General features: G+C 44.9%; 3 protein-coding genes across 4 annotated transcripts; all 3 read right to left on the reverse strand.

Annotated features, from left to right (window-relative positions):
- Positions 1-8,714: 8,714 nt before the first annotated feature.
- srms (src-related kinase lacking C-terminal regulatory tyrosine and N-terminal myristylation sites) lies at positions 8,715-76,162 on the reverse strand. Its single transcript, XM_070894887.1, has 8 exons — positions 75,771-76,162; positions 44,166-44,287; positions 34,383-34,543; positions 32,062-32,206; positions 20,799-20,957; positions 16,064-16,245; positions 9,012-9,168; positions 8,715-8,929 (listed from the first exon to the last, which is right to left on the reverse strand). The coding sequence occupies exons 1-8, from the start codon at positions 76,160-76,162 to the stop codon at positions 8,715-8,717; spliced, it is 1,533 nt and encodes a 510-aa protein (XP_070750988.1).
- Positions 76,163-82,118: 5,956 nt separating this feature from the next.
- Positions 82,119-376,407, reverse strand: LOC139277055 (peroxidasin homolog). The gene is made up of 23 exons (XM_070895068.1): positions 376,208-376,407; positions 252,634-252,705; positions 179,340-179,411; positions 174,750-174,821; positions 172,214-172,285; positions 171,638-171,709; positions 157,018-157,187; positions 156,015-156,132; positions 151,355-151,524; positions 147,516-147,788; positions 139,907-140,023; positions 136,858-137,016; positions 136,357-136,469; positions 133,260-133,416; positions 130,765-130,873; positions 122,714-122,871; positions 118,268-119,771; positions 114,522-114,656; positions 109,722-109,930; positions 99,656-99,779; positions 95,066-95,150; positions 87,695-87,808; positions 82,119-83,439 (listed from the first exon to the last, which is right to left on the reverse strand). The coding sequence occupies exons 1-23, from the start codon at positions 376,366-376,368 to the stop codon at positions 83,344-83,346; spliced, it is 4,332 nt and encodes a 1,443-aa protein (XP_070751169.1). The 5' UTR covers positions 376,369-376,407; the 3' UTR covers positions 82,119-83,343.
- A 4,051-nt stretch (positions 376,408-380,458) lies between these two features.
- LOC139277056 (protein-L-isoaspartate O-methyltransferase domain-containing protein 2-like) lies at positions 380,459-399,417 on the reverse strand. 2 transcript variants are annotated; one of them, XM_070895069.1, is made up of 6 exons: positions 399,330-399,417; positions 394,863-395,187; positions 393,237-393,339; positions 387,560-387,731; positions 385,021-385,144; positions 380,460-381,419 (listed from the first exon to the last, which is right to left on the reverse strand). In XM_070895069.1, the coding sequence occupies exons 2-6, from the start codon at positions 395,167-395,169 to the stop codon at positions 381,037-381,039; spliced, it is 1,089 nt and encodes a 362-aa protein (XP_070751170.1). In that variant the 5' UTR covers positions 395,170-395,187; positions 399,330-399,417; the 3' UTR covers positions 380,460-381,036. The 2 variants fall into 2 exon arrangements, with proteins under 2 accessions (XP_070751171.1, XP_070751170.1); XM_070895070.1 differs by lacking the exon at positions 399,330-399,417 and having other exon boundaries at positions 380,459-381,419; positions 394,863-395,181.
- Between the last annotated feature and the right edge of the window lie 134,346 nt (positions 399,418-533,763).

The raw sequence follows: 533,763 nt of genomic DNA on the forward strand, positions 1-533,763 counted from the left end.
GGGGCGAGGCCATGGAGAGATTTGAAAACAAAGATGATAATTGGCGTGCTGGGAGCCAATAGTGTTCAAGTAGGAGTGGTCTGGGGATTTCAGTAGATTTATTAATGTAAAAAAGATGTTTTCAGGTTATTTTGTTTGGTGAACCGGGTGCCTGACACATACCAAAACCATCACAATGTTTAAGAGTCTGCAAACCAAGCTACTGAAAGACTAGTTCTGCTAGAGTTTCTGTTTGTCCAATATGGATCAATGCTTACTGGGACACATCCCTCTTTCCCAAGTCCAGAAACCTTAGACACAAGGTTAGCAGGAGCCACACTTTAGGGACCACCCACTGTGCACAGAAGTATTACTGCCTTTTAACCAACTAAAATTGTGCAGCGATGTTAAGCTTCCCACTATTTGTCCAGTCAGGAGCACCCTACATTCAGGCTTGCAATGAAAGGTGTAGCCTTCTGGGTCCCATTAAAAGCCAGACTGGCTGGTCAATCATTCTGAAATCACTGAATTTCAATCTGAAAATGTTGCATTCATCATGGGTTACAAGGAATGAATTTGTGCTGCTGGTATGTTACTTTTTGTGTTGTTCTGTTTACAATTTAGAAACAATTAATTCCCAAAAAAGTTTTGCACCACCTGCAGTTACACTGTTGCTGGTGCACAACAAACTGGAAGCAAGATTTGGAAGTGCTTTTACTGCCTGACAGTGGTAATGTTCACAGGCTACTTTTAGTTTCAGTACCCAAAAATCTTGGCACAGTACCAGCATCAAAGGTAACATTTGCCTATTAGTGAAGGAAATGGCAGAGTAGTAATTATTAGATGGCACTATTGGTTAAGAAAAATGTGATTTCCTCACAGTTTGTAAGGTCACTTTTAGCTTGTAACTTCTTCCCCATCATTATTGCCTATCATGACTCATCCTCAATTAGTAAATAACTAATGATTGATACAATTACAAGCTGTGGCAAAGTCTGAGGGCCCTCTGTTTTAAGTTTAGTACAGAACATAACAGCTTGCGACCCTGAAGTAAATGCAAGTGGTATTGACTGCAATTAAAAACAAATTATTAAGTGTCTAAGGCAGATGTCAGCTGATAAGGAGCTTTCACTTACATGCTTATTCTCAGATATATCAAAAGCAAAATTACAATTACAAAGTATTTACAGCACATAAATAGGCTATTTGGCACAATAGATTCATGCCGTTGTTTATGTTCCACATGAGCCTCCACCCACCCTTCTTCATATAACCCCATCAACATATCCTTTGATTTCTTTCGCCCTCATGTGCTCATCTAGTTTCCTCTTAAATGCATGTATGCTATTCACCTCAACTACTCCTTGTGGTAGCGAGTTCCACATTCTAACCACTCTCTGGGTAAAGAGGTTTCTCCTTAATTCACCATTGGATTTATTAGTGACTATCTTATATTTATGGCTCCTAGTTCTGGTCTCTCCTGCAAATGGTAACACCTTCTCTACTTCTACCTTATCAAACCCTTTAATAATCTTAAAGACCTCTATTAGGTCACCCCTCAGAGAAGAGACTGTTCAATCTTTCCTGATAGGATAACCTCAGTCTGGTATCACCCCAGTATTTTTTTTGCACCTTCTCCAATGAATCTATGTTCTTTTTATAATATGGAGACCAGAACTATTCACAGTACTCCAGGTGTGTCTAAACCAAGGTTCTATACAAGAAACTACTGGCAAATTAAACAAAAATATGAAAACTACAGGAAGAAACTGATTGCATGGGAACACTTGAGTGAATACATCAATTGGTGACTGCAATGGGCTTGTAATACAGAAGAACATAAGAAATAGGAGCAGGAGTAGGCTATCTGCTCCTCGAGCCTGCTCCGCCATTTAATAAGATCATGGCTGATCCGATCATGGACTCAGCTCCTCTTCCCTGCCCGTTCCCCATAACCCTTTATTCCCTTATTGCTCAAAAATTTGTCTATCTCTGCCTTAAATATATTCAATGACCCAGCCTCCATAGCTCTCTGGGGCAGATAATTCCATAGATTTACAACCTTCAGAGAAGAAATTCCTCCTCATCTCAATTTTAAATGGGCGGTCCCTTATTCTGAGACTATGTCCCCTAGTTTTACTTTCCCCTATGAGTGGAAATATCTTCGCTGCATCCACCTTGTCAAGCCTCCTCATTATCTTATATGTTTCGATAAGATCACCTCTCTTCTGAACTCCAATGTTTATAGGTCCAATTTACTCAACCTATCTTCATAAGTCAACCCCCTCATCAACCGAGTGTACCTTCTCTGAACAGCCTCCAATGCAAGTATATCCTTCCTTAAATATGGAGACCAAAACTGTACATAGTACTCTAGGTGTGGCCTCATCCTGTACAGTTGTAGCAGGACTTCTCTGCTTTCATACTCCACCCCCCTTGCAATAAAGGCCAAAATTCCATTTGCCTTCCTGATTACTTGCTGTACTTGAATACTAACATTTTCTGTTTCATGCACAATAATCCCCAGGTCCCTCTGTACTGCAGCACTTTGCAATTGTTCTCCATTTAAATTATAATTTTCTTTTCTATTTTTTCTGCCATAGTGGATAACCTCACATTTTCCCACATTATACTCCATCTGCCAAATTTTTGCCCACTCACATAGCCTGTCTATAACCCTTTGCAGATTTTTTGTGTCCTCCTCACAATTTGCTTTTCCACCCATCTTTGTATCATCAGCAAACTTGGCTACATTACACTCAGTCTCTTCATCTAAGTCATTAATATAGATTGTAAATAGTTGAGGCCCCAGTACTGATCCCTGTGGCACCCCACTAGCCACCACATGACCCATTTATCTCTACTCTCTGTATTCTGTTAGTTAGCCAATCCTCTATCCATGCTAATATATTACCCCCAACCTGTGAACTTTTAGCTTGTGCAGTAACCTTTTATGTGGCCTTATCAAATGCCTTCTGGAAATCCAAATACACCACATCCACTGGTTCCCCCTTATCCACCCTGCTCTGTACATCCTCAAAGAAGTCCAGCAAATTTGTCAAACATGATTTCCCTTTCATAAAACCATGCTGATTCTGCTTGATTCAATTATGCTTTTCCAAATGTTCCGCTACTGCTTCCTTAATAATGGACTCCAACATTTTCCCAACCACAGGTGTTAGGCTAACTGGTCTATAGTTTCCTGCTTTTTGCCTGCCTCCTTTTTTAAATAGGGGTGTTACATTTGCGGTTTTCCTATCCGCTGGGACCGCCACAGAATCCAGGGAATTTTGGTAGATTACAACCAATACTCCAAAGATATAATTATTTGTTCATAAATTTGCAGTTGAGCAGGCTGAGAAATTTTATACACCCTGCAATTTAAAATTATAAAAATATTTGAAGATAGAAATTGCAATTCGTGATATTAGGGGTAAAAGATTAACACATTTGTAAGATAATTCTCAATCTGCTATTTTAACATAAAAGACAGCCTGTTGACAGGGATGAGAGGGTGGTCAGGGAAGGGGGCGCGAGAGGGTGGTCGGGGGGCGCGAGAGGGTGGTCGGGGGGGCGAGAGGGTGTTCGGGGGGGCGAGAGGGTGGTCGGGGGGGCGAGAGGGTGGTCGGGGGGGGCGAGAGGGTGGCCGGGGGGGCGAGAGGGTGGTCGGGGGGGGGCGAGAGGGTGGCCGGGTGGGCGAGAGGGTGGTCGGGGGGGCGAGAGAGTGGTTGGGGTGGCGAGAGGGTGGCCGGGGGTGCGAGAGGGTGGTCGGGGGTGCGAGAGGGTGGTCGGGGGGAGCGAGAGGGTGGTCGGGGGGGCGAGAGGGTGGTCGGGGGGGCGAGAGAGTGGTCGGGGGGGGGGGCGAGAGGGTGGTCGGGGGGGCGAGAGTGTGGTTGGGGGGGCGAGAGGGTGGTCGGGGGGGCGAGAGGGTGGTCAGGGGGGCGAGAGGGTGGTCGGGGGGGCGAGAGAGTGGTCGGGGGGGCGAGAGGGTGGGCGGGGGGGCGAGAGGGTGGGCGGGGGGTCGAGAGGGTGGTCGGGGGGGCGAGAGGGTGGGCGGGGGGGCGAGAGGGTGGTCGGGGGGAGCGAGAGGGTGGTCGGGGGGGCGAGAGGGTGGTCGGGGGGGCGAGAGGGTGGTCGGGGGGGGCGAGAGGGTGTTCAGGGGGGCCGAGAGGGTGGTCGGGGGGCCGAGAGGGTGGTCGGGGGGAGTGAGAGAGTGGTCGGGGGGGGGCAAGAGGGTGGTCGGGGGGGGGGGTGCGAGAGGGTGGTCAGGGGTGAGAGAGGGTGGTCGGGGGGGGGCGGTGAAGGTGGTCGGGGGGGTTGTGAGAAGGTAGTCGGGGGATGCGAAAGGGTAGTCGAGTGGGGGCGAGAGGGTGGTCGGAGGGACGAGAGCGTATTTTGGCGGGGGGGTGAGGGTGGTCGGGGGGGAGGCGAGAGGGTGGTCTGGTGGGGGCGAGAGGGTGGTCTGGGGGGGGCGAGAGGGTGGTCTGGTGGGGGCGAGAGGGTGGTCTGGTGGGGGCGAGAGGGTGGTCTGGGGGGGGCGAGAGGGTGGTCTGGTGGGGGCGAGAGGGTGGTCGGGGGGGGCAAGAGCATATTTTGCAGGGGTGGGGTGAGGGTTGTCGGGGGTTGAGGGTGGTCGGGGGAGGAGGTGAGAGGGTGGTCGGGGGGGAGGTGAGGTTGGTTGGGTGGGGGCAAGAGGGTGGTCAGGGGGGGTGGTGGTCGGGTGGGGGGTGTGAAAGGGTGATCGGGGGGGGACAGGACGGGAGGGTGGTCGGGGGGGGGGGGCGATAGGGTGGCCGGGGGGTTGAGCGTGGTTGGGGGCGTCGAGAAGGTGGTCGGGGGGGGGTGGCGAGAGGATGGTTTGGAGGGTGAGAGAGGGTGTTGGGGGTGCGAGGGGGTGGTCGGGGGAGCGTGAGAGGGTGGTTGGGCAGGGGGGTGCGAGAGGGTGGTCGGGGGCGAGAGGGTGTTCGGGCGGGAGGGGGGAGGGGTGCGAGATGGTGATCGGAGGGAGCGAGAAGGTGTTTTTGTGGGGGCGGGGGGAATTGCCGATCATGAAGCTGGAAGCAGGCAAGCTTGTTGGACTTGGTGTGGCGGGGGGAGGGTGAGAGACACTCCTGCTCCTCCTGGCCCACAAGTAGTGCTGTAATCTTTTGGATCCAGTCCTTCTAGCCTCCTTTTACCTGCTGGGTTTTCTGAGACCCAAGTAATCTGGTCCACATTAATTAAAAATAAAAGCTTGTTAAAATGGAGGCATGCAGCGTGCTTAAAAGCTGTTACCGACAGACCCGTCTGCTGAAAACGGATTGGTCGCCCGCCTCCCCTCGTCCTGCCTCCGCTAAAACGGGAAATGGGCGGGTATGAAATTTGTAACATTTTAACTTCTCACCAGACCCAAACCCACCTGGGTTTATTTCCATTAAGCCATTTTAAAATAAATGGGCTAACATCGTTGTTAAAATAGCAAATTGAGGAATTTTATACGAACGTGTTAAGTGCCTTTCTGCTAATATAGCCAACAGTAATTTCTAACCATTTTTCCTTTAAACACGCAATTAATTGTTAAATTGCAGAAAGCAAAAAAAAAAATTTTTTTTTTGTAAGGTGGTAGTTTATTTATGAGTTAATTTTAAAGTGAGTAGGGTTTGCTGAGGCTCGGGAAAGAACAACATTTGTCATCGTTTCATGTTTGGAATGAAATGCGAGGGTGAATTTAGTGATCCTGCACTACCAGCAGGAGTGCGGGTCAGAGGCAAGGCTATAACACGGTGGCTCCAATTCTGCAACACACACTTATCTGAAGGGAGACTTCCTGTTGGGAATGCAGAAACAATGAACAAACCCTGGAAGGAAATAGTAAATGCAATTTCATTACTAACTTTCTATTTCTGATTAATTAAATAGCAAATTTAAAACAACATTTAAAATGTTTGAGTTTCTTTTACAAGGAAAAACGTTAGCATAATTGTCTAAATGGAAGTCTGCGATAAATAACTAAATAAAACATGCTGAAACACACGTTTTGTTCAGCAGAATGGCTGCTTTTCAGTGTGTTGTCTCCAACAACCATGATAAATACTGTGAAGTAACCTCCTTCTAGCATCTACATCGTGTGCTAACCCAGGTCAGGATTACTTCACTTACTAGCAAGCCCTGATGTTCTGCGATCAAGAAGACAGACAGCATAGATCACACTGAGTGAATGGCAAGCACAATACAGAATTTCCTAGTATAATCAGGAACATTTTTGGACAATATTGAATGCTCAGATGTTACCTTTAGTTACTGTGATCTATCACCTGCTTTTGTTGCATTTACTTCACACAAATTCACTTTGAAAGACTAAGTAGTGTTTAGCACAGTTCTGAATGAAATAGACCCACAGCCCTTTGGATGGTCAAGCCTCATCAGCGAGTACTGAACCAGTATTCACAGGTAACTCAACGATCAGGGGAGTGGGGGGGTGGGGGGGGGGGAGGTTGCATGGAAATCCAGTGGCTCCTCCTTGGAGTGGAGCCGGAAGTCAAAACTTAAACGGGGAGTGTGGCAATCGGTAGCTGGGGGTGAGTCATCAAAAGGACCAGTAGTGGGCTCCTCCTGGCTCTGCAAGAAATCATTCTGAAAACTTATCTGTACTGTTTCCAGAGTGGCCTGCAGAAATCCCTTCAGGAGCTGCTCATAGGCCAATGGGTGAAGAGAGTGTTTGGTGCGATGTCTGCTCAGCTCTACCTGAAAATTGCATTGAGGTCCTACGTATGTCATAGGAGCCGGACTTGCATGTCTTATTGAGGTGCCTGCCTAAAACCTTGAGGTAGAAGATCAACCATGATCTTATTGAATGGCGGAGCAGGCTCGAGATGCCATATGGCCTAATCCTGCTCCTAATTCTTATATTCTAACAGGTGAGCTGCCCATTTCCAGGACCAGTTAGAAATGGTGCCGAGTGGATTGGGAAGGATAGTAAATTTAGCACCATGATTTTTGGAGCACGACTGCCTTGTTCCCACCCAGTGGAGGCAGTGTGGCTGTGATAAAATTGTGCACATGTAGGATTGTACAATGAAAGAATTACTTTGTGAGGCCCCGCTCCTGGCATGGAGCCGTGTAAATGAAACAATTGCTGTACAGTGTTCTAGCTCTTTCTTGAACCCAGGCCCCTGTCTAATGAGGCTCCAAGCTGTGAGCAGAGTGCCACATTTACCGTCGAGTACCTACTTGTTTATGTTTAGTTTATACAAAAACCATGCAGAAGGAGCATTATCTCTGCCAATATCTCAACTATATCTCAGAAAATACTTTTTGTACTGCATTCTTTTTCTTTTGAATGTAAATGCTTTGTTGATGGATTCTCAATTTCCTTTTTTTCCCAAATTGTCTGCAAGTCTTAAGCTTTCTTTAGCAGGCCCCAAAAAGTTACATCTCCCTGGAATCTGCACATCCCCATTGTTGGTTGAATTGCTGTCACTCAAATGTTTTGAACAGTATTGCTACATTCAGTTTTAGAATTAAATATCTTCAGGTTGTCAAAACAGGCAATGGCCTAGAAGTTACTGTTTGTATGAGATTCTTCTGTCCACCCTTTTAGCAGAAGTGCTAATCCATTTAAAATAAACAGAGGACCACCTGTGCTAAAATAACAGACAAGGGAACATCATGCTTTGCTCACTAATATTGCCAACAGTAATTTCTAGCCTAATATAACTTTAAGGAACTAAATACAACTCATGAAAGCCACAAATGTTATGGTACCACCACAGAACAGCTGTGCTTTGAAACAGATTGTTAATAGGTTTTTAAAAATGCAGTTATTGCTGCTAGTTAAAATTGTATTCCCTCTCAAGAAATCTTAGATTGTAGCTATAAGATCTGCTATATTTTTATATCCTTTAGCTATGCAATTACTTTCCTTTCAGTGCTAAATAATATTTCCGAACCTGAAGCTAAAGTGAGTGCAGCGTAGTTTTACGAGAATGATAACCGGACTTCAAGGGTTAAGTTATGAGTAGAGATTACACAAATTAAGTTGTATTCCCCGGAATTTAGAAGGTTAAGTGGTGATCTGATCGAAATTTTCAAGATATTAAGGGGAACAGATAGGGTAGATAGAGAGAAACTGTTTCTGCTGGTTGGGGATTCTCAGACTAGGGGACATAGTCTAAACATTCAAGCCAGACATTTCAGGAGTGAAATTAGGAAACACTTCTACACACAAAGGGTGGAAGAAGTTTGGAATTCTCTTCCACAAACAGCAATTGATGCTTGATCAACTGTTTATCTTAAATCTGAGATTGATAGCTTTTTGTTAACCAAGGGTATTAAGGGATATGGGCCAAAGGCGGGTATATGGAGTTAGGTACAGATCAGCCACGATCTCATTGAATGGCAGAATCAGCTCGAGGGGCTGAATGGCCTACTCCTGTTCCTATGTTCCTAATTACTCTTGCTCATCTTAGTGGACGAGCACTTAAAGCATTCATGCAACATTCCTTTCTCTGCTATTTTAAAGCGAGTATCTTCCCATTTATTTTCTATAAGTTATTACCCCTAATGGAATACTGCACAGAAGAACATACCAAAGCTATAAGCCAACTGTAATTTCGAGGCAATTATTTCACTGTCAAGTTAAGTAGAAACAAATGTCTTTGCCAGGCAGTATTGTTTTAAGAATTGATACACATGTAGTTCCATCCAGCATTGCACCAACTGTAGCAGTATTTTCTGTGTCCTCACTGAGCTTGGTCTCAGTTTTGGTCTTGAACTTGGTCTTGGTTTTTGTAATAATATGTACTGTACAATGAATTAAGTTCATCCATCAGAGTGCTAAATGATGGTCGGCTTTCCTCAGACTCATTCCAGCACCTAAGCATTATTCCATACACGTCTTGGGTACAGGTTTTGGGACAAGGCATTCTGTAACCATTGGTTACTTGATTCATAACCTCCTTGTTTGTCATTCCTGCAAAAATCAAATTAAATTATAAAAACAATGCACAGTCCTGTGCGCTTTATATGCCTTAAAATGATTTTAATTTACTTACGCTCATAAGGATCTTTGCCATAAGTCACTATTTCATACAGAAGAACACCAAAAGACCAAACATCTGATTTGACTGAATATCTCTGGTAATTTGCAGCTTCTGGTGCTGTCCACTTTATAGGTATTTTGGTCCCAGCACGGATATTATACACATCATCCTGTTCAATGAAAACAAGTCATTTGTTATAATTACAAAAATGAAGAGTGATTTTTATTCATTTTTACCTTAGTTTTCATACAATGAGTATTTAGCAATGATTGGCATATTAGGATACGGCAAACCCGTCAAAAGGTTGGTAAAAGTTTAAGTGCCTGCTTTTAAGCCTCTTAACTAATATTTAAGTACCTTTTATGATGTTAATTACCTGTCTCGCCGCTTGCTGTCGGGTCTGCTATCCGAGCACAGATCTGACAGGTCAGAAAATCACACAGAGGCGGGTTCAGAGCGGGATCCCGACCTGCTGTCAATCACGGCCATTTTGGGCCTCCAAACCCACACTCTCAGGGCTGGGAAGATTCTGGCCATTGTGTGAGAAAAGTTTTTTTTTGCAGGCTTTTCAGTAGAATAGCCCTTTTAGATTCAAAATTGCTATTATCAGCAGTTTGTGTAACTGTCCTTGTACACCTCCATCGGAAGACATTTTATCTATTGTTCTTATCTTATGTTTATGGGATAGTGGCATGGGAAGTGTTATTATCTGTTTTTAACCTTGTTATGGAATGTGTAGGAGACATCAGATGGGTGCTGGGCTTGAGACAAGGAAACTGATTGACATACAGGCACAAAAGCAGGCTCAAGTTCCCATAATATAGTTGTTGACTCTTAACTGCCCTCTGAAATGGCCTAGCAAGCCACTCAAGAGCAATTAGGGATGGGCAATAAATGCTGGCATTGCCAGCGATGTCCACATCCCATGAACGAATAAAAAAATATAGTGATTTAATGTATGCAGGGCAGACGTAAAGCATAGAATATTGGAGTGTTGTCGAAGCGAAGCTGGACCGTTCACGTGTTACCACAAGATTGGTCACCTCAAAACCTGTAGCTGTTAACAGGTTGTATCTTTCTTATTGTACGATATTATAAGTGGGCCGCCCCGAATTGTGTGAGAACACCACTGCAGGTGAAGCGCCAGGCCCTGGAGCATCGTGGGTGAAAGTGCGGCGAATGAAGGTACAGGGCCCAGAAGAGCCAAGGGCTCAGAGGCAGCACGGGCCTGCCCACATTGCGATATGTGTGCGCACTAGGTTTGTGTAGCAGAGCAGGTCTCCAGTCGTCCTGGTTCAACCCTTGCCACTGGATAAAGGCCTAGCTCTGTCGAGCCCATGTGGTGGCTGATCACCGGTCACCACATGTTAAAAGAATCTATGCACAGATATCTTCCACCCCTTCAATTGGAGTTCAGGACTGGAACATCGGGTCCTTCAGTGAAACATCAGTGAATTCTTGTGGAAGCAAGTCAGTCATCCTCGTTCGAGGGACTGCCTATGATGATGATGATGATGATATAATTATAACCTTTGCATTTTCTGTGTAACAAAAATAGAATAGAAATATTAGGTGACTTTAATTACCCTAATATAGAGTGGGAAATATATAAAGTGCTAAGGGTAGGGACCAAGAGGAATTTCTGAGATGTGTACAGGAGAACTTTCTTGTTCAATATATCCCCAGTCCAACAAGGAAGGAAGCAATTTTGGGTCTGGTTCTGGGGAATGAAGTAGGGTAAGTGGAGTGTGTTACAGCAGGAGATCACCTAGCTAACAGTGACCACAACATAATTTGATTTCGCGTAATTATGGAAAGAGACCAGAAAATATCAAAGGTAAAAATGCTCGACTGGGGAAGAGCTAATTTTAGTGATTTAAGAAGGGACCTAGCAGAGATAGATTGGAAAAGGTGATTGTAGGGTAAAGCAGTAATGGAGCAATGGAAGGCATTCAGGGAAGAGATAGTTCAGGTACAAACTAGGCATATTGCTTTGAAAGGAAAAGATGGAGCATCCAAAGCTAATACACCCTGAATGACAAAGGAACAAAAGTTAAACAGAAAAAGGAGGCTGTGCCAAATGTCAGGAGTAAGATTCAGTTAAAAACTAGGAAGATTATGGAAAGTACAGGAGGGAATTGAAAAAGATAATACGGGAGGTAAAAAGAGGTTACGAGAAAATATTAGCAGGCAAAATTAAATTGAACCCTAAAACATTTTATAATCATAGAAAGTGTAAGAAGTTAGCTGGGGGAAAAGTTGGGCCTATTAAGGATGCAAAGGGAAACCTTCATGTAGAGGCAGAGGACATGGCTAAATGATTAAATCTGTCTTCGCAAAGGAAGCGAATGATGTGAAGGTTACACTAAAGGTGGAGAAGGAAGTTATAGACAGAGTAGTAATTGATAAGAGAAGATGTAGTAAAAGGATTAGTATTACTGAAAGTTGGTAAGTCACCTGGTCCGAATGTAATGCATCCTAGGTTGCTGAAAGAAGCAATGGTTGAAATAGCCAAGGCATTGGTCACAATCCTTCAAACCTCATTGGATACAGGAGTAGTGCTGGCAGACTGGAGGGTTGCTAATCTTATACCACTAATCAAGAAAGGGGAGAGAGATAAACCAGGAAACTACAGGCCAGTCAGCCTAACATCAGTGATGAGGAAGTTATTGGAAACCATTATCAGGGACAAAATAAACTTCCATTTGGAAAGGCAGTCGTTTATTAAGGAGAGCCAGCATGGATTTGTTAAAGGCAAATTGTGTCTGACAATCTTTACTGAATTCTTTGAGGTAAGTGATCAAGGTAGTGCAGGAGATATATATATATATATATATGGACCTTTGGAAGGCATTTGACAAAGTGCCACACAAGATGGAAACCCATGGCATTAAGAGGAAAGTGGCGATATGGATACGGAATTGGCTCAGTGACAGGAAGCAGAGGATGGTGGTGGATGGAAGTTTTTCAGACTGAAGGTAGTTGCAGTGGTTTTCCCCAAGGGTGAGGTATGGGTCCATTACGCTTCGATTTTTATAAATGATCGAGACTCAGGTCTAACGAGCAGCATTAATAAAGTTTGCAGATGTTATGAAATTTGGCAACGTAGTAGATAGTGATCAGGATAGTTGTAGACTTTAGGATGACATAGACAGGATGGTGAAATGGGCAGAAGCATGGCAGATGGAGTTCAATGCGGAGAAGTGTGAAATTATGTCTTTTGGGAAAACTAATATGGAAAGTCTGGAATGCTATACTTGAAAAGGTGGTGGAAACTGATTCCACAAATAATTTTAAAAGGGAGTTGGACAGGTACTTGAGGATAAGGAAATTACAGCGATATGGACAAAAAGTGGGGATGTGGGACAAAGCATGACTGCTGTTTCAAAGAGCTAGCAAGGGCACAACAGGCCGAATAGCCTCCTTCTGTGCTGTAAGTTTCTATGATTTTAACTTCTTTATTTCTTGAATTATCTTCTTTTTTAACTGTAATAAACATATATACTTTGGAACAAGGCTCCCTCTAGTTTCTGAGCATCACAGACCGAATCTAATGTAAATTACTCACACACTGAATTACTTTTGAAGTGCAGACACTGTTGTTATTTTGTACAAACTGCAATGAAATGAACGAGCAGTTCATCTATTTTGGTTGAGGGAAAGAAGACTGGCACTGATACAGGCTGATGAAACCTTAGTTCACAGGGTTGAGGGTGATATATTAGCATGGATAGAGGATTGGCTAACTAACAGAAAACAGAAAGTCGGGATAAGTGGATCAGTGAGGTGCCACAGGGATCGGTGCTGGGTCCTCAACAATTTACAATCTATATTAATGACGTGGATGAAGGGACCGAGTGTAATTTAGCCAAGTTTTCTGATGATGCAAAGATAGGTGAGAAAGCAAATTGTGAGGAGGACACAAAAAATTTGCAAAGGGACGTAGACAGGCTAAGTGAGTGGGCAAAAATTTGGCAGATGGAGTATAATGTGGGAAAATGTGAGGTTATCTACTTTAGCAGAAATAATAGAAAAGCAAATTATAATTTAAATGGATAAAAATTGCAAAGTGCTGCAGTACAGAGAGACCTGGGGGTCCTTGTGCATGAAACACAAAAAGTTATCATGCAGATACAACAAGTAATCAGGAAGGCAAATGGAATGTTGGCCTTTATTGCAAGGGGGATAGAGTATAAAAGCAGTGAAGTGCTGCTACAACTGTGCAGGGTATTAGTGAGGCCACACCTGGAGCACTGCATACAGTTTTAGTCTTTGTATTTAAGGAAGGATATACTTGCATTGGAGGCTGTTCAGAGAAGGTTCAGATTCCGAAGATGAGGGGGTTGACTTATGAGGATAGGTTGAATAGGTTGGCCCTATACACATTGGAGTTCAGAAGAATGAGAGGTGATCTTATTGAAACTTATAAGATAATGAGAAGGCTCGACAAGTTGGAGGCAGAGAGAATATTTCCACTCATAGGGGAAACTAAAACTAGTCGACATAGTCTCAGAATAAGGGGCCGCCCATTTAAAACTGAGATGAGGAGAAATTTCTTCTCTCAGAGGGTTTTAAATCTGTGGAATTCTCTGCCTCAGAGAGCTGTGGAGGCTGGGTCATTTAAGGCGGAGATAGACAGATTTTTGAGCGATAAGGGAGTAAAGGGTTATGGGGAGCAGGCAGGGAAGTGGAGCTGAGTCCATGATCAGATCAACCATCATCATCATCATAGACAGTCCCTCGGAATCGAGGAAGACTTGCTTCCACTCCTGAAGTGAGTTCTTTGGTGGCTGAACAGTGCAATACGAGAGCCACAGACTCTGTCACAGGTGGGATCGATAGTCATTGAGGGAAGGGCTGGGTGGGACTGGTTCGGCACTCGCTCTTTCCGCTGTCTACGCTTGATTTCTGCACACTCTCGGCGTTGAGATGCAAGGTGCTCAGCGCGCTCTTGGATGCACTTCCTCCACTTAGGGCGGTCTTGGGCCAGGGACTCCCAGGTGTCAGTGGGGATGTTGCACTTAATCAGGGAGGCTTTGAGGGTGTCCTTGTAGCGTTTCCGCTGCCCACCTTTGGCTCGTTTGCCATGAAGGAGCTCCGAGTAGAGCACTTGCTTTGGGAGTCTCATGTCTGGCATGCGGACTATATGGCCTGCCCAGCGAAGCTGATTGAGTGTGGTCAATGCTTCAATGCTGGGGATGTTAGCCCGAGTGAGGACGCTGATGTTGGTGTGCCTGTCCTCCCAGGCGATTTGTAGGATCTTGCGGAGACATCATTGGTGATATTTCTCCAGCAACTTGAGGTGTCTACTGTACATGGTCCATGTCTCTGAGCCATACAGGAGGGCAGGTATTACTACAGCCCTGTAGACCATGAGCTTGGTGGCAGTTTGGAGGGCCTGGTCTTCAAACACTCTTTTTCTCAGGTAACTGAAGGCTGCACTGGCGCACTGGAGGCGGTGTTGGAACTCGTCGTTGATGCCTGCTCTTGTTGATAGGAGGCTCCTGAGATATGGGAAGTGGTCCACGGTGTCCAGGGCTGCGCTGTGGATCTTGATGACTGGGGGGCAGTGCTGTGCGGTGAGGGCAGGCTCGTGGAGGACCTTTGTCTTACTGATGTTTAGCGTAAGGCCCATGCTTTCGTACGCTTCAGTAAATACGTTGACTATGTCCTGGAGTTCAGCCTCTGTATGTGCACAGACGCAGGCGTCATACGCGTACTGTAGCTCGATGACAGAGGTTGGGGTGGTCTTGGATCTGGCCTGGAGGCGGCACAGGTTGAACAGGTTCCCACTGCATCTGTAGTTTAGTTCCACTCCAGCGGGGAGCTTGTTGACTTTGAGGTGAAGCATGGCGGCAAGAAAGATTGAGAAGAGTGTTGGGGCGATGACGCAGCCCTGTTTGACCCCAGTCTGGACGTGAATTGGGTCTGTAATGAATCCGTCGGTAAGGATCACGGCATGCATGTTGTCGTGGAGCAGGCGGAGGACGGTGACGAACTTTTGGGGGCATCCGAAATGGGGGAGGACACTCCATAGACCCTCGCGGTTTATAGTGTCAAAGGCCTTTCCATGATCTTATTGAATGGCGGAGCAGGCTCGAGGGGCCAAAATGCCTATTCCTGGTCCTATTTCTTATGTTCTTATGTTTAACATCCTATCCAAATGATGGCACCTCTGAAAATGTAACACTCTCCCAGTACTACTATAGTGAAATGTTAGCCCAGATTATGTGCTCAAAATCTGAGGGTGGGGCTTGAATCATAGATTGGAACAGTACAGAAGGAGGCCATTCGGCCCATCAAGTCTGCGCTGGCACTTTCGAAAAGCAATCCAGTTAGTACCCTTCCCCGGCTCTTTCCCCATATCCCTGCAATTTTTTCTCCTTCGTATTTATCCAATTCCCTTTTGAATGCTACTATCAGACAGTGCATTCCAAATCCTAACCACTCATGAAAAAAAGCTTTTCCTCATGTTGCCTCTGGTTATTTTGCTAAGCACCTTAAATCTGTAACCTCTGGTTATCGACCCTTCAGCAATTGGAAACAGTTTCTCTTTATATGCTCTATCTAAACCATTCATGATTTTAAACACCTCTATCAAATTTCCTCTTGGTCTTTTCTGCTCTAAAGAGAACAACCCTAGTTTCCCCCAGTCTATCCATATAACTACCTGTATAAATCTCTTCTGTACCCTCTCCAAAGCCTTCACGTCCTTCCTAAAGTTTGGTGCCTAGAATTGGACGCAATACTCCAGCTGGGGCCGACCTAGTGTTTTATATAGGTTTAGCATAAAGTCCTAGCTTTTATATAAGCCTCTGTTTATAAAACCGTGGATTTATTAACCGCTTTGTTAACCTGTCCTGCCATCTTCAAAGATGTGTGCACAAACACCCCCAGAGTCTCTCTGGTCCTGTACCCCCTTTAAAATTGTACCATATGGCTTGTATTGTCTCTCCCCATTCTTCCTACCAAAATGTTTTGCCTCATTTTAGAAACAGGTGATGCAAAATATAATTCTCAAAAACTAGTTCCAGACTGGTCTGTAGAGATTGTGTGTCACTTACCCGGATTAATCTCGCTAATCCGAAGTCTGCAACTTTGCAGACAAGCTCTTCTCCAACAAGAACATTTCTTGCAGCTAAATCCCGGTGAACAAATTTACGATTTTCTAAATACGCCATTCCATCAGCCACTTGGCTGGCTATGTACACATGGTGAGTCATTGTTAATGTTTTGCCTTCATCACCTAGAAACAAAATACTCAAATATATACAGCCACAAAAGTAATTTCATTATAAAGTCAGCTGCTCTCAAAAGGTTAGGTAGCACAATGGGTTAGTAGAGAACACTTTCACTGCTGGAACTGGGCTGGACTCCAATCTAGACTGATGGCATACAAACCTCCTCTGTTTACTGGAATGGTCTTACCTTAAATGAGGTGTCAATCCAGTTTCCAGGTTAGGGTTAAGGCAGTTGGTCAACTATAATTTGCATCTAAACTATGCTACATCTGACCTCTGGCAGCACTCAAAGTTGCAACAGAAGAATTCTGAGTACATGCTGCTTCTGGGTGAGGCCCCCATCAGCAAGCAATCAAGCAGCTAACATCAGTAATTTTATGAGGGAGCTAGACATGAATTTGACAAGAAATTATATTGAAAGATATAGGTAGCATATAATGTGTTATGTTTTTGAACTCTAGAAGCGGCCAGAGGGGACCAAAATGGTCTTTAACAATTTTATATATTTCCGTGTTCCTATGCAAGTTCAAAATTCAGCCGGGCAGTCCTCACAATTTTCTGACCATTCATTTTACTGGTTGAAAAATCGTAAGCAGTATGTGGCTGAATTTCTGATATCTGTTGCCAGTGCGTGGGCTCCCTGCTGGCAGTGCGGAACACAGGAATACAGACTCGTAAATATAACCACCCCCCCCCCCCCAGGTGTCTGGAAATTTCTGGTAACCAGTACTAATATCCCTTGCCTTGATAAGTACAATTCATATAAAGTGGGCGGGGGGAAAGAAGTATTTCAAATTAAACACATTGGCTTGAAATTATCTTGTTATTGTCTTTTGGAATAGACAGAAGGTGATGGAAAGAAAGAAGAAAGACTTGTATTTATATAGTGCCTTTCACGACCACTGGACGTCTCAAAGCGCTTTACAGCCAATGAAGTACTTTTGGAGTGTAGTCACTGTTGTAATGTGGAAAACGCGGCAGCTAACTTGTGCACAGCAAGCTCCCCACAAACATCAGTGTGATAATGACCAGATAATCTGTTTTTTGTTATGTTGATTGAGGGATAAATATTGGCCAGGACACCGGGGATAACTCTCCTGCTCTTCTTCGAAAAAGTGCCATGGGATCTTTTACATCCACCTGAGAGAGCAGGCAGGGCCTCGGTTTAACATCTCATCTGAAAGCGGCACCTCCGACAGTGCAGCACTCCCTCAGCACTGCACTGGAGTGTCAGCCTAGATTTATGTGCCATACCCTGTGATTCTTGATGCGATAATTGTAGCTAGTCTCTTATTTCACCATATCCTCATGGCATATAGATTTCAGTTCATAGCAGGCTACCCAAGCACCTAAATGTCACCAGCACCAGGCACACCTAATCATAGCAGCTTATAGAGTCAAAATTGGAAGTAAACTTTGTGCAGGATGAGCTTGTTGAAAGTTTCTTGTTCTGAAATGTTACATAATACAAATATTTTAACGCTGCAAAACATATGGTCTTACCGGCAAGTCCTAGCGACAGGAGTTCCTTCCTCACCCTGTTAAATGGGGAACTAAAGACGGAAAGCTGTTTTTTTTAAAGCAGCTAGCTGCAAGGTTGTGGTTTAACAACATATTGCAGCATCCATAGCCACAGAGCTAGAAATTTAAACTAGTTCTGTGACAAACTTAATCTAAAGCTGAATCTTTTCCCACTAGTGTTTCAGCTCCCAGCCATATTAAAATTCACTATTCCCCATTCTCGTAATGAGCTTGATCCCACTGTTTCAGGCATTCTTTTCTCAATAATTAAGAGCTGGGATTCTGAAATTAGGAGATTTTCACTTTTATTGAATCCAAGAACTGAAAGTGGAAAAGTGATCAGCACCATGATAATTTACTATCCTTGATATGTTTAGCAAAGCTCATAAAACGTTGGTTCTGAAAACCCAAGGGGTGGAGCACGTTGGTGTAACTGATGAGATGTGCTTGCTCCTGATTTATACCACTGACCCCATCGCAGTTCACAGGCTCAGTCGAGATCAATCAATTTGCAAGGTTTTGACCGACTGGGGTGTGATTTGGGGTGCTGACCCCTGCTAAAAAGAGACTATAAAGTCTGGCAAAGAGCCCCAGGTTGGGGTTTTACGTGTTGGGTTTCCCCTGGAAGAAAACGTTTCGTGCATCTACACCCGTACAAAGGGAGCCGTCTTAAAACCCCACCAAAAAAAATGTTGGCTGTGTAATCTTCGGATGTCCAGGCCATAATCCTGCCCTAGACCCCCAGTTGGGCCCCAATTACATCAGTTGGTCAGCCAGTACTCCCGGAAACCAGTGGCAATCAAATGGTGGGAAAATAGAATCGGGCAGGCCTTGAAGACAAGTGGGCAGTAAATTTTTCAAAATGTTTCTGTCTGCCCACTGTTCAGTTTTTCAGTGTGAACTGGATGGTAGGCAGACAAAAGTCACCCCCTAAGTCTTTAGCTTCCTGGGACAAGCTGATAGAGTCTAAAGGAGCTTGTAGTGGAATTCAGACACAGGAAGGTGGATTTTCCCTGGAGTGGAAACCTGGCAGCTAGCTGACAGAAATGCATTGGCCGTTGTCTGGTAGTCCCGGCAAGGGGCCCGGTCCATTTTGAGTGCTGCGGGGCTTCCTGCTGGCTTCGGGTTGCTACAATATCAGGCAGCCCCAGCCTGGAGTAAGGTAGGTTCTATCGTGGCGGGAGGGGATGGTGGCAGGAGGGGGGCCTGATCAGCTGAGGGGAGTGAGCCTGAGTGTCAGCAGTCCAGGCTGGGTTTGTGGAGCCTCGAGGAGCACCCCATCTCTTTTCTGGTCCCTCAAAAATGAAGAGGAACTGATATTGTGGGTCCCCCCCTCTTCCCAGCCGCTCTGTCCAATTCAACCCAAAACTGGCATTTCAATCGGCCTCTTCACCAGAAGTGATATAGTGATCTTCAAAATCTTCCAATTCTTTAAAATCACTAATGCAAGGTCTGACATGAAGTTAAAAAAAACCTCAGTTGTTGATCTGATATTGTATTAATGACCCTTATCAAGCAGAAATCAATTTTCCTCTGAACCTTCACCAACATTTGTTAATCAATTTTTGGACGGAGAGGTATAGTCAGAACAGCACTAAATATGGGTGAATAGTCCATTTGCTCTTCCTATCAATTTTGCACCACTTTTACTCTATTGCTGTAATTTTTATGTTCAATATTTCAGTCCATCATGGTTTCTGTCTCTTTCACTTCAGTAAAAATAAAAGATCTTTGTCTGCCAGGGAGTGTCTCTATAGATGCAAAATCTGAATTCTTTCTCTCTGGTGTTAACCCTTAGCTGTGCAAGCCAGCTTATAGAGCCTCTTAATCCACCAGAGGGCTCTGAGGGCACTCATTCCACAGAATTAGTTGTCTCCTAAAAATATAGGGGCCAAAATTGCATACCGCCCCGTTTGGGGGCAGTAATAGCCATAACGGCCGGAGTTGCTACGCCAGGCACGGAAGTCCCACCTCGCGACCTGTATTTGGCTTACCGCCCCTGAGAGCAAGTGGAACGCAAAAAACGCAGAAAGACTCCGTGAAGGGCGCAGTGTTACACAGTGTGACGCATAGTGCTGCCGCGTTTCATTAAAGAAGAGGGCCAAGCTGCCGACTCTGCAGGCGGGAAATGGGGCCATCCCTGCACCACCAGGGAGCGGGGCGCCATGGCAGCAGCCCTGCACACAAGCGGAGTGCTGGGCTGCAGGATAGCGGCACGGACCCCGCAATCGACGAGGAAGAAGGCCGCGACTGGCAAGTCGACCATTTTTTTTAAACATTTCCCATCTCCCCTTTAATTATCGCCTGCAGCAGCTTCAGGGGTCGCTACTGAATTTTAACTCTGGGGTGCTAACGGGAAGTGCAAACACCCCACATTTCTCCCCCATAGATTTTATATAGAGGAACCATAAAATCAAGACTGATATAATTACAAATGTATACCTTTACTTTAAATTGTAATGATTCCATGTATTGTTATAAACTGGATGAAATTCAGAGACAGCCAATTGTAGCCAATTTGTGAGTCACATTCATGACTTACTCAGTCATAACTCACTCAATCAAGCCTAAGATCTCTCAGTAAATCTCCCTTCACTCCATTACCATTCAGCTTAGTTATATTTTTCAAGCAGTATATCACTAGCAAAAGCATTGTATAGATCAGATGATTAGGATTTTAAAATGAACTCTGTGTTGACTCAATATAATTAAAAATGGTCATTAATATTAGATTAATGCACAGATAGCCAGATGAGAGAATTACTGAAGTTTCTGAATATCTAGTACTGCTTCCAAATAAAATTATATTTAAATATATTTTCCAATTTAATAAATGACTTTTTGTTTCTTTGAAGGATAGAGAATTTCAATATCACGCAATGAAATCATTGGCTTAAAGTTTATTCATGTAGAATCATATATAGAATCTTACAGCACAAAGGAGACCATTTAGTCCATTGTGCTTGTGTCAGCTATCTGAAAGAGCTGGCCACTTAGTCCCATTCCCTTGCCTTTTCCCTATATTTCAGGTACTAACCACGTAAGTATTCCTGTAGGTTTCCTTTGGTCATGAGTTCTGTGACAATGTAAACAGGTTCCTCAATTGAACATATGGCATATAGCTGGATTAGCTTTGGATGGCTGATATTCTTCATAGTTGTAACTTCTTTAGCAAACACATCCTCATTCATAACATCTGTGGAAATAAAATGTATTTTTCAATATTTTAACTGACTTCCTTTGTCAAAATCGCAGCAACTCGCCAAGGCTTCTTCGGCAGCACCTCTCAAACCCGAGACCTCTACCACCTAGAAGGACAAGGGCAGCAGGCGCATGGGAACACCACCACCTCCACATTCCCCTCTAAGTCACACACCATCCTGACTTGGAAGTATATCGCCATTCCTTCATCGTCGCTGGGTCAGAATCCTGGAACTCCCTACCTAACAGCACTGTGGAAGTACCTTCATCACACGGACTGCAGCGGCCCAAGAAGGCGGCTCACCACCACCTTCTCAAGGGCAATTAGGGATGGGCAATATATACTGGTCTTGCCAGCGACGCCCACTTCCCATGAACGAATATTTATTTTTTTAATGCTCAGTGCTGTGAAGAAAAGTGATATATACAATATATGAACTGTATGCAACCATTTGCTAACCAAGGGTAGTGAGTTAGTATATGAATACTTCACTCACACCCACACAGCATTATACGGCAAATTCAGTAATCCTGCACTCCCACAGAATCTCACTAGACAGAAGCAGAGGTGGGAAAAAACGCTACGCACCGTGGGTCTGATTCTACGACCTGTGCTCCCTTCAAACAAATCCTTGGGCTGGAAGAAGGGAGTAATCTCTCATACCTCACAAACAGGTACAAATTTTATTTGAGTAGTGTTATAGAGCTCGCACTTTTGGAAAAAAAAGATCAATCGAAGATCACTGCAAGAACTACTGTTGGCTGAGAGTATGTTACAGGTTGTACCTCTCCAGTCCAGGACTCTTTAGTCCGGAAAAATCCCTGGTCCAGCATCATTCCCGGCGGGGATGGGGTTCTGCGCTATGTCCTGGGGCTGGCTGCTCCTCTTCCCCCTGCTCCTCCTCCGGTGTTTCTGCCTAGATCGGCGCCCTGTGTTTGGGGGCTGGCTATTCCTCTTCTCCCCGCTCCTCCTCTGGTGTTTCCTCCTAGGTCGGGTCGGCACGGAGTGGGAGCGAGGCCCGAGTTTTGCAGCTGGAGCGTGGTGGAGGCGTTCAGGAGCCTGAGCGCTGTCATCAGGACCCGGTAAGTCTAGAGTTGGTGTGACCTCCCGTGGTCCGGAAAATTCTCTGGTCTGGCACCGGTCAGGTCCCAAGGGTGCCAGACTGGAGAGGTACAATCTGTATAAGACTGTGAGAAAGTCAAGTGTTTTGGATAACATTGTAAAACTGTAAGAGAAAAGCGTGAGTGGTTTGTGAATTCTATCTGAATCCAAGAATGCATTCTGAAACTTTTTTACTCATTCTAATATAGAATTTTTCTCCCCCCCCCCCCTCCCCATTTTGACATGGTTTTCTGTTTCAGTTTTACCATTAGGAGCTTATGGCCCTGAAATCAACATGCATTCATTTGAGATTTCTTACCTTGGTATTTTATCTGAGGCATTAACCTGTTTAAAATTGCAGAGGGAAGAATTTCAAATGAACGAAGTGTTCCATAGTGTAATTTCAGGGACTACATCTTTCTATTTCCATTTGTGATTTATTTTCTCACCAGTATCATTATTGCTAAGATTGGCTCTACAGCTTTAGACCTTCGAAAATTATTTTTTTCCTTAATGAACATACTGTAGAACTTCCAATCAGCCAAGTTCACATTGGAACATTTAATACACTTCTACTACATTCCGTGCATGCTATTTTTGTGCCAGCATTAAACTATTTAAAATAAAATTAAACACGAACTCTGCCAATCAAAAGTACTACCATCATTTTTTCACCTTGCCTTCAGGCCCTCCTCGCCCAAGAGTGAGGGCAAGTGTTGACAGACTTTGCAAAATTGTCAGCAAAAAGAGAGCTGAAAATAACCAAAAAATTACTACCAAAGTCAGTGATGATTCCATGAGCATAGAATCATAGAAATCTGAGCACAGAAGGCCATTTCAGCCCATCACCACCTTCTTCGGGCAATTAAGGATAGGCAATAAATGTGGCATAGGCAGCACCATTCACACTCACATCGGAGCTATCCACCCTTGTCCCATTTTCCTGCTCTTTCATATTTTTGTTCAAATGTTTATCTAACTCCCTCTTAAACAGTTATTGAATCAGCATCAACGACTTGTGGTAATTAATAACCTTTACATAAAAGAAAATGCTTCTAACTTCCCTGGTATATTAGACTGGTGAGCACCATCAATTCCAAGTTCCCCTCCAGGTCACACACAATCCTGACTTGGATATTTAAAACATTATTTTCTTGGTATGTGGGTTGTGTTGCCAATGCTGCATTTATTGCCCATCCTTATTTTCCCTGAGAAGGCATTAATGGGCCTTCTCTTTGAATAATTTCATTCCTTGCAGTGATGGTTCTCCCACAATGGGGACTTCCAGGATATTGACACAGTGACAACGATATACATCCAAGTCAGGATAGTGTGTGATAACTTGAAGAACCAGTCAGGTGACTTGTTTCCTTTTTATTGTTGTAAACAGCACTGACAGCAATGCCACAGTAGTCCACTGGGTGGAGTTATATATATTACGCTTCTCCTTCCTTAATGAAGAAGTAATTATAATAAATAATCATCATACATAACTTGCATGTGTATACATAACAAAAGATATGGGGCTAGAACCTCCACTTTTGAGCTTATTGCCCAAAAATGGGTGTTATTTCCGGCGTGGACGTTAAAAAAGGGTTTTCAGATCGCTGGCTTTTTGCCCATTCTCAAAACACCTAGTTTACATTTTTGAAAATGGGTGTTACCGCGAACGATATCAAATGGGGGTAGTGTTAAATTTTTCTGACCTTCTGCCATAAAGTGTGGCCGTCCTTAGCAACAGCATGGCAACGCTTGATTCCCGCGATTCAGGAGGTCAAGGGTCATCATGACATGCGCAGAAGAGGAGACAGAGAGAGAGGGAGCTTAGAGGCACTGAAAGTGTGTGGCTGTGGTGTGTGCTTGTTTGACTGTTGTGGGAGGAATGACGGAGATTCACCAGCAGCAAAAAGCCCACTAAGCACCAAGAACATAGTTGGCATCGAGTTTTTGTCCATCAAATAACATATAAAGTGGAAGGGATGGAGGAGGCCCTGGAGCTGGTAGCCAGGAACACTGGTGGCAGAGGGCTCCAAGTGGTCCCGGAGCGCCACACTGCACCCCAAGGTGATGCACCCCCATTGCCAACGACACACGAGAGCCAGCAGCAACATTTTGCTTATGGCTCAGAGCACACTCCCACCTCGGGACCGTCCTCTCCCGTATCCGTCCAAGCAGTGCTTCGGCCATCACCACCCCCCAATGAAGCATCGCCTGAGGACCTCCTCGGCCAGGTGGCTTGGAGTCAGGAGGGGAAGGAGAAGGGGTAGAGGTGGGGAGGAGAAGCGGGGGTGGGGGGGGGGCGGAGGGGGTTTGTACAGAAACACATGATTTCAGACTAATGTTTGATTTAAATGCTTTTTATTTAACAAAACCTTGCAGCACATTGGCTCAGATAGCTGCACGTTGGTAATTCCTTAACATCAAAGGGTATAATCACACTTAACTTCAATCAACTTAAACTTTAAGTGTCACCAAGGTGATGCCCACCATTGATGTATGACCTGCACACCCAGCAGTGTGTCAGTTTTGTAAATAACACCAATGTTCTTTCAGGCAAAGCGATCATTGATGAGCTCCTGACGTAAGGCTCTTGCAGCTATCATGCCACCATGGGCCCTTTCATGCGGTCTACAGGGGGGGCGGGGGCATGGCTTCAGCGTCAGCCTGATTGTCTGACCCGATGTCAGCATCCGCCTCATCCTCCTCTTCCTCTCTCTGTTGAGGTGTACTGTCGGACTCATCAGGCAATTCTTGTCCCCTCCTGATAGCCAAATTGTGTAGCATGGAGCAGACCACCACGAATTGAGCTACCTACTCAGGGTGGTATTGGAGCTCGCTTCCTGAGTGGTCCAGGGATCTGAAACGCTGCTTCAGCACTCCAATGTTTTTCTCCATGATATTGCGAGTTGCTCTATGGCTCTTGTTGTATCGCCTCTCAGCCTCAATGTGGGTGTCACACGGAGGGGTCATCAGCCAGGTGGCAAGGCCATATCCTTTGTCCCTAAGCATCCAGCATTGACCTTGTGGCTCATTGTTAAACAAGTCAGATAGAGTGCTCTCACGCAGGATGTGCGCATCATGATGCTGCCCGGAAATTGAGCATTCACTGTCAGTATAATTTGCTGGTGGTTGACAACCAGCTGGACATTCAGGGAGTGGAATCCCTTGTGGTTCCTGAAAACCTCAGCATCCTGAAAAGGTGCCTGCTTCGCGATGTGCGTACAGTCTATTGCTCCCTGCACCTTGGGGAAATTTGCAATTCTGGAGAATCCTAGAGCCCTCTCACTCTATGCCTCCCTGGTCATAGGGAAGCTGATCAAGTCCCTCCTGCATGTGTACATAGCTTCAGTGACCTGTCTAATGCAGCATTGTGTGGCATGCTGAGAAAGTCCGCAAATTGACGATGGGCGATCTCCATGGCCACTAGTTTGGGTAAATATGCTCTTTACGACAAAAAACAGTTGCTGGCGTTAATATTGAATCTCGCCGTTAATTCAGTGCAGAAATTAACGCTGGCCGATATTATGGCCGTTGATTTCACCCATTCTGATGATTCCGCCCAAAAAAAGTGGACGGGTGGTATTATTTTTATCTGGCGTTAAGCACATGGGGAAAGTAATGCTCGCGGATAAATTCCCAAAAAAGGCCTGTCAGATTCCATTTTGTGCCAAAATGGGCGATATATGGGTATTATACGTCATTTCAGCGATAAAATGGGCGTTAAGTAGGCAAAAAAAGTGGAGGTTCTAGCCCATGGACTTATTTTGCCATATTTACAAATCAAGCTTAACCACTTGTTTTCTGTTTCGAAGAGAATACCTTTGCTCTTGAACAGAACCTTCCAAACATGGTGTCGAACTTAGACTCATTCTCAGCTGATCCTGAGGAAAGTTTTCCTCCAAGGGATGCCCTTGATTTACATTTGAACTCTCTGCAACTTCAGACTGTTTGTCTGTCTGGCTCAGACTCAGACTTAAATTCTGACTTTCTTTTGGACTTGTTTCCAATTTGATGTAGGATATGCTACTGGTACTTTACTTGTATCAAAACTATCTGATGAGTCAGAAATAATTGAATCATTCCAACCTTCAACTCCTTCCAATCTGTAGGTAAAATATGATCAATGTGAACAAACCTGTCCATGATCAAACATCTTGACCAAATATGTGCAAGGACCACATATCTTCACCACTCTTCCTGGTAACCACTTTCTGGTGATGGTTCTTCACTTTCACCTTCTGATTTAATTTCACACTTCTCTTTTACTCTACCTCTATCATGATTCTCTTTCTGTCTTAATTGTTTCTCTTCTACGGACTGTGCCAAGTTTGGTTTTAACAACGAGAATCTGGTTCATGGCTGTCGTTTGAGAAACAACTCTGCTGGTGTTCTACCAATAGTTGTGATTGATAGCCATTCGAAGTGCGTTGAGATGGTTAGATAATTAGAAAATTAGCCAATTTTGTGGTCCAATGACAACTGTCGTTTCTTTGGATTTGGATCCAACATCTGCATGATGAGGGTACGTTTTATAATTTGTACTCTGTGCGCTGCTGAACCATTTGAAGCAGAGTGGTATGGTGGAACCTTGGTATGTTTCACACCATTTTTGCTCGTGAACTGTGCAAATTCTTCTGAACAAAATTGTGGTCCATTATCAGAAACAATTTCTGCTGGGAGGCCAAATGAAGAAAATAATCTTCGCAAAATGTCTAATGTTATACTTGTTGTTAATTTCTGCATTGGAAACACCTCGACGCACTTCGAATGGCTATCAATCATAATGAACAATTGTTGTCCTTCTAGCTTAGCAAAATCGATATGTAACCTTTGCCACACCCTGGGAGGCCATTTCCATGACTGTAATGGAACTGATGGTGGTTTCTTGCTTACCGATTGACATGTTGTACACTGACTGACGATGTATTCTATATCTTTACCTAGACCTGGCCACCATATGTAACGGCGTGTAAAACTCTTGGTCAAGCACATTCCCAGGTGCTGGTCATGAAGATCTCCTAATAATTTGGACCTGAATTTATTTGGTATAATTTATTCCTACAAACGACTGATAATTTATTCCTACAAATGAAGAATGGATGAATATCTTTGTCTGTTACCTGGTTTAGCCAGCCATTTGCGATGTAATCGTACACCTTTGACATAACTGGGTCACATTTGGTTGCTCTACTAATCTCTTCAGCTGTGACTGGCAGTTCATCAGAAAAATAGAACACTTCTTCACTATTGGATGTAACTTGTGATGGGGAAGGCAATCTAGATGTAGCATCAGCATTACTTTGATCAACTGATTGTCTGTATTCAATATCATATGTATATGCTGACAAAATCAAAGCCCATCTCTGCATTCGGGCTGCAGCTAATGTTGGAACTGGGGACTTTGGATGGAGGATTGCTGTCAGGGGCTGATGTCAGGTCCGTAACGATGGTAAACTTACGACCATGCAAGTAGTTGTAGAATTTCTTGACCCCAAAAATTAATGCCAAAGCTTCCCTTTCGATTTGCACGTAATTACGCTCACGGCATTGAGAGTGCGTGAAGCAAAAGCAATTGGTCTCCTCCCCACTATGTAATACATGAGAGATCACTGCCCCAACTCCATACAGAGAGGCGTCACATGCTAGCTTGATCTCCTTAGATACGTCAGAGTGAGCTAACATGGTACTCTCTACCAATTGGCTTTGACACTCCTTGAATGCTGTGTCGCTTTCTTCTGACCACTTCCAATGGACCTGTTTTTTCAATAGTTCATTCAGAGGATGTAAAACTGTAACCAAATTTGATAGGAACTTCCCATAATAGTTCAAAAGACCCAAGAATGATTGAAGGTGCATTTCTGATTGCATCCAACTTTCCCTTGGTTGGATGTGAACCATCTTTGTCTACTCTGTGCCCTAAGTACTCCACTGAGTTTTAAAATAACTCACACTTATACTCTGTGCTTCTCTAACCATTTGAAGACTTCATTCAATATGTTATTATGAATTTGCCTGTTTGGTGCTGAAATTAGTATGTCATCTAAATAACATACTACCCCTTCAATACCTTGCAAAATCTGGTTTATCACCCCTTGGAATATGGCGGGGGCGGAAACACTCCAAATGGTAGCCTATTAAATTGATATAGGCCTAGATGAGTATTTATAATCAAGCATGACCAGGACTCCTCATCTAGCTCAAGTTGTAAATAGGCATTCATAAGATCTAACTTGAGATTTGGCAATGTATTAGGGAGATTACCCTCTAGAACTTGGCTTATAGTTACTTTATAATCATCACACCCCAACCTTATCTTCGGACTCAGGTACAGCAACAATGGGTGTAGCCCAATTACATAGATCTATCTGAAGAGATATGTTCTTGCTTAACTTTCTCCTTGAGTGCATATGGTATGGGACATGGCTGGAGTAAACTGGTCTAGCGTCCTTCTGTACCCTGACACACGCCTTGAAGCCTTGGATCGGATTGCCTGTTTTGCAGAGCACCTTCGGATACTTCTTGATGACATCATCCTTTGATGCAAATCCCATTTCAACACGAAAAATCTCAATCCAATCCAGCTTCAGTGATCCCAACCAATTTCTTTCTCGTAAGGCAGATTTGTCTCCTGCCACTACGAAGAGAGGCAAGCTCTGAAATTGATCCTTGTATTTCACTGATATGGTGATATGACCTGCCACATGAATGTTCTCTCCCGAGTAGCCTCGCAGTTCTATCTTGGATTTCTCCAATGGGAAATCACGCAATTTGTCGAGGTCTAGCGATTCCAGTACTACACTCACGGATGCACCAGTGTTGATTTCCATGGGTATCTTGGTTCCTGCAATATATATGTGGATGATGATACTTTTCGAATTGCTGTTAGTTACCCTTGTGCTCCTGATGATGTGTAGCTCTAAAACCTCCTTGTCCTGTTGTTTTTCTTCCATGCTATGTAGTATCTGAGGATTTCTACTTATAGTTTTGAAAGATGGTTTACTCTTCAGTCAACATGCCTTCGCAAGATGCCCAGTTTTCCTACAGAAGAAACACTCTGCCATCACACATGGATAACTTTGAGCAATGTGTTGTCCACACATGGACAGCTTTGAGCAAGTCAGGCACCAATAGCATGACTTCAATGCTCTGTTACCATGGCCAGTTGCTGAGACCTTGGGGCCGAATTGCCTTTTACTTTTAACCTGCAGGCGATTCACCTTGGTTGTCTGACGATTGGAAATGGTGTGAAATTCTCGGGAATATTGGTTGGCCATGTCCATTGACATAGCTGAATCAAAAGTCAAGTTAGGAGTTGTTAATAACTTTCTTCTGATCGAATCATTTTTTATCCCACAAACAAAGTGGTCATGCAATGCTCGGTCCTGAAAGTTTTCGAAATGACAGAGAATGGATCGCTTCTTTAATGCTACAATGTACTCACTGATACTTTCATCGGTTAACTGATCTCTTATCCCAAAATGATAACTTTCAGCAATTTCCAGGGGCTCAGGACTGTCTGCTTAAGTGATGTGTCTTTTGGCTTGACAGGCACAAGCACATTTGTCAGGGTTTCATACACCTCAGGCCGTGCTTCAGTTAAGAAAATAGCCCGTTTTCTTTCCAACACCACCCGGTTATGGTTTTCATCATCGGGTACTTCGATGATACTATATGCGGTGAAAAATATTTCTAGCCGCTCCACATACGCTCCAAAACTTTCACGGTCGCGTTGAAACTCCCCCAAGTGTCCTATTATTCCCATAGTTGCAGCCAGCTGGACTCTGGCAGTTCAGCCAAGTATGCTTGTAATTTACTTTGGATTTTTAGCTGTTAATCAAAACAGAGAAGCTCTCAAAGTCTCTCTGTCAGATGGCTGAATCATCCATCAACAAAAAATTCAGCCAGGCTATCCAATTATTCTATCCTTCGTCACCAATGTTATATTTTCGGTACGACCTCACAAACACATAGGCTTTAAGATGGCTAATAACTTTAGGAACCAGTCAGGTGACTTGTTTCCTTTGTATTGTTGTAAACAGCAATGGCTGCAATGCCACAGTAGTCTACTGGGTGGAGCTATATATATTACAGAGGGGAACTTGGAGGTGGTGTTGTTCGCATGACATTGCTGCTCATGTCCTTCACAGTGGTGGTGGTCTCGGGAAAGGCATTCTGTTGAAGGATTGTTGGAAGTTGCAGCAGTGCACCCTGTAGATTGTACACACTGTAATCACAGTGCACCAGTGATGAAGGGAGTGGATACTGAGTCCAATGGCTGGGCCCCGATCAAATAAACTGCTCTGTTATGAATGATATCAAGATATAAGTGTTGTTGCTGCTTTATCCATCCAGGTGAATGGTGATTATCCGATCAAAATCCTGTATTGAGCCTTGTAGATGATGGAGAGACTTTGACAGGGCAGGAGGTGAGCCACTTGTCGCAGGGCACCCAAGCCCTGCTTTGGTCTGTTAGTCATAGTGTTGATGTGACTGATCTAGTTATGCTTCTGGTCAATGACAACTCACCATTCCTTCATCATCATTAGATCAATATCCTGAAATTTCCTGCCTAATACCATCAGCACAAGGATTGTAGTAATTCAAGTAGAAGGCCCACCACCACAGGATAGCTAGGAATGGTCCTGGAAATGCGATTGGCAGTGTTACCAACATCCCAAGAACAAATATAAAAACACTAATTGATACTTTAGAACATTTTGGGCTAGACTTTCCATCAGGTTCGCCCAGTTACCGCCCGGTTACCACCCATTTAACCGCTGAGATTGAGTTGAACACCCATATTTGAATAAAAATGGAAACTATCGCCCAATTATTGCCCATTTATCGCTGGCGTAACTTTCGGCATACAATTAACGTTGAGAATTATCTGAACCGCAGTCCATATTTTTAAAAATTTTTTTGACATCATCACTCATGCACTGCCCTGTTTATAATGGAAGCTAACGGCCAAATACCGCCCAGAATATCGGCGAGCATTACTTTCGGCATCTCACCGATATACCGCCCAAATGATCACTCGCCCAAAAAGACGCTCAAGAAAAGCTGCACTCACCTGATCTCCCAAATCGTAGAAAATGTTAATCACAAACCCCCCCGCCGCATGCACAGAATGGCCGTTGCTATGGACGCCGGCCTTGCACGATGGAATAAATCGCTAACGCCCATTTCACATCGCTACAGCTAACGCCCAAATAAAAAAATGGAAACTAGCGGGTTTTAAAATGGCCGATATTCCGCCGATCCCGAAAAAAAAATGATCACTAACGCCGGAAATATTGCCCATTTTTAGGCGATCTGAACAAAGATGCTCTCGTATGTGGGTGATCTTAGCATGCTCAGCCATAACGAATAGATTCAGAGGAGAAATAGGTTTTACTTCATGGGCGTTTTTAATAGAAGCTTTTTTAGGAACAATGAGAAGTGAGAAATATATTTTCCTTTGACATTATTATTCCATTCTCCTTCTATTCCACATAGTTTTTGGTGATTTCTCTAAATTCTCTGTTGATCAACTGCAAGATCTATGTGTATAGCTTGAGTGAGCTCTACAAATGCAGTTTATATTGTATAATTTTATGAGGGGAGAGTCTTGGTCTGAAGCCTTTAGACAGGAGCAATGGTTGAAGACAGGGCTTTGGAACTATAGGGCTGATTCTGTGACCTACATTATGGCTAGCAAGGCTCGATACAGGCTCGACACTGGCAGTGGAGCCTCAGAAAATGATCCTGCCTTATTGGCACTTTTATCACATTAATTTAGGAAATTACATCTGATATCAGGCTATTCATTTCCTAGAGGGAAAGAAAGGATCTTCAGATTTTAGAAATCTATAGCTAACTTTTACTCTTCATCATTTATTGCAAAGTTTCATACTGTTGAGAATCTGTTCTTCCAACTGCATTTGTTCAATTTGCACTCAAGCCCATCTTTTGTACATCACACAACCTCATCTTATAAACACATCATGTCACAAACCTTTTTTAAGTATTTTGATCGCTACATGTTGATTTTCCTTCCAAACACCTTCCCAGACTTCTCCAAAGTGACCTTCTCCCAGTTTTTGTAGCAAAGTAAATTCTTCTCTGGGCATTTCCCATTCATCAGTTTTATAAACATCCTGCTGCAACCAAGCCAAAACATTAATACACTTTTAATATTTGCTTTTCAAAAACCCATTGACTTTTTAGTTATATATTTAATTTTTTAAAACGTAAGGCACTGTAAGATACTACAGTCAAACTATGGGACATGAATATTTACTCAACCAGAATCCAATTTAATAACATCTGTAAATTCCTGTATTTAGTAGCAAGGTAAGCCTGGCTGCATACTGGATAATAGAATATTTAGATTATCCAATAATTGACCAAAGAAAATAAATGTTACCTTGGCTCAGGAGATAGCAATCTCACATCCAAGTCAAAAGGCTGTGGGTTCAAGCATCACTACAGACATAATAATCTATGTGGCTATTTCAGTGCAGTACTGGGGGAGAGCTGTGTTGTTGGAGATGCCAGGAACAATTTTTTCTCGGTGCGCCTGGGGAATACTCCATGGCCAGCAGCTAGTTGCCAGGAGTATGGCTGCAGGCTTCCTAATCCTGCAGCTATGCCCCTGTTGCCACCTTTGGCTCTAAGTATAAGGCTCTGCCAGTGGGGTAGGCCTACACTAGGGATGCATACCGGGCAGGACATCTGGGTGATTTGTGACCTTCACAGGTGCAGTGCACTAGCATCTGGCATGCGGCCCAGGGGTGGCGTGGGGGGTAGGCGAGGGGACAGGAGGCTTAAAAATGGCCCTACCAACTGAGAAGTCCCCTATCTGCTCAGAGGGATGTAAACATTCCATGGTGTTCCCTGAAGAACAGGACATTCCTGTGGTGTTGTGGCCATCCTTGAACCAATACCATCAAAAAGCAGCCTACCCAGTAATTCATTCATTTGCTGTTTGTGAGACATTGCTGCATACAAATTGTCAGACACATCTGCCTACATAATAACAGTAACCACTTCAAAATGTATCCATTGGTTGTGAAGCACTTTGGGATATCCTGAGGACATGATAAGGCACTACCTAAATGCAAGTCCTTTTTTATTTCTAAACTACATCTTACACTTCTACATTTGGTTTCTTAAGTTCAGATAAAATATCTAATTTACAGCAAAATTGTAAATTATACAATTTGGCAGAATGGGGAAATATTGTTCCTGAAATATTACTCATGGAATGCTCAGGGCAATTGGACAAGTCTATTTGGGAATGCCCCTCTCTGCTAGGTCTGTACTGTAGCTGTCTGGTAATCACAGATATCTGGTTGCTTAAGTTGCAGCCTAAGAGACTGAAGTAAATTAGGCTACATATAGTGACTCTGTCTTCCTCTCCCATATTTTAGAATCTCTGAGATGGGGTCTTGATCCTGCCCAGGACACCCCTGAATAAAAGTAGACATCCAAACCGCAGTTATAATATTACTACAAAAACACAAAAGAGATTTTGTAAATATAGGAGGCTTAATGACTTCTTGTATCATTTATCTTTACAGCTAATGTTGTGTAATGTTCCGGAGGGACTGGCCTGTGGCTTCTCGGGAGTTGTGGCTCCTCCCATCCTGTGGAGGGAAGTTGGGTATGTAAAGCAAAACCCAGAAGATTATGTGGAGAGAGAGAATTTGTGCTGTTGAGTTCCTGATCTATACCACAGTTCCCATTTATTATTAAGCACACTCTGTTCTGTACATAACCACATCTGGAGTTTATTTAGATGTTGAAGATTCTGTTATTTGGTGATTTATGTGTCCACTTGCAGCCTGACTGCTCACAGATAATCTGCTGACTAGGTAATCTGTGAGTGAATGGCTTCAATAAAAATGTATTTCATAGTTGTTTAATCAAAACCCGTGTTTTTTATTAGAAAACTTCATTTTTTTTCTAAGCATCTTGAAATGTTTTACTACGTTAAAGGCACTATATAAATGCAAGTTGTTGTTGTTTTCTGAGCTTATGTTCATTTTTAAAGCCATGAAATTTGAGAAATTGTTGCAATCAGCCAGGCAACATCATTAGACCATAAACAGTGGAAGTACAAAAAAATCGTTCCATAGTTTCCAGATCACACAAGGGAATATACACACAGATCACATCAATATAATTTCAGATAATCAGTCCACAACACATTGTGTCATTTTAGTTGCCCAAACAAGCTTTTGGAAACGCCTCCCTGAATATAGTACAGACCTGGAAAAATGCACACCTTTCTGTACAGTTTTCTTTTACACAGCTTGAACTCCCAGTACATACCTTTGTGTACGGCTTTGTTAACGCAAACCCAAGGATCTTCCAATTTGTTTTGTAGCATTCCAACAGATCACTAACTGTCGAAAACTTTTGGTTCTCATGAAGAAAGAATATTCCCTCGGGTGAGGTAAATATCCGAAAGTGATGCACTTTATCATTTAGAGCTGCAGGTGAAAAAAAAAACTAGTTTAAACTTCAAATTTACAACACTTTATTCCTTGTCCCATCTTCCATCCTGGATAGCTGGACCAACACAACAATGAGTGGCAGGAGAGGGGACAGTCTAGACTGAAGATTACTCTGTAGCCATCAGCAATGGTGCTCTATGATGAGTGAGTAGATAGTGTGATTTGATATCAGTTCATCCCTCTTCTCTCTAAAGGGTGTAACATTTTCCTCCTATGGACTTATCAATCTGTGCAGCAATATCGTAAACATCCATGTGCAAAGTAACTTCACAGTGACCAGAGCAGTTCTTTGCCCCGCTTGTTGAGAATGGATGAAATTTACCGGGTTTCTGACGTTCATTATAAGTCCCCACCATTTGAGCTATGGGCGGACACAAAAGCATTACGTTCATTCCAGTGTCTGTGAATGGCCAGGGACCGTCAATATTTTCGTTATAATAACCAGATCTCAATAAGAAGGATCGTCCAGTATTCAATACATTAAAATATAAGCCCCGATTTTAACCCCCTGTGCCCAATGAGAGCAGAGCATGTGTGGGGTTAAAATATTGTAGAGTGGCACACATCAGATTCCCGCTGCACGCATGCCATTTTAACAGGTGCGTTTCGGGTGGCGTGTGAGGCCCCCGCATCAGACAGGTGCGGGTTTCATTGAGATTCGAAGATAGGGGTTTACCGACGTCAATCAGGCTCCGACGCTATTTTAACTTTGCACCATGAGGTTAGCGCCTGCTGCTGGCTTTGCCAAGGAAATCCAGTGCAATAGACAACAGGCCCAGAAAAGGGCCGCGTTGGTCAATTAATTTAAAAAGCTAGTGCACAAGTGCAAAAAGTAATCAAAAAGGCTAATGGAACGTAGGCCTTTATCTCAAGGGGGTGGAATTCAAAAGTAAGGAGGTGATGCTTCAGTTGTAACCATGGTTAGACCCTATCTGGTCTACTGTGTTCAGTTTTGCGCATTGAACCTCAGGAAAGATATATTGGCCTTGGTGAGGGTACAGTGTAAATTTGCCAGAATTACATCGAGCTTAAAGGTTTAAATTATAAGGACAGGTTGCAAGAACATGGCTTGTATTCCTTTGAGTTTAGAAGGTTGAGGGGGTGACCTAATTGGGATGATTAAAATAATAAAAGGATTCGATGAGGTAGATATACAGAAACTACCTCTGGTGGGAAATTCATAACAAGAGGACATAATCTTAAAATGAGAGCTAGACCATTTTGGAGTAAGTGGAAATGTGTAGGACTTGTATGTAGAGTGCAAAGGGAGAGGTGGAGAAGAAGGAAGATGGAATGATGATGGGGAGGGGATAAATATAAAGAGAAGTGCATGCAATGTGTTGAGGAAGGAGTGGTGGGAGGGGTTGGTGGTTGCGCAGGTGGTAGTATGTGAGAAGAGAATACTGTTAGTGTGTGGTGTGAAGAGAGCAAAGGAAGAGGTGAGTGTGCTGAGAATGAGAAAGAGGTGTTGCAGTGTGGCCTTGTGATTGTATGCTGAAGCATGTGATGGACGGGAGGGAACTGTTGACAGTGATGGAGGAGGGGGGTGACAAGATCGCTGTCGGGTACTGTTGAGAGAGGTAGAGATGTGAAGAGCCATATTCACTGCTCTTGTGAGGCCAATGTCCCTCTTTCTGCATTGAACTTAGATCCTGGGGGTGATGCTGCCAGCATTGACCCTTTCAGCCACCTCTGTCCAGGCCAGTTGCACTGTGGCCTTGTGAACACTCTTGCAGCTTCTGGGGAACAGTTTCTCCCTCTTTGCCTGCACTTCCTCCACTAGGATCTCGAGGGAGGTATTTGAAAAGTGGGGGGGGGGGGGTAGCCCTTTAACTCATATATTTTGTCAAAAAATACAATTAATTTGTTTTACAGAAGTACGAACATTTTTAGGAGGTGCATAAATATCTTTTTTCCATTTGGTTTTCAGATATGTTGTGTTGCCTGAATTCAAATTGAAAGCCAATGGTTTGATAGTAACTATTGGTGCCAACTTGCAGGCATGCTGCTCTATGAGATGACAACATGTAGGGCTAGGAGCTCCACTTTTTTTGCATGGTTAATGCCCGCTTAACGCCCATTTTACCGCTGAAATGACGTATAACGCCCAGATATCGCATATTTAGCCACAAAATGGAAATTGACGGGCATTTTTTTGAAACTTATCGGCGATTGTTACTTTCCCCATGTGCTTAACGGCGGGAAAAAAATACCACTCGCCCACTTTTTTTGGGCGGAATCATCAGAATGGGCGAAATCAGCGGCCATAATATCGCCCAGTGTTAATTTCCGCATTGATTTAACGCGGAGATTCAATAATACCGACCGCCCACCTTTTTTTGTCTTAAAGAGCATATTTACCGAAACTAGCGGACATGAGGTTGCCCAGTGTCACTTTCACCACCTCGCACACATATCGCCCACAATATCGCTCCAGAAAAAGTGGAACTAACCGGAACTAAGCACAGTGTTATGGACGCCATGTTCTACATCACATGTCGCATCCTTTAAAAGGCTGCTGTGCTTCAACCTCGGGGGAGTTCGGGTGTACTTTGGAGGTCGGTGGGGTTGATTTGAACATCTGTAAAAACATCTTGACCATACAGTGACCGATTGGAATTGACTAGGTGTCTTCATTGGGACATTCATTGTTTGTGACCAATCGGTGGAAAACAGAGAGCTACTGCAATGGGGCCTGTCCTTTCTCACCTTCTCTTGGTGACCAATTACATGCTGCAGACTCGAGATGACCGAAGGTACGCTCCATAGCATTATGTGCCCAATGTAAGACGTGCCAGACTGATGAGAAGGACCGGACGTTACACCCCCCACAAGTACAGGGAGAAGTAGTATTACCTCGACTTGCCAAATACCATCTGCTTTTGGACACTGCGCTTCCACAAAGAGGTTATCACTGAGGTATGCCAGCTGATAAGGGGAGATCAGCAGCCTGCCAGCGTCATCAGTACTGCACTGTCTATTGAGGTCAAAGTAACCACGGCACTGTCATTCGATGCTTTGGGTTCTTTTCAGGCCACAGCTGGTGACATTTGTGGACTTTCTCAGCATGCCACACAGTGCTGCATTAGACAGGTCACTGAAGCCCTACATGCATGCAGGAGGGACTTGATCAGCTTCCCTACGACCAGTGAGGCACAGAGTGAGAGGGCTCTAGGATTCTCCAGAATTGCAAATTTCCCAAGGTGCAGGGAGCAATACATTGCACACACATCGCGATGCGGGCACCTTTTCAGAATGCAGAGGTTTTCAGAAACAGCAAGGGATTCCACTCCCTGAAAGTGCAACTTGTTGTCGACCACCAGCAAATTATACTGGCAGTGAATGCTCAATTTCCGGGCAGCATCCATGATGCTCACATCCTGCGTGAGAGCACTGTATCTGACTTAGAAACATAGAAACATAGAAAATATGTGCCGGAGTAGGCCATTCGGCCCTTCGAGCCTGTACCACCATTCAATAAAATCATGGCTGATCGTTCCTTCAGTACCCCTTTCCTGCTTTCTCTCCATACCCCTTGATCCCTTTAGCCGTAAGGGCCATATCGAACTCCCTCTTGAATATATCCAATGAACTGGCATTAACAACTCTCTGCGGCAGGTAATTCCACAGGTTAACAACTCTCTGAGTGAAGAAGTTTCTCCTCATCTCAGTCCTAAATGGCCTGCCCCTTATCCTAAGACTGTCCCCTGGTTCTGGATTTCCCCAACATCGGGAACATTCTTCCCGCATCTAACCTGTCCAGTCCCGTCAGAATTTTAGATGTTTCTATGAGATCCCCTCTCACCCTTCTAAACTCCAGTGTATAAAGACCCAGTTGCTCCAGTCTCTCCTCATATGTCAGTCCTGGAATCAGTCTGGTGAACCTTCGCTGCACTCCCTCAATAGCAAGAACGTCCTTCCTCAGGTTAGGAGACCAAAACTGAACACAATATTTCAGGTGGGGCTTCACCAAGGCCCTGTACAACTGCAGTAAGACTTCCCTGCTCCTATACTCAAATCCCCTTGCTATGAGGGCCAACATACCATTTGCCTTCTTCACCGCCTGCTGTACCTGCATGCCAATTTTCAAGGACTGATGAACCATGACACCCAGGTCTCGCTGCACCTCTCCTTTTTCTAATCTGCCGCTATTCAGATAATATTCTGCCTTCGTGTTTTTGCCCCCAAAGTGGATAACCTCATATTTATCCACATTATACTGCATCTGCCATGTATTTGCCCATTCGCCTAACCTGTCTAAGTCACCCTGCAGCCTCTTAGCGTCCTCCTCACAGCTCACACCGCCACCCAGTTTAGTGTCATCTGCAAACTTGGAGATATTACACTCAATTCCATCATCTAAATCATTAATATATATTGTAAAGAGCTGGGGTCCCAGCACCGAGCCCTGCGACACTCCACTAGTTACTGCCTGCCATTCTGAAAAGGACCAGTTTATCCCGACTCTCTGCTTCCTGTCTGCCAGCCAGTTCTCTATCCACGTCAGTATATTACCCCCAATACCATGTGCTTTGATTTTGCACACCAATCTCTTGTGTGAGACCTTGTCAAAAGCCTTTTGAAAGTCCAAATACACCACATCCACTGGTTCTCCCTTGTCCACTCTATTAGTTACATCCTCAAAAAATTCCAGAAGATTTGTCACGCATGATTTCCCTTTCATAAATCCATGCTGACTTGGACCAATCCTATCACTGCTTTCCAAATGCGCTGCTATTTCATCCTTAATGATTGATTCCAACATTTTCCCCACTACTGATGTCAGGCTAACCAGTCTATAATTACCCGTTTTCTCTCACCCTCCTTTTTAAAAAAGTGGTGTTACATTAGCAACCCTCCAGTCCATGGGAACTGATCCAGAGTCGATAAACTGCTGGAAAATTATCACCAATGCATCCACTATTTCTAGGGCCACTTCCTTAAATACCATGGGATGTAGACTATCAGGCCCTGGGGATTTATCGGCCTTCAATCCCGTCAATTTCCCTAACACAATTTCCCGCCTAATAAGGATATCCTTCAGTTCCTCCTTCTCACTACACCCTCGGTCCCCTCGTACATCCGGAAGGTTATTTGTGTCTTCCTTTGTGAAGACAGAACCAAAATACTTGTTCAATTGGTCTGCCATTTCTTTGTTCCCCATTATAAATTCACCCGAATCCGACCGCAAGGGAACTACGTTTGTCTTCACTAATCTTTTTCTCTTCACATATCTATAAAAGCTTTTGCAGTCAGTTTTTATGTTTCCGGCAAGCTTCCTCTCGTACTCTATTTTCATCCTCTTAATTAAACTCTTTGTCCTCCTCTGCTGAATCCTAAATTTCTCCCAGTCCTCAGGCTTGCTAAATTTTCTGGCTAATTTATATGCCTCTTACTTGGATTTGACACTATCCTTAATTTCCTTTGTTGGCCACGTTGAGCCACCTTTCCCGTTTTATTTTTACTCCAGACAGGTATGTACAATTGTTGAAGTTCGTCCATATGATCTTTAAAGGTTTGCCATTGCCTATCCACCGTCAACCCTTTAAGTATTATTTGCCAGTCTAATTTAGCCAATTCGCACCTCATACCGTCAAAGTTACCTTTCCTTAAGTTCAGGACCTTAGTTTCTGAATTAACTTTGTCACTCTCCATCTTAATAAAGAATTCTACCATATTATGGTCAGTCTTCCCCAAGGGGCCTCTCACAACAAGATTGCTAATTAATCCTTTCTCATTACACATCACCCAGTCTAGGATGGCCAGCTCTCTGGTTGGTTCCTCAACATATTGGTCTCGGAAACCATCCCTAATACACTCCAGAAAATCCTCCTCCATCGTATTGCTACCAGTTAGGTTAGCCCAATCAATATGTAGATTAAAGTCGCCCATGATTACTGCTGTACATCTATTGCACACATCCCTTATTTCTTGTTTGATGCAGGCCCCAACCTCACTACTACTATTTGGTGGCCTGTACACAACTCCCACTAGCGTTTTCTGCCCTTTGGTACTCCGTAGCTCCACCCATACTGATTCCACATCATCCAAGCTAATGTCTTTCCTTACAATTGCATTAATTTCCTCTTTAACCAGCCTCCTTTTCCTTTCTGTCTATTGTTCCTAAATGTTGAATACCCTTGGATGTTGAGTTCCCAGCCTTGGTCACCCTGGAGCCATGTCTCCGTGATGCCAATCACATTGTATCCGTTAACTGCTATCTGCGCAGTTAATTCGTTATTCCGAATACTCCTCGCATTGAGGCACAGAGCCTTCAGGCTTGACTTTTTAACACACTTTGACCCTTTAGAATTTTGCTGTAAAGTGGCCCTTTTTGTTTTTTGCCTTGGGTTTCTCTGCCCTCCATTTTACTCTTCTCCTTTCTATCTTTTGCTTCTGTCTCCATTTTGTTTCCCTCTGTCTCCCTGCATTGGTTTCCATCCCCCTGCCATATTACTTTAACTCCTCCCAAACAGCACTAGCAAACACTCCCCCTCGGACATTGGTTCCGGTCCTGCCCAGATGCAGACCGTCCGGTTTGTACAGGTCCCACCTCCCCCAGAACCGGTTCCAATGCCCCAGGAATTTGAATCCCTCCCTGCTGCACCACTGCTTAAGCCACGTATTCATCTGAGCTATCCTGCGATTCCTACTCTGACTAGCACGTGGCAGTGGTAGCAATCCTGAGATTACTACTTTTGAGGTCCTACTTTTTAATGTAACTCCTCGCTCCCTAAATTCGTCTCGTAGGACCTCATCCCGTTTTTTATCTATATCGTTGGTACCTATGTGTACCACGACAAATGGCTGTTCACCCTCCCTTTTTAGAATGTCCTGCACCCGCTCCGAGACATCCTTTGACTTTTGCACCAGGGAGGCAACATACCATCCTGGAGTCTCGGTTGCGGCCACAGAAACATCTATCTATTCCCCTTACAATTGAATCCCCTATCGCTATTGCTCTCCCACTCTTTTTCCTGCCCTCCTGTGCAGCAGAGCCAGCCATGGTGCCATGGACTTGGCTGCTGCTGCTCTCTCTTGATGAGTCATCCCCCTCAACAGTACCCAAAGCGGTGTATCTGTTTTGCAGGGGGACGACTGCAGGGGACTCCTGCACTACCTTCCTTGCACTGCTCTTCCTGTTGGTCTTCCATTCCCTGTCTGGCTGTGTACCCTTTTCCTGCGGTAAGACCAACTCACTAAACGTGCTATTCACATCATTCTCAGCATCGTGCATGCTCCAGAGTGAATCCACCCGCAGCTCCAGTGCCGAAATACGGTCCGTCAGGAGCTGGAGGCGGGTATACTTCCCGCACACGTAGTCGTCAGGGACACCGGAGGCGTCCCAGATTTCCCACATAGTACAGGAGGAGCATAACACGTGTCCGAGCTGTCCTGAAATGACTTGTTTAACAATCAGCCACAAGGTCAATGCTGGATGCTTGGTGACAAAGGAAATGGCCTCGCCACCTGGCTGATGACCCCTCTGCGAGACACCCATACCAAAGCCATGAGGCGATACAATGAGAGCCACAGAGCCACTCGCAATATCGTGGAGAAAACCATTGGAATGCTTAAGCAGCGCTTTAGATGCCTGGACCACTCAAGAGGCAACCTCAAATACCACCCTGAGCAGGTAGCTCAATTCGTGGTGGTGTGCTCCATGCTGCACAACTTGGCTATCAGGAGGGGACAAGAATTGCCTGATGAGTCTGACAGTCCACCTCACCAGAGAGAGGAAGAGGAGGACGAGGAGGCAGACGCTGACATCAGCCCACATAATCAGGCTGATGCTGTAGCTATGCCCCCGCCCTGCTATAGATTGCATTAAAGGGCCCGTGGTGGCATGATAGCTGCAAGAGCCTTACATCAGGAGCTCATCAATGATCGCTTTGCCTGAAAGAACGTTGGTGTTATTTACAAGGCTGACACACTGCTAGTTGTGCAGGTGATACATCAATGGCGGGCATCACCTTGGTGACAGTTAAAGTTTAAGTTGATTGAAGTTAAATGTCATTATACCCTTTGATATTAAGGAATCACCAGCGTGTAACGGTGCAACTATCTGAGCCAATGCGCAACAAGGTTTTTTAAAAATAAAACACATTTAAACCAAACATTTGTCTGAAATCATGAGTATTTCTGTAAAAAACAACCTTTCCCCCTCCCCCCCGCACCTCTACCTCTTCCCCTTCCCCTCCTGACTCCAAGCCGCCTGGTCGAGGAGCTGCTCAGACGATGCTTCATTGGGGGGGGGGGAGGGTGGAGGGGAGGAATGACGACCAAAACGCTGCTTGGATAGATACGGGAGAGGATGGTCCCGAGGTGGGACCGTGCTCCGAGCCAGAAACAAGATGTTACTTCTGGTTCTCATGTGTAGTTGGCAATGTGGGTGCGGCACCTTGGGGTGCAGTGCTGCACTCCGGGACCACTGGGAGCCCTCTGCCACCAGTGTTCCTGGCTACCAGCTCCAGGGCCTCCACCATCCCTTCTGAGTTATATCTTATTTGTTGGACAAAAACTTGGTGCAAACTATGTTCTTGGTGCTTAGTAGGCTTCTTGCTGATGGTGAATCTCCCTCGTGCCTCCCACAACAGCCAAACAAGCACACACCACACCCGCACACACCTTCAGTCCCTCTCAGCTCCCTCTCTCTCTGTTTCCTCTTCTTCGCATATCATGATAGAAACAAAGAAACATAGAAAATAGGTGCAGGAGTAGGCCATTTGGCCCTTCGAGCCTGCACCGCCATTCAATAAGATCATGGCTGATCATTCCCTCAGTACCCCTTTCCTGCTTTCTCTCCATACCCCTTAATCTCTTTAGCCATAAGGGCCATATCTAACTCCCTCTTGAATATATCCAATGATGACCCTTGACCTCCTGAATCGCGGGAATCGAGCGTTGCCATGCCGTTGCTAAAGATGGTGACACTTTACGACCGAACGTCAGCGAGATTTAACGCTACCGCCCATTTCATATCGCTCGCGGTAACGCCCATTTTCCAAAATGGAGACTAGGTGCTTTGAGAATGGGCGAGAAGCCGGCGTTCTGAAAACCCTTTTTTACCGCCCACGCTGGAAATAGCGCCCATTTTTGGGCGATAAGCACAAAAGTGGAAAATCTAGCCCGTAATCTCTGATAACACAATCAAGGTCTCAGGTGTCAACCTTTCTCTTTCTGAGAGGGAAAGTAAAGAAAGAAGGCTGAGAGCTGTTATTTGATGCTGTGCACTTTGTTCGCGAAGATTCACTGGTGTCTCGGAGATGCATGCAGTCTTGGTCGTTCAGTGAAGCAACAGTATAACAGCAGGAGGTCTGCTTTGTTCTAATTTAAAACACACACACAGGGGTCAGCTAGCGGCAACCCCTGGCTGACTTTTCCTGTCTTTAGCCCAGAAACACTGGGGTGAACTGTAGCGCCCTCCCTGCTGCATTGATTGAGACCGACTAACGCATCACAGACCTGGGATCAAACCGGAGACGACCTGGTCTGCACAACTCAGTTCCACGTCATACCAGCATTTACCCATTAAACTACTTATTACAACTTAACTTTAATAGAACCTTTGCTTTACACGTAACCAACTTTTACATACCTGATATTGAATAGTTACTGTTACTCGTCTCACTTTTGCGGACTATGAAGGTTCCATTTTGATTTTCTGCAGACAGAAGCAATTTCTCTGCGTCGACTCTTGATATACTTCCAAAATACCACCTGATTAAAAAAAAGGCCGATTTTTACTATGTACTAGCAGATGCCCGGTGGCATTGCTCATGGTGAGTCAGAAAATATGCTCATTTACAACTATAAAGGGTCAATAAATCAACTCCTGTTCTGTGAAATCAACAGTGTGATGGGAAAAGTTTTATCATATTCATAGGGAGTGTGTGCTATATAATATATATAATACACACAATCATATATAAAGCAACAAAATGTTACTGAAATATTGGCAACTTGATGAACAGTGTGATATCTGGGTATACTAGGATCACTGAACACCAAGCATTATTATTCCCGATGACAATTGCCATTGAATAATAGAAAGTTACAGCACAGAAACAGGCCATTTGTCTCATCAAGTCTGTGCTGATGTTTTTTCTCCATGTAAACCATCTAATTTAATCCTATACTCCTGCTTGCTCCCTTTTCCTTTTAGATTCCTCTCTTACAAGCAACCCCACTGTAATTGTTCGCAACCCCACTAGCATTGTTTTTAAACTGCGTTGGTTAAACCAAATATGTCAGTTCTGAGAAACATTCCCATGTTTTGCACCAAAAGTATCAAATTGTGGGCTCTCACAAACCAGAGACAACAACAACAACAACTTGTATTTACATAAGCGCCTTTAATGTAGCTAAACAATCCCAAGGCACTTCACAGGAGAGTTATCAAAGTCCCGAATAACCTAGCAGATAACTTTATCACTAATGGTGGGACACTGGACCATACAGACAAGGAGATTACCAGGCTATTTCCCTGCGTTATCAGTTCACTGCTCTCAACCAGGGTAACAGTGACGGTGCCATAATCGGCTTGGTGAAAAAAATGGGCACTTGGCAAGTACCAAAGATTCATTGGTCCCCATGAAAACATATCACAGCATGAGTCAGAGTGAAGAGGGCTAAGGGACTAATTCAGGGACAAAAACTGAAAGGGAAAGAATGATGCTTGAACCGGCAAAAAAAAACAAGATTATAGTGAAGAGAAGGCAGGTTAAAAAATGATGACATCTTTCTTCATTGTATGAACTGAATTAAAAATTTATAAACCAAGCTTAACTTTTGTGATCTCTTACAGCTGGAAAAGTTACAGACTCTCAGGAAACCTGCAATCTGAACAGATCATACAGGATTGATTGGGCACTCAGAATCGAATAAATGACATTTGAACAATATAGGGCAGAAATTCCAGTCTTATCTATTTTTCGGCAAAATTGGACGAGGAAAAAGATGGTGAAATATGTCAACATTTTAAAATAAAATGTACAAAGAAAGTAATTTTGGGCCTGATTCTGTAATGAGGCTGACAATATAATGCTATTCTCCATAGGCCCTCTGCACATTGTGTACAAATAAGCTGACCTAGGGAATGTTATAGACTAGTCAGATAGAAAAAAAATACATATTTTCAACCAGGCCTCTTCTTCAGAGTCTGTTGGGAACAGGCACTCGGTAACTGGTGTGCTGCTTAGGTATTCAAATCCCATTATGGGAAGGCCCCATATATAATTTAAATATTTTTTGCAAGTCTAATGAGCTTTGCACACCGTTCGTGCACAGGCTCCCAGTGCTGTTGATGGTAGCTGGCCGCAGTGTCCTGTGCTGAGCTGATCAGGCACAGTGTGGGCCTCAGGCCTGAGTACATCACCATTATATTATCGATCCCAGTGTACACCGTTTCCTCTGTGTATGAATTCTTACATATAACACGCACCTGCCTTTCAGGCTCATTCTCCAATGCAAAGAGGTCGATATTACAGCAAAATTATGGTAATTACCTTCTTTTATTGGGTGGGGGGGGAGGGGGGTCAGGAAGGATACCACTGGATCTGTAAGCAAGATAAGCAGTGCAGCTTTCAAATGTCGCTTCATGTTCAGTTTGAAGCAATTCCATTACTTAGTTATTTTTCATTTTGTTAAATTCACTCAGAAGATGCTGCTGATCTTTGCGAGCACATTAGGGTTGGCAACTCTGGTCACATGTATAGATGGAGGTTTTGTCACAGGACCTCCCGTCTCCAACCACCCTGCCCAGTCAAAAAGCCTTTTTTTCCCTGTCATGTATGTATGCTTGGGGTTACTAGCCACCAGGTGACACGACTGTTGGAGGTCATTGGGCTGTATGCACGTGTGTGCAGCCCAGGTATAAAAGGCAAGCCATCTTGTAATGTAATCACTTTGGGCTCGAATAAAGCAGAGCCAGGTTTGTACCTGTGTTAGTTTACAGTATTCAGTCTATCGAGTTATTACATACATAACATTTGGCGACAAGGTAACTTAAGAACCTTCGCATGCAAAAATGAGCACATTTGGAATTCTGGAGAGATTCGTGGAGGGAGAGGACTGGGCAGATTTTGTAGCTCGCCTGGACCAGTGCTTTGTGGCAAACAAAATGGAGAAACCCGCTGATGCAGTTAGGCGCAGGACGGTCTTCCTTACGGTTTGCGGTCCGAAAATCTATGGACTCAAAGAATCTCTCTCGCCTGCAAGTCCAATGGACAAGGACTATGAGGAATTGTGTGCTCTGGTATGTGACCATCTCAAACCAGAAGAAGGCATCATCATCTCACGATATCGATTCTACAAGCACGTTCTTTCGGAGGGCCAGGATGTGTCGGAATTCGTTACCGACCTAAGACATCTAGCTGGACCGTGTAAGTTCGAAAATGGGAAAAGGGAGACATCCTGCGGGACACCTTTATAATCGGTATCAATCACAAGGTGATCCTGTGTAAGCTACTGGCGGCGGAAACGCTGGACTTGAGCAAGGCCATCACGATTGGCCAGGCCTGCATGATGACAGACAAACGCTTAAAGCAGATATTATCAGAAAATCGGAACTCGGCAAGTACTGTAAACGCGATTGTATCGTCGTTTGGCAGAGTTGCATATGGCAGGGACTACTCGACTGCGAATGTGAAACCCGTGGCTGCTCAAGTCCGCCAACGGGAATGAATCCGATTTCATCATGTTGGTGTTGTGGGGACAATCATCGGCCTCATCATTGTCGGTTTAAACAGTACATTTGTAAAGGCTGTTGAGACTGGGGCATCTCCAGCGCATGTGTCCACAACTAAGCAAGCATGCTGCGACACACCACATGGAGGATGATGACTAGTATAGCATGGATCCGGACATGCAATCCGAGATACCAGTAGTGTATGGACTGTATTAGTTCCAAACAAAGAGCCAACCGATAATGATTAATGTGAAACTTAACGGTGTGCCGGTACCGATGGAATTGGACACGGGTGCGAGTCAATCAATAATGAGCCAGAGAACATTCGACAAGCTGTGGCATTGAGTGGACAAGCCTAAGCTGAGTCCAGTCAATGCCAAGTCGCATACGTACACTAAAGAACTCATAACGGTGATTGGCAGTGCAGTAGTCAAGGTGTCGTATGATGGGGCGGTTCATGATTTACCGTTATGGATTGTTCCAGGCAATGGTCCAACACTGTTCGGCAGGAATTGGCTCGAAAAAAATCAAATGTAATTGGAATGATATTAAAGCGTTGTCGTCGGAAGATGATACTCCATGTGCTCACGTGCTGAGCAAGTTCCCCTTGCTGTTTGAACCAGGCATCGGCAAATTCACAGGAGCCAAGGTGCAGATCCATGTGGACTCGGATGCAAGACCCGTCCATCATAAAGCTCGGGCGGTTCCGTACATGATGAGGGAGTAGGTCGAAATCAAACTGGACAGACTCCAGCGTGAAGGGTCATATCACCGGTCGAATTTAACAAATGGGTCAGCCTCATTGTTCCTGTGTTGAAGAATGATGGCACTTTCAGGATTTGTGGAAACTACAAGGTTATGATCAACCGAGTTTTGAAACAGGATCAATACCAGTTACCGAAGGCTGATGACCTGTTTGCAACGCTAGCTGGGGGTAAGTCATTCACTAAACTGGATCTAACGTCGGCCTACATGACACAGGAGTTGGTCGAGACGTCGAAGAAACTTACGTGCATCAACACTCATAAAGGACTGTTTATCGACAACAGGTATCCTTATTTCAGAGGAACATGGATAGTCTACTGAAGTCCGTCCCTAGAACCGTCATGTTCCAAGATGACATCCTGGTGACAGGTCGTGACACCGCCAAACATCTGAATAACCTGGAAGAGGTTCTACATCGTCTGTACAAAGTGGGACTCAGACTGAAATGTTCGAAGTGCATCTTCATGGCACAGGAAGTCGAATTCCTGGGGAGGAAAATTGCTGCTGACGGCATCAGGCCTACGGACTCAAAAACCAAGGCCATCAAAAATGCACCCATGTCTCAGAATGTGACGGAGCTGCATTCGTTCCTTGGTCTACTCAACTACTTCGATAATTTCCTACCTATGAGAGCCACTGCACATACCGCTAAGAAAAGGCGACAACTAGGTTTGGGGTGCATCTCAAGACAGAGCTTTTAAGAAAACTACTAATCTGCTTTGCTCCAACAAGCTGCTGGTACATTATGATCCGTGTAAGCGTCTTGTATTAGCCTGTGATACTTCGTCATATGGAGTTGCTTGCGAGCTCCAACAAGCTAATGAGTCGGGTAAACTACAACCTGTTGCATATGCTTCTAAAAGTTTGTCAAAGGTCTACAGCATGATAGAAAAAGAATCATTAGCCTGTGTGTATCGACCAGGCTAACATCCCAGTATTGAAGCACTGACCACACTTGATCAGCTTCGCTGGCAGGCCACATAGTTCGCATGCCAGAGACGAGACTCCCTAAGCAAATGCTTTATGCGGAGTTCCTTCATGGTAAACGAGCCAAAGGAGGACAGCAGAACCGTTATAAGGACACCCTCAAAGCCTCCCTGGTAAAGTGCAATATCACTACTGACACGTGGGAGACCCTGGCCGAAGACCGCCCAAGGTGGAGAAAGTACATCCGGGAGGGCGTCAAGCTCTTCGAGTCCCAACGCAAAGAGCATGAAGAGGCCAAGCACAGGCAGTGGAAGGAGCACACAGCAAACAAGCGCCACCGACCCCTTCCCTCGACGAATGTCTGTCCCACCTGTAATAGGATCCGTGGCTCTCGTATCGGACTATTCAGTCATCAAAGAACTCACTTTGGGAGTGGAAGCAAGTCTTCCTCAATTCCGAGGGACTGCCTATGATGACGATGGATTAAAAAGATTCATCAGTACCTGTTTGGTCTTCGGTTTGAACTGGAAACAGATCACAAGCCACTCATTTCATTGTTTTCGGAAAACAAAGATATCAATACCAATGCATCGTCCCGCATCCAGAGGTGGGCGCTGACATTATCTGCCTATGAATATGTCATTCGCCATAGACCTGGCACCGAGAATTGTGCCGATGCACTGAGCCGTCTGCCGTTGCCCACACCGGAGGTGGAGACGCCACAACCTGCAGACCTCTTGTTAGTCATGGATGCTTTTAAAATGAATGAATCTATGTCACGGTTCAACAAGCTAAGACCTGGACCAGCCAGGACCCGATATTATCAGTTGTGAAATGTTGTGTCCTTAATGGGGATTGGTCTGCCATACCCAAGCAACTGGGTGATGAGACCAAACCTTACAACCATCGCAAAGACGAACTATCCAGTCAGATTGTTTACTGTGGGGTAATCATGTTGTTATGCCTAAGAAAAGCAGAGAGAAATTTGTACATGACCTATATAGCACTCATCCCGGTATTGTCATGATGAAAACCATTGCCAGGTCTCATACATGGTGGCCTGGAATTGACTCTGATCTGGAATCATGTGTGCATCAGTGCAACACTTGCATGCAGCTCAGTAAAGCACCAGCGGAATCGCCGCTGAGTCTGTGGTCGTGGTCATCTAAACCATGGTCTAGGATCCACATCGACTTTGCAGGTCCCTTCCTGGAAAATATGTTTTTAGTTGTGGTGGATGCATATTCCAAGTGGATAGAGTGTATAATCATGTCAAACAGTACATCCACAGCTACCACTGAGAGCCTTCGTGTCATGTTTGCCACTCATGGTCTGACCGACATCGTTGTAAGTGACAACGGACCTTGCTTCACTAGTCTGGAGTTTCAAGAGTTCATGAAACTCACTGGTATCAAACATGTGAGGTCAGCACCATTGAAACCTATATCTAATGGTCAAGCAGAGCGTGCTGTCCAAACCATTAAGCAGAGTATGAAACGTGTAACTCAAGGTTCACTGCAGACTCGCTTGTTACGCATATTGCTTAGTTACAGGACAAGATCCCACATGCTTACCAAGGTCCCCCCTGCTGAACTATTGATGAAGAGAGGTCTCAAGACCAGGCCCTCTCTTGTCCCCCCTGACTTGAACGATCATATTGAATACAGACGTCAAAATCAGCAGTGGTATCATGATCGCACTGCCATGTCACGAGACATTTCTGTTCACGATCCTGTGCATGTATTAAATTATGGTCAAGGTCCCAAGTGGATCGCCGGTATTGTTACAGCCAAGGAGGGTAACAGAGTGTTTATCATCAAGCTCAAGAATGGGCAAACATGCAGGAAACATGTTGATCAGATAAAGCTGCGGTACACGGATGAACCGGAACAGTCTGAGGAAGACACAATCAGTGACCAACCAACCTACCCTCAGTCAACAGAGGACTCCGATGTCATCAATGAATCTGGACTTTCAATACCTTACATGGTCATTGCCACTCCCATCAGATCGGCTACCCAGCCCCCAGTCATAACAGACTCAGAATGCTCGAGCAAGGTGGGAGTTGAACTGAGACGATCAACTCGGGAGAGGAAAGCCCCGGAACGTCTCAATTTGTAAAAAGACTGTTACCAATATCTTAAAGGGGGATGTTGTCATGTCTGTATGCTTAGGGTTACTAGCCACCAGGTGGCGCGACTGTCGGAGGTCATTGGGCTGTACGCATTTGTGTGCAGCCCAAGTATAAAAGGCAAGCCATCTTGTAATGTAATCACTTTGAGCCCTAATAAAGCAGAGCCAGGTTTGTATCTGTGTTAGCTTACAGTATCGAGTTATTACAAACATAACATCCTCCATCTCCAATACTTTTATAACTAATCAATGAAAGTGCCCCAAAATATATATTTTTTAAACCACACAGGTTTTTAATGCCCCTTTGATGTTTTTCCTGGATTGCTCGGAGCAGTGTCCAGGAGATTAACATTTAATTCCTGGAAAATCCTGGACAGTCCTGGAGGTTTGGCAACCCTGGAGCACAAAATACTTTCATTCTTTCTTTTCAAAACTTTTCTTGAGGAATATTATGCTAATCCATGCTGGTTTCCCAAACATTTCCGCTACTTTAATCAGCTTGGGTCATTTTGACTCAGCCAGAAAGTTGTGGGTTCAAATCCTACTCTAGGTATTGAGCACATAATCTAAGCTAAGCCTTCAGTACTGAGGGAGTGCTGCATTGTTGGGGATGCTGTCTTTTTGACGTAATGTAAAACTGAGGCCCTGTTTGCCACTTTTTGTGTACATTAACAAGGTTATAGCATTATTTAAAAAAAACACATCTCCTGATATCATAGTCAAAATTTTTCCCTCATCCATGCCTTTGTTACCTCTAGACTTGACTATTCCAACGCACTCCCGGCTGGCCTCCCACATTATACCCTACGTAAACTTGAGGTTATTCAAAACTCGGCTGCCCGTGTCCTAACTCACACCAAGTCCCACTCACCATCACCCCTGTGCTCGTTAACCTACATGGACTCACGGTTAAGCAACGCCCCGATTTCAAAATTCTCATCCTTGTTTTCAAATATCCCTGTAATCTCCTCCAACCCCACAACCCCCCGAGATGTATGCGAACCTCTAATTCTGCCCTCTTTAGCATCTCTGATTATAATCGCTCAACCATTGGTGGCCGTGCCTTCTGTTGTGCCTGGGCCCTAAGGTCTGCAAATCCCTGTCTAAACCTCGCCTTCTCTCTTTCCTCCTTTAAGATGCTCCTTGCCACCTATTTCTTTGTGCAAGCTATTGGTCATCTGCCCTAATTTCTCCTTGTGTGGCTCACTGTCAAATGTTTTGTCTTATAACACACCTATGAAGCGCTTTGGAATGTTTTACTATGTTAACGGTGCTATATAAATACATGTTGTTAATCTTCTCATAATCTCCCATGTGGTACCTTGTCAAAGACTTTCCTATGATCGATGTGCCCTACAGTTACGGCATTTCCTACCTCTTTGCACTCATTTCCCCTTATGTGGCTCAGTGTAATTTATTTTGTCTTATAACACTCCTGGGAAGCGCCTCGGGATGTTTTACTACGTTAAAGGTGCTATATAAATACAAGTTGTTGTTGTTGTCCAACAGTATCCAAACAAATTAAGTGGTCATTTATCTAATTTCCATTTGTGGATTTTGCTGTGCACAAATTGGCTGCTACGATTGCTTATATAACATTTGATTGCATTTGAAAAGTAATGTGTGTGAAATGCCTCAAGACGTTTCTTAGAGACATGATAAGGCACTATATGAATGTAACTCTTTCCTCGTCAGCCTCAAGTACTCTCATGTCACATATACAGTCATGTGCAGATTAAAGTTCCATTGGAGAGGGAGGGGGGGGCAGGCAGAATTCCTCTGGTCGCTGTACACCAATGTATATCTCTAACTGGGTTGCCCTGCTAAATTTCATTTCATATAGAAAAAGTCAACAGACAGGAGAGGAGACTTTCATTCTTTACCCTCCCAAATATTTTTCATATCTTTCTATTATGACTCATAAAAGCACCAGCCAGTGTTTCCACATTCTTTGAAGATTAAACATGACCTTTCACTGCATTTACAAAAAAAAATCATATCATAGCTAATCAGGTCATAAGTTTCAGCTTATCTTATTAAAAAATATTCATATTTTAAGCCCGTGATTCAATTATTTTAAACTTTAAAGCTAAACTATTTGTACAGTATATCAGTGATACTTGCACTCAGATTTTTCTGCGCGGGGAACTTCTTGCAAATATTGGCACAATCCTGAGGACCCCTCTAAATATTAGCACACAACTACTGATGCCCACAAATACTGAGCCAGTCTCACAAACCCTGGTAAATACTGACCCACTCCCACAAACCTTGGTAAATGCTGAGATACTGCCGGGGAGCCCGTATAAATATTCATAGAGTCACGAGCACCCCTGCAAATATGGACATGCTCCCATGGACTCACTTGTAAATGTTGAAACACTCCCAGGAACCCATGTAAATACTCACCCGCTCTTGGGAAGCTGCTGCAAATAACGGTATGCACTTAAGGAATCCCTAGTAAGTGATGACACACTTCCAGAGGATTTCCTGAAAATACTGGTTCATTATCTGGGAGCACTTGCAAAATAAATACGTTGCTGGGGACTCCCTATAAATATTGATAATCATAGAGACCCTTATTCCTAAATTCTAATAGGCTTGGAATTTCCTCAATCTCATTTATGCCCAAATTACCTGATTTTCTGTGCCGATCTTGCCAAATTTCCTGCACAGCTCATTTGCCCCCAAAAAACACCGAAATCTAGTGCCAAATGCAATGCCACCAATAGGTGTAAGAGTGGGATGCAGTCTTATGCCATGATGCCTCAGTCTCAGCCTCTTGTCACTGCTGCTCCTCTTCCTCTTCTATCATTATTTGGAACAGGGGTATGTAATTGGGAAAGCCTTTTCAGCTGCTTAGCGCTTTTGAACATGTGAAGGCGGGGGCGCGGGAATCCAAACTTTTTTGGGTGCACTGAAACCGACAGGATTTTGTTTTTGTATAGTGCAGATCTCGGTCAGAAAAATGTTTAAAAAATTGCAAAGAAATTCACTGTCCAACTCCCAAAATCATAGTTCGCCTACATTAGGTGACTTCAGGCTGTGCTGTGCCGAAATGGGTGTAAATCTATACCAGCACATTACTGCTGTAAATGCAGGAAACTCGCATGAGCTGGTCTTTTGCATGGGCTGGAGTTATGTAAATGAGTGGTAGACTTTTTCGGGGGATGTTTCAGCATAAAACCGGCGTAAATCAGTTACGCGTGAATTTCTTCATATTAAGCCGAACTTACACTGAAAAGTTCCTGCACATTCTGGGCCATAGTGTCAGCTACCTAAAGGAAAACAGTCCTTTTCACACAGAAAACGTGCTTTATTAGTAAATACTGTGTTAAGTGAACAAATACATAAAAATATTAATGAAAACAGAATTGGAGACACTGTGCTCTCAGTGTACAGTATATTTAGCTCCTCAGAAACCTGAAGACCCGAGAGTCTCGGAAACACAGTTTGAAAACCTATGCCATATATCATCTTAAATCCATTCTATAAATTTATTAGAATGGAAAAATGTGGACCATTTCAATAATCTTGAAAAATTTTCATTTTTTTTTAGGTGTTAAAATATTATTGTACTTAATAAAAAATAATTTAAAAAAGAAAATCAGTGCAGGTGTTGGTGGGTGAAGAGTATTTGAATATTTACTCCATTATTTCTGGTATATTAGAACATCTTAAAAGTTTCACTGAGGAGAATTTATCTAATGAATGGCATAGGTTGGACTATATATTTGTAATTTATATTCTCCTTTCGGCATTCCCCTGAACCATTTCTTCACTACTCAAACCCGTCACTGAAAGGTGTGCAAAAACACTATTTGGGTTCAAATATTTCCTTCATTATCCCTCTCACTGTGGTGGTGTGGTGTGAAGTGGTGTCCCCCTCCAGTAGAATTCTCCTGTTAATGACAAGTTCTATGCATGCAGGAATTACATTCATAAATTAGTTTATCTCCCCCAGCCATTTGCTCCCTGTTCAGGTGGTCCCAAGGCTAATTGTACTGACCCTAATGCTATCCTAAATCAGACAACTAACTCGGCAAGGACTGTGGATCAAGCCTGGTGCTTTCCTTGGTTCGTGCTACTCATTGCCTGAACCAGCTCCACCATCAGGACATCTCCTATTCCAAATTTTAAGCTGGAAGCTAATATTACAAGTGGCTCCATTTACCCAGTATAAATACGTTGCCATCTTCTAAGGACATTATTGTTCAGCACAAGATCCATACTAGCACCACTGGGTTCCCCAAATACAGGGACTGGGCAGTCTGCTGCAAGTCACATCTAAAACTGCCTGGATTCAATTCTATTCCCAAAAGAGCAGTGATCTTGGCTGGACAAGTCGATTTCTGGCTCACATCCCATTCAGAAAGTTTAAAGTCCATATTCATAATGAATGGCTCACATCCCATTCAGAAAGTTTAAAGTCCATATTCATAATTAATTGCACCAGCTGATTTGCCAAATCCAGTGACACACTTATCACTGACGACATGGGAGTTTCCCCACATGCCATGGAATCATTTAAGTATGTTGTTTAAATAAGTGATTAATATTGCTTCAAATTCTGCGCAGTAGAGCAATTCTGCAAAGGAGCTGTCTACTTCTGCAGAGTGCCCGGATCATCATCTCCTCCTGCTTTAAAGTGCTGTCTGATGGTCACTGAATTATCTGAGCCAGTTTATGGAGCAATAGATCAGGGATGGTTATTAGTCCAGGGTTCAGCTATCGGAGATGTTAATACGTTTAAATCAAATGTTGTGGCGTGTTGTGGTTTAGGATTTATTCAATTGTTTCACCTCCTGTGTCTCTCCAATCACATTTAATAGCCACTGTTATTTACTACAGATAGTAAGTAATAAGCTGTGCTATGCCCAATCTCTGTGCTGACATTTATAGGTTACCTGCCGTTTCCAATTTAAATAATGGAGACCATTCATATTTTGTCTATTTCTGCAGCAGGGAAATAAATAATATTTGCCATGGCATTTTTGTGTTATGCTGTTTTTATTGTGATATATACTCCCCAAGCATTTATTAAATGTTTGAAATAAAATACATGTTTCTTTACTGTTATAATATACTAGCAGATCCCCTGTAGCGTTGATTCATGTTAAGTTGAAAAATATACTGTTTTATTGTACCATGGTATGCACAATGTATTATTCAGCTGTGAAGGCAGGGCAGTCAATAACCCAGCTTGCAGTTTTGAAATCACATGATCTGCTGTAAATAAGCTCATACGATAATGGGATCTTATCACATCATTCCCAAACCATTTACGAACGCTGCCATTTTAACTGGCGATTTTGTTTGCTTCAGGACAGGCAAGTGGAGACGTAATTACAATATAAAAGTCGTGATTTGATGATGTCATCCGGAGTGGCACATCATTTTAACTAAAGATCGATGAAGCCCCAGCCAGTCCCGGACATGTCGGTAAAAGCTGACCTTAGGATCCCCCCTCAAATAACTAACCTGACTGCCCGGAGCTGTTCCCTTGGGTTCATGGCTGTGTCCTCCTACTGCATGCAATTCCACTCCTGTCCACCTGCCTCCAGGTCATTCCCACTGTCTTCAGTTGGGATTCCCATCTCCCAGGTTTCACACTGGGGGGGGGGGGGGGAAATTGCCACCTGCACCAGCCCCGCATGCCACACTCCCATCCCAAGTTAAAATCAGGTCTTTCAGTGCAGCATTGAGGGAGTGCTGTACTCTCGGAAGTCATCATCATCATAGGCAGTCTCTCGGAATCGAGGAAGACTTGCTTCCACTCTAAAAATGAGTCCTTAGGTAGCTGAACAATACGAGAACCACAGTCCGTGTCACAGGTGGGACAGATAGCCGTTGTGGGAAAGGGTGGGTGGGACTGGTTTGCCGCATGCTCTTTCCGCTGCCTGCGCTTGATTTCTGCATGCTCTCGGCGATGAGACTCGGAAGTGCTGACCTTTGAATGAGCTGTTATATGGACGCCCTGTTTGACCTTTTAATGGATGTAAAAGATCCCATGCATTATTTGAAGCACATTGGAGTTCCTCCAGTGTCTTGCCCAATATTTATTCCTCAATCATCATCACCAAAACAGCTCATCTGCTTATTTTGCTGTTTGTGGAACCTTGCTGTGTGTAAATTGGCTATAATTACAACAGTGAATTAAAAAGTACTTCATTAGCTGTACAATGCTTTGGAATGTCCCGAGGTCATGAAAGGCACTAAATAAATGCAAGTTCTTTCATTTTTAAATATTCAATAGTTTCCATTCACATATATCGTGGGCGAAGGTGCGGCGAATGAGGATACGGGGCCCAGAAGAGCCAAGAGCCCAGGGGCAGCACGGGCCAGCTCACACTGCGATATGTGTGCGCACTAGGTCCATGCAGCAAAGCAGGTCTCCATTCGTCCTGGTTCAACCATTGCCACTGGATAAAGGCCTAGCTCTGTCGAGCCCGTGTGGTGGCTGATGTGCAACGGTCACCACACGTTAAAAAAATCCACGCACAGGCATCTTCCACCCCCTCAATTGGCGTTCAGGATGGGAACATTAAAACATCTGTGAACTCATGTGAAAGCAAGTCATCCTCATTCGAGGGACCACCTATGATGATATGATATATTTTGAAGTCATTGCCCTTTTTGATTATACACGGGTCGATTTCGACTTGAGCCGGGTATTGTGCGTGTGGAGGTGAGATGCGTATTAAGCCTCCATGACTTTGTTGGAGTGTGGTCCAAGCTATTTTAACTCCCAGGCCTGATTAATATTTTGTAATATATTTATGCTTGGAGTCACCAGACACCAGAGGGCGCCACTGTCAGATGTCATGCAGGCAATACAGCAAGTGGGATCTTGTACTTATCCGAGACGGGAATAAAAGAGATCGGGTACACATCCTGGCAGTTGATAATAACAGGACTCTTGTGTTATTACATATTTGAAGGACAGACTGCCCTCTCAATCGCCTGAAGAATTGGGCATCCTGCCCACATGACCTGTGCAATTTCCGGTGCCTTCCTCGAATCTACTTAAAGCAGTGCTGCATCTCCTACTTGCATTTTTCAGTAAACATTCCTGGAGGAAGTGTGGACCAGAAGGGAAGTACCCAAAGGTGTATCCCCAAAGCTTCTGTCAAGTGTAGAAGTCACCATCTGGAAGCTGGAAAGACGTCTGGCAATCCAGGCAGCAAAAAGTCTTGTGATCAAAGGAGCTGCCGCTGTCAGCACCATTTAACACAGCTCTCTTCGACACCAGTCCTGCTCAATCATGTTAGAGTGGGCATATCATCTGCAAATTCGAGTTAAAATGCAATGGGGGCAGGTATGACATCATTGTGGCGTGGCTTTAGCCTTTTAATTAGCATTTCTCATGTGGGAGTTGGAAAAATGATACATGAGATAGTACGGAGCACTGTTCAGAGGTGCCATGGTCACGACCATGCTTAACAAACCTCATCAAATTCTTTAAGGAGGTAACATACATGGTAAATGGGGGAAATACCGTAAATATAGGGTACATTGACCATAGGAAAGTCTTTGACCAGGTACCACATGGGAGATTATGAGAAGATTAACAACTTGTATTATTATAGCGCTGTTAACATAGTAAAACATTCCAAAGCACTTCATAGGAGTGTTATAAGACAAAACATTTGACAGTGAGCCACACAAGGAGAAATTAGGGCAGATGACCAACAGCTTGGTCAAAGAAATAGGTGTCAAGGAGCATCTTAAAGGAGGAAAGAGAGATAGAGAGGTGGAGAGGTTTAGGCAGGAAATTCCAGAGCTTTGGGCTTAGGCAACAGAAGGTACGGCCACCAATGGTTGAGCAATTATAATCAGGGATACTCAAGTGCGCAGACATCTTGGGGGGGGGGGGGGTTTACAGAATCATAGAAAGTTATTGTCATGTATGCAGACTATAGAGATACTCTCTGTGTAGTCACTGTATAGTTGCATAAGATGGAGACTTGTTTACCTGATGTACTATCAATAAGGTTTACACTGTGTATATACTATGCTGGCACCACTAGAGGGTGCAACTGGTGGAGACCGGGGTTTCCTGTCCTGGTGGCAGGGGCTGTATAAAAGGGCAGCCACCATGCCACTGCCTCACTCTGGAGTTTGGAATAAAGGACTAAGGTCACTACAGTTTGAGTACAATACATTACCTCGTGGAGTCATTCATAAGTACATTACAGACATAACAACTGGCGACGAGAATACAGACTTTCACGCAACTATGGCTATCTTTGGCACACTAAAAGACTTCACAGAGGGTGATGATTGGGATGCCTTCATGGAAAGGCTTGAGCAATATTTCGTGGCAAACGACCTGGCAGGGGAGACGGACGCATCGGCAGAGAAGCGCAAGGCTATACTGCTGACCAGTTGTGGGCCCGAGGTCTACCACCTTGTCAGGGACTTGCTGGCACCCACGAAGGCCAAGGATAAAACATACGATGAGCTGACTGAACTAATTCGCGACCGACTAAAACCAAAAGAGAGCATCCTCACGGCCAGGCAGATTCCATACTCACCGCAGACCTGAGGGCCAGGAGATTGCAAAATATGCTGCCAACCTCAGGAGACTTGCGGCACCGTGTGATTTTGGCACGCACCTCAACGAAGCATTACAAGACATCTTCATTATAGGAATTGGCCACAAGGGCCTCCTTCACAAGCTATTATTTGCCGACACCACAGTCACCCTGCAGAAGGCCTTCAGCATCAGTCAGGCGTTCATGACCCCGACCTGCAGCACCAAGCAAATTATTCATCCTGTGGACTCAAACCCGGCAAGTACTGTACACAGAATGGTGCCTTTCACAGGCAAGACTGCAGAACGTGGCTCTGCCCCAGAGCAGAGAGCACAGACCTCAGGGTTCCAGAACTCAGAGTCCGCCGAGGGGTGCTAATCGAGTAGCACATGCTGGCATTGTGGAGGAAACCATAGGGCTCACCAGTGTCGATTTGCTGAGTACGTCTGCATAGCCTGTAACATGAAGGGCCACCTCCAGCATACATGTAAAAGAAATACCACTCACCGTCTAGCAGAGGAGTCAGTAGATGAACTTTGAATCCAATGGGGAGTATAATGATTTGGCCAGAGAGGCAAGGCAGCTCAGCCCCAAGAAAAAATGTATACCTGCACTACTGATTGTCCTCCAGTGAAGATGGAAGTCGAGATAAATGGCGTTCCAGTCTTCATAGAAGTGGACATGGGAGCGAGCCAGTCAGTGATGAGTCAGGATGCCTTCGAGAGGCTATGGAACGAAAAACGACCCGAGCTGGTTCCAGTACAGGAAAAGTTGCACACCTACACCAAGGAGCTAATCCCAGTCCTTGGTAGTGTGAATGTAAATGTAATCCATTATGGCGTGGTGCACAAGTTACTCTGTGGATTGTTGCAGGTGATGGTCCAACACTACTAGGAAGAAGGTGGATGGGGAAGATCCAGTGGAAATGGGAAGACCTCTTCACTTCAGCAATCGATGTCCCCCATGCTCAGAGGCAGAGAAAAACCTCACCTTCGCTTGGGCCAGGGACCAGAGAACAGACCAGTGCAGCACTGGAGGCACAGACCATTCATCATGACTGTGTGGCAATGATCCGACCGGAATGACCTAAAAGTACCTTCCCAGCTCCAGTGGCAGGACTCCTAGGGAGGAAGATCGAATTCACAGGCACTCTTCCAGCTTTGTGGCAGAATCGCGGGAGAGAAGGATCAAGGCAGTCGACCTCGAGGACAGAGGCAAGATGGTGTCCCTGCTGCAGTGAGGTGCAGCATGGCTAAACAAAAGATGGCCGCGGCAATACCACGAGGTACAACGCTGAGGGACCAACACGTGGCGTCTAACAAAGGATTTGACTGGGGTAAAGCCAACAGGGTTCTCTTAAAGGAGACCTGCAACCAACTGAACTTAAAGAGACATTGTATGCATGGCAATCAATGTAACGAACTGATTAAGATTGTGAACAAAATGTTGTTGTGAGATGTCGGTACTATTCTTAATGTAAAGAACAAAATGTTGTTGCAAGATGTCGGGAATAGAGTGTCCCCAAAAGTAGCAAGCGAGCAAATTCGGGAGGGTAAAGACACTGATCCTGATGCCCTGCTCCAGGTGTCCCCACAAGTTATAGGCCAGCGACCTCAGGAGGGTGAAGGCACTGATCCTGATACCCTGCCCCAGGTCTATCCCACGCTGCAGGCACCCAATGGCACTATTCGCCATGGACCTGGAAACTAAAACGGTGCCAATACGCGCAGTCGGCCGCCGTTACCCACCACCCGGGTGGAGACGGCGCAGCCCCCAGACCCAGTTGCTACCTCGGCCATGTCTGGGAGCGAAAGGTCAGAACTAACGAGTTCCCCAAACGGGACCTGGAACAGTCAGGTTTCCAACACAGTTAGAGAACAGGCAGAAGATTCTGCAGCCGTCAAAGGAGGTCAGGGAGGCCACACACATTTGTGGTTCTGCCCACCACTAGGCAACGGCAAAGGCTCTGAGTCCTGGCAAGGTGAGTGAACCAAGCCCACCCCGCTAGCAGGGGGCACAGCGCCACCATCAGACGACTAGAACCCCGTCCGGTTGCTCTGGAACTAGCATCCTCGCATACCTGTACTGCTACCTCAGTACTGACCATGACTGAATCATGACTGCAATCTACCCAATCCTGGCACACGACCATAAAACATAATGAATGTAAGTCACTGAACCAAGGTGTCGTGATACAAACTGTAAAAAAAAAATGTTTTCTTCCTTTCTTTGTACCTGCACTGTGTCTGATCCTGTATGTTAATGTAACGGGCCAGCTGCATGATCTCGCTGGGGGGAGGGGAATGGATGTATGGATGTATGTAGCATGGACACACACATGGATCACACCCAGAACACCCTCTGGAACCTCCACTGCATCATCGAACCATACAAACTGGTAACCACTACCTAACGTTGTGGCAAAAGGACTTGGGGGATAACAGGGAGAGAGCCAAACCAAAGCACAGCCAAGGTGCAAGGGCTATTGGCACTTAAGTCTGGGGAGAACTAAGCCAGAGCACACAGTGCAAAGGTAATTGGCACAAAGGACTTGGGGGAGAGTGATGTTATATATGCAGACTATAGAGATACTCTCTGGTAGTCACTATATAGTTGCATAAGATGGAGACTTGTTTACCTTATGTACTATCAATAAGGTTTACACTGTGTATATACTATGCTGGCACCACTAGAGGGTGCAACTGGTGAAGACCAGGGTTTCCTGCCCTGGTGACAGGGGCTGTAATAAAAGGGCAGCCACCATGCGACTGCCTCACTCTGGGGTTTGGAATAAAGGACCAAGGTCACTACAGTTTGAGTACAACACATTGCCTCGTGGAGACATTCATAAGTACATTACAGACATAACAGTTACAGCATGGAAGGAGGCCATTTCGGCCCATCGTGTCCATGCTATCCAGCCTAATCCCACTTCCAGCTCTTGGTCCATAGCCCTGTAGGTTACAGCACTTCAAGTGCACATCCAAGTACTTTTTAAATGTGGTGAGGATTTCTGCCTCTACCACCCTTTTAGGCAGTGAGTTCCAGACCCGCACAACCCTCTGGGTGAAGAAATTTCCCCTCCAATCCCCTCTAAACCTTCTACCAATTACTTTAAATCTATGCCCCCTGGTTTTTGTCTCCTATGCTAAGGGAAATAGGTCCTTTCTATCCACCTCATCTAGATCCCTCATAATTTTATACATCTCAATAAGGTCTCCCCACAGCCTCCTCTGTTCCAAGGAAAATTAACCCAGCCTATCCGATCTTTCCTCATAGCTAAGATTCTCTACTCCCGGCAACATCCTCGTAAATCTCCTCTGTGCCCTCTCCAGTGCAATCACGTCTTTCCTGTGATGTGATGACCAGAACTGCACGCAGTACACTAGCTGTGGCCTAGGTGAGGTTGTGGGGCTGGAGGAGATTACAGAGATAGGCAGGGGCGAGGCCGTGGAGGAAGTTGAAAACAAGAATGAGAATGTTGAAATCGAGGCATTGCTTAACCAGGCGCCAATGTAGGTCAGCGAGCACAGTGGTGATGGATGAATGGGTGAGTTAGGACATGGGCAGCCAAGTTTTGGATGACCTCAAGTTTATGTAGGGTAGAATGTGGGAGGCCAGCCAGTGATGCATTGGAATAGTCAAGTCCAGAGGTGACAAAGGAATGGATGAGGTTTTCAGCAGCAGATGAGCTGAGGCAGGGGCAGGGGCAGGGATTAAGGGGTATGGAATTAGGGGGAGGAGAGAAAATTAGACTAAAATTAGTTGGAAAGGAGAAAACAGAGCATAGGAATTAAGGGGCTGTTTTTCAGAGTGGAATGAAGCAAGATCGTCCCTTTTGACATCCATGCTGGCTATTTCGAACTATTTTCTCTTTAACTAGGCATTAGACTATTTACAATAAATGGGATAATGCCTCAGTTAAAATAATGGACAGAGAAATGCCACCCAAATGCATCTGTGCTAATATCATCGATGGTAATTTCTAGCTTCAAATCTCACTGAAACCAAAGAATAACAGTTGATTGTGGACCATTACAGATATACAAGCTACATATCTGCAATAGTCACAGAAAATTGGACAGATTTAGAGTAGAATTCCCCAGACCCTGCTGAAGATGGGCTGACTAAATTCCGATAGATCGGAGTGGAACCACGCGATGCCAGTCCCTCTGTTGGAGCTGGACAACAGAGGAGAGGTGATCGAGGAGGGTGTGGCCAACTATTTCAAAGGCTGCAGAGAGGTCGAGGAGGAAAGAAGAACCTCCGTCACAGTCACAGAAGATGCTGTTCGTGCCTTAGGTTAGGGCTATAAATAGAGCACTATAGCACAAAATGACCGACAATTTGGCAAATTCACTGCAAGGGCCATAAGATTAGCTAATGTAGGAAATACAAAATTCACTCGAATGAACTCTGAGGTAGGACTTAAGACAAATTGTTGGGGCGACTAGAAGAAACTTTACACCTGTCCTGACCTGCGAGTGCTCAGCTGTGACACTGTGCGCCCAAAATGGGAAGCTGTTCCAATCCTGAACATCAGATGCCCCTCAATTTAATAAGAACAAAAATTCAAACAAAGTGCAAGAAAAATGTGACAATTGATTACACAAACACTGACTTGTTGCTTGCTAATCTTTTATGATGTTGTATGACTAAGGCAAAGTTAAGAAAAGCTTAGTGGGAAAAATTCCATTTTCTAACAAACTAACGTACATATTTAATTAGCAACATTTAATTTTTATTCTAATTACCACCAGTCATGAGTAATTACTTATACTGAAGAGCCTTCCAAATTAGTTTCCTTGTTTGGTTTAATGCTCATTTCCTTTCATTATTGCTCCTCTCCTGAAAGCGGGCTGGGTTCCTTGGGTTTAAAATTCATTTTAAGGACATCGCAGGCAAGCTTTATTCTGTCCATCCACACAAATACACACACACACACACATCCACACACACACACTAAACAGACGCCCCTGCAGAGTGATCAGTATTGGGAAGCTTGACTAAATTTCCCTTCTTTCTTCTAGCCTGAGAACTCCGAAGCCATTTATACCACAAGTCCAGCTGAGATCTGCTAATTCAGTACAGTCCAGGGAGTGAATCCGAGATCTTTCTGATATGAATATCGCAGTTAATGAGTACATTTTAACAGAGAATTGCTGCTACTTTGGGGAGATTACTCAGTTTATCGAACAGGTTGCTGAAAAAGGAAAGTATATGCTACATCAGATGATACACCCGATGCTCTGTGGCTTGCACTGTGGAATTTTTCAATGAACGGAACTTTCAGTTTTGGCAGGTGTTAATAAGGAGGCATTGGAATGACATTACACACTCTGCTAGGTTTTCCTTTCCATTGACTTCAATGGGTGGGAGGTAAAATGGGCAGCTGATCCAATATTGACCATTTTATACCTGTAGTATATTTGCTTCATGGGTTCTTTGCTTAAGAATTCATAGCTACACATTTGCTGTAAAGAACTAGCTGGTTTATTAGCAAAGGTTTAACAATCAAACTGAACACTACCAGTTCATCCACCAGGCTCACAGCTGCACACCTCATCATGGAGAAGTTGGACTCAATTAACTGGGGTTTTATTTACTGTTGTGACCATCATGTGACTGGCTAAGCCATTCACAGTGCAACAGGTCCACAACTCTTTTGTTGCAAAACAAAAATAAACGTTAAATCAAGTGCCCCCTTATTAAAGGGGGGATACTACAAACAGTTTACAAGTGCCTTTTTTGTGTTTTTTTTGTGGTTTTTTTTTGTTTTTTCCTTTTTTTTTGGCACTAAAACCACAGATACAAGTGCCCCCTATAAAAGGGGAGGGGGACACTAAAACCTGGCAGTTAAAACAAATTAAATTTTAAAACATATAAAATCAAATTAAAATTTGGTTGCCGGGGGTAATAATGCACTCCAGTCCCTCCGGTGCCCACCTCTCACGGAAGGCCGCGAGCGTACCGGTGGACACCGCGTGCTCCATCTCTAAGGACACTCTGGCCCGGATGTACGCGCGGAGCAACAGGTCCACAAGCAAGTGAGCACGCTCACAGGTACATACATTACAACACCAACTCCAGAAGTGGAATGTTATGATGAATAGTTTGTCACTAAACAATTTTTGGGGGAACTGAGTGATAACGATTAGTTTCAACATCAACAAAAAAACAGATTACCTGATCATTATCACATTGCTGTTTGTGGGAGCTTGCTGTGCGCTCATTGGCTGCCACGTTCCCTACAATACAACACTTCAAAAGTACATTATTGGCTGTAAGGTGCTTTGGGATGTTCTGAGGTTGTAAAAGGCGCTACATAAATGCAAGTCTTTCTATTTTTCTTTTTCTTTCATCTTTGGTCCTGGCTTCAAATCTAGACCAGACTGATGGAATGAATGTCTCCTTTGCCATTTGGTTTCAAGAGTCCCAAGTCTTCAAATAGTGTCCTCCAACTGATAGGAACCAATCCTCCTATACAACAGCATACCCTTGTCCAATAATCCACGAGCGAGTGACATACCTCATGTTCAGGGAAATTGAAAATAGGTCAATATCGGAATTCAATGCCTCCTCCTTAGCTCTGCAAAAACTGATTGTATTAATATATAAAGGTACTTTATCTGAAATTATCATTGTAAATTTCTTGTACTTACATGAAGATTAGCCAATATTTCACCTCAGTGTTGACCACTGAACATTTTGATGTGTCTGTGACATCATGGACAGATCTGTTTTATCATTACTGTCACTGATACAGTGAAGTGCAACAACACAAACACGCCCAATGAATTTCTACACCTAATCTGTGTAAACAGTCCAAGAGCAATGAAAATGCCACTTTCTGAGTAGATCTGTGGGATAACAAAGCACTTGCTGCAACAAATTATTTGTTTTATTATTCACCTATAAGATTAGGGTATTCTCTCATAGGAAAGATGACATGCTGCCTTGTCATTGTTCATGGAGGGAAAACGGATTTTGTATCTTTTGTACAAAATAACAATTTTTTATTAGGTTTGTGTTGTGTGCGTACAATTCATCCTAGAATCCCATATTCTATAGATCTTCCTTAATTTTCATATGGTCTATCATTTAACCCAAAAGCCCACAAGGCATCCTCTTTCATATTGGAAAGGTTAACTTCACACCTGTATATAGTTTTCAATTTTATGCCTAGAAGCTAGGGCAACAGCATTTTTGAAATGAAACTGCGTGCCCCGGATTGGTTAATTTGGAGATTTTAAACAGGAATTGTTGTTTCGGGGAGATTTCAAGATTACTCAGTTCCTGGAGCAGGTTGCTTAAAAAAGAGATAAATTTCATGTCTGCCATGTTGGTCACTGGGGAAAGTTTGTGTTGCACTGGATGGCACACCTTCTTCATAGTTTGGCATTAAACTATTTTATTTAGGGTACTGGGTGGCAATGTGGGATAGTCCAAAGGTCTTTCAACCCTGGCATCTGAGTGGAAGTCAGCCCAGACTGAGGAGACAAAAGTCTCCTGCTGTTGGCTGGAAGAGTCCTATATGAAATAAGTTTGAGCAGATACTGTTGGGCATGCGTCTACAACTGAAAACTGGCACTTAACTGCCGATCTCACTCAGGATGGCTGATGTAGAAAATGGAAAACCCAGGATTAACCTCCCTTATTTCAATGAGCACAACATTTTGCTACAGAATTAGGTGCAGATATTAGTGTTGATGCAAATATGTTATTCCATTACTGGATCTATTACTTTCTTTACAATCTTGGTACAGTGGCTTGCTAAGACCCAATTCTGCAAATGTTCTATTCAACAATTTTCTCTCGAGCAACATCAGCAAAAGGCCGATTAACTGGTCGCACATCTCATTGCTGTTTGTGAGACCTTGCAGTGCACACATTGGCTACTGCATTTGCTTACATCATAGTTGTTACACTCATAATAAATGGTGAGACTGAGTACTGTGTGTAATGAGCAAGTGTGACTTTAGCTCCTTTAATAAGATTCCAGAATGCAGGTACCTCGTGGGTGACCTGCTTATATACTGTGCTCCCAAGGGATGTTGGGATCCCTTGGGACTCCAACAGATGGGCCCTCTGGTGGTCAAGTGTAATGCAGGTTACAAAGGGTTAAATACATAACATCACTCCCCTGTGAAGTCAACAATACACTTATTTACAAGGTGAGACGATCTGGGGCTTTGCGCTCCCTTGTCGATCGTCTCAGTACAAATGCTGGTGTGGGTGGGTTGGTCAGTTCTTTACTGGGCTGTTGGGCAACCGGCCTTGCTGGGCTACTGGGGATGATGAGTTCGGTTTCGTGGTCAACTGTGATGTCAGTTGCCACTTGTGTGTGTGTTGGAAGGTCAAAGTTGGTGGTGTCCTCTTCGGGTTGTTTGTAGCTGTTAGTGAACCGCGATTTGATTTGGTCCAAATGTTTTCTGTGTGTTTGTCCATTGGTCAGTTTGACCTGAAACATCCTACTCCCCTCTTTGGCTGTGACCTTGCCAGCGAGCCATTTGGGATCATGTCCATAACTGAGCACAAACACAGGATCATTGATCTCAATATCGCGTGACAAATTTGCACGATCATGGTACACACTTTGTTGATGCCGCTTGCCCTCCACGTGATCATGGAGATTAGGGTGGACAAGAGAGCCTTGTTTTAAGCGCCCTTTTCATGAGCAGCTCAGCTGAGGGAATCCTGGTGAGTGAGTGGAGTCTGGTGCGGTAGCTGAGCAGCACTCGGGACAACCGGGTCTTCAGGGAGCCTTCTGACACACGTTCCAAGCTTTGCTTGATGGTCTGAACTGCCCATTCTGCCTGGCCGTTGGATGCGGGCTTGAACGGGGCAGATGTGACAGGTTTGATCCCGTTGCGGATCATGAATTCCTTGAATTCAGTACTGGTGAAGCACGGTCCTTTGTCGCTGACTAGGACATCAGGCAAGCCGTGCGTGGCAAACATGGCTCGTAGGCTTTCAATGGTAGCCATGGATGTGCTTACAGACATGATTGCACATTCAATCCATTTTGAGTAAGCATCCATGACAACCAAAAACATTTTGCCTAGGAATGGGCCCGCATAGTCTGCATGGATCCTCGACCAGGGTTTTTATGGCCACGACCACAAACTTAGCGGTGCCTCTCTGGGCACATTGCTCAACTGAGAGCAAGTGTTGCACTGGTGCATGCATGAATCTAGATCTGAGTCAATGCCAGGTCACCACACGTGAGATCTGGCTATGGCTTTCATCATTATGATGCCTGGGTGGGTGTTGTGCAGTTCGCAAATAAATGTGTCTCTGCCTTTCTTGAGCAAGACCACACGATTGCCCCACAAAACAGTCCGCCTTCAGGGACAACTCATCTTTGCATCTGTGGAACGGCTTAATCACCTCCTGCTTCTCCACTGGGACACAGAACCAGCTCCCATGGAGGGTACAGTTTTTTTTTACCAAGGACAGTAAAGGATCCTGGCTGGTCCAGGTCCTGATCTGGCAGGCTGTAAAGGGGGACTTCTTGTTCTCAAATGCCTCCATGACCATGAGCAAGTTCGCTGGCTGTGCCATTTCCACCCACGGTGGTGGGCAATGGTAGCCGACTGAGAGCATCTGCGCAGTTCTCTGTACCCGGTCTATGGCGGATTACATAGTTGTATGCCGACAGCGTGAGCACCCATCTTTGGATGCGGGCAGAGGCATTGGTATTAATCCCTTTGCTCTCCGAGAATAGCGATATGAGCGGCTTATGGTCAGTTTCAAGCTTGAACTTGAGGCCAAATAAGTACTGGTGCATTTTTCTTACCTCGTAAACGCACGCCAGAGCCTCTTTTTCAATGATGCTGTAGGCCCTTTCGGCCTTGAACAAACTTCTGGATGCATACGCAACCGGTTGCAAAGTCCCCGAATCATTAGCATGTTGTAACACACACCCGGCCCCGTATGACAATGCATCGCAAGCTAACACTAATCATTTACATGGATTACACAGGACAAGCAGTTTGTTAGAACACAATAAATTTCTGGCTTTCTTAAAGGCAGCCTCTTGTGAATTCCCCCATACCCAGTCGTCTCCCTTGCACAGAAGCGCATGTAGGGGTTCTAGCAGGGTGCTTAACCCAGGTAGGAAATTACCAAAATAGTTAAGGAGTCCCAGGAACGACCACAGCTCTGTCATGTTTTGTTGTCGCGGCGCGTTCTTGATGGCCCCCGTCTTGGCGTCGGTGGGTCGGATGCCGTCTGCTGCGATTCTCCTTCCTAAGAATTCGACGTCCTATGCCAGGAAAACTCACTTCGAGCATTTCAACCTGAGCCCCATGCGATCCAACCGACTAAGAACCTCCTCCAGATTCTTCAAGTGCTCCATGGTGTCCTGACCTGTAACCAAAATGTTATCCTGGAAGACCACTGTTCAAGGAACCGACTTTACCAGGCTCTCCATGTTCCTGGAAGGTCGCCGCGGCTGACTGAATCCCGAACGGGCACCGGGTGTAGGTAAACAGACCTTTGTGAGTGTTGATGCAGGTGAAGCCTTTCGAAGACTCCTCCAGCTCCTGCATCATGTAGGCCGAGGTCAGGTCCACATTGGTGAATGTGTTCCCTCCAGCCAGGGTCTCAAATAGGTCGTCTGCCTTGGGTAGCACGTACTGGTCCTGCAGCGAAAAACGGTTAATCGTTATAGTCCCCGCAAATTCTAACCGTACCGTCCTCCTTGAGTACCGGAACAATCGGACTTGCCCAGTCATTGAATTCCACCGGCGGGATGATGCCGTCACGTTGCAGCCTGTCCAGCTCAATTTCGATTTTTTCAGCATTATGTACAGTACCGCCCGAGCCTTGTGGTGGATGGGTCGCGTACCGGGAACCAAATGGATCTGCACTTTCGCCCCCGAGAAGCTTCCAATGCCTGGCTCAAATAACGATGGGAACTTGCTTAGCACCTGGGTACATGGGGTGTCGTTGACGGATGAAAGTGCTTGAATGTCGTCCCAGTTCCAGCGGATTTTTCCCAGCCAGCTTCTGCCAAACAACGGGGGCCATCCCCTGGTACAATCTACAGCGGGAGTTCATGTACCGCTCTGTCGTAGGAGACTTTGACTTCTGCACTGCCAATTACAGGGATTAGTTCCTTGGTGTAAGTCCTTAGTTTGGTGTGAATGGGGCTGAGCTTGGGCCTGTGTGCCTTCTTTCCCACAGCCTGTCGAAGGCCTTTTCACTCATTATGGACTGACTTGCTCCTGAACAGCATCCAGCTTCATAGATACTGAACTGCCATTCAGTTCAACATTATTGGTGAGCATTTTATCGTGAACGTGTGTACCCCATACATCTCTGCCTCCTCCGTACGAGTTTCTAATTCAGTCTGATCCACTGTGGATCGATCTTCCTCTGCAACGTGGTGGTTTGCAGGTTTTGCAGTTCGCCTGCACATTCGTTGGAGGTGTCCCATTGCTCTGCAATCATTGCACGCATAGTGCTTAAAGCGGCATTGATGGGGCCGATGATCACCTCCACAGCGCCAACAGTGTGTTAACTGCCTCGCATTAACAGATGATGGCAGACTCTGGGTCAATTGAGGTCGGGCCACAGCAGCCGGCGTGTACATTCTGTCATGTACATTTCTGCTCAAAACCGATGTTACTTTATGCACAGTACTGGCCGAAACTTCTTTGTTTTGCGAAATCTGCTTGGTGTTGTCGCTGGTGGACATAAATGTCTGGGCTATCGTTATGGCTTTACTCAGATTCGGAGTTTCTACAGTCAACAGTTTGCGAAGGATTGTCTCATGTCCAATGCCCAGTACAAAAAAGTCTCTGAGCATTTGCTCTAGGAATCCCTCAAACTCACAACGTCCTGTGAGGCGCCTTAGTTCGGCAATGTAGCTCGCCACTTCCTGGCCCCCCTGATCGTTGACATGTGTAGAACCGATATCTCACCATTAAAACGCTTTCCTTACGATTTAGGTGCTCCCGGACCAGCGTGCACAATTCTTGGTAGGATTTCTCTGTTGGTTTTGCCGGGCCAGGAGATTCTTCATAAGGCCATAGGTTGTTGCTCCACAGACAGTTAGGAGGATCGCCCTCCATTTGGTAGCGTTCTCGTCCCCTTCTAGCTCGTTGGCCACAAAGTATTGGTCGAGTCTCCCCACGAAGGCCTCCCAATCGTCCCCTTCTGAGAACTTCTCCAGGATGCTGACTGTTCTTTGCATTTTCATGCGGTTGATCGTTACCTTGTCGCCAATTGTTACACTCATAATAAATGGTGAGACTGAGTACTGTGTGTAATGAGCAAGTGTGACCTTAGCTCCTTTAATAAGATTCCAGAGTGGGTGGCCTGCTTATATACTGTGCTCCCAAGGGATACTGGGATCCCTTGGGATTCCAACAGGTGGGCCCTCTGGTGGTCAGGTGTAATGCAGGTTACAAAGGGTTAAATACATAACAATAGTGACTTCACTTCAATAGTAATTTGCAGGCTATGCTTTGATATACTGGTCTGGAAATTCCCCCTGTTGGTACAACTCGGATGTTCGACCCGAAAATACGCCCATTCTGCCGATGTCAAGTTACGCTCAAATTTCCTGCAAATCTCATTAGAATATGCCTGAACATAAAATGAGCATAAATCAACATAAACAATCGGCGTCCAAGGAAAGCGTCAAACTCACACCATTTATTTCTTCTTTAAATATAAAAATTTATGTTTCAACTCATTTAACCACATGTACATGAGGCACACGATGTTTAAGAACCTGCAATCAGGGGCAGCTTTTCAATTTTTAATGTGACATACTTATTCCATAAAAAATGCATGTATAGAAACAGAAAGTAGAGTGCAGATCTCAGGGACATAGAAACATAGAAAATAGGTGCAGGAGTAGGCCATTTGGCCCTTCGAGCCTGCACCACCATTCAATATGATCATGGTTGATCATGCAACTTCAGTACCCCATTCCTGCTTTCTCATACCCATTGATCCCTTTAGCCGTAAGGGCCACATTTAACTCCCTTTTGAATATATCTAACGAACTGGCCTCAACAACTTTCTGTGGTAGAGAATTCCACAGATTCACAATCCTTTGAGTGAAGAAGTTTCTCCTCATCTCGGTCCTAAAATGCTTACCCCTTATCCTTAGACTGTGACCTCTGGTTCTGGACTTCCCCAACATCGGGAACATTCTTCCTGCATCTAACCTGTCCAGTCCTGTCATGATTCTCTATGTTTCTATGAGATCAACTCTCATTCTTCTAAATTCCAGTGAATATAAGCCGAGTTGATTCAGTCTTTCTTCATATGTCAGTCCTGCCATCCCGGGAACCAGTCTGGTGAACCTTCGCTGCACTCCCTCAATAGCAAGAATGTCCTTCCTCAGATTAGGAGACTAAAACTGTACACAATATTCAAGGTGTGACCTCACCATGGCCCTGTACAACTGTAGTAAGACCTCCCTGCTCCTATACTCAAATCCTCTCGCTATGAAGACCAACATGCCATTTGCCTTCTTCACCGCCTACTGTACCTGCATGCCAACTTTCAATCACTGATGTACCATGATGTACCCAGGTCTCGTTGCACCTCCCCTTTTCCTAATCTGTCACCATTCAGATAATATTCTGCCTTCCTGTTTTTGCCACCAAAGTGGATGACCTCACATTTATCTACATTATACTGCATCTGCCATGCATTTGCCCACTCACCTAACGTGTCCAAATCATCCTGGAGCCTCTTAGCATCCTCCTCACAGCTCACACTGCCACCCAGCTTAGTGTCATCTGCAAACTTTGAGATATTACATTCAATTCCTTTGTCTAAATCATTGATGTATATTGTAAATAGCTGGGGTCCCAGCACTGAACCTTGCACTAGTCACTGCCTGCCATTCTGAAAAGGACCCGTTTATTCCTATTCTTTGCTTCCTGTCTGCCAACTAGTTCTCTATCCACGTCAATACATTACCACCAATACCATGTGCTTTAATTTTGCACACTAATTTCTTGTGTGGGACCTTGTTAAAAGCCTTTTGAAAGTCCAAATACACCACATCCACTGGTTCTCCCTTGTCCACTCTACTAGTTACATCCTCAAAAAATTCTAGAAGATTTGTCAAGCATGATTTCCCTTACATAAATCCATGCTGACTTGGACTGATCCTGTCATTGCTTTCCAAATGCGCTGCTATTACATCTTTAATAATTGATTCCATCATTTTCCCACTACCAATGTCAAGCTAACCAGTCTATAATCCCTGTTTTCTCTCCCTCCTTTTTTTAAAAAGTGGGGTTACATTAGCTACCCTCCAATCTAAAGGAACTGATCCAGAGTCTATAGAATGTTGGAAAATGACCAGCAATGCATCTATTATTTCTAGGGCCACTTCCTTAAGTACTCAATGCAGACTATCAGGCCCTGGGGATTGATCGGCCTTCAATCCCATCAATTTCCCTAACACAATTTCCTGACTAATAATGATTTCCTTCAGTTCCTCCTTCTCGCTAGACCCTCGGTCCTCCAGTATTTCCGGAAGGTTATTTGTGTCTTCCTTAGTTTTTTAATTTTTTTAACACCGCTCAAAATGTTTCAATAAGACACCATAAAAATGACCTTGTTTCCCGCTGTGTCTAAAATCTGGTCGTAATTTGAAGGAGAGTCTCAGAGCAAGCTCAATTGCAGGAAACTTGTTAATAAAACTCTGTAAAAACAATAACTTATATTTATATAATGCCTTTAATGTAGTAAAATGTCCCAAGGTTCACAGGAGCAGTATCAAATTCGACACCAAGCCACATAAAGAGAAGATGGTCAAATAGATAGATTTTAAGGAGCGTCTCAAAGGAGGAAAGAGAGGCGGAGAGAATTCCAGAGCTTAGGGCCCTAAGCAGCTGAAGGCACGGCCGCCAATGGTGGAGCGATTAAAATCAGGGCTACTCAAGAGGGCAGAATCGGAGGAGAGCAGATATCTTGGAGGGTTGTAGGGCTAGAGGAGGTTACTGAGATAGGGAGGAGTGTAGAGATGGAGGGATTTAAACTTAGGGTGGGAAATTTATGGGCGGAGATGTATTCGGACGGAGGGATCGATAGACGTTCATAAAAGATCGCGGAGATTAAGATATGTTGTACTTACAACAACTTTCATTTATATAGCGTCTTTAATCATAGAAAAATTACGACACAGAAAGGGGTCATTTGGCCCATTGTGTCTGTGCCAGTCGAAAAAGAGTTACATAGCTTAATTCTACCTTCCAGCACGAGATGAGTAACACTGTAGGTTACGGCTCTTTAAGTGCACATCCAAGTACCTTTTAAATGTGACGAGGGTTTCTGCCTCTACTACCCTTTCAGGCAGTGAGTTCCAGACCCCCACCACCCTCTGGGTGAAGAAATGTTTCCTCATCTCCCCTCTAATCCTTCCACCAATTACTTTAAATCTTTTGACCCCTCTGTTAAGGGAAATAGGTCCTTCCTATCCACTCCAGCTAGGCCCCTCATAATTTTATACACCTCAATTAAATCTCCCCTCAGCCTTCTGTGTTCCAAGGAAAACAACCCAGCCTATCCAATCTTTCCTCATAGCTCAACTTTCCCAGTCCTGGTAACATCCTCGTAAATCTCCTCTGCACCCTTTCTCGTGCAAATCACATCCTTCCTGTAATGTAGTGACCAGAATTGCACGCAGTACTCTAGCTGTGGCCTAACTAGTGTTGTATACAGATCTAGCATAACGTCCCTGCTCTTGTATTCTATTCCTCGTGCTAATAAAGGAAAGCATTCCCTTTGCCTTTTTAACGACCTTATCGACCTGTCCTGCTACCTTTAAGGGTCTGTGTAGTAAGAATTTCCAAAGGCGCTTCACAAGAGCGTTATTAGACAAAATTTGACACCGAGCTACAAGGAGATATTAGGACAGGAAGTTTGGTCAAAGCGGTAGGTTACCCGCGTAACTTACGCCCTAAATTCCACAAAGTTTTAGGCCGCATATTTGATTTGCATCCAGATATCGCTGGAATACAAAGGAAATTTCAGGCCACTGTAGTTCACAAGGCACTATATGAATGCCAATCTTTCTGCCAAGGACTTATACTTACTGGTTTTATTTCTTTCGATAATTATATAATAGCAGGAAATAGTAGCACGTGGTGGATTTGACAATAAATGTACTCACGGTTCATTTGCAAAATTCTCCTCAATGACTTTCACATAATTGGAAGGAACCAAGCCCTCAGCCACAGCTACTTCGGAGCCGGTATTTTTCCGTGCAAATAAATAGTCTCCCTCATCTCGGAGCACTCTCAGTTGGTCCCCCTTTTTCAGGGACAACTCTTCTGACGACCTGGCCTCGAAATCGTACAAAGCAGCGTAGACGGGTCCGGGTTTGACAGGGAGCACGGGAGTTGGGCTGGGCTGGGGGAGTTTCGACTCCACGAAGGGACCCGAGATGACAGCGATCTCAGGCCGAGTTTGAACGGCGTTCGACTGAACAGGTTGGGGCTCGGGCCAGATGCGATCCCACAGCCCCCGCAGACAGGGCAGGCAAGTCCGCAAGGTCTGCTCCATCACACTCAGTCACCAGCCTCTTTGACGTGCCCGGCGAGTTCCATCAAACTGATCCAAAGTTAACTTGGGCGACAACAGGCTGCCAGAACCAGAATCCAGTAACCCAGACTCAGTTTTGCCTCTGAGCAGAACTCACTTCAAACTCTTGGCTCTATCTGCTGGATTTCTGGGGATGGTTTTTTAATACTTCCTGCAGCCAGACGCCAGGAACAATACAGGTGGAACCAGTTTTGAAATGTCAGCGGTTGGTATGCAGCAAACCACACAAATCACTGGAATCAGGTTAAACCCCAAACGGTGCTTCTTCGCACCAGGATATACATCAGTAAAAAAAGTTCTTGGGCAGTTTTAGGGTGAAGCTTAAAGTCCACACCAGCAGGGCAAAAGGTGTAGGATTCACTGCTGGTACTATTAGCAGACCAAAAATAAAACAAAATACTGTAGATGATGGAACATCTGTAACAAAATCCCTTCCAATCACCAAGCTGGTGAGGTGGCCTGCCCCCTTGGTGTCCACCTGTTTTTCCCCCTCTAACCCCTGCCCAGCCTGCAGCTCTTAGCCGTGGCTGAGGGGTAGCATTCACACCTCTGTGTCAGAAGGTCGTGGGTTCAAGTGCCAATCCAGACACTTGAGCACAAAAATCTTGGCTGGTACTCCAGTACTGAGTGAGTGCTGCACTGTTGGAAGTGCCACCTCTCGGATGAAATGTCTGCTCTCTTGGGTGAATGTAAATGATCCCATGGCATTATGTTGAAGAAGAGCAGGGGAGTTCTCCCCGGTGTCCTGGTCAATATTCATCCCTCAACATCACTAAAAACAGATTATTTGGTCATTATCACGTTGCTGTTTGTGGGAGCTTGCTGCCACGTTTTGTACATTACAAGTGACTATACATAAAAAAGTACTTAATTGGCTGTAAAGTGCTTTGGGACATCCACTGGTCATGAAAAACGCTATATAAATGCAAGTATTTCTTTTTTCTTAATCTATTCACACTGTGTCTCCTTGTATGTAATTTCATTCTTTGATTTCTCTCATTGTGTTTCCTGTTGTCTCGTGCTATATTACTTCTGCCATTTTACCATCCCTTTGATCTTCATTTAAGCATTTTATAGGTCATTTCTTTTCCAGTGTGTCTGTTCCCCCAGTTTAGAAAGGGTTAAACTTCTTGAGAAATAGCATACAAGTCCAACACTCGCTGTCTTAACTATTCATATGATTTGTTTCAATAATCTTAGTTGCTTCTCAATTTTACATTTATAACCTTCATTACAATTTAGTTCTATGCCCGACTATCCTTTTCATGTGTTTCGTCACTGACAAGGAACTCAGCCAGTATGGACATGCCTCTCCTGCAACAACAAAGGGATGATTAATTGTAGATAATATCACCTTAGAGATACTTAGCCTAAATGGATACATGCTTTCTCTCAGGATTGTTATTAAAGAGACACAGTCATTCTACAACATGTCCCAAAACATAGAAGATTATGGTATGACTGGATTGGTAATGAGATGATAATTGTGTCGTGGTTAAATCTGCCCGTGGAATATTAATTAAAAAAAAATATCAAATGAAACGCAAAAAACATTCTGAAAATTCTAACTGCAGCAGCAAGAGTGTGCAATGCACAATTATCCCTGCTGCCAGCACAGCTCCATTTGAGCTGTGTTCAGAGCATGCTTAAAATCTTTTAAAAAAATCAAGCTTTCCTCCCTGCGAGTTCTCCAAAAGGGTGATGATATCTCTTTAAGAATTAACATTATCGGTGGTGTTAGGCCTTTAATTTCTGGATTTTTAAGAAACATAGCTAAAATATCTAGAGAAGTGGTCGAGAGACAGTCAGTTTCCTTTATCTCACTGCTATTTTTTCCCATTTAAAAACGTGGTACCTGGAATACTTCTCATGGGATCCAGGAACATTATGAGGACTTCCTGAAATTGACATAAAATTGACAGCCAAATTCCAGTGTATGGTAGTTACAGATACAATTTGGTAACCCTATTTGGGGCGTGGTTGTCAGGAAGCGAGAGAGGCGAGATCAGTTGGGTTGCCAGAGTATTTCCTCAAACATTCACAAATTTAAAAAAAGCACAGGTTACCTATGTACCCTCAGGAGTGAAAACGGCAAATTCAAAGTAAAAGTAATATTGCTCTTGTGGTAAGGTTGGAATTATCTCTTAGAGCAAAAGGATGTGGTTTGAAATCTAAGTGAAATAGATTTACAAACCTCAAATTACAAAACAATTAAGGATGTTGATGTACAATGTATACTGGCCTCAGATTGATACCTGTTTAGAGTAAAGTGGTTCCTGCAGACCACAAATACACTGCCTGCACCACTTCATTTCTTAGTGGTGTGACTGTAATAAACCTCCGCAGTTGAATAGCCAACTTATACTGACTTTCCAAACTCTCATATGAAGATTTGTTCATTGGGCAAGCAACAAGAAGACCGTCACTGACTGTGAATTTGTACTTCAACATGATTCAGTGCCTTCAACTGAGGAGTAAGGAGAGGGAAAACTAGAAGATAGCAATCAAAGCAGAGAATGTTTTAACCTCACACACAGCTTGCTTCCAATCTTACCGAGACCACCAGCACACAGGCACTGCTTGCACATCCTACCATTGACTTACTGAGTAGGATCAACGCAGGTATTGACAGATCCATCAAGCGATCAAAACAACAGGTAAACTATAATATTCCAATGAAAACTTATCATTAGGATGGGTTATCTGATGTGGAGGCAGGGGTATTATTTGAAGATGGAAAATATAAATGTACAAGAAGCACGTTAGTTTTAGCTTTTAGGCATTAAAGTTGCTTGTGCAGTGTTGAAACTTTGGACTACAAGAAGGGAACATTAATTGAAAATCAGAAATATTGAATAATGCAACAAAAAAAAACAATAGTGTGTGCACTTGCTGCAGTTTATACCCAATATTAGTTGGTTCATACCAGAAAAGGTACATGTTGCAAACATCAGTTTTAAAGATAAAATATAGGAAGCGAACCTTTGATGACAAGGAAAAGAGACAGATAATATGTTGTCACATTGATAATTGTAGGATTAACCATTGATTTTAAAAGAGCTCATTATGGGCTTTTGACAAACTTTAAAAAATATGCAGTATAAACTGATGTTCATATTATTTTAAGTCTTTCCTGACTCTATCCTCGTTCATCTGTCATCCTGCCCTCGCCCTGCAATCACTTTTCTATTGAAAAAGGTGAATGGATTCTGTAATTGCAAGCTAATGATAACCTTATCTGAAAAATGGTTATATCCCTTTGCGCAGTCTTATCATCAGTGTCTGGAATAGGTGACCAGCCAAATTGTTCACAACAAATTTAAATGCCATTTAAAAAAAAATCCACATCTGAGTAAAATAAAACAGAAAAAAAGATGAATGTAACAAAGCAAAGTGTGAAATTTGTTCTCATCATCATGGCAGTCCCTCGGAATCGAGGAAGACTTGCTTCCACTCTTAAAATGAGTTCTTAGGTAGCTGAACAGTCCAATACGAGAACCACAGTCTGTCACAGGTGGGACAGATATTCGTTGAGGGAAGGGGTGGGTGGGACTGGTTTGCCGCATGCTCTTTCCGCTGCCTGCGCTTGATTTCTGTATGCTCTCGGCGATGAGATTCGAGGTGCTCAGCGCCCTCCCGGATGCACTTCCTCCACTTAGGGCGGTCTTTGGCCAGGAACTCCCAGGTGTCAGTGGGGATGTTGCACTTTATCAGGGAGGCTTTGAGGGAATCCTTGTAACGTTTCCTCTGCCCACCTTTGGCTGATTTGCAGTGAAGGAGTTCCGAGAAGAGCGCTTGCTTTTGGAGTCTCGTGTCTGGCATGCGAACAATGTGGCCTGCCCAGCGGAGCTGATCAAGTATGGTCAGGGTGCTTCAATGCTGGGGATGTTGGCCTGGTCGAGGACGCTAATGTTGCGTCTGTCCTTCCAGGGGATTTGTAGGATCTTGCAGAGACATCGTTGGTGGTATTTCTCCAGCGACTTCTGTTCTGCAGAACTGGCAAATGGATTAGACTTTCAGAAGATGCTTCAACAAAATCTGTGTACCTTTTGAGAGAGAGAGAGAAAGAATGCAGATTTGGGCTGCTAAATAGCAGTAAATGGAAGTGCAGTTCAGCTGCATTCTTTCAGTTTAATAGTGAAACCAACTGCTCCACATTTAAAAAAAACATTCTTTCAGAATGATAAGATCATGGCTCACCGGTACCCATTTCTGTGTGTGTGTTGGCTAATCAAAATGTGCAGGGATAGATAGAGGGGAGGAAAGAGAGTAAAGATGGTGGTGGGGGGAGAGAAAATAACTATCTCCCTTTTACCTGTGTTTTGTGAAGCAGTGTTACAATGTGACTTTGCGTAATGCACCTTTCATTTGTAAACATTCTTGAACATTGCAAATGTCTCCCCACCCATGCAGAGAAAGTTGAGGAAGTCAGGAACCAATACAGTGAACATGTGAGTAATATGGGGTAATGCTCATCCTGTACATTTGAGAGCGTTAGATATATATATATTTTAAAGTCTCTTACCCCTTCAACACTCATAGCATTCTGTATTCTCGATTTGTGAAAAGCTCATTTGTTCCTATTTTGTGTCCCTGCTTTATAATCATCCTAATTTCCATTTGGAGTGGTGGCCCTTTCAATGGGAAATATGTCACCGGAGTAGTAGTCCTTCTATCGATCTATGACATCAGATGCCTCTTCATATAAAAATGTATTTTTTACCATTGTTATAATATTAACTATTTACAAAAATCAAAATTTTAAACTGTACAATTAGAAATGATTAAAATTCTGCAGAGATATTAAATAGCCACACAAGTCTCTTCAAAAAAAACGTAGGCCCAAACAATGCATCATCACACAGCAGTGTACCATCGTAAATTCTTCTCTCTGTGTTAAAATTAAAATGGTCAACACTTGTGTTAAAGTGATAGTATTTCACAATGCACTTTCATGGTACCAGAGATTAGTAATTGTATACAGGCCATGCTTTAAAACAATTAAGTTATGTGACTGGCATACATCATTGCATACCTTGCAATTTGGATTAATTCTTATCACAAAATCTACAATGCGCCTCATGACAAACTATGCACTTATGATGGCAACAGAACAATCAGAAGCTGCAATCAATCAAGTCTAATAATACCATGGTTAAAGACAAGGATTTCACCAGAAGATTTGTAAAGTAAAAAGAACATTGTACTCAATAAGTAAATCAACATGGAAGATGTATTATTTTGTACACTATACTTTCATTATAGAGCTTTCTGCAGGAGCCATGCAGCAGCGTAAATGCATCATGAAAAAGTTGCCTTATAATGCACATAGCAGTAAAGAAGCTTCACTGTGAACATATATTGCGATAAAACTGTCGAGCCACATTTGGGTTTCACTGCCCAGCCACCAGGTGGGAATTTCTCAGAGAAACACAGTGGGGGTACATTTTTAATTTACCACCAGAACGTAAAAACAGTCTTGTGGGTCTGACGTCCTTTGTAGAAACTGTTTGAATTTCTGTCAGATCAATGGAAAGGAAAAATCATGCGGTTTCCATAATGGGTCCTCGACTCACAATGCCGGGTTTACTTTCTAGTGGCAAGTTGAAAATTACCACCAACATCTCCACTTGCTGAAGGAGAAAGTGACAACATAGTGTCCAACCACAAACGAGCCTTCCTACGACGTACCCAGTGAGTGGACAGTGGCTCGAGTCTGCCTCACTTTCCTCAGCTGAAGGTTTCCGAATGGGAGAAAAAACTTTAAAAATAAAAAGCACAACAATGTAATAAATGAATAAAACAATTATGTTTTTCTGTAAAAGTTCAAGTTCGCAATTCAAATATTTTCCTTCTGGGCAATACGACAGTGGGAGAATGAGATACTGGACAGGAAGAGCAAAAATACATGTGTTTTTAATTGAAGTTTTTTTCAGACTGGCTAAGTACATACAGTGTCATGTAGCGAGTTTCACTTCATACACAAGTGAAATTACAACTTGATGAGCAGTGAAAACAGATAAACGTCATAGGGGTAACTTTCCAAGTACTGGCTGGCATTGGGGAGGGAACCGGATGGACTGCTGTGATTTTACATACATTGAAATCAAACGCCTGCAATTTTCGAGTGTGTGCTGGTGACACGCATGGGTCCTGGCTAGCAGCACATAATTGGAAAATGACCCCTTAGACCTGGAATCAGGGCAAGTGATTCCCTTATTTATACATTATGTCATACAAGGATACATTTCTCCACATGGCTCTATGCCTTGCCCACTGGGAGCATAATTCAAAAAAATTAGCTAGCTCAGCCCATGATTGTCCCTACATCAATTGAGGGAAAATCATGGGCTGTACTCGCATGATTTTTCAAATATGTGTTGGGTGGTGAAGAGCCAACTGAAAATTCACCCTCTAATCATTAATACGTATCATTTAAAGCACCCGATCTAATCAATACGCATTACAATGCAGGTCAGTTCTTACAGCATATTTAGGGGATGAGCAAGTTGATGACACTTAGTTTACTCTAAGAAATGGGTCCACGTCCTCAGAAAATATTACTGGAAAAAGTTAGCAGTTTTCACCTTAACCCTGATGTAACAAGTTGCATCTTCCATGATATAATTCACTGAAGCTCCAACTGAGGGCTGAACAAAATATAACAGTGTATACAAACTGACAAATCCAACAAATTAAAAAAAATTGGTACAATGTATAAAATTCAAGATGTAATACCTTTTTCAAAAACTGATAAAAACTAAATATTTAGCACCACAGTGATGAGAAACCGTTTGTTTTGAGGTAACTATGAAGCACCTTGACGTTTTAACAACGTTTTCTGTTTATAGAAATCCCGATATGACACTCACTGTAAAAAGGACATGTTTCTTTAGAACAGTGCACATTGTAACTAACGGACATGAGAAACGTTTAAACACTTGGACCATTTCAGCTTAACAGTCAATATGTCCGTGCTGACTGTGTGGGTCAGTCTTCCGGTGATGAGGCGGGGGGAGGGGGGGATAGAATGGGAGCAAAAATGCAGAATGATTCAAACAATCACAGATGTATTCAGTGCCTGGATGATATAATCTGTTGATTTTACTTATTTGGATTTTTACTGGTCGTCTCTACCGGGTTCACTCCTCACAGACAGGACAACATTTGCCTTGCTTCTTCACTGGGTTTTTGCAGTTCTGAGGACAGGTTGTCACCACACATTTGGTCTCTGTATCCTGTAGGTATTAATTGATAAATACAAAGCTTATGTATCTCATAAAAGACCAAGTCTAATAGATTGATTTTTTTTTTACACACCAATCGGTATATACCCTCGTTTCTCTGTATGTATCTTATTAAATATCTTACCTCTGTACACACTTCCTGTTGCACAACTTGACTTCCATTTTTGTATCAACTTCTTCCCATTTTAAATTCCTATCCATATTCCGAATTTATAATGGTGCTCCCCCAACCCCTCAAACAAATCTTCTGCTGTGATCAGCCGCCCCGCCCCAAACCCGCGATCGGGAGCCTGTCTCGCCTCCCTCCTGAATTGCCGGCCCGACTCCGCCCCCTTATAATCTCCTGTTTTCCCATTGTCCTCTGCCGGCAACCTGTCTCGTAATTTCCCCATCTCCCATCTCTCCATTCTCTCCATCCAATCTTCCTATCTCTCCCCCTCCTCCTCTGTATACCCACCACCTCCTACCCCTTCCCCTCTGCACCCTCCCCCTCCATCCCACATCAGTTGTGTAGAATATATGAAGAAACCTATAATCAGTACTCCTTACATTAAGTGTCCTTTAATTAAATACATTACATGTTAAACAAATTCTGTTGTCCTTCTACATACTCGTCCATCTCTCCTCTCTTCCCTGCCTTCTCCCTCCTCTGAACCTCCCCCACCTCCTTATTCACCCTTCCTCGCCATGTAACACAAATGACATTTATCCTTGCCCCACCCAGCCTCTAATCCTCCTGCAGTTTTGTCCCTTTACTTTCATTCCCATCTGGCTTCTTCTGCATTCAGTAGTGCAATCCTCCCTCAACTTTGGTCCAACTATAACTCACCTTCTAAATATCCTTGACCTGAAATCCCAGCTTGGTCCTAACTTTCAATGTACAATACCATTGGAGGTAATATTAAAAATGTTGGGGTAGAGATTCTGCTTTGGGCGGAATTGGCAATCCGGGCGCAAATTGCGCTCGTTTGCTGAAGTGAAGTTATGTTTCAAGTTTCTGCACAGCTAATTTGCATAATCACAAATGTAAAATTTTCCATGGACCAGTGCATTCAGGCAGTGTTTTAGAACCTAATTGTCCATTCCCCCCCCCCGCCACCCCCACCCCTTGCATTAAAAATGTTCCTTGACATATTTAAGAGTGGTAACCAGGTGTTGTTTTATTAATACAGCTGAAAATGGGTTTATCACAAAAAAGCATTTTTAAACAGTTTATTACACCACCTGTGAGTAACTCCATTTTAAATAACTGAAAATGACTTAAAAAAAACTATACAGAACAATTTACTAGTTTCATTGCTCTACCCGAGTTATTTTCTTAGTAAATTAAGTATTTTTAAATATTTAAATCTTTTAAAACATGCCTATTAGTGTTCTTGCACCTTTTTAAAAAAAAGCCTAATTTTAAAAAGCCTCCTCGAAGGCCTGCAAACGGTTGCCATTAGCAGAAACTTGCCATGATGATTAATTCAATCTGGGGGTGTGGCCAGCTTTGTGGGCGGGGCATGCTGTCAGCACGATGTTTTTTAAACCAGCGCGGAAATTCGATTTGTGTTGGAAGTAACTTGCGCTTGAAATTCCTCGCTCTTTTGTGCTGGTTTGGTCAATTTCGGGCGAATTGCACTGGCCAGCACCACCTAGCGGAAACTCTACCCCAAAATATCTGTGCATATTTCTGTTAATGTTTCCATTGTAGATTCCTATGTGCACATTTATAATAGTAACTGTCTATGTACATTTTTCTACCAAAATCACAGTCTCCCATAAAAAAAGGGACAAGTATGAGAAATGTGCTAAATATTTAAAATTCTGCGCATACTTCCTGTCACCATTATTATAGCACAGGAATTGAGAGGAAGTGTGTGCAACTGCAAGATTTTTTAATATATTGTAACTAAAGGACAGATTAATTACTTTAAAGAGGGACTGAATTATGTCTGTGTGCCCTAACCCAATTATCTTACCCTCTAACCCTGCTTCAAGATCAGAGTGTAGCCTATGTGTAATGCCATAGAAAGCCGACTGGTAATATAGTAATATAGCATGTACTTTATATTCGTATATGTATCATACTTAAATCCTGTAACACTTTCCTTACATATTTTCCATCACACGGTGTTGATAACACCCTTACTGATACACAATAGCATATTGTCCGACTCACCATGAGCAATACCATAGACCATTTCTAAAATGAATAGTACAAGATCTAGAACAGTGCAAACACAGCGATAACAACATATAAACTTATACAGGGTACTCTTTTATTTTGGAGTAAAGTTGGAAGGCGGAGAGTTCTATTTTTCTGACTTGATTGATCCGTGCAATATTTTGGATCTCCCTCCACACATTTAACTAACTTTCTTTAAGACCTGGAAATAAACACACTGGCTCTAGGATTATATTGTAGATGATCATCTGTGGCATTACTCACAGCAGTTTGTAACACATTATGCATTACTCTGTTGCTATGGTAGAGCTGTGTGTAATTGGCTCGTCTAAGGCCACATGTCTAATAGTTGTAAGTACATACAACTCTTTTTAAATACCAGCGATTAAGTCAACAACCAATAAACCTGTAAATTAACAAAAAACATTTAAAGGAACCTTAATAAATCAATGTAAAATTGTGTTCCCGTTTGTGATGATGCACTTTAGTTCCTCCGGTTCCCACAGGTTGTGGAAGGTGTCGAGCATACTGGTGGACACCACATGCTCCATCTCCAGGGTTACCCGGGCATGAACGTAGCCGCAAAAGAGAGGCAGGCAGTTGGACTGAATGACCCCCTCGACCGTCCGCTGCATGGACCTGTTAATGGCCACCTTGGCCAGGCGCAGGAGCAGTCCCACAAGGAGACCCTCCGACCTGCCCACTCCACCCCCCGCACCGGTTGCCCAAAGATCAGGAGCGTGGGACTGAAGTGCAACCAGAAATCAAGGACCAGTCCTTTCAAATAATGAAAAAGGGGCTGCAACCTCTCACACTCTACATAAACATGGAACACGGACTCCTCCAGACTGCAGAAGATGCTGGTGGCCTGGGAGTCCAGGAAAACCAATTAAAAAACTTTTTGCACGGGACAGCCCCATGCAACACCCTCCAGGTCAAGTCCCTAATATATAAAGGGAGGACTCCCGCGTAGAGAGCCTGTAAGTACATACATCATGAAGCCAATTTGAGGTGGATTGCTTTTAAGGTCAATCAGAGTTTAATTAGAAGGTATTTTCTGTTGCTGGGAAAGTTTATCTGGAAATTGGTAATTGCTTGTAAATATTTGTCTCCTCTCCAAAGTCAGAAAAAAGGTGTCATACAGAAATTGCTATATATGATGAATGAAATGCGACAGACAAACACTTAAAACTTTTAAATAGCAGCGATGAATTAAATGGACTTCAAGGAAGATCCAGAATAGATTCACTCCAAAAGAGTTGTTAAAAATAATTCTCCAGATGTGGGCATCTCTGGTAAGGCCAGTATTTATTGCCCATCCCGCGATACAGCTGGACGGCTTCCTTAGCCACTTCAGAGTCACATTTAGTTAATTCCTTGGCCAGTTAATAAGTCACATTTCAATTCCAGATTTTTAAAACTGACATCAAACTGATTAGATTTGAATTTACATGCTCTGGATTATTAGTGCAGACCTCTGGATTACTTGTCCAGTAACATAACCATGACACTACCATATCTTTAATCAAAGTTAATTCACATAAATGTCTATCTGATAAAAAATAACACAGAATTTCAGGTGGCTCTATCCCTCAGCTATTACTAACAACACCAGCATCAGAAATACCTCCATGAAGTGGGCACTACTTTGTGTATACCTTTATCAGTGAATCTAGAGTTTGGATAATCCATTAATGTCAACTGAAACATTCTAAAACAATCACTAAACATAAGTTTTACATCTCCTGTTCTAATTGGTCCGTGAAGTTAGGATGTTCCCTTGTTCTACAGTACTGTGTGCACTCAAGTCTTGTACAATAAATTCTTGTCCCGCTGCTTTGCCATGTGGATGAAACTCAATTTTTGCAGGAACACAGAACGTGTTGCAGCGAATCGACTGCCCTTTATACACCCGCTCAATTCCCCCCCACTGAATTCAAGTTTGCATTCCCCATAGAACTGAGAACACAGACAGATGCATTTGGTTCAGCATCTGATGCTACCATTCTCGAGCTATGCTTAATGAAATACCTGGCAGTTTAATCACTTTATATCTGTCAGAGTTTCATTTCCTACCTTACAGTGACACAAAGTGCATGGATCTTTCCGCCAACGTTCATCTTCACGTCGTGTGTTCCCATCCTTATCAATGCAGCCTGTTAATTTCAAGTGAGCTTCAAGCTTCTCTATCTATATATTTTTTAAATAAAAGATCATGTTTAAGGTTGACAACATAATTGGCTTGATTTTTCTTATATTTTCAGGAACACTAATTTTCTTTGATGTATACCATCATTACCTAGAAATTAATTACATACTATAAAGCAGTAAATATCAAAGACAGTAAGATTCAAATCCCTAACTTTCAAGATCAATTTCCAGTATATTTGGTGTTAACAGCAAGTCATGTAGGTTAGTTGAAAACAAATTATGTACTCCTAAAAATCATGAAAACGCAACTGGAAAAGACTTGCAAAAACATACCCAATTCCTGAATCTGGACTGAATAATGGCAATGGTGAACTAACTCCCCCTCCCATTTTCTCAATTCACCCCTCCATTTCTGAAGGCAGGAATTCATTTTGTGATACTGTTCTACAAAGCAATGGCAGTAGCCCTTTAGTGATTCAGACAAGATGCTATTCTTCATATAAAGCTGGATAGTTAGCACTGGTAGAATATTCAACCATGGAACCCAGTGTACCAGAGTCAAACCTGCCTATACATGCACATTTCCACCAGTCACTGGACAGTTATCATTCCAAGAACCCTGGCTAATTTTCTCCCCTCCTCCCCATTGTCACCCCGAATTAGATTGGCTAATTCAGGCCAGACCCCAAGGACTGAAGATAGAAGCTTCCTGGATGGTATGGCCTCGGCTGTCAACTGGTTCAGTGCCCCATTACTGCTGCACCCACCCATTGAGTCATCAGGATGGAGTGAAACTCAACTTAAACTTAAGAGTGAAAACAAAAATACTTTTCAAAGCAAACATTGATATTAATGAATATGCAGAGAAAACTAAATGCACAAGTACTGTATCAGTACACCAAAACCCCACCCTATCCCAGAATGAACTATGATATGCAGAGGCCTTTAAGTGTCACATAATAATCATGAAGGGTAATTTGCAGCTATATATAGGGAAAGACCATTGTGATGGACCTGGCCGGTCTGTTAAACATTTGTAGTAATTGTGGGCTAAAAACCTTTCTGTACTGAAGGCACAATAATTAAATACTTGCGACTTCAGTTACGTACATTTGAAAAAGTTAAAAAAAAAGGTCAGAAAAAGGACTGCAGCTGCAGCACAGCAAGCTGTAGCTTGTTACTGTGGGTGAAGTTAGAACAACTTATAGAACAGGGCAATGGCAGTAGCCCTCCAGTGATTCAGACAAGATGCCATTCTTCATATGAAGCTGGATAGTTAGCAGTGGTAGAATATTCAACCATGGAACCCAGCGTACTAGCATTAAACCTGTTCACACATGCACATTTCCACCAGACAGTCACTACATAGTTATCATTAAAAGAACTCTGGCTAATTCTCTCCCCTCCTCTCCATTGTCACCCAGAAATAGATTTTGGTGTACAGACGCAGTATTGTGCATGTAGTTTTCCCTGCATATTCATTAATATCAACATTTGTTTTGAAAAGTATTTTTGTTTACACTAAGTTTAAGTTGAGTTTCACTACATCATGATGACTCAGTGGGTGGGCGCAGCAGTAATGGGGCACTGAACCTAGCTAGCACTGAGCTCTTAAAACATGCCTATTCGTGTCCTTGTGCCTAACAAAAACAGTTCAATTTTAAGAGACTTTTCAAAGGCCCGCAAGCGGGTGCAATTAACAGTATCTCACTATGATGAAAGTATTCTAGAAAGAAATGTGGTCCTAATGTCAAGATTCTGGGTAAAATTTAAAAAGACCGATACACACTATTCCAAAAGGTGGCCGAATGCCCAGGTGAAACAAGTTAAGTTGTGGAGAGCTAGTAGTTCGGTGAACATAATGGGCGGTAGTTTCTGCTTTGGGCGCAATCGGCGATTTGGGTGCAAATTGTGCTCGTATTGAGAAGTGTTTTTTCCCCCCAAGTTTCCACTCAAACTCATTTGCATATCGCTGAAGGTAAAATCTGCCACGAACCAGTGCAATAGAATGCAAGTTAAAACCTGTTTGCACTATAAAAATATTTCTTAATATAGTTAAGAGTGGTAACTAGGTGGAGATTTATTAATACAGATGGAAATGGGTTTATCAGAAAAAATATGCATTTTTAATGTGTCCAGTTCACTGCCAGTAAGTAACCCTATTTTAAGTACAGAACCATTTACATTGGTGTACAGTAGTTAGATTCTTAGTAAATTTAAAAAAAAATCTCTTAAAACATGTTTATTCGTGTGCTTGTGCCTAACAAAAACAGCTTAATTTTAAGAGCCTCTTCATAGGGTCGCAATCGGGTGCAATTAGTGCTAACTCACTACGGTGACTCATTCAATTTAGGGGCGTGGCCATTTTTGTGGTTAGGGTAGGTTTCTCGTGCGATGTTTTTTTAAACTAACGCAAAAGATTGCAGAATCTCGATTGGCGCTGGCCGTAATCTGCGCTTGAAATTTCTTGATCTTTTGCGCTGGTTTGGCCGATTTCGAGCGAATTGTGCTGAGAAAGAACAGTGGGACCGAGGACATAAGAACATAAGAAATAGGAACAGGAGTAGGCCATACAGCCCCTCGAGTCTGCTCCGCCATTCAATAAGATCATGGCTGATCTGATCAAGGACTCAGCTCTACTTCCCCGCCCGCTCCCCATAACCCCTTATCCCCTTATCGTTTCAGAAAATGTCTATTTCTGTCTTAAGTTTATTCAATGACCCAGCTTCCACAGCTCTCTGAGGCAGCGAATTCCACAGATTTACAACCCTCTGAGAAGAAATTTCTCCTCATCTCAGTTTTAAATGGGCGGCCACTTATTTTAAGATTATGCCCTCTGGTTCTAGTCTCCCCCACCAGTGGAAACATCCTCTCTGCATCCACCTTGTCAAGCCCCCTCATAATCTTATACGTTTTGATAAGATCACCTCTCATTCTTTTGAATTCCAGTAAGTAGAAGCCCAACCGACTCAACCTTTCCTCATAAGTCAACCCCCTCATCCCCGGAATCAACCTAGTGAACCTTCTCTGAACTGCAAGTATATCCTTTCATAAATTTGGTAACCAAAACTGCACGCAGTATTCCAGGTGTGGCCTCACCAATACCTTATACAGTTGTAGCAAGACTTCCCTGCTTTTATACACCACCCCTTTGCAATAAAGGCCAAGGTACTATTGGCCTTCTGAGCACTTGCTGTACCTGCATACTATCCTTTTGTGTTTCATGCAAAAGTACCTCCAGGTCCCATGGTACTGCAGCAGTTTGCAATCTTTCTCCATTTAAATAATAACTTGCTCTTTGATTTTTTTCTGCCAAAGTGCATGACTTCACACTTTCCGACATTATACTTCATCTGCCAAATTTTTGGCCACTCACATAGCCTGTCGATGTCCTTTTGCAGATCTTTTGTGTCCTCCTCACACGTTGCTTTTCCTCCCATCTTTGTATTGTCAGCAAACTTGGCTACGTTACAATTGGTCCCTTCTCCCAAGTCGTTAATATATATTATAAATAGTTAGGGTCCCATCACTGATCCCTGTGGCACCCCACTAGTTACTGGTTGCCAAACAGAGATTGAACCATTTATCCTGACTCTCTGTTCTCTGTTAGTTAGCCAATCCTCTATCCATGCATTACCAGTGTAAGCTCCAGGCCAATATCCTTTTGCCTCAGTTTCTTTCCGATGCAGACTGTAGGTAAGAAAGTCTGCCTCTCTCCCTACGGGTTGCATGTTCCCAAGCTAAGTGTGACAATTTAAACTCCTTTATGGCAGCTGCTAACACAAGACGAGCCACACCTTGGGTCAAATCACCAATTGGAACATAGAAACATAGAAAATGCCCTTCAAGACTGCACCACCATTCAATATGATCATGGCTGATCATGCAACTTCAGTACCCCATTCCTGCTTTCTCTGCCATAAGGGCCACATCTAACTCCCTTTTGAATATATCTAACGAACTGGTTTCAACAACTTTCTGTGGTAGAGAATTTCACAGGTTCACAATTCTCTGAGTGAAGAAGTTTCTTCTCATCTCAGTCCTAAATGGCTTACCCCTTATCCTTAGACTGTGTCCCCTGGTTCTGGACTGCCCCAACATCGGGAACATTCTTCCTGCATCTAACCTGTCAAAACCCATCAGAATTTTATACGTTTATATGAGATCCCCTCTCATTCTTCTAAATTCCAGTGAATATAAGCCTAGTCGATCCAGTCTTTCTTCATATGTCAGTCCTGCTGTCCCGGGAATCAGTCTGGTGACCCTTCGCTGCACTCCCTCAATAGCAAGAATGTCCTTCCTCAGCTTAGAAGACCAAAACTGTACACAATATTCAAGGTGTGGCCTCAGCAAGGCCCTGCACAACTGCAGTAAGACCTCCTTGCTCCTATACTCAAATCCTCTTACTATGAAGGCCAACATGCCATTTGCCTTCTTCACCACCTGCTGGACCTGCATGCCTACCTTCAATGACTGATGTACCAAGACACCCAGGTCTCGTTGCACCTCCCCTTTTCTTAATCTGTCACCATTCAGATAATATTCTGCCTTCATGTTTTTGCCACCAAAGTGGATAACCTCACATTTATTTACATTACACTGCATCTGCCATGCATTTGCCCACTCACCTAACCTGTCCAAGTCACCCAGCAGCCTCTTAGCATCCTCCTCACAGCTCACACTGCCACCCAGCATAGTGTCATCTGCAAACTTGGAGATATTACATTCAATTCCTTTGTCTAAATCATTAATGTATATTGTAAATAGCTGGGGTCCCAATTCTGAACCTTGCGGTACCCACTAGTCACTGCCTGCCATTCTGAAAAGGACTTGTTTATTCCTACTCTTTGCTTCCTGTCTGCCAACCAGTTCTTTATCCACATCAATACATTACCCCCAATACCATGTGCTTTAATTTTGCACACTATTCTCTTGTGTGGGACTTTGTCAAAAACCTTTTGAAAGTCCAAATTCAACACATCCACTAATTCTCCCTTGTCCACTCTACTAGTTACATCCTCAGAAAATTCTAGAAGATTTGTCAAGCATGATTTCCCTTTCATAAATCCATGCAGACTTGGACCAATCCTGTCACTGCTTTCCAAATGTGCTGCTATTACATCTTTAATAATTGATTCCAACATTTTCCCCATTACCGATGTCAGGCTAACCAATATATAATTCCCTGTTTTCTCTCTCCCTCCTTTTTAAAAAGTGGATTACATTAGCTACCCTCCAATCCATAGGAACTGATCCAGAGTCTATAGAATGTTGGAAAATGACCAGCAATGCATCCACTATTTCTAGGACCACTTCCTTAATACTCTGGGATACAGACCATCAGGCCCTGGGGATTTATCGGCCTTCAATCCCATCAATTTCCCTAACACAATTTCCTGACTAATAAGGATTTCCTTCAGTTCCTCCTTCTCACTAGACCCTCGGTCCCCTACTATTTCCGGAAGGTTATTTGTGTCTTCCTTAGTAAAGACAGAACCAAAGTATTTGTTCAATTGGTCTGCCATTTCTTTGTTCCCCATTATAAATTCACGTGATTCTGACCGCAAGGGACCTACATTTGTCTTCGCTAATCTTTTTCTCTTCACATATCTATAGAAGCTTTTGCAGTCAGTTTTTATATTCCCGGCAAGCTTACTCTCATACTCTATTTTCCCCCTCCTAATTAAACCGTTTGTCTTCCTCTGCTGAATTCTAAATTTCTCCCAGTCCTCAGGTTTGCTGCTTTTTCTGGCCAATTTATATGCCTCTTCCTTGGATTTAACACTGTATCCCTAATTTTCTTTGTTAGCCACAGTTGAGCCACCTTCCCCGTTTTATTTTTACACCAGACAGGGATGTACAATTGCTGAAGTTCATCCATATGATCTTTAAATGTCTGCCATTGCCTATCCATCGTCAATCCTTTAAGTATCATTCGCCAGTCTATCCTAGCCAATTCATGTCTCATACGAAGTTACCTTTCTTTAAGTTCAGGACCCTAGTCTCTGAATTAACTGTGTCACTCTCCATCTTAATGAAGAATTCTAACATATTATTGTCACTCTTCCCCAAGGGGCCTCGCACAACAAGATTGCTAATTAATCCTCTCTCAATTCAGAAAACCCAGTCTAGGATGACCAGCTCTCTAGTTGGTTCCTCGACATATTGGTCTAGAAAACCATCCTTTATACACTTCAGGAAATCCTCCTCCACCATATTGCTACCAGTTTGGTCAGCCCCATCTATATGTAGATTAAAGTCACCCATGATAACTGCTGTACCTTTATTGCACGCATCCCTAATTTCTTGTTTGATGCCATCCCCAACCTCACTACCACTGTTTGGTGGTCGGTACACAACTCCCACTAACGTTTTCTGCCTTTTGGTGTTCCACAGCTCTACCCATACAGATTCCACACCATCCAAGCTAATGTCCTTCCTTACTATTGCGTTAATCTTCTCTTTAACCAGCAACGCTATCCCACCTCCTTTTCCTTTCTGTCTATCCTTCCTGAATATTGAATATCCCTGGATGTTGAGTTCCCAGCCTTGGTCATCCTGGAGCCATGTCTCCGTAATCCCAATTACATCATATCCGTTAACAGCTAACTGCACAGTTAATTCATCCACCTAATTACGAATGCTCCTTGCATTGAGACACAGAGCCTTCAGGCTTGTTTTTTTAACACTCTTTGTCCTTTTAGAATTATGTTGTAACGTGGCCCTTTTTGATTTTTGCCTTTGATTTCTCTGCCCTGCACTTTTCCTTATCTCCTTTCTACCTTTTGCTTCTGCTCCCATTTTACTTCCCTCTGTTTCCCTGCATAGATTCCCATCCCCCTGCCATATTAGTTTAAACCCTCCCCAAAAGCACTAGCAAACACTTCCCCTAGGACATCGGTTCCCGTCCTGCCCAGGTGCAGACCGTCTGGTTTGTACTGGTCCCACCCTCCCCCAGAACTGGTTCCAATGTCCCATTCAAGAGTATCTACAAGAAAAGCTGACGAGGGAAATGGAGATAGAAACTGGTGAAGTAGAGTACATTCTGCCAGGGTTGCCATTAAGGCACATTGTTGAAGCAAAGCAGGGGAGCTTCACTGAGTATGTGAATATGCTCCTGCAGCTTGATGCTGTCTTGGGGTGTCAAAATATCCCTCACTTTGGTATGCACCAAAATTAATTTAAAAGAAAAATAGCTGGTATAATATAAACAAATAAGAATCTAAATTCAATGTGCAAACTTTTTTTAATATCTCACAAATGAAATCCAAACATTAATTAGAGTTATAACCCTACCTTTCTCCTTAGATTTTCCAGTTCAGTCCCACAGTTATCAAGCTTAGAGGAGGAGTTAGAAACCTTTTCCTGAACTTCCACATCTCTAAAGAAAATAACCATATAACAATATCTCAAAAACTGAACATATTAGAAACGTGAGACAAATGAGAAGGAATGGACCCAAAGCCAACTAAACATCAAGTAATATTGCATAATTTATATATTTCAGGTTTGTATTTTGTATGAAATAGGAAGAGAGGCACAGGGAAATTAGGCAACCTTCTTCCTAACTTATAAATTACACTCAATCCATTTATAGTTCCTTGACATTATAGCCTAGAAGTTACAGTTGATGATATTAACCAACAAATTTAACATGTTCATATGACATTTCTCCATTTACTATTTTAGTGGAGACAGTAACCCATTTAAAATAGGACCAGCGCTTACATTAAATAACACGTAGTAAGCATGCATCTGCTGCAAAACAACATAAGAAATAGGAGCAGGAATAGGCCATATAGCCCCTTGAGTCATTTAATAAGATCATGGCTGATCTGATCCTGGCCTGAACACTTTCCTGCCTGTTCCCCATAACCCTTGACTCCCCTATAGTTCAAGAATCTGTCTATCTCAGCCTTGAATATATTCAATGACTCAGCCTCCACAGCTCTCTGGGGTAGACAATTCTAAAGATTCACGACCCCCAGAGAAGAAATTCATCCTCATCTCCATCTTAAATGGGTGATCCCTTATTCTGAAAGTTGATTCCCCACGATGGGAAACATTCTCTCAGCATCTACCCTGTCACGCCCCCTCAGAATCTTATATGTTTCAATAAGATCACCTCTCATTCTTCTGAACAGGTCCAACCTGCTCAACCTTTCCTCATAAGACAACCCCTTCATCCCAGTAATCAACCCAGTGAACCTTCTCTGAGCTGCTTACAATGAAAGTATTAACCTCCTTAAATAAGTAGACCTAAACTGTTGCAGTACTCTAGCACCAACACCCTGTACAGTTGTAGCAGAACTTCCCTACTTTTATACTCTATCCCCCTTGCAATAAAAGCCAACATTCCATTTGCCTTCCTAATTACTTGCTGTACTTGAATGCTAACTTTTTGTGTTTGATGTACAAGGACACCCAGATCCCTCTGTACCGCAGCATTCTGTAGTCTCTCACCATTGAAATAATATTATGCTAATATCACCTAAAATAATTTCGGGCTTTACTTCTCCAATATTCTTTTAACAAAAAACCTTTGTGGTCTTTCGTCAAATAATCACTGTGTCTGTTTAGTCTTTTGCAGATTTGAACTGTGATTCCTTTAATTACTGCTGCTCTCAGATCAGTGTAACCTTTCAGGAACTTGATTAATTTGAAACAGTTATTGCAAGTTGATCCCAATGAAGTGGATTATCCTGCAGCTATATACATTTTAAATTTCATTTGTGCTGAAGTTAAATGGAGATAAATTGTATGATGGGGCAAGGTTTTATTTTATTATCGAGCAGCATTATGGAATAAATATTGCTGAAGTAATTTGAAATCCACTTCCACTGCACATAAGTACTAGCACATTAGATTTGCCCCTGGACACAATACTAACTATCATTAGTACCACCATTACAATATACACCAGAATTAGTGGCACCCTAAAATGCTACTAAATGTTAAGCTTTTTCTTGTCACCAGCAACATATGATTTCAATGCTATGCTGTAATAGAAGGGACAGGAATAAAGGAATTTCTGTTATAGGGAAATGAAAGTCTACCTTGTTCAAAGTTAAAAAAAAATCTATTTTAAAAATTCTGGAAAAAAAGATACAATTAGTCTGAAAAAAATGAAAACAATTTGAAGAAACAAGAGAGTGTACAAAATAAAGCATCAATATTAAGGTACAGCACTCATTAATCAAATTACATTTTCCTTTGAGAATATAGATGTCAATAAATTATTAGTTTAAATATGACGAAGCATGCACATGCTTGCAGAATGGGTGTGTAATTGGCAAATATATTTCAATATAGACAATTGTGAGGTGGTGCATTCTGGTAGAGAGAATAAGGAAGCCACATAATCCTTGAAAAATAACAGTCTAAAGGGGTAGAGGAGCAAAGGGATCTAGGGGTACAGATACACAAACCACTAAAAGTAGTGACAGGTTAATAAGGCATTAAAAAGCAAACAAAGCACTGAGGTTCATTTCTAGAGGGAATTGAAAAGCAGAGAAGTTATGTTCAAATTATATAGAACCTTGGTAACACCACATTTAAGAGGACTGTGCAGTTCTGGTCTCCATATTTTAAAAAGGATCTAAAAGCACTGGAGAAAGTGCTAAAAAGATTTACAAGGATGATATCTACAGGTTGCACCTCCCTTATCCAGAACTCCCTTATCCAGAACCACCCCTCGTCCAGATCCATTCCCAACTACCGGGTGGCGCATGCGCATAACTCCAACATAAACAAATTGAAGTCCTCCCTCGCTGCCGACTCCTGCAATCGCTGGCCTGACCCCGCGATCCACCGCCTCCCCATGATCTCTCTGCCGCGCTTCCAGCCCCAATCCAGCCAGCCCCGATATTCACTTGCTCAGTACCTGTGGCATCCAATTTCATGTGACCACCCCTCATCTGGAAAAATCCCTTATCCAGAACAGGCCAGGTCCAGAGGGTTCCGGATAAGGGAGGTTCAACCTGTATCAGGAACTCCAGAAAAGAGGGGTGACTTGATAGAGGTCTTTAAGATTATGAAAAGGTTTGATACGGTAGACGTAGAAAAGCTGTTTCCACTTGTGGGGGGAAACCAAAACTAGGGGCCATAAATATAAGATAGTCACTAATAAATAAAATAGGGAATTCAGGAGAACCTTCTTTACCTAGAGAGTGGTTAGAATGTGGATCTCGCGACTACAAGGAGTAGTTAAGGCAAATAGCATCGATGCATTTAAGAGAAAGCTAGATAAACAGAAATAGAAGGATATGCTGATGAGGTTAGATGAAGAGGGGTGGGAGGAGGCTTGTGTGGAGCATAAACACCAGCATAGACCAGTTGGGCCGAATGGCATGTTTCTGTGCTGTAAATTCTATTTAATCAATAGGAGAAAATAATTTTGCTAAATTCTGCCATGTTCTGGGGCCAGACACAGTGAAAGTCACAACTGTGAGCATATTCTATATGTCACTGTATAGATAGGTAAAAACATGCAGTTGTATTGTCCAAAGGTCACAAAAATTGTCAGAAGAACAAGATCGCTTCTCCTTTATTATTCTTTTACAAAAAAAAATAATTTTTAACAAAAAGCATTTTAACGTTTTTGGTAGAATCAGGCCACATTGAACGGTCGACTGCTGTCAGATCCTGTCGAAGACATACAATTCTCATATCTTAACTTTACATACAAATGTCAATGTTTGTTTAAATATGCCAGCCTCTTTCAAATAAACAGAATAGAATATCGAGGGTGCAGCGGATTTAGAAGACATTGCTCAGTCAGATTCTACCTGTTACAGGGTCAAGATTTAATATATAGAGTAAAAAATCTCCACAGGTAACACACGTCTAAAACAAATAGGGGTCAAAATGGCAAGAAGTTCTCAGTTTTCTTTGTGAAATTGGTTATTAATAAAACTGCAAATATAAAGAAAATGCTAATGCTGGAAATCTGAAATGACACAAAACAGGTCTATTATGATCTGAAAAGAGAAAGGACAATTTAATGTTTTGGGTGTATGTCTCTATCAGAACTAGAAACTGGGAGTTATCTAAAGCAAACGAGAGGGGGAAGGGAGGAACAGGAATCGGTCGAGTGCCTAAACAGGTTTTGATCTTAGTACATAAGAAATAGGAGCAGGAGTAGGCCATACGGCCCCTCGAGCCTGCTCCAATTGATTTCAGTGAGGCAAAAGAAAGAGGTAAACAAACTGCAGCTAGTTTGTTAGCGTCAATCTGTGAGATCAATACTCCAACAAACAAGGAATAATTATTCTCGACATTTTTATTAAGCAACAGACAAAAAAATGACTTCCACTAAGTTTTAAAATACACATGTAAAACCCACGCTTCCAATGGGGATCTTCACGCAGGAAACGTGAACTGGAGGTAGGGCTGAATTACTGTAGCGGCAATTTTCTACACCACACTCCTTTTGAGCATGGCTCCACACTAGAAGGGCAGGATTGGTGAAAGTGCCCAATAGTCGCAAGGGTATAAGTTCATCACCATTTTAAAGTGTCAGGATAAATTGAAGGAAAACTGAAAAGAACATGATAGATTGAGGACATCAAAAAAGTAGTAATGGGGGAAAAGAAGCAGAAATTAAACATAACTAAAATGTAAACAACACAACAAACAACAACTGTGCTACAATGAAAAGAGCAAGTAATAAAAATGAGCATAAATGGAATCATTTGTTGTGGCTGGCACAGAGTTAATTTGATTAATTACTCATTCACATTAGCATAGACAGCAAGGCACGTGCAGAACACTGGAGTTATTATTCCCGACCAGAAAGGTTTTGCACAGAAATTGTTTTAAAAGGGTTAATTTACATTTCCTACAGCACAATTGAGGAATGTTCCTTTAAACTGCCATTTCAATTACCTCTCACTTTGTTTTGTCACCCGTTTGTGGTTTGCAGATTTGGCTTCTGGGAAACTATAATCTTCTGAACGCTTGCTGCGGAATCTTTGTGACAGAGTACTGAATTGTCCCCGAGTTGCACAGTCTAGACAAATAAAAACATTTCACTGCATTACTATCAGCATCCAAAAGTTCCTCCATTGTAAAAGGCAATGCCCTTCACACTCTCCTCCAAGATTTGTATTCACAAACGTCAAAATCAAATCTTTTCAAGATAAGTATTAAAATGAGAAATTAATTGATCCTACCGACACCAGACTGCATTTCCCTTCTTATAGCTGAATGATGTGAAAGACTATTGGCAACTTTGTACATGTGGGTTTTCGCTCTGTTCCCACTAATTCACAAGGAAGAGATTCCATATTTTATGTATTTTTCCATACTACTCCTCATCTCCTTCCATCACCCAAGGCCAGGACTCAGAATCTGCCATTCTGGAAGAGGGTGCTCAGTGGTGCACGAAAGCAGTTCAAGGGCGACTTTTTTTTCCTACTTTCTACTTTTTGCTAGTGGGAAAAGATTTGGGCTTCCACCAGATGACCTCCAACTTAGCTCAGATTCATGACTTAGGATATGAAGGATCATGTAAACATATGTCCCATCACTTGGTGGCACAGTATGCTGGTGCTCAACACGTTACTGCTCAATTCATGCTGTTTATTTCTGTTCAATTTTTATTAAGTACGTGACTGATGTTTACTCGTTTTCTCTTCCAGTTCCAAGAACAACTTACATTTATATAGTGGCTTTTAACATGAAAAAATATCCCAAGGTGCTTCAGAGGAATATTCAAAAAATGAACACCAAGACAAAGAAAGAGATATTGGGACAGGTGACCAAAAACTTGATCAGAGGTGGATTTTAAGGTAGATCTTCAAGGAGGCGAGGAAGGTGGTGAAGTTTAGTGAGGGAATTCCAGCGTGTGGGGCCTAGGCAGCTGAAGATACAGTAGGAATGTGATGGGAGGAGGGGAGGCACAAGAACAGAGTCAGAGGTATGGACAGCTCGGGGTGGGAGGAGCTTACAGAGCGAAGGAGGGGTGAGGCCACGAGGATGAGAATTAAAAAGTTGAAGCATTGGGGGATTAGGAACCAACGTAGGTAAGGGAGGACAGAGTTGATGGGTCAGTGCGACTGGGTGCATGAGACTTGGTGCATGATAGGACATGGGCAGTAGAGTTTTGGATAAGCTGAGGTTTAGGAGGGTGGAGGATGGTAAATTGGCTAGGAGAGTACTGGAATACACAGGTCTGGAGGTGACAACGTCATGATTGAGGATTTCAGCAGCAGATGGGCTAATGTGGCAGATGATGGAAATGTTATGGAGGTGAAATAGGCAGTCTTTGTGATGGAGAGGATATGGAGTCAGGTGCTTAGCTGAGGGTTGAATAGGATGCAGAGGTTGCAAACAGTTTGTTTTAGTCCAAGATGGTGACCAGGGAGGAGGATGAATTCAGTGGCAAGGATAAGGATTTTGTGCCGGGGCTAAAGACGATGGATTAGGTCTTCCTAATGTTTAACTGAAGGAAATTGCAGCTCATTCAAGACTGGATATTGCACAAGCAATTTAACAACAGAGGCGGCAGAACAGTCGAGAGTGGTGATGGAGAGCTCAGCTGTGGCTCAGTGGGTAGCACACTCGCCTCTGATTCAGAAGGTTGTAGGTTCAAGTCCCACTCCAGGGACTTGAGCACATCAATCTAGGCTGACGCTCCAGTGCAGTGCTGAGGGAGTGCTGCTTTGTCAGAGGTGCCGTCTTTCGGATGAGACGTTAAACCGCAGTCCCATCTGCTCTCCCAGGTGGACATAAAAGATCCCACGGCACTATTTTGAAGAAGAGCAAGGGAGTTATCCTCGGTGTCCTGGCCAATATTTATCCCTCAATCAACGTAACGAAAACGGATTATCTGATCATTATCACATTGCTGTTTGTGGGAGCTTGCTGTGTGCAAATTTGCTGCCGCATTTCCCACATTACAACAGTGTCTACACTCCAAAAGTACTTCATTGGCTGTAAAGCGCTTTGAGACATCAGGTGGTCGTGAAAGGTGCTATATAAATGCAAGTCTTTCTTTCTTTCTGAGCATACAAGTAGAAACTGACACTATAATGCATGTCTGCAGATGATGTCACCAAGGATAAGCATGTAAATTAGGATAGATTCATGAGGAACTCCAGAGGCAAGGGTGTGGGAATGTGACGTGAAACCATCACTGCCGATGCTCTGGCTAAGATTGGAACGCAAAGAATGAAACCTAAAATACGTTGGCCCACGGTCCGGCAACCTTTCAATTAAAAAATTCGTATCCTTATTTTAATTTCCCTCCATGACCTTGAACATGTCGTCGCCTCCCAAATCTGTGTTCATTTTTCTCGCAACTCCATGTTTGAACCTCTCCAATCAGGAATGTACCTCTGCCACAGCACCTAATGACCCTTATCAAAGTCACAGCGATAACTAATGTGACATAGAAACATAGAAAATAGGTACAGGAGTAGGCCATTCGGCCCTTCTAGCCTGCACCGCCATTCAATGAGTTCATGGCTGAACATGCAATCTCAAAACCCCATTCCTGCTTTCTCGCCATACCCCTTGATTCCCCTAGTAGTAAGGACTTCATCTAACTCCTTTTTGAATATATTTAGTGAATTGGCCTCAACAACTTTCTGTGGTAGAGAATTCCACAGGTTCACCACTCTCTGGGTGAAGAAGTTTCTCCTCATCTCGGTCCTAAATGGCTTACCCCTTATCCTAGACTGTGACCCCTGGTTCTGGATTTCCCCAACATTGGGAACATTCTTCCTGCATCTAACCTGTCTAAACCCATCAGAATTTTAAACGTTTCTATGAGGTCCCCTCTCATTCTTCTGAACTCCAGTGAATACAAGCCCAGTTGATCCAGTCTTTCTTGATAGGTCAGTCCCGCCATCCCGGGAATCAGTTTGGTGAACCTTCGCTGCACTCCCTCAATAGCAAGAATGTCCTTCCTCAGGTTAGGAGACTAAAACTGTACACAATACTCCAGGTGTGGCCTCACCAAGGCCCTGTACAACTGTAGCAACACCTCCCTGCCCCTGTACTCAAATCCCCTCGCTATGAAGGCCAACATGCCATTTGCTTTCTTAACTGCCTGCTGTACCTGCATGCCAACCTTCAATGACTGATGTACCATGACACCCAGGTCTCGTTGCACCTCCCCTTTTCCTAATCTGTCACCATTCAGATAATAGTCTGTCTCTCTGTTTTTACCACCAAAGTGGATAACCTCACATTTATCCACATTATACTTCATCTGCCATGCATTTGCCCACTCACCTAACCTATCCAAGTCGCTCTGCAGCCTCATAGCATCCTCCTCGCAGCTCACACTGCCACCCAACTTAGTGTCATCCGCAAATTTGGAGATACTACATTTAATCCCCTCGTCTAAATCATTAATGTACAGTGTAAACAGCTGGGGCCCCAGCACAGAACCTTGCGGTACCCCACTAGTCACTGCCTGCCATTCTGAAAAGTCCCCATTTACTCCTACTCTTTGCTTCCTGTCTGACAACCAGTTCTCAATCCATGTCAGCACACTACCCCCAATCCCATGTGCTTTAACTTTGTACATTAATCTCTTGTGTGGGACCTTGTCGAAAGCCTTCTGAAAGTCCAAATATACCACATCAACTGGTTCTCCCTTGTCCACTCTACTGGAAACATCCTCAAAAAATTCCAGAAGATTTGTCAAGCATGATTTCCCTTTCACAAATCCATGCTGACTTGGACCTATCATGTCACCTCTTTCCAAATGTGCTGCTATGACATCCTTAATAATTGATTCCATCATTTTATCCACTACCGATGTCAGGCTGACCGGTCTATAATTCCTTGTTTTCTCTCGCCCTCCTTTTTTAAAAAGTGGGGTTACATTCGCTACCCTCCACTCGATAGGACTGTGACTGTTATAAACTATCCCTCCTCATACTTCTCAACCTGTTTGCAATCTTTGACATAGTTGATCACACCATCCTCCTCCAACCCCTCTCCCCATCTCTGTCCTATCTCTGAAACCTCCTCCATCCCTACAACCCTCCGAGATTTCTGAGCTCCTCCAATTCTGGCCTCTTGTGCATTCCCGATTTTAATCGTTCCACCATTGGCGGCCATGCCCTCAGCTGCCTCGGCCCAAAGCTCTGGAATTCCCTCCCTAAACCTCCTCGCCTTGCTACCTCACTTTTCTCTTTTAAGATGTTCCTTGAAACATGCATCTTTGACCAAGCTTTTGGTCGCCTGTCCTAATATCTCCTTATGTGGCCCGGTGTCAAATTTTGTTTGATAATGCCCCTGCGAAGTGCCTTGGGACATTTTATTATATTAAAGGCACCATATAAATGCAAGTTGTTGTTAACAAAATAATTATTGATCGTTTAAGAGACACACATTGTTTTTATTGGAAAGCGAGAAAGGTGGAACATGGTAACAAAACTCACATCATGTGCAAACACAATAATACTTTGCAGCTCAAGTTACACCAAAGGAGGGAATGTTAATATAGGTCAGCACATGGGAGTGGATGTGGATGGGGATTAAATAGGCAAAAATTCCAAGTGTGTTGGGAAGTCGGCTCCAACCCGCCGTCTTCCGAGATTTGCAGAGGTGGGACAAGGGGGGGGCAGCCAACTCACTCCTAGGAGGCGGCTTGGCATTTTAAATATGTTAATTAGGCTGGAAGCTTCAATTTAATTGGCTTTTCAGGTTTTACTGTGGCCAGTGGGGTGAGGACAGCCTCAGGGAGCATTCCTTGTGGGCCAGGAGTGCTTCCTTCCGCCACCCCCCCCCCCCCCAGCGCTCCACAATCAGAACCCCCCCCATGGTGTTGGGGATCGTCCCACACTGGGGTCAGAGATCGGACCTCCCCTTGGGATCGGACCCCTCTGTGCTGGGGATCAGACCTTCGGAATTGGAACCCTCTCAGGGTCGGAACACCTGGGATCAGGATTCGGACACTCTTGAGATTAGAATTCTGCCCCGGGTCAGGAATCAGACCTACCTTTTCCTGCAGTCTCCTCTGGCGTGCTCCCCGCCCGACTGGAAGCAAAGCCTGTCAAATCAGGCTAACCTCCGGGCAGGGAACCTGTCAGGGCCAAGAGTCGCATACTGTGGAGTTAAATCTCCACAACGTGAGGGGAACGCAGACTTCCGGGTTTCCTGCACGCTACGGAACCCCAACCCCCACCAACCCCCTCCCCCTCCCCTGGGCTCCAAGTGTGTTGGGAAGTAAAATTCCCCCCGATGTGTACGTTTGCCAAATGTTTTATTTTAAAGACAGCACTTCTTCAAATCGATCTATGCTCAAGTCTATTTTAGCTCTTGCCACTAGATGGAAGCAAAAATGTCACAGAGCTGCATCTGGTCCATGTTCCAATTGGCTTCCATCCATAAAGCCAGAAAACAGCTGACACTTTGTCCAAAATCACGTGTACGTTTGAAACTGGGAATTGTGGCTTGACACAATGTTTTAATTTAAAGCATGTCAAGCCAATATTTACTCTGCAGTATAATCGAGTATTACTCCAACATTCCTTCAAGTTATTCTATTAAGGTTATAAATGTTTTTCGGTGATGTAGCACTGTCAGCACTGGGGCTGTATATAAAGAAAAAGCTTATTCACAAAGAACACACGAGCTGCTGTATCATACAGCTTCACGGACAGGAAAAGTTCACCATTCAGTCGGGATGGATTGTGCTTCCCAATAGGTATTATAAATGATCATGATGTTTGAACTAATGAGAAGTATTATGTGTACTTAATCATTTACTGCAGTCAGAATCCTCAATGCGAGTGGGAGTTTTATACTTTGGGGATACAGCAACAACACTGGTTAATATTTTGCTTTTCTCAGATCCAGAATGCATTCTAAAAGCAAATTATTCTGCAAATATAAGTTCATAGATCCTTTATCATCACACTGAACACGGACTTAGATATATTTAGGCTGGTTAAATAAGCTGAACCGATTACATAAGCCCAATGATTATCATACAAGTATTCGTATTTCACTGTTAATGTAAATTCAGCATGAAATTTCTAGATTAAACCAACTGAATTGCACTCCCGTTCAGTTTGCTACACCTCCAGCAGGACCACGTTAGTAGGTAATCAGAGAGTAGGTAGAGAGATGCTGTGCAGTTTCTGTTTCCCAGGAATCAGTACATAAATTGCCAACACAGTGCCGTGATGTACACTGAAAACAAGTCTATGGGCTAGAACCTTCACTTTCTTTGCATGCTTAACGCCCACTTAACGCTCATTTTACCGCTGAAATGACGTATAACACCCATATATCGCCCATTTTGGCACAAAATGGAAACTAATGGGCTTTTTTAGGAGACTTATCGCCGAGCATTATTTTCCCAATGGGCTTAACACCGGGAAAAAATATTACCGCCCACCCAGTTTTTTTGGCCGGAATCAGCAGAACGGGCAAAATCAACACCCATAATATCGCCCAGCGTTACTTTCCGCATGGAATTAATGCCAAGATTCAATATGAACTCCCGGCCACTGTTTTTTGTCATAAAGAGCATATTTACCCAAACTAGCGGCCATGGAGATCGCCCATCGTCAATTTCACCATCTCGCACACATATCGCCCACAATATCGCTCGCTCAAAAAAACGGCCATAAAAAGTGGAACTAACCGGAACGAATGCCAGCAGTGTGGCTGGCATTTGTTAAATCTCACTCTTACATGAGGAGCTGATATCGGAAAGATTTGCCTGAAAGAGCGCTGATGTGAGTAACAATGCTGACACACTGTTGTGTGTGTACAGCTCAGACATCAATGATGCCCATCACCTTGGTGCCAGTTAAAGTTTACGTTGATTGATGGTAAGTTGTATTTAACCTTTTTATGGTAAGGAATCACTAGTGTGTAACGGTCCAGCTATCTGAGACAATGCGCAACAAGGTTATGTTCAATAAGAAAAGTCTGAAATCATAAATATCACAGCCAATAACACCCAACCCCCGACCACACCCCACTTTTTCCACCATTGACATAAATCACATGTTCAACATGTCCACCAACACAGAATACAAAGGCAAAGCAGGAGCGTGGTCCCCAGCCCCCATACATTGCAACAAATTGCATACAGCCAGATGGAGATAAAGCACAGCCGTCGCCTGAGCATATGCACCTCACTTTCCTTCCCCCCTTTCCTTCTTCTTCCCACCTCTACCCCTTCCCCTCCTCACTCCATGGTGCCTGGCCGAGGAGCTCCTCAAGTGGGGGAGATGAAGGCAGATGCGGTGGTTGCACGGGTACGCGAACGGGGGGTGCTGAGAGGGCAACATTCTCTGATGCAGAAGCAAGATCCTGGTCCTTGCTCTCATCTGTCAATCGCAGTGGTGGTGCGGAACCTAGGGATGGAATGCCGTGCTCGGGGACCACTGGGAGCCCTCTGCCACCAGTGTTCCTGGCTACCAGCTCCAGGGCCTCCTCCATCCCTTCCATGTTATATCTTATTTGTTGGACAAAAACTCGGTGCCAGTTATGTTCTTGGTGCTTAGTAGGCTTTTGCTGCTGGTGAATCTCCGTCGTGACTCCCACAACAGCCAGACAAGCACACACCACAGCCACACATGCTTTCAGTGCCTCTGAGCTCCCTCTCTCTTTGTCTCCTCTTCTGCGCATGTCATGATGACCCTTGACCTCCTGAATCGCGGGAATTGAGCGTTGCCATGCCGTTGCTAAGGACGGCCACACTTTACGGCAGAAGGTCAAAAAAATTTAACGCTACCGCCCATTTGATATCACTCGCGATAATGCCCATTTTCAAAAATGTATACTAGATGTTTTGAGAATGGGCGAGAAGCCGGCGATCTGAAAACCCTTTTTTACCACCCACGCCCGAAATAATGGCCATATTTGGATGATAAGCACAAAAGTGGAGGTTCTAGCCCTATATACTTACTGTCCCGAGACTCCTCTTCATTGCACTAGTACACTCATGCTGGTAAGGAGATTTACATGTGAGCAGATCCAAATGTTCAAGATTGAGACGGATAGCTTTTTGTCAGATAAAAGTATCAAAGAATATGGAGAAAATGCGCAAAAATGGAGTTGAGGTACAGATCAGCCATGGTCTATTTGAAAGGAGGAACAGACTCGAGTAGCTGAATGGCCTACTCTTGGTCATATGTTCCTATGTTAGGTCTGACCGATTATAATAGTATTGGTGAGCATGTTTATGTTGCATATGTACGTGTGTGTGCATGTATGGCGTGCATGTATGCAAGTGTGCTTGTAGTTACGTGTACCAAGATAGGCGGCGACGACCTGGGAGCAGCGTGGAGGCAGGCCACTTCAGGGAGCAGCGCGAGCTGGTGCAGGAGTGACGTCATCAAGGTCCAGGTCGGTGACTGGAGCGTGGGCAGATACAGCAGGAGCAGCGAGAGACTGTGGAGAGGCGTGATTTCGGGACCAGGGGCCTAGGGGCAGCATGGGCCAGCCCACACTACGATATGTGCGTGCACTAGGTCTCCAGTCGTCTTGGATAACCCTTGTTACTGGACCAAGACCTAGCTCTGTCAAGTCCATGTGGTGGCCACCACACGTTAAAAAAATCCACGCACAGGCACCTTCCACCCTTCAGGATGTAGTTCAGGATCCGGAATAGTAGGTCCTTCATTGAAACACCTGTGAACTCAGCCTTTTTTGGCATGGAAGCAAGTCATCCTCGTTTCGAGGGACAGCCTATGATGATGATGATGATGATGATGTTCCTATGACATGCCACTGACGACAGGCAGCATAATCCTGCACAAGTGAAGCAGTGCCAGTTAATGAGCCGCAATTACAGTAGAGCCCTAAAATGGTCAGAGAGCTTTCCAGCACTATAACATACAACAAAGGTCGCAGGAAGGAAGGCCTTTTCTCAAAATTAACTATCCACCATTAATCCAGTCATTACAATATGGCCTGCTCTTGCCTCTAAATTCAATTAATTAAAAAAATATTCCCCCTATTAATTTTTAAGTTTTGGCCCGGAATTTACGGGGCGTATGACAGCGTATGCAGTGTTGTGAATGGCCCCGCAAGTTCCGAGTTTCTGCATGTGTGAAAACCCGGATCTTGTGATCTATCAAGGTTCACTTGGACAGATCCACCGCATCCGCTGTAAATTCACTTTCGCTGGGGCAGAGTTGGGCTGTTTGTCCAACGAATACCCACAAAATCCTTATGAACAGGCGTAAAGCATTTTTTTTTACCAGCGCAAGGGTTAAAATAACTGTTAAAATAATTTTTTTTTAATGATTTAAACATTCACTTACATTTCAAATTAGTTTAGGTAAATTTTGTCCCCTTTAAAAATATTTACATTTATTTTTTTTTTAATTAAATTTTTATTTTAAATGTTTAATTAAAGGGGTATTTTAATTATTTTTGAACCTGTGATCATGTATTTTTATTTCAGTGTTGTGAAATTTTACTTATTAGGTGATTTCTATTCTGCTGATGAAGATTCTGTACATAAATGGAAACCCCAGCATAATGGGAATCTCCCTTTGTGATTGGTTAGCCTGGCCCATGTGATCCCAGGGACGATTGCGAACCGCATACACCCCCGGGATGCGTGGGCCTTTACGCAGGCCTACACCTGCAGGCCCAGGACCCGAATAGTCCGAAGCTCCGGAGACATAAGGTAAGTACGGAGTTTTCTTGCGGTTCGGAGGCGTACACGGGCGGCTAGCCTCCGACCGCAATTTCCAGGCCATTTTCTCCATTTCTTCAGCCAATGTACCCATGGTAAACGGAGAGGAACAACAGTCATCCTGATGCATTTTCTATTGTACACGAGAGCAGCCAGAATGGTTTAGCTTCCATTCAACCACCTTGGAACATGAAAACCTCCAACTTAGCTATTTACAACTCTGTTCTAAATGTACTTTTTTGTTGCAGAAACACACACACTAATTGCAGGTGAACATTAAAATGAGCCAGTAATGAAACAGGTTTCACTTTTACCGAGCCTTACCTTCACAGCAGTCCTGCCACATCCGCAGATCGATCCGTGGAATTTCCCTGCAGCTGACAAAGCCCTGAGGATAATTTGCAACCCTGAAGACATCTGGTTGAACCTGCTGGATGTTGTCTCCATTGTCACACATGACACGTGCGAGTGAGGCTTGCTTTATCTGAGTTACCTGGGCTGGGGTGAAGACTCCTGGATTTTCATACCAGAATCTGAGAAAATACAAATCATTTTCCAGTTGTCTCGACAGTTGTCCCAATACAAAAAGATTGCGGACGTTATTGGATTGACAAGCCTGTGGAAGATCCACAGCACTTAACCATTCACCAAGCTGACACCCTACTTCTGGTGTTATTGATATAATGGATAGTTTTTCCTGATAGATTTCAATCAATATATTAATACCATCGCTAAGTAGTTTTGCCTAAACTCACCTCGGTAAAAGACTATGACCTGTTTTACTGTAACACTAAACAAACACATGAGGGGATCAGTTTTTCAGCTGCCTCACTAATTCAGTGGCTAATGGCCCTAGTAAGGCCTATAATTTGCTGGTGCAAGGTCACATCCAGCCACTTCTTGACAAGGTATGTCAGCGCAAGCTTACCTTGGACTCTTTCTCAGAACATGAAAATTTCTAACTTCAACTATTTACAACAACACTATTCTAAGAGTACTTTCAATGATAATCCTACATTACAACAGTGACTACACTTAAAAAGGTAATTTATTGGCTGTAAAGCGCTTTCAGACGTCTTGAGGTGCTATTTAAATGCAAGTCTTTCTTTCTTTGAATGCACCAGGCAGTGCAACACTGGGTCAATCAGACCAGGAACATCTCCCTTTCCACCTATGGTTTTTGCTGAGCTAGTAATGGAGGCACTACAGTTTGCCTCAGCATTCCTAGGCCAGTGTGCCTGATCAGCATCTCAAGACGTCCCTGGAAGTATTTGTGCAAGGGTGTCCTCAATAAGCACAGTGTCAGGTTTGGACATGATTCCCATCTACTCCCTATAAACATAGAAACATAGAAAATAGGAGCAGTAGTAGGCCATTCGGCCCTTCGAGTCTGCACCGCCATTCAACATGATCATGGCTGATCCTCTATCTCAACGCCATATTCCCGCTTTTCCCCCATACCCCTTGATGCCTTTTGTTCTTAGAAATCGATCTATCGCCCTCTTAAATATATTCAGTGACTTGGCCTCCGCAGCCTTCTGTGGTAGAGAATTCCTGAGATTCACCACCCTCAGAGTGAAAAAATGTCTCCTCATCTCGGTCCTAAATTTCCTACCCCGTATCCTGAGATTGTGATCCCTTGTTCTAGACTTCCCAGCCAGGGGAAACATCCTCCCCGCATCCAGTCTGTCCAACCCAGTCAGAATTTTATACGTTTCAATGAGATCCCCTCTCATTCTTCTAAACTCTAGTTAATACAGGCCGAGTCAACCCAATCTCTCTTCATACGACAGTCCTGCCATCCCAGGAATCAATCTATAGTCAAAGGGCTAAAAATTCCCCGACCTTCCGTCCATTTGTTTGGCGATATTTCGTCATTTTTGACTAAAAAACAATCAGCGGGAAATTCAGACAGCTTGCAGCGGTGGTTTTCAAGTAGCGCCGGGGAGCGGACCGCCACCGTGCAAGTATCGAAATATCACTTCCGCCAAAAATTTGACTCAGCGCACACCCATATTTAGCGCAAAAAATACCGGCAGCGGTAGGTATGAAATCCTGCAAAAAAGGTGAGTTAAAATTTTTAATTTTTAATTATTTTTCAGCAATTCGATAGTTAAGTGACTTGTGATTGTTTAGTGATTTTTTATTTTTGGTTTTTTGCAATTTTTGGGGGTGTTTTCCCCCTCTCAAGGCCTCTCTCGCAGCGATATCGGCCTCGGAGTAAAGTTGCAGAAAATTCATGGTTTGCGCCACAAATCCTCGTGCAACGCCGATTTTTACCGCTGCGCAAATTGAAGCTTGAATTTTAGACCTTGTAGCGGTAGCGAAGCGATATTTTTGGCCAAAAAATACCGTTTTCGCCTAAAAATGGATTTGTAGCCCAAAGAGTGCAACACAAAGCATGAAATCATTAAAAAAAAAATTAGATACGACAACGGGGTGGGTGGGGGGGGGGGGTGTTTGGGGATGAGACAGAATACAAACTGGGAATAGAAATTGTAAATGTGGTGCTAAAAATTAAGTTTGTTTAAAACACTGATCTTACTCTCTGGGGGCAAGAGGTAACACTGTCAACGTAAATAGCAGAAAAACAAATGATCGATGGATGAGCTATTATGGGTTGAATGGTATTTGTTATCTATATTTATCTTGTAATTAACAATTGAAAGAATGGATACCTGGGTGAGTACTTGGGTGAGATATTGGAGGGCCAGCACCAGCTGTACAATCATACCCTACTATAAGTTTCCATGGCTCATTTAAAGTTTGTGAGGTCAAGTGAATTTATCAATTTTATAGTGCTTTACAATGACTTCGGGACCCATTGATACATTTCACAGGGTTTCCGACTTCTTGGAACTTCATGGACTTTGAGCAACTTCTTTAATCCATCCTGGCAAATGGGAAAGATGCAAAGAACATCAAAGTGTCACAAAACAGATAGTAAGAGCTACAAAAAGGGGAGTATGAAAAGAAACTTGCAAAGGATATCAAAATCAACACCATTTTTCTTACAATTATATTAGCAAAAAGAAAGTTGTCAGGAGCAATGTTGGCCCCTTAAAAACTGAAAGCGGTGATGTTATCAATGATAAGGAAATGGCGGACATATTGAATAATTACTTTGAGTCAGTATTTACAATAGAGGAAGTACAATACAGCAATGCAGAAATCCAAGGAAACTAAATCTCAATCAGGGATAGGGTCTCTAAATTAATGCAAGTAAAAAAACAGTAGTGAAGAAATTAATGGCAATAAAGAGTGACAAATCCTCAGACCCAGATGGTTTCCATCCCAGGGTTTTAAAGGAAGTAGGTGAGCAGATTGCAGATGCCCTAACTACAATCTTCCAAAGTTCTCTCAATTCAGGAACCGTTCCTTTAGATTGGAAAATTGCTCACGTCATTCCGCTATTTAAAAATGGTGAGAGGGGGAAACCAAGGAATTATAGACCAGTTAGCCTAACATCTGTTGTTGGGAAATTGCTAGAGTCTATAATTAAGAATAGGGTGACTGAACACCTCAAAAATCTTCAGTTGATCAGAGAGAGCTAGCATGGATTTGTGAAAGGTATGTCATGCCTGACAAACCTGATTGAATTTGTGGAGGAGGTGACTAAAGTAGTGAACAGTGAATTATCTATGGATCTTATTTATATGGACTTCCAGAAGGTATTTGATAAAGTCCCACATAAAAGACTGTTAACTAATGTAAAAGCTCACAAAATTGAAGGCAAATTATTGACCTGGTTCAGAAATTAGCTGAGTGGCAGGATGTGACTAGTAGTGTCCCCGCAGGGATCTGTGTTGGGGCCTCAACTATTCACAGTATTTATTAATGACTTCGATGATGGAATTAAAAAGTCATTCATCCAAATTTGCCGATGACACAAAGATAGGTGGCATTGTAGATGGAAGCATAAAATTACAAAGAGATATCGACAGATTAAGTGAATGGGCAAAACTGTGGCAAATGGATTTCAATGTAGGCAAATGTCTACTTTGGACCTAAAAAGGATAGAACAGGGTACTTTCCAAATGGTGAAAGGTTAAAAACAGTGGAGGTCCAAAGAGATTTGGTGGTACATAGATCATTAAAATGTCATGAACAGGTACAGAAAATAATCAAAAAGGCTAATGGGATGCTGGCTTTTATATCTAGAGGACTAGAATACAAGGGGTTAGAATTTATGCTTGAGCTATACAAAACCCTGGTTAGACTACACTTGGTGTACTGAGAGCAGTTCTGGGCACCACACCTTAAGAAGGATATATTGGCCTTGGAGGGAGTGCAGCGTATGTGTAATAGAATGATACCCGGACTTCAAGGGTTAAGTTACAAGGAAAGGTTACACAAATTAGGGTTGTATTCCCTAGAATTTAGAAGTTTAAGGGGTGATCTGATTGACGTTTTCAAGATATTAAGGGAAGCAGATAGGGTAAATCTAGAGGAACTATTTCCGCTGGTTGGGGATTCTAGGACGAGAGGCATAGTGTAAAAATTGGAGCCAAATCTTTCAGGAGTGAAATTAGGAAAAACCTCTACACACAAAGTGTGGTAGAAGTTTGGAACTCTCTTCCGCAAATGACAATTGATGCAAGATCAATTATTAATTTTAAATCGGAGATTGTTAGCTTTCTGTTAACCAAAAGTATTAAGGGATTATGGGCCCAAAGACGGGTTTATGGAGTTAAGTCGCAGATCAGCCATGATCTCATTGAATGGCGGAGCAGGCTCAAGGGGCTGAAAGGCCCACTTCTGTTCTTATGTTCCTAAAACCATGCACTCTATCAGTTCCTTCTAAGTATTTCTCTTTTATGCTTACAGTTTACATCAATGTTCCTTACATGTGTAAAAAATAACTTCATATTTTTGCATGTTTTTTTTATCCCTTCAATATCTTTATACAAACATAATAATGGATTCTACAAACACAATATGCAGCAGACAAAAGGAAGAGGCACAGCTTTAACTGGCATTGACACGCAAACATGCTAAATGGTGTTAAGGCTTCCCTGTGGTCCCACTATCCTCCAATTGATTCTTTCACAAAAACTAATCCAGTCATGAATTATGACTGGTATGAAAAATTCATAAGCACAACACAACATTCTGTATATTTACCTGTCTCCATCCCTTAGTCTACGGAATTGAGTACTGAGCAGGCATAGCAGCACAGGTCCCACTCTTGTACCAGGTATCAAATCTTCTACCATCAGTGCAGGCCAAAGGTCTATATTACGTGGAGTACCATATAACCTGTAACAGCAGTATGGTTAGCTATTGGTAAGATAAATAAAAACTTCTGTTATACAATCAGTACTAGTTACTCACAAACCAGTCTACCCTGACAAAAATTATCCATGAAAGATAGTGGCCGGAATTTTCTGAGGTAAGAACAGGTGCGTTGGAGGTGTGGGGGAATGAGGGATGGGGACAGAGGTGAAAGTTGAAAAAACATGAATCCTGACTCTAACCCACCTCCAACCTGCCCAATCAGGCTGACTTCCAGGTGGGGAAGCAGCCCCTGATGTCACACGCACACTGTGGAGTTAAAACTTCCGGGTTTCCTGTCGTCTCCCAGGTCCCCCCGCACCATACATGTGGAACCTGGGAAAATTCAGCCCAATATTTATCAAACAACAATGTCTTATTTTGTTATTACTGGAAGGAGGAATTCCATAGTCTATCTCACCCTTTTCCTGTCTTAACTAGAATTGGTTTCCAAGCCCTATGTTCTTTCGAGTTGTTTTCTATATTACAATAGTGACTACGCTGCAAAAGTACTTTATTGGCTGTAAAGCGTTTTGAGACGTCCGGTGTCGTGAAAGGCGTTATATAAATGTAAGTCTTTCTTCTAGCACCAAGACTGCCTTATTTCATGGTTATAAAATTACTCACGTCCGGCCTTTTCTCACGCCAAAACTCCTGAAACTGTCATCCACACATTTGTCACTTCCCAGATCAACTTCTCCAATGCTCTTTGTGCTAACCATCCCAATGTTCTACCCTACATAAACTCCAACTCATCCAAAATCCCCCAGTCTCACTCACCTCCAGTCTCACTTACCCTTCAGTCTCTCCCTCCCCGACTTTGTTTTTAAAGAGGCAGGGTGACCACACAGATACAAGTACTATTTTAGTTTATCAAAACAATCGCTCTAAACATCCCAAAAACCATTAAGTCTCTATCACCAGCGTCCAGCTTACTCTGGCCATAAATCTACCCTTAGTTACAATTTCAAAATGATTAAACCTTGGCTCGCAACTTTTGCCACTCGAAGGATATTACGAAGCTGGTGGATACGGGAGGGATGGCGGGATGGAGATCATGATGGCCATAAGTTACACTATGATGGTATAGGACAGGCTCAGTGGATCAGCTGGTCTTTTCCTATCCATAATTTTCAGATGTTTGCTACTTTTGAAATTGTAACTACCATGAATTTTGACTGAAAGGACCAGATGAACGCAACACTATTTGACAAATGCTCTTTCACTGCCAGATTTGGTTTGGAATCCACAGAGATGACAAACTCCTCTGTCCAAAGTGAAGAGAGTTTGGCCAATCAAGCTCCAATTCCTGGTGCAGCATGGAAAACAACTCAGTAGCAAAAAACTGCCAATAATTTTCACAGTTGAGTAATTTCACCCAGGGGTACAATACCAAGGTGGGAAATGGAAGGATACTCGGGTGAGGTAATTTGTTTGGGTAGTAATACAGAAATGGGGAACTCCAATTTATATCTGGCCCATATATAGTAATGCTATATCTAACCTTGGTGCTGGTGAAAGCACCCAATGGAAAAGCCAAAATTAACCATTTTTATTTTACATTCTTGTCCCACTTCCGAGGCGCTCCTTATCACCCTCGTCTTCTCCGACCTCAGTAATGAAATCCAACTCCTTGTCCTCACTTACAAATTCAACCATGGCTTCACCCGTCCTGACCTCTGCAACCTCCACTCTTCCATTCCCCAAATCTTCCATTCTTCCATCCCTGTCCACCTTCACATCTCCTCTTCTCTCCATTCCACCTATGGTGGCAGTTCAGCTATATTGGCCGCCACACGCTAGAAATCTCTCCATAACTCACATGATGTTCCCGCTCTCTCCACCTTCAAACTACTCCCCAAACCACCTGTTCAGTAATGCCTTCGGTCATATCACCTACATTTTCTGCTACTAGGTGGTGTCTGTACTCACTCTAAAGTGTCTTGAGATGTTTCATTACATTGTTATAGGCACTTTATAAATGCAAGCTGTGTGGCTGTTTATTGCACACACAAGAGTCACAGCACGGCAATGACCCAGATTGTTCCAAACTTGCCTTTTCTGGGCCTCTTCAGCTCCATCACCCATGGAACTGATTGGAGTCTGCATGGAAAGCGCTCCAACCATTTCCATTCTAAAATGGCATTCGGTCCTATTTACATCTTAGGTAGAGAACTCCAAAGATGTATAACCCTTTGAGTGAGGAACTTTCTCCTTGCCTCAGTCCTAAATGACTGACTCCTTATTCTAAGACCCCTAATTCTCGACTCCTCAGCCTGAGGAAACATCTTCCCTGCATCTATCCTGTCAAGCCCTGTAAGAATTTTATACATTTCAATGAGATCACCTCTCATTCTTCTAAATTCTAGGAAATATAGGCCTAATCTTCTCAATCTCTCCTCTTAGGCCATGCCCCCCATCCCAGGAGCCAGTCTGGTGAACCTTTGTTGCACTCCCTCTAAGGCAAGTCTATCCTTCCTTAAGTAAGGAGACCAAAATTGTACACAGTACTTCAGGTGTGGTCTTACCAAGACCCTATATAATTGCAGGAAGATTTCTTTACTCTTATCCCTTTGTAATAAACGCCATCATACCATTTGCTTTCCTTATTGCTTGCTGTATGTTAACTTTCTGTGGTTCATGTACAAGGGCACCCAGGTCCCTCTGAACAATATTTCCTAGTCTCCCACCATTTAAAAAATTATTCTGTTAACCTATCTTTTCCTATTATAGATACCGACAGACTTGCACAGATATCTAGTTAAGGAGAAAATAGGACTTTGTCTTTAAAGAGGCAGGGTGACCACACAGATACAAGTACTATTTTAGTTTGTCAACAATCGCTGTAAACATCCTAAAAACCATTAAGTCTCTATTAACAGTGTCCAGCTTACTCTGGCCATAAATCTACCCTTAGTTACAATTTCAACACAATTAAACCTTGGCTTGCAGCTTTTGCCACTCGAAGGATATTATGAGGCTGGTGGGTGTGGGAGGGATGGCAGGATGGAGATCATGAAGGCCATAAGTTACACTATGATGGTATAGGACAGGCTCAGTGGACCAGCTGGTCTTTTCCTATCCACAATTTTCATGTGTTTGCTACTTTTAAAATTGTAACTACCATGAATTTTGATTGAAAGGACTAGATGAACGCAGCACTATTTGACAAATGCTCTTTCACTGCCGGATTTGGTTTGGAATCCACAGAGATGGCAGACTCCTCTGTCCAAAGTGAAGAGAGTTTGGCCAATCAAGCCCCAATTCCTGGTGCAGCATGGAAAACAACTCAGTAGCAAAAACTACCAATAATTTTCAGTTGAGTAATTTCACCCAGAGGTACAATAAAGATAACCAGGGTGCGAAATGGAAGGATACTCGGGTGAGGTAATTTGTTTGGGTAGTAATATAGAAATGGGGAACTCCAATTTATATCTGGCCCACATACAGTAATGCTGTATCTAACCTTAGTGCTATTGAAAGCACCCAAAGGAAAATCCAAAATTAACCATTTTTTTTACAGTTTAGTAAAATTAGGGAAGCAGGACCACAAATTACAGTAGAAGAACTGTTCGTACATGTTCTTGCCTGCTTACCTTTCTAGCTTCTTTCGAATCTCTGGGTTCTTGATCTCATTTTTCAGATCTTCAAAGCCGTGAGCCGATGTGAGGTTACAGAAAACCCTGTAGTCATTGTATGGAGGTATTCCATGATCGCGTCCCCGCTGGATATTCATTGCTGCTAAATCCAGGGAAACGGCATGCACCATGGAAAACAACTTTTCTGTGAGCTCCAAGTTCAAAAGTTCAGTTGGAACCCGCATTTTTCCAGGGACAGCAAAAAGGCCACGAAGAAGTGGATCAATGCTGCCCTCCTGGATGAGTCTAAATGGTGAGAAGAATGCTTTATGCAGTGGTAGATGGCCTTCAGGGATTGGCTGGAAGGATTCATTCAGTCGATAGAGAATTGGATTGATGAGCGTGTGACCAAAGCGAAAAGCTGCTGTGGCAAAAGCATTAACAATCCCTGCATTGATATTTGGATTGTAGCCCTTGTAGTCACCTAGTATTTTCATACCAACGTCTCCTAGGATTTTGGATAACCAATGGGCATGTGTGATATGCTGCATTTGTGCACCGACTATTTTGCGCGCTTCGTGATAGATCGTATCACCATCCCAATGTGGATTGAGTTTCAGTAGCTCTGTTGCAACACGGTTGTGTTCGCGGAACCACAGTGTGTGTATCGCTGTCAATGCAATATGCTCATTGGATCGGTGATCGCCTGCAAGGAAGCATGGAATAGGGCTCTCATTTGTATCTCTCATACATTCTGTTGGTGGGCCTGTGGCAAAAGGCAACAAATGCTTGCCAGATTTAGGTACAACCTGACCTGCCTTTAATAGACCACGTTGATTTGTTAGATCCCTCAACTCCTGTGACTCGTGCTCTGTACTTCCATAAACATTAGAAGCATCGATATAGGATGTCAAGTGATTGATCTGTTCTCTTGGGTACACAGAATTCATCAACAGGGAAGTCATTCCACTGCCGCAGACGGGACTAGAGCGCACAAAAAACATACATCGGCCGTTCCTCACACGAGGATCGTCATCTGGGATCAAAATGGGAAAACATGGAGGATCGTTAGTGCAGAATTTGTTGCATGGCTCTCCATCAGAAAATCGAGACATACTCAGTGCAGCCACTGTTAAGTCCATGTCATGATCTAGAAATTGGCCCCACTGCATTACTAGGTGTGTATACTGGTCATCAGGAGTGATTGTCTCGGTACCAATCATTGCTGTGGAAACCCGACGAGGCAATGGAAGAGGGTGCCTGCTGTCCTCCGGGTTTAGATTGGAGCCCCTGGGAAGGTTAAATCCATTTTCATACACGGGTTTCAGAAGTCTTTCAAACGCAGTAAGCGATGCTCCCCACATCGGATGCTGCAGGTTATTGCAAGTGCCATCATGTGCTCTGTACTTTTGATGAAAACAAATGTCTATGCAGTCAGGGGAACGTCTGTGAGTAGTACAGCCCGAGATATTAGCAATCATGTTCAGGTATCGCGGAGAGACTAGATCATTATAGCGATAACCTAAAAATGAAGTGTCAAACAAAACAAAGTCAGTAACAAATGCAATAAATTAGCACAGGCAATGCTTTAAAATGAATTTGGGTACATGGAGTAGCAGTAAGTAATCTAATGCTTCCACGATTCTATAGCTTGAACTTCTACTGCTTCTTTATTTTTAATAGGAGTTAGATAGATTGTATTTTGTAAGTTGTTTTTTTCTTTTGTTAGTGAGTTCACTTAGTTTTGAGGTACATTTTCTGGAGCACAAACATGTACACAGGTGCTGAAGGATGTAGAGTCAGATTTAATGTGCTGGAGTGTTGGTGTCACCAGCATACCAAAGTCAGAAGAAAGGGTTTTCTTGGATCAGTCTTCGGCACCAATATATCAAATAGATAAAACATCGCAATTGTTGCTGTAGGCAACTGCACAAAATCGTAAGAGGATAGTCCATTTATGTATCTAATCAAGATTTGCCTTCACCATTAATGTTAAACTCAAGGACCAATATCTGATTTGAGGTTATCCTGTGCAAACACAATGATGGAAAGAATAAAAGGTAATTCAGCAAATAATGCATACACCAACTAACAGCCCCTCTCCAATGTGCACTGATTAATTATTCTGAACATATTTTAATCTCTAGGGGTAGATGGATAAGTACTAGTAAATTTCCAGATCCCAAGAGATAACGGAGTAAAACATGTTTATTCATCAGAGGATGTGCCGAAGGCAGTGGGGGTTGGGTTGAAAGAGGCACCCTAGGAATTGGTTTTGCCCTAGCATTCTTTCTAATTTACATAATGTGGGTCGACCCGTGCATCAGGGGATTGACAAAGGCAGAAAAAACTGCTTGAAAGGAGGTGACTGAAAGGGGACCTTATGGAGGTACACAAGACAATAACTGGTGTGGATGAGTTCACTAATTCAAGGTAAACTAAGACAGAACACAAAAGCATATGCTAAACATGTAAGAGATCAATTTAGGACAAAAGCCAGGAAGAGCTTAAGTTTTGAACAGGGAGTGGAGCTGAAACCCTTGGATCCATTCAAGATGCTCTGAACGGGATAAGTTTATTTTCTAGATGAATGAGTTAAGATGGATTAAATTGTCTTCCTTGTCTCCAGTTATCTTGTTAATATCACTTAACAAGGACCTGGGAGCCAACAGATGACAAATACAGTTCAATTTGTATAAATGTGAAATAGAAAGAAAGACTTGCATTTATATAGCACCTTTCATGACCACCGGACGTCTCAAAGCGCTTTACAGCCAATAAAGTACTTTTGGAGTGTAGTCACTGTTGTAATGTGGAAAACGCGGAAACCAATTTCTGCACAGCAAGCTCCCACAAACAGCAATGTGATCATCTGTTTTGTTATGTTTGTTGATTAAGGGATAAATATTGGCCAGGACACTGGGGATAACTCTCCTGCTCTTCTTCGAAATAGTGCCATGGGATCTTTTATGTCCACCTGAGAGGACAGATGGGGCCTTGGTCTAACAGTGCAGCACTCCCTCAGCACTGCACTAGAGTATCAGCCTAGATTTTTGTGGAACCCACAACTTTCTGACTTACAGGCGAGTGTGCTCCCAACTGAGCCACAGCTGACAAAATAATTAATGTGGAAGCAAGAAACCGAAGGAGGAGGTTGTGTGCTGAACAGAACAGTAGTAGAATGAACAGATCAGGAAAGAGATCCAGTGGCTAAATTTATGAACAGATCAACACAGAGCTTAGTTGTAGTCAAAATAAAACACAGGCAAGCAAGGTACTGGGTGCATAAACAGATGAGTTTGCATTGCTGTTATATAAGAGCATTGATTATATGGTCACCAAATCACAGAAAGGCTATTACTGTCTTTGGGAAGGTACAGAGGTGAGCAACAAAATGATTGCAACAGTTAACAATTTAAGTGAACAGCAAAAGTTAAGGAGGTTTGGCTAATTTTATTTGAGAAGAATCAAACACTAAAGTAACCTAGAGTTTTCATATTTATAAAAGGGATTGGGTAAAGCTGATCCAGACAACTGGCTCACTGTTGCAATAGGTACAAATAGCAAGGGACACAAATTTTAAAATGAAGAAGTTAAGAATAACGAGGCAGACTTTAATCGAAAGGGTAACACAGTTATAGAATAAATTGCTCGGGAAGGCTTTTGAAATGGGCAGTATAAATTAGCGTCAAAGATAATTAAATGGGATTACAGGAGAAGTGATCAAAGGATATGGTGAAAAGACGGGAAGTGAAATTATCTATCAAAGAGGAATGGGCTTGTTGGGCCTACTGACTTTTCCCTTTTCCTAAATTTTTTTTTGCTCGGTTGTGTTCACTATCAGACATTTTCAATATTAGATTTCTTCATCTACACCTTTTCTGTGCCATCTCACTGCCTTATTTAACTAACTTCATGACCTTTTGTTCTTTTGATGTCTTTTCATTGCCTTATTGAGTTGATCTTTGTAATATCAACTACCATTTAAAAAAAATCTCTTCCAGGCTTTCCAAAAACTTTTTTGCAGTCTTTCGACCCATTAACTCTGCTCTCTGACAATTTGCCAGCCTTTCTGGTTCTTGACTTTTACCTGCTCTCTTCCCCTCCCCTCTCCTCTTCATTTTGTTCAGTCCTATTAAGGACATCGCTTACAATTGAAGGTCTATACCTGAAACATTAACTTTTCTCTTTACAGATATCTGTACTGCCAAACCGTCTGTGTATTTCCAGCATTTTGTTTTATTTTACATTTTCCTTTCTATCATCTGCAGCAACAGTTCTAAGCTGCTTGGAAAACAAAAATGCAATAAAACAGTTTTCATACTGTTAATATTGTAACTCAGTTTTTGTAAAATTCCAAAAACATTGGTGCATCATGTAATTATATTCAAGTTATGGTACAGATAAAGAACTAAAACACAGACATCACACAATTTGTTTTATAAGAATGCTATTGCCACATACTTGCATTATTAAGGTTCACAGTTAGGCCTTGCTGAACGTGCTCCTGAATCAACTGTAGCGTTCTCTCAAAGATTTCACCCGCTCGAGCTGCTATCACAGTATTGGGATCACGTGGATAACGGAATAGGGCCAGTAGGTCATTTGGGGTACGTGGGCGCCTGTCAAATACAAGTGAGAACTAAAATTCTGAAAATGTTTGGCTGCTGGCAAGCTAGAAAGTTATTTGTAACGAAGCTAGAAAGCTTTTGATGCAGTTATTAAGTACCAATTCATGCAGAAAAATCTTCAGCACTACTACCTCCAGCAAATCGGCCAGCTCTAGGTCATATATAAACATACACCATACCTCACACAGGCTCCATCCCTCCATCCTCGATTGCTGGAGGAGCAGTGGCTGGGGCACCTTGCTACACACTCTGGGCATGGCCCTGAATCAGCTATGCTGGATAGCAGTGCAGAATACTGCTGGGACCATGGGGCCAAGTTTCTGCCTGAGTTGCTCCTGTTTTTTTGGAGCAACTGGTTTAGAATGGAGTATCTTAGAAATTGCAATTCTCGGCATTTAGTTTGCTCCCGTTCTAGTCAGTTAGAACAGTTTCAGTTTGGAACAGATTTTATTTTTCAAAAGGGGGCGTGTCCGGCCACGTACGCCCGTTTTGAAAGTTTAGGCAGTGAAAATTTGCTCCAAACTAACTTAGGATGGAGTAAGTGTAGATTTTTGTACGCTCAGAAAAACCTTGCCTACACTTAGAAAATCAGGCGTAGGTTACAAATCAGGCGTAGGGAACGGGGGGGGGGGGGGGGAAGGGAAGTTTACAAAGATTAAACACTTCAGTTTTACAAATAAAGAGCCATCATCAATAATAAATGATAAATACACCAATAAATCAACCAATAAATTAATCCAAAAAAATTAATAAAAAATGTAAAAAATTTAAAAATCAATAAATAAAAATTTTTCTACTCACCAACTGCAGCACCGGGGGCTCTCCAATAGCATGCTGGGACGGCGCCACCCCCCCACCCCCTGCCAGTGTGTCCCTCTCTCTCTGTCTGTCTGTGTGTCTCTCTCACTCTCTGTCTGTCAGTGTCAGTGTTTCTCTCTCTGTCTGTCAGTGTCTATGTGTTTCTGACAACGAGGGGAGGAGGAGAAGGGGGGGGGGGAGGGAGAGGGAGGGAGGAGGAGGGGAGGAGGGGGAGAAGGAGAAGGAGGGAGGGAGGGAGGGGTGGGGAGGAGGAGGGGGGAGGGAGAGATGGGGAGGAGGGGGGGAGGGGGAAGTGGAGGGGGGGAGGAGGAGGAGAGGAGGAGGAGGGGAGGAGGAGGGGAGGAGGAAGTGGGGCGAGGGAGGGTGAGGGAGGGGTGGGGAGAGGGAGGGTGAGGGAGGGGTGGGGAGAGGGAGGGGTGGGGAGAGGGAGGGAAGGGAGAGGGAGGGAGGGAGAGGAGAGGGAGGGAGGGAAGGGGGAGGGAGGGAGAGGAGAGGGAGGGAAGGGAGAGGGAGGGAGACGAGAGGGAGAGGAGAAGGAGAGGGGAGAGGGAGGGAGGGAGGGAGGGGAAGAGGGAGAGAGGGAGGGAGGGGGTTGGAGAGGGAGGGGGGAGGGGGGTGCGAGGAGAGGGAGGGAGGGAGCAGAGGGTGAGAGGAGAGGAAGGGAGGGAGGGGGAGAGGTGAGGGAGGAGGTTGAACGGGCCCGGCCGACGTGAAGAAGCCGGACCCAAGACTTCGGGCGGTGCCTGCCCCAAGCAAGATGCCGGGCGGGCGAGCCCCGCCGAAGGAAGAGGGAGCGGACCGTAGTCAAAGGTAGGTGGCCAGGGGAAGCCGGAGCTGGGGGGAGGGGGAGGCTCGTCGGAGCGGGAGCTTGGGGGGGAGGGGGGGGGGTTGGAGCGGGAGCTGGGGGGGGCGGGGGCGGAGCAGGAGCTGGGGGGGGGCGGAAGCGGGAGCTGGGGGGGCTGGTTCGGAGCGGGAGCTGGGGGGGGAGCCAAGTAGGAGCTGGGGGGGGGGGAGCCGAGCGGGAACTGGGGCGGGGGGGGTGGGTGGGATGTTGAGAGAGCCAACTGAACAGGGGAGGAAGCTGGAGCCAGAGCAGGAGCTGGACGAGAGAGGTGCAGCCTGATCTTCGCCGCCCCAATGAGCCCATTCGGCCAGGGCTAGGGGCGGCGTGCTTCAGGCCCCTCCCACACAGTTTCGGGCGCTTGGAGCTACTGCACATGCGCGCCCACTGTTGCGCGCCTATGCAGAGATCCCTGCACTGATTTCAGCGCAGGGACCTGACTCCGTGCCCCACAGCTCGTGCTGCGCCGCGCCAAGCTCCAAAGGACCTACAGGGAGCCGGAGAATCTGCAGGTATTTTTTAGGCGCACTTTCGGGCACGAAAAACGGGCATCCAGGTCGGGGCTGCGCCATTCTAGGCGTGGCCCGAAACTTGGGCTCTATGAGTGGTCTTGCAATCCCAGAGGATGACACCTCAGCACTTACACCGGAGAGTGAGTCCCACCCCCAATGAGGGTAACTCTTGATACTAGCTGAAAGATGATGCATTTCCCTTTCCTCCCACGTGGTGAAGGAGACCCTTCCCACAACAAACGTGACTGAACTACGTGTGGAGCAGAGCAAATCCCAATTTGCTCACTCAGCACAACCTCGCACAACAACCTACCTACTAACCCTGACGCATAACAACCCAAAACAAGGTGACCATTATAAGAACATAAGAACATAAGAATTAGGAACAGGAGTAGGCCATCTAGCCCCTCGAGCCTGCTCTGCCATTCAATAAGTTCATGGCTGATCTGGCCGTGGACTCAGCTCCACTTACCCGCTCGCACCTCATAACCCTTAATTCCCTGATTGGTTAAAATCATACATTCAATGAGCTAGCCTCAACTGCTTCCTTGGGCAGAGAATTCCACAGATTCACAACCCTCTGGGAGAAGAAATTCCTTCTCAACTCGGTTTTAAATTGGTTCCCCCGTATTTTGAGGCTGTGCCCCCTAGTTCTAGTCTCTCCGACCAGTGGAAACAACCTCTCCGCCTCTATCTTGTCTATCCCTTTCATTATTTTAAATGTTTCTCGAAGGTCACGCCTCATCTTCTGAACTCCAATGAATAAAGACCCAGTCTACTCAATCTATCGTCATAAGGTAACCCCCTCATCTCCGGAATCAGCCTAGTGAATCGTCTCTGTACCCGCTCCAAGGCTAGTATATCCTTCCTTAAGTAAGGTGACCAAAACTGCACGCAGTCCTCCAGGTGCGGCCTTACCAATACCCTATACAGTTGCAGCAGGATCTCCCTGCTTTTGTACTCCATCCCTCTCGCAATGAAGGCCAACATTCCATTCGCCTTCCTGATTACCTGCTGCACCTGCAAACTAACTTTTTGGGATTCATGCACAAGGACCCCCAGGTCCCTCTGCACCTCAGCATGTTGTAATTTTTCCCCATTCAAATAATATTCCCTTTTACTGTTTTTTTTCCCAAGGTGGATGACCTCACACTTTCCGACATTGTATTCCATCTGTCAAACCGTAGCCCATTCGCTGAACCTATCCAAATCTCTTTGCAGCCTCTCTGTGTCCTCTACACAACCCGCTTTCCCACTAATCTTTGTGCCATCTGCAAATTTTGTTACACTACACTCTGTCCCCTCTTCCAGGTCATCTATGTATATTGTAAACAGTTGTGGTCCCAGCACCGATCCCTGTGGCACACCACTAACCACCGATTTCCAACCCGAAAAGGACCCATTTATCCCGACTCTCTGCTTTCTGTTCGCCAGCCAATTCTCGATCCATGCTAATACATTTCCTCTGACTCCGCGTATCTCTATCTTCTGCAGTAACCTTTTGTGTGGCACCTTATCGAATGCCTTTTGGAAATCTAAATACATCACATCCATCGGTACACCTCTATCCACCATGCTCGTTATATCCTCAAAGAATTCCAGTAAATTAGTTAAACATGATTTCCCCTTCATGAATCCATGCTGCGTCTGCTTGATTGCACTATTCCTATCTAGATGTCCCGCTATTTCTTCCTTAATGATAGTTTCAAGCATTTTCCCCACTACAGATGTTAAACTAACCGGACTATAGTTACCTGCCTTTTGTCTGCCCCATTTTTTAAACAGAGGCGTTACATTAGCTGCTTTCCAATCCGCTGGTACCTCCCCAGAGTCTAGAGAATTTTGGTAGATTATAACGAATGCATCTGCTAGAACTTCCGCCATCTCTTTTAATACACTGGGATGCATTTCATCAGGACCAGGGGACTTGTCTACCTTGAGTCCCATTAGCCTGTCCAGCACTACCCCCCTAGTGAAAGTGATTGTCTCAAGGTCCTCCCTTCCCACATTCCTGTGACCATACAATTTTTGGCATGGTTTTTGTGTCTTCCACTGTGAAGACCGAAGCAAAATAATTGTTTAAAGTCTCAGCCATTTCCACATTTCCCATTATTAAATCCCCCTTCTCATCTTCTAAGGGACCAACATTTACTTTAGTCACTCTTTTCCATTTTATATATCTGTAAAAGCTTTTACTATCTGTTTTTATGTTTTGCGCAAGTTTACCTTCGTAATCTATCTTTCCTTTCTTTATTGCTTTTTTAGTCATTCTTTGCTGTTGTTTAAAATTTTCCCAATCTTCTAGTTTCCCACTAACCTTGGCCACCTTATACGCATTGGTCTTTGATTTGATACTCTCCTTTATTTCCTTGGTTATCCACGGCTGGTTATCCCTTCTCTTACCACCCTTTTTCACTGGAATATATTTTTGTTGAGCACTATGAAAGAGCTCCTTAAAAGTCCTCCACTGTTCCTCAATTGTGCCACCGTTTAGTCTGTGTTTCCAGTCTACTTTAGCCAACTCTGCCCTCATCCCACTGTAGTCCCCTTTGTTTAAGCATAGTACGCTCGTTTCTGACACAACTTCCTCACCCTCAATCTGTATTACAAATTCAACCATACTGTGATCACTCATTACAAGAGGATCTTTTACTAGGAGATCATTTATTTTTCCTGTCTCATTACACAGGACCAGATCTAAGATAGCTTGCTCCCTTGTGGGTTCTGTAACATACTGTTCTAAGAAACAATCCCGTATGCATTCTATGAATTCTTCCTCCAGGCTACCCCGTGCGATTTGAGTTGACCAATCGATATGTAGGTTAAAATCCCCCATGACTACTGCTGTTCCTTTTTCACATGGCTCCATTATTCCCTTGATTATTGCCCGCCCCACCGTGAAGTTATTATTTGGGGGCCTATAAACTAAGCCCACCAGTGACTTTTTCCCCTTACTATCTCTAATCTCCACCCACAAAGATTCAACATTTTGTTTATTAGAGCCAATATCGTCTCTCACAACTGCCCTGATATCATCCTTTATTAACAGAGCTACTCCACCTCCTTTCCCTTCTTGTCTATCTTTCCGAATTGTCAGATACTTCTGTATGTTTAATTCCCAGTCTTGGTCATCCTGCAACCATGTTTCTGTAATGGCCATCAAATCATACCCATTTGTAATGATTTGTGCCGTCAACTCATTTACTTTATTTCGAATGCTGCGTGCGTTTAGGTAGAGTGTTTTAATCCTAGTTTTTAAACCATGATTTCTAGTTTTGACCCCTCCTGCAGCCCCTTTATATTCAGTGGCCCTTTTTGTTTTTTGCCTTGGGTTTCTCTGCCCTCCACTTTTACTCATCTCCTTTCTGTCTTTTGCTTTTGTCTCCTTTTTGTTTTCCTCTGTCTCCCTGCATTGGTTCCCATTCCCCTGCCATATTACTTTAACTCCTCCCCAACAGCACTAGCAAACACTCCCCCTAGGACATTGGTTCCGGTCCTGCCCAGGTGCAGACCGTCCGGTTTGTACTGGTCCCACCTCTCCCAGAACCTGTTCCAATGCCCCAGGAATTTGAATCCCTCCCTGCTGCACCACTGCTCAAGCCATGTATTCATCTGCGCTATCCTGCGATTCCTACTCTGACTAGCACATGGCACTGGTAGCAATTCCGAGATTACTACTTTTGAGGTCCTACTTTTTAATTTAGCTCCTAGCTCCTTAAATTCGTCTCATAGGACCTCATCCCTTTTTTTTACCTATGTCGTTCGTACCAATGTGCACCACGACAACTGGCTGTTCTCCCTTTTTAGAATGTCATGCACCCGCTCCGAGACATCCTTGACCCTTGCACCAGGGAGGCAACATACCATCCTGGAGTCTCGGTTGCGGCCACAGAAACGCCTATCTATTCCCCTTACAATCGAATCCCCAATCACTATCGCTCTCCCACTCTTTTTCCTGCCCTCCTGTGCAGCAGAGCCAGCCATGGTGCCATGAACTTGGCTGCTGCTGCCCTCCCCTGATGAGTCATCCCCTTCAACAGTACTCAAAACGGTGTATCTGTTTTGCAGGGGGATGACCGCAGGGGACCCCTGCACTACCTTCCTTGCACTGCTCTTCCTGCAAGACCTTGTAGTGAAATTCATTATTGCCCCGTTTGGGGGCGGTAACATCCAGGAGGGGCCTGGACTAATGATGCGGAGATATGAGTTCAAATCACACCATGGCAGCTGGGGAATTTAAATTCAATTAACTAAATAAATAAATCTGGACTAAAAAGCTAGTATCAGCGATGGTGGTCATGAATCTACTGGATTGTCATAAAAACCCATCTGGTTCACTAATGTCCTTTCGGGAACGAAATCTGCCGCGTTACCCAGTCTGACCTATAATTGACTGCAGACCCACAGTAATGTGGTTGATTGTTAACCGTCCTCTGAAGTGGCCTAGCAAACCACTAAGCTCACCACCTCCTTCTCGAGGGCAATTAGGGATGGACAATAAATGCTGGCCTTGCCAGCGATGCCCACATCCTATGAATGAATTTTTAACAATTAGCAACCCAACAGTTTTGATTTATGCATTTGTTGAGTGAGTAGGTTCTGGTCAAGTAAGATTAGGGTTCGTTGCTAGGTAACAAATCCAGCACTAGTACTTTGGGTTCTCAATGTTTTGATTATTGTTTATTGGCCTTCCAGACCTGACTTTTGAACTCGTATTCAAGGACTGGCTAGAATTCAACATCTTTTTAATACATTAACTTCATAGGAAATGTAGGAACAGAAGTAGGCCATTCAGCCCCTCGAGTCTGTTCCATCATTCAGTTCAATCATGGTTGATCTGTATGTTAACTCCATCAACAGCCTTGGTTCCTTATTCCTTTATTCCCTTGTCTAACAAAAACCTATTCAGTTTTTATATTTTAAATTGACCTAGCCTCAACAGCTTTTTGGGGGAGACTTCCAGATTTCCAGTCCCCATTGCGTGATGACGGCCTCGCTCTACTTTTAAGGTTATGCCCCTATATTCCAGAGTCCCCACCAGAGGAAATGGTTTCTTCCTATCAACTCCTGTAATCATCTTAAACACCTCAATTAGATCACCCTTTAATCTTCTATACTCAAGGGAATACAAGCCTTGACTATGCAACCCATCCTCATAATTTAACCCTTTTAGCCCTGGTATCATTCTGGCAAAATGCACAAATTAATTAAGATCCACTTGTAAAACATTATTTCATTGCCACTGTTGCATTAAAGTGAAAACCCTGCTGAATACACACTTTCATTGCCTTCTCTAAATCTTCCATCTGTACTCTGTGTATGGCTTAAAGTGCCATGGATTCATCAAAGGACTTGGTCTCAGAGATAAAACTGGGAGGATCCCAGGGGTTTCCACTCAGACATCTAAATGGTAGAGTCACTTTTAAATGAAATTCATGTGAAAATGGCTCACAGCTGAATAAATAAAGGCAGTGCTCAGTCACTTTAATATGTTCACCACATGGCACAAACATTAAAGAAAAAATGCAATCAGTGCCTAAAATCATCACACATTTGGGAACATTTACACAGCTGTAGTATTAATGTTCATAACTATACATGAATCTACGGTATTTATAGTCATGAAGAACCTCCACATTTTTTGCACAAGAAATAATTTATGCACGTGTTTGACTAAGTTGGAAAAAGATTTAGAGATTACTGCATCCTTACTTGTCAAACAAATCCCTTCGCGTTGAATTAATTGCACTGTCAATGCTGTTAATAGCTTCCTGGAGAGACTCTTCAACAAAGGTATCGCCAGTTCGCCCACCTTCCAAGGCTGAAAAACGCAGCGTCAAAAGCATTCACAGAGACATTTTCATTTAGTTTCTTCCCTTACAAAAAAACCCTAAAATGGGCAAGATGGACATCAGCACCAACTGCAGTGCTACACAGCAGATGGTATATAGCTATACACACTACCCTTCTAACAGCTCGTACAAGATTTCAGTTCTGGGGCCCACATTCATAAAGATTCGTGGAGTAATTAGGAGTCTGACAGTTAACCGTATTCAAGGGAGCACTTGCAAATGAAAGGCAAAGCAGCCATGTTTCTGTAATTGCATCAGTGGGGTAAAATTCTGCTTCACATCAGTTAACATTCAAGATTTATAAAATACAATGAGTACAATGAATTAAAATGATCTCTGACGTGAATCATTTGCTTCTGCAGTGACCTTTTCAAATGGTCCTATTATTTTAAACTCATTTTGTTTATTTTTCCTCCTCTTGCCAGTTTTTCTCCCCAAAATGTGTGCTGGTTTTCAAGATTTTAAAAAGTGAATTTGCTGTTTCTTCCTCACATATCAGCTGCTAGTCAAAATCAGTTTCTCCCCCCAGTCTCCTGGATCTGAGCTCTACAGTCTGGATATTTGACTAGAATAGTATATCAAGTGGGAGTGTTTATAATAGGCTAGAAGCAATGTTCTCTTTAGCTTTTTGGGGGGATGCTCGGTCCCTTTAAGGGGCTGCGCATTTCCTTCAAAATACTGCGCATGCGTGGTTTTTCCTATTTAAAAGCCGGTTAGCTGGCTGCGCGGGAGCTGCAGAGTGCTGCACGCCTGCACAGCTTAAAGGGAACGGTGGGAGGCCATTCAGTGGCTAGAAGTTACTATTGTCAATGTTTCCAGATAAACACATAATGATTTTGTATAACATGCCTCTGTCCCTATTTTAACAAAGGCATTAACCCATTCATTTTAAAAGTTTAATGCCTTCTTTAAAATAACGGAAGGTCATGTGAATGCATTAGGATATCATTAACAGTGATTTCTAACCCAAGAAATTTCAGTAATATGCTAAGGGGGGAGTAGGGTAGGACTTTACCTGCTTGGGATTTATTATATCAGGCAGATGGATGTGTAAACATATACAATGAGGAGTTTCAGTTACTTGCTGTAAGGTGTGTTAAGGAAATAGTGAGATACTAAAAATCCTGGTTGTGATATCTTAGGCTTTGGATAAGGAGGTTATGGCTTGCACAGGCTCTCAGCCTGTCTCCCGTAGCCTTGAAAAAGGCTGAGAATTTGTACCATGAGAAGCTCTGACCCAGATGTGGCCATGTGTAACCTGAATAGGATGTTATTATAGGGGCTGCACAATGCACCAATGAACTTCTGACAGCAAGGGCAGGCTTGGTTTTGATATATTAAACCATGTGTCCCAAAGTGATGCCTGAGTATCATTAAGATTATGTTCAAAACTGCACTTGTGAACATTTGACAGTAGTGTACGGTCTGTTGCACAAATAGTATACAAGAAAAGACAAGGATGAGTAATGGCCATTTGGCCCACTGAATCTCATCCCTGCAGTTTTCTAACTCTCAGATTTGCATCAAACTGCATTTTGTATGCCCCTAAGGTCCGTGGAGGAGAAATTTGCATCATTTGCATCTCCCGTCAGCGTCCCCCGGCGTAAATGATTTCTTGCCCTGGGCGCAGGACCGCTACTGCCTCCCGCAAAATTCCGCGGGAGTTTGCGAGCGGAGACGCAAACCGGCAGCGCCCCAATCCTGCCCGCGCCCTGGGCCACTGCGCCGCTGACGTCACCCTGGAGCAAAACTTCGGTAGCGCCCCATGAGGCAGCCATGGGTGATGTCTGCACCATACTCACCGGTCACGAACCGGGCCGCACCCTGCTCGCGGGACGAAAATTAAAGGGGAGGTGTGTCACGCCATTTTTTTTCAATGGCCGACTTACCGGTTGCCTTGAAGAATTCGTGGGGTCCGGGCCATGACATTGCGCTCCACTTCCTCTCAGGGGCGGTAACCCCAATTTCGCTGCCTGGGTGGGACTTCCACGTCTGGCGCAGGATGTCCCGCCTCGCCTCGGTTACTGCCCCCAAACGGGACGCTACCGAATTCCGTCCCCTCTGTCTCGACCAAACTGCCTGGTAAATTCTTCCAGACATTTATCATCTTTTGCATGAAAACCTTCCCTTTGGAATTTGTTCTAAATCTGGTCAAAGTTACAAGTAACATCCCAGGTGGCTCATTATCGCCTCATCCTCCTCGACTTCTCCGCACCTAATTTTTAAACACTTTACATTCTTTCACACTAACAGAATACTAAGTCAATATGACCGTTACCAAATCTGTACCAGCAACACTGCTGAAAACAATACCTGTGTCCATAATATTAAAATATGTTAATTGCAGTAACATACCAGTGACAGTTAACAGCATATTACTGGAGATAAAACCAAATGCATTACGGGCAATGCATTCATATCGGCCCTGATCTGCTTCTCCAACATCCCGAATAATCAGAGCTCCCTCTGGAGTGACAAAGAACTTTCCACTGTCTGTGATCTGTACACCATCCTGTTTACAAAGAGCAAGTTGAAAGTAAACCAGCTTTATGAACATAAATATTTAACCTATTTCATCTTCTATGAACTTTTGCCCTTTCCTTTCTCTAGGAATAGGCACTGTGACCATGTCTTTCTGAATCACTTCTCATTTTAGTTACTAATGTTTGAACCATTGTTTATTGGTGCTGAACCACATTAATCCAACCCATGGCATGCTTCCATCATTATTTTATGCGCTTACGTTGTTACATTTTCCCATGGTTCAAGGTGAGAATTAGTGTTGTACCAGTCATCTCTGGCCTTCTGAATACCATAGTGTCCACTTTGCAACTCTTGGAAACACAATGAAATTCTTGGATGGGAGAGGGCACAACTTGAGATGGATCACTACAAGGAGATTATTGGGGAGGTGGAGCGGGGGTGGGGGGGGAGGGGGGGTTAAGTGGCAGGAATATAGGGTGGAACCCAGGTCTGCCAGGTTTCTGCCCCATTTGGTTTGTCGGAAATTCTGAAAGGGAGCAGGGCAAGTATTCTATCTGTTTCCTTCTCCATGGACCAGTTTGGGTGGGGAGGGTGTCTGACAGTATTCGCAAGCTATCCTAGGAATTCCGTTCAAAAGTACAGTTTTAGGCTCAACGGTCTGTGCACCTGCTGAGAACAGATGTGGGTTCTGTACGAGGTCTTCCGAAGGCCTGATAAAGTTGCAATGCTAAGGCAATTGTTCCCTTAGGGGATTGAACGGCCTCCATTTGCAGGCCCTCTTGGAGAAAAAAAAATGAAAATGTTGTATTCTTTGGAACAATAAGGGCCTTTGGATCTACTCCCATTAGAGCAGTAGGCTGCTGCTCCAATTTCTTACCAGGCACTTGCGGTGGGCCCCTTGATCATGCCTTTACAGTTATGGGCCACCTGTCCCAAATATTAAAATGGGTCATCCCTGTGATCTGGGACTGGGTCAATGTCCTCCAACGTCATTGGGCAGAAGTCCCGCCCTGTCACACTTCTAGCAGCGGAGGGTAGTTGTGGACTCTGTGCGACTGGATTCCGTACTTCTGTAAGCCCCAGTGAAGGTGCAGTGTTATGGCAATGCAATTTTGGCCCAGGCAATATTCACTTAGCATATTTGCCAAAATCTGACCTTTAATTGCCAGTGCGAGCAGAAGCTGTTGGAAATACAAGGCTGTGGAGGTAACCCATTGAACACCAGTAGTATACACAGGGCAACTCCAGTTGATTCTTCAATGGAGGTTCAACGACAAAGCATGGATTAAGGACTTGTTACAACCAATCTATCAGATCTTGCTCATCTTATTCACTCAAAATGAAAGAATATGTTAAGTATCAAACATTTCCCTGATAGGCAGTTTAACGGGCATTATTTAGTAAGATACTTTCTTGCCTTCTGTCATTTTCAAAATTGCAATGCCTATCTCCAAGTGAGAGGTTGGGCAATGACTTGTTCACAGGTCTTTGAAAGCACCTTTTCACAACAGGTTACTGGAAGGTACACAGCAACAGCCCTAAGCAACCTTTCCTCTCTGTGAGGGAGGCACCTGTCCTATATAATCTATGGGCTCAAGTTTCGGCCTGAGTTGCTCCTATTTTTTTGGAGCAACTAGTTTAGAATGGAGCATCTTAGAAATTGCAATTCTTGGCATTTAGTTTGCTCCAGTTCTAGTGAGTTAGAATTGTTTCATTTTAGAACAGATTTTTTTTTCAAAAGGGGGCGTGTCCAGCCACTTACACCTGTTTTGCAAGTTTAGGCAGCAAAAACTTACTCCAAACTAACTTAGAATGGAATAAGTGCAGATTTTTGTACGCTCAGAAAAACCTTGCCTACACTTATAAATCAGGCGTAGAGAACGAAAGATGGGGGGAGGGGGGAGGGAAGTTTACAAACATTAAACACTTTTAACTTTTACAAATAGCCATCATCAATAATAAATGATAAATAAATCAATAAATCAACCAATAAATCAATCCAAAAAAATTAAAAAATTAAATATAAAAAAAAAATAAAAAAATCAATCAATAAATAAATAAATATTTCTACTCACCTACTGCAGCACCAGGAGCCCTCCAACAGCGTGCTGGGATGCCCCCCCCCCCCCCCCCCCCGCCCCCTAGTGTCTCTCTCTCTGTCTCTGTCAGTGTCTCTCACTCTGTTTCTGTCAGTGTCTCTCTCTCTCTGTCTCTTGTCAGTGTCTCTGTGTTTCTGACAGCGAGAGATGGGGGGGAGGGAGAGGAGGGGGGAGGGGCTGAATGGGCCGGGTTGGGCTGCCGCCGCCGACACTTCGGGCGGGGCCCGCCCCCAGCGAGATGCCAGGCGGGCGGGCCCCACCAACGGTGGGGAGGGAGGGGAGGGGGGGGAAGAAGAGAGGGGGGGAGAAGAGGGGGGGAGAGAGAAGAGGGGGGAGGGAGGGAGGGTGCTGAACGGGAGGGAGGCCCGAGTCCAATCGGGGGCCTGGAGCTACTGCACATGCGCGCACTCTCTAGCGCCCATGTGCAGAGGTCCCGGCACTGTTTTCAGCGCCGCGACCTGGCTCTGCCCCCGACCTTGTGCTGCACCACGCCGAGCACGAAGACGTCCCGAGGAGACCGGAGAATCACAAGGTAAGTTTTCGGCACCCTTTTTCTTCTCGAAAGTCGGTGCACCTTATCGAGATGCGCCGTTTTTCCAGAGGGCGGAAACTTGGGCCCTATATTCCTACAGTGCCATGATTGTGATAAGAAAATCCCTATGGGGAACTGTGGAGGTTAATTTGCCCTCCATCAAGCTGAGCTTGTGGCAGAGGATTGTTAGGTACACAGAGATAACATTTCTATATTTTGTAAATTTCGGGAAAAAGTAAATCCAAGAATAAGGTGGTGGGGCATTACTTCTTTTTAGGAATTAAGGGAGACAGGAATTTCACTCCAATAATCTTTAGAAAAAAGGTGTAATCCATACCTTGGTCCATGTAATGATGGGGTGAGGTTCTCCCTGTGCAGAGCATCGGATTTCCACATCCTGACCGGTTTCTGCTGTGGTGTCGTATGGTGTGTGAATGAACACAGGTATCACTGCCCATGGAGGAAGCACAAGTCAGAACTAAATTTGCATCTTTCTCCTCTACATTGCTCCAAACAATTTGACACTTGGACTTCAAAAGTAATCAGACAATGGTTTATATACAACTTAATTTGTATTGAAATAGCACAAAATATTAAAATCCTTTTACATTTAAGAATGTAAAAAATTCTGATTTTTTTAATGGGGATTGTACAACTGTTTTAATCAAATATACACAAGGAGGATCCATGCATTTTATGGCATCTGTAATTACTAACACTTTCATATAGCAATTGAACTGGTTCTAGAGATCATAAAGATCATCTTTGGCTGTGTTAGTGGAGAATGATTCCTTACACTTTAGCACAAAAAACTCATGATAAAAATATCAGCTCTCACCTAGTGACTCAACAGTCAGTTGCACTGGTACATGTCTTGCCCCCACAACACTAATGGCATGGCACTCGTACTGGCCTTGATCATGGGCAGCCACTCTCACTATACGCAGTGTTCCAGTAGACAAAACAGTGTGTCTTCGGTCATTGGGCAACTGACCACCTGAATGAAATGGGTAACCGGAAGAGAGGAAAAAAAGAGGGATTATATTGCTTTCAGTTAAACTGTAGGTGACATTGCTTTTAGTTGAATAGATAGTGTACTGAAAGCCAAGAGTTATTAACCAGTTGGACTTTCTCAATGGCTGAACAGGTTAAGGTGATGAGAAGCTCAGCCATCAGACCAGGATGCTACCAGGTTTGATGTTTGGTCTATGCTAAGGAGCTGAGCTCAAGTTGGGTTGCATTACCAGCACTACAATTATTCCCATTGCACCTGGATTAAAGAGTTTCCATTCCTGAGCGCTGTCCAGCAACATCTGCCAGAAGTGCAGAAGCATCAAGTAGACGGGATTGAGCTTGGTTGTGATGTCCTCTATGGCCAAATATTCTGATAATCAGTTGTATAGATTCATGCCTGAAGAATGGTCATAAGAGGAGAGGACTGGAGGGTTACCAGTATTCATTAAACCAAACCCCAGCAAGGAACCAACAAAAGGTGGGAATGGAAACAAATTTGAGCTTTCTCGGGAGTACATGGAGGGCAGCATTTCACCCCAGAGGTAAAACGACAGTGTCAAATTCACCGTGCCACTCTGCTCCCTCTATTAGCAATTTTTTTTCTTTTTCTTAACTTCCTTCTTTCTTTCTTTTGCTTGCAGGGGAGTTCCCCATATAACAAAATATTGAGAACCACTTCTTTGAAATAAATAGGTTCCATTATGTAGGGGTACGGTAGCAAAGTAGTTATCTAAGTGGACTAATAAGAACATAAGAAATAGGAACAGGAGTAGGTCATACGGCCCCTCGAGCCTGCTCCACCATTCAATAAGATCATGGCTGATCTGATCATGGACTCAGCTCCACTTCCCCGCCCTCTCCCCATAACCTCTTATCCCCTTATCGTTTAAGAAACTGTCTATTTCTGTCTTAAATTAATTCAATGTCCCAGCTTCCACAGCTCTCTGAGGCAGCAAATTCCACAGAGTTACAACCCTCTGAGAGAAGAAATTTCTCATCTCTGTTTTAAATGGGAGGCCCCTTATCCTAAGATCATGCCCCCTAGTTCTAGTCTCTCCCACCAGTGGAAACATCCTCTCTGCATCCACCCTGTCAAGCCCCCTCATAATCTTATACGTTTCGATAAGATCACCTCTCATTCCTCTGAATTCCAATGAGTAGCGGCCCAACCTACTCAACCTTTCCTTGTAAGTCAACCCTCTCATCCCCGGAATCAACCTAGTGAACCTTTTCTGAACTGCCTCCAAACCAAGCATATCCTTTCGTAAATATGGAAACCAAAACTGCATGCAATGGATGCAGAGAGGATGTTTCCACTGATGGGAAGGTCAGGCAGCATCTGCGGAGCAAAACAACGTTTCAGGTCTGTTAACCTTCATCAGAACTGGAAAAGTTTGAGATGTAACAGATTCTTAAGGAAGTGCAGGGGCAGTGAAAAGGGGAGGGGAGGAAAGAACAAAAGGGAAGGTCTCTGATAGGGTGAAAGGCAGGAGAGATTTAAGTGACAAAAGGGATGATGGGCACAAATAAGATGGTAATGGCACAAGTTAGAAAACAAAAGGATTCTATATGGGGTGTGAATGTCGGAGTGATCACCAGATGCCATGGGAAAGAGAAAAAATGGGGGGGTTGTAAAAAAAAAAGAAGGGTAGGAAAGGGATAAAACATATGGTCTGAAATTGTTGAACTCGATGTTGAGTCCAGAAGGTGCTTAAATGAAAGATGAGGTGCTGTTCCTCGTGCTTGCGTTGGGCTTCATTGGAACAGTGTAGGAGGCCGAGGATGTAGAGGTCAGAGTGGGAATAGAGCGGGGAACTAAAGTGACAGGCGACCGGAGTCAACCACATTGCTTCGGATCTGTAGTACAGACCGGGTAAGGATGGCAGATTTCCTTCCCTAAAGGACATTAGTGAACCAGATGTTTTTTTTTGACAATCCTGCAGTTTCATGGTCACCGTTACTGATACTAGGTTTTTAATTCCAGATTTATTTAATTAATTGAATTTAAATCCCCCAGCTGCCATGGTGGGATTTGAACTCATGTCTCAGAGGGTACTTGTGCATGAAACATAAAAGGATAGTATGCAGGTACAGCAAGTGATCAGGAAGGCCAATGTTATCTTGACCTTTATTGCAAAGGGGATGGAGTATAAAAGCAGGGAAGTCTTACTGCAGCTATATAAGGTATTGGTGAGGCCACACCTGGAATAAGAACATAAGAACATAAGAAATAGGAACAGGATTAGGTCATACGGCCCCTCGAGCCTGCTCCGCCATTCAATAAGATCATGGCTGATCTGGTCATGGACTCAGCTCCACTTCCCTGCCCGCTCCCCATAAGCCCTTATCCTCTTATTGTTTAAGAAACTGTCTATTTCTGTCTTAAATTTATTCAATGTCCCGAGATTTCCAGCATTTTCTAATTAATTTCAGATTCCAGCATCCGCAGTATTTTGTTTTTGTATTTGTGGGTGACTCTTAACTGCCCTCTGAAATGGCCTTGCAAGCCACTCAGTTGTACCAAATCGGTACAAAGACGACAGACTGCAGCGGTTCAAGTCAGCAGCTCACCACCACCTTCGTGAGGGCAATTAGGGATGGACAATAAATAGTGGCCTTGCCGTGAATGAATAATTTAAAAAATGGTAATTCTGACGTTGTTTACTATCCAATCTATACGAGGCAGTCGGGTATCTCTATAGTATTATTTGATAGGACTAATAATTTGTAACAATATCTGCTTTTGTTATGTATTTCAATTCTCTATATCATTTCACCAGTCAATTCTGTTTTAAGAGTTTCTATGTGAAAGTAGAATAAGTTCAATTCTGGAGTCAATATCTGTTGTACTTAAAATAAAACATGGTGGAGACCTGCTTTGGTCCAGGCAATTACTGGAGCTGGGGTTCCCTCCACAAGGCAGTAAAATTCCACAGCATTTCCTTCCACCACAACCTGATTGCTGGGAATCAGAGAAAATTTAGGACCATCTGGAGAAATAAAAATTAAAACAAACACAGTTAAAGATTAAAGACAAGTCCACTGGGAGAACATTACATTCTTTTGATATTTTATTTTGCCAAATTAAATTGTCGCATCTAATCAAATTTAGAAAGTTACTAGTTAAATAAGAATCAAATACCTTTATATTATGCTGTGGTACTCTGGTGTACAAAGATTTCATGCATTCATCAGAAATAGTACCAGACAAAAGTTAAAAGAAGGCATAATATGGAATTTGGGGGCAAGTGCTGAAGCAGCCCAGCACCTAACTCGTATAATGTGGCTGGCAAAGTGCACTTTATGTTGTGTGAATGGGCAAAAGGTGGGTTGCCTTTTTGGTCACTCTAGGGTACTTAGTCCATAAACCAACAGTGCAGCATGTCTGCAATAAACCTCAGGCATAAAAAGTTAAAGGCTGAAGTACCAGGCCTATGGTAGAATTTGGTTGATGGTCAGATTGCAGCAAGAGGCACAACTCTGCCACTGCCTCCATGGTGAATCAAAGTATGTGTAGATAGAGTTAATTGGACAAATTGAGATCAATCTAACTCTGTTTGCATTGGTGGTGAAAGGACATTGGGTGGGCAGTCCTCCTATAGTTCAACCTCATCGGCCTGGCATCTATCCGTTGTTCCTCCTCCTCCTCTTCCCAAAAACGTAAAATTAGCATGACTCCAATAGAGAAACCCTCTGATCACATTTTTAGGGCTTATGGCACAAAACTGGATTAACTTAGTGGGCAAAGATAAGGGGGAAGGGGGAAGCACAAACTACTTGCAATTCTTTAAAAATCATTACTTTGACTTTCTCTGGCCTGTTAAAATTTCCCTTCTGCATTGAACAGCAGTCCCATTGTACAAGGGCATGCAAATGACCCAATCTAGAACAGCTGTAAATAGCATGAATATTAATTTTAATACTGTGATGAAGCTTCTACCTCTTCTGGCTTCCTTTCACCAACTGGAAATATGGTCAAATATAACTGATTTGTCCATTTTACATGCTACTGCACTCCAATTGTACCTGTTTATGGAGGGTAATATAACCAACAAATCGCAGTTGAGTCTCTTCCAGCCAGAATGTTTGTTCAGTATCCAGATACTCAATTTTGCGATGAGCAATATCAGAAGGATGTCCTCACTATGGAAACAGGCTGAACTATTCTACAGATCATCGAAACATCATAAATGAACATTAATACCATGCTGGGTCTTAAATGTTTCTTCCAAATCTAAAAGCAATAAACACTCCGGGGTCACATACTGTGTACAGTCAGTTAAAACGTGCCAGATGATTTTTCAGTAAAGGTGTCTTGCTACACCTGGAGAAATTTCTGTTCACTGCACATTTAACCTTAGCCAGAGGCATTACTGCATAATATGTCTCCTCTTGATATTCTAACATGAACACTATATTTATCCCCATACAATTTTCTTAAATACAAGATATTATATACACTCTATTTTTCTTCTCATTTCGTATCTGCTGAGTTCCAGATCATCTGACCGTCAACAGAAAGAGTAAATCCTTTGTGAACTTTCTATCTCCCCTTTCCCAATCTCCTGGTGCGATAATGTTGATATGGGTAGCACAGCAGAGCACCAGGCTTTCCATGATAATCATTCTCCTTTTGCCCCCTTCACTGGACTAAGCCCCACACTGCTGCAGGTTGCTTTGAGTGCTGCTCCCCAGCATGATGTGAACCAGGACGCCGAATCACAGCAAGGGATATAATATATAAATCCAGAGAGGTCAATTTAAAACAATTTGGCTCTGGTGAGGCCACATCTGGAGGACTGCGTGCAGTTTTATTCTGCCAATTTCAGAAAGGATATTTAGTTATTGGAAGGTGTACAGAGAAGGGCTCATCCCATAACTTAAGGGAATGACATGAGAAAAGACTGACTACCCTGGGCTGTTCTCTCTTGCAAAGAGAAGATGGAGAGGGGATATGATGTGTTTAAAATTATGAAATGTTTGGACAATTTAGATACAAGTAAGCTTTTCGGTTGTGAATTTAAGCACAAGGGGTGCAAATTAAGTACAAGAAACCTTAATGGGTCTCAAGGAGGAATTAGACCAGTTAACATAGAACAAAGAATAATCAATTCAATATTCTTGTCAATAAATGGGATTTAGGGTTATTAGAAATGCACCAAGGGAATACTGTGCATGGACAGGTGAGCAAGATGGACCAAAGATGTTACTATGTTACTATGACAACAATCACATGAAGTGAACAATATGGAGCTGGAATTTCCTGGATCACACTTATGGAGAAATTATGCCGAAAATTACATCGGCTTCTGCGCCGTTAAGAACTTATGTCCACATTTCCTGCAAAGCTCATTTGCCTATGCCGCCAAAAGAGGAAATATGTTGAGTTGCTGTGTTCTGCTCCTCACTCTTAGAGCCTCATACCTCTGCTGCTCCTCTTCTATTATTATGCTGAACAGACATATGACCATTAAGAAGGACATTCCAGTTGCTTAATGGTTCTGAATGTGTGGAGAGGGGCGGGGTCTGACATATTTCAGGTGCACTGAGACTGAAAGGATTTATTTTTAATAATGACGAAGAAAATCAGGTATCAAACTCCAGAAATCTGAGTTACACCAATATCAGTTGACTTTGGGTTGTACTGGCATAAAAGTTTACGGATAAACCTACGGCAGTACGATATTTGTGTAAATCCAGGAAACGCACACAAACTGATCTTATGCACGGAGGCAGAGCTATGTAAATGAGCAGCAGATGGTTTCGGCAGATATATCTCAGAAGTGGCGTAAGTAATCGGGGAAATTCATGCATAGCAAAGCTTTTATGTAAAACTGTTTTAAATCGGTTATGTACAAATTTCCTTGGAGTAAAAGGGTGAAACTCCTCTCTTACACCGTAGTTACCCGGAAACCTTCCCGGAAATTCCACTCCATGCTGTTTACACAAAGATGTTCCAAAGAGACTGAACTATGTCTAACAGTGGGAGAGAACAGGCCAGAGGTTCCGCACAAATGCAGTCAGCTCCAATGCTGCAAACAGTCAGATAATTCCACCATGACATGTTGCTCTTGAAAGCCACAAAAGTTTTAAAAACTTTGCTTGAAATGAGGAAATTTATTGAATGAAGCTGCATGCAATAATGAGATCACCCTTGTGTTATTGGTACTGATGCTCTGCCACGAGGCAGCATATTAACATGACACACACGTCGTTGCAAAACTTGGAAAAACAACTCTGATGTCACAATATGAACTTTCAGCTTAATGAAAAATAAACTTATAACTACATCATCAGAATTATTTGGCTCTGGAATTATTCTGTGTGATACTAGCATATTAACACGTTCTCCAGAAATTTTCAAAATAAACAGATTAGCAGAGAAAGGAATTTTGTTAAGCATTCATTCGTACACTAATATTTGAAGAGATAAGTTTCAAATCTTTGGAATGTAATCCTCATCTCAGCAGCATGCCCTTCTTATTACATCACAGTATGGTTAGTTGTACAAAGTGCTTATTATGTCAGTTGAAACTGGATTTAAACAGAAAACCACAAAAATTAAATATTACTATTGCTTTGCGCACTAGGGTATGAATCACAGAAACATCACATACACCATTACATTGTAATTAAGGTCTGATTTGCCAGGAATGGAACTAAGGCCCTTGATAATGTAAATCTCGCCCATCTACAGAATGTTCTGCTGCTTCATACATGAACTGCTCTTGTTGTCATAACGTTCTAAGAAAGCAAATGGGGAAAATTAAGAAGCCCTCAAATTAATAGCAATAAACACAGGTATATCTACGTGGCAGATTTAAATTCTCTGCGATACTTCATGTCACAAACAACAGATAGACTAGCCTGGTTTTTCTGGTGGATCGGGGTGCAGAGTGCTAGATCATTCGAAGGGGCCACTTGCTAAGCCTCAGCATCCAGCATTCCAAAGTCAGGGCCTTAGCAATTCAATGGAAGAGGGGCCTATACAAGCTCACTCAACCCATGGAATGCACAGGTTCCGGAAAAAGAAAACTTGGTCAGAAGTCATTTCTTTCTCTTGCTATGGTGAGACTCAGAGGTCTGCTGTAGCAAGTCTTCACCCTCTACAACTCCAGGATAGTGCATTTCCCTGGAAGTAGCTGGTGAGCCTGCCTTCCATACACAAGATATCTCAAGGTGGAAAACTACCCAGGTATGTCCTGGCCACAAAAAGCAGGACAAATCCAATATGGGCAATTATCGCCCCATCTCAATCATCAGCAAAGTGATCAAAGTTGTCGTCGACAGTGCTATCAAGCGACACTTACTCACCAATAACCTTCTCACCCATGCGCAGTTTCGATTTTGGACCACTTGGCTCAAGACCTCATTACAGCTTTGGTTCAAACATGGACAAAAGAGCTGAATTCCAGAGGTGAGGTGAGAGTTACTGTCATTGACATCAAGGCAGCATTTGACAGAATGTGGCATCAAGGAGCCCGAGTAAAATTGAAACAGGGGGAAAAACTCTCCACTGCCTGGAGTCATACTTAGCACAAAGGAAGATGGTTGTGGTTGTTGGAGGTCAATCATCTCAGCCCCAGGACATCGCTGCAGGAGTTCCTCAGGGCAGTGTCCTAGGCACAACAATCTTCAGCTGCTTCATCAATGACCTTCCCTCCATCATAAGGTCAGAAGTGGGGATGTTCACTGATTGTTGCACACTGTTCAGTTCCATTTGCAGCTTCTCAGATAATGAAACAGTTCATGCCCGCATGGAACCTGGTCTGGACGACATTCAGGTTTGGGCTGCTAACTGGCAAGTAACATTCGAGTCATACAAGTGCCAGGCAATGACTACCTCCAACAAGCAAGAGTCTAAACGCCGCCCATGACATTCAACGACATTAACATAGCCGAATCCCCCACTATCATCATCCTGGGGTAGCCATTATCGCAACTTAACTGGACCAGCCACATAAATTCTGTGGCAACAAGAGCAGGATAGGATGGCTGGGTATTCTGTGATGAGTGTTTTACTCCACAAAACCTCTCCACCATCTATAAGGCATAAATCAGGAGTATGATCGAATACTCTCTACTTGCCTGGATGAGTGCAGTTCCAACAGCACTCAAGAAGCTTGACGCCATCCAGGACAAAGCAGCCCGCTTGTTTGGAACCCCATCCACCACCTTCAACATTCACTTCCTCCAACATCGGCACACCGTGCTGCAGTGTGTACCATCTACAAAATGCACTGCAGCAACTCGCCAAGCTTCTTCGGCAACACAACCCAAACAAGCAACCTCTACCACCTAGAAGGACAAGGGCAGCAGGCTCATGGGAACTCCATCACCTGCAAGTTCCCCTCCAACTTACATACCATCCTGACTTGGAAATATATCGCCATTCCTTCATCGTTGCTGGGTCAAAATCCTGGAACTCCCTCCCTAATAGCACTGTGGGAGTACCTTCACCACACGGATTGCAGCGATTTAAGGTGGCGGCTCACCACCACCTTCTCAAGGGCAATTAGGGATGGGCAATAAATGCTGGCCTTGCCAGCGATGCCCATAATCCTATGAATGAATAAAAAAAAGGCCACAAAGGGAAGTCCCACCCAAGGAGAGATGCATCCCAATCAGAAAATTCAGACTGCTGAAACTACTTCCCAATGTAAGATGGATACTAGAGTGATTTAATTAACCAAACCTGCAGTGCATTAGTGTTTTGGACACACAACACATAAGAAGATATCCCTACTGAAGCTCAACCAAGAATTGCTACAAGAGTTTATAATTAATAGACTAATGAACAGTTGTATGAGCAATGGAGTATCACACATTAAGGAGAAACAAGCCAACGTGTACTGTGGTCCTTGGGATGGACTGTTTTACTATCCCAAATTCAGCAAAAATCCATTGGTCAAAAAGGATTTTGGCAGCTACCAGCAATAGAAAGAAAAAGGGCTTTGGGAGGTCAAAAATGAGTGAATGTGGTAGTGGCTTTTCATGGGGATTATTTGAAGGTGGATACTTCTGACATAACTTGCTAACAGCTTTGGACACGAGCTTGATCTGCCAGGAGGAAGAAAGCACCATCTATCTTGTACTCTTTCTTTCTCATCTCTCTCTCTTTCTGCAAGAGTCACTGATGCCAAATTGTGCATCCTCCTCCTCTCCTATGCTAACAAGTGGCATAGGTTTCCTGCAGTTCGACTTCACTCTAAATTCACCAATTTAGCCCTTACTGTTCATTGAAAGCCAACAATGAACTGTCACCAAAAGAACAAAAAGAGACAAAAATACAAAAGAAAGATTATAAAAGGAAAATACATGGTCAGTGGAGCCCCTTACTACCCACAGGCACCTTGGGAAGAGCAATGAGTCTGAGAAATCCAATCATCGGGTGTCAGATTGAGTTAACTCACTTTACAGGTGAAATTACTAATGGGGGAGCAAGTGCTCCTCAGCTTTTCCCAAGTCAATGCTCAGGTTAGAGATTAACGGGCTATGTGTTTGAATCCAATGATTCATTTGTATTGCAGCCCTGCCACCAGAATCAAAGCTATAATATAAAGCAGTAAGTTGTTCACATAGGCTCGAGCGACTGGAAACTGGCAAGACTAGTCTTATTGAAGCATATCTTCTGCACTGAACAGAAATCAAACAGCAATTCTGTGGCAACAAGAGCAGGATAGGATGGCTAGGTATTCTGTGATGAGTGTTTTACTCCACAAAACCTCTCCACCATCTATAAGGCATAAATCAGGAGTATGATCGAATAATGGCAGATTCAACTACAGTTTTAGAGAAAACGTTGACTTTTGTGAATCAATGGAAAACAAAATAAGTTCAAATTCAAATATATTCACAAGTTAAGTAATTGTTTTCACATGCTGTGCTAATGCTTTTTTCCAATCACTTCAGCTCAAATTTAAATTTGAACTGAAATCTATCACTGTTATATATAGCTAATGTAGCCTAGATTTTTCCCTAACTTATTTTTACGCTGATTGGAAAATTCAGGGTTATAAAAAATTACCATTAACAAGATTGGCAAATGAACTTAATGCATAAGACTTCTTATTGTTCACAATTTAATGGACTTGTTAATCCATTTAAATAAATGAATTAGTGTCCCTGTAGCGCACAAAAGAATGTCATATTATGTTTATTCACGAATATCGCACAGTAATTTCCAGCCTTTAGTGCTTTACATTATCCACTGTGTCATTTGTCAAGAGTTCGTTTTAATTAATACTTGACAACGCCAGAGTGTTTGTGCCAGATATGCCTTAAAAATGCACACATCTTCTAAAGTTTAACTAGGTAATAAATTAATACAGAAAAAGAGCTTTATTACAAGTTTCTGAAACAGCTCTTATAAAATGTATTCCTTCATTAATTACATTTGCAGTTATCCTTCATTAAAACTGCTGGGTAGTGCTTTTAATATTAATAACAATAACTGAAAACTAGTAACAACTCATTGAGTACCTTGCACAATGATGTGGGCCACAGCCTGAATGGACCCTTCAGTGTTGCTTGCATTACAGTTGTACTGCCCCTGATCCTCGAAGGTGACGTTCTGCATGAAAAGCCCACCAGAAGTAGTAATGGTGTACCTGAAGTCATCAGGAATTGGGTTGTTGTTACCCTTAGTCCAGATGATGCGAGGTTGAGGATGTCCCGAGACACCGCATTCAAGTGTGACGCTTTCCCCTACCAATACCTCCGTGTTTTGAGGCTGAATCACAAAAGTGGGTTTTGCTGGAAAAATACAAGTCAAGTAGATCATTTTAAATTAAAGTGTGGGTTAATGTTATATACCAACCATCCAGATAGCATCCATTGTATTGTGAAAAGTAACAGCTTCCTGCAGCAGACATTTCATTAAATTGATGGAACTGTGCCCAATCTCTACCACTATTTTGAAGTAAACTGTCGATCTATGTGACATTGCATATCGCACATTGGGTTATCAAGATCAAGTGCTGCCTTCAGGTAGAGCAGGGTTAGAGGATGGGAAATAATTGGATTAACGCAGAGGGAAGGAGGAGGTGGTAGGGGAAGAGAGGTAAGACCAGAGGCAGGAGGGAAAGAGAAAAGCAGAAATATACTTCAGAGGAGTGGTGGATGTTGGAAAAATTCCTCGGCGTGTGAGGGAGGTGCCTCGGTTTACTTAAAAAATGACTGAGGCCGCCTGGGTTTTTCTATTATTGAATAAATTCTGATACTTTAAAACTACACAGAATGTTATTACCTATAACAGGCCCTGATTTTTCAAGCAATGAAGAGGTTGCGATTTTTCAAGCTTGACGAGGTCCCGATTCTTTTTTAAAAAACAGATGTCTGTCTGTACCGTCAAGAGTTTTTCATTTTTGAACAAGCATTGATTTCTCCAGGATTGTTCAAGGTGTTATGAAAGTTAGCAAAGCTTAAAATTGAAAACCCTCATCATAACACCACAACAGTTATTACAGATGGATGTGCTCACTTTTATAATGGCACTTTCCAAAGGACCAGTTTGACATGAGAATTTTCAATGCATTTTGAAATGGAATGTTTTGACCACTTCCACTTTTAAGATATATGTTACTATGTATACATTCTATTGAAATTCTGCTACAATACAAATCTACTGCTCAGATTCATTGTGCTTTATGAAAATTTCACACGTGGTTCACTAACATTAGGCACACATTTAAAATTAGACATCAAAAAGGTTATTTAAGGGGGAATATGATGGTAGAATAGTAACTGTGATAATTTGGAGCACATAATCTGTGCTTTTAGGCACAAATATTGCCTTGTACAAAAATGCCCATAAAACAAATGGATACAGATCAATACATTAAAAAAATGTTTAGAATTGAATCCCACCATCTTCCTGTCAGGCAGGTCACTTTAGAATTTACCCCGTTAATCATTAAGAAACTAGAAGAGAGAAGACTTGTCTGGCTGGCTGAATGCAATTCAGAATGTGAGAGTGTGTTACTCAGTCTCCAACATATCCACTGTACATGTGCTTGTCTTAAGTCAGTGGCCTCATTTTAAAATAAAAAGCCATTTAACTATTTGATTTTATGATTATTTTATGAGCATCATCTTTCTCAATGTTACACTCTGTGATAAGATACCCCCTTATTAACCTCTGCCAAACAACAAAAAGTTATACTGCAAAATAACACCATGAATATTTAATACTAGTTTTGTTTAAAATACAATAAAAGCATAACTTTTAATTCATGTAAAGGAAGCATAGACTCAGAATTATCACTAGAATAATAAAGGGAGAAATTAAAAATAAAATCACACAAAGGGTTAGAGTACAGAATGTTATACACAAGTAGCTATTGAGGCAAAGATTATCGTTTAAAAGGGAATGTGTTGAATATTTAAACGGAAGTTTCATGTATTCAACTGTCATTGTAACCCATGTATAAGCTGATCTAAGTTGTACACCTTGAGAACACTGACCACAGGTGGTGAACTTGTGGGAGACACTCCTAACCTGGACTTTCAGGTATAAAAGGGGAAGCTCCACCCACCGTCTGCCTCTTGAGGTCTTGGTAATAAAGGTAACTGGTCACACAGTGATCTTCTCTCAAGTATGGGCCTCGTGTGCATTTATACTGAAGAGTAAGGACATATTATTGGCGACGAGAAACTGGGATTTAAACCACGCATGGCCACTAGCAGCACAGAAGAGAGGTACTGTGTTGGTGATGATTGGGATGACTTTATTGAGAGACTACAGCAAATTTTTTTCACTAAGGAATGGTTGGGACAGGATTCGGCCGACAAACGCAGGGCTCATCTCCTGACGGTTTGTGGATCCAGAACGTACTCTCTGATGAAGGACCTTCTAGTGCCAGAGAAGCCGGTGGACAAGACGTTCGAAGAGCTCAGTAAGTTGATCGGGGAACTCCTTAAACTGGCAAGCGGCATGCACATGGCGAGACATCAGTCTTACACGCACCGGTGGCAAGAAGGGCAAAGCGTTCCAGACTTCGTGGCAGATCTCCGGCAACTGGCGAGCCTATGTAAGTTCCCAGATGCATGCAGAGCGGAGATGCTGCGAGACTTTTTTATTGAGGGCATCGGGCACGCTGGGGTTTTCAGGAAACTGATTGAGACGAAAGACTTGACCTTGGAAGCGACGGCTATGATAACCCAGACAATTATCTCAGGGGAGGAAGAGACCAGAATGATTTATGGCAAAAATCTTGGCTCAAATGCAGCAAACGACCAGGGAGTCAACATTGTTAACGCGGCACACAGTTCCCTAGGCAGACAAGGGCAATCGGACATGCCCCAGCATGCAGTCGAACCCACAGGGGGACTTCAACAGAGACAATGGCTAGCTGAACGGCGATTCATGCCATCGCAATGGACAATGCAGCCAGCAATGGGGCCATCAACACCTGTTAATGTTGCGCTTAAGGACAGTTACAGAGACAGTCAGAGACAATCGACTGGTAATGGATCTTTGTTTCCAACAATGGGGCCTCCAGCTCATGCTGGAGGTGTGGAAGCAAACACCCAGCCAGAGCTTGCAGGTATTAGCAGCAATATACCTGCAGAAACTGCAACGTCCGCGGTCACTTGGCGCGTATGTGCAGGAAGCCTACAGCCAGGTTGATGTATGAGGAGGACGGACCGATGTAAGCCCTACGAGGCCAAATGAATACTGGGCGAAATCGCTGGAAGCTGAAGTTCAGCGAGTTCATGTGGAGCACATATACAGTTCATATACCAGGACGCCACCGATAATGATGAAAGTGCTCCTCAATGGCATCCCAGTATTAATGGAGCTGGACACGGGGGGCCAGCCAGTCCCTGATGCGTATCAAACAGTTTGAAAGGTTGTGAGTGTCCAAGGCCAGGAGGCCAAAATTATTGCCGATTGACGCACTGCTACGGACATATACAAAGGAGATCATTCCGGTGCTGGGCAGCGCCAGGGTAGTCGTGACCCACAAAGATTCAGAGAACAGGTTGCCTCTTTGGATTGTCCCGGGAGATGGTCCCGCACTACTGGGGAGGAATTGGCTTGCTGTCATGAATTGGAAATGGGGCGATGTCAACGTAATTTCTTCTGTGGAGCGAGTATCATACTGTATAGTAAGGACATATTAGGAAGAATATGAAAGGATACAGAGGAAGCAAAGAGAAATTGGTTTAGTCAAATTTAGTTGAAAAGCTGGCCTTGCCACAGGCAGATGTGCTGAATTACTTCATCTGTATCACAATTTTTGCAGTTCTATGATAAACGTTCTCACAGAGCAGGCAACAAAATGTATAAATGTTAGAATGGATTTCTGCTTCCTTACATGGTGTGCCAAAATACCGGAGGATCACTTCATTAGTCTTGACCTCTCCTGCAACGTTTTTGGCCATGCACTGGTAGGCACCCTGGTCTGACTCTTTAATGTCCTGAATCATCAACGTGCCATCTTCCAGTAGGTTCACACGATTGTCATCTTTCATATCTATCTCATTACTGAGGGGACACAAATGGGTAATGATGATGCAGCATGGGAATGTGGAAAAAAGGATACATTAAGCAAATCCAAAGTAATTCGTTCATGTAATAAAACAAATAAAGAATTAGGGATGAAATACTCAAAAACAAATAAACACACACCTCACGTTCTTGTTGTGGACATTTTGTGCTCTTTTAAAAGCGATTGTGGAGATGTCTCAGATTTTACATTCCTGCCGGATATTCAATATCAAATGATGGATAATGGCATTGCTGATACATGCATATTGCATTTACATAAGTCCTATCACTATCAAGGATTTAAATATGGTCCAGCTTTCGTACAAGCCACAACTTGCTAATTTGAAAAATAATAAATATTAGTCAAACTTTCATTGCATTTACAGGATATATAGCAGAGCTTTTAAACTGCTACTTAGCAGATGATGCTGGGTTCTCAATGCAAAATAGGAATGATGCTAGAATTGATCATAATAAAACAGGATATAGCCCTTGCTAGGATTAATTATGTTAAACTGGATCAGGCAGCTGGCCTGACAGTATTGCATCTCAGAGTCTTCAAAGAAATAGGGACTATGCTCTATTAACCACATTTTCATATATTTAATAGCTTGTTGGGTTTGAGATTGTTTCCATGGACCGAAGAGAAGCCCATGGTGTAATACTATTTAAAAAGGGCAATTTCCTAGAATTTTTCCGAAATTGGCCTCAGGGTTTTCCGTGTTTTTTTGCCCCTCCTAGGAGATTGTGGGATGGGGTGGGAGACAGGAGATGGGGAAAGGAGGAGGAATGGGCTGATGGTGTGTGAAAGTTACACCACTCTGGGATGGGACAAGCCTGCTGAATCAGTTGGTCTTTTCCTGTCCTTCCTTTTCATATGTTTGTATAAGATTTTTAACGTAGTACAGATGGAGAATATTAATAAAGTGACTGGAACATCAGTCCAGCAGAGATTATGACTTTAACCAAGGGATGTGAGAAGGAGGGAAATGAAATAGTTACTGCTACACATTTGTTTTGAAAGGAGGAAACATGTTTCAAAGTAGCCCACTTGCTTGTTCTGAGGTGTTTGCTTCTGCCTTGTTGCCCAACAGCCGAAGTGTATGAAGTGTTACACAACTGCATGAACCGTTCAATAGTTCCTTTTTGAAAACAAGTTCCATAAATATTCTTGCAGTGTAATAAATGATTTGAACATAGTTAGATATCTAGGCCCATAGTTCCCTCTATGAACCACCCTTAACTAGTATAAATATGAAAAATGCTCATTAATCAAGTTGTAATCTATGAAATATTGTGAAGAAATGCTCAACTTCAAGTTCAAATAGCCTTTTACATAGAAATATAGAACATAGAAAATAGGAGCAGTTACAGTAGCCCATTCAGCCCTTTGAGTCTGCACCGCCATTCAACATGATCATGGCTGATCCTCTATTTCAACAGCATATTCCCACTTTTTTCCTATACCCCATGATGCCCTTTGTGTCTAGAAATCTATCTATCTCCCTCTTAAATATATTCAGTGACTTGGCCTCCTCTTCTGTGGTAGAGAATTCCACAGGTTCACCACCCTCAGTGAGAAAATTTTGCTTCATCTCTAAATTTCCTCCCTTGTATTCTGTGACTGTGACCCTTTGTTCTAGTCTTCCCAGCCAGGGGAAACATCCTCCCCGCATCCAGTCTATCCAACCCAGTCAGAATTTTATACGTTTCAAAGAGATCCCCTCTCATTCTTCTAAACTTTATGTTCTGGAAAACTCGATTATGGAGAAATATTAGCTACTGTTGACAAGGGAAGACCACCCACAAATGCAAATAGGCAACAAGTGGGCTATTATGTAATTGAAAGAACCTATACAGTGTTAACACCTTGAGGACTTCGTGTAATCCCCAAAAGAAGCAAAAAGTAACAGATAAAGTAGCAACAGAGGGATTCTTTTACAAATGTGTGATAAGCCCTGTGTGCTCTCTCAGATGGGTTTAAAGATCTCATTGTACTTTTCAAAGATGAGCAGAATAGTTCTCCTGGTGTCCTGGCCAACATTTATTCCTCAAACAACACCACCAAAAAATATTTTTTTTGTCATTTATCTCACTGCTATTTGTGGGATCTTGCTGTGTATAAATTGGCTGCCACATTTCCCTACATTACAGCAGTGACTACACTTCAAAAGTACTTTATTAGCTGTAAAGTGCTTTGGGATGTTCTGGGGTTGTGAAAGGTGCTATAGAAATGCAAGTTCTTTCTTTGCATTGAAATAAATTCTCATGCTGGCTCATTAAAAATGATCAACAACTGATCTCTAGAATGCAGTTCTATGAAGGAACTATGTGGCTCAAAAAGACAAGGAGCTAAATAATCCCTTAGCAACCACTGCCTCTTTTCTTTTTGGAATTAATTTTTCTATAGTGCCTTATGTCTCTCAGGATGCCCCGAAAGCAATTCACATCCAATTAAAGTGTAGTCACGGTTGTGGCTTGGCAACCAAAGTGCTCACAGCAAGATCCAACAATTACAAATGAGATGATCAGTTGATCTGCCCTTCTAACTCTAAATAGTAACAGACATATTTTAAATGTTTTGTTACTTGTCTATTGCAGTTTGTGTCATTTGTATAATGGAATTGTCCAGCCAAAGACTACACAGAATATGTAACTTATTGGAGCATATCAACATGGTATCAATAGTTTGAAAAAACTTTTCAATAAAATGGAAATGTCCTGGGAATAGATAGCTCTATGTATTTGCTTTGTGGGTTCTTTGCTTAAGAATTCATAGCAACATATTGCTATTAAGAACTAGTTGGTTTATTAGCAAAGGTTTAACAATCAGATTACACATTACCAGTTCAGCCACCAGGCTCACAACCACCTGCCCCATCGTGGATCCCCTGAAACCAATTGGCTGGGGTTTTATTGAGTCTTGTGAACATTGCGTGACTGGCTAAGCCACTCAAAACTCAACAACTCTATAAACCTGTCAGCATACCTACAGGTGCATTCATTACAATAGCCATAAGAAATCCACCATTATACCAGTCCCTTTAGGAGGTTCTTTGCACGACAATAGCTACTTACTGCCAGAAATTATGAATAGCCAGAACATCCTCCAAGTTATCATCATAGGCAGTCCCTTGGAATCAAGGAAGACTTGCTTCCACTCTTAGAATGAGTCCTTAGGTGGCGGAACAGTCCAATACGAGAGCCACAGTCCCTGCCACAGATGGGACAGACAGTCATTGAAGGTAAGGGAGGGTGGGACAGGTTCGCCACACCTTCCTTCCGCTGCCCGCGCTTGTTTTCTGCATGCAGTCGGCGATGAGACTCGAGGCGCTCAGCGCCCTCCCGGATGCACTTTATTCACTCAGGGCGGTCTTTGGCCAGGGACTCCCAGGTGTCGGTGGGGATGCTGCACTTTATCAGGAAGGCTTTGAGGGTGTCCTTGTAACGTTTCCTCTGTCCACCCTTGGCTCATTTACCATGAAGGAGCTCCAAGTTAACTCTGCAAACAATTAGCTGATTCCAGCTGCCTTCCTGTCTGCTTGCTTAAGGTGGACCCTACATTGCATGACCACAGTGGCCTGTTTGACCATGAGCTGTGCTTCAAAGCTCATATCTTATCCATCGCCAAAACTAACTTTTTCCACTTCTGTAACATTGCCCACTTGCATGCCGAGGCCACACTCCTCATCCCTTCAACCTTCTCTAGCCTGATGTCTCAGTTTGCACTCTTTGATTTTCTGACTGCAGCTTGCTGTATGTTTCACTCCATCATCATTGGTACAGCCTTGCACTTTAGAACACTCTTGCAAATCCATTGCAGCTCGCCATATCTCTTCGCAGCACCAAAGACCTCATCAGCATCTACCATTTCCACAATGCCGTAGCCATCTGCACCAAGTCTAATTTCTGCTGGTGTCTGTATCCTCTCCTGTTCATGAAGCACCTTGGGCTGTTTTGTTACAAAGAGCAGATTGTTGCTTGCCCCCAATTATTGTGATTGATAGCTTGTTTCCTTACAGCCATTCTATTATTGTAACCTTCTCTGACCCACAAGTGACATTTTAATTATTGCCTACTGATATTGCCTACTCTCTCATGTCACAGATATTTGCCTCCGCTGATTTAGAGTGGCTTCCATGCCTCTAGCAATGATTAAACACTGTGACATATGCAAGAGTTACCCAAAGGGGACTTAGCCTTTGCGATTTTGGCAGGCTATATGTACTTGATGAATACTTTTAAACTACAAGTTAAAGGGCATGGTCACTGCAGTTCAAAAATAAATTACACAAATTGAAATAAATGTGAAAGATCCACAAGTGGACTGTATGATGATATCAAATAATTTCTCATGCAATACATGTGCTCACTTTGTAGTTACTTTAATTTTTTTCAGTCTTTACTGAAGCTGATTTATGATTTTCAATCACTATTTATGAACGGCTCCACTTTGGGTGTGACATTGCCTCTGCCCCAGTACTCACTTATTGTGCAACCAGATGATGTTGGGCTTAGGGTTACCCTCTGCCCGGCAAGTGAAGTAAACTGTGTTTCCCAGAGTAACATCCACATCCTGTGGCTCAGAAGTGATACGAGGCCTCTCTACAAGGAAACAAGATTTGTGATGAGTTCAAATTGCTTTCTCTGAATCAGGAAAAGCAATAAAAGTAATTGCAAAAATTGAGAATTGTTACCACTGTGCTAAGGATGAGTACTTGTGCTTAGACTGTGGCTGCAACCCAAGAACTCCTCCTGTCCAAATTAATTATTCTTACCCATGAATCTAAACCCACAGTCCTCTATTTCTTCTCCCCTCACTATCTGATTAAATCCCAGCAAGCTACTGCAGCACTAGTGATTTCCCTCTTAAGGTAAGCTACATGTTTTTCCCTATAAAAGCAACAGGTTAAAGCTTGAACTTTCAAAATCTGAGTTAAATTTGACAAGGAGATTAGAGCTAACTACATATGAGGGCTTGTGATATATAATAAACAATGATATGGTAATTCTACTATTTGTCATGCTGAACCAACCCTGCAACTCTCACTGGCCCGTCTCAGCCTCAATCTGAAAAATGACTCCACTCCCAGTCTTAGCACCAATCCTGGGCACTGATGTGGAAGCACTTGTGCCTTCACTATGGTCGCAGCCCTTGGAATGGTTACGCTCCTGGGTTAGGGGGATTTTTCTGCTCCAGGTTGCCAAATACAGGAAACCAACTCAGCTCCATCACTGCATGAATTTGGGCCTCACGCCCTGGTTCCATTCCCACTCTAGCGCTCACTTCGCCCAACGGATCCATTTCCCCCTAACCCAGTGTTGCATTAACTACCTGACTGCTTTGCTCCCCTTGCAGTGTTCTATCCCCAACCCAACCATTGCGCTCCCTCTCCATGCCCCCGATCATCCATGAACAAATCCATGGGGGGGGATCAACTAATTTACTTTACAAGAATAAAATAATTCAGACAATTTAATTTAATTTACCACAATTAAACTCCTGCGCTGTTACTGTTGTAACCGACCTCCCCTGAAGCCTTCTGGGATGCTCACATGTGGCTGCTGTCTGGGCGTTACCAAGCTTAGCATATTTTTTCAGCAGTTCCGCCAGCCACATTAATTCACAATCACAGATCAGTGAATTGGAGTCCAAGCGACTGCAAAATAAAAGAATTGAAATATAATGTCTGTACACTCAATGATGGAACAGTTCATGGACTACACAAGTAAATTGTTGAGCGAGTGTGTACAACTTAGATTATAATCCAATTTTTGTTAAACATCTTAGAAGATTCAATCCTCATCACCATAGGCAGTCCCTCGGAAATGAGTAGGACTTGCTTCCACTCTAACCTTAGGTTACTGAACAGTCCAATCCGAGAACCACGGTCCCTGTCACAGGTGGGACAGATAGTCGTTGAGAGAAAGGGGGGGTGGGTCTGGTTTGCCGCACAATCTTTCCACTGCCTATGCTTTGTTTCTGCACGCTCTCGATGATAAGACTCGAGGTGCTCAGCGCCCTCCTGGATGCACTTCCTCCACTTCGGGTTGTCTTGGGCCAGGGACTCTCAGGTGTCAGTGGAGATGTTGCATTTTATCGGGGAGGCTTTGAGGGTTTATTTGTAACGTTTCCTCTGCCCACCTTTGGCTCGTTTGCCGTGAAGGAGTTCCAAGTATCATCATAAAAGATGTCCAAACTACCTGTGTGCCACATGTAGCAATTGGGGCCTCAAAACTTGGTTATTTCACCAAGTATATTTCACATTTGCTTGTCTGTTTGAATTTTGTGGGCCTTGGGTTTGGAAAGTGCTCTTTGGTAGATTAATCCTGAATCAGAATACCAAAGTCTGTCAGTATCAATACCTCAGACTTGACTATTCCAAGCTCTTCTCGTTATCCTCCCATCATCCGCCCTCCAGAAACTTGAGCACATCCAAGCCTCTGCTGCCCATATCCGAACCCGCACGAAGTGCTGCTCACTTATCACTGGTGACCTACACTGGTGGCTGGTCCACCAATACCTCAATTTTAAAATTCTCATTGTGTTCCAATCCATTCATGGTCATCCCCCTCTCAAGCTTTGTAAACCACAGCCCCACAACCCTCCAAGAACTTTGCGTTCCTCCAACTCTGGCCAATTGTGCAACCCCACTCCCTTCACCCCAACATTGGTGGCCGTACCTTCAGCCGTCTTGGTCCTAAGCTTTGGAATTCTCTCCTAAAATCTATTTGCATCTCCATCTCTCTCTCCCTCTTTAAGACCCACCTTAAAACCTACTTTTTCAGTCAGAATGTGGCTCTGAACATTCAGTTTCTCCAACCTTCTGGTGATGCCCTATTTAAATTATTGGGAGAATTTGATGGCCATGATAACCTGTCAGCTGGCTTTTGTCAGGACCTATCTTGGATATGACCCCTCATGCTCGAAAAGTGGAAAAGCACTGAAACAAAATTTGCACATCCATCAACACATTGCAACATGCATTATTTTCTTTAGAAAATATTTTAGAACCATGTGAAGAGGAGCCACATTCAAGTTAGGTCTTATGAAAGCATTTGGAATGGCCTGGATAGAAACAGGATGGCTAGAAATGGCCACCGTAAATTCATCAACACAAATTTGCACATGAATTCCACCAGTGCCTATTCTGCGGGAGCTTCAAATAAAACCCGACAAAAAAATGATTCCACTTATTCAGAATGGTGTCAATTCCCAAAGTTTAAATGAGCAAACCAGAGATGTATCATCAGATCACCTCCCATCTCCTGTGGTTCTCACTCTTATTCGGTGTTAGATGTAGAAATAGATGTCATGAATTAAAGTTTACAGCCTTTTACAAATGTTCCTAATCAGTTTACCGACACACTTCTCACCCCACAAATTCCCAAAATATCACAATATTTAGCTAAATGTAGAGATAATGCCAGGTGTGAACAGTGCCTGGTGGTATGAGCTGTACCTAGTGTTTTCTCTCACCCCTTCTCCAGTATACCATTTTAAAACAAAATTGTAGCACCTCAATAATTTAGGAATAAAATAGAATAATAGTGGGTTTAAGTTTTTCTGTAAAGAAAAACTGTAAAACAACTATTCCAGACTAAATGAGTAGGCTAAAATTATTTTTCAACAAATGCGTTGTTCGGCTGGAAAATGTAATGTTCACAATCTTCTTTCTCATACAAATTAAATACCCATGTATTCGAACGGCTAGACTCCAATTCATAGCAACAGTTGAAGCACAGCCAACACGCTAATTGTTCCATTTACTACATCAATAAATGGCAGCACTTCATTAGAAAGAAAGTTGCAATTTTTAATTTACACATAGTTAACCAAGTTTTGTCATTCTCTATGATGGATGATGAACAATTAGTTTTTGCCGAACAGATGAGCTGTGATCATTAGCCAGCATGACTGTTGGAGTAGAATTTCCAAGCCCTACTGTCAGTGATAGATAATAATTTGAATCCCAAAGGAGCTCAGTAGGAAATATTTATTTGGTCTTTGTCATGTATGTAACCTCTATGTAACACCACTGCAATACTGTATATACTTAAGCAATGCACACCTTGACCACAGGGGGTGAACTTGTGGGAGACATTCCTTACCAGGTCATCCAGGAATATAAAGGGAGGTCCCACGCAGGGTCATCACTTCTTGGTCCTGTGAATAAAGGTTCAGGTCATAGAGTGACCTTGTCCATAGAATGTGCCTCGTGTGGGGTTTGTGCCATTGAGTAAGGACTTTACATTGGCGACGAGAAACGGGAATGAACGACCCACGAGAATGGCCACCGGTAGCACAGAGAAACGGTACTGTGTTGGTGAGGACTGGGACGATTTCATTGACAGGCTCCAGCAAAGTTTTGTCACGAAAGAATGGCTGGGAGATGCAGCGGCCGACAAGCGAAGGGCACGTCTGCTGACCAGCTGCGGACCTACGACTTACGCGCTCATGAAGGACCTACTAGTACCCGAAAAGCCGGCAGACAAAACCTTTGAAGAGCTCAGCAAACTAATCGGTGAGCACCTCAAACCGGCGAGCAGCATACACATCGCCCGACACAGATTCTATACCCACCGAAGTCGTGAAGGACAGGGCATACCGGACTTCGTTGCGGACCTCTGGCGTTTGGCCAGCCTCTGTAAGTTCACAGACGCCTGCGGGGGGGAGCTGTTAAGGGATTTCTTTATTGAGGGCGTCGGTCATGCGGGGACTTGCCGAAAGTTAATTGAGACCAAGTATTTGACCTTGGAAGCGGCGGCGTTGATGGCTCAGACTTTCATGGCGGGGGAGGAGGAAACCAAAATAATATACACGCGCAATTCTGCCTCCAACGCGGCGGGGGATCAGGGAGTCAATATCATAAACGCGACTCAGAGCCCCGCAGGCAGGCAAGGGCAGTTCGACACACCTCAGGCAGCAATAGACCCTAGAGCAGGTTTTCAACAGAGACAATGGCAGGCTGAACGGACATTTGCGCCATCACAGTGGACAATGCGGTCTGGGATGGGGCCACTGACACCCACTAACAGGGTACTCAAGGGCAGTCAAAGGGACAATCAGCGAGGAATGCCAGGTCATAGCTCCTTTGTTCACAACAACTGTAATCTCAGCTCATGCTGGAGGTGTCGGGGCAAAACACTCTGCCAGGACTTGCAGGTTTCGACAATTCGTCTGCAGAAATTGCAATCTCAGTGGCCATTTAGCTCGAATGTGCAGGAAGCCTGTAACCAGGCTAATTTATGAGGCGGATGGACCAGAAGAGGGGTCTGTAATGCAGGATGACTCTTGGGGCAAATCAATGGACGCTGAAGTTCAGCGGGTTCATGTGGCAAACATTCACAGCTCATATACCAAAATGCCACCAATGATGATGAAGGTTTTATTAAACGGCATCCCTGTACGCATGGAGCTGGACACGGGGGCTAGCCAGTCACTCATGAGCGTTCAACAATTCAAAAAGCTAAGGCCACAAAAGCCAGTAGACCCAAACTAGAATGCATTGAGACACAACTACGGACGTATACCAAAGAAATCATTCCAATACTAGGCAGTGCAATGTTGGTGGTCACACATAATGGATCAGTGAACCTGTTGCCGCTCTGGATTGTCCCGGGCAATGGTCCCACACTGTTGGGAAGGAGCTGGTTAGCTGAGATGAACTGGAAATGGGGGAATGTGCATGCAATGTTATCTGTGGAGCGAAGTTCGTGCTCACAAGTCCTACAACAATTTGAGTCACTATTCCAACCTGGCGTCGGGACATTCAAAGGTACCAAAGTAGTGATACGCATCACCCTGACGCCAGACCAGTCCACCACAAAGCCAGTGCGGTGCCGTATGTGATGCGAGAGGAAATTGAGAGCGAATTGGACCATTTGCTGAGAGAGGATATCATCTCGCCCGTTGAATTCAGCGACTGGGCGAGCCCATCGTTCCTGTCCTAAAAGCGAATGGTTCTGTCAGGATCTGTGGTGACTACAAGGCCACTATCAATCGGGTGTCCCTACAAGACCAATACCCGTTCCCGAGAGCGGAGGATCTTTTTGCCACGCTGGCAGGCGGCAAGCTGTTTACCAAGTTGGGATCTCACTTCAGCCTACATGACCCAAGAAGTGGCCGACGAATCTAAACTACTGACCACTATCATTATGCACAAGGGACTGTTCGTTTACAACAGGTGCCCGTTTGGCATTTGATCAGCGGCGCAATTTTTCAAAGAAACATGGAAAGCCTGCTTAAATCCATTCCTGGAACAATCGTATTTCAGGACGACATCCTCATCACGGGCCGTGACACCGAGGAACATCTCCACAACCTGGAGGAGGTGCTACCGACGAGTGCCCAGGCCTGGCAACACATCGGAGTTGCGTTCATTTCTGGGACTCTTGAACTATTTCGGGAACTTTCTGCCGAACTTAAGCACGTTGTTGGAGCTGCTTCACGTGCTCCTGTGTAAGGGTTGTGATTGGTTTTGGGGGACTGTCAGGAATGGGCTTTCAATCGGGCATGGAACCGACTTTGTTCAAATAAGTTATTGACCCTGTATGACTCCTGCAAGAAATTGTTTCTGATATGTGATGCATCGTCCTCTGGGGTCGGGTGCGTGTTGCAGCAGAGGAATGCTGAGGGCCAACTACAACATGTGGCTTATGCTTCCAGGTCGCGCTCTCAAGCAGAACGGGGATATGGGATGGTTGAGAAGGAGGCACTCGCGTGTGTCTATGGTGTAAAAAAAATGCATCGGTACTTTTTTGGCAGGAGGTTCGAATTAGAAACGGACCAAAAGCCATTAACATCCCTGTTGTCAGACAGCAAGGCTGTCAATGCCAACGCGTCAGCCCGCATACAGCGATGGGCTCTCATGCTGGCTGCTTATGACTACTCCATCCGGCAATGGCCTGGCACCGAAAATTGCGCTGACGTGCTCAGCAGGCTTCCACTGGCTACCACCGAGGGGGCAGTGGAACAAAGCGCTGAGATGGTCATGGCCGTTGATGCCTTTGACAGTGCAGGCTCCCCATCACATCCCGCCAGATCAAAATCTGGACAAACAGAGATCCCCTCCTATCTCTGATTAAGAAATTTGTCCTGACTGGGGATTGGGCGCCCGCACATGGAGCATGCCCTGAGAAGGTCAGACCGTTTCACAGGCGGATGGATGAGCTCTCCATCCAAGCTGACTGCCTACTATGGGGCAGCTGGGTAGTCATGCCCCAGAGGGGCAGGGAGGCATTCATCAGGGAACTCCACAGTGAGCATCCTAGCATCGTTCTGATGAAGGCCATTGCCCGGTCACATGTTTGGTGGCCAGGAACTGATTCAGACCTGGAACATTGTGTTCGTAGGTGCACGACATGTGCCCAGCTGGGTAATGCCCCCAGGGAGGCCCTGCTCAGCCCGTGGCTCTGGCCCACCAGGCCATGGTCACTTATTCATGTAGACTACGTGGGCCCATTCATGGGAAAAATGTTTCTCATTGTGGTAGATGCATACTCGAAATGGATCGAGTGCATCATTTTGAATTCGTGCACGACATCCACCACTGTGGAGAGTCTACGTGCGGTCTTTGCAACCCACGGCTTGCCGGACATCCTTGTTAGCGATAATGACCCATGTTTCACGAGCTACGAATTCTGGGAGTTCATGTCGGGCAATGGCATCAACCATGTCAGGGGAGCACCATTCAAGCCGGCCTCCAATGACCAGGCGGAACGTGCGGTCCAAATCATTAAACAAGGCCTGCTCAGGATTCAAGGACCCTCCCTTCAATACCGCCTATCGTGCCTCCTGCTGGCCTATAGGTCCCGACCGCACCCGCTCACGGGGGTCCCGCCCGCTGAGCTACTTATGAAACGAACACTCAAAACTTGGTTGTCCCTCATTCACCCAGCCCTGACCGACATAGTTGAGGGCAAGAGCCAGTCCCAATACGAGTACCATGACCGAAACTCAAGGGGGAGATGTATAGAAATAAATGACCCCGTATTTGTCCTCAATCACGCCGTGGGGCCCAAATGGCTTGAGGGTACTGTAACAGACAAAGAGGGGAACAGGGTCATCGTGGTTAAACTTAACAATGGGCAGATATGCCATAAGCATCTGGGCCAAGTCAAAAAAAGGTCCAGCATAGACACTGAGGAACCCGAGGAAGATCATGAGATGGTGCTCACATCACCGCCAGTGAACGAGCAACAAGAACATTCAGTCCCGGCGGTCAGCCCGGACAGGCCGGAATCACCACAGGTGACAGACACTCACGCCAAGGCTCAACAACCAGAGCCCCAACTGTGGCGCTTCACGAGGGAGCGTAGACCACCTGTAAGACTTAACCTATGATCCCAATAAGACTTTGGGGGGGAGGTGATGTCATGTATGTAACCTCTATGTAACATCACTGCAATACTGTAAATACTTAAGCAATGCACACCTTGACCACAGGGGGTGAACTTGTCGGAGACACTCCTTACCTGGTCAAGCAGGTATATAAAGGGAGGTCCCACGCAGGGTCATCACTTCTTGGTCCTGTGAATAAAGGTTCAGGTCATAGGGTGACCTTGTCCATAGAATGTGCCTCGTTTGTGCCATTGAGTAAGGACTTTATAGTCTCAACATCAAATCCAAATTTGCTTAAAAAGGCAGGATTAATTACTTCAATTTTGGGTCACTTAGTGAACATATTAGTGCCAATTGAGTTAACTGAGAATGGTGTGTTCTTGGTGGAAATGATTAATCAAAGGGAATGTCATCATAGGCAGTCCCTCGGAATCGAGGAAGACTTGCTTCCACTCCTGAAGTGAGTTCTTTGGTGGCTGAACAGTGCAATACGAGAGCCACAGACTCTGTCACAGATGGGACAGATAGTCGTTGAGGGAAGGGGTGGGTGGGACTTGTTAGCCGCACGCTCTTTCCGCTGCCTACGCTTCATTTCTGCATGCGCTCAGTGACGATACTCGAGGAGCTCAGCGCCCTCTCGGATGCACTTCCTCCACTTAGGGCGGTCTTGGGCCAGGGAATCCCAGGTGTCAGTGAGGATGTCCCACTTTATTAGGGAGGCTTTGAGGGTGTCCTTGTAACATTTCCGCTGCCCACCTTTGGCTCGTTTGCCATGAAGGAGTTCCGAGTAGAACACTTGCTTTGGGAGTAGAACACGTGTCTGGCATGAGAACTATGTGGCCTGCCCAGTGGAGCTGATCGAGTGTGGTCAGTGCTTCAATGCTGGGGATAATAGCCTGGATGAGGACGCTGATGTTGGTGCAACTGTCCTCCCAAGTGATTTGTGGGATCTTGAGGAGATATCGTTGGTAATATTTCTCCAGTGACTTGAGGTGTCTAATGTACATTGTCCATGTCTCTGAGCCATACAGGAGGGCGGGTATTACTACAGCCCTGTAGACCATGAGCTTGGTGGCAGTTTTGAGGACCTGGTCTTCAAACACTCTTTTCCTCAGGCGGCCGAGGCGGTGTTGGATCTCGTCGTCGATGCCTGCTCTTGTTGATAGGAGGCTCCCGAGATATGGGAAGTGGCCCACGGTGTTCAGGGCTGTGCCGTGGATCTTGATGACTGGGGAGGAGTGCTGTGCCGTGTGGACAGGCTGGTGGAGGACCTTTGTCTTACATAGAAACATAGAAAATAGGTGCAGGAGTAGGCCATTCGGCCCGTCGAGCTTGCACCACCATTCAATGTGAAAATGGCTGAACATTTACCTCAGTACCCCTTTCCTGCTTTCTCTCCATACCCCTTGATCCCTTTAGCCATAAGGGCCATATCTAACTCCCTGTTGAATATATCCAATGAACTGGCATCAACAACTCCCTGTGGTAAAGAATTCCACAGGTTAACAACTTTCTGAGTGAAGAAGTTTCTCCTCATCTCAGTCCTAAATGGCTTACCCCTTATCCTTAGACTGTATCCCCTGGTTCTGGACTTCCCCAACATCGGGAACATTTTTCCTGCATCTAACCTGTTCAGTCCCGTCAGAATTTTACATGTTTCAATGAGATCCCCTCTCATCTTTCTAAACTCCAGTGAATACAGGCCCAGTCGACCAGTCTCTCCTCATATGTCAGTCCCGCCATCCCGGGAATCAGTCTGGTGAACCTTCGCTGTACTCCCTCAATAGCAAGAACGTCCTTCCTCAGATTAGGAGACCAAAACTGAACACAATATTTCAGGTGAGGCCTTACCAAGGCCCTGTACAACTGCAGTAAGACCTCCCTGCTCCTATGCTCAAATTCCCCAACTATGAAGGCCAACATACTATTTGCCTTCTTCACCGCCTGCTGTACCTGCATGCCAACTTTCAATGACTGATGTATCATGACACCCAGGTCTCGTTGCACCTCCCCTTTTCCTAATCTGCCGCCATTCAGATAATATTCTCACATTTATCCACATTATACTGCATCTGCCATGCATTTGCCCACTCACCTAACCTATCTAATTCACCCTGCAGCCTCTTAGCGTCCTCCTCACAGCTCACACCGCCACCTAGCTTAGGGTCATCTGCAAACTTGGAGATATTACACTCAATTCCTTCATCTAAATCATTAATGTATATTGTAAATAGCTGGGGTCCCAGCACTGAGCCCTGCGGCACTCCACTAGTCACTGCCTGCCATTCCAAAAAGAACCCGTTAATCCCGGCTCTCTGCTTCCTATCTGCCAACCAGTTCTCTATCCATGTCAGTGCATTAACCCCAATACCATGTGCTTTAATTTTGCTCAACAATCTCTTGTGTGGGACCTTGTCAAAAGCCTTTTGAAAGTCCAAATACACCACATCCCTTGTTCTCCCTTGTCCACTCAACTAGTTACATCCTCAAAAAATTCTAGAAGATTTGTCAAGCATGATTTCCCTTTCACAAATCCATGCTGACTTGGACCGATCCTGTCACTGCTTTCCAAATGCGCTGCTATTTCATCTTTAATAATTAATTCCAACATTTTCCCCACTACTGATGTCAGGCTAACCGGTCTATAATTCCCCGTTTTCTCTCTCCATCCTTTTTTAAACAGTGCTCGGCTGCTTCAATATTGGTGTTGTTTAGCTTGGATTCCAGGAGACCATTTGCCTGTAAATCAGCCGTGGACATTCACACTGCTAAATTTGGATCCACTATCCCAAAGGCAGGATAGCAGACCCACCTACTTTCTCTCTCCCTCCTTTTTTAAAAAGTGGTGTTACATTAGCTACCCTCCAGTCCATAGGAACTGATCCAGAGTCGATAGACTGTTGGAAAATGATCACCAATGCATCCACTATTTCTAGGGCCTCTTCCTTAAATACTCTGGGATGCAGACTATCAGGCCCTGGGGATTTATCGGCCTTCAATCCCATCAATTTCCCTAACACAATTTCCCGTCTAATAAGGATTTCCTTCAGTTCCTCCTTCTCACTAGACCCTCAGTCCCCTAGTATTTCCGAAAAGTTATTTGTGTCTTCCTTCGTGAAGACAGAACCAAAGTATTTGTTCAACTGGTCTGCCATTTCTTTGTTCCCCATTATAAATTCACCTGAATCTGACTGCAAGGGACCTACGTTTGTCTTCACTAATCTTTTTCTCTTCACGTATCTATAGAAACTTTTGCAGTCAGTTTTTATGTTCCCAGCAAGCTTCATCTCATACTCCATTTTCCCCCTCCTAATTAAACCCCTTGTCCTCCTCTGCTGAATTCTAAATTTCTCCCAGTCCTCAGGTTTGTTGCTTTTTCTGGCCAATTTATATGTCTCTTCCTTGGATTTAACACTATCCTTAATTTCCCTTGTTAGCCACGGTTGAGCCACCTTCCCTGTTTTATTTTTACTCCAGACAGGGATGTACAATTGTTGAAGTTCAGCCATGTGATCTTTAAATGTTTGCCATTGCCTATCCACCGTCAACCCTTTAAGTATCATTTGCCAGTCTATTCTAGCCAATTCACATCTCATACCATCAAACTTACCTTTCCTTAAGTTCAGGACCCTAGTCTCTGAATTAACTGTGTCACTCTCCATCTTAATAAAGAATTCTACCATGTTATGGTCACTCTTCCCCAAGGGGCCTCGCACAACAAGATTGCGAATTCGTCCTTTCTTATTACACATCACCCAGTCTAGGATGGCCAGCCCTCTAGTTGGTTCCTTGACATATTGGTCTAGAAAACCATCCCTAATCAGAAAATCCTCCTCCACCATATTGCTACCAGTTTGGTTAGCCCTATATGTGGATTAAAGTCACCCATGATAACTGCTGTACCTTTATTGCACTCATCCCTAATTTCTTGTTTGATGCTGTCCCCAACCTCACTACTACTGTTTGGTGGTCTGTACACAACTCCCACTAACATTTTCTGGATGTTTAGCGTAAGGCCTATGCCTTCGTACGCCTCAGTAAATACGTCGACTATCTCCTGGAGTTCAGCCTCTGTATGTGCGCAGACTCAGGCATCGTCCGTGTACTGTAGTTCAATGACAGAGGTTGGGGTGGTCTTGGACCTGGCCTGGAGATGGCACAGATTGAACAGTTTCCCACTGGTTCCGTGGTTTAGTTCCACTCCATTGGGGAGCTTGTTGTCTGTGAGGTGGAGCATGACGGCGAGAAAGATTGAGAAGAGGGTAGGGCGATGACGCAGCTCTGTTTGACCCCGGTCCGGACGTGGATTGGGTCTGTGATGGATCCACTGGTAAGGATCATGGCCTGCATGTCATCGTGGAGTAGGCGGAGGATGGTGACGAATTTTTTGAGGCATCCGAAACGGAGGAGGACGCTCCATAGACCCTCGCGATTAACGGCGTCAAAGGCCTTTGTAAGGTCGAAGAAGGCCATAAGGGCTGGCGTTGTTCCCTGCATTTTTCCTGTAGCTGTCAGCTGCAAAAATCATGTCCGTTGTGACCCATAGGGAATGCAATCCGCATTGCGACTCCGGGAGGAGCTCCTTGGCCACGGGAAGAACACTGTTGAGGAGGACTCTAGGGACAACTTTCCCGTGTGGTAGCCAGTGCGCAACGACCACCCCACGTTAAAAGAACTCACACACAGGCATCTTCCACTCCGTTAACATGAAGTTTGGGACCTGGAATGTCAGGACCCTCATGGACAACCCCAACAGCGACAGGCCGGAACGTCGCACCGCCATAATTGCCTAGGAACTTAAGACGCTTTGATATCGACATCGCCGCCCTAAGCGAGAACCGGCAGGCAGGGGAAGGCCAGTTCAAGGAACAAGATGGAGATTGCACCTTCTTCTGGAAAGGGAAACCAGAGGCAGAACGCTGCCTCCACGGAGTCGGCTTCGCCATCAAAACGAGCTGGTTGATGCGGGGCTAACGAACGCCTCATGACTCTTCGACTCATCCTATCCCAGAACCAGTGCGCCACAGTCATCAGCGCGTACGCCCCAACACTCGATGCAACTGATGAGGCCAAAGAGGGTTTTTACTCCAACCTCGAAAAAGCTCTATCCTATGACCCCGCGGGCGACAAACTGATCCTGCTCGGTGGCTTCAACGCCAGGGTTGGCAAGGACATAGACCTCTGGGGGTGCGTGATTGGCAGAGAGGGGGTAGGGAAAGCCAACTCCAGCGGTACCCTATTCCTGACAAAATGTCTAGAGCATGAACTTGTCATAGAAACATAGAAAATAGGTGCAGGAGTAGGCCATTCGGCCCTTCGAGTCTGCACCACCATTCAATAAGATCATGGCATCACCAATACCTTGTTGCGCCAGAGGGACAAATATCGTGGCAACACCCTCGCTCCAAGCACTGGCACCTGTTCGACTATGTCATCGTCCTAGCCAGGGATTGCAAGGATGTGCGCATCACCCGTGCCATGACAGGAGCCGACGACTGCTGGATGGACCACCATCTAATCCGATCCATCATCGACATCAACATAGCCCCAATGCGGAGGGGGCAGCAGAAGCAGTGCCACAAAAAAGTCAATACTGGAGCACTTAAGGACCCAGCTAAGAGAGCCCTACACAGCCAGCGCCTCACTGCTAACCTGGCATGCCTTGACGACCCCGAGACGCAGAATGCCCACAGCGCTTGGTCTACCCTCCAGGCCTCCATAACCAGTGCCTACAAAGAGACGCTCGGTCACTCAACCAGGAAACACCAGGACTGGTTTGATCAGGAGATCCAAGAGCTAATAGATCGCAAGCGCAGGACATTTCTGAGCCATAAACAACAACCCAACGCGGGAGCAGCAAAGCAGCATTACAGACGGCTCAAGGCTGAGGTCAAACAAAAAACCCGGGACCTAAAGAACAGGTGATGGATGCAGGAAGCACAGGAGATACAGCAGATGGCCAACAACCATGATGTGCGAAGATTCTTCATCGCAGTCAAGGCAACCTATGGGCCAAGCACCCAAGACCCCACCCCACTGCTGGCCAAGAACGGGGAAACACTCATCAGGGACACCGAGGCAGTCAGGACCTGCTGAAAGGAGCACTTCGGAGATCTCTTCAATCGAGACTCTGCCTTTGACTCAAGTGTTCTCAACTCTTCCCGCAGCATGCTACCCGCCACCACCTCAGTGAGACCCCAACACTGCATGGGGTAGAAAAAGCCATAAGACAGCTTAAAAACAACAAGGCTATGGGTGCGGATGGAATCTCTGCTGAGGCTTTTAAGGTATGGCGGAGAGGCACTGCTGGCGCGAATACACAACCTCATCTCTCTCATCTGGAGGGAGGAGAGCATGCTGGGGGAATCTCAGAGACGCAGTAATCATGACCATCTTCAAAAGAGGGGACAAGTCCGATTGCAGCAACTGCAGAGGAATCTCCCCGCTATCAGCCCACTGGGAAAGTTGTCGCTAGAGTCCTCCTCAACAAAGGGATTGACAATGGTTGTGTTCCTATTAAGAGGCTACTACTCCACTGTGCTGTTTTTATATTACAGTACTGCAGTGTTAGTGCTGCTGGCTCCTGACAGATGGGTCTCATGGCAGTTTACCAAAGTAAGCTTATTGGTTTTGCTAAGGCTGGCCACAGGAAATAGCTGAAATGGTGGCAGACTTGTAAAGCTAGGTAAAACTGAGCCTACAAGTCTGTCCTGGTCCACAGAAGCTGGATTTAACAACATAAACACCAGGAAATGGTTCATGGACACCAGGCTCCTGGAATCAGACTTAAAAAGAGAAATATAAAAGCCCTTTAAGTGGCTGGCGTGTAGCCAACTGCTTTTCCAAGTTCCAGTGAAAATAAATGCTAATATTATGGCAGCAATCACCTGGAATTCCAATGGCTCCTGGACTACTGAGCTACACCACTTTAGATCACCACAGAGGGACAAGCCTAATCCTTAGTACCCACGTATAGTACAGAGCCACTTTCAAAAGCAGCTCCATACATTTAGGTTTCACCTTGCTGCAGATACTACCAATGGGGTAGAATTTCCGAAAGGGGTTTCCCGATCTTCCGTCATAACTTTGGCAGGAGATTCCTGGAGAAACTGTGTTTATGCCATTTCTCTGGGATTTACCTCCGATCATCTGCTGAAGTTACAGCGGGAGAACCCCTGCGGAAATCTTACCCCTCCCACTTATAATTACAAGCTGGTTTGACCAGCAGCAGTGCAAAACCAGCAGTCAAAAACATGGCAGGTAATCTACTCCTTATATCCATTAATACAGTGGGTGGGGAGGGGCGGGGGGGTAATAACAATCTTTTCCTCTGCAATAATGAAATTTCCCCCAAATTTCTCGCCCCATCCCCTTCAAATGTGAGTTAAGCCACCAACAGAAGGGAAATTTGCTCATCATGTCAGAAGTGACTCCGTTTATCGACTGCCAATGACTTCACTTTAGCATCACCCTGGTTACAATTGCTTTGGACTGAAGGTGGGCTGCTCTCTTACCCCACCCATACAGGTCAGTTGTGCTGATTTTGAATTGCTTGTTATAAGCCTTCAATCACAAGTTTCAAATAACTTGCATATGTTTCTGTTCCCACTGATATTCTGAAAGTTGGGCTGCAATGCAAGGATGGTAACTTCCAAAATACCTCAACCTGGCACATCGCAAAGCAATTCAAGTAGAAACTGTCTTGGAATACAAACATAAATTCGGAATACAAACATAAATTCAGGATAGCTCCATAAACAGACTTACAGTCTTTTCAATGATTGAAGCTGATAGAAAGTCCCTGGATGTATTCTTGATAGTCTATTGTTATGCAAGAATCTACAAAATTAAAAAGGATATTGAATTTAAAAAAAGAAGCACCAGTAAATTTGAGATACACTAAAAAGGGAATAACTGTACTGTATATGTGTTCAGCTCAGAAGAATTGAAAATCAGATCCTGTTCCATGCAGTTACAATGTTCTGTAGAAGATTCTCAATAACCCTCTTAAATAAAAATCAAACAATTACGTGTGGCATACCAGTGTACAAACATATTAGTCGGAAATTCCTCTGTCCACTATTTTACCAAAGACATAAAGACATTCATTTTAAACAGGTTTATGCCTCAAATAAAATAACAAAGAGGATTTTTAAAATAATGTGTTAAGTATTTGCACATCGGTATCCCACAGTATAATTTCAAGACCTAATGTGTTAGATCAAAGGCAGAGGGATATCAGAAATGTTAAATAAAGCTGTTTGCACTGTGCTGACTAAAAATGATCCATTTTGAAAAATAAATACTTGGTAAAAATTATTTGTACCAAAAAGTTGTACTTACAATCGTTCAAGTTTAGGAAGGTCACTAAAAGTTTCAGATTCTAGCACTTCTATATTATTGAAGTGAAGGTACCTGTTGGGTGAAAGAAAAGTAGATGATAGAAATCAGAGCACAGGAGGCGGCCATTCGGCTGATGGGCAAGCTCTTCAACGGGAGCTAACTAATCTAATCCTATTTCCCCGCCCTTTCCCCATATCCTTTCATAATCTTCCTTTTGATATATTTATCCAATTACCTTTCAAATGATGTTATCGTCTCTCTCACAAGAGCCACTTAGGGTAAATCTTCCACATTTTAATGACACCATGTGTAGAAAATCTCCCCTTTTATGCTTTTGGTGGTAAACCCATGTCTTCTCATTCGGATTGGTCAACCGGAAAACATAAACTCACTATTTAAGCTTCATAATCCTGAGCAGTTTGAAAGAAGAATGGCTGTGCCTCTCACATTCCAACGAGCTCTGAGCCAATAAAATATTTTTGCAGTGCAGTCACGTGGCAGCCAATTTGTGCACAGCAAGGTCCAATAAAGCAGTGAGAAAAATGATCAGTTAATCTATTTCTTGATGGTGTTGACTGAGGGATAAATGTTGGCCAGGTTCCCAGGAGAACTCCCCTGCTATTGTTACAACAGTGTCATGAGATCTTTTACATCCACCTGAACAGGCAGGCGGGGGCTTGATTTCACATCTCATTTGAAACACGGCACCTCCGACAAGGCAGCATTCTCTCAGCACTCCACTGATGATTTTGTGTTCAAGTACCTGGAGTGGATCTGATTCAGAGGAGAGAGTGCTATCATGGGCCAGGCCGACACTAGTTGGTGTTTTTTCCCCCAAAATACAATCACTTTAGAAAGTCAGCATAAAATATCTAATTGAAACTTCATGGCATGCTTCTTAATTCTTGGTTCTTCATTAAGTTTTTGACTCATCTGGGTTGCAATTGTCAAACTCCAGAAGTCACACTTCAAAGTGTCACATTTTATTATAGATACAAAATAATGTTTTGAAAAGAGAAAGCCGGTCATTGATCTGGAGCCTAAAATTTACAGTCTGCTAATTTAGCTCAGGAAATCAGAAAACAGCTGCAATTACCTGGCTAGCTCTACTCAGATACTTGCCCACAGGGCAAGGGTATTGAAAGGAATAGGGCCAGGTTAGCAGGTGAATATCACAACCATGCTCCAAGTCCCAGAGTACCGGCGAGTAATGCCATAGATCATCAGCTAATTTACTTACATATGAACACAAAGAATAGGAGCAGGAGTAGGTCATTAGGCCCCTCAAGCCTGCTCTGCCATTCAATGAGATCATGGTTGATCTACTTCAACTCTAGTTTCCTGCACTATTCCCATATCCCTTGATTCCCTTAATATCCAAAAATCTATCAATCTCTGTCTTAAATATACTCAACAACTAAGCCTCCACAGCCCTCCCTGGTAGATAATTCCAAAGATTCACCACCCTCTGAGTGAAGAAATTTCTCCTCATCTCAGTCCTAAATGCTGACCCCTTATTCTGAGACTGTGACCCCTGGTTCTAGACTCCCCAGATAGGGTAAACATCCTCTCTGCATCTACCCTGTCACGCCCTGTAAGAATTTTGTATGTTTCACCTCTCATTCTTTTAAACTCTAGAGAATATGGGCCTAGTCTAGAAACATAGAAAATAGGTGCAGGAGTGGGCCATTTGGACTCTCGAGCCTGCTCCGCCATTCAATATCATGGCTGATCTGATCTTGACTTCAACTCCACTTGCCTGCCCGCTCCTCATAATCCTTGACTCCCTTATCGTTCAAAAATCTGTTATTCTCCACCTTAAATATATTCAATGACCCAGCCTCCGCAGCTCTCTGGGGTAGAGAATTCCAAAAATTGATGACCCACTGAGAGAAGAAATTCCTCCTCATCTTTGCTTTAAGTGGGTGATACCTTATTCTGAAATTTTGGTCCCCTCATCCAAATCATTGATTATAGATTGTGAATAGCTGGGGCCCAAGCACCGATCTTTGCAGTATCCCAGTTACAGCCTCCCAAACCCATTCATTGATTATGATCCGTTTATTCCTACTCTCTGTTTTCTGTCCGTTAACCAATCTTCAATCCATGCTAGTATGTTACCCCCAATCCCATGAGCCCGAATTTTGTTTGAATAATGAATAAAGAACTTTTAACAACACCATACCTGGATAAACCATCTTGCTGCAGCAGTACAGAGTTTCTATACCAACAGTGAGCAGAGTCGCACAATTCAATTAAAATAGGCAGTTATTACGTTCATTTTAAATACATTATGAAATACAATGAAAACCGGACATTTCGGCGAGCGGCGAGGAGCGGAGGCGGTGAGGTCCGAAATCCATCAAAACCCGATAAGGATTCGGTCCTGAGGATTCCGGATTTCAGACTATTGATTTTCTTGTCTGAAATCCGGCAAAATCCAAAAACCGGCACGGACTCGGTCCTGAGAATTCCAGATTTCAAATGGTGCACCTGTCTAATTACTATTACAAAGAAAGATAATTTTTAAACTTACAGCTGTTCCAGGGAAACCAATCCTTTAAAAGCTTGTTTCTGAATTGTCTGGATTTCATTTTTGTAAAGGTAGCTTAAGAAAAATGGAAAAAAGCTTGTAAGACAATAATTTATTATAAATAGTGCATTATCAAGTCATTCATCATACTTATTGCAAGTCAGATGTGGAAACAAATATTTATAGGCTACGACAAAATTCAGAGAGGGTGAATTTCCACAGGAAATCTAGCACTCACTCTCTCTAACTTTGACATAAGAACCATGGAAACTCGAGAAAAAGTAGGAGAACCCCCATGGAAATTCACCCCCACAGCTTAACTAGATAGCCATAGATGTGACCACTATTACTGGGGAGAATTTCATCATCTCTCCACCTGATTTCAAATAGTGGTTTCAAACGTTTGTGTGGGGGAACTCCAACAAACACGGATACATTCTTTGGGGTCGCTTGATCGAGTCACTCCTCGAGATTCAGTGCGTTAAATTCTGAGTACATACAGGTCAACTTAGAAAATCACCAAAAGCTGATGGCCCCAAAAGATTTACAACTCAAAAACAGGCCGATGGCACGCAGCCACATTGAGAGCGGAGTGGGGCTTGACTCATTGGGCCCAAGTTTCCACACGCGCCTAGAACGGCGCAGTCCCGACCTGGACGCCCGTTTTTCGCGCCACAAAGTGCGCCTAAAAAAATCCTCCATATTCTCCACCTCCCTGCAGGTCCTCTGGCCCTCGGCGCAGCGCAGCACGAGTTGTTGGGGGGCAGAGCCACGTCCCTGCGCTGAAAACAGTGCCGGGACCTCTGCACATGCGCGCTACAGTGGGCGCGCAAGTGCAGTAGCTCCAGGCGCCGAACTGTGTGGGAGGGGCCTGAAGCACGCAGCTCCTAGCCCTGGCCGAATGGCCTCACTGGGGCTGCGTGAATAAGGCTCCTCCCACGGCCAGCTCCTGCTCCCCCCCCCCGACCAGACCCGACACCTGCTTCCCCCCGCCGACTGGACCCGACCCAACCCGACCCGCGCTGCTGTTCCCGCTCCCCGCCTCCCCGACTGGACCCGACCCGTGCTCCTGTTCCCGCTCCGTCCCCCCCCCCGACTGGACCCGACCCGACCCGAGCTCCTGTTGCCGCCCCCCCCCGACTGGACCCGACCCGACCCGCGCTCCTGTTCCCGCTCCCCGCCTCCCCGACTGGACTCGACCCGACCCGCGCTCCTGTTCCCGCTCCCCGCCCCCCCCCACCGACTGGACCCGACCCGACCCGAGCTCCTGTTACCGCCCCCCCCGACTGGGCCCGGCCCGACCCGCGCTCCTGTTTCCGCTCCCCGCCTCCCCGACTGGACCCGACCCGACCCGACCCGCGCTCCTGTTCCCGCTCCCCGCCCCCCTGACTGGACCCGACCCGACCCGACCCGCGCTCCTGTTCCCGCTCCCCGCCCCCCTGACTGGACCCGACCCGACCCGACCCGCGCTCCCGCTCCCCGACCCAACCTGACCCGACCCGACCCCCCCGCCACTGGACCCGACCCGACTCCCGCTCCCGGACTGGATCCGACCTGACCTCCCCCCCTCCCTCTCTCCCCTCCCTCCCTCTCTCCCCTCCGTCCCTCTCTCCCCCCTCTCTCTCTCTCTCTCTCTCTCTCTTCCTCCCTCTCTCTCCCCCCCTCCCTCTCTCCCCCCCTCTCTCTCCCCCTCTCTCTCCCTCCCTCCCTCTGATCCAACCCAACCCAACGCCACCTACCTGTAAATCTGGTGCTGGGGACGGGCCCTGCCCGAAGTCTCGGGCCGGCCCGTTCAGCCTTCGGTCCCGAAAGGCCTGCCTGAAGCACTTTCACACAGGTAGGAAGATGGTTTATTTAATCTTTTCTTTGCTTATAAATGTTTATTCAGGTTGGATTTATTTGTATAATATTTGTATAAGTATAAATAAGGATTTATTATAGAATTTAATGACTTCCCTCCCCCCCCCCCCCTCCTACCTCGTTCTGGACGCCTAATTTGTAACCTGCGCCTGATTTTTTAATGTGTAGAACAGGTTTTTTCAGTTCTACAAAAATCTTCACTTGCTCCATTCTACTTTAGTTTGGAGTACGTTTTCACTGTGGAAACTTTCAAATCAGGCGTCAATGGCCGGACACGCCCCCTTTTGAAGAAAAAATTCTGTTCCAAAGTAGAACTGTTCTACCTGACTAGAACTGCAGAAAAAAAAATGTGGAGAATTGCGATTTCTAAGATAGTCCGTTCTCCACCAGTTGCTCCTAAAAATCAGGCGCAAATCATGTGGAAACTTGGGCCCATTATAACAAGTTTCAGGTACACCTGACATTCCATCATTTGCATAGTGGAAGATTGTGGCAGAAACCTTAGTGATTGTCCCTCATTTCTTGGGGAGAAATTGTGAGCTATTGTAGATAGGTACTGGTAGTCTCTGCATGCTAAGCATGATAAGTTGTTTTAAACTCTGTCTATGGTTGTTAGAATGACAAAGAGGCACACCCTTCCCCCAATTCACACCAATACTTCCCACAGTTCGCACTGACAATTCGAATTCTGGCCCCCACATTCCACCCACTTCATGCTGGCATTGTTCTTTCCCAATTCTTCCTTCACCCAAACCTGATGGTTTCTGCAGGGATCAAAATTCTGACACAAGCCTTGGGCAGGAATTCTTGATCTTGCAAAACAAATCCCCAGCTCACACTGGCACTGTTTCCCCCTTACCCCCAATTCTCACTGGCGTACTACTTCTCTCCCATCTCCTCTGTCCATGCTGGCACTCTATTTCTTCTCCCTCCCACCCACTAATTCACATGGGTACACCCTTTTGTCTCCCCAGTTCACAATTGTATCCTTTTTGGAATCTCCCTCCTTCATCCCATCCAGTTCACACGACTATTACATTTCCCAATTTTCCCCTCACCCATACCTGATTCTGTTGCTCCAGTGGGTATATGCTCCATTATGACTGTGGTCATGAATTCCTGATCCCACAAAACTACTGCAAGATCAAAAGTTCCCAATCATAGCATACAACAGAATTTTGATCTCCCATAGCAGCTTTAGGGGAGGATGAGGGGACAGAGCAGCATATAGTGCTGATTTTCATGCACAAACATGGACAAGTCCCAATCTGATTATCCATCTAAAACCTGGACGGTTAACACATGTGTTAATAATCCAATGGAAAACTGTGCTATCATTGCAGAATATACTTTCCTTACTGTATAGCAACTAGTTGATTGCATGGATGCAAAATATTTACTCTACATATCTGATGCCCCTGTTGAGATGAAAATTGAATGTTGGTACATAAGAAGTACTGTCCTTTACCAAGATTTCAATCACAACATTGTTTCAGTCTCTTGGATTTATCCACTTAATAATTTCAGGCCTTCTCTTGAGTTTACACCAGCGGGGTAATTTGCCCACCGTCAGCACAAATTGGAAATTTGAGAGAGAGCTGCTCATGATTTCTCAACCGCTAATGGTTGGCAAATGATACGCATATATGTTTGAATTTATGATTTGTGCCACCGATGGGTGAGAATTCCTGCCAGCAGTGAGTCTCGTAAAATTACCAGCTCTCATTTGTAATTTGTACCATTTTTGGAATGGTGACGGAGAAGTCGCGTCTTGGCCGTCTATGGCATACATTTAATTCTTACGTGTTTTTAGAAAAAAAAGACATGAATGCAAGGCAGCAATCTCCATTTTATATTTATATCCACCGTATCACTATGAATTGCAAGGAGAGAAAATATTGCCCTGAAGGTTCAGTTCATCTCAATGCATGTCATCATCATCATAGGCAGTCCCTCAAAACGAGAATGACTTGCTTCCATGCCGAAAGTGGATGAGTTCACAGGTGTTTCAATGATATTCCGGATCCCGAACTACATCCTGAAGAGTGGAAGACGCCTGTGCGTGGATTTTTTTTAACGTGTGGTGGCCGTTGCACCCCAGCCACCACACGAGCTTGACAGAGCTAGGTCTTGGTCCAGTGGCAAGGATTAACCAATGCATGTGCACTTACACACACAGCACAGCTACTCGCTGCCTGTTCTTGCAGCATGTGTGTGAATATTGAAGAGGTTCGTTTAAGTGACAACCTGTAGAATAGATGTATTAACTAAAAAGGATCAGTTATGCTTCATGCTGAGTTGGCAACTCAGCCTAAAATTTGTATATGACCATTCCTTAAACACACAAAGACTTCAAGCTAATAGTGAAATAAATATACATTTGCAGCTTGAGATATGCCTGGTAATATTTATTAAAAAGATGCACTTCTGTGTCATGTTTAGAGATTTGGCCACCCAATAATGTAGTTGTTTTGTATAATCCACGTTTAATAAATGCATGGATACCATGTTTGTGAAGCAAATACATGAGGTATGAGTTACTTATTGGGATCGATATCTTACAGCAAATAGGTAAGTTTACCCCATGACACATGATTACTTCCTGCACATTCAAGTTATAAAGCAACATTACAAGAGAGAAACAAGATCAAGGAGAATTGAATCATGACTGCCTTCTAATACAAGATGCAACCCACAGCAAATGTTTCTAGGTGCTTATCAATGTAAACTCACAGATACTTCAGGTTTTCCAACTCCTCAAAGGCCCTCCGTGGAATCCCCTTGATCTGGTTATTGTTGAGCAGCCTGTAGAAACAAAAGCAATCAGTAATGATCAAAGGCATTCAAAAATGTTGCAATTTGGACATACTGTAAATATTCCATTTTCTTCTTGAAAGGTGCTTATAGACAAAATAAGTGGGAATCCCCTCTCCCACTCTCCTAAACCTTGAACTTCCAAGCTTTTTGCCACTATGGCCACCGCTGTATACATTGATTTGCATCTAGTTCAAGCTACAGATATTAACAGAGCTTTGTGTTCTGAGTCAAGATTTATCCATCCGTGAGGCAAGTGTTCAAAACAGATCTTTCCAAAATTCAAACAGGACAAACTAGTGAATAAAAAATATAACATGAATAGGACGGAGTTGCCTAGGTATTGTGAGGTGGATTACCAGATCTCGAAGGCCACATGGGGCCTATGGTTCATAGCTTGGGCAACCCTGATCCACACTAAATGTGCGTGCATAATCTGCTTTACGAAAGTAGCTAAATTTAAGTTGAGTAAGGCAAAAGGGAAGTATTTTGTTTTTGATGAGGAAATAGTAGCTTTAGCTTGAGCTACATAGTCTTGTCAGCATGCTGCTGTTCCACCTGATCAAGGAGGTAAAAACACTGGCTGATACAGCATTAAACCGTACTGACCAGAACATCGTGGGTTCGATTCCTGGTCTGTGCTCAGATGCCTGTGATGTATCTGTATCTAGCAAGTCACTGTCTTCAGGAAGGAAAAAAAATTGAAAAAAAGAGCCCTCTTGAGCGAGGCACTTAAAGCCCTGGGGCCTTTCCAGAAAGCAGCTGATACGTGTTTGAATTAAAGTCTGAACTGAACTGTGCATTTAAAATTTTTATGTTTTCTCAGATTGTTTTTGGACAGTTACAGGAATGAATATTGGTGAGTCTCGCCAAGATTTTGTGTTTTGAATTCTTTGCAGCTTGAAGACATTGGTCGGGAAATTGCGGTTGGAGGCTTCCCGTGTGTGGATGCCTCCGACCACAAAAGTATTTACGAAGATATTCATATCTGGGAAATTACCATTAAAATGAGTTTCCATGCAAAAGGTCAATCAAAAAAAAAAAGCTGTACATCTCATCTTCAATAAAATGTAAGATGTGAAGATCAGGTTAGTGATACCAACAATGGCAACTCGAGTAAGCAACTTATTCAATCTTCAAATATATTGTGACAGCTGACATTGTAAAATTGATGCTGATGTAGCAATTTTACAAATGTAAATGTGGACATAGAAATATGACCAAAATCATCACTAGTATTAGTAAGCTTGTGGACACAAAGTGTGCATGCTGTGCAAGATGATACTTAAGGATGAGGAATACCATTCAACCCACCCTAATGCATTCACAATGACCCTACAGTCCTTCTACTGATGCATCCACTGGTTTCTTAAATGATTACAGAGTTTTCACCTCCACCAGTTTATCTGCAAGTCCATTCCACATGTTGATCACTCTGCATGAAGAACAACTTCCTGCTGCCAGTTCCAAATTTACCTTTCACCGGTTTGAACCTGTGTCACCTTGTCCTCCTCTCAGTGTAATTTAAAGTAATATTCCAAATTTATCTTTTCCTTTAATATATCTATTACCCTTTCATAAGGTCAACTCTCAAGTGCCTCCATTCTAGACTGAAAAGCAAAAATAGCTCCAGTCCCATAACTCAAACCTTTAATACAAGAGATCAGCGCTGTGACTCTTCACTGCACAGCCTCCAGTGCTTGAATGTTTCCTTTGTTTCTCAATGGTCAGAACTGAGCACAATATTCAAGACGAAGACTGACCAGAGCAGTGTACAGTTTGATCTCAATTTCCTCTAACTTGCATTATACTGGGCCGAATATTGCGGCCTCTCCGGGCCCATATGATGTGAGCACACACCCGACGAGGCCTCGCAAATGCTGGTTCTCGGCAGCGTCCAAAGGAAGCCTCTGACTGCAATTTCCTCCCCACTGTTTTAGCTATCTAATTCAACATGCTATTGTCTTTGCTTATTGCTGCTGTGTACTGGTTAGACATGTTGAGTGGTTGGAGTCCACATCAACTTCACCCGTAGCTATTTCAACATCATTCACTGAGGATGTTGCACCCATATTCCTTTCTGTTAAATTTACATTTAAAATTTCATCGGTTATTGCTCTGCTCACTCACCTTTACCTTTAACTCAATCTGTAATTTCGTGGCTTCCTACTTCAATTGCACAATTCCTCCTAGTTTGGTATCATCAGCAAATTTGATCAATTTGCATGGAGTTTCTGAATCCAAGTCATTGATATAAATTAGCAACAAGAGTGGTCCCAACACCTAGTCCTGGGAATCATCATAGGCAGTCTCTCAGAATTAAGGAAGACTTGTTTCTACTCTTAACATAAGTCCTTAGGTGGCTGAACAGTCCAATACGAGAACCACAGTCCCTGTCACAGGTGAGATAGATAGTTGTTGAGGGAAAGGGAGGGTGGGACTGGTTTGCTGCACGCTCTTTCCGCTGCCTGCGCTTGATTTCTGCATGTTCTCAGCGACAAGACTCGAGGTGCTCAGCGCCCTCCTGGATGCACTTCCTCCACTTAGGGTGGTCTTTGGCCAGGGACTCCCACGTGTCGGTGGGGATGTTGCACTTTATCAGGGAGACTTTGAGGGTGTCCTTGTAACGATTCCTCTGCCCACCTTTGGCTCATTAGCCGTGAAGGAGTTCTGAGTAGAGTGCTTCCTTTGAGAGTCTCGTGTCTGGCATGTGAACAATGTGGCCTGCCCAGCGGAGCTGATCAAGTGTGGTCAGTGCTTCAATGCTGGGGATGTTGGCCTGGTCGAGGACACTAACGGTGGTGCGTCTGTCCTCCCAGGGGATTTGTAGAATCTTGCGGAGACATCGTTGGTGGTATTTCTCCAGCGACTTGAGGTGTCTACTGTACATGATCCTGGGGAACCCCCATGCCAACTTAACTAGTTGCCTTTTGTGTGGAACGTTATCAAATAACTTTTGGAAGGTTTGGTACAGTTCACATGGATTGCCATTTCCTCAAAGAAAGGACATTAGTTAGGCAGGATCTTCCCCATCTAAAGCTACATTGGCTCCGGTTTACTAGGTTGTTGTTGTACAGATTTACTTCTGGTAATCAGTTCCATTCATTTACATAGAATTGAAGTAAGACGAATGGGTCTGCAATTACCTGTGTCTGTTCTGTCACCCTTTTTGAATATGAGTGGCACACATTAGCCTGTTTGCAATCTACTGGTACCGCCCCCACCCCCCCGCCCCCCCCAGTGTCCAATGAACATAATGATTGCGACTGGTTTACAAATCTCCTCCTGAATTTGTCTTCAGCACTTCAGCATAAATATTATTTAAGCCTGGGGATTTATTTGGTTTAAGCCTTTTCAGCTTGTCTAGGACTTCCATTACATCTAAATTATGAATGTTGTTTTTGGTACTCTCTTTTTGGAAAGAGCATATTCTTCTGTCTTCCCTTGTGAATACTTTGAAGAATATATTGTGCTACTCACAATAGTCAGAGGATGTACTGCTTTATAAGGAAGGAACATCATGCTATATAAAGCACAATACATCATTCTGCTGCTACAGTGCAGGTGTACACCCCTTTAAGACTGCAAAGTCAAACTACTGTTAAGTAAACACATAAAACACTGCGAGTTCACACGCAAATCAATTGGGAGACTGCAGCCATTGTGGTTCTGGTATTTTCTGTTACTGGAGAGCTTTTTTGTGCATTCAAAACAATTGCCTGCATAATAATGCAGAAAATTGTATTAGACAGTGTGTGATGTCTGAAGTGTGATGGATTTTTAAAGGTTTTTTGCAATTAGACAGATAGGATGGGTGGATGTGCAGTTCCACAACTTGATTTTTGCTTTCAAAGAAAATGAATGATTAAACTTACATACCGTATGAAAACATTAACTTTCCAGTAACTTTATATAGTTTCTATGAAAGGATCCTATAGCCTGAAGCCCAGGGAGTTTGTATCATTAGTAAGTTCCGTAGTGTGAATGTTGACTTTATTAGCACATGAAGGCTTGAATCTGCAGCTGTTTCTGTGGTTTGTCTGTGTTTTTTGTGGTAACGTGTTTGGCTGTCATTCAGCCACAGCATAAAAAACAGCACACTTCGAATTTATTTCCAATGAAGTGTAGCCAATAGGATGGAACTTACTTCCATGACAATTCAAATGATATGCAGATAAGTAAAAAGCTCATCAAAGCAGCGAAACAACAGAACTGGTGGGAAAACAAGACAGTCTATGGAAAGTGAAATTCATTTTAAAGGACCCTGAACTCTTTTGATCACAGGACATTTATGGCTGAAGATATGGCTGCCAATGCTGGCGTGAAGGGAATACAGTTGACACCTCAAATCGCTGGAGAAATACCACCAACGATGTCTCCGCAAGATCCTGCAAATCCCCTGGGAGGACAGGTGCACCAAAGTTAGTGTCCTCGATCAGGCCAACATCCCCAGCATCAAAGCACTGACTACACTCGACCAGCTTCTTGGACGGGCCACATTGTTCGCATGCCTGACACAAGATGCCCAAAGCAAGCGCTCTACTCTGAACTCCTACACGGAAAGCGAGCCCCAGGTGGGCAGAGGAAACGTTTCAAGGTTACCCTCAAAGCCTCCTTGATAAAATGGAACATTCCCATGACACCTGGGAGTCCCTGGCGAAAGATTGCCCCAAGTGGAAGAAGTGCATTCGGGAGGACGGCAAGCACCTCGAGTCTCGTTGCTGAGAGCATGCAGAAACCAAGCGCAGGCAGCGGAAGAAGCGTGCGGCAAACTAGTCCCACCCACCCTTTCCTTCAACCACTGTCTGTCCCACCTGTGACAGAGTCTGTAATTCCTGTATTGGACTGTTCAGTCACCTGAGAACTCACTTTTAGAGTGGAAGCAAGTCTTCCTCGATTTCGAGGGACTGCCTATGATGATGAAGGGAATTTCTCCAAAGACAAGAAAAGCTATGGTGAGGTTCCAGAGCAGTACTCTGCATATCTGCCCCCTTAATTCGCCACAGTATTTCAAATCAGTGTTACATAGGAACAGGAGTAGGCCATTTAGCCCCTCCAGCCTGTTCTGCTATTCAATGAGATCATGGCTGATCTGTGATCTAATGCCATATACCCAATGTTGCCCCATATCCCTTGATACTCTTGGTTAACTAAAAGCTATCAATCTTAGATTTAAAATTAACAATGCATCTAGCATCAATTGCCAATTGTGGAAGAGAGTTACAAACTTCTAACACCCTTTGCATGTAGAAGTGTTTCCTAACTTCATTCCTGAAAGGCCTGGCTCTAATCTTAAAGACTGTGCCCCTAGTCCTAGACATCCAAACAAGCAGAAATAGTTTCTCTCTATCTACCCTATCAGTTCCCCTTAATAGCTTGAAGACATTGATCAAATCACCCCTTAACTTTCTAAATTCCAGGGAATACAACCCTAGTTTGTGTAATCTCTCCTCCTAATTTCCCCCTTGGAGTCCAGGTATCATACTGGTAAATCTACGCTGCACTCCCTCAAAGGCCAATATATCCTTCTTAAGATGTGGTGCTCAGAACTGCTCACAGAATTCCAGGTGTGGTCTAACCAGGGCTCTGTATAGCTGCAGCATAACTTCTTCCCCCTTGTATTCTAGTCCTCTAGATTATAAAGGCCGGCAAATGGTATGTTGGCCTTCATTGCAAGAGGATTTGAGTACAGGAGCAAGGATGTCTTACTACAGTTATACTGGGCCTTGGTGAGACCACACCTGGAGTATTGTGTACAGTTTTGGTCTCCTTACCTAAGAAAGGATATACTTGTCATAGAGGGAGTGCAGCGAAGGTTCACCAGACTGATTCCTGGGATGGCAGGACTGTCGTATGAGGAGAGATTGGGTCGACTAGGCCTGTATTCACTAGAGTTTAGAAGAATGAGAGGGGATCTCATTGAAACGTATAACATTCTGACTGGGTTGGATAGACTGGATGTGGGGAGGATGTTCCCACTGGCTGGGAAGTCTAGAACAAGGGGTCACAGTCCCAGGATACGGGGTAGGAAATTTAGGACAGAGATGAGGAGAAATTTTTTCACTCAGAGGGTGGTGAACCTGTGGAATTCTCTACAACAGAAGGCTGTGGAGGCCAAGTCACGGAATATATTTAAGAAGGAGATAGATAGATTTCTAGGCCTCAAGTTTCCACATGATTTGCTCCTGATTTTTAGGAGCAACTGGTGTAGAATGGAATATCTTAGAAATCGGAATTCTCGTCATTTAGTTTGCTCCAGTTCTAGTCAGTTGGAACAGTTTCACTTTGGAACAGAATTTTTTTTTCAAAAGGGGGCGTGTCCGGCCACTTACGCCTGTTTTCAAAGTTTCGTCAGTGAAAACTTACTCCAAACTAACTTAGAATGGAGTAAGTGAAGATTTTTGTACGCTCGAAAAAACCTTGTCTTACAAATCAGGCGTAGGGAATGGTGGGGGGGGGGGGTGCGGGGGGGGGTTAAAGGGAAGTTTGCAACATTAAACACTTCAGTTTTACAAATAAAGAGCCATCATCAAGAATAAATGATAAATACATCAATAAATTAACCCAATAAATCAATCAAAAAAAATTAATAAGAAATAATTTTTTTTTTTAAATCAATAAATAAAACATTTTCTACTTACCGACTGCAGCACCGGGAGCCCTCCAACAGCGTGCTGGGATGCCCCCCCCCCCCCCCAGTGTGTCTCTGTCAGTGTCTCTATCTCTCTGTCTGTCTGTGTGTGTCTCTCATTCTCTATCTGTCAGTGTCTGTGTTTCTGACAGCGAGGGGAGGGGGAGGAGGGGGGTAGAGAGAGAGAGGGGGGAGCAGAGAGAAGGAAGGGGGAGGGATGGGGGAGAAGGGGGAGGGATGGGGGAGAAGGGGGAGGGGGGACAAGGGGGGAGGGGGGAGAAGGGGATAAAGGGGAGAAGGGGGACAAAGGAGATGGGGGGAAAGAAGATGGGGGGAAGGAGATGGGGGGGGAGAAGGAGATGGGGGAAGGGGATGGGGGAAGGAAATGGGGGGAGGAGATGGGGGGAAAGGAGATGGGGGGAAAGGAGATGGGGAAAGAGATGGGGGGGAAGGAGACGGGGGGGAAGGAGATGGGGGGGCAGAAGGACATGGGGGGAAAGAGATGGGGGGGAAGGAGACGGGGGGGAAGGAGATGGGTGGGGGGGAAGGAGATGGGGGGGGAAGGAGATTGGGGGGGGGGAAAGGAGAAGGGGGAGGGAGGCTGAACGGGCCGGGCCTGAGGCTTCGGGCAGGGCCCGTCCCCAGCACCAGATTTACAGGTAGGTGGCATTGGGTCGGGTCGGGGGGGTGGTGGGAGGGAGGTCGCTTCGGTTCGGGTCGGGGGGAGGGAGGGAGAGGGAGGTCAGGTCGGATCCAGTCCGGGGGAGGGGGCGGGGTGGAGCGGGAGTCGGGTCGGGTCCAGTCTGGGGGGGGGGGGACCGGGAGTCGGGTCGGGTCAGGTCCGGGGGGTTTGGGAGCGGGAGTCGGTTTGGGTCCAGTCGGGGGGGGGGGGGGCAGGCGGGGAGCGGGAGTCGGGTCGGGTCCAGTCGGGGGGGGAGGGCAGGGTGGGGGGGGGGAAACCGGGAGTCGGGTCGGGTCCGGGGGTGGGGGGAGCGGGAGTCAGGTCGGGTACAGTCAGCGGGGGGCGGGGGAGCGGGAGTCAGGTTGGTGTCGGGTCCGGAGGCGGGAAGCGGGATTCGAGTTGGGTCGGGAGGAAGCAGGAGTTGTGTGGGAGGAGCCTTATTCACGCAGCCCCAGTGAGGCCATTCGGCCAGGGTTAGGGGCTGCGTGCTTCGGGCCCCTCCCACACAGTTTCGGGCGCCTGGAGCTACTGCACTTGCGTGCCCACTGTAGCGCGCATGTGCAGAGGTCCCGGCACTGTTTTCAGCGCAGGGACCTGGCTCTGCCCCCTACAGCTCCTGCTGCGCTGCGCCGAGGGCCAGAGGACCTGCAGGGAGGTGGAGAATACGGAGGGTTTTTTTAGGTGCATTTTGTGGCGCGAAAAACGGGCGTCCAGGTCGGGACTGCGCCGTTCTAGGTGCGGCTTGAAACTTGGGCCCCTAGAAACAAAAGGCATCAAGGGGTATGGGGAAAAAGCAGGAATATGGTGTTGAGATAGAGGATCAGCCATGATCATATTGAATGGTGGTGCAGGCTCGAAGGGCTAAATGACCTACTTTCTCCTATTTTCTATGTTTCTATTCCATTAGCCTTTTTATTATTTTCTTTACCTGTTCATGACATTTTAATGATCTATGTACCTGGACCCCAAGTTTTTTTGGACCTTCACTATTTCTAGCTTTTCACCATTTAGAAAGTACCCTATTCTATCCTTTTAAGGTCCAAAGTGGATGACATCGCATTTGATTACATTGAAATTCATTTGCCATATGAGTCACTTTAATCTATTAATATCTCTTTGTAATTTGATGCTTCCATCTACACTGCTTACAATGCTACCTATCTTTGTGTCATTGGCAAACTTGAATATGTGGCTTTCATTCCCATCATCTAAGCTGTTAATAAATATAGTGACTAGTTGAGCCCCTAACACATAACTTTGCGGGACACCACTAGTCACATCCTGCCAATTAGAGTACCGTCCCTTTACCTTCTGTTTCCTCAGCCGCTCAGCCAGTTTGCTAACCAAGTCAATAATTTGCTCTCAATTCCATCAGCTTCAACTTTAGCTAACAGTCTCTTAGGAGGGACTCTATCAAATGCATTCTGGAAGTCCATATAAATAACATCCATAGACATTTCCCTGGCCTCTACATTAGTCACCTCTTCAAAGTTTCAATCAGGTTTGTCGGGTATGACCTGCCCTTTACAAATCCATGCTGGCTCTCTCTGATCACGGTGTTCAGTCACTCTACCCTTAATTATAGGCTCTAGTGATTTCCTGACAACAGAAGTTGGGCTAACTGGTCTATAGTACCCTGGTTTCACACTCGCCTTCATCGTAAGTTATTGCCTGCGATCTGCGCAGATATATTTTCAACTTAGAGGTGGGTGCAACTTCGCCTGATTCATCAGAAGCTGCATATTTTGTAGCTTGTGCAGAAATCTCATCACCCTTCAAACTCCAAAGCTAATACCAATGTGAGTGAACACACATCGTACAGGCCTTTCTGCGGCTACATTGAGGAGAACCCTGTGCCAGGTCTGAAAATGCCAAAGCATGCACAATCGAAGCACAAGCCATACAATGCTTGAATTAGATCTCGTTATAATTATTTTAGGGGAAAAGGGGACTCACCGACTCGAGTCATTAGCCAAGTCTTTAAACTGCAGTCAGTATCTCTGGCAAAAGAAATCTACACATATCAATGACAATTCACAGTTTGCTTTATCAGAATACCATATTTACCAGTGAGTTTGCATTCACCCACCCCAAAATAAAGACATGTTGATCCAGCTTAAACTTGTCAATTCACTTACTAGAATCTAATGTGCTATTTAGAGCGGCTGCATACCTGAGCACTTCCTCTCCAGGAGACTGAATGAATAACAAAGACAGCTCACTGAATGGATTCTCCCAGATCCACAACAGTTGGTGCTCTGCAGCATCTGCTACTGTTGGATTTTAGGTTAAAACTAGAATAATCTTGGATCCACTGATACTAGGCACTGGCACCTGGGAGTCCCTGGCCCAAGACCGCCTTAAGTGCATCCGAGAGGGCGCTGAGCACCTTGAGTCTCAACGGCGAGAGCATGCAGAAATCAAGCGCAGGCAGCGGAAAGAGTGTGCGGCAAACCAGTCCCACTCACCCCTTCCCTCAACGACTATCTGTCCCACCTGTGACAGGGTCTGTGGCTCTCATATTGGACTGTTCAGCCACCAAAGAACTCATTTCAGGAACGGAAGCAAGTCTTCCTCGATTCCGAGGGACTGCCTATGATGACTAGGCAGCAGTATAGACAGGGCAGAAGATTCAACAGTGGACCCTGAATACTAATTATTCAAAGGGCCAAAAGTATTGTAGTGTAGACTGGTAATTGCCCAAAGGAGTAAGCTGCAGCATAAAACTTTAGATAGATCTTGGACTATCATATGATCCAATAATGCCAACCCAGCGAGGAAAATCCCATCAATATTTTTTTTAAAGTCAGCATCATCATAGGCAGTCCCTCAGAATTGAGGAAGACTTGCTTCCACTCTTAACATGAGTTCTTTGGTGGGTATACAGTCCAATACGAGAACTACCGTCCTTGTCACAGGTGGGACAGATAGTCGTTGAGGGAAGGGGTGGGTGAGACTGGTTTGCCGCACGTTCTTTCCGCTGCCTGCGCTTGATTTCTGCATGCTCTCGGCGACGAGACTTGAGGAGCTCAGCGCCCTCCTGGATGCACTTCCTCCACTGAGGGCGGTATTTGGCCAGGGATTCCCAGGTGTCGGTGGGGATGTTGCACTTTATCAGGGAGGCTTTGAAGGTGTCCTTGTAACGTTTCCTCTGCCCACTTTTGACTCATTTACCGTGAAGGAGTTCCGAGTAGAGTGCTTGCTTTGAGAGTCTCGGGACTGGCATGCGAACGATGTGGCCTGCCCAGCGGAGCTGATCGTGTGGTAAGTGCTTCAATGCTGGCGATGTTGGCCTGGTCGGGGACGCTAACTTTGGTGCGTCTCTCTTCCCAGGAGATTGGTAGGATCTTGCGGAGACATCGTTGGTGGTATTTCTCCAAAGACTTGAGGTGTCTATTGTACATGGTCCATGTTTCTGAGCCATACAGGGTCAGGTACAATTTTTTTTTAAGTGCACTTCTAATGTACACCATCCTTCTAAAACACTAGGCCCAGAATTCCACCCTGAGCCAAGAGCAGAGTTTGATAGTATTGTGTATGGAGAAAGAGTCAGACTGAACACTGTGAGCTCAAAGTAAAGTGTGACCTTATTCTTTTATTGCAGGTCTCCAGAGTGCCTCTTCAACCTGTGAAGCCACTTAAATATCTGTGCTCCCAAGGGATTGTGGGATTCCTTGGGATTCCAGGGGAAGAGCCCTCTGGTGGCTGTACAGAGTAAATACAAGTCCACAGATATAACAACACTCGCCGCCCAAAGTCAATAGTGTAACTATTTACAATGTGAGTCGATCTCAGGCCCTTCTTGCCCTGGTTAATCATCTCAGTGTGAAAGCTGATGTTGTTGAATCAATTGTTGGGCCCTCGCTGGGCTGCTGTGCAGCTGGCCTTGCTGGGCTGCCTGGTGTGTTAGCCCCTGCTGGGCTGCTGTGGATGATGGGTTCTGCTTCGTGGTCAACCGTGGTGCCGGTTGCCACTGGTGTGTATGTTGAGGGATCAAAAAAGGTAGGGTCCAAGGTGGGTTGCTCAGGATAGTCCGTGAATCTGAGTTTGATTTGGTCCAAGTATTTCCGGTGAATGAGTCTATTTGAAAGTTTGACCCGAAACACCCTGCTCCCCTCTTTGGCCACGACAGTGCCGGGAAGCCACTTGGGACCTTGTCCATAATTTAATACAAATACAGGATCATTGCTTTCAATCTTGCATTACACATTTGCAAAATCGTGGTATGCACTTTGTTGAAGCCGCCTGTTCTCTACCTGTTCATGTAGATCAGGGTGAACTAACGAGAGCCTTGTCTTAAGTGCTCTTTTCATGAGCAGTTCAGCAGGTGGGATCCTAGTGAGTGAGTGGGGTCTCGTGCGGTAGCTAAGCAGGACTCAGGATAGGCGAGTCTGCAGTGAGCCTTCAGTTACCCTCTTCAAGCCTTACTTGATGGTTTGCACTGCTCTCTCTGCCTGACTATTAGACGCTGGTTTAAACAGGGCATATGTGACATGTTTGATCTCGTTACGGGTCATGAATTCTTTGAACTCAGCACTGGTAAAACATGGCCCGTTGTCGCTCACCGGGACATCGGGTAAGCCGTGAGTGGCAAACATGGCCTGTAGGCTTTCAGTAATGGCAGCGGACATGCTAGCTGACATTATCTCACATTCAATCCACTTGGAGTACGCGTCTACAACTACAACGAACATTTTATCCAAGAACGGGTCTGCATAGTCAACGTGTACCCTAGACCATGGTTTGGAGGGCCAAGACCATAAACTTAGTGGCGCCTCCCTGGGTACATTGCTTAACTGCGTGCATGTATTACATCAGTGAACGCAGGACTCTAAGTCCGCATCGATACCGGGCCACCACACGTGGGATCTGGCTATCGCTTTCATCATTACGATGCCTGGGTGGGTACTGTGGAGGTCATTGATGAAGGTGTCTCTGCCCTTGTTGGGGACCACTACTCGATTGCCCCACAGAAGGAAGTCTGCCTGTATAGACATTTCATCTTTGCGCCGCTGGAACGGCTTTATCTCTTCCTGCATTTCCACTGGGACACTGGACCAGCTCCCGTGAAGCACACAGCTTTTGACTAGAGATAATAAGGGGTCCTGGCTTGTCCAGGTTTTGATCTGCCGGGCAGTGACTGGTGATTGCTCACTCTCAAATGTTTCCATAACCATGGCTAGATCTGCGGGCTGCGCCATTTCCACCCCTGTGGTGGGCAATGGCAGCCTACTGAGAGCATCGGTGCAGTTTTCTGTGCCTGGCCTGTGGCGAATAGCGTAGTTGTATACGGACGTGAACACCCATCTCTGGATGCAGGCCGATGCGTTGGTATTTATCCCTTTACTCTCGGAAAATAGGGATATAAGTGGCTTATGGTCAGTTTCCAATTCGAATTGTAGCCCAAACAGGTATTGATGCATTTTCTTTACCCCATAGACACACGCTAACGCTTCTCTTTCAATCATGCTGTAGGCTCTCTCAGCCTTAGACAGATTCCTGGATGCATAAGTAACCGGTTGCAGTTTCCCAAAATCATTAGCTTGTTGCAATGCACACCCGACGCCATATGACGACGCATCACATGCTCGTACCAAACGCTTACATGGATCATACAACACAAGTAATTTGTTTGAGCATAAAAATGTTTTCGCTTTTACAAAGGCATTTTCTTGGTTTTTGCCCCAAACCCATTCGCCCCCTTTTCGTAGTAAGACATGTAATGGTTCTAGCAGTGTGCTGAGACCCGGAAAAAAGTTACCAAAGTAGTTCAAGAGTCCCAGAAACGACCACAGCTCCGTCATGTTCTGTGGCCTCAGTGCGTTCTCGATTGCCTCCATCTTCGCGTTGGTGGGCCTGATGTCGTCCGCCGCAATCCTCCTTCCCAAGAATTCCACTTCAGGTGCCAGGAAAACACACTTCGAGCACTTTAACCTGAGCCCGACGCGGTTGAGTCAACTAAGAACCTCCTCCAGGTTCTGCAGATGCTCGACTGTGTTCCAACCTGTGACCAAGATGTCGTCCTGGAAGACCACGGTGTGCGGGACCGACATCAGTAAACTTTCCATGTTTCTCTGGAATATCGGCGCCACTGATCGGATTCCAAACGGGCATCTGTTATAAACAAAAAGACCTTTGTGCATGTTGATGCACGTGAGGGCCTTCGATGATTCCTCCAGTTCCTGCGTCATGTAGGCTGAAGTCAGACCCAGTTTGGTGAATGTCTTTCCTCCCGCCACCGTTGCAAAGAGGTCGTCGGCTTTTGGTAGTGGGTATTGGTCCTGCCGGGAGAAACGATTGATAGTTACTTTGTAATCGCCACAGATTCTGACGGTGCCATCTCCCTTGAGGACCGGGACAATAGGACTGGCCCACTTGCTGAACTCGATCGGTGAAATTCTCTCATCATGTACGGTACTGCTCTCACCTTGTGATGGATGGATCGCGCCCTCGGAATTAGGTGGATCTGCACTTTTGCTCCTTGGAATTTCCCAATGCCTGGTTCGAACAGCGAAGGAAATTTGTTTAAGACCTGGGCACACGAAGTGTCGTCAGCAGGCGATAGCGGTCGAACGTCGTCCCAGTTCCAGCGTATCTTTCCCTGCCAACTCCTGTCGAACAGAGTGGGACCATCGCCAGGTACAACCCAGAGTGGTAGCTTGTGCACCGCTCCATCGTAGGAGACCTTTACGGTAGCACTGCCGATTACAGGAATCAGTTCTTTTGTGTAAGTTCTAGTTTCGTGAGAATTGGAGTTAAGACTGGCCTTGAGGCCTTGTTGCACCACACTCTTTCGAAAGTCTTTTTGCCCATGATGGATTGGCTCGCGCCTGTGTCCAGCTCCATTGACACCAGGAATCCATTTAGTTCAACATTCAGCGTTATCGGGGGACAATTCGTGGTGAATGTGTGCACCCCATGTACCTCTGCCTCCTCGGTCTGAGGCTCTGGTTCGTCGTGATCCTCCATGGATCTGTCATCCTCTGCAACATGGTGGTTTGCAGCTTTAACAGAATTAGCAGCTTGCCTGCACACTCGTTGGAGGTGTCCCATTGTTCAACAGTCCTTGCAAATGTATCCTTTGAATCGGCATGAATGGAAACGATGATCACCCCTGCAGCACCAACATGGTGTTAATGGCCTTGCATTCATCACCCTTGATGGTGGATTCTGAAACATCTGCGGACGTGTAGCTGCAGGTATGTGTGACCTGCCCTGTACGTTCCGATTCGAAAACAACATCACTTTGTTCACAGTACTTGTAGCAGCACTTGTGTGCTGAGAGATTTGCTTCGTATTGTCACTGGTGGCAGTGAACGCCTGGGCTATCGCTATGGCCTTACTCAAGGTTGGGGTCTCTACAGTCAAAAGTTTGCGAAGTATGGTTTCGTGGCCAATGCCAAGTAGGAAAAAGTCTCTGAGCATGTGGTCCAAATGTCCTTCAAATTCGCAATGTCCTGCAAGGCGTCTTGTATCGTTGACATAACTCGCCACTTCCTGGCCTTCAGATCTGTTGTAGGTGTAGAACTGGTACCTCACCATCAGAATGCTTTCCTTCGGGTTCAAATGCTCTCGGACCAGTGTGCACAAATCATTGTATGATTTCTCTGTGGGTTTCACTGGAGTGGGCAGATTCTTCATGAGGCCATACGTTGGTGCCCCACGGACGGTAAGGAGGATTGCCCTTCGTTTGGCAGCACTCTCTTCCCCATCCAGATCATTGACCATGAGGTATTGGTCGAGTCGCTCCACAAATGTTTCCCAATCATCTCCCTCTGAAAATGTCTCCAGGATGCCCACTGTTCTCTGCATCTTTGCGTTCGCTATCTGTATCTCATCGCCAGTTATTGTGTATGGAGAAAGAGTCAGACTGAACACTGTGAGCTCAAAGTAAAGTGTGACGTTAGTCTTTTATTGTAGGTCTCCAGAGTGCCTCTCCAACCTGTGAAGCCTCCTTAAATACCTGTGCTCCCAAGGGATTGTGGCATTCCTTGGGATTCCAGGGGAAGAGCCCTCTGGTGGCTGTACAGAGTAAATACAAGTCCACATATATAACAGGAAGCTCACTTGAATCATCACTTGAATCAAGTCAACCATCACTTGAATTTGGGATAGAATCAGGTTCTGCCAGGTTTCGTACACCATTTTATGTTGCAGGGGGCAGGCGAGTAGGAGGTACAAAAGAACACCACAGCTCTTCCAGTTCAAGGAAGCATGTCTGGTGGGGAAGGAGGGGAGGTTTCCAGTCTACTCGGAGAATTCTGCTCCATTTGCCCTTATAAGGCCACAGCAAAACATTTGCGCGCTTAGAGGGAAGGTCCCATACCTTAAGCAGACAAAGGTAGTTAATCATAGAGGAGATTGATTTCCTTTGTTGTTCCTGGAAATGGCTCCCTTAGACCTGAAGGGGTAGGGGAGGAATCCTTAACAGGGTGCACGGAGGCAGGTGCCACTGAAGTACCATTACAGTGGCCCATCCCATCTATGGCAATGATCTCAGGGGGAATTTCAACTCCCAAAAGCAGGTGGATTTGGGTCGGGTGGAATGGTTATAACGGAGGCAGGCAATCAACCTGCTCCCAGGAGACAGTTTGGTCATTTAAACATTTTAATGAGCCTGTTGCCTCAGATTTTATCCCAGTTTTAAATTTAACCCGGCTGCTAAATGAAGGCGAGGACTGCTGTGTAAAAGATGCAAATCCCTTTCCAGCATTGCTTTATGGGCCAGGAGGTGCTTCCCTCTCTGCGATCAGACCACCCTACCATACCCGACCCTCTCCTCCACCCCCAGCGATTAACCCCCGACCCTACAAGACACTCTGTACCCTCGTCCTATCTCTCCACCTCCCTCGGGATCTTTATCCCTACAGCACAAACTTACCTGCTCCTGGGTAGTGCTTCGCACCCAGTAGGGAGCCAAGCTCCTCAATCAGCTTGGCTTCTGGGCGAGGATCCTATTTAAATAAAAGCATGCAGGCTGTGGAGCCAAAACTCCAAGGCGTTGGGCAAAACATGGACTTCCGGGATTCCCAACCAGAACTCCTGCCCCCTGCTTGGAAATTCCGCCCCAGTAAATTTCAGGGCCCCCGTCTCTGCAATTTGGAATGAGGTCTGTGGCCTTGTGCTTGGGTAGATAGGAGATCTGCTCCTTTGCACTTGCATCAATCGAGCAGGACCCCTGGATATTCAGGCCCAGTATTTTTATGCATCACCAAAGTGTTTTACAGACACAAGAACGGTATGTATTTTAACTCTGACGAAACTCAACCATAAGCTTTTAAAATATACACCACACATGTAGGATTGAAGAGTTTATTTTCAGAACTTATCAGAAACACTATAATCCTGTCAGAACATTTCTGTGCTGTAAAAACAAGCAATTCCTCAATGTTCTGCCCATTTAAGCACAAGATCAGCCAACTCGGTTTATTTGCTGTTGCCGATTAATCAAATAGAAGCAGATGTATTTGCTCGCTATCTTACGTCAGCTCTGCTTTGTGAGAAGCACTTATACGTGGAAGGCTGGTTGATGCAAGTAATTTCTCCAGTCAGTGCCAGCTGCAGATGCCTTTGGAGCCACTGGCACAGCATAGCGGTAAGCAGCGGGTACCTTCAGAATCACATTTTATTCCTCATAAAGATCGGAGATTGCTTGCTTGCTCAAAATGGGAACAGTACATCAGAAATACAACTGAAGAAAGAGGCAGTCATCCTGCTACATAGTCTCCCTGGGCTGGCAATAATTGTGCTAACTTCTCACACGGAAGTCATTTGTTTTTTTTATATAGGAGAAAATAGTTTCTTTCTGGCTTCTATTCCTATTTTCTTTTAAAAAGAGAACAATGCTTTTCTTGTTGCAACCCTCTTTATGGGATAGTTTGGTGGATTTGCACTAGTTCCATTATAAAAAAAGGTAGGTGATTTAACTGGTGATTGTATTGAAAGAAAAAAACAAACTTGCGTTTATAGCGCCTTTCAAGACTTCCCGAAGCACCCTGCAATCACTATTGAAGTGTAGTCACTGTTGTAATATAGGAAATGCAGCAGCCAATTTTCACGCAGCAAGGTCCCAGAAACATCAATGAAATAAATGACCAGATTATCTGTTTTAGATGTTTGTTGAGGGACAAATGTTGGCCATGACACCAGGAGATTTTACCCATTCTTCTTCGAATAGTGCTGTGGCATCTTTTACATCTGTAAATAAACTCTGTTTTTTTTATATATCCACTTGCGAGGGCGGATGAGGCCTCGGTTAACGTTTCATCGAAAGATGACACCCTGTCAACAAATCATATCCTTTTTTTATAACCTTCTTATCTCACAGTGTTTTCTCATATTTCTCTTGAACCAGCTCACATGCATCACATCCTGGGTATCTCCATGTCCTTGTCCATTAGTGGACAGTAAATCACTTCTCTTTCGTCCACAAGATAATCTTGGATTCCAATGTGTCTTGAGTGAACTCTGCACTTGATTTCTTCTCTCCTACAGTGGTATAATGATTCAATCTCCCTTGCATATCAGTCCATCCTGTATGCAATCTGGAGTGGCATGCTTTATCATCCTTGAAAATTTCACATCTTCATTTACCCGAGTAATTTGCTTACTCTTGGTTATTCATTCTCAGGTAAGAGTAGACCATTGCAATGTATTGACTATATTTCCTTGTCATTAATTTTTCTGGTCATTTGAGGTAGATACATTCTGCACAGCATGGCAGCAAGAAAGATCTCTTTGCCTTTCTTATAGACAACTTGAAATTTATGAGAGATTTAACGGCGGAACCTTCCTGGTCTGCATGGCTCACTACCACAACACATGTTGCATTTACCCACTGAGCCATAATGGAACACGAAGGACTCAATTTTCCTCAAGCCCGTTTTCTGGCCAGAGTTACACCAGTTTTTCTAGGCCAGAAATGCGGCAGAAATATTTTGCCAAAGTTTCCCCAAAGTATAATTCGAATTTGGCACCGTGCAGCGTGTCCAGCCGCCTCGGGGGATGGAGCCTGCTGTCTGCGCCAAAAAATGATGCCACACCTTCTGCGCATGTGCGGGGGGGGGAAAGTTACAATTTTGACGTCGTTCAGTACAGCTTGGATTTGGAAATGGGCCATTTTTAAAGAGCCAGCTGTGTGTGTTACAAGTGCTGTGTGAGAGCATTGGAAAAATCGCAGCTGAAGCAGTACAAAATGCAACGCAATGCAAGGACCAAGAATTTCTTACAGGAAGAAGTGGAGACACTAGTTACTGTGACTGAGAACAGATGGCAGGAGCTGGACACCAGCAGATGTCACATAAAAGTTCCACCAAAAGAAATGAAGAAACGCTGGAACCAAGTTGCAGAAGATTACTGTGCAATGGTGACCACCCCGAGATCTGGAGGCCAGTGCAAAAAGAAGTGGTAGGACCTTGGTCAAGTAGTTAGTGTAAGTAATATTTTCATTTATTCAATGCAGTTGTAAATGTGACCAGCTGTATATGTCCCAACTAGCAGAAAGACACCCTCTCTAAAAAGTTGCATTTTCATGTTTGCAAAGGAAGGTGGCACATAATAAAAGGGGAAAGAACTTAAACAGGAGGAGGCTCAGCAAATCTGCAGCCACTGACACCCTTGGAAGAGAGGGTCATTGCTTTGATGGGTCCTGCCTGGAAAAAAGCAATCAGTACTGCACAAGCTGGGCTCACACTCGAGAAAGAGGGTAAGTCCTGCAAATTCATCGTGGCCCTTCAAATTAACCTGCTGCCTGGCCTGTGATGTGTGAGCCTACTCATGCCGCCCATCCTGCCCCCTCCTCTGCTGCTAACCATTTGACTATTCTGTTATATTTTGCAGAACTTGAGGCCAAACCTGACGATGCAGAAGAAGATTCAGATGCGGACGAGCCTGAAGAAGAGAACATCTTCCAATCCATCCATGGTGGTGAAGGGGAGGGGATGGAGCTGGATGAAGCTCCCACTATTGTCCTGAATTTGGAGCATGTGCCACTCATGGAGGTGACAGCCCCTTCGTGACTAGTGGTTTGAGTGTTGGTGGGACATTCCATGGTTTCACACCTTCCGAGGCTGCTGGTTCCAGTGGTGTGGTGCAGCGAGGCATTCCCAAGGCCCCACTGTCCAGGCTGCTGGTCCCAGTTTTGGGGTGTGAGCCACACCCATGGGAAGGAGGGGAAGGAGAGCTCGACTGCACTCTCCTGAGGTGTAGGATCTAATATGTGGTTCAGATGATGGCATTGAGTGCGGAGAGCATTGACCTTACCCGATCACTCCTGGATGCCATGAATGGAGTGAGTGATGACGTAGCAGGACTGTCGGGAGAAGTAACAACACTCACGAGAAATGGGAACGATATCTGGGACCATAAGTGAGGGAATAGTGGCAATGAGGGAGGGAATGTCAGAGGTAGTGCAAACCACGTCACTGACCATGAGGGAGGGAATGTTGCAGGTCGTTGAGACACTGTCAGGGCACATGAGGGACGGCATGTTGGAGTTAGCTGCTGCAATAAGGGAACACGCCCAGACCCCGCACCCATTGACAGAATCAACTGTCACTCTCACTCCAATCCCCACACCAGTCTCTGAAGAGCCCAAAGCCGGGCCCTCCAACTTAACGCCTGGGCCCTCCAACTTGCCGCCTGACGCTGACGCCCTCCCCCACCCTTAAGAGATGCACAGTACCCGAGATGTTAGAAAGAATAAGCTTGGTATCAAGCCCAGAAATACTGCGCCACCGCCTGTGGGCAGGGGTAGTGGAGTAGCCAAGACCAAGAGCAGCGGGTGGTCTTAGAATAAGGAAGATGAGAGATGGGCCTTTCTTTGCTGCTGTTGTTGTTATTGTTGTTATGTTTATTGTTACTGTTGTAACTGTTCTCAAATTAAAAGTTTTTTTCAAGTTATGTAAATTTACAAGTTTATAAATGACCTTAAAGTTTTTAAGTGATCTTAAAGAGTGATCTTAAAGTAAAGTTTGATACAAGAATAATTTTATTAAAGTTAAGTTTGTAACTTTTGAATAAAATATATTTTACATTAAAACTGAATCATGTTCCATTAACACAACACAACATTACAGAACAGCTCCAAACAGTAAACATGTCCATGTGGAATAGTTATCGTTGCGCCCTCAGGCATCAGTAAAGCGTTCATGGATGAGCTGCTGGCGCAAGGCTCGAGCAATCGTTAAAGCAGCACGATAGCCCGTCCTCCTCCGTCGTCGTGCTCTGGCCTCAGGCACTTGGTTGACTTCCTCATCCTTGTCGTCCTCCTCCTCTTCCTCCTGCTCGTCATCTGCATCTTGCACATCATTATCATCAGCCACTCTCACCGCAGGTGGGTCTTCCATTACCAGGTGTTGCTGCCTCATGATGGCTAAGTTATGCAGCATGCAGCACACAACAGTGAACTGACCGACAATCTCAGGGGAGTACAGCAAGTAGCCTTCGGAATGGTACAAATGCCTGTCTCGATATACCCGAGGTGGGTAAGGCCTCCTGGCCAGCACCCTACGGGCTCTGATGTTGCTGATGCGATGAAGTTGAATCAATTGTCTCTTACGTAGCAACATGATGCAGATGGCTCGCACAAGGTATGGCATTGTCAGTATTGCCCCAATACTTAAATTTAACCTTTGAAAGAAGCTCAAAATGGCAGGAAAGCAGCCAGCACAGGTTCGCAGTTGTAGCTCTCCAGGTCTGTATGGATGGACCACATCCAGAGGTCTTGTGACTTCTCTCTCTCTCCCTCCCCCTCCCTGAGCTCCAAGCTTTCCGATCGGCCTCTCTCTCTCTCTCTCCTCTCCCCCAACATCGCTGCCTGCCTCGCCGCCCCCCCCCCCAGTCTTTACTAATTGTAGTCTTGTGACTTCTCTCTCTCCCTCCCCCTCCCCGGGCTCCAAGCCTTCCGATCGGCACCTTGCTCTCTCTCCTCACCCTTCCCCCCCTTGGCTTGTTTTGTAGCCAACCCCGAGCCGCTGTGTCCGGGCGCGAGGCCGATTCTGCCGGCCAAACCTACGACCCTCCAGCCTTGCTTTGAGATGTTCGCTGGTGGCGTGTGAGCGAGTAAAAAAGAGAAAACTTCTGAAATCCAACAAATTCTACGTTGGCAGGTAAAAAAAAGTTGAACTTTATTATTGATTTTGACAGTGTTCTCGACTCCCTCCAAAATCTTCGATTTAAAAACAATGGCGTCTTTCAGTGCAGATTTGTGAATGTGCATTGGTTTTCTTAACTCACTAGAAGGTTTTTCGGGAGTGGCCAGATACGCCGACCTAAGAGAAAAAAATGTTGGCCAAACTGAGAACGATTGAAAAAACCGGCAATGACGTCAAAATAAACTGGCCTAGAAAAATCGTATCTACGTCAGTTACGCCGGCGCAGATCACAGGGGGAAACTTTGAAAAAAATAAATATGCCAGAAAAAACGGCGCACGCCAAAAAAAAGGCGCAAATGACCAGGGAAAATGGAGCCCATTGTCTATATTTAAACCAGCTAGTTTACCACTAACTCTAGAAGTTTTCAAAGCTTCAGACATGAAACCTTATTTAATGCCTTGTAAAAATTCCAATAAAAAATGGGTACTACATAGCTATTATCCACTAATCGAATTATATCACAAAGAATTCCATTGGATTTGTGAGATATTACCTTTTGCTTCTCATCATCATAGGCAGTCCCTCGGAATCGAGGAAGACTTGCTTCTACTCTAAAAGTGAGTTCTCAGGTGGTTGTACAATCCAATGAGGGAATTACAGTCGCTAACAGGTGGGCCAGACAATGGTTGAAGGAAAGGGTGGGTGGGGAGCCTGGGTTGCTGCTCGCCTCTTCTGCTGTCTGCGCTTGATTTCTCCCTGCTCTCGGCGGCTAGACTCAAGGCACTTAGCGCCTCCCGGATGCTCTGCCTCAATTTTGGGCGGTCTTGGGCCAGGGATTCCCAGGTGCCGGTGGGGATGTTGCATTTGCTCAAGGAGGCTTTGAGGGCGTCCTTGAAATGTTTCCTCTGCCCACCCTTTCCGTGTAGGAGTTCCGAGTAGAGAGCTTACTTAGGGAGTCTCGTGTCGGGCATGCGGACGATGTGGCCCGCCCAACAGAGCTGGTCGAGTGTGGTCAGTGCTTCGATGCTAGAGATGTTGGCCTGAGCGAGAACACTGACATTGATGCATCTATCCTTCCAGTGAATTTGCAGGATCTTGCGGAGACATCGCTTTGAGATGTCTGCTGCATATAGTCCACGTCTCTGAACCAAATAGGAGGTCTGCCTTGTAGACCATAAGCTTGGTGTCAGATTTGAGGTCCTGGTCTTCAAACACTCTCTTCCTCAGGTGACCGAAGACTGCACTGGCACACTGGAGGCGGTGTTGGACCTCGTCATCGATGTCTGCCCTTGCTGATTGTAAGCTTCCGAGGTATGGAAAATGGTCCACATTGTCCAAGGCCGCACCGTGGATTTTGGTGACCGGGGTCAATGCTGTGTGGCGGGGTCAGGTTGGTGGAGGACCTTTGTCTTAAGGATTTTTAGTGTAAGGCCCATGCTTTCGTACGTCTTGGTGAAGGTGTTGACGATGGCTTGAAGTCGGCCTCTGAATGTGCACAGACGCAAACGTTGTCTGCGTACTGTAGTTTGATGACAGAGGATGGGACGACCTTGGATCTAGCCTGGAGGCGACGAAGGTTCTAAAACCATGCTAACCTCCTAATATGGCCTTTGCATTCATGACACAAAAATAAGGGGTTCAGCAGATGGCAAAGAGGACTGTAAAAGAATTCCGAGGACAGTCACAGTTGAGTGGCATGAACAGTCAGGTGGCAGATGCAATTTACTGTAGAGAAATGTATGGGAAGTAATTTTGGGAGGAAATGTGACTATACATTCAAAAGAAAGATGATGAAAGGTGTGGATTGACAGAAGGATCTAGGAGTTTAAATAATTCCTTCAATGTGCACGTGTAGATAGATAAAACCATTAATAGGACAACACATTTTTAGTTTTATAAATTGCGGCATAAAGCACAAGGGCAAAGAGATTATGAAAATCTATACACGGTAATGGCTAGGATTTGTGTACAGTTTTGGGTGCATTATAGAAAGATATTAAAGTTATAGGGGCCAAATTTAGCCACCGCCCATTTCTCGGCGGCCCCCAGGTGGCACCTACCTTCTTACCGCCCGCTGCCGCCGGGTCCCGTCGGGAGCCACTTTGGGCTCCATTGTGTAGGCGGCAATGGCAGCGGCAGTGAGCGGGAGTGAGTGTCCAGTGTCATCAGTGTGTGGCAGTTGGAGGCCTCGCCACTCGGGGATTTTTGGAGGGCCTCCAATGCGCGTGCGTGAGATTTTGCAAATTTTTTTTGTAGTTTTTGTCTTCCGACATGCGGTCATTTCAGAGCCATTTTAGGCAGATTGCTGTACTGCGCATGCGCATAAAGGCACACCACTTAATTCCATCTGTGAGTGTGAGAGAGAGGAGAGGAGAGAGTTGGAGGTTGGAGAGGAGAGAGTTGGAGGTTGGAGAGGACAGAGTTGGAGGTTGGAGAGGAGAGAGTTGGAGGTTGGGGAGGACAGAGTTGGAGGTTGAAGAGAAGAAGCACATGAGGAGAGACTGAATTGACTGGGCCTGTATTCACTGGAGTTTAGAAGAATGAGAAGGGATCTCATAGAAAAATATTAAATTCTGCCGGGATTGGACAGGTTAGAGGCAGGAAGAATGTTCCCGATACGGGGGGAAGTCCAGAACCAGGGGTTCACAGTCTAAGGATAAGGGGTAAGCCATTTAGGACCGAGATAAGGAGAAACTTTTTCACTCAGAGAGTTGTTAACCTGTGGAATTCTCTACCGCAGAAAGTTGTTGAGGCCAGTTCATTAGATATATTGAAAAGGGAATCAGATATAGCCCTTACGGCTAAAGGGATCAAGGGGTATTCAGAGAAAGCAGGAAAGGGGTACTGAGGTGAATGATCAGCCATGATCTTATTGAATGGTGGTGCAGGCTCAAAGAGCCGAATGGCCTACTCCTGCACATATTTTCTATGTTTCTATGAGAGGGTTGGAGGTTGGAGAGGAAAGAGTTGGAGGTTGGAGAGGGAGCAGTCGGAGAAATTGAGACACACAAACTGTTGAGCAGCCATTCGTTTCATCATTGACGATGAGTGGTGTAAGAATTCCACGAAAACATCGACAGCAAAAGTATAAACTTTTGGACTTAAAAGTTTTGAACAATGCTTGGACACATTTGCTGTTACTGCAGAGAAGCAGACAGCATGATGTGGGACAGGTCCAACCATGTCCCACAGGAATACACATCAGGTTGGCAGGAATCAATGGCTGAAATGGCAGGAAGATGGTTGATGAGGGGCCCTTTGTCATATAATTAGTGAGAGATCAAGAAGATTGGTCGGTGCTCAAGACCCAAAGGAAGCTTTTTGACCACCCAGACGTGTTGGAGCCTTGTCGAGGAAACAGCCCAGTAACAAAGGAACAGGCCGAAGACATGATTTTGCTCTTTCAGTTGTACTACCTCAGGCGAAGGATAATTGAACTTTTGCCATGAGAAGAAGCATTTTGCAGGTATAAGAGCGGCAGGTTTCAGCTGCCATCTCTCTCTCTTTCTCCTCTTCTATGCTTACTCACTTCATTCAAAGCACAAAGACTGAGCACTCCGTCCGGGATGGAGAGAAGAAACACCATCTACGAGCAAAGAGAGCCTCGCTATTTCGACTGGGAAATGATCTTGAGACTAGACTTGAATACCACAGATTGGTACAGAACTAGAAGATGCGCTTCATCGGGAGAAGCAATGAGTAAGCCAGAGGGGTAATTGGTGAGCATTTACCCTAGCCCAAGCATCTTTAAGACCACCGCATAGTGTGAAGGGGTGTTGTGTGTCCCAACCAAGCCTTAGGGGTTTACTGGGGAGGTTTTAGCACGGATCGTAAGCGTATGCACAATTCTGTTGGACAGATTTGGTGGTGCACTTTTGAATCCGAGCAGGGGTGTTTTAGTCGTGTGTACTTCGCATTAGAGGCCTGTTCAGACAGGCCAGGGTTGTGTGTTGTACTATGTTTTTTTGTTTTACATCACCAGAGTGTGTTTTACTGGGTGCAGGTGTATGCTTTAACGAATAAAAGCATTGTGACAGTTGAGACCGAAAGATCTGGCTATAACTGTGTATTTCTGTTCGCCACTATAATTGCGGTGTCTAGAACTGTTGTAAGGGGGATAATTCGAAACCACCAAGGCCAAAACCACTTACAGTGGCCATGAAACCAGCAATGAAGACTGGCAAAAACCAGGCCCAGAGCTCCCTGGTTTAATGAGGAGGAATTGGAGGAGCTCGTGACGGAGGTTGAGTGCAGATACAAAGACCTCACCTGGGATGTTCGTGGCAAGCCTCCACCACACCGACGCATTTGGAGAGAGATCGGTGAGATCATGAGCGCAATGGGCAACGTTGAGCGGGTTGGGGACCAATGCCGGAAACGTTGGAACGATTTGCCGGCGGCAGCAAGAGTGAGTACACATTTATTCGCCCCCCTCCTGTCCAACGCCAAACAGGATATGCACCAGATGTGTGTGTATTGTGGGAGTGTGTGCGGGGGGCATCAGCAAAGGGGCTAAAGGCTGCAATGTTTCTTTGTGCAGATGTAAACAGCATCCAAGGCAGCAAGCCCGAGAGCGACGGGAGGGGAGCAGCAGAGGTGGTCGAATTGAGCAGGCTGGAGGAGCGTGCGTTGGCATTGGTGGGTGCCCGCCACCGTGCAACCACAAATGCTGATGCAGATCTGAGGCCACAGCATGGTACGGTGACACTAATCTCTGGTGTGAGCAACACGCATGGCATGCAAGGACATGCAATGTTAATGCACTCACGGTTTACTGCACACTTTGTTGGCCATTATTGTTGTGCCCATGTAGAGATGGAACTCCTTAATGGCAGAATGTGAGATGGCACGGCTGACAGCTCAGCTTGACCAGCACCACCACACACCCGCCCCGCCACCACCCCCCCCACCCCACCCACCTGTCTACAGACTGAAATGTCATCCTCTACTTGCAGATATCGACTCAGACAGCACGGATCAAGGCATACCATCGACCTCTGGCCTTCAGAGAAGCCGTCAGACCCCAACGTTTCCCACACCGACTGTCTCGTCGTTGAAACCTCAACGGTGGGCCACTGAGTCACTGCGGCGCTTGTCTCTTGCTGTGTTCTAGTGACCGTAATCCTTCTTCAGTTTGATCTGTAATCACGCTGCCCCTAAAGTCGAATAGCTGTAACTTTATACACTTTTCCTCCCAGACAAATGTTGTCAGAGTCTGCAATCGATCATTCTAACCCTAACCCTCTCACCCTCTATGTGATATGTAGTGCTTCCCTGAGAACTTTTGAAGGACTGTGTCACAGAATTAATCAGCTTGGATGGACAAAATGTGACTTTTCACTTATTCATAATTATTTTGCCTTCGCCATTGGGCTTCTCAATGAAGGTCTTTCAGCAAGGTCAAAAAAACAAGTTTCCCTCAGCCCAGACACATTTCAGTCGCTTTTATCACGTCCAAATTAAACATGACCATCAGCAATAAAGTAAAGCAACATCCACCTAACACAGTTAATTCAGAGACTAGGGTCCGGAACTTAAGGAAAGGTAACTTCGATGGTATGAGACGTGAATTGGCTAGAATAGACTGGCAAATGATACTTAGAGGGTTGACGGTGGATAGGCAATGGCAAACATTTAAAGATCACATGAATGAACTTCAACAATTGTACATCCCTGTCTGGAGTAAAAATAAAACGGGGAAGGTGGCTCAACCGTGGCTAACAAGGGAAATTAAGGATAGTGTTAAATCCAAGGAAGAGGCATATAAATTGGCCAGAAATAGCAGCAAACCTGAGGACTGGGAGAAATTTAGAATCCAGCAGAGGAGGACAAAGGGTTTAGTTCGGAGGGGGGGAAATAGAGTATGAGAGGAAGCTTGCTGGGAACATAAAAACTGACTGCAAAAGCTTCGATAGATATGTGAAGAGAGAAAGATTGGTGAAGACAAACGTAGATCCCTTGCAGTCAGATTCAGGTGAATTCATAATGGGGAACAAAGAAATGGCAGACCAGTTGATCAAATACTTTGGTTCTGTCTTCAAGAAGGAAGACACAAATAACCTTCCAGAAATACTAGGGGACCGAGGGTCAAGTGCGAAGGAGGAACTGAAGGAAATCTTTATTAGGTGGGAAATTATGTTAGGGAAATTGACAGGATTGAAGACCGATAAATCCCTGGGGCCTGATAGTCTGCATCCCAGAGTATTTAAGGAAATGGCCCTAGAAATAGTGGATGCATTGGTGATCATTTTCCAACAGTCTATTGATTCTGGATCAGTTCCTACGGACTGGAGGGTTGCTAATGTAACACCACTTCTTAAAAAAGGAGGGAGAAAAAACGGGTAATTATAGACCAGTTAGCCTGACATCAGTCGTGGGGAAAATGTTGGAATCAATTATTAAAGATGAAATAGCAGCGCATTTGGAAAGCAGTGACGGGATCAGTCCAAGTCAGCATGGATTTATGAAAGGGAAATCATGCTTGTCAAATCTTCTGGAATTTTTTGAGGATGTAACTAGTAGAGTGGATAAGGGAGAACCAGTGGATGTGGTGTATTTGGACTTTCAAAAGGTTTTTGACAAGGTCCCACACAAGAGATTGATGTGCAAAATTAAAGCACATGGTATTGGGAGTAATGTACTAACGTGGATAGAGAACTGGTTGGCAGACAGGAAGCAGAGAGTCGGGATTAACGGGTACTTTTCAGAATGGCAGGCAGTGACTAGTGGGGTGCCGCAGGGCTCAGTGTTGGGACCCCAGCTATTTACAATATACATTCATGATTTTGATGAAGGAATTGAGTGTAATATCTCCAAGTTTGCCGATGAAACTAAGCTGGGTGGTGGTGTGAGCTGTGAGGAGGACGCTAAGAGGCTGCAGGGTGACTTCGACAGGTTAGGTGAGTGGGCAAACGCATGGCAGATGTAGTATAATGTGGATAAATGTGAGGTTATCCACTTTGGGGGCAAAAACACAAAGGCAGAATATTATCTGAATGGCGGCAGATTAGGAAAAGGGGAGGTGCAATGAGACCTGAGTGTCAGGGTACATTAGTCATTGAAAAGTGGCATGCAGGTACAGCAGGCGGTGAAGAAGGCAAATGGTATGTTGGCCTTCATAGCTCGGAGATTTGAGTATCGGAGCAGGGAGGTCTTACTGCAGTTGTACAGGGCCTTGGTGAGGCTCCGCTGGGCAGGCCACATAGTTCGCATGCCAGACACGAGACTCCCAAAGCAAACGCTCTACTCGGAACTCGTCCACGGCAAACGGGCCAAAGGTGGGCAGAGGAAACATTACAAGGACACCCTCAAAGCCTCCCTGATAAAGTGCGACATCCCCACTGACACCTGGGAGTCCTTGGCCACAGACCGCCCTAAGTGGAGGAAGTGCATTTAGGAGGGTGCTGAGCTCCTTGAGTATCGTCGCCTACAGCATGCAGAAATCAAGCGCAGGCAGCAGAAGGAGCGTGCGGCAAACCAGGCTCCCTGCCCAACCTTTCCCTCAACAACTATCTGTCCCACCTATGACAGAGACTGTGGTTCTCCTATTGGACTGTACAGCCACCTAAGAACTCATGCTAAGAGTGGAAACAAGTCTTCCTCGATTCTGAGGGACTGCCTATGATGATGATGATGGTGAGGCCTCACCAGGAATATTGTGTTCAGTTTTGGTCTCCGAATGTGAGGAAGGACATTCTTGCTATTGAGGGAGTGCAGCGAAGGTTCACCAGATTTATTCCCGGGATGGGAGGACTGACATATGAGGAGAGACTGGATCAACTGGGCCTGTATTCACTGGAGTTTAGAAGGATGGGAGGGGATCTCATAGAAACATATAAAATTCTGACGGGACTGAACAGATTAGATGCAGGAAGAATGTTCCCAATGTTGGGGAAGTCCAGAACCAGGGGACATAGTCTAAGGATAAGGGGTAAGTCATTTAGGACTGAGATGAGGAGAAATTTCTTCACTCAGAGAGTTGTTAACCTGTGGAATTCCCTACCGCAGAGAATTGTTGATGCCAGTTCATTGGATATATTCAAGAGGGAGTTAGATATGGCCCTTACGGCTAAAGAGATCGAGGGGTATGGAGAGAAAGCAGGAAAGGTGTACTGAGGTAAACGATCAGCCATGATCTTATTGAATGGTGGTGCAGGCTCGAAGGGCCGAATGGCCTACTCCTGCACCTATTTTCTATGTTTCTATGTTTCTAACTTTTTCCAGTAGTCCCAGTAATGATGGTCCAGCACCTGCACCATAGCCGCGATGTGCAGCACTGCAGCACTCGGAGCCCTTCTCCCTGCCGCTGACTCAGGCCAGCTCAGACCTGCTTTTGGCGAGTGGTCCTTCTGGTGGGCGGCAGGTCGATCTGAAGCCAGCACCCCTCACCAAAATGGCCGACTTGCGGCATCTGGCATGGGCGGGCGGCATGATGTCACGCCGGTGGATCCCTCTGCGACCAATCTCGCGTCGGGTGGAACCTGGACGGCAGATGGGCGGTTCTGGAGGAATCGCTCAGAAAAGATACATTCCCAGTGGATCCTCGGCAGCTGCGGGCACAACCTGCATCAAATTTGGCCCCATAGAGAAGGTACAATGTAGATTCACCAAGGTAATACCAAAGATAAGAAACTATAGAAGAATACATTTTTGGGAATCAAATATTGCGATTATTCCCACTGGAGCAGAGATTGCTAAGAGTAAATTTAATGGGCTCAATTTTGGCCAGGAGTTGCTCTGTTTTTTTTTGAGTAACGTGGTTTCTCTGGCGTAACTGAAAAATCCCCATTTTCCCCAATCAATTTGCACCAGCATAACTGAGTTAGTTACGATTTTTTTAGGTTAGTTTTTTTTCTCAAAAGAGGGCGTTACCAGCCACCGACACCTGTTCTGCCCATTTAGGCAACTTAAGTCAGCTATTAGTTACTCCATTTATACTTAGGCCAGCGTATGTGGCCACTTCAGAAAACCCTTGCGGAGAGTTAAAGAAATTAGAGCAGGTAGGTACATTGGAGGCCATTCGGCCTGGGATAGGGGCGGGAAGCACAGAGGACCTAAACCTAAACCACCAAGCCTTACAAACCACCAAACCTTACAAACCACCAAACCTTGCAAACAAAAAGTACTAAGAATTCATTAAGAAATAAAAAATTGAAGTAAGTCCTACCTTCAAACTCAGCCCGTGAAGACAGCGGGCTGGCCGATGCAGGAGGCCACTCGGCCTGGACTAGGGGCGGGCAGGAGAACTGTTAGTGCTCCTGCCTGTCGGTGATTTCTAACAGTTCCCCTGCCCGCCCCTAGCCCCTGTACTTTGCCTCTAATTAAAATAATTTCTGCAATCTCATTCAGCCAGCCTCGAATGATAGGCTACGTAAAAATAAAAACTGGTAGCAATATGGTGGAGGAGGATTTCCTGGAGTGTATAAGGGATGGTTCTCTAGACCAATATGTCAAGGAACCAACTAGAGAGCTGGCCATCCTAGACTGGGTGTTGTGTAATGAGAGAGGATTAATTAGCAATCTTGTTGTGCGAGGCCCCTTGGGGAAGAGTGACCATAATATGATAGAATTCTTCATTGAGATGGAGAGTGACACAGTTAATACAGACATTAGAGTCCTGAACTTAAAGAAAGGTAACTTCGATGGTATGAGACGTGAATTGGCTAGGATAGACTGGCGAATGATACTTAAAGGGTTGATGGTGGATAGGCAATGGCAGACATTTAAAGATCATATGGATGAACTTCAACAATTGTACATCCCTGTCTGGCGTAAAAATAAAACGGAGAAGGTGGCTCAACTGTGGCTTACAAGGGAAATTAGGGATAGTGTTAAATCCAAGGAAGAGGCATATAAATTGGTTAAAAAAAAGCAGCAAATCTAAGGACTGGGAGAAATTTAGAATTCAGCAGAGGAGGACAAAGGGTTTAATTAGGAGGTGGAAAATAGAATATGAAAGTAAGCTTGCAGGGAACATAAAAACTGACTGCAAAAGCTTCTACCGATACGTGAACAGAAAAGGGTTAGTGAAGACAAATGTAGGTCCCTTACAATCAGAATCAGGTGAAGTCATAATGGGGAACAAAGAAATGGCAGACCAATTGAACAAATACTTTAGTTTTGTCTTCCCTAAGGAAGACACAAATAACCTACCGGAAATACTATGGGAACGAGGGTCTAGCGAGGAGGAGGAACTAAAGGAAATCCTTATTAGTCAGCAACTGTGTTAAGGGAATTGATGGGATTGAAGGCTGATAAATCCCCAGGGCCTGATAGTCTGCATCCTAGAGTACTTAAGGAAGTGGCCCTAGAAATAGTGGATGCATTGGTGGTCATTTTCCAACATTCTATAGACTCTGGATCAGTTCCTATGGACTGGAGGGTAGCTAATGTAACCCACTTTTTTAAAAAGGAGGGAGAGAGAAAACAGGGAATTATAGACTGGTCAGCCTGACATCGTTGGTGGGGAAAATGTTGGGATCAATTATTAAAGATGAAATAGCAGCGCATTTGGAAAGCAGTGACAGGATCGGTCCAAGTCAGCATGGATTTATGAAAGGGAAATCATGCTTGACAAATCTTCTGGAATTTTTTGAGGATGTAACTAGTAGAGTGGACAAGGGGAAGCCAGTGGATGTGGTGTATTTAGATTTTCAAAAAGCTTTTGACAAGATCCAACATAAGAGATTAGTGTGCAAAATTAAAGCACATGGTATTGGGGGTAATGTACTGATGTGGATAGAGAACTGGTGGCAGACAGGAAGCAGAGAGTAGGAATAAACTGATCCTTTTCAGAATGGCAGGCAGTGACTAGTGGGATACCGCAAGGTTCAGTGCTGGGACCCCAGTTATTTACAATATACATTAATGATTTAGATGAAGGAATTTAATGTAATATCTCCAAGTTTGCAGATGACACTAAGCTGGGTGGCAGTGTGAGCTGTGAAGAGGATGCCAAGAGGCTGCAGGGTGACTTGACAGGTTAGTTGAGTGGGCAAATACATGGCAGATGCAGTATAATGTGGATAAATGTGAAGTTATCCACTTTAGTCATAAAAACAGGAGGGCTGATTATTATCTGAATGGTGACAGATTGGTAAAGGCGGAGGTGCAACGAGACATGGGTGTCATAGCACATTAGTCATTGAAGGTTGGCATAAAGGTGCAGCAAGCGGTGAAGAAAGCCAATGGCATGTTGACCTTCATAGTGAGAGGATTTGAGTATAGGAGCAGGGAGGTCTTACTACAGTTGTACAGGGTCTTGGTAAGGCCACACCATGAATATTGTGTACAGTTTTGGTCTCCTAATCTGAGGGAGGATATTCTTGCTATTGAGGGAGTGCAGCGAAGGTTTGCCAGACTGATTCCCGGGATGGCAGGACTGACATATGAGGAGAGACTGGATCAACTGGGCCTGTATTCACTGGAGTTTAGAAGGATGGGAGGGGATCTCATAGAAACATATAAAATTCTGACGGGACTGAACAGGTTAGATGCATGAAGAATGTTCCCAATGTTGGGGAAGTCCAGAACCAGGGGACATAGTCTAAGGATAAGGGGTAAGTCATTTAGGACCGAGATGAGGAGAAACTTCTTCACTCAAGAGTTTTGGACATGTGGAATCCTCTACCACAGAAAGTTGTTGGGGCCAGTTCGTTAGATATATTCAAAAGGGAGTCAGATGTGGCCCTCACAGTTAAAGGGATCAAGAGGTATGGAGAGAAAGCAGTAATGGGGTACTGAAATGCATGATGAGCCATGATCATACTGAATGGTGGTGCAGGCTCCTGCACCTATTTTCTATGTTTCTATGACACTGCAAAAAACATTTGCTCAACCTGACGGTAGTAAGTGTAACCAATTCCATAAAGGAAAAATATATTCCATTCCTCAGCCTTTATCTTATTGCACAAACAAATTCACCAAGATACCCTGTCATAAAACTATAGGGTAAACTCAGCAGTCCCACACTCAGTGAGGAGCCATGCTCAAAGCGTTTCCTTTGGGTTTCCTTTGAGTACGGCCTGGAGGCCACTCGGCCAGGGCTAGGGGTGGGCAGGAGAACTGATAGAAATCACCGGCAGGCAGGAGCACTATCAGTTCTCCTGCCCACCCCTAGCCCAACAAAGGAGGCAGAATAAATGCAGAGAACTTTACCTAAAGGAGCCCAGCAACACAGGGAGGAAGAACCTCGTCATGCTCTGAAACTGAGAGAGACCTACTGTTGTTGCAGACTAACAGCGCTATGACTCATGCGTGGACATCACCAGCGGACGCCACTGCGCATGTGCAGACGTCCCGGCACATATTCCAGCGCAGAATGCTGGCTCCACCCCTGACTCGACTAGCCATGCTGCGCGACTGCAGTGAAGAGGCCAGACAACAGCCAAAGTGGCAACAAAATTTTTCGGCGCACCTCGGAACATAGATAAGCGCCGCAACTCCGGTAAGTGTGCCGAAAAACGGGGTCAGCCAAAATTGAGGCCAATAAGAGGTTTTTACAATTATGAAAGGGTTCAATAGGACGAGTATGTAAAAAATTAATTTCTACTAGTTCAAGAGTCAATGTCGAGGGACCATCAATTTAAAACTGCCATTAAGAGAGTGAAGGGAGAGGTCAGGAGAAATTTATGTATGCAGAGAATTGACGGAGCATGGTATGTTTTGACACAGGGAGTAGTTGAGGCAGCAGCCCATAAAATTGTCTTGACTATTTCCTGATTTACCTAATTCATTTTTTGAAGGTTGAGATTATATCTGTCACTCTTTAGATACACACAATGTATTTATAGAGAAAGAAAGAATGAATTTATAAAGTGCCTTTCATAACCTCAGAACATCCCAAAGCACCTTATAGTCAATGAAGTACTTCTGAAGTGAAGCCACTGTTGTAATGCAGGAACTGAGGCAGCCAATTTGCACACAGCAAGCTCTGACAAACAGCAATGTGATAATGACCAGATAATCTGTTTTTGTAGTGATGTTGATTGAGGGATAAATATTGGCCAGGGCACCAGGGATAACTTCACTATTCCAGAGAATATTAAGCATAGACTTCCCTATAACCTCATGGCGTTCTTGGTTATTCTGGAATGGATCTGATTTAGCCAAGTGCTCTAGAAATAACAACTTTCATTTATACAGTGCCCCTCAAGGCAAGAAGTTGTTTCAGAAAGGAATATGGACAACAAGCGTGGGGAAAGGAGAGACTACAATGGTGAACAAAGGCACGATCAAATAGGAGGATTTAAAAGAGATTTTTGAAAGCAGGGAGGTGACAAGGCAGAAAGAACAAGAGTTTGGAGGCTGAGCAATAGTACAATAGTGAGAGTGGAAGAAAAACAATAGCTCAATGTTAAAGGATCAGAGGGATTTGCATGGGGATGGTGAAGAGGGGAGAAGCTGTGATAAGAGTTCAGTTTGCATACAGGGACATAAGGCAGGAGATGATCATTAACCACCCCATGGAGTGATTATGTACGAGTTTCTTCAGAACACAAGTACAACTAAATTCTGCATGGAGGAAAGATCTGAAATTTTGACACAAGCTTCACTGTGCAGATTAATGTTAGAGAAAAGACTTGCAGTTGTAAGAATTAAAATCTCTAATCTTCCATGATATTTCTACCCAGTTTATTCTTTAACAAGTTGAATCATCATACAGAGTATTATTTAGAGATTAAAAATAAAGTTGATCCTAATCTACCCATGAGCTAGTACTCAGCATTACGTTACTCAGGAATGCTGATCAATACTGACTGGGAGATGTTAAAGTGGTGATCCAGGTCTGACTGACAGCTTTATTGGAACACTGGCAGAACTTAAGGAAGACTATAGGTAGTAAGTCAAAAATGTTTTGGAAGAGTTTTCATATCAGTTAAGACAAGAATAAATCAGAAACCTAATCTATCTTGATCTCCTCCATTCCTTTAAATGTGACAATGAAAATATGTTTTGAATTCTTCAAAAATAGTTTCTTCACATTTCTCACAAATTTAGCAGCTGCCAACTCTTAACTTTGATAGTTCCATCCTTAGTGCTTCATCGTCTAGATATTTTTGGCCTCTTCTGACCTCAACTGGAACTCCCAAATCTCCTCCATGGCTAAACTGCCTCAAAAAAGCTTGGCTTTCCCTTATGTTCAAAGGCTTCTTTCCCTCAGTAACTCAGGGCCCAAGTTTCGGCCTCAGTTGCTCCTGATTTTTTGGAGCAATTGGTGTAGAACGGAGTATCTTAGAAATTCAAATTCTCGGCATTTAGTTTGCTCCAGTTCTAGTCAGTTAGAACAGTTTCACTTTGGAACAGAATTTTTTGTTCAAAAGGGGGCATGTCCGGCCAATTACGCCTGTTTTCAAAGTTTCGGCAGTGAAAACTTACTCCAAACTAACTTAGAATGGAGTAAGTGAAGATTTTTGTACGCTTGATAAAACCTTGTCTACACTTTAGAAAATCAGGCGTAGGTTACAAATCAGGCGTAGGGAATGGGGGGGGCGGGGGGGTTTAAAGGGAAGTTTACAAACATTAAACACTTCAGTTTTACAAATAAAGAGCCATCATCAATAATAAATGATAAAAACATCAATAAATCAACCAATAAATCAATCAAAAAAAATAATAAAAAAAAAAAATCAATAAATAAAACATTTTCTACTTACCGACTGCAGCACCGGGAGCCCTCCAACAGCGTGCTGGGATGCCCCCCCACCCCCCCACCAGTGTGTCTCTGTCAGTGTCTCTCACTCTCTGTCTGTCAGTGTCTGTGTTTCTGACAGTGAGGGGACGGGGAGGAGGGGGGACAGGGGGAGGGGAGGGAGGGGGGCAGGGGGAGGGGAGGGAGGGAGGCAGAGGGGAGGGAGGGAAGGGGGATGGGGAGAAGGGGGAGCAAAGGGGGGGAGAGGAGAAGGGGAAGAGGGGGGGAGGAGGAGAAGGGGAAGGGGTGGGGAGGAGGAGAAGGGGAAGGGGGGGAGGAGAAGAGGAAGGGGGAGAGGAGAAGGGGAAGGGGGAGAGGAGAAGGGGAAGGGGGGAGAGGAGAAGGGGAAGGGAGGAGAGGAGAAAGGAAAGGAGAAGGGGGGGAAAGGAGAAGGGGGGAAAGGAGAAGGAGGGGGGAGGGAAAGAAGGGGGGGAAGGAGAAGGGGGGGAAGGAGAACGGGGAGAAGGAGAACGGGGGGAAGGAGAAGGGGAGGGGGAAAAGGAGAAGGGGAGGGGGAAAAGGAGAAGGGGGGGAAAGGAGAAGGGGGGGGAAAGGAGAAGGGGGAGGGAGGCTGAATGGGCCGGGCCCGGCCGGGCCCAAGACTTCGGGCAGGGCCCGTCCCCAGCACCAGATTTACAGGTAGGTGGCATTGGGTCGGGTCGGGTCCAGGGTCCGGGGTCGGGAGCGCAGGTCGGGTCGGGGGGAGTGCAGGTCGGGTCCGGTCCGGGGGGGGGGGGGTCGCAGCCGGGAGCACGGGTCGGGTCGGGGGGGGGAGGAGGGAGGTCGGGTTGGTTCGGGTAGGGGGGGAGGGAGGGAGCGTGGGTCGGGTCGGTTCGGGTCGGGGGCGGGGGGAGGGAGGTCAGGTTGGGTCTGGTCCGGTCCGGGTGGGGGATGGTGGGAGGGAGGTCGGTTCGGGTCGGGGGGGGGGAGGTGAGGGAGGGAGGGAGAGGGAGGTCAGGTCGGGTGAGGAGGGGAGCGCGGGTCGGGTCCGGTCCGGGGGGGCGGGGGCGCGGCCGGGAGCACGGGTCGGGTCGGGGGGGGAGGAGGGAGGTCGGGTTGGTTCGGGTAGGGGGGGAGGGAGGGAGCGTGGGTCGGGTCGGGTCGGTTCGGGTCGGGGGCGGGGGGAGGGAGGTCAGGTTGGGTCCGGTCCGGTCCGGGTGGGGGATGGTGGGAGGGAGGTCGGTTCGGGTCGGGTGGGGGGGGTGAGGGAGGGAGGGAGAGGGAGGTCAGGTCGGGTGGGGAGGGGAGCACGGGTCGGGTCCGGTCCGGAGTCGGTTCGGTGTCGGGGTCGGGTCCGGTCCGGGGGCGGGGGGGGATTGGGAGTCGAGTCGGGTCTGGAGGAAGCAGGAGCTGGGCGTGGGAGGCAGCCTTATGCACGCAGCCCCAGCGAGGCCATTTGGCCAGGGCTAGGGGCTGCGTGCTTCGGGCCCCTCCCACACAGTTTTGGGCGCCTGGAGCTACTGCACATGCGCACATGTGCAGAGGTCCCGGCACTGTTTTCAGCGCAGGGACCTAGCTCCGCCCCCTACAGCTCGTGCTGCGCTGTGCCCGACTCCAGAGGACCTGCAGGGAGCCGGAGAATCTGAAAGTTTTTTTTAGGCGTACTTTGTGGCGCGAAAAACGGGCGTCCAGGCGCCGTTCTAGGCGCGGCCCGAAACTTGGGCCCACAGCAACTCTTAATGCCCCATCAATTACATTCTAGGTGGTATCTGGAGAGGTCCTTCTTGCTTTCCGTTCATACAAAATCAATTGTTATCTGATACATACATGCAGGGTTTCACATTGACAGTGTACTGGTGGCTTGGCCAGCACATCAGTGCTTACTTGTTTACAAATCCTTGTTTGCAAATCCTTCCATGGCCTTGCCCCTCCATATCTCTATAATCTTTTTCAGCCTCACAACCCCACAAGTCTGTGCTCCTCAAATTCTGGCCTCTTGAACATCCCTCATTATTACTGCTCAACCATTGGCAGCTGTGCCTTCAACTGCCTGGGCCCTAAGCTCTGGAACTGCCTCTCTAAACCTCTCCACCTCTCTTTCCTCCTTTAAGACCCTCCTTAAAACCTACCTCTTTAAACAAGCTTTTGATCATCTGCCTTAATTTCTTCTGTGCTCGGTGTCAAATGAATCTGTTTGTCTGTAACACTGTTGTGAAGCACCTTGGGATGTTTTACTATGTTAATGGTGCTATATAAATAAAAGTTGTTATTATTACTTACAAAAAACAGTGCAGCTTGGGTCCCTTTGCTCAGTGCCACTCCTCGGAGAATCCTACAACAATGGAAGAGATCCCGTCTACTGTATACTGTAGTCAGCAGGAGTTCCCAGCTACAGTGTGCAGTAGTTGCAATTGCTTCAATTAGCAATAAGGTACGAGCAGCGTGGATGGCAATGAAGGGCAGAGGAACAGGGGAATAGTTGAATCTAAGGAGTCAGTGATGCTTTTGGGGTGGGGGTTGGGGGAGGCGGGAAGAGGAGAAGCTTTAACTAAGGGGATGGATAAAGAGTGCCAGCATGAACTGAGATTGGAAGGGGAAAGAGGAGAGCCAGCTTGAATTGGAGGGGCGAATATTATTATAACAATCCAATATAAAACAAGAAGCATGATATTGTCCTTGTACTAGACCTTGGTTAGCCCTCTTCTAGAATGTCATATCTGGTTTTAGTCCCCTCTCATGGTGGGTGATAGAGAGACCCTGGTAAAGTTTGATTGATGCCTGGCTTAAAAGCCCTTAGTTACCACAATAGGCTTAGAGAAGTGAGATTTGATAAATGTCTTTAAAAATAATGAAAGAATTAGGTAAGTTAAGAAGAACCAGTATAAGTTATGTAAACATAGACCTAGGTTAGATGGCAGGAGGCTTTTCTAATGCAGAGGGTCACCGACCTTTGGAACAAGTTAACAGTTTATGCAGTGAATGTTTTTTTTAATTTCAAAATATACTTTATTCATATAAAAATTTGCACAATACATTGAAAGACAGTTCAGTACATTTGGATGTGGCCAGCAATTCCAGGCAATACATTTGGATGCTGATGGCAGTTCCGTTCAATTTATTTGCTTGCTTTACATTTCGAGGTACATTTCAGTACAATCCAGGATACATTGTAATGCAGTCATCAAATTAATTTACTAGTGGCACTATATGGTACACGGAATGGGTGAGGGTACAGGTACATTTCTTTGCAACATACATTACTAAACAGAACTTGCATTATACATGGCACTACATAGGTTTTTTCAGATCACGGTGCTCTATGTATACAAAATGTTTACAAGTACAGTCCGAGGGGAGTTTTATACTGATTCCAGCCCCTGGGTTTATCGTGGCGGAAGAGCTTTAAACTGTGGCCCTTCCCCACCGTGCCTTTGCAGCGACTGCACCAATTTTTAGTGCATCCCTCAGCACGTACTCCTGGATCTTGGATTGCGCCAGTCTGCAACACGCAGACGTGGACATCTCCTTGCTCTGGAAGACCAGCAAGTGTCGGCAAGACCAAAGTGCGTCTTTGACCGAGTTGATGGCCCTCCAGCAGCAGGTGATGTCTGTCTCGGTGTGTGTCCCTGGGAACAGCCCGTAGAGCACAGAGTCCTGTGTTACGGAGCTGCTTGGGATGAACCTCGACAGCAACCACTGCATCTCCATCCAGACCTGCCTTGCAAAGGGGCAATCCCAAAGGAGATGGATGACTGTCTCGTCCGCACCACAGCCAACTCGGGGGCAGAGTGCCGTGTCTCTAAAACCCCGGCTGTGCATGAAGGATCTGACAGGTAGGGCCCTCCTCACCGCCAACCAAGCTACGTCTTGGTGCTTGTGTGAAAGCTCTGGTGATGAGACGTTCTGCCAGACGAGTTTGACAGTCTGCTCGGGGAGCCACCCGACAGGGTCCACCCTCTCCTTCTTTCGTAGGAATGGGGTACTGAAGTTGCATGTTCAGCCATGAACTCATTGAATGGCGGTGCAGGCTAGAAGGGCCGAATGGCCTACTCCTACACCTATTTTCTATGTTTCTATGTTTCTATGTTAGGACATCCAGGACCTTACGTGGCTTGAGCAGTGGTGCAGCAGGGAGGGATTCAAATTCCTGGGGCATTGGGACCGGTTCTGGGGGAGGTGGGACCAGTACAAACCGGACGGTCTGCACCTGGGCAGGACCGGAACCAATGTCCTAGGGGGAGTGTTTGCTAGTGCTGTTGGGGAGGAGTTAAACTAATATGGCAGGGGGATGGGTACCAATGCAGGGAGACAGAGGGAAACAAAAAGGAGGCAAAAGCAAAAGACAGAAAGGAGATGAGGAAAAGTGGAGGGCAGAGAAACCCAAGGCAAAGAACAAAAAGGGCCACTGTACAGCAAAATTCTAAAAGGACAAAGGGTGTTAAAAAAACAAGCCTGAAGGCTTTGTGTCTTAATGCAAGGAGTATCCGCAATAAGGTGGATGAATTAACTGTGCAAATAGATGTTAACAAATATGATGTGATTGGGATTACGGAGGCGTGGCTCCAGGATGATCAGGGCTGGGAACTCAACATCCGGGGTATTCAACATTCAGGAAAGATATAAAAGGAAAAGGAGGTGGGGTAGCATTGCTGGTTAAGGAGGAAATTAAGGCAATAGTTCAGAAGGACATTAGCTTGGACGATGTGGAATCTATATGGGTAGAGCTGCAGAATACCAAAGGGCAAAAAACGTTAGTGGGAGTTGTGTACAGACCTCCAAACAGTAGTAGTGATGTTGGGGAGGGCATCAAACATGAAATTAGGGGTGCGTGCAATAAAGGTGCAGCAGTTATAATGGGTGACTTTAATATGCACATAGATTGGGTTAACCAAACTGGAAGCAATACGGTGGAGGAGGATTTCCTGGAGTGCATAAGGGATGGTTTTTTAGACCAATATGTCGAGGAACCAACTAGGGGGGAGGCCATCTTAGACTGGGTGTTGTGTAATGAGAGAGGATTAATTAGCAATCTCATTGTGCGAGGCCCCTTGGGGAAGAGTGACCATAATATGGTGGAATTCTGCATTAGGATGGAGAATGAAACAGTTAATTCAGAGACCATGGTCCAGAACTTAAAGAAGGGTAACTTTGAAGGTATGAGGCGTGAATTGGCTAGGATAGATTGGCGAATGCTACTGAAGGGGTTGACTGTGGATGGGCAATGGCAGACATTTAGAGACCGCATGGATGAACTACAACAATTGTACATTCCTGTCTGGCGTAAAAATAAAAAAGGGAAGGTGGCTCAACCATGGCTATCAAGGGAAATCAGGGATAGTATTAAAGCCAAGGAAGTGGCATACAAATTGGCCAGAAATAGCAGCGAATCCGGGGACTGGGAGAAATTTAGAACTCAGCAGAGGAGGACAAAGGGTTTGATTAGGTCAGGGAAAATGGAGTACGAGAAGAAGCTTGCAGGGAACATTAAGACGGATTGCAAAAGTTTCTATAGATATGTAAAGAGAAAAAGGTTAGTAAAGACAGACGTAGGTCCCCTGCAGTCAGAATCAGGGGAAGTCATAACGGGGAACAAAGAAATGGCGGACCAATTGAACAAGTACTTTGGTTCGGTATTCACTGAGGAGGACACAAACAACCTTCCGGATATAAAAGGGGTCGGAGGGTCTAGTAAGGAGGAGGAACTGAGGGAAATCCTTATTAGTCGGGAAATTGTGTTGGGGAAACTGATGGGATTGAAGGCCAATAAATCCCCAGGGCCTGATGGACTGCATCCCAGAGTACTTAAGGAAGTGGCCTTGGAAATAGTGGATGCATTGACAGTCATTTTCCAACATTCCATTGACTCTAGATCAGTTCATATGGAGTGGAGGGTAGCCAATGTAACCCCACTTTTTAAAAAAGGAGGGAGAGAGAAAACAGGGAATTATAGACCGGTCAGCCTGACATCGGTAGTGGGTAAAATGATGGAATCAATTATTAAGGATGTCATAGCAGTGCATTTGGAAAGAGGTGATATGATAGGTCCAAGTCAGCATGGATTTGTGAAAGGGAAATCATGCTTGACAAATCTTCTGGAATTTTTTGAGGATGTTTCCAGTAGAGTGGACAAGGGAGAACCAGTTGATGTGGTATATTTGGACTTTCAGAAGGCTTTTGACAAGGTCCCACACAAGAGATTAATGTGCAAAGTTAAAGCACATGGGATTGGGGGTAGTGTGCTGACATGGATTGAGAACTGGTTGTCAGACAGGAAGCAAAGAGTAGGAGTAAATGGGGACTTTTCAGAATGGCAGGCAGTGACTAGTGGGGTACCGCAAGGTTCTGTGCTGGGGCCCCAGCTGTTTACACTGTACATTAATGATTTAGACAAGGGGATTAAATGTAGTATCTCCAAATTTGCGGATGACACTAAGTTGGGTGGCAGTGTGAGCTGCAAGGAGGATGCTATGAGGCTGCAGAGTGACTTGGATAGGTTAGGTGAGTGGGCAAATGCATGGCAGATGAAGTATAATGTGGATAAATGTGACGTTATCCACTTTGGTGGTAAAAACAGAGAGACAGACTATTATCTGAATGGTGACAGATTAGGAAAAGGGGAGGTGCAAAGAGACCTGGGTGTCATGGTACATCAGTCATTGAAGGTTGGCATGCAGGTACAGCAGGCGGTTAAGAAAGCAAATGGCATGTTGGCCTTCATCGCGAGGGGATTTGAGTACAGGGGCAGGGAGGTGTTGCTACAGTTGTACAGGGCCTTGGTGAGGCCACATCTGGAATGTTGTGTACAGTTTTGGTCTCCTAACCTGAGGAAGGACATTCTTGCTATTGAGGGAGTGCAGCGAAGGTTCACCAGACTGATTCCCGGGATGGCGGGACTGACCTATCAAGAAAGACTGGATCAACTGGGCTTGTATTCACTGGAGTTCAGAAGAATGAGAGGGGACCTCATAGAAACGTTTACAATTCTGATGGGGTTAGACAGGTTAGATGCAGGATGAATGTTCCCAATGTTGGGGAAGTCCAGAACCAGGGGACACAGTCTAAGGATAAGGGGTAAGCCATTTAGGACCGAGATGAGGAGGAATTTCTTCACCCAGAGAGTGGTGAACCTGTGGAATTCTCTACCACAGAAAGTTGTTGAGGCCAGTTCACTGAATATATTCAAAAAGGAGTTAGATGAAGTCCTTACTACTAGGGGAATCAAGGGGTATGGTGAGAAAGCAGGAATGGGGTACTGAAATTGCATGTTCAGCCATGAACTCATTGAATGGCGGTGCAGGCTCAAAGGGCCGAATGGCCTACTCCTGCACCTATTTTCAATGTTTCTATGTTTCTATGACCACTGCTCTATGATCTTGTGGTCAAAGGGGTTTTTTCTGAAAAACTTTTCCACGAAGGACAGGTGGACAGGCATGGTGCAACTGGTGGGGGCGTTTCGCGGCAGCATGGCCAGACCCATCCTTCGCAACACCGGGGACAGGTAGAACCTCAGCACGTAGTGACACTTGGTGTTTGCGTACCGGTAGTTGGTGCTTGATGCAGCCGCACACAAAGGTGGCCATCAGGATGAGGGCCACGTTCGGAACATCCTTTCCTCCACTGTCCAGAGATTTGTACATCGTGTCTCTGCGGACACGGTCCATTTTGGACCTCCAGACAAAGTGGAAGACGGCCCGGGTGACTGCCGCAGCACAGGAGCGTGAGATGGGCCAGACCTGTGCCACGTACAAAAACACCGAGAGCACCTCACTCCTGATGACCAGGTTCTTTCCTGCGATGGAGAGGGAGCGCAGCTTCCACCATCCCAGTTTTTGCTTCACTTTGGCAGTACTCTCTTCCCAGTTTTTGGCGCATGCCCCATCCGCTCCGAACCATATTCCCAACACCTTCAGGTAATCTGGCTTAACGGTGAAGGGAATAAAGGATCGGTCGGCTCAGCTGCCAAAGAACATGGCGTCCCTTTTGCTGCGATTGACCTTCGCTCCTGAGACCAGTTCAAACTGGTCGCAGACTGCGGATCCGAGCAAAAGACGGTGACGTCGTCCATGCACAGGGAGGTCTTGACCTGAGCGCCTCCGCTGCCTGGGATCATCACCCCTCTAATGATCGCATCCTTCCTGATGGACTCGGCAAAGGTTTTGATACAGCACACAAACAAGACAGAGGAGAGGGGACAGCGTTGCCTGACTCCAGACCTGATCGGAAAGCTTTCAGTTTCCCACCCGTTGATTAGAACTGTGCTACTGATGTCTGTGTATACCCTCCTCAAACCCCATCTTGGAGAGCACGTCCATCAGGTACATGTGCGATATCCTGTCAAAGGCCTTCTCCTGGTCCAGACTGATTAAACAGGTGTCCACCCTCCTGTCCCGCACGTAGGCGATCGTATCCCTGAGTAGCGCGAGGCTATCAGAGATCTTCCTGCCGGGGACAGCGCAGGTCTGGTCCGGGTGGATCACCAGCTCCAGAGCAGACTTGACCCTGTTTGCAATGACCTTTGACAAGATCTTGTAGTCCACATTGAGCAGCGAGATGGGCCGCCAGTTTTTGATTTCCTCCCTATCCCCCTTCTGCTTGTAGATGAGGGTGATGATGCCTTTCCTCATTGATTCTGACATACTGCTGGCCAGAAGCATACCCCCGTACACTTCCAGCAGTTCTGGGCCCATCCTGTCCCACAGAGCCGAATACAGTGAATGTTGCAAGCATTGAAGAGAGTTGGACACGTTCCTGGCTGGCATCACAAACATACAGAAGGTCGGTGGGATATTGGACAATGTGTCCCACAGTCACTGTAGTCTCCTGAAACGTGGGGGTCGGAGTGGAAATCCCCAAAAACACCAAGAAAGAAATAAAAGTACAAATAGAAACTGAACTGCGTAGGCTTCATAGGCTGGATTGGCAGGGCTCAAGAGATGGAAAAGACCCATGCACTGTAATTTGGGTATCCCTGAGCTACACAATTCAGATCAGAATCAGAATAATGGGATTTGAACTCTCATTCTCTAGATTACTAGTCCAATAACATAACCACTACGCTACCGTACCCCAATGTCACCACAATCGTCATAAGGAACGTAGGAGCAGGAGTAAGCCTCATTGAGCCAGTTGCTTTATTTTGTTACCCATGGTAGTATCTTCAACTTTTTAATCCCAATTTCCCAGCCTTTCTCCAGCTCCTTTAATATAAGTTACTTCCTAAATTAGTATTTTTCTCTCATTTATTATTTTTAAAGTAACATATGTAGATCTGTACATTTGTTTAAATTTAATATACTGAAAACAATTTTAATAGGCTGCTGTTGGATGCTTTTAAGATCTGGTAAACTGACACGTGGAGGTCAAGATGTTCTCACCACAGCTGATCTCCTTCAGGTTTGAAAACTGTAGTACGTCAAAGTTGTGCTCTAGAAAGTTGTTTAAATCCGTGCAATATTAGACACTGCAAAAATAGTGTTGCTTTCAGATTTTCTCAGTACATTAAACATCTGAAAGCCATTATCAGGGGCAGTTTAGGGCATTCTTGGTGAACAGAGATATATTAGCATTGAAGACCAAGTGGTAGCAATCTCATCAGTCTCAGCCGCAAACAACATAACATAGTCCTAAAGACCGCGTGTACCTTTTAGCAAAAACAATTAATCCATCAACATTGACTGCACAGAGGAACAGCTGTAATAGATTAGTCACATCTGAGATTTTGTGAAATACTAGATCAACGCAAAAAAAATCCACTTTGAATTTCAGACAGATGAGTTGAGGAATGACGAAAATAAGTCTTTTGCTAAAGCATTAAATGGAAGGGAAAAGATGAATTTGGCCATTGCATCGCCCCTCTCCCTGCATCATAGCACAACAATGACAAGTCACACTATAGTTTGGCAAGGACCATGTAGAATTTGCTCTTGCATGATAGTTATTTCAGGGAAATCTATAATTGCCATTTTTTACATCAGAATACAAAGAATACTTTTTTCTAAATCCACTCCCCAAAGCATACTGCAAAATAAAATTATTTCTAATTTAAATTCTAAAGAATTAACCCTTCCTCACATAGTCTTGCACAATTATGGATAACCTTTAAAAGGTAGTTGAAGTGATTTTAAAGCATTAGAGTTCGAGTTTGCTTTCAATAATGTTGGTTACTAAAAGTATGAAATAAGTACCGAAAGATACATAATCTTCATAATCATATTCGACAATTTTAAGCCTTGCTGTAAAGAAATGACTTGACTTCTTCTTAGATTCAGGACTAGCTTTTAGGGCTATGAAAGACTTGTTTGACCATATCCTTCTCGAATATCACCATTCTGTCAAGGATCTCTGTTTAACATCTCACCCGACAGTTGCACCTCTAACATTGCAACACTTAATACTGCATTGTCTAGATTATATACTCGTCCTGGTGTGGTATCAACAACCTCTGAGGTAAGATTTCGACCATCTCAGCCAAGCTCTCAGTCATGGCCAATTCCTGATCCAATCATATCACCATTAGCTCAGGATTTGAAGCAACTGGTCCATCATCAGTGGGGTTGAGGTGACAGAGGATGAAGATCAACACCATTTCCCATTTGACTATCCAAAACTAACCCAAATTCCTGAGCCACAAATCAATACCCGTCCCATCCCAACAGACAGGTGGCTATTTTTATCACAATCTCTCCATCTTCTGGTTCAAACACTCCTTACATTCACCTAAATTTATTTGATCCATTATTTTGGTCAGTAAATTTTTCTCAACACGCAAGTCCAATCATTTCATTCTTCCTCTAAATATCACTACATCGTACTCAGAACAGTATCATTTCTTCCTCTATTCATTTGCAAAATATTCTGTCTTAATCACTATTTATAACAGCCTGTGGGGTAGAAATTGACCTACACCTGGAGCGGGCGGGTAACGTGGAGCTGAGTCCACGGCCAGGTCAGCCATGATCTTGTTGAGTGGCGGAGCAGGCTCGAGGGGCTAGATGGCCTACTCCTGTTCCTAATTCTTATGTTCTTATGTTCTTATGTTAAACGGGTGCACCCTCCGTTTTTTGAAGATTTTCTCCGCCGCAATCTATACAGCAGAAATGCCGTCGATATTCAGCACTTTGTCGTTTTTTTGGGCTTGGGGCGGAAGTCATGGCGGCTGAGGAGCGGCAGTGCCCTTGTAGCGGGTCCGCCACCCCGACCAGTCATCAGCGCGTTGCTGATGATGTCAGCGCGACGCGGACGTGCAGCATCGCGCTAATGCGTCACAACGTCTCTCCCCTTCAGTTAAAGGGGAGAGCCACTGCAAACTCTGCAGCCACTTCAGTGGCAAACACTAGGGAGGGTTTCGGCCTTGCACCCAAGAGGGGGTGCCAGGCTGCCTGTTGGCGGCCCGGCCGAACCTGGGGGGCGTAATTGTCAGGCTGACCTGGTAGGAGGCTGACAATAAAAAATAAAATGGCGTCACCGGCAACACCACCTCCCCTTTAAGATCGGCCATGCCGCCAACCAACAAGAAGTGCACCGACAAAAAAAAGCTGTCGAGGGCACCAACCAGTGGCAGCGCCGTTTCCACGGGGCAATTCCACAAAAGGGACATTTCACGCGGGGCAATTTCGAGAAGGGGTCGTCGCCGGTCAGTAAGGCACCGCCGCCGGTCGTACACACTGCGGCAGGAAAACGGACAGAGCTGTCCCCTACACCACTCCGACCCTGAGGAAGAGCATTTTACAAAATGGCGGCCCCTCCGCGGCGAGTTGGTGGCCATTCCACGCCGTCGCATGGCCGCCGCTTTCAGCTAGCCTTATCAGGAGGGGCAAGTTCAGCCCCAGTTACTTTTCCACCATCATCTGTGATAAAAAACCAATTGGGCAACATCTGTTCTCTTCTACAATAGTAATCTCTTTTGTTATATTTAGCCCAGCATAATGTCTATTTCTAAGTGAAATATTTTGCAGCAACAAGTGTAGGTACACCTCCCTAATACACAAATTATTAGAACCTAGAATGTTATAGCACAAGATTCCTTTGGCCCATTACCCTGTGCCTGCTCTCTGCAAGATTTAACAACTTGGTCTAATTCCCTTTCTTTTGGTGATGACCGTAAATTTATGCCCTCCAATTACTAATGCATTAATTAGTTGAAATAGTTTCTCCATATTTACCTTATCAAAACCTCTCAATTTTGAACAGCTCGAGAATATCTCCTTTTAACCTTCTATTCTCCTTAAAAAAAAGAGAGCCCCTGTTTTGCACTCCTGGTATCAGCCTAGTAACCCTCTTTTGCCTCGGATCGATTTCCATGATATCTTACTTATTATGTCTGCTTTATATTCTTTCATTTCTTTTAAAGGTTTAAAATGAAACATCTAAAATCTGCAGTCCTGGTTTTGTAACGTTGTCTATTCTGGGTCTGTGTGGATTAGAGTTGTACTGTGCATTATAACTTTTTCCTATTTTAATACATTCTAGCACTAAACCACTGTGTGATCAGTAATTCAATTACCGGTAGATTTATTCTTTTATATTAGTGGATTATTTTAACAGAAAAGTTTAATAGCCACTAATATAAAGTACACACTGTACTTCTATTATGGAAGATGCCTTTCACGCTTTTGCTTGTATTCAATGAAAATTGATGCTGTGTCTTTGAACCACCAACTGTCAGGCATTCTCAACCATTGAATACCTAGTTTGACAATATGTCAGCGTTATTCATTCAAAGTCTGCCTTTCTTTCTGGTCTGAGTTGGTGATTCTGTATTGAGCAGTTAATACTTCCTGAGGCATGGGGGCCGAAATTCACCGTCTCCGAAGGGATGGCTATCGCGGAGTTTGGGCGGGCGACTGAAAAAAATCGATCGGCCGCCGCCTTCGGGTACTTTTCCCTCCCCAAGCCATATTCAGCTCGGGGGGGATTTGAGCGGTGTGCATTTCCGTCGGAAACGGCGCGGTGAAGGAGACATTCCAGCGAAGAGCTCTGCAGCGCGCAGGCCACTGAAAAGCCACTAGGACCGGGATTTTCAACTGCAAAAAGGTAAGGCTTTCCCCAGCGGTGCCCCCGCGAGGTATTTGAGTCGGTGCTCGAACGGGACACCGCTGGAGTGTTGCTGCGATCAGGGCCCTTTGGTAGGGAAATCATTTTACTAATTTTAGTATTTTTATTTAAGATTACAGCATCCACTGTATTTATCTTTCAATACTTTTATTAATTAGTGATTTTATTTAAGATTACAGTATCCATTGTATTTATCTTTTAATAGTTTTATTAATTGTTTTGGCTCCATTCAACCTGCTGAGTGCTGCTCAGAGGTTTGCACATACTTTTGTGCAACTTTCAGGTCTGACTCGTTAGTGGAGGCCTATGGGCTGCAGAGACCTGCTTGGCAGGGTTCACCCTGAGGATGGGAGGAGTGTTGGGAGGGCGACACCTGGTACACCTGGTCAGAAGCAGGGTGGCACGCAGGAGAAGGCGTCGCCGTCAGCACCGTGCAGAGAGGCAGCGGGCAAGGGAGGCAGCAACCATGATTCGTTCATTCTGCGCCAGACCAGTGTGCCCGCCGTCTTCACTGGCCCGAATCAGGATTGTGGTTGGCTGATGGGCACATGGGATATCCCCTGTCCACTTGGCTGCTCACCCCTCTGCAGAACCTCAGGACAGCACCAGAGCATGCACACAATGATGCTCATTGTGCCACCAGGTGCATCATCAAGCAGTGCATAGGCATCCTTAAGCAGAGATTCCGGTGCTTGGCCCGTTCTGGTGGCACCTTGCAGTACTCTCCTTAATGGGTCTCCTTAATCATTGTTGTTAAGTCCTAACTCTAAGGTACTGACTTACACGAGACACATGCGGAAGTCAAGGTGACTTAGGACCTGCACCTTTAATTCACAGCTCTCCAGTGCTGCACTTGCCTGAGACCTCCCTTTATATACCTCAGTGGGACAGGTATGGAGTGTCACCTGCAAATGCACCTCTGGTGGTAAGGTATGCTAATTGTTACAGGTCATATCCAGTTACAGTCATGTATAGCATGGTAAGATACAGTTATATACAGTAATGTGAGATATATGACATCACCCTCCCCCAAGGTCTTATTGCTTTTATAGATTCAGTCTCTCAGGTGGTCTGCGCTCTCACGTGGAGCGTCTCAGTTGTGGTTCAGTTGTTTGCCTTGGTGCCTGTGTTTCGTTCGGTGTGATTGCTGGTATCTCGCCTGGGCTGTCTGTTGAGACTGCCCTTTCCTCAGGTTGTTCCACCTGTCTGTCCATCAGGTGTGGTGTGAGTTCCACATTGTCGTCTGCCTCTGGTTCTTCAGTGTTATCAGTGAATCTACTTTTTACTTGGTCTACATGCCTCCGGCAGGTTTGGCCATTGTCCATTTGTACAACCAGTAGCCTGTTTCCCTCTTTGTCTGTTACTGTCCCTGCAAGCCATTTGGGACCCCGGCCATAGTTTAGCACAAACACTTTGTCCCCTATCTCATTCCACCTCCCCCTCGAATTTCAGTCATGGTACTCAGTTAGCTTTTGAAGCTTAGCCTCAACAATTTCATGCATGTCTGGGAGGATTAACGAAAGCCTGGTCTTTATGGCTCGTTTTATCAATAGTTGCATGGGGGGATCCCCAGTCAATGAATGCGGACGAGATCTGTATGCCAGCAGCGAGGGACCTTGGATTCTGAGCATGCCTTGTTTAATGATCTGCACTGCTCGCTCTGCCTGGCCATTGGAGGCCGGCTTAAAAGGTACCGTCTTAACGTGATTTATACCGTGGTCAACTATAAAATCATGAAATTCTGCGCTGGTGAAGCACGGACCATTATCACAAACCAGTATGTCAGGAATGCCGTGCGTTGCAAACTTGGTTCTAAGGCTCTCCACAGTGGTGGAGGTGGTGCTCGAGTTTAAAATGGTGCACTCGATCCATTTTGAAAATGCATCAACGACTACGAAGAACATTTTGCCCATGAATGGGCCCGCATAGTCTACATGCACCCACGACCACGGTTTGGTGGGCCAGGGCGGGGCTTAGGGGGGTCTCCCTGGGGGCATTACTGAGTTGGGCACAAATGGTGCACCGACGGACACAGAGCTCCAAGTCCGCGTCAATGCCAGGCCACCAGACATGAGATCTGGCTCTGGCCTTCATAAGGACGATCCCCGGGTGCTCGCGATGGAGCTCCCGGACAAAGGCCTCCCTGCCTTGTAAGGGCATAACTACTTGGCTGCCCCACATCAGGCAGTCTGCCTGTGGTGAGAGTTCATGCATGCGCCTATGGAAGGGTTTGACCTCCTCGGGGCAGACATCACGAGCCTCTGCCCAGTCACCGGTTAAAATGCATCTTTTAACTAGAGATAACGTGGGGTCGCTGGTCGTCCAGGCTCTGATTTGGCAAGCCGTCATGGGCGAACCTGTGGATTCAAAGGCATTTATTGCCATGACCATCTCACAGTCCTGTTCGTCGGACCCTTCCATGATCGCCAGGGGTAGCCTGCTAAGCGCGTCGGCACAGTTGTCTGTGCCTGGTCTGTGCCTTATCGTGTAGTCGTAAGCCGCAAGCATGAGTGCCCACTGCTGAATGCTCGCCGAGGCGTTGGCGTTGATTGCCTTGCACTCGGATAGTAGGGACGTGAGGGGTTTGTGGTTGGTTTCTAACGCAAACTTGGCCCCGAAAAGGTATTGGTGCATCTTTTTGACACCGTACACGCACGCGAGCGCCTCCTTCTCAACCATACCGTACCCCGCGCTCCGCCCGCGAAAGTGACCTGGAGGCATAAGCAACGGGCTGCAATTTACCCGCATCATTGATGTGCTGTAAAATGCACCCGACCCCGTATGCTGACGCATCACACGAAAGGACTAACTTTTTACCTGGGTCAAAAAAGGCTAAAACACTCTTGGAACATAGAAGGTTGCGTGCCTTATTGAAGGCGTGTTCTTGGGCGTCCCCCCAAAACCAATCGCACCCGTTTCTGAGTAGCACGTGGAGAGGCTCCAGCAGCGTGCTCAAGTTCTGCATAAAGTTCCCAAAGTAATTGAGTAGCCCGAGAAAGGCGCGCAGTTCCGAGACATTTCAGGGCCTGGGTGCCAGGCGAATCGCTTCAGTTTTGGATTCGATTGGGCCGATTCCATCAGCGGCAATCCTTCTGCCCAAAAATTCAGCCTCAGGCGCGAGAAACAGACACTTGGATTTCTTAACTCTTAGGCCGACCCGATCCAATCGACTTAGTACTTCCTCAAGATTGCGGAGATGGGAGTCGGTGTCCCTGCCCGTGATGAGTATGTCATCTTGAAACACAACCGTCCCCGGGATGGACTTGAGCAGACTCTCCATGTTGCGCTGGAATATAGCAGCTGCCGACCTGATGCCGAATGGGCATCGATTGTACACAAAAAGGCCTCGATGTGTGTTGATGGTGGTGAGTAGCTTAGACTCTTCGGTCAGTTCTTGCGTCATATACGCAGATGTGAGGTCAAGTTTCGAGAAAAGATTTCCTCCAGCCAACGTGGCAAATAGGTCCTCCGCTCTGGGCAGCGGGTATTGATCCTGTAGGGAGACTCTGTTTATGGTAGACTTGTAATCCCCACAGATTCGCACGGATCCATCAAGCTTCACGACGGGGACAATGGGGCTTGCCCAGTCGCTGAATTCCATGGGAGAAATTATGCCTTCCCGCAGAAGCCGGTCCAGTTCATTTTCAATCTTTTCCCTCATCACATAAGGCACACCTCTAGCCTTGTGATGGACCGGTTTGGCATTCTGTGTGATGTAGATTCTAACTTTAGCCCCTTTGAAGGTGCCCACACCTGGCTGAAAGAGATGTTCAAAACGGCTGAGAACTGTTGAGCAGGTGGTCCGTTCCTCTGACGACATGGCGTGAACATCATCCCATTTCCAATTAAGTTCTGCTAGCCAGCTTCTTCCCAACAGGGCTGGGAGATCCCCGGGGACAATCCACAGGGAAAGTCGGTTCACCATCCCTTTGTGTGTGACTGAGAGCATGGCACTGCCAAGGACTGGGACGATTTCTTTAGTATAGGTCCTTAGTTTGGTGTTGATCTTTGTGAGTTTTGGTCTGTTGCTTTTGTGCGGCCACATCTGTTCAAATTGTTGAACGCTCATGAGGGATTGACTGGCACCCGTGTCCAGTTCCATGTTGACGGGTATCCCATTGAGTAGAACCCTCATCATAATTGGAGGCATCTTGGTGTAAGAACAGTGGACATTGATCGTGTTAACCCGCTGTACCTCGGTGTCCCGTGCACTGTTCCAACCGTCTTCTGGTCCGCTTTCCTGCACATGCGAGCCAGATGCCCTGTGTAGTTGCAGTTTCTGCAAATGGCATGCTGAAGTCGACACACCTTGGTTGAGTGTCTTCCCCCACATCTCCAACACAGACCGTTTCCATTGTTTCCGAAGGATGAGCTGCGTCTGGCTGATCTCCCTTGAGCTTCTCTCAATCTCTTGTTGATTGCTCGCATTGTGGGTTGATGAGGTATGATCGGCCATTCATGTGGCCCTTGATTTTGATGGCTTCTGGTGCCACTGTCTGCTGTTGAAGGCCTGCTCTCCTGCCTTTGTCTGTGTGTGGGGGTAGCGGTTTGTTTCACAATGTGAACCCCTTGTTCCGATGCATCGTTGGTTGTCGTACCCGAAGTATAGATCAGCCTCATTTCTTCTTCGCCTGCCAAGAATGTCTGTGCGACCAGTGCTGCTGCCTCTAGAGTCAAGTTCTTAGTCTCTATAAGCTTTCAGAATATGCCTGCATGGCCTATTCCTTCAATAAAAAAGTCTCTCAGTACTTCTCTCCTTAGTTCATTGGGGAACTCACTTGAACTAGCCAGCCTTCAAAGTTCCACCACGAAGTCAGGTATACTTTGACCCACACAGCGTCTGTAGTTGTAGAACCTGTGTCTGGCTATGTGTTGGCTGCTCGGTGGCTTCAAGTGGTCTTTCACCAGTGTGCTCAACTCCTCAAACGACTTGCTTGCTGGTTTCTCGGGTGCCAGCAGGTCTTTCATTAAAGCGTATGTTTTCGAGCCACAGCTGGTCAAGAGATGGGCTCTTCTCTTGTCTGCCTTATCATCGCCCAGCCAGTCTTTGGTCACAAAGCTTTGCTGGAACCTTTCTATAAAGTCATCCCAATTGTCTCCAACATTGTATTTCTCATCTGAGCTGCTGGTAGCCATTCTGTGGATTCTGTGATCCGTTACTCGTCGCCACTGTTAAGTCCTGACTCTAGTGTACTGACTTACACGAGACACATGCTGAAGTCAAGGTCACTCAGGACCTGCACCTTTAATTCACAGCTCTCCAGTGCTGCACTTGCCTGAGACTTCCCTTTATATACCTCAATGGGACAGGTATGGAGTGTCTCCTGCAAGTGCACCCCTGGTGGTAAGGTATGCTTATTGTTACAGGTCATATCCAGTTACAGTCATGTATAGCATGGTAAGATACAGTTATATACAGTAATGTGAGATACATGACAGTTGTGGTCTGCTGCATGCTGCACAACCTGGACATCATGAGGGGACAGCCGCTGGAGGTCAATCCAGCAGTACCACCTGAGGAGGAGGAGGAAGAGGAGGCGCAGGAGGAAGAGGAGGCACAGGAGGAGGATGATGAGGAGGAGGAGGAGGATCCCCGTTGCCCCAAAGCTAGGAGTCGTCGACCCATTGCCACCCTGGAAGGGCCAGTTGCAGACTGTCCAGCACCCTCCTGGGAGGGTGCGTCCTCACATATATGGAGGTGCCTGACACCTCCCCTGCAATCTCCCTCCATGCATTATGTACTGGTGGTCTGCCAGGTCTCCCCACGTCAGGAAACAATATTCTTCTGTCCTCCACATCGTCCATCAGTGTCTCCAGCTCCATATCAGTGAACCCTTTGACTCTCCTTGCACCTTTTATACCAGCCATCCTTCCAAAACTTCTTCCCCCCTCAGGGAAACTCTGGCCTTTTTAGCAGCAGGCTCATTAGAAACCCTTACCTGCATGCTGAATTTCTCAGTGGTGATAATGCTGAAATTAAGACAGCCACACCGCTGAAAAATCCACTTTGGTAGAGTTCATTAGCGCTGAAACCCATTTGTTCACTTTTGGAGCTGAATATGGGGTGGCCCAGCCACGAAAAAATGTCACCGTTAATGGCCACAAAAAGGTGAGGGGAGCACCAGCTTTCCAGCGGTACTGAATTTCAGGTCCACGGAGTGGCTTCTATTTCCACTGGGCAATGAAAAGCACAAAGATTTCTTATTTGGGTCTATAATAGTCAAACTATTAAGACACTCGCGGGGGGAAGGTGGTGAGGTACCATACTTCTTTACATATATACTCTTTGCACTTTCAGCTGGTGTCTAGTTAATACCCCCGACTTATTTATTCCATAAAGTTCGAAGCTCTGGCCAGAATTTATAGCTGGACGTGGGTCGGGAGCGGGTGGGTTCGAAAGAGGTCAGCAAACCCAGGCGAACGGGTTTCCCGCAGGCCTTGGTGAATTTAACGGCATTGCCTGATTAGCATTTCAAATCTCTGTTTCCCGCCTGCAGCCAGCCAGATAGAGAGGCTAGCTGGCTGTTGGGTGGGTTGGTCTGTGGCACTAGGCCATAGAGAGGAGGAGGAGGGATTGAAGGTGGGTGGCTGGGGACCGGAGATCAGGACAGGGGAGGCCGGGAAGGTGATCAGGGGCCAGAAGGTGGGGTGGGGGGGGGGGGGAATGGGGAGACCGGAGGGGAGAACATAGGCCATGTTGATGGCGATCAGAGGTCGCTGCGGGAGGCGGGGTGGGGGGGAGAGGCAGGGGGGTGAGGACATTGGAAAACTTGGGAGGGGGGAGGGTGTCCCACTGCGAGGGGTGGATGAGGCAGGGATGCTGGATCCAGCAATCCTCGTGTCCCCAAGGTCTAGGAAAACTGGCCAGCCAGAGTTAAATTTGAAATGGTGGATCACCATGAGGCATGCCAGTCTCATTATATTTAAATGGATGATGCACTTCCTGGGAGCGGGTTGGCTGCTCCCACCCCACCCCACCCCATCTTGCCACTTTAAAACTGGAAATGGCCAGGTTTGAGGTAGGTTTTGGTTAGGATTAATTTTTTTTTAACTCTTTAACCTTCCACCTGACCAGAAACCACCCGTTTATTGGAGTTAAATTCCCACCTCTCTCTGAAATGACTCTTGCTCTGCCTCTCTGCTTAAAATGGTAACAATGGAGACAATGAGCCCCATAAAAAGAAAGAATGGGTTGCATTTATATAGCGCTTTTCACAACCACCGGACATCTCAAAGCGCTTTACAGTCAATGGAGTGTAGTCACTGTTGTAATATGGGAAACATTTACTGAGCCTTAAAATCCAGTCACATTGTAGAACTTCTTGTATGCCTATTTCTTCCTAGCTAAAGGACATGTACTAGAACCAGCCAGAAATGTTTGACAGCCACTAATATAAGTTCATCGTTTAAATTTGCAAATCAATAAATAAACAAATTTGTGACAGAATACCCAAGCTTGGTCTGATACACGTTATAGTCCTCTGCAACTGTCAGCTTACGTATAATACACCTCATATCCCACCCATTTCCCCCTTCCTCTCCCCTTCTCCACCTTACCTCATTGTTACCCTTCACCTCACTCACCATTTCCCCGTTCCTCTCCCCTCCTCTCTTCATTGTTTCCATTTTCTCCAAACTTACTTTCCCCCTCTTCCACTTTGTTTCCCCTCCCCCAATGTTTCTTCTTCTTGACCTTTTCCACAGCCTCCCTTGGCTTGCTGGCTGCTCTTGGCCAGTGGGAAACTGGCTGTTGACTTTTTAAATTGTTCATGGCGCTTATAATATACCTTGAGTAATTTTTACTTCGCCGATATATTATCAATGCTGCAAGAACTTAAAAAAGTGAACAGCAAATTTCCCACCAGTAAAGAGCAGACAGCAAGCTCAGGAGTGGGGGAGATCAGAAGCAGACGGTGTTAGTACTATAGATGCTTTGGGATAAAAAGGCAGTAAACTGGACAACACCTGAGGGTGCTGCTGAAGTCGATCCGGTCGAAGAGGCAGAGGAGGGAGGAAAGGATGAAAGGCCACTGCTGCTCTCCGGATTTCCATTATAGATCTGCTCCTGCCCGATTGTGCCAGCGAATGATGCAACTGTCTTACTAAACTTGTTCTCCTTACTTGTATCCCCAGGGCTTCAGGTTGGGGGCAAGGTTGTGCTCCTATTGGTGGATTTAGCATAATAAACAATAGCAGCAGTCAGTAGGGACAAATTCACTTTTTATTCACAAATGTGCTCCTGGATGTCCACTCTGTTCAGCCATGAATGGCACATGCAGCAGCGTGCACGGCAACCTGAACAATTGACCAACAGCTTCAGTAAAGTGTGGCAACTCAAGAAGATCCACAAATAGAGGTCGCTGGCACATGGTTACACTGAAAGTGCAATGAGGCACGAACCCGTCATAGAAACATAGAAAATAGGTGCAGGAGCAGGCCATTCAGCCCTTCTAGCCTGCACCGCCATTCAATGAGTTCATGGCTGAACATGAAACTTCAGTACCCCCTTCCTGCTTTCTCGCCATACCCCTTGATCCCCCAAGTAGTAAGGACTTCATCTAACTCCTTTTTGAATATATTTAGTGAATTGGCCTCAACAACTTTCTGTGGTAGAGAATTCCACAGGTTCACCACTCTCTGGGTGAAGAAGTTTCTCCTCATCTCGGTCCTAAATGGCTTACCCCTTATCCTTAGACTGTGACCCCTGGTTTTGGACTTCCCCAACATTGGGAACATTCTTCCTGTATCTAACCTGTCTAAACCCGTCAGAATTTTAAACGTTTCTATGAACTCCAGTGAATACAAGCCCAGTTGATCCAGTCTTTCTTGATAGGTCAGTCCCACCATCCCGGGAATCAGTCTGGTGAATCTTCGCTGCACTCCCTCAATAGCAAGAATGTCCTTCCTCAAGTTAGGAGACCAAAACTGTACACAATACTCCAGGTGTGGCCTCACCAAGGCCCTGTACAACTGTAGCAACACCTCCCTGCCCCTGTACTCAAATCCCCTCGCTATGAAGGCCAACATGCCATTTGCTTTCTTAACCGCCTGCTGTACCTTCAATGACTGATGTACCATGACACCCAGGTCTCGTTGCACCTCCCCTTTTCCTAATCTGTCACCATTCAGATAATAGTCTGTCTCTCTGTTTTTACCACCAAAGTGGATAACCTCACATTTATCCACATTATACTTCATCTGCCATGCATTTGCCCACTCACCTAACCTATCCAAGTCACTCTGCAGCCTCATAGCATCCTCCTCGCAGCTCACACTGCCACCCAACTTAGTGTCATCCGCAAATTTAGTCATAATTTAGGCAGCAGTGTATCGAACATTCCATCACTTGTATAGTGGAAGATGACAGCAACAATTAGAAGTTTTCCCTCATTTCTTGCTGATATGTATTGGTACTTTCTGTTGGCACTGTGATGAGACACTCTTCTCCTCATCCCAGTTCATAGCAGCATTCTTCTTGTCCTCACAACCCATCCCACCATCTTCACACAGGTAGTATTCCTCCACTCGCCTATCCTTATTCTGGCACTCTGTTCCCCTCCCTTCAATTCACATTGGCACTCTTCTCTCCCCATTACCAGTTCACGCTGACACACTCAGCCCTCATTCCCCCAGCAGCATCACTCCCGGTTCTCCACCCCTAATGCTAACTAGTCTCCTGCTTTTTGATCCAGCAAATTGAATGCTGCTACATGGAATAGTGGCAAGTAGGATCCAAAAGTGGTGCTGAAGGGGTAACTGGAGCAGCGCTGAGAGTGGGCCTAAGAGTCCTACTGATTTTTGTCTGCAAATACAGACAGCTAGAAAAACCTGATTGTCTGCATGAAACTTGGACAATTGGCATTTATGTAGTTGTCCCGTATGTGAAGGCAAACTGCAGTATTAAGGATAGGTCCACATAAGAAATAGGAGCAGGAATAGGCCATTCGAGCCTGCTCCACCATTCAATAAGATCTTCCACCTCAACTCCACCTTTCCGCACTATCCCCATATTCTTTGATTCCCTTAGTATCCAAAAATCTATCGAGTTCTGTCTTGAATATACTCAATGACCATGCATTCAAAGCCCTCTGGGGTAGAGAATTCCAGAGGCTCACAACCCTTTGAATGAAGAAATGTATTTTCATCAGTCCTAATTTACCTAAATTCTAAGACTGAGACCCCTAGTTCTCGACTCCCCAGCCAGCGGTAACACCCTCCCAGCATCTACCCTGTCAAACCCCTTAAGAATTGTATACGTTTCAATAAAATCACATTTCATTCTTCTAAACTGCAGTATTATGGCTAGATACACATCAACAGGTCTCCAACCAATTCCAGAAAACTAGCCATCTATTTTAAAATGCTGGAGATTTTTTGAGAATATCTGGGTTGTACATGAACCATTATAGGATTGTCTATTAAGTCAGAGAATCTTTAGGTATTTTAAAAGACTGGGACACAAATGATATCCTTTGTGACTGTAACAAAGGTAAACTATCCCTCCTCATCCTTCTTGACTTGTCTGCAGCCTTAGACACAGTTGACCACTCCATCCTTCTCCAACGCCTCTCCACCATCATCCAGCTGGGTAGGACTGATTCCATTCATATCTATCTAATCGTAGCCAGAGAATCAACTGCAATGGCTTCTCTTCCCGCACCTACATAGTTATCTTTGGTGTCCCCCAAGGATCTATCCTTGGCCTATTTCTCATCTACATGCTGTCCCTTGGCAACATCATCCAAAAACACAGCATCAGTTTCCACATGTACACCGACAACACCCAGCTCACTACCACTTCTCTCAACCCCTCCACAGTCTCTAAATTGTCAGACTGCTGGTCCGATATCCAGTTCTGGATGCAGAAATTTTCTCCAATTGAATATTGGGAAGACCGAAGCCATTGTTTTTGGTCCCCACCACAAACTCTGTTCCCTAGCCACTGACTCCATCCCTCTCCCTAACATCGGTCTGAGGCTGAACCACACTGTTCGCAACCTTGGTGTCATATTTGATCCTGAAATGAGCTTCCGATCACATATCCGCAGCGTAACTAAGACCGCTTATTTCCACTTCTGTAAGATCGCCCATCTCTGCCCAGCATTTCATTTGCTGCTGAAACCCTCATCCATGCCTTTGTTACCTCTAGACATGACACTTCTAGCTGGTCTCCCACGTTCTACCCTATGTAAATTTGTGGTCATCCAAAACTCGGCTGGCAATGTCCTAACTTGCACCAAGTCCCATTCATCCATCGCCCCTGTGCTCACTGACCTACATTGGCTCCCGGTTAAGTAACACCTCGATTTCAAAATTCTCATCCTCGTTTTCAAATCCCTCCACGGCCTCACCCCTCCCTATCTCTGGAACCTCCTTCAGCCCCACAAACCCCCGAATTAACTGCGCTCCTCTAATTCTGCCCTCTTGAGAATCCCGGATTGTAATCGATCAACCATTGGTGGCCGTGCCTTCTGTTGCCTAGGCCCTAAGCTCTGGAATTCACTGTCTAAGCCTCTCTGCCTCTCTTTCCTTCTTTAAGATGCTCCTTAAAACATATCTCTTTGACCAAGCTTTTGGTCACCTGCCCTAATTTCTTCTTATGTGGCTTGGTGTCAAATTTTCTTGTCTTGATACTCCTGTGAAGTGCCTTGGGATGTTTACTACGTTAAAGGCGCTATATAAATACAAGTTGTTGTTGTTGGGACATTGATTAAATAGAGAGAGATGAGCACACAGCCACGTTGTAACAATGGTGATGTGGTAAGGATAAGGAATGAAGGGGCAACAATGGGAAAAAATTTTGATGGTTTGACATGCAAAAAATAAAAACCAAAGATCGAGAATCATTTTGAATGTTTTTGAGCCAGGTTTAATTTTATTCAGAAATCCTCATTGTATCAGAAGCCATTCTAATTTTAAAAAGATCTGTTCAGCTTTGTAAGAATAGAATCATAGAATGGTTACAGCACAGGAGGCCGCCATTCGGTCTGTCGAGCCCGTGCCGGCTCTCTGCACGAGCACCTCAGCAAGTCCCATTCCCCGCCCTTTCCCTGTAGCCCTGCAATTTTTTTCACTTCAGCTACTTATCCAATTCCCTTTTGAAAGCTATAATTGAATCTGCCTCCACCACCCTTTCAGGCAGTAAATTCCAGAAACTAACCACTCGCTGCGTAAAAAAGTTTTTCCTCATGTCGCTTTTTGTTCTTCTGCCAATCACCTTAAATCTGTGTCCTCTGGTTCTTGACCCTTCTGCCAATGGGAACAGTTTCTCTCTATCTACTCTGTCCAGACCCCTCATGATTTTGAACACCTCTATCAAATCTCCTCTCAATTTTCTCTGCTTCAAAGAGAACAACTCCTTCTTCTCCAGTCTATCCAGTTAACTGAAGTCCCTTATCCCTGAAACCATTCTTGTAAATCTTTTCTGCACCCTCTCTAAGGCTTCACATTCTTCCTAAAGTACGGTACCCAGAATTGGACACAATATTCCAGTTGAGGCCAAAGCAGTGTTTTAAAAGGTTCAATATAACTTCCTTGCTTTTGTACTCTATACCCCTATTTATGAAGCCCAGGATCCCATATGCCTTTTTAACTGCTTTCTCAACCTGCCTTGCCACCTTAAGTGATTTGTGCACATATACCCCCCCCGGTCTCCCTGTTCCTGCACTCCCTTTAGTTTATATTGCCTCCCCTCGATCGTCCAACCAAAATGCATCACTTTGCACTTTTCTGCATTAAATTTCATCTGCCACGTGTGTTATATATGGAGAAAGAGTCAGACTGAACACTGTGAGCTCAAAGTAAAGTGTGACTGTAGTCTTTTATTGCAGGTCTCCAGAGTGCCTCTCCAACCTGTGAGGCCTCCTTAAATACTTATGCTCTCAAGGGATTATGGGATCCCTTGGGACTCCAGGGGATGAGCCCTCTGGTGGCTGTACAGAGTAAATACAAGTTTACATATATAACGTGTCCGCCCATTCCACCAGCCTGTCTATGTCTTCTTGAAGTCTATCACTATCCTCCTCACTGTTCACCATACTTCCAAGTTTTATTGTTGCTAATAGTAGTGGACAAACATTCAACACATTTTAATGGAGGCATTATCTTATTTAAAATAAAAAGGGTTAACGACTTTATTAAAATAATGGACGCATTAAGAAGAAGTCCACCATAAACTACAGTAATTCCTAGCCAGATGTCTGTTAAAGATCAAATGGGAACATTTCTTGAGGGGGCAGTGAGTGCTTTTCTCCTACATAGTTTATTTTAAAAGTTCATCTATTCTGCTAGCCATTAACAGGAATCACAAATTGTATCCTTAGCTGGCAGCATGTTAGACCGCGTCATATCAGCTCTTACAGCCCTCTTGCTGATGGATGCTGGAATTTGGTCAGTGAACGACTCATTTAAGCACATAGATTGGCATCTTCCCACTCCCGGTTTCTGACTGTGAAGCTCCAAGGTTAGTCTGACATGCCAACTCCTATTAAAGTGAATGAAGTCGCTTCGGGATGTAGGTTGGCCATTCTCATTATACATCGGGGACTGGGTGATGAGGAAAAAGAAAGCCATTAGTCTCCATAGGAGGTAAAAATAAAGCTGTAAATATGTTCGCTATTGGCTAAAAAATGAAATAAGTACTTTTTGAAAAAGAGAAATAGGGAGTACTTGGCTTACCAGAAATCGCTGCAAAATATCCTTCTCTTTTTAGAGTCTCATTTGCCATGAGCAAAAATCCTACACTGGACCAACGTGAAGGTGCCAGAAAGGGAATAAATAATAGAATTGGATTGTTGAAGTGTATGAAAACAAAAACACAAAAACAAAATTCCTGGAGATGGCATATAACAGTCAAAATGCCACAACACATGAAGCAATTCTTCAAATGTATTGTGAAATAACATCCCAGTGAGAGGAAGTAATGTTAAAGCCATAATGTAACCTTTAAGAGGCCTCTGCATTAACATTTCATTACTTGGTAAGGAACAGCTGCATTACTGCAGATCCAACGCACAAAAATTGAAACCTTAACAACATACATTGTTGGCTGCAAGGGTCCTAATGTCTTGAAATCAGTTCAAGACGTCTCAATCTAGGTCAACGGTATTAAGCGGCCCTCATTTGGAATTCCTTGGCAATAACACTCAAAATAGGCCTAATGACCTGAGAAATGGGGGGACAAGACTGGTGCTGTATGGGATGCTCTGGAGATTGGGGCTGAGGCACAGTATTGCGGCAGATTAAAGGAGCTTCATCCTATATCTGGCTGTGTTATACCTAAACTGGGAGAGGTTAATTGCGACATCGAGTGCCTGAAATGGAAAGTGTTCCATTCCACAGCACTCGCATTCCTCATCTACACGAGCAGATGAATTTGAAAGAAAAAAATGCAGCAAAAGCTGGAAATACTCAGCTGGTCAGGCAGCACCTGTAGAAAATCAGAAGTTAATGTTTCAGGCCTTAGACCCATTCTCAGGACTGGAAGATATTACTAATGAACAGCATTCAAAAAGGAATAGAACAAGGGAATGGGGAACCCTTCCCCTCACAGGAAAAGATATAGAATGACCTATGATGTGCTTGGGTGGACAACAGTAGATGGTTAAATGGCAGAATTAGCAGGAGGCAAAAGGAAGCATAGTGAGAGAAATTTTAAAAAAACATTTAGAGGACATAGGTAATAACTCGGAGCTGGAAAAGGAACGGGGCGGAGGATAGTGTGGGGTGTTGGACATCGCGAGGAGGTAGTGTGGGGAGTTGGACATTGCGGTGGGGGCGTGGGCGGTAAATGGGACATTGAACATCATGGGAACATCGTCGGACGATGGTAGGGGTCCCATTACGGGATGTTTAAAAGGTAGGCTTGGTGGCTGTCTTTATTGCATTGCTGCTCCTCCTGGTCCCCAAGCAGTGCAATAAAGACACTTACCTCATGGATCAGGCCATTCTCCCCTCGCTCCATCTGCAGGGATTCCTGAGGCCTGGGAATCCCAGCCTGCAGGCGTTAAAAATAAAATGTGAGTTATAATGGAGGCACGCAGGCTCCTTAAAAGATTTCAGTGACCGACCTGTCTCGTGAGAGAGGGTTGGTCGCCCACCACCCAACACATATCCGGTCAAAGGCCATAAATCTTTTTTAAAACATGCCATCGGAACAGCTGACTGTTCAAGAAAATATTCGTCTTTCTTTTGTCCTCCTATTTATATCAGCTACAACGCATAATCCCAAAGCAAAATTAGTGTCTAGATTATATATTGCTCCATTTAATAGAAAATTGGATAACAGCACATTTTAATCACTGTAAAGAGAAGATCTATTCATCAAGTTTACACAAGGTACTATTGGGCCATTTCCTTTTTAAAAACAGGAATTCCCTTCTGTTTAGACCAACTGCCTGCCAAAACAAAGGACGTTGAGAGATTTCGGAGAGAATGAGCCAACTGATCCAGATGCCTTTGTCACACTGCTAAATTAACAAGCTTTTGATTTTTTTTCAGTAAAAAATAATTCTACTTAAGTAAATAAAAACACAGCAATCTGGAGGTATAGTGCCCAATCTACATCAATATCTTGGGAGGTCTTAATAACATTAACAGGGCCGAAGCCTACAGAAAATAGAAACGTGTAGAATCCTTTTGTCTGAATCAAAGTCACGACGGACATCCTCATGATGGTGCCTGTGGCGGACTTGCCCTCCTCATCGTTCTCAGCCTCTCTGCAGCCTTTGACACGGTCGTCCAGGCCACCCTCCTTCAACGCCTCTCCTCCCTTTTCCAGCTGAGTGGTCGCCTGGTTCCACTCTTACCTATTCAGTCATATCTAAACAATCTCCTGCCATGGCTTCTCTTTCAGCACCCGCACCATTGCCGCTGGAGCCCATGAAGGATCTATCAATGGCCCACTCTTATCTGCTCTCTACATGCTGCCCCTCAGCGACATCATCCAAAGTCATGACATCAGGTTCTATATGGATAGTGACGACACCCAGGTCGACCTCACCACCACCTTCCCAGCCTCTGCATTGTCACATTGTTTGTTTGACATCCAGTTCTGGATGTGCTGCAATTTCCTCCAATTAAATATTGGGTAGGCAGAAGCCTTTGTCTCCGGCCTCCACCACTAGCTCCATTCCCCCACCACTGATTCCGTCCCCCACCCTGGCCACTGTCTTAGGCTAAACCAGACTGTTCACAACCTCGGCATCCTATCTTTTCCTGCGCTGAGCTTCTGACCTCATCCATCACAAAGATCATCTACTTTCACTTATGTATGTAATAACTCGATAGACTGAATACTGTAAACTAACACAGGTATAAACCTGGCTCTGCTTTATTGGGGCCCAAAATGATTATATTACATGATGGCTTGCCTTTTATACCTGGGCCGTGCACACGTGCGTACAGCCCAATGATCTCCGACAGTGGCACCACCTGGTGGCTAGTAACCCCAAGCATACATACATGGCAATATACCCCTTTAAGATATTAGTAACAGTCTTTTTACAAATTGAGACGGTCCGGGGCTTTCCACTCCTGAGTTGATCGTTTCAGTTCAACTTCAGCCTTGGGCGAGCGTTCTGAGTCTATTATGATGGGGGGCTGGGTAGCCGATCTGATGGGAGTGGCAATGACCATGTCAGTGATTGAAAGTCCAGATTCATTGATGACAGCGGAGTCCTCTGATGACTGAGGGTAGGTTGGTTGGTCACTCAGACTGTTCCGGTTCAACCATGTGCCGCAGCTTTATCTGATCAACATGTTTCCAGTAGTTTGTCCATTCTTGAGCTTGACAATAAACACTCTGTTACCCTCCTTGGCCATAACCGTACCCTCGATTCACTTGGGACCTTGACCATAATTTAGTACAGACACAGGATCGTTAACAGAAATGTCGCGTGGCACAGCAGCGCGATCATGATACCACTGCTGACTTTGACGTCTGTATTCAACATGATCATTCAAGTCAGGGTGGACAAGAGAGAGCTTGGTCTTGAGACCTCTCATCATCAATAGTTCAGCGGGGATGACTCCGGTAAGCGTGTGGGGTCTTGTCCTGTAACTAAGCAATACGCATGACAAGCGAGTCTGCAGTGAACCTTGAGTTACACGTTTCATACTCAGCTTGATGGTTTGGACAGCACGCTCTGCTTGACCATTAGATGTGGGTTTGAATGGTGCTGACCTCACATGTTTGATACCAGTGAGTTTCATGAACTCTTGAAACTCCAGACTAGTGAAGCAAGGTCCGTTGTCGCTTACAACAATGTCGGGCAGACCATGAGTGGCAAACATGACACAAAGGCTTTCAATGGTAGCTGTGTGACATGATTATACACTCCATCCACTTGGAATATGCATCCACCACTACTAAAAACATCTTTCCCAGGAAGGGACCTGCAAAGTCGATGTGGATCCTGGACCATGGTTTAGATGGCCATGACCATAGACTCAGCGGCGATTCCGCTGGTGCTTTACTTAGCTGCATGCAAGTGTTGCACTGATGCACACATGATTCCAGATCAGAGTCAATTCCAGGCCACCATACATGAGACCTGGCAATGGCTTTCATCATGACAATACTGGGATGAGTGCTATATAGGTCATGCACAAATTTCTCTCTGCCTTTCTTAGGCATAACAACACGATTACCCCACAGTAAATAACCTGACTGAATGGATAGTTTGTCTTTGCGACGGTTGTAAGGTTTGGTCTCATTATCCATTTGCTTGGATATGGCAGACCAATCCCCACTAAGGACGCAACATTTCACAATATCGGGTCCTGCCTGGTCCAGGTCTTAACTTGTTGAGCCGTGACAGGGGTTCCTTCACTTTCAAAAGCATCCATGACTAACAATAGGTCTGCAGGTTGTGGCGTCTCCACCTCCGGTGTGGGCAACGGCAGACGGCTCAGTGCATCGGCACAATTCTCGGTGCCAGGTCTATGGCGAATGACATAATCATAGGCAGATAATGTCAGCTCCCACCTCTGGATGTGGGACGATGCATTGGTATTGATACCTTTGTTTTCCGAAAACAATGAAATGAGTGGCTTGTGATCTGTTTCCAGTTCAAACCGAAGACCATACACACAGGCTAATGCTTCTTTTTCTACCATGCTGTAGGCCTTTGACAAACTTTTAGAAGCATACACAACAGGTTGTAGTTTACCCAACTCATCAGCTTGTTGGAGCACGCAACCAACTCCATATGATGAAGCATCACAGGCCAATTCTAGACGCTTACATGGATCATAATGTACCAGAAGCTTGTTAGAGCAAGGCAGATTAGTAGCTTTCTCAAAAGCTCTAACTTGAGACGCACCCCAAACCCAGTTGTCGCCTTTTCTTAGCAGCATGTGCAGTGGCTCTAATGAAGTGCTCAATCTAGGTGGAAAATTACCGAAGTAGTTAAGTAGAACAAGGAACGAACGCAGCTCCCTCACAGTCTGAGGCTTGGGTGCATTTTTGATGGCCTTGGTTTTCGAGTCCATGGGCCTGATGCCGTCAGCAGCAATTTTCCTCCCCACGAATTCGACTTCCGGTGCCATGAAGACCCACTTCGAACGTTTCCGTCTGAGTCCCACTTTGTACAGACGATGTAGAACCTCTTCCAGGTTGTTCAGATGTTCGGCGGTGTCACGACCTGTGACCAGGATGTCATCTTGGAACACGACGGTTCTAGGGATGGACTTCAGTAAACTCTCCATGTTCCTCTGAAATATGGCTGCAGCCGAGCGAATTCCGAAAGGACACCTGTTGTAGATAAACAGTCCTTTATGAGTATTGATGCACGTAAGTTTCTTCAACATCTTGACCAGCTCCTGTGTCCTGTAGGCCGACGTCAGATCCAGTTTAGTGAACGACTTCCCCCCCCGCCACCGGCTAGCATTGCAAACAGGTCATCAGCCTTCGGTAATGGGTATTGATCTTGTTTTGAAATGCGGTTGATCGTAACCTTGTAGTCTCCACAAATCCTGACAGTGCCATCACTCTTCAACACTGGAAAAATGGGACTGGCCCATTCGTTAAATTCGACCGGTGATGTAACCCCTTCACGCTGTAGTCTGTCCAGTTCGAGTTCGACCTTCTCCCTCATCATGTACGGAACCGCCCGAGCTTTATGATGGACGGGTCTTGCATCCGAGTTCATGTGGATCTGCACCTTGGCTCCCGTGAAATTGCCGATGCCTGGTTCAAACAGCGAGGGGAACTTGCTCAGCACTTGAGCACATGGAATATCATCCTCCGACGACAAATTCTTTGATATCGTTCCAATTCCATTTGATTTTTTTCTAGCCAATTCCTGCCGAACAGCATTGGACCATTGCCTGAAACAGTCCATAACGGTAAATCATGAACCGCACCATCATACGAAATCTTGACTACTGCACTGCCAATCACCGTAATGAGTTCTTTAGTGTACATAAGCAACTTGGCATTGACTGGACTCAGCTTAGGACTCACAGCCTTAGTATCCCACAGCTTGTTGAATGAACTCTGGCTCATTATTGATTGACTCGCACCCGTGTCCAATTCCATCGGTACCGGCACACCGTTAAGTTTCACATTAATCATTATTGGTTGGCTCTTTATTAGCAACGAATACAGTCCATACGTTTCCTCCTCTGGTATCTCGGATTGCATATCCAGATCCACGCTATACTGGTCATCATCCTCCATGTGGTGTGTCGCAGGATGCTTGCTCAGTTGTGGACACATGCACTGGAGATGCCCCAGTCTCGAACAGCCTTTACAAATGTACTGTTTAAACCGACACTGATGAGACCGATGAATGTCCCCACAACGCCAACATGGTGAAATCGGATTCATTCCCTTTGGCGGACTTTGGGCATCCACAGGTTTCGCATACGCAGTCGAGTAGTCCCTGCCATATGCAGCTCTGCCAAACGACGATACAATCTTGTTTGCAATACTTGCCCAGTTCCGATTTTTCGATGATATCTGCTTTAAGTTTTTGTCCGTTGTCATGCATGCCTGGGGAATCGTGATGGTCTTGCTCAAATCCAGCGTCTCCACCGCCAGTAGCTTACGCAGGATCACCTCGTGGTTGATGCCTATTACAAAGAAGTCCCGCAGCATGTCTCCCAACTCGTTTTCGAACTTACACGGTCCAGCTAGACATCTTAGGTCGGCAACGAATTCCGACACATCCTGGCCCTCAGAAAGAACGTGCTTGCAGAATCGATATCATGAGATGATGATGCCTTCTTCTGGTTTGAGATGGTCATGTACCAGAGCACACAATTCCTCATAGTCCTTGTCCGTTGGACTTGCAGGCGAGAGAAGATTCCTTATGAGTCCATAGATTTTTGGATCGCAAACGGTGAGGAAGATCGCCATGTGCCTAACTTCCATTTTGTTGGCCACGAAGTACTGGTCCAGGCAAGCTACAAAATCTGCCCAGTCTTCTCCCTCCACGAATCTCTCCAGAATTCCAATTGTGCTCATTTTTGCATGCGAAGGTTCTTAAGTTACCTCGTCGCCAAATGTTAAGCATGCAATAACTCGATAGACTGAATACTGTAAACTAACACAGGTACAAACCTGGCTCTGCTTTATTAGGGCCCAAAGTGATTACATTACATGATGGCTTGCCTTTTATACCTGGGTCACACACACATGCATACAGGCCAGTGACCTCCAACAGTGGCGACACCTGGTGGCTAGTAATCCCAAGCACACATACATGACATTCACTGCCCTAACATCGCCCGTCTCTGCCCCTGCTTCAGCTCATCTGCTGCTGAAACCCTCATCCATACTTTTGTTACCTCCTGGCCGGCCTCCCATCTCCAACCCTTTATAAACTTGAGCTCATCGAAAACTTTGCTGCCCACATCCTAACCCGCACCAAGTCCTGTTCACCCATCACCTCTATGCTCGCTAACATATACCGGCTCCTGGTTCATTAATGCCTCCAATTTAAAATGCTCATCCTAGTGTTGAAATCCATCCATGGCCTCACCAGTTCCCATCTCTGTACCTCCTCCAGCCCTACAACTCTCTGAGAACTCTGTGTTCCTCCAACTCTAGCCACTTATGCACCTCCATTACTTTCGCCCCACCATTGGTGCATGGCTTTAGTTGTCTAGGCCCCAAGCTCTGGAATTCCCTCCCTAACCTTCTCTGCCTCTCCTCTCTCTATTCCGTTAAGACCCTCCTTAATATACCTCTTTGACCAAGCTATTAGCCACCCCTCCCAATATCAATTTCTTTGGCTTGGTGTCAACTTTTGTCTGATGATGTTCCTGTTATACACCTTAGAATGTTTTCCTACGTTAAAGATGCTATATAACTGCAAATTGTTGTTGAAGCCCTGCATGTGTGGATGTCACTCGTACAGTTTGATCTGCCTGAAGCCGGTCCTTCTCACAGCATTAAAACCACGTGGATGTAAAACCGGCAGAGGAATATCATTCCGCATTGGCCCCTAGTGGCTACTTAGCAGCTCAACAGCCAAGCTGAATGTTCCTGCCACATCCAGAACTTCACCCATTAAGGTATTAGCTACCCTTCTAATGCCTTTCCTTTATTAAATGCACTAGTGTTTTATAAGTTACTCTACTTAATAGCAGGCAGTTTAAGAGTAATTTTCCCTCTACGTTCTAAGCGCACAATTAGTAGTACTGAAAAACAGGAAACCAACCCCTGCACCATTTCAGTTAAGATCACATTCTGCACTGGAAAACTCTTAAGGCGGTGGACAAAACAGCAGAGAGAGAACCAATCCGTGACACACTCAAATACTTTGAAGCAACCAGCTAAAGAGCGGCATTGATCGTGATCAATGGAAAGATCACTTGTCCACCTACTCAGTTGGGAGGGGGAGAGAAAGGGGTGAAGTGTCATGTGAAGATCAAAGAGAAGTGAAAAAAATAAAAGAAACTAGTAAAAAAACCAAAATGTTTCTGGTCCAGTGGCTTTTGCCAAGGACTGGTTCTGTTGCCTTTACTTCAAGTATTTCATGCCTGAAATTCATTTCACAAAGACCTTCAACACCTGTGTTTTAAGCTAAGAATTACTCAATATTTATTTTTCATGGCACATTTTAAGAAATGCCCACTCCTGGCGTGAAACCTCAGGGCCAGGAATGCTGGTCAGGATATTACACGACCGTGTCCCTACCCATGATTTTACATTGATTTATTTTAATATAGACAGAAAAACATACGGGACACTCAAAGAAATAGCTGATATGTGCTTCTGGCGGGTGAGATTCTATATTGGGAGGGTGCATTCATAAATTTACCCTTTCATTTTAAATTTCAATAATGCTTTTAAAAAAGCTAGTTCACTGCGACTTTCTATTCACCCTCAATGGGCGTAATTTGCGGCCCCTACGGGCGAGTACGAGATGCCCATGTGCCCGTAAGCATGCACTAAAACCCAGAACTTGTGATCTCGAATCCCCGGGAAAAGGGCATCTGTAGGTAGAGAGTTTCTTATGTCAGGTAAAAGCAGGCATAAAATAAAGGCTGCTTTTACCCGCGTAAGAGTTTTAAAAAACAGTATAATATTTTATCAATAATTTATACATTTAAACACCTGTGAAATAAGGTAGGTTTATTTTTAGCCACTTTAAAACATGTAAATTCATTTTTCAAAAAATTAAATTTTTGTTTTAAATATTTAATTAAATGGCATTTTAAATATGTAATTTAATTTTTTTTTAAATTGTAGAGGTATTTTTGGTAGTATTCCCATTCATGCTTATGGGGTTTCTGTACATATAGAATCCCCATAAGCAAGAATGGGGGTTCCATTCTGTCATTCGTTGGGCCGACCCATGTGATCCCAGGGGTGCTTGTGAACCTCCTGCACCCCTGGGATACGTGGGCCTCTACCCGCGCGTACCCGGAGAGGCCCAGGACTGTGAGTCTCCGTACCTCCCAGAACACCAGGTGCGTGGGTATTTTATTTGCGGATCGGAGGCATTTCCCAGCGGGAAGCACCGACCACAAATTCAGGGCCAAGATTTTTAAATTTCAAAACAATAATATCAAAAATACTCAATGTGAATTTTTTTAAATGGGCTGTTTACACGACATCACGTGTAGGAGATGTATTGCCATGGAGTCTGGAATGTAGGTCAAGTTCCCTTACGCCATCTGGTTCCTGAATTTAGCTGTGGTGTGACAGGAAGGTTATGAAGATACTGTCACTGTGGAGCTGCTGTTGTACGCTTCCTAGCAACTAATTCAAGATGAAAAGCTTAAGGAGAAAACAAAATGTGGAAGAAGAGATAATTCATAACAAATAAACTGTGGACTTAAAATAAAGTGTAATCAATGACGTTGGTTAAAGATTCTGAGTGAAAGCACACACAGCTGTGAGGAAGAAAGGAGGGGGAATAACTGACTGGTTGTTTTCATTCCCAAGAAAACTTCATCAATCTCCTCCTAGTCAGTTCGGGATGCTTTAATTGTTACCCATTTCACTGAAAATACAAACATCAGACTTGACAAACAGCAGCAGCATTCTTCGGAGAAGGAAAAAGCTTTAAGCTGTTTAAAGGTTCCTTTCATTAAGGAATTGCCAATTAGAATGGTTTCTGAATGAAACACCAACAGAAGTAACTCAATACAGCAGAATGTCTAACCATCAATATATTCAGTCAAGCCTACAATTCAAAGCAGAGGATATGACAATTATAACTCAAGATTTCACATGATACAGTTTATAGCTGCCTTGAGCAATTGATATCTGCGGTAATATGGACTTCAAAAAAGCCAGAGAGATTGTAATAGCTACATCAATGGGAGCATCTAACTCAACCTAAATTCACTGGTACAAAACTTGTCGAAAGCAAACAGCATTTATAATCCAATTAACCTTTTCAAGCTGCCAGACTTTCTGCCATCTACACAACTGCTACTAATAAATGATCCCCCCTCCCCACTTAGGAGAGAGTCCAAACTCCACCAGAACATTAAATGTCACACAGTGATTTTGCATTGAGCGCATTTTGGAACCATCCCCAAGTACACAAAGCACTCAGGAAGGTTTAATTGCCAACTTAAGTTCCCATGTTTCAAACTCCTAATGTAAGCCTACACGGCGAGAATAAAACGGTCCTGGATAATGAGCCAATAGTGTACTCACAATGTGTTCAGATTCCTCAGTCTCTTAAAGGCTGCTGGACGGATTTCCTTAATACGATTGAATCGGAGATCCCTGCAACAATATATAAAACACACACACAATGTTTACACCACAAAAATGACAAACAAAAGCTTTTTTTTAATTCCATTAGGTAAAATCCCACCATCTTTTGGCAATTAATAGAGAATATTATCAAAAATTAAAGCACGCAGAATGGAGGTAATTGCAATGTAGGTTGGTAAATGGTTGGAAGGCAAGAGACAGAAAGTGCCAATACCAGCCTTGCCTTTTTCTCACGAACATCTCTGATTATAATCGCTCAACCATTGGCGGCTGTGCCTTCTGTTGCCGAGGTCCCAAAGCTCTGGAACTCCTTGGCTAAACCATTCCGCCTCTTACCTCGCTTTCCTCCTTCAAGACGCTCTTTAAAACATACTTCTTTGACCAAGCTTTTGGTCACCTGTGCTAATTTCTACTTATGCGGCTCGGTGTCAAACTTTTTATCTCATAATACTCCTGTGAAGCGCCTTGGGACTTTTCACTACATTAGAAACATAGAAATCTACAGTGCAGAAGGAGGCCATTTTGGCCCATCGTGACCGCAACGGTCGACAAAGAGCCACACGGCCCTCGGTCTGCAGCCCTGAAGGTTACATATAAACCTATGAATAATGGCGGAAAGGTAAAGAGCACCCAGCTCAACTAGTCCACCCCATACAACTGCGACACCCCTTACAATGAAATATTCTACACTACATCCCAACCAGAGCCATGTGATCTCCTGGGAGAGGCAAAAACCAGATAAAAACCCAGGCCAATTGGGTAAAAAAAAATCTGGGAAAATTCCTCTCTGATCCATCCAGGCGATCGAAACTAGTCCAGGAGATCACCCTGGCCGTATTCGATTCCCTGCGGTACTTACCATTATATCTGCGCCAGCCAACAAGAGGTTATCCAGTCTAATTGCACTTATCAGCTCTAGGTCCGTAACCCTGCAGGTTGCTGCACTTTAAGTGCCCATCCAAGCACCTTTTAAATGTGGTGAGGGTTTCTTCATCCACCACCCTTCCAGGCAGTGAGTTCCAGACCCCCACAACCCTCTGCATGAAGAAGCCTCCCCTCAATTCCCTTCTGAACCTTCCACCAACCACCTTTAAACTATGCCCCCTCGTAATTGATCCCTCCACCAAGGAAAATAGGCCCTTGCTATCCACTAGGCCCCTCAAAATTTTGTACATCTCAATGAGGTCTCCTCTCAGCCTCCTCTATTCCAATGAGAACAAACTCAGCCTATCCAATCTGTCCTCATAACTAAGATTCTCCATTCCAGGCAGCATCCTAGTAAATCTCCTCTGCACCCTCTCAAGTGCAATCACGTCCTTCCTATAATACGGTGACCAGAACTGCATGCAGTACTCCAGCTGTGGCCTAACTAGAGTATTATACAATTTAAGCATAACCTCCCTGCTCTTGTATTCTATGCCTCGGCCAATAAAGGCAAGCATTCTGTATGTCTTCTTAACCACCTTATCCACCTGGCCTGCTACTTTCAGGGATCTGTGGACAAGCACTCCAAGGTCCCTTTGTTCATCTACACTTTTAAGTGGCCTACCGCTTAATGTGTATACCCTTTCCTTATTAGCCCTCCCAAAATGCATTACCTCACACTTCCATTTGCCACTGTTCTGCCCACCTGACCAGTAGATTGATATCCTCCTACAGTCCATGACTTCCCTCTTCATTATCAACCACACAGCCAATTTCAGTGTCATCTGCAAACTTCGTAATCATACTCCCTTTTTTCAAATCTAGATCATTGATGTATACCACAAAAAGCAAGGGACCCAGTACTGAGCCTTGCGGAACCCCACCGGAAACATCGTTCCAGTCACACAAACATCCATCAACCATTACCTTTTGCTTCCTACCTCTAAGCCAATATTGGATCCAACGAACCACTTTGCCCTAGATCCCATGGGCTTTAACCTTCGTGACCAATCTACCATGTGGGACCTTATCAAAAGCTTTGCTAAAGTCCACATACACTACATCATACACACTATCCTCATCGACCTTCCTGGTTACCTTCTCAAAAAATTCAATCAGGTTAGTCAAACATGATCTTCCCTTAACAAATCCATGCTGACTGTGTTGTGTATGGAGAAGGAGTCAGACTGAACACTGTGAGCTCAAAGTAAAGTGTGACGTTAGTCTTTTATTGCAGGTCTCCAGAGTGCCTCTCCAACCTGTGAAGCCTTCTTAGATACCTGTGCTCCCAAGGGATTACGGGATCCTTTGGGACTCCGGGGAATGAGCCCTCTGGTGGCTGTACATACAAGTCCACACATATAACAACATTCCCCCCGCCCCAAAGTCAATAGTGTGACTATTTACAGTGTTAGTCGATCTGGGGCCCTTCTTGCCCTGGTTGATCGTCTCGGTGTGAAAGCTGATGTTGTTGAATCATTTGTTGGGCCCTCGCTGGGCTGCTGTGCAGCTGGCCTTGCTGGGCTGCCTGGTGTGTTAGGCCCTGCTGGGCTGCTGTGGATGATGGGTTCTGCTTCGTGGTCAACCTGCCTGGATAGACATTTCATCTTTGCGCCGCTGGAACGGCTTTATCTCTTCCTGCATTTCCACTGGGACACTGGACGAGCTCCCGTGAAGCACACAGCTTTTGACTAGAGATAATAAGGGGTCCTGATTTGTCCAGGTTTTGATCTGCCGGGCAGTGACGGGCGATTGCTCACTCTCAAATGCTTCCATAACCATGGCTAGATCTGCGGGCTGCGCCATTTCCACCCCCGTGATGGGCAATGGTAGCCTACTGAGAGCATTGGCGCAGTTTTCTTTGCCTGGCCTGTGGCGAATGGCATAGTTGTATGCGGACAATGTGAGCGCTCATCTCTGGATGCGGGCCGATGCGTTGGTATTTATCCCTTTACTCTCGGAAAACAGAGAAATAAGTGGCTTATGGTCAGTTTCCAATTCGAATTGTAGCCCAAACAGGTATTGATGCATTTTCTTTACCCCATAGACACATGCTAACGCTTCTTTTTCAATCATGCTGCAGGCTCTCTCAGCCTTAGACAGAATCCTGGATGCATAAGCAACCGGTTGCAGTTTCCCGAAATCATTGGCTTGTTGCAATACATACCCGACACCATATGACGACGCATCACATGCTAGTATGGATCATACAACACAAGCAATTTGTTTGAGCATAACAATTTTCTCGCTTTTACAAAGGCATTTTCTTGGCTTTTGCCCCAAACCCATTCACACCCTTTTTGTAGTAAGACATGTAGTGGTTCTAACAGTGTGCTGAGGCCCGGTAAGAAGTTACCAAAGTAATTCAAGAGTCCCAGAAACGACCGCAGCTCCGTCACGTTCTGTGGCCTCGGTGCGTTCTCGATTGCCTCTGTCTTTGCGTTGGTGGGCCTGATGCCATCCGCCGCATTCCTCCTTCCCAGGAACTCCACTTCAGGCGCCAGAAAAACGCACTTCGAGCGTTTTAACCTGAGCCCCATGCGGTTGAATCGACTAAGAACCTCCTCCAGGTTCTGCAGGTGCTCGACTGTGTTCCGACCTGTAACCAAGATGTCGTCCTGGAAGGCCATGGTGTGTGGGACCGACTTCAGTAAACTTTCCATGATTCTCTGGAATATCTCCGCCGCTGATCTGATTCCAAAAGGGCATCTGTTAAAGACCTTTGTGCGTGTTAATGCAGGTGAGGGCCTTCAATGATTCCTCCAGTTCCTGCGTCATGTAGGCTGAAGTCAGATCCAGCTTCGTGAACGTCTTTCCTCCTGCCAGCATTGCAAAGAGGTCATTGGCTTTTGGAAGTGGGTCTTGGTCCTGCCGGGAGAAATGATTGATAGTTACTTTGTAATCGCCACAGATTCTGACAGTGCCATCTCCCTTGAGGACTGGGACAATAGGACTGGCCCACTCGCTGAACTTGATCAGTGAAGTGATGTCCTCTCGTTGCAGCCGGTCTAGCTCGATCGCTACCCTTTCTCTCATCATGTATGGTACTGCTCTTGCCTTGATGGATGGGTCGCGCCCCCGGAATTAGGTGGATCTGCACTTTTGCTCCTTGGAATTTCCCGATGCCTGGTTCGAACAGCGAAGGAAATTTATTTAAGACCTGCGCACACGAAGTGTCGTCAGCGGGCGATAGCACTCGGACATCGTCCCAGTTCCAGCGAATCTTTCCCAGCCAGCTCCTGCCGAGCAGCGTGAGACCATCGCCCAGTACCACCCAGAGTGGTAGCTTGTGCACCGCTCCATCATAGGAGACCTTTACAGTAGCACTGCCGATTACAGGAATCAGTGCTTTAGTGTAAGTTCTTAGACTCATGCGAACTGGAGTTAAGACTGGCCTTGAGGCCTTGTTGCACCACAACCTTTCGAAAGTCTTTTGGCCCATGATGGACTGGCTCGTGCCCGTGTCCAGCTCCATTGACACCGGAAGTCCGTTTAGTTCAACATTTAGCATTATCGGGGGACAATTTGTGGTTAATCTGTGGACCCCATGTACCTTTGCCTCCTCGATCTGAGGCTCTGGTTCGTAGTGATCCTCCATGGATCTGTCCTGCTCTGCAATGTGGTGGTTTGCAGGTTTAACAGGCTTAGCAGTTCGCCTGCACACTTGTTGGAGGTGTCCCATTGTTCCACAGCCCTTGCAAACATATCCTTTGAATTGGCATGAGTGGAAACGATGATCACCCCCGCAGCGCCAACAAGGTGTTAATGGTCTTGCACTCATCACCCTTGATGGTGGACTCTGAGACATCTGCGGACGTGTAGCTGCAGGTATGTGTCACCTGCCCTGTACGTTACGATTCGAAAACAACATCACTTTGTTCACAGTACTTGTAGCAGCACTTGTGTGCTGAGAGATTTGCTTAGTTTTGTCACTGGTGGCAATGAACGGCTGGGCTATCGCTATGGCCTTACTCAAGGTTGGGGTCTCTACAGTCAAAAGCTTGCGAAGTATGGTTTTGTGGCCAATGCCAAGTAGGAAAAAGTCTTTGAGCATGTGCTCCAAATGTCCTTCAAATTCGCAATGTCCTACAAGGTATCTCAGCTCGGTGACATAACTCGCCACTTCCTGGTCTTCAGACCTTTTGTAGGTGTATAACCCGTACCTTGCCATCAGAACGCTTTCCTTCGGTTTCAAATGCTCTCAGACCAGTGTGCACAAATCATTGTATGATTTCTCCATGGGTTTCGCTGGAGTGAGCAGATTCTTCATGAAGTCAGCAGAGGAGGACAAAGGGTTTGATTAGGGCAGGGAAAATGGAGTACGAGAAGAAGCTTGCAGGGAACATTAAGAAGGATTGCAAAAGTTTCTATAGATATGTAAAGAGAAAAAGGTTAGTAAAGACAAACGTAGGTCCCCTGCAGTCAGAATCAGGGGAAGTCATAACGGGGAACAAAGAAATGGTGGACCAATTGAACAAGTACTTTGGTTCGGTATTCACTGAGGAGGACACAAACAACCTTCCGGATATAAAAGGGTTCGGAGGGTCTAGTAAGGAGGAGGAACTGAGGGGAAATCCTTATTAGTCGGGAAATTGTGTTGGGGAAATTGATGGGATTGAAGGCCGATAAATCCCCAGGGCCTGATGGACTGCATCCCAGAGTACTTAAGGAGGTGGCCTTGGAAATAGTGGATGCATTGACAGTCATTTTCCAACATTCCATTGACTCTGGATCAGTTCCTATGGGAGTGGAGGGTAGCCAATATAACCCCACTTTTTAAAAAAGGAGGGAGAGAGAAAACAGGGAATTATAGACCGGTCAGCCTGACATCGGTAGTGGGTAAAATGATGGAATCAATTATTAAGGATGTCATAGCAGTGCATTTGGAAAGAGGTAATATGATAGGTCCAAGTCAGCATGGATTTGTGAAAGGGAAATCATGCTTGACAAATCTTTTGGAATTTTTTGAGGATGGTTCCAGTAGAGTGGACAAGGGAGAACCAGTTGATGTGGTATATTTGGACTTTCAGAAGGCTTTCGACAAGGTCCCACACAAGAGATTAATGTGCAAAGTTAAAGCACATGGGATTGGGGGTAGTGTGCTGACATGGATTGAGAACTGGTTGTCAGACAGGAAGCAAAGAGTAGGAGTAAATGGGGACTTTTCAGAATGGCAGGCAGTGACTAGTGGGGTACCGCAAGGTTCTGTGCTGGGGCCCCAGCTGTTTACACTGTACATTAATGATTTAGACGAGGGGATTAAATGTAGTATCTCCAAATTTGCGGATGACACTAAGTTGGGTGGCAGTGTGAGCTGCGAGGAGGATGCTATGAGGCTGCAGAGCGACTTGGATAGGTTAGGTGAGTGGGCAAATGCATGGCAGATGAAGTATAATGTGGATAAATGTGAGGTTATCCACTTTGGTGGTAAAAACAGAGAGACAGACTATTATCTGAATGGTGACAGATTAGGAAAAGGGGAGGTACAGCGAGACCTGGGTGTCATGGTACATCAGTCATTGAAGGTTGGCATGCAGGTACAGCAGGCGGTTAAGAAAGCAAATGGCATGTTGGCCTTCATAGCGAGGGGATTTGAGTACAGGGGCAGGGAGGTGTTGCTACAATTGTACAGGGCCTTGGTGAGGCCACACCTGGAGTATTGTGTACAGTTTTGGTCTCCTAACCTGAGGAAGGACATTCTTGCTATTGAGGGAGTGCAGCGAAGGTTCACCAGACTGATTCCGGGATGGCGGGACTGACCTATCAAGAAAGACTGGATCAACTGGGCTTGTATTCACTGGAGTTCAGAAGAATGAGAGGGGACCTCATAGAAACGTTTAAAATTCTGACGGGGTTAGACAGGTTAGATGCAGGAAGAATGTTCCCAATGTTGGGGAAGTCCAGAACCAGGGGACACAGTCTAAGGATAAGGGGGAAGCCATTTAGGACCGAGATGAGGAGGTATTTCTTCACCCAGAGAGTGGTGAACCTGTGGAATTCTCTACCACAGAAAGTTGTTGAGGCCAATTCACTAAATATATTCAAAAAGGAGTTAGATGAAGTCCTTACTACAAGGGGAATCAAGGGGTATGGTGAGAAAGCAGGAATGGGGTACTAAAGTTGCATGTTCAGCCATGAACTCATTGAATGGCGGTGCAGGCTAGAAGGGCCGAATGGCCTACTCCTGCACCTATTTTCTATGTTTCTATGTTTCTAAGCCATACATTGGTGCCCCACAGACGGTGAGGAGGATCGCTCTACGTTTGGCAGCGCTCTCTTCTCCATCTAGGTCATTGGCCACGAAGTATTGGTCGAGTGGCTCCACAAAAGTTTCCCAATCATCTCCCTCCGAAAATTTCTCCAGCATGCCCACTGTTCTCTGCATCTTTGGGTTCGCTATCTGTATCTCATCGCCAGTTGTTGTGTATGGAGTAGGAGTCAGACTGAACACCGTGAGCTCAAAGTAAAGTGTGACCGTAGTCTTTTATTGCACGTCTCCAGAGTGCCTCTCCAACCTGTGAAGCCTTCTTAAATATCTGTGCTCCCAAGGGATTACGGAATCCCTTGGGAATCTGGGGAATGAGCCCTTTGGTGGTTGTACAGAGTAAATACAAGTCCACATACATAACAGACTGTCCCTAATTAATACTTACTTTTCCAAATATAGATTTATCCTGTCTTTCAGGATTTTTCCCAATAATTTTTCCACCACTGAAGGCACTCTATAAATGTAAGTTGTTGTTATTGTTGTTGAAAGTCATCGACTTGGCAACCTCCCCCCATTCGTCCCCCCACTTACCTTATGCCAGAAATCGGTCCCTTGGGTCCCTGCTGGCATCTAGTTCCCACCTCAATTCCTACCACCCCCCCCCTTCCATCATTCCTTTTGGCTTCAGGCAGACGATAGATTAAAAAAAATTAAATAAGGCCTGGCCGTTAAAATCTGCAAGACCTTACTTCCTTCATGGGTTCCCCTGCCATGCACCGATCCTGCTCTGATTTAAAACTGAGCCCAGAGAAGGCATTTCCTCTGGTGGAAGAATACAAAAAAAGGGGGCACAATCATAAAATTAGAGCTAGGCCATTCTGAAGTGAAATCAGGAAATATTTTATTCACACACAGGATAGTGGACATCTGGAGTTCAAAAGGCTACGAATACTAAAATTAAAATTTTCAAGACATAGAGCGACAGACTTTTATTAGCTAAGGACACCAAGGGATATGGATCAAAGGCGGGTAAATGGAGTTGAAATGCATATCAGCCATGATCTAACTGAATGGCGAAACAGGCTTGTGGGGTGAATGGCCTACTCATGTTCCTCTGTTATTACAATAAAGATTAAACAATAAAGATACAGTGAAGTATTTCCCTTCTCCAACCAGAGAAAGATTTAGCCTCACTCAAAAAAAACCCATTAATGTCACTACCACCAAATGCAAGGAGCTGTTCATAAATCAGTGAATCAACCTCACATTCCCAGAATTGAGGCCATTTATCATTCAGGTTGGCAGAATGAGTGACCAATATATTCTGGAGAAATCAAAGCATAAGATAAACCATGAGGTTTTTTTAATAAATAGCAAAGGATCACCCATGGCCTCGCTCACCATGGGCCGAAGTTTCGGGCCGCGCCTAGAACGGCACAGCCCCGAGCTGAACGCCCGTTTTTCGTGCTCAAAAGTGCGCAGGAAAAAAACTGCCAGATTCTTCGGCTCCTCGGAGCTCTTCACCAGCTTGGCGCAGCGCGCAGATCACAGCGGGGGGCGGAGCCAGACACTCGCGTCGATTCTGTAAGCAGTGGGGCGCGGGCCTAATTCAAATAAGGCAACGTTGTGCCGGCAACCCTGCGCGTGCGTGTTGGAGCGTGTGCGCACGCGCAGTGTGAAATAAACATTGGCACTCGGCCATTTTTAAAGTGACTGGAGGAAAAATGAAGATTTGTCTCTTGGACCCCTGGAAAGGCTTGTGATTTAATTTTAGTGATATTTTTGTGTGTGAAGGAGTGCTTTTAGCAGCACTGTTGAATCAATCACCTGCTGAAATCAGTGAGTGCAGCTTTTCGCAGCTAAACTTGCAGAACAGGTGCTGCATTGGTGCATGCAAATTAAGGACTATGTGTTTTGAGAAATAAGAGTGCCAATTCAACTTTGCAATGGATCAACATCCAGCAAGAACAAAGAATTTCTTGCATGAGGAAGTGGAGATATTAGTCAACGTCATTAAGCAGAGATGGCAGGAGCTAGATACCAGCAACAGAGGTCGCATAAAAGTGCCACCAAAAGAAATGAAGAAACGCTGGAACCAAATTGCAGAAGATTACTGCGCAGTGGTGCATACCATGAGATCTGGAAGTCAGTGTAAAAAGAAATGGCATGACCTTGGTCAAGTAGTTAGTGTAAGTAATATTTTCCATTTTTTTTAAATGTAATCGTAATTGTAACCTGGCTATCTGTATGTCCCACCTTGCAGACTGACACACTCTGTAAAAAGTTATATTTTACTCTTTGCAGAAGAAATTGGCCCACAACAAAAGGGAGGCAACTCGAACAGGAGGAGGCGTGCCCAATCTGCATCCACTGACACCCTTGGAACAAAGGGTAGCTGCTATGATGAGTCGTATATGGAGACAAGCAATCAGTACAGCACAAGCTGGACCCACACGCGAGGAAGAGGTTAAGTCCTGAAAAAGCATCGTGGCCCTTTAAATCAACCTGCTGCCTAACCTGCTATGTGTGAGAGTACTCATGTCACCCATCCTGCCCCCTCCCTTGCTGTTAAACATCTGACTATTCTGATGTATTTTGCAGAACATGATGATGATGATGTTGATGATGATGATGCTGCTGCTGCTGCCAACCCTGAGGATCCTGAGGGTACAGAACAAGAACCAGTACAACCAGATGCGGATGAACCAGACTGGATGATGGCAGCGATGCCTGAAATATCTGCAGGGGAGAGCTTCCAAATTAATGTTTATGAGCCCCCATCAAGGGGCATCAGAGTTTCAACCCCTAGCATAGGTCTTGGTTCCACCTACTATGGTTTTGATTCTGACGCTGCGGGTCCCAGTGCTGCTGCTGATATCATGGAGCAGTTTACACCCATTCACCCACCATCCCAGCCTATGGCTCGCACTCGAACGCTGTCGTCTGGAACACCGAGCATCCCACCATCCCAGCCCGAGCCTCTCCCTCTAGTTCTGCCGTCTGCAACACAGAGCATCCCACCGTTCCAGCCCGAGCCTCTCCCTCTAGTTCTGCCATCTGGAACACAGAGCGTCCCACAGTCCCAGCCCGCGCCTCCCTGTGTTGTGGTGCTGCTTGCAACACCGAGCGTCCCACCATCCGTGCCCGCACCTCCCACTGTAGTGGTGCCACAAGGCAGACCCAGGCAGAGGAGAAGGAGATTGGAGACACGCTCTCCTGAGATGCAGCGTGCAACAGATGCGGCTCAGGTTGTGGCATTGGATACGGGGATCAATGAGCTTACCCGATCACTCATCGGTGGCATCATTGCAGTGGGTGAAGAGGTGACGGCCCTGATGGGAGAAATAGCAGTAATGACACGGGAACTTAGGGAGGGAATGTCCGAGGGAGTGCAATCGACGGCACAGGCCGTCAGGGAGGGCATGCAAGTGTCGGCACAGGCCGTCAGGGAGGGCCTGGTTGAGGTAGCTGCTGCAATAAGGGCACACAGCCCAGCCAATCAAATGACATCCCCATGAAGAAGTGAACATTCACTGAGATATGGATGAGACATGGTTGCAGCCTTTCTTTGCTGCTTTTGTTCTTGTTCTTGATGTAGCTGTAGTAGCGTTTTTCAAATTGAAATTGTTTTGTAAGTTTTGTAACTTTACAACTTATAAGTGATCTCAGGGTTTTCAAGTAATCTTATAGTGTAAATGCTCTCACATTCTGTAACTTATTTAATTTTGCATCTAAAAAGTGATCTTGAAGTTTAAGTGATATTAAGAGTGTAAGATTTTTCACATTGAGATTGTTTTGTAACTTTTGTAACTTTACAAGTTTATAAGTGATCTTAAAGTTTTTAAGTGATCTTCAAGAGTCATATTAAAAAGTATAGTTTGATACAACAAATATTTTATTAGAGTGACGTTAACTTTTCAATAAAATATTTTTTCATTAAAACTGTTTCATCTTCCATTAACACAACACAACATGTCCATGCGCAACAGTGGTCGCAGACCCCTCAGGCATCATTAGTTGAAGCGTTCACGGATGAGCTGCTGGCGCAAGGCTCGAGCAATCGTTAAAGGGGCACGATGGACGGCCCTCCTCCGACCTCGTGCTCCGGCATCAGGCACTTGCATGCTTTCCTGATTGTCGTTATCATCCACATCCTGGTCTTCCGTAATACTATCATCATGCACTGGACCCTCACGTAGGTCTTCTGGTTCCACTACCAGCTCCTGCTGCCTCATGATGGCTAGGTTATGGAGCATGCAGCACACAACATTGAAGTGACTGACAATCTGAGGAGAGTATAGCAACTGTTCTCCGGAATGGTCCAGGCATCAGAATCGCTGTTTCAATATGCCAATGGTCCTCTCAATGATGCTGCGTGTCGCAATGTGCGCCATGTTGTATTGATGGTCAGCTTCTGTCCATGTCACGCGTAGGGGCGTCATGAGCCAGGTGGTCAGGTTGTACCCTTTGTCTCCCAGTAGCCAGCTCTGCCCTTCTGGCTGCTGCTCAAACATGTCAGATAGAACGCTGTCGCGTATGATGAACGCATCGTGGGTGCTGCCAGGATATCTCGCATCGACTGACATGATGCGCTGCTTGTCGTCACACACGAGCTGCACATTGATGGAGTGGAAACCTTTTCTATTCCTGTACTGCTCGGAATCCTCCACAGGTGCTCACAAGGCTATGTGGGTACAATCAATGCAGCCCTGTACCTTTGGGAAGCCGGCAATCCTGAAGAAGCCCACAGACCTCTCATGGATCGCTTGTGCGGTCATTGGGAAATTGATGAAGTCATTCCTTCGTGCATACAGTGCAGCCGTGACCTGGTAAATGCAGGCATTTATTGCACATTGAGAGATGGCACACACATCTCCAGTTGTAGCCTGAAACGATCCCGAGGCATAGAAAGAAAGTGCAGCTGTTACCTTCATTGCAACAGACAGGGCAGTTGGCGTTCTGCTTCTGGGCTGCAAATCTGCTCTCAGCATATCACTGATCTCAGCGACAACTTCCTGCGGAAACGCAGCCTTTTGACACAATCAGCCTTGCTCATGTACAGGTACGAGCGCCTGGCTCGATATTGTCGACGTGGGTAAGGTCTCCTGCCCATCAACCTGCGGGCTATGATGTTCCTGGTGCGGTGAGCTCTAATCAATTCTCTCTTATGCAGTGAAGTGATGGCGAACCATTGCACAATACGTGGTGTTGACAATGCAGCACCCATTCTGCAAATTTAAGTTTAAAACTGTATGTGGCTGCCTCTCCCTCTCCCTGGCCAAATGGCCTCAGTCCCCCTCACAGTTCAAAGGCTGCTTGATTGCTGTTTCTTTGCCTGCCGTCCAGTCACTGACGATGCCCCTATCGCGTGGCCGAATGGCCTCAACCCCCTTCGCAGCTCGAAGGCTGCGTGTTGTTTCTTCGGCTGCCGACCAGCCACTGATGGAAGGAAGGCCTGCCTGAAGCACCACAGCTCGAAGACTGCTTGCTGCCGCTGTTGGGCTGCCGTCGAAACACTGATGCCACCCCTGTCTCCAACATGGAAGGCCTGCCTGAAGCACAGCAGCTCGAAGGCTGCTGCTGTTTCACACAGGTAGGAACATGGATTATTTAATCTTTTCTTTGCTTATAAATTTTTATTCAGGTTGGATCTTTATTTGTATAAATATGACTGCTGAATGATTGTAGAATTTAATGATTCCTTCCCCCCGCTTTCTCCCCCCCCCTCCCCCCGTTCCCTACGCCTAATTTGTAACCTACGCCTGATTTTCTAAGTGTAGACAAGGTTTATTCGAGCGTACAAAAATCTTCACTTACCCCATTCTAAGTTAGTTTGGAGTAAGTTTTCACTGCCTAAACTTTGAAAACAGGCGTAAGTGGCCGGACACGCCTCCTTTTGAAAAAAAAATTCTGTTCCAAAGTGAAACTGTTCTAACTGACTAGAACTGGAGCAAACTAAATGCCGAGAATTGCAATTTCTAAGATACTCCATTCTAAACCAGTTGCTCCAAAACAAACAGGAGCAACTCAGGTCGAAACTTGGCCCCCATTTGTCAGAAGATAGTGTTGATAACACTGGGGTTGCTAGTGACATCGTAAATGTATTCAAAACTGATGTGCTAACAATTTAGCTATGCATAGCGAATAGAGAACTCACCTGTTGAAAGCTCATATCCCTTGACATTGCTCATCGACAAAAGATCAACTTCTGAAAACTTTTCTTCTCTTCTTTTCTACTTTAATTCTTTGTACTTTCTCTTTGTTCCACTTTAGTCCTGGGCAGAAACCTACATTCTCCTGGGCTAAATCCCCATTCTCCACTGGTTTCCAGGCATAACTGTGGTCCCTGGGTTTCAATCCTATAGCTCCATTCTCCTCTGCTAGTCCATCAGATCGCTGGTGAGTACTGCTAATGCCCAAGGCCACTATACATTACCACTGGATTTCTGGATCAACCTCGCAGGATCATGTTCAATTCTCTGCTTCCACAGCTCGGGTTCCGTTGGATAACTTTCACTACTGTTCCCAGTGATACTCTACCCCTTGATCCGCTCCTGGATCCACTCCTTTTTCATGGCTAACTCTGAAGCTGGACATGATGGTTCAGAGATGCTTCACGCTGATTACATGCTATTGATGAAGTAGCTTGATGCCACTACAGGGCCTAAGACTTTAACTTTAGACTCTTCCATGTTGTCTCCTCCCTCTCCTATTTTACAGTCATAACAAACAACAACCCCAATGGCCTGATCCTCCTCTCTGACTAACCTTCCTGCATGGAATGAAGTTTGGCCCAAGGGTGTTGGTACCTTGCCCCCTAGCGAAGCCCCCTCACCTGGCTATCCTTTTCACCAGCTGCCCAACCCAAACCGCCATGGAAGCAGTGTGACCCTCATCACCAAGTTGCACCTTGGTGTCTCCCCTTACTCCACTGGCACCTTCTTGCCCATTGAACACCTCATCTTGTTCCACCCCTCTTGCATCTCCTTTTAAGTTTTTGTCGTCTACCACCCATTCCCTCAAATCCCACCCAGAGTTTCTCCAATATATCCCCTCTCCTTTCCACCCTCTGCCTGTGACTGACTCGCCATTCCAAATCAGTTCCTTCTGTGTCTGTTCCTAGAAACAAAAATCTCTCCACCAAGTTGTTCACAACTAGACTTGCAAATTCACAACGAGACGAACTTTTGGCCTTCCATTCACCATATCTCTGCAGCCATCGTTTTGGTCAGTCACTCCCTCAATACCACCTTTGCTGCCATTGACCCCAGGCAAAATTTTCCCTGACTTCCATTCCGACCATTCCCCCAGTAATTCCCATCTTTAATTGTTCGTTAAAGGGGAGAAGACTTGAATGTGCCTGGCAGAGCCATCCATCATCAGATGCAGTTGGACCACATTAAGTTCTACCTGGCTTCACTCTCTGCTGCCAAAACTGTCTGCTACTCTCGGATAATTTTGGAGAGCAAATATAACCTTTAGCCTCTTTTCTCTACTACCAAATTATCTCCTTAAATCATTCTCCTTTGTCTCCTCTAACAAGGGAAAGTAGCATACAGATAGAGGACATCCATTCAACAGGCTCTGTTGTTTCTTTCCTCAGGCACCTTCTCCCTCCATTTCTAAACTGCCATCACCCCACTCCTCAGAAAAACCACCAACTTCCCTTTCCTTTTCAAAATCCTTGAAGATGCTGTCACCTCCCAAATCCGTGCTCACCTTGCCAGCAACTCCCTATTTGAATTTTTTCAATCAGATTTCTGCCCACCTGACAGATTGAAAGAGCCCTATGCAAAATCACATCAACAGTCTTTGTGACTGTAAACATGGTGCATTATTGTTCCTTGTCTTCTCTGCATTTTTGGACACAGTTAACCATATCATCCTCCTCCAATTCATCTCCAACGTTGTCCCACTCAGTGGGACTGTCCTTGATTACACGTAAAAATGGCGTTGGGATCCTGATTTACATGTAATCATAATGCCCCTGCCACCTCTGGCTGACTCAGAAAACTGCGCAGGTAAGACGATGGTGGGCAAAACAGCTTTTGGAAAACAATGGTGAGTACTCTACCACTAATTTAACTACCAGCCTGCCCCATTCGCATCGGACAGGCAGGTTAAAATCAACCTTGTAGAATTTGCAGCACAGAAGGAGGCCATTCAGCACATCATGTGCCAGATCGCTGAAAGAGCTCTGTTTGTCGCATTCCCTCGCCATTTCTCCATTCCCTTAAATGTAACCACTTCCCTTTCAAAAGCTATTATGGATTCTGCTTCCAGCAATGCTTCTGGTAGTGGTGAACGGTTGTTTTTCAGACAGGAGGGAAGCATACAGTGGTGTTCCCCGGTATTGGGACCACTGCTCTTTTTAATATATATTAATGAACTGAACTCGGGTATACAGGGCATAATTTCAAAGTTTGCTGGTGGCACAAAACTCGGAAATGAAGTAAACAATGAGGAGGATAGTAACAGATTTCAGGGGGACAGACTGGTGAAATGGGCAGACATACGGCAAATGAAATTTAATGCAGAGAAGTGTGAAGTGATACATTTGGTAGGAAGAATGAGGAGATGCAATATGAACTAAATTGTATAATCTTAAAAGGGGTGCAGGAACAGGGAGACCTGGGGGGTGTACGTACACACATCTTGGAAGGTAGCAGGACAAGTTGAGAAGGCTGCTAAAAAAACAATGTAGAATCTTTGGATTTATTAACGGAGGCATAGAGTACAAAAGCAAGGAAGTTATGCTAAATCTTTATAAATTGATTAGGGGTCAGTATTATGTTCAATTCTGGGTGCCATACTTTAGGAAGGATGTCAAGACCTTAGAGAGGATGCAGAAGAGATTTACTAGAACGGTATCAGGTCTCCCTGTTCCTGCAACCCTTTTAAGATTATACAATTTAGTTCATATTGCATCTCCTCATCCTTCCTACCAAATGTATCACTTCACACTTCTCTGCATTAAATTTCATTTGGCGTATGTCTGCCCATTTCACCAGTTTGTCCCCGTGAAATCTGTTACTATCCTCCTCATTGTTTACCTCATTTCCGAGTTTTGTGCCGCCAGCAAACTTTGAAAGTATGCCCTGTATACCCGAGTTCAGTTGTATGGAGAGACTGGAGAAGCTGGGGCTGTTCACCCTGGAGCAGAGAAGATTAAGAGAAGATTTGATAGAGGTGTTCAAAATCATGAACGATTTGATAAGAGTAAATAAGAAGAAACTGTTTCTAGTGGCAGCAGGGTCAGTAACCAGAGGACACAGATTTAAGGTGATTGGTAAAAGAACCAGAAGTAACACGAGGAATTTTTTATGCAGCAAGTGGTTGTGATCTGACATTCACTGTCTCAAAGATTCTGTTATATATATAAACCTGTAAATACCTTGTTTAACCACCAAAGGGCTCATCCCCTGGAGTCCCAAGGGATCCCACAATCCCTTGGGAGTGCCTGTATTTAAGGAAGCCTCACAGGCTGGAGAGGAACTCTGGAGACCTGTAATAAAAGACTAAGGTGACACTTTACTTTTGAGCTCATGGTATCTGGTCAGACTCTTTATTCATACACTACAACTGGCGACGGGATACAGATGACGAACCCCACCGCAACGATGCAGAGAACAGTGGGCATCCTGGAGAAATTTTCGGAGGGAGATGTTTGGTAAACCTTTGTGGAGCGACTCGACCAATGAGCTGGAAGGAGAAACGAACGCTGCCAAACGAAGGGCGATTCCCCTCGCTGTTTGCGGGGCACCAATATATGGCCTCATGACAAATCTACTTGCTCCAGCGAAACCCACAGAGAAATCATATGATGACTTGTGCACACTGGTCCGGGAGCATCTCAACTCGAAGGAAAGCGTACTGATGGCAAGGTACCGGTGCTACGCGTACAGAAGGTCTGAAGGCCAGGAAGTGGTGAGCTATGTCGCAGAGCTAACATAGAAACATAGAAACATAGAAAATAGGTGCAGGAGTAGGCCATTCGGCCCTTCGAGCCTGCACCGCCATTCAATGAGTTCATGGCTGAACATGCAACTTCAGTACCCCATTCCTGCTTACTCACCATACCCCTTGATCCCCCTAGTAGTAAGGACTACATCTAACTCCTTCTTGAATATATTTAGTGAATTGGCCTCAACAACTTTCTGTGGTAGAGAATTCCACAGGTTCACCACTCTCTGGGTGAAGAAGTTTCTCCTCATCTCGGTCCTAAATGGCTTACCCCTTATCCTTAGACTGTGACCCCTGGTTCTGGACTTCCCCAACATTGGGAACATTCTTCCTGCATCTAACCTGTCTAAACCCATCAGAATTTTAAACGTTTCTATGAGATCCCCTCTCATTCTTCTGAACTCCAGTGAATACAAGCCCAGTTGATCCAGTCTTTCTTGATAGGTCAGTCCTGCTATCCCGGGAATCAGTCTGGTGAACCTTCGCTGCACTCCCTCAATAGCAAGAATGTCCTTCCTCAAGTTAGGAGACCAAAACTGTACACAATATTCCAGGTATGACCTCACCAAGGCCCTGTACAACTGTAGTAACACCTCCCTGCCCCTGTACTCAAATCCCCTCGCTCTGAAGGCCAACATGCCATTTGCTTTCTAAACCGCCTGCTGTACCTGCATGCCAACCTTCAATGACTGATGTACCATGACACCCAGGTCTCGTTGCACCTCCACTTTTCCTAATCTGTCACCATTCAGATAATAGTCTGTCTCTCTGTTTTTACCACCAAAGTGGATAACCTCACATTTATCCACATTATACTTCATCTGCCATGCCCACTCACCTAACCTATCCAAGTCACTCTGCAGCCTCATAGCATCCTCCTTGCAGCTCACACTGCCACCCAACTTAGTGTCATCCGCAAATTTGGAGATACTACATTTAATCCCCTCATCTAAATCATTAATGTACAATGTAAACAGCTGGGGCCCCAGCACAGAACCTTGCGGTACCCCACTAGTCACTGCCTGCCATTCTGAAAAGTGGCCATTTACTCCTACTCTTTGCTTTCTGTCTACTAACCAGTTCTCAATCCACATCAGCACAATACCCCCAATTCCATGTGCTTTAACTTTGCAAATTAATCTCTTGTGTGGGACCTTGTCGAAAGCCTTCTGAAAGTCCAAATATATCACATCAACTGGTTCTCCCTTGTCCACTCTACTGGAAACATCCTCAAAAAATTCCAGAAGATTTGTCAAGCATAATTTCCCTTTCACATATCCATGCTGATTTGGACCTATCATGTCACCTCTTTCCAAATGCGCTGCTATGACATCCTTAATAATTGATTCCATCATTTTACCCACTACCGATGTCAGGCTGACCGGTCTATAATTCCCTGTTTTCTCTCTCCCTCCTTTTTTAAAAAGTGGGGTTACATTGGCTACCCTCCACTCCATAGGAATTGATCCAGAGTCTATGGAATGTTGGAAAATGACTGACAATGCATCCGCTATTTCCAAGGCCACCTCCTTAAGTACTCTGGGATGATGCAGACCATCTGGCCCTGGGGATTTATCTGCCTTCAATCCCATTAATTTCCCCAACATAATTTCCCTACGAATAAGGATTTCCCTCAGTTCCTCCTTCTTACTCGACCCTCTGACCCCTTTTATATCCGGAAGGTTGTTTGTGTTCTCCTCAGTGAATACCGAACCAAAGTACTTGTTCAATTGGTCTGCCATTTCTTTGTTCCCAGTTATGACTTCCCCTGATTCTGACTGCAGGGGACCTACGTTTGGCTTTACTAACCTTTTTCTCTTTACATATCTATCGAAGCTTTTGCAGTCCATTTTAATATTCCCTGCAAGCTTCCTCTTGTACTCTATTTTCCCTGTCCGAATCAAACCCTCTGTCCTCCTCTGCTGAGTTCTAAATTTCTCCCAGTCCCCGGGTTCGCTGCTATTTCTGGCCAATTTGTATGCCACTTCCTTGGCTTTAATACTATCCCTGATTTCCCTTGATAGCCACGGTTGAGCCACTTTCCCTTTTTTATTTTTACGCCAGACAGGGATGTACAATTGTTTTAGTTCATCCATGCGGTCTCTAAATGTCTGCCATTGCCCATCCACTGTCAATCCCTTAAGTATCATTCGCCAATCTATCCTAGCCAATTCATGCCTCATACCTTTAAAGTTACCCTTCTTTATGTTCTGGACCATGGTCTCTGAATGAACTGTTTCATTCTTCATCCTAATGTAGAATTCCACCATATTATGGTCACTCTTCCCCAAGGGGCCTCGCACAACGAGATTGCTAATTAATCCTCTCTCATTACACAACACCCAGTCTAAGATGGCCTCCCCCCTAGTTGGTTCCTCGACATATTGATCTGGAAAACCATCTCTTATGCACTCCAGGAAATCCTCCTCCACCGTATTGTTTCCAGTTTGGTTAGCCCAATCTATATGCATATTAAAGTCACCCATGATAACTGCTGCACCTTTATTGCATGCACCCCTAATTTCCTGTTTGATGCCCTCCCCAACATCACGACTACTGTTTGGAGGCCTGTACACAACTCCCACTAGCGTTTTCTGCCCTTTGGTATTCTGTAGCTCCACCCATGCCGATTCCACATCATCCAAGCTAATGTCTTTCCTTACAATTGCATTAATTTCCTCTTTAACCAGCAACGCGACCCTGCCTCCATTTCCTTTCTGTCTATCCTTCCTAAATGTTGAATACCCTTGGATGTTGATTTCCCAGCCTTGGTCACCCTGGAGCCATGTCTCCGTGATGCCAACCACATCATATCCGTTAACTGCTATCTGCGCAGTTAATTCGTCCACCTTATTCCAAATACTCCTCGCATTGAGACACAGAGCCTTCAGGCTTGCCTTTTTAACACACTTTGACCCTTTAGAATTTTGCTGCAAAGTGGCCCTTTTTGTTTTTTGCCTTGGGTTTCTCTGCCCTCCCCTTTTACTCATCTCCTTTCTGTCTTTTGCTTCTGCCTCCATTTTGTTTCCCTCTGTCTCCCTGCATTGGTTCCCATTCCCCTGCCATATTAGTTTAACTCCTCCCCAACAGCACTAGCAAACACTCCTCCGAGGACATTGGTTCCGTTCCTGCCTAGGTGCAGACCGTTCGGTTTGTACTGGTCCCACCTCCCCCAGAACCGGTTCCAATGCCCCAGGAATTTGAATCCCTCCCTGCTGCACCACTGCTCAAGCCACGTATTCATCTGAGCTATCCTGCGATTCCTACTCTGACTAACACGTGGCACAGGGAGCAATCCCGAGATTACTACTTTTGAGGTCCTACTTTTTAAGACGCCTTGCAGGACACTGCGAATTTGAAGGACATTTGGAGCACATGCTCAGGGACTTCTTTGTACTTGGCATTGGCCATGAAGTAATACTTCACAAACTTTTGACTGTAGAGACCCCAAGCTTGAGTAAAGCCATAGTGATAGCCCAGGTGTTCATCGCCACCAATGATAATACCAAGCAAATCTCTCAGCACACGAGTGCTGCTACAAGTACTGTGAACAAAGTAATGTTGTTTTCGAATCGGAACGTATAAGGCAGGCCTCATCTGCCTGCAGCTGCACATCTGCAGATGTCTCAGAGTCTATCATCAAGAGTGATGAATGCAAGGCCATTAAGTTTCCATTCATGCTGCTTCAGAGGATACGTTTGCAAGGGCTGTGGAACAATGGGACATCTCCAACGTATGTGCAGGTGAGCTGCAAACCCTGCTAATCCTGCAAACCACCATATTGCAGAGCAGGACAGATCTACGATGAATCACGATGAACCAGAGCCTCAGACCGAGGAGGCAGAGGTATATGGGGTGCACACATTTATCACAAGATGTGCCCCGATAATGCTGAAGGTTGAATTAAATGGACTCCCGGTGTCAATGGAGCTGAACACGGGCGCGAGCCAGTCCATTATGAGCAAAAAGACTTTCGATAAATTGTGATGTAGCAAGGCCTCAGGGCCAGTCCTGACTCCCATTCGCACTAAACTGAGAACTTACAGAAAGGAACTGATTCCCGTAATCGACAGTGCTACTGTAAAGGTCTCCTACGATGGAGCTGTGCACAAGTTACCACTCTGGGTGGTACTGTGTGATGGCCCCACGCTGCTCGGCAGGAGCTAGCTGGGGAAGATACGCTGGAACTGGGACGACGTCCGAGCGCTCTCGCCCGTCGATGACACTTCGTGTGTCCTGGTCCTAAACAAGGTCACCTCGCTGTTTGAACCAGGCATCGGGAAATTCCAAGGAGCAAAAGTGCAGATCCACCTAATTCCGGGGGCGTGACCCATCCATCACAAAGTGAGAGCAGTACCGTGCATGATGAGAGAGAGGGTGGAGAGCGAGCTAGACCGGCTGCAATGAGAGGGCATCATTTCGCCGATCAAATTCAATGAGTGGGCCAGTCCGATCGTTCCTGTCCTCAAGGGAGATGGCACCGTCAGAATCTGTGGTGATTACAAAGTAACTATCAATAGTTTCTCCCTGCAGGATCAATACCCACTACCAAAGGTAGATGACCTTTTTGCGACACTGGCGGGAGGAAAGACGTTCACGAAGCTGGACTTGACTTCAGCCTACATGACACAGGAGCTGGAGAAATCATCGAAGGGCCTCACCTGCATCAACACACACAATGGTCTCTTCATTTACAACTGATGCCCGTTTGGTATTCGATCAGCCGCAGCGATATTCCAGAGAAACATGGAAAGCTTACTGAAGTCAGTCCTGCACACCGTGGTCTTCCAGGACGACATCTTGGTTACAGGACGGGACACAGTCGAGCATCTGCAGAACCTGGAGTAGGTTCTTAGTCGGCTTAATCGCGTGGGGCTCAGGTTAAAACATTGGAAGTGCATTTTTCTGGCATTTGAAGTGGAGTTCCTGGGGAGAAGAATCGCAGCGGACGGCATCAGGCCGAATTGAAGACGGAGGCAATCGAGAACGCACCGAGGCCACAGAATGTGATGGAGCTGCGGTCGTTTCTAGGACACCTGAATTACTTTGGTAACTTCTTACCAGGTCTCAGCACACTGTTAGAATCACTGCATGCTTTACTGCGTAAAGGAGACGATAAAATGCCTTTGTAAAAGCTAGAAAACTGTTATGTTCAAACAAATTGCTTGTGTTGTATGATCCATGTAAGCGTTTGGTATTAGCATGTGATGCGTCATCATATGGTGTCATGTCTGTATTGCAACAAGCTAATGAATTTGGGAAATTGCAACTGGTTACTTATGCATCCAGAAGTCTGTCTAAGGCTGAGAGGGCCTACAGCATGATTGAAAAAGAAGCGTTAGCGTGAGTTTATGGGGTAAAGAAAATGCATCAATATCTGTTTGGGCTCAAATTTGAATTGGAAACTGACCATAAGCCACTAATATCCTTCTTTTCTGAAAGTAAGGGGATAAATACGAATGCATCAGCCCGCATCCAGAGATGGGCGCTCACGTTGTCCACATACAACTACGCCATCCGCCACAAGCCAGGCACAGAAAACTGTGCCGATGCTCTCAGTAGGCTGCCATTGCCCACCATGTGGGTGGAAATGGCACAGCCTGCAGATTTAGTTATGGTAATGGAAGCATTCAAGAGTGAGCAATCGCCTATTACCGCCCGACAGATTAGAACCTGGATGAGCCAGAACCCCTTACTGTCCTTAGTAAAAAAACTGTGTGCTTCACGGGAACTGGTCCAGTGTCCCATTAGAAATGCAGGAAGAAATAAAGCCGTACCAGCGGCGCAAAGATTAAATGTCTATACAGGCAGACTGCCTTCTGTGGGATAGTGGGTAGTGGTACCAAAAAAGGGCACGGACACTTTCATTAGTGATCTCCACAGTACCCACCCAGGCATTGTTATGATGAAAGCGATAGCCAGATCCCACGTGTGATGGCCGGGTATCGATGCGGACGTAGAGGCCTGCGTACACAAATGTAACACATGTTCACAGTTAAGCAATGCACCAGGGAGGCGCCACTAGGTTTATGGTCTTGGCCCTCCAAACCGTGGTCTAGGATCCATGTCGACTATGCAGGCCCATTCTTGGGAAAAATGTTCCTAGAGGTTGTAGATGCGTATTCTGTCATGTATCTTACATTATTATATATAACTGTATCCTAACATGTTATACATGACTGTAATAAGATATGACCTGTAACCACCAGCATACCTTACCACCAGGGGTGCACTTGCAAGAGACAGGTATATAAAGAGAGGTCTCAGGCAAGTGCAGCATTCCAGAGCTGTGAAATAAAAGGTGCAGGTCCAGAGTGACCTTGACTTCACTACATGCCTCGTGTGAATCTGTACTGAGGGGACAGGACTTTACAGTGGCGACGGGTTACGGGATTACAGAATCCACAGAATGGCGAACAACGGGTCAGATGAAAAGTACAATGCGGGAGACAATTGGGAGGACTTTATAGAAAGGCTCCAACAAAGCTTTGCAACCAAAGACTGGTTAGGTGACGATAAGGCAGACAAGAGAAGAGCCCATCTCTTGACCAGCTGTGGCTCGAAAACATACGCTTTAATGAAGGATCTGTTGGCACCCGAGAAACCAGCAAGCAAGTCGTTTGAAGAATTGAGCTCACTGGTAAAAGACAACCTGAAGCCAGCGAGCAGCCTACACATGGCCAGACACAGGTTCTACAACTACAGACGCTGCGTGGGCCAGAGCATACCCGACTTCGTGGCGGAACTTCGGAGGTTGGCTGGTTTATGTGAGTTTTCCGATGGACTGAGGAAAGAAATGCTAAGAGACTTTTTCATTGAAGGAATAGGCCATGCAGGCATATTCCAAAAGCTCATAGAGACCAAGAACCTGACCTTGGAGGCAGCAGCACTAGTTGCACAGACTTTCTTGGTAGGAGAAGAAGAAACGAGGTTGATTTACAATGCAGGTACGACAACTAACGAAATAATGGAACAAGGAGTTCACAGCATTAGAAAAGCTGCTACCCCCACACACAGACAAAACCGGGAGAACAGGCTTTCGACAGCAAGCAGTGGCAACGGAAGCCATCAAGGGCCACAGGAACGGCCGTTCACACCTCATCAACCCACAATGCGAGCAATCAACTACAAACTGAGAGAAGCTCAAGAGAGATCAGCCAGACGCAGCTCATTCTTTGCAAGCAGTCTGTGCTGGAGGTATGGGGGTGGGCTCTCGTCAAGGGGATGTCGATTTCAGCAGGCTGTTTGCAGGAACTGTGAATATACAGGGCATTTGGCCCGCATGTGCAAAAAAACGGCAGCTCGGCTGGTATACGAATCGGATGGGTCGGAAAGCGGACCAGAAGATGGTGGGGACAGTATCCGGGACACCGATGTACAGCGGGTCAACACGATCAATGGCTGCTGCTCCTACGACAGGACGCCTCCTATAATGATGAGGGTCCTACTAAACGGGATATCTGTCAACATGGAGCTGGATACGGGAGCGAATCAATCTCTCATGGGCGCTCAACAATTTGAACAACTGTGGCCGCATAAAAGAGACAGACCAAAACTCACAAGGGTCGACACCAAACTAAGGACCTATACCAAAGAAATAGTACCAGTCCTCGGCAGCGCCATGCTCTCTGTCACACACAAAGGAACAGTGAACCGACTTCCCCTGTGGATTGTCCCCGGAGACCCCCCAGCACTGCTGGGGAGAAGCTGGCTGGCAAAACTAAACTGGAAATGGGATGATGTCCATGTCATTAGAAGAACAGACTTCCTGCTCAACAGTTATAAAGCGATTTGAACATCTCTTTCAGCCAGGTGTGGGCACTTTCAAAGGGGCCAAAGTCAAAATCTACATCACACAGGATGCTAGACCGGTCCATCACAAGGCTATAGCTGTACCCTATGTGATGAGGGAAAAGATTTAACACGAACTAGACAGGCTTCTGCGGGAAGGCATTATATCACCTGTGGAATTTAGCGACTGGGCAAGTCCCATCGTCCCAGTCATGAAGCCTGATGGATCCGTACAAATCTGTGGGGACTACAAATCTACCATAAACAGAGTCTCCCTACAGGACCAGTACCCGCTGCCCAGAGCGGAGGACTTATTTGCCACATTGGCTGGAGGTAAACTTTTCTCAAAACTAGACCTCACATCTGCGTATATGACGCAAGAATTGACCGAGCAATCCAAGCTACTCACCACCATCAACAGACATCGAGGCCTTTTCATGTATAATTGATGCCCATTCGGCAGTTGCCATATTCCAGCGCAACATGGAGAGTCTGCTCAAGTCCATCCCGGGGACGGTTGTATTTCAAGACGACATACTTATCACGGGCAGGGACACCGACTCCCATCTCCGTAATTTGGAGGAAGTACTAAAGCGGTTGGATCGGGTAGGCCTACGAGTCAAGAAATCCAAGTGCCTGTTTCTCACACCCGAGGTTGAATTTTTGGGCAGAAGGATTGCAGCTGATGGAATCCGCCCAACAGAGTCCAAAACAGAAACAATTCGCCTGGCACCCAGGCCCCGGAATGTCTCAGAACTGCGCGTCTTTCTCAGGCTACTCAATTACTTTGGAAACATTATGCAGAACTTAAGCACGCTGCTGGAGCCTCTCCACGTGCTATTCACAGAAGGGGCACGTAACCTTCTGTGTTCCAACAGTGTTTTGACTTTCTTTGATCCAGGTAAAAAGCTAGTTCTCACATGCGATGCGTCAGCGTATGGGGTCGGGAGCGTTTTGCAACATGTCAATAGTGGGGGCAAATTACAATCCATAGCTTATGCCTCCAGGTCACTTTCGCGGGCGAGCGCAGGTACGGAATGGAAGAGAAGGAGGTGCTTGCGTGCGTGTACGGTGTCAAAAAGATGCACCAATACCTTTTCGGGCCAAGTTCGCGTTAGAAACCGACCACAAGCCCCTCATGTCCTTCCTTTCCGAGAGCAAGGCAATAAACGCCAACGCCTCGGCGCGAATTCAACGGTGGGCACTCATGCTGGCATCCTACGACTACACAATAAGGCACAGACCAGGCACAGACAACTGTGCCGACGTGCTCAGCAGGCTAACCCTGGCGACCACAGAAGGGTCTAATGAACAGGACTGTGAGATGGTCATGGCAATCAATGCCTTTGAGTCCACAGGTTCGCACATGACGGCTCGCCAAATCAGAGCCTGAACGGCCAGCGATCCCACGTTATCCTTAGTAAAAAGATGTGTCCTAACCGGTGACTGGGCAGAGGCTCACGATGCCTGCCCCGAGGAATTAAAACCCTATCACAGGCGCATGCATGAGCTATCATTACAAGCAGACAGCCTGATGGAAAGGGCAATCCCAACAGACAGCCCAGGCGAGTCAACAACAATCACACCAATCGAAACAGACAGCCCAGGCGAGATACCAGCAACCACACCCAAAGAAAAACAGACACCAAGGCAAACAACTGAACCACAACTCAGACATTCCACGCGAGAGCATAGACCACCTGAGAGACTGAACCTACAAAGACAATAAGACCTTGGGGGCTAGTGATGTCATGTATCTTACATTATTATATATAACTGTATCCTAACATGCTATACATGACTGTAATAAGATATGATCTGTAACCACCAGCATACCTTACCACCAGGGGTGCACTTGCAAGAGACAGGTATATAAAGAGAGGTTTCAGGCAAGTGCAGCATTCCAGAGCTGTGAAATAAAGGTGCAGGTCCAGAGTGACCTTGACTTCACTACATGCCTCGTGTGAATCTGTACTGAAGGGACAGGACTTTACATATTCCAAATGGATTGAATATGAGATTGTCGACAAGCACGTCTGCTGCCACCATTGAAAGCCTGCGGGCCATGTTTGCCACGCATGGCCTGCCTGATGTCCTTGTGAGTGACAACGGGCTGTCTTTCACCAGTGCCGAGTTCAAAGAGTTCATGTCCCACAATGGGATCAAACATGTCACATCTGCCCCATTCAAACCAGTGGTCAGGCAGAGAGAGCAGTGCAAATAATCAAGCAGAGCTTGAAGAGGGTAACTGAAGGCTCACTGCAGACTCGCCTGTCCTGAGTCCTGCTTAGTTACCGCACTTGCTCACTGGGATTCCATCCGCTGAACTGCTCATGAAAAGGGCACTTAAGACAAGGCTCTCGTTAGTCCACCCTGATCTACATGAACAAGTAGAAAGCAGGCGGCTTCAACAAAGTACATGTCATAATAGCGCAAATGTGTCACGCGAAATTGAGATTAATGATCCTGTATTTGTGTTGAACTATGGACAAGGTCCCAAGTGGCTTCCCGGCACTGTCGTGGCCAAAGAGGGGAGTAGGGTGTTTCGGGTCAAACTTTCAAATGGACTGATCTACAGGAAACACTTGGACCAAACCAAACTCAGATTCACGGACTATCCAGAGCAACCCACATTAGACCCTACCTTTTTTGACCCCCCAACACACACACCAGTGAGAACTGGCCCAGCGGTTGACCACGAAGCAGAACCCCTCACGACAGCAGCCCAGGAGGACTCACCACACCAGGCAGCCCAGCAAGGCCAGCTGCACAGCAGCCCAGCGAGGGCCCAACAAACAACTCACCAAAACCAGCATTTGCACTGAGACGATCAACCAGGGAAAGAAAGGCCCCAGATTGACTCACCTTGTAAATAGTTACACTATTGACTTTGGGGGGGCGGGGAGGCGGGGAGTGTTGTTATATATGTAAACCTGTAAATACCTTGTTCAACCACCAGAGGGTTCATCCCCTGGAGTCCCAAGAGATCCCACAATCCCTTGGGAGCACATGTACTTAAGGAGGCCTCACAGACTGAAGAGACACTCTGGAGACCTGCAATAAAAGACTACGGTCACACTTTACTTTGAGCTCACAGTATCTGGTCAGACTCTTTATTCATACACTACAGATTCAATAGTAACTTTCAAAAGAGAATTGGGTAAATACTTGAAATGAAAACAATTATAGGATATGGGGAAAGAGAAGGGGCTTCAGACTAATTAGATAGCTCTATCACAGGTACAATGGGGCAAATGGCTTCCTTTTGCACTATATCATTCTATGATTCTTTGACATTCTGTGTCCTAACAAACCTCTGCTTAAAAAAAACTCATAATCTTTCCCTTTGTTCTTTTGGTGATGATCTTCAAATTTATGCCCACTAGTTAACAAATCATCAACAAATGCAAACAGTTTTTTCCTTAATAGACCCTCTCAATATAGAGTACAGGTTGAACCTCTCTTATCCAGGACCCTCAGGACCTGGCCTGTTCTGGATAAGGGATTTTGCCGGACGAGGGGAAGTCATATTAAATTGGATGGTACAGGTATTGAGCAAGGGGATATCGGGGCTGGCTGGCTTGGGGCTGGGAGTGCGGCAGAAAGATCATGAGGGGGTGCGGTGGATTGTGGGGTCAGGCCAGCGATTGCGGGAGTCGGTAGCGAGGAAAGACTTCAATTTGTTCATGTCGGAGCGGCCGGGAATGGTGCCGGACAAGGGGTGGTGCCAGATAAGGGAGGTTGAACCTGTACCTTTCAATTTTGAGCACCCCTATCAAATTTCCTCTGCTCTAATGAAAAGACATCCAGTTTTTCTAATCTCTCCTGATCCCTTTGGTTCTCTTTGCAAATATGTTAAAATAATTCACTTAAGCTCCACCCCCAAACTCCATGCAATGAGGGAGTTAGTGAAGGCCTGATTTCAATTGCTGCCAAGTCCAAAGAAAACCCCCAGTAGTTTTTGCCAGTTGCTCCATTCATTTGCATCCTTTGTGCTGTGGCTAGTGTGTTATTCAATGAGACCTTCAATAACAGACTGCGTGGTGTAAAGGGAAAGCTGCTCTCTGATGTTCAGATGCGCTGGAGGAAATCAGCAAAGTACAAGAATGATGCCATACCAGTGGTACAATTAAACCAACAGCAGATGTAGGTGGTGTATAATATTAGAAAAATAAAAGTAGCAAAATGCATTAACAACGTACACTTATATAACGCCTTTAATGTAATAAAATGTCCCAAAGCACTTCATAGATGTGGAAAAACTAGAGATGAAAAGCAATGAAGAAAGAAGGATTGATGTTGTGACTGAAAGGAGAGGAAGTAAATTTTGAAGATGACAGAGAAGTTGCAAAGTAGAGCGGCTTCGGGGGAGTATTCGAGTGTGCCGGCCCAAACTGGCTGAAGGCTCGGCAGCCAAAAGCAGTGCCAAGAGAGGGGTAATGCAAAGGAGGCTCTAAATCGGAAGAGTGGAGAGTATATTCAGGAATGTGGGGCTGAATTAGGTTGCAGAGGTAGGTAGGGGCAAGACCATCGAGAACTTTGCAGATAAGGAAAAGGATTTAAGTTGATACGTAGGCAGATAGGAAGCCATTGAAGGAATTAGCTTGTTTATGTTGAACTCCCCAACACACAGTACAGGCATCTGGCTCATAGTACAGATTATGCATTTCAGCAGAGAAAGATTCAATTGTGCCGGTGTCAGAATTTTGATTTTAAAATGTTCTTTCACAAGTATCAAATTTCACCAGTACTTTCTGTGTTGCAATATTCTATTTATCCCATGAGAGTCACATAACTGGAAAAAAAATACAAGATGTTATTTTATTGATCCAGTTAGTAGGTTGCTTCAAAGATGAAATATAGTGAATTAAATGACAAAAAATAACATGATGGATCAAAGAGTTTAAGTTTATCCAATGAGTTACTGAGCTAGGAAGGCCCCATGTTGAAAACAAATGTATGTACTGAAGATAGCTGATATCAGGTTATAGGGTACCACAACAATTGGTTTGAGAGTGAGTGAGTGAATGAGTGAGTAAAAAGAGATAACGAAGGAAAAAATGGGGAGGGCTTCCTCTTGTAACCCAATTTACAGCAGAGGTCAGTGGATAGCAATCAGTCTTGGGGTCAGCTGTGATATAAAATGATCTATAATCACCATCAAACATTGTACAAGAATAACAAAAAAATGGATGAGGTTCAGAGGGCCATTGTTTTAACAAGTAGAATAATTCATAGTACAAGCTTAAACTAATCACTGATTCAGACATTAAATACAAAATATACATCAATTAGTCTGAATTAATTTCAATCAAGACATGCATCCAAGCATTATGTTTGTCAGAACCCAGCTAAACTTAAAGATTTTAAGATACATCAACATTGTGACCACAAGAGCAGAACAGAGGATGGTGTAGCTCAACTCCTGAAAGCACCATCACAATCCACAATGTCAAGTGAGGAGTGTGATAAAAACTCTCCATTCACATGGATGGGTGCAGCTCCAACACTGAAAACACTCAGCACCAATTCAAGACATAGCAGTTCACTTGATCAGCGCTCCTGCTACTGGATTCAATATCCATCCTGTCCACTACCAACACACTTGACAGCATTATCTACAGGATGTAGTGCAACAACTCACTAAGCCTAATTCTACACCGCCTCCCAGTCTTACTACCGAGAACGATAAGAGGAGCAGTATTGTGGGGCTGTCACCACCTACAAGTCAAAATTGATCCGTCCTTCATTGTTGACGGACCAATATGCTGGAATTTCCGACCCAGCACCATTGTGAGATCACCATCTCCACAAGGATTGCAATGGTTCAAGGTGACTCACCACCACTTTCTCAAGGCAACTAGGGATGGGCAATTAATTGTGCCAATGCCAGCATCACCCACATCCCATGAACAAATCATTAAAGAAAAACAGCTCTACTAGAGTTCCACTGTTCAAAAGATTGCCATTGATCCATGTTGTTACAAAATATGATATGATGAAGAAGCAATTCAGTCGATCTGGCCTCATTTTTACAGAATACCAACTATAACTTATTCCCAATACAATATCTAGTAATTGCCTAAGCGTGTCCAATGTCTGGGCCACAACCACTCTTATTGGTAACTAAGTCCAGCTTTCAATCACTCTCCATCTAATAAAATATTTCCTGATATCTATTCTATATATACCTTTCACAAACCTGAAGTTGTGCCCTCTAATCTTACTGCTCTACCAAATCTGAAAATATTACTTTGGGGTTACTTTCTCAATCCTGCTAAGTATCACATATCTCTATAAAGTCCATTCTGCGATGTCTCCGTTCGAGCCTGAAGAGCTCTAGTTTGGCAAATTATTCCTCATTACTGTTCCCTCTAACATAGAAACATAGAAAATAGGTGCAGGAGTAGGCCATTCGGCCCTTCGAGCCTGCACCGCCATTCAATGAGTTCATGGCTGAACATGCAACTTCAGTACCCCATTCCTGCTTTCTAGCCATACCCCTTGATCCCCCTAGTAGTAAGGACTACATCTAACTCATTTTTAAATATATTTAATGAATTGGCATCAACAAATTTCTGTGGTAGAGAATTACACAGGTTCACCACTCTCTGGGTGAAGAAGTTTCTACTCATATCGGTCATAAATGGCTTAAACACTTATCCTTAGACTGTGACCCCTGGTTCTGGACTTCACCAACATTAATAAGAACATAAACTCTAACACTTCTCTACACTGGTTCTGGGGGCTACATGGTTAATTTATGTTATGGCAATCAAAACTATACAAAGTACCCAAAATGTAGGCTGACCAAGGCACATTACAGCTGCAGCATAACCTCTAGGGATTTGGACTCAATCCATCTTTCCAATGTAACCCTGCCGCTGAATTGCTTAGTTTATTATTGCCTCGCACTGCTTTAGACATAATGATCAATGATTAATACAACAGTTAATACCCTTAGGTCTCTTTCAACTTCCCTCTTGGCAAATTCTATCCTACCCATTGAGTACACATGCCTCCCATTCAATATTGTTTTACATCTATAATAAAATATGACATCGGAGTGCAGTCGATGCATTACAACAGTGACTATACATCTAAAAGTAAAGCACTTTGGGACGTCCGGTGGTTGTAAAAGGCGCTATATAAATGCAAGTCTTTCTTTTTCTTTTCTTTATGTGTGAGAGATATATATCTATATTCTCTATGTTTTACGGATTTTCTGTAACATTACTCTTGCTAAGTCCGATGATCTATTGATGCATCAATAAAGGATAGGCAGCCTGAATAAAATTAATAAGCAGTTTATAAAAAGAAAATTTAAAAACACTGTTTTGGAAAAAAACAATATAATTTGTTATTTTGAAGAATTCTTTTGAACTTTCAAATCAATTAAAATAAAGCAAACTTTGGAGGTATACAGTTTTAAGCATGTACATTTTGCTTTAATTCTGGAGATAACCCCTCATCACAGGACAGATACGGATAAGGAAGGCCGTTTAGCTCACCATACATGATCCATCCAGAAAGACCTCACAGTTCCCCTGCAACATCCATCTAACTGTTTCTTATCATCACAAAACAATTGGCACACAAACATAAGACAACTGTATTGCAATGACATGGTCATACACACCTCCAGCTAATCATCAAAATCTTCTTAGGCAGTCCCTCGTGTCGAGGATGATCCACTTCCACACCAAAAAGGGATAAGTTCACAGGTGTTTTGATGAGGAGCAATATTCCAGATTCTGAACTGCATATTGAAGGGTGGAAGATGCCTGAGCATGGATTTATTTTAACGTGTGGTGGCCGTTGCACACTACCCACCACACGGGCTTAACAGAGCTAGGTCTTGGTCCAGTGGCAAGGATTAACCAAGACGACTGGTGACCAGTTCTGCTGCACGGAGCTAGTGCGCACACATATCGCAGTGTGGGCTGACTCGTGCTGCCCCTGGGCCCTCGCCTCTCCTGGGCCCCGATCACGGCGCTCGTGTGCTCCAATCTCTCTCCGTTCCTCTGCCGCGTTCATTCGCCGCACCTCCACCATGATCTCTCGTCGCACCTCCGCCCCAATCATTCACTCTGCTGTACCTAGGCCTCGCCAAAGTTCCTGCCCACGCTCCAATAGTTGACCTGGGTTTTGGTGACGTCACCCAGCCGTCTTCCTCGATATTTCATCAAAATAACAAAGCTTCCATTACATAGCATAACATGCTTCTCCTTATAAAATAGTATTTTATCCAATTTACTATAAGCAATGTTATAAAAAATGTATAATGTATACACATGCACCTAGCATGCTCATGTCACACTTTGTTACAGACGCTAAACAACCTTGAACTACTGGGCACTTAAGCTGCAACCTGAAACTAATAAACATATCTTACTCTTCAGACGTTGCTCACTAAACACAGCTGACCTCTATTTGACCTCAATGACCTAATTACAATTAGCCTTTGTAGCCTTAAAAGGTTCAAGCTAGATTATGTATATCTCTTAGCAGCAGAATAATACATTGGGCATGACAAGCCCTCCCATTGTAAAATGGCATATCTGATTTACTGTGGGAAATGCCATGGGAGATTTGCTTGGGCATAACATAAGTTCAGTACACAGCTGTAAACGAACCAACATATGTTACATGTAATTGGAGGCGATGCACATTGTATAAACACCTGTTGTGGAAACTAATACAGCGTAGTACTCTTAAAATGTATTTATTTTTGATGCCATACTGCTACAATCTACAACATTCCAAATCTACTAAAACATTAGGTTGGTCTTAGCATTAAAAAGGGCAAAGATGATGGGCCTGAGTTCACGCTTCCCACGGGCGTGTACGAGCTGCGCACGTGCAAGTGGGGTTCCCATGAAGCGTATGTGCCTAAACCTGGAACTTGCAGATCACACGCCTCCGAAACTAAAGGGACTCCGCGGGCGGAGAGTTGGGCAAATAGTTGGGTTTAGGCACATGCGCAGGCGTAAGGCCTGCTTTTATCAGCGTAAGACTTTTAAAGCATAAAATAACATGTTTTTTTCAATAATTTAAACATTTAAAATCCTACTAAATAAGGTGTTTATTTTTGGACCCTTTAAAATATGTAAATATATATTTTAAATAATTAATTAAATTCCATTTTGATTAATTTTAAATATGTGTTTTGGGGGGTATTCCCATTCATAAATGACCATAAGTATGAATGGGAATAGCCCATCTCTGATAGGTTGGGTCGGCCCACATGATCCCAGTGATGCGTACGAAGCGTATACGTTGCTGGAATACTTGGGCCTCTATGCAGGCCTTCGCATAGAGGCCCAGGACCAGGAGTTTCCGAAACTCCGGGAACAACAGGTACTTTCGTAGAAATGTTTGAGGTCGGAGGCAATTGTCAGCGGGAAGCCACCGACCACAAATTCTGGGCCAATGTAGATTGAGGAATTTTGGCCAGAGAGATCTTTACTGTGATTGGAAATATACATCCCACATTCAACACAAATATGACAACTGTAAGTTTGAATATGTTAATTTAGCCTAATGTGACCATAGATAGGGAACGCCAGCAAACAATGTTACAGCTGGTTCTGTCCTCAACACTGCTCACAGGCAGACACTTTTCAGAAGAAGTCACAGGATAGCAGTCAGGAGCTAGAATGCAGTGCAGTTCTTCCCCTGTTTAACACTGTAACAACTCTATTGCTTTTCTGGTTGTAGTTAGTTTATTCTGCATGGGTGAGGTATTGAATTGAAAACCATTCTAACCCGCACGGTTCAATAACACACCACCCAGTACATTCATCCAGTAAATCATTGGGAAAGCCCATGTCATTTCTTAAAAAGATTGGCTGCATTCCAGAAAGTTTTGAAATCTTCATCGTGTGGCTGGGAAGGCACTGAACTCAGGCCAGGAAGTTCCACACAGAGTGGAAAAGGCAAAATAAACTATAAAAGAGCCTTCAGCTATCTCCGTCCAGATACTCCAGAACTCTAATTTCCCTAAACTTCTTTGCCTTGCTACCTCTCTCTCTTCTTGTGATACCCTTCAGAAAACCTATCATTGGTAATGCTTCGATCATCTCTCCCATCTCTGTTAGATGTTTCTTCTCCATGTGAATCACCTTGAGAGGTTTACCACATTAAGGGCACTGTATCAACGCAAGTTGCTATTGTTATAATAATAAAAACTTGCCACCCAAGGCTGCATTTGTGCACATCTTCGATGGTGGATGAAGAGGCACATGGCAGCGATGTCACCTGTTTGCTCACCCAGGTACTCATACATGGCCCTGAGAGATGTAAAAACGGGGCCGGAAGAAGCAAAACCATATTTTAATGGAAAACATTTTTTTCATATAATGGGGGTGGCCTTTACCCCCCGGGCAGGACCATGGCCTAGTGAACACCCAGCCCACCTGAGAATGGCAGCAGGAAGACTCAACCAATTTGAATGGCTGGGCCTCATTAGCATGCTGCTTGCTAACTTCCTGACTAAAATGGACAAGAGGTCAACAAGAAGTAGTTGCCAGGCCATCAAAAGCAGACGACTCAAGAGGCCACTTGCCCAGGACCCACAGGAACGGTCCCCAGCACAAAGTAAGTGGATGGGAGGGACTTGGCAGGGGAATTGCGCTCGGGAAGGGAGGGAGTGGGGAAAGAAGCCCAGGGCAGGAGCCTGAAGGAACGCAACTGTCCTGGCAGCTTTGGTCTGGCGAGGAAACAACCATTGCTCCCCCACTCAGGCCTCAGGGAAAAATAGCAATTGGGCCCCAATGACATAATCGGAGCCTGATCTACATATTTCAAGAAGGAACCCTGGCCCGGAAATACACAGTTCTGGGATGCACTATTACTGCCTGTTTACGGCGGGCATTCAGCAAAATCAAATGGCTGCCGATTTGGGCTCAACTGGCCGCCCCGACGTAGATTCGGCCCAGGAGGTCTTGCAGCAGTGTGGGCCACCGCCGACTTTCATGGCGGTGTGGGGCTTGCGGCAGTAGTGACGCGGTAAAAGTGCGCACCGCTGCCGCTCCACCCATTTTCAGCGTAAAAAAAGCCGGCCCTTCAGCTGACGGTGACCCCGCCAGCTTTTAGGATCGGTGCAGAGTGGTAGAAATCTCAGAGCCGTGGGTAGGGAGAGAGACAAGAAGGTAAGATCCAAACCTGAGGATGTTCAGCACAGAATCCGCACGCAAGGGGAGAGGGAAAGAGTGAGGGTGAGAGAGAGAGGGAGCGGATGTGGGAAAGAGAAAGATTGAGAGAGAGGGAGAGAAAGAGCGGGGAGGGAGCAAAAGAGAAAGGAGAAAGAGATAGAAGTGAGGAAAGGGAATGAGAAACAGACTGAAAAAATTTGATTGGGAGAGAGAGAAATAGAGAAATAGGAATAGAGAAAGAGAAAATGGGAAAAAAACGAGAGAGAGGGAGAAATAAAGATCCCGAGGTTCATAGAGAGAAAACTGAAATCTCAATCCAGGAGCTCAGACTGGAAATGTTGCCCCAGCTCAGCATTCCGAGCGGTAACAGATGGGAATCTGTTTCGCCTCCACTGCCTCCAGGCTAGATCCAAGGTCGTCCCATCCTCTGTCAACACTCACTACAGTATGCAGAAGACGTTTGCGTCTGTGCACACTCGGAGGCCAAACTCCAAGCCATCATCAACACCTTCACCGAGGCGTACGAAAGCATGGGCCTTACGCTAAACATCCGTAAGACAAAGGTCCTCCACCAACCTGACCCCGCCACACAGCACTGCTCTCCGGTTATCAAAATCCACGGTGAGGCCTTGGACAACGTGGACCATTTTCCATACCTCGGGAGCCTACTGTCAGCAAGGGCAGACATCGATGACGACATCCAACACTGCCTTCAGTGTGCCAGCTCAGCCTTCGGTCGCCTGAGGAAGAGAGTTTTTGAAGACCAGGACTTCAAATCTGGCAACAAGCATATGGTCTACAGGGCAGCAGTGATACCAGCCCTTCTATATGGCTCAGAGACGTGGACTATTTCCAGCATACACCTCAAAGCACTTGTAAAGTACCAGCAACGCTGCCCTCGCAAGATCCTACAAATCCATTGGGAGGACAGATGCACTGACGTCAATGTTCTCGCTCAGGCCAACATCCCCAGCATCGAAGCACTGACCACACTCAATCAGCTCCGCTGGGCGGGCCACATCGTCCGCACGCCTGACATGAGATTCCCAAAGGAAGCGCTCTTCTCGGAGCCTTGACATGGCAAGCAAGCCCCAGGTGGGCAGAGGAAATGCTTCAAGGACAGCCTCAAAGCCTCCTTGATAAAGTGCAATATCCCCACTGGCAGCTGGGAATCCCTGGCCCAAGACCACCCAAAGTGGAGGAAGAGTATCCGGGAGGGCGCTGAGCACGAGTCCCGTCACCAAGAGAATGCAGAAAACAAGCACTGGCAGCAGAAGCAACATGCGGCAACCCAGGCTCCCCACCCACCCTTCCTTCAACCACTATCTGCCCCACCTGTGACGGACACTGTAATTCCCGCATTGGACTGTTCAGCCACCTGAGAACTCACTTTTAGAGTGGAAGCAAGTCATCCTCGACTTCGAGGGACTGTCGATGATGATCTTACGCATGCCTAACCTGCTACTTCGCCTCAGTGTCTCCCCTGTGGCTGCCTCATGGGTCTGGGAAGGCTGCTGTGTTCCGTGTGGAAGCTGCAGATGTCCTTCTAGGATGTCTTCGAGCAGCTTTGGGCCTGGAAGGACCGGCTGAAGACTCGTCAACACCCTCCTGGGAGAGTTCAGCCTGTCTTGGCTCGTGCGGAGTGACAGGTCTGGAGCCAGGAATGCTGTGATCTGGAGGGAACGCATCATCCGTATCCTGGCCCGAGGAGCCTGAGTAACTCACCAGGGGCAGCACAATACCACCACCACCACCAATCTGAGGGAGCTCAGGTCGGTGCTGTGGTATCACACTGGAAGGTCCCCCGCGACCCGTGGCGGACCCAGACAGGTGCCCTTGCTGCCTCCAATTTAAAGCTGCAGTCGACCAGTTTGAGGAGGGAATGGAATGGGTATGTCCACCGCTCCATTTTAACTGTCCTCCTGCCTGGTTTCTGCCGTGCAAGAGGATATAAAATCTACCCCAGTAGCAAGTACTGGTCATGGAGTAAGAAACATAAATTCCCTATGTCTTTGGTTTTCCAAGAAAAATGTTTCGTCATCGCACAAGGTTATAATCCACGCAGATCAAAAATAAATCTTGTGGTGATTCCAGAGTATTGTCGCCGAATGAGCCATTTTGCTTTATTTTATCTACTGCTGAGTTTGTGTAAAAAGCTGCATTAAAATCTCCCCAGTTCTGCACAAATTTGTTTTTCTTCCAAATAGCTTGTTTATAGTGTATGGAGCAGCTATCAAATATTCTCCAAGTCATTGTGAACATCAGAATGGCATTTTAATACAGTCTGGCAGGCATGTTTTCTTGTACCATATACAGGAAATGTTCCATTTTCCACTATGTCATCTTAATCCTTGCTGAAAGATCTGCCAAAGGCAACCAATTAAAATCAAGAGTTTCCAAAACTTCAAGAACTGAGCTGGCACTGTGTTCACATTCAGAAGATAACCACAAGCTCTGTCTCTAATCTTATCTACCAATCAGAGCATTGAAAAGCTTCAGTCATCCGAATTGGTACTGAGTCCATATTTCAGGTCTTTTTATCTTCAGGAAGACATTCTAACAAGGAGTTGTGTTCCGGAGATGCAGCAACCTGCCCCTCAGCTAAACATTATTCACAAAATAAAGTGGGATGCAGAAAGTTAATACGTTCCGCAGGGGTTAGCTGGGCTTTGTGGCCAATTTCATTAAAAAAAATATAACAAGAGAACAGTTAAATCATTTACAGAAATGATATAAAATAATGAAAGGGCTGATTCGCATGCCTATTGATAAATGATTTCAATTTGACAGATTGGGAGGACCAGGGGACGTTTAAATTTTGCAAAAGTAGGATTGGCGAGATGTTCAGTGGTGGTTCTTTTCCCAGAGAGCAGTGAGCATCTGGAATGCAGTGCACTGATTCTCCACATGCCTTCAAGAGGGAACTGAACTGGTTCGTGGCTGGGCCAGAAATCGCATCGTATAAAAAGTAAGTGGATTAACAGATAACGTACGCATAGACTATGTGATCTCCTGGACTGTGTTTGATCACCTCAAGGGGTGGGAGAGGAATTTTCCAAAGTTCTTTTTCCCCCTCATTGGCCCAGAGCTTTTTGCCTTTCCCAGAAGATTACATGGTTGCAGGTGAGGGGGAGGGTGTTATAGGAAGTGTCTAATCATAATGCTCCAGCCATCATGTGTGTGGAGCATGCTTGATGGACCAGCTGGTCTTTTATTGCCCAGCATCTTCGTATGTTTGTATGTAACTATTCAGCCATGTGATTCTAGTTTCTCGTGCTATCTATTAATTATTAAGCCATGATATATGGCAGTGGCGGCTGGTACAGGCATCAGCGCACTGTGCTCCTGACAGAAACACGGCGATAGTGGAAACATGGATAGCAGTAGTCGCTCAACCCCAAACCGACTGCATGGGTCCATGAAACATGTGGTAGAATTCGCCTCTCTACTGTTGACTTTATTAGTCATTAATGCAGACATCAGGACTGATTCAGTTTCCAACAAGAGGTAACTTGGACTATGTAAAACGACCACCATTATGTTATTTCAGCATGGAATCCCACAACAGCTCATCTTGCATTGAGCTCTCTTTTAAATAATTACTCCATGACAAGAAACACTAGCAAAAAGAACTACTGGCCGATTTTATGAAAGCCCACTACCAGTAATGGAGGAAAAATCTTAGCCAGGGAGCATGAGATATCCCAGTAACATGGCCATGGACGAGGCTCCCTGCTCGTACAGATACTGCACATTTATTAACTCAACCCTCTATTAAAATAATCTGTACGGGCATCAAATTCGAGCAGTTTACTTCGGGAACTAATTATTCTGCAGGTTAACTTACCAGTGAGGGTGTTACAATACAGCCAATCCAATCAAATGGAAACATTTAACTGGGAGAATGGAGATTTTTTTTTAAAAAAAGATCCGATTTTCACATACACATACCACTGTTGGCTCAAGGATTTGTAAGCTGGATGTGGTTACTGCTGTAATTCCTTTGGAACCAACTACTCTGCTGTTAGATTTGAATCTGGAATTGTTAACTTGTGAAACATTTTCTACTGTTGCTTTACAAGTAACGATTTACAAATAACACATTCCAAAAAGCACATTCTGCACTTAAATAAACTGTATTTCGAAATGATTAAAACAACCTAGTTATAAACTTCAAAATTGCAACGTGGCTTTTTCAAAACACGCATTGCACTATAATAAGCATAAATATGCAACGTGACATTGTGACAGTGTGAAAAAACAATCCCTGCGCATGAGAATTACATGTCAAAGGAGACGCTGGGCTGTAGAATGTCAGCATGGTTGAGTCAGTAGATCTTTGGGACCATCAGAAGCTTGTGGGCTCAAGCCCCACTAGACTTCAGCACGTAACCTAGGTGGATTCTCACAATGCAATCCTCGGAGTGCTGCATTGTCAGAGGTGCCTTCATTTGGATGAGATGTTTAATCGAGGCCCAGTCTGCCTGCTCAGGAAGATGCAAAGGATCCCGTGGCATTACGTATTTGAGAAGTGAGGAATATTCCTGTTGTCCAGCTGAGCATTCCTTACTCAACCAACACCAAAAAAAGATTACCTGGTCAGTCATTCATTTGTGTCTGTGGGACCTGTTTGTGCACAAATTTATTTCAGTGTCAATATTTCCTCTCAGTTTGAGTATCTATTTAGGGAAACCACTCCAGAGACTTGAGCACATAAATCTAGGCTGACATTCCAGTGCAGTGCTGAGGGAGTGCTGCACTGTTGGGGTTGCTGTCTTTTGGTTGAGAAGTTAAACCAAGTCTGCTCTCTCAAGTGAGCGTAAAAGATCCCATGGCACTATTTCGAAGAAGAGCAGGGGAGTTATCCCCGGTGTCCTGGCTAAAATTGATCCCTCAATCAGTATCACTAAAAGCAGACTAACTCGTCATTATCACATTGCTGTTTGTGGGAGCTTGCTGTGCGCAAATTGGCTTCTATGTTTCTTACATTACAACAATGACTACACTCCAAAAAGTAATTCATTGGCACTTTGGGACGTCCGGTGGTCGTGAAAGGCACTATATAAATTTAAGTCTTTCTTTCCTTTCTTATATTCTGAAATCAGTAGCAAAGTTCAGCTAGCCAATGGGTTTGAGGTAGTTTTCTCCAGGCAGGACTGCAAGATAGAGCTTACTGGAGGCTGCACTACTGAGAGCTGCTATATGTAAAGTTGTTTTAAATCTGACTGAAAAGTTATTCCTTTTCTTTTAATCTTGGATTAAATAAGAAACAAGTTCAAAGTAAAAACACTATTCCAAATGGGACATTTTGTAAAAAGCCCCAATGATCAGTTTGCATTCTGCAGAGTTTTCAAGTAATTATTTCCAAAGTCATTGGGTAATATGGACACATTTGGTGTCTGCCTCAGCTCTTACACTTTCATATTATACAAGATTTCCTGCATAAAGCAGAATGAAAACAATGTTTGCATTTTAAACAGTTCTCTCTTAAATGCAACATCAACTTGTATTTATATACTGTGTTCAACACAGAACAACATCCCACCGCACTTCAGAGACATCATCATAAAATGAACACTGTCAAAGGAGATATTAGACGAGGCTTGGTCAAAGAGGTGTGTTTTAAGAAGGGACGTGGGGGAAGTGGAGAGCCAGAGAGTAGTTATACTTTCCTTGAATGGACAGTTACTGTATGCCCGACAATGAATCTGCTACAGTCCAAGAGCACATTTCACCTCTAGATCCCCTGGTTCATAGGTCACAAAAGTTTGTGTGAAGGTGCGACTCAAATAATGGATTTTTACAGCAGAAAGAACATAATTCATTCCATTAAATTTCACACAGGACTTTCCTTCCTAGCCTGAAGGTATGGAGTTTCTGCTGGGATACAGTTCCACAGGAGATGATTGCCTTTCAATAACTTACTCAAGGAAAAAAAAGACTTGTATTTATATAGCACCTTTCATGACTACCAGACATCCCAAAGCGCTTTACAGCCAATGAAGTATTTTTTGAAGCGTAGTCACTGTTGTAATGTAGGAAACGTGGCAGCCAATGTCTGCACAGCAAGCTCCCACAAACAGCAATGTGATAACAACCAGATAATCTGTTTTAGTGATGTTGATTGAGGGGTAAATATTTATCCAAGCGGCCATAATTCATGTAGAAGCCATGACAGTGAATGCCAACAGGCTATTTTATTGTGGGGAGGGCAGGGCAGTACAGCCAAGCTCGATCTGGTCCTCATCCAATATCCACATGTGCAGACTTCCAGCAGAGTTTGCTGGGTAACAAACAGAAATCACCTTGGATGATTTAACCCTCCCTCAGCCACAACACTGAAGCCACGTGCAACACCTGTACGGCCAGCCCAGTTGAGATCACCTGGCTCAGCACAAGCTGGAGATCAAAAATGGGACCTTCATGGTTGGTGTAACTGGATAAACTCACTTTTCCATTCAAGGAGCCCAACATTGTCAGCTGTGGCTCAGTGGAGCACTCTGTCTTGCAGTCATAAGGTTGTGCGTTCAAGCCCCACTCCAGAGACTTGAGCACATAATCTAGGGTGACACTCCATTGTAGCACCCAGAGATTAGCACATTGTGCCCTTTTTTTAAATGGGATGTTAAACCGAGGCCCTGCCTACTCTTCCAGGTGGATGTAAAAGATCCCATAGCACTATTCAAAGAGGAATCATCCTGGTGTTCAGGCCAAGATTTTTATCTCATTGCTGTTTATGGGACATTACTGTGCGCAAACTGACAGCCACATTGGCTGCAAAGCACTTTGGGATGTCCTATGGTCATGAAAAGTGCTATATAAATTCAAATTCTCACATTATAGATTCCCTGTGACCATGCATACAGCGAATTAGGAGTTATATGGTTTCAAGGGAGCAGGGGCACACGGAAAGAATTTGGAAAGTTTGTAACAGATCTTCACAGGTGTTTTTTGTTTGGTTCCTGAAAAATCAAGAGTGCTTTCCTTGTCCACTGTAGATAAATAAATACCAGTTACATAAGTGAGGAGCAAGACTTTGCTCATAGTGTGGGGGAGCAGCAATTTCTCTTTATTGATCAGACGATGGAATTTTATAGTGATCAAGAAATAACAGATAAGAAAAACAGTGAAACTAATTTGCATCTTTCCTTCTTTACTAAATATCTCTGCAACATTACTTGGGAGAGAGGGAGAGGAGAGAAAGGGGAGAGAGAGGGGGAGGGGGAAGGCATTGGGGGAAGGCGGAGAGAGAGGGGGAAGGGGGAGAGAGAGGGGGAACGGGAGAGAGAGGGGGAACGGGAGAGAGAGGGGGAGGGGAAGGCGAAGAGATGGGGGAAGGGGGAGAGAGAGGGAGAGAGAGGGGGAAGAGGGCGAGAGAGGGGGAGGGGGAGAGAGGGAAGGCGGAGGGGGAAGGCGGAGAGAGAGGGAGAGAGAGGGGGGAAGGGGGTGAGAGAGAGAGAGAAGAGAGACAGAATTAAGGCAAGAAAATAGAGAAAAGACAGTTTAGCAACCATCATAACTGTGCTCCAGACCCAAGAAGACCGGTCATGGGAGATCTGCTGGTAAACAATTTTAATCTTAACCAAATGGTAAGCTTGTGATTAAAACATTTTCATCTTACTTCAAAAACCAATACCAATCTTGTCTGAGAATTGCAGATTGCCAAACTCTTCATATACTTAAGCAACACACATTTGTTTAAAATACAGAAACTGTGAGGCACCAGTCAAGTGCTTCAATACTAAATCCTTTTATATCTTGTTAAGCATTACGTAATGCATAGGTTATTTACTGAACAGGAATAGTATGTGCTCTTACAGCTTGCACAGATACAGAGGTTGTATTGGGTCAGAGGCGCACACAGTTCTCGAGTGTCATGGCAGCTGAGCGCTTCAACAATTGCTGTAATTTATAACCCTACCCTAAAGGTTTTCCAGTCCCAGCTGTTTGTGGAACAGAATATCATCTGCTTTTTGAAGGCGATCTTATAAAAACAGAAAACTAGCGACAGTAACCAACATACCATATTTCATAAAAATGATGTGCATATTCCCTGAATTACTCATCAGTTCCCCCTCTTCATTCCCCAAACCAATATATAAAATGCAGTCAACTAGACCTGGAGCAGGGGCCTGGCTGTCAGAAGCTAATTGTAATGGTGTTGCTTGTGGTGGCTGGAATTCATCAGAGGAATGGAACGCAGAGATTTGTGTGGATTCTGAAGCAATACATATACGCTGTCCTGCTGGGCTTATAATTATGAAGATTAGAGCAATTTCTTTTGGTATTCTCAAAAATTAAAAGCTTTATTATGTGTGTTCATATCCAAAGTAATTTGGATTTTTTAAACTTGTTTTGATAACACTGACAACAAGATTGGAATGTGCGCCCGCAGCTGGTCCTATTTAAATAAATGGAAACTTGAAATTGACAGACAGAATACTTGCACATTTTCTGGAGCATACACTGCCTGAACACTTTGTAATTACAGCTCCAAATTTTATTCTGAGGCTAGGAATTTCAGTTCTCTGCCTCCAGTCCCCCCTTGGTTTCCTTGCCCACATACAGGTTGCTGTCGGCATGGCGGACAGTCGTCAGCCCAATCTCAAACAGCTGCCAAAGTTACTCTGAGCCAAGCACTGGGAGGCACATAAAGGCAGCCAGGTGAAACTTGTCCTCTAATCTCTTTCCTTCCTTCCCATCTCCCCTCTCATTCATAGGGAGGTGTCAGCGACCTGCCCCAACACACCTCCTTGAAACCAAGCAGAATGGGGAAATCAAACCTGACTCCTTATCCTCTGTGGCAATATGCATTGCCTTGCTGTGCTGAGCTTACATTCTCGGCCTTATTTAAAAATCCCTTGCCACAATCTACCACGGCAGCTGCCTTCTGCCCCACATCATGGCCTGCACCTTGTGGTGCTCTAGCTTTGGCCTGCTGCACAGCCTCTCCTCCATCTGCTCCACTATCTGTAGTACAGCCTACTCCTATGTTGGCCCCAGTCTGTGAAGCACACTTCCTTAACTCCCGTTGTCTTACTACTTTTTTCCCTGTCTTTAAAAACCTCATCAGACTCTTCATCTCTCCTACTGTTCAGTGTCAGCAAAGTGCTTTGAGACATTGGGCATAACTTTCAAATTCGGCAGGTTGTAAAGTGTTTTACAGGTACAATTGATACATTAAAATAATGAAAAACAAATTTGCTAGAAAATATTCGACAACTAAACTCGATTTTCTAAAGCCCAATTTCACAGCATTATCGACACCCTGATTTTAACCTCACCTGCCCAGCAGGAATGGAGCTGGGTCAAACGCCAGTTTTACACCCCACCCGATTTCACACTCCGTTGAAGTCAATGGAGCATCGCCCGGAAATAAAATGGGCGTCCAAGCAAAACATGCCCCATTCTTACCAGGTTTGGTTAGCATCAGGGCTATTATTGTCATGTATTTCACCATCTTGCAATGACTATAAGTATGTAACTGTACCTCATGCATACTGTACCTGTACCCTTGTAATGCACACCCTGACCACAGGGAGTGAGCTCCTCACCTGGGCTTCCAGGTATAAAAGGGGAGGTCCCACTCAGGATCAAGACTCTTCAGTCCTGGAAATAAAGTGAAGGTCACAGAGTGACCGTGTCTGATATATCCATGCCTCGTGTGAGTTTGTAACAAGGTGCAGAGACACGACATCGGGCGACGAGAATCGGAAATCACCGAACCACGAGGATGGCCACCGGTGGCACAGAGGAACGCTACTGTGTGGGTGAGGACTGGGACGACTTTGTGGAAAGACTCCAACAGAGCTTTGTCACAAAGGACTGGCTGGAAGAGGCAGCGGCTGACAAGCGGAGGGCGCATCTACTGACCAGCTGTGGTCCACAGACGTATGCGCTGATGAAAGACCTACTCGCACCCCAAAAGCCAGCGGACAAGACCGTCGAAGAGCTCAGCCAGCTGATCAGTGAGCATCTCAAGCCGGCAAGTAGCGTACACATCGCCCGGCACCGGTTCTACTCTCACCGGCGTCGGGAGGGTCAAAACATCTCGGACTTCGTGGCGGAACAGCGGCGTTTGGCCAGTCTCTGTAAATTCTCCGATGCCTGCAGGGGGGAGATGTTAAGGGGCTTTTTCATCGAGGGCATTAATCATGCCGGCATTTTCAGGAAGCTCATAAAGACTAAGGATTTGACTTTAGAAGGGGCAGCGTTGATAGCTCAGACCTTCATGGCAGGGGAAGAGGAGACCAAGCTAATTTACGCACACAGCCCTGGTTTCAATGTTGCGATGAACCAGGGAGTTAATGTTGTAAAACAGAACCCCACAGGCAGGCAAGAGCAATTCGACACCATCCAGGTAGGCAGGCAAGGGCAATTCTACATTGTCCAGGCAGCAACTAGCTCCAGGGTGGACCCGCAACAGGGACAATGGAAAGGGGATCGGCAATTCACGCCATCACGAGGAACAATGCATCCTGTGATGGGACAATTAACACCCTCCATCAGAGTGCTTAGAAACAGCCAAACGAGCCATCAGAGAGGAATGCCTGGGAATAGCCCTTTTGTTAACAGCAATCTCAGCTCATGTTGGAGATGTGGGGGCAGACACACTGCAAAAATCTGCAGGTTCCAACTTTACACCTGTAGGATTTGTAATGTCAAGGGACACCTGGCCAGGATGTGCAAAAAGGCAGTAGCGAGGCTAGTCTGCGAGACAGACGAACCAGACGAGGGGTCTGAAATGCAGGATAAGGCCTGGGGAACAACCATGGATGCTGAAGTTCAGAGAGTTCATGTGGCCTATGTTCGCAGCTCATATACCAAAACGCCACCCATGATGATGAAAGTCTTACTGAATGGCATCCCGGTGCACATGGAGCTGGATACCGGAGCTAGCCAGTATCTCATGAGCGGCCAACAATTTGAGAGACTATGGCCACACAGAGCGAGCAGGCCCAAATTGGAACGCATTGAGACGCAGCTACGTACGTACACCAAAGAGATCATCCCAGTGCTGGGCAGTGCAAACTTGGTGGTAATGCATAATGGATCACAGAACCGGCTGCCACTCTGGATTGTTCCGGGAAATGGCCCCGCGCTCTTGGGGAGGAGTTGGCTAACTGAGATGAATTGGAAATGGGGGGATGTGCACGCCATTTCATCCGTGGAGCGAAGTTCATGCTCGCAGGTATTGCAAAAATTTGAGTCACTCTTTCAACCCGGTGTCGGAACGTTCAAGGGCACCAAAGTAGTGATACGCATCACTCTGGACACCAGACCAGTGCACCACAAAGCCAGAGCGGTGCCGTATGTGATGCGTGAAAAAATTGGAAGTGAACTGGACAGGCTGCTCAGAGAGGGCATAATTTCGCCCATTGAAGCGACTGGGCAAGTCCCATTGTTTCCATCCTCAAAGCAGATGGCTTAGTTAGGATTTGTGGCGACTACAAAGCCACCATCAACCGAGTGTCACTGCAAGACCAATACCCGCTCCTGAGAGCGGAGGATCTTTTTGCCACGCTGGCAGGTGGTAAGCTGTTCACGAAGCTGGACCTCACTTCAGCCTACACGACTCAGGAACTGGCTGAAGAATCTAAGCTTCTGACCACCATCACGACACACAAAGGATTATTTGTTTACAATAGGTGCTCGTTTGGCAGCGGCTATCTTTCAGCGAAACATGGAAAGCTTGCTCAAGTCCATCCCTGGAACAATTGTGTTCTAAGATGACATCCTTATAACGGGTCGAGACACTGAGGAACACCTCCGCAACCTGAAGGAGGTGCTACGCCAATTGGAACGGGTAGGCCTGCGGCTGAAAAAGGCCAAGTGCTTGTTTTTGGCCCCAGAGGTCGAGTTCCTGGGCAGGAGGGTTGCCACAGATGGAATCCGGCCCACTGAATCAAAAACTGAGGCGATTCGTCGGGTGCCCAGGCCCGGCTACACGTTGGAGTTGCGATCATTCCTGGGACTCTTGAACTATTTTGGGAACTTCCTGCCGAACTTAAGCACATTGTTGGAGCCGTTACACATGCTCCTCTGTAAAGGTTGTAAATGGTCTTGGGGAGATTGTCAAGAACGGGCTTTCAATAAGGCGAGGAACCTGCTGTGTTCCAACAAACTGTTGACTTTGTATGACCCCTGTAGAAAACTGGATTTAACATGCAATGCATCATCCTACGGGGTTGGGTGTGTTTTGAAGCAGGGTAACGATGACGGCCGACTCCAACCGGTGGCTTACGCCTCCAGGTCGCTCTCCCAGGCAGAGCGTGGATACGACATGGTCGAGAAGGAGGCACTCGCGTGTGTGTACGGTGTGAAAAAGATGCACCAGTACCTTTTCGGTAGACGGTTCGAGCTAGAGACGGACCACAAGCTGTTAACATCCCTGTTGTCCGACAGCAAGGCTGTCAAGGCTAATGCATCAGCTCGCATACAGCGATGGGCCCTCACACTGGCTGCGTATGACTACACCATACGGCACCTGCCAGGCACAGAAAATTGCGCTGACGCGCTCAGCAGGCTCCCACTGGCCACCACCAAGGGGGCGTCGGAGCAGAGCGTCGAGATGGTCATGGCCGTTGAGGCTTTTGACACTGCGGGCTCCCCCATCACAGCCCGCCAGATCAAACTCTGGACCAACAGGGACCCCCTCCTATCCATGATAAAGAAATGTGTCCTGACTGGGGACTGGGCACCCGCACACAGGGCGTGCCTCGAGGAAGTCAGGCCATTTCAGAGACGGATGGATGAACTCTCCGTCCAAGCCGACTGCCTGTTATGGGGCAGCCGGGTAGTCATGCCCCAGGAAGGAAGGGAAGCGTTCATCAGGGAACTCCACAGTGAGCACCCTGGCATCGTGTTAACGAAGGCCATTGCCCGGTCACACGTATGGTGGCCGGGGATTGACTCAGACCTGGAACACTGGGTTCGCAGGTGCACGATGTGTGCCCAGCTGGGCAATGCCCCCAGGGAGGCCCCACTCAGCCCGTGGCCCTGGCCCACCAGGCCATGGTCACGTATTCAAGTGGACTATGCGGGCCCATTCATGGGAAAAATGTTCCTGATTGTTGTCGATGCATACTCGAAGTGGATCGAGTGCATCATATTGAACTCGTGCACGACATTCATCACTGTGGAGAGTCTGCATACAGTTTCCGTGACCCATGGCTTGCCGGCCATCCTGGTCAGCGATAATGGCCTGTGTTTTACCAGCCATGAATTCCAGGAGTTTATGTCGGGCAATGGGATCAAGCACGTCCGGACAGTGCCGTTCAAGCCGGCCTCCAATGGCCAGGCGGAACGGGCGGTCCAAGTCATAAAGCAGAGCATGCTACGCATCCAAGGACCCTCCCTTCAGTACCGCCTATCGCGCCTCCTGCTGGCCTACAGGTCCCGGCCGCACTCGCTCACAGGAGTCCTGCCAGCGGAACTCCTCATGAAACGCACGCTCAAGACGCGGCTGTCCCTCATTTACCCAGCCCTGACAGAATTGTTGAGGGCAAGTGCCGGTCCCAAACCGAGCTCCATGATCGAGACTCAAGGGGGAGGTGTATAGAAATAGATGACCAAGTATTTGTTCTTAACCATGCTTTGGGACTCAAATGGCTTGACGACACTGTAATTGGCAAAGAAGGAAACAGGATCATGGTGGTCAGACTAAACAATGGGCAGATATGCCGCAAACACTTCAACCAAGTAAAGACAAGGTTCAGTGCAGACACGGAGGAACTGGAAGAAGAGCATGATGAGATAGCACCCACACCACTGCCAGCGCACGAGCAACAAACACAGCCCTCAGCATGTACAGTCCCTGCGGCCAGCCCAGACAGGCCGGAATCACCTCAAGTGACAGAGACTCAGCCACCAGAGCCACAACTGCGGCGCTCCACGAGAGAGCGCCGACCACCCGATAGACTTAACCTCTGAAACTAAAAGACCTAAGGGGGGAGGTGATGTCATGTATTTCACCATATTGCAATGACTATAAGTATGTAACTGTACCTCATGCATACTGTACCTGTACCCTTGTAATGCACACCCTGACCACAGGGAGTGAGCTCCTCACCTGGGCTTCCAGGTATAAAAGGGGAGGTCCCACCCAGGATCAGCACTCTTCAGTCCTGGAAATAAAGTGAAGGTCACAGAGTGACCGTGTCTGATATATCCATGCCTCGTGTGAATTGGTGCAGAGACTCTACAATTATATTTAGCTTCATCTTGTCCAAGTGCCTTATTTTGCCCTTTACAATTGTGCACATGCAGTTAACATGATACATGGACAAAATATGGGAATAAGCACATCTTACATTTTTACAAACCTGAATATAATCAAACAGGTCAATTACTAGTGGATCTTCTACAGTGTTGGTCACAGGAAGTCGAAGGATGTGCCATCTTGTGTGGACAGGAGTACTAAATCTTGTAACACACAATCTATTAGTCTGATGCTCGGAAAGGTCTGTGCATATTTGGCCTATGGCCCTGAATTGACGACCCCTACAGACGGGTACAAAGTGTGCACGCGCCTGTAGGGACCCCGCAATTCCGGGTTTAGGTATGCGAAATGCATGCCCCTAAACCCGGAACTTGCGATCTTGTGGGCGGAGAGTTGGGCTATTTGCACAAGCTTTATCCGGCGAATGCCCTTGAAATTCTTACGACCGATAAAAGCAGGCATAAGCCCTGCTTTTATCAGCGTAACACTTTTAAAAGGCAGAAAAATAATTTTTAAAAAATAATTTAAACATTTAAAATCCTATTAAATAAGGTAAATTTATTTTTAGCCCCTTTAAAATATGTAAATTTATTTTTCAAAAAATAAAATTTTTGCTTTAAATAATTAAATTCATTTTGATTAATTTAAAATATGCGATTTTTAAAAATGTATTTAAGTGCTTGTGCGTTTTTGGGGGTATTCCCATTCATACTTATGTGTACACGGAACTCACCATAAGTATGAATGGGGATCCCCCTACTTTGATTGGTTGGGCCAGCCCACATGATCCCAGGACATGTACGAAGCGCTTCCGTGCCTGGGATACGTGGGCCTCTATGCAGGCCTTCGTGTAGAGGCCCAGGACCACAAGTCTCCGTATCTCCGGTAAATTCGGAGAAAATTTTCAGGTCGGAGGCATCCAGCCATGGGAAGCCTCCGACCACAATTCCTAGGCCTATATCTTTATGGCCATAAGGTCTAATTGCTGCAAATTGGTCATGCTGCAGTCAACTAGAGGCAAATGACTGGCTGTTTTTTTTTGTCTGATGCAAATACTTCTTATAACACACACAATTCTATTATTACACACATTAAAATTATCAGACTAAAAATAGCATACTGAACATTCCACATTTCGGACATTCTCCACTCAAGATTCAGATTGATTACCAGCAAAGACCATTCTAGTACTATCTGGCAAGAAATATCACCAATTCAGATCTTATTGACTCTTTAAAAAAAAATCAAATAATTGTTAAATAGCTGTGCACATGCACAGTTTTCTTCAGCGTCTGTTCATCTTCTTGCTAGTATTTAGATTATGGACAATTTGTCTCTGTAGTAAACTATTATTCAGTGCCACGACTCTCAGACATCCTGTGTTGTATTTTCAGCATTATTTGGTTTTAAGTCAGTGCTAAATCAACAACAAAAACTCTTGTCTCCATCCAAGATTTTCCTCCCATCAAACATTAATGTATGAAAAAAAGCTAATTTTTCGTCTAGTACATAGTAATGTGCAGAAAGTGCCGTACAAATTCCTCCTTTATACTTTCCAATCTATTGGTGCATTTATAAAGCAGAGAACTGAGAATGAACTCCTGTGGATTTTTAAAATATTCACTGCAGTGGAACCTATTGTAAGGTTTCTAAAAGCTTCACTGTTATCTTTGCAGTTTTATTAAAGCACTTCACTGAAATGGCATCAAGCATAGCAAAAGGAGTCCATTTTGCCTCTTAAATAGTACATTCTGACAGAGAAGCCGCTAATGTGGAAAACATCCAAGCTAACAATAGTCATATGTTGCAGACCACCAAATCAGCACAAGAAGGATGACGAAGAGATAAGAAGCGCTTGTGAGAACAGGAAAGTTATTGTCATGGGTGATTTCAATCAACCCAATATAAACTGGAAAAAGACAAGTGGTCTAGAGTTAGAATTGGTAAATGTTATATTTGAATCAGCACATAAAGAAAGTCACAAGAGGCAGTGCTTATCTTAGCCTGACATTCGTAAATTACTCAGACAACATTCAGGAAATGGAAATCATAGCACTCCTGGGGGATAGTGACAACAGAATGATCACGTTTAACATGACTGGGACCCAAGTAAACACAAGACCCTGAGAAAGGTTATAACTTTAAAAGAGATGAAAGAAGATTTAAAATAAATGGATTGAAGGACGATGTTTACCAACATTTCAGTAGAAGGCAAATGGAATGCCTTTAAAATACCCAAACTCAACAAACCCAGACTAAACAAGCAGGACCCTAAATGGATTAATAAATTAAAAGTGAAATAAAGAGGAAAAATTACCTCTACAAATCCTGCAGCGACAAAACAGGGCTCACTGAGATGAATATAGTATCGCATTAAAAGGGTGACCAGAGAGAGACACAGAGAAATATAGCTTCAGACGTAAACCATAAAAGTAAACAAATCTTTCAATATTACGGTAACAGATAACAGACAGAGAAGGGATGAGAACGTTAAAAATGCAAATGTCCTTGAAATGAGGATGAGCAAAAGGTGGTAAATATCCTGAAAGATTTCTTCCTCCAAGTATTCACAAAGAAAGAAAGTGCTGAGAGACTAGAGAGGAGATCTGTGAGGCATGGAGTCATTATGAGGGTCGGAAATCAATATACGGTGGGGAGTACCAATAGGTTCTAAATCAGCTAATGCGGTGTCCATTTTCAAAAAGGGTGATAAAACAGGGAAATAAAGTGGCTGATGGGTAGAAAACTCTGGGCACAGTCGGGTTGGGGAAGAAATACAGAGAGGGATGCCTCAGGGTTTAGTATTGAGAACACTGCTATTTCAAATTTACATCTATGAATTAGATTCAGAAATTCAAAGAAACTTGGTCAAATTCGCAGAAGATGCCAAACTCAAAGAGACAGTGGAGTTGAAGGACGCAACCCAGAAACTGCAGAATGAACTAAACAAAATAGGCGAGTGGGCAGAACAACGGAAAATGAAATTTAATGCAAACAAGTATAAAGGAAACATGGGCGACGACATAATCCATGAATGATGTTGAAATAGCTAAGGATGAAGTTGAAATGAACCTAGGATGACTTAACACTTAACACGCCCAAGCAGCAATCAATAATACCAATGCAATATTGAACTACTTGAATAAAACAGGAGACTACAAGTCAGAGGAATTTGTGATCAAATTTGACAGTGTCTGAAACATAGGAACAGGAGCAGGCCATTCAGCCACTTGAGCCAATTCCACCATTCTATTAGATAGCAGCTCATCTGTACCTCCACTCCATTTACCCTTCATACCCTTACCCAACAAAAAGCCATTGACTTCAGGCTTGAAAAGTCAATTGTCCCAACAGTCACTGCCTTTTTACAGGGTGGGAAAGAAAGAGAATTCCAGATTTCCACTAGCCTTTGTGTGAAAAGTGCTTTCTGATTTCACTCCTAACTGGCCTAGTTCTAATTTTAAGATTACACCCCATGTTCTGGATTCCCTCATCGGAGGAAATATTTTCTCTGTATCTACCCTGTTGAATCCTTTCATCGTTTTAAACAGCTTGATTAGATCACCCCTTGATCTTCTAAACTCAAGGGAATGCAAACCAAAGTTATGCATCCTAGCTTCAGAATTTAACGCTTTAAGCCCTGATATCATTGTACATAAGAACATAAGAAATAGGAGTAGGAGTAGGCCATACGGCCCCTCGAGCCTGCTCCATCATTTAATACGATCATGGACTCAGGTCCACTTCCCTGCCCGCTCCTCATAACCCCTTATTCCCTTATCGGTTAAGAAACTGTCCATCTCTGTCTTAAATTTATTCAATGTCCCAGCTTCCACAGCTCTCTGAGGCACCGAATGCCACAGATTTACAACCCTCAGAGAAGAAATTTCTTCTCATCTCAGTTTTAAATGGGCGGCCCCTTATTCTAAGATTATGCCCCCTAGTTCTAGTCTCCCCCATCAGTGGAAACATTCTCTCTGCATCCACCTTGTCAAGCCCCCTCATAATATTGTATGTTTCAATAAGATCACCTCTCAATCTTCTAAATTCCAATGAGTAGAGGCCCAACCTACTCAACCTTTCCTCATAGGTAAACCCCCTCATCTCCGGAATCAACCTAGTGAACCTCTGAACTGCCGCCAAAGCAAGTATATCCTTTCTTAAATCTGGAAACCAAAACTGCACGCAGTATTCCAGGTGTAGCCTCACCAATACCCTGTCCAACTGTAGCAAGACTTCCCCGCTTTTATACTCCATCCCCTTTGCAATAAAGGCCAAGATTCCATTGGCCTTCCTGATCACTTGCTGTACTTGCATACTATCCTTTTGTGTTTCATGCACAAGTACCCCCAGGGTCCCGCTGTACTGCAGCACTTTGCAATCTTTCTCCATTTAAATAATAACTTGCTCTTTGATTTTTTTCTGCCAAAGTGCATGACCTCACACTTTCCAACATTATACACCATCTGCCAAATTTTTGCCCACTCACTTAGCCTGCCTATGTCTTTTTGCAGATTTTTTGTGTTCTCCTCACACATTGCTTTTCCTCCCATCTTTGTATTGTCGGCAAACTTGTACCACAATACAAAACGTGTATTTGCCTATTGAACCACTGGGGGAGCTCATATCTAGTATTCTGTTAAAAAGTACAGGTTGAACTTCCCATATCTAGAATTCCCTTATCCAGAACCATCCCTCGTCCAGAACCATTCCCGGCCACCAGGAGGCGTATGCGCAGAACTCTGGACATGAACAAATTGAAGTCCTTCCTCGCTGCCGACTCCCGCAATCGCTGGCCTGACCCCGCGATCCACCACCCCACCCCCCCTCATGATCTCTCTGCCGCACTCCCAGCCCCAAGCCAGCCAGCTCCGATATTTCCTTGCTCAGTACCTGTAACATGCAATTTAATGTGACCACCCCTCGTCCATAAAAATTTCTTATCCAGAACAGGCCAGGTCCCGAGGGTTCAACCTGTACTTACAGTATTCTGTTAAAGTATGTGTTTTGGGAACGGAGTGGTTCAGTGGATAATATACAGGCCTTTTATCCATGGAGCCTGGATTAAAATCCAGCCCAGACCGATGGGATAAAAGTCTGTGTTGTCTAAAGGTCTTAATTGAAATGATATTGAGCAATCACAACCTAGTTCCTAATGTGATTGGGCCTACAGTACAAAACGGCACGCATATCAGTATCATTTAGATGGGCCTAAAGATGGACAGAGGATTGAATTAGGGTTGCCAACTCTCCGGGATTGTCCTGGAGTCTCCAGGAATTAAAGACTAGTCTCCAGGACACTGCTCTGAGTAACTCAGGAAAAATCATTGGGGCAATAAAAAAATTGTGTTTTTAAAAAAATTCTTTGAACAATTTTGTTTACAAGTTATAAAAAAAATTGGACATGGAGGGGGAAAAGGCTGCTTGACTGACAGTCAAGAATCGTCCAATCAGATAATGAAGAGTCTGCACTTTCTGATTGGCGTAGGAAGGTGGTGCACCATGAGGATGGACATGTCAGGCGATCAATGGCGAGAGTGTGGGGACAGGGCGGTTGGAGGCAGGAGGTCATGGTGAAGCCTTCAGGAATATGCCCAACCAGAGTTGTCAGCCCTGGCTCAAATTAAAGGGAACTTTGTGATCCATCTAGTGGTGTTATACCAGATGTCAGCGTACTTTATGCTGACAATGGGTGGCTGAAACAATTCCCTAGCACTGCCATTCCCCACCGTGAAGCTAAACTGTTCACAAATTAATTGCACCAGGGGCTAATATCAGGCTCAGAGGGAGCATGGTCTGAAAATTAGGGCTACATTGTTAGCAGCACAGAATCATGGAATAAAACCTTTGGTCTGGAAGTGTGTTGGAAGAGGATGTTGACAGAGGACTTTTCTGTGAGTTTTTCTATTCATAAGGGAGTTAGAAATCTTTGCAGTATAAAAACAGTGTTATCCAAGAGAATTACTTAATAAGTATCATAAATATGAAAGTGCTAATGGCGCACTGTGATATTTAATTTGCATCTTATTAGTTTCCACGTTTGTTGAGTGGCCAGAATAATACTGTATTAAGTGCAATAAGTTTCTTATCATTTCAAAAGATCTTGGCTACCAAAAGTTTATTCAAAGAAAAGCTTCACACAATATTTTCGATAATAGCCTCATCAAATTTATAACAAGCTGTTCTTCTAAATTTCAAGTGGCCAAAACATTAGATGCAGCTAACCAGATGTTCAAATTTAAAACAAAATGTTTCTGCATAACAGACATTCCTAATGTTGAGATGCCGAACATGGTTATGTCAGGAACATTCCCCAGGCATTAGAGTGTAAAAGAAAGACCATTTGTAGCATCATACTTATTGCTTGTTTAATTCCTACACTGATTTCCTCTCAATTCACTGCAGTCCCACTTCCTCCTTCAGGTAGAGAGAGTAGAGCCAACGGCCTTCCGAATTCTCCACAGCCATCTTCAAAGCTGCTCCGTGTTAACTGGAAGGTGATACAGCGTTCCATGAAGCATGCTCTCTGCAGTACTTCAAAGAACCTCAGCACTCCAATTGTGCAGATCTTACACAAATAACTCAAATACATTTATGTACCACACCATACAGTCACAAAGAGAGAGCTCCATTGAAGTGAGTTTTAATGGCTCTAGTGAATAAAAAGAAAGGTTCCAGGTGATAGAATGATGCCGCACAGAAGGAGGCAATTTGGCCTATTGTGCCTGCGCCGGATCACAGCATCATTACATTTGGGAAGTATCCAGCAGGTGCCAGATGATTCCCCACAACTTGTTGGACAACTGAAGAGGCAGCCAAGAGCAGGTAAATCTGGGAAACTGGGAGAAATAATTTGATTGGATGGGGAGAAAATTATGGAAGAAATGAAAAAATTATATTTATAAAGTCCGAGTAAATCCCAAGCCGATAGTGTGAAATACATTTTAAATGCATCCACAACAACCAAGAACATTTTGCCTAGGAATGGGCCCGCAAAGTCAACATGGATCCTGGACCACGGTTTGGAGGGCCATGACCACAAACTTAGCAGTGCCTCTCTGGTTGCATTGCTCAGTTGAGAGCAAGGGTTGCATTGGTGCATGTATGACTCTAAGTCTGAGTCGATGCCGGGCCACCAAACATGGAATGTGGCTATAGCTTTCATCATTACTATGCCTGGGTGGGTACTGTGTAGGTCATGTATGAACGTTTCCCTGCCTTTCTTCGGCAAAACCACGCAATTACCCCACAAAAGACAGTCCGCCTGTATGGACATTTCGTCTTTGCGCCGCTGGAACGGCTTGATCTCTTCATGCATCTCCGCTGGGACGCTGGACCAGCTCCCATGGAGGACACAGTTTTTTACCAGGGACAGTAAAGGATCCTGGCTGGTCCAGGTCCTCATCTGGCGGGCCGTAACAAGTGGATTTTCGTTTTTGAATGCATCCATCACCAAGAGCAAGTCTGCAGGCTGTGCCATTTCCACCCCGGTGGTGGGCAATGGTAGCCGACTGAAAGCATCAGCGCAGTTCTCTGTGCCTGGTCTGTGACGGATTACATAGTTGTATGGAAGCAGCGTGAGCACCCTTCTTTGGATGCGGGCAGAGGCATTGGTGTTAACCCCTTTGCTCTCTGAGAATAGCGATATGAGCAGCTTATGGTCAGTTTCTAGCTCAAACTTGAGACCAAACAGATACTGGTGCATTTTTTTCACTCTGTAAACGCACGCCAGAGCTTCTTTTTCAATCATGCTGTAGGCCCTTCGGTCTTGGACAAACTCCTGGATGCATAGGCGACCGGTTGCAATGTTCCCGATTCATTAGCCTATTGTAACACACATCCAACCTCGTATGATGACGCATCGCAAGCTAGCTAATTGTTTACATGGGTTATACAGAACAAGTAGTTTGTTGGAACGTAACAGATTTCTGGCTTTCTCAAAAGCAGCCTCTTGTGATTTCCCCCATTCCGAGTCGTCTCCCTTGCGCAGTAGCACATGTAGGGGTTCTAGCAAGGTGCTTAACCTGGGTAGGAAATTACCGAAATAGCTGAGGAGTCCCAGGAACGACCGCAGCTCCGTCGCGTTCTGTGGTCTCGGCGCGTTCTTGATGGCCTCCGTCTTGGTGTCGGTGGGTCTGATGCCGTCTGCCGCGATTCTTCTTCCTAAGAACTTGACCTCTGGCGCCAGGAAAACACACTTCGAGCATTTCAACCTGAGTCCCACATGATCTAGCCGACTTAGAACCTCTTCCAGGTTCTGCAAGTGTTCGATGGTGTCCCGACCTGTGATCAATATGTCGTCCTGGAAAACCACGGTACGCGGAACCGACTTTAGCAGGCTCTCCATGTTCTGTTGGAAAATTGCCACGGCCGATCGAATCCCAAACAGGCATCAATTGTAGATGAAGAGACCTTTGTGCGTGTTGATGCAGGTGAGGCCTTTTGAAGATTCTGCCAACTCCTGCGTCATGTAGGCCAAGGTCAGGTCCAACTTGGTGAACGTCTTTCCTCAGCCAGGGTCGCAAATAGGTCGTCTGCCTTGGGTAGCGGTTACTGGTCCTTCAGTGAAAAATGGTTAATCGTTACTTTATAGTCTCTACAAATTCTGACCGTGTCATCGCCTTTGAGAACCGGAACAATTGGATTGGCCCACTCGTTGAACTCCAGCAGCGCGATGATGCTTTCTCGCTGCAGCCTGTCCGGCTCAATTTCCACTTTCTCTCACATCATATATGTCACCGCCCATGCCTTGTGGTGGATGGGCCATGTACCGGGAACCAAGTGGATTTGCACCTTCGCCCCCAAGAAACTTCCAATGCCTGACTCAAACAACGACAGTAACCTGCTCAGGACCTGGACACATGAGGCGTCGTCGACGGACGAAAGCGCTCGGATGTCGTCCCAATTCCAGCGGATTTTTCCTAGCCAGCTTCTCCCGAACAGTGTGGAGTCATCTCGTGGCACAATCCATACTGGGAGTTCGTGTACTGCTCCATCGTAGGAGACTTTTACTTCTGCGCTGCCAATAACAGGGATCAGCTCTTTGGTGTGAGTGCTTAGCTTGGTGTGAATGGGGCTAAGCTTGTGCCTGTGTGCCTTGTTGCACCACAGCCTGTCAAAGGCCTTTTTGCTCAAAATAGACTGACTCGCACCAGTGTCCTGTTCCATGGATACTGGAATTCTGTTCAGTTCAACTTTTAACATGATCGGTGGACATTTCGTGGTGAAGGTGTGTACCCCGTACACTTCTGCCTTTTCGGTTTGAGTCTCTAGTTCAACCTGATCCACCAATGATCGATCTTCCTCTGCAACATGGTGGTTTGCAGCTCGCCTGCACATTCGATGGAGGTGTCCCATTGTTCCACAGCCTTTGCATGCATAGTGTTTGAAGCGGCAATGATGGGCTCGATGATCATCTCCGCAATGCCAACAAGGTGTTAACTGCCTCACATTAACGATTGATGGTGGACTCTGGGTCATCTGAGGTCATGCAGCTGCCAGCGTGTATGTTCTGCCATGCCATTCACATTCCTGCCTGAAAACGACGTTACTTTGTGTACAGTACTAGCCAAAACTTCTTTATGCTGTGAAATTTGTTTGGTGTTATTGCTGGTGGACATAAATGCCTGGGCTATCGTTATGGCTTTGCTCAGATTCGGTGTTTCAACAGTCAATAGTTTGCGAAGGATAACCTCATCGCCAATGTCAAGCACAAAATAGTCTCTTAGCATTTGCTCAAGGAATCCATCGAATTCGCAATGTCCTGCGAGGTGCCTTAGTTCGGCGACGTAGCTCGCCACTTCCTGGCCTTCAGACCGTTGACAGGTGTAGAACCGATACCTTGCCATCAAAACGCTTTTCTTCGGATTTAGATGCTCCAGACCAGCGTACACAGTTCTTCGTAGGATTTGGTTGTTGGTTTCACCGGAGCTAGAAGATTCTTCATGAGGCCATAGGTTGTTGCCCCACAGACAGTGAGGAGGATCGCCCTTCGTTTGGCAGCATTCTTGTCCCCTTCCAGCTCGTTGGCCACGAAGTAATGGTCGAGTCGCTCCACGAAGGCCTCCCAATCGTTCCCTTCTGAGAATTTCTCCAGGATACCAATAGTTCTTTGCATTTTCGCGTGGTTGTTCGTTATCTCATCGCCAATTGTTACGCTCATAATAAAGTGATACAATTGAGTACAGTATGCAATGAGTAAGTGTGACCTTAGCTCCTTTAAGTAAACTCTAGAGTGTTGGTACAGCATGGGAGGCCTGCTTATATACAGTGCTCCCAAGGGATGCTGTTATCCCTTGGGACTCCAACAGGTGGTGGTATGATACAGGTTGCCAAGGGATACATACATAACAACCTGAATGTGCGTAAACAAAAAGTATAAAAAAGAAAACTTCGGTTTGCAGTCGCCTTGAGAAATTACAAAGTCTGTCACTCCTACAAATTGTAGCTATGCAAATGACATGATCCAATAGAACTGCTAACACTGCAATTTAGGAACCAATGCAAAGTTAACCGTTACACTTTAACATCAAGAAACATATTTTTGCCATGAACCCCAAGATAATCGAGAAATCTATTTGGAGAAAAGGTGAGTAATTGTGTCACAGGCAGGCAAAGTTAAAATCTCCTGGCTATAAGGGATTAAACTTCTTAAATTTTATTCATGAGAGTAGCAAAAATTGAAAAATAAGTCTGTTTACAGCAGATTCCAAAGACTCATGGTTTGAAATTGGCACCAGGAGGAGGGGAGAGTTTCCCACTTAGCACTGGAGGAAATTCACTTGCAACATTTAAATGGAATTTGCAGCTGTGGTTTAAATGAATTCAGGAAAAAAAAGTTAGATTGAAAAAAGAAATGCAGATTGGGGCACAGACAGAGTGGAGACCAGGAAGAGATAAAGCAGAGATTGTGGAGAAAGAGAACAACAGGAACAAAACCACAGCGAACCCTGTGCAAAGGATGATGCAATACCTGGTTTATAGTGGCTAAAGCAGTTTGGACATGTCCCAAAATCTGACATATATTTGGCACAATAAACTGCCCACACTCGCTCGTTCTGAATCATCACCAGAGTTAGAGGCCCAGCTCAGGTGGCAGGCTCACAAAATGCCCATTTGCATAAACTTTCAATCAGACTAGAGTCCCAAATCCCTTACTCTGTGTACACTTGCTAAAGAAAATTAAGATGCGTACATTCTGCATTTTATTCCCATATGTGTACAGCATGTATACACGTGCACAGTTTTGTTCTTTTTTAAAACCAATGATTTATGAATGTCAAAATGTGCTTTTATTAAATGTTATTCTGGGTTTTTTAAATTATTGAATTCTACAAATTTCTACATTTTACCAATAAAAATGTATACAACATAGAATTTACAGCACAGAAACAGGCCATTCGGCCCAACTTGTCCATGCCGTTGTTTATGCTCCACACGACCCTTCTCCCACCCCTCTTCAGCTAACCTTATCTGCATATCCTTCTATTCTTTTCTCCCTCATGTATTTATCTAGGTTCCCCTTAAATGCACCTATGCTGATTGTCTCAACTACTCCTTGTGGTAGCGAGTTTCACATTCTGACCTTCTGTGGGTAAAGACGCTTCTCCTGAATTCCCTATTGAATAGTGACTATCTTATATTTATAGCCTATAGTTTTGGGTTCCTCCACAACGTTTTATCATTTATAAATTTAGTACAATTATAGACAAATATTTATCATAATTAACAGTGAGGATGTCATCATTTTGGGAAATCACCTCATGGGTGTAATGTTTGCTTCACCTCAGTGGTGTTATTTGCCTCAGACAAGATGCTGTGCATATTTCTAGTAACCTAAACCTTTCACTGTTTAATTGGTACATAGTCCATATATAAATGATTTTGATGATCATCAAATATTGCTTTGGGTATATAATACTTTTTTTAAAGAAAGAAAAAGAGAAAGAAAAGTAAAGAAAAAAAGAGAGAAAGTGAGAGGAGAAAGAGAGAGATAGAGATAGAGAAAGAGAAAGAGAGAGAGAAAGGGAGAAAGAGAGAAAGAAAGAGAGAAAGAGAAAGAAAGAACTTCGGTTTATATAGCGCCTTTCACTATCTCAGGATGTCACAAAGCACTTTACAACCAAATAGAATCATAAATAATTACAGCACAGAAGGAGACTATTCGGCCCATCGTGTCTGTGCCGGCCGAAACAGAACTATCCAGCCTAATCCTAGTTTCCAGCTCTTGGCCCATAGGCTTGTAGGTTACAGCACTGCAAGTGCACATTCAAGTACTTTTTAAATGCAATGAGGGTTTCTGCCTCTACCACCCTTTCAGGCAGAGAGTTCCAGACCTCCCGCCACCCTCTGGGTAAAGAAAGTTCTCCTTAACTCCCCTCTATTCCTTCTACCAATTACTTAAAATCTACGTGCCTAGTTATTGATCAACTGCTAAGGGGAAATGGGTCCTTCCTATCCACTCTACATAGGCTCTCATCATTTTAAACACCTCAATTAAGTCTCCCCTCAGCTTCCTCTGCCCCAAGGAAAACAACCCAGCCTATCCAAAATTTCCTCATAGCTAAAATTCTCCAGTCCTGGCAACATCCTTGTAAATCTTCTCTGTACTCTCTCTAGTGCAATCACATCTTTCCTGTAATGTGGCGACCAGAACTGCACACAGTACTCTAGCTGTGGCTTAACTACTGTTTTTATACAGTTCATTCATAACCTCCCTGCTCTGACATTCTATGCCTCGGCTAATAAAGGGAATGTATGCCTTCTTAACTACTTGTCCTGCTACCTTCAGGGATCTGCATTCCAAGGTCCCACTGTTCCTCCACACTTCTCAGTATTCTACCATTTATTGTGTAGTCCCTTGCCTTGTTAGCCCTCTCCAAATGCATTACCTCACACTTCTCCGGATTGAATTCCATTTGCCCCTTTTCTGCCCACTTGTTTGATATCCTCCTGCAGTTTATAGCTTTCTTCCTCACTATCAACCACATGGCCAGTTTTTCTAACATCTGCAAATTTCTTAATCATGCCCTCTACATTGAAGTCAAAATCATTAATATATACCACAAAAAGCAAGGGACCTAGTACTGACCCCTGCAGAACCCCACTTGAAACAGCCTTCCAATCAAAAAAACACCCATCAACCATTACTCTTTGCTTCCTGCCACTGAGCCAATTTTAGATCCAACTTGCCATTTTCCTTTGGATCCTATGGAGTCTGCCGTGTGAAACGTTTTCAAAAGCTTTGCTAAAATCCATGTAGACGACATCAAACATGCCATCCTCATCGACCCTCCTTGTTACTTCCTTTAAAAAGTTAATCAGACACGACCTTCCCTTAACAAATCCTTGACTGTCCTTGATTAATCTGTGCTTTTCTCAATGAGATTAACACTGTCCCTCATAATTTTTTCCAATAATTTGTCACCCACCAAGGTTAGGCTGACTAGCCTGTAATTACTTGGTCTCTCTCTTTCTCCCCTTTTAAACAATGGTACAATGTTAGCAGTCCTCCAATCTTCTGGCACCAGTCCTGTAGCCAGAGAGGATTGGAAAATGATGGTCAGAGCCTCCGCTATTTCCTCTCTTGCTTTTCTTTGCAACCTGCAATACATTTCATCCAGGCCTGGCGATTTATCTACTTTCAAAGATGCTAAACTCCTTAATATTTCCTCTCTCACTAAGTTCATCTTATCTAATATTTCACACTCCTCTTTAACTACAATGTCTGCATTATCCCTCTCTTCTGTGAAGACAGATGCAAAGTATGCATTAAGGACCATGCCTACGTTTTCCGCTTCTGCACATAGTTTACCATTTTGGTATCTAATTGGCCCTTTCTCTTTCCTTAGTCTCTATTTATAAAACATCTTTGGGTTTTCCTTGATTTTACTTCCCAATATTTTTTCATGTTCTCTCTTTGCTTTCCTAATTTCCTTTTTAATTTCACCCCTGTACTTTCTATACTCTCTAAGGTTTCTGCAGTATTTAGCACTCGATATCTGACATAAGCTTCCCTTTTTTGCCTTAACCTACCCTGTATGCCCCTTGACATCCAGGGGGCTCGAGATTTTGGGAGTCCCACCCTTTGTGGTAAATTATTTGCTCTGAATCTTCACTATCGCCTCCTTGAATGCCTCCCACTGCTCTGGCACTGATTTACCTTCAAGTGGCTGTTTCCAGTCTACTTTTGCTAACTCACAACTCAGCTTGGTAAAATTGGCCTTTTCCCAATTGACAATTTTTACTCCTGGTCTATCTTTGTCCTTTTCCATAACTACGCTAAATCTAACTGAATTATGATCACAACCACCAAAATGCTCTCCCTGATACCCCTTCCATCTGCCCAGCTTCATTCCCTAAAACAAAGACCAGAACCACCCTCCTCTTGTTGGGCTTGCTATGTACTGGCTAAAAAAACTTCTCCTAAATGCATTTTAAGAATTCTGAGTTCCCTATACCTTTTACACCGATTCTATTCCAATTAATATTAGAGTATTTGAAATCCCCTACAAATTTGCTTACATATTTGCTCTTCTATCTTCCTCTGAATATTTGGGGGTCCATAGTACACATTCACCAATATGATTACCCCCTTTTTTGTTCTTCAGTTCAACCCATATGGCCCCATTTGATGATCCTTTAACATATCATCCCTCCTCACAGCTGTGATTGTTTCTTTAACCAATTGTGCAACCAGTTACTTTTTTACCCCCCTCTCTATCTCGTCTGAAAATCTTGTAACCAGGAATGTTGAGCTGCCATTCCTGTCCTTCATTCAGCCATGTTTCAATAAGAGCTATAATAACATACTTCCATGTGTTTACCTGTGGCCTCTGCTTATCTGCTTATTCCCTCGACTCCTTGCATTGAAGATTATACCATGAAGCACTGCCAAATCCCTTTGTTGTCTATTTCGTAGCCTTTGTTTCCTCTGCCTTCCAAACTCATTTACTAATTTTCTGCCTTCCATTTCCAGCTTTGCGTCTCTCCCTGCTGAATCTACGCTCAAGTTCCCATCCGCCTCCAAGCTAGCTTACCCCTCCCTAACAGTACCAGTAAACCTCCCTGCGAGGTACTGGTCCCGGCAGTGTTGAGGCGAAACCCGTCTGGCTTGTGCAGGTCCCACCTCCCCCAAAAGTGGTCTCAATGCCTCAGGAATCTGAAGCCCTCCCTGCTGCACCATCTCTCCAGCCATGCATTCATCTGCTCTATCCTCCTATTTCTGTATTCACAAGCTCGTGGCACTAGGAGTAATCCGGAGATTACTACTTTTGAGGTCCTGCTTTTTAATCTCTTTCCTAGTTCTCTAAAATTTGCCTGCAGGACCTCATCCTTCTTTCTACCTGTGTCATTGGTACCGATATGTACCATGACTGGCTGTTAACCCTCCCCCCCTCAGAATGTCTTGCAGCCACTCAGTGACATCCTTGATCCTGGCACCAGGGAGGCAACATACCATCTTGGAGTCACGTCTACGGCCGGAGAAACGCTGGTCTGTTCACCTAACTTTTGAATCCCTTATCACTATTGCATTTCTGACCCTCTTCCTCTCCCCTCGCTGTTCAGCTGAGCCACCCATGGTGCCATAGACTTGGCTCTGGCTGTACGCCCCAGAGAAAGCATCACCCTCACCAATATTCATATCAGTTAGAGAGTGAGATGCACAGGAGATTCCTACACTATCTGCCCAGTCCTCCTCGTCGGTCTGGCGGTCTCCCATTCTCTCTCTGCCTGCAAATGCTTAAGCTGCTGGGTGACCACCTCCTGAACCATGCTATCCACATAGCTCTCAGCCTCGCGGATGCACTGTGGTGACTCCAGCTGCTGCCCAAGCTCCAAAACCCGGAGCTCGAGCTCCTCCAGCTGATGATACTTCCTGCACATCTGGTTGTCCAGGACACGAGAAGCATCCTGAACTTCCCAATGGCATAGGATGTGCATTTGATGGGACTGAGGTGTTCTGCCATGCCTCTATTTATTAGACTACTACTTTAACCACTACCCTAACCTAGAGAGAGAAAAGACAAAATTATTTACTCAAGTTTAACAAGAACCACTGAGATACTAAACACAAAGAACCTAATTATTAGATATCTAGATACTTGGAGCTCTCGAGTTCTCCAGCTTCACTCCTTCTTTTGAGTTGGATGTTGAGAAACTGCCTACCTCCTCTACTCCGAATTCCTATTATCACAAAATCCTTCCACTCTGCTTGTGATTCACCCAGCTCTGTCTCCAAGCTCTGTGCTCAAGCTCAAAGAAGTATTTTTGAAGTGTAGTCACTGTTGTAACATAGGAAACACAGAAGCCAATTTGCACTCAGCAAGGTCCCAGACATAGCATTGAGACAATGACCAGATAATCTGTCTTATTTTAAGCGAAGTTCATTGAGGAATAAATACTGGCTAGGACATCAGGTAGATTTTGCCTGTTCTTCTTCGACAAGTGCCATGGGATCTTTTACGGTCACCCGAGAGGGCCGACGGCAACTCAGTTTAACGTCTCTCCCTCAATACTTTACTGAAGTGTCAGTTTAGGTTATGTGCTCAAGTCTGGAATGGGACTTGGACCCACAGCCTTCTGACTCAGAGGCTTACTACTGAGCCAAGGCTGACATCTTATCTTTTTGAAAGCAAAGGGGAAACAAGAGGATGCCAGGATTACAGAAGATATAGCTTTAAGCATGTGGCAAAACTAGAGAATGGGAGTGGGTTTTGGCAGCACTGGGGACGGGAGGGAATGGGGTACCAATTTAGGGTCGCTATTTTGTGTAGCGGCAAATGCACAAAAATAACAGTAGACACTTTAAAGTCACAGAACATTTAAAAGTGAACAGGTTTAAGATAACTGACAAAAATTTTGGGGGGGTCAAGAAATGAGGACATTTTTTAAATGCAGCATGTTATGGTGATCTGGAATGCATTGCCTGAAAGGGAAATAATAGCTTTCAAAAGAGAATTGGATAAATTCTTGAAAAGGGAAAATGTGCAGGGCTATGGGAAAAGAGTAGGTGATTGGGACTGATTGGTTAGCTCTTTCAAAGAGCAGACACAGACATGCTAAGCCAAAAGACCTCCTCTGTGCTGCATGATTCTATGAAAACAAGTACCCGCTGATAGCCAGTACTCGAAAAAAGGGGATCTGTTTTGGAAATGGGGAGTGGGTAAAAAAGCATTGGCACTCAAGGCAGAGGCAGGGAAAGGCTCAGGAGAGGGTGCATTGGATGAGAGACTGGCGTTGGACTTTTCAGACGGGTATGTTTTGGAGAACAGCATCAGCTACCATGCAGAGAGAATTTGGAGGAATTTGAGGCAAGTATAATAAATAGTTTCTTTTTCCATTTAAAATGTGACAGACATAGCACAATGGAAAGAACAAGTGATATCAGCTTCTGAGCCTATTGGGAAAAAAAGCCTCCTGCACAGATTAATCTTCTCCAGTTAATGTCAATGTTACAGTTCAGAATCCCTTCCCCCGTGCCCTTCCTGGATTTCACAGCTAGACTACAAGTTTCCACAGGTCGATGGAGTTACTTAAGAATTGAAACCAGAATATCAATTCTTCACCACGCATGGGTTAGCGTAACCCTGAAGCACAGTAAAATTATTTACCAGAAAGTATATGGAATGCCCACTATATTCTCCTATCATCTTAGTAGTCAGCAAAATACTACACTATCATACTTTACACAGGCTAAACTACTGTGCACATTTGTGTACAGACAAAATATATCCACATCCGAAATATCAACCTATCTTTTCTGATTTTCTATTTCTATTTCAGATTTCCAGCATTTTCAGATTTCCTCTTTTTACCTGCACCCATTTAGGCCAGCTTCATCCTATTGAATGCAACTATGAGTATTGCTCACCTACAGACTCTTTCTATCCTAGCCTTAGAGGGCTATTAGCACTGCCAGTTCCAGACAAGTAGGTTTCATGCAGGCAGCAGTAACCCCAGTTTTGCCAAATTCGGCCACTAAAAAGGCCTGGGTAAAAGACAGATTTTTCTGGTGGCTGGGTTAGTGAATTGGCAAATTTACATTGGGGTTGCAACCGGCTGCGTGAGACCAACCCATTAGAAACCAGCAGTGCTAACGTCCCTTTAAGGCCAGTATAAAAACAGCTTTTGCCACAGAACAAGAGGAAGTTTTCGCACAGACAGCCCAAAGCGACAACCAGCCAAGGCCATTTCTCTTAAATTTGTGTTTACCTTAACTATCTAACCACCTCAGTGAGACCCCAACACTGCACAAGGTGGAAAAAGCCATAAGACAGTTTAAAAATAACAAGGCTATGGGTGCGGACGGAATCCCTGCTGAGGCATTGAAGTGTGGCAGAGAGGCACTGCTGCCGCGAATACATGACCTCATCTCTCTCATCTGAAGGGAGGAGAGCATGCCGGGAGATCTCAGAGATGCAGTGATCGTGATCATCTTTAAAAAAGTGGACAAGTCCGACTGCGGCAACTACAAAGGAATTTCCCTGCTATCAGCCACTGGGAAAGTCATCGCCAGAGTCCTCCTCAACCGTCTTCTCCCCGTGGCCGAGGAGCTCCTCCCGGAGTCACAGTGCGTATTTCATCCCCTACGGGGCACAACGGACATGATTTTTGCAGCGCGACAGCTGCAGGAAAAATGCAGGGAACAGCGCCAGCCCTTATACATGGCCTTCTTCGACCTCACAAAGGCCTTTGACACCGTCAACCGCGAGTGTCTATGGAGCATTCTCTTCCGTTTCGGATTCCCCAAAAGATTGTCACCATCCTCCGCCTGCTTCATGATGACATGCAGGCCGTGATCCTTAGCAACGGATCCATCACAGACCCAATCTACGTCCGGACCGGGGTCAAACAGGGCTACGTCATCGCCCCAACCCTCTTCTCAATCTTTCTCGCTGCCATGCTCCACCTCACAGTCGACAAGCTCCCTGCTGGAGTGGAGCTAAACTACAGAACCAGTGGGAACCTGTTCAACCTGCACTGTCTCCAGGCCAGGTCCAAGACCACCCCAACCTCTGTCATCGAGCTACAGTACATGGACGACGCCTGCGTTTGCGCACATACAGAGGCTGAACTCCAGTACATAGTTGATGTATTTACTGAGGCCTATGAAAGCATAGGCCTTACGCTAAACATCCATAAGACAAAGGTCCTCCACCAGCCTGTCCTCACCGCACAGCACTCCCGCCCCAGTCATCAAAAGCCATTACGTGGCCCTGGACACCTTGGACGACTTCCCATATCTCGGGAGCCTCCTATCAACAAGAGCAGGCATCAACAACGAGATCCAACACCGCCTTCAATGCGCCAGTGCAGCCTTCGGCCGCCTGAGGAAAAGAGTGTTTGAAGACAAGGCCCTCAAAACTGCCACCAAACTCATTGTCTACAGGGCTGTAGTAATACCCACCCTCCTGTATGGCTCAGAGATATGGACCATGTACAGCAGACAGCTCAAGTTGCTGGAGAAATATCACCAACGATGTCTCCACAAGATCCTACAAATCCCCTGGGAGGACAGGCGCAACAACATCAGTGTCCTCATCCAGGCCAACATCCCCAGCATTGAAGCACTGACCACACTCGATCAGCTCCGCTGGGCAGGCCACATAGTTCAGACACGAGACTCCCAAAGCAAGTGCTCTACTCAGAGTTCCTTCACGGCAAACAAGCCAAAGGTGGGCAGCGGAAATGCTACAAGGACACCCTCAAAACCTCCCTGATAAAGTGCGACATCCCCACTGACACCTGGGAGTCCCTGGCCCAAAACTGCCCTAAATGGAGGAAGTGCATCCGAGAGGGCGCTGAGCACCTCGAGTCTTAATGCCGAGAGCATGCAGAAATCAAGTGCAGGCAGCGGAAAGAGCGCGCGGCAAACCTGTCCCACACACCTCTCCCCTCAACGACTGTCTGTCCCACCGGTGACAGAGTCTGTGGCTCTCGTATTGGACTGTTCAGCCACCAAAGAACTCACTTCAGGAGTGGAAGCAAGTCTTCCTCGATTCCGAGGGACTGCCTATGATGATGATGGAAAAATGACATAACATTAAGGCAAATTCAAATTTACATCACAATCTCAGCCGCCTGGGAGAATTGTTATTACAAGATATACTCAATAATGAGCCTATTGGGGCTACATTCTTGTACGTCCCATCATGAAGCAAGAAAATAAACTGTAGATAGCATAGCGTATTAGATAGAGTGAGGCATGGATCTAAACATGCTGCTCTGCATAATAATGCAATGAAAATACAGTCCCTATGAAGTTTAGAAAACTTATAAAAAAATATTTTCTTGAACTTGGTAAGTAATACCTTGAATGCGCTGCACTGGAATACAGAACTACAATTGTACACTTGGTAAATCAGATGTGGAAGCAACCAATGAATTAATCAGTCTCAGTTCTATACCACATACAGCTTTGTGAATCAATGTGCCCAAAACACAGTCCTCAAGAGAATCATAGGAATTACAGCAGAGAAGGAGGCCATTGCAACTGCAGTAGTGCTCTTCAACTGAAGTTATCTATTCTTCCTTTTCAAATATTTATCCAGTTTCCTTTTCAAATGATGCTATACTGTCTGTCAGTGTTCCATGTTCCAACAAATCTCTGTAAAAATAAGTCTTAACAGTTTTTCAGCGAGGGTAACCTCTTATTACCAATTCACCAACCTGTGGAAACAGTCGTTCACTATTTATCCCCTCCAAACCAATTAGTTTTGAGAAACTTCAAAAAGTTGATTGCAATAATTCAAGTTACAGCAACATTTGGTGTACTATGTACAGTTTTGTCTCCTTATTTAAAGGAGGGATATACTTGCATTGGAGGCAGTTCAGAGAAGGTTCACGAGGTTGATTCCTGAAATGAAGGGGTTGTCATATGAAGAAAGGTTGAGCAGATTGGGCCTATAATCATTGGAGTTTAGAAGACTGAGAGGTGATCTTATTGAAACATATAACATTCTGAGGGGGCTTGACAGGGTAGATGCAGAGAGGATGTTTCCCCTCGTGGGGGAATCGAAAACTAGGATCAGAATAAGGGGTCGCCCATTTAAAACGGAATGAGGAAGAATTTCTTCTCTCAGAGGGTTGTGAATCTTTGGAATTCTCTGCCCCAGAGAACTGTGGAGGCTGGGTCATTGAATATATTTAAGGTGGAGATCAGACAGATTTCTAAATGATAAGGGAGTCAAGGGTTATGAGTAGAGGGTAGGGAAGTGGAGTTGAGGCCAAGATCAGATTAGCCATGATCTTACTAAATGGCGGAGCAGGCTCGAGGGGCCATATGGCCGACTCCTGCTCCTATTTCTTATGTAACTCCAAACAGTGAACAATACACAGCTCAGAAGCAGGTGGATACAAACATACACCAACCGCTGTCTAACCTTACCAGAAATATTGTTCACTTCAAATGTATGGATTTTACTGTTAACTTTACAGGAACAGCACTGGTGAATTGATAAAGTAACCCACTCTCAGTAGAACTTACAGGTGGAGAGAAATCTGCATGTTTGTATTGTTGGAACATCTGGAATACTTTGAAAGAAGGTTCACTCCTGGCTTCACTGAAGGCAATACGAGTATTTATCATTGCACCTGCCATTTGTAGTAGAACAGAACTCAGAGCACTTTACAGGTGGGAAGAAGGTGACAATGAACAGGAAGAGAAGAAACCGGGAGTGGAGAGAGGAGTGTTCCAGGCACAGTTGAAGATTGTCTTTAAAGAGGGTTTTGAAGTTAGGGTGAGTAGGAGCAAGGCAAAGTGGTTTCAGAAAATAAATCCTGAGGGCAGGGGTGAATTGATTGACTACTCTTCGTCACCAGAAAAGAACTTGTATCATCTGTGGCTATTTAAAAAATGACAAATGGTCAAATCCATTCTTTCAACTGAGGAATAGACTTTGATCAACAGCCCTTTTTAAACTAGAAGCAAGTGTTGGCAACACTAGGAGACACATGATTACCACATTCCTACGACATTGTCCATCCACTAGTAACGATAGCATTACCTGTTTAAATTAAATCGGTTAATGTGGATTAATGCCTGCGATAATATGCCAGAGGAATGCCCTTTAAAAAAAAATTAAGGTGAGGGATGTAATGCTGTGGAATGAACTCTTTCCAGCACCCAGTGAAAATGCCCAGCACTCCGAGGTCAGGTATGACACATCCCGATACAGAATAAACTCCTTGTTTTGTCCCAACAATTTGCTTCAATTCCAACCTCAGTGTAGCAGTTTTTCCACTTCCCACACCAACCATTCTTAGGCCTGTCAGAGTGACATTGCCAATTACAGCAACGTTAACATAAGAACATAAGAAATAGGAGCAGGAGTAGGCCACCCAGCCTCTCGAGCCTGCTCCGCCATTTAATCTGATCATGGGCTCATATTGTTTTCAATTAACTTCCCAATGGCCCAAAGTAACACTGTTGTGTCATGTCAATATTTCTTTGCTTTGTTCCATTCAATGGCAAATTATAAAGAATACTTTAATGATATTCTAATATGGTCCTATTTCACAGCCATCCTGTGTGACACATAGCCTTTCTTTCTCATGAATTACATTTAGATAACTGACACGAAAGGTATTGGTCACTAGTCATACAGTTCAAACTGCAAACTTGTTTTTTGTTGATAGTGATCAATTTTGTGAGGCAGAGGTCCCCACACACGTGCTCCGTTCCTCAACATTGGATTTCCCCACACTACTTCCACTCTACCATTAGAGGCACTCGTTCAGCTACTGCATTCTGCCCTGTGGAGTTCTGACGGGTTTAGACATGGTAAATGCAGGAAGAATGTTCCCAATGTTGGGGAAGTCCAGAACCAGGGGTCACAACCTAAGGATAAGGGGTAAGCCATTTAGGACTGAGACGAGAAGAAACTTCTTCACCCAGAGAGTGGTGAACCTGTGGAATTCTCTACCACAGAAAGTTGTTGAGGCCAATTCACTAAATATATTCAGAAGGAGTTAGATGTAGTCCTTACTACTAGGGGGATCAAGGGGCATGGCGAGAAAGCAGGAATGGGGTACTGAAGTTGCATGTTCAGCGATGAACTCATTGAATGGTGGTGCAGGCTCGAAGGGCCGAATGGCCTACTCCTGCAACTATTTTCTGTGTTTCTGTGTCTACTTTCCAGTTCCCCCCAACTTGCGACTACTCTCCCAGCTTTCACAAACCTCTGCAAAACCCTCCTCTTTGACCACATCTTGGTTACTTGCCCTAGCCTCTCAGTTTCCCTCCTTTTTCCCCCCATATTCCTGGTCAATATTTATCCCTCAATCAATAAAACAAAACATTATCTGGTCATTATCACATTGCTGTTTTTGGGAGCTTGCTATGCGCAAATTGGCTGCCATGTTTCCCACATTACAACAGTGACTACGCTCCAAAAGTACTTCATTGTCTGCAAAGCGTTTTGAGACATCCAGTGCTCGTGAAAGGCACTATATAAATGCAAGTCTTTCTTTCTTTCATGCTCGACATCCATGATATCCTTTTCCTTCTCATTTTACAGTGTAGTCAGACATATTCCTGTGCCTGAGGAGAGCTTATATAAATGCAATTTCTGTAACATTAGGGTGAAGCATTGATGGTTACAGGTTAGTCACTGGTGGTTGGAGCAATTTGAGGGATGAATTAAAATCCGCATTTAATAAGAGCATTGCACAATGCCAAAGTGCAACATTTTCTATAACATTAGTACAAATACACTGAAGCAGCTCAGTAACAACACTGGTTTATAAACATAACATTTCTTTTATGAAAATGTGAAATTGGATATATTTAAAGCTAAAGAGAATCACAGCTGATTCACAAGTTAAACTTTTCCCAGACAAATGCTGGAGCTAAATATACCCATTGCTGTGTCCCCTATCATCCTATTTTAAGTGATTATGTTTTCACAGCTGATTTCTGTACTCACTTTACTGGACGCCTGCTCCCTGTCCCAGACTTTCCAGCTTTGAAATTGGCAAGAACCCAGGCTAAAAAGCAAGGGTCAAAGTATCACAAGTACACAAATCTCATCGTGCTGAAATGGGTCAGCACCATGAAATGTAAATAACTTAAAAATAGATGGGATAAGGAGTGCTTTTTAAAAAAATGCACAATAGACATGTTCAACTTCTCCAGATTTCATTTATGTAACACTTATATATTGCCGTTGGGTGTTTCACTATATTAAGAGGTGCTTCTCAACAGGAAACTAGACAATGAGTAATGGCTGCAAGAGTGGGGGAGAAAAAAATAATTCTTGGGACAAGCTCAAAGATGAGGTAAGCTTTTAAGGGGGCATGTGAAGATGAGGGATAAGCACAGCAAGATCAATGGCTTAGGAATAAGAGTGCAGGGCAAGTTGGCTGAATGGTCGGTCCTGATGACAGGATGCAGAAAGGAGGGGGAATGCACTTGTAAAAAAATTCAAGAGCTCAGAGTACAAAGCTGGGTCATATACCAGGAAGTTGCAGAAGGAAAGTGGACCAAGGCAATGGAGTGATTTGTACAACAAGGGTGAGAATTCAATGCACTATGGATGGAAAGCCAGAGGTGGCTGGCAAGGACAGAAGTGATAAATGAGGACCTATTACAGGATAGAATGCAGTGATCGAGTTTTGGGCAAGTTGAATGTTATGTCAGGTAGAGTTTAGGAGACTTAGTAGAGAAGTTAGTCAACAAAGGCTTTCATAACAGAGGTGTTTGCTATTATGAAGATGGAAATCAACAGTTTTGGTGAAGGGCCATCTCTGGAGTTTGAAACTAAGCCCAGGGCAGTGAAGCTGCATATCACTGCAACTTTAAGATAGGGATCAAATAGATTTTTTTGTTACTTAAAAAAAAAGTATCAGTAAATATCTCAGTATAATTCCAGGCCGGAATTTGTCAGTGTTCGCCGGCATTCCGCCTTTGAAACTGACCGCAACTTTGGGATTTAGTGCACGCGCAGCCTAATGTGGAAATCCTGACGTTGCAGTCTGTCATTCCCTGCTCCTCCACAGGTTGTGCTCTGCCCTCCCACCTCCCCACAGAGCCGGCAATCAGTGAAATGTGCTCTTCTGCAGTAATTACACTGTTAAATTCCCCACTAAAGGTTAGACCCAAAGGGATTAGGTGCAATTGGGATTTTAACAATATTATTACTGCTAAACAAATGTGAAGGGGCTGGAAAGGTATTAATTTTGTCTAATGTGAAATTTGTCCATTTTAATAAAAATAAAAATTTTTAAGAGCATTTTCAAAAAAATGTTTTAATTCTTTTGAAGTTTGTTCATCTTTATTTCAGGTTTGCCTTTTCCCCATGTGAGAGCCCCAATCTTTGTTTTGCTCTCTCTAACATTTTTAAAGTTAGAATTTGAGGAGCTTACCTTGTTTGCTGTGTGAGAAATCCGCCTTTTGATTGGCAGCTTAGACAGCCTGTTGACATCACAGCAGTTTGCACAAGGAGATCCCCACTATACATCATTGATTTGAATTGGTCAGAAAAGGCGAAGTTCTCGACACAGAGATCGTGAGATCCTTGTGCGAAGCATACTTTGGGACAAGCAGCAAACAGCTTCACTTTCCCACTGACCGCAAATTTTGGGGGATCAAGTTTCACGCTCAGAACTTTCTAAAATAAGATGCATTCAAATCAGAAGCACAACACTAAGTAGTTCCATTGCTGACCTTCAACCCATCCATGATAGAAGGTTATAATTATTGTGCTGTTAATTTTCTACTTGTTTAGTTCCTATAGATGTACATAGTAACAAGCGAGCAATAGCTGGCCTAAACTGGATGGTTCTGAATACCTTCAGATCAGCTCCACAATATGAAAAACAGATTGCAAAGAACAATCTGAAGAATGAGATGCAGCTTGACAAAAGCTGTTAACAATTATTGTTCTTCAGAAATGTGTACATTTAGAAACCTAAGTAAGACAATCATTTTGTTTGATTATCAATCCTTCTTCAAGATGAATGGGGGGGGGAGGGAATTCCTATCAACTCTAATCTTTCGTGGTTGCGCATGTGCTTTCTGGAACTTGATGTTTTACATAAAAAGATAATACTTGGACCATGATGGTTTAATAGGGGTGCTAGCCTCCATTACAACTTGTCAGATGAAAGAGAGAAAAATATAAAAAAACTCAGAAGCAGGCCTGATTTACTGTTGCCAGCTGCTGTAGTTCAACAGTTCCATACAGCACAATGTGAATTACAACAGGCTTCATTTACACTAAAATTGCATCTTCCAACCAAACGTGACCTTGATTAACTGATGCAATGTTCTGTGCTGCACTGCAGAAAGACAATCAACCCTTAAAATAAAATCAACCACAGTTTAATCCGTTAATTAGAATTAATCATTGAAAAGGGCAGCATTGCCTTCAATAATTATCTGGAATTTACTAAAAGTTAACAGTTTTCAATTTTATACAAGTTTAAAACTTAAGGACGAAAGATTATGAACTTTTCAAGAAAGAATGTGCATTTCTAGAATGCCTTTCCCGACCTCACGACGTTTCAAAGCGTTTTACAGCTAGTGAAAAACTTTTTGAGATATAGTTACTATAGGCAAGCAAAGCTGCTAATTTGCACAAAGCATGGTCCCAAAAACAATGATGAGATAATGACCAGATCTGTTATATTGGTGGAGAGATAAATATTGGCCAGTAACCTAGAAGAACTCCCCTGCCCTTCTTCAAATAGTGCCATAGGATCTTTTACATCCATCTAAGAGGGCAAGGGGTTATCGGTTTAACAGTTCATCTGAAAGATGGCACCTCTGACAGTGCAGCACTCCCTCAATACTGCATAGATTATGTGCTCTGGAGTGGGGCTTGAATCCACTACCTTCTAACTCAGAGGCAAGAATGCCCCCACTGAGCCAAGGCTGAAACCTTTATAAGCACCATGGACTGGAAAATTGTTTTTTGGTCATAGCGTTTTTTTCCCACTAAAAATATCGCTCTGACTCTGCTATGATTTCGAGACCCAATATACAGAGGAAAATGTGCCAGCAGGAAAAATCAGCGTTGCATGAGGATTTGTGGTGCAAACCGTAAATTTTCTGCAACTTTTCTCCAAGGCTGATACCGCTGAGAGTGAGACCCAGGCAGGGGGGAAAACACAAACATTTTTTTTCCAAAAATTAAAAATCACAAAACATTCACAAAACCCTTCTCTAGCTAATTGCTGCAAAAGAATTTAAAAATAAAAACTTACCTTTTTTGCAGGTCTTCATACTTACCGACGTTCCAAGGGCTGCAACACAGGTTTTTCCCGAGCGTTTTTTTTGGTCCTATCTACGGATCACCGCTGAGCCAAATATCGGGCGAAAGCGCTTTTTCCAGTCTTGCACGCTGGCGGTCCTCTCCGCAATGGTATTTCAAAACCGCCGGCACAAGAGTTCAGGGAATTTCCCGCTGCACCGTTTTCCCCCTAAAACGACGAAATACCGCCGAAAAAGCCGGCACAAGGTTGGGGAATTTCAAGCCCCATATCTAATTTCTCGGAAACATCGAATTATTTTGAAATGTACTATAGGCAAGCACAGCAGGTATTTTGTGCATTATAAGTTTTCATAATCAGCAATAAAAGTGACCAGATATTCTGGTTCTGGTACGAGATGAGGGAGAAAGGATGGTCAGTGCAGTTAGAGAACTCCCTGATCTCTGAAAGAAGAATTGAGAATTAAGGAGGAAAAACTGGAAAACTGAAAATGTCAAGTGGATTAAGGAGTCACATGACAGATTTGCACTATCCTTTCACTGCCACTAGATGTCTCCACCATGCTTTGTAACCCCAAGCTCACATCTAATGAAAAATGCCACACCAGCATTTCATTTTCTAAATTGAAACCAGAGATTTCAACAGTCATTTATAAGGTGCAACTTATGTATGTCCCTGAATTTGATGGCAAAAGTACAAAAGGAAAATGGCTTGATATCAAACATTTAAAATCTTATGTTAAAAGTACTTCAGAAATGAGCATATTTTTCTGTCTGCAGAGCCTGCTGCAAAAAAACACCACCTAGTTTGTATAACAAATGTTGCGGCCAGCAGTACTAGGGTTAATAACTTACATTGTGCCATTGAAATCTGGGGCGGAGAAATTATAATTTCGGGTGAAAAACAGCCAAACAGTGTGAATTAGAAAAGCCTCTCGGCTATTCAGTAATTCTGTAATTGATTACTACAGATGGCCTCAATTAATGACATCAGTCCAAGGGACAACAAATGAGCAATGGAGAGGTCAGGAGAAGTCTAATCTCTCATTCTGCAGTCCTCTCAGCAGCAGGGCTCACAATGATGCAAAACATATTTCCCAATAATGAAAATGTACAATACCACTAAAAAACAATTCTTTACTCCAACGTTCTCTATTTTTTTTCAATTGATCTATACAAGTTATCTCAAGCTCCCAAGTTCTGGTCTGAATGAATGAATGTAAATGTGATGGTTCAGAAGTTACTTTTAATCTGCACGAGGCCCATGCTAGTAACACTGTCTGATGTGTGGAACGAGGGTCTTCCCAGATACATACCATAGTAAACCTCAACACATTCGGTGTATAGTCAGCTGCACAAGACATGGCCACCAGAAGCCGACAGCACTAGCACAGGTCTTAGTGCAGTGTAAAGCAGCTTTAGTCAAGAATTTCTTCAAAATGTCCCATGTGTTCTTTATCCAGGGGGACAAGGGGGAAGGGGGTGATGGGGGGAGAGTGGCGGATTACAAGGAAGAGATTTGTTTGGAGCAGACTAGAGGTCTAATGATGGTTGGTGAGATGAATGGCATGATAGTGGCAGATAGGTGTACGGCCAAAATGGTCGAGAATGGGGAGAGGGTGGGGTAAATAGTGGGAAAAGAAGAATCTTTAAAAAGCAACGCGCGAGAAGAAGATTTTACGGCAATGAGAGGCAATACTCTTTGTTGCTGGGTCCAAATTTCTTTTTTAAGGAAGTAATTTCTTAAGGATTTTTGAAATTAGTGAATGTCGAATTCTAAGGTTGGTGGAAACTTACCAGATTAGTTGTTGGTGGGATATTGGAGCTTGAAGTGCTAGGAGCTGGGAAGACCACTTGCTTGTATGTTAAAATCAGCCAGAGATAAGTAGGAGAAATTGGGTAAGATAGACAAGAGTGATTGAGAAGCATTACTATAAAGTGTTACAGAAAATTTACAGGAAGTGTTCCACTTATGCTGCACACAAGACTTTGATTATATAGATATATCTAGATTATAAAAAGCTGCAGATTTCCACTGACCCTGTTCTTGACTAGTGACACATCACACAGCACACGTAAAAGATTGTAAAGAAAATATTACAACATATAAACAATAGTTACCAATGCAATATTTGCCACTGCTCCAGTTCAGAAGAACCCAGCTAAAAATGACTGTTACCGAGTAATCATTTTTTTTTAAATAGCCAAAGTGTGACACTTTGAAGTGCGTACAGGAGCGTGACAAACAAATGTTGGACACTGAACTTTCAGATGGATTTAGGCAGGAGTCAAAGTTAAAGTTTCATAACTACAAGTTAATAAAATACACTGGTCTACAGTAAAACAAAATACTAATTCACTTTACGGTTACTTTGTGGAAATGCCAAGATGCAGCTTTTACACACACAATATCCATCAGAGGCATTTAGTGAAAATTTCTGTTACTCATTCCAAACACATACAGAACTCTTCAACACAAACCAGAAACACAATTATGCGAGCGCCATTCCCCAGTACGGGCTGGTGTCAGAATGCTTTCATTTGTCTACTAGTGACACTGCTCTCAAGTTTAGCACACCAGTGTTTCTCTCCTCCGCTTCTCTTCCCCAAAGGCAACAAATGCTTGCTGGGATAGGATCCCATAGGTTTTGGGGAACATCAGGTACAGTGCCCAAGAGGCATTCATAATGTACAAGTTTAAATTGAATGTCAGCAGGCTGCTTGATTATATGGGAAATCAATGCTGAGCCTGACACTGTCTCAATGACGACATACACAAACTTTCAACAGGAGTCACAGAATAACGATAAGTGATAAGCAGCAAAAACACGGGCTGATTTTTTTTCCTTTGCTTCCTAACCCAGGATGCTGAGGCCAATTGTAGCACTCCCACCACTGCCCTGGCTGAGATCAGCTAATTCAGTAGAGATTGGGGATCTTGTGTGATCCCTATGAATGATTGTCCATTGCCTTAATCATGCAAACCATATGGAGTCAGCTAGAACACATGTATTCATTTGACGCCCGGATACTTACCTGGAATGACAGTATTTTTTAAACATATATATATATATTTTAAGAAAGCCCACAAAATGTTCTCTCTCATCAGCTTGCAACATCAACAACAAGAATAACATGTATTTATATAACGCCTTTAAAGTAGTGAAATGTCCCAAGGTGCTTCACAGGAGTATTATGCGATAAAAATTTGACAATTCGAGACACATAAGCAGAAATTAGGGCAGATAACCAAAAGCTTGGTCAGAGGTATGTTTGAAGGAGCCTCTTGAAGGAGGAAAGAGAGGTAGAGAGGCAGAGAGGTTTAGGCAGGGAGTTCCAGAGCTTGGAGCCTGGGCAACAGAAGGCACGGCCACCAATGGTTGAGCGATTATAATCAGAGGTGCTCAAGAGGGCAGAATAAGAGGAGTGCAGACATCCGGGGGGGGGGGGGGGGTGTAGGGCTGGAGGAGATTGCAGAGATAGGGAGGGGTGAGGTCATGGAAGGATTTGAAAATAAGGATAAGAATTTTGAAATCGAAGCGTTGCTTAACCGGAAGTCAATGTAAGTCAGTGAGCACAGGGGTGATGGGTGAGCGGGACTTGGTGCAAGTTAGGACACGGGCAGTCGAGTTTTGGATCACCTCTAGTTTACGTAGGGTAGAATGTGGGAGTGCATTGAAATAGACAAGTCTAGAGGTAACAAAGGCATGGATGAGGGTTTCAGCAGCAGATGAGCTGAGGCAAGGGCAGAGACGGGCCCTGAAAGACAGGGAGGTGACTTCCTCTCGGATCTGTACCAATACCATTATTCAACTGGTAATGGGGTAGAATGCCTTGGCCTATTAATAAATAGCATAGCTTACTGGGAGCAACTGTTCTGTACCGGACAGATTTGAAAGAAGTTTGAATGGTTCCGAATAGGTCCAAACAAAATTGAAAAGTTGGTTTGCTGCTCATTGCAAACACGTCCAAATCTCTTCAGCACAAACCGGAAACATATTTACAGGATTGCTAAACAGAAATTAAGTTGTATGATTTGTATCTGACATCTGTTACAAGTGTTTGCAGGCTGCAAATAATTTTATGAATATATTTATGCAAAGAAGTATGGCAATAAAAAAAAGGGAATCATTCTGCAGAATCACTCACACCTGCTACAGTTCCAACAGAATGAAGCACTCGGCTCACCATGGCTAAAATCTTCCGTTTCTCTACCTGCTCCGCTAACACAAATTTCATAATTTACTCCATTTTATCCATTCCATAGCTTCCGGGCTTGCATCCAGAAGCAGCTCTGACCACAAGACTCTTCACAGCACTTGCCTATGCTGCTGTGTGGCCACCTAGTGGGGACTGAAGTGCGACCAGTAGTCAAAACCCTGCCAATTTCTCCTCCTTTCCATTGGATTTACACCCTTGATTCTGCTCAGATCTGTGCTAGACAAGATCAGCATCTCACCATCTGGGGCAAAGCCAGAGTATGAATCTCAGCCATGGCTGATGTTTGAAACCAGATCTCCCAGTTCATTGAGTGTTGTGTAAATTCACTGTGCCACCCAATGGTCACCACTTTAAATGCAGTAGGGTCAGGGAAGTAGCCTTTACATCATCGTCATCGCTGACGGTCTTGCACAGAAAATACTTCAACCATTGTAACACTTCCAACTGACCCTGGGGTGGAAACTTTTTACAAAATGGTGGGTTCATAAATATTTTGCGAGATAGCACGTGCATGAGTAGCTCCATTAAAAAAACCTTCAAGTTCTTATCTTCATTTAAAGTCAGTCATGGAGGCTAGGTAAGTGCAAAATTGTGTATTGTGAACATATGTTTTACACTATTCGAATAAGATCAAGTCTCCCAAGCGACAGCTTCTCCTGCTTTCTTGGTAGACATTTGCCAAACTGAAACTAGAATCTAGGAACTCTTCCAACCAAGAACAGTGTGCATCAATTTTGTAGAAGTATTCTGAAATAATTAACTTTGGATTTTGTTAGAATGCCTTGCCAAACCAAAAATCTGGCCCTGCAGCTTATGGTTAGACTGAAGTCAAGCTGATGGAATACTGCCAATGTACATTTTACAATTCCAATGATGCAGTCCAAGAGTTAGATTCTCAATCTCATTTTCAAATCATTTTTCCCAATGGAATTATCTTTTCTTTCTTGTACTTGTTAAAAATAAAAATAAATAAACCCATAATCCTAACGCATTATGGGCCATTTCACAAATTAAAGATTCCATGGTCTCTACAAATAGTTCAGATTACCGAACTATCAAAGTGAAGAGAATATATATCGTTTGAAAACGATAAATAACTAATGTCATTGTTACAAATAAGGTAAATGTAATAAGGAGTAAATGTTGAAGACTGGATAATAGATAATACTGTACTTATGTTATGTATGTACATTCTGTTTGTAGCCACCAGATGGCGTCATTGTTGGGAGGCTACTGAGCAGCACGCACATGGTGCTGCTCAGGTATAAAAGGCCAGCCATTTTGCGAGTCAGGCACTTGTGGCCTAAATAAAGCAGAGCCATGTTTGTACTTTGCTTAATTAAACAGTACTCGGTTTGAACCTTTATTGCATACATAACATTTGGCGACGAGAATAGAAGAACTTTTGTCTGCAAAATGAGCACGATTGGATTTTTAGAGTGATTTGTGAAGGGAGAAGATTAGGAAGACTTTGTGAGCTGTTTGAACCAGTACTTCGTGGCCAACAAAATGAAGGGGGTCGACGATGCACATTGGCGCCGGGCCGTGTTCCTCAGTGTGTGCTTTTCAAAGATCTACCGTCTGATAAATAATCTACTCATGCCGAGTGATCCAACAGAGAAAACGTACGAGGAGTTGTGTACATTGGTACGGGAGCACCTCAAGCCAAATGACGGCATCAGCATCTCAAGATACAGGTTTTATACAAACGTTCGATCGGAAGACCAGAGTGCGGCGGAATTTGTTGCCAGCCTGAGACATCTAGCGGGACTGTGCAAGTTCGGGACGATGTTGGCAGACATGCTGCGGGACTTCTTTGTTATCGGTATCAACCACGAGGTGATCCTACGCAAACTTCTGGCGGTGGAGGAGTTGAATTTAAAAAGGGCCATCCAGATCGCTCAATCATGTATGATGACAGACAGGAGTCTAAAACAAATAGCGGTGAAGAACCGAACCTCGGCAAGTACTGTAAATGCGATTGATTTGGCGTTTGGCAGAGTGGCACATGGCAGGGCCTATCCAGCTGCATTCGTGAAACTTGTGGCTGCCCAAAGTCCGCCAGCTGGAATGTATCTGACTTCTCCGTGTTGTGGGGGAAATCACCAGTACCAGCAGTGCCGATTTAAGCAATATTGTTGCAAACGCTGTCTGAGAGTGGGGCATCGCCAGCGCAAGTATCCGCAGATGAGCAAGCGAGCTGCGACACACCACGTGGAGAATGAGAGTAAGACTAGTGTGGAACCGGATACGCAATCCGAGATGCCAGAGGAGGAAGTGTATGGACTGTACTCCTTCATAACCAAGAGTAAACCAATGTGAAGTTTAACGGGATACCGGTATCGATGGAACTGGGCACAGGGGCGAGTCAATCGATCATGAACGAGAGGGCATTTAATAAGCTGTGGGATACCAAGACTGTGAGGCCCAGGCTGAGCCTGTTAATGCCAAGCTGCGCACGTACATCAAAGAACTGATAAAGGTGATTGGTAGTGCACAAATTAATGTGTCATATACCGGTGCGGTTCACGAGTTACCGCTATGGATTGTTCCAGGCAATGGCCCAACGCTGCTCGGTAGGAGCTGGTTGGAGAAAATCAGATGCGACTGGAACGACATAAAGGCGTTGTCATTGGAGGAAGATACATGTGACCAAGTATTGAGCAAGTTCCCCTCATTGTTCGAACCGGGTATCGGCAACTTCACGGGAGCCAAGGTGCAGATCCACGTGGACTCAGATGCAAGACCCATCCATCATAAAGCTCGGGCGGTGCCGTATATGATGAGGGAGAAGGTCGAAATTGAACTGGACAGACTCCAGCATGAAGGGATCATATCACCGGTCGAATTTAATGAATGGGCCAGCCCCATTGTTCCTATGCTGAAATGTGATGTCATAGTCAGAATCTGTAGAGACTACAAGGCTACGATCAACAGAGTTTCGAAACAAGATCAGTACCCGTTACCGAAGGCTGATGACTTGTTTGCGACCCTAGCCAGAGGGAAGTCGTTCACAAAACTGGACTTGACGTCGGCCTACATGACACAGGCCTATGGTCGAGACATCGAAGAGACTTACGTGCATTAACACGCACAAAGGACTGTTTATTTACCACAGGTGCCCTTTTGGAATTCGCTCAGCTGCAGCAATATTCCAGAGGAATATGGAAAGTCTACTGAAGTCCGTCCCCAGAACCGTCGTGTTCCAAGATGACATCCTGATCACCGGTCGTGACTCCAAGGAACATCTGAACAACCTGGAAGAGGTTCTACTGCATTTGGATAGAGTGGGATTCAGACTGAAATGCTCAAAGTGCATCTTCATGGCACCGGAGGTCGAATTCCTCGGGAGGAAAATCGCCGCTGATGGCATCAGACCTACTGATGTGAAAACCAAGGCCATCAAGAATGCACCCAAGCCGCAGAATGTGACAGAGCTGCATTCGTTCCTGGGTCTACTCAACTACTTTGGTAACTTTCAACCTAAATTGAGCACCTTACTAGAACCATTCCACATGCTATTGAGAAAAGGCAATAACTGGGTGTGGGACGCACAAGCTGCTGGTACATTATGACCCATGGAAACGTTTAGTTTTGGCCTGTGACGCATCGTCATATGGAATTGGTTGCATACTCCAACAAGCCAATGAGTCGGGGAAACTTCAACCTATCGCGTATGCATCCAAAAATTTGTCTGAAGCAGAAAGAGCCTACAGCATGGTAGAAAAAGAAGCTTTAGCGTGTGTGTACGGTGTTAAAAAGATGCATCAATACCTGTTCGGTCTGAAGTTCGAATTAGAGACTGATCACAAGCCGCTCATTTCATTGTTTTCCGAGAGCAAAGGTATTAATACCAACGCTTCATCCCGCATCCAAGGTGGGCGCTGACATTATCTGCCTATGACTATGTCATTCGCCACAGACCTAGCACAGAGAATTGTGCCGATGCTTTGAGCTGGTTGCCGGATCTAATGTTAATCATGGATGCTTTTGAGAGTGAAGGAACCCGTCACGGCTCAACAAGTTAAGACCTGGACCAGCCAGGACCCGATTTTATCGGTGGTAAAGGGTTGCATACTCAAAGGGGATTGGTCTGGCATACCTAAGCAAATGTGCGAGGAGGCCAAACCGTATATTCATCGCAAGGACGAACTGTTTATTCAAGCAGATTGCATATTGTGGGGCAATCGCGTTGTAATGCACAAGAAAGGGAGAGAGAAGTTCGTGCATGAGTTACACAGCACACATCCTGGTATATTGATGATGAAGGCCATCACCAGGTCCCATGTATGGTGGCCAGGAATTGATTCTGAGCTAGAAGCATGCGTGCATCAGTGCAACACTTGCATGCAGCTCAGCAAAGCACCAGCGGAATCGCCGCTGAGTCTGTGGTCATGGCCATCCAAACCTTGGTCCAGGATCCATGTAGATTTTGCAGGTCCCTTCCTGGGCAAGATGTTTTTAGTGGTGGTGGACGCTTATTCGAAGTGGATAGAATGCATAAGCATGTCATCCAGCACGTCCACGGTAACCATAGAGAATCTCAATGTCATGTTCGCAACACATGGTCTGCCTGACATAGTGGTGAGCAACAATGGGTCGTGCTTCATCAATCAGGAGTTTCAGGAGTTTGTGAAACTTAATGGCATAAAACATGTAAGGTCAGCACCGTTCAAGCCTGCATCCAACGGGCAAGCTGAACGTGCAGTACAAATGATCAAGCAAAGCATGAGGAGAGTAACCCAAGGGTTACTGCAGACCCGCTTGTCCTGTGTACTGCTGAGTTACAGGACAAGACCCCACACGGTCACAGGGGTCTCGCCAGCTGAACTCATGATGAAAAGATGTCTCAAGACCAAGCTATCTCCAGTACACCTGAATTTAAATAATCATGTTGAATACAGAAGACAAAGTCAACAAAGGTACCACGATCGCGCAACTGTGTCATGCGAGATTTCTGTTAATGATCCTGTATATGTGTTGAACTATGGTGAGGGTCCCAAATGGATCGCTGGTACGGTCATGGCCAAGGAGGGCAACAGAGTATTCGTTATTAAGCTCAAGAATGGGCAAACTTGCAGGAAACACATGGATCAGACAAAGCCGAGGCACACAGATGTACCAGAACAGTCGGACGAAGAAACCACTGACGACCAACCAACCTACCAGCAGTCTTCGGAGGACTCAAGGGTCATCAGTGAACCCGGAATTTCAATCGTGGATCTGTTCAATAAAAATGGACTTGCAATTCCTGACATGGCCACTGCCACCCCCAACAAGTCAGTCATCCAGCCATCAGCCACAACAGACCCCGCACACGCACCTAAGGCTAGAATCGAACTGAGACGGTCAACACCGGAGCGCAAAGCACCGGACCATTTCAACCTGTGAAACACTGTGATAAGATCTCAGAGGGGGGTATTGTCATGTATGTACATTCTGTTTGTAGCCACCAGATGGCGTAATTGTTGAAGGCCACTGAGCAGCACGCATATGGTGCTGTTCAGGTATAAAAGGCCAGCCATTTTGAGAGTTAGGCACTTTGGGCCTAAATAAAGCAGAGCCAAGGTTGTACCTTGCTTAGTTAAGCAGTACTCAGTTTGAACCTTTATTGCATACATAACAACTTAAATACAGGCTGCGCATTTTAAGCACAATAAACAGTTACAGTTTGGGATGCAGCCTAGTGAGTTATTGATCATTGGTTTTCTCCTGAGAGTAGGGCTTAAATTTGTATAGATCCCAGATGTAGGTAAATATGTTATTTTCAGTAATAATTAATAGATTTTGACTTAGGAAAAGAAAATCAAAAAGCATACATAATATTAGTAAAAATAAGAATCGTCAGTCAGGGTTGCTTCCATTAAAGCACAACTGCATGATGTTCCTTATAGTAACATTACAGAAATTAATAACTCAACTAAATATATTTGTACAACATGATGAACCAGTGTATGAACAAAATATCTCATGATTGAGTAAACCTGTTGGGCTCAATTTTCCCCAATGGTGTTTTTTGGTGTATTTCAAGAGTTATGCACGTTTTTTTGGGTCCCGACTACTCCAAAAAATATCTTGAAAGTTTCCTCATTCTAATTTTTAAAATTGGCGCAGCACAGCCTGTTCTTTAGCTTTGGGAGGTGGAGCCTAATGTCTGCGCTGAGAAAATGATGTTCCCCGCTTCTGCGCATGCGCGGAAAAGAAAAATGAAGTTTTTTTACATGACTGCTATGGGCGCACATGCCCAGTATACCTCCCGGTCTGCGTTCGGCCATTTTTAAAGAGCTAGTTGTGTGTGAGAACTGTAATTCTCAATGGAAAAAAAATTGGAGTTGCAATATGCAAAGCGGCTCAAGGACCAAGAATTTCTCACAAGATGAAGCGGAGGCACTGGTTACTGTAACTGAGGCCAGGTGTCACGAGCTGGACACCAGCAGAGGTCACAAAGAAGTTTCACCAAAAGAAATGAAGAAACGCTGGAACCAAGTTGCAGAAGATTACTGTGCAATGGTGACCACCCTGAGGTCTGGAGGCAACTGCAAAAAGTGGATAAGTGTAAGTAACATTTTCATTTATTCAATGGAATTAGAAACATATAATCATAGAAAATACATGCAGGAATAGGCTGCACCACCATTTAATAAGATCATGGCTGATCATTCACCTCAGTACCCCTTTCCTGCTTTCTCTCCATACCCCTTGATCCCTTTAGCCATAAGCGCCATATCTAACTCCCTCTTAAATATATCCAGTGAACTGGCATCAACAACTCTCTGCAGTAGAGAATGCCACAGGTTAACAACTCTCTGAGTGAAGAAGTTTCTCCTCATCTCAGTCCTAAATGGCTTACGCCTTCTCCTTAGACCGTGTGCCCTGGTTCTGGACTTCCCCAGCATCGGGAACATTCTTCCTGCATCTAACCTGCCCAGTCCCGTTACAATTTTATATGTTTCTATGAGATCCCCTCTCATCCTTCTAAACTCCAGTGAATACAGGCCCAGTCGATCTAGTCTCTCCTCATATGTCAGTCCTGCCGTCCCGGGAATCAGTCTGGTGAACCTTCGCTGCACTCCCTCAATAGCAAGAACGTCCTTCCTCAGATTAGGAGACCAAAACTGAACACAATATTCCAGGTGAGGCCTCACCAAGGCTCTGTACAACTGCAGTAAGACCTCCATGCTCCTATACTCAATGAAGGCCAACATACCATTTGCCTTCTTCACCGCCTGCTGTATCTGCATGCCAACTTTCAATGACTATTGTACCATGACACCCATTTCTCGTTGCACCTCCCCTTTTACTAATCTGTCGCCATTCAGATAATATTCTGCCTTCGTGTTTTTGCCACCAAAGTGGATAACGTCACATTTATCCACATTATACTACATCTGCCATGCATTTGCCCACTCACCTAACCTGTCCAAATCACCCTGCAGCCTCTTAGCGTCCTCCTCATAGCTCACACTGCCACCCAGCTTAGTGTCATCTGCAAACTTGGAGATATTACACTCAATTCCTTCATCTAAATCATTAATGTATATTGTAAATAGCTGGGGTCCCAGCACTGAGCCCTGCGGCATCCCACTACTGCCTGCCATTCTGAAAAGGGCCCATTTATTCTGACTCTCTGCTTCCTGTCTGCCAACCAGTTCTCTATCCACGTCAGTACATTACCCCCAATACCATGTGCTTTAATTTTGCACACCAATCTCTTCTGTGGACCTTGTCAAAAGCCTTTTGAAAGTCCAAATACACCACATCCACTGGTTCTCCCTTGTCCACTCTACTAGTTACATCCTCAAAAAATTCTAGAAGATTTGTCAAGCATGATTTCCTTTTCATAAATCCATGCTGACTTGGACTGATCCTGTCACTGCTTTCCAAATGCGCTGCTATTTCATCCTTAATAATTGATTCCAACATTTTCCCCACTACTGATGTCAGGCTAACCGGTCTATAATTACCCGTTTTCTTTCTCTCTCCTTTTTTAAAAAGTGGTGTTACATTAGCTACCCTCCAGTCCATAGGAACTGATCCAGAGTCAATAGACTGTCGGAAAATGATCACCAATGCATCTACTTTCTAGGGCCACTTCCTTAAGTACTCGGATGCAGACTATCAGGCCCCGGGGATTTATCGGCGTTCAATCCCATCAATTTCCCTAACACAATTTCCTGCCTAATAAGGATTTCCTTCAGTTCCTCATTCTCACTAGACCCTCGGTCCCCTAGTATTTCCGGAAGGTTATTTGTGTCTTCCTTCGTGAAGACAGAACCAAAGTATTTGTTCAACTGGTCTGCCATTTCTTTGTTCCCCATTATAAATTCACCTGAATCTGACTGCAAGAGACCTACATTTGTCTTCACTAATCTTTTTCTCTTCACATATCTATAGAAGCTTTTGCAGTCAGTTATTATGTTCCCAGCAAGCTTCCTCGCATACTCTATTTTCTCCCTCCTAATTAAACCTTTTGTCCACCTCTGCTGAATTCTAAATTTTTCCCAGTCCTCAGGTTTGCTGCTTTTTCTGGCCAATTTATATGCCTCTTCCTTGGATTTAACACTATCCTTAATTTCCCTTGTTAGCCACGGTTGAGCCACCTTCCCCGCAACTGTAAATGTGACCATCTGTATGTCCCACTCAGCAGAAAGACACCTTCTCTAAAACATTATACTTTCATCTTTACAGAGGAAGGTGGCACACAAGAGAGAATTCGAACAGGAGGAGGCCTGGCAAATCTGCACCCACTGATACCCTTGGAAGACAGGATTGCTGCTTTGATGGGTGCTGCCTGGAGAAATGCAACCACCACTGTACAAGCTGGGCGCACACTCGAGGGAGAGGGTAAGTCCTGCAAATTTCACATTCACCTTTGCTAAATGTTAAGTACTGCGCAGGCTAGCCATGCTTTGGTTCATGGAGATGTCTCCATCAGCTACGCTTCAGTTGATGCAATGTGCTATCATTCATCGTGGTCCTTCAAATGAGCCTGCTGCTTGCGCTGTGTGAGCCTACTCATGCCAACCTGCCCCCTCCTCTGCTGCTAACTATTTATCTGTTCTGCTATATTTTGCAGAACTTGAGGCCAACCCTGACGAGGCTGAAGCCGATGCAGAAGAAGATTCAGACGTGGACGAGCCTGAAGAGGAGAACATCTTCCAATCCCACCTTCCAGACCAAGAGCATGGGGGTGAGGGAGGTGGGGGGGGGGGGAGGTGGGGGGAGTGGGAAAGAGGGGCACAGGGAGGATGAAGCCCCCACTGTTGTACTCACTCTGAAGGAGGTGCTTGTGCCGCCCATTGAGGTGCCAGTCCCTTTCCTGAGTGGTACGAGTGTTGAGACATTCCATGGTTTCACACAGTCCAAGGCTGCAGGTTCCAGTGGGATGCAGCGAGCCACACCCAGGGTGAGGAGGGGAAGGAGAGCTTGACAGTACTCTCCTGAAGAGCAAGATCTAACAGATGGGGTTCAGATGATGGTAATGAGTGCGGAGAGCATTGACCTTACACGATCACTCCTGAACACCATGGGTGGGTGATGAGGTATCGGGACTGTCGGAAGAAGTAACAATACTCTCACGAGAAATGGGAACAATGTCAGTGAACATGCGGGAGGGAATGTTGCAGGTAGTTGAGATGCGGTCGGGGCACAAGGGAGGGAAAGTCCGAGGTAGCTGATGCAATAAGGGAACACGCCCAGGCCCCGCGGCCATTGAAGGAATGAACTGACACTCCCACTCCATTCCCCAGATCAGCCTCTGAAGAGGCCCAAGCCGGGCCTTCCACATTACCGCCTGCCCACACCCCCCCCATCAAGAATTGCGCATTACCCGAGATGTTCGAAAGAATAAGCTTGGTCCCAACCCGAGAAACGCTGTGCCACCTCCTGCGGGCAGGGGTGGAGTCAATGAGACCAAGCGCAGTGGGTGGTCTTAGAATAAGGTGGAGGAGAGATGGGTGCAGCCTTTCTTTGCTACTGTTGTTGTTGTTGTTTTGTAGTTACTGTTGTAACTGTTCTCAAATTAAAAGTTTTTTGTAAGTGATGTAAATTTACAAGTTTAAAAGTTTGTAAGTGATCTTATAGTTTTTAAGTGATCTTAACTGAAAACTTTAAAGTTTGATACAAGAATATTTTTATTAAAGTTAAGTACAAACGTTAAACTTTTGAATAAAATATATTTTAAATTATAACTGAATCACTTCCATTATTTGTTCCATTATTTACACAACTTTTTGAACTGAAGAAGAATCATTTCCATTATTTGTTCCATTAACATAACACAACATTACGGAACAGGTCCAAACAGTAAACATGGTTCATTTCGAATAGTTGCCGCTGAGCCTTCAGGCAGCAAAGCGTTCATGGATGAGCTGCTGGCACAAGGCTCGAGCAATCGTTAAAGAGGGTACGATGTCCCGCCCTCCTCCGTTGTCGTGCTCCAGGTTCAGGTAGTTGTATGACTTCCTCGTCCTCCTTCTCCTCCTCCTCCTCAACATTATCTGCATCTTCCTCCTCATCATCAGCCACTCTCACCTCAGATGGGTCTTCTACTACCAGCTGCTGCTGGCTCTTGATGACTAAATTATGCAGCATGCAGCACACAACAGTGAACTGACCGACAACCTCAGGGGAGCATCGCAAGTAGTTTCCGGAATGGTCCAGGCATCGGAATCGCTGCTTTAAGGTGCCAATGGTCCTCTCTATTCTGCTGCGCGTCGCAATGTTTGACATGTTGTATTCTCGGTCGGCTTCTATCCGGGTTAAGCGTAGGGATTCAATAAAGAAACAAAGTCTAATGCAGCCAGCTCTGCCCCTCTGGCTGCTGCTGAAACATGGCAGATATAGCGCTCTCACGTAGAATGAACGCATCATGGGTGCTCCCAGGGTAACTTGCATCAAGTGATATGATGCGATGCATGTTGTCACACACAAGCTGCACATTCACGGAGTGGAAGCCTTTTCCGTTCCGTACATCTCGGAATCCTCCAAAGGTGCTCGCAAGGCAATGTGGTTCAAATCAATGCAGCTCTGTACCTTTGGGAAGCCAGCAATCCTGGAGAAGCCCACAGTCCTGTCACGCATTACCTGGGCGGTCATGGGGAACTTTATGTAGTCATTCCTCTGGGCATATAGTGCAGCAGTCACCTGCCGAATGCAGATATGTGTTGCATGTTGAGAAATGGTACACACATCCCCAATTGTGGCATGGAATGATCCAGATGAATAAAATGAAAGTGTAGCTGTAACCTTTACTTCAACTGACAAAGCAGTCTTTCTGACCCTTCTAGTGTGCAGGTCTGCATTTATTAACTCTCAGATCTCGGTTACAACTTCTTTGCGGAAACGCAGCCTTCTGACACAGTCTGCATCACTCAGGTGTAGATATGAACGCCTGTCTCGATATACCCGAGGTGGGTAAGGCCTCCTGCCCATCATCCTATGTGTTCTGAGGTTCCTCAGGTGATGCTGTCTATTCAATCTTTTCCTCTGCAGCACCATCGTGCAGACGGCTTGCACGAGCTATGGCATTGTCAATATTGCCTCATAATTTAATTGTAGCTTTGCAAGAAGTTCAAAACTGCAGGACAAAGCACTCACACCTTCTTTCCTCTCTCTGTTCCCAAGGTGGACGCCCTAGTATGGACCACACCCTAGTTTGCGCATGTGCAGTAGGCTTGCTTAGAATGGGAAGCTAGGCATTCAATAAAGAAACGAAGTCTAATGCAATTCTTTCATTTTTGATCTTTTCAAAGTACCACCCCACCACCGACCGAACATCTCCTCACTGGGCTCGAGGGTCAGCCGGCAGAATTGCTCCCTCACCCTGATACGGGCTCTGCATCCACACCCACTCCCCCCACCCCGGGCTTCTTTTGAAGCTGCTGTGTAGCCTAAGAGTTCTCATCCCTTCAGTTCGCTTTCTTTTGAAGCCGAGACCCAAGCCGGTGTCCGGGTGAGGGAGCGATTCTGATGGCCGACGCTTTGACCGTCGAGCCCGGTGAAGAGACGTTCGGTGGTGGCGTTTTTACTTTGAAAAAACATTTTTTTTTAAAGAATTTCATCAGACTTCCATTTTCTCCCTTTTGACTTTGAAAAAATTAAGCTCGATGATGCATATTCTTTGCCTTCTTGACTCCCTCCAAAACTTCGCCTAAAAACAATGGCGTCTTTCTGCGGCGATTTTTTAATGTGTGCTGCTTTTTCTTAAGTGCCCAGAAAGTTTTTTTGTGAGTGGTCTAATGCGCCGTCCTAGGAAAAATGTAAGTTGGCCTAACTTGCTTAAATTTGAAAAACTGGTGCAGACATCAGGTTACGTACAAAAATCCTAACCTAAAAAAATCGTAACTAACTGAGTTACGCTGGCGCAGAAACTTTGGGGAAACTTGGAGATTTTAATTTACTGCAAAAAAAACAGCGCACGCCAAAAAAACGGCGCAGATAACTGGGGAAAATTGAGCCCAATGGGAATGGAATTCTGGTTCAGCAAAGAACAATGTATCTCGAGTGAATGCTAGTTGGGCTGTTTAAGCAAGTTCAGTGTCACAGTGCACAGCAAGCCTTTAAATCTCATCTATAATGATGCTTGATGCTATCTAAAACCGTATGTAACCTTAATGTTCTTTTGCAGAGGTATAGGAGTAGAAATGGTTGATGGGGGGGTGGGATGGGAATTGGACTTTAAAATGACACCTTGTTGAGAGAAAGCTGCTCAGTGATATGTTGGTGAAGTGGGGATAAAAGTGTGGGTCGGCCAATTGTTTATTATTTCTGCACAGTGATGATGAAGTGTTGACAGAATACTGTATGAGACAAAATATTTTACTTAGGAGGAAGGGTATGTTGAGCATGAATCAGAAATAGAAGCCCTGATATTAATGGGGAGGGAGTGGGGGGCAGTTTTGCAGTCGGGAAGTCAGGTTTTCCTCAGGTCCTGCGAATTTAACGGCAAGATCTGATTACCGTTTTTGAGAGGCTGGCTGCTTGTCGGGCGGGCAGGACAGCAGCACCAGCCCACAGCCAGGGAGTGGAGAGGAGGAAGCGAGAGATGGGGGCTCGGGTGGGGAGCGGGCGGTGTACATCATGAGCTGCGGAGGACATCAGGAGGGCATGGGATCATGGGGGGGGCGGTCCGATTGCTGGGGAGGCCAGCAGGTTTGCTTGGCGGGGAGGGAAGCAGCCCTTCTGGAAAAGCACTTACCTATTCCATGCAGCAGTCCTCACCTTCCTTTATTTGCCGGGTTTCCCGAGGTCCGGGAAACCCAGCCGGCCAGCGTTAAAGTTGGAACAGAGAAAGATATCTGAGGCACGCCACTTCATTAAAACATTTACATGAGCGACCCGCCTCCTGGGAGTGGGTTAGTTGCCCGCTCCGCGTCCCGCCTCTGTCAAAACCAGAAGCAGGTTAGGTTCGGGTTTCAGATCTGCCACCCCAACAGAGGTCAGCTAACTCAGCACAGGGGGCCGACCAAACCTGGGTCCTTCCTGAGCGATACAGTTCAGTACCACATTGAGCACTACATGTACCAACGGGTTAGATGCAGGTAATATGTTTAATGTAAATACAATAAACCCCACATAACAGCTCAACAGAAATGTATGGCAACAGGATATATTAAATAATTTTTTTTTAAATCACATTTGGATTTTCTAGTTTAAAAGCTCCCATGCTTTGTCCTCAGTTTCCAGAGTTCTGAAACAGATTTGCTTGTATATAGGACATGGCAGATACAAATCTGTCAGTGATTTCAGTTGGTAACTGAATATCCCCCAGCAATTTAATGGACTTGGGCGTTGGTCTGTGTAAACCTGGAGGGAAACCATCAATGCTTCAGTTGAATAGAAAAGGGAAAAATTGAGTTCATTGCGTGGACATCAGGGCAATAGCCCTGCAATTATATAATATAGCATGAACCATTTGCTTTGTTTCATTTTTTTCATATACTTTGCCAATAAAAAATATTTTATCGAGCACACATCCATCACATTTTGAAGTCTTAAAAGTACACTTTCAAAAAATCAGAAATGTCCTGCTGCTATGACCTAGATAACCTGGTCTCTTCCCCAGGGCAGGATCTGGGGATTTTCAAGGAGCTGTCAATCTACAGAGATTTCCCGCAGCAATTAACCTCTAAATGACCTCTGGATGTACTTATTTGAACCATTTTCCCCCATCGGGAATACCTGAACAGAGGTCTTAAAAAGGGACAAAGCAGGTTCACAAAATAATTACAGACAAGGAAGGCCATTTGGCCCATCTTAATTTATCTATCTAGCGAGAGATCCTACCCCCTCCCTCAAATATAGCATCCATTCTGATCTTTTTCAGCACTATTCATAGAGTAAGCTTGCTGTTTAAAAAGAGGCAGCTCGTGCAGAGCACTGAGTGCAGCAGCATAGAATGGCATTTGTGAGTTTGATAAGTGGGTGAGTTTTAAGGGTTATTCTCTTTAAACCATTTGGAGGCTGGAGTAAATTGTTAGTGGCAATTGCCAGTAGCTTCTAAGTAAGTAGCAGTTTAATTTAACGGGGAAAAGTTAAATAGTTGGGAATCTTTCAGGTTTAGGCAGAGAAAAACAAGGTAACTTTCCAGTAGGAGGCAATTAGCAGCTAGTTAAAACCAGTTCTGTAAACGACTGACCAGTAGTGAGTCATCTGACCTAGATACAGTTTAAAAAGAGGCAGCTCGCGCAGAGCACGGAGTGCAGCAGCATAGAGTGGCATTCGTGAGTTTGGTAAGTGGGTGAGTTCGGGCAAGTGGGGGTGGTAGGTGCTGTTTTGTCTTGTTTTTCCTACCAGTGCTGACACTAGAGCAGCTGATAAGGAGTGAGAGAATAGGAGATGGAGGCCCAGAGACCAGCTCAACCAGCTGCAGACAAAGATAGAGGGGTGCAAAATCGAGAGGTGACGTCACAGCCAAGCTGGTAAGTGGTTGGCTGTTTGACTGGTAAGTATAATTGTCTTTTAGACTGACTTTTAGATTGGTTTAATTGGCAGCAAACTACTAAGTAGCTGTTTGGTGTTTAAGTAAATTAATTTAAGGGTTAAGTCATGCCAGGATAGCTGTGTCATGCTCCTCCTGTGCTATGTGGGAAATCAGGGACACTTCCAGTGTCCCTGACTATGTGTGCAGGAAGTGTGTCCAGCTGCAGCTCCTGACAGACCACATGACGGCACTGGAGCTGCGGATGGACTCACTCTGGAGCATGCGCGATGCTGAGAATGTTGTGGATAGCATATTTAATGAGTTGGTCACACCGCAGGTAAAGGTTAGGACAGATAGTGAATGGGTGACCAGGAGACAAGGCAAGAGCAGGAAGGTAGTGCAGAAGTCCCCTGCAGTCATCTCCCTCCAAAACAGATATACTGTTTTGGATACTGTTGGGGGAGGTGACTTACCAGGGGAAGGCACCAGCAGCCAGGTTCATGGCACCATGGGTGGCTCTGCTGCACAGAAGGGCGGGAAAAAGAGTGGGAGAGCTATAGTGATAGGGGACTCTATTGTAAGGGGAATAGATAGGAGTTTCTGCGGCTGCAACCGAGACTCCAGGATGGTATGTTGCCTCCTTGGTACAAGGGTCAAGGATGTCTTGGAGCGGCTGCAGAGCATTCTGGAGAGGGAGGGTGAACAGCCAGTTGTCGTGGTGCAACGATATAGGTAAGAAGTGGGAAGAGGTCCTATAAGCTGAATTTAGGGAGCTAGGAGTTAAATTAAAAAGTAGGACCTCAAAGGTAGTAATCTCTGGATTGCTACCAGTGCCACGTGCTAATCAGAGTAGAGGGAGCAGGATAGTTAGAATAAATACATGGCTTGAGCAGTGGTGAAGAGGGAGGGATTCAAATTCCTGGGACATTGGAAGCAGTTCTGGGGGAAGTGGGACCTGTACAAAAGGGACGGTTTGCACTTGGGCAGGACTGGAACTGATGTCCTGGGGGTAACATTTGCTAATGCAGTTTGGGTGTGTTTAAACTAATATGGCAGGGGGATCGAACCTATGCAGCGAGACATTGCGAAGTAATATGGAGTCAGAAACAGATGGTAGAAAGGTAAACAGCAATAGTGGAAGGCTGAGTAAACAAAGGCAAGAAACAAAAAGGGCCACACTACATCATAATTCTAAAAGGTCAAAGGGTGTTAAAAAAACAAGCCTGAAGGCTTTGTGTCTTAATGCAAGGAGTATCTGTAATAAGGTGGATGAATTAACTGTGCAAATAGATGTTAACAGATATGATGTGATTGGGATTACAGAGATGTGGCTTCCAGGATGATCAGGGCTGGGAACTCAACATCCAAGGGTATTCAACATTCAGGAAGGATAGAATAAAAGGAAAAGGAGGTGGGGTAGCATTGCTAGTTAAAGAGGAGATTAATGCAATAGTTAGGAAGGACATTAGCTTGGATGATGTGGAATCTATATGGGTAGAGCTGCAGAACACCAAAAGGCAAAAAACTTTATTGGGAGTTGTGTACAGACCTCCAAACAGTAGTAGTGATGTTGGGGAGGGCATCAAACAGGAAATTCGGGGTGCATGCAATAAGGGTGCAGCAGTTATCATGGGTGACTTTAATATGCATATAGATTGGGCTAACCAAACTGGAAGCAATATGGTGGAGGATTTCCTGGAGTGCATAAGAGATGGTTTTCTAGACCAATATGTCGAGGAATCAACTCAGGGGGAGGCCATCTTAGACTGGGTGTTGTGTGATGAGAGAGGATTAATTAGCAATCTCGTTGTGCGAGGCCCCTTGGGAAAGAGTGACCATAATATGGTGGAATTCTACATTAGGATGGAGAATGAAACAGTTAATTCGGAGACCATGGTCTAGAACTTAAAGAAGGGTAACTTTGAAGGTATGAGGCGTGAATTGGCTAGGATAGATTGGCAAATAATATTTAAGGGGTTGACAGTGGATGCGCAATGGCGGACATTTAGAGACCGCATGGATGAATTACAACAATTGTACATTCCTGTCTGGCGTAAAAATAAAAAAGGGAAGGTGGCTCAACCGTAGCTATCAAGGGAAATCAGGGATAGTATTAAAGCCAAGGAAGTGGCATACAAATTGGCCAGAAATAGCAGCGAGCCCAGGGACTGGGAGAAATTTAGAACTCAGCAGAGGAGGACAAAGGTTTGATTAGGGCAGGGAAAATAGAGTATGAGAGGAAGCTTGCAGGGAACATTAAGATGGACTGCAAACGCTTCTATTGATATGTAAAGAGAAAAAGGTTAGTAAAGACAAATGTAGGTCCCCTGCAGTCAGAATCAGGGGAAGTCATAACGGGGAACAAAGAAATGGCAGACCAATTGAACAAGTACTTTGGTTCGGTATTCACTAAGGAGGACACAAACAACCTTCCGGATATAAAAGGGGTCAGAGGGTTTAGTAAGAAGGAGGAACTGAGGGAAATCCTTATTAGTCGGTAAATTGTGTTGGGGAAATTGATGGGATTGAAGGCAGGGAGGTGTTACTACAGCTGTGCAGGGTCTTGGTGATGCCACACCTGGAGTATTGTGTACAGTTTTGGTCTCCTAACTTGAGGAAGGACTTTCTTGCTATTGAGGGAGTGCAGCGAAGGTTCACCAGACTGATTCCCAGGATGGCGGGACTGACAAATCAAGAAAGGCTGGATCAACTGGGCTTGTATTCACTGGAGTTCAGAAGAATGAGAGGGGATCTCATAGAAACGTTTAAAATTCTGATGGGTTTAGACAGGTTAGATGCAGGAAGAATGGTCCCAATGTTGGGGAAGTCCAGAACCAGGAGTCACAGTCTAAGGATAAAGGGTAAGCCATTTAGAACTGAGATGAGGAGAAACTTCTTCACCCAGAGAGTGGTGAATCTGTGGAATTCTCTACCACAGAAAGTTATTGAGGCCAATTCACTAAATATATTCAAAAAGGAGTTAGATGTAGTCCTTACTACTAGGGAGATCAAGGGGTATGGTGAGAAAACAGGAATGGGGTACTGAAGTTGCATGTTCAGCCATGAACTCATTGAATGGCAGTGCAGGCTCGAAGGGCCGAATGGCCTACTCCTGCACCTATTTTCTATGTTTTTATGTTTCTATGTGTATTTTTCCTTCCTGTGTATAGCACTTGTCTATATTCAATTTCATCTGCATTATACTGTCCACCTGCATATTTTGTCCAACTCAGTCTGTAATTTCTGAGCTATCTCTGCTAAATCCAGTGCTCTCCGCAGTTTGATATCATCTGCAAATTTGACCACTTTGCATTGAGTTTCTGAATCCAGATAATTTATTGCAAATACAAATTAGAATCATGCTTCATGGTTGATATGACTATTAAAAATGGAAAAGTGTTATTGAACAAAAACTCTACATACAAAAATGAATAATTTCTTTAAAATATTCTTTGCATATATATGGAACAAGTAGTGTTGGAAACACATAGAAAATGGCCGTTAACTTCCGTTATGGTAGGAAACGAGAAACTCACACTTTAATGATAAATTGCAACTCTAAATACAAAAAAATGAGCAATTAAATGAAAAGCTGATCAAGGGTTAATGCTTAATATCAAATTAAATAATCATCACACAAACCAAGTTCTAAACTGATGTATAGAGCTCTTCAATGACCAAGCAAGTAAAGGCCCCTTTCTGTATGACATTAAATCATACAGAGCAGAAAGTTCCACATTCAAGTTCTGGCATGTGTTGATTGATAAGGACTAAGGCGGCAATTCGAGGTGTTTTAACTCGGCCCCTTCGCCCCAGCATAGCATCCAACTGATGATTTTAGGGTTTATCAACTCCACTATCCTACCCAGAAGTTCATTCTATGGGTTTTTAATTTTATTAATTTCCTGACATCAGTCCTTAGTTTACCTTTTATCAATTTGAAACCTTGCCCTAAAGGCACAGTTTCATTTGAAGCAATTTTCCACATTTACATTTTCAATATAATTTATCTTGTATATCTCTACATTGCTTCCTTTTAAGGCTGAAATGCCCAAACTTCTCCGATCTTTCCTTAGAATTCAGTCCTCCAATGCTAGGTCATTATCGTCGCTATCTCTGTAATCTCCTCCAGCCCCACAACTCCCCAAGATGTCTGCACTTCTCTAATTCTGCCCTCTTGAGCATCCCTGATTATAATCGCTCAACCATTGGTGACCGTGCCTACTGTTGCCTAGGCCCTAAGCTCTGGAATTACCTGCCTAAACTTCTCCGCCTCTCTACCTCTCTTTCCTCCTTCAAGACCCTGCTTAAAACCTACCCTTTTCACCAAGCTTTTGGTCACCTGCCCTAATTTCTCCTTATGTGGCTCGGTGTCAAATTGTTTAATCTCACAATACTCCTGTGAAGCGCCTTGGGACATTTCACTTCGTTAAAGGTGCGGTATAAATACAAGATGTTTTTGTTGTTGTTGTCTCTGAACTGACTCCAGGAATTGAATGTCTCTTTTGTGTCTCAGTGACCAGAACTGGACACAATATGCAAGTTGAGGTCTCTAAGCTTGACTTTTTCCTGACTTATGTTCTTTTTAAACCCCTCTCCCCAGTCTCCACTCTCACCTCCAACAAGAAGTGTGAGGAGCTCATGGACTTCTTTGTCTCTGAGATTGAGACTATCCGTTCAGCCGCCTCTTCCCTTCTTTCCCCTAGCCCACCGAGCCAAACTTCCTCTAAGTAAGCCCCCTGCCCGAGCCCTGACCTCACATCTTTCCCCAGTTTCTCTCTGATCTCCCCTGTTGACCTTTCCAAGCTCATCCTGTCCATGAGACCCACTTCCTGCTCCCTTGACCCTATTTCCACCAAACTGCTGACCACCCAACTTCCATTTCTGGCTCCCATGTTAGCTGACATTGCTAATGGTTCTCTCTCCTCAGGTACTGTCCCCCTCTCCCTCAAATCTGCCGTCATCAGCCTTCTCAAAAAAAATCTCTCGACTCGTTCGTCCTTGCAAATTACCGCCCCATCTCCAACCTTCCTTTCCTCTCCAAAGTCTTTGAATGTGTTGTGACCTCTCAAATCCATGCCTATCTTTCCCGCAATTCCATGTTTGAATCCGTCCAATCAGGTTTCCGGCCCTGCCACAGTACCAAAACCACTCTCATCAAAGTAACAAATGACATCCTTTGTGACTATGAAAAAGGCAAACTATCCCTCCTCGTCCTTCTTGACTTGTTTACAGATTTTGACACGGTTGACCACTCTGTCCTTCTCCAAAACTTTTCCACCATCGGCCAGCTGGGTGGGACTGCACTTGCCTCAATCCATTCTTAACTATCCAATCATAGCCAGAGAATCAATGCCTTCTCTTCCCGCCCCCATATCATTACCTCTGGTGTTCCCCAAGGATCTGTCCTTGGCCCCCTCCTATTTCTTATCTATATGTACACTGATGACACTCAGCGCTATCTCACTACCACTTCTCTTGACCCCTCCACTGTCTCTAAGTTGTCAGACTGCTTGCCGACATCCAGTTCTTGCTGAGCAGAAATTTTTTCCAATTGACTATTGTGAAGATCGAAGCCATTGTTTTCGGTTCCCGCCACAAACTCCATTCCCTAGTCATTGATTCCATCCTTCTCCTCAACTTCTGTCTGAGGCTGAACCAGACTGTTCGCAACCTTGGTGACATACTTGACCCTGAAATGAGCTTTCGACCACATATCTGCAGCATAACTAAGACCGCCTATTTCCACCTCCGTAACATCGCCCGTCTCCACCCTTGCCTCAGCTCATCCGCTGCTGAAGCCCTCATCCATGCCTTTGTTACCTCTAGGCTTGACTATTCTAACACACTCCTGACTGGCCTCCCACATTCTAACCTATGTAAACTAGAGGTGATCCAAAACTCGACTGCCTTGTCCTAACTCGCACCAAGTCCCGCTCACCCATCACCCCTGTGCTTGCTGACCTACATTGGCTTCTGGTTAAGCAACACCTCGATTTCAAACTTTTCATCCTTAATTTAAAATCCCTCCAAGGCCTCGCCCCTCCCTATCTCTGTAATCTCCTCCAGCCCTACAACCCCTCCCCCCACCCCCGTCTGAGATGCCTGCGCTCCTGTAATTCTGCCCTCTTGAGCATCACTGATTATAATCGCTCAACCATTGGTGGCCGTGCTTTCTGTTGCCTAGGTCCCAAGCTCTGGAACCCCCTGCCTAAATCTCTCCACCTCTCTTTCCTCCTTCGAGACACTCCTCAAAACAAACCTCTTTGACCAAGCTTTTGGTCACCTGCGCTAATTTCTACTTATGCGGATCGGTGTCAACGTTTTTAATCTCATAATGATCCTGTGAAGCGCCTTGGGAAGTTTCACTACGTTAAAGGTTCTATATAAATACAAGTTTTTGTTGTTTTGATGATATAGTCCAATATTCTATGTGGTTTGTTGAATGCAGATCTAGTGACTGGGCATGGTGTTCTTCAAGTCGACTAAAACCTTAAATCACTTTCAACTTTATCTTTAACTATTGACCTGGAGATGGCTGCTGGAAAGTGTATGTTGGGGGGGAAAAGAAAATCAGGCGAGCACCAGACTGAGCTCAGCTGTGATGGCTTCAACCGTTGAGTGGCCTGTAGACAATGTTTAAACTCACATAAGAGTGGATGAGGTAACAGAGGACTGTAGCACCAAAAGAACATCCCAACAAAAGTCATTACCTTTCGGGTTGGGGGAAAAGAATATTACCAATGAGCGTTCGAAATCCAGACTTCCGAAATTCGGAATATTCCGGAATCCTGATCGATCTGTGGCGTGAAAATGTTCCGGAATCCGGACTTTTTTTGGACATTTTTTTAAAAACCGAATTAAACGCTGAAAAAGAATGATAAAATAAAAACTTCAATTTACCTTTGTTGCAGGTCTTCAATGCAGGCTTTTCCCAGCCGCTGACCTCTGACCCGGAACCTGCGACCCCTAACCCACAGCCAACGCTGCCGAACCCGAAACTGTTGCCCCCCCCCCCCCCGGCCCTGCTGTCTGCTGGACTCTCCAGGCCCCGCCACCCGCTGGACTCCCCGTTTCTTACCTTCACTCCTTACCTTGGCCCACCGCTCCTTCCCCCCCCCTAACCTGGCCATTTCCGGATTCGGGACGTCGGAAAGACGTTCCAAAATCTGGAATGGCCCCAGTCCTGAGGTTTCCAGATTTCGGACGCTCCACCAGTATATAGTGTCTGAATGAATGACCTGATCAGATGATCAGTAGCAATGGGAGCAAGTGTTAACAGACTCTTTTAAAACAAAATCTCATAATACTCCTGTGAACTGCCTTAAGACATTTCATTACATTAAAGGTGCTATATAAATACAAGTTGTTATTGGTTCATATCAGATGAGAAATATTTTAAAGCTACAGTGGCTCATTATGATCAAGGATCAGTAGAATAGAGCAGAAGAAGCCTGTTTAAGCTTTGTTCCTGGCACAAGCCATCATCATCAAGATTGCAATGAAGGTTAATTTCAGGAATCCACAGCTTGTACACTTTCACTTATTTCAACACCTCGTCGTAAGTCTTAATTTTTTTTATCATCAAAAACAAAGAACAAAAGCAAATGCCAGCCGTCCTGAAATTACCTTCATTCAACTCCAAGTTATTTAAATGTCCACACGGGAACAATCAAATAAAAATTATATGCAAATGTGTTCAGACTTCTCATCTGTCACTTTGAACAACTATAGCCCAGTACATCTTTAAATTTAATGGTATTCCCTACAGTTCAGCTGCTTTTCTACTATGCAAGACCCACTCTCGTGTTGCCAATTCCCGTCGCAAGGATCTTGTGTAGCCGGCTGAAGATAAACCTGCCAGATTAAAATAAAGATGAGAACGACATCACAAGTCCAGTTCGATTGTGCTGCCAAGGAACTACGTTCAGACATCAATAGTTTGGCAATAGCTTTGGCTTTTCTAGTAATTATATAATTCATCTTCTTCTTCTTCTTAGGCAGTCCCTCGGAGTCGAGGATGACTTGCTTCCACACTAAAAATGAGTTCTCAGGTGACTGATGAGTCCAACGCGGGACCTATAGTCTCTGTCACAGGTGAGACAGACGCTGGTTGAAGGAATGGGTAGGCGTGGTGCTTGGGTTGCCGTGCTCTCCTTCCGCTGTTTACGCTTAGCTTCAGCTTGCTCCCGGCATAGAGACTCGAGGTGCTCGGTGCTTTCCCGGATGCTATTCCTCCACTTTGCGCGGTCTTGGGCCAAGGATTCCCAGGTGTCAGTGAGGATGTTGTACTTTTTCAAGGAGGCTTTGAGGGTGTCCTTGAAGCGTTTCCTCTGCCCACCTCGGGCTCACTTGCCGTGTCGGAGCTCCGAGTAGAGTGCTTGTTTTGGGAGTGTCAGACCACATGGCCTGTCCAACGGAGCTGATCGAGCGTGGTCAGTGCTACGATTATTTAAATACGAATACGAATTATATAAATATCCAAACATTTGCCCTCAGACATTGCAAGCTCTTATTGTGTCTATGCATGTGGTGAGGTCAGACCATGGTTTACATACAAATCATAAGGGCTTAAAAATGAGTCACCAATTAGCCTGGAGCAAGTTACCTTACAGCCTCGATAGCTGAAAACAAAGCAAGAAACATCCTAATGTTTGTCGCGCCACGTTCAATTCATCAATGTGTTCTACTCTGGAGAATTTCATTAATTTTGCGTCAAATTTCCAGCCTTCCTTTGCCTTTACATGGTCCATCTCGAAGGATAGGCTGTCCACTGACATCTATTACAAGCCCATAATATTCCCATAACTACTTCAGTTATACTTCTTCCTGCCCTGCTTCCTGTAAGGACTCCATTTCCCTTCTCTGAGTTTCTCCGTTTCCATCACATCTGCTCTGATGACTCCACCTCCCACACCAGAGCTTCTGAAATGTCCGCATTTTTCTTCACTGATGCTCAGATTCGCTCTGTACTTTCCATAGCCCCTGCGGCTTCAGCTTGATTTCTTGAGGCTTTCAGTCTTTCACCAACAGTCTCACACTTTTCTCCATATCTCCAGATACGATTCTTTCCTATTCTTTTGCCCACTCAAACACTGTTCTCATACTCATGATCAAAACATATCATCCCTTTCCCCGCAATTCCTAAACTTGCTTTCAAAATATTAGTCTCTTCCCCCTCCTCCATAATCTCCAAATAAGTAATTTCCTCCCATGTGTCAACACCACACTATACAGGAGGCTTGTAAGAAAGTGCAGCCCAATTAATATGCCAAAGCATCCCTACGTCTGTCTTTGCTCAAAACCAGAATTCTTTAATAAACATTGCAGTGGTGCAATATCTTACACAGGAGCGCAGAACCGGAAAAAACTTTGCAGTTCATCTGGTCCAAAAATATAATATCTCTTCATTCCCAACTCCTTCAAGTATCTAATTAATTCTCTGTTAAATTATTCCACACCATCTAACTGTTGTGGTACTCCATTCCACACAACGACCACCCTAGCACTAAACTAGTTCATTCTCTTGTAGATGCGATCTTCCATCCCCTCATTTTAATGTTAAACATATTTACAGGGTTTATCTTATCTATTTTCTTAAAAAATCTGGTAAGAGTATTGGCCCTGACCCTTTTTTACTCCAGCACAGAATGCTCAATACCAGCCTTTTCAACCGCTTTTCATAACTCGGATGTCGTAAGCTGGGTAGCAGTTTAGTTGTCTTTTACTTCACTGCCTCCAATGCCTGGGTACCTTTGTTCTGGTACAGCAACCAAGACTGCACACAGTACTCCAGCTGTGAACATACCAGTTCTGACAAGAGGTCATCAACCTGAAACGTTAACTCTGTTTCTCTCTCCACAGATGCTGCCTGCGTATTTTAATGTATATCCTTTGCTTATTGCCCATCCCTTGTCTCATTACCTTGCAGTAGTCCATATCAAATGCCATTTGCCACTCAACAGCCTACCTTCCGAACCTATTCAGATCCCTTTGTATTTAATATAAAAACAGAAAATGCTGGAAATACTCAGACCCTTCATCAGAACTTTTGTATTGCCTTTGTATTTAGCTTGTCTGGTCTCTATGAACTCGCGCCCACACCTCCCCTCCAGTTTGGTGTTATCTGCAAATGTGGACAGCTTTCTTTCTGTTGTCTTTATTCCCAGTTTCAAATTATTTACACACACAAGACAGGAATGGCCCTACCTCAAACTCACCTCCTAAACCTTGCCTTCCGACCTTGTGTGGCACAATATCACAGGCTTGCTGAGATCTAAGTCACAGCCACTGACTTTCCAATGTTAACAAGGTTTATTATTTCCTTGAATAACTCCAGTAAGTTGGAAGGGAGTCCCAAGAACTGGTCACACTCCCTCTGCTCAACCTCCAACCTCAGCAGTGCAGATGCAGGGCACATGTGTAGCCATGTTAAGCACTTCTCCAGGAAAGGAAAACACAAACAAAAACTATTTTGAACGGTTTAAAAATTAAAGACTTTTGGAAGTTATCAATAGGTTTCCAGGAGTACTGGAAAACTCTTGAACCTTCCCAGACACTGTTCAGCTCCCCAAATTCAAGAGTACACACAAGGACAACAGGAAAGAAAGGAAAAGGGGTAAAAGGAATAAATAAATAAATAGTGATTGTGAAACATTTAGCTGGGAGGGACTCCTGCAGATATGGGCACACACCCAAGGACCCCCTGTTTCTTCTTCTGAAATGCAGTATCACTATCCAAAAGAAAGTAGTGCTATCAGATGTGCTTTATTAGTACTGTATACAGTAACAGAAATAATTTGCTTGCTTGCCAAATACAGAAAAATTCAAAAGTCTAATGACGGGTGGGCAGAAATCTAATGGATTCATAGACTCTCGGTGGTCTAATGATTCTGTTATTTCAAAAACCAATGATTTAAAAGTGAGGTAATGAAAAAGAAGGGAAATCATTTAAAAGGATGCATTATGAATTAAGCCCAAAAATGCAGGGAGCACGACTGGGGTTGGAAGGCTAGCTTACAGGGGATTAACAATGAAGGAGCGATTAAAACAGGATCAGGGAGCTGCTTCAAATAAGATCTAAGATACTGTACATGGTTTTAAAAATATACTAGCTTTGGCAATAGGAAACTGCCATGTTTTAAATAATAGATGTACAATAATTTGAATAGAAATATCACACCAATCATTTAACCATTTTTTTATAACTTGACATTTCAGTAGCTGTTCATCATAGGCAGTCCCTCGGAATCGAGGAAGATTTGCTTCCATTCTTAAAATGAGTCCTTAGGTGGCTGAACAGTCCAATACGAGAACCACAGTCCCGGTTACATGTGGGACAGATAGTCATTGAGGGTAAGGGAAGGTGGGACAGATTTGCCGCATGCTCTTTCCGCTGCCTGCGCTTAATTTCTGCATGCTCTCTGTTAAGTATGGAAGAACTCCACAAGACTGAGTACTGTGAGCTAAAACTGATGTGACCTGAGTCTCTTTAATGCAACTCCAGAGTGCCTAAGTAGCATGCCAGACATACTTTTATACTCCCTTGCACGAGGTGTGCAGGTGACCTTTGGGCCTCCAACAGTTGCGCCCTCTGGTGGCAAGTTTTACACAGTTACAATGTTTACATACATAACATCACTCCCCCCTCCCCCCCAAAGTCTTTGATACAAATTATTTACAAGTTAAGACGATCCAGGGCCCTACGCTCCCTGGTTGATCTTCTGAGTTCAAACTCTGGCATGGGTGAGTTGGTTGGACCATTGCTACACTGCAACGCGGCTGGTCTGACATGACTGTTGGGAATGGTGGGTTCATCCTATTGATTGACAGCGAGGTCAATTGCTGGCTGGGTGTGCGTTGGTGGATCGATGATGGTGATGTCCTCTTCAGGTTGTTCCTGGTTGTCGGTGAACCGCAGTTTGGTCTGATCCAAATGTTTTCTGCACGTTTGTCCATTCAATAGTTTGACTATAAACACTCTATTCCCCTCCTTGGCCAAGACTGTGCCAGCAACCCATTTAGGACCATGACCGTAATTCAGGACAAACACGGGGTCATTATCAATGTCACGCGATACAGCCGCGCGATTGTGGTACATGTTTTGCCGGTGACGCCAGGTTTCCACATGATCATTTAGATCCGCGTGGACTAGGGAGAGCCTGGTTCTGAGTGCTCTCTTCATTAACAATTCTGCAGGGGGTACCCCAGTGAGTGAGTGAGGTCGCGTCCGGCAGCTGAGCAGAACCCGAGATAAGCGGGTCTGCAAGGAGCCTTCCGTCATGCGTTTCAAGCTCTGCTTGATAGTTTGGACTGTCCATTCCACTTGACCGCTGGATGCGGGCTTAAACAGGGCAGACCGGACATGCTTGATGCCTTTGCGGGTCATAATCTCGTTGAATTCCGAGCTGGTGAAACATGGTGCATTGTCACTGACAAGGACGTCGGGCAAGCCATGGGTGGCGAACATAGCCCGGAGGCTTTCAATGGTGGCAGTGGATGTGCTGAATGACATGATTACACATTCAATCCATTTAGAGTAAGCGTCCACTACAACTAAAACATCTTTCCGAGCAAGGGGCCAGCAAAATCTACGTGGATCCTGGACCACGGTTTGGAGGGCCGTGACCACAGTCTCAATGGAGCCTCTCTTGGTGCATTGCTCAGTTGTGAGCACGTGTTGCACTGGTGTACGCATGACTCTAAATCCGAGTCAATGCCAGGCCACCAAACATGTGACCTGACTATAGCCTTCATCATGACTATGCCTGGGTGGGTACTGTGTAGATCGCATATAAAGGTTTCCCTGCTTTTTTTTTGCAAAACCACGCCATTACCCCATAAGAGACAATCCAACTGGATGGACATTTCATCTTTGTATCGGTGAAACAGTTTAATTTCATCTTGCATTTCCCCAGGAACAACCGACCAGCTCCCACTGAGGACACAACTTTTTACAAGTGATAGCACAGGATCCTGGCTGGTCCAGGTCCTGATCTGGCGAGCAGTGATGGTTGACCCCTCGCTCTCAAAAGCATCCATGACCAGAAGCAAATCTGTGGGCTGCGCCATTTCCACCCCAGTAGTGGGCAATGGTAGCATCAGCACAGTTCTCCGTGCCTGGTCTGTGGAGGATAACATAGTCATAGGCGGACAATGTTAATGCCCATCTTTGGATACGGGACGAAGCATTGGTGTTTATACCTTTGTTTTCTGAAAACAGCGAAATGAGCGGTTTGTGGTCAGTTTCAAGCTCAAACCGAAGTCTAAATAGGTATTGGTGCATTTTCTTAACTCCATATACAGATGTTAACGCCTCTTTCTTGACCATACTGTAGGCTGTTTCAGCCTTAAACAGAATTCTTGATGCGTATGCAATCGGTTGAAGTTTGCCCGATACATTGGTTTGCTGTAACACACAGCCAACCCCGTACGAAGATGCATCACAAGCTAGCACTAATCGTTTACACGGGTCATATAGTACAAGTAACTTATTAGAACAAAGTAGGTTTCTGAGGCTGTCTCTTGAGATTTACCCCAAACCCAGTCATCACCCTTACGTAGCAACATGTGCAACGGTTCCAGCAAAGTGCTTAACTCACGTAGAAAGTTACCAAAATAGTTGAGGAGTCCCAGGAACGAACACAGCTCCATCACATTCTGTGGTCTGGGTGTATTCTTGATGGCCTCTGTCTTTGAGTCCGTGGGTCTGATGCAATCTTTCTCCCCAAAAATTTGACCTCTGGCGCCAGGAAGACACACTTGGAGCGTTTCAGCCTGAGCCCCACTGTGTCTAGTCGACTTAGAATCTCTTCCAGGTTGTGCAGATGTTTGGTGGTGTCACGACCGGTGATCAGGATGTTGTCTTGAAACACAACGGTGCGTGGAACCGATTTCAGCAGGCTCTCCATGTTCCTCTGGAAGATGGCAGCAGTCGAGCGAATCCCAAAAGGGCATCTGTGGTATATGAACAGTCCTTTGTGCGTATTGATGCATGTCAATCTTTTCGAAGATTCAGCCAGCTTCTGTGTCATGTAGGCGGAGGTTAGGTCCAACTTGGTGAATGACATCCCCCTGCTAACATTGTGAACAAGTCATCCGCCTTGGGTAGTAGGTACTGGTCCTGTAATGAGACTCTGTTGATCGTTACCTTGTAGTCTCCGCAGATTCTGACCGTGCCATCGCTTTTCAACACCAGAACAATCGGACTGGCCCACTTGTTGAACTCGTCTGGCGATATGATTCCCTCTCGTTGAAGTCTGTCCAGTTCGATCTCGACTTTCTCCCTCATCATATATGGAACCGCTCAAGCCTTGTGATGAACGGGCCTTGCATCAGGGACTACGTGGATTTGCACCTTAGCGCCTGTGAAGTTGCAGATGCCTGGTTTAAATAGTGACGGAAACTTGCTCAGCACTTGGGCGCATGAGGCATTATCCACTGAAGATAGTGCTTTGATGTTGTCCCAGTTCTGTCGAATCTTTCCCAGCCAGCTTCTGCCAAATAGCGTTGGGCCATCGCCTGGTACAATCCACAGTGATAAATCATGCACAGCTCCATCGTACGATACCAATCATTGGCAGTGCGGCAGTTAAGGTATGAGCTCTTTGGTGTAGGTGCGCAGCTTTATCTGAATCGGACTCAGTTTGGGCCTTTGTGCCTTGTTGCCCCACAGTTTCTCAAAAGCCTTCTGGCTCATAATTGACTGATTCACCCCCATGTCCAACTCCATTGATACTGGAATACCGTTCAATTTGACTTTCAGCATAATAGGAGGGCTCTTGGTGGTGAAGGTGTGTATCCCATATACTTCTTCCTCGGGTTGAGTTGCCGCTCGTTTGTTTTACGTAATCCACGCCGGATCGATCATCCTCTGCCGACTCTGCCACGTGGTGAGTTGCAGCACTCTTGCACATTCGCTGGAGGTGCCCCATTGTTTTTCAGCCTTTGCACACGTAGTGCTTGAATCGACATTGATGGGCTCGATGATCACCTCCGCAGTGCCAACATGGTGCTAATGGATTTGCATTCACGCCCAATGGCGGACTCTGAGTCATCCTAGGTCTTGCAGCTGCAGACGTGTAGGCCCTGCCATATGCAGTTCTGCCTGCTAGCGATGTTATTTTATACACAGTACTTGCTTCGATGCTGGGAAGATGTGTGTCTGGTATTATTGCTCGTGGATATGAATGCCTGGGCTATCGTGATGGCCTTGCTCAGGTCTAGGGATTCAGCAGACAGCAGCATGCAAAGAATGACCTCGTGGCTGATGCCAAGCACAAAAAATTCCCGCAGCATTTCCCCCCAAAATCCAGCAAATTTGCAAGTTCCCGCAAGGCGTCTCAGGTTGGCGACATAACTCGCCACGTCCTGGCCCTCAGAGCGGTGGTGAGTGTAGAAGCAATACCTGGCCATTAAGACGCTCTCCTTCAGCTTGAGATGTTCCAGAACCAGCATACACAACTCTCCACTGGTTTCTCCGGTGCTAGCAGATTGTTGATGAGGCCGTATATTGTGGACCCACACACGGTGAGGAAAATCGCCTTGCGCTTGATCGCTGTATTGTCCCCATCCAGCTCGTTGGCCACGAAGTACTGGTCGAGACGCTCAATGAAGGCTTCACAATCATCTCCCTCTACAAATCTCTCTAAAATACCAATGGTAGGCATGACCGCGTGAAAGTTCATAATCTGTTACTCGTCGCCAATTGTTAAATATGGAAGAACTCCACAAGACTGAGTACTGTGAGCTAAAACTGATGTGACCTTAGTCTCTTTAATATAACTTCAGAGTGCCTAAGCAGTATGGCAGACAACCTTTTATACTCCTTTGCATGAGGTGTGCAGGTAACCCTTGGGCCTCCAACAGTTGCGCCCTCTGGTGGCAAGTCTTACACAGTTACAATGTTTACATACATAACACTCTCGGCGATGAGACTCGAGGTGCTCAGTGTCCTCCTGGATGCACATCCTCCACTTAAGGCGGTCTTTGGCCAGGGATTCCCAGATGTCGGTGGGGTGTTGCACTTTATCAGTGAGGCTTTGAGGATATCCTTGTAACGTTTCCTCTGCCCACTTTTGGCTTGTTTGCTGTGAAGGAGTTCCATGTAGAACGCTTGCTTTGGGAGTCAGCTTTAACCATAGAAAGTGCAGCACTGTAGGTGCCTGTGATAGCTTTTCAACTGGATCTATCTACCCTAATTCAACTTCCCTACCTTTTTATATTCTTCCTTTTAAAATATTTATTCGATTCCCTTTTTAACGATGTTAGTCTCTGGCTCAATAGTTACTGGTGATAAAGCATTCTATGTTCTAATAACACTCTGTATGAAATATCTCCCAACTTTCCCCTTTGTTCTTTTAATGTTCATTTTGAATCTATGCCCTTGACCAACCAATGGAAACAATATTTTACTATTTTTAATATACTAAAACTTTCACAATTTGGAAAACCTCTATTAACTATCCTCCCCTTAATTTTTCTGATCTAGTGAAGAATACTCACTTTTTTTGAACCTTTAATAAACTACAACCTTTAATTTCTCATAATTCTAGCGAATTTTCATTGTACCCTTTTCACAGCTTGAATATCCTTCCGATAATATGCGTGATCAGAACTGTATGCTATACGCCGACTACAGCCTAATTAATTATGTTAATTAGAATTTATTCTTTGTTCCTGCAAAATTTAAACAAACATAAATAGAACTATAGGTATTATCTTATGGGATAGTACAAAAATGATCAAACTGTGTAGAAGTATTTTTTTAATTTTATAAAATTTTTATGCTCAACAAGGTGAGAGACACGAGTTTGAGGAGCAGATTGCTTCTGCACTTTTGAGACTCAGATTTTCCATCTGTGTTAGTTTAACACAGGCACTAACCCATTTAAAATAAATGGGTTACGCATGCCATTCAAATCACCCCAATTGAAAAATCCACGGTTTAGTATTTGCACCAAGCATTACTAGGTCAAGCATAACACAAGCTAAAGGCAGAGCAGAACTCTGTATTCTTTCCTAACAATTTGCATAAGGCAAACTTCTAAAAATGTAACCCCTGCTCAACAAGTCCAGTTTTGTACCAGTTTGCAGACAAAACTGCAAGAGCACACTGGGATAGTTAGGCCATCAATTTCCCTTTGAACACCGTTAACCATCAGCAGTGAGATTTTACCATGCCTAGTCAGCATAGAGTAATGTATTTACAACATTGTGTGCTGTACAAAAGTGCTTCGATGAGCTACCAGATGCTGCTTCTACTGAAAAACATAAAACAAGTCCAATCTGTTGACTTCTATAGCAAGATCAAAGTCAGTCTTAGACTGTCCTCTGACCTGATTTAGTTCTAGGCTATACAGTGATTCAAAAAAGGGTCAAGAAAAACTGACCCTGACATTTTTAGGTCATTTTATCATAAACAATAATCTTTTAGAACAATCACAAGTTTTCCTTAAAGTTCTCCATTCATTCCTCCCATGTGCCACAACATGATTTCAAATCCGCTGGTACCTGTATATGTTCATATCCGATCTCAGCCACCCTTGTGGCAAGCACTCATCCACACCCTTAGTGATTTGGATAGTCAACATCAAACAACACCTTGCATTTATACAGGGCCATTAATGTAGTAAACGACCCAAGGTGCTTCACAGGAACATAATCAGACAAAAAAAATTTATATCAAGCCAAACGACATGTGACCATAAGCTTGGTCAGACGTAGGTTTTAAGGAGTGTCTTAAAGGAGGAAAATAAAACGTGCATTTATATAGCTCCTTTCAGGACAACACAAAGCACTTTACAGCCAATGAAGTACTTTAAAAAAAAAAAAAAAGTGTACCCAGTTATAATATAGGAGGCATGGCAGCCAATTTTCTTCCACAAACAGCAATGTGATAATGACCAGATAATATTGGGCTCAATTTTCCCCAGTGCTGTTTTTGGGCGTATGGCCAGAGTTAAGCCTGTTTTTTTCTGGCCCCAACTATTCCAAAAAAAGGTAGCAAGTTTCCCCGTTTTATTCTTTGAAATTTGCACTATGCAGCCTGTCCTGTAGCTTCGGTGGAGTGGAGCCTAATATTTGCACTGAAAAAATGATGCTCCCCACTTCTGCACATGCGCGAAAAAAAGGAACGTTTTTGAAGTGACTGCTATGGGCGCACATGCCCAGTACAGCTCCCGGTCTGCATTTGGCCACTTTTAAAGAGCCAGTTGTGTGTGAGAACTTTAATTCTCATTGGAAAAATCTGAAATACAATATACAAAGCAGCACAAGGACCAAGAATTTCTTACAGGATGAAGTGGAGGCACTAGTTACTGTGATTGAGGCCAGACGGCACGAGCTGAATACCAGCAGCGGTCACATAAAATTCCATCAAAAGAAATGAAGAAATACTGGAACCAACTTGCACAAGATTACAGTGCAATGGTGACCACCCCAAGGTCTGGAGGCCAGTGCAAAAAGTGGCAGGACCTTGGTCAAGTAGATAGTGTAAGTAATATTTTCATTTATTCACTGGAATTGCAACTGTAAATGTGACCATCTGTATGTCCCACCCAGCAGAAAGACACCCTCTCTAAAAAGTTATATTTTCATCTTTGCAGAGGAAAGTGGCATATAACAAACGAGAAAGAACTCGAACAGGAGGAGGCCCGGCAAATCTGCACCCACTGACACACTTGGATAAGAGGGTCACTGCTTTGATGGGTCCTGCCTGGAGAAAAGCAAGCGCCACTGCACAAGCTGGGCCCACACTCGAGGGAGAGGGTAAGTCCTGCAAATTCCAGTCTGCCTTTGCTAAATGTTAAGTACTGCGCGGGCTAGCCATGCTTCGGTTCATGGGGATGTCTCCGTCAGCTACGCTTCGGTTGATACAATGTGCTATCATTCATCGTGGTCATTCAAATCAGCCTGCTGCCTGTGCTGTGAAAGCCTATTCATGCCACCCACCCTGCCTCCTTCTCTGCTGCTAACCATGTGTCTGTTCTGTTATATTTTGCAGAACTTGTGGCCAACCCTGACGATGCAGAAGATTCAGATGCGTATGAGCCTGAAAAGGAGAACATCTTCCAAATCAAGAGCATGAGGGGGAGGGGGAGGGGATGGATGAATCCCCTACCGTTGTACTCACTGGAGGAGGTGCAGGTTACACCCATTGAGGTGCCAGCCCCTTCCCTGAGTGGTATTAGTGTTGGTGGGACTTTCCATGGTTCCCACTGCCCGAGGCTGCGGATCCCAGTAGGATGCAGCAAGCCACATCCAGGGCCCCATTTTCCCCATGCTGAGGGTCCCAGTGGGATGCGAGCCATACCCAGCGTGAGGAGGGGAAGGAGAGCTCGGCAGCACTCTCCTGAGGTGCAGGATCTAACAGATGTAGTTCAGATGATGGCAATGAGTGCAGAGAGCACTGACCTTACCCGATCACTCCTGGAAACCATCAGTGGGGTGGGTAATGAGGGATCGGGACTGTCGGGAGAAATAACAACACTCTCACGAGAAATGGGAACACTATCCGGGAACATGAGGGAGGGAACGTCTCAGTCAGCGGATACGTTGTCAGTGAGCACGAGGGAGGGAATGTTTCAGGTAGTTGAAACACTGGCAGTGAACATGAGGATGGGAATGTCGGAGTTAGCTGCTGCAATAAGGGAACACGCCCAGATCCTTTGCCCATTGACAGAATCAACTGCAACTCCAATCCCCAGACCAGCCTCTGAAGAGGTCCAAGCCGGGACCTCCACATTACCACCTGCTGCCCGCCCCCCCCCCCCATCAAGAAGTGTGCATTACTCAAGACGTTCGAAAGAATAAGCTTGGTACCAAGCCCAGAAACACAAGCCCAGGGATGATGGAAAGTCCAAGACCAAGCGCAGTGGGCAGTCTTAGCATAAGGTGGAGGAGAGGTGGATGCAGCCTTTCTTTGCTGTTGTTGTTATTATTATTGTTGTTACTGTTGTAACTGTTCTCAAATTAAAAGTCTTTTGTAAGTTATGTAAATTTATAAGTTTAAAAGTGATCTTAGAGTTTGTAACTGATGTTAAAGTTTGTAAGTGATCTTATCTGAAAACATTAAAGTTTGATAAAAAATATTCTTGCATTAAAATTAAATACAGACAAATGTTTGTTAAACTTCTGAATAAAATATATTTTAAATTATAACTGAATCATTTACTTTATTTGTTCCTTTATTAGCACAACTTTCTGAAGTATAGAAAAATAATTTCCATCATTTGTTCAATTAACACAACGTAACATTACAGAACAGGTACAAACAGTAAACATAGTTCACTGAGCCTTCAGGCAACAAAGCGTTAACGGATGAGCTGCTGGCGCAAAGCTCGAGCAATCGTTAAAGGGGAATGATGGCCTGTCCTCCTCCGCCGTCATGCTCCAGGTTCAGGTAGTTGCATGGCTTCCTCATCCTCCTCCTCGTCATCTGCATCTTCTTTATCATCATCAGCCACCCTCTTCCACTACCAGCTGCTGCACGCACATGGTGATGCTCAGGTATAAAAGGCCAGCCATTTTGAGAGTCAGGCACTTTGGGCCTAAATAAAGCAGAGCCAAGGTTGTACCTTGCTTAGTTAAACAGTACTCAGTTTGAACCTTTATTGCATACATAACAGGAAACGTTTCAAGATGCCAATGGTTCTCTCTATTATGCTGCGTGTCGCAATGTTTGACATGTTGCATTCCCGGTCAGCTTCTGTCTGGGTTAAGCGTAGGCGCGTCATGAGCCAGGTGGTAAAGCCATACCCTTTGTCTCCCAGTAGCCAGCTCTGCCGTTCTGGTTGCAGCTGAAACATGGCAGATATAATGCTCTCGCATAGGTTGAATGTATCATGGGTGCGCCCAGGGTATCTTGCATCAACTGACATGACATGATGCATGTCGTCACACATGAGCTGCACATTAACGGAGTCAAAGCCTTTTCTGTTCCTGCACATCTCGGAATCCTCCAAAGGTGCTCGCAAGGGGATGTAGGTACAATCAATGCAGTCCTGTACCCTTGGAAAGCCAGCAATCCTGGAGAAGCCCACAGCCCTGTCACGCATTGCCTGGGCGGTCATGGGGAACTTTATGTAGTCATTCCTCCTGGCATATAGTGCAGCAATCACCTGCCGAATGCAGATGTGTGTTGCATGTTGAGAAATGGAGCACACATCCGCCGTTGTGGCCTGGGATGATCCAGATGCATAGAATGAAAGTGCAGCTGTAACCTTCACTTCAACTGACAAAGCAGTCCTCCTGACGCTCCTAGGTTGCATGTCTGTTTTTACTAACTCACAGATCTCGGTTACAACTTCTTTGCGGAAATGCAGCCTTCTGACACAGTCTACATCACTCAGGTACAAGTATGAATGCGTGTCTCGATATACCTGATATGGGTAAGGCTTCCTGCCCATCATCCTACGAGCTCTGAGGTTCTTCATGTGATGACATTGAATCAATTGATTCCTCCGCAGCATTATCATCATGCAGAAGGCTTGCACAAGGTATGGCATTGTCAGTATCGCCCCCATAACTAAATTGTACCTTTGCAAGGAGCTGAAAACAGCAGGCAAGGTTCTTTGTTCTCTCTCTCCCCCCCAAGGTCGACGCCCTAGTATGGACCACACCCAGATCTGAGCAGGCGCAACGATCGGGAACCCCCACATTGATCGGAAATCCCCCCGCCCCCACTCCCAGGCTTCATTTGATGCATAATGTAAGGCTTCTCATGCCTTCCATTTGCCTTCCACAACCCCCCACCCAGGCTTCTTTTCAAGCGGAGCCCGAGCCTGTGTCCGTTTGAGCCCAGTTTGGAGATGTTTGGTGGTGGCGTGTCAGTTTAAAAAAAATCAAAACTTAAAGAATTCCATTAAACTTCCATTTCCTGATTTTTAAGTTTTTAAAATTTAAGCTTGATTCTGCACATTTGTGTGTTTTTGACTCCCTCCAAAACTTCGCCTAAAAGCAATGGCATCTTTCTGTGCCGATTTTTTAATGTGCGCTGGTTTTCCTTAAGTGCCCAGAAGGTTTTTCGGGAGTGGTCACATACGCCGCCCGAGGAGAAATGTAAATTGGCCAAACTTGCATAAGTGTGCAAAACTGGCGCAGACATCAGTGTCTGATGCAAAAAAATACTAAAAAAATCGTTACTAACTGAGTTACGCTGGCGCACAAAGATTGGGGAAACTTGGATTTTTCAAATTTAGGCCAAAACAAGCGGCACGCACCAAGAAAACAGCGCAAATCACCAGGGAAAATTGAGCCCAATATGTTTTAGTGATCTTGAATGAGGGATAAATATTGGCCAGGACACTGCTCTTCTTCAAAATAGCTCCGTGTAATCTTTTACATCCACCTGAGAGAGCAGACAGGGCCTTGATTTAATGGCTCATCCAAAAGATGAGACCTCCGTCAGTACTGCACTGGAGTGTCAGCCTAGATTTTTGTGCTCAAGTCTCTGGAGTGGGACTTGAACCCACATCCTTCTGACTCAGGAGAGAGTGTTACCAACTGAGCCATGCACCCGGAGGAGAGAGGTAGAGGGCAGAGGTTTAGGGAGGGAATTCCAGAGGTTAGGGCCAAGGCAGCTGAAGGCACAGCTGCCTACGGTGGGGCAAAGGAAGTCAGGGATGAACAAGAGGCCAGAATTGGAGGAGCGCAGAGTTCTCAGAGGGTTGTAGGGCTGGAGGAGATCACAGAGAAAAAGGGGGAGGTGAGGCCCTGGAGGGATTTGAAAACCAGGATGGAGCCAGGTCGCTGATTGCAGTGCGGGCAGGCATAGCAGGAGGGGCGAAGGAGCGGCAAGAGTCTGTAGAGGGAAGTGACCGGGGCCCAAGAGAGGCATGAATCTGGGGCCCAGAAGAGGCGAGGGCCCAGGGGCAGCACAGGCCAGCCCACACTGCGATATATGTGCGTGCTCGGACTGTGCAGCAGAGCTGGTCTCCAGTTAGTCTTGGGTAATCCTTGCCACTTGGCCAAGACCTAGCTCTGTCAAGCCCCATGTGGTGGCTGGTGTGCAACGGCCACCACACGTTAAAACAATCCAAGCAGAGGCACCTTCCACCTTTCACGCTGTAGTTCTGGATCTGGAATATTAGGTCCTTCATTGAAACACCTGTGAACTCATCCCTTTTTTGCGTGGAAGCAAGTCATCTTCACTTCGAGGGACTGCCTATGATGATGATGCAACCAAATGTGGTGCAAGACTGCTTTGGAATAACTGTAGAATTGTTGCCATCAAAGCAACATTAGGCCCAAACAAATATATACAGCACACAGAATTTTACAGCACACAGAAGATTCAGTCCATTGCACCTGTGCCAGTTCTCTGAGCTATAAACAAATACATAAAACCAATTTCCTGCTAAAATTACAGAACCTAAAAGCAAGTGCAACACTTTCAGGAAGAGACATAATGCTGCTGTAAGTGCAATACTTGTTAATCACAGAGTAAAGAAACCCACAACCAGTGGCAGACAGACAACTAAATCAAAGCATTGGCGGCTAACTCGTAAAAAGCTAGAAAATTACCTATATTAAATCAAGGCAGCGATTTGTGTTGGACAAGCAGCAAATGGGGTTATACTCAAACCAAATAGTGATGCAGAAAATGTTAAATGTTTTAAAATATCTTCAAAGATTATGGGTTTTACTGAAGTGATTAAAAAACTCCCAGTGCAATTGCATCTCCACAAAATTCTCAGTGTACAAAGAATGAAGCAAATTACAAATCCACTGACATACATGCAGAGCACATATTCCCCAACTACATATTCCTCAATTATTCACATGGTATCTCAGCACCAACACATACCATGGAACTATGGAATATTGATAAATTTTCTAGGAAAAGTGACAAAAATGCTTATATCTTATTTTAACAGGCCTCCAGAGGCCAACCCAATCTTTATATGAGGGTTGCAATGGGGACAGGGGAAAGAGGACATTTCACAAATACATGAATTTGCAGCTCACCAAAATGTGAAAAGATTCAAATTGTGCAACTTTAAATGATGTAGTTGCTGCCTACAATCACACCATCTAAATACAGGACACAACCCTCTTCCCTCAAAGGCCCATTCCTAATGATTACTGTACATCACCACATCCTAGTGCAAGCCATAACCACAGTAAATAAAATAATTCAAAGTAATGTCATTTCTAGTTTTTGCTGATTTTCATGTTAATCCTTAGGATTGTCTAAAATCTATTTTTGAAAGGTTTGGAATCTTGGTTCAACGAGATTCTTCAAATTCTATTTAGAGGTGATATCTGGCATAGTTGGAAGTTATTCCCTCATCTCTTCTCCAGTTTCCGATTAAACCACCATAGTTAGTACAAACATTCCTGCACTATTCATTTTATGTTTTTGATCTCTCCTGTAAAGTGACACATTCCTTGGGACTCTTCAAAATGTAGTGTCAACTACCCAATGATAAGATGGCCAGATTTTAAAAGAATAGATACGCAGCATCAGAAATAACATGCTAGCACAACTCACCAAATACAAAAAATACAGAAATCTGGTGACAGGCAGACCAGGATCGCAGCTTGAAAACCTACACCATAAAACTGCCCATTCAGCAGGCCTGAGGCGATTATGCAGCCCCCAAACCCTAGCTATCTGACCATCGAAGCCCAGGTGACTCGGTCTTAATTGCATTTTATTTATTTGTCCTTTTTGAACTTTGTGGGCCTGAAAATTTGTCAATTGCTGTTTTTAACACTGTTTGTTTCACTTTAGCATCAGGAGCTTAACTTGAGATATATGCAAATTTAACAGATGGCGCATTTATACTTTAAATGTGGCCCTCCAAGGCTTCATGGTACACATCTATGCAGCCCACAGACACAAAATCTAGACACCTCCGCCATAAAGCAATAATGTTCATTAAACCATTACTAGATAGATAGTGAAGCAACTACTAGTTACACTTGTTCATAGAGTATAAACTTTTACCTCAAAACCTTAGAGGGTAGACCCAGAGAGCATATAAGAATCTTTAGATATTAAAATATGTATTAGGAACATGTAGTTATGCCAATATTGTATCAACTCTGACTGAAATCTGGGAAACATTTTCTGCTGCCTTTGTATGTGTCTGGGGGATCGTGAAAGATGCATACCTTGTCCAATAAATTGAGGCTCTCTTCAAAGGGGAGAGAATTTACCTCTACTTGTGTTGATTTCTTACCAAGTATTAGGAGCATTAGGTGCAGGAAGTAAGGAATACTGATCACCAGGCTACTGCCTATACTTAATGTCAATCATATTTGCAATTATTATAGGCCTATTTTAATGTTTGCCCCAGAAAGTGTTCTGTGAACAAATCTCTTGCAGTTTTGCTTTGTATTGAAGGTGTGCGCATTGCTTGTCGGGATTTTGAAAAGTTATCTCAGAATTCTATTTTGATGGATAGCTCTGATTAATTGTGAAGTTTTTAATCTTTCATTTTTAATTTTCCTCTGCACTAATTTGGACATCAAAGCTGCTAGCAGACTGGTAGCCTTTGTTCTTGAGTGTTTTCCTACTTTACTGTTCTGTAATATGAATTGGGCTCCAGTAATGTTGTTGCTGAGGATCAATCCCATATAAAACTTGTCATCACAAATGCAAGATCAAAGTTACAACAGAGAACCACAGAGACAAACTTTTATTGCTTTTAAACAGATGGAGTAAAGTTAAGTCAAGTACTGTCATTGAGCTAGAATCTGTTCTAATTTTTGACTTCTGGATAACTTTATCTCTTAATAAATATGAAATTAAATGTTTTAGGCTGAGTTCACTACCTGCGTGCCAATTGGAAATATCAGAGTGTATGGTGGTATCCCATATAATTTCCAGTAAACACTCAACAGTAAAACGCTGTTCACCCAGTGGCCTTGTATCATACTTTGTGTATAAGGTTAAGTTTCAGTTCTTGCTAGCCAAGGAAAGCTGACGTTTGCATTGCGCATTAGTAAAAATAAATAAACTAAGTAATCAGGAGAAAGCTCAAATCTTAACCATCTGCTCTCAGCCAGATCACCAGGATTCAACCGTCTACCCAAATGATATCTTAGTAGTGCATTTCACAAAACTAGTCATGCATGAACCCCAGAAACATACAATCCAGTAGCTAAGAAACACGATATGTTACAGTATTTTTTTCTCTTGTGCTCACGCATTAATGTTCTGTTATAATGGAGTTTCTGGGTATGTTAACTGACCAGCGAGTACAGCAACTTCTCAGCATCATTGAGTAAAATTCCAATTGACGATCCCTCAATCGGAGAAGGGGGGAAACTGATGGGACACATCTGGCAAACCTCAATCAAAGGAGGGGAAAACTGATGGGACACATCTGGCAAACCTCAATCAAAGGAGGGGGAAACTGATGGGACACATCTGGCAAATCTCAATGGAAGAAAGCAGGGAGATCCAAAACAAAATTTAAAGAAATAAAACATTCCTAATACTTCTTCCAGTAATTGTTAATGTAACTCTATTTATGGCTAACCCTTTGTTTAACCTCCTGAATGCTAAAGAGAATGCATTACTTAGTATTCTGATTACAAACATATATTTAAAACAAATAAATATTTATTTTGGTTAATCGTTCTTTTACTTTATCAATTATTTTCTTAATTATGTCCATGTTAAAAGGGTAAAACATCTCCTCTAGCATCTTCCCAACTACGGTGAATGCAAGTCGTCCAACTAAACAGTCAAATTTTGGAGACTAAAATATGGTCGTCCAACCAACTGGAATCGTTAAATAAAAGTTAGCCTAAACTCGTGCTAATTCTAAAAATAAAAACGGCGCAGCTTGGATACTTTTTTATTCCACAAAATTTGGGGTCTGCCGCTGATCCGCAATCAAATGAGCAAAACAGGCTGGAGTACAACAGGCTACTTACAAAATAGTTGTCTGTGCAGAAACCTCGGGGACATTTTCCAGCATTAAATGCATGCACCGCACCGTCGTCCGAAAGCAAAGACACCGGCTTGGGCAAGACGAACACAGGGGAGAGAAAAACAAAAAAACGTTCACTAAAAACACGAACCATTTTGCCAGCATGATGGAGCGGCGCCGAGTTTACTTTTATCCGAGCGCCAGTGGTCAGATTCAAGCTCAACTAAACTTTGAGCAGGAGCCTGCAGGGGGCACGTGTACCCTATCAAACCAGTCAGTTTCAACCCGGTCACTTGCACACAATCCTGTCTGAGAATTGCGGAACGAATCCATTATCATACATACATATATATATATATTATATGAAAGTCACTAATATCCACATTTGATATGTATGTATATTAGACTATATATATGCCAAATATAGCTTACAATATTAGCGACTATTTCTTTACTTTTAATGTTATACAATTTTCAGATTTCGCCAACTTTAATATTCAGGTGACTAGAAAAATGCATTTCTCGGTGTATACCAAAATGTACTCCTTGTTTTTGTTTAAATGTGCTCTTAGTTTGAACAATTTGGTGTGTTGGTAAACTGCAGCCCCATCGCAATGTGCTTAAAGGAGCCGCCTAGTGGCTAAAATGCTCCTGTCCCTCAAAAATAAGGATGCCAACTAATTTAACGCTAATTGTTTTAATCTTGTTCCACTTCAGTCCTGTAAAATCAGCGACCCACAGAACTGAATGTAAACATGAAATGGTTAGTGAAAAGCATACATTTGTAAAATCTGAATTTCAGTAGCTTTTTTTTATAATTTTAATGGTATGTAGTTACTTCTGAAAAGATTCATGTTTTGTACAAATCTGTCAGTGATGTTTAGAAATCACCCATATCAATATTTTATCATGTCTCTCTGAAACGTCCTAAAGTGCTTCACATACAACGAATGTTTTTTATGATGTTGGCTGAGGGAAGGATCTTTGCCAAGACGTCGTAAGAACTGATCTGAGGGATGATCTAATTGAGGTGTTTAAGACGATTAAAGGATTTGATGGAGTAGAGAGAAACTATGTCTTCTGGTGGAGTCGTCCAGGAAAAAACCGCATAACCCTAAAATTAGAGCTAGGCCAATCAGGGGTGGTAGCAGGAAACATTGGAGCAGAAATCTGGAACTCTCTTCCCCCCAAAATCTGATTAAAATAAAAGGACAGTACCGACAGTAATGTAGCACTCCCTCTAAAGTGCCAACCTAGATCACTGGCTCAACTCCTGGAGTGGGTATTGCCTCAACAGCCTTCGGACTTATACACCAAGCTGAAACCACCATAAGTGTTATAATGTGTGGTGAAAAAAAAAGTATTTGTGTCATTATGATAATTACAGCATAAGCTAATCTGAATTTTGAGGAAAGACTCCCCCCCCCCCCCCCCCAAAGATAGTGACATTGGGCCATCATTTGCCGTGGCAGGGCATCTAATGGCATCTGCTGTTACTCAGACTTGCTCGATCACGTTTAGGCTTTTGAATTTGTGTGCCAAGTTGCTGAAAATGCAAGCTGATAATGTTACATCGAGGGAAATTGAGCATCTGGGCCCTGAGTGAACAGGGAAAGCAACTGTGTATCTCCTTAACCAATCAGATTAAAAGATACCACCTAGCAGGCGCATGGGAACACCATCACCTGCAAGTTACACACCATCCTGACTTGGAAATATATCGCCGTTCCTTCATCATCACTGGGTCAAAATCGTGGAACTCCCGCCCCAACAGCACAGAGAGTACCTTCATCACAAGGACTGCTGCTGTTCAAGGTGGCAGCTCACCACCACCTTCTCAAGGGCAATTAGGGATGGGCAATAAATGCTGGCATTGCGAGTGATGCCCACATCCCAGAACAAACAAACAAAAAGAGAACTGAGATGAAAGTGCAAGTTAAAGTGGGTGAATTCAATGTGAAATCAGGTACAGAAAGATAAATAGAGGGAAAGAAAGATTGAGACACAAAGGAAAAAAGTTAAAAACAAAATTAAAAGCTAATTTTTTAAAAATCTCTTAAGACCTGAAGGTATGCAACGCCACAATTGTAATAGTTAATTTCAGTGTCAGAGAGGTTGACCGGCAGTAATTAACACTTATTACATCATCAAAAAGGTATTTATACTGACATGGACAAGACTCGGCGAGTTTAGTTCTTATCTATCTTGTAAGTACAGCAGCTGCACGTCGTTCAATGCATTTCAATGTTGAGCCCCAAAGACAGAAAGTTTGGACATTCCTACTTTAGATTATATTTTATGCCTCTCTGCTGATTTTCTTTTTCATGGATGGAAACTGAGGCAAGAACTTTCACAAAGCTTACGGCAATTTTTGAGTTTAATCGTGCACGGCCCTTGTCCAAAGTTGCTGAAGTATTGGTACATAAATAATGGTGGAGCGGTTTTGACAGTAATTTATGGCTGAATATGTTTTTCATAAAATTCTGCAAGCCCCTTGGCATTTTATACGAGGCATTTTATGTTAACCTCTCTGTTCCAATGAAAACCCTCCCAATGTTCAACTTTTTCTTTTAAAACCTTAATTCCCAATATTATTCTGGTCAATCTTTACTGTACTCTCTCTGGCCCTAATGATCTTCCTACAGTGGGGTGCCCAGAACTGTATCTAGTGCTCCAACTGTGGCTGGCCCTAGACATTAACTTATTTTTTCTTTTTGTAGTCAGATTCTTTATGCATAAACCCAAGAATACTATTTGCCATTTTATAGTCTTTTCCACCTGCACTCCCACTTTAAAAGATCTATTAACTGCACCCCTAGGTGGATGAAGGTATATAGGAAAGGTGGGGGGAATGTGTTTCGAACTATTTGCTCCCAACAGAGGATAAACACCAACATAGACTGGCTGAATGGCCTATTTCTATGTCGTAACCTCTGTAGATCTCTATTCCTCCATACATTAAGAATCTTACCAGACAAATTTTATGGACAATAGAATAAAAATGGGAATCTATACCTTAATGTGCAATGCCTCAAAATATGTGAATGTACACTTAAACATACAGTGGACCATAATTTCCTCCGAGCTGTTCCTGCTCCACTGCTGTAACTTTGACATATATTTTATGCAGCTATGTATAGTTATGTATATGAATGTACTTTTTTGAGAACAAAATAAAGTCTATTTATGGTACTTTTCTTAAACTGTTATTTTACCCTAAAATATACACATCACATTTCTGTGCATTGAACTGCATCTGCCACCTATCTGTCCAATATGCTAACTCATATCCTCTTGCATTCTTCTTCATTTTACTGTCTGCTAATTTGGTAACTTCAGCAAACTTCAATATCATTCTTTTTGTGTCCATATCCAAACCATTTACTTAAATGGGAAACAAGAAAGCTCCCAGCACAAATCACAAGGGCACATGAACATCCTGCCAATCTGACAACGGCCAACTACTCCTGCTCTTAACTATATTCCCATGAGCCTCACTGTGCTGCTGCAAAGCAATTCTGGATGCCAGGGACAAACAGGTACCTCCTGCATTCAATGTTGCTATGGCACAAATTATGGAAATTACATTATGCTAACATATTTCCATCCTTTTGTCTATCTCTATGAGGGTCAATATATTGTACGTCACCTGTAGCTTTCGATGTCGAAGAGCTTTAAAGATGGACAGGAACCCAGAACTGGTCCTAATCCCAGTTCCTGACCAAGTTGTTGCCTCAGTTTCCATCCATGAAAAAGAAAATCAGCAGAGGTGCGTAAAATATAATCTAAAGTAGGAATGTCCAAACTTTGTTTTTGGGATTGCTTGGGTGTGTACTATGAAACTGCATCGGTTGTACATAAAAGTATTAATCAATGTTCATCCAAACTTACATACATGTCCCAAGCTTTGAATACCAACAGGTGCAGTGATTTGGGACTTACTTACCAATTAGGCAATAGCACCAAGAATCCTTTCCAAACCTCTAACAGCATGAAATTGAAACAGGACAACTAGCAAGTACAAATATAACAGAGTTCCTGGGCATAGTGGAAGCAGGCTGAAAATGTCCTCAAGTCACATTTTGCACACTCCTGATCTAAAGTGTACATTTTAAAAGTTTTAACATTGAGGAGACAGAAGGTTAACTATGTACCAACTTTTATTTCATTTTATTTATTGCAGAGAAATGACTAAACAATTACTTGCTTACATCAGTTCAGCTACCAAGCAATCTGCAAAAATATGAAAATGTTAGAGCAGTAACCAATGTTATTTTTTTAAAACTTGTTTTAAATTAAGAAGCTAATCTGAAAAGAATTTCTAAAGAAGTTACATCTTAACAATTGCATTTAAAAAAACCAATTTTGGCATATAAAGCACGGAACGTGCTTAAAATCTACCATCTTTACTCTAAACTAAACAGTATTAAATATTCAACTACTAGGTTATTACAAATTACAATATTTTGTTATACAGACAAGATACAAGCCACCGGAAACAGTTTTACAGGGATAGTCATTTTAAATTTCTCTATTCATCTTGTATGTTGATTTTAAAGAAGTGCTTGCCATAAATGATGCAATAATGTACAGCAGAGCCAAGCATACTTAAGTTTTGCAAATACTCTACATGGATAATGCCAGAACTTTTTTTTTTTAAAAAGGTGAGAGAAACTAGTCAATTTAGTAGTAAACTATTAATAGGAAATTGCTAATCAACCAAGTCTGTAAAAGTGCTCACTTATTTCATTGCAGTACATGTCCCCCTATAGTTTTCAAACTTTAGCTTAAGTGCAATATATTACAGTTATTACTAGCAGTCATTTCCAAGACTTATTTATCCCTGTAGTACAGTAGGTATAACTTTAATGGCTCAGGTAAAGGCAGACTCAGGATTTTTTCTCGAAGCAGATTTAATGGAGACTCGGATTTAAAGTCGCTGTACTCCTTTTCATCATCATCTCTCCTAACATCTTCCATGTCCTCACCATTATTATTGTTGTTCTCAAAAGGATTTGGAATTCGACTTGCAAAAACCTGCTTGTCAACAAGGACAATTGCATCCAAGCGTCGCCTGCGGATCCGCCTTCTTTTAAATCTGGATGGGACCTTTGGAGGAACTCCGCCATTTGACTTGTCCTGATTTATTGTATTTTTAAGAGTCCGACGAATGCAGATCCGAGTTAAGTCTTGGAGAGAGCCAACGCTAACTGAAGCTGTGGAATCACAAATTTAAGAAAGAATTCACATATCTATTTCTTTACAATGTAAACTAGCATAGACACTGATATTTACAAATTCTGCTCCAGAATATTCTCTGCACAGATCCCATTACCAAAACTATTACAATTACAATGATCAACTTTTGGGGGATAGGAGAGGAAAAGAATCATGTTTGATTCACAGCAAGTTTAATCTGATATGTGGATGATGATGCTATGGAGGAGTGTGAAAAAAGCCAGCAATTAAACTTTCACTGTATAACGCTGAGTTTTTTCCTGTTTGATAAGTAAGCAGATTTTTTAAAAATTCTAAAACAAGGAGATCTAATCGGAGGTGCACAAAATGATGAAAGGCTTTAGTAAAAGGTATTTAAGAGAAATTATTTCCACTGGTCACAAGTTTGGAACTAAAGTGCATAAATTTAAGATTAAAAAAAATAAAAGGAAGAAATTCAGAAAATTATTTTTGTGCAGATAGTTGTTAGGACAAGAAAATCTCTACCAGTGATGGAAGCAGAATCCATTTAGGATGGAAGTGGATAAATATTTGAATAAAAATTTAAAGGGGTATGAGGAACAGGTAGGGCAGCAAGTCTAAGTTTAGCTTTTCAAAAAGCCTTCTGAAATGAACTAACATTTCTACGATTTTATGATCTAGAACACTTAACCAAAGGAACCAAATCCTTAAAAATACAAGCAACTCAACTGTGGTTAAAAGTGAGTTGCAAAGGCAACAAAGGATCCCAAACAAGCAGAGAAACAAGAAAAAAAAACACAAGACAGTGAGGAATTGGAGCTGGAAGGATAACACAGAATGATGGTGCATGCAAGCCAGGTTTCTCAATTCAGCAACCTTGAAAGCAACTTGCTCCTGGATGATTGACAAGTAGCATTTTTCAGCCCTGGGTTGGGTGTACAGCATTTCCTACTACTACAGAAAACCCTTTTCAGTACACACAAAGAAAAATACAAAATATGTAATTTTTTTTAATACTTCTTTTGATTGCCCCTCCAATCATCCATCACCTCTGTCCTTGTTGATAGGCTCCCACTCCCTCCAGCTGTCCCAACGCCTCGAACTTAAAATTTTCATCCTCATGTTTAAATTGTTTTATGGCCTCACACCTTTTCATCTCTAACCCCCTCCAGCTCCACAACCCACCTCTGACTATTTCTACAATTCCCACTCCCTTCATCCCACCATTGATGATCATGTCTTCAGCCGCCTAGGTCACAGGCTCTAAAAATCCCTACTTAAGCTCCTCCGTCTCCCCTCTCCTCTTTTAAGACCCTTCATAAAGCCCAAACTTTGACCAACCTTCTTGAGCTTGATGCCCTTACTGCAAGTACTGTTGAAATCAGGCATTTTATTTTTTCTCCAGTCCCTTCCTACCTTAAAAATAGTAATTTTTCTTGTCCATTACTTTTTACTTGGAAGAGATAGTCCCGATTCCCCACTAGACCAATGGCTAAAGGCACTGAGTCATGTAGCACTAAGTTAGAGAGACCAGAAGTTCCAATTTGATTCTCAGAGTGCTATTCAATGATCTCACTTGGGGATTCACTTTGGGCATTATAATTGGGTTCCGCACCCCTAGGCTGAGGAGGGGAAAACGTCAGTTAAGATTCTTGCTCCAGATTGCTTTCTAGGGTTGGATAGTGCATATGCGGACATTGCATGAGAAGTTCCACTGTGATGCTCTTCAGGGTCAAACTGCAAGTTAAAAGTCAAGCTCACAAAAGAATAATGATTACTTTGGTAAAGACTGCTCGTGTCTAAAGAGTCAGACTCGAACAAGTGTCACCCCATTTGGGGGGGGGGGGGAAATAAATGAACTAAATTAAAAAAAATAATAGCACCTGTTGTATACAATATTCCAGCATTTATTAAAATACAAAAAAATAAGTTGATTTTCTTCCTATTTTATCCACTCACTCCTGAAGGTGTGGGCTCTGTTGGGGGTTAAGGTTCTACATGGGCCAGGCATCCTCCAGGAACCCACTCAAATGCCCATTATTCATGCGTCAGCCTTGTAGGGAATGTCACAGCAAATCCTGATTCTGTTCTTATTTGATGCCCACAAATGTGCACTTCTAGCAGAAATTTCTGGATAATGATCAGGGATAGAATTATGATGGTTAGACCCTACAAGTGTGGAAATCAATTGAGCATCCACAGTACAGCCCAGCTAAGATCACTTGATTCAATACACACTAGGTATCATACCTAGGAATTTTCTGGTCACTTTGGCTTGCTACTTCATTGGATAAATATTAATTGAGACAATTTTCTTTGTCTTTAAACCACAGCTCTGCCATGAGCACTGGCTACAGCCTGTACTTTACAAGGTTTCGTCACTTAGACCATTAAATTGCACCATAGGATATAATCATATGAACACTTAATGCATTAGTTTGAAATTCCTCTTTTGCAGTGGAGTCACTAATTCATTTAAAATAATGCTGCCACTAAAATTTCAGACTAATGAATTAAGTGGTATTCCACTGCATAATTTCAGAGGCTTCATTTCAATTCACAAGATAGTACAGAGGTACTAATATCAAAACATTTACTTGCACAAGGGAGAAATAAGCAAAATATGAAGCTTATCCCACCAAAAGGAAAACCTTTAGAATGTGTAATTCAGAAGAAATTGAATCTTGCTCACACCATATCCTCTAGATATTTTGTAAACTTAAACTAACCATAAACGTGTTCACAGATCAGACAACTTAAATGAGTAACGATCTTGGTTCCACAAATAATGTAGTCAACCAAAAAAATATATATGCAGAGATAGATATTGCACTTGAAGATGAAGATGATGTCCCTTGTAAGCTGCGCGGGTGAATCTGTGAAGGTACCGCGTAGGCCGCTCATAAGCTGCCCCGTTGAAGATACTGCGCGGACGTTGTCTGCGCATTTAAATAAACAGGCCACGAACCCACGGTGATATTTAGAGGGAGCATTGCTTGAAAGTAAATTTAGGAATAAAATAAAATAAAAATCCAAAGCGCTACTGATCAATCAACAGCTGTATCTACCAGCACAGTCAAACAAAGTGTGATTCTATTTCTTGGATAATGTAATCAGTGAATGCCAAACATAATTATTGTACTGTTCAATCTGTGAGAAAAATAATAAATTAAACTCTGTAAAGTTTAATAAAATATAGCCACTAATACTGTAAAAAACCCAGGTACTTTCCAACTACATTAGCATAAGAACAAGTATATTAGCGAGTTAAACTGCATGACAAAATCTCATCCACATATGTCATTCATTGAAAACATTCATGTAATTAACAAATCTCCAAAAAGGTAGAAAAATACTTTGAATTTGAAGTCTTTGAGGTTTAGTAGGATGCAAAAATCTGATGCACAACCGATACCAGAATTATGCAGACGTCTTTACAGTTTTACCAGTGCTACAGAGCAGATTTATGAAAATTCTAGTCATTCACTGTTGGGGGAAATATGCATAGAGACAAGCAGCTGGAAAGCAGATTACTGAATGCACCAAATCACTTAACAACATTTCAATTCTCATGAAGTATCTTATACTGATAAACTAAATCAAATTAATAAAACTTACGCAATTGGGCAGTTCGTACTTTCCCAGCATCTGTGCTGCAAGGTTGGATTAGAGGAGCAAAGGAGACAGCCAAGATTTTCTCAGTTTCCCAAGTATTCAATCCTGTACGCATTATTTTAGTAAGCTGCATTAAAGAATTCCGAGAAATATTAAGTTGCAAGTAGGAATAACAAAGATTTTTAAAGGGAATTTTCAAAATGTGACATAATCCCAATTATTAAAATGAAAAATTTATACATATATGGAATAATTTTACAAAATGTTGCTAATGGTTGGAATATCAGGGGCGAGCACAGGCCAAATTCCAGGTAAGTGCTACTGGCAGACAAAACACAATTTCAAAAAACTATTCTAATGTACAAACATTTGATGCAGGGGCATTGAACTACATTTTTAAAAAGCTTAAAAAATATTTGACTGTAATTACAAAATATGTATTTGTACAAGAACACAATGTAACAGATCCTGCAGAGATGTGGTACCTCAGTGACTATAATGTCATGTGTCAAAATGGAATCACTGAAAAGTAACAGCACCGTATTATGTCCCAATGTGCTTCAAAACAAAAAAGTTACTTTTGAAATGCAATGTTGCGGTTTACATTTAGGCAATTTGCGTACAGAAAGATGCCACACAAGAAATGAAATGAATGATTCGTTCTTGTTTTATGTGACAACTATGAAAATCAGTCATGAAAGAAATAACAGCACGGAGATCATAAATAATAAAAACATTTACTAGCAAAGGGAACCGAATTGATTTTTCCAGCATATTCTACAGATAATTCTTAATAGTATTTTGGAGCCTGTTCCCTGGAGTATTCCTTTAATAAACACTGTATACCCATCAGATTCCAGAACAAAAATTGTTGGCCAACTGTTTCAAGTCATCAGTTTCTCAGTAATTACTTGTTTATTATGGAGAGCTTGCATGGAGGCAAATTGTTTACTGCAAGTGAAGTTATTTGACTTTAGATTTGTATGCTGTGAGTGCATCAAAACTCAAGTTTCGTGTCACCTGATCAACATTTCTTGATTTACCCAAGGGATAATTTTACAAAATTGTGCTCCTTGTGTGGAACTTGAGTTCTGGGAGTATGTACTGGAAATTCACACACACGCCCCCAAAAGACAGGATAGGAAGTTGGGTGATCAGCAGTTTAGTGGAAAAGGGATTAAAAAAGCTGGAGGTAGGTCTCATGGACAAAATGAATTCGGAGAAAGCAGGAGAGGAGATAGGAGACTAGTGCGTTCAGAACAAGGACAGGGAGACGTTTGGCTTGGTGGGCAAGGGGAAGGAGTGGGTGTGCAGAGGCATTCACTTTTAGTGACAAAGAAATCCATGAGCTCTTCCCTATTGCTGTTGAAGGTGAGGGTAGAGGAGGCAGAAGAGAAGAGTTTAACGAGATGATTCGTTGTAAAGAAAAAAAGCCGGGGGATATCGTTGCATTCCAGGATCACTGAGTAGTGAGCAGTTTTGTTAGAAGATAGCTAGGCCCAAGTGCTGCCGATGGATGGCGAAACCAGTCATGTGCCAGTTAAATTCAAATCTGCACTCCTTGAACTTGTGGGAGTGAAAATGGAGCCATACCAGGGGGAACAATCTGGGTGAGAGAGTAAGAGCACTAAAGGCAGATAGGAGGGAGTGGGTGATTGAGCAGATTGATAACTGGAGGATAGAGGGCCAAAGGCTAGACAATTGGGAGTTTGAAAGTGCAGTTTTAAGTGACTGGGGTGGGGAAAAGAGTTTTTCCCAGGAGCAAATGCAAAAGAAAGTGGGATTGGAAGAAATTATTGCATAGGATATACAACACAGAAACAGGCCATTCAGTCCAACCAGTCCATGCCAGCGTTTATGCTCCACTCGGGCCTCCTCCCATCTTTCCTCATCTAAATCTATCAGCATAACCCTCTATTCCTTTCTCCCTCAAATGCTTGTCTAGCCTCCCCTTAAATGCATCTATACTATTCGCTTCAACCACTCCCTGTAGTAGCAGGTTCCACATTCTCACCACTTTGGGTAAAGAATTTTCTTCTGAATTCCCTATTGGATTTCTTGGTGACTATCTTATATTGATGGCCTCTAGTTATGCTTTTCCCCACAAGTGGAAACATTCTCTCTGTATCCACTCTATCAAAACCTTTCATAATTTTAAAAACCTCTATTAGGTCACCCCTCAGCCTTCTTTTTTCAAAGAAAAGAGACACAGCCTGTTCATCCTTTACTGTTATGTATACCCTCACATTTCTGGTATCATCCTTGTAAATCTTCTCTGCACCCTCTCCAGTGCCTCTATATCCTTATTATAATAGCAACCAGAACTACACAGTACTCCAAGTGTGGTCTAACCAAGGTTCAATACAGGTTTAGCATAAATGGGGGATGTGAGGGGTGAGGAATACAAAGAAGTGATCAGAGATAGCTTTGTCTGTGGTTGAGTCGATGAGTGTAGAGGTCACATAGATGGCATGGTTGAATGATGATTTATACTGCAAATGCTGAAGGCTAAATAAAGTTAGTTTTCTGGAATTAAACTGACCTTCTCTTCCAATGGCATGACAAGGATTCCACCGACTTTAATCAGATTTCTCATGAACTCTTCGTGGTCTTTCTGAACTCCTGCCCCACAGTAGACTCGGTCGTACTGACGACTATCTGAAGCAATCTCCAGACAGTTACCCACCACGAAGGATGGTTCGCAGAATTCAAACCTAAATTTATAAAATCATATTGCAAGTGTGAAAAACTCTTAGTTCACTTGACCACTATAATAAATGAATGTTTCTCGGATTGACAAGATGCAGCTTGTCATGTGCCCCTGGGATATGTGTTGGGACCTCTTTGACCTCCATACAAACTGATTTGCACACGAGTACAGCTGATCTATGATCAAAAGGATACCAAAGTATGGCGAAGAAGCGAGCACAGCAAATGGCAAGTAAGAATGTAAGCGACCACAGGAGAACATGTACAAGTTAAAGAGAGTGAGCAGATGTACAGGAAACAAAATTCAGTGAAAATAGATGGAAAGAGGTACATTTTGGGAAAAAGAGATTACAAATATTTCTGAAATGGCAAAATTCTGAATGAGAAGAACAGAGCTCTAGGGGTGTACATAAACATATCTTTAAAAAGCAGGATTGCAGGTGAAGGAGGTAAAATAAGATTTTAAGTTTTATTTAGGAGGCTGTGAATACAAAAAGCAAACATTTGAAAAAATATGTACATAGACATGTTTCGGCACAGTTCTGCGTAAACTATTATAGAAAGATACTGAAACCATTGAAAAAGTTGGTTCACTGGATGACGCGAGGATGGTGTTAATTGTACTCAAGTGATGTATGGGAATTAAGTGTGGGATTTAATTGGGGACGCTCTTGCTCTCATATATAAGTGGGAGTAGGCTGGGGTAGGGTGGTGAGATTATCTAAGGGATGCATAGTATCCAATGTGTGACTATGTGAATAAAGGTGTGTAAGCAACTAAAGACTAGTACTCTAGCCTTCACCACTTGGCTATCCCGCTTTTACAGATGGGATGAAAAAGTTATAAGAGATCTTCAAAACAAGTGCTATGCTCATAAAATAGAGAAGACCAAGAGTAGACATAATAGAAGTATTCCGAATTATAAAAGGTTTGAGTAAGAAAATAATGTAAGATTTTCATTGGTTGGTGAATCAATAACAAGGGCCATAAATTTTGAATGAATACTAGAAGTAATACAACAACAACTTGTATTTATATAGTGCCTTTAACGTAATAAAACGTCCCAAGGCACTTCACAGGAGTATTATGACAACAAATTTGACACCGAGCTACGCAAGGAGAATTTAGGGTGGGTGGCCAAACACCTGGTCAAAGAGGTAGGTTTTAAGGAGCATCCTGAAGGAGGAGAGGTGGAGAGTGTAAGACAGGGAATTACAGAGCTTGGGGCCTAGACAACAGAAGACACAGCCACCAATGGTTAAGCGATTATATTCAGGGATGTTCAAGAGTGCATAATTAGAGGAGCACAAATATCTCAGGGGGTTGTGGGGCTGAAGGAGATTACAGAGATAGGGAGGGACAGGACTATGGAGGGATTTGAAAATAAGGATGAGAATTTTGAAACCAAGGCATTGCTTAACTGGGACCCAAAGTAGGTGAGCGAGCACAGGGGTGATGGGTGAGCAGGACTAGGTGCGTGTTTGGACACAGATAGCCGAGTTTTCGATCACCTAAAGTTTAGGTAGGGTAGAATGTTGGAGGCCAGCCAGGAGAGCATTGGAATAGTGGAAATAGGCGGTCTTCATTCTGTGCCGAAAGGATATGTGGTCGAAAGCTCAGTTCAGGGTCAAATATGACACTATGGTTGCGAACAGTGTGGTTCAGCCTCGGTTAGAAGTTGGGGAGAGGGCTGGAGTCAGTGGCTAGGGAATGGAATTTGTGGCGGGGACCAAAAATAATGGCTTCAGTCCTCCCAATATTTAATTGAAGAAAATTTCTACTCATCCAGAACTGGATGTCAGACAACAGTCTGATAATTTAGAGATAGTGGAGGGATCGAGAGAAGTGATAGTGAGTTAGAGCTGGATGTCATCAGCGGACACATGGAAAAGGATAGATTAGAAGAATTTGTTTCAAGCAAAAGGCTATTAGTAGAATATGGAATATATCACAAGTGATTAATGAAGCCAAATTAATCACATTGCTCAAGAAGGTCTGGAGGTAGCACTTGAAGAAAAACAGTGTAAGGAAAGAAGAAAACAGTCGGTAAACTTCTCCATTATGGAGCTAGCAGTAGCATGGGCACAATGGTTAAAATGGCCTCCTTCTGATTTATATAATTTTATAAAGTTTTTCTTTTAAAAATGATTAAACTTCCCAGATCGACTAGAGGATAAACCCACCATCTGGTGCAACAGGTTTAATTAGCTGTCTGTGCTGAGTTAGCCCATTTCAGGATAGCAACTGGAGTAATAGAATTGATCTCAGTGCTCTTGGGCCAGTAAGGGGGGAAATTAAAATAAAAAGATTGATTGCTTTGCAGTGATCCTGCTGGAAAATGTTCATGTGGACATTAGGTGAAGACATGATTGATGCCTTTCATGATGGAATAACTTGCTAAAATTGATTAAGTTCACACATGAAGGTTCACACATAGGTACTACAACATGGCTGGCCTCTGTAGAATCACTACAGAAAGTGTTACTGCATTTAAGGGAGATAGGGAGAAAATAGCAATTTAAAGTTAAATGTTTCAGTTCAATTTACATTTAGATCCACACATTTTAAATATTCCTGATACATACAGCACAAATGTTGAATTAAAAAAAAACATGAAAATATTAGATGTTTCAATATGCTACAGGTCATACTATTTTTCTGAAATCAATTCAGGAGTATAAAGTGATTACAGTTTTGTCAAGAATGTGCAACTAACAAAGTTGAGAAAATGTTTGGCTTAAAAAAACATCTTCAGCAATTAGGTGTATGTTCACCATTTTGATTCAGTTCTACAAACCTCCAACACCTTATTTATATTAGCAAACAAGAGCAATTTACTGAATTAATTAGGTCCCCATTTATCACTTATCAATGTGACAAATATGGACACATTTATTGTTTCATTTCCCTGGTGCTTACAAAAGGGAGAAAAAAAACACTATTTTTTAAATAGTCTGCAGGGAATTCCTTGATTTCAATCTAGGAATATTGTGGCTTGGGTAATTATATCTATGAAAGCATAAAATGAAATACTGAGAATACTGGATTCAGGTTTGCTTGTTCTCTAAATGACCATTATAAAAAAGTAAACTATTTTGGAGCATATTAATTGCTGGCACTGAAAAGTTAAGAGTTTATATAATGAGTCATAAAAAACAAGGTATGCAATAGTCCAATGGCCACCAAAACAATTTGTGCCAAGATACAAGCACTATATAGATTAGGTGCAAAAATTAGATTTGTATTTATTTCCCATGGGAAATATACAAGGAGCTGGCAGGAGGACATGGAGGGGTATCTTGTGCAAGCATAGGTAATTTTTAAAACAGTGGGCTGGAAATTGTGGTCGGAGGCTTCCCGCATGCGAATGCCTCCGAACCGCAAGTAAACGCCACACCTACTTGGTGCCTTCGAAGACTGCACTCCTGGGCCTGCAGGCATACGCCTGCATAAAGGCCCACGTATCCCAGGAGAGCATGCGGTTCGCAAATGTCCCTGGGATCATGTGGGCAAGCCCAACCAATCACAAAGGGAATTCCCATTATGCTTATGGAGATTCTAATTACATATGGAATAAGAACATAACACAAGAATTAGGAGCCGGAATAGGCCATTCGGCACCCGAGACTGCTCCACCATTCACTAAGATTATGGCTGACCTACCTCAACACTTTACTGCACTATCCCCATATCCCTTAATATTCAAAAATCTAGCGATTTCTATCTTGAATATACTCCACGACTGAGCTTCCACAGTCCATAGGGTAGAGAATTTCAAAGTTTCACCACCCTCCGAGTGAAGAATTGTCTCCTCATCTCAGTCTTAAATGGCTGACCCCTTATTCTGAGACTGTGACTCTGGCTCTAGATTTCCCAGCTAGGGGAAACATCCTCCCTGCATCTACCCCACCAAGCCCTGTAAGAATTTTGGATGTTTCAATGAGATCACCTCTCATTCATTAAACTCTAGAGTAAATATAGGCCTCGCCTACTCAATCTCTCCTCATAGAACAATCCCCCCCATCCCAGGAATCAATCTGGTGAACCTTTGTTGCACTCCCTCTATGGCAAGTATATCCTTCCTTAGTTAAGGAGACCAAAACTGTACACAATACTCCAGGTGTGGTCTCACCATGGCCCTATACAATTGCAGTAAGACATCTTTACTCTTATATGTAAATCCTCTTGTAATAAAGGTTAACATACCATTTGCTGTCTCAATTGCTTGCTGTACCTGCATGTTAACTTTCAGGTGATTCCTGTACAAGGACATCCACGTCCCTCTGATCACCAACATTTCCCAATCTCTCACCGTTAAAAAAATACTCTGCTTTTCTATTTTTCCTACCAAAGTGGATAACTTCACATTTCTCCACATATATTCCATTTACCATGTTCTTGCCCAAGCACTTATCCTGTCTACATCCCCTTGATGTCTCTTTGCATCCTCCTCACAACTTACATTCCCACCTAGCTTTCTATCATCGGCAAATTTGGATATATTACATTTGGTCCCCTCATTCAAATCATTGATATAGATTATGAATAGCTGAAGTCCAAGCACTGATGTTTGCGGTACCTCATTAGTTACAGCTTGCCAAACCGAAAATGACCCATTTATTCCTTCTCTTTTTCTGTCCATTAACCAATCCTCATGCTAGTATATTACCCCCAATCCATGAGCCCTAATGTTATTTAATAATCTCTTGTGTGGCACTTTATTGAATGCCTTCTGAAAATCCAAATATACCACATTCACTGGTCCCCCCTTATCTATTCTAGTAGTTATAACCTCAAAAAACTCTAACAGATTTGTCAAACATGATTTCCCCTTCATAAATTTGTGTTGTCTCTGCCAATCATGTTATTTTCTAAGTACCTTGTTGCCATATCCTTAGTAATAGATTCCAGCATTTTCCCTACTATTGATATTAGACTAACTAGTCTGCGGAATTCCCATAAGCATAATAGGAATACTCTTTAAAAAAAAAACACTTTCACAACACTGAAATAAAAATAAATCACATGGTCAAAATGAATTAAAATACAATTTAATTAAACATTTAAAACAAAAAATTAAATTTTTTGAAAAATAAATGCAAACATTTTTCCTGGGGCCAAAAATAACCTAAACTAATTTTAAAGATTTTTGTATGGCTAAATCATTTTTTTTAAATTATTTTAATATTTATTTAAACCCTTCTTTAAATCCTTACGTTGGTAAAAGGGTAACAGATCTCAAGTTCCAGCTTTTCACTCATTCGCATCGTATGTGGAAACCCGGAACTTGCGGTGCACTTATAACATAGGCCCCGGAAAATGCTGGCCAACATATAATTTCAATATGGTGTGGACTAGCCAGCCTGTATTCTGCATGTGTGAAATTTTAATTGCTTCAGACCAAGCAACTTTAGATTCGATATAGGCTTGCCTGGTTTGGAAAGGGTTCTGCTTTCTCCCTCAGCATCCACTCAATTAGAAACATTTAGCTCGAGGTCTAAAGTACTCACTTATCAAAGCTGTCACTTGTCTTGATGAAGTTCTCAAGCTTTTGGTTGGCATATTCCACAACATCAACATGTAGCTCAATTCCATGATTTACTCCAAAGGGGCCTGCAGGAAGAGGCTTAATAGTTAATGAAAGTAACTGTAATCAATAGAGGAAATCCAATCTACATTTAAATTTAATACAGTTTTATTTGCTAAAATCGAAAGTACTTAATGTTATTCTTTCTACTGTCAAATTGGCTCAAAATGCATTTAAAATGCATTTTCTTTACAAGATATAGGTTATATTCAAATAAGACTACGAGCACTAAACATAATAAGCTACAAAATACAGTGTACACATGTATTGTATGGATAGAACAATTTTTGTGACAAGTTTTAGAAGAAAAATCACAATTTTAACACAATTGCAACAGGAGTGTATTATTGCAATGAGGATGCGCTTAACAGCCATAATACAATAAAAGTAGAATTTATTACAACACATAAATACATCAGATGCAATATATTCAACCATCCAAGGTAAGAATGTGACAACTATGCTTATTGAGTGAAATTGAGTATTGATAATGGAAAGGGTATTGTCACAGAAAAAAAATGAAACCTTGATGTTGTGTAAATTGATTTCCCCCAACCTGCTGCAAACTATCAATTACAACATTCAGAAGCCCATGACATTATAATTTTCTTGTTTAATCCAACAGCCATCGATAGTATTTTGGTCAGATAGTAAGCAAAAATTCAAGTGGCACAAGGATAACAGTAATGAAAGATTTAGCTCTAAGTTAAATATTAGTTTTATGCCAATTCAAATCATCACCACCTCTGAATGTTGCAAAATACCCAAGTCATGTGCTACTCAAGACTTACAGTCCCAACTTTGGCAATATAGAATTATATCTGGAAAGAGTGAAGTACAAGAACAACAAGTTGCATTTATATAGCACCTTTAATGTAGTAAAATGTTCCAAGGCGCGTCACAGGAACATTAGCAAACAAGATTTGACACAGAGCTACATAAGGAGATATTAGGATTGGTGACCAAAAACTTGATCAAAGATGTAAGGAACTTCTTATAGGAAAAGAGTGAGTGAGAGAGAGAGAGAGAGAGAGAGAGAGAGAGGTGGAGGGGTTTAGGGATTTAGGGAAAGAATTCCAGAGCTTAGGGCCCAAGCAGCTAAGACACAGCCACCAATGGTGGAGCGATTAAAATTGGAGAAGGGCAACAGTCTAGCATTAGAGAAGCATAGAGATCTCGAAGGGTTGTATGGCTGGAGGAAGTTACAGGGATAGGGAGGGGGGAGGCCATGGAGAGATTTGAAAATAATGATAATTTTAAAATCAGGTCAGTGATGGGTGAATGTGACTTGGTGTGAGTTATGATACAGGCAACAAGTTTTGGATGAGCTCAAGTTTAAGGATGGTAGAAAAGCATCTGCTCGTGTGTAACTGATTAATCTGGTAACTAAAACTGCTCAGTGAGATCATTAGTTCCCCTTATATGTAATACTGTCTTGTAACAAACTACAGTATGTGTTTTCTTCATACTATATGTAGCTTTCAAGATATGTCACTGTACTTAGCGGAAACCTTAAACAAACTGTAACTGTCTTAACATATTGGCTCACCTAAAATTAAGCCAACCATTGTACTCAAATAGCCAGTGCCACTTCCAAGGTTCAAAAAGGACAATCCTGGCTGTAGGTCCAGTGCTTCCATTACCTCAGAGTAAATGCAGGGTGCAGACAAATGGATATTACCATTTTTCCAAGCCAAGTCTTTATAGGCATTATCTTTGTAAATTTCCAAGTAATAATCAGCACGATCTATGGCTCGGAAAGCTTGCTCTACCACCTCGGTTCGGATGTAGTGTGCTTCTTTCAAATTGTCGATTAAATCATCATTGTCTTCACCAGCACTCACAGCACCTCCCATCTTTCTCAATTGTTAGAACTGCGCATTAAAGTTAAGAAATTGTGAGATACTATACAGGACAAAGAAGACAGCATCTCATTGTTATTCAATGATATGATGTTAAATGAACGTTGAGTAATACATTTCTAAAAGTAAATTTTTTTTTTTTTTACTTAAAAAGATTAATTTACAACTCAAAGTTTGTATTTTAAATTGGTGTTTGCTAATATAGTCTTCAGCTCCCACCAAAATGTAGGAAGCTACAAATGCATAGATGGAAATCTTTGGGCTTTCTTTCCCATTGAGATGCATACACGGTGTTTCGCTGTACCATGTAAAACATCATCTGAACAAGAGTCCACATGAAGCAACATGGTGGCAAGTAGGTCTAAATACTTAGCTGTATTCTTTTTTGAAATTACATTATTAGCTGCTATGTTAATCAAAAAGCCATATTACTAAAATGTCCAGTTTATAATGACTGCCTTAGTGGTAGGCTTTAGGCAACCTTCTCTACATGTGCTTCAGAGACGGATTTCACTATATATTTACTACAGACAGATAGCTGGCTGCCAACAAGCTGAAATCTAGCACCACTAAATGGCTTAAAAATGCACTACAATGAATGTTGGCACAGCTGGAAATGTATTGCCTGGTCAAAAAATATACCAGAATGCTTGCTATTGCCCTAAAATTACCCATGTATTTTGGGTTCTGCAGTTTTTAAACTTCCTAATGAACATGTAAACAGGTTTTTTTAAATCATCTTGAGCTAGGAAAGCAGTAATCTGCTTAACATTCACAAAGTACAAGTAGTGAAAGGAGTTGTCAAAATAGATTGATTGATAACCTATGATCCAGTATTGGATCTACGATCAACATCAGAGACCCCATTGCCCTGACTCTGGATTCCCACCTTACATCACGTCACACAATTCCAACACTATTTAGTTTGACTGTAGCTTATATTGAACAATTTCATACCACATAACCTGTATAAAACTACACAAAAAACTACTTAAAATATTTATTTTATTTTAGTACGCTCTGTCTCTGGTCTATCAATTATTTTTGTTTTACTGTTTTGACTACGACTTTCAGCAGCATCAAAATTACTTCAAAATAGGACTTCTGCTGCCTCAACAACCTAATGGGCAAGGACACTACTTAATGCAGTAATAATCCATTTACAGGTCAGAGGATCCCAAATTCAATCCCCCCTCTGTGCTGAGTTAGCTGACCTTAGGGAATGGGAGAAAATTAGCCAGGGTTCCAGTTCTTGCTCATTATTCAGTGACCCCCTCCCCCAACCAGAAAGTTATGTGTGTGTTCAACAGGGTCAGGCTAAGCTTTGATACCTTTTGTAGACAAATGTCCATTCACACTCGCTGTTTCAGTTCACACTTGAATAATGGGCAGTGCAGTGAGATATTGGAGAGTGGACTGTGCCTGTGGGACAACACCAACAGTCAGTTCCTTCAGGAGGAGGAACAAAATTTAAAATAGATGTCCTCTGTCTACTAAAAATAGACATACGAACACTGTCACATTCCTATTTGTAACCTTTTGTTTACATTGTTGCTAGTTGGTCAGTCACCATACCAGGCTAGCCATAGAAGACAAGATGTCACCACAGCACTCTCCCTTGCTCCAGCTCCTGCACTGTCTGCCCATGTGACACTTCCATTCAAGATCTTCTCACACACACTCTCACCATCTTCCTCATGGTCTTCTCCCAGCTGAGACTTATTCCATCACCTTCCAGAAATACCGATCTTTAGCCATATGACATACACGCCCTGCCCAATGCTTTCTTGTCACAATATGGTATGTTACTTCATCATGTCACTTCAGCATTGGTCACTTGGGTCTCCTGGCTTATACCCCACATCTTCCTTCCACACCAGTATCCAATCTTTGGTTCTGTGCTACATTGTTGCTAAAATACTACAAATCATGTTGTATTATTTCAGTTTATCTATGCAGTATTTCTGCAATATTTCTCATGATAATTTTCAACAACCTATCTAATTGTATCCTGGTTAGCGCTGTAGTTTAATTATTTCACGTGATCCAGCAACAATAAAAAAAACTAGCAGCAATTTTGATAAACAAATCAATTCTCGAGAGCTTTTAACAACATGATAGCCTGAGGTAACCCAAGCATGTAGATGATCACATTGCATACAACTCAAATATTTACACCAAGTTTCACTTGAGCATGCCAAAACATTTAAAAAAAGCAAAACATTTTGCAATGCAGTTGAGACTTGGGGGCAAACTGCAACAAATCTCTTCAGGGCTATACAGAAAAGCAACACAAGTGGTACACTCTGCATGTGGCATGGAACTTGCAACATTTTAAGAGCTTCTCAAACCTTCCCAGTTGGAAGTAAATATTTGGAATTTCTGACCTGATAACTATCCCTTGTAAGATGATTTAAAGGCTTGCTAATCCACAACATTTTTACTGGTTTTGTAATTTTTCAGCAATATTTATTATTGGAGTGAAAAACTTCTGGATATCCCACTTCCCCAACAGTCCTCTCCCCCTGCCCCAAGGCAGCGTGTCATGTCAGAAGCAATTGATCTCTTCTAAAATAAACCATTATTGCCAATTTATACTGAACTTAATTTCCACTATGACTGGTAGGAAAAAAATCATTGATAGAAAAGCTTTCACTGTTACCTGCTAAACTAATCGCTCAGTGCGCATACAAAAGCTTTTAGCAAAGACTCTTCTGAAGTCACTAAGCACCTTTGTATTTTAGCTACATGGTTATAAATCTGGGCTTGTCCCATGTTCAAACAAAGGGAGCTTTATGGTAGCTCAAGAACAAATCAGGTGCAATCTATCATCAGACGTGGTTCTGTGTTGCCTAAGTTTGCAATTATTACACTAAACAGAATGCAGATTTCAGCAATTTTAAAACTACTTTGACCTCCAAACTGCAGTAGAACCAGGATGTGAGCCTGAAGATAGTATTTTACTTCCACTGTGTAGCCCTCGATACAAATAAGGAATATATGGACCTTCAGTAGAACAGTATTAAAGACAAAATTAAATATTTCTTTACATCTGCTGCTAAAACTACTTAATATAAATGACTAGGTTAAATACAGGCCACTATATATTGATACTGTACATTCTTTTTGAAATGTGCTGGCTTTCTTGCTCTTACTCTTCTTGAACTATAAAGCTGCATGTGAAATTTACAGAGTACAACAATTCTCAACATCAACCATGTCTTACATTATACAACATAGGAAAGTACACAGACTGAAAAGACTCTGCAGCCTATTCAGTCGGTCCCAAAACAAATACCATTGAACCATCCACTTCCTCAAAAGTCTATCTAATTCTCTTTTAAATTTTATATACTAGCTGCCACCACTGTCTATTCTTGAGAAGTGGTTAAATCTAAGTTACCTATGTATCTTCTAAGCTTGCCCCCCATGCTCTGGCGTTTGTGGCAATCTCAAACATATCACTGAGGTCAATGTATCCATTCCCATAAATTCTTAAAGTAACCAATGCCAGGCTCTTCAACCACTTCACATCGCTCAGATGCTCAAAACTTAGGAGGATTACATAGGATATATGGCACGGAAACAGGCCATTCAACCTAACCAGTCCATGCTGGCATTTGTGCTCCACTCGAGCCTCCGCCCATCTTTCCTCAACAAAGTCTATCAACATAACCCTCTATTCCCTTCTTCCTCATATGCTTGTCTAGCCTCCCCTTAAATGTATCTACACTATTCGCTTCAACCATTTCCTGTTGTAGCGTTCCACATTCTCACCACTTTGGGTAAATAATTAGACAATCAATTTGATGGCGCCTTTCTGCACTGCCTCCAATCAGGATATCTTGCAGTAGAGGGGCAATCTGAAAGCACAGTTTTGAAAATGATTCTAACATCCTCTGTTGTCAATATTTTGTTGTTATAAATACAATCTAGCGGCTATTCCCCCGTCTGTCCTGACGGTGGCGCTGTGCCTCACTTGTCTCGAGCTGCGAACATCAGCCCGCTGCTGCAACACAACACAACACAAACCGGGCCGCCGCAACGACATTTTCCCCGGACCGGTCAGGGTTTTAATATTTTTTGATATATATTTTCTCTTCATGTCACAACGCAAGTATTGAGGAGAAGGCGAGCACCGACTCGCCGCTTACCGCGTCACGCTGTCTGGGCTCTTTTGTCAAACTGCCGTTCAGTACTCAGCTCACTTCACCATGTAAACACTAAGCAGTGACGGAGGCAGGAAGTGCGTCAGTCGCATGCAAATGAAAGGGTAAATATATGCTAATGAGGACGGGAAGGATGGCGCCTGCGCAGTCTGGCTCCCCGGGCTTGCTGATGATTGATGAACTGTGCTGTCTGCCCAAAAGATTTCCAAAGGTGAAAAGGGGATCCTAGACCCTGAAAGTCAAGCCACCCAAATATTTTCAATATTATTTATGAAATAATTCATGCTGTCAAAATAGGCAAGTTTCATTTTTATTAAACTTATTTAGGATTTTTACCAATGTTTTGGGAATCGCATTCTGCAGTTTTGTCAGTTCATAATTTGGGCCTACTAATTTGTGGCAACCGAATCATTTAAATGTTCTATTACTGTGTCAGCTGTGGCTCAGTGAGTAATACACTCACCTCTGAATCAGAAGGTTGTGAGTTCAAATCCTGCTCCAGGGACTTGAGCACATTAATCTAGGCTGACGCTCCAGTGCAGTACTGAGGGAGTGCTGCATTGTCAGAGTGTGCCTTTTGGATGAGATGTTCAACCGAGGTCCCGTCTGCTCTCTCAGGTAGACGTAAAGATCTCATGGTGCTATTTTGAAGAAGAGCATGGGAGTTATCCTCGGTGTCTTGGCCAATATTTAACCCTCAATCAACACAACAAAAACAGATTATCTGGTCATTATCACATTGCTGTTTGTGGCAGCTTGCTGTGCACAAACTATTTTTCCCACATTGCAACAGTGACTACACTCCAAAAGTACTTCATTGGCTGCAAAGCGCTTTGAGATGTCCGGTGGTCATGAAAGGCGCTATACCAAGGCAAGTCTTTCTTTACATGAGATTACACGATTTTCTGGGATTTTTTTTACTAGTGTTTTTATGGTACTGGGCATCTTACTTATTAATATGGTATTCACAAGCTTCCAATGAGCTTATTTCATTGATATGCTTTATAAAATCCAAATGCTAAAAGCCCCAAATAGTAGTGTATCCCTTGTACTCGAGGATGACTATGCAGGTCAATATGTGACAGATATTGTCTACCATGAGCCTCACACACATTCCTGGGGATTTCTCCCATTGATCCCTTTGACGTTGCTGATTTTGCTGTCGCACCTTATCGCACAAGGACCTTCACTGCTTCTCTTATTTCAGCATACCATTTTCACCTGTCGTTGTCCAGGATTTCCTCTGAAGTCAACGACCATGTTGCTCTTCTTTAAGTGTATCTTGAGTCTGTCCTTTTGGTCCGTCCCACTTCTGCTATCCACCAGTTCACCAGAAACCACCTGATTTGCATTTTACATCGTCCATCCTAATATGCCTGAATACTGGCACGGTAGCATAGTGGTTATATTATTGGAATACTAATAGGAGATGTGAGTTCAAATCCGACCATGGCAGCGGAGGGGAATTTAAATACAGTTAATTCAATAAATCTGGAATTAAAAAAGTTAGTATTGACCATGAAACTAGCGGATTGTTGGAAAAACCCAACTGGTCCACTAATGTCCTTTAGGAAGGAAAATCTGCCGTCCTTACCCGGTCTGGCCTATATGTGATTCTAGACCCACAGCAATGTGATTGACTCTTAATTGCCCTCTGAAATGGCCTAGCAAGCCACTCAGTTGTAACAAACCGCTACAAGAAAGCACTGTGGATGTACCTTCACCACGCAGACTGCAGCGGTTCAAGATGGTGGCTCACCACCACCTTCTTATGGGCAATTACGGATGGGCAATAAATGTCAGCCTTGCCAGCAATGCCCACATCCCGTGAACAAATAAATTAAAAAAAACTAAATATTGGTGGCACGACTCAGATGCCCTCTTGCCTCAGATTGTTGCAAAATGTGGCCATGACGCCCAGGCTGGGGAACCGGGAAGTGGTGGGGATTTGCACTCCCATTGGAATTATGGTCAGAGTGCACCAAAAGAGCCAAGCAATTTTTGCCCAAGGCGTATAAAAGCCACTTAAGCTAGAATATTGCACCAAGCCTATCCCAATACAATGTTGCAAGTTTTGATCGGGATAGGTTGGGAAGTGGGATAATTCAAATGTAAACAATACTATATGACTTTTCCAACATTACACAGTCCCTACACTCTCAATGTACTTCATTGGCTGTAAAGCGCTTTGGGACATCCAGTGGTCGTGCAAGGCGCTATATAAATGCAAGTATTTCTTTTAGTTTTCACTTGACTTTGAATTTGAGAGGCCACTTATTCAAAATTCAGGACATTCTGGTGACTCTCTTCTGGAATGTAAAAGACTGATTCTGTTTGAAGCGAGAATTTGTTTGGAAAATCCCATCAGAGAAGCAATTTGAAATCTCAGAGGAGCAACCGGAAGGCAGATGGAAATGGACCAGCAATTTGATATTCCTGAAAGAAACAAAAAAATCTGTCTATATTTAAAGGTTAATGACAAAGAATTAGTTTAGGTCGTAGAGCGGCAATCTGCTTATTACTTTGTCTCTTCAAGCTACAGGAAGAAGACAAAAAAGAAGTAGAAAGAAATCGAAAGGTGACATCACAGCCAAGGGGGTAAGTGATTGGCTGATGATTGGTAAGTAGTTTTTCTTTTTCTTTTTATATCAGTAAGTAACTTTTTAACATTGTTGTTGCCAATTTAAGTTAATCTAAGGGTTAAGTCATGGCAGGAGAGCTCGGACGCGTGTTATGCTCCTTCTGTACTATGTGGGAAGTCAGGGATGCTTCCGGTGTCCCTGACGACTACGTGTGCGAGAAGTGCATCCGCCTGCAGATCCTGACGGACCGCATTGCGTCACTGGAGCTGTGGGTGGATGAACTCTGGAGCATCCACGATGCTGAGAATGACGTGAGTAGCACGTTTAGTGAATTGGTCTTACCGCAGGTAAAGGGTCCACAGCCAGATAGGGAATGGAAGACCAACAGGAAGAGCAGTGCAAGGAAGGTAGTGCAGGGGTCCCCTGCGGTCAAGCCCCTTCAAAACAGATACACCGCTTTGGGTACTGTTGAGGGGGATGACTCATCAGGGGAGGGCAGCAGCAGCCAAGTTTATGGCACCATGGCTGGCTCTGCTGCACAGGAGGGCAGGAAAAAGAGTGGGACAGCGATAGTGATAGGGGATTCAATTGTAAGGGGAATAGATAGGCATTTCTGCGGCCGCAACCAAGATTCCAGGATGGTATGTTGCTTCCCTGATGCAAGGGTCAAGGATGTCTTGGAGCGGGTGCAGGGCATTCTGAAAAGGGAGGGTGAACAGCCAGTTGTCGTGGTGCATATAGGTACCAATGACATAGGTAAAAAACGAGATGTGGTCCTACGAGACGAATTTAGGGAGCTAAGAGTTAAATTAAAAAGTAGGACCTCTAAAGTAGTAATCTCAGGATTTCTACCAGTGCCACGTGCTAGTCAGAGTAGGAATTACAGGATAGCTCAGATGAATATGTGGCTCGAGGAGTGGTGCAGAAGGGAGGAATTCAAATTCCTGGGACATTGGAACCGGTTCTGGGGGAGTTGGGACCAGTACAAACTGGACGGTCTGCGCCTGGGCAGGACTGGAACCAATGTCCTAGGGGGAGTGTTTGCTAGTGCTGTTGGGAAGGAGTGAAACCAATATGGCAGGGGGATGGGAACCTATGCAGGAAGACAGGGAAATAAAATGAAGTCAGAAGCAAAATATAGAAAGGAGAACAGTAAGAGTGGAGGGCAAAGAAACCCAAGGCAAAAAACAAAAAGGGCCACATTACAGCAAAATTCTAAAGGGGCAAAGTGTGTTAAAAAAAAACAAGCCTGAAGGCTCTGTGTCTCAATGCAAGGAGTATTCGGAATAAGGTGGATGAATTAACTGCGCAGATAGCAGTTAACGGATACGATGTGATTGGCATAACAGATGCGATGTGATTGGCATCACGGAGACATGACTCCAGGGTGACCAAGGCTGGGAACTCAACATCCAAGGGTATTCAGCATTTAGGAAGGATAGACAGAAAGGAAAAGGAGGCGGGGTGGCGTTGCTGGTTAAAGAAGAAATCAATGCAATTGTAAGGAAGGACATTAGCCTGGATGATGTGGAATCGGTATGGGTGGAGCTGCGGAATTCTAAAGGGCAGAAAACGCTAGTGGGAGTTGTGTATAGACCACCAAATAGCAGTAGTGAGGTTGGGGACAGCATCAAACAAGAAATAAGGGATGTGTGCAATAAAGGTACAGCAGTAATCATGGGCGACTTTAATCTACATATTGATTAGGCTAACCTAACTGGTAGCAATGCGGTGGAGGAGGATTTCCTGGAGTGTATTAAGGATGGTTTTCTGGACCAATATGTCGAGGAACCAACCAGGGAGCTAGCCATCCTAGACTGGGTGATGTGTAATGAGAAGGGACTAATTAGCAATCTTGTTGTGCGAGGCCCCTTGGGGAAAAGTGACCATAATATGGTAGAATTCCTTATTAAGATGGAGAGTGACAAAGTTAATTCGGAAACTAGGGTCCTGAACTTAAGGAAAGGTAACTTTGATGGTATGAGGCGTGAATTGGCTGGAATAGACTGGCAAATGATACTCAAAGGGTTGACGGTGGATAGGCAGTGGCAAACATTTAAATATCACATGGATGAACTTCAGCAATTGTTCATCCCTGTCTGGAGTAAAAATAAAACTGGGAAGGTGGCTCAACCATGGCTAACAAAGGAAATTAAGGATAGCGTTAAAGCCAAGGAAGAGGCATATAAATTGGCTAGAAAAAGCAACAAACCTGAGGACTGGGAGAAATTTAGAATTCAACAGAGGCGGACAAGGTGTTAATTAGGAGGGGGGAAATAGAGTCTGAGAGGAAGCTTGCAGGAAATATAAAAACTGACTGCAAAAGCTTCTATAAATATGTGAAGAGAAAAAGATTAGTAAAGACAAACGTAGGTCTCTTGCAATCGGATTCAGGTGAATTTATAATGGGGAACAAAGAAATGGCAGACCAATTGAACCAATACTTCGGTTCTGTCTTCACGAAGAAAGATACAAATAACCTTCCGAAGGTACTAGGGGACAGTGGGTCTAGTGAGAAGGAGCAACTGAAGGATATCCTTATTAGGCGGGAAATTGTGTTAGGGAAATTGATGGGATTGAAGGCCGATAAATCCCTGGGGCCTGATAGTCTGCAACCCAGTGTACTCAAGGAAGTGGCCCTAGAAATAGTGGATGCATTGGTGATCATTTTCCAACAGTCTATTGATTCTGGATCAGTTCCTATGGACTGGAGGGTAGCTAATGTAACACCACTTTTTAAAAAAGGAGGGAGAGAGAAAACAAGTAATTATAGACCGGTTAGCTTGACATCAGTCGTGGGGAAAATGTTGGAATCAATCATTAAGGATGAAATAGCAGCGCATTTGGAAAGCAGTGACAGGATCGGACCAAGTCAGCATGGATTTATGAAAGGGAAATCATGCTTGTCGAATCTTCTGGAATATTTTGAGGATGTAACTAGCAGAGTGGACAAGGGAGAACCAATGGATGTGGTGTATTGGGACTTTCAAAAGGCTTTTGACAAGGTCCCGCACAAGAGATTGGTGTGCAAAATCAAAGCACATGGTATTGGGGGTAATATACTAACGTGGATAGGGAACTGGTTGGCAGACAGAAAGCAGAGAGTCGGGATAAACAGGTCCTTTTCAGAATGGCAGGCAGTGACTAGTGGAGTGCTGCAGGGCTCAGTGCTGGGACCCCAGCTCTTTACAACGTATATTAATGATTTAGATGAAGGAATAGAGTGTAATATCTCCAAGTTTGCAGATGACACTAAACTGAGTGGCGATATGAGCTGTGAGGAGGATGCTAAGAGGCTGCAGGGTGACTTGGACAGGTTAGGTGAGTGGGCAAATACATGGCAGATGCAGTACAATGTGGATAAATGTGAGGTTATCCATTTTGGGGGCAAAAACACGAAGGCAGAATATTATCTGAATGGCGGCAGACTCGGAAAAGGGGAGGTGCAACGAGACCTGGGTGTCATGGTCCATCACTCACTTAAAGTGGGCATGCAGGTGCATCAGGTGGTAAAGAAGGCAAATGGTATGTTGGCCTTCATAGCTAGGGAATTTGAATATAGAAGCAGGGAGGTCTTACTGCAGCTGTACCGGCCTTGGTGAGGTCTCACCTGGAATATTGTGTTCAGTTTTGGACTCCTAGTCTGAGGAAGGACGTTCTTGCTACTGAGGGAGTGCAGCGAAGGTTCACCAGACTGATTCCAGGGATGGCTGGACTGTCATATGAGGAGAGACTGGATCAACTGGGCCTTTATTCACTGGAGTTTAGAAGGACGAGAGGGGATCTCATAGAAACATATAAGATTCTGACGGGACTGGACAGGATAGATGCGGGAAGAATGTTCCCGATGTTGGGGAAGTCCAGAACCAGGGACATAGTCTTAGGATAAGGGGTAGGCCATTTAGGACTGAGATGAGGAGAAACTTCTTCACTCAGAGAGTTGTTAACCTATGGAATTCCCTACTGCAGAGAGTTGTTGATGTCAGTTCACTGGACATATTCAAGAGGGAGTTAGATATGGCCCTTATGGTTAAGGGGATCAAGTGGTATGGAGAGAAAGCAGGAAAGGGGTACTGAAGGACTGATCAGCCATGATCTTATTGAATGGTGGTGCAGGCTCGAAGGGCCGAATGGCCTACTCCTGCACCCATTGTCTATGTTTCTATGTTCAAGGAATTATATGGAAGGTTGGCTACTGTAATTATATATTTAGATTGAGACTGTTATATATGTACGTTCATCTTTTGAAAAATAAATTTGCTTGATATTTTAAACCTAAAACAAGGTCTGATGTGACGCTGTTTCACTTTCAAAAACAAAAGTGAAATAAAATAAATTCGGTAGCTAAAAGCAAGTATCAAATATGGTTTTCTGTTTGTTTCTTGGGTACATTACCAAAGGCTTACTTACATCTCAAAGCAAGGATACATTCTCAAATAGTTGGGGTACAGTTACTCAATCATGGGAGCAATCTCAGACACTAGAACTGATAAAATCTCAAGTAAGAAGGCTAGAAAAGGCCCCAAAATATAACTCTTAAGAACGACAATTATGGGAAAAATCACGCTAAGTTTATAGGCAAAATTCCCATATAGGGAGATTTGTGGCAGTGTTGTAGGATAATTTGTCATTATCCAGTGTCAAGAAATTAATGCGAGGTTACATTGATTTCTTTAATCCATTTGATTCAGTGTGAAAAAACTCAAGTACATTCCAGACCAAAATCACTTTAATGGAGTTTCAATTCGCAAAACTGTTTAGTTTTTTTGCCCACACTTCTCAGGGAAATTTCAGTTTAAATTGAGAAGTGTGTAAGAAAAAAGGCCCATTATTGTATTTTGATGGTACATCATTTAAGGCAAAATTTTAATACAATTATTCAAATAAAATTATAATAATCCTTCTGTTTGTGATACATGAAAAAAAACAAACACAACCCAAATTATGTTCATGCAAGTCCTGCAATTCCACAAGATGTGCAGAAATTTACAGGGCTGTGGTGAAAACCCAGGGAAGTGGGACTAACTGGATAGCTCTGTCGAAGAGCTGCCGCAGGCAAGATGGACTGAATGGTCTCCTTCTGTGCTTTGTTTATCTATGATATTATGAAGTCTTAGGACCAACAATTTTAGCTCACTCACAATTGCAAGAGATCCACAATATATCCAGTGGTGGCTTGGAGGACCCATGAGCTAAAGTTTAAAATTTGGGAATGCTGCACCTGAGTCAGGAAGGGTTGAAATTGACTGAGAAAAGTAGGATGGAACAGTTGAGAGGTATTTATATGATTGTCGGTGGTTAAAGTGGAATTTGGGATGGGAGGATATTCAGTCTTTATATAACCTTTGACGACTGTCTTTGTCACTGCCAGTCTCCCTCCAGCATAAGCATGTTCTAATTTTAGTTTGACTACATAACATTCACTGTACTCCAAAACTAACCGATTTGTGAAGTGCTTTGAAACATTTCCATGTGATAATTGCAAATCGTTTTATTAAAATCCTTCACTAATGAATGGGGCATTACATATATCCTGAATACCAATGCCTGAATCCCTGTCTAACACTGAGGAATTTTTAAAAAGGTGAAATATTTATTTTAAAACTTCTGTTTCCCAGTGCTGCAGATGACCTATAACTAAATTGTTAGAATTAACTTAGTTTTCTGTAGCACTTCTATGTACAGATGACATATCAAAGCATCTTGCATAGAAGTGGGGAAAAAGTGGACATTAAGCAAGAGGAAAATGGAAAAAGAGTTAGGGATAGGATCTGAAAGCATAATAAAGAATAGGGTTTTAGGAAGCAGGGAGGTAGGTGGCAAAGCAGTGGGTTTAGAAAGGTAGTTCCAGAGGTCAGAGATATAGAGGCTGAATGTGTGGTAGAACTGGACTGAGAATTAGATTAGTTTCAGAGGAATAAAGGGTGCATGCAGGGGCAAATAGCTGAAGGAGATGTCAAGATAGGCTAGGCCAAAGCCATGGACAGAATAAAAAGAACAGACAAATATCTTAAAATCAATTCACTATTCACATACAAACATACAAAAATGGTAAGACAGGAAAGGATCAGCTGGTCCCTCGAGCCTGTCCCATGCAGTCATGGTGCATAAGAACATAAGAAATAGGAGCAGGAGTAGGCCATGTTGTCTCTTGAGCCTGCTCCACCATTCAATAAGATCATGACTGATCATGCAACTTTAGTACCCCATTCCTGCTTGCTTTTCATGCCCCTTGTTCCCTTTAGCCGTAAGGGCCACATCTAATTCCCTTTTGAATATATCTAATACTGCGTGCAGTTTTGGTTTCCATATTTACGAAAGGATATACTTGCTTTGGAGGCAGTTCAGAGAAGGTTCACAAGGTTGATGCCAGAGATGAGGGGGTTGACTTATGAGGAAAGATTGAGTAGGTTGAGCCTCTACTCATTGGAATTCCAAAGAATGAGAGGTGATCTTATTGAAACATATAAGATTATGAGTGGGCTTGACAACGTGGATGTAGAGAGGATGTTTCCACTGATGGGGGAGACTAGAACTAGAGGGCATAATCTTAGAATAAGGGGCCGCCCATTTAAAACTGAGATGAGAAATTTCTTCTCTGAGGATTGTGGATCTGTGGAATTCGCTGCCTCAGAGAGCTGTGGAAGCTGGGACATTGAATAAATTTAAGACAGAAATAGACAATTTCTTAAACGATAAGGGAATAAGGAGTTATGGTGAGTGGACAGGGAAGTGGACCTGAGTCCATAATTGGATCAGCCAAGATCGTATTAAATGATGAAGCAGGCTCGAGGGACCGAATAGCCTACTCCTGCTCCTATTTCTTATGTTCTTATGATCAATAACATTACCTCTCATTCTTCTAAACTCCAATGAGTATAGACTCAACCTTTCTTCATATGAAAACCCCTTCATCTTGGGAATCAACCTAGTGAGCCTTCTCTGAAATGCTTCCAGTATAAGTATATCCTTCTTTAAATAAGGCGACCAAAACTGTACGCAGTACTCCAGGTGTGGTCTTACTAATGCCCTGTAAAGTTGGAACAAGATTTCCCTGCTTTTATATTCCATCTCCCTTGCAATAAAGGCCAACATTCCCTTTGCCTTCCTGATTACTTGCTGTACCTGCATACTAACTTTTTGTGTTTCATGTAAAAGAACCCCCAGATTCCTCTGTACTGCAGCATTTTGTAATCTCTCCCCATTTAAATAGTAATTTGCTTTTTTATTTTTCCTACCAAAGTGAATAACCTCACATTTTCCCACATTATACTCCACCTGCCAATTTATTGTGCACTTGCTGAACCTATCCAAGGGCCCAAGTTTCCCGAATTAAAAATAATGGCGTACACTCACCTGGACGCCCGTTTCTTTGTGGCCCCTCGCGCTGAAAAAAAAAATCCAACGTTTTCTGCAAGCATATGCACCTTCTCGTGCCGGCGCTACCCGAGTCGATCTCGCAGGGCGGGGCTTCGAGTGTGCGTTTGAAATGCACAGCGAATGCGCAAAAAAAAATCACCTTCGGCCTGGGATAGCAGCGGTTGGAGTCGGCTGCGTGGAGGATCGGTAGAAGGCTGCCAGTACTTTTTTTGGGATGGAAGACTTCAATCTTTATGCTGATTTTGTCTGCCTGGTGTATCTAGAAGGAATCCCTGGACTTCTGCTAACATCTTGGAGGATTTTGGGCCACCAAGAACATCGAGGAAAAAGGTGAAGATTTATTTTTTATTTGACTACTTAAAGTTCAATTATCGAAGGAGTAGCATTACAGGTAAATTTATTTTTATCAGTTTTATTTTTAAACCTCCATACAGTTGGTGTACTTTTAAATTTCCGAAAAGTTTCTGTAAGACAGTCAGGGTGTCCCTTCGGTTGGGGATTGGAGCAGGCCAGCGCGGGTTTCTGTAACTGCAGATAAGAGTTTTTCCTACGGTGTTTCTAAGGTCTGTGCGTCGATTTAATAAATATCGTTCGTGGTGAAAGTTGGCCTTATGACCCGAAATGGCGCATAACTTAGTTTTCCACACACACCAGTGCCAGAATGTATGGCGCCAAACATTCTGGCATTGGTAGTTGACACCGGCGCCCCATCATTGTGGAATCTTTTAACTAAGCTTGAGCGCCAGAAAAATCACTGGGCATCGTTTTGTGCAAACTTGGGCCCATTATCCCTTTGTAGATTATTTATGGCCTCCTCACAACTTGCTTTCCCACCTATCTTTGTATCATCAGCAAATTTGACTACGTTATACTCGGTCCCTTCATCCAAGTCATTAATATGAATTGTAAATAATTGAGGCCCCAGCACTGATCCCTGTGGCACCCCACTAGTTACAGTTTGCCAACCTGTGCAACTGAGCATTATGATCCCAACACCCCTTCCCTACCCACTAGTATCCACATAATCTCCTGGGAGAGGCAAAATGTACTTAAAAATCTTAGGACAATTCAGGGAAAACAAAAGCTGGGCAATTCCTTTCCCACCCACAAAAGTAATCAAACTATGTTCCAGGTGAATATAGTGAGCACAAGATTCATTGCCCAATACCCCACATAACTTTTGTATCCTGCTATATCAGCCACAGCTAGGAATTTGTCCAGTTCCCATTTGAATGTTTCCATTGAATCCGCGCTCATTCTGAGCCGGCAAATTGTTCCAAACGTTAGCGGGTTGACGTACTGAGGGAGTGCAACTCGAGCCTGCTCCTCTATTCAATAAGATTATGGCTGATCTGAACCTGGCCTCAACACTTCCCCACCCGCTCCCATAAAAGATCACCTGGTACTTTTTGAAGAAGAGCAGGGGAATTCTCCTGGTGTTCTGGAAAACATTTGTCGCTTAACCATCATCATTAAAAAAATTATCAGGTTATTTACCTCAATGCTGTTTTTGAGATCTTGCTTTGTGCAAATTGGCTGCTGTGTTTCCCTAAACCACAACAGTGATTACAATTCAAACATACTTCATTGGCTTTGGGATGGTGGAAGATGATATATAAATGCAAGTTCTTTGGGGGAGAAATTGGCCTAGTTTGCACCTCCCATTAACACCTGTGGAGGGCGGTAACGGGGCACTAAAGGGTTACTGATCAGGCATGGCGAAATCACAGACGCCCGCAAATTTCCCTGGTGGTTTTGCGCTGGCGCTAACACTTACTGTCTCGCTCTCTTGTGCCCCGGAGATCATGACATCATCCGGTGCGCAACACCCTGTTACCGCCTTAGATGCAATATTCACTCCCGCCCCCTGCAGCATTGCCGCACATCAACAACGGCAGCTGCAGGAGGTGTTGTCACCTCGGCTGGCCGCTTGGGGAGTGCTAATTAAAGGCAGTGGTGGTCAGGTAGGGCAAAATTTATTTATGGTCCCATTCTGGTGCCTCCTGGTTCCCTTTGCTGCCATGATTGTTCAACTCTGCACTCTCTTAGAGTGCTTGGGGCGGCTTTGCATGTAGCGCAAGTGTGCTGGCCCAATACAGATAGCAGGAAAACTCAATCACTCCAGCACTGGCCCTTCCCTTTAAACGAGGGAAGGAGCTTGTACAGACGGCAGTGCTGCACGGAACATTGCTCAGTGCCCTACCGATACCGCCCCTCTCACTCCCTTTAGCACTCTAAAGGAAGTGATAGCACTTGATTTAGAGCTCCACTTCCCTTTTGGAGCGCGAAAGTAGAAGTTCCCGTCAACTAAAAATCTTTTTCGCCCGGCGATTATTTTCCACTTTTGCAAAGTTATCGCCCCAAACAGGGTGCTGCACAATTTCTAGTCCTTTCTTTCTAAAGGTTGATGGCCCACTGGGAAAGAAAAACCTCCTAATATCTAACGAAGTTCTATATTTATGTAAAATATATACGTGCCCCCCTGATTCTTCCTTACCCAATTCAAATAGTCTATCGACCCGAAACATTAACTCTGCTTCCTCTCTACAGATGCTGCCTGACTTGCTGAGATTTCCAGCATTTTCTGTTTTTATTCCAGATTCCAGCAACCGCAATACAGGGATTTTGCTTTTGACAGTCTAGTGCCTTCATTATTTTAAAGACCTCAATCAAATCTCCCTGGTCCTTGCTTTTCTAAAGTAAAGGGACCCCTATCAAAGCCTATTGTGGTACCTTAGGGTCTTTAAGCTAGGTATCAATATAGTGGTCCTCTTCTGAACCTTTTCCAGGGCCTTTCTATTACCCACCATGTGAGGGGTTCAAAATTGGACACAATACTCTTTTGGAGGTCTAACCAAGATCTAATTCAAGTGCTTTTTGTTAAGATCGTCCTCGCAATACATCCAAATGCACTATTTGCTTTTGCTATAGCCTCGCGGAATGGTCGCGAACCATTAGGGATTTATGCACTATATCACCTAGATCTTTCTCTCTCTAAACAGTTTTTAGTTTGGAACCCTGCATGATATAACTACTTTATAGGCTATATTAAATGTCGTCTGCCAGACGTGTGCTGATTCTCCCAATCCCATCTAGATCTGATTGCAGCCATGTTTTCTTCTCTAGGGTGTTAACATGCATAAATCTTTGTACAGTTCCCCCAATGCGTTCATCCAGATCATGAATAAATTTCTGAAGAGCAGAGATCCGAGCACTGTGGGACACCACTAGTAACCAATCTCTACACCGCTGTTAATTACAACCATCAGTCTACAAGAATGCAACCAATTCCTTATCCAACCCACAGAAAAAAAATAAACCTTATGCTGGAGGGCGACACAGGTAATAGCAGAGTCCTAAGTCTTGGAAGAGTTTAGAACTAATTACAGAAGCCACTAAGATTTCAATAAGGTATAATTATTAACGTCACTGCTTGGATTAGTGTTGGAGGTAGGCTATGGAGCACCTACTTTATTTCCCTTTTTTTCTTTCAAATTTTTTCCTTGATATTTTTTTATTTATTATTAGTGTCCTTTTAGCACTCAATGTTTCCCCTGTTATTACTGATTGAAAGAAAGTGTCCTACTAATTGAGACAGAGTTTAGCCGTTTTTCTCAGTGGGAGTAAAACTGCTCTATAACATATTTTACCTATCTTGGCGGGTTCATGGTGGGCGACATTGGTGGCAGGTCTCGGCCTTGCTGCCGGCTCAAGCCCACTGTCCAAAAATGATTTTTTCCCTGTTTGGGCTTGTTCAGCCCACCCAGCGCGTTTGCCGGCCAAATGAAGGAAACGGGCCTGATGATGTCATTTGATGACTCATCATCAGCCAGTCCATCATGGGCAAAAAGACTTTTGAAAGGTCGTGGTGCAACAACGCCTCAAGGCCAGTCTTAACTCCAGTTCGCACGAAACTAAGAACTTACACGAAATAACTGATTCCTGTAATCGGCAGTGTTACCGTAAGGGATTCCTATGATGGAGCACAAGCTACCACTCTGGGTGGTACTGGGCGATGGTCCCACGATGCTCGGCAGGAGCTGGCTGGGAAAGATACGCTGGAACTGGGACGCCGTCCGAGCACTATCGCCCGCTGACGACACTTCGTGTGCCCAGGTCTTAAACAAATTTCCTTCGCTGTTCGAACCAGGCATTGGGAAATTCCAAGGAACAAAAGTGCAGATCTACCTAATTCCAGAGGCGTGACCCATCCATCACAAGGCCGACGACCTCTTTGCAATGCTGGCGGGAGGAAAGACATTCACGAAGCTGGATCTGACTTCAGCCTACATGACGCAGGAACTGGAGGAATCATCAAAGGCCCTACGCGACTCTCCCCCCCGGACCTCCGCGACTCTCCCCGCCCACCTCCGAGCTTCGCGACTCTCTCTCCCCACCACCCCCCCCCCGGACTTCCGCGACTCCCCCCTCCCCACCCGGACCTCCGCGACGCTCCCCCCCCACCCCCGGACCTCCGCGACCCCCCCCCCCCACGAGATCCGACGCCACCTACCTGTAAATCCAGCCCGAAGTCTTGGGCCTGGCCGTTCAGCCTCCTTCTCTCCCTCCCCTCCCCCCCATCCCCTCTCTCTCCCCCCCCCTTCTCTCCCCTCCTCTCTCTCCCTCCCTCCTCTCTCTCCCTCCCTCCTCTCTCTCACTCGCTCCTCACTCTCACTCCCTCCCTCCTCTCTCCTTCCCTCCCTCCCTCTCTCCTTCCCTCCCTCCCTCCCTCTCTCCTTCCCTCCCCTCCCTCCCTCCCTTTCTCCCTCCCTCCCTCCTCTCTCCTTCCCTCCCTCCCTCCTCTCTCCTTCCCTCCCTACCTCCTCTCTCTTTCCTTCCCTCCCTCCTCTCTCCTTCCCTCCCTCCTCTCTCCTTCCCTCCCTCCTCTCTCCTTCCCTCCCTCCATCCTCTCTCCCTTCTCCCCCTCTCCCCCTCCCCCCTTCTCCTCCCACCCTTCTCCCCCCCTCCTCCTCCTCCCCCCCACCCCCATCCCATCCTCCTCCTCCCGCTCCACCCCCTCCCCCTCCCTCCTCCTTCCTCCCCCTCTCCCCCCACCCCCCTTCTCCACCTCCACCCCCCTTCTCCCCCTCCCCCACCACCCCCCTTCTCCTCCCCACCCCCTTCTCCCCCCCCACCCCACTTCTCCCCCACCCCCCTTCTCCCCACCCCACCCCCCCTTCTCCCCCTTCTCCCCCTCCCCCTCCCATCCCCCTTCTCCCCCTCCCCCTCCCACCCCCTTCTCCCCCTCCCCTCGCTGTCAGAAACACAGACACTGACAGACAGAGACTGAGAGACACACACACCGACAGACAGAGAGATAGAGACACTGACAGAGACACACTGGGGGGGCCGTCCCAGCACGCTGTTAGAGGATTCCCGGTGCTGCAGTCGGTAAGTAGAAAATGCTTTATTTATTGATTTTTTAATTTTTTTAAATTTCTTATTAATTTTTTTTGATTGATTTATTGGTTGATTTATTGATGTATTTATCATTTATTATTGATGATGGCTCTTTATTTGTAAAACTGAAGTGTTTAATGTTTGTAAACTTCCCTTTAAACCTCCCCCCCCCACCATTCCCTGCGCCTAATTTGTAACCTACGCCTGATTTTCTAAAGTGTAGACAAGGTTTTTTCGAACGTACAAAAATCTTCACTTACTCCATTCTAAGTTAGTTTGGAGTAAGTTTTCGCTGCCTAAACTTTGAAAACAGGCGAAAGTGGCCGGACACGCCCCCTTTTGAAAATAAATTCTGTTCCAAAGTGAAACTGTTCTAACTGACTCGAACTGGAGCAAACTAAATGCCGAGAATTCAAATTTCTAAGATACTCCGTTCTAAACCAGTTGCTCCAAAAAAACAGGAGCAACTCAGGCCGAAACTTGGCCCCATTATCTCTAGTCAAAAACTGTGTGCTTCACAGGAGCTGGTCCAGTGTCCCAGTGGAAATGCAGGAAGAGATAAAGCCGTTCCAGCGACGCAAAGATGAAATGTCTATACAGGCAGACTGCCTTCTGTGGGGCAATCGAGTAGTGGTCCCCAAGAAGGGCAGATATACCTTCATCAATGACCTCCACAGTACCCACCCAGGCATCGTAATGATGAAAGCGATAGCCAGATCCCACGTGTATCGATGCGGACTTAGAGTCCTGTTTTCACAGATGTAATACATGCTCGCAGTTAAGCAATGTACCCAGGAAGGCGCCGGTAAGTTTATGGTCTTGGCCCTCCAAACCGTGGTCTAGGGTACACGTCGACTATGCAGGCCCGTTCTTGGGTAAAATGTTCCTTGTGGCTGTAGACGCGTACTCCAAGAGGATTGAATGTGAGATAATGTCGGCTAGCACGTCCGCTGCCACTACTGAAAGCCTGCAGGCCATGTTTCCCACACGCGGCCTACCCGATGTCCTGGTGAGCGACAACCGGCCATGTTTTACCAGTGCTGATCTCAAAGAATTCATGATCCGTAACGGGATCAAACATGTTACATCTGCCCCATTTAAACCAGCGTCCAATGATCAGGCAGAGAGAGCAGCGCAAACCATCAAGCAAGGCTTGAAGAGGGTAACTGAAGGCTCACTGCAGACTCGCCTACCCTGAGTCCTGCTTACCTACCGCACGAGACCCCACTCACTCATTGGGATCTCACCTGCTGAATTGTTCATGAAAGAGCACTTAAGACAAGGCTCTCATTAGTTCACCCTGATCTATATGAACACGTAGAGAGCAGGCGGCTTCAACAAAGTGCATACCATGATAGCGCAAATGTGTCATGCGAGATTGAAATCAATGATCCTGTATTTGTATTAAATTATGGACAAGGTCCCAAGTGGCTTCCCAGCACTGTTGTGGCCAAAGAAGAGAGCACGGTAGTTTCGGGTCAAACTTTCAAATGGACTCATTCACCGGAAACACTTGGACCAAATCAAACTCAGATTCACGGACTATCCTGAGCAACCCACCTTGGACCCTACCTTTTTTGATCCCCCAACATACACATCAGTGACAACTGGCACCACGGTTGACCATGAAGCAGAACCCATCATCCACAACAGCCCAGCAGGGCCCAACACACCAGGCAGCCCAGCAAGGCCAGCTGCACAGCAGCCCAGCGAGGGCCCAAACAATGATTCAACAACACCAGCTTTTACACCGAGATGATCAACCAGGGCAAGAAGGGCCCCAGATCGACTCACATTGTAAATAGTTACATTATTGACTCTTGGGGGGAGTGTTGTTATATATGTAAACTTGTTATATATGTAAACTTGTAAATTTGAGTGTTATATATGTAAACTTGGGAGCACAGATATTTAAGGAGGTTTCACAGGTTGGAGAGGCACTCTGGAGACCTGCAATAAAAGACTACGGTCACACTTTACTTTGAGCTCACAGTGTTCAGTCTGACTCTTTCTCCATACACAACAGAAACAATGTCCACTGACCTCCCACCTCAACTTCACTGACGAGATCTCGGCACGGCGGGAAACCAGTGGGTGACCTGTCAAAATCAAAAAGCTAGGGTAAAAACCTTGTTAAGTGGCTGTAAACAAACCACTAATGATTTGAATTGCCTTCCCTGCTGCTGCGTGTGGGTTATGCTCAGCACTGTTCACACTACATTCGGGAAAGGCGCATAGAAATGGGTTTACAGCAGGGTTCCGACCTGCTGTCAGAAACATTTTTTCCCACCCAATCCACCATCAATTGTGCCGGCTGACTCCCTCAGAAAATTCTGCCCATAGAGTTGATGGAATATTGCAAAGGAATATTGGTAAAGTCTACTCCATTAGTATGAAAGTCATGCTAAGTCAAACTTGCTGGGAACATAAAAATTGACTGCAAAAGCTTCTATAGATATGTGAAGAGAAAAAGATTAGTAAGACAAATGTAGGTCCCTTGCAGTCAGATTCAGGTGAATTTATAATGGGGAACAAAGAAATGGCAGACCAGTTAAACAAATACTTTGGTTCTGTCTTCACGAAGGAAGACACAAATAACCTTCCGGAAATACTAAGGAACCGAGGGTCTACTGAGAAGGAGGAACTGAAGGAAATCCTTATTAGGCAGGAAATTGTATTAGGGAAATTAATGGGATTGAAGGCCGATAAATCCCCGGGGCCTGATAATCTGCATCCCAGAGTACTTAAGGAAGTAGCCCTAGAAATAGTGGATGCATTGGTGATCATTTTCCAACGTCTATCGATTCTGAATCGGTTCCTATGGACTGGAGGGTAGCTAATGTATCACCACTTTTTAAGAAGGGAGGGAGAGAGAAGGCAGGTAATTATAGACCGGTTAGCCTGACATCAGTCATGGGGAAAATGTTTGAATCAATTATTAAAGATGAAATAGCAGCACATTTGGAAAGCAGTGACGGGGTCAGTCCAAGTCAGCATAGATTTATGAAAGGGAAATCCTGTTTGACAAATCTCCTAGAATTTTTTGAGGATGTAACTGGTAGAGTGGACAAGGGAGAACAGGTGGATGTGGTGTAGTTGGACATTCAAAAGGCTTTTGACAAGGTCCCACACAAGAGATTGGTGTGCAAAATTAAAGCACATGTATTGGGGGTAATATACTGACGTGGATTGAGAATTGGTTGTCAGACAGGAAACAGAGAGTCGGGATAAACAGGTCCTTTTCAGAATGGCAGGCAGTGACTAGTAGGGTGCCGCAGGGCTCAGTGCTGGGACCCCATCTATTTATAATATACATTAACGATTTGGATGAGGGAATTGAGTGTAATATCTCCAAGTTTGCTGATGACACTAAGCTGGGTGGTGGTGTGAGCTGTGAGGAGGACGCTAAAAGGCTGCAGGGTGACTTGGACAGGTTAGGTAAGTGGGCAAACGAGTGGCAGATGCAGTATAATGTGAGGTTATCCACTTTGGTGGCAAAAACACAAAGGCAGAATATTATCTGAATGGCGACCGATTAGGAAAAGGGGAGGTGCAACGAGACCTGAGTGTCATGGTACATCAGTCATTGAAAGTTGGCATGCAGGTACAGCAGGCGGTGAAGAAGGCAAATGGTATGTTGGCCTTCATAGCTAGGGGATTTGAGTATGGGAGCAGGAAGGTCTTACTGCAGTTGCACAGGGCCTTGGTGAGGCCTCACCTGGAATATTGTGTTCAGTTTTTTTCACCTAATCTGAGGAAGGACGTTCTTGCTATTGAGGGAGTGCAGCGAAGGTTCACCAGACTGATTACCGGGATGGCAGGACTGACATATAAGGAGAGATTGGATCGACTGGGTCTGTATTCACTGGAGTTTAGAAGGATGAGAGGGGATCTCATAGAAACATAAAATTCTGACGGGACTGGACAGGTTAGATGCAGGAAGAATATTCCCGATGTTGGGGAAGTCCAGAACCAGAGCACACGGTCTAAGGATAAGGGGTAAGCCATTTAGGACTGAGATGAGGAGAAACTTCTTCACTCAGAGAGTTGTTAACCTGTGGAATTCTCTACCGCAGAGAGTTGTTGATGCCAGTTCACTGGATATATTCAAGAGGAAGTTAGATATGGCGCTTACAGCTAAAGGAATCAAGGGGTCTGGAGAGAAAGCAGGAAAGGGGTACTGAAGGAATGATCAGCCATGATCTTATTGAATGGTGGTGCAGGCTCGAAGGGCCGAATGGCCTACTCCTGCACCTATTTTCTATGTTTATGCTAAGGGAGAAGGAGATGACAAATAGTATTCTCAAGTATCTGCATCAGATGGGGCTGAGCCTTGCAGATAAATTTTAAAGTCTATGAGGTTAGTTTTGACTTTGGGAGTGTGTAAAATGGGCGATATTGGACCAGCGGCCAGCTATACATGTTTCCTGATTTTTATTTCCATTGAAGTTGATGGAAATGAAAATCGGGAGAGTTTTATAATGGACGGCTGATTCAATATCACTCATTTTACAATATCTCCCAAAGTCATAAGTACCACCAATAAATCTAACAAAAAGCATATTGAAACAGAAAAAAAGTAAATGCTTACACAATGAAAGGTTGCTCTTCAGCAAAGGTGGAGAAAGAACATCTGCTTCTGATACTGATCACTGAATGTTCCCAGTCAATATGTAGCTGTAGTTAACAAAACTAAGTGAATACTAAAATCCACCTCAAAGGAATTTGACATTAAGTTGAAAGAAGCCACAGTAGGAATAACATATAATTGAGAGTCACTCACCTTCAAAAGACTGTCAAAGCATTGGAGAAAGAAAGTAGTAAGACTTGATTTAAATACCACTTTATTACATCTCAGAAACATCCTGATGTCCTTCATATACAATGAATTACCTTGAAGTGTTTTTAGCAGGCAATTGTGACAGCCAATATGGGTATAACATCCCACAAAAAACAGCAATGAAATTAACGTTTACTTGATCTATTTATGATGGTAGTGCTTGAGCAAGGAATGTTGATCAGGACACCACAAAAACTCCAATCTCTTCTTTGAATAATACTATGGGATCTTTAACACCTTCCTAGAATGGGAAACAGAGTCTTGGTTTAATGTTTCTTCCAGAAGTGGCACCATCAACAATGCAGCACTCTTTCAGTTTTGACACTGACAACCGCGAGGGTCGATGGAGCGTCCTCCTCCGTTTCGGTGCCCCCAAAAGTTCGTCACCATCCTCCGCCTACTCCACGACGACATGCAGACCGTGATCCTTACCAACGGATCCATTACAGACCCAATCCACGTCCGGACCAGGGTCAAACAGGGTTGCGTCATCGCCCCAACCCTCTTCTCAATCTTCCTCGCTGCCGTGCTCCACCTCACAGTCAATAAGCTCCTCACTGGAGTGGAACTAAACTACAGAACCAGTGGGAACCTGTTCAACTTTTGTCGACTCCAGGCCAGGTCCAAGACCACCCCAATGTCTGTCGTCGAGTTACAGTACGCGGGCGACGCCTGCATCTGCGCGCATACAGAGGCTGAACTCCAATTCATAACGTATTTAGTGAGGCATACGAAAGCATGGGTGTTACGCTAAACATCCGTAAGATAAAGGTCCTCCACCAGCTTGTTCTCGCCGCACAGCACTCCCCCCCAATCATCAAGATCAACGGTGTGGCCCTGGACAACGTGACCCTTATCAACAAGAGCAGACATTGATGTTGAGATTCAACACCGCCTCCAGTGCGCCAGCGCAGCCTTCGGCCGCCTGAGGAAAAGTGTATTTGAAGACCAGGCCCTCAAATCCACTACAAAGCTCATGGTCTACAGGGCTGTAGTAATACCCACCCTCCTGTATGGCTCAGGGACATGGACCATGTACAGTAGACACCTCAAATCGCTGGAGAAATACCACCAACGATGTCTCCGCAAAATCCTACAAATCCCCTGGGAGGACAGACGCACCAACCTTAGCGTCCTCGACCAGACCAACATCCCCAGCATTGAAGCACTGACCACACTTGATCATCTCCGCTGGGCAAACTACATCGTTCGCATGCCAGACACGAGGCTCCCAAAGCAAGCACTCTACTCGGAATTCTTTCATAGCAAGTGAGCCAAAGGTGGGCAGAGGAAATGTTTCAAGGACACCCTCAAAGCCTCCCTGATAAAGTGCAACATCCCCACCAACACCTGGGAGTCCCTGGCCAAAGACCGCCCTAAGTGGAGGAAGTGCATCGGGGAGGGCGCTGAGCACCTCGAGTCTCATCACCGAGAGCATGCAGAAATCAAGTGCAGGCAGGAGAAAGATTGTGCGGCAAACCAGTCCCACCCACCCTTTCCCTCAACGACTATCTGTCCCACCTGTGGCAGGGACTGTGGGTCTCGTACTGGACTGTTCAGCCACCTAAGGACTCATTTTTACTAGTAGAGTGGACAAGGGAGAACCAGTGGATGTGGTGTATTTGGACTTTCAAAAGGTTTTTGACAAGGTCCCACACAAGAGATTGGTGTGCAAAATCAAAGCACATGGTATTGGGGGTAATGTACTGACGTGGATAGAGAACTGGTTGGCAGACAGGAAGCAGAGAGTCGGGATAAACGAGTCCTTTTCAGAATGACAGGCAGTGACTAGTGGAGTGCCGCAGGGCTCAGTGCTGGGACCCCAGCTCTTTACAATATATATTAATGATTTAGATCATGGAATTGAGTGTAATATCTCCAAGTTTGCTGATGACACTGGGTGGCGGTGTGAGCTGTGAGGAGGATGCTAAGAGGCTGCAGGGTGACTTGGACAGGTTAGGCGTGTGGCCAAATACATGGCAGATGCAGTGTAATGTGGATCAATGTGAGGTTATCCACTTTGGGGGCAAAAACACGAAGGCAAAATATTATCTGAATGGCGGCAGATTAGGAAAAGGGGAGGTGCAACAAGACCTGGGTGTCATGGTCCATCAGTCACTGAAAGTGGGCATGCAGGTGCATCAGGCGGTAAAGAAGGCAAATGGTATGTTGGCCTTCATAGCTAGGGGATTTGAATACGGGAGCAGGGAGGTCTTACTGCAGTTGTACAGGGCCTTAGTGAGGCCTCACCAGGGAATATTGTGTTCAGTTTTGGTCTCCTAATCTGAGGAAGGACATTCTTGCTATTAAGGGAGTGCAGCGAAGATTCACCAGACTGATTCCAGGGATGGCTGGACTGTCATATGAGGAGAGACTGGATCAACTGGGCCTTTATTCACTGGAGTTTAGAAGGATGAGGGGGATCTCATAGAAACGTATAAGATTCTGACGGGACTGGACAGGTTAGATGCGGGAAGAATGTTCCCGATGTTGGGGAAGTCCAGAACCAGGGAACATAGTCTTAGGATAAGGGGTAGGCCATTTAGGACTGAGATGAGGAGAAACTTCTTCACTCAGAGTTATTAACCTATGGAATTCCCTACCGCAGAGAGTTGTTGATGCCAGTTCATTGGATATATTCAAGAGGGAGTTAAATATGGCCCTTACGGCTAAGGGGATCAAGGGGTATGGAGAGAAAGCAGGAAAGGGGTACTGAGCGAATGATCAGCCATGATCTTATTGAATGGGGGTGCAGGCTCGAAGGGCCGAATGGCCTACTCCTGCACCTATTTTCTATGTTTCTATATTTAGAGTGGAACAAGTCTTCCTCGATTCTGAGGGACTGCATATGATGAAATGACTCAGTATTGTATTGACGTGTCAGCCTAGATATGTGTTCAAATAATCTGGATAATTCAAAGAAGTGCAACAAAGATGATTCAGGAACTTAAGAACTATGGGGGTGAGGGGATGATTTCTTTATGCATAATGTAACAAAATCATAAATTCAATCCATAACCTGATTAATGATTTTGTTGCATATCTAACACACATAGCACATTTCCCCCTCTGTATTGTGAAGGAAGGCTCACAGCAATGACTTTCGTCTCACTGGAGAAAATGGGGATATCTAGGTCTTTAAAATGCTATGGGTCATAAGAGCATAAGCATGGGATTGGAAGACACAGGATTCAAATTAACAAGCCTCAAGTAAGTCTAGAAGTTCAAAGGAAATCCTTGGCCTAGAAATTCATTTCAGGTGGCGGTGCAAAACGGGCGGTATCCAATCGGCCGCCCACTATACGCTGCACCTGATATTCAGCTCCATTAACGTCAATGGAACTGAATATCAGGTGCTGTGCATAATGGGCGGCTAATCCGATATCACCCGTTTTGCACCTCCGCCCGGGACGAATTTCTAGGCTCTTTTTCCACAGAGTAGTAGATGTTGAATAGACACAGAGAAAGCGACTGAGGATCAGACAGTTAACTTCTTTAAAAAGGGTTTAGATAAATACCCTGATTAAGAATAGGAATTGGAGGGATAAACTTAGAGGAATGCATTCTCCATAGGATACGAAGTGGGGATATCATAGCCGGAGCATTTCCAGCAATGGTTTCTCTTCCTAGCCCACCACTGTTACTTCTGGGGTCTCTCACGGATCTGTCCTTGGCACCTTCTCATCCTCATCTACGTGCTGTTCCTTGGTAACATCATCCGAAGATATGGGTCACTTCCACACGTAGGCTGACAATACCCAACTCTACCTCCCCATCAACTAAACTGACCAGTCCATTGCCTTTGTGTTGTCAGCTTGTTTGCCCAATATCCAGTCCTGGATCACTCTCAATTTCCTCCATTTAACATTGGGTAGACTGAAGCCATCATCTTGAGCACCCTCCACAAACTCTGTACCCTCACCACCAATTCTCAGGCTGAACCAGACTGTTCGTAACCTGGGCATCTTATTCGACCCTGAGCTGAGTTTCTGACCCCATATACTCTCGCAAAAACTTGCATAACATCATCATCTCTGCCCCTGTCATTCTCATCCATGCCTACCTCCAGATTGGACAATCCCAATGCTCTCCTGGCCAGCTTCCACTCCTCAATCCTGCCCTCCTCCACCCCTGCAAACTTCAGCTCATCCAAAACTCTTCTACCCATATCCTATCCTACACCAAGTTTCAATCACTTCTCACACTGTGCCTTCTGACCTATATTGGCTCCTAATCCCCCAACGTGTTTTAAAATTCTTATTCACATGTTTAAATCTTTCATGGCCTCATCTCTCCCTTAAAACTTACCACTTTGACAAAACCTTTGATCACCCTTCCTAATATTTCCTCTGCCTCTGATTACGCCTCAGTGAAACATCTTGGGACATTTTTCCAAGTTAAACGCGCTATATAATTATTGTTGTTGAGGTAAGTGTCAGGGTTTAATAGTGGAAAAACAAGGATGAATGAATGAATGAATATTCCCGGCTCCCGGGAAGATACATTTTTTTGCTAGTTCTTTCCCGTGCTGGCCTTAGAAAATCCAACAAGTTTACTCTGGGGTTGCCACTGCCTACATGGTACTCTTAACATCCCACTAGAGGCAATGTAAAAGCAGCTACTTTTAAATCTATTAAATCTCCTCTTTGACTTCTCTGCTCCTATGGATATAGTCCTAAGTTTTTCCTTCTAACTATAGTTTGGTATCTCTGGTACCTAAATGCTATTTCTTTAATAGCCTTTATAAGAAAGGGGTATCTAAAACTACACAAAACTGTGGCCTGGTTTGTATGAAATCTTTCTTCTTTATAATTGTCCTACTTATTCTGCATTTATAAAATCCAATATGCTATTGGCCTTTTTTTATGGCTTTATCTACACGCGCTCTTACTTTTAGCAAATTATATATCTGAATCCCAAGATCATCTGTTCCGTCACAATCCTCAGCTTTTTTCCATTAAGTTTATACGCCTGTTCTTTATTTTTCCTCCCAAATGTATTTCCTCTCACTTCCAAACATTAAATTGTCCACTCTGCTAGCCTGCTTTTGTCCTCCTGAAGCCTTTTACAGTCCTCTTCTCTACTTTCTTTAACTGTCTAGGGTTCATACCATCAAGGTTCAGTGAGATATCCATCTTAAGTTTGACTATATTTTCAGAACCAATTCCTTTTCTATAGTTATCTCTAACAATTGTTCCACATCCTCCTCTAATGCAACTTAATTTTTATTCTCTCCATCATTTGCAACACTGATGCAAAATATGTATTGAATATTTCTGGCAAATCTTCATCTCCCTAGATTTTCCTCTTCATTCCTGAGTGCACCGAACCTCTCTTTAATGATTCTTTTATTTTGTTAATGTTTATAAAGCCCTTACTATTTCCTTTTATATTATCTGCTAAACTTTTTTTTAATATTCCTTTCACCCCCTCTTATCACCCTTTTCACTTTTTATATTTGTGAATTTTCTCTAATATTGTTAGTCCTAGTTTTATCATATTTATTCCCCCTTTTTTGGAAGTTAACTATAAACCAGGGATTCAGGGACCTTGTTTATAACAATGGGTTCTACTTGTGCAGAACACTGTGCAATATGGGAACCCAGCCTCAAGCAGTGTCATACATGTAGCAGCACAGGAAGAGGTATTTTCCTGTCTCTCATGTTGGCACCAGGCCCATGCCATCAGCAGGCCCTGCACAAGATGCTCCTGAATGTGATACTGGTCGTTGGTGAATAGCACAGGACATTCTTGGCACATCTGCTGGGTGTTTAGCAGGAGAGGCAGATAAAGGTTGCGTGCCAGTGAATTCCCAAGGACATACAGCTTCTACACTTACTGTTTCCAACAGAAGTGCATTTAAAAGTAGTTCATTGCACAGAACATGAGATAGGTTATCTCACATAAAGTAATCTCACAGCAGTGCATAAGACTACATATGATAGAAACACCTATTACCATTTAAAATGCAATCAATCAGTGTCTGATGCTGAGTCATGCTAGATTGTACACAGCCTTCACGTCTTCATCTGCAGCTGTAGCTGATCTTCATTAAAGTCCAGTATAATATCTATATTGTGGGCAATATAATGAGCCATTAAAGAGACCACATTAAAAAAAAACTCTGGGACATACAGCAAGGAAAACCCCACCCAAGCAGTCCAAGCATTAAATAATGATTTCCCAATCCTAACAGGTGCCTCATTGTAGGTGGTCTCACCTGGGCTTTGAGAGTTGTGTAGAGATATCAGCAGCCAGTTTTGTAGTGGGTAAACTAGATCTCCCAGGAGCTACCTATTCAATTCTTGTTCTCCCTTGAAGAGCCCAAGCAGACATGATTCAATTAATATTGTAGCAGGGCTGCATCTGATAGGGGATGCTCTATGGCAGTTACTGCCACAAGGACCACCTCCTCCAAGTTATCATAATCAATTTGGCTATTTGCCTAATGCAATTGTCTTACGGTTGCTTTCACCTTCAATGTCATCTCTTCACTTTCTCAACTGATGGGTATTGGAATGACTGAAATGTTTGACAAGATGTTTGAGGGTTCCACTGCAAAATGCTTCCATTCCCATGAAAGAAAGACTTGCATTTATATAGTGCCTTTCATGACCACCGACGTCTCAAAGCGCTTTACAGCCAATTAAGTACTTTTGATGTGTAGTCACTATTGTAATGTAGGAAACGCAGCAGCCAACAAGCAAGCTCCCACAATTAGCAATGTGATAATGACCAGATAATCTGTTTTTTTTGTTATGTTGATTGAGGTTTAAATATTAGCCAGGACACCGGGGATAGCTCCCCTGTTGTTCTTCGAAATAGTGCCATGGGATCTTTTACGTCCACCTGAGAGAGCAGATGGGGCCTCGGTTTAATGTCTCATCCAAAAGACGGCACCTCCAACAGCTCACTCAGCACTGCACTGCCAGCCTAGAATATTTTTGTGCTCAAGTCCCTGGAGTGGGAACTTGAACTCACAACCTCGACTCAGAGGCGAGGGTGCTACCCACTGAGCCACAGCTGACACTGACTGAAGATGAACAAATTATGAGTTTCAGCAAAACATAAAAAGTAACTCTGCAAACTCATCCACTTACTTGATCAATTTTCTTATCTGACGACGCCCACATCTCGAGAATGAATATAAAAGAAAACCCAGGAAGGCCTATAGCAAAGCACACTGGCCTTGGTGTTTCTGAAAAAGCAATTGAAACATTTTGACTTAGTTAGACACTGGATGTATCTAAAATTAGATAAATTAAACACATTCAGAGGGAAGTGAATATTAATTTAAAGATATAACAAAACCAATATACTGTGGATACTTGAAATCGGGAATAAAAACAGAAAATGCTGGAAATACTCAGCAAGTCAGATAGCATCCATGGAGAGAAAAACAGAACTAAAGTTTCAGGTCGATGACCTATCATCAGAACTGGAAGAAGTTAGAGATGTAATGGTTTATAAGCAAGAACAAAGCCAGGGAAAGGGGGAGGGGAGGAAAGACGAAAGGGAAATTCTATGATCGGGTGCAAGGCAGGAGAGATTAAATGACAAAAGGAATGGTAGTGTAAAGGCAAAAAGGGGTGGTGATGGGACAAGTAAAGAAACAAAATGTGGGTCTGAAGGAGTTGTAAATGGCAACATCAGAATCATTACCAGCACCTACTGTCCAAAAAAGAGGGAGCACTGGTCATGATCTGAAATAGTTGAACTCAATGTTATGTCCGGAAGGTTGTAAAGTGCTTAGTAAAAAGATGTTATTCCTCGAGCTTTTATTGAGCTTCATTTGAACAGTGTAGGAGGCCGAGGACAGAGAGGTCCGAGTGGGAGTGGGGAGGGCAGAGATCAGAGTGGGAGTGGGGAGGGCAGGGAGGTCAGAGTGGGAGTGGGGAGTGCAGGGAGGTCAGAGTGGGGAGGGCAGGGGAGTGGGAGTGGGGAGGGCAGGGAGGTGGGAGTGGGAGTGGGGAGGCAGGGAGGTGGGAGTGGGTGGGAGTGGGAGTGGGGAGGGCAGGGAGGTGGGAGTGGGAGTGGGGAGTGGGAGTGGGGAGGGCAGGGAGGTGGGAGTGGGAAGGGCAGGGAGGTGGGAGTGGGAGTGGGGAGGGCAGGGAGGTGGGAGTGGGAGTGGGGAGTGGGAGTGGGGAGGGCAGGGAGGTGGGAGTGGGAGTGGGAAGGGCAGGGAGGTGGGAGTGGGAGTGGGGAGGGCAGGGAGGTGGGAGTGGGAGTGGGGAGGAGAATTAAAATGGCAAGCGAGCGGAAGCTTTGCATAACGCTTGCATACTGATGAAGGTGTTCAGCAAAGTGATCACCCAATCTGCGTTTGGTCTCCCCACTTTAGAGGAAATAAATAACAATTTTGAAAGCATCTGTCACACACTAGGGCCCCAAACTTTCCATGAGCCCAGTTCACATCTGCTGGTGGCCTCCAGTACTGACCCTGCTTAGTTTGTGGGTTCAGTGGGAAACCACCTAATTTGTATGGGGCTGGTGAGGGCCTTCTTCTAGACATGTCTCTGGCACCTGATTTCCAAATGCAGCAGTCAGGTAATCTAAAGCCTGCCTGTCCACGAAGACTCGAGTCATGTTCCCTTCAGCCTGTGCAAGGAAGCTGATCCAATAAGAATTTTTTAAAAGCATCCACCCTTACTTTGGGGCTCCAGCCTGCTCCCCTTGCATGGAACCTCCAGAGGGGAATACTTACTTCCATTTGGAGGTCTTTGGAGGTAATTCTAACCCAACTTGTCTGGCAAGAACCTGATGGCAACTTGTTTTACACCCGCCCGATTTTACTTTCATTCACTTCAATGGAAAGTAAAATGGAGGTTACAATTAAAAATAAAACCAGAAAATGCTGGAAATCTCAGCAGGTTAAGCAGCATCTGTGGAGACTGTTATGTATGTAAACATTACCTATGTGTAAGACTTGCCACCAGGGGGTGCACCTGTGGGAGATCCAAGGGTCACCTGCACACCCTGGGCAAGCAGGTATAAAAGGCAGTCTACCATGCTGCCTCCTCACTCTGGAGTTACAATAAAGAGACCGAGGTCACAACAGTTTGAGCTTAAGATATTCTAAATGTAACAATTGGCGACGAGTAACAGATCACGAACTTTCACGCAGTTATGGCTGCCATTGGTATTCTTGAGAGATTTGTTGAGGGTGATGATTGGGAGGCCTTCGTTGAGCGTCTTGACCAGTACTTCATGGCCAATGAGCTGGAAAAGGCAGAAACTGCGATCAAGCGCAGGGCGATTCTCCTCACCGTTTGTGGGTCCACGATCGATGGCCTCATCAAAAATCTGCTAGCACCGACGAAACCAACGGACAAGACATATGAAGAGTTGTGCATACTGGTTCGGGAACACCTCAAGCCAAAGGAGAGCATCTTGATGGCCATGTATCGCTTTTATACGCACCACCGCTCCGAGGGTCAGGACGTGGCGGGCTATGTCACCGATCTAAGACGCCTTGCGGGACCGTGCATATTTGCTGGATTTTTGGGGGAAGTGTTGCGGGACTTTTTTGTGCTTGGAATCGGCTATGAGGTCATTCTTCGCAAAATGCTGTCCGCCGAATCCCTAGATCAGAGCAAGGCCATCATGACAGCGCAGGCTTTTATGTCCACGAACGATAACACTAAACAGATATCATTGCAACATCAGAATTCAACGGCAAGTACTGTGCATAAAATAACGCCTTCAGCAGACAGAACTGTACATGGCAGCACCTACATGCCTGCAGAGGACAAACCTAGGATGACTGAAAGTCTGCCGTGGGGCATGAATGCGAACCCATTAGCACCGTGTTGGCGCTGCGGGGGTAATCATCAAGCCCATCAATGTCGATTCAAGCACTATGTGTGCAAGGGCTGTGGAACAATGGGGCACCTTCAACGAATGTGCAAACGACCTCTGACTCACTGGCAGAGTTAGCAGAAGATGACCGATCCGGCGCGGATCATGCTGAACAAGTAAGAGAGGCAACTCAACCCGAGGCTGAAGAGGAAGTGTATGGAGTACACACCTTCACCACCAAAAGCCCTCCGAAAATGTTGAAAGTCAAATTAAACGGCATTCCGATTTCCATGGAATTGGACACGGTCGCGAGTCAGTCAATCATGAGCCAGAGGTTTTTGAGAAACTGTGGGGCAACAAGGCACAAAGGCCAAAACTAAGTCCAATCCATACCAAGCTGTGCACTTACACCAAAGAGCTCATACCAGTCATTGGCAGTGCGGCAGTGAAGGTATCGTACAATGGAGCTGTGCATGATTTACCACTATGGATTGTACCAGGCAATGGCCCAACGCTGTTTGGCAGAAGCTGGCTAGGAAAGATCCAATGGAACTGGGACGACATCAAAACACTGTCTTTGGAGGATGACGCCTCATGCGCCCAAGTGCTAAACAAATTCCCGTCGTTATTCGAGCCAGGCATCGGATACTTCACAGGCACTAAAGTTCAGATCTATCTAGTCCCTGATGCGTGACCTGTTCATCACAAGGCCCGAGCAGTTCCATACATGTTGCGAGAGAAAGTTAAGATCGAGCTGGACAGACTTCAACAAGAGTGGATCATATCGCCAGTCGAGTTCAACAATTGTTCCTGTTGTGTATCTGCAAAGCATGCACTCCCATGTTCCGCCACCAGGGGGCTCATCCCCTGAAGTCCCAAGGGATCCCAGCATCCCTTGGGAGCACTGTATATAAGCCGGCCCCTAAGGCCTGTTTCTCACTCTGGAGTGTCTTATTAAAGACTGAGGTCACTGTTACTTTAACCTCCCTGTGTGCAGCCTCATCTGTGTTAGGAACACAATAACTGGCGACGAGAATATGAATCCAACGCAAAGATGCAGCAAACTGTGGGCATCCTGGAGAAGTTCTTGGAGCGTGAGGACTGGGAAGCCTATCTTAAACAGCTAGACCAGTACTTTGTAGCCAACGAGCTAGACGGAGAAGGAAGCGCTGCAAAAAGGAGAACGTTCCTGCTCACAGTCTGCGGGGACCGAACTACAGTCTCATAAAGAATCTTCTGGCTCCAGTGAAACCCACAGATAAGTCATATGAGGAGCTGTGTACACTCGTTCGGGAGCATCTTAACCCGAGGGAGTGCGTGCTGATGGCGAGGTATTGGTTCTACACGTGCCAGCGATCTGAAGGTCAGGAAGTGGCGAGCTACGTCGCTGAGCTAAGGCGACTTGCAGGACAATGTGAGTTTGATGGCTACCTGGAACAAATGCTCAGAGACTTTTTTGTACTGGGCATTGGCCACGAGACCATCCTACGAAAACTTTTGACTGTAGAGACACCGACCCTCAGTAAGGCCATTGCAATAGCACAGGCGTTTATGTCCACCAGTGATAACACCAAACAAATCTCTCAGCACACAAGTGCTAGCAATGTTCATAAATTAACTGGAACTGTGTTTGCAAGCAGAAATGTACAGGGCAGAACCCATGAGTCTGCAACTGCCAACAGGCCTCAGGTGACCCAGATGACTCAGAGTCCCCAACAAAGGATGAATGCAAGGCAATTCACACCTTGTTGGCGTTGTGGAGGCTTCCATTCAGCTTATTCATGCCGCTTCAAAGGGTATGTTTGCAAGAGCTGTGGAACAATGCGGCACTTCCAACGAGCTTGCAGAAGAGCTGCAAGCTCTGCAAAACCTGCGAACCACCATGTGGCAGAGGAAAATCGGTCCATGGTGGATCAAAGCAATTTCGAACCTCAGAGAGAGGAGGCAGATGCTGAAGTACACGGGTTGCACACATTTTCGACGAAATGTCCACCTATAATGCTAAATGTAAAATTGAATGGCTTACCCGTAGCCATGGAACTGGACACTGGCACTAGCCAATCCATCATGAGTAAAAAGATGTTGGAGAGACTGTGGTGCAACAAGGCATTCAGACCAGCCCTGAGCCCCATCTACACGAAACTGAGAACATACACCAAAGAGTTTATCACTGTCCTGGGCAGCGCCATGGTCAAGGTCACCTACGAGGGCACGGTGCACGAACTGCCACTCTGGATTGTCCCTGGCGATGGCCCAACACTGCTTGGAAGGAGCTGGCTGGGCAAAATCCGCTGGAACTGGGATGACATCCGAGCGCTATTACGTGTCGATGAGGCCTCATGTACCCAGGTTCTTAACAAATTTCCTTCCCTTTTTCAACCAGGCATTGGAAACTTTTCTGGGGCGAAGGTGCGGATCCACTTGGTCCCAGAGGCACGACCCATTCACCACAAGGCGCCAGCGGTACCTCACATGATGAGGGAGAGAGTGGAAATCGAGCTGCAACGCGAGGGCATCATCTCCCCAGTGGAATTCAGCAAGTGGGCCAGCCCGATTGTTCCAGTACTCAAAAGTGATGGCACGGTCAGGATTTGCGGCGATTATAAAGTAACTATTAATTGTTTCTCGCTATAGGATCAATACCCGCTACCTAAGGCAGAGGACCTATTTGCGATGTTGGCAGGAGGCAAGGCATTCACCAAGCTCGACCTGACTTCGGTCTACATGACGCAGGAGCTGGATGAGTCTTCGAAGGGCCTCACCTGCATCAACACGCACAAGGGACAGTTCATCTACAACAGATGCCCGTTTGGAATTCCGTCGGCTGCAGTGATCTTCCAGAGAAACATGGAGAGCCTACTCAAGTCGGTACCACACACGGTGGTCTTTCAGAATGACATATTGGTCATGGGTTGGGACACCACCGAGCACCTACAAAACCTGGAGGAGGTCCTCCAGCGACTGGATCGTGTAGAGCTGCGGCTGAAGAGGTCGAAATGCGTCTTCACGGCAACAGAAGTGGAGTTTTTGGGGAGAAAGATCGCGGCGGACCGCATTCGGCCCACAGATGCCAAGACAGAGGCTATCAGGAACACGCTCAGACCACAGAACATCACGGAGCTACGGTCATTCCTGGGACTCCTCAACTATTTTGGTAACTTCCTACCGGGGTTAAGCACCCTTTTAGAGCCCCTACATGTGTTATTGCGCAAAGGTGAGAACTGGGTATGGGGAAAAAGAACAAGTAATTGCTTTTGAGAAAGCCAGAAACATTTTATTCTCCAACAAGCTGCTTGGATTGTATAACCCGTCTAAAAGACTTGTGTTAGCATGTGACGTGTCGTCGTATGGAGTCGGGTGTGTATTACAAGCTAACGTTGCGGGGAAGTTGCAACATGTCGCCTATGCTTCCAGTAGCTTGTCTAAGGCCGAGAGGGCATACAGCATGATTGAGAAAGAGGCATTAGCGTGTGTGTTCGGGGTAAAGAAAATGCATCAGTACCTGTTTGGCCTCAAATTTGAGCTGGAAACCGATCACAAGCCCCTCACATCCCTGTTCGCTGAAAACAAGGGGATAAATACTGTAAAGTCCTGTCCCCTCAGTACAGATTCACACGAGGCATGTAGTGAAGTCAAGGTCACTCTGGACCTGCACCTTTATTTCACAGCTCTGGAATGCTGCACTTGCCTGAGACCTGTCCTTATATACCTGTCTCTTGCAAGTGCACCCCTAGTGGTAAGTTATGCTGGTGGTTACAGGTCATATCTTATTACAGTCATGTATAGCATGTTAGGATACAGTTATATATAATAATGTAAGATACATGACATCACCGTCCCCCAAGGTCTTATTGTCTTTATAGGTTCAGTCTCTCAGGTAGTCTACGCTCTCGCGTGGAGCGTCTGAGTTGTGGTTCAGTTGTTTGCCTTGATGTCTGTTTTTTCTTGGGTGTGGTTGCTGGTATCTCGCCTGGGCTGTCTGTTTCGATCGGTGTGATTGTTGTTGACTTGTCTGGGCTGTCTGTTGGGATTGCCCTTTCCTCAGGTTGTTGCCTCTGTCTGTCCACCAGGTGTGTTGCGAGTTCCACATTGTAGTCTGCTTCTGGTTCCGCAGTGTTGTTGGTAAATCTGCTTTTGACTTGGTCTACATGCCTCCGGCAGGTTTTGCCATTGTCCATTTGTACTACCAGTAGCCTGTTTCCTTCCTTGCCCGTTACTATCCCTGCAAGCCATTTGGGACCCCTGCCATAGTTTAGTACAAACACTTTGTCCCCTATCTCATTCCATCTCCCCCTTGAATTTCTGTCATGATACTCAGTCAGCTTACGGCACTTTGCCTCAACGATTTCGTGCATGTCTGGGAGGTTTAATGAGAGCCTTGTTTTTAAAGTCCTTTTCATCAACAGTTGCGCGGGGGGGATCCCAGTCAGTGAGTGCGGACGAGATCTGTATGCCAGCAGCAGTCGCGACAGGTGACCCTGCAGCGTGGGACCTTGGATTTTAAGCATGCCTTGTTTAATGATTTGCACTGCTCTCTCCGCCTGGCTGTTGGAGGTCGGCTTGAACGGTGCTGTCTTGACGTGATTTATGCCGTGGTCAATTATAAAGTCTTGGAATTCTGCGCTGGTGAAGCACGGACCATTGTCACTGACCAATATGTCACGGATTCCGTGCATTGCAAACATGGTTGCGAGGCGCTCCACAGTGGTGGAGGCTGTGTTCGAGTTTAAAATGGTGCATTCGATCCACTTTGAAAATGCATCTACAACTACGAGGAACATTTTGCCCATGAATGGGCCTGCATACTCTATGTGCACCCGCGACCACGGTTTGATGGATCATGGCCAGGGGCTCAGTGGAGCCTCCCTGGGGGCATTGCTGAGTTGGGCACAAATGGTGCACCTTCGGACGCAGAGCTCCAAGTCCGCGTCAATACCAGGCCACCAGACATGGGATCCGGCTATGGCCTTCATGAGAACAATCCCCGGATGCTCGCAGTGGAGCTCCCGGACAAATGCCTCTCTGCCTCGCAGAGGCATGACTACTCGGCTGCCCCACATCAGGCAGTCTGCTTGTGGTGATAAGTCATGCATGCGCCTGTGAAAGGGTTTTAATTCCTCGGGGCAGGCATCGTAAGTCTCTGCCCAGTCACTGGTTAGGACACATCTTTTTACTAAGGATAACGTGGGGTCGCTGGCCGTCCAGGCTCTGATTTGGCGAGCCGTCATGGGCGAATCTGTGGACTTAAAGGCATTGATTGCCAGGTTTATCTCACAGTCCTGTTCGTCAAACCCTTCCATGGTTGTCAGGGGTAGCCTGCCGAGCACGTCAGCACAGTTGTCTGTGCCTGGTCTGTGCCTTATGGTATAGTCGTAGGACGCCAGCATGAGTGCCCACCGTTGAATTCGCGCCGAGGCGTTGGTATTTATTGCCTTGCTGTTGGATAGGAGATAGGAGGGACGTGAGGGGCTTGTGGTCGGTTTCTAATGCGAACTTGGCCCCGAAAAGGTATTGGTGCATCTTTTTGACACCGTACACGCACACGAGCGCCTCCTTCTCTACCATTCCTTACCTGCGCTCCACCCGCGAAAGTGACCTGGAGGCATAAGCTATGGATTGTAATTTGCCCGCACTATTGACATGTTGCAAAACGCACCTGACCCCATACGCTGACGCATCGCATGTGAGAACTAGCTTTTTACCCGGATCAAAGAAAGTCAAAACACTGTTGGAACACAGAAGGTTGCGTGCCTTATTGAAGGCGCGTTCCTGGGCGTCCCCCCAAAACCAATCGCACCCTTTCCTGAGTAGCCCGTGGAGAGGCTCCAGCAGCGTGCTTAAGTTCTGCATAAAGTTCCCAAAGTAATTGAATAGCCCGAGAAAGGCGCGAAGTTCTGAGACATTCCGGGGCCTGGGTGCCAGGTGAATTGCTTCTGTTTTGGATTCTGTTGGGCGGATTCCATCAGCGGCAATCCTTCTGCCCAAAAATTCAACCTCGGGTGCGAGAAACAGGCACTTGGATTTCTTGACTCGTAGGCCTACCTGATCCAACCACTTTAGTACTTCCTTCAAATTACGGAGATGGGAGTCGGTGTCCCTGCCCGTGATAAGTATGTCGTCTTGAAATACAACTGTCTCCAGGATGGACTTGAGCAGACTCTCCATGTTGCGCTGGAATATGGCAACTGCCGATCTGATGCCGAATGGGCATCGATTGTACATGAAAAGGCCTCGATGTGTGTTGATGGTGGTGAGTAGCTTGGATTCCTCTGACAATTCTTGCGTCATATATGCAGATGTGAGGTCTAGTTTTGAGAAAAGTTTACCTCCAGCCAATGTGGCAAATAACTCCTCCGCTCTGGGCAGCGGGTACTGGTCCTGTAGGGAGACTCTGTTTATGGTAGATTTGTAGTCCCCACAGATTCGTACGGATCCATCAGGCTTCATGACTGGGACGATGGGACTTGCCCAGTCGCTAAATTCCACAGGTGATATAATGCCTTCCCGCAGAAGCCTGTCTAGTTCGTGTTAAATCTTTTCCCTCATCACATAGGGTACAGCTATAGCCTTGTGATGGACCGGTCTAGCATCCTGTGTGATGTAGATTTTGACTTTGGCCCCTTTGAAAGTGCCCACACCTGGTTGAAAGAGATGTTCAAATCGCTTTATAACTGTTGAGCAGGAGGTCCATTCCTCTAATGACATGGCATGGATATCATCCCATTTCTAGTTTAGTTTTGCCAGCCAGCTTCTCCCCAGCAGTGCTGGGGGGTCTCCGGGGACAATCCACAGGGGAAGTCGGTTCACTGTCCCTTTGTGTGTGACAGAGAGCATGGCGCTGCCGAGGACTGGTACGATTTCTTTGGTATAGGTCCTTAGTTTGGTGTCGACCCTTGTGAGTTTTGGTTTGTCTCTTTTATGCAGCCACAGTTGCTCCAATTGTTGAGCGCCCATGAGAGATTGACTCGCTCCCATATCCAGCTCCATGTTGACAGATATCCCGTTGAGTAGGACCCTCGTCATTATAGGAGGCGTCCTGTTGTAGGAGCAGTTGCCATTGATCGTGTTGACCCGCTGTACATTGGTGTCCCGGGTACTGTCCCCACCGTCTTCTGGTCCGCTTTCCGACCCATCCGATTCGTATACCAGCCGAGCTGCCGTTTTTTTGCACATGCGGGCCAAATGCCCTGTATATTCACAGTTCCTGCAAACAGCCTGCTGAAATCGACATCCCCTTGACGAGTGCCCACCCCCACACCTCTAGCACAGACCGGTTCTATTGTTCAAAGTGTTCCCAAAAAATGAGCTGGGTCTGGCTGATCTCTCTTGAGCTTCTCTCAGTTTGTAGTTGATTGCTCGCATTGTGGGTTGATGAGGTGTGAACGGCCATTCCTGTGGCTCTTGATGGCTTCTGGCACCACTGCCTGCTGCCGAGAGCCTGTTCTCCCGGTTTTGTCTGTGTGTGGGGGTAGCAGCTTGTTTAGTGCTGTGAACTTCTTGTTCCGATATTTCGTTAGTTGTCGTACCTGCATTGTAAATCAACCTCGTTTCTTCTTCCCCTACCAAGAATGTCTGTGCAACTAGTGCTGCTGCCTCTAAGGTCAGGTTCTTGGTCTCTCTGAGCTTTCGGAATATGCCTGCGTGGCCTATTCCTTCAAAGAAAAAGTCTCTCAGCATTTCTCTCCTCAGTTCATCGGAGAACTCACATAAACTAGCCAACCTCTGAAGTTCTGCCACGAAGTCGGGTATGCTGTGGCCCACACAGCGTCTGTAGTTGTAGAACCTGTGTCTGGCCATGTGTAGGCTGCTCGCTGGCTTCAGGTGGTCTCTTACCAGTGTGCTCAATTCTTCAAATGACTTGCTTGCTGGTTTCTCGGGTGCCAACAGATCCTTCATTAAAGCGTATGTTTTCGAGCCACAGCTGGTCAAGAGATGGGCTCTTCTCTTATCGTCGCCTAACCAGTCTTTGGTTACAAAGCTTTGCTCGAGCCTTTCTATAAAGTCCTCCCAATTGTCTCCCGCATTGTACTTTTCATCTGATCCGTTATTCGCCATTTTGTGGATTCTGTCATCCCGTAACGGGTCGCCACTGTAAAGTCCTGTCCCCTCAGTACAGATTCACACGAGGCATGTAGTGAAGTCAAGGTCACTCTGGACCTGCACCTTTATTTCACAGCTCTGGAATGCTGCACTTGCCTGAGACCTGTCCTTATATACCTGTCTCTTGCAAGTGCACCCCTGGTGGTAAGGTATGCTGGTGGTTGCAGGTCATATCTTATTACAGTCATGTTTAGCATTTAGGATACAGTTATATATAATAATGTAAGATACATGACAAATACTAATGCCTCAGCCCACATACAAAGGTGGGCACTCGGGCTATCAGCGTATAACTATACCATCCGCCACAGGCCAGGCACCGAGAACTGTGCGGATACTCTCAGTCGGCTACCATTGCCCACCACGGGGGTGGAAATGGCGCAGCCTGCAAACTTGTTGATGGTGGCACAGCCCGTGGACTTGTTGATGGTCATGGAAGCGTTTGAAAATGATAAATCACCTGTCACAGCCCGCCAGATTAGGACTTGGACCAGCCAAGATCCTCTGCTGTCTCTAGTAAAAAAAACTATGTACTGCATAGAAGCTGGGCCAGCAACTCTGTTGAAATGCAAGAGCCAATTATGCCATTCCAGCAGCGAAATGACGAACTGTCCAATCAGGCAGACTGCTTGTTGCGGGGTAACCGCGTAGTGCTACCAAAAAAGGGCAGGGAGACGTTCATCTTGGATTTGCACAGCACACACCCGGGTATAGTAATGATGAAAGCGATAGCCAGGTCCCACGTGTGGTGGCCTGGTATCGACTCTGACTTAGAGTCCTCTGTACGGCAATGCATTGTATGTGCTCAGTTGAACAATGTGCCCAGAGAGGCACCACTAAGTTTGTGGTCCTGGCCCTCCAGACCATGGTCGAGGATCCATGTCGACTATGCGGGCCCGTTTCTCGGTAAAATGTTCCTGGTGGTGGTGGATGCTTTTTCAAAATGCATTGAATGTGAAATAATGTCGGGAAGCACCGCCACCGCCGCCATTGAAAGCCTGAGGGCCATGTTTGCACCCACGGTCTGCCTCTCATACTGGTCAGTGATAACGGGCCATGTTTCACCAGTGCCAAATTTAAAGAATTCATGACCTGCAATGGGATCAAACATGTCACCTCGGCCCCATTTAAACCAGTCTCCAATGGGCAGGCAGAGTGGGCTGTACAAACAATCAAACAGAGCTTTAAATGAGTCACAGAAGACTCACTCCAAACCCGCCTGTCCCGAGTACTGCTCAGCTACCGCACGAGACCCCACTTGCTCGCAGGGGTGCCTCCGGCTGAGCTACTCATGAAAAGGACACTTAAAACCAGACTCTCGCTGGTTCACCCTAACCTGCATGATCAGGTCGAGAGCAGGCGGCAGCAACAAAATGTAAACGATGGTCGCGCCACTGTGTCACGGGAAATTGATCTGAATGACCCTGTGTATGTGCTAAACTATGGGCATGGTCCCACAGGGAGGTTAAAGTAACAGTGACCTCAGTCTTTGTTAAGACATTCCAGAGTGAGGAGCAGGCCTTAGGGGCCGGCTTATATACAGTGCTCCCAAGGGATGCTGGGATCCCTTGGGACTTCAGGGGATGCGCTCCCTGGTGGCGGAACATGGGAGTGCATGCTTTACAGACACACATCACTCCCCCCTCCACAAAGTCAAAGTGAAAATGATTTACAAGGTGAGGCGATCGGGAGCCTTTCTTTCCCTGGTGAACCGCCTCGGTACAAATGCCTGTTCTGGTGTGTTGGCTGTGCCCTCGATGGGCTGGCATGTTGTTGACCCTGCAGGGCTGCTGGGTGAGCCTGGCCTTGCTGGGCCATTGGGCATGATGGGTTCAATTTCCTGGTTCTGGGTGGTGTCATTGATCCTTTGGGTGTGTGTTGTGTGCTCGAAAAAGGTGGTGTCTACTGTGGGTTGTTCAGGGCAGTCTGTAAACCGCAGCCTCGTTTGGTCCAGGTGCTTTCTGCAAATTTGTTCATTGTCTAGTTTGACTACAAACACCCTACTCCCTTCTTTAGCTATCGCCGTGCCCGCGATCCTCTTGGAACCATGTCCATAGTTTCGCACATACACAGGGTCATTCAGATCAATTTCCCGTGACACAGTGGCGCGACCATCGTTTACATTTTGTTGCTGCCGCCTGCTCTCTACCTGATCATGCAGGTTGGGGTGAACCAGCGAGAGTCTGGTTTTAAGTGTCCTTTTCATGAGTAGCTCAGCTGGGGGCACCCTTGTGAGCGAGTGGGGTCTCGTGCGGTAGGCGGGTTTGGAGTAAGCCTTCTGTGACTTGATAAAGGCTCTGTTTGATGATTTGTACTGCCCGCTCTGCCTGCCCATTGGAGGCTGGTTTAAATGGGGCCGAGGTGACATGTTTGATCCCATTGCGGGTCATGACTTCTTTAAATTCGGCACTGGTGAAACATGGCCCGTTGTCACTGACCAGTATGTCAGGCAGACCGTGGGTGGCAAACATGGCCCTCAGGCTTTCAATGGTGGTGGTGGCGGTGCTTCCCGACATTATTTCACATTCAATGCATTTTGAAAAAGCATCCACCACCACCAGGAACATTTTACTGAGAAATGGGCCCGCATAGTCGACATGGATCCTCGACCATGGTCTGAAGGGCCAGGACCACAAACTTAGTGATGCCTCTCTGGGCACGTTGCTCAACTGAGCACACACGCTGCATTGCCGTACACAGGACTCTAAGTCAGAGTCGATACCGAGCCACCACACGTGGGATCTGGCTATCGCTTTCATCATTACTATACCCGGGTGTGTGCTGTGGAGATCCGAGATGAACGTCTCCCTGCCCTTTTTGGATAGCACTACGTGGTTACCCCACAACAGGCAGTCTGTCCGAATGGACAGCTCGTACTTTCGCCGCTGGAACGGCTTGATTAGCTCTTGCATTTCAACGAGGATGCTGGCCCAGCTCCCATGCAGTACATAGTTTTTTTTACTAGGGACAGCAGAGGATCTTGGCTGGTCCATGTCCTAATCTGGCGGGCTGTGACAGGTGATTTATTATTTTCAAACGCTTCCATGACCATCAACACGTCCACGGGCTGCGCCACCATCAACAAGTTTGCAGGCTGCGCCATTTCCACCCCCGTGGTGGGCAATGGTAGTCGACTGAGAGCAATTCTCGGTGCATGGTCTGTGGCGGATGGTATAGTTATACGCTGATAGCGTGACTGCCCACCTTTGTATGTGGACTGAGGCATTAGTATTTATCCCCTTGTTTTCAGCGAACAGGGATATGAGGGGCTTGTGATCGGTTTCCAGTCAAATTTGAGACCAAACAGGTACTGATGCATTTTCTTTACTCAGAATACACACGCTAATGCCTCTTTCTCAATGATGTTGTCGGCCTCTCGGCGTTGGACAAGCTCTTGGAGGCATAGGCAACAGGTTGCAACTTCCTGGCAACTTTAGCTTGTTGTAATACACACCCGACTCCGTACGACGACGCATCACATGCTAGCACAAGTGTTTTACGTGGGTTATACAATACAAGCAGCTTGTTGGAGCATAAAATGTTTCTGGCTTTCTCAAAAGCAATTACTTGTTTTTTTCCCCATACCCAGTTCTCACCTTTATGCAATAACACATATAGGGGCTCTAAGAAGGTGCTTAATCCCGGTAGGAAGTTACCAAAATAGTTGAGGATTCCCAGGAATGACCGCAGTTCCGTGACGTTCTGTGGCCTGGGCGTGTTCCTGATAGCCTCTGTCTTGGCGTCTGTGGGCCAAATGCCATCCGCCGCTATCTTTCTCCCCAAAAACTCTACTTCTGTTGGCGTGAAGACGCATTTCGACCTCTTCAGTCGCAGCCCTACGGGATCCAGTCGCTGGAGGACCTCCTCCAGGTTTTGTAGGTGCTCGACGGTGTCCTGACCCGTGACCAGTATGTCGCCCTGAAAAACCATCCTGCGTGGTACCGACTTGAGTAGGCTCTCCATGTTTCTCTGGAAGATCGCTGCAGCCGACCGAATTCCAAACGGGCATCTGTTGTAGATGATGCATGTTGATGCAGGTGAGGCCCTTCGAAAACTCCTCCAGCTCCTGCGTCATGTCAGGCCGAAGTCAGGTTGAGCTTGGTGAACGTCTTGCCTCCTGCCAGCGTCGCAAATAGGTCGTCTGCCTTAGGTAGCGGATATTGGTCCTGTAGTGAGAAACAATTAATAGTTACTTTATAATCGCCGCAAATCCTGACTGTGCCATCACTTTTGAGTACTGGAACAATCGGGCTGGCCCACTTGCTGAATTCCACTGGGGAGATGATGCCCTCGCGTTGCAGCCTGTCCAGCTCGATTTCCGCTCTCTCCCTCATCATGTGAGGTACCACTGGCGCCTTGTGGTGAATGGGTCGTGCCTCTGGGACCAAGTGGATCCGCACCTTCGCCCCAGAAAAGTTTCCAATGCCTGGCTTAAAAAGGGAAGGAAATTTGTTAAGAACCTGGGTACATGAGGCCTCATCGACATGTGATAGCACTCGGATGTCATCCCAGTTTCAGTGGATTTTGCCCAGCCAGCTCCTTCCAAGCAGTGTGGGGCCATCGCCTGGGACAATCCAGAGTGGCAGTTCGTGCACCGTGCCCTCGTAGGTGACCTTGACCATGGCGCTGCCCAGGACAGTGATGAGCTCTTTGGTGTACGTTCTCAGTTTCGTGTAGCTGGGGCTCAGGGCTGTTCTGAGTGCCTTGTTGCACCACAGTCTCTCAAACATCTTTTTACTCATGATGGATTGGCTAGCGCCAGTGTCCAGTTCCATGGCTACGGGTAAGCCATTCAATTTTACAATTAGCATTTTAGGTGGACATTTAATCGAAAATGTGTGCACCCCGTGCACTTCAGCATCTGCCTCCTCTCTCTCTGCGGCTCAAAATTGCTTTGATCCACCATGGACCGATCTTCCTCTGCCACGTGGTGGTTAGCTTGGTCTGCAGAGCTTGTAGCTCGTGTGGTTGGAGGTGCCGCATTGTTCCACAGCTCTTGCAAACATACTCTTTGAAGTGGCATGAATAAGCTGAATGGAAGCCTCCACAACGCCAACAAAGTGTGAATTGCCTTGTATTCATCCTTTGTTGCGGACTCTGAGTCATCTGGGTCACCTGAGGCCTGCTGGCAGTTGCAGACTCGTGGTTTCTGCCATGTACATTTCAGCTCGCAAATAGAGTTCAAGTTAGTTTATGAACATTGCTCGCACTTGTGTGCTAAGAGATTTGTTTGGTGTTATCACTGGTGGACATAAACGCCTGTGCTATTGCAATGGCCTTACTGAGGGTTGGTGTCTCTACAGTCAAAAGTTTTCATAGGATGGTCTCGTGGCCAATGCGCAGTACAAAAAAGTCTCTGAGCATCTGCTCCAGGTAGCCATCGAACTCACATTGTCCTGCAAGTCGCCTTAGCTCAGCGATGTAGCTCGCCACTTCCTGACCTTCAGATCGCTGGCACGTGTCGAACCAATACCTCGCCATCAGCACGCACTCCCTCGGGTTAAGATGCTCCCGATCCAGTGTACACAGCTGCTCATATGACTTATCTGTGGGTTTCACCGGAACCAGAAGATTCTTCATGAGGCTGTAGGTCGGTGCCCCGCAGACCGTGAGGAGGACCGCTCTCCTTTTTGCAGCGTTTCCTTCTCCGTCCAGCTCGTTGGCTACAAAGTACTGGTCTAGCCGTTCGACATAGGCTTCCCAGTCCTCACCCTCCGAGAACTTCTCCAGGTTGCCCAAGTTTGCTGTATCTTTGCGTTGGATTCGTATTCTTGTCGCCAGTTATTGTGTTTCTAACACAGATGACACTGCACACAGGGAGGTTAAAGTAACAGTGACCTCAGTCTTTAATAAGACACTCCAGAGTGAGGAACAGGCCTTAGGGGCCGGCTTATATACAGTGCTCCCAAGGGATGCTGGGATCCGTTGGGACTTCAGGGGATGCGTTCCCTGGTGGCAGAACATGGGAGTGCATGCTTTACAGATACACAACAAAGACGACGTCTTGTTCACTGGCCGCAACACCACCGAACATTTGCACAATCTGGAAGAGGTTCTCAAGCTATTGGACAGAGTGGGACTCAGGTTGAAACTCTCCAAGTGTGTTTTCCTGGCACCAGAGGTCGAATTTCTGGGGAGAAAGATTGCGGCGGACGGCATCAGACTCACGAACTTGATGACAGAGGCCATCAAGAATGCACCCAGACCACAGAATGCGACGGAGCTGCGTTCATTCCTGGGACTCTTCAACTATTTTGGTAACTTTCTACCAGGGTTGAGCACTTTGCTGGAACCATTGCATTTATTGCTACGCAAGGGTGACGACTGGGGTTTGGGGTAAATCTCAAGAAACAGCCTTTAACAAGGCCAGAAACCTGCTATGTTCCAACAAGTTACTTGTATTGTATGACCCATGTAAACTTTCAGTACTAGCTTGTGATGCATCTTCGTACGGGGTCGGTTGTGTGTTACAGCAAGCCAATGTGTCAGGCAAATTGCAACCAGTTGCATATGCGTCCAGAAGTTTATCTAAGACTAAAAGAGCCTACAGTATGGTTGAGAAAGAAGCATTAGCATGCGTATACGGAGTTTTAAAAAAGGGGACAAGTCCAACTGCGTCAACTACAGATGAATCTCCCTGCTATCAGCCACTGGGAAAGTCGTCGCTAGAGTCCTCCTCAACTGTCTTCTTCCCATGGGCAAGGAGCTCCTCCCGGAGTCACAGTGCGGATTTCATCCCTTAGTAGACGGACAAGATTTTTGCAGCGTGACAGCTACAGGAAAAATGCAGGGAACAGCGCCAGCCCTTATACATGGCCTTCTTCGACCTCACAAAGGCCTTTGACACTGTCAACTGCGAGGGTCTATGGAGCGTCCTCCTCCCTTTCGGATGCCCCCAAAAGATCGTCACCATCCTCCGCCTGCTTCACGATGACATGCAGGCCATGATCCTTACCAATGGATCCATCACAGACCCAATCCACATACGGACCGGGGTCAAGCAGGGCTGCGTCATCGCCCCAACCCTCTTCTCAATCTTCCTCACTGCCATGCTCCACCTCACAGTTGACAAGCTCCCCACTGGAGTGGAACTAAACTACAGAACCAGTGGGAAGCTGTTCAACCTTCACTGTCTCCAGGCCAGGTCGAAGACCACTCCAACCTCTGTCGTCGAGCTACAGTACGCAGACGACGCCTGCGTCTGTTCACACACAGAGGCTGAACTCCACGACATAGTCAACGTATTTATCGAGGCGTATGAAAGCATGGGTCTTATGCTAAACATCAGTAAGACAAAGGTCCTCCACCAGCCTGACCTCACCGCACAGCACTAACCCCCAGACTTCAAGATGCACAGCGTGGCCCTGGACAATGTGGACCACTTCCCTTATCTCGGGAGCATCCTATCAACAAGAGCAGGCATTGACAACGAGGTCCAACACCGCCTCCAGTGCGCCAGTGCAGCCTTCGGCCGCCTGAGGAAAAGAGTGTTTGAAGACCAGGCAGTCAAAACTGTCACCAAGCTCGTGGTCTACAGGGCCGTAGTAAAACCAGCCCTCCTGTATGGCTCAGAGTTGTGGACCATGTATAATAGACACCTCAAGTCGCTGGAGAAATACCACCAGCGATGTCTCCGCAAGATCCTACCAATCCCCTGGGAGGGCACCAACATTAGTGTCCTCATCCAGGCCAACATCCCTAGCATTGAAGCACTGACCACACTTGATCAGCTCCGCTGGGCAGGCCACATAGTTCGCATGCCAGACACGAGACTCCCAAAGCAAGCACTCTACTCGGAACTCGCCCACGGCAAATGAGCCAAAGGTGGCAGAGGAAACGTTCCAAGGACACCCTCAAAGCCTCCCTGATAAAGTGTGACATCCCCACTGACACCTGGGAGTCCCTGGCCAAAGACCGCCCTAAGTGGAGGAAGTGCATCCGGGAGGGCGCTGAGCTCCATGAGTATCGTCGCCGAGAGCAAGCAGAAATCAAGCGCAGACAGCGGAAGGAGTGTGCGGCAAATCAGGCTCCCCGTCCACCCTTCCCCTCAACCACTGTCTGTCCCACCTGTGACAGAGACTGTGGTTCTCGTCTTGGACTGTACAGCCACCTAAGAACTCATGCTAAGAGCGGAAGCAAATCTTCCTTGATTCCGAGATACTGCCTATAATGATGATGATGGGTCAGGTAAACTGCAACCGATTGCATATGCGTCCAGAAGCTTATCTAAGAGTATGGTTGAAAAAGAAGTATTAGCATGCGTATACGTGGTTAAGAAAATGCACCAATACCTATTTGGGCTCCAGTTCGAGCTCGAAACAGACCACAAGCTGCTCATTTCGTTGTTCTCAGAAAGCAAAAGGTATTAACACCAATGCTTCGTCCCGCATCCAAAGATGGACACTAACGTTATCTGCGTGTGATTATGTAATCCGCCACAGACCAGGCACGGAGAACTGTGCGGATGCCCTCAGTCGGCTAGCATTGTCCACCAATGGGGTGGAAATGGCACAACCCGCAGACTTTAATATGCACATAGATTGGGATAACCAAACTGGAAGCAATACGGTGGAGGAGGATTTCCTGGAGTGCATAAGGGATGGTTTTCTAGACCAATATGTTGAGGAACCAACTAGGGGGGAGGCCATCTTAGACTGGGTGTTGTGTAATGAGAGAGGATTAATTAGTAATCTCGTTGTGCGAGGCCCCTTGGGGAAGAGTGACCATAATATGGTGGAATTCTGCATTAGGATGGAGAATGAAACAGTTAATTCAGAGACCATGGTCCAGAACTTAAAGAAGGCGAACTTTGAAGGTATGAGGCGTGAATTGGCGAGGATAGATTGGCGAATGCTACTTAAGGGGTTGACTGTGGATGGGCAATGGCAGACATTTAGAGACCGCATGGATGAACTACAACAATTGTACATTCCTGTCTGACGTTAAAATAAAAAAGGGAAGGTGGCTCAACCGTGGCTATCAAGGGAAATCAGGGATAGTATTAAAGCCAAGGAAGTGGCATACAAATTGGCCAGAAATAGCAGCGAACCCGGGGACTGGGAGAAATTTAGAACTCAGCAGAGGAGGACAAAGGGTTTGATTAGGGCAGGGAAAATGGAGTACGAGAAGAAGCTTGCAGGGAACATTAAGATGGATTTCAAAAGTTTCTGTAGATATGTAAAGAGAAAAAGGTTAGTAAAGACAAATGTAGGTCCCCTGCAGTCAGAATCAGGGGAAGTCATAACGGGGAACAAAGAAATGGCGGACCAATTGAACAAGTACTTTGGTTCGGTATTCACTAAGGAGGACACAATCAACCTTCCAGATATAAAAGGGGTCAGAGGGTCTAGTAAGGAGGAGGAACTGAGGGAAATCCTTATTAGTCGGGAAATTGTGTTGGGGAAATTGATGGGATTGAAGGCCGATAAATCCCCAGGGCCTGATGGACTGCATCCCAGAGTACTTAAGGAGGTGGCCTTGGAAATAGCGGATGCATTGACAGTCATTTTCCAACATTCCATTAACTCTGGATCAGTTCCTATGGAGTGGAGGGTAGCCAATGTAACCCCACTTTTTAAAAAAGGAGGGAGAGAGAAAACAGGGAATTATAGACCGGTCAGCCTGACATCGGTAGTGGGTAAAATAATGGAATCAATTATTAAGGATGTCATAGCAGCGCATTTGGAAAGAGGTGACATGATAGGTCCAAGTCAGCATGGATTTGTGAAAGGGAGATCATGCTTGACAAATCTTCTGGAATTTTTTGAGGATGTTTCCAGTAGAGTGGACAAGGGAGAACCAGTTGATGTGGTATATTTGGACTTTCAGAAGGCTTTCGACAAGGTCCCACACAAGAGATTATTGTGCAAAGTTAAAGCACATGGGATTGGGGGTAGTGTGCTGACATGGATTGAGAACTGGTTGTCAGACAGGAAGCAAAGAGTAGGAGTAAATGGGGACTTTTCAGAATGGCAGGCAGTGACTAGTGGGGTACCGCAAGGTTCTGTGCTGGGGCCCCAGCTGTTTACACTGTACATTAATGATTTAGACGAGGGGATTAAATGTAGTATCTCCAAATTTGCGGATGACACTAAGTTGGGTGGCAGTGTGAGCTGCGAGGAGGATGCTATGAGGCTGCAGAGCGACTTGGATAGGTTAGGTGAGTGGGCAAATGCATGGCAGATGAAGTATAATGTGGATAAATGTGAGGTTATCCACTTTGGTGGTAAAAACAGAGAGACAGACTATTATCTGAATGGTGACAGATTAGGAAAAGGGGAGGTGCAACAAGACCTGGGTGTCATGGTACATCAGTCATTGAAGGTTGGCATGCAGGTACAGCAGGCGGTTAAGAAAGCAAATGGCATGTTGGCCTTCATAGCGAGGGGATTTGAGTACAGGGCCAGGGAGGTGTTGCTGCAGTTGTACTGGGCCTTGGTGAGGCCACACCTGGAGTATTGTGTACAGTTTTGGTCTCCTAACCTGAGGAAGGACATTCGTGCTATTGAGGGAGTGCAGCGAAGGTTCACCAGACTGATTCCCGGGATGGCGGGACTGACCTATCAAGAAAGACTGGATCAACTGGGCTTGTATTCACTGGAGTTCAGAAGAATGAGAGGGGACCTCATAGAAACGTTTAAAATTCTGACGGGGTTAGACAGGTTAGATGCAGGAAGAATGTTCCCAATGTTGGGGAAGTCCAGAACCAGGGGACACAGTCTAAGGATAAGGGGTAAGCCATTTGGGACCGAGATGAGGAGAAACTTCTTCACCCAGAGAGTGGTGAACCTGTGGAATTCTCTGCCACAGAACGTTGTTGAGGCCAATTCACTGAATATATTCAAAAAGGAGTTAGATGAAGTCCTTACTACTAGGGGGATCAAGGGGTATGGCGAGAAAGCAGGAATCGGGTACTGAAGTTGCATGTTCAGCGATGAACTCGTTGAATGGCGGTGCAGGCTAGAGGGGCCGAATGGCCTACTCCTGCACCTATTTTCTATGTTTCTATGTTTCTACTTGCTCCTTGTAATCGGTGCTTTTGAGAGCATGGGGTCACCCATCTAGGCTCGCCAGATCAGGACCTGGACTAACCAGGACCCGGTGCTATCAGTAGTAAAAAGCCTTGTCCTTAATGGGAGCTGGTCGGCGGTCCCAGGGGAAATGCAAGATGAAATTAAGCCATTCCACTGATGCAATGATGACATGTCCATCTATTCGGACTGCCTCCTATAGGGGAATCATGTAATTTTGCCAAAAAATGTCAGGGAAACTTTTATACACGACCTTCACAGTATCCTCCCAGGCATAGTCATGATGAAGGCTATCGCCAGATCGCATGTTTGGTGGCCCGGCATTGACTCGGAATTGGAGTCATGCGTACACCAATGCAACACTTGCTCACAGTTGAGCAATCACCAAGGGAGGCCTCACTGAGTCTGTGATCATGGCTTTCCAAACCGTGGTCAAGGGTCCACGTAGTTTTTGCTGGCCCCTTTCTAGGAAAGATGTTCCTAGTAGCAGTGGACACTTACTCTAAATGGATTGAATGTACAATAATGTCGTCATGTATGTCCACTGCCACCATTGAAAGCCTCCTGGCCATGTTCGCCACCCATGGTTTGCCCGACGTCCTTATTAGTGACAGTGGACCATGCTTCACCAGCTCAGAATTCAACAAATTCATGACCCGCAATGGCATCAAGCATGACAGGCCTGCGCCGTTTAAGCCCACATCCAATGGTCAAGCGGAACGGGCAGTCCAAACAATCAAGCAGAGCTTGTAACGCGTGACGGACGATTCCCTGCAGACCCGGCTATCTCGGATTCTGCTCAGCTACCGCACACGGCCCCATTTGCTTATCGGGGTTCCCCCTGCAGAATTGTTAATGAACAGAGCACTCAAAACCAGGCTTCCTTAGCCCACCTAGATTTCAACGATCATGCAGAAGCCCGGCGTCACCGGCATAACATGTACCACGATCGCGCGGCTGTATCACGCGACATTGAAGTTAATGACCTTGTGTTTGTTATTATGGTCATGGTCCCAAATGGGTCGCTGGCACTGTGTTAGCCAAGGAGGGGACTAGAGTGTTTGCTGTCAAACCTTTGATCGGACAAACGTGCAGAAAGCACTTGGATCAGACGAAACTGCGGTTCACTGACAACCAAGAACAGTTTGAAGAGGACATTACCATCATTGATCCACCTACACACACCCAACCAGCAATTGACCTCGCGGTCAACCACGAGGATGAACCCACCATGCCCAACAGTCCAATCAGACCAGCCACATCGCAGCGCAGCAATGATCTGACCAACTCACCCATGCCTGGACTTCAATTCAGGCAGGATCAACCCGGAAACACAGAGCCCTGGATCGCCTCAACTTGTAAATAACTTGTACATAAGACTTTGGGGGGGGGTGGGGGTGGCGGGAATGATGTTATGTATGTAAACATTACCAATGTGTAAGACTTGCCACCAGCGGGTACAACTGTGGGAGACCCAAGGGTCACCTGCACACCCTGGGCAAGCAGGCATAAAAGGCAATCTACCATGCTGCCCCCTCACTCTGGAGTTACAATAAAGAGACCGAGGTCACAACAGTTTGAGCTGAAGATATACAGTCTTGTGGAGTTGTTCTAAAGGTAACAGAGACAAACAGAGTTAACGTTTCAGGTCTGTGATCCTTTGTCACAGTTACCCGCAGAGTGTCTTACCTCATTTGATGTACCAGCCTGCAATCCAATGCTGCGTTCTGAATGAGCAAGGGAAGTGAAAACTCCTGGTGTAGTGAGTTACCCCCTCCCAGCTCTGTCCCCAAACCATCCCCTAGTGTCACTGCCTGATGAGGGGCGGATGGAGAGTCTGCCACTTACAAAGCTGGCTGGAAAACCCCGATATGACAGAAACCCAGTGCAACGAGGTCGCTTTTGTTTTCTGGTGGGTCCGCCAGAGTTACAGCAGAGTCTGACAAATGCCGCACAGACTTCAGGGACCAGGTGTCATACTATGCTCGCTGACCTATAGTGGCTCCTAATTAAGCAACGCCTTGACTTTAAAATTCTCATCTTTGTTTTCAAATCCCTCCATGGCTTCACCGCTCTCTATCTCTGTAACCTCCTCCAGCCCTACAACGCTCCAGATATCTCTACTCCTCCAATTCTGGCCTCTTGAGCAATCTAATTTTAATTGCTCCACCACTGGCGGCCGTACCTTCAGCTGCCAAGGCCCTAAACTCTCGAATTCTCTGTCTAAACCTCTTCGTCTCTCTTTGCTCCTTTGAGATGCTCCTTAAAACCTACCTCTTCCTGCCCTAATATTTCCTTATGTGGCTCGGTGTCAAATTTTGTTTTATAATGCTTCTGTGAAGCGCCTTGGGACATTTTAATACATTAAAGGCGTTATATAAATGCAAGTTATTGTTGTTGGCATCACAACTCAAAGTGTCAAAAGTACAAAACAAGAGAAAGGAAGCTGGACTATTTTTTTTGACCAGGAGCCAGAAATTTATAAGCAAACCACAAACTTCCCTCCTCAAACAGCAATTAAACCCTTACTGATCTCAAGACTTATTTAGACCACTTCACCACAGATCCTAAGCAGTGCCCTTAACGGGACAGGTTAGGTTAACAACTAAATATTACAAATATGCTCTAGGTTACTGACTGTGAGCAGTACTAAGGAAAATTAGCTAGCACGATTATATGAAACACCAAATCCAGCAAACATTGGTTAAAAAAAATCAAAAATCATCAAAAACATGCAATGTGAGCTTGAACTCAAAAGAAGCTTTGAAAATGTGTACACAGGAAATGCCAGGAAATGTCATGACCCACTTGACTTCTACTTCAATTTGGTTTTACTATTGGTGCATTACTGAAATTTTAGATCAAATCTGGTATTTGCACCAAAATGAAAAACTGCTACCACCAATGTTACATTGCTTAGATGTTTGTGCAACTTCCTCGGTCTTCCTTCATTCTACAACGTACAGAATGCTAAACCCCAAGCTGTAACCACTACTTCTTGCTTTGTGTCATTTTGTTTCCCTTCAATCTTTGCAGTGTGTACCTTAGCTGTTTTTAAAAATAAACATTCCCATGACATTCTAGCTGATCTTTTTTTGTTCCTGGTGATTCACTATCTTGTCAAACTTCACCTATGTAGCTCGGTTTATTTTTCACCACCAAATACTGAACCTACATGTCATTAACCACAATGTGTCAGTGTGTTGACAGAAAGTGATGGCCTCTCAACTACTTTCAAATAAATGGAGTCAAACTAGTTTGTGCAATGCGAATAGTTGTGCAATGTTTGCAGAAGTATATAATTGGCATTTTGTCAGATTTTATGTGTGCACTTTTCAATTATACTAATATGGGCTCTAAGAATGCATTATTTCCCTCATACCGAACATATCTGCCTTGTTAGTAAAAGGCAAAATACTACAGATGTTGGAAATCTGAAACTGAAACTGAAATGCTGGAAACATTCAGTAGGTCAGACAGCATCTGTGGAAAGAAGAAATAAGTTAACAGTTCACATGTAAATGCCCGATAAAACTGGAAAAACACACATATACAAGAGGAAATAAAATGACTTTAAAAGTGCTTGAAGTGATATTAACATGAGATGGTAGGAAAAAAAAAATCAATTAAGTTAAAGACATTTAGGAGACACAGACAATGTGTGAGTAGCGGAGGTTGAGGTGGGGAGATAAGCACTGCAGCTCAGAAATGGAAACAGGAAGAACTAGCAAAATGGAACGGAATGCAAAGGCCTGGCAGAAAAACCATGCAGGTCGACATCAAGGGTGCGAAGTGCCCATCCAGCACAGTGTTGTAACGGGGGTTCCCCACCCCGAGTGCTGACCCGTCTCACTCATACTCATAGGCAGTCCTTCGGAATTGAGGAAGACTTGCTTGTACTCTTAACATGTGTTCTTAGGTGGCTATACAGTCCAATACGAAAACCACAGTCTCTGTCACATGGGACAGATAGTTGTTGAGGGAAGGGGTGGGTGGGACTGGTTTGCCGCACGCTCTTTCCGCTGCCTGCGCTTGTTTTCTGCATGCCCTCGGCGACGAGACTCGAGGTGCTCAACGCCCTCCCGCATGCACTTCCTCCACTTAGGACGGTCTTTAGCCAGGGACTCCCAGGTATTAATGGGAATGTTCCACTTTATCAGGGAGGCTTTGAGGGTGTCCTTGTAATGTTTCCGCTGCCCACCTTTGGCTTGTTTGCTGTGAAGGAGTTCCGAGTAGAGCGCTTGCTTTGGGAGTCTCGTGTCTGGCATGCGAACTATGTGGCCTGCCCAGCGGAGCTGATCAAGTGTGGTCCATGCTTCAATGCTGGGGATGTTAGCCTGGTCGAGGACACTAATGTTGGTGCGTCTGTCCTCCCAGGGGATTTGTAGGCCCTTTCCGTCACCCCTCCCTGGAAATGCCAAAACATCCATCCCACATCGCTAGCATCTCCTGACATAAAATGAGAGCTAAGTTCAGGTCTGAAGATATAAAAGTCAATATTACGATTGGAGGGCTGCAAAGTGCCTAAGGTGATGTTCCTTGCGCTGGCTTTGAAACAGTGTAGAAGGTCAAAGGCAGAGAAGCCAAAGTAAGAGTGGAATGGCCTACTGAAGTGGCATGCAACAGGGAACTCGAGGTTGCACTTATGGACAAGATATATTTTTCACCCAAGCAAGTGGCTCTACTATGTGTGTTTGTGTGTATCCCCTCCTCTCTTTGTTCTATTCCTTTTTAAATGCTGTCCATCAGTACTTTTTTCCAGTTCTGATGAAGAGTTTACAACTCAAACATTAATGTATACGTTCTCGCTACAGATGCTATCGGACCTGCTGAATGTTCTCGGCATTTTTAATTCCTCTTTTATGTTCCTGAGTGCAGAAGATTGCAAGCCTATATTTTTGTGGGTTGCTTAGGTGCATACGGAGTCTTAAACGCCACAAATCAAGTATAAATCAATGTTCCTCTTAATTTGTACATACCTCAAATTGAACAGATCTTGGTGCTCAGATCTGGGACTTTTCCATCAATGTTGCAACAGTGCTAAATAAACAGCTCTTTCCAAACCTCTAGAAATGCAAATAGAACTGAGATCCCTGAGCTATGTGTGATGGATTGCCAGGGCTCATTGGTTACATATGGCCTACAAACTAAGGGCTCAATTTTTCCCAAAAGCCGTTTTTTGGTGTACTTGAAGAGTTACGGCCATTTTTTTTGGGGCCCAACTATGCAAAAAAAATCATCCAGTTTTCCCCGTTTGAATTGTTGATTTTTGTGCCTCCTAGCCTGTCCTTTAGCTTTGGGGGTGGAGCCTAAGATCTGCAACAAAAAGATTGGGCTGCCAGGGTAACCAGGGACACACTGCAGGCTGAGGCTGGAAAGTGAAATATACAACACATTCTGGCCAGCTCACAGCAACCTGCACAAGCACCTTGCTCTTTGCAGCAGCATTCCATCATTAAATTATTAAAGTGTTTATGCCAAAAGGCTACACCTCCTCCTCCTCCACCGCCCCCCCCCCCTCCTGGTGCCGGGCGCCGTTCCTAACACTGGCTGAAGGGCCTCCCCCCTCCCAATGCTGGTTGCTGCTCCTAACCCTGGCCAAAAGGCCTCCCCTCCTCTCCTCTCTCCCCCTCCCCTACTCTCTGCTGCTGCTGTCCAGGCCGTGGAACTGCATCTGCTGTGCTGATTCTCTTACCTGCATCAATTTTGTTAACTGCCCAGAAGGTTTTTCCACTGCGGTCACATATGCCGTCCAAGGAAAAATTGGAGTAAATCGGAGCTGGCCAAACTTGCTTAAAGGCCCAGAATTGGCACGGGTGGCAGGTTACGCCCCCAATGAGGTAAAGAAAATCGTGAGGTAAAGAAAATCGTAACCTAAAAAAATCCGACCTCAGTGAATTACACTAGCGCAGAAACTTTGGGGAAACTTGGAGATTTTAATTTACTCCAAAAAAAAGGGTGCAGGCCCAAAAAACAGCGCAGATAATTGGGGAAAATTGAGCCCCATAGGTTGATCACTCATCCTTAATTGTCTTGGTAATTAGTATGGCTATTTAACCCCCACTGTGACACCCTGACACCGCCCCCCCCCCCCCCCCCCAATTTTCTCTCTTCCCTCAGAACTTCACCCAAATGGCAATTTTCCATGTGTGAGCATGGGCAATGTGTACTGGCAGGCTAGTTGACTTTGACGGACATTCAAAGCTATGCCGAGCGAGTCATCTAATATCCACAAGGGTGCGTTTTTCAGAAGGGATTAGCAGTTCAGAGTGGGAAGCCTGATTGTTTCTCCCCTCCTGCTTTTTTTGTGGAGAGTGTGGCTAATTATAGGGCCTCCTTTATATTTAAATTAGTGATTCAATGATCGCGGCGAAATAGGGGCAACTCATTTACGTCATTCGTTGTTTTCCACCTAATCACTTTACAGCTCATCTTTTTATCACAGGTCACTTATAGATGCTGTGCCTGACTTGCTGTGTGTTTCTAGCATTTTCTGTTTTTGTGTCAGCTGTGGCTCAGTGGGTAGCACGTTTGCCTCAGAGTCAGAAGTTTGTGCACTCCAGAGGCTTGAGCACAAAAAATCTAGGCTGACACTCCAGTGCAGTACTGAGGGAGTGCTGCTCTGCTGGTGTGCCCTCTTTCAGATGAGACGTTAAACCAAGCCCAGTCTGCTTTCTTAGGAGATCCCATGGCACTATTTTGAAGAAGAACAGGGAGTTATCCCTGAGCTCTGACGAAAGGTCACTTACCTGAAACGTTAACTCTTGTTTCTCTCTCCACAGATGCTGCCTGACCCGCTGAGTATTTCCAGCATTTTCTGTTTTTCTTTCAGATTTCTAGCATCCGCAGTATTTTGCTTCTGAGTTAACCCCGGTGTGCTGGCCAATATTTATCTCTCAATCAACATAACAAAATGTGATCATTATCACATTGCTGTTTGCGGAAGCTTGTTGTGCGCAAATTGGTTGCCGTGTTTCCTACATTACAACCGTGACTATGCTTCAAAAGTGGCTGTAAAGCGTTTTAGGACGTACAGTGGTCGTGAAAGGCACTATATAAATGCAAGTTTTTTTTCTTCTTTCTTACATTTCCATTATCTGCAGTGTTTTGTTTTTATAACTCTGTCACAGCCTCCTTTGTGAAGTGGAGATGGAGAAGGCCAATCTCCTCAGACATGGTCAAGTAAGTGCGCCTGGGTCTGAAAATGTAGTTCCTGGGCTGATTCTAAGTGGATGCCAGATGCCTGAAACAGAACCATATCTACCCTTCCTCCCTTTTTAATCAACTCCTCTGCCGCCTTCAAATTCATGACAGCCATCGGCAGGCTCAATGCAGTGGCCATGCTGAGCAGGATGGTTAGAGCGGAGGTTGGCAGCTGTTAAAGGCAACTTTGCTGAGGCTTGAGAGTTGTCACAAAGAGTCCTGAACTGCAAAAATTCTGCAGGAAATAGCAAAGCAGGTGATTGTAAAATCAATAATGCAGAAACAGCAGTATGTCCAAAAAGGCAGCAATATCCGCCTTTCAAAAAACAAAGGTCTAGAATTTCCTTAAAATGACTTACACAGCTGTACACCTTCATAAAATGTGTTGTATCCACCAGTGGCCTCCAGAGGGAGACATGCACATGTTTACTGGCTCTGCTCATTTGCATTCCCATTGATGTAAAATTTGAACCACCTGGAAACGTCTGTGCAGCCTTTAAAAAGAGTTCAGCCTCACTCTTCAGCCTCAGACGAGGGGACGCGCAGGTGATAAAGCAATAGTGCTTGGCTCTTTCAATTCACTCTCTGAGAAGCTCATTGCATGTCTAAGCAATACTTGTATTTTACTTGAACAGAATGTTGAATGCTCAAGCACTATCTGTGTCCAGAGGGCAGTAGGGCATGGCACCAAACCAGTGAAGAGAAACAAAGCACATCCTTTCATTGAAAGCAGGAGGAACAGATTCCTAGGCGTGGGTACCACCGTCACCCAGAATGGTTACGTGTGCCACTCAGAAGGAGGTGGCTTTTGCACTGACTGCAAACTCGCTGATCCCCAGGACTGGGAAACAATGCAAAAATCTCAACAGGGCAGGCAAGGTAACACACTGCACATCGTTTCCCTTTTCTTTCTTCCTCCCCCTCCTCCTCCTCCTTCTCTCCCCCTCCTTCTCCTCTCCCCTCCTCCTCCTCCTCTCCCCTTCCTCCTCCTCCTCCTCCTCTCCCTCTCCCCCTCCTCCTCTCCCCTCCCTCCTCCTCCTCTTCTCCCCTCCTTCCTCCTCCTCCTCCTCTCCCCCTCCCATTCCTCACTTTTAAAGCTACACTTGCTTAACTAACCCTTCTGCTAAGGGGGACTCCAAGATGACATCTTGCAGCATGACTACCCAGCCCCCCACTCCACCCCCCCCCAACCCCTAGCAATTATTTACTTGCATAACTCTAAAGCCCCATCCTCTACTTTAACAGCCTCATCCCCCACATCTCTTATTTTATCTCTCCCATGTACACTGCTATCCTTACTAACGCCTTGCAGAACATATTAATACACAATCCTCTCATCAGCCACCAGAGGGGGCTTCACCATCCTGAAGCACCTCACTCTCTTCAAGAAGGCCATGCAGCTTGTGGAGAAGTGCTCAGCTCTTACTGTGCCAGGTTATTGACTGAACATCCGCACTGTCATCATAACATGTTTCTAAACCACCACATTGCCACAACCTTCAACCCCCTTCTCTGTCTCCTAAATCTCAAGAGAATATTGCTTATCTATTAGCTTCCACTGTTCTTTTCTGCAGATCCAACACAGCAACAGGGGAGGAAGATGATGGTGAAGAAGATGATGAGGGCCAAGTCCGCCAGGAGTCGCTGATAAATTATACTGCCGTCTCTCAACAGCAGCACAAGCCAGGTCTCCAGCCGTCCCCCTCATATCACTACACCAGTGGAAAGTGGGAGCCAACACCAAACTACTGAATGGTAATCCTTTTGGAAGGTCAAATGCAAGTCCAGGTGTTTGTAGTCAGAATGCAATAAAACAAAACTGCTTTAAAAATTGTTTTCTACCTTTGGAAATTTGCATTCAAAGATTGGCAGACACTTTTGTGTCAGAAACTGCACCTGATAAAACTCAGTGTAACTTACCCTGAGTGAAGCAGATATCTAAATCTAGGAAACTTGAAGCAGCAACGTCACTTTGACATATATAAACAAGGCCAGTGGTGACCTGTGGTCGGATCGGCTCCAGAAGTATGAAGACACTTGTGGGGAAACCTTTAAAAGGCGCACAAATGTTGGAAATGGCTTTCACCCGAGTTTCTCACTGAAAGAGTTCCCCAGGCTTTTTCAGCACTGGAAATGATGAGGAAATTTACCTCCCGAGTCAGTCTCAGCTTTAAGAAAGGACATTCTCAAGTGAACTGCAGGGAAGCCAACAAAAGTTCATTTTTAATTGTTCAGTAACGCACCAAGAGTGAAGAAGACAGACAACATGAAGAAATTGTCATGTATATTACATTATTATATATAACTGTTTCCTAACATGCTATACATGACTGTAATAAGATATGACCTGTAACCACCAGCATATCTTACCACCAGGGGTGCACTTGTAAGAGACAGGTATATAAGGACAGGTCTCAGGCAAGTGCAGCATTCCAGAGCTGTGAAATAAAGGTGCAGGTCCAGAGTGACCTTGACTTCACTACATGCCTCGTGTGAATCTGTACTGAGGGGACAGGACTTTACAGTGGCGACCCGTTACGGGATGACAGAATCCACAGAATGGCGAACAAAGGATCAGATGAAAAATACAATGCGGGAGACAATTGGGAGGACTTTATAGAAAGGCTCCAGCAAAGCTTTGTAACCAAAGACTGGTTAGGCGACGATAAGGCAGACAAGAGAAGAGCCCATCTCTTGACCAGCTGTGGCTCGAAAACATACGCTTTAATGAAGGATCTGTTGGCACCCGAGAAACCAGCAAGCAAGTCGTTTGAAGAATTGAGCTCACTGGTAAGAGACCACCTGAAGCCAGCGAGCAGCCTACACATGGCCAGACACAGGTTCTACAACTACAGAAGCTGTGTGGGCCAGAGCATACCCGACTTCGTGGCGGAACTTCGGAGGTTGGCTAGTTTATGTGAGTTCTCCGATGAACTGAGGAGAGAAATGCTGAGAGACTTTTTCATTGAAGGAATAGGCCATGCAGGCATATTCCGAAAGCTCATCGAGACCAAGAACCCGACCTTAGAGGCAGCAGCACTGGTTGCACAGACATTCTTGGTAGGGGAAGAAGAAACGAGGTTGATTTACAATGCAGGTACGACAACTCATGAAATATCGGAAGAAGAAGTTCACAGCACAAAACAAGCTGCTACTCCCACACACAGATAAAACCAGGAGAACAGGCTCTTGACAGCAGGCAGAAGCCATTAAGCTGCTACCCCCACACACACACAAAACCGGGAGAACAGGCTCTCGACAACAGGCAGAAGCCATCAAGGGCCACAGGAACGGCCGTTCACACCTCATCAACCCACAATGCGAGCAATCAACTACAAACTGAGAGAAGCTCAAGAGAGATCAGCCAGACGCAGCTCATTCTTTGGGAACTCTTTGAACAATGGAACAGGTCTGTGCTGGAGGTGTGGGGGTGGGCACTCATCAAGGGGATGTCGATTTCAGCAGGCTGTTTGCAGAAATTGTGAATATACAGGGCATTTGGCCCGCATGTGCAAACAAATGGCAGCTCGGCTGGTATACAAATCGGATGGGTCGGAAAGCGGACCAGAAGATGGTGGGGACACTGGTGTACAGCGGGTCAACATGATCAATGGCCACTGCTCCTACAACAGGACGCCTCCTATAATGATGAGGGTCCTACTCAACGGGATATCTGTCAACATGGAGCTGGATACGGGAGCGAGTCAATCTCTCATAGGCGCTCAACAATTTGAACAACTGTGGCCGCAAAAAAGAGACAGACCAAAACTCACAAGGGTCGACACCACACTAAGGACCTATACCAAAGAAATCGTACCAGTCCTCGGCAGCGCCATGCTCTCTGTCACACACAAAGGGACAGTGAACCTGTGGATTGTCCCCGGAGACCCCCCAGCACTGCTGGGGAGAAGCTGGCTGGCAAAACTAAACTGGAAATGGGATGATGTCCATGCCATGTCATTAGAGGAATGGACCTCCTGCTCAACAGTATAAAGTGATTTGAACATCTCTTTCAGCCAGGTGTGGGCACTTTCAAAGGGGTCAAAGTCAAAATCTACATCACACAGGATGCTAGACCGGTCCATCACAAGGCCAGAGCTGTACCCTATGTGATGAGGGAAAAGATTGAACATGAACTAGACAGGCTTCTGCGGGAAGGCATTATATCACCTGTGGAATTTAGCGACTGGGCAAGTCCCATCGTCCCAGTCATGAAGCCTATTGGATCTGTACGAGTCTGTGGGGACTACAAATCTACCATAAACAGAGTCTCCCTACAGGACCAGTACCCACTGCCCAGAGCGGAGGACTTATTTGCCACATTGGCTGGAGGTGAACTTTTCTCAAAATTAGACCTCACATCTGTGAATATGACGCAAGAATTGACCGAGGAATGCAAGCTACTCACCACCATCAACACACATCGAGGCCTTTTTATGTACAATCGATGCCCATTCGGCATTAGGTCGGCAGCTGCCATATTCCAGCGCAACAAGTCCATCCCGGGGACGGTTGTATTCCAAGACGACATACTTATCACGGGCAGGGACACCGACTCCCATCTCCGTAATTTGGAGGAAGCACTAAAGCGGTTGGATCGGGTAGGCCTACGAGTCAAGAAATCCAAGTGCCTGTTTCTCGCACCCGAGGTTGAGTTTTTCGGCAGAAGGATTTCCGCTGATGGAATCCGCCCAACAGAGTCCAAAACAGAAGCAATTCGCCTGGCACCCAGGCCCCGGAATGTCTCAGAACTGCGCGCCTTTCTCGGACTACTCAATTACTTTGGGAACTTTATGCAGAACTTAAGCACGCTGCTGGAGCCTCTCCACGTGCTACTCAGGAAGGGGTGTGATTGGTTTTGGGGGAACGCCCAGGAACGCGCCTTCAATAAGGCACGCAACCTTCTGTGTTCCAACAGTGTTTTGACTTTCTTTGACCCAGGTAAAAAGCTAGTTCTCACATGCGATGCATCAGCGTATGGGATCGGGTGCGTTTTGCAACATGTCAATAGTGCGGGCAAATTACAACCCATAGCTTATGCCTCCAGGTCACTTTCGCGGGCGGAGCACGGGTACGGAATGGTAGAGAAGGAGGCGCTCGCGTGCGTGTACGGTGTCAAAAAGATGCACCAATACCTTTTCGGGGCCAAGTTCGCGTTAGAAACCGACCACAAGCCCCTCACGTCCCTCCTATCCGAGAGCAAGGCAATAAACGCCAACGCCTCGGCGCGAATTCAACGGTGGGCACTCATGCTGGCATCCTACGACTACACAATAAGGCACAGACCAGGCACAGACAACTGTGCCGACGCGCTCAGCAGGCTACCCCTGGTGTCCACGGAAGGATCTGATGAACAGGACTGTGAGATAGTCATGGCAATCAATGCCTTTGAGTCCACAGGTTCGCCCATGACAGCTCGCCAAATCAGAGCCTGGACGGCCAGTGACTCCACGTTATCCTTCGTAAAAAGATGTGTCCTAACCGGTGACTGGGCAGAGGCTCGCGATGCCTGCCCCGAGGAATTAAAACCCTTTCACAGGCGCATGCATGAGCTATTACTACAAGCAGACTGCCTGATGTGGGGCAGCCGAGTAGTCATGCCTCTGCGAGGCAGAGAGGCATTTGTCCGGAACTCCACCGCGAGCACCCGGGGATCGTTCTCATGAAGGCCATAGCCAGATTCCACGTCTGGTGGCCTGGTATTGACGCGGACTTGGAGCTCTGCATCCGAAGGTGCACCATTTGTGCCCAACTCAGCAATGCCCCCAGGGAGGCTCCACTGAGCCCCTGGCCCTGGCCTACCAAACCGTGGTCGCGGGTGCATGTAGACTATGCGTGCCCATTCACAGGCAAAATGTTCCTCGTAGTTGTAGATACATTTTCAAAGTGGATCGAATGCACCATTTTAAACTCGAGCACAACCTCCACCACTGTGGAGAGCCTCGCAACCATGTTTGCAACGCACGGAATCCCTGACACATTGGTCAGTGACAATGGTCCGTGCTTCACCAGCACAGAATTCCAAGACTTTATAATTGACCACGGCATAAATCACGTCAAGACGGCACCGTTCAAGCCGGCCTCCAACGGCCAGGCGGAGAGAGCAGTGCAAATCATTAAACAAGGCATGCTTAAAATCCAAGGTCCCATGCTGCAGGGTCGCCTGTCGCGACTGCTGCTGGCATACAGATCTCGTCCGCACTCACTGACTGGGATCCCCCCCGCGCAACTGTTGATGAAAAGGACTTTAAAAACAAGGCTCTCCTTAATCCTCCCAGACATGCACGAAATCGTTGAGGCAAAGTGCTGTAAGCTGACTGAGTACCCTGACAGAAATTCGAGAGAGAGATGGAATGAGATAGGGGACAAAGTGTTTGTACTAAACTATGGCAGGGGTCCCAAATGGCTTGCAGGGACAGTAAGGAAACAGGCTACTGGTAGTACAAATGGACAATGACAAAACCTGCCAGAGGCATGTAGACCAAGTCAAAAGCAGATTTACCAACAACACTGCGGAACCAGAGGCAGACTACAATGTGGAACTCGCACCACACCTGGTGGACAGACAAAGGGAACAACCTGAGGAAAGGGCAATCCCAACAGACAGCCCAGGCGAGTCAACAACAATCACACCAATCGAAACAGACAGCCCAGGCGAGATACCAGCAACCACACCCAAAGAAAAACAGACACCAAGGCAAACAACTGAACCACAACTCAGACGCTTCACGCGAGAGCGTAGACTACTTGAGAGACTGAACCTATAAAGACAATAAGACCTTGGGGGAGGGTGATGTCATGTATATTACATTATTATATATAACTGTATATCCTAACATGCTATACATGACTGTACTAAGATATGACCTGTAACCACCAGCATACCTTACCACCAGGAGTGCACTTGCAAGAGACAGGTATATAAGGACAGGTCTCAGGCAAGTGCAGCATTCCAGAGCTGTGAAATAAAGGTGCAGGTCCAGAGTGACCTTGACTTCACTACATGCCTCGTGTGAATCTGTACTGAGGGGACAGGACTTTATAGAAATCATCATGGAATCAGTTTAAATTTTTGTTAAATTTGAAGCTGCAGTGAAGCTCAGGCATGGCCGCAAAACAACTCCAGCTTTAACTGCTGCCATATCTGGAGTACAAGGCCTTGAATGTTCAGGCCTGCCTTCCAAATTGCACGAAGCATACTTGCTACATGCATGGGTCCATTCACCAAGAGCAACATCAGGCCAAGTGTGTTTGCATCATGCTTAAACATCACAAATACCCATTATCAAAATACATTTGCTTTAACAATCTTCGTGTTCACCAGCTGTCTAAACATGACAAATTAATAAAAAACTAGTGGTCCTGATAACCTGTTTTTTTAATTGCTGCTGGCCTTCTTGGAGCAAATAAGCTCTCCGTTCCAACAGATTCCAGTCGTGCACGCACAGTAATTTACTGTAGTGGGATTTCTTGCTGCTGATATTCGGATGAAATTTCGCACATGAGCACTGCCAGTCTGCACATGTGTAAAGTACTGGGACCCACTTTGCAGCTGCTTTGCAGGGAGACTGACTGTACTATTAGGACAAGAATATGAGAGAGCAGCCAATCTCCTGAGACCGAGCCTGCAACATATAACATCAGAGGGAATTGGTGACCCATAGTGTGGGTAAGTTGAGGGAATCGTTTCTCCTCTAGGCGTTTGGCACTTTATTTAAAAACAAACTTTGCTGGTTTTCTCAAAAGACTCAAGAACAAGCTCCTTTTCTTTAAATAAAAATAGTTTTTAGATATTTTCTACTTGTGGCAATAATATATAAAGCTATGCTGAGTTGCTGCTGGTTATGGGTTCATCCCAGTGGATCTGTAATTATTCAAGCTCCACCATGTACATAAGCAATTAATCTAGGCTGATGCTCCAGTGCAGTTTTGAGGGGCAGTGTCTGAGGCACCGTACTCTCAGTCGTAATCCCTATGAAATGCCCTACAAGTTCCGGATTTCCACATGTGTTTGAGCATGTGCGAAATCTGAAACTTGTGGCCTTTCAACGTACGCATTGACAGGCCATCCACAGGGGTCCTGAAAAAGTAATCGCTGACGCAGAGTGGGCTACTTGCCCAGTGACTGTCCAGCAGTCACCCACGTAAGTTTTATGGTTGGTTGATGCAAGCAGGCTTAGGGCCTGTTTGCAACACTGTAAGGGGACATCTAAGGCTTAAATTAAACATTTTCATATCCTAAATTATGCACATACACTGTATTAAATGAGTTTAAGGAAATATTGTCCCGGATTAGTTTTAACAATGTATAAAATTATCAAAAAAATTAATTTTGTTGAGGTTTGTACACTGAAGGCACATGAATAAAATTCAAATTCTGTACATTGTATAATTATTAGATTTGGGTATGCCATTGCATATCATTTCAGGATTCCCTTCTGTTATGCTCATCATAAAGTAATGCCAACTGAGTACTGTAGACAGTGAGTGAGTGTGACCTTAGCTCCTTTATTTAAACTCCAGAGTGCTGGTACAGCATGGGAGACCTACTTATATACAGTGCTCCCAAGGGATCCCTTGGGACTCCAACAGGTAGGCCCTCTGGTGGTGGTATGATACAAGTTGCCTACGGTTATGTACATAACATCACTCCCTCCCAAAGTCAATAGTACACTTATTTACAGGGTGAGACGATCTGGGGCTTTTCGCTCCCTTGTCGATCGTCTCGGTACAAATGCAGGTGTGGGTGAGTTGGGCTGGGCTGCTGGGCAGCTGGCCTTGCCAGGCTGCTGGGGATGGTGAGTTCAGCTTCATGATCAACCGTGATGTCGTTTGCCACTTGTGAGTGTACTGAAGGGTTGAAGTTGGTGGTGTCCTCTTCGGGTTGCCTGTGGCTGTTTGTGAATCACAGTTTGGTTTGGTCCAAATGCTTTCTGCAAGTTAGTCCATTGGCAAGTTTGACCTGAAACACCCTACTCCCTTCTTTGGTTATGACAGTGCCAGCAAGCCATTTGGGACCATGTCCATAGTTGAGTACAAATACAGGGTCATTGACTTCAATATCGCGTGACAAGTTTGTGCGATCATGGTACATGCTTTGTTGATGCCACCTGCCCTTGACGTGATCATGGAGATCAGGGTGGACAAGAGAGAGCCTTGTTTTGAGTGCCCTTTTCATGAACAGCTCGGCTGGGGGAACCCCGATGAGTAATTGGGGTCTGGTGCGGTAGCTGAGCAGGACTCAGGACAAGCGGGTCTGCAGGGAGCTTTCCGACACACGTTTCAAGCTTTGCTTGATGGTTTGGACTGCCCGTTCTCACTGGCCGTTGGATGCGGGCTTGAACGGGGCAGATGTGACGTGCTTGATCCCATTGTGGGTCATGAATTCCTTGAATTCAGCACTGGTGAAGCACGGCCCATTGTCGCTGACAAGGACATCAGGCAGGCCGTGCGTGGCAAACATGGCTCGTAGATTTTCTATGGTGGCAGTGGACATGCTTACAGACATTATTACTGTAATGTCTGTGAACTTGTAATGTTTGTAGCTCCACACTGTGGATGTGGACGTATTGTCTACTGCAACTACAGAGTTAATAATTAAACAGAAGCAGCAGGTTCTGGAGGCTTCCGAGAGAGCTGCCTGCCATGTTAGAAAGCTGTGTGTGCTTGTGCTCTGTGAAAATATCACAATTACACATTCAATCCATTTTGAATAAGCATCCACAACAACCAAAAACATTTTGCCTAGAAATGGGCCCGCAAAGTCAACGTGAATCCGAGACCACGGTTTGGAGGGCCATGACCACAAACATAGCGGTGCTTTTCTGGGTGCATTGCTCAGTTGAGAGCAAGTGTTGCATTGGCACACGCGTGACTCTAAGTCTGAATCGATGCGGGCCATCACTCATGGGATCTGGCTATAGCTTTCATCATTACTATGCCTGGGTGAGTACTGTATAGGTCACGTATGAACATTTCCCTGCCTTTCTTAGGCAAAACCACGCGATTACCCACAAAAAACAGTCCGCCTGTATGGACATTTCGTCTTTGAGCCGCTGGAATGGCTTGATCTCTTCATGCATCTCTGCTGGGACGCTGGACCAGCTCCCATGGAGGACACAGTTTTTTACCAGGGACAGTAAAGGATCCTGGCTGTTCCAGGTCCTGATCTGGCGGGCCATAATGGGTGACTTTTTGTTTTTGAATGCATCCATCACCAAGAGCAAGTCTGCAGGCTGTGCCATTTTCACCCCGGTGGTGCGCAATGGTAGCCGACTGAGAGGATCAGCGCAGTTCTCTACGCCTGGTCTGTGGCAGATTACAAAGTTGTATGTAGACAGCGTGAGCGCCCATCTTTGGATGCGGGCAGAGGCATTGGTGTTAATCCCTTTGCTCTCTGAGAATAGCGATATGAGCAGCTTATGGTCAGTTTCTAGCTCAAACTTGAGACCAAACAGATACTGGTGCATTTTTTTTACCCCGTAAACACATGCCAAAGCTTTTTTTTCAATCATGCTGTAAGCCCTTTCAGACTTGGACAAACTCCTGGATGCATAGGGCGACCGGTTGCAATGTTCCCGATTCGTTAGCTTGTTGTAACACACACCCGACCCCGTTTGAAAACGCATCGCAAGCTAGCACTAATCGTTTACATGGGTTATACAGAACAAGCAGTTTGTTGGAATGTAACAGATTTCTAGCTTTCTCAAAAGCAGCCTCTTGTGATTTCCCCCATACCCAGTGGTCTCCCTTGCGTAGTAGCACGTGTAGGGGTTCTAGCAAGGTGCTTAACCCGGGTAGGAATTTAACAAAATAGTTGAGGAGTCCCAGGAACGACCGCAGCTCCGTCACGTTCTGTGGTCTCAGTGCATTCTTGATGGTCTCCGTCTTGGAGTTGCTGGGTCTGATGCCGTCTGCCGCGATTCTTCTCCCTAAGAACTCGACCTCTGGCACCAGGAAAACACACTTCGATGTTTCAACCTGAGTCCCACGCGATCTAGCTGACTTAGAACCTCTTCCAGCTTCTGCAAGTGTTCGATGGTGTCCCGACCTGTGACCAGTATGTCGTCCTGGAAAACCACAGTGCGCGGAACCGACGATAGCAGGCTCTCCATGTTCCTTTGGAAAATTGCCGCGGCCGATCGAATCCCAAACGGGCATCTATTGTAGATGAACAGACCTTTGTGCGTGTTGATCCAGGTGAGGCCTTTTGACGATTCCTCCAGCTCCTGCGTCATGTAGGCCAAGGTCAGTTCCAACTTGGTGAATGTCTTTCCTCCAGCCAGGGTTTCAAATTGGTCATCTGCCTTGGGTAACGGGTGCTGGTCCTGTAGCGAAAAACGGTTAATCGTTACTTTATAGTCCCCACAAATTCTGACTGTGCCGTCGCCTTTGAGAACCGGAACAATCGGACTGGCCCACTCGTTGAACTCCACCGGCGCGATGATGCCTTCTCGCTACAGCCTGTCCAGCTCAATTTCCACTTTCTCTCGCATCATGTATGGCACCGCCTGTGCCTTGTGGTGGATGGGCCATGCACCGGGAACCAAATGGATCTGCACCTTCGCCCCCGAGAAACTTCCAATGCCTGGCTCAAACAACGACGGGAACTTGCTCAGAAGCTGGGCACATGAGGCGTCATTGACGGACGAGAGCGCTCGGATGTCATCCCAGTTCCAGTGGATTTTTCCCAGCCAGCTTCTGCCGAACAGTGTGGGGCCATCTCCTGACACAATCCATAGTGGGAGTTCGTGCACTGCTCCATCATAGGAGACTTTTACTTCTGCGCTGCCAATAACAGGAATCAGCTCTTTGGTGTAAGTTCTTAGCTTAGTATGAATGGGGCTAAGCTTGGGCCTGTGTGCCTTCTTGCACCACAGCCTGTTGAAGGCCTTTTTGCTCAAGGTAAACTGACTCGCACCCATGTCCAGTTCCATGGATACTGGAATTCCGTTCAGTTCAACTTTTAACATGATCGGTGGACATTTCGTGGTGAAGGTGTGTACCCCGTACACTTCTGCCTTTTTGGTTTGAGTCTCTAGTTCAACCTGATCCACCATGGATTGATCTTCCTCTGCAATGTGGTGGTTTACAGAGTTTGCAGCTCATCTGCACATTCGATGGAGGTGTCCCATTGTTCCACAGCCTTTGCATGCATAGTGTTTGAAGCGGCATAGATGGGCTCGATGATCATCTCCGCAATGCCAACAAGGTGTTAACTGCCTCGCATTAACGATTGATGGCAGACTCTGGGTCATCTGAAGTCATACAGCTACAGGCGTGTACGTTCTGCCATATGCATTCCTGCCTGAAAACGACGTTACTTTGTGTACAGTACTAGTTGAAACCTCTTTATGCTGCGAAATTTGTTTCGTGTTATCGCTGGTGGACATAAATGCCTGGGCTATCGTTACGGCTTTGCTCAGATTCGGTGTTTCAACAGTCAATAATTTGCGAAAGATAACCTCATGGCCAATGCCAAGCACAAAAAAGTCTCTTCGCATTTGCTCCAGGATTCCATCAAATTCATAATGTCCTGCAAGACGCCTCAGTTCGGTGACATAGCTCGCCACTTCCTGGCCTTCAGACCGTTAACACGTATCGAATCAATACCTTGCCATCGAAACGCTTTCCTTTGGATTGAGGTGCTCCCGGACCAGCATACACAATTCTTCATAGGATTTGGTTGTTGGTTTCAACGGAGCTAGAAGATTCTTCATGAGGCCATAGGTTGTTGCCCCACAGACAGTAAGGAGGATCGCCCTTCGTTTGGCAGCGTTCTCGTTCCAGTTCATTAGCCACGAAGTATTGGTCGAGTCACTCCACGACGGCCTCCCAATCGTCCCCTTAGAAACATAGAAAATAGGTGCAGTAGTAAACCTTCGAGCCTGCACTACCATTCAATAAGATCATGGCTGATCATTCCCTCAGTATCCCTTTCTTGCTTTCTCTCCATACCCCTTGATCCCCTTAGCCGTAAGGGCCATATCTAATTCCCTCTTGAATATATCCAATGAACTGGCATCAACAACTCTCTACGGCAGGGAATTCCACGGGTTAACAACTCTCTGACTGAAAAAGTTTCTCCTCATCTCAGTCCAAAATGGTCTACCCCTTATCCTAAGACTGTGTCCCCTGGTTCTGGACTTCCCCAACATCAGGAACATTCTACCCACATCTAACCTGTCCTGTCCCATCAGAATCTTATATGTTTCTATGAGATCCCCCTCATCCTTCTAAACTCTATGTATAAAGGTCCAGTTGATTCAGTCTCTCCTTATATGTCAGTCCTGCCATCCCGGGAATCAGTCTGGTGAACCTTTGCTGCACTCCCTCAATAGCAAGAATGTCCTTCCTCAGATTAGGAGAGCAAAACTGAACACAATATTCCAGGTGAGGCCTCACCAAGGCCCTGTACAACTGCAGTAAGACCTCCCTGTTCCTATACTCAAATCCCCTAGCTATGAAGGCCAACATACCATTTGCCTTCTTCACCACCTGCTGTACCTGTATGCCAACTTTCAATGACTGATGAACCATGAGACCCAAGTCTCGTTGCACCTCCCCTTTTCCTAATCTGCCACCATTCAGATAATATTCTGTCTTTGCGTTTTTGCCCCCAAAGTGGATAACCTCACATTTATCCACATGATACTGCATCTGCCATGCATTTGCCCACTCACCTAACCTGTCCAAGTCATCCTGCAGCCTCTTAGAGTCCTCCTCACAGCTCACACTGCCACACAGTTTAGTGTCATCTGCAAACTTGGAGATATTACTCTCAATTCCATCATCTAAATCATTAATGTATACTGTAAAGAGCTGGCGTCCCAGCACTAAGCCCTGCGGCACTCCACTAGTCACTGCCTGCCATTCTGAAAAGGATTCGTTTATCCCGACTCTCTGCTTCCTGTCTGCCAACGAACTCTTCATCCACATCAATACATTACCCCCAATACCATGCGCTTTGATTTTGCACACCAATCTCTTGCCAAAAGCCTTTTTAAAGTCCAAATATACCACATCCACTGGTTCTCCCTTGTCCACTCTACTAGTTACATCCTCAATAAATTCCAGAAGATTTGTCAAGCATGATTTCCCCTTCATAAATCTATGCTGACTTGGACCAATCCTGTCACTGCTTTCCAAATGCGCTGCTATTTCATCCTTAATAATTGATTCCAACATTTTCCCCACTACTGATGTCAGGCTAATCGGTCTATAATTACCCGCTTTCTCTCTCCCTCCCTTTTTAAAAAGTGGTATTACATTAGCTACCCTCCAGTCCATAGGAACTGATCCAGAGTCGATAGACTGTTGGAAAATGATCACCAATGCATCCACTATTTCTAGGGCCACTTCCTTAAATAATCTGGGATGCAGACTATCAGGGGATTTATCGGCCTTCAATCCCATTTCTCTAACACAATTTCCCGCCTAATAAGCATATCCTTCAGTTCCTCCTTCTCACTAGACCCTCGGTCCCCTAGTACTTCCAGAAGGTTATTTGTGTCTTCCTTCGTGAAGACAGAACCAAAGTATTTGTTCAATTGGTCTGCCATTTCTTTGTTCCCCATTATAAATTCACCTGAATCCGACTGCAAGGGACCTACGTTTGTCTTCACTAATCTTTTGCTCTTCACATATCTATAGAAGCTTTTGCAGTCAGTTTTTATGTTCCTGGCAAGCTTCTTCTCGTACTCTATTTTCCCCCTCTTAATTAAACCCTTTGTCCTCCTCTGCTGAATTCTAAATTTCTCCCAGTCCTCAGGTTTGTTGCTTTTTCTGCCCAATTTATATGCCTCTTCCTTGGATTTAGTACTATCCTTAATTTCCCTTGTTAGCCACGGTTGAGCCACCTTCCCCGTTTTATTTTTACTCCAGACAGGGATGTACAATTGCTGAAGTTCATCCATGTGATCCTTAAATGTTTGCCATTGCCTATCCACTGTCAACCCTTTTAGTATCATTTGCCAGTCTATTCTAGCCAATTCACGCCTCAAACGATCGAAGTTACCTTTCCTTAAGTTCAGGACACTAGATTCTGAATTAACTGTGTCACTCTCCATCTTAATAAAGAACTCGACCATGTTATGGTCACTCTTCCCCAAGGGGCCTCGCACAACAAGATTGCTAATTAGTCCTTTCTCATTACACAGCACCCAGTCTAGGATGGCCAGCTCCCTAGTTGGATCCTCGACATATTGGTCTAGAAAACCATCCCTAATACACTCTAGGAAATCCTCATCCACCGCATTGCTACCAGTTTGGTTAGCCCAATCAATATGTAGATTAAAATCACCCATGATAACTGCTGTCCTTTTATTGCATGCATCCCTAATTTCTTGTTTGATGCTGTCCCTAACCTTACTACTACTGTTTGGTAGTCTGTACACAACTCCCACTAGCGTTTTCTGCCCCTTGGTATTCCGTAGCTCCACCCATACCGATTCCACATCATCCAAGCTAATGTCTTTTCTTACTATTGCATTAATTTCCTCTTTAACCAGCAATGCCACCCCACCTCCTTTTCCTTTCTGTCGATCCTTCCTAAATGTTGAATACCCCTGGATGTTGAGTTCCGAGCCTTGGTCACCCTGGAGCCATGTCTCCGTGATGCCAATTACATCATACCCGTTAACTGCTATCTGCACAGTTAATTCGTCCACCTTATTCCGAATACTCCTCGCATTGAGGCACAGAGCCTTCAGGCTTGTCTTTCTAACACACTTTGCCCCTTTAGAATTTTGGTATAATGTGGCCCTTTTTCCTTTTTGCCTTAGGTTTCTTTGCCCTCCACTTTTACTTTTCTTCTTTCTATCTTTTGCTTCTGCCCCCATTCTACTTCCCTCTGTCTCCCTGCATAGGTTCCCACCCCCCTGCCATATTAGTTTAACTCCTCCCCAACAGCACTAGCAAACTCTCCCCCGAGGACATTGGTTCCGTTCCTGCCCAGATGCAGACTGTCCGGTTTGTACTGGTCCCACCTCCCCCAGAACCGGTTCCAATGTCCCAAGAATTTGAATCCCTCCCTTCTGTACCAGTCCTCAAGCCACGTATTCATCTGAGCTATCCTGCGATTCCTACTCTGACTAGCACTGGTAGCAATGCTGAGATTACTACTTTTGAGGTCCTACTTTTTAATTTAGCTCCTAGCTCCCTAAATTCATCTTGTAGGACCTTATCCCGTTTTTTACCTGTATCGTTGATACCTATGTGCACCACAACATCTGGCTGTTCACCCTCTCTTTTCAGAATGCCCTGCACCCGCTCCGAGACATCCTTGACTTTTGCACCAGGGAGGCAACATACCATCCTGGAGTCTCGGTTGCGGCCGCAGAAACGTCTATCTATTCTCCTTACAATTGAATCCCCTATCACTATAGCTCTCCCACTCTTTTTCCTGCCCTCCTGTGCAGCAGAGCCACCCATGGTGCCATGAACTTGGCTGCTGCTGCCTTCCCCTGATGAGTCATCCCCCTCAACAGTACCCAAAGCGGTGTATCTGTTTTGCAGAGGCATGACCGCAGGGGACCCCTGCACTATCTTCCTTGCACTGCTCTTCCTGTTGGTCATCCATTTCCTATCTGGCTGTGTACCCTTTACCTGCAGTAAGACCAACTCACTAAACGTGCTATTCACGTCATTCTCAGCATCGTGGATGTTCCAGAGTTCATCCATCCGCAGCTCCAGGGCCACAACGTGGTCTGTCAGGAGCTGCAGGTGGATGCACTTCCCGCACACGTAGTCATCAGGGACACCGGAAGCGTCCCTGACTTCCCACATAGTACAGGAGGAGCATAACATGTGTCCGAGCTGACCTGCCATGACTTAACCCTTAAATTGGCAACAACAATGCTAAATGTTACTTACTGATATAGAAAAGAAAAAGAAAAAGAAAAACTGCTTAACAATCACCAGCCAATCACTTACCCCCTTGGCTGTGACGACACCTTTCAATTTCTTTCTACTTCATTTTTGCCTTCTCACCCCGCTGCAGCTGCACCAGCTGGGCCTTTATAGGCCTCCGCCAATCCCCGGACTCACCGCTCCTCAGACTGCCGCCTCCTCTCCTCTGCCGCTGGGCCTTTATAGGCCTCACCAACGCCCGAACTCCCACCTCTCCGACTGGGACAGGGCCTGACAGGCCGACTCAGGATCCACCCCTCAAGCACCGTGATTGGTTGCAGAACACGCTGCTCCCTTGGCTCTCCAGCCTCTGAGCTTTCTTCCTGTTGGTTCCCAGGGCAATCAATCACCACTCGCCAACATTATGCTGCCAGATGAAGTTGAGGGGCTCAGAGGAAGAACATAAGAACATAAGAATTAGGAACAGGAGTAGGCTATCTAGCCCCTCGAGCCTGCTCCGCCATTCAACAAGATCATGGCTGATCTGGCCGTGGACTCAGCTCCACTTACCCGCCCGCTCCCCATAACCCTTAATTCCCTTATTGGTTAAAAATCTATCTATCTTTGACTTGAATACATTCAATGAGCTAGCCTCAACTGCTTCCTTGGGCAGAGAATTCCACAGATTCACAACCCTCTGGGAGAAGAAATTCCTTCTCAACTCAGTTTTAAATTGGCTCCCCCGTATTTTGAGGCTGTGCCCCCTAGTTCTAGTCTCCCCGACCAGTAGAAACAACCTCTCTGCCTCTATCTTGTCTATCCCTTTCATTATTTTAAATGTTTCTATAAGATCACCCCTCATCCTTCTGAACTCCAACGAGTAAAGACCCAGTCTACTCAATCTATCATCATAAGGTAACCCCCTCATCTCCGGAATCAGCCGAGTGAATCCAAAGCTAGTATATCCTTCCTTAAGTAAGGTGACCAAAACTGCATGCAGTACTCCAGGTACAGCCTCACCAATACCCTATACAGTTGCAGAAGGACCTCCCTGCTTTTGTACTCCATCCCTCTCACAATGAAGGCCAACATTCCATTCGCCTTCCTGATTACCTGTTGTACCTGCAAACTAACTTTTTGGGATTCATGCACAAGGACCCCCAGGTTTCTCTGCATCGCAGCATGTTGTAATTTCTCCCCATTCAAATAATATTCCCTTTTACTGTTTTTTTTCCCAAGGTGGAGGACCTCACACTTTCCGACATTGTATTCCATCTGCCAAACCTTAGCCCATTCGCTTAACCTATCTAAATCTCTTTGCAGCCTCTCTGTGTCCTCTACACAACCCGCTTTCCCACTCATCTTTGTGTCATCTGCAAATTTTGTTACACTACACTCTGTTCCCTCTTCCAGGTCATCTATGTATATTGTAAACAGTTGTGGTCCCAGCACCGATCCCTGTGGCACACCACTAACCACCGATTTCCAACCCGAAAAGGACCCATTTATCTCGACTCTCTGCTTTCTGTTAGCCAGCCAATTCTCCATCCATGCTAATACATTTCCTCTGACTCCGTGTACCTTTATCTTCTGCAGTAACCTTTTGTGCGGCACCTTATCGAATGCCTTTTGGAAATCTAAATACACCACATCCATCGGTACACCTCTATCCACCATACTCGTTATATCCTCAAAGAATTCCAGTAAATTAGTTAAACATGATTTCCCCTTCATGAATCCATGCTCCGTCTGCTTGATTGCACTATTCCTATCTAGATGTCCCGCTATTTCTTCCTTAATGATAGTTTCAAGCATTTTCCCCACTACAGATGTTAAACTAACCGGCCTATAGTTACCTGCCTTTTGTCTGCCCCCCTTTTTAAACAGAGGCGTTACATTAGCTGCTTTCCAATCCGCTGGTACCTCCCCAGAGTCCAGAGAATTTTGGTAGATTATAATCAATGCATCTGCTAGAACTTCCGCCATCTCTTTTAATACCCTGGGATGCATTTCATCAGGACCAGGGGACTTGTCTACCTTGAGTCCCATTAGCCTGTCCAGCACTACCCCCCTAGTGATAATGATTGTCTCAAGGTCCTCCCTTCCCACATTCCTGTGACCAGCAATTTCTGGCATGGTTTCTGTGTCTTCCACTGTGAAGACCGAAGCAAAATAATTGTTTAAGGTCTCAGCCATTTCCATTTTTCCCATTATTAAATCCCCCTTCTCATCTTCGAAGGGACCAACATTTACTTTAGTCACTCTTTTCCGTTTTATATATCTGTAAAAGCTTTTACTATCCGTTTTTATATTGTGCGCAAGTTTACCTTCGTAATCTATCTTTCCTTTCTTTATTGCTTTCTTAGTCATTCTTTGCTTTCGTTTAAAATTTTCCCAATCTTCTATTTTCCCACTAACCTTGGCCACCTTATATGCATTGGTTTTTAATTTGATACTCTCCTTTATTTCCTTGGTTATCCACGGCTGGTTATCCCTTCTCTTATCGCCCTTTTTCACTGGAATATATTTTTGTTGCGCACTATGAAAGAGCTCCTTAAAAGTCCTCCACTGTTCCTCAATTGTGCCACCGTTTAGTCTGTGTTTCCAGTCTACTTTAGCCAACTCTGCCCTCATCCCACTGTAGTCCCCTTTGTTTAAGCATAGTACGCTCGTTTGAGACACTACTTCCTCACCCTCAATCTGTATTACAAATTCAACCATACTGTGATCACTCATTCCGAGTGGATCTTTTACTAGGAGATCGTTTATTATTCCTGTCTCATTACACAGGACCAGATCTAAGATAGCTTGCTCCCTTGTAGGTTCTGTTACATACTGTTCTAAGAAACAATCCCGTATGCATTCTATGAATTCCTCCTCCATGCTACCCCGTGCGATTTGATTTGACCAATTGATATGAAGGTTAAAATCCCCCATGATTACTGCCGTTCCTTTTTCACATGCCTCCATTATTCCCTTGATTATTGCTCGCCCCCCCGTGAAGTTATTATTTGGGGGCCTATAAACTATGCCCACCAGTGACTTTTTCCCCTTACTATCTCTAATCTCCACCCACAATGATTCAACATTTTGTTCATTAGAGCCAATATCGTCTCTCACAACTGCCCTGATATCATTCTTTATTAACAGAGCTTCCCCACCTCCTTTCCCTTCTTGTCTATCTTTCCGAATCATCAGATACCCCTGTATGTTTAATTCCCAGTCTTGGCCACCCTGCAACCACGTTTCTGTAATGGCCTCCAAATCATACCCATTTGTAATGATTTGTGCCGTCAACTCATTTACTTTATTTTGAATGCTGCGTGCGTTTAGGTAGAGTGTTTTAATACTAGTTTTTAAACCATGATTTTTAGTTTTGACCTCTCCTGCAGCCCCTTTACATTCAGTGGCCCTTTTTGTTTTTTGCCTTGGGTTTCTCTGCCCTCCACTTTTACTCATCTCCTTTCTGTCTTTTGCTTTTGTCTCCTTTTTGTTTCCCTCTGTCTCCCTGCATTGGTTCCCATCCCCCTGCCATATTAGTTTAACTCCTCCCAAACATCACTAGCAAACACTCCCCCTAGGACATTGGTTCCGGTCCTGCCTAGAAATAAAATTAGGCCGTGAATCTGAGAGTCTGCACATCTGGGTCCTGACACCCTCTGAGAATTTCTCCAGGATACCAACAGTTCTTTGCATTTTCACGTGGTTGTTCAAGATCCCGTCACCAATTGTTATGCTCATAATAAAGTAATGCAACTGAGTATTGTAGACAGTGAGTAAGTATGACCTGAACTCCTTTATTTAAACTCCAGAATGCTGGTACAGCATGGGAGGCCTGCTCATATACAGTGCTCCCAAGGGATGCTGGGATCCCTCGGGACTCCAACAGGTAGGCCCTCTGGTGGCGGTATGATACAGGTTGCCTAGGGTTACATACATAACACCTTCCTAAACGATTAAATGGAATTCTGGTTGTTGATTGGAGGGCCGGGCCAACATGATCCCAGGTACACTTCTGAACCGCCTGCGTCCCTGGGATCCGTGGGCCATTATGCTCCCCTCTTCCTCAAGGCGCGAGACCACAAATTTTCGCAGCGGGATGCCGGGAGCTACTTTCATAATTGGTTCGTGGGTCGGAGACGTACTCCGGAGGTACGCCTCTTCCCACAATTTCTAGCCCATTACACCTGATCCAATGATTTAGGTGGACATGAAAGATCCAATTGCACTATTCAAAGAGGAGGATGGAGTGCATCTGGTGCCAAGCCAACAACCTTCCCTCAAGAATATTACCAAAAAAAAGTAACTGGTCAATCATTCTATTTGATGCTTGCGGAAGCTGTGTACAATTAGTTGTCACATTTGCCCATGCAACAACAGTGACTGCATTTCAAAAGTAATTCATCAGTTGTGAAGTGCTTTGAAATGGCCTGAAGTCATGATAAGGTGCTAGATAAATACAAGTCCTTTCTTTTTAATGCTTAAAACTTTCCTGAAATTGTAGCATTTTAAAAAAAATGTTTTTACTTTGCTGATCCATAGTAGACAGTGTTTTTGTTCTAGGCACCGTCACTAAATTTGGTATTAATTTCCAATCTGACGCTAACCTGAAACCGATTGTTAAGGAACGTTGTGTTAACCTTAGTTGCAATTTATAAACAGATATGCACATTAACAGATTAGGTGTGAGTCAGAAAGCTGGTGCTCCTGCTGTTCACGGTTTTTCCCATGAAAGCCTGACATCATTTGCCATCTGTCAGCTACAACTGATGAATACATAAAAGTGTTAAAACAATTTTGATTGATCTGAAAATCGTTCTTCCATAACTCATGATATTTTGCATTTGTGCTTTCAATAAAACCATAGAAATGAATAAAGCAAATTTACTGAAATGTTTAATTGATTGTACAAATGGGAGTTTTAAATTTTTAATGTCATGTCATGTTTCTACAGATGAGTAAGCACAGCAAAGAACTAGGCTGAACTAAATATTAAGAGTTTTTGTCAAGAAGTATTTTCCCAGTTGCACAGGTTACAAAAGCGACAGAACCAGACTTACTTGGTTAAACAGCTGGTAAATCAGTGATTTAAATGTGACTAAGAATCAAGGTAACTTTCAAAAGGCTAATTCTTTTGCAAGACTCTGTAGTTACAAAGCACGGTGAGCTTCAGTTTGCTATGCCACTACCTAATGGGGCGTGGGTTTATGCCTGTGATTCTCTACATAGTGAGTTACTGATCTCAGCTGTGGGGAGACGGTAAGTGGAAGCCAGATGCTTCTCAGGAGGGTGAAAGAAAGAACCACTTACATTTATATCGTACTTTATCACGTCACTCGGTAATGTCTCAAAATGCTTTACCAGTAATTAATCGTTTTGAAAGGCAGACTTGTTATGTAGGCAAACACATCAGCCATTTTGTGCACAGCAAGATTTCACAAACAGCACTGAAATTATGTTAATGAAAGGCAAACTGGTTCAAAGGTCACCAGGTAATGGTTCAGATTTTAATGTGGTGTTACTGGTCTTTTTCGATGACAGTAAAACTATTTTCTTTTGTGCTGCAAATGTTTTGAATTATTAGTGCTGAGGACAACTGAAAGCTGAGGATACATGCTGCCAGAGATGCTTTATTACTACATCATCTATAATTTAATATATTCCAGGATCTTTTATTCAAGGAAGTACACACATAGCTGTATGTCAGACACAGATATAATACATATATTAAATATATATATATATACATATATATAAATTCACACCATCTTTAGACAACAATTATAATAGATATTTTGTTGATGGATGGAGTTTTATAAGGCTTTAATTTACTGTTAATAGAAGTCAGATGTTTAAAGCATTTTTATGACATTCCTTTGTCTTCTATTTTAATACAGGTGTTATTAATATGTTAATTTTAAATGCATTAACTCTTTAAAAATAGCACACAGAGGAATGTCATAAGAATGTGTTGTACATTGATTTGCTAATATTAATATTAGCCTATATAGTTTTTGTATTTTTGGCAAATCCTGTGGCGAAGCATGGATGTGGAGCAGATTGCCCATTCTGGGATTTTGAAGTGTCTGGGTTGGGTTCTCATCAAAGGAAATTTGATACATATGGGCCCATTCCTTAACTTATCTAAATTGGCCTGCAACCAGGGATGGATTAAGGGGGGGCTGGCAGATGGGGCAGTCGCCCAGGGCCCAAGCCTAGAGTGGGGCCCATACAGGGTTGGATTAAGGGTAAGGGTAAACAGTATTGACATAAGTGATGTAGCAAGAGCGGAGCGAAACTGCGAGGGCTCAGGAGCATGTTATTCTCGAGTTGACGTAAACAGACTCTAGATGCCCTTTTCCTAGAGATGCATTCTGCGCACAAATCGGGGGCAAAACAAAGGAAAGAACACCAGCTACGTGAGAAGCAAAAGAGACGAGAAGTAGCTAAACTGCTTAAACTAGATAATTGTTTCCAACTAAAAACTCAAGATCACGAAGATGAAGGCCAAGATGACGCTGTGCAGTCAACTTCAACAACGAAACCACTCGTGGCACCGGATCCGGAGTTGGGCGAGTTGGAGCTCCAACTCCAACAAGTTGAAGAAGATGAAAACCAGCTGGCGCATACTGAATTGAAAGAGGCGCAACTTACACGTGACATTGGGCTGTGGGGAGACAATATCTCAGAAGACATGCAAAGCCATTGGATTGTAAAAGGTAGTGAGGACTGCCGTAACTGTGATAAAGTCTTCCAAACTCCGCCGTGATTCATGCCAAGGAAGGATGTCGCCGATACTGCTCAAAGTCCTTCTTCACAGGTGTGCACTCACTGACAGAGGAACGTGTGGAGTGAACGTGGCTCTGTTATTCACCATCAAACAGTAGAGTATACTGCTCTGCTTATAAGGTCACAGCACAAACAAGTAGCCATTTTACTCATGGATTTAATGACTGGAAGCGAGAGGATTTCATCTCATGAAAACAGCCACCAGCATAGAGAAGCCATGGTAATAATGTGCACTAGACAAGCAGGCACTGGTTGTGTGGATGGTCATATTGTCTTCCAGTTTGAAAATGAACTGGCGCAAGGTGCTAGAATGGGCTATCTGTGTGATAACATTTCTTTGTGAAAGAGGCAGAGACTAAATCATTGGGTCTCCAAGTAATTGTCATTATCTGGGTATGTTGGAGATTCTCTCAAACTACAATGTTGAACACATCAAGTGGTTTGCCAACAAAGGCAAGGGGCATACTTCATACTTGTCTTCCACCACTGATTAGTCTGATGCGTGGCAAAGTACTTGAGACGATTATCCAGGAATTGAAATCAGTGAAGTTCTATTCAATATTTGTTGATTCAACGCCAGATGTCACACACTCAGATCACTGACATTTGCCATTCGCTATGTTCTACCAACTGGTCCCGAGGAAAGATTCCTAAATTTCTTGCCGATAATCAGTCATACTGGACAAGAAATAGCAGAAATAATACTGGCCTTGCTGGATGAGAATAGGATCGACATACAACATTGTAGTGGACATTGTACAAAAGTTCTACACTGTTCTCTCTACATCGACGTATAGCTGGTGACTGCTTTATAAAAAACTAAAGCCTTTAGGGCTGTCTGTCGTCAAACAGCTTTCTGCTACTTGATGGTCAGCAAGGTATGAAGCAGTATCAGCCCTGCTCAAAGGTTACACTCCCATGTGCGAAGTGTTGGAATCCCTAGCAACTGATGTGAAACAGAAAGTTAAATGCCGAAATGAAGCTCAGTTGATCCTTGACAAGCTGGATGAACTGGATTCAGCTATTCTCATTGTTATTTGGAACACAGTCTTGAAGTGCTTTCACCTGACCAATCTCTCGCTTCAAGAGACCGACTTGAATCTGAATGTTATGGTGTCCTTACTCAAGCCTCTTGTCGATTTTGTCAAGACCCAGTGGACAGAGTTTGAGGACTTCGAAGACCTAGGGATTAAACTGTGTGGCCACAACGAGTACAATTCATCTCAGAGGCGCGTCCGGGTATGCATCCGCCGCTATGACGATGGAGATGCTGAAAACTCTGTGCTGTCACCCGAGGAGAAATTCAAAAATGAAGTGTTCCCTGTCATCATTGATCAACTAATCAATATCTTGAAACACCGCCTTGAAGTATACAAGGAAATCAACTGTAAGTTTGGATTCCTGTCCAAGCTAGCCTCTCTCTCGACTCATGAGATCAAGCAAGCCACAGCAAATCTTGCCTGCTCCTAGCCCAAAGATCTGGAACCTATGATTGAAAGTGAATTCGTCGAGTTTTATAGCTTGGTGGCATCCTCAACAGAGCTTCAAACCTCAATTTGTGTGAAACAAGGTCAGCAGAGCTGACCAAATTCCTCCATACACACGCCCTCACCCAAACCAACCTAACATTGAAATAGCTCTTTGGATATATCGATGATGGTATCTGTCATGTATCCTACATGGCAACTATTGGTACTTTCATAAGGAGTGCCACCAGAGGGCACAGCAGTGGGAGACATGTAGGTTACCTGTACAGGTGTGCCTAGCCTAATATAAAAGGCAGGCCACCAGGTGTGATCCTCACTCTGGAGTTAGCAAATAAAGGACTAAGGTCACTACAGTTCAAGTACAACACACTGCCTCGTGGAGTCATTATTAGAGCATCGAAGGACACAACAATTGGCGACGAGATTACGTACTTTCACGCGAAAATGGCTACCCTTGGTACGTTGCAGCAGTTTGCCGATGGTGATGATTGGGACGCCTTTGTGGAGAGGCTCGACCATTTCTTCACAGCAAACGACCTGGCAATGGACGACCCTGCCACACTGGCTGATAAGCGCAGAGCTATCTTGCTAACCAGTTGTGGGCCCACCGTCTATGGCCTCGTCAGGGACTTGCTGGCACCAGTGAAGACAACGACCAAGACGTACAAGGAGCTCGTGACCCTGAATCATGAGCAACTCAAGCCCAAGGAGGGCATCCACACAGCCAGACACTGGTTCTACACCCACCGACGGCCCGAAGGCCAGGAAATCGCAAAATATGCCGCAGACCTCAGGAGGCTGGTGGCACTGTGCGAGTTCGGTGACCACCTCAATGAAGCGCTGCGGGATATTTTTGTCATTGGAATTGGCCATGAGGGCCTTCTTCACAAGCTACTGTCGGTGGATACCACAATCACATTGCAGAAGGCCATCTCCGTGAGCCAGGCTTTCATGACCTCGACCTGCGGCTCTAGGCAGATGACTCACCCTGAGGAATCAAACCCGGCAGGTACTGTGCACAGAGTGGCGTCGTTTAGAGGCTGGACTATAGAGCGCGAACCCTGTCAGGGACGAGAGAACAGGCCCCTGAGTCCCTTAACTCAGAGTCCGCCGAGGGGGGCTATTCAAGTAGCTCCATGCTGGCGTTGTGGAGGGAATCACAGGGCTCACCAGTGCCGCTTTAAAGACTATGTATGCAAAGGCTGCAGCACACAGGGCCACTTCCAGCGAATGCATAAGAGAAATATGACTCACTGTGTCGATGAAGAGTGTGCAGATGGCCATGAATCCAGCGTGGATTATGAAACGATAGGCAGAGAGGCAGCTCAGCCCCACGATGAGCTATATTGCATGTTTACCAGCACTACCGAGTGTTCCCCGCTGAAGATGGAAGTCGAGATAGATGGTGTTCCAGTCTTCATGGAAGTGGACATGGGGACGAGCCAGTCAGTAATGAATCAAGAAGCCTTTGAGAGGCTATGGGACAATCAAGCTGAATGACCCAAGTTGGTCCCGGTTCAGGCAAAGCTGCGCACCTACACCAATGAAATGATCCCAATTGTTGGTAGTGCAAATGTAAAGGTACTCCATGATGGCGCAGTGCACAAGTTACCTCGTGGATTGTTGCAGGTGATGGACCAATGCTACTCGGCAGAAGGTGAATGGAGAAGATCCATTGGAAGTGGGAAGTCGTCAACCCTCCAGCAATCGACGTCCTCCGCGTTCGGAGGCACAGGAAGCCCTCACTTGAGGGTGGACCTGTCACCAGAGAGCAGACCAGCACAGCACCCGAGGCACAGACCGCTCAGCACGACTGCATGGAGATGATCCAGCTGAGACGACCCGAACGTACCTTCCAAGCTCCAGTGGCAGGACTCCGGAGGAAGAAAATCGGATCCAGAGGCAACTTCCCGGCTTCGGTGGCAGAACCCGGAGAGAAGAGGATCACCGCAGTCGACATCGTGGATGGAAGAAAGATGGCGCCCAAACCACGAGGTGAGGCGCTGAAGAAAAGATGGCTCCCGCCAGACCACGAGGTGCAGCGCTGATGGAGCAACACGTGGCACCAAACGGAGAAGAGGATTGGGGTAAAGAAAGCAAGGCTCTTTTAAAGGAGGCCTGCAACCCACTACAATTAAAGGGACAGTTCCACACATTCAGGCAATGTAATAGCAACTGTAAGTTAGAGACAACTATGTATAACTGATGATCAGAGTTGTATACATGCAATAAGCAAGGAAAAGTCACACGATCATGTAAAATGTGTAATTGATGATCTGAATTGTGTACATGCAACCAGCGAGGAAAAATCGCGGGATCGCGATCGGAACTACAGAGTATCCATCATAAGTAATGAAAAGTTGTGTGATGCAAGATTTCAACTGCACGCAGCCAATGCAGCGGGCAGACACCCATCGGGAGTACACAGGTCCAGCGAGCTATCTAATGCTGTAGCCAGCGTCCCGGGGACCAGTGTTATGCACCATGGAGTGTGCCCACAAGCAGCCAACACACACGAGCTGCAGAGCAAGCGACCTCAGCAGGGCAACGGCACCGGTATCGATACCCTGCCCCTGATCAGCTCCACCTCTCAGGCACCCGATGGCACCAACCGCCACGAGCCTGAAAGAGCAGACTGCGCTAGGGCGCAGTCTCCAGACCCCATCGCCACCAAGGCCATACCCATAAATGAAGGGTCACCCGCTACAGTCCCCCCCCCCCCACAAAAGGGACTGGGACCAGCCAGGATCCCAAACCAAACAACGCCCAGGCCAGCGAGTCAGCAGTTCCCTGTGCACTGCTAGACGACAGCTCCTCAGGGAGCAGCAGCGACCCAGAGTGCAAAAAAAAGGACAGGGAGGTCACAGGCATCTGTGAACCTGCCCGATGCTAGGAACCACGGCAACAGCCCCAAGAGCAGGCAACTTGAGCCAACCGGGTTCCCACTGCCAGCACTGGGCACCGCGCTGCTACCAGACTGCAGGGGCACCATCCAGCAGTTCTGGAACTAGTTTGCCCTTATGAACCGGTCACCGCATCGATAATGTATCTCACCAGTCTAACGTACTTGTCTCACAACAGAACCACAAATGTAATGCAACCTTGTTTCTCTGAACTTCAATGTATATGAGTGCAATGAGCCTCTGGCATAATCTATATGTGGGGGGCGGAGGGGGGGAGGTGGGGGTGGTGGGGCAGAATGGAGTGGTCAGGGACGCACACAAATAGCAACCACCAACACTCTACTGCACCAACCACTCACCCAAGATTGAAACGACCTGCTAAGGGTCAATCACATAGAACCCAGATAGAGCTAAGCCCAGAGCACAATCAACGCAGAGACGATTTGCACTAAACGCTTAGGGGAGAGTGATATCATGTATCCTACATAGCTACTGTTGGTACTATCACAAGGTGTGCCACTAGAGGGCACAGCAGTGGGAGACTTGTAGGTTACCTGTACAGGTGTGCCTGGCCTAGTATTAAAGGCAGGCCACCAGGTGTGATCCTCACTCTGGAGTTAGCAAATAAAGGACTAAGGTCACTACAGTTCAAGTACAACACACTGCCTCATGGAGTCATTATTAGAACATCTAAGGACACAACTGTATCAAATTACAGTGGTGAGCGGCCCTTCTCGAAACTAAAATGCATCAAGGATGAGGTCAGGAACCGAATGGGACAAGATCGACTTAATAGTCTTTCAATCATGTGCATCGAAAGAGAAAATCATTGATGAGTTTAGCTGACAAAAATCTAGTTGCCTCTGTGGAGAAAAAAAATTGCGCTGTCGTGTTCTAAATTGTTGTCATTGTCGATTTAGTTTCAAAATGTAAGGATTTTAAAAAATTAAAGCGTTGTTACTGTTTATATTTGGTTTCATCAAGGTATCGGTTTGATTGTTTGGAAACATAATAAAATATTAAATGAGTGTTGTCGTGGTATCAATGAGAACATAACCTGAGATGTAGACCTGATCTGACCTTGACCTAATGCATACTTTGTTTAGTGCCTTGTGGCTTAGCTCACTAATGTCATTTATTGCAGGATATGAATGGGAGTAGAGAGCCCATGACTGGGGTACTGCCCGGGGCCCAAGGCACCCTTAATCCGTCCCTGCCTGCAACCTATTAATTTGGTCTGAATTATTAATTACTGTCTATATTTTCATGTCCTTTGTGAATTTATAAATGGTTCCCTTAATGCCCTAATCCTAATCATTAATGAAGATGATAAACAACAATGGTCTTAACATGGACCACTGTGGAACTCCAACTGTAATCTTTCCCCATTCAAATCCAATACCATTAATGACAACATTCTGCCTATAATATTTTAAACTTGTAACCTATCCAGCTTAATATCTGTCCAATAATCCAATAAGATCTATGCCAATAATTTCCGTGGTGGTTCTCCCACTCCTCAACCCAAACTTTGGTGGAATCCCCAGAGAAATGGCAGAATCTTCCAATGAAGTTATGGCAGGGGATTTTGATACCCTAACGCCGACTAATTCTACCCCAAATAATTTCCAATAGCCTTCTGTGTGTTGTTTTATCAAAGGCTTTTTGGAACTCAAGAGGGTGGAGTTTTGGGCACAATTGGGAAATTGTACCCAAATGCATGAACTAGCGCTGGTAAGGTTACAATTGTATCCACTAAATTAATTTGCATCATCACAAACCTTAAATCTTCCAGGACAACGTGATCAAACGTAATTGTTTACTTTTTTCCATTAAAAAATATTCCTTGATGTATTTAAGAGTGGTAACCTGGGTGCAGTTATATTAAGACAGCTGAAAATGTGTTATCACAAAAAAAATAAGCATTTTTAATGAATCACTAGTCCTCCACCTGTGAGTAACCGGATTTAAAATCACTGAAAATGACTTTAAAAAATTTTACTGAACCATTTAATAGTTTCATTGGTGCACACTAGTCAATTTCTTAGAAAATTAAATATTTTTGGACATGAGAAGTCTTTTAAAATGTGCCTATTAGTGTCCGTGCAATGAAGAAATTGAGAAAAGTTTGAAGAGTCTTCCCGACCCAGCACAATGAGTGGAGTCTCGCAATGTTGACCTGGGGGCATGGCCAGTTTCGGGGGTGGGGCCTGAACTGGCAAATTGAACCAATGGGAAAGATTGCGGCAAAGACAAACTAAATGGTTTTAGGCGTAACTCACTTATGTATAAAATACTCTTTTGGCTGGTTCGGCTGATTCCTCATGAATTTTGCTGATATTACTAGCGGAAACTCAATCCCAAGGTATATAACATCAACACGACTGCCATTATGCACTATTCAGGGAACTTTCTCATTGCAGTCTCTCAGGTTAGTAAGGGAAGACCTATGTTTCCTGAAGCCATGTTGGGAATCCCTAACAACTGATGAATTCTCCAAGTGATCATAAATCATATCCTTTATACTGCTTTCCATCAGCTTTCCTACAACTGACCTACAAGCATGTTCTGGTAGGTGTTACTGGACAGGAATCAGGAACAAGATCACTGGCTTATTTTTTCCCACTGCCTAGCCTAGGTTCACTGGGGACAATTGTAATACTCTCACTGCTGTCCTACCTGACATTAGTTAACTCAGCAAAGAGAATCTTTCTGATCTCTATGATTCCGTTCCACAACATGCATTTAGTAGATAAGAGAGAAACTGTTCCCATTGGCAGAAGGGTCGAGAACCAGAGGCCACAGATTTAAGGTGATTGGCAAAAGAACCAAAGGTGACTTGAGGAAAAACTTTTTTACGCAGCGAGTGGTTAGGATCTGGAATGCACTGCTTGTAAGGGTTGAGGACAGATTGAATCAGGGCTTTCAAATGGGAATTAGATAAGTAACTAAAAGAAAAACATTTGCAGGGCTATGGGGAAAGTGCGGGGGAGTGGGACTATCTGAAGTGCTCTTACAGAGAGCCGGCACGGGTTCAACAGGCCAAATGGCCTCCTTCTGTGCTGTAACCATTCTATGATTCTATGATTCTACCCAATAGAGAGTGTGTTGTGATTAGTTGCTTTAGGTCCAAGCAGTTGACGCATTCATGAAGCTCTTTGGGGTTTGTTAGTTTATTTCTAAATCTGCCTCCTTGAAAGCAAGCTCAGACACCAAAATAGTAAAGCATATTTTAGTTTATTGAGTGCTGTTACATAACTAGTTCCCAACAGATTCCAATAACACCTACAGGACATGTAGGACCCCAGTAAATATTAATAGCAGGAACCATACAACAATAGTTCACTTTACTACACAGTTGCTCAAGTTAACACTAGTTCATTGTTTGGGATTCCTGTCTGCTTGTATAGCATGATCTAGCGCACCCACATACAGAAAATAAATAGGGCTACACCTGAGCAGTTCCACCTCATGGGAACACAGAAATTATATTGAGCACCCTTACAGTTGTAGGAAACCTGTTTAAATAGAATTCCTGATTTTGAGGCAAGCCATTATATAGTATAGTAGATACTTGCATTGAAAGGTGAGGTTAGTGTAGGGAACTGCAAAGTAGGAGAGTCCAGTATTGTAAGGAACTTGTTTCATCATTATGCTCAGATATGTTTGTGCTGGTGTAGACACCCAGGCCTTGATTTTACAGGGCGAGGATGGGAAGGGAGATCAGGAGCTGATAGTAGGCAACAAACCCGGCAAGGTCAGGGACTTAGCGATCTTAACGGCAGGACCTCAATTGAATAAACCTCTGCAGAGTCCCACTAACACCCGGCCAGATTGACTACCTGGTCAGGAGGCAGGAATGGGCACCTGGAGGCAGCAGACAGCAGCTAATCAGTGTGGAGATTGCAGTAGCCCGATGCACTTCTGTCCCTCCTGATCCACAAGTAAACCTAAAATAAAACTTTTAAACTCACTTTCTGGGCCTCCTCTGGCCCACGATCTGGCTCCCAACAGATGGGAGCTGTCACTGCTCCCCTGCTCAGGCCTTGAACTAAAATTGCGATCGCCTCTGTGGTATATGCAAGCACTCTAATAACGACTCCACAAGGTAAGAGTATAGTACTTGAACTGTAGTGACTTTAGTCCTTTATTGCAGCTCCTAGAGTGAGGACACCGAGGTGAGCTCCCTTTTATACTTGGTTACCTGCAGTGTACAGGTGACCCTTAGGTCTCCAGCAGTAGCACCCTCTGGTGGTACAGGTGTGGTGTATACAGGGTGAAGTACATTGTGTGGTCTAGTGTTACAGTACACACATTAACATACATACATAACAACACTCCCGCCTAAGTCTTTCCCAAGTCCTTATTGCGATGACATGGGGAGGTGATCAATAGTGGATGGTGGAAGATTGTGGTGAGGGTTGTGTGGGTGCCTGGTGTGATCCATGTTGTTCATGGCTGCACACATCCATTTCCCCCCCTCCCCCCATACATAGACCATGTGGGTATGTCACTTTGGAGGATTCTGCAGTGGTGGAACAAGTACATGTTGTTATGGGTAAGGTACATACATTGTAGAATGGGTAGGTGATGGCGTTTAGTGGTGGGCAGGGCCACAGAGTGGTGTGGCCTCCTTGTCTCACTTGGAGGCTGTAGGGTCGCCCTGCTGCTCTTCATGGTGGTGGAAGTCTGGTCATCCCAGGTCCCGCTGGAAAGGCTGGAGGGTACTGGCCTCTTGCTCCCGCTGCTGGCCCTGGTGGCCAGGGGGATAGGGCCAATCTGGGGCAGGTTGCCAGTGGTGGTGGCTGTGCTGTCCATTGACCGCTGTCCCTGTAGTGGGTATGCTCCCACTGGGTGTGTGTGAACCCTCCCTGGGGCATCACATTGGTCCCGGAAGTGCAGGCTACATGATCAGGTAGCCCGCTGGACCTGGGTGTTTTCCACAGGGATTTTCCTTTGGCATTGTCAGTATACATGTAGAACCCGGGTATCATTTCTCATTTTATCATTAGCATACATGATATATTGGCTCCGATCGCAACTAGCCAACTCGACATTGTTATTTCTCTTTACTCTTTCACATTTGTCAGTTACAACGCTTTCTTGTGTACTATCAGTATCTCTGTGCATGGTTACATTTGGATACCTGCCTTTGTTAGTTACATTTGTCTCGTTAGCATTACTAGCATCACTGTTCAACAGTACAATTTTGTCACTTACATCAATTTTTGGAGTATTAGTTATATTTTTCTCATTAGCATTACCGGCATCACCATTCAACAGTACATTTATATACCTACATTCATTAATTACACTTTTGTCATTAGTGTCACCGGCATCGCTGTGCCAAAAGTGGAACTGTCCCTTTAATTGTTTTGGGTTGCTGGTCTCCTTTAAGAGGGCCTTGCAATCTTGACCCCAATCCGGTTCGGCGCTTGGTAACACGTGTTGCTCCCTCAACGCTGCCCCTCGTGGTCTGGTTGCGGCCATCTTGATTTCAGGTGCTTCGCCTCCTGGTGCGGGCGCCATCTTCTTTCTCTCCATGAGATAGGCTGCAGTGATCCTTTTCTCCCCAGGTTCTGCCACGGACGCCGGGAATCTACCTTCTGCACCGATCTTCTTCCCTCGGAGTCCTGCCACTGGAGTCCTGAAGGCGAGGTCAGGTCGTTCAGGTTGGATCATCTCGCCGTTGAATTGTGCAGTCTGTGTCGTCGCCGCGCAGTCGAGTCAGACGGTAGGATTTTCAGGTGCTGCAATGGATCCAAGTTTGGGGCCATGTAGGATGTCGACCGCTGGGGCCTGGAGGTCTTCATTGCTCCAACAGATTTGGATTTGCTTTATCCATCTTCCCAGCAGTGTTGGACCATCACCGGCAACGATCCGTAAAGGAAGCTTGTGCATCGCGCCACCATGGGACACCTGGACCTCCACGCTGCCAACGACTGGGATGGTGCCTTTTGTGTAGGTGCGCAGCTTCGCCTGGATTGGGGACATTTTGGATCATTTGGCGGAGTTGTCCCAGAGTTTCTCAAAGGCCGTCTGATTCATCAGCGACTGGCTCGCCCCTGTGTTGATCTCCATTGAGACTGGAACACCGTTGATTTCTATTTCCATTTTCCACGGGTAACTCTCGGTGGAGCAGGTATACACTCCGTACTCCTCGTCCAGAGGCTGAGCCACTTCATCTTCATCAGCGCTGGAGCCTGGGTGATCGGCCAACTCTTCAGCGACTCGGTGAGTAAAACTTCTTCTACACATTTGCTGAAGGTGACCTTTAGTGTTGCAGCGTTTGCAGGTATAGTCTTTGTATCGTCACTGGTGGGTCCTGTGGCTTCCTCCACAGCGCCAGCACGGAGCTAGCCGGTTGGCCCCATGTGGCGAACTCAGGGTTGCGGGACTCGGGGCAGCAGTCTTGCCTCTGAAAGGCACCATTCAGTTCACTGTACTCGTCGGGTTATAGTCCTGGGTGTGAGTCATCATCCTCTTGGAGTCGCAGACCGAAATCATGAATACCTGGCTCACTTTGATTGCTTTCTTCAGGGTGACCGTAGTGTCCGCAGAGAGCAGTTTATGGAGGAGGCCCTCATGGCCGATTTCAATAACGAAGATGTCCCTTAGTGCTTCTGTCATGTATGTAACCTCTATGTAACACCACTGCAATACTATATATACTTAAGCAATGCACACCTTGACCACAGGGGGTGAACTTGTGGGAGACACTCCTTACCTGGTCATCCAGGTATATAAAGGGAGGTCCCAAGCAGGGTCATCACTTCTTGGTCCTGTGAATAAAGGTTCAGGTCATAGAGTGACCTTGTCCATAGAATGTGCCTCGTTTGGGTTTTGTGCCTTTGAGTAAGGACTTTACATTGGCAACGAGAAACAGTAATCAACAACCCACGAGAATGGCCACCGGTAGCACAGATGAATGTACTGTGTTGGTGAGGACTGGAATGATTTCATTGAGAGGCTCCAGCAAAGCCTTGTCATAAAAGAATGGCTGGGAGATGCAGCGGCCGACAAGCGAAGGGCACATTTGCTGACCAGCTGCGGACCTACGACTTACGCGCTCATGAAGGACCTACTAGCACCCGAAAAGTCGGAGGACAAAACCTTTGAAGAGCTCAGCAAACTAATCAGTGAGCACCTCAAACTGGCGAGCAGCGTACACATGGCCCGACACAGATTCTGTACCCACCGACGTCGTGAAGGACAGAGCATACCGGACTTCGTTGCGGACCTCCGGCGTTTGGCCAGCCTCTGTAAGCTCACAGATGCCCGCAGGGGGAAGATGTTAAGGGATTTCTTTATTGAGGGCATCGGTCATGCGGGGATTTTCCAAAAGTTAATTGAGATCAAGGACTTGGCTTTGAAAGCGGCGGCGTTGATGGCTCAGACTTTCATGGCGGGGGAAGAAGAAACCAAAATAATATACGCACGCAATTCTGCCTCCAACGCGGCGGGGGATCAAAGAGTCAATATCATAAATGTGACTCAAAGCCCCGTAGGCAGGCAAGGGCAGTTCGACACACCCCAGGCAGTAATAGACCCCAGAGCAGGTCTTCAACAGAGACAGTGGCAGGCTGAACGGACATTTACGTCATCACAGTGGACAATGCGGTCCGGGATGGGGCCATTGACACCCACTAACAGCGTACTCAAGGGCAGTCAAAAAGACAATCAGCGTGGAATGCCGGATCATAGCTCCTTTGTTTACAACAATGGGAATCTCAGCTCATGCTGGAGGTGTGGGGGCAAACATTCTGCCAGGACTTGCAGGTTTCAATAATTTGTCTGCAGATGGCTCAGTGGACATGTAGCTCGAATGTGCAGAAAGCCTGTAACCAGGCTAATTTACGAGGCGGATGGACCAGAAGAGGGGTCTGTGATGCAGGATGATCCTTGGGGCAAATCAATGGACGCTGAAGTTCAGCGGGTTCATGTGTCAAACATTTACAGCTCATATACCAAAACGCCACCAATGATGATGAAGGTTTTATTCAACGGCATCCCTATACGCATGGAACTGGACATGGGGGCCAGCCAGTCACTCATGAGCATTCAACAATTCGAAAAGCTAAGGCCACACAAAGCCAGTAGACCCAAACTAGAATGCATTGAGACACAACTACGGATGTATACCAAATAAATAATTCCAGTACTAGGCAGTGCAATGTTGGCGGTCTCACACAATGGATCAGTGAACCAGCTGCCGCTCTGGATTGTCCCGGGCAATGGTCCCACACTGTTGGGAAGGAGCTGGTTAGCTGAGATGAACTGGAAATAGGGGGATGTGCACGCAATGTCATCGTGCAGCAAAGCTTGTGCTCACAAGTCCTACAACAATTTGAGTCACTATTCCAACCTGGCATCAGGACGTTCAAAGGTACCAAAGTAGTGATATGCATCACCCCGGACGCCAGACCAGTGCACCACAAAGCCAGAGCGGTGCCATATGTGATGCGGGAGAAAATTGAGAGTGAATTGGACCGTTTGCTGAGAGAGGGCATCATCTTACCCATTGAATTCTGCGACTGGGCGAGCCCCATCGTTCCCATTCTAAAAGCAGATGGTTCTGTCAGAATCTGTGGCGACTACAAGGCCACTATCAATCAGATGTCCCTACAAGACCAATACCCGCTCCCGAGAGTGGAGGATCTTTTCGCCATGTTGGCAGGCGGCAAGCTGTTTACCAAGTTGGATCTCACTTCAGCCTATATGACCCAAGAACTGGCCGACGAATCTGAACTACTGACCACCATCACCACGCAAAAGGGACTGTTTGTTTACAACAGGTGCCCGTTTGGCATTCGATCAGCGGGCGCGATTTTTCAAAGAAACATGGAAAGCCTGCTTAAATCCATTCCTGGAACAATCGTATTTCAGAACGACATCTTCATCACGGGTCGTGACACCGAGGAACATCTCCACAACCTGGAGGAGATGCTACGCCGACTGGACTGGGGAGGCCTGTGATTAAAGAAGTCCAAATGTGTGTTTTTGGCTCCTGAGGTTGAGTTCCTGGGCAGGAGAGTTGCTGCAGATGGGATTCGGCCCACCGAATCCAAAACAGAGGCGATTCGACGAGCGCCCAGGCCCAGCAACACATCGGAGTTGCGTTCATTTCTGGGACTCTTGAATTATTTTGGGGACTTTCTGCCGAACTTAAGCACGTTGTTGGAACCGCTTCACTTACTCCTGCATAAGGGTTGTGATTAGTTTTGGGGGGACTGTCAAGACCGGTTCTTTCAATCGGGCGCGGAATCTACTTTGTTCAAATAAGTTATTGACCCTGTACGACCCCTGTAAGAAATTGGTTCTGACATGTGATGCATCGTCCTATGGGGTCGGGTGCATGTTGCAGCAGAGGAATGCTGAGGGCCAACTACAACCGGTGGCTTATGCTTCCAGATCGCGCTCTCAAGTAGAACGGGGATATGGGATGGTTGAGAAGGAGGCACTCGCGTGTGTCTATGGTGTAAAAAAAATGCATCAGTACCTCTTTGGTAGGAAGTTTGAATTAGAGACGGACCACAAGCCATTAACATCCCTGTTGTCAGACAGCAAGGCTGTCAATGCCAACGCGTCAGCCCGCCTACAGCGATGGGCTCTTATGCTGGCTGCTTATGACTACTCCATCCGGCACCGGCCTGGCACCGAAAATTGCACTGATGCGCTCAACAGGCTTCCACTGGCCACCACCGAGGGGGCAGCGGAACAAAGTGCTGAGATGGTCATGGCCGTTGATGTCTTTGACAGTGCAGGCTCCTCATCACATCCCGCCAGATCAAAATCTGGACAAACAGAGATCCTCTCCTATCTCTGATTAAGAAATGTGTCCTGACTGGGTATTGGGTGCCCGCACACGGAGCATGCCCTGAGGAGGTCAGACCGTTCCACAGGCGGATGGATGAGCTCTCCATCCAAGCTAACTGCCTACTATAGGGCAGCCGAGTAGTTATGCCCCAGAAGGGCAGGGAGGCATTCATCAGGGAACTCCACAGCGAGCACCCAGGCATTGTGCTGATGAAGGCCATTGCCCGGTCACATGTTTGGTGGCCGGGAATTGATTCAGACCTGGACACTGTGTTTGCAGGTGCACGACGTGTGCCCAGCTGAATAATGCCCCCAGGCAGGCCCCGCTCAGCCCGTGGCCCTGGCCCACCATGCCATGGTCACGTATTCATGTAGACTACGCGGGCCCGTTCATGGGAAAGATGTTTTTCATTGTGGTTGATGTGTACTCGAAATGGATCGAGTGCATCATTTTGAATTCGTGCACGACATCCACCACTGTGGAGAGTCTGCGTGCGGTCTTTGCAACCCACGGCTTGCCGGACATCCTTGTTAGCGATAATGGCCCATGTTTCACGAGCTACGAATTTCGGGAGTTCATGTCAGGCAATGGCATCAACCATGTCAGGACAGCACCGTTCAAGTCGGCCTCCAATGACCAGGCGAAACGTGCGGTCCAAATCATTAAACAAGGCATGCTTAAGATTCAAGGACCCTCCCTTCAATGCCGCCTATCGCGCCTCCTGCTGGCCTATAGGTCCCGACCGCACTCGCTCATGAGGGTCCCGCCCGCTGAGCTACTTATGAAACGAACACTCAAAACTCAGTTGTCCCTCATTCACCCAGCTTGAAGGTACTGTAACAGACAAAGAGAGGAACAGGGTCATCGTGGTTAAACTTAACAATGGGCAGATATGCCATAAGCATCTGGACCAAGTCAAAAAAAGGTTCAGCATAGACACTGAGGAACCCGAGGAAGATCATGAGATGGTGCTCACATCACCGCCAGTGAACGAGCAACAAGAACATTCAGTCCTGGCGGTCAGCCCGGACAGGCCGGAATCACCACAGGTGACAGACACGCATACCAAGGCTCAACAACCAGAGCCCCAACTGCGGCGCTCCACGAGGGAGCGTAGACCACCTGAAAGACTTAACTTATGATTCCAATAAGACTTTGGGGGGGAGGTGATGTCATGTATGTAACCTCTATGTAACACCACTGCAATACTGTAAATACTTAAGCAATGCACACCTTGACCACAGGGGGTGAACTTGTGGGAGACACTCCTTACCTGGTCATCCAGGTATATAAAGGGAGGTCCCATGCAGGGTCATCACTTCTTTGTCCTGTGAATAAAGGTTCAGGTCATAGAGTGACCTTGTCCATAGAATGTGCCTCGTGTGGGTTTTGTGCCTTTGAGTAAGGACTTTACAGCTTCGGTGTGGTGGTCGCCAAAATCACACGGTGTAGCCAATCTTCTCAGATCTGCAGCAGATTTAGCAATTTCTTGGCTTTTGGGCCACCGGTGGATGTTGAACCGGTGTCTGGCTGTGAGGATGCTTTCTTTCGGTTTGAGTTGTTCTTGTATTATAGTTACGAGAGCCGTATAAGTCTTGGTTGTCAACTTTGCTGGGGCTAGCAGGTCCCTGACGAGACCGTGGACATTGGGCCCACAACTGCTGAGCAGGATGGCTCTGCGCTTGTCCGCCAGCGAGGTCGGTGAGTCCCCAGCCAGGTCGTTCGCGATGAAAAAGTGTTCTAGCCTTTCCACAAAGATATCTCAATCTTCCCCATCAGCGAATTGTTGGAAGTTGCTTAGGTTAGACATATTGTGTGTGAAAATTCGTAACCTCGTCGCCAGTTGTGATATATGCAAGCACTCTAATAACGACTCCACGAGGTAAGGTATAGCACTTGACCTTAGTCCTTTTTTGCAGCTCCTAGAGTGAGGACACCAAGAGGTGAGCTCCCTTTTATACTAGGTTACCTGCAGTGTACAGGTGACCCTTAGGTCTCCAGCAGTAGCACCCTCTGGTGGTACAGGTGTGGTGTATACAGGGTGAAGGTACATTGTGTGGTCTAGTGTTACAGTACATACATTAACATACATACGTAACAGGGTCCTCATCGCATAATCGGACCTGATCTGCATATTTAAAGTAGTACCCCCGCTTCTTTCCTGCGAATGTCCTGCTCGCCTATTGGAAAGAGCAGGTTAAGGTCGGGAAGGCAGCGTGATCAGAGTGGGTACGTGACTGGCCATATTTTCACAGCCCCACACACCGGTTTCTGCCAGGCGGGGACAGTTAAAATTGGGCCCCCTGTGTCGGCATCAAGCACTTCCAGATCAGGATAGCACAACAAGATGCAGAATAATACTCTCTCCATTCAGTCTCAACAACTTGCTACACCTCAGTTAACACCCCCAACAACTTCAGAAGCATTTTTTCCATTTCCCTCACTCGCCATCCCATGATCTACTCAGTGAAAACCAAATGAGGGACAGTTTTGTTCTGTAGGGAACTGACCATTAGGGACTGTGTTACTCCGCGAGCTTATTTCACATAAGACCAGCACCAGAGGAGACTTTTATCCAATCAGGCTGGATTTTAACCCGGGTACTAGAGGAAGGCCAATGCCTCATCCACGGTGTTACCTAGTTCCCCACTTGTTATGCCTTTAAAGAGACACTATTGTCTTTTTATTGCACAAGTGGAAATATTGCTCGCAGCATGCTTGTGTTTCCCAGATGGCAAACCAAAATAAACCCAGAAGCATGATCTAGATTCAACTTTAAATGTAAGCTTACCACTGCAGAGAATAAACACAGTTTTTGGCCCCAAGTGCAGTACTTCAATCAGCAAAACTGGCAGTAAATCTACTAATACTGAATAGAGCAAAACTGGATTTTATTCGATTGCAGAAAAAGCAACAGGTTTTAATTTCCCTCAACTCTGAAAAGCAATATATATATTAAAATAGACATTTCTATGTGGGTTGGCTTGGGGCCGAGATCTGAAATTTGAATGTTGTGTTTTTTTTAAACACAACATATGAAAGTGCTCATTTATTAATAGAAAGCTAACACAGGTCTATAAGCCTAATGCTGTTTTCAGTTCTGAAAAAGAAAACAAAATTACATTAGACTAGAAATTATAGTTGACAACATTAGCAGATAGTTTAACACAGATCATATGACATCCCTCTGCTGTTTAACAGAGGGGTTAACCCATTTACAATAAATGGGTTGACTTCCCCATTAAAACAGCAAGCAGGGGAATGCCATATTGTTGAGTGTTCAGTGTTGGTCTACTATTATCGGCAACAGTAATTTCTAGGCTATTAAAATAAAAATAATTGCCAATATAAGTGGACAGGGTAGAATGAGCGGCTGTTAATTTGGATAGATACTAACTCACTAAATGGGGAGCAGGAGTTGTCTGAGCTTTCTGACCATCAAGTAACTGCAACTAAGTTAGTGGATTGGATTGTGGTGCAATGATGAGTGTGCCTTCACCACATGTGCACAGTTTCCTGCTGTAGATTATCATCTATTAACAAGGCCACCTGCTGCCCAAAGAGCGACAGCTACAGATTTGCAGTGCCTGGTAAGATTGCTTATAATACACAAACCTTAAAAATGGTTCAAGGAACTCAAATATAATATACTGGAAAATTGCCTTGAAAATAACACACAATCTGCAAAAAAATTATGTTCAGTCCATTTCTGCCTTCTAATATTATAAATAGAATTTGTAAATAAATAAGCAGGTCTTCATACTCAATTTAAATATTCAATTTTGGTGCAAAATGTTATTACAACTCTATGAAGATTAGCTTGCTGTGTGACACAATCTGAAAGTCATTTGGTGGCTAATCTTCTAATTTACAATATTTCTCTTACACTGTGCAGCATGCAGACCTTTCCATTTATCTCTGCTAGATAAGAGAATGAGTCATTATCGATCCATAAGATATTAAAAATGGTGTGCCAACAAGCCCAAACATTACACTTAGCCAAAAATAAAACTCTTAAAATACTGACCTGCACTTTTAATTTTTGGCCTGAAACTGGCAAGCGCATTCCAATCTGCAGTCCCCTGACCAAACAACAATTAAAGTATGATTGACCTGAGCCTATGTTTAATTAGCAATTAGAATTTTGAACTTAAAAGGATGCTATTATACCGCAGCAAAGAAACTTAGGGCCCAAGTTTCGGGCCGCACCTAAAACGGCGCAGCCCGGACCTGGACGCCCGTTTTTCGCGCCTCAAAGTGCGCCTAAAAAAACTCACCTATTCTCTGGCTCCCTGCAGGTTCTCTGGAGCTGGGCGCGGCACAGCATGACCTGTGGGGGGCGGAGCCAGGTCCCTGCGCAGAAAACGGTGCCAGGACCTCTGCACATGCGCGCTACAGTGGGCGTGCATGTGCAGTAGCTCCAGGCGCCCAAAACTGTGGGACGGGCCCAAAGCACGCAGCCCCTAGCCCTGGTCGAATGGCCTCACTGGGGCTGCGCAGATAAGGCTCACCTCCCACCCGACCGGACCCGACCCGACCACCGCTCTCCCCACCCAGCCCCGGCGACCCGATCTCCGCTCCCCCAACTCATCCGCCGCCCCCCCCCCGCCGCAGCGACCCCGGCGACCCGACCTCCGCTCCACCCCCCTCCCCCGGCGACCCGACCTCCGCTTCCCCCGCCCCCCCCCCCGGCGACCCGACCTCCGCTCCCCCAACTCACCCGCCCCCACCCCCCCGGCGACCCCGACGACCCGACCTCCGCTCCCCCCCCCCCCCCGGCGACCTGACCTCCGCTCCCCACCCCCCCAGCGACCTGACCTCCGCTCTCCCCGCCCCCGGCGACCCGAACTCCGCCCCCCCCCCCCAAGCGACCCGACCTCCGCTCCCCTCCCCGCCCCCCGACGACCCGACCTCCGCTCCCCACCGCGACCCCGCCCCGGCGACCCGACCTCCGCGACTCTCTCTTCCTCCCCCCCAACCTCCGCGACTCTTCTCCCCCGACCTCCGCGACTCTCCCCCCGCTGTTCTCCGTGACCTCCCCGATCTCCGCGACACCCCCCAATCTCCACGACCCCCCCCCGATCTCCGCGACCGCCCCCCCCGATCTCCGCAGCCCCCCCCCCGCCGATCCCCGCTACCCCCCCGCCCCCGGACCCGGGACCCAAGACGCGACGACACCTACCTGTAAATCCAGCTCGAAGTCTTGGGCCCGGCCGATCAGCCTCCTTCTCTCCCTCCCTCCCCTTCCCTCCCTCCCCTCTCCCTCCCCTCTCCTTCCTTCCTCCCTCCCTCCCTCCCCTCCCTTCCCCTCTCCTTCCCTCTCCTTCCCTCCCTCTCCTTCCCTGCCTCTCCTTCCCTGCCTCTCCTTCCCTCCCTCCTCACTCCTTCCCTCCCTCCCTCCCCTCCCTCCTTTCTCCTTCCCTCCCTCCCTCCTCTCTCCTTCCCTCCCTCCCTCCTCTCTCCTTCTTCCCTCCTCTCTCCTTCCCTCTTCTCTCCTTCTCTTCCTCCCCCTCCTCCCCCCTCCCCTCCTCCCCCTCTTCCCTTCCCCCCTTCTCCTCCCCCCTCCTTCTCCTCCTCCCCCTCGCCTTTCCTCTCCTCCTCCTCTCCCCCTCCCCTCTCCCCCTCCTCCCACCCCCCTCTACCTACCTCCTCCTTCCTCCCCCTCTCCCCCCCACCCCGCTTCCCCCCCTCCCCTTGCTGTCAGAAACACAGACACTGACAGACAGAGAGTGAGAGACACACACACAGGCAGACAGAGAGATAGAGACACTGACAGAGACACACTGGGGGGGGGGCGTCCCAGCACGCTGTTGGAGGACTCCCGGTGCTGCAGTCGGTAAGTAGAAAATGTTTTATTTATTGATTTTTTTAATTATTTTTTTTAATTAATTTTTTTTGATTGATTTATTGATTGATTTATTGATGTATTTATCATTTATTATTGATGATGGCTCTTTATTTGTAAAACTGAAGAAGTGTTTAATGTTTGTAAACTTCCCTTTAAACCCACCCCCATTCCCTACACCTGATTTGTAACCTACGCCTTGGAGACAAGGTTTTTCTGAGCGTATAAAAATCTACACTTACTCCATTCTCAGTTAGTTTGGAGTATGTTTTCACTGCCTAAACTTTCAAAACCAGCGTAAGTGGCCGGACACGCCCCCTTTTGAAAAAGAAAATCTGTTCCAAACTGAAACTGTTCTAACTGACTAGAACTGGTGTAAACTAAATACCGAGAATTGTAATTTCTAAGCTACTCCATTCTAAACCAGTTGCTCCAAAAAGACAGGAGCAACTCAGGCCGAAACTTGGCCCCATAGAAACATAGAAACATAGAAAATAGGTGCAGGAGTATGACATTCGGCCCTTCGAGCCTGCACCGTCATTCAATAAGATCATGGCTGATCATTTCCTCAGTACCCCTTTCCTGCTTTCTCTCCATACTCCTTGATCCCCTTAGCCGTAAGGGCCAGATCTAACTCCCTCTTAAATATAGCCAATGAATTGGCATCAACAACTCTCTGCGGCAGGGAATTCCACAGGTTAACAATTCACTGAGTGAAGAAGTTTCTCCTCATCTCAGTCCTAAATGGCCTACCCTTTATGCTAAGACTATGTCTCCTGGTTCTGGACTTCCCCAACATAGGGAACATTCTTCCCGCATCTAACCTGTCCAGTCCCGTCAGAATTTTATATGTTTCTATGAGATCCCCTGATAGAGAATTCAAACAGGCTGCATTTAGACAGGCCTTGGTCGGTGCCTCTGGCACCGGAGGTTCGACAGTGGTTTGCTTTCACGGTCCAAGGACAACAGTATACTTGGACCCGGTTACCGCAGGGTTTCCACAACAGCCCTACGGTATTCCACATGGCTTTACAAAGCCATTTGCGAGAATTACCTCCCCTGTCATCCACAGTCATCCAATATGTAGACGATATCCTGCTAGCTTCAAACACGGATGACCAGCATGAACAAGATTTACGAGCCTTGCTGGACCACCTTCGGCTGAAAGGACATAAAGCCAGCATCGACAAAGCACAAATATCCCAAGAAGAGGTTGTATACCTGGGACAAAAGATTTCACAAGGAAAGAGAGAACTTACCCAGGATAGAACTGCAGCCATTCGGGCTGCTAAAAAGCCCACCACTATTCAGGAACTAAGGTCTTTTTTGGGATTGTGTAACTTTAACAGAAATTGGATTGACTCCTTCACACAGCTTGCTCAGCCACTGAATGATATTTTAAAGGGGAAGCGTACCTCTAAAGAAGCCATCACCCTCACTAAGGAACAGCAAGAGGCCTTCCTGAGTTTGAAAAAGGCTTTGTGTTCGGCACCGGCTCTGGGAATCCCCAACAGTGGTAAACCATTTACCCTGTTTGTCCGTGAGAAAGAAGGATATATGACAGCTATACTGACACAAGAACATGGGGATCAGCAAAGACCGGAAAAAAAACGAGCGATTCTGGAGCGTTCTGCAGCTCCTTGTCTGTTTGGCGCGGTGCCCAGGGGGGCGGAGCCTACACTTGTAAGTGGGAGGGGGCGGGTACTATTTAAATTAGTTTTTTTCCTGTCGGAGGGGCGCCCGTTTTTTATCATGTGGAAACTTGGGCCCATAGAGTGACACTTTGTTATCATACTGTCAGAACTTAACCAATGCTATTAGTTCTGTTTCCCGACAGGTATCGGCAGCTTGGGGTAATCCACCCGAAGGAGGACACGACATCATCCCGGGAGTCTGGGTGTATGTGAAAAAGTTGCATAAAGAACCTTTGGGTGCCAAATGGGAGGGACCTTATAGAAACATAGAAAATAGGTGCAGGAGCAGGCCATTCAGCCCTTCTAGCCTGCACCGCCATTCAATGAGTTCATGGCTGAACATGAAACTTCAGTACCCCCTTCCTGCTTTCTCGCCATACCCCTTGATCCCCGGAGTAGTAAGGACTTCATCTAACTTTCTTTTGAATATATTTAGTGAATTGGCCTCAACTACTTTCTGTGGTAGAGAATTCCACAGGTTCACCACTCTCTGGGTGAAGAAGTTTCTCCTCATCTCGGTCCTAAATGGCTTACCCCTTATCCTTAGACTGTGACCCCTGGTTCTGGACTTCCCCAACATTGGGAACATTCTTCCTGCATCTAACCTGTCCAAACCCGTCAGAATTTTAAACGTTTCTATGAGGTCCCCTCTCACTCTTCTGAACTCCAGTGAATACAAGCCCAGTTGATCCAGTCTTTAGATCAAGTGTTATTGACCACCCAGGCAGCTGTTGAAGTCCAAGGAAAGAAAGCCTGGATCCACGCCTCACACGTTAAATGAGCACCCATAACTGAAGCTGAAATCTAATAAGGACAATTACTTTTTGCGAAAATGTATAAATTTATTGTATTATTGATTGTAGGTATTCTAGGCATAGGCCTACTTCTTACTAGCCGACCCTCTGCACCAAAGGGAAATAGTAGGGTAGCAAGGGAATTACATGTAAATACCTTTTTACATATGTCATACATTTATGCCAAACAAGGTAACATTTCTAGTTGTTGGGTGTGTGCGCATATTCCTATTCACTCAAAGAGACGGATTCCCTTGAGGCCAGTTCCCTTGAATATCTCGGAAATGGCTGAGTGGATAATTAATCAAAACAAAACAGGCAATGCGTTTCAGGATACGGAAAACTGGGCACGTAAATGGAAGTCAGCAGGTTACAATCTGACTACCTTTGAAGGGGGATACCAACTGTGCTACAATAATTCCAAACGGCCCCCATTTTTTGTTATCACTAATACAATGGGAATAGAAAGACTGGGGGAATCGGTCTGTCTGATTAGAAACATCAAAGGAGGACAAAATATGGGGTATAGTAACTGCTCCCGGAATTATAATATAATCAAGCCACGGAACCGTCCAAACTGGGCCGATGTGGGAATTTTTAACATAACGGGGATTCTGAATAAAACAGATGGAAAAGCTTGGACAGGCCCCGGAGTGTTGCTGACAAAGAAACAGCTAACCTTCATTGCCTATAATGCACCTATTGGGTGTGTGGCCACAAGGCCTACCCTTGGCTGCCCCAGAATTGGACGGGATCCTGCTATTTAGCCTACATTGTGCCTTATATGTATCATATAAAGTCACTGTCGGAACATTTACACCGTCCTAAGAGAGCTACCACAGAAACAGAGAGGTTCTTTGCCATTCTGATCCCCAGGTATGGGACCGCCAGACTGGCAAGGGAATCCATTAACATGGCATCCGTTGTGGAACGGGTAGCCAATGATACCTCAGAGGCCCTAGTTAAAATCAATGCAGAAATGGTAGCAATCCGCACAGTAGCCCTACAGAATAGAATGGCCCTTGATTACATCCTGGCTGAAAATGGAGGTACTTGCGCCCTACTTGGAACTGAGTGTTGCACGTATATCCCAGATAGCTCCGAAGAAATTACCCACTTAGCGGAGCATATCCAAAAGGAGGTAGAAAAACTTAAGCAATCCCTATCATTCACTTTGTGGAGTGGAGCCACTGAATGGCTAGGTTCAATAGGAACTTCATTGGTGGAAGGTTAAATTCTATTTGTTGTAATTATTTTACTTTTATAATGTTTGTTTATGTTGATTAAATGTTGTTGCGACCAGGCGGCTGTAGCTGCTGTCCCGCAGGTGAGACACCTTGCAGGTCCCAGCAGACCGTCTGTACGTGGCACAGGGGTATGTTATGCTTAAGGGAAGGTTGTTTACTGGTTGAATTAAGATATTGATTTGGATTAAATTGGAATAAGGTTAATTAACCTACTAAAACCAGACTTCCATTGTGGCCACGATGGAACTTGGGTTGGTGTAAATTTGTGTGGAAGCTACTAGTCCGGATATGTGGCGAAACACATCAACAAATTTTAGAAGGAAACTCTATTAACATGTATGAAATTATTTTATCGAATGTTTAACCAGTGATACCTGATGTTTTATGATTCAGTTTGTGAAAGAATCAAAGTGGGGATTGATAGAGAATTCAAACAGGCTGCATTTAGACAGGCTGTGAAAATTCACAGACACCAAGTCAGAGATGCTATGTGAGTGGGAGCATGTTGCATTAAGTCATCAATCAACTTGACATTTTAGGACCTTGGGTTGCGAGCCAATTAAAAGGTTAAAAGACTATTAATTGAGCCAATAAAGTCAAAGAAGGTGAGTTCTTTTCTGTAAATTGAACCCGGTATAAATACAGCCATTTTGGCCATGTGATATCAGAAGGACAAAGACCTGGCTTAAAGCCAAGAGCTTGTTGCTGTCTGCCAAAATAAAGTGACATTAAAACTACAATCGGAGTTCGTATTTCATTGGAAATTAAGAGATCTAACATCCCCTCTCATCCTTCTAAACTCCAGTGAATAAAGGCCCAGTTGATCCAGTCTCTCCTCATATAACAGTCCAGCCATCCCTGGAATCAGTCTGGTGAGGCCTCACTAAGGCCCTGTACAACTGCTCCTATACTCAAATCCCCCAGCTATGAAGGCCAACATACCATTTGCCTTCTTCACCGCCTGCTGTACCTGCATGCCCACTTTCAGTGACTGATGAACCATGACACTGAGGTCTCGTTGCACCTCCCCTTTTTCTAATCTGCCGCCATTCTGATAATATTCTGCCTTCGTGTTTTTGCCCCCAAAATGGATAACATCACATTTATCCACATTATACTGCATCTGCCATGCATTTGCCCACTCACTTAACCTGTCCTATTCACCCTGCAGCCTCTTAGCGTCCTCCTCACAGCTCACACCGCCACCCAATTTAGTGTAATCCGCAAACTTGGAGATATTACACTCAATTCCTTCATCTAAATTGTTAATGTATATTGTAAATAGCTGGGGTCCCAGCACTGAGCCCTGCAGCACTCCACTAGTCACTGCCTGCCATTCTGAAAAGGATCCATTTATCCCGACTCTCTGCTTCCTGTGTGCCAACCAGTTCTCTATCCATATCAGTACATTACCCCCAATACCATGCGCTTTGATTTTGCACATCAATCTCTTGTGCGGGACCTTGTCAAAAGCCTTTTGAAAGTCCAAATACACTACATCCACTGGTTCTCCCTTGTCCACTCTGCGAGTTACATCCTCAAAAAATTCCAGAAGATTTGGCAAGCATGATTTCCCTTTCAGAAATTCATGCTGACTTGGTCCAATCCTGTCACTACTTTCCAAATGCGCTGCTGTTTCATCCTTAATGATTGATTCCAACATTTTCCCCACTACTGAAGTCAGGCTAACCAGTTTATAATAACCCGTTTTCTCTCTCAATCCTTTTTTAAAAAGTGGTGTTACATTAGGAACTGATCCAGAGACTGTTGGAAAATGATCACCAATTCATCCACTATTTCTAGGGCCATTTCCTTAAGTACTCTGGGATGCAGACTATCAGGCCCTGGTGATTTATCAGCCTTCAATCCCATCAATTTCCCCAACACAATTTCCCGCCTAATAAGGAAAACCTTCAGTTCCTCCTTCTCACTAGACCCTCGGTCCCCTAGTACATTCGGAATGTTATTTGTGTCTTCCTTCGTGAAGACAGAACCAAAGTATTTGTTCAATTGGTCTGCCGTTTCTTTGTTCCCCATTATAAATTCACCTGAATCCAACTGCAAGGGACCTACGTTTGTCTTCACTAATCTTTTTCTCTTCACATATTTATAGAAGCTTTTGCGGTCAGTTTTTATATTCCCTGCAAGCTTCCTCTCGTACTCTATTTTCCCCCGTTTAATTAAACCCTTAGTCCTCTTCTGTTGAATTCTAAATTTCTCCCAGTTCTCAGATTTGTTGCTTTTTCTAGCCAATTTATATGCCTCTTCCTTGGCTTTAACACTATCCTTAATTTCCCTTGTTAGCCATGGTTGAGCCACCTTCCCAGTTTTATTTTTACTCCAGGCAGGGATGTACAATTGCTGAAGTTCATCCATGTGATCTTTAAATGTTTGCCATTGCTTATCCACCGTCAACCCTTTAAGTATCCTTTGCCAGTCTATTCTAGCCAATTCACGCCTCATACCGTCGAAGTTACCTTTCCTTAAGTTCAGGACCTTAGTTTCCGAATTAACTTTGTCACTCTCCATCTTAATAAAGAATTCTACCATATTATGGTCACTCTTCCCGAGTGGGCCTCGCATAACAAGATTGCTAATTAGTCCCTTCTCATTACACATCACCCAGTCTAGGATGGCCAGCTCTCTAGTTGGTTCCTCGACATATTAATCTAGAAAACCATCCCTAATACACTCCAGGTAATCTTCCTCCAACGCATTGCTATCAGTTTGATTAGCCCAATCAATATGTAGATTAAAGTCGCACATGATAACTGCTGTACCTTTATTGCACACATCCTTTATTTCTTGTTTGATGTTGTCCCCAACCTCACTATTACTATTTGGTGGTCTGTACACAACTCCCACTAACGTTTTCTGCTCTTTGGAATTCCGCAGCTCCACCCATACCGATTCCACATCATCCAAGCTAATGTCCCTCCTGACTATTACATTAATTTCCTCTTTAACCAGCAATGCCACCCCGCCTCCTTTTCCTCTCTGCCTATCCTTCCTAAATGTTGAATATCCCTGGATGTTGAGTTCCCAGCCTTGGTCACCCTGGAGCCATGTCTCCGTGATGCCAATTACATCATATCCGTTAACTGCTGTCTGCGCAGTTAATTCGTCCACCTTATTCCGAATACTCCTCGCATTGAGTGAGGCACAGAGCCTTCAGTCTTGTCTTTGCTCCTTTAGAATTTTTCTATAATGTGGCCCTTTTTATTTTTTGCCTTGGGTTTCTGTGTCCTCCACTTTTACTATTCTCCTTTCTATCTTTTGCTTCTGCCTCCATTTTATTTCCCTCTGTCTCCCTGCATAGGTTCCTATCCCCCTGCCATGTTAGTTTAACTCCTCCCCAACAGCACTAGCAAATACTCCCCCGAAGACATTGGTTCCGGTCCTGCCCAGGTGCAGACCGTCTGGTTTGTACTGGTCCCACCTCCTCCAGGACTGGTTCCAATGTCCCAGGAATTTGAATCCCTGCCTCTTGCACCACTCCTCAAGCCATGTATTCATCTGAGCTATCCTGCGATTCCTATTCTGACTAGCACGTAGCAAAGTAGTATAATGCACAAAACATGGTATAATTCTCCTGTGCTTACAAAACACTCTCTCTTCCAATCTACTGTGAGCATCACCACAGAAGATCTGCTAGCAATATAAATATCTGATGTGTCAGTCTCCAGAAAGCACATTTTATTACAAATGGAAAACAATCCTAAATAATGGGTGATTCTGATTGGCAACCTGAAACTGACAAGCACATTTCAATTTGCAAAATCCTCTGACAATTAAACTCTGGGTGACCTCAAGTTGTGTTTATTTATAGCAATTAGATATTATAGCTTTAAAGGGCAGACCACCTTAAACATAACTTCAGCTTCTAGCAAGATAATACATTCTGTATTACATGGTAAATCACTGTAGTCATTCTAAAACAGATTTTATCCAATTTATCACAAGCAACATCATGGGAGATACAACTAATCTGAAAATTAGTGGGGTGATTTTCTATTGGGATTTTCCCGCGTATCTGCAGTAACTTTGGTGGTTATACTTTTTCCCAGTGTTAGAGAAGCCATGCTATGTGGAGTTCTGTTTGGATTACATTTTATATTAACAACTCAATTTTGTGATTAAAAGACATTGGCTGAAACGGTCAGTATTTGAAGAATGTCAACAAGACAGTCTAAATCTCCAAGGCCTCTTTGCAAGGGTGGTATCGACTGTCGTCATATAGGAGATTCTGATTCCTAGTGTGGTTTTGACTTCCTACAGTCGCAGCACTTGAACTGCCCACGTGTAAATTGGGCAAATAGCGCTAACCATTTACTATTACCATTATTGCCAATTACAATGTCGTCGCTTACAGCGTGCTAGATATTTTGCGTAGAAACAGATGTTCAGTGAGTAGTCACACCTTGTAAGGTGCAATTACCTATTGTACTAAATCAGCTCTAAATTCTGTCGGCTAATACTGAAGGTGTTAAGAAATTGTGGGCACAGTGATTGACAAAGGCATTCAAGTCTCAGTTAAATTATTTTAATTAGTTGCTAATAGACGATTTCACATGCTAAGGTGATAACTGAAAGCCACAGCCACATTCCCTACTTCCCGATTTAAATAATTCAATGCCGAGTTTATGCAGTTTTGATCACAAACAGCATAGATTTATATAAACCATCCAACACGTAGAGCAGGCAAGTTGCGTTAGCAGCAACGTGCCTGCTATAAGCAGTGGGGACTGTAATAGATACATCTACTAGTTGACAACTATATGATTACCTTTTCTGTACATTGTAAGGAGTCAAGATAGCTTTTCGTTGTGTCCGGAGACCCTATATGAAACTTTCAGCTGCCGGTAATAAATTGTGCAATGATGGTACTGAACGTAACCATTATATCATAGCTCTTGGAAGAGCTATGATATAATGGCCTTTAGCTGAGGGTAGATTGAAGGTTGGCTACTGAGCTCAGGAGCTAGAACGTGAGGTCTCCTGCAATCTTTGCATCACCATGAGTGTTACCTGTGCGTATCAATTCCTCTAATAAACCTGAAAGTCGGCCGGCAAAAGAAATAAAATGGCGGCTGGGGCAGTGGACCGTCGCCTTTAATGGCCGCCACGCAGCCAAGTCCCACACACAGAAAACACGGTGCGCTGACAGAAAAAGTTGTCGGGGGCACTGCTCGGTGGATCATGGATTTTTGCAGGTGAATTTGGCTAGAGGTGTGCTGGAGGTGCGGGAGATCGGCGGTGCACCCTTTGATCATGCACTTGGGACAATCGGCAGCAGCGGGGCGGAAGTAGGGACCGGCAGAAAAATTCCCGAACTAAATTTCGCTGGTAGCCGTTGAACCGGAAGTCAGCGGCCGCTCGATTCCGCTGCCTGGCCGCCACTTTCTGGCGGTAAGAGGCCTTTTTGGGGAGCTGAATCTCGGTCCCAGCTTGTTTATCTTTAAAGCTCCTTGTTAAACCCCTTATCGGCATAGCTATGCCATAAAGGCCTGTTTTTCTGTGTCCTGACCTCGTAACTACCTTAGCTCTCTATGTCTGCTGAGCTGGCATAAGTAATTCTTTTAAAAAATCATTATTTCTTTTATACTTCATAATTTCTTCGGATTCATGATTTCTTACACCAGGCACAGAGGCAACAGCTCCAAGTGTGTCACTGGCAGCATATCTAACACCGGGTTTTCTGAAGCCCTGCTGTTAAAGCTCTGCAAACAAGCAGGAGAACCCCTGAGGACATTCACTGCCTATATTTTGTTGCAGATGGAATATCTTAAAATAGAATGGGAAAATGACCCTTAATAATGAGTGGTTCTTATTTAAAGCCTAAAGTTTACAAACAGTTTCCATTCTGCATAGTTCACTGATCAAACAAAACGATTGACCTGAGCCAAGAGAGCGAAAGTTCGTCATTTAATCCTGGCACTTCTGACCTGCAACCTGAAATTGACAAAGATTATCCAAACTGCAAAGCTCCTGACCAAGCAAGGATTGATCTGAACCTGGGTTTACTTAACACCGTGAGATTTTTGACTTAAAAGGACGTTGTTCCAGCTTAGCAGCATTGTATGCTATAGGTATACCATTCCTGTTCTTATAAAACAATGTTTTATCTGACTTACCATTAGAAAGCTATGGGAATGTAATCAAAATATATAGAAGTTTTAAGTCCAGCATTTTTTGAATCGTCAAAAATATGTAAGAAAAACAAAGGTAATCATCTCCTACATAAGAACATAAGAACATAAGAAAAAGCAGCAGGAGTAGGCCATTTGGCCTCTTGAGCCTGCTCTGCCATTTAATAAGATCATGGCTCATCTGATCATGGACTCAGCTCCACTTCCTTGCCCGCTCTCCATAACCCTTTAACATAGAAACATAGAAACATAGAAGTTAGGTGCAGGAGCAGGCCATTCGGCCCTTCGAGCCTGCACCACCATTCAATAAGATCATGGCTGATCATTCAACCTCAGTACCCCTTTTCTGCTTTCTCTCCATACCCTTTGATCCCTTTGGCCGTAAGGGCCATATTTAACTCCCTTTTGAATATATCTAATGAACTGGCTTCAACAACTTTCTGCAGTAGAGAATTCCACAGGTTAACCACTCTCTGCGCGAAGAAGTTTCTCCTCATCTCGGTCCTAAATGGCTTACCCCTTATCCTTACCCCTGGTTCTGGAACTCCCCAGCAATGGGAACATTCTTCCTGCCTCTAACCTATCCAATCCCGTCAGCATTTTATATGTTTCTATGAGATCCCCTCTCATTCTTCTAAACTCCAGTGGATACAAGCCCAGTTGATCCAATCTCTCCTCATATGTCAGTCCTGCCATCCCGGGAATCAGTCTGGTGAACCTTCGCTGTACTCCCTCAATAGCAAAAACATCCTTCCTCAGATTAGGAGAGGAAAACTGAACGCAATATTCCAGGTGTGGCCTCACCAAGGCTCTGTACAACTGCCCCTATACTCAAATCCTCTAGCTATGAAGGCCAATATGCCATTTACCTTCTTCACCGCCTGCTGTACCTGCATGCCAAACTTCAATGACTGATGTACCATGACACCCAGGTCTCATTGCACCTCCCCTTTTCCTAATCTGTCACCATTCAGATAATACTCTGTCTTCCTGCTTTTGCCACCAAAGTGAGTAATCTCACATTTATCCACATTATACTGCATCTGCCATGCATTTGCCCACTCACCTAACCCTGCAGTCTCTTAGCATCCTCCTCACAGCTCACACCGCCACCCAGCTTATGCCCGCATTGCTCAAAAATCTGTCTATCTCCACCTTAAATATATTCAATCAACCAGTTTCCACAGCTCTCTGGGGCAGAGAATTCCACAGATTTACAAGCCTCTGAGAGAAGAAATTCCTCCTCATCTCAGGTTTAAATGGGAGGCCCCTTATTCTGAGACTATGAGCTAGAACCTCCATTTTTGTGGTGGGCGATATTTCCGGTGTGGGCGGTAAAAAAGAGTTTTCAGATCGCCGGCTTCTCACCCATTCTCAAAACACCTCGTTTCCATTTTTGAAAATGGGCATTACCGCAAGCGATATAAAATGGGCGGTAGCGTTAAATTATTTTGACCTTCTGCCGTAAAGTGTGGTCGTCCTTAGCAACGGCATGGCAACGTTCGATTCCCGCGATTCTGGAGGTCAAGGGTCACCATGACATGCACCAAGAGAAGACAGAGAGAGAGGGAGCTTAGAGGGACTGAAGGCGTGTCTGGGTGTGGTGTGGTTGCTTTGGGAGGAAGGAGGGAGACTTTAGAGTTTCACAGCAAGTAGGCAAACACAAAGTAAGTGTTACCAGCCAAATATTTGACCAAATTTGGCCTATAATGGAGAGAGAGGAGGAGGCATCACAGCACGCTTGGAGACTGATGCTGGAGAGAGCAGTGAGCTGGGAGAGTAGCACAGTGGAGGGCGCAAAAGAGCCAGGAGGTTCTCGGACGAAGCAAATGCCACTCTCCTGCAGGAAGTCGAGTTACGCTGGGGTGATTTGACACAGGGAGGGCGTGGGAATGCCACCCCAAAGGCCTACCTGAAGATATGGACCGAGATAGCAGAGGTGGTCTCATCAGCGACTAACGAGGTGCGTGAGGGCAACCAATGCCTCAAACGATGGAATGACCTTGTGGGATCCATAAGAGTAAGTATTACATTGATTTACATGTACTTACGTATTTATATAATTTGATTTGTAACAGTCATGAGTGACTAGCAGCAGATGTGAGGTCTTGCACTTTTACCAGGAATGTTTTACTCAAAGCCTGCGGTCACGGTGTACATCTTTAGGTAAAGAATGCTAATTATCATAATAATCATGATTACATCTGTCGGTTATGTGTTGTATCAGTCTCTGTGACAGTACCTAACAATTATATCATGCAATGATCTCATGCCATGTCGTCCTGTTATCTTTGACAGAAGAAGCTATCGACGATGAGGTCCGTGCAGAGGTGAACGGGTGGGGGGCCACCAGTCCCCAACGACCTCACTGACATGGAGGAGCGTGTGCTCGCACTTGTGGGGAAGCACCCCCGGACAGCCACAAACGCATCTGTAGACATTGAAGTGATGCCACGTGAGTAAAGCTTACACCATTGCATCATGTAAAGTTTATAGATGCCATACTCACTCATGTCTGAACAATCATATATGATAGATGATTTCTAAAATTGTCTTAGAAATAATGCTGGCCTAATGAAAATCATTGCAATGCACAATGTGTTGATGGTCATGAAATGAGATGTCTGCGATGATTTTGATAGCGGTGGGACTTTTGTCGTGCATATGCTGTGTGTAGCGCTGGACTCACCTTGTCACCCCTTCTCCTCTAATAACCTCATTTGTGTTTTGCAGCTCAGCCAGCAGCGCAGCCCCAGGCAAGACCACAGAGGCCAGAAGGTGGGGGCGCGGGGCAGGAGTCGGCGGACAATCCTACTACATCTGGTGCTGAGGAGCTCCGATTCATGGCCCGTCAATCCGCTGGGTCTGTTCTCCACAGATGAGAGCGCGGACTTCAAAGAACCTGGATCACCACGCTCCAGAAGCCATTCCACCCCAAGGCCATCTGGTGGTCCGCCGGTCATTCCCGCCTCCACTCTGGAGGTACCGACCCCAAGCACCTTGCCACAGGGCACCCCATTTGTCCCCAGGATGGTGCCGACCCTGCAGAGGCCTCGTGGATGCGGCAGGTCTGTTCTACGAGCGCGACATGAGAGCAGAGAGATGGTACAGTTGTCCAGGAGGACTGTAGACATTGGTGACCAGCTCATCAAAGCATTGGGGGGCATATCCTGACAACTGGCCACCATGACTGAGTACATTCCACACATGGCGGAGGACCTGGATGCGATAGCCTGGAACCATAGGCCTCCCAGTGGTCCCCGAGCGCGGCACTCCACCCCTAGGTTCCACTGCGAATGACAGATGAGAGCAAAGACCAAGATCCTGCTTCTGCATCAGAGAATGTTGTCCCCTCGGCACCCCCCACTCCCGTACCTGTGCAACCACCGCATCTGTCTTCATCCCCCCCAATGAGGCACCACCTCAGGAGCTCCTCGGCCAGGCGCTGTGGAGCGAGGAGGGGAAGGGGTAGAGGTGGGGAGAAGAAGGGGAGGGGGGGAAGGAAAGTGAGGTGCATGTCCGCAGGTGATGGCTATGATCTATCTCCATCTGGGTGTATGCAATTTGTTGCAATGTATGGGGGCTGGGGACCACACTCCTGCTTTGCCTTTGTATTCTGTGTTGCTGGACATGTTGAATGTGATTTATGTCAATGGTGGAAAAAGTGGGCTGTGGGAAGGTGTTGGGTGTTATTGGCTGTGATACATATGATTTCAGACCAATGTTGGTATTAAATTTTTGTTACTGAACATAACCTTGTTGCGCATTGTCTCAGATAGCTGGACCGTTACACACTGGTGATTCCTTACCCTGAAAGGGTTAAATACAACTTAACATCAATCAACGTAAACTTTAACTGGCACCAAGGTGATGGGCACCATTGAAGTCTGAGTGGAATTTAACAAATGCCAACCACACCACTGGCGTTCGGTCCGGTCAGTTCCACTTTTTTTGGGGTGTTTTTTTGGGCGAGTGATATTGTCGGCGATATGTGTGCGAGGTGGTGAAATTGACTCTGGGTGATCTCATGGCTGCTAGTTTGTGTAAATATGCTCTTTATGACAAAAAACAGTGGGCGGGCATTAATATTGAATCTCGGCATTAATTCCGTGCAGAAAGTAACGCTGGGTGATATTATGGGCGTTGATTTTGCCCATTCTGCTGATGCCGCCCCAAAAAAGCGGGCAGGCGGTAATATTTTTTCCTGGCGTTAGGCACATGGGGAAAGTAACGCTCGGCGATAAGTTTCCTAAAAATGCCTGTCAGTTTCCATTTTGTGCCAAAATGGGCGAAATATGGGCGTTATACATCATTTCAGCGGTAAAATGGGCGTCAAGTGGGCGTTAAGCATGCAAGAAAAGTGGAGGTTCTAGCCCATTGTCCCCTAGTTTTAGTTTCCCCTGTGAGTGGAAATATCTTCTCTGCATCCACCTTGTCCAGCCCCCTCATTATCTTATATGTTTCGATAAGATCACCTCTCATTCTTCTGAACTCCAATGAGTATAGGCCCAATCTACTCAACCTATCTTCATAAGTCAATCCCCTCATCTCTGGAAACAACCCAGTGAACCTTCTCTGAACTGCCTCCAATGCAAGTATATCCTTCCTTAAATACGGAGACCAAAACTGTACACTGTACTCTAGGTGTGGCCTCACCAATACCCTGTACAGTTGTAGCGGGACTTCTCTGGTTTTATACTCCATCCCCCTTGCAATAAAGGCCAACATTCCATTTGCCTTCCTGACTACTTGCTGTACCTGCATACTAACTTTTTGTGTTTCATGCACAAGGAGCCCTAGGTCCCTCTGTACTGCAGCACTTTGCAATTTTTCTCCAATTAAATTATAATTTATTTTTCTATTTTTTCTACCAAAGTAGATAACTTCACATTTTCCCACATTATACTCCATCTGCCAAATTTTTGCCCACTCACTTAGCCTGTCTCTATCCCTTTGCAGATTTCTTGTGTCCTCCTCAAAATTTGCTCTCCCACCCATCTTTGTATCATCAGCAAACTTGGCTACATTACACTCTATCCCTTCATCCAAGTCATTAATATAGATTGTAAATAGTTGAGGACCCAGCACTGATCCCGGTGACACCCCAATAGTTACTGTTTGCAACCGGAAAATGACCCATTTATCCCTACTCTCTGTTTGTTGTTAGTTAGCTAATCCTCAATCCATGCTAATATATTTTCCCCCCAACCCCGTGAAGTTTTATCTTGTGCAGTTAACTTTTATGTGGCACCTTACCGAATGCCTTCTGGAAATCCAAATACACCACATCTGTGTAACTATTTTGAGAAGTGTACAACAGATTGCAAATCTTTGTGTCATACTTAAGAAAAACTTTTTAAAAAGCCAATAATTCCTGCTGGTTTCTTCTGACCTTGGAGAGGGGCTCGGGATTTACAAGTGTCTGCCAATCTGTAAATAAACTCCCTCTACAGATAATACCTTCTATTTGACCTCAGGGTTGTCCAAGAACAATTAGCTTTTAATTGATCTCAGGATTTAGTTATTTACAGTAATTAGCTTTTCAGGAACAGCCTACCTTATACACCAATCCATGTTAACAGAAGAATAATCCGTTTTGTGTTACATGGTATATAAAGAACAGTATATCATCTGACTTTGTGCAAGCAGTGCCATGGAAGATCCATTGGTATATTTAAAAGTTTTGAGTTTCTCAAAAGATTGGCATATATTTCATGCCAATTTCACGCTCCTATCAATCTTCAAACTTCCCTCATCAAGCATTGAGCTCTACATGACTTCAGACTGTTGCTATTTTCAACAATGAAATATTATGGTCTTAAAGGTGAGGTTAAACACAGCTTCAGCCTAGTAACAGAATAATGGGGCAGATTTTGCAATGGGTATGTATGCCGTCATACAACCTTTAAAATGGACAGCAAGTTTGGAATTTCTGCATGCGCTTGCGCATGTGCTAAATCCCGAACTTGCGATCTGTCAAGTTATGACTTGATCTGCACCAATGGGGAAATCCTCATTACTGGCACTGAGTTGGGCTAATTGGCCAACAACTGCCCAGCAATTATGTATGAAAATTTTACGGCTAGTGAAAAAGGCGCAGAAGGCTGTTTCACTGCGGAAGGAATACGGAAGTTAGTCTTGCAGGCATTTTCTGCCATGGATTAGCTTTGCTAGTTTCTTCGATTTTCAGAACATTTTCCTGACAGCGGGCACATTTTGAAAGTTGCTGAAAATGTGAGACTTTGCAAAAAGCTCTCAATCTGAAACAAGAAGCCTTTAAAAGAGCACTCAGAAGTCACCAATGAGGATTTAAGACATAAGCAGGTGAACTTTTCGATCTCTTTTTCCAGTCTGAAATTGTACTGCGCCTCGGCAGCTCACGACAGGCAGAGAAACAATTACACACCTTGACATTTAATTGCCCTTTGCTGACTTAAACTGTGAACTTTTAAATAAAGAGGTAACACGCAGCCGATCCAATACCCCCGTTTTGCACCATCGCTCGAGATGATTTTCTACCTACTCACTTTATTAATGAGTTTTACAACTCTTTCCATTTATCCCACAGGTACTGGATCTAGTTAAAGAGGATGTGAGGGGGAAACATGCCTTTTGAGCTCTTTGCCCCGATCTTGTATGTAATTTTGGAAGAGGGACACCAGCGCAGGAGGGAACAACAAAGAGTCAGGAACCATTACCATCGTGAGATCAGGTGGAACCTTTACCACCCCAGAGAGTGTATATGGAGAGACTGTCTTCTGAGATGATGTTGGAGGAGTGTGTAATAGCTTAGCAACCAGACACATAGCTTTTAGTGCCCCATTGGAAAATTCAGTTGAGGGTTAACTGAGGCACGAAACACGAGCGCCTGGCTGCTGACTATTTGTCCAATTATGACATCAGTCGGGTTATAGTGCTAGTGCCCCGCTCGTTATATTCGGTCCGGCCGCCTCATTTAGTGACCGCTACTAATCACATCTGAAAAAACAGTCCGTACAGCCTTCCACAGTCATTAACTGGTGGCTACTTCAAGAGATGAGGAAGCACTTCTCTCGGAGATCACAGTCAATACAACGTTTACACAGAGCACAGTGCGTGAGCCTCCGAGTTTGCAGAGGCAGACAGACATAACAGTACAGCTTGAAAATAAGTGATTTTGAAAACTTTAATGGGTGCATTACTATGCCGCACTTTTAAGATTCGGTTTTTCCCGGGATTTGAAATCGGACTTTGGAGCATGCACAATGGATCACAGAATTTAACGCGAGCATTTTGGTTAGCACTCCCCCAGGTCAAGTTTGACGGCTGATTTAGCGCCCCTGTCAGCCCTTGGCCTGATTCCAGCAAATTTCTCAGCAGGAGGCGCAAACTTTTTCAAGGCACTATACCTACCGCTCTGCCTGGATTAACGCCTCAAAATGGGCGGTAACGAATTTCCACCTCAGGGTGTTGTTCAATAATTGCAATTTCACACTTCAAACCTATGGAGTACAGATAAAATATGTATTGCAAACACAATAATGTCTCTAATCCAAAGCAATTGAATTTTACGACTAGTTGAGACTAGTTGACTGCATAATGAAGCACCTATGCACATAAACAAGCTTTTCTATTTTGCTATAGTAAAGTAACATTTCAGAAATCTTACATTTAAAATTTCTAATAACTATAACAACCTTAACCGATTGCGTTCATCTATCTTTGCTGCTTACATATTCTCTCTGTAAGTAAGTGCACACCTTTTCTTTTACTTTACTCAACTTTTTACAAGCTCTCCATTTTGTTTTATCATTTAATTAAAAGTTTAAAAAATTATTTAAAAGTCTTTATAGCCTTTTAAAGTTTCTAAAAGTTTTGAAAATTATTTAAAAGTTTCAAAAAGTCTTTAAAATATTTAATAGCTTTTAAAAGTTTCGAAAAGTTACTTAAAAGTTTTTTTAAAGTCTTTAAAAGTTTCTAAAAGTTAAAAAAATGTTTTTATAAATATTAAAATGCACTTACATTTAACTATCACAGGTAATTTCAATGTTACATATTGAAATTTCTCCTTGACTTGTCTGCAGCCTTTGACATGGTTGACCACTCTACCCTTCTCCAACGCCTCTCTACCATCATCCAGCTGGGTGGGATGGCACTCACCTGGTTCCATTCTTATCGATCTAATCATAGCCAGGGAATCACCTACAATGGTTTCTCTTCCAGCCCCTGCATTGAACCTCTGGTGTCCCCCAAGGATCTACCCTTGGCCCCCTCCTATTTCTCATCTACATGTTGCCCCTTGGAGACATCATCCGGAAACACAGCATCAGTTTCCACATGTGCGCTGATGACACCCAGCTCTACCTCAATACTGTCATGTATCTTACATTTCTGTATATAACTGTATCTTACCATGCTATACATGACTGTAACTGGATATGACCTGTAACAATAAGCATACCTTACCACCAGTGGTGCACTTGCAGGAGACACTCCATACCTGTCCCACTGTGGTATATAAAGGGAGGTCTCAGGCAAGTGCAGCACTGGAGAGCTGGAATTAAAGGTGCAGGTCTTGAGTGACCTTGACTTCAGCATGTGTCTCGTGTAAGTCAGTACATTAGAGTCAGGACTTAACAGTGGCGATGAGTTACGGGATCACAGAATCCACAGAATGGCTACCAACAGCTCAGATGAGAAATACAATGCTGGAGAGAATTGGGATGACTTTATAGAAAGGCTCCAGCAAAGCTTTGTGACTAAAGACTGGCTGGGCGACGATAAGGCAGACAAGAGAAGAGCCCACCTTTTGACCAGCTGTGGCTCGAAAACATACGCTTTAATGAAAGACTTGCTGGCACCCGAGAAACCAGCAAGCAAGTCGTTTGAGGAGTTGAGCACACTGGTGAGAGACCACCTGAAGCCAGCGAGCAGCCTACACATGACCAGACACAGGTTCTACAACTACAGACGCTGTGTGGGCCAAAGCATACCCGACTTCGTGGCGGAACTTCGGAGGCTGGCTAGTTCATGTGAGTTCCCCGATGAACTAAGGAGAGAAGTACTGAGAGACTTTTCTATTGAAGGAATAGGCCATGCAGGCATATTCCGAAAGCTTATCGAGACTAAGAACTTGACTCTAGAGGCAGCAGCACTGGTCGCACAGACGTTCTTGGCAGGCGAAGAAGAAACGAGGCTGATCTATACATCGGATTCGACAACCAACGAGGCATCGGAACAAGGGGTTCACATTGTGAAACAAACCGCTACCCCCACACACAGACAAAGGCAGGAGAGCAGGCCTTCAACAGCAGACAGTGGCGCCAGAAGCCATCAAAATCAAGGGCCACATGAACGGCCGATCATACCTCATCAACCCACAATGCGAGCAATCGACAACAGATTGAGAGAAGCTCAAGGGAGATCAGCCAGACGTAGCTCATCCTTCGGAAACAATGGAAATGGTCTGTGTTGGAGATGCGGGGGAAGGCACTCAACCAGGGTGTGTCGATTTCAGCATGCCATTTGCAGAAACTGCAACTACACAGGACATCTGGCTCGCATGTGCAGAAAAACAGCAGCTCAGCTGGTATAGGAATCGGAAGGGTCGGAAAGCGGACCAGAAGATGGTTGGAACAGTGCACGGGATGCCGAGGTACAGCGGGTTAGCACGATCAATGTCCACTGTTCTTACACCAAGATGCCTCCAATTATGATGAGGATTCTACTCAACGGGATACCCGTCGACATGTAACTGGATGCGGGGGCCAGTCAATCCCTCATGAGCGTTCAACAATTTGAACAGCTGTGACCGCACAAAAGCAACAGACCAAAACTCACAAAGATCGACACTAAACTAAGGATCTATACTAAAGAAATCGTCCCAGTCCTTGGCAACGCCATGCTCTCAGTCACACACAAAGGGATGGTGCACTGACTTTCCCTGTGGATTGTCCCCAGGAATCTCCCAGCCCTGTTGGGGAGAAGCTGACTAGCAGAACTTAATTGGAAATGGGATGATGTTCACGCCATGTCGTCAGAAGAATGGATCTCCTGCTCAACAGTTCTAAGCCATTTTGAACATCTCTTTCAGGCAGGTGTGGGCACTTTCAAAGAGGCTAAAGTTAGAATCTACATCACACAGAATGGCAGACCAGTCCATCACAAGGCGAGAGTTATGCCTTATGTGATGAGGGAAAAGATTGAAAACGAACTGGACCGGCTTCTGCGGGAAGGCATAATTTCTCCCGTGGAATTCAGCGATGGGGCAAGCCCCATCGTCCCCGTCATGAAGCCTGATGGATCCGTGCGAATCTGTGGGGATTACAAGTCTACCATAAACAGAGTCTCCCTACAGGACCAATACCCGCTGCCCAGAGTGGAGGACCTATTTGCCACGTTGGCTGGAGAAAAACTTTTCTCGAAACTTGACCTCACATCTGCGTATATGACGCAAGAACTGACCGAAGAGTCTAAGCTACTCACCACCATCAACACACATCGAGGCCTTTTTGTGTACAATTTATGCCCATTCGGCATCAGGTCGGCAGCTGCTATATTCCAGCGCAACATGGAAAGTCTGCTCAAGTCCATCTCAGGGACAGTCGTGTTTCAAGATGACATACTCATCACGGGCAGGGACACCGACTCTCATCTCCGCAATCTTGAGGAAGTACTAAGTCGATTGGATCAGGTAGGTCTAAGAGTTAAAAAATCCAAGTGTCTGTTTCTGAGGTTGAATTTTTGGGCAGAAGGATTGCCGCTGATGGAATCCACCCAACCGAATCCAAAACCGAAGCGATTCGCCTGGCACCCAGGCCCTGAAATGTCTCGGAATTGCGCGCCTTTCTTGGGCTACTCAATTACTTTGGGAACTTTATGCAGAACTTGAGCATGCTGCTGGAGCCTCTCCACTTGCTACTCAGAAAGGGGTGCGATTGGTTTTGGGGGGACGCCTAGGAACGCGCCTTCAATAAGGCATGCAACCTTCTATGTTCCAAGAGTGTTTTAGCCTTTTTTGACCCAGGTAAAAAGTTAGTCCTTACGTGTGATGCATCAGCGTACGGGGCCGGGTGCATTTTACAGCACCTCAATGATGCGGGTAAATTGCAGCCCGTTGCTTATGCCTCCAGGTCACTTTCGCGGGCTGGTTGAGAAGGAGGCGCTCGCCTGCGTGTACGGTGTCAAAAAGATGCACCAATATCTTTCCGGGGCCAAGTTTGTGTTAGAAACCCACCACAAACCCCTCACGTCCCTACTATCCGAGTGCAAGGCAATCAACGCCAACGCCTCGGCACGCATTCGGCGGTGGGCACTCATGCTGGCGGCTTACGACTACACGATAAGGCACAGACCAGGCACAGACAACTGTGCCGACACGCTTAGCAGGCTACCCCTGGTGACCACAGAAGGGTCCGACGAACAGGACTGTGAGATGGTCATGGCAATCAATGCCTTTGAATCCACAGGTTCGCCCTTGCCAGCTCGCCAAATCAGAGTCTGACGACCAGCGACCCCACGTTATCTCTAGTTAAAAGATGCGTTTTAACCGGTGACTGGGCAAAGGCTCGCGATGCCTGCCTCGAGGAGGTCAAACCTTTCCATAGGCGCATGCATGAACTCTCACTACAGGCAGACTGCCTGATGTGGGGTAACCGTATAGTTATGCCCTTACGAGGCAGGGAGGCGTTTGTCCGAGAGCTCCATCGCGAGCACCCGGGGATCGTCCTTATGAAGGCCATAGCCAGATCTCATGTCTGGTGGCCTGATGCGGACTTGGAGCTCTGCGTCCGTCAGTGCACCATTTGTACCCAACTCAGTAATGCCCCCAGGGAGGCCCCCCTAAGCCCCTGGCCCTGGCCCACCAAACCGTGGTCGCAGATGCATGGGCAAAATGTTCCTCGTAGTTGTTGATGCATTTTCAAAATGGATCGAGTGCACCATTTTAAACTCGAGCACCACCTCCACCACTGTGGAGAGCCTCAGAACCATATTTGTAACGCACGGCATTCCTGACATATTGGTCAGTGATAATGGTCCGTGCTTCACCAGCGCAGAATTTCACGATTTTATCGTTGACCACGGTATAAATCACGTTAAGACGGCACCTTTCAAGCCGGCCTCCAATGGCCAGGCGGAGTGAGTAGTGCAGATCATTAAACAAGGCATGCTCAGAATCCAAGGTCCCACGCTGCAGAGCCACCTGTCGCTGATGGCATACAGATCTCGTCCGCATTCGTTGACTGGGGTTCCCCCTGCGCAACAATTGATGAAACGAACCTTAAAGACCAGGCTCGCATTCATCCTCCCAGATGTGCATGAAATTGTTGAGGTTAAACGTCAAAAGCTAACTGAGTATCATGACCGAAATTCGAGGGGGAGGTGGAATGAGATAGGGGACAAAGTGTTTGTGCTAAACTATGGCCGTGGTCCCAAATGGCTTGCAGGGACAGTAACAGACAAAGAGGGAAACAGGCTACTGGTTGTACAAATGGACAATGGCCAAACCTGCCAATTGGGAGGACTTTATAGAAAGGCTCCAGCAAAGCTTTGTAACCAAAGACGATGATAAGGCAGACAAGAGAAGAGCCCATCTCTTGACCAGCTGTGGCTCGAAAGCATACGCTTTAATGAAGGATCTGCTGGCACCCGAGAAACCAGCAAGCAAGTCGTTTGAAGAATTGAGCACACTGGTAAGAGACCACCTGAAGCCAGTGAGCAGCCTACACATGGCCAGACACAGGTTCTACAACTACAGACGCTGTGTGGGCCAGAGCATACCCGACTTCGTGGCGGAACTTCGGAGGTTGGCTAGTTTATGTGAGTTCTCCGATGAACTGAGGAGAGAAATGCTGAGAGACTTTTTCATTGAAGGAATAGGCCATGCAGGCATATTCAGAAAGCTCATAGAGACCAGGAACGTGACCTTAGAGGCAGCAGCACTGGTTGCACAGACATTCTTGGTATGGGAAGAAGAAACGAGGTTGATTACAATGCAGGTACGACAACTAACAAAATATCGGAACAAGAAGTTCACAGCACTAAACAAGATGCTACCCCCACACACAGACAAAATCGGGAGAACAGGCTTTCGACAGCAGGCAGAAGCCATCAAGGGCCACAGGAATGGCCGTTCACACCTCATCAACCCACAATGCGGGCAATCAACTACAAACTGAGAGAAGCTCAAGAGAGATCAGCCAGACGCAGCTCATTCTTTGGGAACACTTTGAACAATGGAACAGGTCTGTGCTGGAGGTGTGGGGATGGGCACTCATCAAGGGGATGTCGATTTCAGCAGGCTGTTTGCAGAAATTGTGAATATACAGGATATTTGGCCCGCATGTGCAAAAAAACGGCAGCTCAGCTGGTATACGAATCGGATGGGTCTGATGAGACCAGAAGATGGTGGGGACTGTACCCGGGACACCGATGTACAGCGGGTCAACACGATCAATGTCCGCAGCTCCTACAACAGGACGCCTCCTATAATGATGAGGGTCCTACTCAACGGGATATCTGTCAACATGGAGCTGGATACGGGAGCGAGTCAATCTCTCATGGGCGCTCAACAATTTGAACAACTGTGGCCGCATAAAAGAGACAGACCAAAACTCACAAGGGTCGACACCAAACTAAGGACCTATACCAAAGAAATTGTACCAGTCCTCGGCAGCGCCATGCTTTCTGTCACACACAAAGGGACAGTGAACCGACTTCTCCTGTGGATTGTCCCCGGAGACCCCCCAGCACTGCTGGGGAGAAGCTGGCTGGCAAAACTAAACTGGAAATGGGATGATGTCCATGCCATGTCATTAGAGGAACGGACCTCCTGCTCAACAGTTATAAAGCGATTTGAACATCTCTTTCAGCCAGGTGTGGGCACTTTCAAAGGGGCCAAAGTCAAAATCTACATCACACAGGATGCTAGACCGGTCCATCACAAGGCCAGAGCTGTACCCTCTGTGATGAGAGAAAAGATTGAATACGAACTAGACAGGCTTCTGCGGGAAGGCAGTATATCAACTGTGGAATTTAGCGACTGGGCAAGTCCCATCGTCCCAGTCATGAAGCCTGATGGATCCGTACGAATCTGTGGGGACTACAAATCTACCATAAACAGAGTCTCCCTACAGGACCAGTACCCATGGCCCAGAGCGGAGGACTTATTTGCCACATTGGCTGGAGGTAAACTTTTCTCAAAATTAGACCTCACATCTGCGTATATGACACAAGAATTGACCGAGGAATGCAAGCTACTCACCACCATCAACACACATCGAGGCCTTTTTATGTACAATCGATGCCCATTCGGCATCAGGTCGGCAGCTGCCATATTCCAGTGCAACATGGAGAGTCTGCTCAAGTTCATCCCGGAGACGGTTGTATTTCAAGATGACATACTTATCACGGGCAGGGACACCGACTCCCATCTCCGTAATTTGGAGGAAGTACTAAAGCGGTTGGATCGGGTAGGCCTACGAGTCAAGAAATCCAAATGCCTATTTCTCGCACCCGAGGTTGAATTTTTGGGCAGAAGGATTGCCGCTGATGGAATCCGCCCAACAGAGTCCAAAACAGAAGCAATTCGCCTGGCACCCAGGCCCTGGAATGTCTCAGAACTGCGCACCTTTCTCGGAGTACTCAATTACTTTGAGTACTTTATGCAGAACTTAAGCACGCTGCTGGAGCCTCTCCACGTGCTACTCAGGAAGGGGTGTGATTGGTTTTGGGGGGACGCCTAGGAACGCGCCTTCAATAAGGCATGCAACCTTCTGTGTTCCAACAGTGTTTTGACTTTCTTTGACCCAGGTAAAAAGCTAGTTCTCACATGCGATGCTTCAGCGTATGGGGTCGGGTGCGTTTTGCAACATGTTAATAGTGCGGGCAAATTACAACCCATAGCTTATGCCTCCAGGTCACTTTCGTGGGCGGAGCGCGGATACGGAATGGTAGAGAAGGAGGCGCTCGCGTGCGTGTATGGTGTCAAAAAGATGCACCAATACCTTTTCGGGGCCAAGTTCGCGTTAGAAACTGACCACAAGCCCCTCACGTCCCTCCTATCCGAGAGCAAGGCAATAAACGCCAAAGCCTCGGCGCGAATTCAACGGTGGGCTCTCATGCTGGCGTCCTACGACTACACAATAAGGCACAGACCAGGCACAGACAACTGTGCTGACGCGCTCAGCAGGCTACCCCTGGCGACCACGGAAGGATCCGACGAACAGGACTGTGAGATAGTCATGGCAATCAATGCCTTTGAGTCCGCAGGTTCGCCCATGACAGCTCGCCAAATCAGAGCCTGGACGGCCAGTGACCCCACGTTATCCTTATTAAAAAGATGTGTCCTAACCGGTGACTGGGCAGAGGCTCGTGATGCCTGCCCCGAGGAATTAAAACCCTTTCACAGGCGCATGCATGAGCTATCACTACAAGCAGACTGCCTGATGTGGGGCAGCTGAGTAGTCATGCCTCTGCGAGGCAGAGAGGCATTTGTCCGGGAGCTCCACCGCGAGCACCTGGGGATCGTTCTCATGAAGGCCATAGCCAGATCCCACATCTGGTGGCCTGGTATTGACGCGGACTTGGAGCTCTGCGTCCGAAGGTGCACCATTTGTGCCCAACTCAGCAATGCCCCCAGGGAGGCTCCACTGAGCCCCTGGCCCTGGTATACCAAACCGTGGTCGCGAGGCACGTAGACTATGCGGGCCCATTCATAGGCAAAATGTTCCTCGTAGTTGTAGATGCATTTTCAAAGTGGATCGAATGCACCATTTTAAACTCGAGCACAACCTCCACCACTGTGGAGAGCCTCGCAACCATGTTTGCAACGCGCGGAATCCCTGACACATTGGTCAGTGACAATGGTCCGTGCTTCACCAGCGCAGAATTCCAAGACTTTATAATTGACCACGGCATAAATCACGTCAAGACGGCACCATTCAAGCCGGCCTCCAACGGCCAGGCGGAGAGAGCAGTGCAAATCATTAAACAAGGCATGCTTAAAATCCAAGGTCACATGCTGCAGGGTCGCCTGTCGCAACTGCTGCTGGCATACCGATCTCGTCCGCACTCACTGACTGGGATCCCCCCCGCGCAACTGTTGATGAAAAGGACTTTAAAAACAAGGCTCTCCTTAATCCTCCCAGACATGCAAGAAATCGTTGAGGCAAAGCGCCATAAGCTGACTGAGTACCCTGACAGAAATTCGAGAGAGAGATGGAATGAGATAGGGGACAAAGTGTTTTTTTCCTAAACTATGGCAGGGGTCCCAAATGGCTTGCAGGGACAGTAACGGGCAAGGAAGGAAACAGGCTACTGGTAGTACAAATGGACAATGACAAAACCTGCCGGAGGGATGTGGACCAAGTCAAAAGCAGATTTACCAACAACACTGCGGAACCAGAGGCAGACTACAATGTGGAACTCGCAACACACCTGGTGGACAGACAGAGGGAACAACCTGAGGAAAGGGCAATCCCAACAGACAGCCCAGGCGAGTCAACAACAATCACACCAATCGAAACAGACAGCCCAGGCGAGATACCAGCAACCACACCCAAAGAAAAATAGACACCAAGGCAAACAACTGAACCACAACTCAGACGCTCCACGCGAGAGCGTAGACCACCTGAGAGACTGAACCTATAAAGACAATAAGACCTTGGGGGAGGGTGATGTCATGTACATTACATTATTATATATAACTGTATCCTAACATGCTGTACATGACTGTAATAAGATATGACTTGTAACCACCAGCATACCTTACCACCAGGAGTGCACTTGCAAGAGACAGCTATATAAGGACAGGTCTCAGGCAAGTGCAGCATTCCAGAGCTGTGAAATAAAGGTGCAGGTCCAGAGTGACCTTGACTTTACTACATGCCTCGTGTGAATCTGTACTGAGGGGACAGGACTTTACACATCTATGGAGGACTGGAACCAGAGGCTCATAGACATCCTTTCTAGGAGGGATGTCAGTGTAGACTTGGGCCCTAATATCCACACTAAATTGCAGCAAGCTGCTCTCCAGCTACTTGTCAGCAGGGAAATGCGGATGGCACCTGAGAGGAATGATGGTGAGAGGGGACATGGAAGTGGGGGCTCCTCTCCAAGCTCTCCCTTGCCAACTCCTCAGTCAGAGCCCCAGATGCCTCCCCGGACAATGATGGCAGAGTCTGCCTCAGCACAGTCGCAGGAGAAGCAGATTTTGGCGGGGCCCACACAGGCTCTGAAACCCAGAGGACGACCGCCAAAGGCATTTAGCAGTTGCAGCAGGAAGGTGAGGCTGCCTCTACCTCTGCTGAAGCCACAGGGGTAGCACCACATAGAAGCATCTGGAAAAGAAAGATCCCACACAAATAGTCACAACGGTAGTCACTCGGGTGTGTTTCTCAGTATTACTGTTGTGTTTATAATATATGGAACACTGATAACAAATTATTTATTTGTCACACTTTGCAGTCGCAGTCAAATGTGTACAATCGAATGGAGGTGGCAGAGTGACCAGGGTTGATTTGACATCCAGCAATGGTGGTGACGATGAAAACAAGGGATTAGTAATTGTTTGTCTGCTTTATGGTGTTGGTGTGGGGTGATGGAAACCTGCAGACGCCTATGGCAGCCAAATATGTGAGCACCATAAAGTTAGTTAAACCTGGCATTGGTGAGGGCATCCCCCCTGGCATGATGGGCAGCAATGTACTCACATATTGGTCACAATGGCACTGCCTGTTCCTCCCAGTCTTCCTCATCATCCTTGGCAACCTCATGGTGCCCCTCCTTGTCCTCCTCCTATGAGGGTCTGCACTGTGCGCCGTCTTCCTCGTCCAGCGCTAGTCCTCACTGCTGCGTTATCTTGTGCAGGGCACAGCAGACCATGACTATTCTGGAGACCCTGGCTGGTGCGTACTGAAGGGATTCTCCAGATTTGTCGAGGCATCCGAACTGCATTTTCATCAAGCCTATTGTTTGTTCGATGATACTTCTAGCCGAGATGTGGCTTTGATTATATCATCCCTCAGCCTTGTTTGTTGGCATTCTTAAAGGTGACATGAGACAGGTCTCGAGGGGATAGCCCGTGTCACCAAGCAGCCAGCCAGAAAGATTGTTTGGCAGAGCGAAGAGCTGAGGGATGGTGGACTGGCGCAGGATGTAAGAATCATTGCAGCTGCCAGGGAACTTGGTGTACACATGCATGATTATCTTCCTGTGGTTGCAGACCTGCTGGACCTTAAGGGAGTGGAAGCCCTTGCGGTTCACAAACACTGCTGAGTGATGAGGGGATGCCCTGATGGCCATGTGTGTGCAGTCAATGATGCCCTGCACCCATGGGAAGCCAGCCAGAGCGGCAAAGCCGAGCGCCCATTCATTGACATTGGCTTCATCAGTGGAAAAATGGATATAGTTGGCCAACTTGTTAAAGAGGGCATCGGTGATCTGAGTGATGCATCTGTGGGTGCCGACTGCGATATGCCGCTAATTTCTGCTGCAGATGCCCGGAAGGAGCCTGAGGCGAAGAAGTTGAAGGCAAAGGTGACTTTGACAGTCACTGGTAAGGCGTGTCCACCATTCATCTGGGCGGCAGGTCTTGCTCCAGCAATGCGCAAATGTCGGTGACCATCTGGCGCGATAGCCTGAGTCTCCTTCTGCACTGTTGCTCAGTGATGTTGAGGAAGGGCATCCTCTGTCTGTATACCCTATGTTGGGGGTATCGTCTCCGGTGCGGTGCGGTGCGGTGCAGCCTTGTGCTGATGCACTCCGCCCTGTGCAACATGAGGTGGTTGAGAAGATTGGCACTCTTGCTGTTGCTGGTGTGACTGGTTCTGCTGTTCCCGCCGCTGTTCCTCATCAGATTCTGAGGACCAAGGTGAGAGAGCATAAATCGTGTCCATTCTGATTTTAGATATGCCAGCTGTCATTGAAATGACAGAAGCAATCTGTTAATGGTCAGATATATTCTTCCAAGAAGTTGACAGCGAATAGTGTAATGACTCAAGAGTCTGGTTACTGTAAACTCACTCAGGTGCAACCTGATCCATCTTTATTCCAGCCCAAGAGTGCCAGCATGACAAAGACACCCAGCTTATATACAGGTGACCAAGCAAACATGCCACATGCGTACAGCCTGATGACCTCTGACCGCGGTGCCCTCTGGTGTCTGGTGACCCCCAAGCATTAATACATAACAACATCCCCCCTTTTAAAACCTTAACAACAGTCTTTTTACAAATTAAGATGGTCTGGGGTTTTCCTCTCACGAGTTGATCGCCTCAGTTCAACTTTGGCTCTGGACAAGTGATCTGAGTCCGTTGAGACTGAGGGCTGAGTAGCCAATCTGATGGGAGTTGTCATTACTACATCAGAGACTGAAGGTTCAGAGTCAGTAATGTCAGCAGAGTCCTCTGATGAGTGAACAATGATTGGTTGGTCACTGACTGCCTCTTCCTCACTCGGTTCCAGTTCATCCGTGTGCTGCAGTTTAACCTGGTCAAGGTGTTTCCTGCATGTTTGCCCATTCTTGATCATGACAATAAACACTCTGTGACCCTCCTTGGTGGTAACAGCGCCGGCCATCCACTTTGGACCTTGATCATAGTTCAGTACATAAACCGATCGTTGACCGAGATGTAACGTGACACGGCAACACGATCATGACACCATTGCTGACTTTGACGTCTGTTTTCAACACGATCATTCAAATCAGGATGAAGAGAAAGCCTGGAGATTTCTCTTCATCAGTAGTTCAGCAGAAGGAACCCCAATAAGTGTATGAGGTCTTGACCTGTAATTGAGAAATATATATGACAACCGTCTCTGCAGTGAGCCCTGAGTTACACATTTCATACTTTGCTTGATTGTTTGAATGGCACGCTCTGCTTGACCATTAGAAGCAGGCTTGAATGGAGCTGATCTCACATGTCTGATGCCATTGAGTTTCATGAGCTCCTGGAACTCAAGACTTGTGAAGCAAGATTCGTTGTCACTCACAACAATGTCAGGCAAACCATGAGTAGCAAACATAATACGAAGGCTCTCAATGGTAGCTGTAGATGTGCTGGATGACATAATAACACACTCCATCCACTTGGAGTATGCATCTACTACGACAAAAAGCATCTTTCCTAGGAACGGGCCCGCAAAATCAATGTGATCCTCAACCATGGCTTGGATGGCCACAACCAAAGACTCAGTGGCGATTCCGTTGGTACTTTACTTAGCTGCATGCAAGTATTGCACTGATGCACGCATGATTCCAGATCAGAGTCAATTCCAGGCCACCATACATGAGACCTAGCAATGGACTTCATCGTGACAATACCAAGATGAGTGCTATGAAGTTCATGTACAAATTTTTCTCTACCTTTCTTAGGCATGACTAAATGATTACCCCACAGTAAATAGTCTGACTGAATGCACAGCTCATCCTTGCGACGGTTGTAAGGTTTGGTCTCCTCGCGCATCTCCGTAGGTATGGCAGACCAATCACCACTGAGTGCACACTGTTTCACAACCGACAAAATAGGGTCATGGCTAGTCCAGATCCTAACTTGTTGAGCAGTGACAGGGGTTCCTTCACTTTCAAAACCATCCATTACTAACAATAGATCTGCAGGTTGAGGCATCTCCATCTCAGTTGTGGGTAAGGGCAGACGACTCAGTGCATTGACACAATTCTCAGTGCCAGGTCTATGACGGATGACGTAATCATAGGCAGACAATGTCAGCGCCCACCTTTGAATGTGGGACGATGCATTGGTATTAATTCCTTTGTTTTTCGCAAACAATTAAATGAGTGGCTTGTGATCCGTTTCTAATTCAAAACGAAGACCAAACAGGTACTGGTGCATTTTTTTTACCCCATACACACAGGCCAAAGTTTCTTTCTCTACTATACTGTAAGGTCAGTCTGCTTTAGACAAGACTTCTCGAAGCATACGATACAGGTTGTAGCTTGCCTGATTCATTTGCTTGTTGGAGTACGCAGCCAACCCCATATGATGAAGCATCACAGGCAAATACAAGACGCTTACGCAGATCATAATGAACAAGCAGATTGAACATAGCAGATTCTTGGCTTTCTCAAAGGCTGTATCTTGAGATGCACTCCACAACCAGTTGTCACCTTTTCTTAGTAACACATGCAGTGGCTCGAGTAAAGTGCTCAATCTGGGTAAGAAATTACCAAAGTAGTTGAGTAGCCCAAGGAACGAACGCAGCTCTGTCACATTCTGAGGCCTGGGTGCATTTTTGATAGCTTTGTTTTTCGAATCAGTGGACCTGATGCCATCAGAAGCAATCTTCTTCCTGAGGAATTAGACTTCAGGTGCCATGATTACACAAGTCGAGCATTTCAGCCTGAGTCCCACTTTGTTCAGACGCTGTAGGACCTCTTCAAGATTGTTCAGATGTTCAGCAGTGTCGTGACCTGTGACCAGAATGTCATCTTGAAACACGATAGTCCTAGGAACGGACTTCAGTAAACTCTCCATATTCCTCTGAAATATGGCTGCAGCCGAACGAATCCTAAAAGGACACCTGTCCCATCCTCGTCGCCAATTGTAATGACTCAAGAGTCTGGTTACTGTAAACTCACTCAGGTGCCACCTGATCAATCTTTATTCCAGCCCAAGAGTGCCAGCGTGACAAAGACATCCAGCTTATATACAGGTGACCAAGCACACATGCTGTTGTAGGCATTAGGCACCTGCTGAATATATCAAAACCTAGAGAAGCGGCACCTGTAGCATAAGGATAGAACTAAATATGTAACTTTAATACCATAAAAATGGCTACCCGTGAAGCCTCAAGGGATTTCTGTTAGCTGAAATAGACAGCATTCCCTGAAAACTGATAATTGTTGTTTCCCACACACAGGACTAACAAGCAAACTTTGCAGATGTCTCTAATCAGCCAGGCCTCAGACAAAATGTTCTGGTAGGACAATATGACTCTGTAACAGGATTAAGATAAGGAGGCTACCCAAAGACAGCACCCGAGGACAGTAAGATAAGGGGGGTCTGGACCATGTTACAAGATACATGAGTCATTCTTAGCAACACACCCCTTAGCAACACATCTCTTGGCAACACATGAGCCACTTTACGTTTGGAGACTAACTATCTATTGGTCTAATTGAATCTATAATCAGTATGATTAGATAGTATCCAGCCGAAATGGGCTGATGTAACTGTAGTAAACTGTTGTAAAACATATAAAAATCCATGAAACCCTTTGTTCAGTGGAGAGAAGTGCCTGGATCCAGTCCTGAGGCTTCCTCCCCGCTAGCGTAAATAAAGGCCGCATTGGCGTTGGAACCGACTCTGAGTGTTGAGTGATTCTTCCGAGAAAACATTCACGCTAACACATGCTACATGCGTACAGCCCGATGACCTCCGACCGCGTCGCCCCCTGGTGTCTGGTGACCCCCAAGCATTAATACATAACAAATAGAGAGTTTACTACAAAGAATACCAAACTGCATGAAATCCTGAAGGCTCCAGCTTCTGAGACTGGAAAGTGAACAGCTGTGAAATGGTAGCTTTTCATAGAATCATAGAAATTTACAGCACGGAAGGAGGCCATTGTGTTCGTGCCAGCCGACAAACAGCTATCCAGCCTAATCTCACTTTCCAGCTCTTGGTCCATAGCCTTGTAAGTTATGGCACTTCAAGTGCATATCCAAGTACTTCTTAACTGTAGCAAGGTTTTTTGCCTCAGTTCTAAACCCCCACCACCCTCTCGTTGAAAAAAAATCCCCTTAAATCCCCTCTAAACCTCCTACTAATTATTTTAAATCACTGCCCCCTGGTTGTTGACACCTCTGCTAAGGGAAATAGATCCTTCCTACCCACTCTATCTAGGCCCGTCATAATTTTATACACCAATAAGGTCTCCCCTCAGCCTTCTCTGTTCCAAAGAAAACAAACCCAGCCTATCCAATCTTTCCTCATAGCTAAAATTTTCCAGTCCAGGAAACATCCTCGTAAATCTCCTCCGTACCCTCGCTGGTGCAATCACATCGTTCCTGCATGCAGTACTCTAGCTGTGGCCTAACTAGTGTTTTGTACAGCTCAAACATAACCACCCTGCTCTTGTATTCTATGCCTTGGCTGATAAAGGTAAGTATTCTGTATGACTTCTTAACCACCTTATTAACTTGGCCTGCTACCTCCAGGGATCTGTGGACATGCACTCCAAGGTCCCTTTGTTCCTCTACACTTCTCTATGTCCTACCATTCATTGTGTATTCCCTTGCCTTGTTAGCCCTCCCCAAATGCATTACCTCACACTTCTTCAGATTGAATTCCATTTCTCACTGTTCTGTCCACCTGACCAGTTCATTGATATCTTCCTGCAGTCTACAGCTTTCTTCTTCATTATCAACCACACAGCCAATTTTGGCATCATCTGCAAACTTCTTAATCATACCCTTTAAGTATACCACTTTTGCAGCTGTCACCTATTGAAACCAATCCAGAGTGGACCCAACACACTTATCTGACGTGATACCCGAGCGATATGAACCTCGTGAAAAACTTGGAAAAATCCTTTGGACCTGGAAAACTGCTGCTTAAATAGCTTCAATCAGCTTTTTAACTGTCACAATTACTTGACACGTCACTTAGTGCCAGGTCTGCAATTCGCAGCCAGAGCCGGCACTTTGGAAATTCACAAGGAGGCGGGTTCAGAGCGGACTTCCACCTCGCTGTCAATCACGGCCACTTTGACAGCGGACCTGCCTCCAAATTCGCATTCGCAGGGCTGATAAGATTCCGGCCGATGTGTGAAGCTTCGCACAACGCAAGTGTGAATTCTTTTCGGAAGTTGGCTCCGTACTCCACAGCTACATCACCGACCTCAGTTTCTGGGCTAATACATTATGTGCTACATTCCTGTCATAAAACAGTTACTATCTGACTTAGTGTAAGAACTGCCATGGAGATACACCAGTAAAGAAGGAAAATAAACCATAAATAGATACTTGAAACTTTATATGGAGCTCAAGTTTCACTTGTAAAAATTAGGCTCCACAAAATGGTTCTTTTTATCAGCTTTGTTTTATTTCATTATGTAGATGGAACAACAAGATGTACGTATTTAAACAAGTAAACAGTAATTTTGTCTTTTAACATAGATACATACATTTGGATGCACAATCACAACAAAAATTGCACTAAAACAGTGTTTGAACAGTGCTTATTTCCGTAAATAATTACAATACTCAGCACTGCAACAAAGTTCAGTTTTTTTTCTGATTTACAAACATCACTTATAAATTACATATCTTTCAGTGAGGCAAGAGCGCCACTAATGCCCTGATCTCAAGTTTTAATGACCTGAGACTTCAACAAATTCAAACACAGTTTAGTACCTGGAATGTGTTAAACTACAGTTGGACTCCGGTACATTGTACAGAAGTCCGCAATTGCTCTTTCCTTTTGTACTTCCTGCCCTATAAATGATGAGTGGTTTACTCCATTGACTATTTTAATCATTTTATTTTGACCAGTGGAGAATTAATGCAATAGA

Source organism: Pristiophorus japonicus, chromosome 12, assembly GCF_044704955.1.
Source record: "Pristiophorus japonicus isolate sPriJap1 chromosome 12, sPriJap1.hap1, whole genome shotgun sequence".
In the NCBI taxonomy this organism is placed as follows: Eukaryota; Metazoa; Chordata; class Chondrichthyes; family Pristiophoridae; genus Pristiophorus; species Pristiophorus japonicus.

What these genes read in the sequence shown, in the direction of transcription:
- srms (XM_070894887.1), bottom strand. Translation starts at nt 76,162, where the DNA reads ATGGAGCAGACCTTGCGGACTTGCCTGCCCTGTCTGCGGGGGCTGTGG. An exon ending in GAGAATTTTGCAAATGAACC is followed by an intron (nt 44,288 to 75,770) that starts GTGAGTACATTT and finishes TTTTTTAATCAG; the next exon opens with GTGGTATTTTGGAAGTATAT. An exon ending in TGGCAAAGATCCTTATGAGC is followed by an intron (nt 8,930 to 9,011) that starts GTAAGTAAATTA and finishes TGATTTTTGCAG; the next exon opens with GAATGACAAACAAGGAGGTT.
- LOC139277055 (XM_070895068.1), bottom strand. Translation starts at nt 376,368, where the DNA reads ATGCTGGCAAAATGGTTCGTGTTTTTAGTGAACGTTTTTTTGTTTTTC. An exon ending in ATCATCTGGTTGCACAATAA is followed by an intron (nt 151,525 to 156,014) that starts GTGAGTACTGGG and finishes GTGTCCCCTCAG; the next exon opens with TAATGAGATAGATATGAAAG. An exon ending in ATTCGAAAGAAGCTAGAAAG is followed by an intron (nt 114,657 to 118,267) that starts GTAAGCAGGCAA and finishes CTGCTGTTACAG; the next exon opens with GTTATATGGTACTCCACGTA.
- LOC139277056 (XM_070895070.1), bottom strand. Translation starts at nt 395,169, where the DNA reads ATGGGAGGTGCTGTGAGTGCTGGTGAAGACAATGATGATTTAATCGAC. An exon ending in TCATGCCATTGGAAGAGAAG is followed by an intron (nt 385,145 to 387,559) that starts GTCAGTTTAATT and finishes TCTTTAATGCAG; the next exon opens with CTTACTAAAATAATGCGTAC. An exon ending in AGTACGAACTGCCCAATTGC is followed by an intron (nt 381,420 to 385,020) that starts GTAAGTTTTATT and finishes GTGATTCCACAG; the next exon opens with CTTCAGTTAGCGTTGGCTCT.